Source organism: Python bivittatus, unplaced genomic scaffold (assembly GCF_059951505.1).
Source record: "Python bivittatus isolate LINGU-HERP-01145 unplaced genomic scaffold, Pbiv_v1 ctg000080_np1212, whole genome shotgun sequence".
Classification (NCBI taxonomy): domain Eukaryota; kingdom Metazoa; phylum Chordata; class Lepidosauria; order Squamata; family Pythonidae; genus Python; species Python bivittatus.
The window spans coordinates 45066647-45643362 of record NW_028277035.1 but is presented as its reverse complement, the minus strand read 5'-3'; the positions used below and the strand labels follow the sequence as shown (position 1 = coordinate 45643362).

The 576716-nt window shown below is 39.3% G+C and overlaps 21 protein-coding genes, 1 long non-coding RNA gene and 1 pseudogene across 42 annotated transcripts; 15 read left to right on the top strand and 8 right to left on the bottom strand.

Moving 5' to 3' along the window:
• Positions 1-9984: 9984 nt before the first annotated feature.
• CAMKV (CaM kinase like vesicle associated) lies at positions 9985-22140 on the top strand. Its single transcript, XM_088134781.1, is given in 10 exon segments — positions 9985-10079; positions 12505-12636; positions 14063-14137; positions 14652-14794; positions 15171-15287; positions 16192-16267; positions 16574-16710; positions 17106-17184; positions 17505-17592; positions 21706-22140. Coding segments are annotated over 10 exon segments (1299 nt in total). The 3' UTR covers positions 22063-22140.
• Positions 22141-39829: 17689 nt separating this feature from the next.
• On the top strand, positions 39830-75778 carry TRAIP (TRAF interacting protein). 2 transcript variants are annotated; one of them, XM_088133991.1, is made up of 16 exons: positions 39830-40011; positions 40953-41053; positions 42256-42313; positions 44455-44538; positions 49833-49872; positions 53800-53927; positions 57102-57196; positions 58078-58191; positions 59365-59452; positions 61834-61923; positions 62136-62224; positions 66104-66253; positions 68651-68696; positions 69128-69247; positions 70462-70512; positions 71124-75778. In XM_088133991.1, exons 2-16 carry the CDS (start codon positions 40956-40958, stop codon positions 71247-71249), a joined length of 1377 nt encoding a protein of 458 aa, XP_087990117.1. In that variant the 5' UTR covers positions 39830-40011; positions 40953-40955; the 3' UTR covers positions 71250-75778. The 2 variants fall into 2 exon arrangements, with proteins under 2 accessions (XP_087990117.1, XP_007425868.1); XM_007425806.3 differs by having other exon boundaries at positions 40947-41053.
• A 9520-nt stretch (positions 75779-85298) lies between these two features.
• RHOA (ras homolog family member A) lies at positions 85299-109941 on the top strand. Its single transcript, XM_007425804.4, has 6 exons — positions 85299-85449; positions 86607-86668; positions 104457-104614; positions 105371-105491; positions 106398-106528; positions 108692-109941. The coding sequence occupies exons 3-6, from the start codon at positions 104459-104461 to the stop codon at positions 108863-108865; spliced, it is 582 nt and encodes a 193-aa protein (XP_007425866.1). The 5' UTR covers positions 85299-85449; positions 86607-86668; positions 104457-104458; the 3' UTR covers positions 108866-109941.
• An 11405-nt stretch (positions 109942-121346) lies between these two features.
• Positions 121347-124214, top strand: GPX1 (glutathione peroxidase 1). The gene is made up of 2 exons (XM_007445498.4): positions 121347-121713; positions 123190-124214. Exons 1-2 carry the CDS (start codon positions 121387-121389, stop codon positions 123538-123540), a joined length of 678 nt encoding a protein of 225 aa, XP_007445560.2. The 5' UTR covers positions 121347-121386; the 3' UTR covers positions 123541-124214.
• A 4014-nt stretch (positions 124215-128228) lies between these two features.
• On the top strand, positions 128229-175504 carry USP4 (ubiquitin specific peptidase 4). Its single transcript, XM_007425803.4, has 22 exons — positions 128229-128416; positions 128778-128905; positions 131466-131596; positions 134504-134630; positions 135388-135533; positions 135925-135986; positions 137348-137491; positions 139537-139651; positions 140626-140799; positions 147841-147999; positions 149164-149388; positions 152777-152860; positions 153819-153913; positions 164770-164961; positions 165805-165893; positions 166145-166360; positions 166445-166515; positions 167577-167692; positions 168006-168155; positions 170170-170273; positions 171440-171528; positions 174528-175504. Exons 1-22 carry the CDS (start codon positions 128265-128267, stop codon positions 174645-174647), a joined length of 2889 nt encoding a protein of 962 aa, XP_007425865.1. The 5' UTR covers positions 128229-128264; the 3' UTR covers positions 174648-175504.
• Positions 175505-187699: 12195 nt separating this feature from the next.
• Positions 187700-190327, top strand: CUNH3orf62 (chromosome unknown C3orf62 homolog). Its single transcript, XM_088133989.1, has 3 exons — positions 187700-188124; positions 189321-189415; positions 190168-190327. Exons 1-3 carry the CDS (start codon positions 187700-187702, stop codon positions 190314-190316), a joined length of 669 nt encoding a protein of 222 aa, XP_087990115.1. The 3' UTR covers positions 190317-190327.
• Positions 190328-193607: 3280 nt separating this feature from the next.
• EMC3 (ER membrane protein complex subunit 3) lies at positions 193608-205369 on the bottom strand. The gene is made up of 9 exons (XM_007425802.3): positions 205287-205369; positions 204410-204611; positions 201020-201077; positions 198650-198743; positions 196848-196952; positions 195801-195882; positions 195626-195705; positions 194977-195059; positions 193608-193773 (listed from the first exon to the last, which is right to left on the bottom strand). The coding sequence occupies exons 2-9, from the start codon at positions 204562-204564 to the stop codon at positions 193645-193647; spliced, it is 786 nt and encodes a 261-aa protein (XP_007425864.1). The 5' UTR covers positions 204565-204611; positions 205287-205369; the 3' UTR covers positions 193608-193644.
• Positions 205370-205392: 23 nt separating this feature from the next.
• FANCD2 (FA complementation group D2) lies at positions 205393-260116 on the top strand. Of its 3 annotated transcripts, none has more exons than XM_088133983.1 (44): positions 205393-205476; positions 206217-206304; positions 208713-208850; positions 210665-210732; positions 210870-210973; positions 211392-211455; positions 212772-212824; positions 213390-213468; positions 214110-214234; positions 214713-214800; positions 215184-215288; positions 216553-216653; positions 216857-216965; positions 218976-219011; positions 219214-219357; positions 220041-220175; positions 223108-223239; positions 224959-225066; positions 226011-226120; positions 226398-226458; positions 227816-227935; positions 228303-228376; positions 228470-228613; positions 230942-231042; positions 231315-231430; positions 232309-232417; positions 233725-233826; positions 235297-235412; positions 236041-236187; positions 236781-236897; positions 237941-238069; positions 238197-238315; positions 238650-238760; positions 239013-239140; positions 239589-239688; positions 240813-240935; positions 244942-245035; positions 248460-248531; positions 249663-249701; positions 251217-251291; positions 252888-252962; positions 253449-253595; positions 258409-258495; positions 259890-260116. In XM_088133983.1, exons 2-44 carry the CDS (start codon positions 206238-206240, stop codon positions 259965-259967), a joined length of 4350 nt encoding a protein of 1449 aa, XP_087990109.1. In that variant the 5' UTR covers positions 205393-205476; positions 206217-206237; the 3' UTR covers positions 259968-260116. The 3 variants fall into 3 exon arrangements, 2 of the variants coding, with proteins under 2 accessions (XP_087990109.1, XP_087990108.1); XM_088133982.1 differs by having other exon boundaries at positions 205396-205483; XR_015794831.1 differs by lacking the exons at positions 248460-248531; positions 249663-249701; positions 251217-251291; ... (2 more) ...; positions 258409-258495; positions 259890-260116 and having other exon boundaries at positions 205396-205483; positions 240847-240935; positions 244942-244955.
• Positions 240952-262964, bottom strand: LOC148216687 (uncharacterized). The gene is made up of 2 exons (XM_088133986.1): positions 262828-262964; positions 240952-242142 (listed from the first exon to the last, which is right to left on the bottom strand). The coding sequence occupies exons 1-2, from the start codon at positions 262962-262964 to the stop codon at positions 241362-241364; spliced, it is 918 nt and encodes a 305-aa protein (XP_087990112.1). The 3' UTR covers positions 240952-241361.
• Positions 262965-262986: 22 nt separating this feature from the next.
• On the top strand, positions 262987-264873 carry BRK1 (BRICK1 subunit of SCAR/WAVE actin nucleating complex). 2 transcript variants are annotated; one of them, XM_088133987.1, is made up of 4 exons: positions 262987-263195; positions 263354-263436; positions 263842-263939; positions 264254-264873. In XM_088133987.1, exons 1-3 carry the CDS (start codon positions 263078-263080, stop codon positions 263935-263937), a joined length of 297 nt encoding a protein of 98 aa, XP_087990113.1. In that variant the 5' UTR covers positions 262987-263077; the 3' UTR covers positions 263938-263939; positions 264254-264873. The 2 variants fall into 2 exon arrangements, with proteins under 2 accessions (XP_087990113.1, XP_087990114.1); XM_088133988.1 differs by lacking the exon at positions 263842-263939 and having other exon boundaries at positions 263005-263195.
• Positions 264874-269793: 4920 nt separating this feature from the next.
• On the top strand, positions 269794-287488 carry LOC103053007 (NACHT, LRR and PYD domains-containing protein 3-like). Of its 4 annotated transcripts, XM_025172908.2 has the most exons (8): positions 269794-270141; positions 270627-270713; positions 272308-272593; positions 274430-274450; positions 275912-277622; positions 280316-280402; positions 281829-281996; positions 285441-287488. In XM_025172908.2, exons 3-8 carry the CDS (start codon positions 272326-272328, stop codon positions 285538-285540), a joined length of 2355 nt encoding a protein of 784 aa, XP_025028676.1. In that variant the 5' UTR covers positions 269794-270141; positions 270627-270713; positions 272308-272325; the 3' UTR covers positions 285541-287488. The 4 variants fall into 4 exon arrangements, with proteins under 4 accessions (XP_025028676.1, XP_025028675.2, XP_025028674.1 ...); XM_025172907.2 differs by lacking the exon at positions 270627-270713; XM_025172906.2 differs by having other exon boundaries at positions 270627-272593.
• LOC148216686 (uncharacterized) lies at positions 285351-289915 on the bottom strand. Its single transcript, XR_015794830.1, has 3 exons — positions 289788-289915; positions 289019-289156; positions 285351-285486 (listed from the first exon to the last, which is right to left on the bottom strand). It is a non-coding gene; the product is annotated as an uncharacterized LOC148216686 (long non-coding RNA).
• Positions 289916-290135: 220 nt separating this feature from the next.
• RNF123 (ring finger protein 123) lies at positions 290136-402167 on the top strand. 4 transcript variants are annotated; one of them, XM_088133975.1, is made up of 39 exons: positions 290136-290254; positions 293979-294087; positions 294935-295019; positions 298482-298561; positions 300472-300569; positions 303719-303773; positions 304145-304230; positions 304653-304739; positions 305360-305427; positions 306855-306980; positions 308238-308352; positions 311385-311489; positions 312745-312870; positions 312974-313066; positions 313624-313697; positions 316998-317115; positions 317430-317529; positions 318225-318286; positions 320314-320385; positions 321461-321581; positions 322494-322595; positions 326845-326951; positions 329533-329725; positions 330583-330728; positions 331349-331432; positions 334192-334299; positions 335236-335413; positions 338037-338111; positions 338684-338771; positions 338993-339080; positions 339266-339350; positions 344080-344219; positions 344665-344853; positions 346764-346839; positions 349107-349191; positions 391001-391143; positions 395213-395307; positions 399562-399647; positions 400667-402167. In XM_088133975.1, the coding sequence occupies exons 2-39, from the start codon at positions 294006-294008 to the stop codon at positions 400764-400766; spliced, it is 3921 nt and encodes a 1306-aa protein (XP_087990101.1). In that variant the 5' UTR covers positions 290136-290254; positions 293979-294005; the 3' UTR covers positions 400767-402167. The 4 variants fall into 4 exon arrangements, with proteins under 4 accessions (XP_087990101.1, XP_025028679.1, XP_087990103.1 ...); XM_088133977.1 differs by having other exon boundaries at positions 290236-290370; XM_088133976.1 differs by lacking the exon at positions 290136-290254 and adding an exon at positions 290749-290879.
• Positions 354569-354748, bottom strand: LOC112541822 (U2 spliceosomal RNA; annotated as a pseudogene).
• Positions 376439-381637, bottom strand: AMIGO3 (adhesion molecule with Ig like domain 3). 2 transcript variants are annotated; one of them, XM_088133979.1, is made up of 3 exons: positions 378649-381637; positions 378231-378284; positions 376439-377040 (listed from the first exon to the last, which is right to left on the bottom strand). In XM_088133979.1, exon 1 carries the CDS (start codon positions 380842-380844, stop codon positions 379318-379320), a length of 1527 nt encoding a protein of 508 aa, XP_087990105.1. In that variant the 5' UTR covers positions 380845-381637; the 3' UTR covers positions 376439-377040; positions 378231-378284; positions 378649-379317. The 2 variants fall into 2 exon arrangements, with proteins under 2 accessions (XP_087990105.1, XP_007428478.1); XM_007428416.4 differs by lacking the exon at positions 378231-378284.
• Positions 402168-402195: 28 nt separating the features above from the next.
• On the bottom strand, positions 402196-410343 carry GMPPB (GDP-mannose pyrophosphorylase B). Of its 3 annotated transcripts, none has more exons than XM_088133980.1 (10): positions 410325-410343; positions 409622-409756; positions 408181-408261; positions 406658-406706; positions 406424-406566; positions 405637-405795; positions 405170-405248; positions 403957-404084; positions 403503-403685; positions 402196-402946 (listed from the first exon to the last, which is right to left on the bottom strand). In XM_088133980.1, the coding sequence occupies exons 2-10, from the start codon at positions 409748-409750 to the stop codon at positions 402815-402817; spliced, it is 1083 nt and encodes a 360-aa protein (XP_087990106.1). In that variant the 5' UTR covers positions 409751-409756; positions 410325-410343; the 3' UTR covers positions 402196-402814. The 3 variants fall into 3 exon arrangements, with proteins under 3 accessions (XP_087990106.1, XP_007428476.1, XP_015743585.1); XM_007428414.4 differs by lacking the exon at positions 410325-410343 and adding an exon at positions 409992-410097; XM_015888099.3 differs by lacking the exon at positions 410325-410343 and adding an exon at positions 409890-410033.
• On the top strand, positions 410260-417921 carry NICN1 (nicolin 1, tubulin polyglutamylase complex subunit). Of its 4 annotated transcripts, none has more exons than XM_007428413.4 (7): positions 410260-410433; positions 411200-411341; positions 411690-411878; positions 413660-413773; positions 416036-416107; positions 416294-416398; positions 417229-417921. In XM_007428413.4, the coding sequence occupies exons 2-7, from the start codon at positions 411210-411212 to the stop codon at positions 417268-417270; spliced, it is 654 nt and encodes a 217-aa protein (XP_007428475.1). In that variant the 5' UTR covers positions 410260-410433; positions 411200-411209; the 3' UTR covers positions 417271-417921. The 4 variants fall into 4 exon arrangements, with proteins under 4 accessions (XP_007428475.1, XP_025022541.1, XP_025022540.1 ...); XM_025166773.2 differs by lacking the exon at positions 410260-410433 and adding an exon at positions 410450-410711; XM_025166772.2 differs by lacking the exon at positions 410260-410433 and adding an exon at positions 410450-410817.
• A 6655-nt stretch (positions 417922-424576) lies between these two features.
• AMT (aminomethyltransferase) lies at positions 424577-431650 on the top strand. Its single transcript, XM_007428412.4, has 9 exons — positions 424577-424734; positions 426480-426647; positions 428043-428123; positions 429102-429233; positions 429389-429467; positions 429727-429872; positions 430166-430346; positions 430600-430755; positions 431397-431650. The coding sequence occupies exons 1-9, from the start codon at positions 424639-424641 to the stop codon at positions 431573-431575; spliced, it is 1218 nt and encodes a 405-aa protein (XP_007428474.1). The 5' UTR covers positions 424577-424638; the 3' UTR covers positions 431576-431650.
• A 146-nt stretch (positions 431651-431796) lies between these two features.
• Positions 431797-437599, bottom strand: TCTA (T cell leukemia translocation altered). 2 transcript variants are annotated; one of them, XM_025166770.2, is made up of 3 exons: positions 437270-437599; positions 434023-434077; positions 431797-432690 (listed from the first exon to the last, which is right to left on the bottom strand). In XM_025166770.2, the coding sequence occupies exons 1-3, from the start codon at positions 437505-437507 to the stop codon at positions 432525-432527; spliced, it is 459 nt and encodes a 152-aa protein (XP_025022538.1). In that variant the 5' UTR covers positions 437508-437599; the 3' UTR covers positions 431797-432524. The 2 variants fall into 2 exon arrangements, with proteins under 2 accessions (XP_025022538.1, XP_007428473.1); XM_007428411.3 differs by lacking the exon at positions 431797-432690 and adding an exon at positions 432929-433873 and having other exon boundaries at positions 437270-437583.
• Positions 437600-437652: 53 nt separating this feature from the next.
• UBA7 (ubiquitin like modifier activating enzyme 7) lies at positions 437653-484304 on the top strand. Its single transcript, XM_007428410.4, has 25 exons — positions 437653-438288; positions 441868-441939; positions 442532-442700; positions 444468-444602; positions 445050-445156; positions 445386-445476; positions 446031-446169; positions 446549-446646; positions 447754-447900; positions 448034-448192; positions 455811-455912; positions 456184-456264; positions 458329-458484; positions 458699-458864; positions 460449-460645; positions 461386-461450; positions 461773-461953; positions 463631-463705; positions 464319-464499; positions 464725-464834; positions 469085-469171; positions 469540-469734; positions 477496-477597; positions 478412-478506; positions 480564-484304. Exons 2-25 carry the CDS (start codon positions 441884-441886, stop codon positions 480712-480714), a joined length of 3045 nt encoding a protein of 1014 aa, XP_007428472.1. The 5' UTR covers positions 437653-438288; positions 441868-441883; the 3' UTR covers positions 480715-484304.
• A 5520-nt stretch (positions 484305-489824) lies between these two features.
• INKA1 (inka box actin regulator 1) lies at positions 489825-496926 on the bottom strand. The gene is made up of 2 exons (XM_007428409.3): positions 496772-496926; positions 489825-490740 (listed from the first exon to the last, which is right to left on the bottom strand). The coding sequence occupies exons 1-2, from the start codon at positions 496820-496822 to the stop codon at positions 489871-489873; spliced, it is 921 nt and encodes a 306-aa protein (XP_007428471.1). The 5' UTR covers positions 496823-496926; the 3' UTR covers positions 489825-489870.
• A 10324-nt stretch (positions 496927-507250) lies between these two features.
• Positions 507251-538479, top strand: CDHR4 (cadherin related family member 4). Its single transcript, XM_088134780.1, has 20 exons — positions 507251-507323; positions 508639-508659; positions 513482-513669; positions 514885-515044; positions 515408-515499; positions 515774-515869; positions 516224-516327; positions 517292-517425; positions 519427-519610; positions 520174-520321; positions 520546-520648; positions 525327-525533; positions 527483-527622; positions 529061-529205; positions 530919-531133; positions 531985-532124; positions 532555-532596; positions 535144-535228; positions 537080-537113; positions 538424-538479. The coding sequence occupies exons 1-20, from the start codon at positions 507251-507253 to the stop codon at positions 538477-538479; spliced, it is 2367 nt and encodes a 788-aa protein (XP_087990906.1).
• A 5421-nt stretch (positions 538480-543900) lies between these two features.
• Positions 543901-572429, top strand: IP6K1 (inositol hexakisphosphate kinase 1). Of its 4 annotated transcripts, none has more exons than XM_025166774.2 (6): positions 543901-543959; positions 560169-560514; positions 563555-563765; positions 564110-564282; positions 564785-564960; positions 566630-572429. In XM_025166774.2, exons 2-6 carry the CDS (start codon positions 560292-560294, stop codon positions 567134-567136), a joined length of 1290 nt encoding a protein of 429 aa, XP_025022542.1. In that variant the 5' UTR covers positions 543901-543959; positions 560169-560291; the 3' UTR covers positions 567137-572429. The 4 variants fall into 4 exon arrangements, with proteins under 4 accessions (XP_025022542.1, XP_007428470.1, XP_025022544.1 ...); XM_007428408.4 differs by having other exon boundaries at positions 543917-544035; XM_025166776.2 differs by having other exon boundaries at positions 543933-544149.
• The last annotated feature ends 4287 nt before the right edge of the window (positions 572430-576716 follow it).

Here is a 576716-nt window from a genome sequence, read left to right as displayed (position 1 = left end):
GTCTTCTGCCATTACCCTCTGTTCGTTTGTTTGTAAGCAGACAAGGTAGCATATAAATAAATACTTGAGAACTGGAGCTTCAAATCTTTTGCAAAAACATTATTTTTTAAAAACTTTATTGTACTGGCATTTTTTTTTTTTTTTTGGCAGATGGGTGCCTGGCTTGTGCCCAGAATTTCCAGCATTGAATATGCATGCTCTGCTTATTGTTCTGAGGATTGTAAATGTTGCAGTATTTTACTGCTAATTTTTCTTCCCAAACAACTTTTTATATTTTGTGTAGTTTCCATATCCACAGCTATCCAATTTTAAAGCTTCTCAGAATCCACAAATGCTGGTTCATGTATACTAATATGTTTTTACATCCGTAAGAATACTTCTATGGTCTGGAATAACGTTAATCTTTACCCACTAGTTGCACCTTTGGCAGGGACAGTTTCTCTGTAAATGAACTTTTACTGATGGTATCCTTCCTGTGGAATATGGAACAGACACTTCTTCCCTGAGGTGGTCCCTGGTCACAACCATTCTCCTCTGTTCCCTAGCAAGGCATCACAAATGAGACCCACAAATACATTTATTTCAACAAGTCAGTGAAGTTCTTGTTGCACCTTTCTTGGCCAATAGTTTGTATTACAGCGCCCTCTGGTGCCCTGAGGTTCTCTTTAGCCTTGAGCTGGGCCCTATCTTCTCTCTATAGGAAGGTCTCTTCCTCAACTCTTGGTGCATTATGGACTCATCCATGTGGTCTTCTTAGCAGCCAAACCAGAGGGGTTTGCCACTGTCTTCTAGAATTTGTTTGGACTCCTACTCTAGCCTTCAAGTGCTGGTATTTCCTATCCAAGTACTACCAAGGCCCAATTCTTTTGGCTCCCAAGCCCAGATGAGGATGCCCAGGGGTTGCCACCTGCTGAAACAGGACACACTAATCCTCATATAGGGCCGTGTGTAATATTCCATAGACATTATCTTTTTTAGAAAATACAAAATGTAGCTGTATGATATCATCTCTGATCTTTTTTCTCCTTAAAAGCTATTCCCTCCCCAGCAGTTTCTCTTGTATATTTTCTCTTGTGTTTGGGAAATCAAATGGAGATGTGGAATGATTAAGCACTTTTCCCCAAGATGCTGATGCTCTGTTCAGACTGCAGAGTCCCATGGCTAATTTGTAAGTTATTATTGTAATGGAAGGACTCTGAGGAAAGTACAGCTGAATATAACATGCAATTTAGCCTTTTGTCACAGTAAATATCAGGATGACAACTCCCAGAGTTCCCACAATGTTATTCCTGTGCGTCATGGTGAGGTTTTGCTTGCCTTAGTTACTACTTTCATTTTTATGTTGTTATTTATGAGATAAAATATGGTAGACTTTTGGTTGGAGGTGGGTTGATTACATTTTTAGGTGTGACACCCAAGATATTAAAATACAGTAAAATATACCTGCAGGATTAATTAGAAACTAAAAAAAGACAGGAACATATACAAAAGATATAATCCAGAGGCCAGAATAACAATTTGGGAAATACAAAACCTGGACTTGGAACTATATAAAGCAAGAGAGCTAGCTGCAGCTCTAAAAACAAAAAAATCCACAATCTAAGACACACAGGGTTAGGGTTATGTAGAAGACATGGATTTGACCCAAACAGTGGTTGGATTCATATATCATACTAACTTATAATGTGATTTGCGTGGTATTGTCTTAGCATGTTGTGTGAACCCACCCACTGGCAGAACGCAGAGCAAGAGGACAATCCATTTTGGGGCTGGGGAAAAGGGCAGAGGCCATCTCCTCACCATTCCCAGTGTGATGCTACACTGCTTGCTCTGTGTCTTCTAAAGTAGCTTTCTAATCTCAGATGTAGCATGGATACTCTTCTATCACCAGAGCATAAGTATATTAAAAATTAATATAATAAACTTGATAAATTCATACTTTATTCCAGCCCACTTTCTTTTTCTATGTGGAATTGGCATACATGTCCTGTATTTTGCCTCTGACAAAAAAATGGAATTTACACATCATAAACCATAATTGATTAGATTCACACAGGTTAAGGCATAAATTGTGGTTTACAAATCACAAGGTGTGAGTTCACACAATACATCAAACAAATAAACTCCATTAGGCTTAACAAGATGTATGAACTCAGTCAAAATAGTTAGGGCATCACATCTGTGACAAAAGCCACTCTCCATTTTTTAATGTTTAGGAGTAAGGGTAAGGGTGACAAATTCAATCAGGAGATTGTAATCTACAACATCTCTATTCAAGAAAACTAATAGCATATCAGTTTCTGGGTACTGAATTAACCTAGCCATGGGGTGGGTTCTCATAACCTGTTAAGCCACAAAAAAAGCTAAAACAGAGTTTAAACCTACCAAGATGAGCATGATGTACAATTTCCTTTGCTGGTTAAGTATATTGTGTGAACACAGTCAATTGTGGCTTATCACTGAAAACCGTGGTAATCTTTGGCATCTGTGCTCACTTCTACCCTTAATGTGGAACAAACCAAATTGCTGCTTTATTCAAAGGCAGCAGGGCATGGCACACAAAACACATTATTTGAAGTAACATCAATAATACAAATTCAGTATTCACTTCTGACAGCTGATGGGGAAGGAATGATTTAACATTATCTATCTTAAAATGTTTCTCCAAGCCCCAGACATCTTAGAACTCCAGGGTTTTAGCAATTCTCCTGAACAGTCAAGGGCAAACTTGCCATTCGCCTTGGACACATTGGTGATTCTATGTAGAAACACTAGGCATAGTGTGTGGGAAATGTTCTTTGGATGGGAATGGAGAGAAAATGATACATTTGGTCAGAATTTGGAACTCCTTTTTTCATATTGCTGATCAGCTACTTTTTTTCATTAGCTAGCATAATACAGCTGTTTGCATTGTCTGGATTTTATACTGTACTAAAGTTCTTGGAACTGCAAATTTTGCATCTGACTGCACATTTAATCAAAAATCTGGCAAAGAGCATTATCTACTGGAAATTGGTATACTAAGTCAACTCTTTTTCAGTGGGTAAATCTAGGATACAAACCATCTCTTTTCATTTCTGGATAAAATATTAAAGAGTTGAAATTCAAAGTTCTTGGACTCAGTACAAAAGTTTGGGTTCAAATCATAAAACAGTGTTTGATATCAGATGAACTGGATGAAGGAAAACAAGCTCTTCTTAATGCAGCTTAGACAGTAATGATCCTGGACAGTCAAAAGGTAGATCAAGAAATCATCAAGCGTTTGAATGCCATTCTGGAGACCTGGGCCAGTGGGGTCAAATGATGAGAAGTGCATGATAACACTATCACATAATTGCTATGAGATACGTACTTACATAAAACATCATGACACAGCTACAAAATTGATATCAATATGATGTCACGGTTTGTTACAGTCACCACTGCTTGGAGGTAAAGATAAAATATATATTTAATAAATATTTTCCTTGGCTTCCTTCAACTGGCTAATGACACCTGAGGTAGCTAGCAGTCTTTTGCCAGGCTCTGGCCTCTAGAAGAGATCAAGTATCTTCACAATGGAGGCTGTTTTGACAATACCTGTGATCCTTTCCGTGGGCAATGTGTTAAACTGGATAGTGACAGCAAGAATTCTTAGAAGGTACTGATATTTTTACTTTTTTAAAAATGTATTTTAAAAAAAAAATATTACAAAAAAGAAAAAAATACATAAAAGTGCTTTAATAAAAAAGTGAAAAAAATACAACCGAGAAAAAATGTTAGTATAACAATAAACAATTACAATTCTATATATGGTTATCTAATACAAATTATTCAAGTACATACAGTATATATTTCTAATAGATTTATATGACTATCATGTTTTCACCTACTGTATTTTGTATAAATGAGTCCCTTATTCATACAAAATCTAAATCTATAGCAATCCATTCATAAGTAGCAAGTACAATCAGTTCTTCAATCCATTGAATAAATGGGGCCATACATTAACTTTCCAATGCTTATATGAGTCACCCACATCTAAAGTAAAGGTTAATGGTATGTTTTCTCCTACTTTTCCATTATTTAGAGGAACTAGACAAGGATGTCCACTTTCACCTTGCTTTTTATCATTTGTGTGGAACCCTTGGCTTGTGCTATTAGACAACACAAGGAGATCTACGGAGTAGTACACAACTCAGTTGAACACAAATTGGTTTTATTTGCAGATGACATTCTTTTGTTCACACTACTCACACTACTATTCCAGTGTTGATGCAAAGGATAGATGCCTTGTAAAATAGCAGGATACTCTATTAACTGGTCCAAATCAGAAGTGATGCCAATAGGTGAAAATTTGGTTACCATTCATTTAAGGAATATCAATTCCATATTTGTACCAAATCTATTAAATATTTAGGTATGTGTATACCAAAGGATATAATTCAGCTAGCAACATGTAATATAAACAAAATATATAGAGAGGTTTCTTCAGATATTGATAGATGGGAGTCATTAAACCTCACCCTTTGGGGAAAGGTGAATGTTCTCAAAATGAATATTATTCCCAGATTAATTTATATTCTGAGAGGAATTCCAGTTTTTATGTCTGGAAAATATTTTCAGAAAATAAATTCTTTGTTTAGAAAATTTCTATGGGGTTCTTCAATTCTGAGAATATCTTTACAGAAAATGCAATTATCAGTTGATGAGGGAGAATTCGGTCTTTCACATCTGGAGCTATATGATCATGCTTACTGTACCTATTGTCAAATATTAAATACTGGAAACCAATAAGTGGTATTAATTTTTCAATTTGGGCAACTTTGGTATATACAGTACATATATAACACCTTTGGATGGATGGACAGTATTAGGATCTAAATATACTAAAAATCTAATATCTCTGGAAACAATTTCATCAGTTAGAAAGCTATGGAACATAATGTCTTATAAAAAAAAGATGTGATCCTTTTTCCCATGCCAAATTGACTTTATGGGGAAACCCAACTTTAAAAATTGGGGAAAAGATGGTGATATGGAAAAATTGAATAGAAGTGGAGATATTGACTTTAGATAAACTGATAGATGATGAAGATGAATTATTAACATATTCTGTGTTAAGAGATAAATATCATCTATCAGATGCAACCCAATGGTAATATTTACAGTTACAACATTTGTTAACAGCATTATTTGGACCAGCAGCATTTTCAGCTTTTGAGACCCCTGAGTTATTAGAACAACCCTTTAAAACTAAAAAACCTACTATTAGTTTGTATAGATATTTGTTATCAATAAATCAGTTTGATATGCAGATGTTAAGGGATGAGTGGAATAAAGAATTAGAGGTTTCTATTTTGCCTAGACAATGGGAGAGTGTCTTAACTTCTATAACAAAAGTATCAATGGACCTTAAGTTATGACTTATACAACAGAAAATAATATTTAGAATTTATTGGACTCCACTATGTCTGTATAGAAAAGGATTGTCAAAAACAGTATTTTGTTGGAGATGTAATAAGGACAATGCCTCTTTAAAGCATATGTTTTACAATGTCCTATCCTTATTAAGTTTTGGGAGAAAGTCGTGGACTATGTAAATAGAATTGTGCACAAAAGCTAAAATTTTCAGAGGATAATATTCTTTTGAACTATATACCTAGTACTGTACATGGAATTTGACATCTGGACAATGTAAATGGATTCTCCATGCCCTTACTATGGCCAAAAGACTGATACTGCAGCATTGGAAAGATACTGATATTTTTACTTGTGAACCCCCAGAGTGATTGGGAGTTGGGTGGCATATAAATTTAATATATTATTATATTGTTGGTCGCACAGTCAGCCAGTTGCTTAGACTGGATTTGGCATTTTTATCCACCTATCAAGTCCTTCCCAAGGACCTGGGATAGGCAGATGTTATTGTTTGATGGTGTTAAAGGTATCGTTGCAGGATGTAAGCTGTTCCAAGTAAAGTTGCCTTTTGTAATTGACTGATGGTGATTTTGTCAATGCCAGTGGTGTTCAAGTGGTGCTCTAGATGTTTTGGAATTGCACCTAAGGCCCCTATTACGATCGGTACTATCTTTGCTTTCTTTTGCCATAGTTGCTCTACTTCTATTTGCAGGTCTTTGTATTTTGTGATTTTCTCCAGTTCAGTGTCCGCTATCCAGCCTTTTTGGTCTTTCTCATCAACAGTTGTTAAGTCTGGGGTGTCATGTGGCAGATGCTTGTTGGTTTGAATTCTAAAGTCCCAGAACACTTTAGTGTCTTCATTTTCTATTACTTTGTCTATTTTGTGGTTCCACCAGTTCTTGCTTGCAGGCAAATGGTATTTCTTGCAGATATTCCAATGCACCACAGTTGCTACGTTGGTGCATCATCATCATCATCATCATCATCATCATCATCATCATCATCATCATCATCCAGAGTTTCCTGAGGTTTTCAAAAAATTATCAAAAGTGTAGAATATTCATGATAATTTGTTTAAAAGAAAGGAAATAAATGCAATATAAAACATATTATTTATATCCCATCTTTTCTTCAGGAGCTCAAGCCAAGGTGCATAGTTTTTCATTCTCCAATTATGTTATAGGTATAAAGCCACTAGAGTGATCAATTTTTCTGGAACATCTGAATCAGGAGAGACTATGCACAACCAACCCCCAGTGCTGGAATTCCATGGTGAACTGGATGTGAGTCAGTAAGCTGAATCCTGGAGACAGAAGCACTGTTCGTGAACGGTTCCCAAATCTAGAACTACTGTTAGCACAGGTTGCAGCAGTTAAGCTGCTGATTGGGATAATGTCCCCAGACACAAATTATACCTCTGCTGAAAGGTCTGCATTAATTGGCAGTCTGTTTCTCAGACAGATTCAAGATGCTGAAATTAGTATACAAAGCCCCAAACAACTTAGCACAAGACAATGACTCCATTTACACCCACTTCCCAGACACCTACGGTAAGATCTTGGAAAGAGGTCCTGCCTTCTGCATCACAGCTTGCAGATTTCCGTCTGTGAAAGACACAGAGGCTGGCCATCTCTGCCAAGCCACCTTCAGTTGGGAAGGGCCTCCTGTTTATAGTACTCCAAACCTCAACAATGATCTATTTTAGGCATCTTTTAAAAGCCCACCTTTGGCCTCTCCTGGACACCAATTCGTCCTCAGGTTTTTATTTTACAGATAATTTGTACTCAGCTTTTACCTTGTTTATTTTTTTAGTTTGTTTATTTTAGAATGATCCTACAGTTTTTGTAAACAGATTTTATAGACAAGGGATTTAATAATACTAATTCCTGGGATGATATTCATTGCAGAACAGTCACATGCCAACTTACCTCAATACCAAGTCCTGTTCTAAGAGAGGAGGAGAACCCCACTTAGAAGGGAAGAAAAAGAAAAACTGGCAACCTTATTATACGCTGTTTATACGTACATCAGAAACTTTTCAAGAACTTGATGAATAGCACTGGTACAATCCATCCTGCATTGTCCACTATATTTCCCTAAAAGAAAATATGGATATATACTGGAACACTGTACAATACATAATAAACAATCCTGCCCCACAAACAGGTCTAACAATACTGGGTTACCTTATAGCCATATCTTGTTCTTTTTAAAAAAAAAAAAAAAGCTGACCTGTTTTTTATATGGAAGCAATTACTACCCACCAGGGAAGAGTTTTAGAAAAAAATATATATACCAAAATCTTCCTTCTCCAGACAGCGTGCATGTGAATCACAGTTAGGACTACTCATTAATTGGCTTAATGTGGCCCCAGGCTACAAATTCCTCCCCCTCCCCATGTAGATCATCTTACTTTATAGTTAATAGGGCACAAGGATAACATGCTCTCAAAGATAATGTGGCAGGTAATAGGGCAGAGCTTTGATCACCTTCACTTTATGAGATGTTATTTTTGTGACTGTTCAGGGATTTGCCACTGAGCTAGAATACCTGCAACACATTCCTGATGGCATTTGAGGCCAATTATGGGAAAAGTCACAAGCTTGAATATAATATTCTTAGTCGTGATACTTTCAGCTTGTTTTGCCTTGCCTAGCGGGGTTTTCTTTCTTCCCCATCCTTTCTGCACTGTTGAAAGGGCTAGCTGCAGTTTTCTAGAAAGGGCCATAAGATTATGATGCATTTTTAAATGGTTTTAAAAAGAAAACTCAATGTATCAAGCCTTAATTTGCAATAGATAGGAATGCATCCCCGAACATTTCTGTTTGCTGCATTGTAGTGCAATGAGCTTGTGACCAATTATGCTTGCTGGAACAGTGCTAATAATACACCTGTCACTATTGCTGTGTGACACCTGAGAAACCAGCTGCCTGATGAGTAATCCCAGCCTTGACTGAGGTCTAGGGCAGAGTTTCTCAACCTCAGCAACTATAAGAGGTGTGGACTTCAACTCCCAGAATACTCCAGACAGCATATGCTAGCTCGGGAATTCTGGGAGTTGAAGTCTACACCTCTTAAAGTTGCTGAGGTTGAGAAACATTGTCCTAGGGTATATCACCCTATGGTTTTTCCCCCTTATTAGATTTCCAAAATTCCTAGACATATATTAAGAATTGGCCTTCTATATAAGGAAAAAGTTCAATAGCTTTGGCCTCTTCACCGCCTGCCCAAGGTGTTGTTTTGTGCAAAATGAAGAATACCTACTGTCCTTGGAAATATTTCTATTCATATCAGCTTCAAATAAGACAAAAAGAAAAAAAAAGCCATATGCACAATGTTAAAGTGATGACAAATGCACACATGTGCATGTATGTGTAAATGAGAAGACAGTCTATGTATATGTTTGTGAGTATCTGCTGTTGGCTGCAATCCTCTTTGGCCATTCTTTGAGAGAGAGAGAGAGAGAGTCAGAGTCATTCTCTAGGAAGAAGACAAGGGCAAACCACTTCTGAAAATGTTGCCATGAAAACTGCAGGGACTTGTCCAGACAGTCACCAGGAATCAACACTGACTCAGAAAAAAGAAGGCCATTCTTCAGGATATTCTTAAGATGCGACACTATATAGTGGAAGACTTTCATTTAGTAATAATTTTACAGTGTACTATGGTCTTTAACCTCAGAACACTAGTTTTGTGAACTTCTGGGGAGAGGTGTGTAGCACTAGAAAGCCGCTGAATGATCAGTGTAGAAGTCTATCTTATTGTCAGCCTATAGTGGATGTAATATGGCTTACAGAGTTCTGACAAATATTCCTAAGGACAGTCTTTTAAGTAAGATCAGTTATCAGCTACCAATGAACTAGCTCATTTTCCAAATACAATTATGTTGATCTCTCATTATTTATAGCATGGGTGGGGAACCTGCAGTCTATCCCATGTTACTAAACTTCACTTCCCCAACAACCTCAGCCAGGATGGACAGTGGTGAAGATGCACTGCAAGCAGTTGTAGTTCAGCAACTGTTTTTTGTCATTGTTTATACTCCCTGTGGTAGCTACCTGGTGAAAAGCAACCACAACATATTCTCAAAATTCCAACTACGCACACCAGCTAAGCTAAAAAAACCCCAAGTACTATAACCTTGTCTTATAAGGGATTTCCATTTTGATCATGTTGACTGCTTTTGCCTGCCCCTTTTCTGGCAATGCAATATATGGTCTGAGGTTTATAATTATCATTCCAAGTGGGGCTGCCTCCCTAACTTTTATAAAGGCCTTATTTTCCATTCTGTTTTGAATCATCTCCTACATGGAATCTGCCTTTTTCGCTGGAGCTTGGACAATGGGTCAATCTTGTCATGGAGCAATGCACCACAAATGGTTCCCAGTCCATCACTGCAAACAACAACTGAGCATATGTGACCATCTGAGTGCACCTGCTCACATTCAGCTTGCTTAGTGATGCAGTTTGAGTGGATCTCCCTAGATGCCCAGTCAAGATCCTGTGGTGCCTTCAAATTGTCTGTACTCGTGAATGATGACTTAGAGCCTTTCATGCACATATTTTTCAGTATCAGGCTTGGCAATGCCGTTTGGATGTGTTACTTTGGGAGATAAGAAGGATTATAACCAGCCATCTGAGGTGACTGACAGATATGACCTGGGACAGGTAATCAAAACGTAAGTCTTCATGCGGTTTTCCTAAATTTACCAGAATAGTGTTCTACTATTCTCTGCAATGTCCTTAAGGAATGAGGGGGAAGTTGGTTCATTGATAATTCAGTACTGGTGACTTTGGGTAAAGTTTAGACTGCTGTCAGGTTTCAGGGATGATATCAGGTTTTATGCTTATATTAAACCACCAGGAATCCAAATGACAATTTAGAACAGAGACTGACAAAATGGCCTCCCACTGTCATAATCTCTCTCCTGTCCACAAAAAAGCTGTGGTCACACATTGTAACCAACCCAAACATCCTTTCCCTGTCAATAGACTCATCTATGTACAGGCATCGAGCCACAGAGAATGCCGGTGCCTCATCCACAGAGCTGTGTCGCTGTGCTCCTCTCCCATCCCAGAGCCATCAGGAAATCATGTCACCCTTAATCTTATTGGGTTAATGGGTCACTACCCCAACAGAAAAGCAGACAAAAAATATACATACCAACTGAAAGTTTTTTGGTCATGCTTTCTATAGTTTTTGTAAAACTGGAGACAGCATAGTCAATGACAGAAGCATATGCTCTACACATTGACCAGACAACTATTTGATCAACCCATTGATAAAGGAAAAAGGAAGGAAAAAAAGAGGGCTGTGGGCACAAGGGATCTGGTCCCCATCACAGCCAAAAGAGGAGTAAAGGGCAGCAAAGAAGTCAGGATTTAGATTGAAGGGGACATTCCCACAGAAAAATGGCAGAACCAATGGGAGTCCCAAGATTGCTGGAACAGAAATGACTTTTGGGGCTGTCTCTCCAATGCACATCAAAATACCCTTTATAGACAACATGCAACATTTTAAAAGAGAATAGTAGAGAAAACACCACTTCTAGTTTGTAGCACATTAAGCTTTCCTCAGGCTACCTCAGTCGCAGGAGAAGATCCAGGCAGACACATGCAGATATGTGCTCAGGAAACAATTTGTAGGCTGTCCTCGTGCTGGGCTAGGAGGCTGTGGGGATCTGGGCTGAGTCTGTCATGCAGTGGCTGTGTTTTAGTCTTCCCAACTATGCAAAGGAAACTGGGAAGCTGTCATTTTTTCCCACCTTCTGCCTTTTTCTTTTCTTTTTTTTCCAACCCAATAGAATGTTGGTAAGAGGCTCAGGACTTTTGCTTATCCATCTGTCTGTCAGCGGGATACTCTCCAAAACCCAAAGAGAACAGGACCAAATGTGTTAGGAAAAAACAGCCAAAAAAAAAAAAAGAGTTTTTAAATGGGCTACAATTGGCAGGTGTGGAGAAAGGCATTTTTTAAAAATTCCACCAATGCATCCCTAGGAACAAGGCAGTCGGGCAGCTGCTCAGAATGTTTCCGACTGCTCCATTCTAAGCCCTCCTCCCTCATCTTCCTGGCCATGTGACCTAGAGCAGACATTATGCTGCCAGACCCATTCACACAAGCCACCTACTTTCCAAGGGGAAGGCAGGCAGGCAGACACTCCCACATGCGCATGCATGCACACACACACACACACACACACAGTGAGTTATGGGTTACTTGGTTACACAGAAGAAAATACAAACACTTCCTGTGGCCACTGCTGGTAAAGAGGTTGGAAAGGATTCCAGAAATCATTATCTACATGCGTTACCTACCTTGTTTTACTTTATTCCCCTATGGGGCAAGATTAAAAAAAAGCAGAAGTGCAACTGGAGTAGGGACCCCCATGAGCAAACTCAGAGGATGTTCTTACCTACTCCTTTCTGCAATTTGTCATGTATCTTCTGCATGGCTGGGGAAAGGAATGGTATGAAAACTACAGAGGAGGTAGAGGTGCTTTTGGTCACTAGCTTGCTTGACCCAGAGAGTATTAGCTGAGTGAGGGGATTTAGTTTAGCCTCAGACAAGACAGAGTCTCCTAAGGGCTAAATCTAACCCTCTCTAAGTTAGTTAATCTATTTAGGTTAGAACATTTGAATGACACTCTTCCCCTTCCCCTGAATTTTACTTCCCAGCCACCACCTTTTGTTTTATATCTTGTTTTCAGGAAGTGGCACAATTCACAAGAGATCTAAAGTAAATGCAAGTACAGAATCCCAGGAAACAGAGCTAATTTTAGTGGTCACCTGAAGTCTGCTAATAATAGGTAGTTTTGCAAACACACATATAATGTTGTACACATATAATTATACGATGGACAAATGTGTTTTCCTCTGCTTTTTATATACTGCACTTCCAAAGTACTCCCATTATGGTAAATCCTGAGTCAATATACACTTGATCTTAACAAAAATGTATTGAGGGAACACGTGATGTAGCCTCTGTCTCTTGGGAAGTAGATGATTCATAAAGTTAAGCTATTTACCATCTCTGCTGCACAACTGAGTTGCTTCAGCCAAAGGGTATAATGTATTCACATTTAAAGATGGCTGTTCTCTTCCTAGAGAGGAGTTTTGTGAGATATTCCGGGCCAAAGAGAAATCGACAGGCAAGCTTTATACTTGCAAGAAGTTTCTGAAAAGAGATGGGCGCAAAGTGCGAAAGGCAGCCAAGAATGAGATCATCATCCTGAAGATGTGAGTGGTGAAGGTTGATTCCAACAGATCCCAGATTCTGTGCTTCCTTGGCTGCTTTACTGCTGTATTTCTTTAGCTACTCTCTCAGAGTTCCCCAAACTGATGTCCCCCAGATGAGTTGGATGACAACTTCCAAAATACTCAGCCTGCTTAACAAATTGCCTAAGGATGATGGTAGTTGTAGTCCAACACTACCACAGTTAATAAGCACTTCCAGCCATAATATAATTCTTTTCTTAAAGTATTGTGTTGTTATATGCTAGCACATCCTGGTATATGATTCTGGCTAACATAGCAAACTTCCCCATGTCCTGGATTGTTCATTTAGCATATATGTGTTCAAGTAATACAGGCACCCCCACAGCATCACTTTTGGGGGCTAATAGTATGTTTGAAGCATAACTTGCGGTACAACTTTTTCCAATTGCAGCTCATGGGTACAGAATATATATGATGAAGCCATTGGCAAAGTCTTCTGTTGCCACACAAGTGAGAAGTTTTGTTTTCTTTTTTTGACCAAAGGAACTTTAGATGTCTTGCCTAATACTATTCATTGCTTAACCCTTGGAGCTACAAATGTTCAATTTAATTCTTTTTCTACATGGAATGCAGCTACAGTTAACTCTAATAGTTATTCAGGGACAGTCGTTGCATCTTTCTCCAGGGTTCAGTTAAAGTGGCATCCACCTGTCCCTGAGCCAGCCAAAAACCATGTCAGCAGGATATTTGCTACCCCACTGCCAGTTCCTATCCTGCCTCTATAAGTCTCTCTCCTGCTCCCCCCCAGATGGTGGTGCCCTGATTTTGTATGCGTAAGGCATGTTCACCACTGGTCAAACCTCTGGCATTGCTATCCACCCCCATTCTAAACTTCTCCATGAAAAAACACCCCTGCCTTAGGGGTATAAGAGAAATATTATTCACACAGTACAACATTTCAGAATAGATGTTGATAAGCTGAGAAGGATTCCAAAAACAAATGCGAAGATGAGAAAAACACTTGAAAGCTAATACTATAAAGCAAGATTAAAGGAACCAACATGCTCCAGAGAGGATTAAATATGAAATACAGTTTTCAGAAAGGGGCAGCAGTTTCTGCAGGTGTCAAGGGGGGTCAGGCTGATGAAAGCAGCACTGTAGTATCACAACACAAGCCCCCACGCCTTTTGTATGTGATGAAACAGCAGAATTCTGCAGACACTGCTGGAAAAATTATTTATCATATCCATTAACAATGGAACAAGTTGTATGGCTCCAATTATGCAAAAACAGATTTAGGCGAGATATGACATCCTAACTAAAAAACAGTAAATGAATACAAGGGGAGTTGACAGTTTTCATGAGAAGACTGAGCAGGTATCTGACTCTGGCTTTATGTTTCTGCCTAATAGTAGACCCTTGAACTAGCCTTTCTCTTTTCCTACAGGGTAAAGCACCCCAACATTCTACAACTGGTGGATGTATATGTTACCCGGAAAGAGTATTTCCTCTTCCTGGAGCTGTAAGTAGGTGTTACATGAAACTGAACTCCTAAGATGACCCACAGGGTTCCTCTTCTCATTCGGCCAGGGCCATAGGATTATGATGCTGAACTTTGGGCCCCCTCGATCCCAGTACACAGCGTGGTTTCTCAGGCATTTATCAGAAACTCCTTGAATGTTCATGACACCATCTAGAAGGGGAAGGGGGACCTCACTAGTATTATAATTTCTGTTCACTACGTAGCTCAGTAGCACAGTTTTTGCTTTGTGTGAAAAAAAAATCCCTGGGTCAATCCCTGGCATTTTTAGGTAGTACTGGGAAAGATGCTGTTGTGGTAACAATTATCATGTTATACCAGATTAGATGGATTCAGACAAAGGAGGTTGTTGTGTTCCACTCCTTATTGCAAACCCAGTTTGCAGTGATGTACTCTCAGGAAGCCGCTTATATCCACTGTAGATTTGTAATACTGGATAATGCAATCTTGGTTGTCCAATTTCCCTCTTACTTTTTGTCTGTTCTCTTATTTGTAGGGCCACTGGTCGAGAGGTATTTGATTGGATCTTGGACCAAGGATACTACTCTGAGCGTGACACTAGTAATGTCATCAGACAGGTCTTGGAGGCTGTGGCATACCTGCATTCACTGAAGATCGTACATAGGAATCTCAAGGCATGTTGGATCATCTCCCTCTAACCTGTGTCAATTATTGGCTGTACCTTCTTGTCTCTTGTATTCTTCCTTCCATTTAGAAGTCCATTTAAACAATTAAAATTTCCTCCTTTGCTCCCTTTTTCCCCCTGACTTCAGAAGGACATCCTATGTATGATGCTATATATACATAGTTGAAGGAACGGATAGAAACATCCATTTCAAATATTAAGCCTTTTACTTTTCCCAGAAGCTTGGAGTGATTGTGGAGACATATAAGCATACACATACACTAATGCATACATGTAGAAGGGAACAGTGCTCCCATTCAGCAGTTTTATCCACTTGCCTTCATTCTTTCATCCATGTACTCATTCTCTTTCCACTGTTTCTGCAGCTAGAAAATTTAGTATATTACAACCGCCTGAAGAACTCTAAGATTGTGATCAGTGACTTTCACCTGGCCAAGTTGGAGAATGGGCTCATCAAAGAACCTTGTGGAACCCCTGAATATCTAGGTAAGTGATGGCGTAGCAAAGACAACCAGGGCAACATTACAGTGAATAAACTGTAGAAACAGAAGAAAACCCGGCTGTATCTAAGCAAAGACCTACTTCTCATTGTGACCAACCAGATGCCTATAAGAAACTCATAAGCATAAAAATCCTTCCCCTGTTATTGTTTTATAGCAACTTTATATACATTATCTTCTGCCTTGCTGCTTGACCATGAGTTCCCCATTTTTGCCACAGATATTTTTTGCAGAGAGGAAAAACAGTAATCTTTGACATTGTTGCATATCATTGACATGCAGTGTGGTCCCTACAGATTCTTTCAGTGAGAATGCAGCCTGTGACACAAAAACATTGCTCTAAATATGGTTGGTTTAGTGCAAATGACATTTTTCAAGATAGGGAGCAACCTCCATATATTCCAAACCTATCTGCACAGAGATGCATATGTTATACTTCAGTTATATACACTTTAAACATACAACTTGTAATCTGTAAAAAGGTGTGAGAAGATTTAGGTGCAAATGACTCCTAACACGGATTTTAAATGTTTCTGAAATTAATAAATGCTTAAGGATACAACTTTACCTCTATATCACAATTCCATATCTGTCCCACAAAATGTCTTATATATGGAAATTTAAGATACCAATAAGGAAGATTTTAATGTACCTTCATTACATTCATTCTCTATGTATGGATAAGTATACATACATTCAGATATATAAATTCTTACAATAGCATTTTGAAAGGGCATTAAGTTCGGCAGCATTGTGAGTTTAATTTAGCCCTGCCAAGATACGTTTCCTGAAATGTTATCTACTGAAATTTGTTAAGTCATTGTAATGGGTTCAGAGAAACATACGCTTGTCCTCAGGATAGTTCTCATCTTCCACAATTGTTCTTTCAGCTCCTGAAGTGGTAGGGCGCCAACGATACGGGCGGCCTGTGGACTGCTGGGCTATTGGTGTGATCATGTACATTCTGTAAGTAAAGAGGGATCATATTGGTGACTGGGAGGGAAAGGAGGAAGGTCCAAAACATAAAACAGAATGGACATCAGGAGAAAAATATGGAAAAAAGAAATAGAAATAGAAGGTACTTATGAAAGGAGCAGTATAAGCCCACTAGTATATGGCTATAGCAGCTGAGACCTTCTCCAAATGTGTTGGGATTCCAGTTTTTAGAATTACCAACCAGCAGCTGCATTGGCCACTCTGGCTGAGAATTTGAAGAGCAAATCCACTATATCCAGAGGAAGTCTAATCTGCACTCCTATCTCTGTGCTATAGCTTGTCAGGAAACCCACCCTTCTATGAGGAAATGGATGAGGATGATTATGAGAACCATGACAAGAACCTGTTCCGCAAGATCTTGGCTGGAGACTATGAATTTGATCCTCCTTATTGGGATGATATCTCACAGGCAGGTAAGGCTCTATGAATATTGGAGGGGGGATAAAAAAATTGCACACTGTGGCCCAAATTGTTAAGGGCAAATCAAGCTCACTGAGGTTCTTAGTTCAGCCTTCCTCATCATGGCACCCTCCAGACTATAATTTCCAATACTCCCAGGCCACTATCTTTCCGGCAATTTTTAACAGAAAGATTGTGGCCTCCCAAGGCTGTTTCTTGTGTACAAAGGAAGTCAATCATACTAAATTACTTCTGTGTAATATCTCTTTTGGGCTGAAAGACACACAAGTTATTTGTTTTATGAACTGATGGTCCCTTCAGAATCTCTGTGTTGCAGAGCATAGCAGCATTTGCTGTGACCTCCAACTGATGCCATCAAGAAGTCACTTTCCTCCTTTCTTTTCTTTAGCTAAGGACCTGGTGGCCCGTCTGATGGAGGTGGACCAAGACCAGAGAATTACAGCGGAAGAGGCTATTTCTCATGAATGGTGAGAGCCCTTTAGCTGCTCCATAGAAAAAAAGAGCTTTAAAGCCAAGTACAGAGACACATGATGCCAAGAAAGATGAATAGAGAAGTTATAAAGTACCACTTCTCCATGTTCAAAAGGACAGGTCATGATGTTTCAGATTTCATAACATTTACAATGTGAATTGCTTTGTACTGAGAGCAGGGTAACTGCTGCCTGTAGCCTTCCCATTCAGGACCTACAACCTAGGCCAGTAAGCAAAGCAAAGTAAGAAATTTAGACTAAGGAGAGGCTATGACCAAGTGACATAATTGACTGCTATTTTTTTCTTTTGTCCCTAGGATTTCTGGTAATGCAGCTTCAGACAAGAATATAAAAGATGGAGTATGTGCTCAGATTGAAAAAAACTTTGCCAGGGCAAAATGGAAGGTAAAGTATGGCCAGCAAGAGCCTTCTCTAGCAAAACGTATGATAGCCTCACTCAGAATTTGAGGAAATGCCTCCAGAATATTTCAATCTCTATGAAAATCCATGTGTGAATTTAGTTCTTTCAGAGAACTAAATCTATATGAAAGAATTAGACCTCACCACAGATGGATAAGAAATTAAAATACCTTAGTCCTCACAATGCTTATAATATCTGAACAATAGTGTGATAATACGTTGTGGATAGCTGTACTTGCCTGATTAGCTGGCAGTACCTAGCTGACTTTGGCTGCCCTTGAAAAGCTAAGCAGGGGTCAAACCTCCTTATGATCTGACCGAAGACTATTAGGAAATACCAGATTTGGACCCTGACTGAAAAAGATTTCTATACATTCTGTTCCTTCTAGGGTGGCATTTCTCAAACTTAGCAACTTTAAGATGTCTGGCCTTTAATTTCCAGAATTCCCCATCCAGCTTTGCTGGCTGGGGAATTCTGGGAGTTGAAGTCCACTCATCTTAAAGTTGCCAAGGTTAAGAAACACTACTCTAGGGTATCCCACAGTTGCAGCTGCATGACTCTTTCCATAGCCTTCCGCAGAAAGGGAGGGTTAGAGATTGACTGATAATTATCCAATACAGGGAGATCCAGAGAAGACTTTTCCATAGGCAGGGACTATGACTCCCAGAATTTCCCAGACTGTGTCTAGAAAATCTTGGTGTTATGGTTCCAAACTTTAGACTACTAGGTTCAAGAATGCTGAGATTTCAGAAACCCTGCCGAAGTCAGCTATGAAGCTTGCTGAGTGGCTTGAACAAACTGCATCTCACAGCTTAACTTCTATATCATAAAGTAATGTACAGTGCAGTACAATCATGCAGCCTTGAAATTATAACAGGAAATGATAAACAGGAAATTTTCAATTGAAGCAACAAAAAAATTATTTTAATTAAATAATGAGTAATTTTTATTTAGTTAAATGGATTCATTTAATTAGTGATAGCAAGGATGGGCAACTTTTAGGCAGGCTGACTTGCTCGAAGCTGTAAAACATTGTTAGACTAATGTGTAGCAGAGCACAGAATCTTTATTCTGGTCAAGTTCAAGGAAGAAGAAAAGCGGGGGGGGGGGAGGGAACCAACAACCTAAAGCCCAATCATAAATCTAATGTCACAAATGTCAGCCAACAAGAGTTTCCAGGAGTTATAAAAAAAAGAAACATAAAGAACACAGCAACACAGAGCAAGAATAACTATAGTTAAAAAAAAATTTTAAACTCTGTTACTGTAGATAAAAGGGAGAGTGCTATTACACCTCCTTCTAATGATTTAATGATTTGTATAGCCTATCTCTTTTGTTTTCTAGGACTCTTACATTTGTTCTTCAGGAGTTTAATTTTATTTTCTGAATTTTTTAGGCTGAGTGGTCTACCAAGTTTCTCTAAATCATAGCTAATAGTATAGTCTGAGTAAAAAACTGATTACTCTGCATTCTGAACCAAATAATAAATTCTGTCAGTTCTCTGTGACACTGAAATCTCCTGAGCAAGCATTATTTCCCATGTGATTCATCCAATGATATTTCTATAGTTATTCCATTAATTTCTGTAGCTCTCCAATTTGGCAATGACCACAGTGCTGATCTAACTTCATGTTCTAGTACTATAGGCTCTTATAAATAGGAAATATCATCTAAAGTATCTTGGATGTTGACATATCTACTGCAGAATATCAGTATACTCCTTGTCTGATCTTCTTACAATCAATTATTGTATGTCCATTAGTGTTCTTTAGCATACTTATTCAAGCTTGTAACTTCCTTCTGAGTTCAGAGATCTTTCAGAAGACTTTACTTGTTTTTCCATATCAGTTTTCATCTTTGATGTCCTCACAGATGTCATTGTAATACTGACTTTTGTTTCTTCTAACAGCTCTCTGAAATTCTTTATTTAAGTTCTTTCCTGAGAATATTGTCTTTTTTGGCCTTGGCTTCTCTTCTCCTTTTGGCAATTTCCACCACTTTTTTGTGACAATCCAGTTTTCTGTCTTTGGTTTCTTGGTCTTTGGCATTCTATTTTCACATTTATCCTTAACACTTCTTTGATTTCATTCTGTAGTTCCTCTGGTTCTCTTTCAATGAGGTTCAGAATTTCAAAGCAATTCCTGATGTTTTCCTTGAAAATGGTGTGCATATGCCAAGATCATATTGTAGAAGCTGTTCTTCGATTTTATCTTAACTTGGAACTTGTACATGAGCAGTTTGTACTCTGTTCCACATTCAGCCCCTGGCCATGTCTTTGATGATATAATTGAGTTCTTCCACATCCTAGTACAAATAATACAGTCAGTTGGATTTCAGAGGGTTCCATCTGGTGATGTCCATGAACATAGGCATCATTTTGGTTGTTTGAAGAATGCGTTACCAATTGAGAAATTACTGGATTGGTAAAAACTGATACATTGTTCTCCTACTTCATTTCTGTTTCTTAGGCCATTCAAGTCCAACTGCATTTTTTTCCTTGCTATTTCCAACTTTGGCATTCCAGGACCCAACCACAGCAGCACATCTTGCTTGCATATTCTGTTGATTTGAGATTGAACTTAACCATAAAAGTCATCGACCTCCTCTTCTGCATCAGTGGTTGGAGTATAAACTTGGATAACTGTTATATTATAGGATTGTCCACAAACTCTAATCGATACTCTTCAGTCATTGATTGCATTGTACTCAAATACTGTCTTTGCTATACCCTTCTGGATTATGAAAATAATGTTGTTCCTTCTTTGTTTTTATGTTCTGAGTAGGAAACAGTATGATTTTTCTGACTAAAAGTGTCCAGTCTCAGTCCATTCACTTTGCTGATGCCTAGGATGTCAATTGTAGTTGATTCATTTCATCTTTCACTGTGTTGAACTTTCTTATGTTTATGCTTCTTATGTTTCATGTTTCCACTGTAATTCTTTCCAGCTTCAGATTCTCTTTTTCTGAATGGCAACATCACCAACTATACATCCTGAAGACTTTAATCTGAGTCATAAATACCAGCCATATTCTGAAAGGTATACGACTGGTATTTAAGTTCTCCCTCAGTAGTATGTTGAGTACCATCCAATCTGTACTCCAACAACAGTCCCTTTATCTTGTGGTTTCCTTGGTAAAATGCAGGAGTAGTTTAGTTTTGCTGTTTCTCCTATGATTACTACCGACATTTTAATTGTTTTCCTCTCTTATCACATTAAAATTCAAATTGAAAATTACAACCTGCTGGGGGCTATATCCAAGGTTTTCAGGAATCATATATAATTCTGGGATCTTAGGCTGTACTCTCCCAGCTTAAGGGCATATGAGAAAGAATTCATACATTTTTAAAGAAATCATTTATATTTTATATCAATCCATCAACCACTGGAATAATTTCTGGAGAAAATATTCCCCAGGAATGACTAACCTTATAGACAGTATACAGAACCTTCCAAAAGAAATTATTTCTCACCTGAATGATGTGAAGAATATATTGCTAGATCAAGCATTTTTATTAACCTAGTACTTACAAGTTATTAATACTTCTTATATTACTAATATACATTTTAAGTCTTTTATAGTAATTGCATGTTCCCTGCACATTTATCTCTTACTATGCCTTGTTTGATTTTTATTAACCTTAATAATTCAATGTCTTTAATCCCTCTATTAATATTCATTTTCTGTCTCTTTCCTTTATGGGATTAAAAATGGCACTTGATTAAAAAAAAGTATCTAAAAAACTTAAATTGAATGACAGCCATACATTTCAATTTCTAAAGACTGCTCGTTGGACTAATCATCATCAGATAAAGTACAAATCACAATACAGTAATTTGTCGTGCCTTGTTGCTTGCTTTCTGATGCTTTTACCCTTGAGGATCTATTATAGACCCATTCTTTTCTCAAGTGTTTATCTGCAGTCACAGACACTGACAACACATTTAAAAATAAAATGTAGAACTTCCAGTGTGAATACATCAAGGTTATTTTTTAAAAAGCCAAGAGATCTGTGGGGTTGTGAATTCTGAACTGGTGTTATGAAACAGTAAGGAGACATGAGATCTCAAAACCATCTTTCTCTTGGCAACCCACAGAAAGCTGTCCGAGTGACCACAATGATGAAGAGACTCCGAGCGCCAGATCACGCAGATGCAGCCAAGCCAACCCCTCCTGCTGCTGCTACAGCAGATGGTGCTGCTACCACAGAGCCCACCAGCACCCCGCAGGCTAAACCTGAAGCAGACAACACAGCTCCAACAACTGAAGCTGCCCGGGTCACCCCAGTGGTATCAGCCCCTGCAGAAGGAAACCCAGAGGGAAAAACATCCACAGCTCCAGCAACTAAAGCAGAAACGTCAACAGTGACATCGGCAGGTCCAGCGACTTGTAATGGGGAAGGAAGCACAGCCCCTAGTGCCACCCCCGAGTCCTGGAATGAGGAGACTGGCTGAGTCAGAGAGGAGCCAAGCAAGGGCAGGATTGTACCTCTCTGTGTTGTATCTCTTTTTGTAAATAATCACCGGCATGGTCCCCCAAACTGTCCTGGCTTCCCAATCGTTCCCTCTGTGCGTGGCTGTCAGTTTGTCTCACTCTGTGTCTCTCCAGCAGAGTTTCTATTTTTTATGTGACACAGTCCAGAGTGACCCTGGCGGGCTCCAGTAAACAGATGCTGTGGAGGCCCCAACCACTGCATGACACTCGCTCTTTTCTCTCCACCCCTTCCCCTTTTCTTCTGTTGCTTTCTTTTTCTTTAGTGAATTTTATTTGTTTTGTCAGTACAACTGACCTAAGGGTACTTTTACTTTATGCATTCCTGAGACCACTTTTAAGACTCCCATCTTCCCAGACATTCTCAGTCAGTCAATCACTCGCTATCCAATTTCTTGGCTCTTCGGGCCTCGCCAGAAGAAGCTGAGGCAAGCAGATGAAACACAGAAACATATTCTTCAGCTGACCCATCTGTTGTTATACTATAGGGATATAGTAAATCAAAGGTCCTTGCCAAACTGCTAAGGTTTAATTGAGTGTTATAGAAGTTAATACAATACCATAGTTACCTGAATAGACCTACTCAGTAGAAAATGTATATAGAGTTCACATGTTCAGCTGCTGTTCAGAACTTCTGTTGCATTTTTGCTCCATGTCAGCTTAATGGTTGTCTATGTATGGTGTGGGTGTGTGTGCATGTGTGTGTGGGTGTGTGTGTGTGTGTGAGAGAGAGAGAGAGAGAGAGAGAGAGAGATCTTCCATAGATCTATTATTTGTGAGGATTATTTGTGTCTTTTTTCTGGACAGGTGAAATTTTTAAGTATCACTTGTGGGTAGGCTGAGGTAAGGAAGATAAAAGATACCTAAGATATTATTTTACCTAAGGATTCAGGATAGGCAGTTATGTTGCATGATTGTAGATTATGTAAATCAGGAAGATGGAACTCCAGGTTATTAGCAATAGTGGTTGGAATAAGAGCAACCATAGGATACACGTAACATGAATTAGTGCCAATTAGCATTGCAGCAGAGACAGACGGTTCACAACTTGACAGAATCCTACTGGCAAATTCCATAGGGGTTCCACCTCAATGAACACTTATGTAAACCTTACTTATATTATGGAAGGAACAGAATCACTTGCAAATAGAAGTATACCAGTCAGTGTTAGGTAGAGAGACCAAATACAAATGAAAATGAGATTCTTTACTTTTATTGTACAAACGGCTAATTTTCTGCAAACAGACCTTTTTTTGCACCTATCTGAATTCCTTCAGTGACAAAACTTAAATATGTTATTAGGTGGAAATACAGCTTTTAAGTGGAACTGAGTTTCAAAAACCAAAACGATGACAGTCTACAGGAGCAGACAACTTTGTGGGGCAGAACATATACAAAGAAAAGAATTGCAGGAATAAGTGGGTTCAGGAGAGACATGCTGTGTTGGTACAAAAGGTAAAGACACTCATACACACTAATCACTTCCCATAAGTGTCTCCTCCTAAACTGCACTAGGCAAAGAACTAATTTGCCAATAGGTAATGGCAAAAGAATATATTCCTTTTCCTTTTATATGTTATATTCCAAAAGTTAGCATTCCTGAGCCAGAATAAACATTGCAATTTTTGGAATTATTGCTATTTCCCATCTATCAGAGATGAAGATGATACTCTGCTTTCAAAAATATTGTAAATGTATATAAAATATTAATAAATAGGTTTACAGAATTCCTGTCCATAAAGGATATTTTTTCAGTTGTAAACAAATATGAGAGAATGACACGGACGCAGCATCTGTTACAAGAGTCTGAGAGCATTATCCTACACATACGCGTTAAGTCATTTTGACAAACACAGCAACAAGTGTACAAAATGCGTACATTTGAAAAGTCTCAGAGAAATTATGTGATTCTAACGGGAAAAGCATGCTGTTTTTCTCAGCAAGGGTATTCTAATATTCTTGCAAGTAAAATTGCTGAGAGAAGAAACCCAATTTTTCCCCTCTTCAAAACATGTCATCTCTGCCATTTTTCAGTTCATTCCGTTCATAAACAAAGAAGAGACTAGAATTTTGGTGACATTTAGGATGTCACACATTTGGCATCACAGTATCACAGCTTTTCTTCTATGCAACTGATGAGAAAGAATCCCATGTCATGGATTTGCTCCTTTCTGGCAGGAGGATCTAACATCATAAGAAGTCTTTAACATTTATAAGAAACTGCGGGTGTGTGATATGATCCCCCTTAGAGTCTTCTCCTAATTCTTGATACATGGATAGCTTCTGGGCCTGTTTGGCAATACATGGAATGCCTGATTCAGCCCTGAGCACAGAACCAGCATACTGTTCCATCGTTGCTTCTGCTACTCCTAGATGTCTGTTGAGGTCAGTCCCACACAAATGGCCTATGGATTTAAGGTTTTTATGCACATGTACCTCATGAGATGGACCCCAACGGCCAAATGGGGTTTTTTCAGATATCCATATTGTCCATCTATAGAGGAGACTAGGCTATGGTTCCTGTTGTAGAATTCAGTGAGAGCCTCAACAAGGTTTCCCTTACTGTAAAATTTGGAGAAAGTCTGATTCACATATATAGTAATTATTTACTGAGTTTAAGCATCACATTATGCCAAAATACGGTTTGTTTTTTAGGTTAGTATATTGTGTGAATCCAGCTACTGTCCTTTGTAAAATATGATTTATGCTTTGGCATATGCAGAGTTTGTGATTTATTCACAAAACACAGCTTAGTGGCATGTGCAAACCCAATCCTTATGTAAAAATGCAATCCTATAATATCACCCATCTCAAAGTTGTTAGGCTTTCATAGCATACAATTCCTAAAACCATGTCAAAGCATTAGCAGTGACTACTTGGAACTTCAGTATGTTCATTTGCAAGCAAAGGCAGACTCCTAACAGCACATTTGGATTTAGGAGTACTTTGATTTCCAACTAAGATAGGAGGAGTACTTCTGATATCAGTTATTTGGGATGTAGAGATACAAGCTTTGGGGAGCCAGACATGTTTCCCAGAAATATAAGCACCTATATGAAAAGCTTAACTCCAGAATAATATTTCTTACAATGCTGCACCCAATGGCTGACATAGTTATGTAACAACCAAGAACCGGCTGGGAGCCACATGGGCTGATACAGTGGGAGGAACAGTCCGGAGAAGTCTCACCGATTTCTGTCTTCTAAGCTTTCGTGATGGCATCACCCACCAATAGTCAAGGACTATAGACTTTCGTTCCTGCTTCAAGTTAGTTCCTGAGCCCCCATAGGTGTTTTCTTTTCTCCAAAAGAAACTGTGAATCCCATATGACTGCTGAAGTGGGCAGCCACAATGGTTCTTCTGGCTAAAACAACAGCTTTGGGAAAGGAAATGCCTAGGAATTTATCATTTCATCTATGTGTGATTTGTGTATAGGCATAGCTAGTATGGCTTCATGTTGCATGCACTTGATAAAAGAGAGTCTATGATTTGTCATAGATACATATCTTCATTTTTTGGTATGCATATCCATGTCTCACATCAAACTTACACTGTGTGCATGTGTGTGTGTGTGTGTGTGAGAGAGAGAGAGTGTGTATTACTGATACAGCATTAAAAGATAGCCTTACAACTGTGTGGTTGTCACCTCTTAGAAAAATATTTAAGGAAAAAAACAGGCTCTTATGGTCTTTGTTGTTTGTTGTAAGACTGTTAGCTGTAAGACAGATTCTTAGATCTGCTGTGGTGTTCCATTGTACACTAGTTCTGCCTTTGAACATGCAACAGAGTAATTTAACTTATAACAAGTCCCAACATTGGCCCCCTTGTAATAAATACTGCCAATATTGACAATGGAACCTACAGCAGACTTGGTCCTAATTTGTCCTCTGTGTGACCATTTTGAAAATGAAAATGGTATACAGTACTCAGAAATGTACTTCAGCTACTGGCCAACTATAAAATCCTTATTCAAGGCTAAAGCAGTTTCACTGTTTTCTGACACAGCTTGTTCATAATAAAACATCTTGAGTGTTTTTTCAATATAATTTTGTATTGAGCAAATATTTATCTTTAATTTAGAAAAGTATAAACCTTTCCATTCATTATTTTAAAAACACATTAAAGAATAGTATAAACAAGATTGTTGTAGATTAGATTATAGATTGAGGAATATTTAGTTTGCTGTACACACAAATATCTCTAAATACCCAATCCCCATTCAGGTATTTGAAATTGATTGATCATGAACTCTCATTAATTTCAGGCAAGACTATACAGGATTTTTAGCTTTATTATCTCCACTTAATATTGTTTAATTGACCTTTCTTTTGAATAATAGCTGGTGAACTGCTCTGTTAATTAATGGGATTTTAGATTGGATTGAACTTCATTTTAAATGGGAATTATTATCTTGTGGTTGGCTGACTTTAGCATTAGGCTGTTTTGTAGTTTGGACTAGGGCTTGGGCAGTTCAGATGGCAATATATGAATATTGTGGGATCATTTCAGAACAAGAAACATAAGACTAGTGACACAATAATTTCAGAAGCATGGGTAACTACTAATTCTCATAATAAAAGCTGTACATTCCCCTTTAGTGCTTAGCAGTGATGTACCAGGGCCGGGTGCAGGGAATAAGGGGGGTGCTGCTGAAGACACAAGGAAATTAGCTGTGAGTGTGGAGTTGGGCCGCTGCTGCCCACACATGATCAGCTGTTTCGTGGTCGATGGTGGCACTGCAACAACAGAGGGGAAAAAATGTTCCTTCAAGTCAGCTTTGACTTCTGGGGACTGCCCCCTGGAGTTTTCTTGGGAGCTGTTTTTGGAAGGGGTTTGCCCTTGTCTGCTTAGCTAGCTTTGTGCCTAAGGCAGGACTAGAACCTGCTAGGTACACCACTAGCATTACTCAGTTGCTGGGAGGCTCACTTTAACTGTATCCAAAGGCAAGGGCGATTCCAGCTGCCATTTCTTTTCTTAATAGAAACCTATAGCCTTTTAAGAACAACGATATGCAGTTGTATGCTTTCCACATCGCTGCATCTGAAGGGTAATGGAAGCTGTTTCTATTAAGTTTGCTTGTTATAGACCTGTTCAAGACAGAGCCTGTCTCAGGAAAACAACTGTCATCCCATACATGAAATAGATGCACTCTCTCTTCCTTTCACTGGATCTTGTTATCCAAGACTTCATCCCACACAAGGCGCATGAACGGTAGTTTGGTTTTATGGAACAGTCTAAGGAATTGACCTCCCCAAGGTGAGGCCTTCTCAGCCACCTACCAGCCTCAGTTCCTGCCTTCAGCATTTTTTCTTTCTCCTCTCTTCACAAGTAGCTGCATGTTTGTATGTTTGAGTTCAGTCTATGAAACTGTTTTATTTCAACTACAGCCACCCAGAAATTCCTATGTAATTGCTGCACTGTACCACTGAAAAAATAAAGTCCCTGAAAAGAATAAACTGAGAGAACCTCTGCTTTTGCACTGTCTGTTTCTGTTTGCATATTATCCACTGTGTTTCCACTAGTAGGAACATCTCCAAACAGAGTTTTGCTCAATAAGGGGGGTGCCATAATGTAATTTGCTCTGAATTTCCCCCACCTCTGCAGTTCCATCCTCATTCCCAAGCTTCGAGAACAGCTTTTCAGGGATATAGAAAACTGCACTGAAAGGGGAAAATCAACAACAACAACAAAAAATATGGGTAAATCTACATGTTCTGCTTGCTGTGGCATGAACTTGCCCCACTAACTGTCAAGGGCATTTCCTCATGACAGAGCCTTCATCTCATTGCCAACCCACCTCTGAAGCAGCTGCTGGACACATGTCACTTTGAGGCATGTCAAGATTGAAAGGGGCTACTGTACCACAGGAGGAAACAGCACTCCCCAGCCTCCCCAACCCATGGCTTTGCTGCCACAACACCAAAGTCACAGGGAATATTCTGGACATCTGCCCAGGGGTCTTCTGAAAGCCCACGAGATACACTGGAAATCTCCACACAGACACCTTCAGCATTGTAGCACCTACGCAGTGGAGAGGGAATGGGCAGGTATACCATAGAAGAGCAAGTTGCAGACCCAGTTTGAAACACCTCGGCTGCCAGCACCCCTGTAGGGGATGGCAGCTGTAAAATCAGCTCCCCCCTGGAAATGGAAGTCATGAGAGCTCTGCAGCCAAAAGTCCCATACAGTATAGTAAAGCTGAAGAAGGTGTTCACTGCAGACAGCATCCTTTCCTACACAAGGGAAAGAAAACTGGAAGCAGCTCTTTGGCTGGCAAGATTCCTTCCCCGGTAGAGGAGAAGAAGACTTGCTTTCACTCCTACCCTCCCCCTGTGCCTGCAACCCACAGCAAGAAAAGTGAGACCAGAAAAGGTGGGGCTGGGTCTTGTCGTGTCTCCTTCTGTACATGGGTGGCAAGAGAAATACTAAGAAAAAAGTGATGGAAAATGGCTCTCTTGTTCTCTGATCCTACTGAGAGATCACTCCATAGGGTTGGAGGATTAATGGCAAAAGCCCTGCGTAACTTCTGCTGTCATTTATTGGAACCAAAAGCAATATTCCCAGAGAAACAGAGCCCTTATCCTGTACTGCCAGGCAGAACAAGGATTCCAAGTATGGTCAGCTCTTCGTTAAGCTGGGCTACTTTGATGCCGGTTCCTGTACTGGGTTACCGCCTTTAGTGCTACCATGCAGAAGACCCCTGTGGAAGGAAAACATTGGCCCCAGTCCGATATATGCAGATAAGGGGGACACAGCTACGACATGCATCTATTCTTTGCCAACAAATGAAATGGATCTTCTGCTTCTCCTCTAATTATTAGTGAGAGGAAGGGAAACTATTTTTTCCATCGTATTCCTCACTTTTGCATTTCAGCCCCACCCCTTTCAGTCTGGGAAAGAGTTTCTGTGGCACCATCTTATATTTCTCAAGCAAGCAAATAAATACATTCCTGTGTCCAAAATACAAAATGCAGATATCTTAATAGATATCCAGAGACTTTGTGCGTAATGGATCCCTCCTCTAATCCTCTGAGGGTTTATGACAGATATGGGAGCCATTTCCTGAGTACAAAATATGTTTCTCGGTAAACATTCAGTCAATCATCAGCAACTAGAATCTTGCTTCCATATTTGCATTCAGTTTTCTAGCACTGCAAGAAATATGGAAAATTGAATTTACCAGGGCAGTTCCTTTTCTACACTAGGCAGCAGGTATATTGAAAGATACCTTCCATTTCATGGAAGAATGAAATGCTGCTCTTCCCATTCTCGTAGAAAGTATTAAAAGAGTTGTAACAGTCCCTAGAAAAGGAGACAACATCCCTTCCCCTCCAGTTATAGAACTGGAAAACAATAGGAGCTTAAAAAAATAGGAAGACTTTGTGAAGACATTTTTTAAAAATGCCTTTTTAAGCCTTTAGAGAATTACAGAAACCTAAAAGACACTTTTGAAGCAGAACTGGTAGGCTTGCTAAGAATACTATCATAACCTGTTCAGTTACTAACATTTCCAGATCAGGTAACAAAACCATTGCTTTCAAAAATCAAAAAATAATTTTGAAAAGGATCACAGAAACAAATCAAAATCAAATCAAAAACACTGCTGATTTGCACTGTCAGGTTCAGAAAGGCTAACATATTCCTTCTCAGTTAACTCTTCTCGAGGCTAAACAATCCTACTCACTTCAGTCTCTCATCTTAAGACATAGTTTCAAGACTCCAATCATCCTCATTGACCTTCCCTGAACCTATTCCAGTTTGCCTGAATCATTACATTTTAGTTCTCAGAACTAGACACCGTACCTGAGGCAGAGTCTGACCAATACAGAATAAAGTACAACCATTACTTCCTCTAATCTGGAAATTAAACTTTGTTGATGCTTTCTAAAATTACATTTGTCTTTTTTTCTTTTTGCAGCCATATTACACTGCTCTCTCATATTCAGTTTGCAAACATCTACTATTCCAAGATCCTTTTCACAGGTACCATTACCAGGCTGGGTATTCCCTGTTTTATACCTGAGGATTTGATTTCTGTTTCCAAATTGTCTATCTTTGCATTTGTCTCTGAAGTTTCATTCTTGCTGATCAGAATGGCATCATGCACTTTGTCCTATGATTTGCTAAAATCAAGATATATTATATTTATAGCAACCATTCTCAAAATGTCTGCAGACCCCTGAGGGTCCTGGAGACCCTTTCAGGAGGCCCACAAGTTCAAAACTACTTTCATAATAACACTAAGACATTGTTTGCTTTTTCATTTTCATTTTCTCATTCTCTCACGAGTGTACATTAGAGCAAAGCTGCCAGCACCATAGTGTACTAGTAGTCATTGTATTCCTCACTACCATGCACTTGCAGTAAAAAATAAATGCCAGTTTCACTTAAGAATGTCCTTGATGAAGCAGTAGAAATGACTAATTTTATTAAATCTTGACCTCTGAGTACACGATTTTTTAATATTCGGTGCAATGAAATGGGAATTATGCATAAAGCGTGAGATAACAATGGAACAGCACTTGTGCAACTGTCTGAGTCACAAGTTGAACTAGCTGCATTTTTCTTGAAAGTATGACTGACAAACTACGGTTATTCAGACTGGGATATTTGGCAGACATTTTCTCGAAAACAAACAAAGCTCTTTGGGGTCCTCAATAATGTTTCAGAATGTAAAGGGGTCCTGAGACCAAAATGAGAAATGCTGATCTATAATATTCCCACAATTCACTAAGGAAATTAATAATTTTAAAAAGTGAGATAAGGTTAGTAAAACCAATGCTGACTTCTGGTAGTCATCACATTGTTTTCAAGGTGCCTCCAGATAATTCATTTCATGATTTACTCAAGAATCTTTCCCAGTATTGATGCCACACTAATTGGCCTGTAATTCTCTGGATCTTCCTTTTCCTTCTTTCTGAACATAGAAGCAACATTTACTCTCCTCCAGTCATTTACAGTTTCAACAGTTCTCCAAGATTTCTCCAAGATAATACGTAGGGTTCATTATTCAGTACCCTAGGATATCATTCTAGGCCCTAGAGGTTTAAACTAATTCAAAAGAAATAGGTATTCCCAGAAACAATTCTGCCTCTACATCCTGCTCTTTACTATTTCCTGTGAAATGGATATCTAGTTGTTGAAGAAGACTGAGATAAAGCAAGAGATGCTCTGCCTTTTTTGCTGTTGTGTTTACTGGTTAGTATTTTCTCATTTTGACTGAGCAGCCGGTATACTGATTATTTTGTATTCCATTTAATTTGAACATTTTTGAAAAAGCCCCTTTTTGTTGTTGTTCTTCACCATCCTTAACACATTCTTAGCTACTATCCTTTCTATGGTTCCAAGCTATGTCTGTATATTCTTCCTTTAACTTCTTTATCTTTCCATCTCTTATATATGTCCATTTTTGTTTTCAGATTGTCACTAACACTAGAGTGAGAAGTTAGGAAGCCAACATTGCTTTATAATGCTGTTGCATTTAAATTTCTTACTAACTTGCTTATAACTAGAAAATAAAATCTGATGCATAAACAATATAATTAATGTCGATTCCTGGAAAATACTACAGAATCAACTGAAAAGCAAGAAGATAATCTACATAAATGCCACCATAAGAATTTCTCATATACATGAGATACTTGTCCTTTCATTGGGCTTTATCCCCATTGACCAAGGAGTGCAAAGAAATCTACTTTCCATAGGTTGCCCACCAGTAAGGAAGGAAATTTCTCTTTGTGAAGAAATCCAGCAACCAGTGTTAACACTGCTCTGCAAAGGAGACCAAATAGGTTCCTAAGAGCCAAGGTGAAAATGAATTCTTTAGGAAGCTCAGATGTTTTGCCTTGAAAGGTCATACCTTTCTTTCTTGAACACACTGAAACCACCTTTCCTTTGTTTAGGGAAAGCAACAATCAGTCTCCAAAAACAGACTGGCTTTTAGTTGTCTCCACATCGTATAAAAGTAAGGATAGTGCTTAAAAGGGCTTGCCTTACAATATCAAGCAGGTAGTCCAAAGAAACAACCATATGGGCTGAAATCCAAAGACATGTTTTAGGGACTAATAAATGGATACTTTAGTTGACTGTACTGATTTTACTTAGAATTCCCATGAGTGATTGTTGCCTTCCCTTGTTCCTCTATATTCACCCAATAAACTTCTTTTTATGTTAGAAGTTATTATAGCAGTTTGATGATGGAATTATTTCTTATTCTTTTTGTACAAGATTGCACAGGTACACAAGTATAGTCTTGTGTTTCAGGACTGATACAAGGTCTGTTACGTTTGGCATTTCTGGCTTTGGGTAGGAAGAACCAAACCACCTTCCAGTTGTGTCTTCTTAGAATTGGGCTAAAACAAGCAATCCTTGGTAGAATGACTAAGTATTCTCCAAACAGATGTGCATCAGAAGGTTCGTTCTCACTCCTGGTAGACAATCATAATTACCTTTTACTGGAAAATATTGGAAGAAGAGGCCCACTATTGGTGAAGTTTTACATCACTACCCCTCCCAACTGGTAACACAGAGCTAGGCAGGAATATAACTGGAAAAATGGGATTGCTACAAGTCTTTCAGTTTCCTATCAGAATAACTGGGAGGACTGGAGCAAACCCAGCTTATAGTATACCCTCTTTCAGAGCAAAAACAAGAAAATGTAATCTGGCCTGTTAAATACATTTGGAAGTTCTCTGTTAGGAAATCCTGTTACAATTACTAGTAAAAGAGTAGAATATAGATGCTAGGAAAACTGAAGAGTGAACAAGCTAATTAGCAAAAGCTAAAGACACATTTTAATGTGCATTTGCAAATATTCTGTTGTTTCAGTTAATGTGTATCAAAAAATCCACTTTTTCTCTTTTAAATATTATCAATCCAATTAATGCAGAAGCTGTTCCCCCCTGAAAAGTCAAGATGCTGGTGACACAGGAGCAACGTGATCATTGACAACAATCTTTCTGTAGCTCCCTTTTTATATATCTGCCCACACATTTTACTGCCATCTCCTTAATTCAACCCTGTCAAGTTGTCTGTTTCTTCAGCATGTTGTTTTTAATTCACCTATTATTATTGCAGCAATGCTAATATGCATACAGCCATCCTGAAGGGGAAAAATGAACCAAAAAAAAGCCCACATAAAATTGGCATAGCTCCTCCACTTCCTTGGTTTCCACCACAAGAGTAGAAATAGCAAAGAATGGGAATTCTAGAGACCAGACAAAATAAGTGTTTTGTGACACTTATAAAGTGGATTCTCATCCATAAAATCTTATGCTCTGTTAAATTTGTAAATGCTACAATATACTGTTTGGCAGTAGGAAAGTTAATCCTGATAAATAATTTGAAGCTCCTATTCTACAAGGAACACCCTAATCATTTTGACTTTGTTAATTTAAAGAGAACTAATGGATACCAGTGGAAGGCAAAATTAGAAGAGGATGACCAATACCAAGGTGGGTGGACTTAACTTATAGTAGTGATGGGTGCACCATTGGAAGACCTGAAGGACCAGGTTAAGGATAGATCATCATGAAGAAAGACTATCTATGTGGCCACTAGGAGTCCACACAAACTTGATAGCACATAATCAATAAATCAGTTGATCAAATGGATACCAGAACTTTGTACCAGGAATGGTAATTAAATTCTGTCCCCACTCCACATCCCCAAGCAGATGCATGAAGGTTAGATAGGTATATTTGATGCAGCTGAGAAGGAAGACATACCTATGAAGAAGTTCTCTATCAAACAGCAACTCAGAATCCTGCCTTCTGTATATGTTAGTCCCCAGGTTTAAAACCTGGGCCTCTTCCTCCAGCCTTTTTGAGTCATTGAGTATTCCCAGGTTTGAAGGTTTCTACAATTTGTCCCTTGCTTACAAAATGACTCTCTTTGGCATAAGAATTAGAAGCAGCTTCAATGTTTATAATGGGAGAGATGAAACTAGAAGGAGGCTTTTCCTCTGTCCCATAATATTAGATTGGCAGTGAACTTAAAATGTATCTTTATATAATGCATGATTAATTTATGGGTCCAGTTTCTACAAAATATAATGATGGTCATTGGATTACAAGGCAATGGAGAGAATTGGACTATCACAGATGATACTAGCCTTTATAGCTTATGGGACCAAAGGTGTTACTTGCCACTGAACTTTGCTTATTTGGAGACAGATACTGAGCGAGAACTCTTACCTTTATGGTATACTAGTAAACTACCCATATGCATTTCTTTAATCATTACAAAACAGAATGCTGACTCATCTGAAGCTTATTTGATTTTTCAGCGCTCTATGTAATTATGATCAGAGTCACTTCAGTGCAGAGAAATGTTAAAATGTGATACCATTTCTAACTGTGTAGAACTGGTAAAGGAAAAACAACTGTGTGGAGAAATAAAAATGTTTTTTCAGAGACAATGAGTAGATTTGCAGGTGAAAGAGATACTGCAAGGAGACTGAAATGCAAAAGCATATCCACCTTTCAAAATTCTTACATTTAAATTCATAGATTTTTAGAACACCAACATTTGTCACAAGCATTTAACATTACATTTTACCTCTTCATACCAAGAGAATGAAAACGTCTAAAAATGCCCTGTGTAGTATATATGAATGTTGTCCACAATACTCTACTAATTTTACAACTACAGCTCAACTATTATACAAGCCTGCTGCCAGATTTCTCTTGGCATTCCGTTCTGCAGGTAGCAAACATTCTGCAAAACTGTGTTGGATTGCAATCCTATACACACACTGTTGTGAGTAATTCCCATTCAACACGGTAGGGCTTCCTTCTGAGAAGATACAAATTGGATTGCAAAGTTCATGTTTTTATTCAGCATATAAGAGACAGCAAGAAAGAAGCCATCAGCATCCACAATTTTCAAGTACCACCACAAAACGGTTTTCTTTTCCAAACCTTATTCTGGAAATGTCAAGTTTTATACCACTTTCCTGATCATTTCCACTACATCATATATATTTGTAGTTTGAATCTCCAGAAGAATTATTCTCTAGCTGAAATGTATCAGATCCCTATATTACAGAAAAATATGTTAGATACAGATATACAGCATCTAACCAAAACTGATTTTCCCAAGAGTTTTGTCTTGATGTCACTCTTAGATTGACATGAATGGGATATAAATCTATTCTCTCCCAAGTGTTGAAAAAAAGCACCTGGTCCAACCATCATTGCATTCATTCAAGTCACTGCTCCTTTGAGAAATTTGCAGAGGCGTTAAAATGTACTTAGATGCTGCTATAATTATTTCAGTTATAGATGGCTCCAAATCCTCTGCAGCAAACCCAGAACAACAAAACAAAATTCTAAAAGTTGCTATAGTTAAATACTTTATCTTAGATAGTTGAAGGAACTGTCTTAATAAGGGGTTAAAAAGCATGGAAAATAATTCTGTTCCTCAGGAACAGTAGAAAAAATAGTTTTACGGCACTTTAATGACTAATCCATTTTATTATCAAATAAGTTTTTATGGATCACGTCAACTGCTTCAGATGAGTTGTCTAAAGAAAGCATAACATGAAAAAGGATTTTGTTGTTGTTTTTAAAACAGCAGTCTGATGCAAGATACGTACATGATCATTTTTGCATTGAAGAAAAATCTGAACTATGGTGCCCTGGAATTGAATTATTCTTCCCCACCCCCATGGCCTCACATCTGTCACATACATTACTATGTAGGGTACAACAGACCCCTAATTACCAGGCTTTAATGGAAACTTTAAATCACACTTATTTTAAGAGGTTTTCTCCTAAATTGGATAAGTAGGCTGCTAATGGGAAACAATTTTAACTGCAACTTCAACAAAGATGTTAGTGTTTATGCTTTAGTTCATTCTTATCTATTATTTATGTTTTTAATTTTATATTACTGACATTTTATGAACTACTTAAAGCTACCTTGAAAGGCAGTTGATATATTTTTAAAATAAATAATAAACAATTTCTCTCTAGGCTAAACTTGCTTAGACTATTCTGCATAAATTTAACTCTCCATGTTTACCTTGATTCAAGCACATGCCACTAAAATAATTTGGACTTATTTCCAAATGAATGTGATAAGGCTGTGATGCACAACCCTACACATGCTACATTTAAGTTCCATTAAATACATAAGTTCCATTAAATTAAACACAATCTGTCGGTAAAACACAAACATAAATTGGGGCTACAAGAAACTATAACATTAAAAAAACTGATAAAGTTTATTCTGAGGTACAGAACAGTAGTGCTGTTTGGGTACAGCTAGTGAAATAGCTAGGAATGGTCAAATTCCAATATATTGTTAAATATGTCTATATATTACACAAATATATATATATATACACACACACACACACACACACACACAGGCCCACATGAGTAGAAAGTTTATTACAGTCAAGAGACCCAACATGAATTTAGATCACAATATAACAAACCACAAATATTTACCAGTGTATCATGATACACACACACTGTGTGTGTGTGTGTGTGTGTATCATGATACACTGGTAAATATTTGTGGTTTGTTATATTGTGATCTAAATTCATGTTGGGTCTCTTGACCGTAATAAACTTTCTACTAGTAGTTACTTAGGTTTCTTATTGAACAATATGGAATTTTGAGGTAAATAAGAAATAGGAAATTAGTAATCAGCTTCAATAACATATAAAAATAGCATGTAAAAATAATTGCTTAGACAGAATCATCTATACATTTTCTAGCCATTCTGTCATTGCTAACTTTCTAGCATTAAGCTATAATGGTAAAAATTGTATTATGTCAACAAAAGCACAAATACATGTCTAGTCTAATAACTTCAACTTACACCTAATCTGGTTATCTTAACTGATTGGGCCTCAACTAGATTTACCAGATTTCGACTGCAAAACTCCAGATGATCACTAGATAGTAGCACAGAGTTGCTATTTTCTGTATTGCTTTGCTATCATCTAACGGTCAATCAGTTTTTGCAGGTTGGTAACTATACCTCAGCTGGCACTCATTCAGGTTTATGGATGTCTGGTCATATGCTTGGAAAAGATGCAATCAGTCTGGTGTGTCAGGACAAATGTCCTGTAAGGTAATGAAAGAGTTTATGATCAGAAGTAATCATGTATAAGATTTGCATTTCTTCCATTACCATCATACTACCAAATATATATAAACAAATAGGGCCTGAGGAGTCTACAGTCCACTTCTTCACATATAAACATGGTAGATTCATGATTTCTTCCGAATTGTCAATTGTCACAAATGATGCAACCCTTGTGTTTAAGGAGTATCTTGTAATAATAGTACCACATTCTAACTCCCCACTAAAAGGTCCTATCCCTAAACTCCTATTCTGAAATGGAACAGGCTGGGGACAATATATTTTACTTGTGAGTATGAGCGTGCATGTGGGCCTATGAGAAGGAGACAGAGGGAAAAAGAGAGAGAGAGAGAGATTGGGGGGGGGGGGAGATCTGTTGGTATATTGCATATACCTTCTACTTTGTGGGAAATGGAAAACTGTGTATTTGTTTCCAAGATAGTCTCTAGATTACAGACCCTAGCTGACACAGAATAGCTAGAGCAAGCTTTGGATAAAACTGAGTTTTGATTAGACTTGTAGCATCCTGGCCAAAATATGTCAAAACTGACCAGTACTATCCTGCCATTAATAGAACAGGCTGCACGTGGCACAGGTTCAACAAAGGCTGGTAGTCTAGCCTACACTTTCTATTACTAAATGTGAGGGAAAGTAGAACGACTGCAGGAAGACAACATATGAGTTCTGTATGAATAAGCAGTACACAGATTAATCTCTCAGTGGAATGAATGGAAAGTGGATATAAGGAAAAAGGATGTGGAAACTGTTTGGAATAGAGTGAAAAAGAATTATAATACAGAATGCCACAGAAGCATGTGAATTTAAGGTATGAGATGTATGGAAAAGTTTACCTGGTAGAATAACAAAGAAGGAAGAGGCCGTTGATGAGAAAAATCCATATAAGAGAATGCTGCAAAAATTAGGATGAGAGGAAATATATTGTGTACTATGTACAGAAAGAAGATTTGCAGAGAATGTAGTCAAAGAGCAAGGAACAGTTAAAAGAGGGAGAAAAAATGCAGAGTGTTTTAAGGAAATTAAAAAAATGTTTTGAAAATGGCAGAAGAGGGCTAGACAAGAACACTGCAGCAGAATATTGAAATTAAATGTGATGAAATTATTTGGGATGAAAATGAAGTGAGGGATTGCTAGAAGGGATAGGAGTGATAGTGGTATATCAAAGAGTGGAAATGAAATGAATGCTATAAAAATGTCCAAGAAAATAATTGATAAAAATTAAATCATAAATTATGTGAGAATATGGTAAAGCTGCAGGTGTAGATGATATAACTAGAGAAATGTTAAAATATGGATATGATTTGCTTATAGAGTGACTGTGAGACTTGGTTAACATGTGCATGTGAAAACCACATCTGTAGCTGACAATTGGAGGACAGCCGTGGCTATTCCTCTACACAAAAGGAAAGATAGGATAAGCTAATGGAAAAACTGTAAGGGGATTAGTTTGGTAAGTATGCCTGGAAAGGTATCTGCCATAATTCAAACTGAAAGGGAACAGGAGATGGTAATGAAGACATTTTTAAAGTGCAATACAAACCAGATTCTTGCTCTTCAGCAAATCAGTGAGAAATGTGAATGTGAGAAGTAACATTATTTGTTTGATTTAGAAAAAGTATGGTAAAGCGAACATGCTTGAATTATAGAATGTTTCCATTCATATGAAGCTGAAGGCTGGTTGTTAAATGGGATAAGAGCAGTATTTAATTGAAGTAACGTATATGGGGGAAATGCAACGCTTAGCAAATGGGTCAGCATTGGAGTAAGACAAGGACATGTGATTAGTTGTTTAATCTGTTTATAAAGTATAAGGAATGCTTGTGGTGAGGAGCATTGTTGAGGACATGAAGGTATGTGCAGTTTTGCACAAAGCTATTGCTGTGTTGTTGGCTGAAACCTGAGTGATTTGTTGTGAATGTTAGGTAGATTATTTGGATCTATGGATCTGAAAAGTAATGTATCAGTGATCAGGGTACTTGATTTTGACAGGGAAAAGATTGTAATATACATATAAATGGCAACAAATTAAAGTAAGTAGACAAATTTGTGTACTGTGGTGGAATGTTTACGAAAAATAATTGAGAAATTTTGAGACGTATACACACAGATAGAAAGGCCGTGGTAGTATGTCAACTATGATATTTTATGATTTGTATTCTTTTAAAATTTTATTTAATAAAAATTACACATATCAAGAGCAGCATTAAAGCAGGGATATGATTACCTACTTCCTCTACCCATCCCAGTTCACCCTAGCCCAGAAACAGAGTTCATGCTAATGGAGATGAGGGAGAATTAAGTCTTTAGCATGACACTTGAGGTGTGTAAATCTCACTATGTATCTCTAAGTGCTAAGACCGGCCTTTTTCTAGAAAACAAAATTAAAAGGGCTAAACAAACAAGCCACCTACACGCGCTCTCTACACGCCGCTGCTTGTAGAGTAGCGCTAAAGGCGTTGACGCGAAGGGCTGCTCGGCCTCGGATGCCTCTTAGCCACGCCCCTCTGACTTCTGGCCAAATTCGCGGAGGCTCAGGAACTTTCTGCTTACGTTTTTTGAACGGTTGCGCCCGTCCTGCGCATGTCATTTCCGCCCTCTTCCGGAAGAGGAGGCGAAAGGAGCCAAATTTGATTTTGCAACCTAGTACTGTAAGGTGGATCCTGGAAATCAACTGGTTGTCTTTTTTTATTATTATCAGAGGACTTGAACCCGGCTGCGATACGGAGAGCGCCGTCTCCCCCCACTCTGATCCCCGGGACGGTGGAGGAAAGAATCCTCGTGGAACCGTCTTTGGGTGCGTAGGTGGGATAACGTGAAAGTCCTGCCGAGGAGCTCATGGTGGACGTGGGCAAATCGAGCCCTCCCTCATGCTCCCCCTCCGTTGTGGGGCCGCCTTCCTTTGACCGTCTGGGGAAACCACACGGACCCACCGCCCCCTTTGCCAGGCCGGTTTTGCTGAGACAGACCGGGTACCCAAGGAAATTTTGCGGAGAACCGAGGTCTCTCTCAAGTCCTAAATTCGGGAGAGCCTCAGCGCATCGATCTGGTTCTTGTTGAGTCCTTCTGATATGTTGGCTTTACTAAATACTGTACTTCTCTGTTTCTCTTTTAGCGTTTTCCAGCTTCCCACAAGGAGGGTAGGCTTTGTTTCTCAGCGATAGCTGAGTGACAAAGTCTCTATGCTTCCAAAGGGGAAATGCCCCTGACTTGTTTGCTGGATAGTCACAGTCGTCCTGTTGAGCATCCACATTATGAGTTGCACAGTCTTCTGTTCTGCGTTATAGGTTGCCCAGTTAGGAAATTGGATGCAACGGTGAAATAATGCCAGTTGAGAATGGGACAGGATGCTTTGTACATCAGTTGCAGCTTGGAAGGAGAGGAAGACAATTTTGAAAAGTGACATGCTTATTGATTTTAAATGTTTTATAGATTTTATGTTCATATTTGTAAAAGCCCTGGTGAAGCTGATAAATCAATACAGAATAATGCTGAACTTTAGGGTTAGGGTTATTCAGTCTCCGGTCATCAAACACAACATGAAGTACTGAGTCATTGATATGGGCTGTTCTATTTTGGATGTTCAAATTTAATTCCACAAAGTATAGATGTGTGATAGAAGTACTGGATAGATTTACCTGTAGGACTATTTTCCTAAAGCCTTTTAAAAGTGGTGTTTCCCTTTCTAGAAGAAGTTATTCCATACCTGATCCATACATTGTTCTTTTGAAGTTATAGATCATGCCTATCCGTGCCCATTGTACCATCTGTTCTGATTTCTTTGACAATGAGACGGATGTTGCAGCTATTCACTGTGGACATACTTTCCATCATTTGTGGTGAGTATATGAATAAAATTGGCGTTAGATGTTGTTAAAGAACTGAGGTGTTTTTCTTGAATATATTGTTTTTACCACCATTGTTTTTCACCTTATTTCTGCATATATAGTACAGTTGAAATCTTGTTCTTTAATAAGATTGATCAATGGCATTAAGGCATATTGTTGAATAGTTTGTGTTTAGGAAAGATAAATTGATAGATCACTAAGTTTTTATGTCTGTACTTTTATCATCCCAGAAATGTGTCTTATGGAGGTTATGACAAATTGAAGATGTAAACAAAAATTATCTACATTTTTAATATTTTTGGTTTATTATAAATCTGAAATCCCTTTCTTTTGGCACTTTGTAACTTTTATTTTTCTTATTCTCTTGTGTCAGAAATATTAAGTAAGTCGTATTCAAGATTCTGAAAATTCTGTAAGAGCCGGTATTAACATAGGCTCATTACTGAGTCATTTCAAAGTTAATGTTTATAGTGACACAGTTACATATTTTTGAATGCAAAATTTATGCACATTTTCTAAGGATCTGTCAGAAATAACATTTCCATGCAACTTATGTATTCCAAAGACATATTTATATCCATTTATCTTAAAATAATACACATCATGTTTTTTAAATAATTTCAGAAGTACTTTATATTTGCATCCCTCAAAATCTAGCATGCTATACTGCTCTTATGGAAATATTGATATTGGCAAACTGTCCACTGCTGTGATACTGTAAACTGTAATTTCAGCGAAATCTGAACAGTTTTGAAAGCTATAGTATATATACTGGTGCAGTACTTTGACTAGGTGGAAACTGTTCTGGTTTTACTTTGAACTCATTAGGACTCATATAAAAATAAATATCCGTTGGATTTGCTGCACTGTGTATCACTCAAGGATGCAGGTCTTGCAATCTAGTTAGTTTTTAAAAAGTATGGCTCTCTCTAGAACAGTTTGCATAGTGTTGCCATGGGTATGTACTTTTTTTTTTCCAGTTTGCACAACACACTGAACATAAAATAACCGCATAGCCTAAGTATACACAATACCGTAGGCTAAAATATGGTTGACTAGCTTGTGCTTTATTGTGCTATACAAACAGAGCCATAGCATTGTTTGTTTGGACTTGATTGTTTTTCCTAGTTAATACTTTTTAACAAGATCCAATATTTTTGTCATCCACTCCCTCTGTCATCTATTTGTCTTAGTCTCATCCAGTGGTTTGATACTGCGCCAAGTCGGACTTGTCCACAATGCAGAATCCAGGTAAGTCTTGCAGTGTTTGCTAGTTGAAAAAAATGTTTGGTTTTTAAGCTTACAAAGTATTTTACTGCAGTAGTTCTACAGCTTGCCAGTTGTTTCCCAAAGTCATAAAGAAAATAGTCCTAATATCAGAGGGATTATCTCTTTTGTAATGAATCTGTCTATACATTAAGATCTGAAGGAGAGGCCTTGTTAAAGGTGTGCTCTCTTTCAAAAGCTGTTTGTTGTTTCCTAATTGGGGTGAATTCCTCTAGAAGTTGTAGTTAATCTTCATCTTTCTTTAGTTAAGAAATTAAGTCATATGTTTGGCCTTCTGAATTCTCTTTATTATAATTTTAAATGTGAATTTTAATATTTTAATTTAATTTTTATTAGCTATCTTAAGTGTTCTTGTTAGATAGAACGGCAGGATCTAAATCTAAAAAGTATTTTTTTAAAAATTCAGCTTATGACAGTGCTGCATTATAGCTGCTGTATTAGCCTTTAAAAATTGCCAAATATGCTGAAACTTATGCTGATTTGGGGTATGAATTCCTCTTAAATTATACATGAATTGTAAATCTGCAATAGATGATGTACTCCATAGAGTTGCTGCTAGCATGAATAAAACGTTTCTCTAAAGCATTCTGCTCATGGATTGGTAGCTGGAACCACTGAGGTTTGTTTTTTTCTTGTGAGGTGAGAAGTTCTATAGCAATCATTTTACTTCAGCCTTAGGAAAAATGGAATTACCACCTGAGTGAAGATGATCACTTTTAATAGAAGGCCCAGTAGTCAGGTATCCCTCAAGCATAAACTTTTTATATGGACATGAAGTTACAGATTATTATTATGCTGTAAGGTTTGCTATGGAGTTGAATTCTTCCATTACTTCTCTTGTGCTAAGATTGATGCACAATGGAAAAAATTAACTGGTTACCATTCATAAACTGGGTGAATAGGTAGGCTGGATATTAGAGAGCTGAATTCCAACACATCGGGAAAGAATCAGGTTGGGAATAGCTGTATTAAATTACAGGTTTAGTTAAAGATTAATTGGTCTAACCCAATTTTAGTATTTTGAAATCAGCATTCAGTTGAACTTCTATTGCTCAGGCAGAGATGCCCAAATCCAGAGTAATCTAACTGAATTTAAGATGCATTTGAATAACAGGTCAGTTGCAACTATGTTTCTTTCATTTCAGTGCAATTTGAATGTGAATTATTTTAGTGGTTTTAGGGAAGATTTTTTGAAACTCTTCTCTTACTGAAATTACTAAATTTAAACCCAATTTAATCAGTTATGTAATTTGTTCCATTCAGCTTTCCACTTACATTTTGAGAGCATCAATAGTCAGGATCTTTGGTGTTGTCCCCTGCAGCACTGAATGAAGTGCAAAGTTTCAAATGATCATCAATTGTCAGGTGCTAAGCAGTGTGTTCTTACTTCCTTGTGCTTCCATCTTTTTCTGTCCTTGCCAGGGTTTGGCCCTTGTTGCTCTTTTGACTTGTTGGTTTCCTCTATTGTTCACCGCCTCTTGCATCTCTGGTTGCCATGGAGCAAGCACAAAATAACATCTTATGAAGTAGTAACTATGCAATTAGCTAGTGTCATGATTGTATATAATACTTAAAACACAAAGCTGTAGCTGCACGGGGGAGGTGGGGATAGCTATCACATTCAATTTCAGTTATTTTTTTAAAAAGCAAATAGCACATATTTGGATTTGGCACAGCATGAGCTCAGCCTCAGCTGCTGAGCCTCAGCTGCCAGAGAACAAACTGCACTGACTTTCCAAAGGTGTTTGGGCTATTGTTGTCAACCTTCCAAAAACTTTGTGCTGGAATGATGACTGCACATTTGGGAAGCCGTGCTCAGTGACATTAAGTATATCACCTTAAGTTAGTCCAGTGTGCTAGGTAGCCACATTAATATCCCTGCTGTATTTGAATCCCCAAATATATTTTTCCAATCTTGCAGAATTTGGATGTCTAATGGATATAAGAATTCATATTATGTTGATGAAACCTTTGTTTCATTTTTTTATGTTCTGAGATCATCTGTGTTTCTTTATTGTCTTGCAATAAAATAGAAATTATTGTTTTAGAAGGCATCTGCTTGTTCACATTTATTCACCTGGGTTTTTTTTACATATTTTCTGTAGGTTGGAAAAAGACACATAATCAACAAACTGTTCTTTGATGTTGCCCTAGAGGAGCAGTCAGCACTGGATTCAGAAAGGCTACAGGTAGGAAAATTGGGCTTGTCTTGCAAAAGTCTGTACCCATTACAGGTAGTCCTCTTTAGCAACCACAATTGGGACCAGCAACTTGGTCACTAAGTGAAACCACAACTGTGCTTGTGATCTTACTTCACCTTTCCTTTGCTTTACAGACCTGCAAAGGTTGTAAATGCCACCCAGAGTCCCCCATCAGGGGGAGATGGGCAGAGATAAATTTAATAAATACAATAAAAATAAATAAATAAATTTGAGGATTGGTGGCAGTTACTTTTGCAGCACCATTGCAACTGTAAACAGTCTCTGTATGAGGCAGTTACTAAACAAGGACTACCTGTACCTGGAATAAGAATACTGTCCCCAGTAAATACTTGATGCCATTAGCTCTTACAGAATTAAGCTCTTTTGTTTGCTTGTTTGGATCCACCTCTGTCTGGTGCAGCTACTTGGAATCTTCAGTTTAAAAAAAACGACTCTTTAAAGGCAGGTTGAAATTGGAGGAATTATTTCAATTTCCTCCTGGAGGAAGGTGTTTCAAACTTCATGCAGGCAGCAAGGCCTTTTCCTTTTTATCTTGACCTTGCTTTGTGATTCTACTGTTAACTCTTTAAACATTGTGTAGATAAGAATGACTTCAGGTTAGGTGAGCTCTGCTGGTGGAGTTTTTTATGATTGGGATGCATTGTTTACCCTGGGTGTCATGGGTCATTGCTTGTAGCTGTTTTAATCCTTGAATGCTGCCCAGAGTCACTGTTGTGAGAAGGGCAGCCATATAAATTATTTAAATAAATAAAGCCTGAAAAGAATCTTTGCCTCCGCTTCTCCTATTTAACATCTACATGAGAATGCTGGGCCAGATCATCCAATGGCATGGAGGCAGGTTTCATAAGGATGCTGATGATACACAGTTGTATATTTTTATCCCAGCTGACCAAGTGAAGCTGTGGAGGCGCTGTCACAGTACTTGGAGGCTTTTAAGATCTGGATGGGAAAGAACCGGTTCAATCCTAGCAAGACTGAGGGATTAGCCATGCTCAGGGATTTCTCATCTTTAATTCTTGATAGGGTTGCTTCTCCCCAGATGTACTAATGTTCAGTTTGAGGGTCCACTTGGACTCATGGCACTTGCTGGAAGAGTAAGCAGCAATTCTGTCTAGGAGAGTTTTCTGCATAGATCCATTTATGTTCACACTGCACCCTTTTCTGGACCAACAGACTGTTCTCAGTCATTCATGCTACAGTCACCTCCCATTTGAACTGTTGCAATGCACACTATATGGGGCCCAGAATATACCTCTCTATACCTCTACTTCACAAGCTGCACTGGAAACCAGTGGACTACTAGTTGTAATTCAAGGTATGGATTGTCATCTATATAACCCTTCATGGATCAGGGCCTAGATGTTTCTAATCATGCCTGCTTGTCCTATAAGATAAGGTATGTTCCAAGTCCTGTCTACGAAACAATGCAATTTGTGGGACTCCAGAGTTGTGCTTCTCTGTTGCTGCTCCTGACCTCTGGAATAGCATTTTCCTTGAGGTCCATTTGGCCCCAACTTTGCTGACCTTCAGGAAAACATTAGAAAGTGGCCTTTCCCTGGGTCAAGGCAATTCATGAACTGCTTGAATGGTTGCTATTTGACTTTCTGTGTATTTCCCAGTGTACTATTATTACTATATTTGGTCTTGTTTATTTGTTTAAAGATATTTTAAACCCATCGTTAGCTGCCTTGCATCATTTTGATTAAGGAAACTCTATACATTGAGTGAATGAATCAATAAATATTCAAGTTGCTGTAAACCTGAGAAAAGGAGGATAATTTGCAGTTTTTGATATAGTTATTGTAAAGCATCTTTGTATAAAGATGTGTCTGTTTTACAGACGCACTGATAGGTATAGTGTATGTGCTCACATCTACTCTGAAGCATCTTTTTGGCTTTGGATCTGAAGCATTGCACATCTCCACTGTTTATAATCTAATCAGATTGTTTGTTTTATATCTCACTTTTCCATGCAGTCAGGATAATCAAGGGGTCTAGTGTTAGGGAGGTAGTCTAGAATAAAATAAAACAAGTCAATATGGGTAAAATACATAAATATTTTTTTAAAAATACAAACTTTTCAGAACACCTGTTGGAGAAAGTGAGCTTTACCTAGTTTACCAGTTATAGAGAATGGGAACCAAGCATGCATAGCTTTGAAGTGAGTCAAGAGAAGTGTTCCTCTTATATGCCCCCAAACATTCAGAACAGATTGATGAAACAGGGTAGTCTGACATAAGAACAACCATTTTTCTCTTAGAACATTCCAGTTATATACTAGAATATGCCAATCCAAACATGCTGAGGCTTTGTCTGTGCAGGTTGTTTTAATAAATTGTCAGGGGCACAAAGTGGCCTGTAGCATTCCAAATATGTAGGAAACCAGCATAGAACTAGTAGGCTACTCTCTCCACACTTCCTGCCACATACATACATACTACATACATACATATGCAATTATACAATTATATTCTTGGCACGTTTTGTGTGAGCATAGCATTCCCTGCTCTTCATTAGAGCAGTCTGTATTTTTTCAGGCTTATAGGCAAGCATGAAAAAAAAGATGTTTTAAAGTTAATAGAAAGTAAAAATTTGGCTCTTTCAGCAGGTCCTGGGATAGGGTGAAATGATCCTCTCCCTGACAGTATATCTTGTTTTTATGATCATGATTGAGTTGGTTCCTTGTGTACTGTATGTATTATTGTTCCTTTAGTTTTTCTTTTTTTCCATTTTGCTGATTTGAAACCTAATATGTAAGCTACCTAGAGTTATTTCAAGGATTAAGGTGGCATACAAGTTGATAAATAAGTGGGCACATTTTTGTATAAAAATATATTACACATTTTTAACTTGTGTAAACTGTGTAATATATATATTATAGATGAGCATGTAGGAATTAATATCATTGTGGTTTTGAAAAATCATGAATAAAAATGATATGTATCATATTGTTCACTAAGGTAGTTTTTCATTTTACTTTATGCCGATTATTAAATTATGTTTTGGCTCTCTTTATTTTATTTATAAAGTTAGCATGCAATTATCATCAGAATTAGTCACAAGAGAGATTATAACCTTCCTATTATATGTGGAGAATAATCAAAGTAGCTATTCCATGTCAAAAATAGCTGGAAGCATGTATAGACTGTGTTTACCATTCTGTAAAGAATGGTTTAAGCAATTGGTTCCCATTCAATGCAGGAAAGCTTTTACAGATAAGGCTTGCGTCCTTCTTGTATTCTCAGGCTGAATGTCAAGGCAATGGACAAAATTAGTACTAAAGCATTTTTTTTTTTACAAAATGAGTAGTTTGTGCTAATAAACCTGTTAACTAACTTTGAACAGAGGGTTTGTGAGCTGTACTATCAGGCATTGCTTCAAATTTTGAAAAGTATTTTTCTAAATAAGACGGTAGCAGCAAATGTTATAAGCACTCCTTTTTTCTGTCATCTTCTTGCAATATGAAATACTGCAAATAGAATTTTTTAAAGTTAGCAGTTGGTACTAGCTATTCACATACAGTACTGTATTATGCTGTGGTAAATACAGGTTTGGATGCTTGAAAGAGAGAAACCCAATATCATGGGTTTTGTATCAAAGCAAGCGATTTTAAACAACTAGTGTATATAGAAATATCTCTTTCATTATCCAGTTTCCAAATATGAAAATATCCATAACTTTAATTAAAAGTAGGTGTGATTGATTATTGAACTGTGAGGTTTTATTCAGTACTACCCTGGAGAAAGGAAATTTCAAGAAGCTACCAGCCTTGCATCTTCTGGAATCTCTCACAATGCCCTAAAATAATTGACAGAAGATAAAGGAACCCTTTTAAATGTAGTAGGTGTGACCAGGGGAGAGGAGGGTGTTGAGAGGGAAGAGGGAAGAAGGTATCTCTGAAAATGGAAAAGAGACCTCTTCCACAACCTGGAAAGGTCTACCTTCCAGAATCTCTAGCCAGGTAGGGAAAGTGTAAGCTACACAATTGTATTTTCAGTCCTACTCCTTTTCTTGTAAGCTCATGATTTTTATTCCCTAGGAAATAATTTCTACTTGTGTCCTGCATTCTTTCATTTATACATTCATTTATTTAAAATATTTATATAGTGGTTTCGTCGTTTCTTTTACAAATGCTTAAAGAATAGTAAAACACAATCTCCCCTGAAAATATATTTAAAAAAAATTAACAATCACTAATAAAACAGTGCATAGGCAAAATTGTCATTTTTCATTTCTGCCAATGCTCTGTATATTTTTTGTCTATCTGCAGGATTTTTTATACCTTGATGTTTTCCAGGATTCAGGGAGTCCCTTGTAAGGATTTTTCCTGGCTTATAGACAATTTATTTCATTTTGTTTTGACATTTTTAAAAGGCAGAAAACATATGCTTGGCAAGATTATCAAGTACTGTAAAATTCCGATAGAAATGAATGCTATATATTTTCTCTTTTTTAATTAAAAATGCCAAGTGTTCCAAAGATACCCTCAGTATTCACTTAATACAATTTACTTCAAATTGGTGCCAGTTTAATGCTGTCTGTTTCATCCAGCTACTGATCTGTATCAGTAACATCCAAGCTCATTTGAATGAGAAATAAGCAAAGTTTTAATTTTACTTGGTATAAGTGTATCCATATGCCATTGCAAATTGTTTTTTGGACTTCATTAAACTAATAGTTTTCGAGATGCTGTTACACTTAAGTGTGTTATGCATTGGTTAGAAATATTAGTTAAAATATGTTGATATATTTTGCTGGGCAGGATATTTGCCTTATTGCCTTGTTCAATTAAAATGTGGAAACTTTTCCTCTGAGTCTTCTGAAATTGTTTAACAATTGAAAAATAAAACTGAAAAATACATAATAAGCCAATATTTTTTCTCACATTAATTCTTCAAGGCCTGTTGGTTCTTTAGCATTCCTGTAGTTCTACAGCAATGATTCTCAAACTGTGATCCATGGAACACTGGGGGTCCATGGGGGTCCACTGTACTTTCCCTGCATTCACCATCAGTTAAATGGTTTGTGGTAATAAATTAGCTGCGTGAAAGCTGATTGACACATACAAATGATAAGACAAGTAACATGAACAATAAAATTCAGAAAATGAACAACAGTGAATAGATCTCACATGTTTTGCTCAGACAGAGCTTGGCTGGGCTTAGTATAAAGTTGCTGTACAATGCTATTTTTTAAAGTTGTGATAATGTCTTGGACTTTGTACTTTAATCTGATTTGTTTCTTTGTATGATGTATTTCAGAATGAACTAGATAGGGTGAAAGCTCAACTATTCATGAAAGGTAAGTTGAAAATTGAGAGGTCTGAGACAATAAAATACAAGTCAAGGACACAATTGTAGTCATGGCTTTGTCCTGTTCTCAACACATGTGTATAACATTTCTTCTGCCTCCAAATTGAGGAATAAAATGTCTTCTGCTTGCAAACGATTAAAAGGAAATGAAATGCTTTGAACCACTAGTTGATTATGGGCAAAATCCTGTTTGGCCATAGATTTTGCATGATAAAGTTGAGCTTGATGAACATCCAGAACACTCCAAGTTTTAATAGCTCTTTTGGGAAATATTTATCTGCCTAATGTCCAGGGTTGTGCAATGGAAACATTATAGACTTGCTTCATTGAACTGAGAAATAGGAAACTTGGGAAGGGAGGGGGATGTTCTATGAATCTAATTATTTATGCCCTTCCATTTTCCTCAATTTTAAGAATATGATCATTTTTAATTATTTTCTATAGACGGTTATGAGTCATATACAGTGAAGAAAATGTCATTTAATTTGAAAGGCAAAAGACCTAAAATACCAGAATACAGTAAAAGAGAAGGTTTTACAAGAGCAACCGGGAAGGGTCATTGTTTCCAAAGTGTTCGTTCTCACTGGATTATTTCCTTTCCCATATATGTATTGTGGTGGTAAAAGGTACATGTCCCCACCCCCACCCCTCATACACATGTGAGCTGATTCACTGTTTGATCCTGAGTGGCAACAGGGAGAAGAATCAGTCAGGAACCTGTGGCCCAGTAAACCAAATTATTTCTATTCACTGGCTGTATCTCAGAGATAGTTTGCCTGGCATGATGATCTAGTAGGAAGGGATAAATAATAATAAGGTCACCCAGGTGAGTTTATCAAAAACATTCCAACGTCATGCTATACAGTAATTTCCATTGTGTCTGCCTTTTTCTTTGTCTTGCCTTTGCAATGTAGTAGGCCAAGGGTATATAAGGTCTGGTTCTGCTTTTGATCAGGGCTGCTCAGCAAACTGCCAATGCTTTGCTGGGAGCCCAGTAAATACTGTTTTATTGTTTGCATGCTAATAAAATTATGTTGTAACTTCAAAGTGATTTGGTTGCTTTAGGTGAGCCAGATTTTGGCTGCAACCCTTTGGTGCTGTCATTCAAATTGGAAGGATGAGAGGGGAGGCAGTCAGTCACTTGCAGTCAATCACTCCTGCCACATTGCAGCTTGTGCTTTCTGCCACCTCCCTTTTCCTCTCCGATCCTGAACCCATCTGAAGATATACTTGGAGGAATTTTAATTTGGCCAGGGAAGTTTGTTACAAGGTGTGGGTTCCAGTGGAAAGCACCGTGAGAGGCTCGGCAAGTGCAAGCCCAGGGTGGATGCAGGATGGATCCAGGTATAAGGAAAACTCTGCATGGGCAAGTTTGAATTTTTGCTGGCTGACTCTGTGAGTGGCGCAAGTGACAGGAAGTTTGATGTATGTTTTGGGTTCTGCTGACGGATTCTGTGAGGGGCGTGAATATGAGCAGTATTCAACATGAGTACATGTTTTCTGTTTGTAAGCCTTTGTCTGTATAAATTTATGTATGTGTTTGTCAAGGGAAGTGGGTGATGTGCAGATTGCTTCACCTTACTCTCAGCTAAACTGGAATGCTCCAAATTCTTGGAATTCCACAGCTCTGGCCACACTGTGTGTCTTCCAAATTTTGGGGTATGCTCCCTTTTTGTTATATATTGCAGCTCTGATCATCCCATGTATCCAGCCATTTGTACTCTCTGTCTTTGTGTAAGTTTTGTGCATATTTTGTAAGCTGAGTGCATAACAGAAGAAAGTTAGGAGATTTCTGTTGTTTGCTGTCTGCCATTTACTCTTCATTGTTTGAAGTGCATGTGAGTGTTGTTTTCATGCCATACTGAGCATCTTCTCTGCCATCCTCAAAGGGAAAGGGGGAGGAATGTGGATTCCTTGCGTGAGTGTGAGAAGTTGTTTCTGTATGTTTGTGTATCTCCCCTGATTTGATTTTAGGATTTCACCCCAACTGAGCTGTGCTATTGTGTGTGTTTGTATAAGTTTATATATATATCTCCTTTGCTAATTAGTGAAAAGAGGAATGGAAGACTGTACGTGCTCCAGTGGGTTGTGCTTGATGGAACTATTTACAGATTATGATATAAATTATGTTGTATCTTCAAACTGATTTGGTTGCTTTAGGTGAGTGTGATGGAATGTATCTACGAAGGGGGAGGTGATGTGAAGGACTGCAATAGTGCAGTAGGTTCTCAGGAAGGAGGGAGCACATTCCAGGAAGAGGGGTGAGACAAGAGAGCACAGTCCAGAGCAGGAGCGTGGGAAAAGGAAGAGATTTAGGATAGCCACTCCCTAGAATCTCCCAGGGTATATCCACTAGGTTAGAGTAGTACAGATTTAGTCTGGCAAGATTCTGTCTATATGGTGTAAGCAATAAAAGAACTGAACGTGGCAGGACTGTTTGTTGTTCTTTGGCTGGGCCTGACAGTGAGCCAGGTTTTGGCTACAACAGTAAAAATTCAGGACTGAACAATGTTGTTTGACACAGTTTACCCTATTTTTATATTGAGACTCCAGCAACTAAAATAGTGTGTATGAGAATATTTTGTTGACTTGTAGTTTTCTAAATTTAGCTATACATTACATTAGAAGCATTTTTGGGTAATAATTTTTAGAATTAATGGTTGAGGCTCTCAGCAGGTGACTGTATCTAACCAAGCCAAGCATCCAAGCTAAGCAGAATACTTGGATGGGAGACCACTATGAATACCAGAGCTGGACAATAAACTGGGAAGTCAAGAAACATCCCAGTAGAAGACAAGGGCAAACCATTTCCATACTCCAAGAAAACTGCATGGTTGTGTCCATGTAGTCACCAGGAATCAAGCTCAACTGCAGACATTTCTACCTTTACTTGTGAGAGGGAGACAGTGTCATAGATCTTCCTTCAATGTAACATTTGTCTCTTATGAGATCTTGAAGGGTAATAATATTTACAGCTATACAAACTGGGGCAGGAGTTTTGTTTCCCTCACCCCAAAGGACAAGCTGTGGTGAAAGTGAATGACAAGACAGCAGTACAGTAGCGTAATTGTTCAATATGTCAGCTGTGCCCTATTGTTCACTGTACTTTCTGTCAATCTTACCCAATATGTATCTATCAACAAGGATTCTCACTGAGAAAGCAAAATATAACATCTTCCACAATAGGACCTCAAAACTTCATCATTACCTCATTCTGTAAATTGCCATTATGCCTGAATACATTTTGATCTGCAAGAAAAGGGGTGGTAGTGTAAGTATTGCCTCTGCCTATTGAACAAGTTCTGAAGTGAGAGCGTGTCATTATTTTTGTACTAAGAAAGCTTTGAAATCTGGTAGAGTTTTTAACAAGGATTATTTGATGCACAAATACTGCTAGCACTTTGTATCTAGTGTTATTGATACAATAGTTTTGGCAAATTTCCAAACAATTTTTAGAATAGAATGGGGAATCTTTAATCTACGAGGAGAGTCCATCATGACTATAGAAGATTGCATCTGGCTCTAAATTAGACAGTGGATGATGTCAGAACTAAAATGAGATGAAGATTTCAGCTTGTATCACTACCCCAATATGTCAGCCCATCCTTTTTCGGCCCTCTTTCTTTAGCATGTGTCTCTCCTTGTGTATTTGCATATACACATGCACACACAAAGTAGAAAAGGAGGTGATTCCCAGAGGAGTGTTCCAAAAGAATAGACCCACAGCTTTTGGACACCCAGATGAAGACAATGACCGCATGAAATTCAGCGGTGTTGCATCTCTGGCCAAATTCCTTCCCCTGCTCACTCAGTTCTAGATCTCTACTATGTGCGTTAAGAATTATTTCTTTGCTAAGTATAGAAATTTATAAAACTCAGGTGGGCTCTTACTTCCATCATATTTTTTTTGCTTCAGAGAAGGAAAAACGAGATTGTCAATGTATTGTAAATTCATTGAGAGAGACATTGGATCTACGTAATGCCACTATAGAATCACTCCAGAAAACTGTTTCTGAGATGGAGATGCTGTGTTCTACACTCAAGGTATGTTGAATATTACCTGGGTTTATACTATGATTGCCATTTCTAAATCTGAAAGATAAGGTACAGTTTGTTCATTGTTTATCTTGAGCTAACCTTGCAGTGCCAATTTTAATATAGCCTTCTTGGCTAAAAAGGACTGGCTATTAAGATAAAAGAAGACTTCCTTTATCTTAAGTGAATGGGAGGAAGGTGTCTGCTTCAACAGTGTTCCACAGCATACTAAAGTAGCTCAAATGTGCAAGGGTAGAGAGCAGTTGGACCAACATATATAGTTGGATTTCAGTGCCAGTCAGACCCACAGAGCGTTAGCTAATAATCAGAGAGGAAGGATTATACTCCAATAACATCTATATGGCCACAAGGTTCCCATGTCTACTGTAACTCAATCCTGTACTGACAATGTATCATTAAGGTTTCGTTTTGGGAGTTTTTGTTTGTTTGTTTTTTTGAGATAATGTCTTCTCTCATTGCTTAGAAATATATTTCCTAAACCTAATGTCTTCCATTAAATGTTTGTTTAGACTACGAAGGATTGGCTTTTTGTTCCTTTGAACGAATGATGATTATGGCTTCCAGTCCATCATAAAAGAAAAACCAAAAATGCTTAAACAAACTGCATTTAAACAAATTAAATTCCTGATAATGAAGTTGAACGCAATCATGACCTTCAACAAGTGAAAAGTCCTTATATCCTCACAAGGGACATCAGTGCAGGCTTCCCACTGGACGGTTAAGGAGAAGTGCTTGTTTTTTCTTCCTTTTATGCCCAGTGAGAAGTACTGTGCAGTCTTTCAGAATATTGTGGGAAATGAAGAACAATAGGAAAAGAAGAAATTGCCTTTTTCATCCTTCCAGCAGAGCATTCTGTGAATGGATTTCCACTGATAGGAAGCCAAATTGATAGTGAGATAGGCAATATACCCCTAGATCCAACATCACGATTTTTAAAAAAGGAGTCTTAACTCAAAATATAATTTGATTGTTCAACGGTTGGAGACATTTAAGTGAGGGATTTTTATTTCACAATTGTTTTCTGGAATTGATGTAGATTAGTTGTAAGTTCTTGTTCCTGCCATTAGATCTTTGTGTGAATGCTCTTTAACAAGTTGGGTGGTGTTTAACTGATTGCTGTTTAAAGTTATATTTTGAACATACATGTTTAAAAGAAAGATGGAATATGCATAACAAGTATGTTGTCTTTTGCCTTTTTTTTCAACATTGTAACTTCTCCTGAATAGTGGATATTGCAGTGAAGAGTTTCTCCCTTTAATTAGGCATACATTTCCAACACTGAGACTAAGCCTGTTATTTAATTTGAATTATTCCCACAACATACCCAAGCTGTTTAGCTTAAAATGGCTTTTCAGGTTTTCTGTGCATCTTTTCATTCAACTTTTAATCCCATAATTGAAATGTAGAACTATAAATGAAGCTGGTTAGAACCTTTTTTCAGTCTGGTACATATAACTAACTAATTACTCTAATATTTCTGAAATTTGAGGATTTTTTCTCTGAAGTCAAATCAAATAGTTGACTCTTGCTATTTGGTTTCAAAGAGCCTTTGAAGTTTGTCTTAAACTGGCCAATCCAAAATATATATATATATAGAAATAACAAGTACATTGAACTATTCTTTTTCTTTTAAGACTGCAGTACAAACTCTCTAAATGCACACTGCACTGAGCCTGTGTAGCTTATTTCCTGTTCAAGGAAACTGCATTTTAATGCAAGCTTTCAGTAATGGTCAATTTATGTGAAAAATAAACAGAAAAATAATATTTGTATAGTATCATGGTTTCTCTTTGATGAGGCAAAGGTATGTGCTTTCCTACCTCTTTGTTACATAATTAAATCCTTGCAATAGAATGTATCAACAGTAATCACTTAAATTTTTAAAACAAAATATTTTGTTTCATTAGAAACACTGTGATAAAGATATTATGGCACATTGATATCTGATTATGTGCCATCAAGTTGATGTCAGTTTTTAGCAACCACGCACCAGCAGTCCTCAGTTAACGACCACTCGTTCAGCAACTGTTCGAAGTTACGACAGCACTGAATGAGTGATGGTTACAAGTCCCAGCCATCCCATCAACCCTGTGGTCACGTGATCACAATCTGAGCAATTGACAACCAGGTCGCATTTACAACAGTTGCAGCATCCCACGGTCACATCGCGATTTGCAACCTTCCCTGCTGGCTTCCCACAAGCAAAGTCAATGGGGAAGTCAGCAGAGAATGTTGCAAGTTGCTCCATTAAGTCTCCCCCACCCCCGCACCCTCTCCTAGCCCCTCTGTGCTCGTGCCTCACTAGCCACCTGCACATTTTCCCCAAGCCTCACTGCGCTCATGCAGTGCCTCCCCAGCCACCCAACCTGACTTTGGTTGTTGGAAGCCGGCAGGAAGTTGCGAGAAGGTGCTCACTTAACAACAACAACAGGGACTGCAGGGATTGCCACCACTAAGCAATGCAGTCATGTGACGCCACACTTTACAACTGCATCACTTAGCAATGGAAATTCTGGTCCCAATTGCCGTCGTAACTCAAGGACTACCTGTAGATGGATTTTCTCCCTGACTAACTGTCCCTAACCTGCCCTTCAGGTGTTCCAACAGTGCACTCATTTCCATTGTAACTGACCCCACTCACTTTGCTGCTGGTCTTCCTCTTCTGCTCTTTCCTGCTACCTTTCCCAGAATCAGAGCCTTCTCCAGAGAGCTAGGTCTTCACATAATGTGTCCAAAGTAGGATAATTTGAGCTTGGTAATTGTGCCTAGAGTGAGAAATTTGGGTTGATTTGTTTGATGAGCCATTGGTTTGTTTTCTTGGTTCATGGTATTCTCAGGAGTTTTCTCCAACACAAAGTTCAAAAGCGTCAATGTTCTTTCTATAAGTCTTCTTCAAAGTCCAATTTTCACTCATAAAATGTCACAAGGAATACCATTGCCTGCACAATTCTGATCTTTGAAGGTATAGACACATTGTAGCACGTGATATCTCTTCCAAGTCTTTCATTGCTACTAAGTGCTAATCTGCAACATATGTCTTGACTGCTTGCTCCTTCAATGTTGATAGTTGACCCTAAGAGGCAGAAGCTATCTGCCACTTCTGTATCTTTACTGTTAATTCTAAGTCTGCTGTCTTTACATTAATGGTGTTTCTTTTTTCAGAAACAAATGAGATATATGGAACAGGAGCAAGAAGAAACAAAGAATGCAAAAGAAGAAACTCAAAAATTGCAAAGGAAACTGAAATCTATGGGGAGGTTAGAGAAGAAGCTTTATCTACCTTATAGACAATCTATATTGTCTATATCTTCTAGAAAATATGTGGTTCCAGTTTCATGCACACTTATTTGGGAATCATCTCTTTTGAATACTGAATTATATCTAAGTAAACATGATAAAAATAATACTTGAATTTTCTGTATCCAGAAAATTTTAGTGTTCTTAATTAAAGGATGTATTTTTAACTAAGTTTTGATTGCTTTCCTAAGAACAAGCAAAACATTTCAATATGTGTGAGTCTGTGTATGTGTATTATAACAATACAATAGGATATTTACCTTTGCTAATGCCACCGCTGCCATTCTGAATAATTACTGGATTTGCTGGACAAGTTGTCCTATTTTAGTCTAGCAAGAAAATGTAATTCTAAATTATACTTTTCTTTTCCTGGATCATGTATGTATTCCCAGTCACTCATCCTATTTCTATTCATGGATAAGATTGAAAATGGTCCAGATGAATAGAATGGACAGAACTCTAGTATCCCAAGGTTCTGATGGCTCCTCATTTTTCAAGATATATATTATGAGAAATGGCATGTGAATGGCACATATGGTTCATATTTCTCAGTCCAATAGGCTGATTCTAAGCAAAGAACACAAATGGGTAATTGTTCCTAAACTCCTTAGAAATGACCTGAGCTCATTATTAGTTGTTCAGTGTTTGTACCTTCTAATCTAGCAGCAGCGCAAATTTCATAAGGCTGAAACACACTAGTAGATGGCTGAGGAAAGCTTTGGGGCAGGGTGGTTGGAATTTTTACCATTCTGAAACACAGAATGAGCTATTCTCATTTTTATTTTGTTTGACTATGGCTAGCTGAGGCAGAAAACTCCTAACCTACCTATCTCCTTTCCAGAATTGAGACACTGCTGCAGGGTCAGCGTCCCGAAGTGGAAGAGATGATCCGTGAAATGGGAGCAGGGCAAGCAGCAGTGGAACAGCTTGCAGTCTATTGCATCTCACTAAAAAAGTAAGTTAGAAAGTGTACTGGCTTAGGCATTTTGCATGGTACCCTCTAAAGAAACAGTGAGTGAGAAATAAGAATGGTGCTGATACTCCGGGACAACTCTAGCTGCAATACCGAGATTTGAAGGACATTTTTTATTTGTTTAGCAAATTATATGCTATCCACTCCGTTAAGGGCTCCAGGAGGCTTACAAAAATGCTATAAAATCTATAATAATTAGAAAAATATCAAGAAGCAAATCATTTTAAAAACTTTAAACATTAAAACTTTAGGATATTAAAATATCTGGGCGAAGAAACAAATGTTGCTCCCTTTTCTTGCTGGCAGTTTGTTCTATAACATGAGCCTGCTGCTATCAAGGTGGCATAAATGGAAGATTTTCAACTCAGCAAGCGTACTATTGTTGTATTAGTGACACATCATTGCTATGGAAACAGCTTTCAGAGGTTTGCCAGGGTGTTTAGGAGGTGATTGTTTGATGGGAACTGAGGAGATGGAGGATTGTCATGATTTTGAGTAAGGCAGCATGGCCTCTGAATATCTCCCCTGTGCAGAGCAGAGCACTTTACACAGCTGTGGCACAATAAGTATGGTGTACTTGCTGGTCCCTACAGAGTGTGTGAGAGGTCTTTCTATTTATACCATGTTTAATTTACAGCTTGTGCAGGCAACATTAGACAGCAAATGGATAATCACAACTTTTAATAATGAGCTACAGCATGAAGTATCTGCATTGTAACCAATAGCTTCAGCACTGTTTTATAATACTATTAAAATGATTTCACAACCTAAACTTTTTTAAAAACAGAAAAGTGTTACATATCATTTCAGTGAGGTGTAAATTCAGTAAAATGTAAAACATTGCACGTAGGTAAAAATTGTTTGCTTTGGGTTTTGATATATACTTTTCTGCCATTTTAATGCCTATTCCGAACCTAACAGTACTGCCTTGTGAAAGCATGTTTTCTCACCTGCTCAGTGGTGTCAGTGTGTTAACACTGTGCAAATCAATGTTGGCTTGTTCAAGACTGAAACTGCTTGTGTATATGTAACAGGAACTTTTGCAGCCACTTAAACAATGAATTGCAAATTTGTCTATTGGCTCTACTCTATCAAAGAGGTACTTGCTTGGAAAGCAAGCTCCATTGGTTGACTGACTAATTTTGGCCCTTCCAGAGAATATGAAAATCTGAAGGAGTCCCAGAAAGCATCAAATGATACAGTGGAGAAATTGAGAAAGGAGTTGTTTTCTGCTAATCATAAGGTAAAGGTTGCATTGATATTCCTACAGATACATGCAGAGGCATCTATTTAAAATTCATTCTCTGTACTGTCCCCTAAATACACTTTTTTGGCCAATTACATAGCCAATTTGGTAACTATCTATTAACTGGAAAGTTAAGTTCAGCTCAACCTTCCTAATTCAAAATGTCACTGTTTCATCCATCAGTTTGTCCATATAATCATGCAACACACCCAGTACTGACAAATTGTTCATCAACTTCTGCACAAAAAAAAAGAAGAGAAAAGCCTAATGAAGTGTGGTTCATACCATTCAGCTCTTGCTAATTAAAATCTGTGTCACCAGGGAGCACACCAATTTCCGAGGTCAACCGGAGGTGGTTGGTAACTGTTTGTTGGTAGTGATTCCAAGTTACCATATACCTGCTCCTTTCCTATACTCTTCAGTTAAGCACTGCCTGCCCTGAACCATCCATGGTCAATAACACTGCTTTCTCAGTGGGATAAACAGAAGCATATGTCCTAATCAGGATGTGCCATACTGTCCTGTTCTGAGGTGGCTGTGTGCTCAGGATTAATACAAGAGAATGTGTGCGCAAAAGATTAACTCAGAAGGACAGACTGAACAGAATTATTTAACGTTGCTGAGCAATAGTGATCCATTCATGCCCACCCTCCACATCTTGTTCCATGGTGTTTGGGTGAAGGTAACTGGTAATTGGAGGCTGGGTCACCAGACTGTATCTGCCCTTGTAACATTACACTGTAGAGACATTGATATCTGAGCTTACTTCAGTTTCTTGGTAATTATTCTGTGAAAAGCTACAGGGAAAAATCACACTTAAAATCCTGTTTTTCCTTCCTATTTGTTCCTATTCAGGAATAGTTAGAATAACAGCATCTATTAAGTAATATGCCCCAACGGCAGGTATAGGAAGTGTTAATGGCTGGTCAAGCTCCCCACCATTGAGATAAAAATTGATTAGATGATGTTGGAAGCCAGGGAATATTGTTGGAGAAAAAAGTGAAGCCTGAGAAGCAAAGCGCTTGTCAGGAAACTTCTCTGTTTGCTGACAGATCTTCAGCATCTTGTTATTTCCTCAGACATCTAGACCAGTGTTTGATGCTGGCTGGGGAATTCTGAGAGTTGAACTCCACATATCTTAAAGTTGCCAAGGCTGAGAAACACTGGTCTAGACTGCATTTTTGAGATCCCTCCTTTCCAGACCCTGATCAGTTCCAGTTCTTCTTTGCTTGCTCTAAGTTCTTCAGGATTGACTTTCTCTGGCAACCCTCTGACTTCAGGCCTTCCGGGTCGGTTCATAAGAGCCCCATCTACTGTCTGGCAGCACTGTTTTGCCAAAACAGGAACTGTTCATGCTATCCCATTTTATGATTGTTGCCATGTTCCTCACATTACCTTTCTTCCCTTCCTCACACAGCAAGGTTTTCCTCAGTGCAGGCAGTTGAGAAAAAGAACAAACAATAGCTCTACCCTCCCAGTAAGTGTAATCATTTTTACAGAACCTGAATACAGTTCATAATATCAGGAAGGGAAAAAGATTCTGTCTTTAGATTCCTGAGGTTGCTCCTATTGCTCCAAAGCAGCATACTGTAAAATCATTTCAATATTAAATCGAACTAAAAATCCATTCTTCCACTCTGTACCATTATCTGTGGATTCCTTTCTGGCAGTGACTCTTTCTAGATCCTTAACTACCAGGGAGAGCAGAGAACATACCTTTTTTTCTATCGGTCACTGAAATATGTAGAAACAATGCCAAATATTCCATTTCAACATTGATGGGTCCTAACACGGGCACATCTCAACAGTATATATACAATTGCATGAGCACATCTCATTAATGGTTAAAGTGTTGGACTGGAACTGGAGAGGTCCAGGCTCACATTTATGCACAGAAATGAAAGTTCACTGGATAAATCATAACGAATCAATCATTCTCTTTTTGCCCACCTTACCAAATAAGGTATCTAGAGGGCACTAGGGCAGGATACGGGAAAGAAGGCTGATAAAGAATTTCTTTTTTGAGCATATACTGGGAATGGCAAAAATTCGTTATATATTTACAATGTTCTCTTTACAAATAATAAAGTAGGGCTGCACCTTAATAACTTTTCATTGACATTTAAAAACATGAGCCGCCCTGAAGCTCCCTCTGCAGGTGGTTTGATAGAACAAGAAATTATTCTTTCATAGGTAAGCTGTTCGCATTCAAGATGGCTCCTTTAGATTTCTGTTATAATATGATAAATTATAATACTGAATCTGGGAGTGTACTTTTATTAAGCACAACTGCTGTAATTCTTTGGAAACATACAACTTTGTATAATTTTATTTCTTATTGGATTCTGTTTTTCTGAGACATAGTTTTTCATCTATAGCTCCAGAAAACTGTTCTAGAGTTTGAGAAAACAATTGAAGAATTGAAAAATACACAGACAGATCTGAGAAATGCAGATAAGGAGATCATGGTAAGGCTTTCCTTTTAACCTGTATTCAATGCATTATTTGTGTCCCTGTTCATAACTTATACTCAAAATTCTTTTCAAATATTTTTCCCATTGAAGTGAAAGCATGCAGATTTCCTGAATATCAACACAAAATCAGTATAAAACAGAAAACATAAATCTTGACTTTAATAGGTTTTTTTGGTTTTTTTTTAATTTCTACTCTTTTTTTCCAGAGTTTGAAAAAAAAGATAGGAGTCCTGCAAGATACCATAAAAGTGCCATCATTAACCAGTGAAGCCCTCAGCCGGCTTGTCTCGGAAAGGTTAGCAAAGGAAGAACATTAAAATTTGAAACAATGGAGATATTATGTTTTAAACTGTGTACAATATATGCAGACACTTGTAGAATGTTGAACCAAGTTCTTCAAAGCTACAAAGATTCTTCTTACACCATATTAGTTAACTTGCTCATTTATCCCAGTAATGTCTCTTCTGAGTGGCAGTGGTATTCCAGTGTTTGGGGAACAGAGTTTTCCAATCACTTTGGCCCTTTTAATAACTTCAGGATTTTGCCATTTACCGTAGCAGTATCTATATAATCCTAACACAACTGCAGGGCAAGCTTGTTTCTTCTACTTTCATTATTTTTGTGTAAGAATAATTTTTCTATGGAAATGCAGAACCTCTTATAGTAAGATGTGTTTGGTCATCATCAAGTTGGTATCAGCTCTTAGCAGCCACATAGATAGAACTTCTCCAGGATCATCTGTCCCCAGCCTGGTCCTTCAAATCTTCTAGCAGTGCACCCATTGCTACTGTAATTGAGTCCTTGCTACTGGCCCTCTTCTTCTCTTTCCTTCCACCTTTCTCAGTATTATATACTTCTCAAGAAACCTGGGTCTTTGCACAATGTGTCTAAAATATGGTAATATGAACCTGGTCATTTGTGTCTCAAGTGAATTGTTAGTTATGTTTTCTATTGTAAGAAGTGTATTTGTCTAGATGTATGGGATCGTCTTTTTTTATTGCTTTTTCTTTTTAGTGTAAATTACCCAGGGTCATTTTATATTTGGGCAGCCTCTAAATCTTGTTAAATAAATAAACAAAATATAGAAAGTGGGCACAAATGGAAACTAAGTGGCTGACAAATCAGGGAACAGAATTGATAGCTTTTCTGGAAGCAAGAGATAAAATAGGTAAACCCAACATGTATCAATAGGTTTCTTGACTGTTTTTTCTGTTCTGTTTCTTGACTGTTCTCAAATCCTGACTCTGAAGATTTGGAAGTACCATGGGCAAAAATGAGTTCCATCTCCCTCCCCATTAACACCAGTTACGGATTATGGCTCTTTCCCAAATAATTTAGCAGGGCTATCTAGTAAAGTGTGGAGATAGCAAAATCTTTTTTTTTTTAGTTTAAGAGATTATTTTATAACTAATCAAGTAATACCAGAAGAGATTTTAAAGCAGAAATTGATACATATGGATCTTAATTGTCTACACATCAATGAATCTTTTTGCTAAAAATATAAATCATAAGAAAACAGCATTGTAACCTTTGAAAATCTTGTGTTAGTCCTCTAAAGCTCTAACATCCAAAATATACACTATCCTGTTAGAAGTTGTTGGAGTGGGATCCACATCTCACAAAGAAGCGTGGGAATCAGACTTGAGATATAATATCTCTGAAACACAATGGGCTCACACACAACTCCACATTATGATCAATATCAGCAAAAATCAGGGGAAATTGCTTAAAAATAATTCATAGAGGGTATTACACCCCTGTACAAGTACCTAAAATTACTGGGAAAGGCCCATATATGTGTTGAAAATGTGGCGAAGCAAATGGCACCTATATGCATGTAAGTGGTCTCCTAAGGTTATACCAAGATTCTGGACGATAGTATTTAGAGAGTTTAATTGTATGGATATAGGAAAATGTTTAATTTCCCATGTTCATCGATGTTATTGAGTGAGGCAACTTAGAGTAAAAATAATGTAACTGTTCAATTCTTCAATTTCTTCTGACCTTTTCCAATCTATTGGGCTACTGTGTCATTCTCCAGATTTATTGCATAGTTTGGTTAGAACCTTTATTGATTCTTCTTCATTTGCTTGCCATATTTCTATAGTTATTCCATCGATACATGCAGCTTTCCAACTTGTAATAACCAGGGTGCTGATATGATTTCATCTTCTAGAACCAGAGTTTCTTAAAATGGGAATATCTTCTAAGGTATCTGGATGTTGGCATCTGTACCACACAGAATTTCAAAATACTCCTTCCATCTTTGTTTGAACTTTATGAATTAGTTAATATCTGTCTATTGATGTCTTTTAGCATACCAAGTCAAGGTTGGAATTTTCTTCAGAATTCAGAAATCTTTTAGAAGACTTTCCTTGTTTTTCTGTGTCTGCTTTTATCTTCTGTTTCTTTACTAGTGTAATATTGCTTCTTGTCTCTAACAGCTCTTTGTTAAGTTCCTTCCAGAGATTTTTGTCTTTCATAGCTTTGGCCTCTCTTCTCTTCTTGGCAATTTCCATGGTTTGTTCTGACATCCAGTTTGCTTTCTTTTGTTTCTTCAACTTTGGCAGTCTTTTTTCACATTCATCTTTAACAACTTATTTTATTTCCTTCCACTCAGTTCCCCTGGTTCCCTAACGATGAAGTTCAGAACTTCAAAGTGATCCCTGATGTTCTCCATGGAAACAGGTGGCTTTGTTCTTCCATTTTAACTTGACTTGGAACTCGCACATGAGCAGTTTATGATCTATGCACAATCAGCCCGCTGGCCATATCTTTGATGTTATAACGGACCTCTTCCAGCTCCTTGTACCAATACTGTAATACATTTGATTTGATTTCTGTATATTCTATTTGGTGATTTCCATGTATATTGGCATTGTTTCGGTTGTTTGAAAACTATGTTAGCAATAAAGAAATCACTGTACTGGCAGAAACTGATACATTATTTTCCTGCTTCATTTCTGTTTCCTAGATCTTAAAGTCCAAGTATATTTTCTTCCTTACTGTTTCCACCTTTATTATTCCAATCACCAACCACAACCAGCCCATCATACTTACACATTCTGTCAGTTTCAAACTGAATTTGACCAGAAGACTCATCAACCTCTCCTTCTGCATCTGTGGTTGGAACATAAACTTGGATAATTAAAGGGTGGTCTACTAAGTCTAATTGAAATCATTCTTTCATTGACTGCATTGTACCCAAGTAATGTCTTTTCTATATCCTTCCTGGCTATGAAAGCAATATCTTTCCTTCTTTGTTTTTCATGTCTTGAGTAGAAACAGTATGGTCTTCTGACTGAAAATGTCCAATTCCAATCTAACTCAATCTGCTGATGCCTAAAATGTCATAATTGACATTAGTTGAATCGTTTCATCTTCCCCTGTTGAGCTTTCTGTTCTCATACTTCATGTTCCCACTGTAATTCCATCTTTGGAGCTTCAGATTTTCTTTTTCTGCATGACAACATCAGCAAGTAGATATCCAGAAGGCTTTAATCTAGCAGTGTCATAAACACCATTAGTACTCCAAAAGATCCTCAGCTTTTTCTGCATACCTTGTTGAGTGTCATGTGATCTCAGGGGCCCATCATCCAGCATTATATCCTCAGTCACTTTGTCTGCTCTATCCATTTGGTTTTCTTAGTAAAATACAGGAGTAGTTTACCACTGCCTTTGCCATTCTCTCTAAAATGATTATCTGCCTCCAGCATCTTCCTATATTGCTGCTGCCCAATATAAATGCCTGCTTGCTTTAGCTGAGGAGCTGAGATGATCTTCACACCTTTGAGGTGAACCTGTTGGGAGTATATACTCTTGGTGAACACTCCCACTATTTTTTCCTCATCCCTCCCAGGAACATTGCCCCACCATAATGAGGCAGGGTAGCAATACCTGAGGGGGAAGATGTTTTCCAGAGTGCTAAGATGGGATATGAAGATACATGTAGCCAGGGTCCAAAGTATGAACACGTAATACTTGATCATGGGTTTATTTTTTAAATGGAATTTCACTGTATCTTTTTATGTGGCCTTCTCCTTCTGATATCAGTACTACATTTTAGGCTGGTAGCATGTGGAATAAGCTAGAAGCAGAGAGGGATGCACATGTGTAGTTATCCAATTGATCATGTTATGCCTTGTTCTCATACTTGCATAATTGGTCTTTACAGCCCTGCTCCTGCAGAATTTATGAATCCAAAGCTTCATCAACCTGTTCACAATGATGAGATTGACCTTAATGCTACCTTTGATGTAGTGACTCCAAAGTCTCACAAGACAGCTGTTGCTCCTGCCAAAAAAATCAAGCTAGATAAAAAGCCGTAAGTACTGTTTAATTTTATTAGCCCTGTATTTGCTCAAACTGCCTCATATTCCATTTATGCATATAAAATGTGACTTTTGATCCCTACAGAAACATACTTCAAATATAACCGCATTTACAAATACTATTGCCCTTATTTTTCTGATTTCTCAGAATGTCTAATAAAAGCCATCTTAATGTATTAATTGTTTCACAACAAAGAATTCTAAAAGGACAACTTATAACTTGCAAGTCCACTATCTAAAGGTGATTGAAGCCCAGTAGGCACAAGAAGGGGTTGTACATGGAAGAAGGATACAAATATATGTTGTTTAAATTTCATACTAAACCATCTATGACTTGTAAATTTGCTATGCTAAACTAGCATACTAAAATATATACATATTACTAACCAAAATTTTATCTATACAGTGTTTCAGCTGAACACTAAAGGCAACAAAGGAGGGCTTTTTCTCCTCCATATTAAGAATTAGGTTATGACTTCAGCCAAAGAATGAAGAGTAGCTGTAATGCAGAAGAAATAGATATTCTGAATCCTTTGCTTGTTGTTCAGATTGTAGGCTGTTCTATGAAAACCTGAGAAGAAAAAGCTTATTATAGTAACCTCTATTTTTTACTGGAGCCCTACATACCCCTACTTTTTATGATTCTTCCTCAACCATTTTTTACAGTAACGTTACTATTATATTATACAGATAAAACTAATATAATCTACATAGTATAAAATACAGTATATGAAAAAAGGAAAAAAATTAAAAAGTGCAGGAAAAAAGGAAAGACCTCCTCCTTCATCACCAGCAAGTATAATCAATATTAATGACTTATCACTATCTCCTAAAGTAAAACCAAACATCTCTTCATCCCATACCTCACCCCATTCTCTATAAACCAATCTCTAAAACCTCACCTCTCATATATTAATCAGCAAAAGTCCATTAAGGATTATCAGAAATAACAGCATAACTATTACAGACTATATCTACTAAACCCAACTTGAATCCTTCTTTTTATATTTATATCTCCCTTTCTATTTAAACAAATCCCCTATTTCCTCTCTTCAAATAAAATCTTTAAACCATCATCCAGTCCCAATCAATAAACCATTAAACATTGACAGAAATAGCAACCCATTCATTTTAACCTTGATCAAATAAACTGATTTTATATTCTTCTTTCTCCCAACAATCTTTAGATCCCTCAAACAAAGTTCTAACATCTGCTTTCTCATACTCTGTCTCTTCTCTCAGAATCCTTGTCATCTTTATCAAGCCTCCCTTGTAATTCAAGTAGAAAAACTTTATCCATGTCACTGTTCACATTCTCACTATCTCTTCTCAGAAAATCTTTGACAGCTTCAGCAATGTAAATCCAATGTAGAGAAATTATCCACGTCACTCTTCTGGTTTAATACTTATATGTCTTTTTAAATTATTAAATCATTATCCAGTTTCATTTGTAAATCCATTATTTCCATCTCTTTCTTATAGGCTATCATTTTGAGTCCACATTCAAATCAATTTCAGTTTTATTCAATGGGGCTTGTTGCTTTTCAGTAACACCTTCTAATTTTTCTCTAATAGGAAATAACGTCATAACTTCCTGAGCCCATTCATTATAGATCTCTCTTAAGGTAGTCATCGATGCATTTATTTCCTTCTAGTGCCCCTTAGTATCCAACCTTCAAAGTCATCTTATCAGTTGTTTCCAAATATAAACATAGATATTTTCCCACAGGAAGGATTCTTTCAAGTCCATCTAAGCCCTTAATTCGTTTAAAACTTTCTAAAGCCAACACTAATCATCCTTTTGCTGTATATTCCAAAAAAAATTTTTTTTTGCAAATCTTTAAACTTGTAGTTAAAACTTTTTTAAAGGATTCAAGAAAACTCACCCTGTGATCTCAATAAGACTTGCTGATCTGAAGGTTCTCAATCTTTAAGAAGCAGCAAAAAAATTTTTTAAAAATCCAAAATGATTAAGAGGTGAGCCTTGGTCGAACCTAGAGTCCATATAGGCTACATTAGCAGCTGTAAGTTTGGTGAAATCCCACAACTCCCAGCCAATTGCAAGCCGACCGCAAAAACATAGTTCCTGCCGTCTGCTCACAAAAAAACCCCAACAACAGCTGTCCAGAGTACATGTGGGTAATCTTGAGATCTCTCCTTTCTCCTGAGAGATTTCAGCAGTCTAAATCCAGCATTTGGACGCCATTTTTGGCCGCAATGCTGTCCCTCTAATCTAGGGACATCAGTTCACTGGCGCTCACCGGAAGTCTTCAGCCAACTTATTTTTTAGGTGAAAGCTTAGAATGAGACATATTTAGAGCACATCTGAGTGGCTTCATTTCCAATTAAGCAGCTACTAACTTTGTGCTCTATGTGTATGTGTGTTTTAGGACATCTGTGACAAATTTATCAAGAGTTCTGAAAGGAGCAATGGAGGTACAGTAATTAATATATTTAGTCATATTTATAGCTTGTTTGCAAATGCTTCAGCCCACCCCAAGACTATATTGAAATAGATACTGTTTCCCCAGACAGTCTTATTCAAACACTGATTAATTATTGACTTTACTGCAATACATGTTTTAGGTGTTATGTCTATTAATGCTTTGATTAAGGCCTGAGGGGCATGCTGTGAGCTAGCTTTGAATTCTTTCATTTTTTTTTTCCTGTGCTGTTCTGTGACCCATTTGCTAGTACCAAAGCTACTGACTTTGAAAACTTTAAAGCTGCCTGTTTTCTCAAGGAATATTAAAAGAAGCTGGTTTCTTTGCCACAACACCGGACTTACTACATACTCATTGCCTGTTAAATGTTGTATTTGGAAATACATTAATTTTAAGCCTCCTATTTCTTTAAAAAAATACCAGAATTGCTCTACTGACACAGATGATGAGCATCTAGAAGATCTTTTACCTTCTTTTATAAGAAAGTCGATCCTGTCCAAGAAAACTCTTGTAAACAGCATACCCCAGAAAAGCACAGGAATTGTAAGTATCATTAAGATGAGATTAGCAATAAAAGGGTACAGTGTTGGAGGGTTTCTGATCAATACTAAATTCTGAGGAGCTTGGGTCTTAGAATTTTAACTACTTTCTTAATATTTTCACCATGTTTAAAATACCTACAAACCTTGAGATTCTGTTAACTTTACTGGTATCACCCTGCTGATTTGGTAATAACCTTGTCAGTACTCAGTTTGCTATTAGAGTGTACAATAGCTCTCATTCCTGTTACTTCTCTCATTGTCTTGAAAAGAAAGTACAGTGGAACCTCGGTTTATGAACTTAATTCGTTCCGTGACTCTGGTCGTACCCCGAATTGGTCGCAACCCAAAGCAAATTTCCCCATAAGGTTCAATGTAATTACCGTTAATCCATTCTGGCGTGGAGGACAGGGAGGCGGCTATTGCTTGGAGGGAGAGTCCCCCTCCGTACGACCACATGTCAGGGGTAGAAAATGGCCGCGGACCACGTATCGGGCGGAAAAATGGCCGCGGACCATGTGTCGGGCGGAAAATGGCTGCGGACCACGTGTCAGGGGCGGAAAAATGGCCGCGAACCACGTGTCAGGGGAGGAAAAATGGCCGCGGACCGTGTCACGGGAGGGAAAATAGCCGCATATCCTATTCGTACCCCGAGGCGGAGTTCGCAAACCGAAGCAAAATTTTGCGGCCGGAGCTGGTCATAACCCGAAAAGTTCGTTAACAGAAGCGTTCGTAACCCGAGGTTCCACTGTATATGTTTTTCTTCCAGTGCTACCTATGTGGTTGGTATATCAGCATCTTACATACTGTCATTCTAATCATTTTATATGATTGAGGTTGCTTGATCCATCTTTATGAGGTTTGCATATGTTTAGAACTAGTGGCCATCTATCATTTTTGACATGTAGACAAGACCATATCATCCTAGTCTCACGCCATTTTTACTGGCTATTAATTTTCTTTGGAACACAATTTAATGTCTGATGTTGGACTTTAAAGCCCTTATAAATGATGCTGTGCCCATTTTGCTTTCACCCATACATTTCCATTCAGTTTCTTAGAGCCTTTTCACAGTCCCACCCAAGTTCAGATGTTCAGGAATAAAACTGAGAGCCTTTTTGGTGTTGTTGCCCACGTTATAGAGCCACCTGTTCAAAATGGTATTTGACTCTTTTTAACATCTTCTTTAAAATAATTACTAAATCTTCTCCCTTCTAGGTAAGAATCGGGTATGATGGCTTAGGAGGCAGAACCAAGTTCATTCAGCCTGTATCCTTTATGCATATTTCTCAGAAGTGAAGACTGATATCCAGTTTTAGATGTATTGCTAAGGAGTATAGATTGCTCAGTGAGAGCAGTATTTTATACAAAACAGTTTTGTCCTGCAGTTTATTCAGCATAAGGATCAGCTGGGAAAATGGAATCTACTGGGGGAAAATTATCTCTGTGTAATAACCACTTTGAATTCATTCTAGCAGTGGTCTTGCTATAAATATCTATAGTTAGTAGGAGAAGTTAAATCTAGAGAAAATTTACTGCAGTTCTTTCTTGTGAATTTACCAGGCTCTGAGACTCTTAAGAGCTCTAGAGATCATAAGAAAACACTGCTTTGTTTACATAAACAATATGCTCTCTGAGTGGAGTATGTGAACTAGGTAAATTTACTGGGCACTCTGGGCTGGAGGGTTAAAACATTTGATCTTATTACTAGTACCTAGAATTAAAACAATCTAATCAGGTCCCTTGTGAAATATTCTAGATCAGCCTTTCCTAATCTGGTACTTTCCAGATGTATTTAAAACATATGGAGAATACCAGTTTGGTGAATACCAATTCCATTTTTTAAAAAATATTTGGTTCTTTTCCTTGACTTGTTTTAGAGCTTCCCAACAGAGATTCGGCCCCTGACTATGAAGAGCAAGAAAAGAATTGTTTCAAAGCAAACTAGAATAATGTCTTCTGCTTCTGGCATCAATCAGACTAAACTAGACAACTTCCTTAAGTAAACATGGATCTCCTTAGATTAAACACAAATTAACACAGAACCTGTATCATCTTCTACAGCAGGTAGATGACATGATGTGAGTCAGGACAAGTGCACAATGAAGGCTGCTGGTCTCCCCATTGTTCTTTGGTCATCTGGTGTTTTGTTGTTTTTTCCTCCAAACATGGAGAACTGGATTTATTATGCTGCCAATCCTTGGGGCAGGATGGAATTGAAGTTTCAGTTCTAAAATCCTTTAGCCAGTTTTTCTAGGTTACTGCTCAGTTTTCTAATCCTGATAAATTATGGTTTGGGAGTATCAATTTACTAAAGACACTAACAGCTATATCTGCAATTGTACTATCAACATCTTCATGCTTTATATGAGAAGAGAATTCTCTCTGCAACTCCCAAGCTATGTTAGTATCTTGAATGACTGAAGAAAGAAATATTCAAAAAAATAACTTAGTTCATGTCTTTTGCCTACAGATGTGAAGGACTGGGGAAAAGAGCAGTAGGCTTAAAGGGTTTTTTTCCCCCAATCCTTCATATTTCTGTTTCACTGCCTGTACTTCAACATAGAATCCAATGTGCTTCATCATCTTAATTCCTAACTTCAAAAGTGCTATGGAGCACAAACATAGCATCTGTTTAAATAACTTACAGCAGCTGTGACTTTTCCTAGGCTTGCACAGCAGTTGCACAATCTGAGGAAAAGATGCAGCTGCTTTAAAGTGTTGCAAATGGATGCTACATTTGCACTCCTGCACTCTCCGAAGCGCATTTGGAGATCAAATCCAAAGTGCTGCATTGCCCTATTAGGAACTATATTTATAAAATATACAGGGATGACTTTGGAGATATTTGTTTTCAATATTTGGGCCCCTTGTTTTTTGTTTTGTTGTACCCTATGAAACTAACTGTGAAAGATGGTGGTACTTGTCCCACAATGTTTCCTTTTGCCTTCATTCAGACTAACGAACAGAATAATTCCAGAATTATTTTAACAAGTTCTTTAAATAAGAACATTCAGATATATTTTGCTCAGTATAAGAAAGGGCTAGATCCTTTGTAATTAATGCTGCTTATTGCTTTAAACTTTGGAGCAAATCCCTTGGAATCTGCAAATTTTTTCAGATAAAGAGATATTGCTGATTTGAGGCGAATGTCCAATTTTCTTTGATATTGGCAGGAGGCATCTTTTAACTAAGAGTGAGTTCAAACTTTTGACTCTGGGGAAATCTTTTTCAAAAAAAGTATCTACATTAACCCAAAAGTAAACCACATGCCAGGCTATGGCATTGATGTACCTGAGCCTTAAATAAATTAATGAATAGCACTTTTGTTTGAAACTTCTAACTAAACTTATGTACATACTGAATAAATTTTGCATGTGCAGATGTAAAGTGTGTAAGCAGCTCTGTTGCTGCATATATAGGCTCTACACCCACAAATTGCTATCTGTAGATAAGAATTTTGTGACACCTTAAAGATCAATACATTTATTATTGCAAAACCTTGTAATGGACCATAGTCCACTTCATCAGAGGTATGGTCATGTGATAGGACTATAATACATACTCTATATATGCACAAATGGTATTGCTTGTGGGAGGGGAAAAGGAGGAACAATAAAAGAAAATGAGAGGTAAGAAGCAGGATTCCTTTATCTTTACATAGTCAGGACCTTCTCTCCAAATAAAGATTCTTGGTACAATGATAAAACCAAAATCTGTAAGGGCTAAGAAAAGCAGAGTCCACTGGGACATTCCTCCTTCCCAAGCTCTAATAGCTAATTTTATTTAAAATTCCAATTACTTCAGGTGCATGTAAACCCTAACTTATGAATGGCCTGGGTTGATATCTGGATAGCCTCTATTTTATCACTATCTTCCTAGGTATAATAAAAGGAAGGATGTCGATGTCCCTCCTCCCTCCCCAACTGGAAAAACAAGTAAGTTTCCCTCTGTACCTCATACAGAAGTATAGCAAGAGTGGAGCTTTCTGAGCTTTCTCACCCAGATTCCAGCTGCCCTAGTAATAGTTGCGGATGTATTTACAATGCTGGCCAAGGTTCTCTGAAAAAAAAACAAGACCCAGAGTTGGTATTGGTAACAATCTAGGACATTAGCTGTGTTTCCATTATATGCTTACTCATAGTGAACCTAACCACAATTTACTTGGTTAGCCTAGCTGTGTGGGATTGTGTGATGCTGTGAACTATCCATATCATCTGCACCAACATTCTAGGCTAAACTGTGGCTGGTTAATGTGCGGTTTAGTTTGCTGTGTGTGACTGCCAGTAAATAGACCCAAGGTCATCCAGTGATCTTCATAGTTTAACTTAACTTTTGATCTAACTCTTCTTGCTCCAAGTAAAGTTCTGTTTTGCTATACAACAAATACATCAGTTCTCCAAATATTATTGGAACAGGAAACTCAAAAGTGTTCACAAGTAGCTACTACTGACATTTTTATCCCACAAAGCAAAACCATTTGAGTCCAAGAAGCCCCCTGGATCTCCATCTCAAAATTTCAGTCAAGATTGTTTAAGTCTTTGGGAAACTTTGATGAGAGTTCTATTGACTTTGCTAAATTTTGTACACCAAATGCAGCATGTTCCAAGGAAACATAAAGCAGAAACCACAATCCCTCATAAACTTTTTCCCAAAATAAGGAAAGTCCAGTTCAGCTTCATTGGTGTGTCAGTTGCAAATGTGGCAGTTTAACCTTGGTAACTTACTTATTGCTCCCAATTAGTAAGTTGAGTTTCTTTTCACTTTAAATATGTGCTTTTTATCAGCAAGTAAGCATTACAACTAGAACAAAACTCTTCTTCCTATTTAGAGCAGGAATTAAATTCTTAGCTATACCAGCCTGATCATTATAAGAAGCCTGCTGAGTTAATGACTGAGTTCCTTCATTGTATTCATGGTTTATTGAATAAATTACATTTGGCTGAAATGATATAAGCCAAGCCAAAGCAAACAGTTGTGACTCAACACAAAGTATAGTCATTGTGACTATTTTGAGGAATGTCCTAGAGTCTATTTCCCCAGGATGGTTGAAGAGAGGTATTTCCACACTGATCTTGCTTTAATAATTGTGTAATTTTTTTTTTTAAACCCAATACTCTAAGAGTTATGATGTAAGTAATACAATTTAAATGTTTGGAATTGTCATTTTGACACTTTTTCTTCAGAAGCTCTCTATATTCTGGTTTTATTTGTTTTGTATTAATAATACTTAGTGTTTCAGAGCAGTTAGCTCAAAAGAAGCTGTGAGCTATGAGTTCCTTACAGTCCATAGCTGTTACTGAATAACTGGCTGAGGGAGGAGCTTTATCTCCACCTTTTTGATATCCACATCAACCACAGTTGTGTTGGAGAAAATGTTTGGAAGTTTCCTCTTTCAGTTTCTTTTCCTTCAGCTGTTGCATAGTACAGAAGGCAAATTGTAATCTAAAGGTGACTAAAATAAAACAGTCATGAGTAGAATAAAATAATCAGGATATGGTATAGGTTCATAAGTCAATAACCAGAGTTTTTTTAAAAATTATAATGCTATTATTGATACAATGGCAGGCCCAGTTTTTATTTTCAATAAAATGTCATCTTTTCTATGTCTTGCTTATTGTTATTTGTACTGAATCATCCATATTCAGGAAATATTAAGAAAACATTGTTGGACCCAGCCATATTGGACCATTTTCCTTCTGTCTCCAACCTTCTTTTTTTAAGGAGGATTGTTGAGAAAGTAGTTGCACTGTAGTTCCAGAGGAACCTGGAGGAAGTGGATTATCTGGACCCCTTTCAGTCAGGTTTCAGATGTGGATATGGGACAGCATTGCTTGTGCTTATGGCTGACCTCTAGAAAGATGGAGGTGGTATGTCCACCATAGCTCTCCTTAATCTCTCAGCAGCTTTCAGTATCTATCATAGTATCCTTCTGGAAAAGCTCAGGAAGTTGGGAGTGGGGAACACATGAAGCTGCTGGCTGAGGTCATTTGCTGGCACAGAGTAAAGTACTATCAGTATGCTGATGATACTCAGTTATACATCTCCGCCCCAGGCCAACCAGATACTCCTGAGATGATTTTTCAGTGTCCAGAGGCTATGGGGGTCTGGATGGGGAAGAACAGGCTTCAACTCAACCCTGGCGAGATTAAGTGGCTTTGGATTTTCCATCTGCTAGGCTCTAATGTCAGTTCTGTATTTTATATTTATTTTTAAAGAGAAGGAAAAGCTTACATCTAGAAAACAACCAAGTTCATTAAGGCCTAGGGAAGGAAACTGAATTAGAGGTAATACAAATAGAGGATGATGTATGGAGGCTTACTGTTCAGTAGCAATGAGGAGGAAACAAGATCTAACAAGGGGCAACAGATGAAAAACAATTTATTTCTGTTCTGTGATTTTTATATCTTGAAAAATACATAAAATTAAGTGTATATTTAAGTAATATGTAAAGAATATCTTACTTCTGAGTTTTGCTAACAAAATGTACAAAATAGCTTTGTGGTTTTTCAAAACCAATCCTCTGATAAAGTTCTAAAACCTGTTTACAGTCATATTTTTTTAAAAAAATTATAGTTGTGATAATATCCTCAGTTTAAATGGTTGGTCCTATCATGTCCAGCAGGGAGTGACCTTAGGCAACTCCCCAGTTTGCAAAACTGAATCCAACTGAAAATCTAAATTTTGAAATATCTAAAAATGCTCCCCCACCTAGCTACCCATGCATTATGACCTTCAAATGAGATCTGAAAACGTTTCTACTTCTGCTATCAAAGGACCATTTCTGTACTGACACCCCATTGAGAATTTCTAGAACTGGTGCCTACATGGATGTTAAAAGGTTTTATATTTTAGTTTTCATTTCTCAGTTCTATTATTTATGCAAAGGTAATTGTTAATACTTGCCTTAAATTGAATTTGCTATAATGTAATTTATGCCCATGCACAGTACGGATTCTGCTTTGGTCAAGAGCAGTTTAGATATTTTAAAAGTAACATATATCTCTAGTGACAGATTGTACCATAACTTTATTCCACCTGTTCTTTTTCTTCAAAGTCAATGACAGACTATCACAGCTAGCTGTTATTCAGACTGGTAGTGCCTCTGAACGTAGTCATTCTGTATATTCACAATGGCAAGTAATCCTGCCTATCTTCCAAAAACTGACAAGGACAGGACCAATGTTGGGGGTGGGGGGAGAAGCTAGTAGCAGAAGAATTGAGTTTAGAGGAAAAATAGAAAACCTCTGGAAGCAGCTGGGGAGCAACTCACAATATGGCCAACCCTCCCCTTCTAAGCCCTCCTCCCCTTTCTTCCTGGTCATGTGATTCCAGAAGCCATGCTCTGCATCCTTTCCCTACCACGTGCTTAATACTATATAGCACAAACAGTAACAACAGTGGAAACACTGAAGGAAGGAAACTTTTCCCCCTTATTTTGTTAGCTGTGCATATGGTAGGTACATTGCACATATGCTCCCTGGCAAAATACATTAAAAGATTTTATGAGCTCATACAACTAATCTCCATCATATTCACGCTATTTGCCATCTGTAAGAAAGGTGGGATTTTCATCAGTTGCCAACTTCGAGTTCAAACACAGGAGCAGTCGGCATGCGGAATTTGACCAGAGGCTAAAACCAACTAATGTATCTAAATTAGCAGAACTTTGCGCACAGTAATAATACTCCCATACATTAAGGCAAGGGTAATTATAATATTTTGAGAAAGCAAAAAGGACTATTTGTGGTAGTGTGTGTTCTACTTTGTTTTGAAGTGTTCCCAGCTGCTTGGAGAAAAGAAGAAGCAGCAGATTCTATAACCCCTGCCTACCAATGGTGGGTCTGGGGAAAGCAGCATAGAAATTAGTAGAAGAGTAGGGCAATTTGATGAGTGGAAGAAGGAAGCTCAAAAACAGGAGCTGAGCTAATTCATTCAGTAGTGGGGGGGGTCTCTTATGCTGAAGAGTGCATGTGTGGGGTGGGAAAGGGATGACCCTGAAGTTAAATAGGAATGGTGGGTTCAAGTGAGTTTAGAGCCTTAAAGCCTTTTCGTGCTTACACTTATATTTTAGCCTCACTAGTCTGCCCTTCTATAAACTAGTTCTGTATGTGTATGTTTTTAAACTTGGTACACCCACCAGGGGAAAGTTTTTTAAGAGCATGGCACTTTCTCACAATCTCATGTCTGCTGACTCCTTAAAAGATTGGAGAATCCCATTCTCCACCATTTATAAGTTTTACCATAATGAACTTGCTGCTTGTCATTTTTTCTTTAATTAAATCCCAAATCCTTTAATCTTTCCTTATAGGACAGGTGTTTTACGCTTCCAATCACCATGGCTCCCCTTCATTCCACATTTCAACATGATATGAGCATAGCCGTACACAAGAACAATTATACCATGGATTTCTATCAGGGCTTTTAGATTGTCCTTCCCTCCATCCTCACATTTGTACATAAAACTTTTGATGCTTTGCATTTTACCTTTTTTATGTGATTTCATCTCTTTCACTTGTTTTGTATATACAGTAGAAGCATTATAAAGAATATATTTATAATCCTAATTTTAAAATTATTTCCTTGTTGTTGTTTAGTCGTTAAGTCGTGTCCGACTCTTCGTGACCCCATGAACCATATTGCGCCAGGCCTTCCTGTCCTTCACTGCCTCCCTGAGTTTGCTCAGTTTCATGCTCATTGCTTCAGTGATGCTATCTAACCATCTCATCCTCTGCCGTCCTCTTCTCCTTTTGCCTTCAATCTTTCCCAGCATCAGGGTCTTCTCCAAAGAGATCTCTCTTCGCATTAGGTGACCAAAATATCTGAGCTTGAGCTTCATTATCGATCCTTCCAATGAGCAATCAGGGTTGATTTCCTTTAAGATTGACTGGTTTGACCTCCTAGCAGTCCAGGGGACTCTCAAGAGTCTTCTCCAGCACCACAGTTCAAAGGCATCAATTCTTTGGCGCTCGGCCTTTTTTATGGTCCAGCTCTCACAGCCATACATTACTACTGGAAAAACCATAGCTTTGACTATGCGGATCTTTGTCGGCAAGGTGACGTCTCTGCTTTTTAATATGCTATCTAGGCTTGCCATAGCTTTCCTCCCAAGGAGCAAGCGTCTTTTAATTTCATGGCTGCAGTCTCCGTCTGCGGTGATCTTGGAGCCCAAATAAATGAAGTCTGTTACTGCTTCCATTTCTACCCCTTCTATTTGCCAGGAATTGATGGGTCCAGATGCCATGATCTTAGTTTTTTTAATGTTGAGTTTCAAGCCAGCTTTTGCACTCTCCTCTTTCACCCTCATCAAGAGGCTCTTTAGTTCTTCTTCACTTTCTGCCATTAGGGTGGTATCGTCCGCATATCTGAGGTTGTTGATGATTCTCCCTGCAATCTTGATTCCGGCTTGTGATTCTTCCAGCCTGGCATTTCTCATGATGTACTCTGCATATAGGTTAAATAAGCAGGGTGACAGTATACAGCCTTGTCGTACACCTTTCCCTATTTTGAACCAATTGGTTGTTCCATGACCGGTTCTAACTGTTGCTTCTTGGCCCGCATACAGATTTCTCAGGAGACAGGTAAGGTGGTCTGGTACTCCCATCTCTTTAAGAATTTGCCACAGTTTGTTGTGATCCACACAATCAAAGGCTTTTGCATAGTCAATGAAGCAGAAGTAGATATTTTTCTGGAACTCTCGTGCTTTCTCCATGATCCAGCGAATGTTGGCGATTTGATCTCTAGTTCCTCTGCCTCTTCGAAACCCAGCTTGTACATCCGGTAGTTCTCGGTTCATGTATTGCTGAAGCCTAGCTTGTAGGATTTTGAGCATAACCTTGCTAGCATGTGAAATGAGTGCAACTGTGCGATAGTTTGAGCATTCTTTGGCGTTGCCCTTCTTTGGAATTGGAACATAAACTGACCTTTTCCAATCCCGTGGCCACTGTTGCGTTTTCCAAACTTGCTGGCATATTGAGTGCAGCACTTTAACACCATCATCTTTTAGTATTTTAAATAACTCAGCTGGAATACTGTCATCTCCACTAGCTTTGTTGTTAGCAATGCTTCCTAAGGCCCACTTGACTTCACTCTCTAGGATGTCTGGCTCAAGGTCAGTGACCACACCAGCATGGACATCAGGGACATTAAGATCTTTCTTGTATAGTTCTTCTGTGTATTCTTGCCACCGCTTCTTAATCTCTTCTGCTTCTGTTAGGTCCCTGCCTTTTTTGTCCTTTATCATGCCCATCTTTGCACTAAACGTTCCTTTCATATCTCCAATTTTCTTGTAGAGATCTCTAGTCTTCCCCATTCTATTGTTTTCCTCAATTTCTTTGCATTGTTCATTTAAGAAGGCCTTATCTCTCCTTGCTATTCTCTGGAAATCTGCATTCAGTTGCTTATATCTTTCCCTTTCACCCTTGCTTTTCGCATTCCTTCTTTCCACAGCTATTTGTAAAGCCTCATCAGACAGCCATTTTGCTTTCTTGCATTTCTTTTTCTTTGGGATGGTTTTAGTTGCTGCCTCCTGTACAATGTTACGGACCTCCGTCCATAGTTCTTCAGGCACTCTGTCTACCAAATCTAATCCTCTAAATCTATTCATCACCTTCACTGTGTACTCACAAGGAATATGATCTAAGTCATACCTGAGTGGTCTAGTGGTTTTCCCTACATTCTTCAATTTAAGCCTAAATTTTGCAGTAAGAAGCTCATGATCTGAGCCACAGTCAGCTCCTGGTCTTGTTTTTGCTGTCTGTATAGAGCTTCTCCATCTTTGGCTGCAAAGTATATAATCAATCTGGTTTCGGTATTGACCATCTGGTGATGTCCATGTGTAGAATCGTCTCTTGTGTTGTTGGAAAAGAGTGTTTGCTATGACTAGCTTGTTCTCTTGACAGAACTCTATTAGCCTTTGCCCTGCTTCATTTTGTACTCCAAGGCCAAACTTGCCTGTTATTCCGATTACTCCTTGACTTCCTACTTTAGCATTCCAATCCCCTATGATGAAAAGGACATCTTTTTTGGTGCTAGTTCTAGAAGGTGTTGTAGGTCTTCATAGAAGCGGTCAACTTCAGCTTCTTCAGCATCAGTGGTTGGGGCATAGACTTGGATGACTGTGATATTGAATGGTTTGCCTTGGATACGCACTGAAATCATTCTGTCGTTTTTGAGGTTGTACCCCATTACTGCCTTTCCCACTCTCTTATTGACTATGAGTGCAACTCCATTTCTTCTAAGGGTTTCTTGCCCACAGTAGTAGATATAATGGTCACCCGAATTAAATTCACCCATTCCCGTCCATTTCAGTTCACTGATTCCCAAGATGTCGATGTTCAATCTTGTCATCTCATGTCTGACCACATCCAGCTTGCCTTGGTTCATAGATCTTACATTCCAGGTACCTATACAATATTGTTCTTTACAGCATCGGACTTTCTTTTCGCTTCCAGATACATCCACAGCTGAACGTCCTTTCGGCTTTGGCCCAGCCACTTCACTCTTTCTGGAGCTACTTGGAATTGCCCTCCGCTCTTCCCCAGTAGCATATTGGACACCTTCCGACCTGAGGGGCTCATCTTCCGGCGTCATATCTTTTAGCCTTTTAACATTGTCCATGGGGTTTTCTTGGCAAGGATACTGGAGTGGGTTGCCATTTCCTTCTCCAGTGGACCACATTTTGTCAGAACTCTCTGTCATGACCTGTCCGTCTTGGGTGGCCCTGCACGGTATAGCTCATGGCTTCACTGAGTTACGCAAGCCCCTTCGCCACGACAAGGCAGTGATCCATGAAGGGGAAAAATTATTTCCTAATACTATATAATTATCCTCTTATGCAGCCATAAAATGAGTGAACTTTTGTAGAATTATAACAGGATTGGGCCTCAAGTATAAACCTAGCATAGTGTTCACTATTTAGCCTTAAGCTAGACTGGAAAATGGACAAACATCCCAGGAGAGAAGGGCAAATGACTTCCATACTTGTGCCAAGAGAACAGTATGGACACATTCAAAAAGTCATCAGACTCAAGCCTGCATTTTTATTCTTCCTTATTTTGTGTCCTGTATTAGACTATTCAGTGTCCTTATTCTGTGGCTAGTCAACCCCATGGAGTGAGATCCTCTATAAGGCTCCAGCAAAGAACCTTAATGAAAGTGTAATTATGAAGTAGCTAGCTTCTTTTATCTCATCTGTTTCAGGAACTGGCATTCTCAAAAGGGATACATGGCCTCAAAGAGATTCGGCACATAAAATATGGCTTTTTAAATGAAGTGTTAGTGCCATCCAGTGGCCTGCTTTGGAAACAATTATTAATTACATCACATACAGTAGTAACATGTTTTGATGTGGCAAGTTCTTGGCAATACAGTACACATGAGAAGTAGGAACTGCTGATGAAAGAGATGATATTGGAATGTAAATATAAATAAATGTTTATTACTTAAAAGCATTCTTCAACCTCAGTTCTTGGAGGCTTCATGACACATCCATATGGTTTTCTTGGATTCTAATAGGTTAGGATTTCTTTTGTTTTGTTTTTTACTTTCTGGCCTAGTCTACAGCCCTGGTATTCCTTGGAAGTCTTCCATCTAAGTACTAACCAGGCTCAGTCCTGTCTAATGTTCAAACACAAAACAAGGTCAACCAAGTGCTGCTATTCAAGCTTTTAGTTTTTCCTTGCATTTTGCATCCTGACATTATTCTCAATGCCCTCATTTTTCAGTAGAGGGAAAAATTAAAATCCGAAAAAGCTCTTACCACTGTTAAGGAATATAAAATGAGTACCAGTTTTAAAGCTGCTGCTTAAAAATCAGATTCTATAATTATAATTACAATATAGTAATAATTATAAGATTCTAAACTCTATAGAAGCAATTTGGCATTTGTATATGCAGAGCACCCATCTTCACAGTATGAAAAATGTGGTGCCTGATCCAAGTAGATCTATAAAGTAGAAATAGTTTGCTGCATCTGTGTAAATCCCTGTTGTGATTGTTATTATGATGGTTGTTTTAATCCAGGCTGTGTTGCTATAAGTTTTTAGTCTACTAGAGTCGGTGGCTATGACAAATTTAAATAATAACAATATGCATATTCCTATTAGTGACAGATGTAGGACCGCTTATTATGTTAACTTGAAGATTGGGACAGTCCTTGAAGATGACTCAGAAACTGCAAATCTGAGACAGCAAGTATGCTTCTAGTAGATACATCATCAAGTATTGAAAAATCTATACCTATTACCAGAGATTTTGGGGACTCAATTCAAAATACTTAATATAGCTTAGGCCCAAATTACTTACAGGATTTACCAAATATTAAGATCTTCAGTTGGTCCTGCCATGGATATGTTTAATAGTAACTGCTGTCTGCTCTCTCTCTGGTGGGCTCTATGTTATAGAACAATTTCCTACGCAGCCAAACATAGCCCTCCTCTTGTAATAATTCAGGGGAGGTTTAAGATATCTCTTTGCCTAGGCCTTTTAGATTTTTTTTTTATGCTACTAATTTTAATAGATGTGACACTGAATTTTAGTTAAGGATATTTAGATACCTATATCGAACAACAGCAAGGTTGAAAAGACAGCTGAAAGATCAGATTCAAGGCCAAAAAGACAGTTGCACTAATATTGTTTTTTTTACATTGATAGATCCCAATCTTAAAGTAAAATGTAATATAAAACATCTTAAACAGATAAATTAATTACCTAAGAAAAATGGTGGGTTCCCACATTGCTGGATGTGGTCAAGCAGAGGCTGAATATTTTTCTAATGTATACTTTGTTTCCTGCAATAAAGAGATGGTAGAATTTGATAACATAAATGTCCCTTTCCAATTTAGTAATCTGTGAAGCTTACATGCCCTAAAACAATCATTCCCAGCTGTCCACTTCCTATGTACTACATTGAACAACTGTATCATCCAACCTGGCGATGGAGAGAACTACTTATAGTAAGAGATACTAATAACATTAGCATTAACAGCCAATAGATAAAACTGTACCCCTGTGAAAAATTTTGCCCTGGAACAGTGGCATCCATTGGGGAGGGCCAAAAGAGTCAAGATGACAGTTGCAGCAACGTGATGGAAACCCTGCCACTTTATGCATTTATCCATACTGAACATATGCACATAGGGGCAGGGCTTCAACCAGGCTGTCACAGCCTCTGTCTTTATTTGATCCACCCCTCTAGATACTGCTGCCCTGTAAAGTCTTGAAAGTGTTAAATGCCAACATTATTCCCCTGAGCTTGTTTCAACAATGTCCCTTTAAAAGATGACCTGGAAGATACCTAGAAATCCTTGATACAGTTTTCAGGACTTTTCTGAATTTTAGATATGAAAATCTTCAGTGAAAGTTGCATATAGATGAGATCTATAGGTCTTCTTTGTGACTCCACAGCCACAGAAAGTCCATTTGTCTTTCATTCCTCAGGTTTTTATTCTAGCTGGGTTAAATGTCTAATAATCTGACCTGAACTGTTCTTACCACTTACCAAATTTTCTACTATTACTGTTTTAATACCCAGCTAGTTCTGAACTTTTAAAAAACTATTGTTAAGCCATCTGATTTTTGTCATGAAAGGTTATAAATATGGTTAGTAGTTTAGTATATATAATATCAACAGGGATTATTTCACTAATTCATCTGGTAGAAACCAAATTCCTCAGGCTTTAAGTTAGTTTCATACAATTTATTTTGCCATTTCAAGCGCGCACATACAACAAAATTAAGATACATCTTAGTAAAATAAATAATCTATTCTTTATTAACTTCTTCATTGCCATGCATCTTTTATTATCATACACAAATCTTAACCGATATGACTATAATACAACTACAAAGTGCATATACACAAAAAAGAGATACCTTATATACTCATCCATGCTATTATCATTCTCATGAAATAGAGTTATAAAAGAAAGCAACTGATTTTGTAGAAAATGTATTTGTACATTAGATTTGTATCCCTTTGATCCTCCAGGAGTTCAAGGCAGTGTACACAGCTCTCCAATTTTTCCCAAATCATGTGAGGTAGATCACACTGAAATCTACTGGCTTAAAGCATCCAGTAACTTTTCATGGCTGAATCTAGATCTGAATCTTCCCAGCTCTAATCCAACACCTTCACCAGTACGTCACAGTGGCTGTGTAAAGTATAGTGATACCTCTATTTCTGTGAAGATCCCCTACCATTGTAATGTTTCCATCAAGTTTTGCATCACGCTCCATTTAACAACTTGTACTCTTTAAGATTTTGCACAATTGGATGTTTTGAATATTTAAGACAATATTAAAACAGACCAATGCTCCATAGAGGAATATATATCCTATAATGTACACTGCCTCTGCCAGGTTATGAGACTCCAACTGCACAAGTTGTGTTAACCAGTTACACCAGTGGTCCCCAATTCTTCAGCTCTTCATGAAGTTTCAGACTGTTCAACCCCCAAACATGTATTATTAAATACTTTATTAAAATACTTTAATTACTACTACTGCAACTAATGGTACCACAAATAATAACAACCCCTTGATAGTGCCATCAAACTTTGAGGGTCAATACCACTTTGGGGAACCTTGAGTTACACAAATATGTTGTGTAAGTACCATGTGAAAACTTAACCTTTGAAATTATGTACACTCATGTCACACAGCTATTCTGTGTGATTACAGCTTTATAGAAAGTCCCATACAGATCTTTAGATAACGAAATCTTCCTGGACCTTTCCTTCTGCCTTAGGCAATTGTCAACAGGTGTCCGACCCCACCTAGCCCTGCCCTGCTTTATTTTTGTTGAACAACTTCCTGCTTGACTCGCTCTGTCCAAACAAAAAATAAATTCATTATGGTCCCGCAAGATAAGAGCCAAGCGAACCTGGCCTTGACTCCTACTTCATACGTAAACGCATACATACACACACCCCACCCGCCACCTCTTCACGCTGCCGAGAAAGTTAGTGTTCACAAATAGATTGCGGGCTTTTATAGCGCCCTTTCCCGGCAGCCTCCGCGCCGCTGGTGCTGATTGGGTGCTTGGCTGCAAAGGGGCGGGAACGCGCACGTCGCGTTTTGTATGAGACCGTGAACGCGCTTTCCTCTCCACCCGCCCCACCGGTTTCCGTTCTTAGGTGCTGTCGGAGTTTGGGCCCGTGGACGGATAAGGAAGCGGCGCCGGGGAGACGCAGGGGAGCCCCTCAGGTAGCGGACGGACAGGGCTGCGGAGCTTCCCCCGCGTGGCGAGCGGGCTCTGTGAGCAAGAAGCCCAGAAGTGGAACGGAGCGGAAGCTGGCCCTCTGCGGCCGCTCCCAGTGCGGCCTGCCCCACCCGCCAGCAGCGGCCGCTCCGAGAGCCTCCTCCGCTCTTCCGGAGAGGCGGCTGGGATAGGAAGCCCCCTCCCCGCGCTGGCACAGGCGCGCACGCTCCTCTGGGCGGGGGTTCAGAGCCAGGGGAGGGGAGGGAGGGGGCGCAGAGGCTCCCTCGACTCTGTTGCTGTGCCAGGGCGGGGGGGCGCATGCCTCTGTCGACTTCAGGGCGCGACGGACTGCTGCCGCTGCCGTCCCCCTTTAGGCGGAGTTTGCAGAGGGGTCTCGAAGCGGCGGAAACGAAACGGGTCTCTAGGTGGGCCTTGGCCCTGTCAGGGCGTCTTCCCCCCCCCTCCCCCCGCTCCTGCTCGGAATATGGATGATTCTCTTCCTTATTCGGGTAGAGAAGGGGCGGTGGATCTGTCTGTCGTTGATCTCTCTCTTCTCTCCCCGCTCTCCCAAGTTCTTCGGCATATGTGTTAAAGTCAAATTAAGACGTAAAAAACATACGGCAGAAGTTAATTGTACTAGCTTTTTCATTTCACAGAAATCCTTGGGGGGCTTGGCAGCACATCTTCTAAATCCCTGCAGTAGGTTTGCCATTACAGTCCATTTGGTCCTAACATTTGATATAAAGTGATCTGCTTTTAAAAGGCTTAAATGTGGGAACCTGTTTTCTGTAGTTTTTAGAGCTAGTATTTCTAGGCCTTCCTGCCCTTAACTTGAAGTCCCATTTATTTAAGAAGAATGTTGTTTTGAAGTGAGTGTTGGATATTGTTAGGAAATAGGTAGTTCAGCTAAATGATGTGAGGAGATTGATGTATTTGATGAAAACTGATTGTGATGATTGTTTGTAAGGTAAGTAAGCATAAAAACAGTTTCCCTAATATTCCCATTAATGACTTAGAGTAACCACATCCATACATTCTTTCTAACTATATGTTTTGAGGTACCTTTTGCTAGGATAATTCTTAGTGCATATTTTGAGATTTTAGATTGCTTTAGAAACAATAATTCAATAACTCTACAATATCACTGCTTTCCCAATTTTAGGTGGTGCTGAAGTTGAAAGAACAGTATTTTACCTGAAACTATTTAGAAACTTTGTGGCTGAGGTGAGATCTCTTTCTTTGTGATTTACAAATTCTAACAGCATGTTAATTTTATATAGGACCAGTAAGATGTAGTAGCACAGTGCTGTATCCTAGTGAGACCTGGGTACAGTGTTACATTATGCCATGAAACTCACTGTATGACTTCAAGGTAGCTGGAATAGTAAAAGTAGAATTTTATTTTACTGCTAAAGTAGCAATATAGTGGTCAAGGCTACCACAGTGGTTTCCTTTAGCTCCTGATGTTCTGTGATTTGTGCCTTACAAATGAAGAATTCTGGCCTGAATAAGGGAGGGAGCATGGCATAAAAATCAGTAATAAGACCATCATATTAATGTTGTGAGAATTATACACAGAAAAAACAGTATTTTTCTAGGAGAGTTTTAAATATTGCATTCTTTAGGCTGATAAATGTTGCAGATTTTTGGATCTTGTCTTACTCTTACACAGTGTAACATCAGGGAAGAATAAATCTAGTTATGATGATGGCTGTGAACCAATCAAAGCATGCTATGACTAATAAAAGTAGCAGCAAGATCTATAATGCTTCCTTACTCTAGAACTAGCAGGCAATTACTGATAAACATTAATGTTCCCAGACAGCAAATTCAGCAGTCAGAATAGTTAATCTTTGCTAAAGTCAATAGTTTTTTTCCTAACAAACACCTATCAAATAATGAAAGCCTGTCAAGATACTGTTGTGATTACCATGGCAACCACACCAATATTGTGTGTTGAACACTGCAGTAGAAGAGGAGTGCTGTGTAATCACAGTTAGGAAGAAGTATTTATGCAGTGTTCTCTTTGTATGTTTCAAAAAATATGAACAATTGTAGTTTTAATTCTGAAACATTTTTGTATTTTGGTTAATTTACTCACCAGACAGAAATTTCAAATTATGCAATCTAATTTTGAATTCTTGTCTGGTGGACAGAGGATTTATGATCATGTTCTTTTCCATCTTGGTTATTTACAAGCTGGTAGGAGCTGAAATTAAAATGAATTCCAAGAAATGGAATTTTTCTTTGCCTCAGATAAATTTAACATTGATTATCACATTGGTAATATATTTTTGAGGCTTGATCATGAGGAGAGTAATAGTGGATCCAGATGCTTTTGGGGGAAGTGTTTCTCAGAGAGATAGGCAACCTGGTGCCCCCCAGATATTTTGGAATACAACACCTAGTACCATTGCCTGTGTTTTCCTGAACCATGTGGAAGCTGTAGGCCACAACATCAATAAAAAAACAGAATCCCCATTGCTGATCTGTATTTCTGAATGGCTTGAGGACTGTGGTTGTCAAGTAGCTCTGGTCACCCTTGACAAATGGTATCTGCCAGAAAAAGAACCAACTGCAACAATGTTGAGTTTCCCTAGTATCTTCGTGATTTTTGATACCATAAGCCATGATATTCTTCTTGATCAGGTGTGTGATCTGGGCATTGGAAACATGACAGATGGTGATTTTTCTTTTACGTACAGGATATGGTTCCTGTGCAGTCCTGAAGCATTATGTCATGGAGACCCATATGTGCTTTTTAACAGAGGCAATAAGGTCACCATAGTATTTGTAGTGAGCTCATTGGTATTCAGATGATACTTCATTCTCTCTCTCTGAATTGAGATTGTATCAGTGCTGCATTGGTATATGGATTTGGTAATAGGACTGTATAAAGATCAATAACCTGAAATTGAGTCCCCACAAGATTATCCTTTTGATAGGTAGGTAGTCTCCAAATCTGAGAATTGAATGTACAGTTATATATGCTTTTATGGACTACAGTTCATTTCAAATGATACATGAAATATAATTTTGAAGGAACATGCACCTAAATATGCATCTATCTTATTGGGGATGGGCTAGAGAAAACAAAACCAATAAGGCAGAGGAAATAAAATGCAAAAGAGGCAGACAGCAGCAATTACAGTTGTGCTCATAAATTTACATACCCCTTGCAGAATTTGTAAGATGTGAACCATTTTGTAAGTAAACATGAGCAATCAGACAAAACACATTTATTTGTAACATGATTCAAATTAAACTATTAGGCATCACAGCACAATCATTAAACAAGCCATAGCAATAAAGGAAACAATAAAATGGTCCTGTTCAAGAGTTTGCATACTGTTGGTTCTTAATGTGTGTATTACCCCCTTTGGCATCAGTGACGGCTTCCAGTCTTTTGTGATAATTGTGAATGAGGCCCTTTATTTTCTCATGTGGTAAACTGCCTATTCTTGGCAAAAAGCCTCCAGGTCCTGTATATTCTTTGGTTGTCTAGCATGAACTGCATGTTTAAGATCTCCCCAAAGTTATTGAAGTCAGGAGACTGTGACAGCCACTCTAGAACCTTCACTTTGTTCTGCTGCAGCCACTGAAGGGTGGACCTGGCCTTATGTTTCAGATCATTGTCAGGTTGGAATGTCCAGGTGTGCCCCATGGCAGCTTCCAGGCTGATGAATGCAAATTTTCCTCCAGTATTTTCTAATGCATTCATCTTGCCATCAAACTTGACTAAATTCTCTATGCCACTGTAGCTCACCTCCCCCCAAAAAGCAGCACCTCTGTGCTTTACAGTAGGAATGGTGTGCTTCTCTTCATAGGCCTTGTTGTCTCCTCTCCAAACATAGTGTTTATGGTTGTGACCATAAAATTCAATTTTGGTTTCATTACTCCAAATGATTTTGTTCCACTAGTTTTGAGGCTTTTCTAGGTGCTGTTTGGCATATTGTGAATGGGCTGTTTTGTGGCATTGGTGCAGCAATGGCTTTTTTTCTGGCAAATCTACCATGCAGCCCATTTTTGTTCAAATATCTCTTTATTGTGCATGCTGAAACAGCCACACCACTTTGTTTCAGAGAAGCATGTGTTTCAGTAGAAGTTGATTGTAGGTTTTTCTTTGCATCCCAACAAATCTTCCTGGCAGTTGAGTCTGACATCTTTCTTGGTCTACCTGACCATGGCTTGGTATTCACACAACCCCTAATTTTCCACTTCTTGATCAGAATTTAAACACTACTGATTGGCATTTTCAAATCTTTGGATATCTTTTTATATCCTTTTCCTGATTTATAAAGTTGAACTACTTTTGCTCTCAGATCCTTTGACAGTTCTTTTGTTTTCCCCATCCTTCATTAACCAGCAGAGTCAGTGCAGCCCTGGATGAAATGCACAAGGGTTTCTCAAGAGCTAAGAAACTCCTTGACTATTTATACACAGACACTAAGTACAATCAAACAAGGCATAGATGTGGATACTTACTCTTCATTGCCATCTCAACCTTTGTGGCTCAACTGTACCTATAAAATACTGCCCATTCACAAAACTCCTCACTGTCCAATGCGATAATGTGCCCTCATTGGTCAACAGTGCCCTATTGCAGAGGATTTCAAGCTTTTCAGCTGCAGAACTGTTTTTAAAAATCCCAGAATCCCTGATCATAAGACAAAGTTCTAGCAATAGAAAATTGGCCATGTTGGGTGAACTTTATTTTGCCTTTAATCTCATAGAACCCCACCAAGCTCTCCTGGAACCCTAGAGTTTCATGGAATACATTTTGAAAAACTCTGCCCTTTTCACTTTGTTAGGAATAGTGAAAATCCCTACAAAGAGAATACTTGGATCCACATTGGATGTCAGAAATATCCAGTAGGAGAGGATTTCAACTCTTCAAATGCTTTGTCACTGTCTCCAGTTTTGTCCTTGAACAAATGAATCACAAAGGCCAATTTCATTGTAAAAAGGCTGAGCTGAAAGTCATATAGAGATTTAAAGCTACTTTTCAGGAAGACCCCAATCATCCCATCAAAATATGTCAAAATCAACTATTTTCTGAATGGCCACTATCTACAAATATTTGTTACTGTTCCTCCTGAGTACACTAGTAAAATACAATGGTACTTTAGTTCTTTGTCATCCTTGCTTTTACTTTATTTTTTACTTTATTTAGTAAGTTTATATATTGTTGTAAGATGATAATTGATGTACCAGATGAAGTAGATTGCGGTCCATAGAAGTCTGTTATATGATAATGGCTAGTTTTCTGGTGGCAGGAGAATTTCTGCTGCTCTGGACAAGTTTATACTACCCCAGAAAGAGCAGGGAAGTGATATGGAACCAAGATGGAGTTAGTAGCATAGTAACCCCATCTAACCTAAAAGTTTGAGATTTCTGCAAAGCAGAATTGGGGCAGAAGCTTCAGGGAGAATAAAAGAAGCAGGGAATTTCTTTTCATAAGCAGAAATCCAGTTGTATAAAGTCGGTTGTTTCTAAATGATTTAAGATAGATTTACAAAAGGTTACTTGGAAATTTTATGTATCCAACATTATATCTATCTCATACCACAGTTATTTATAAATCTGTTCAGCTTAATATCTGAATTTGACATTTGTTCAGCATAGAATTTTAGCATAAGAATACAACTTGGTGTTAGGGCTAACTATAGATTAAAACTGAGTAAAATATGCTTTTCAATAAATCTACGATAAAATGAATTTGAACTAAATACAATAGTACATACCTCAAAATGGCTAGAAGAAAACACTTTTCAGAACATATTTTCAGTCACAAATTGACATATGAATGTAGACAGAAGCAGTCTCAGTTTAATTTTTTGTGTATTTGTAATGTTTTTGACAATAGAGACAATATGCAATAAACTTTCAATTTAGCAGACCAAATAGAAAGGAAAAAATGTCTATTAAAACAGAATGGAACTTAACTAATGTGCAAAAGCATATATATGGAAAGATTGTGTCCATTGCATATTTATCCACTAACCTGAGATTTGTTTTATTTATGTAACTCTGTTTGCACACATAGATTACTATTACTTTTACCTGGTTGCTGGGGGTATGAATCTCTATAGAAATGGTCTGCTTAAAGGATTCTGATCTAGCACTTAAGGGATTTGAATAGTTTCCTGAATGAGTTCTGGGTGTTTCCTGTCTTGTTTTGTGGTGGTAGTATTAAAATCGTGGCTGCTCTGTAAAATATGAAAATGGCTTAGACAGAACTAGATCTGAACTGAGGACAGTGAATAGGAGATTGATAGAGTGGGACTGGGCACAGATCAGACTGAACATGGATTAGAGTGCAGTTAGAGATAATTTTGTAATTGCAAGAGCAGCAAAGAAAACTTCTCTGTCAGCACTGCATTCATTCAGTGCATTGTTAAGTTGCGTGAGATGTACTTCACCAGGCTGTTGGTAGGGGGAATTGGAACAGCTGGTGGTTCACTATGAACAATTGGTGTCATTCTTTACCGGCAAGTTCATTTGTATCTGCCACTTTAAATTTCCAGTATTGAGGAAAGTTGATGGATGTGGCTTTAGTAACTATTTTATTTTGGAGTCTTCTCAGCTTACAAATTCTGGATACAGTCAGGATATCTCAAGCAGCAAAGGCTACTATCTTTTTGCTCCACCCTTGTCTTTCTTGACTGAATAAATCAGCTCCCCTGTGAGGTTGATTCTATGAAGGCAGTGGATGCCTATTTGTGTGTGTGTGGGGGGGGGATTCTTTTGCATAAAAAGGCAGTAATAAAGCCTCTTCTGAACCTGTCCTTGGTTCAGTTATGAGTAATTATCATTATGGGCCAGGCTTAATTACAGTATGTTATTTTAGCCAATGTGATTAAAAAGGTTGTGGCATCACAACTCCAGACATATCTAAATTGTTCTGAATATCTGAGTCTATCAAACTCCTGGTTGGGGTATACTGAAACTACTTTGATTGCCTTAGTGGATGACTTATCCTAGGAGTTGAACACATAGAGTGAAGTTGGTTGTCATCTAAAAGCCCTACATGCCTTAGCACCTGGTTATCTTCAGAATTGTCTTTCTTCTGTCCTTTCTGTGTAACGAGTAAGATCTGGAAAAGTGGCTCCAGATTCAAGCTGTAAACTTATGGGACCTAGGGGATGTGCATTCTCTGTAGCTGCACCTGTGGAACAGCATCCCCCTTGAGGTTCATACAGTCCTGACCTTGTTAGGTTTTCATAAAGCTCTGCCAGCAAACTTTGGGATAGGGTGTAGTAGTTTATTCTGATTCTTTAATCCTTTTGAGTTGGTTATCCTCCATAACATATGGTTATGCATTGTTACCTGTTTTTGTTACTTTACTGATTTTCTTGTTGTTTTGACCCTAGTATATAAGCCATCTGGAATTACCTTTGTGATCAAAAAACCATACAAACAAATAATATGTTTTAAAACTTCTTGTCTATATTCAGCACCATTGATCATGGTAAACATGTCTGGCACTTTTGGATCTCAGGAAAACTGTATTCCAGTAATTATTATTTTTGATTACATATTTCTAGAAACTGCTGGGGGAAAGTTATTAATCCTCTTGGTTTTTTTAATCTGTGGGATAGGAAGCTTGTTTGCTTTGAGATCTTCCCATTCAACCAACTGTAGCCTTGTTAAAGATCTTTCCCAGAACATCAGTCCTTGGGGTCAAGGATCTACTCCTCTGCCACCCGATAACTACTTTCTGTGCATATAGAAAATTCCAATGGTCTCTTCTTCAGAATTCCCCCAGTCTAACCTGTGGTATCTCAGGTCCCGCAGTGTGACGTGGTATCTCTGGTCTGTAATATCTATCTTATTATAGGGCCCTTTCCCTCTATATTTAATATCTATAAAAAGTTGCTATATTAAGGAATATTGCTGATAATGGGCTGAATGAAGACAAATGAGTTCAGGTTAAATCCAAACAAAAAGGTGATGATTTTGGTCAATAGTAATGAAGTTTGTAGCTTGAGAGTGAATCTTGATTGTACGCTGGTCATGGATGTTCAGATTATGGTAAAAAGTGAATTTGCTTAATTATATTTGGAGTGCCAGCTTTGTCCTTTCCAGAACATTCATCTTCTCTCCTGACATGGGAATGGATATTATTTGGGTTGAGCTTTGCAGGACACAATAAAAAAGGCTTGTCTTGCTTCTGACTGCCCCAGAAGAGTAGATATGACATTGTCTTATTTAAGTCTGGCATGTACAAAACATTTTTGGCAGAAGTAGTCAGTCATAGAGCATCATTATTGGATTGAGCCAATAAATATATTTTGCATAAGCATTGGTCACAATTACCAATCTATTTTTAGATAAGGGAGGTGCCATCATTTCTTTGCAAAGTCATGATATATTACTAGTCAAGGCTGTTAGATTTTATTAATGGTATTTATTTATTAATTAAATTTATATGCCACCCATCTCCCCCAGAGGGTGACTCTGGGTGGCTCACGATTAAAATCAAACATCAAAAACAGTAAAAAAAAAAAATATCCGCATTATTTAAAATTGAGGAAACCTCTTAAACACTATACAAAACTCTTACAATATGCTCTCTTGAAATGAGTTGAGAAGAGGATGTTTCAGATTAGTAAATCAGCTTGGAACTCTTTGTAGCATAACATTCAAAGAATATTGGGTAAAGGAATAATAAATGATAATACATATCCTTAACATCAATGGCAGTCTTTCTAGTGTGACTTCATTGCCCATTGTTCCATATGATGCAGCATACTTCATATGATACAATATAAGAAATTCAATGTTTATGTTATCCTTTGGATTTACTGTCATAAAACAGATTTTTAAAATCTGAGAAATCGCATTTGCTAAAAAGATATCAAATTGGCTAAGAACCTTGAAGAATTAATTGAAGATTGTTTTATTTGCATTGGTTCTGTTTTGTAGTTATATTAGAAAAGTAACTTCTAATAGACTACGTTCATCTATATACATGTCTCTTTGGACAGAACTGTTGAATATGGATGTCTAAAATGATGTCTCTTGCCATGAAACTATACTCACAAGCTTTTTTTTAAATGTTCCAGTATTTTTGTTTGTTTTTGTTGTGCTGTTCTTTATTTTCATTGTTTTGTTGATGTATCATTTCATATTTTAAAAACGTAAAAGCTTGTTTAGGCTAAAATGTGGAAGGCAGAAAAAGGCTCCACTGTGGCTATATAGAGATAATTGGAAGCTTCTACTTCCATTTCAAATGAATTGCAGTTTGTCATATCGGAAACCCCAATAAACATTTATTTTAGTTATGGTTTATTAAAACAAGCAGACTTTATAAATTATGGGTTAACCTCAACATTCATACTGTTTCTTCAAATAACAAACTACTTTTCATCAAATATTTCCACAATTTCTCTCAAATATATGTCAGTAATTCTTAACTTAATCTCTTAATCCTAAACCATTCTTTGTCTAGTTTTAGACAGTAGTTTGTCTTGCTGATAGTCATCTCAGTATAGATTTGTTATCCTAAGTCATTGATGTTCTGTGAAATATTATAGTAGTTATCATGTACAACTGATGTGTGTGCTTTAAAAAAAAATGTAGATTAAATCAGCTGTTTTATTTGCCCTAGTTTTTTTACCATTATCAGAAATTGGGCTATCATACATATTTTCCCATTTTTGAAGAATAATTTTCCAATCATCCTTTTTTCTCAAATAACACCATTAACACTAGTATGCTGCCATACTTCTTCCAAATTTTCATTTATATATTCACATAACCTAATCAAACAAGCCAGTGTTATATTGTTCACAGATAATCCATAGGTATAATAGATTGTTTCACATTATCATATTATGCCCAAAAGTAAGCACTAACTTAGTGTTATGTGTGAATCAAATCACAGACTTGAAATATAATCTTAAATACTTTTCCTTAAAAGCTCATGACTCAAGAGCTTGCTCAAAACTACTGAAAGGCTTTGTTTATAAATCCTAAATGTGGGTTAACAAAACACATTTCCTTTGTTCATTTAACATATGGCCAACAAAATATATTACGGCTTAATGTGATGGCCTGGTTTATACAGCATGTTAAGACACTGGCTGGATTATCACAACATGCTGAACCACTGTCTAATCTCATTTTGTCCTAGACTAGCATGTTTTGTGAATCTTGTCATAGGAAAAGCGTTGCACCATTTGACAAGTTTTGAATATCCTCTTTGATATTTAAAGCTTAAGTCAACTAATGCATAACTCTTTTAGAATCAAGATACTGATTTATGCTGGGGGGGGGTTTTCCATGCTACATACATTTTCTAAATACTGTTACAGGTACAATCAAACCATTTTTATTTACTTAGGATTAAAATAGTATTTGCATTTATTATTATAGATAGGTCTTGTATCATATCTCAATTTTCATATGTTCCATTTCATATGTTCCATTTATAAAGCACATATGGGCAAGTGACCCTTGGTTACTCCTGCAGCCTCAGCCATTTTTTCTCATCAGTTTATTAACCATCAGCTGATCACTGGGAACAGATCAACCATTTCTTACTTCTAATAGAGGACCAGGAACTAGACTTTTGATAAGCTTTTCACTTTCCTCCACATCCCAGCCCTTACTGCTCTGTCCAGTGATTTTACTGATCCTCTCACTAGGACCAGGTGAGCTGGCTAATTTTATGCATAGTGAACCTGCCTGAGGTTCATTGTTAATAGCCAGGAACAAACCAAGCCTTACAACAGAAGAGAAATAAGCTAGACTTTACAGCGCACATGTAATGCTAAATAAAACATGCTAAATAAACCAGATTGTTTCATGCTCCACGTGGTAGGAAGAGCTAAGCTGCTGCTTCCTAATTAAACCTGAATTCTTTATCATTCCAGTTCTAAGATGATACCTGATTATCATCTGATTTATTCAATTTAGAGATCAGTTGTACGACAGATATGCTTAATATTAGTTAATTACATTTTAAATAGATGTTTAAATTTTTTTACAAAGCATATTTTATATTTGTAAATTATGTATAGAAAACCCTTTAATGCTGTGGGGTAGAATACTCTGATTTGCAGTTCTATATGTAAAATCATTAATAGTACAAAACTAGATTGCAGTAGTAAAAGGGGGGCAAGTGAGTGTGCTTTAACTACTGTTACTTGTCAGTTCTGTAAAAATCTATTATTAAGAACAGAATTCACAGAACTATATAATATGGATTTGCTTGACTGGAAGTCCGTTGATATTCCAGCTTTTGCAAATGGTTCCAAACTGTTCTGGAAGTACAGGATTATTCCTTTTGTTTAGGGTTTTAGAGAGAGATGTTTTCCATTCCATGTATATTTCATTCCATTTGAAATCATTTAGAATTTATTTGTTGTTGTTGTTGTTGTATCAGCATTTCATTAACTATAATCAATTCCTTATGAATGAGTTGAAAGTATTTAAAAATTAACAGCCTAAACTTGCCCACAGCAGTAAAATTATTAGTTTTTACTTTTTAGCTAAAACAGGAAAGAGCAGGATAACCGCCCCCCATTGCTGCCTAACACATATTGCCACAGTGGAAACAATTTAATGGTTTCATATTTGAGGAGAATGACCATTCTCATCTCCACACCCTCAGTTTTTGAAGACATTATAATTAAGAGATGATGTGAAAATGAGTATATGAAAGATACACAGGGTATATGTGTGAGAAGCATGTAATTGAAAGAATATAAAGATATTTGAACAGATGTCTCTGCTACAAGCATGATTTTAATTCCACTAACTATACCCTCTGAAGCCTGGCTTCAGAATCTTGAGGTTAGAGCACGGTCAAGTATATTGGGATGGGGGAGAGAGGTGGAAATATGGAAAATAATGTTTACGGCTAAGGAAAAAGCAGTTGTTAAATTGAAATGCTTGCTACTTATCTTCACTGTCCCCCCTTGGAATTGAATGTGTAAAATGTCAAGCCCCACTTAGCCTGCTACATTTCAAAACATGAAGGAAATGACAAAATATCTGGCTAATATTTTTATTTTTGTATGTATGTATGTATAATTTAAAAATCTCCTAGATATTGGTACTTTGTATTCATTGATCTGGTTCATTTACAAAGCTAAGCAAGATTTTTTTTAAAAAAAACTTATTTTATTTTAACGAGTGATTATGACTTGCTCCACACAAAATGTTAAGCCATAAGAGTTGGGATGGCACATTACAATAAACTAAGACAAATTACATTATGGCTTACCTGTATGTGTGAAGCAGTCAATAAATGCAGGGGAAGGGGATATATCTCTATCAGTTTCCAGATTCTGTATACTGTAATGGTTCAATTTTTATTCTGGTTTTAGAAAAAGGTTCAGTTCAACTTCTAAATTCAGTTGTATTTTTATTTAATTGTGTTAATTGCAGTAATATAGAAAATGAGATTGGCCTGGAGTAAGCTGAATCAATTTACAGTAGATGAAAAAATAGATTTTTTTTCACCCCTAGTTGAAAAAAAACAGAATAAATTATGCAGAATAAAATGTTTAATTTATAATAAAGTGCATAAATACAAGTGATACTAGTGGCTGGAAGCATCATATGGGGTATTTTATTACTCTATTCTGACTGGATCTGACTGGAGAAAGCAGATATTTTTTCTGTCTGTTCCATCTCCAGTTTTATTCTCTTAATTGATGACTAACCATTCTGTACCTTGTGAAACGTAACTCCAGATCCACACTTGTACACATAGAAATTTTGTTGTGCGGTGTGCCTTTTGATTCCTCTCTTGCAGACCTTCAGAATTGGCACCAGAGAGTCTTCCATCCCTCTGAATTAAATTTGGAGAGTATACACAGGGCTGAGAGAAGGAAAAACCTCTCTTGATTCTGTTGATGGAAAGAACTGATTGTGTTCCCCCCAAGATCTCGGTCTGCTTTGCATTTTAAAAAACAGTAGTATAATTTCTGTAATACTGTATAACTGGGTAAATGTATAAAGATGTAGAAATCTCATTTATAGAACAAAGGGAGTCATATCCAATTAAAGTAGTTTTTCATGTCTTAACTGCTTGTTTATGAGGCTTATACTCTGCCAAAATCTAACACTTGGCCTCTAATAAAGATTCTGACTTGAACTTCTCAAAGAGTAGCTTCCTATGCTGAATACCATACTACTTTTGAAAATTAGGTTTGAAGTTGTAAAAGCCTTTTTGATATGGCATAGGAGGCTGAGTTTTCAAATGATTTTTTAGTCATTTAGTCTATTTTAGTCATTTAGTCAGTGACAAGCCAGAACCTGCATTTTGAGCCCTATGAAGTAGGTTAGGCTTGTCTGTTTAAGATGTTTATCTACAATTATAAATTTAAGGCTAACTCATGAGAGCAGTAATGATGTTTGGACATGACCTTTGCTCAGACTTACTCTTGTAGTAGAAGATGGGTTTGTTACAAATACAGCGATGCAAGTGTGCACTTCCTGGTTGTTGACATTAAATCTAAGTGAGGGAAACTGTGGTTCAGTTAAGGGTACTGAAACATTTAGATAATTACTCTTATCCTTAGAGTTCATATAGACAAAATATAAAATTGCATTGGGTAAAGGTCATTAAACTTTTTCCTGTACCATTTGGAATTTGAATAGAGGTGTATTTATAAACCCAGAGTCTCTCTGTTAATTGTAATTGAAAACTGATGTAAGTCTTCAAAATAACACACTGAAAGCAAGTTTTGTTCTGTCTTGAGTCTTTAATTAAGAAAGCTAATGTAGCATTTGGCAGCTGGCAACAGCTTACTTCATACACTGAATTTAACTACAGGAAACAGTTTTTAACTGTTGCAGATTTTTGCTTTTTCTTATCCACTAAATGAGTAATAAAGTATTCTCCAAAGCCAGCTGTGGGAACATATTTTAGACAGTTAAAGTTACTTTTCTTGGCTTTTTATTTGTAGGAAGTCAGTGTAGGGATGACTGAATAATGCTGTATTTCACAAATATCATAAAAGTTCAGCTATATTCATTTACTTGTAGAAAGGAAACATTTTTGCTTGGTAAAGTAATACCTTAGGGAATGTTTATATATTAATTTATTCGGGACATTTATATGGCAGTCCAACTCATACAATGTGACTCTGGGCAGCGTACAAAAATCATTAAACCAAAATATGAAAGAAAAGTACAGTAACACCATTAAAACAGAAATAATTAAACAGCAATCAGAACTAAAATATGCTATGTCTCACCAATTGGGAACTCTGCTCATCCTGAGCCAAGTGCCCAGGGAAAGAGCCAAGTCCTGACTGTCTTTCTAAAGGTCTGCAGGGTCAGGGCCAACTGTAACTATATAAGAATTGATTGCGGCCACTAGGGAACTGGAAAACCTTCCACTCTGAGAACTCTAAAACATTCCATTTTTCTTCTGGGCCACCCCACTCTGGCTTTTCTGGAGGTAATCTAACAGTTTGCCAGAAATCTTCTGGGACAAGCTGTTTCCTATTTCAGAAATGTAATCTGGAAAACTGCTGACCAGTCCAGATAACCAGATCAGCATAGCTGGAGAAAAACAGAACATTCCAGAGTTTCCCAGAATGTTCTATCCCTGGAATGGAACACTTTGCACATCCCTACCAATTACTTCACTGTAGAGAATATAAGAGAGCCATGTTTAACTTACTGCTGAATTAAAATCTTCTCATTGTAAAAAATGCAAGCCATATGAAACATGTATTTATGGGAATTATTTTATTCCCCAATTTTAAAATATATTTCTTTTACTCAAACTATTTAAAGCATTTTTTTAACAAATGCCACTGCAAAACTCTAGGAATTAAGATTCAGTACAGGCAGTGCTTGCTTAACAATGCTAATTGGGACCGGAAACTCTCATTAAGCAACGTGGTCATAAATAATAAAAAAAAAAGTGACTGTGCCACATAACAGCAGTTCCCATAGTCCAAGTTGCCATTATTCAGTGAGGACCTCATGTGACCACAACCTGCGGCTTCCTGATGGCTTCCCTGTTGACTTTGCTTGTCAGAAGCCGGCAGGGAAGGTTGCAAATCACGATCACATGACTGCAGGAGGCTGTGATGGCCGTAAGTACAAGAACTAGTCATAAGTACCACTCATTCAGCGCCATCATAAGTTTGAATGGTTGCTGAACGAGTGGTTGTTAAACAAGGACCACCTGTAATATTGATTTAACTGACAGCAGTTTTATTGCCTCTGACCAAATTACTAAGCAAGCAACATTCTTGGAAATTGATGTTGCCTAAGTATTTTCAAATTTTGCAAAAGTACATAAGGTCTTTAGGTCCAAGAATGGAGTCTGGTAGCCTGCCAAGTGCTGCCACGTGATGGCAAGTATAAATAAAATTTGATGAAATGCATATCTTTTTTTAAGTTTCTGAAACAAACAGAGTTGTACTTTGGAAGTTCTTATTCTCCAGGGCCTTTCTGTCCATAAGAAGCCTTCTAAGACAGCAAATAAATATATTGGAGGAAATGGAGAGTAACTTCTATCTTACTTCCCCCTTTACAAGCAATCCCCTATGTTTCATGACAAGTCGTCTTCACAAGGCTGTAGGGATGGGAAGAGAGTAAAAGGCTGCACAGAGAGAACATTTGAAGGATCTAATGTATGGTCTCATTAATGGATTATATCACTTTACAAAATAGCTGTGTTGGACTGCTGCAACAAAAATAATCCTATGGCACATCAATCAAGTCATTGTTGTACACTAAAACAGTTGTGTTGGGTTGCTAAGGGAAGTTAGTTGTATTCCAGGTTAAGGTTTTGAATCTGGTGCTCTTCTACATTTTTGTGAATTAGTTGCACAACCATGGAGGCAGTCTGCAACTTCAAGCCACGTGCAATTCTTGAATCTTGTACTCATGAATTTCAGCAGTGTAATGGTCAAAAAGTAGTGGCAATGTTCCCTTTGCAGGCTGATACTACAATCATTCAAATTCATTTTTTTTCTCATTAATCTATACTTAGTACCCCATAATGACAAAGTGAAAACAGAATGTTAGAAATGTCTGTAAATTTATTAAAAAGAAAAAACTGAAATATCACATTGGCATAAGTATTCAAACCCTTTGCAACAACACTTGAAATTTAGCTCAGGTGCCTCCCATTTCTCTTGATTGTTGCTGAGCTCTTTCTACACCTTGATTGGAGTCCACCAATAATCATATTAATTTGATTGGACTTGATTTGGAAAGGCATACACCTCTCTATAGAAGGCATCACAGCTGACAATGCATACTGTATCAGAGCAAAAGCCATGAGGTCAAAGGAACTGCCTACAGAGCTCAGAGACAGGATTATTGCAAGGCACAGATCTGGGGAAGGCTACAAAAAAAATTCTTCTGCACTGAAGGTTCCCAAGAGCACACTGACCTCCATAATTCTCAAATGGAAGACGATTGGTACAACCAGGACTCTTCCAAGAGCTGGTCGCCCAGCCAAACTGAGCAACTGGGGGAGAAGAGCCTCAGTAAAAGAGGTGACCAAGAACTCAATGGTCACTCTGATTGAGCTCCAGAGATCCTGTGTGGAGATGGGATGAAGTTCCAGAAGGACAACCATCACTACAGCCCTCCACCAATCTGGGCTTTATGGCAGAGTGGCTAGATGGAAGCCTCTCCTCAGTGCAAAACACATGAAAGCCCGCTTGGAGTTTGCAAAAAAGCACCTAAAGGACTCTCAGACTGTGAGGAACAAGATTCTCTGGTCTGATGAAACCAAGATTGAACTGTTCGGCCTCAATTCTAGACATTATGTCTGGAGGAAACCAGACACCGCTCATCACCTGCCCAATACCATCCCAACAGTGAAGCATGGTGGTGGCAGCATCATGCTGTGGGGTGTTTTTCAGCAGCAGGGACTGGGAGACTGGTCCAGGTTGAGGGAAAGCTGAATGGAGCAAAGGACAGAGATATCCTCAATGAAAACCTGTTCCACAGCGCTCAGGACCTCAGACTGGGCCGAACGTTCACCTTCCAACATGACAACGATCCTAAGCACACAGCCAAAACAACACAGGAATGGCTTAGGGACAACTCTGTGAATGTCCTCAAGTGGCCCAGCCAGAGCCCTGACTTGAACCCTATTGAACATCTCTGGAGAGACCTGAAAATGGCTGTCCACTGACAGTCCCCATCCAACCTGATTGAGCTTGAGAGGATTTGCAAAGAAGAATGGCAGAAAATCCCCCAATCCAGGTGTGCAAAGCTTGTCGCATCATACCGAAAAAGACTTGAGGCTGTAATTGCTGCCAAAGGTGCTTCAACAAAGTACTGAGTAAAGGGTCTGAATACTTAAGTACATGTGATACTTCAGTTTTTCCTTTTTAATAAATTTACAGACATTTTTAAAATTCTGTATTCACTTTGTCATTATGGGGTACTGAGTGTAGATTAATGAGAAAAAAAATGAATTTGAATGATTGTAGTATCAGCCTGCAACATAACAAAATTGAAAAAAGTGAAGGGGGTCTGAATACTTTCCGAATGCACTGTATATCCCCCTGTGGTTTGGTCACTTCCACTGAGGGAGCAGCATTCCCAGATGGACCACATAAGTATCTTTGGATTGATCCCACTGATTGGGTTCAGTATCTTAAGAAGTATAGCTTTAAAAGCACTGAAAATGCTTTGAATTGTAATTGTACAAAAGAAAAGAATTTAAGCAAAGGAAAAAGTTGGGGGGGAAACCCACACACAAGAAAATGGGAAGGGCAAAGGGACTGTGATTCAGTGTAATATAGTTAAATGTATCTGTAAACAACATGGGTATTCAAATATTTCTAAGACTTTTACTTAAAACATAAGGGATTAAATAATATACATGTAAATATTTATATGGAGCATAAACCTAAAGTGGCATTGTATCACCTGGTTTTTTTAATATATGTATGTATGTATAAAAATGTTCTGTTTTGTAAAATTGAGCAAAACCATTGCAACTTTAGGGAAACCAACTTAATTTTATCTGGCTGCAATAAAGCCTGCTGGAAGAATGGGATGGGTAAACAAGAAGATAGACTGGTATGGGCATGCTGTTTTTATTTACAGCATGATCTCAGACTTAAGGCTCAGCTTGGATTAGTTCACTTGAGTTTCCAATCTGTTCTTCTTTATATAGTGAATGAATTATCTGCAGGACTAGGAAATAATATTTAATGTTTTTTGGTATGGCAAAGAATGAGAAATGGCTATTGCATCATCAGACATGCCCATTATTTCCTTTCTATTTTCTTATGCTGTTGAGAATATGGGAAGACTGATACAATGCTGTAGATTGAAGTAAAACAGCATCTGCAGTTTTTCAGCTAAGGAGAAAATGATGATGATCCAAGAAACTGGCTGTTGTATAAACAACAAGGGAGATTTAGAGAAATTGAGAGAAGAGGTAGTGACTTGTAAGGAAATGATTAAGTCAGAAAGGGCACAGGGAAGAACTGGGTCAGTTGGTAGATCTCTGGATAGTGTCAAAGATTTCTGACTTCCAGTTGTTTGACAGCAACAAAACCACTGTCTTTTCAGATACACTGTTGCAATAAAAACAACTTTGGGTAGACTTTTTTTTAAGAGGAGATTTGTAAATGTTCTATTCTGGACTCAAAACACATCCTCAAATTCAATGTTCTTTCCTTCTGTGTATGTATTTTGCACCAGAGTACAATGCATATTGGGTTCCACAAAAAGCCTAGAACAAGGAATTAATTGATAGATGCAGTTATAGTCCTAATGCTGTGTGGCAAGAAACATATGGAAGATGGTATTTTCTGATTGCATAGTGAGATCCTTCTATTGTACCAATGAAAGTATTATTTTGTTATGTTTTAATTTATTTTTAGTGATGGATGGGACTTCAGGAAATTTCTGGATGGGGGAAATAGCAATAGTACAAGTGCTGAAAGTTGACTTTCAGTAATTTTAATATCATTTTTCTTGTCTTCCTTATTCATGAAGTATCTTCAGTAAAAAAAAACTTGCATATTTTAATAAGCAATTGGTTTTTCTTTCACAGTTATGGCAGCCATTCGGAAAAAACTGGTTATAGTTGGTGATGGTGCCTGTGGCAAGACATGTCTGCTGATTGTGTTTAGTAAAGACCAGTTCCCTGAAGTTTATGTTCCTACAGTATTTGAAAACTATGTAGCAGATATTGAAGTTGATGGAAAGCAGGTATGTTTTTCTGCCACTGCCAATTTCTGGTTAAAAAACTTTATAGATTAACATATGTGAACTAAAGTTTAATGCCATGTGTTGGATCTAGAATGCTCTTCCCACAATGGTAAAATCTCTTCCATTCATAAATGCTCCATCTGAAGAAAGGAAGGTGAGATGTGACTCCAGGAGGTGCACCGCTTTGATATCACATCTGAAACCTTTAAATGGTGTGGTGTAGATCTCTTTTGTATAACAAAATCTTTTGTATAACAAATTATAACAGAATTATATTTTTGTTGTACAAAAGCATTTGCAATTGCACATAAAGAAAAACGAAGTAGAAATTAACACATAATTTGATATAGGATTTATTTCTTATAATTTGTAAATTGGGCTGGGACTGAATATTCAGTTCTGAATTGTTTAAACTTATTTATGCTATGTTATTAATATCCATAAAACCATCACATTTAGTAATAATGAACACACTAAATGTTTGAACATGTAGATGGATTTTAACAGTTTGTTTCAACAAGCCAGCAAAGAACTCTGAACTTCTTATGGTAGTCTGTTCTACCACTTCAGGGTAGAACCCTAACCCTTTGGGAGTAATTTTGTCATCACAGTTGAAGATCATACATAGCACAGGATGCCTTCCCTTGAAGTAAGAATGCTTATACGGATGAGGAGAGGTGGCCATCCTATGAAATTAATCTTTTGTCGGGGTACTTCTTTCCTGTTCTGGGATGAATGTCCTTGTTATTCCTGTAGGTGGAGCTGGCCTTATGGGATACAGCTGGACAAGAAGACTATGACCGACTTAGGCCACTTTCATATCCAGACACCGATGTTATACTTATGTGTTTTTCAATTGATAGTCCTGATAGTTTAGGTAAGTAGGTGAAATTGAAATGCATGTCATATTCTGTAAATTACTGTACAGGTAGTCCTCACTGAATGACCACTTGTTCAGCGACTGTCCAAAGTTACGATGGTGCTGAATGAGGGGGACCTACAATGGGTCCTCGTAGTTGCAGCCATCACAGTGTCCCTGCAGTCATGTGATTGTGATTCGGAAGCTTGGCAACCAGCTTGCAATTAAAAAGGTCACAGCATCCTGCGGTCACATAATCGCCATTTGCAACCTTCACTGCCAGCTTCTGACAAGCAAAGTCAAGACTCTGTGGGATTCACCTGATGGCGGCAACTGGGACTGCCACAACTGCTGTCATAAATTGGCATAGTCATGTGGTGTCATCCTTTACTACCATGTTGCTTAGCAACGGAGTTGCCAGTCCCAATTACCATTGTTAAGCGAGGACTACCTGTATTTCCAGCAACCTGTACAATATATAAATGAGATAAAACAACTGTGAGGCAATAGTACAGTCACAACATAATTTCCCTCTTGTAATGGAAATTCATCTTTATAGAATCTTGCCCTTGCCTGAAAAAAAAGGGCAGAGTTTTATTTTAAATGGACAGGATTCTCATGGAGATATGCATGGGATTAGTTTGCTTTGGTTAGAAAAGCTATGACTTTAACTTTTCATATATGCTTTATTTAACTAACCATATTTTTGAGAACATATTTTTCCAACACAGGCCTCCACTAATTGTCATGGCTGCTGTGTTAAATAGACACTGGAGAGCTCATCCAGTAAGGTAGCTGCTGTATGGTAGAGAAGAAAATGGGGAAACTAGTTCACATAACTCTATTTGGATAAAGAAATCTCTCATATTGTTGTTGGTTTAATCTTGGTTGAAGATTTGATCTCTGATTTTTGCTTCACCTCAGAAAACATTCCAGAGAAGTGGACTCCAGAGGTGAAACACTTCTGCCCCAATGTACCCATCATTCTGGTAGGAAATAAGAAGGATTTGAGGAATGACGAACACACAAGACGGGAGTTGGCTAAAATGAAGCAGGCAAGTCATCTTTTTTTTGTTGTTAGCTTTGTCAAATAAACTAAGCCAGTTTTGGTTAGACAGAAAGTCCTCGTTTAGCAACTGCCTCAAAGAGCAACCATTCAGTTACAATGGTGATGAAAAAGTAACTTTGCGACCAGTGCCATTTACAACCTTCCCAATATCTTTCTCATCAGGGGTTCACCAATAGAGTCAATTAGTATGTGTTGTCCTGTGCCTAACCCTTCTTCCCTTTTTTTTTGCCCCCACACAGGGCGGAGAGATTACTTAAGCTATCCCTTCCTGAGCTGCTTTTCTCAGTGTGGTCCCTAAAAAGTGCTAGCAGCAAGTTAACAAGCTCAGCTCTGTGACCTTAATTAGTTGATTAGAACCCTGGGCCAGCTCCCCAGCTGCTGCCTGAAAATGACAAGACCCTAATCAGTTTTACACTAAAGGCTTTTGTTTGCCTCCTGAGCCTAGTGCATTCCTTTCAATGTGTATTCCCACTGTGTGCCTGCTTACTCTCTTGTAATCCCTTCCTCTCCTTTGTAAATACAAACATCAGTTCTCTTCTTGCTAATTACCCCAGCACCAGGGTGAGCATTCCAAAGGGTGGGGAGTGGGGAAAAAGGGCTGTAAGATTTGCCCTTTTACCTGGCTTCCTCATGAGTCAAGTTCTAGAAACCTTCCCCACCATTTGGGCTATATGGGGTCGTATCCCTCTGACATTGTAATGCAAAGGAAAGCTGAAAAAAAATTGTAAACACAGTCGTCATCACCTGATTTTCACTTAGCAACTGCTTCGCTTAAGGACCAAGTTGCTGGTCCCGATTGCAGTCATTAAACGAGGACTACCTATATATGTTACTGAGGCTATTATATAGGACTGGGGATGGAAAATCTTTATTTCGTTAATATGATGGTATGTATAAAGATTATTGTTCATCCCACATTATGATGGGATGAAGATGATCTCAAGTTGTACTTCTTCATCATTTGGTTACCAAAGTTTCTAAATTTTTGTTTTCACCAGAAGTAGTGATTCTTACAGGAAAGCCAGATCATCATGAATCATGCCAAACTGCATAAAAATTAGCGTGGTGGTTTTCAAGGTGCCCAGTATTGTCTGTAGCAACCACTCGCTTAGATAACTTCCCCAACATTCCAAATATTCTTTCACCAGTGTAGTTAGACTGATATCTCCTGCCTGATCGTCCCTCCCTTTGATGACGTTTGCCTGATGTATGCAGTCGGGCCAAAAGAGGGACTGGAGAATACTGTTAACAAAAATAATAATATAGGAAAAGATTACATAGAAATTATACATTATGTTTATACAGTAAAAAAAAAAAATGGAAATGAATGTAAGTCATGAATTATGTGCAGAAAAGAAATGAGCAAAAGACTATATGAAAAGCACAGCTGAAAAATTACTGTCCTTAAATAAAATTTAAAATTGGACAAATTATGGAAGGAAGGAAAAGAAGAATGGAAAGCTAGAGAAACAAAGTAACTGAGTTAAAAATCATCCCAAATCATCACGTTCTAGGTTCATGCCAAGTTGGAGCATAATCCTTTTCTCCGTACTTTAAGAACTAGCAAGATAAATAGATGGCTAGTTCTTCCTATTGAATAATGCAGCAAAAATAAATAATATTGTGAATTATGTTGAGGTGAGCACATCAAGAAAAATAAAAGTTTTAAGATTTGAACTTGTGCTGGTTTAATTATATTGCTCTGTTATTAAATCTAAGAAGTTTGCAAACTCTTGTGACTTTTCTGGGGAAAAAAATAGAGCAACTCAGATAGAAGGCCTGTCACCACGTTACATATGATTATGAAACATATTTAAAATTTTAAAGTTACTAAAACGCAATAAGAATATCCAACATACTGTGATGTGCTCCCCAGAGCTATATGCAAGAAATGTTAAATAAAACGATTATTGTAATGTGTGTTTATATTGAATTTAAACATTATTTTACTATTGATATGTAAAACTGCAATCAAAATTCTGGCTAGTATTATAATCACATTAATTTTAGAAAGTCTCCATGTGCTATAAAAGAATGGTCCCAAATTGTTGTAGTCAATATAGAGACTGAACTGTATCTGAACTAGAAATATTATTTTTTTTAAAAAACCTTTACCTTCATATTCATTAGTTTTGTTTTTTTTTAATAGGAACCAGTCAAGCCTGAAGAAGGTAGAGATATGGCAAATCGCATTGGTGCTTTTGGATACATGGAATGCAGTGCAAAGACCAAAGACGGTGTGAGGGAAGTTTTTGAAATGGCTACTAGAGCTGCTTTACAAGCCCGGCGTGGCAAGAAAAAATCTGGGTGCCTTCTGTTGTAAGCACAGCCAGGGGAAGATGGCTGAAGCAGTGCCCTGCACTCAATGAATTTTTGAAGTGCTGTTTATTAATCTTAGTGTATGATTACCAGCCTTTTTCATTTATCTATAATTTACTTAAGAGATTTAAAATTGAGTCTTGCTACCAGTATTTAGAAGCCAACCATGATTTTTTTATAATGGTCTGCATCAAATACATCTGTGCACATAAGGGTCAACTTCAACATTCCTTTAACAAAACTTTTTCTGCGTTTGCAGAATATGCCATGCAGAATATGCCAGGCACTAATTCAAGACAATTCTCTAACTTCTTGCTTTTTTACAAATGGGAAAAAGCTGGTAACACTGAGAATTGGGCTGTAACTACTCCATAACTAACATGTTCTAGCCTATTCAGGTACAGCACGCATAGCTGTGGAAAGGTCCTGAATAAGTTCAGTGTTTTCACTTTAAAAGAAGGATTTTTTTTCTCATCCTTCTGTGTGAAGGCTCTGAAGCATAAAATAATAGTTGGAAAATTATTTCTCTGAAACACCAAAAGTCCCACCCAGCTATGAAGTGACAGTTCTGTGATTTCATGTTAGTTACCTTATAGTTACTATGTAATTAGTGCCACTTTGTGTGTTACCAAAAATAAATCTATATGCCCCAGTTAGATGTAGTATTTTTTGTATAATTGGATTTCCTAATACTGTTGCTTGTAACTTCTACGTAAGGTGTTCTGGGTTTTTTTAAGAGTGTACTCGCAAATAAAGTCAAATGGAGAATGATGCCCTTCCCACATTTGTAACTATCCAGGTCATTTGTATGACTTAAACATGCCCAGAAAAGTCATCTTTAGTACCTCCTTCAGGAGTAAGGGAAAGGCCATTATTTTTACATTAAAGGTAACTGAATGTTCCAGAAGCTTTAAGTTAACCCCTGCTGGATCTGGCTCCAGTCTGAACATAAACTTTTGCTTATCATCTGCTGGCCAAATTCCCATCCTGTGAATGTCCTGCTGTTCTGCAGCAAACTAAACTCTCTTCTCTATTTCTTGTTTCCAACAACTAATAGAATAAAGGCAGTTTTCTAAGCTCCCTGTATTGTGGTTGTTTATATTTCTCATTCTGCAAATATAAATCTTGACTTGGAGTTTGAGCTATCTGATTCAAAAGAAAATCTAAAGAAAACCAGAAACATTTCCATTTCTATTGGCTAATCTTGTGCCTAAAGAAAAAGGTGAGTATCAGCCACTAGTATCAACCCTCAAGCTGGCTACCTAAGTGGTTAAGAAGGGGTTGGGGTGTCACAGCAGAGCAGCCCCTTTCTCAGGAAAGATTTATGTTTCCATTGGCAGTTTAAGCATGCATATACAAATAGCAGAGTTTCTAGAAAGGGGTAATTAATAAAATATGCCAAGCAAAGTTACAATAATAATACTATAGATCAGTGTTTCTCAACTCTGGCAGCTTGAAGATGTGTGGACTTCAACTCCCAGAATCCCCTAGCCAGCATGTAGATATACAGTTTGTCTCCATGCATTTTTGCATATGTACACAAGAGTTAATGTAACTGTAATGTTAAATCTTGGTAGTTAAGAATTCTTTGTAGCAGTGATGCCCAACTACTGGGCAGGCTGCATACAGTGTTTTTAATGTAGTCAATCATTAAAATTAGCAGTAAACCCTATAGACTGCTAGATCCATAGGCTTCAGATCACATTGCTGAAAGATTTTACTAAATTCCCCCCTCTCTACCTTGTTTGAGCCAACAAGTGGGACTTTCTCTGTCTTCTAGTAAATACCTCTGTCATTAATAGTTTGAACTGTTAAATGTACAGCAAGGTATTGAGAAGGCTAACACAGAAACTGGTGGTGGGTGTATTAGGTGGTAAGATCCAAACCAGGATGTAAACACTCCCATTCTAGGGAAGGGAGAAAGGTCAAGGTTATTAAGATGCCATGTTATGTCCTGGATGAAGCAGTAGAAATAAAGAGTGCATACAACTGATTTACTAAGAGTGCTAAGTATATACTGCACAAACTATGTAATATGACTTAAAATTTGTTAAATTTGTTCCAATTCATACTATACTGCATCATGCATGGTCTTTTATATTTATATTTATGACAATGTCACAGAGATTAACACATCCTTACGATCACAATTGTTATGTACATTTTTATTCACAAAGCTTTTATCTTTGTTTTTGAGGGCTCCTGAGTTTTCTTTACTCTTTAACTGAGGGCAGAGGAAATCAGTGCTACCTTCCATGAGAAAAAGAAATTAGTCCAGCTGACCAACCATTATGTGTGTGTGGCTAAGGATCTTCATCAGTAAAAGCATATTGCAACCAGTGACATGCAGGGGTACAAAGGCAAATTAAAGTTTGTCCTTGACAAAGTGTTATTCTTTGTATATGTTGAACTCTGTATATGTTGAACTCAGCATTCTTGATTGTAGTATAGACAGGTGCACAAGAAAGTTGTCTAACCAGCTAGACTACTCTTTTTTTCCTTCCTTTCTATGGAAGAATTAACTGTTGCGGTGAAGGGGAGACGTTTGGATTTACAGAAATTAAAATATGTATCCACATTGTACACACACACATAGAAGTTAACATACAACATAAAATCAAAACTACTTATTTAATTTGCAAAGGAATACTTTGCCTCTTGTATCTCCATTTCTGTAATCTATATATTTATACTACCACACTCTATGAGGACTTTCGGAGTATACAGTTAAGGTAAAATTTAAAAATCAACACATCGGCATGTAGCAAAAATCAACCAATTAAACCATAGCTTCATCCTATTAAAAGTAATATTAGAAGTCCAACCACATCTCACCTCTCAAACATCCTCCTGAATAGCTCTATTTTCATGCCTTTTCTAAAACTCAGGAGCAAGGGTGCCAGTTAGATCTCTGTTGAGGGGCTGTTCCAGAAGGATGACCACTGCCACTGAGAAACCTTCATTTCTTGCTCTCCTCCAAATCTCTCATATGGAGGGAACCCTCGGCATATCCATATCAAGAGGTAGGATCCACTTGAAATACATGGTACCTGGTGCCAAACCATAAAAAGCTTTATAGGTCAGAAACAACACTTTGAATTGTACCCATAGATAGTGCTGCATTCATAAATGTTCGTATATTGTGATTTGTTTGCTAACACATAGCTGCTGCATTTTACATCAATTGCAGCTTCTAAGTAGTCTTCAAAGGCAACTCCAAGAAGAGCACACTGCAATAATTTAACCAGAAGATGACAAGGTTATGAATCACTGTGGCCAGGGCCTCCTTCAAGAAGGGCCACAACTGGAAGCTGATTAGAGCCTCCCTAGCTGAAGCTGATTAGAGCCTCCCTAGCTACAGCCTCTACCTGCCTATCCAGTAGTAGCTGTGAGTCAAGTCTAGGATGACCTGAAGTTGTTGATCTGCTCCTTCAGGGAAACTGCTATTTCATCCAGCGCAACCACTGGAGCAATTACAGTGACAGATGGTTTCCAAACAGTCTCAGCCATGCTGGGATTCAGCTTCAACTTGTTTATCTCCAACTAGATCCTTACAGTCATCTGACACGTGTCAAGACTTCCACTACATCACTGTCCTAGCCCAAAGTGATGTATATCTGAGAACCTTCAGCATACTGATAATTTCACCCCAAATCGACAGATTATCTCTCCCAGAGGTTTCATGTAAATGCTGAACAGCAGGGAAGGAAAAAAAACCCTGTGGCACCTCACACTGAAGTAGCCAACAGGAGACTAACCCTAACCATGGCAGACTCCCAGCCATTACTAGCAGCCAAGGAGGATATATTGATCCATAGTGCTGAATGCCACTGAGATCTAAGAGGATAAGGAGAAGTGCACACCCTCCACCCAAGTCCCAGGTTATCCAACAGTGACCAGTGCAGTTTTCATTCATGTCCAGGTCTGAATTCTGACTAAGAAAATCCAGATAATTCACTTCCTCTAGAGTATTTTGCAGCTGAAGCTTCACCACTCTCTCCACAATCTTTCCCAGAAAGGGAAGATTGATCACTGGGCAATAGTTGTCTAACATGGTTGTTGTCTAGCACTGCCAAATTCATGTAATTTTAATAACTTGTGATGATACAGGATGTTACATTCAGCCAGGAGCAGATTTACAATATAAGGGTGTTCCTTCATCCAATTCAGCTGCTAACAGATGTTCAAGTGCATCAGTAAATTGCAATACTAATAACCAAATGCCATACTATTCTTTTTTTCAAGAGAAAAAATAATCCATGCTGGATTTCTAAAATGTGATCCAAAAACTACAATGGCTTTAAAATGGCACCAGAAAGCAGAAAGTTAACCTGAGCTGGCCACCATATGCCAGTGTTAAAATTCAGAATGTATGGCACACCTGATTGCTTCTGGGCCCAATTCAAGTTGCTGGTCTTGAGCTCAGAACACACTAAGTACTGTGTCTTCTATTCATTGCCTGCTAGCCTCCTTCTTGAAGACTTAGATTCACTTAGTGGTTGTTAATAAGATGCTTTTGCTGTGGTGTAACCAAGCTCTGCAATCTCGCACTGAAAAGTTTTAGTGAGGCATCTTCATATTATTATTATTACATGTTTTAGTGATTTGGGGGAAGTGGCTTGCAGCTTTGAATGTAAAGTGGAATATACATTTATAATACAATCATTTAAGTGACCTAGTTCACATAAGTCAAACATGTTTGCTAACTATGGCTGAAATAACTCACAATTGGTTAGGTTCACACAACAGAGTCAGCCACACTTTGCAAACCGCAAAAACAATTCACATAGAAACATCTTAAAAGACCCGCATTAAGCATGTCTAAGCCCTTGGATACACCTAAAATTGCTTTTTGGATACTAGCCAAAATCTGCTTTACACCTTCTAATATTAGTATCGTTAATCTGCCATTTTCTTCAAACGTGATCTCAAAATAACATTACACCTCAGCAGTGATGCCAGGGAGACTTACAACATGATTACTGGGTAAGAAGAATTTCCACTTCAGTCAGTGACTCATTAATCCTCTCTCTCCTGCACTGATGAGATGTGGGGTTCTATTGGGGAGTGAAACAGGATAATGATGTACCATAATTTTTCTACTACAGTCAGTAATTTACCCAATGAAGTTAGGAAAGCAATCTTTCGGCATATCATTTGAGCAAGAAAAAGACAGGTGTCTGTTCCTATTTGCCAGCTTTGCAGTATTAGTCATTTTCTGTCTCTCCTTATCTATAGGAGAGGTGGCAGCCAACTAGTAAATTTCAATTCTTACCCCTTAGAGCAGGGGGTTTCAATCCTTTTCAGTAAAAAAAAATCCCAGAATCCTTGATCTAGAAGCAAAGCTCTAGTGATAGAAAATTGACTGTATCTGAGTTATCTTTTTCTTTGCTCTTATTTTGGCAGTGAACCCCATAAAGTTCTCATGGAACCCTAGGGTTCTGCAAACCCAGTTTGAAAAAACTCTGTTCCAGAGGACCAGCTTGGTGCCCAATTATGGAAGGCTCTGCTTCCTCCTCTTCGGGACCATTTCTGTTTTGGCATCTTTCCTTTTTTTCTTAATTCTCATTATTTTGGGAAATGCCCAAATGGGTTATTGGAGGAGAAGCAAACAAACCAACCTAGAGAAAACAAGCAGAGTCCTGAAGTCCCATCCTGGTCCTCTTGCATCACCTTGATTAGTGGATGTTTTCCTCCAGCTGATGGTGTGTTGAAAGAAGATAATGGCAACGCTGGAGGAGAAAAACAACGATTATGGCATTAATCAGAAAAACAGCATCTGAGCGTGAATTGGAACAGATGCCATGAGAGGCTAGCTAGAGACTGGCAATGGGGATAGCAGATTTTATGCCAGCATTGTTTTCTGCCAATTCAAGGATGGATGGCTAGCATTTTAACCCAAAGTGCAGAAAGACCCTCTTTTAGAACAGGAACAAAGTCCATTTCCCACTCCAATTATTGCTAGTCCTTACCAAAACTAACACAAAAAAATGTGTTAATTTGCATTTCCAATTTCAAAGCTATATTTGAGAATTCATTTTAACCACTTTTTTTACTTTAAATTTCTCATAAAACTGTTCAAAATGTATCCCATTGCTTGTCAACCAGTGTTACAAACCAGGAAAGGGAATAATTTAGAACCACTGGCAAACCCCCTTTTGTAAGGGTTCCCAGTAAAAAAAAATTAAAAGTTAGGCTCAATCTTCTGACATGCCCAAACATGGTTAACTGGGGAGTTGTTAGCCCATTTATCAAAGACCTCTCCTTTCAACCCAGCTCTAGGAGAATTAGAAAACTGACACACGTTCGGAGTTCATAGACCTCCTGCTTGGATGCTGATAGGCAGATCCTGAGTAGGGTCATCCCTTTTTCCCCCCCTTCCTTTTCTGGAGCACTATCCTTAGTTTTATACAGTGTGAAAGATAACTGAAAGTCAGTCTCTTTCAGGAGACTGACTATTAGTTTCTTCCAAGAAAATGTTCCATTTCCAATGTTTTGGATCTAGCCCAACAAATCAGCAATTAAGAGGCTAAATCTACATAACAGCTTTTGGTGAAACAATAAAGGTAGAATGTCGTTTCTACTGCTTGAGCCATTATTTAAGTGGCTTTTGGGGGAAACAAAAACTCCCTCTATTCAGACCTTTCAGCGTGGGATCAACCTAATAGATCCTTTACAGGATGCTGTTGTACCATACCAAAAGTTAAGGGTTTGCCACATGGGACCAGGAAGATGAAACAAGAACTATGCAGGAAGTGCTCCATACAGTTTATGCAAATTTCAACTGCTGGTGGATAAACTGTTGCCAGGACATTACCTGCCCCTGTTGGCATAGTTTCAAAATATTTTGCACAGTCAAATAGATCTCTTGCAGTTTTATTATCATTTCAGCTCTTAAAGAAAAGGACATTTGCAGTGCAGTCTCCTCTGCTCTACAATTGTAAGAAATGCTATGGACAGTTGAACCAATACTTTTTAACTGGTAGTTCACAATAGGCCTTTGGGCAATAATTTCAACAGGGGCTAGATTGCAGTAAGAGAGATGTTTTGCTCCAAGATAAAGTCTGAGAAAATTACATTAACAACCACTTCCACTAACATCCCATTTGAGCATTAATCCTTTTAAAACAGCATCTAAACTAATGACCATCCCCTGCACCTTCCCTAGAGCTACCGGGCCTGGAAACAAAAATTTGGACTATCACTAGATAGCAGAAAAATGATGTAGAAAACATCAACTATTTACACCATCCAGTGGTTGTCTGACTTTAGCAGCTAATCTGGTAGTCCTAACCTTCCAACCCCCTAATAAAATACAGCTCCTTTTCCTGTAGCAGGACTTACCTGGGATTTCAATGCAGTAATTTTTCAAATCCTCAAATTACCCCCTTTAAAATTAAAGCTACTAGCAGCAAAGCAGATACCAGGAAGAAGCTAAGGACACTTCATTTCAGAAACATACATTGGAAGGCAAGTGACATTGCGGAAAGTACTCTGTGGTTATAACTGTAACACTGGAAACAACAAAACTTGAATCCCAGTGCTGGCTGAGACACCTTGCTTTCTTTGATATTTATCAGTGAGAGTATAGCCTCGCTCTCCTTCCTCTCTACCCTCCTCTACCCTGCTGGCAAGAGTTGTTGTTGTTCAGTGGTTCAGTTGACTGTAACCCAAAGGACATCTGTAACTGCTTCTTTGAGACCCTCTAAGCTCAGGCTTGTCAGCAGTATCAAGCCATCTTGTTTTTTTGTTGGTCTCTTTTTTGAGTGCCTTCAATTTTTCCAAGCATCAGGCTCTTCTCCAACAACTCTTGCTTTTGCATTATGTATTCAAAAATGGTAAGGTTTAGTTTCATTACTGTATTGTCATTTCCAGTGAGTACTTTGGTTTTACTTCATCTACTTCTGATTTGTTCTTCTTATGAGCCAAGGTATTCTCAATTATTTTCTCCAGCACCACAATTCAAAAGCATCAGTTTGTCTGATCATCATTTCTGATTATCAGTTTTTATAACCATACATTATGACAGAAGACTATGGCCTTAATCATACCTTTGTTGTCATTATGATATCTCTGTACTTTAATATTTTGTCCAAACTGTCATAGCATTTCTCCAAAATATCAGATGTCTCTTTATTTAATGTGTATAGTCACCATCCCTGCAAATTTTTGAACCTAGGAAAATAATTTCATCTATTTGTATTGGATTAGCATTGCCTTTTGAAAGGTTCTTAGTTTTTTTTAATATTGAGCAGCAGACAAATTTTTACACTTTTTTTTCACATTCAACAAGAAATTCTTTAAGTCTTCCTCAATTCTAGCCAACAAACAACATGCAGGTATCGTCTGCATATCTGAGTTTGGTGGTATTTGTCCCAGCAATTTTAATTCCAGTTTCAACTTCTAGTCCATCATTTCTCGTGATATATTCTGCACATAAGTTAAATAAATAAACAAGATGACAGTTTGCAACCATGGTGCTCTCTTTTCCAGTGTTGAATCATTGACTTGCTCAATTTTTCATTCTATTTGCTCTTTGCTGGTTATCATACATATTCTTCAAGAGGCAAATGAGGTGGCTCTAACCCTTGACTTTTCCATTATTCCATTATTCATCAAATGTCCATGGTATGATCTCAGGTGTCCCTACCTCTTCTAAATCCAGCTTGTACATCTGGGCTGGCAAAAAACTTGCTCATAAATGACATTCAACAGGCACTGAGGAGGTGGGAGGCATTCGTGTGTAGCTGTTACAGGCACAAAAACAGTGAGCAGATGCTTATGAAATAGCCAACTCCCCAAGCTTACAAAAGAAGCGGCAAGAGGAAGTAAGTGTTTGTTTTTAGCAAAATACAAAGGCGGGCCTTCCTTTCAGATCCTTTCCAAGATGCAGTTACAACAGCACACAGATAGAATGAGTGGCACGTTGAAATTTCTTCCGTTCTCCACTTCCCCATCTTAACCAGTGGTGTATGTATCCCAAGATTATATTTCAATTTGAACTTCTGCTTTGCTAATAAAAATAAGCCAATTAGGGTATAACAGTTAGAATGCTGGAATGAGGCAACCCAGAGGGACACACAGTCCTTTGCAGTTGTGAAGTTCACTCTGTGGATGTGGGCACATCACCTTTTTCTTGCCCTAACCTTTTTCACAGGATTATTATAAAGATTATGGGGAGCTGGGTTGATACACTACTTCTCAGTTGTTTTTATTACTTCCTCTACTGCAAAGCGAAGGTGAAAAAATGCCCCACCATTATTCAAGGACTTCAGTGGCAAGTCAGGCAGCAATTTATTACAGGAATCCTGTCTGGGGCACTAAGATTAACCATGTTTATCCATGATCTATAGCACACTTTGCAAACACTTTCCACAAATAAAACAAATCTATGCCAAATTTAAACTTCTGTATAGTGTCTCTACCTATTCTACACCACTGCTTTTCAAACTTTGCAGTTTTAAGCTGTGGAGACTTACAAGTTGCCAAGTTTAAAAAAGACTGTTCTATACCTTTCAGCTAGAACAGACTGCAAAAGTACAGGCATTCCCTTCGTGTGAAGCACTTGAGAAACTCTTGCCCATGACAGGAGGTGCTAGTCCAAGGATGATCCAGAGCCTTTTTATTTTAGGCCCCTGAAACTCCTTCTGGCTGTGCTTGCTGAAAATCGGCCACAGAATTTCCTGCCATTTTGAAGCAAGACATTATAATATAATTTAATGCAAGAAGTCCTGCAATGATGCAAGAAAAAGCAGAACATCCCAGCCTCCCTCACATGTACAAAAAGGACCCGCCCTTTGCATTCTCTCTCCACCCACTGCAACTTTCAACAGTTCCCAAAGTTAAGGGGCCCTTGGCCAGGAAAAGGTCACCCACCCCTATGCTAATGCAATAATGGGAAACTCCCAAAGCTTGTTAAGGGAAGTATATTTATGTCCTTTTAAGGCCATGATTCCTTTGCTGAGAAACATCCTCCAATCTGTCTCCTTTTCTAACAAATGTTACTATAATCATTATGTGCTGCATGCTAACGCAGTGAAGTATTTTCCAGAAGGGAAGCCAGGTTGGATGTGGTTGATACTTGAACAGGAGACCACCCAAAAGCCCCAGTCTTGTACATTGGACTCGGAAGTTAGAAAAGCATCCCAGCAGAAGGCAATGGCAAGCCACCTCCAACACGCTGCCGAGAAAGGACCGTGGATGTGTCCATGTAATCAGGAGGAGTTGAGCTCAACCTGCAGGACTCTACTTCAGACATATTAAGCTGCTTCAGCCAAACTCATAAAGGCCAACACAGGACAAAAACTTCCATGCAGGAGTTGAGGATGGGGTCTATTCATTTATTAATGTATTTATCTTACAACAATTTTCAGAGACAGAACAGTATACGATTAAAAACAAGACCTATACATAACAAGATGGTTGCTCAAAATCTTCATCCTAAGCCCAATGTAAAAGTACTTTCTGAAATGTCATATGTTCCTCTAGTCTCAAGACCCCTTTACATTCATAAAAATGATTGAGGACCCCACAGGGCTTTCATTTATGTGGGTTATATCTATCAATATTTAGTATATTAGAAATTAAAAGTGAGAAAATTTTAAATATTTGTTTATTTGACTGCAGACCCTCTGACAGAGTCTCAGGGACCCCCAGGAGGTCCACACCCCTCCTACTTCACATGGGACTTTCCACACACCTTGCTCTCAATGGGTGGACCAGATGGAAAGATTCCAGTCTGGGGAGGCAGACTCTGATATAACTCAGCATCACAGCAGACAAGGCTTTACAGGTAATGACCAGCACTTTCAATCGGGCCCAGAAGCTATTGGTAATCAGTGCAGTGACCATGACATGTGAGTAACTCTACTATTACAGGTCTACCATGGAGTCTGTCTGCTGCACTCTGACCGGCTGCAGCATTCTAGTCAGCATCAAAAGCAAACCCATATATAGCTTACTGCAGGAGGCCAGTCACGTGGTGTTCATGAGTTAACATTGCCCTGGCTTTGTTGTTCAGATAGGGCCATAACTGTTATATCAGCTGAAGACAGATGCAGCCCCCCTGGTCAGAATCTCCACCTGCTCTTCAAGTAGGAGCCACAACTCCAGGAAAATCCCAAGTCACAAATCAGCAACTTCAGGTAGCAAACCACCCTACTGACAGTAACCACCAGGGCCAATGAACAGATGCTGTCAGTCTGTAAATTTCTTAAAGCAATGCAACTATTGCCAGAAAAAGAATGGAAAAGTTTGGTCTGCTATCTCTGTCTGCTTGAATCCAAAGCATGACAAGATGTAGTATCACTCAGAGTGATCTGGGTGACTGTATGAGAGATGAAGTGGTTGATAATTGTTCCATAAAACCTTTATATATTTGTATTTATTTGGATATTTATAAATAACTTTATAATGGATAGCAGGACTCAGGGTAATTAATATAACAAAAAATCTAAAAAAAATAAAAGTAACAACAGAATGTAATCATAAATAGTATTAAAAGGCAGTAAAATGCAACAGGAAGGATATGGCAAGGTAAAGGAGGGATTCACACACTGCACTAAGCCATAATGTGGTGTTTAGCTAAGCACATTGTCCTAAACCACTATTATTTATGCTTGTTAGATATATATCCTACCTATCTTCTAAGAGTTCAGGGTACCATACTCAGTACTCCCTCCTTCAATTGTATCCTCACAAAGAACATAACAACCTCTAATTACAGTGAATCCAGCCAAATGTGGTTTCTTCACACACCATGGTTAATTAAAATATGGCTTAATGCAATTTGAAAACTCAACAAAAAAGTCTGGGCAAACAGAAATTTACAAAATTTCTGACCCCCAGATTATTGAGGCCATAGTAAGTCCCACTTACAAAGGCAAAACCATTATTTAAAAAAGGGGGGAGGTTTAAATACTTCTACTGCCGTTTTTAAGACAGGAGAGGTCCATCTCCCAGCATCTAGCCCACAAGTATTTAGGACCTTAAAGATAAAAGCACCAGCAGGATTAGATTGGATTAGACCCGGAGGCAAATTAGCAACTAGTGAAACTTCCTTAACATCGCTTTCAGAGTCCTGCGCAGTGATCTGCTGCTGAAACCTGTCAGTCTATCTTGCCCTTCATTCTCCTCCACGGCGATCACCAGTGCGGTACCTTTCCTCGCTTGCGAGAGCGCGGAGAAGTTGGCACTCGCCCAGAGTTTTCGGGCTACGTGACTATCCTTGCCCCTTTTTCTTATCTTTGTATGACAGAAAAGGGCTGGGAAATTGCTGTTTGCCGTATGATCTCACTTCACAAGTAGCAATAACGGCTTCCCTTTTCAAAGTTAGAGTAGCCTTCTTTTCCTGCTTTGATTAAGTTAAACCAAACATCGCCGACCGCAAAAACACAAATAGCGCCTTTCAAATAAGGGGGATTGCGCATGTCTGGCGTTCTCATAGCGGAGGGGCAGCTTAAAGTGGCTCCAGCCGCTTCGAGTTAGGACAAAGGAGCGGGGTGGAGCCGCAGCTGGGCAAGTAGAATGGGCTGGTGGGCGGGATTGCTGGATGGGGCTCTTAAAAGAGGCGAAGTTGCGCGTTCCTCGCGCAGTCCCTGCAGGTTCTTTGGCGCCGTTGCGATGGCTGCTGCCTCGAGGTACGGTCTGGCCGGCATTGCGGCGCGGCCCCTGGGGGCTTCGGAGCCCGTTGACCTGGGCTCGCTGCGGGGAAAGGTGTTGCTGATTTCCAACGTGGCTTCGCTCTGAGGCACGACGACCCGGGACTTCACTCAGTTCCATGAACTGCAGCGGCGTTTCGGTCCTCAGGGGCTCACCGTGCTGGCTTTCCCCTCTAACCAGTTTGGTCACCAGGTACGGTATCCGCAGGCAACAAGTCTTGCCTGGGGCGAGCTCGTTCAGCCGCGGCTGCGCTGCTGAAAAAGGCGGCCTGGAGCGAGAGCAGCTCCTTAACTGTGGAGTAGCCTTTGCAAGTTGAGCGGTACAAAGGCTCGGTTGTGCGGATAGTCGCAATCCTAGGCTTGTAGAGACTGGCTCTAGCGGTGGGAGTGTGGCCTCTTTAAAACATCCTGTCGCTGAAAAGACTGGGGCATGTCTGGGTGCAAGGGGATGTTGGAAAAGCACCCTACAGCAGATTAACTTTTTCAGAAAATTTACTTCCGTGTTCCCCGAAAGCTCTGACCTTCAAAATGGGAAAGTCTCCTCAGAAATGAAGAACTGAACCCACCCATAAATTAAGTAAACTGAACACTGATATCGAAGTTGGGGGCTTGTCTGCCTTTGCTTTTCCTGGAAAGGCTCCATCTTCCTTAAGAGGTCATCTCATGGCGTAGGAGTGTTATGGTGCGGAAGGATGTGTGGCTGTATTTTTCTCTTTAACTGAAGTCCCAACAGAGGAAGTCACACAGAGCAATTCTGAGTGGGTGCCTTGGAGAACTTTTTTTATACTACCAGAGAAAAAGACATAGTCCAAGGACTCCCTTGCATGATTGCCTTGCTTTCCACATACAGTTAGTCAGGTCTGAAAGGAGGGCAGATTTATTTTCCAATACAGTACAATGTGTTAGGAAAACTAGTCATGCAGGCACTTTGTGTTAAAAGGGGTGGGATGCATTAAACTTGAATAAGTTCACAACCTTTCAGGAGAGAACAGCTCCTGTACCCCAAAGATCCCAACTTAAATGACCCCAGTGCGCTAGATTGTGCTGGTTTCTGCAACTTGCCCTTGGAAATTCTTGATAAGTATTTCTTGCAGCTGCACTTTCCAGCTCCACCTTAAGGGCAATGTGCAGGAAGGATTTTTAGCTGTCAGTCTTAACTTTGCAAAAATAGAGTCTGAGATGTGAAAGTATATGAATGGGAAAGACAGCTGCAGATAGTTAGGATAGAGGAAAGAGAAAGCCATGTGTTAGTGAGGTTAGTCAGTACTTGACAATATGGGTTGACCTGTACCACTGGAGTAAATGACTTAGCATGAACATTTTTTCTGTAAGGAATAGGAAGTGTCAGATCATGGTAGCTCTATTGCATTAGAAAGAATCAGTAACTGAAATATTGTTTCTGCACAGCACTTGAGCTCATCCATGTGCTTAAGCTGCATAACTACTGTAAGAGAAAACTCGGAAAAAAGCATCTGAAGATTAGATAGAATGTCTGAAAAATAATTTATATTTTTTGGATGAAAATATAATTTGCACTGCAGCATAGCTATTAAATACAAAATTTGAAGAAAAAGGTGAATGTGTATCGCAAAACCAAAATGGGTAGCTTTAGTAATGCTGTGATGGTCATGTCTTGATGTAGATCACATGCCTTTCTGCTTTGTTACAGGAAAATGCCACCAATGAAGAGATCCTGAAATCCCTGAAATATGTCCGCCCAGGCAATGGATATGAGCCCAACTTCCCTGTGTTTGAGAAGTGTGAAGTCAATGGGGAAAATGCTCACCCTCTTTTCAAGTTACTGAAAGAATGGTTGCCTTTCCCACATGATGATCCCGTGTCTCTGATGACTGATCCAAAGTTCATAATTTGGTCTCCTGTGTGCCGCAGTGACATCGCTTGGAATTTTGAAAAGTTCCTCATTGGTCGTGATGGGGTGCCTTTCAAACGTTACAGCAGGAAATTTGAAACTATCAAGATGCAGGATGACATTGAAAAGCTGCTTCAGCAAACCATCTAGATTAAACCAGATAAAATCTTACTAAAACTTCCCTACCTCAATGCTTTCATCTAGGTTTTTAAAAATACATAATGCTACTGTAGGTTTAAATGTAACTTCCCATGCTAAATTAAATTTATAAATCTAGACCAAAAAAACTTTGCAGAAGATAGTTGCTTATACATTGTAGCAGCAAAACTTCTCTGAAATGCAAGAATCTGCTAAATTGCTGTAATATAAACTAAACCTATAACTCTTCCTTAATCCTTATGGAAAAGACTTAAGGATTACTTAAAACATATGGGTCTGAAGTTCATGTACGTTATGTGTGCCATTGACCTCTGTGAAGTAGCAGACAAAAAAGTGTATTTTCAACCATTTTGAGAACCACTCAAATGTAGGGGCATAGAACTAAAGTGTACTCAGGAAAATTATACACAGGGAAGTAGAAATTTTGTCTTTCTGCATTGCTTGTTTTGCTGTGATTCAGTAACTGTTTATTCTGCTAGTAAGATTCTACTCTCCGTCAAAATTTTATTCATGATGGTGCTTCTTCTAAATATTTGATAAGCACTTGATGTACTTTTAAAATTTTGTATGTGAAGTTGTGGAAAATTATAGCAGGTAACAAACCAGCTGCCTCCAATGCTGCTGTTTCAATGCTACCATGCACCAATAAAATCTTGAAATAGTTACTATTGAGTCTCTGCGTGCTTCCAAACTAGTTATATTCCAGTCTGATATTTATTTTATAATTTTTGTAGCTCATCCAACTTTGAGATTCCAGGCAGCATATAACAGAGTATAAATATCAGTTAACGCTGAGGAAAAATAACCACTAGCGGCTGTCAAGATGGACACTACAAGACATTCATCTGAGGTTGAAAGCCTGGCACAATGAGGTTTTGATTGCCTTATGAAAGGCTAGGAGGCAGAGGCTACGTGTCCCTTTGTGGGTAGAGAGTTCCAGAGAATTGGCCCCTAAGAGGAAAGGTCTATTGCTTTGTTCACGTTCCTCTAAGCATTTTTTGTGTGTGTGTGGGGGGTGCCTCTCAGTAAGCTCTTTCAAGATATTCTTACTGGATGGGCAGATTTAATCTTGAAAGCTATGCCTAATGCAGCTGTAATAGGTGAAGCACTCTGAACTGGGCCTGGAAATCATCTGGTGATCAGTGCAGTGCTTTCAAGAATACTGTTATCCTGCTGATGTGGAGGTGACCTGCCAGCAATCTAGCTGCTGCATTGTGAACCAAGTACAGTTTTTGCATCATCTCTGAAAGCTACCCTGTGTAGAACTTGTATCTGTTTCTTCCATATTTGTTTCAGAAGGCCCATTAGGCTATTTCTTGTATTCCCAGCATAGTGCCATGGACATCAGTACATGGTAAGGATATTTCCCTGGCATCTGGCAAGCTTTTTGCCTATGCTATTCAATTTTTTAAAGAAAGTGAGAAGCTGGAGGGCCCTGAGCGTTGATTTCTACAAACATCATTTTCTTTAAAATGCCTCTAGTCCCTCTAGGCACTGGAGGAATTGTTTGAAAATAAAACATGACCACAATCCAGAGTGTGTTTTGATGTGTGCCTTGCTTAGCTGGGCAGCGAGGGGGAAGGAGGAGCAAAATAAAACCTGGGACCAGTGTGGAGTGCTCTGGGGCTGAAAATGATAGTATGCGCATTTTGTCTCTCTTGGTCAATATGAGAGATACTTTATATATTGGGTGATTTGCTTTTTTGGCATGTATATATGCTCTACCTGTTTTATGTAGATATTTTTCTTGACTTGTCTGAAAAAAATGCACTGTTGTGTTTTATAGGACAAAGTGTGCAATTTGACATTTTAATCAGAACCCATCCCTACACTGTATTTAGGTTCTTGGGCAAATAACTTGTCTCCTCATCTCATATACTTGTTTTACAGAAAGTTGATGTTTTGACTATCTTGCCATACATGATAGCTATTGGGAATGGGAAAGCCCTTGTCCGCTAGAGCTAATGCGCCAGCGTGCAGAATTATTGGGCTACAGTATTTATCTAGAGAGAGCCGGTTTGGTGTAGTGATTAAGGCATCAGGGTAGAGACTCTGAGTTCTAATCCTATCTCGGGTACAAAGCCATCTGGATGACTCTGGGCCAGTCACACTCAGCATATTTCTTATTTACTAAAGTTAATTATCAGTCTTAGCTCAGCATTTCAAGATATAAATATTTTCCACCCTGAAAGAAAAAAAAAGACTATCCAATAATTCTAAACTTATATGAAAGCTTTTTAAAAGAGGGTTATAGCAAGCCATTTCTGTGTTTCCAGTAAGCATCAGTGACTCCTTAGCTCAGAAGTATTTATCTCAATCATTTACAATCCAAGTATAACATTACATGCAAAACTAAGACCAGCAGCAAATAACCAATAGCAGCTCCAAAATCTTCATACATCCTTAGAAATCAATTTAAATGTTGATCAAACTTGGGGAAATTATACTTCTAGGCAGCAAGTGAGTTTCTCTGGGGAGATAATTTCAAAGTTTTCAAAACCAAAACCTTAAGGCAATAGTTTGTGGTTTACACAACTAGTTTGTGAGAATACTACAAATTAGGGTGCAGGCACCAAAATATCTCTTTTAAAGTAGTGAATATATCACAAGATCACATTTCTTGGCATTAAAAATCCTGAGATGTTGGGCAAGAATGCTGAAATGTGAGATATAGTGGGTTTTATGGTGACTTATTTTTATTTTATTTTATTTTGGGGATACTGCCAATGCCATCCAAAAATGTCAGATGTGCAATGGTGACTGTAGGCATTGCATTACCAACTCCTAACTTATATAAGGTGTGGCAAAGGACTTTAATGATGTAACAGTCTTTATAAAGAAAAATGTTGGAAACAATTGAAAATTTATGGCCCTCAAGAAATTAACACAGTAACTCCCTAAAATTGTTCTGTCACCATGACTAAGAAATGCTAAGTTGTAGTCAAGCACCAGAGGAGAGGAAGAACAGCAAGTTCTCCATCTTGTACTTGGTAAGGAAATGTTGGAAGAGATTTTTTAGTTTGGAGGTTTTCAAACTTGGTTCCATGATTACTTACAGACTGCCTGTGTGAAGGTACTTAAGCAAAGATGACATTTTCATACAATATGACTGATTCAGACATGTAATTTACCCAATGTTCTTGTATCAAAGGAACTAAGGGCTGCCTTACTTGTACTGCAAGCAATAATCTTTACAGTACCTCCTTTTTAATTGTTTAAATATTATAGTACATCTATCAGGATTCCTCATATCGGAACCCTGGAATAGAAGATTTTTTTATCCTTCTGGACTTAGAAAAAGAGAATAGAACAGCCCTGCAAAATGGGTCTTTCATCTTGCATCTTCGTGATGTTTCTTTTTAACTCACTAGGGTGCATTAAAAACCACTCTGCAGTAGCTCTGAAATCAATAGGGTTGTTTGAGACTGGCATTTCTCAGCCTCAGCAACTTTATGATGTGTAGACTTCAACTCCCAGAATTCCCCAGCAAATTAAAATTGGGACGTGACAGTCTGCCTGCTATGACAAAGGTAGCTAGGATGTTGTGCAGTAAGTGCTTCTGATATATACAAAGCCACTATTGCAAGATAGATGGCTATATAAATTGAATAAATAAAGGAGGCAGCCATCAATTTCCTGTATGATTTGGCACTTGATCACTAAATACTGCGTATTAGTGGTTCAAGCCAAACTAGGTTCTCATATCATGAGAACTAGGTCTTTCAACGACCTGGCTTGGTGTGCTTTGCACACATGGACAAGTACAAAAGAAAAAGGTAAGGGCACAGTGCATGGCAGAAATAGCGCTCTCAACACGTTTGCTTACCATGCTACCTGGTTGCCACCCACTGGTTGTATTTGCATGACACACTACCCCAAACTTGCTAGTCATGTTTTAGGTAAGTATGTTATGGAAGCCAAACTGTAGTTAAAGGTTTGGAATGCTGTAGAAACTGCATATTGGGTTAATTCTATAACCCATAGTTAAATTAAACATGGACAGTTATTCTGTGAACAGAGCCGATTATTTTTATCCTACTTTTTTTATATATAACTCAAGGCAGCAAACATACTTAATGCTCCCACCTCCTATTTTCCCCACAGCAACAACCCTGTGAGGTGGCTTGCGCTGAGAGGGAGTGACTGGCCCAGAGTCACCCGGTCACCCATGCCTAAGGGAGGCCTAGAACTCACGTCTCCTGGCTAATAGGCCAGCACCTCTGCCACTACATCAAGGTGACTCACAATTATCAATCAGTCAGTTCTCAATCCAGGGTACTTGGGCTGTTCGCGCTTTCGACTAATTAGCAGCACACCAAGGACCGAAAACAATTACAGGTTCCTTTTCTAGCACCGCTGTGACGTCTGAGAGGAGGTAGTTACATCAGACAGCCAAGTGCCCTACATCATTGCTGCCGGTGGGACGCTTATTCAAGAATGAAAAGGACGTTATGGAGGCGACGAGGGCACTTCCCTAAAGACAGCCACCCTCGTGTCTCGAATGAATGAATGCAGCTTCCGTTGCTCGGAGCCAGAGAATGCCGTTCCCGAGCCGCCCAGGCTACACAACAAGGAAAGAACCTCGCTTCCGCTCCGAAAGAGGATCACCTTCCGCGTGACGTCGGCTGCCTGACGTTCTCAACCTCAGTAACGTCGCGCCTGCGCACTGACCTTCTGTGCGCTCTCCAGAGAAGGAGGCATTTCCGCGGTTGGGGATGGCCGGCCGGCCGGTAGGGCGCATAGTCATGGCGGCCGAAGTAGGATTAGAGGGCGGAGGAGCCCCTGCTGGCTTGAGGCCGGATGCCGCGACGCAGCGCACTGAGCTTATGCCACTTTTGGGAGCGGTTCTGCGGCCGGGGGAGTCCTGGTGAGCGGGCAGCCGGGCTGGGGGCGGCGGCGAGAGCGGGCGCGAGAAGGAGGCCGCGGGGGCGGTGGGGCTTGTCTCGTCCCGATCCGACCCGTCCCGTCCCCCGGTGTCAGGTTTAGGGCAAGGCCGCCCGGCCTTACTCCCGCCCGCTGACGCTCGGGCCGCTGGTTGCCGAAGGGGGCCGCGGGTGAGGCGGCGCGGTGGCTTGTTGGGGCGCTCGGTTTCTGTTCCGAAAAAGGTCTCGAAATGTCAGTCGTTCATTGCTGAGTCATTCTTGCGCCTCGATCGCTCCCTCAGTTTTTTCTTCTCTACACCTCTGCCCTTTGCTTTTTTAAAAAATTACTTTTTGCTTTTATGGTAGGTATCTGATTGACAGTCGGTGGTTCAAGCAGTGGAAGAAGTATGTGGGCTTTGATAGTTGGGACTTGTACAACGTGGGAGAGCCCAACCTCTTCCCAGGACCAATTGACAACTCCGGACTTTTTACCGGTAAGAGTCATCCAAAACTATGACTTTGACAAGGTCTCCAAAAGGGGATGAGGGTGTCACTTTTGAGTGCATTAGCCCTCCCCTGCAGTACACTCTAGTTAAGATGTCCTAACATTTGAGAACAGATTGCTGCCCCCTGTGGGTTTTTTCTGGGGGGGGGCTATGGAAAAAAAAGACTCTTTAGTATGAGGCAATTATAATTCTAGCTGGCCTTGAAAAAGGACTGAAAGATTCCATCCTTAAATCAGCATTTTATCCATGGCTTCCCATACAACCTTTTTTCTTTCTTACCATTTCATTGCTCTAAGTTATGCCTAGAACCCAAATCTGAATTTTTGATATCTTTATATATCTTTGTTATACGTAAAAGCTAAAAGAGAGCTAATAAATATATCTGCTTTAATAAGAAGACTCCACATCTTATTTAATTTACATTTAAATATCACATTTAATAATCTCCCTCCACATCTGCTTTCCTTCACTCTGTTTTTGTACTCTTTTTCACTTCAAGGAGGGTTCCTATTGTAGTAGGACATGGGCTGAATTTATAATCCTGAAGTCCCCTCACTCTAAATACAGTTCTAAAGTAGAAATATCTGCATATATGCGCTCATCATAGGTTAAAATAATACAGGTAGTCCTCACTTAACAACCCTAATTGGGACTGCAATTTCCATCACTAAGTGAAGCGGTCGTTAGGTGACAGCTGCCACCTTCACCCAGGGAGCTGCCACCTGCACCATTGCTCTGCCTCCTCTGCCGGCTCCATCCTGCTGCCCCTTCCCTGGCTGGGCCTGGCAAGCTCCCTTTGGTGAATGAGGCTCTGCCATCCTGCTACACTCGCTGCACATGTCCCAGGCCACACCCTTGCCCATCGCCTGGATCCCTGGCCAGCAGCTGGAGGAAGAAAACAGTGAAGTCATCTGGGGGCGGCAGTGGAGTGCAGGGCGGCCAAATGGGCAGAGATGTAGGGGGAAGATAAGCGGGAGGAGTTGAAGCACACACTGTGGTCATAAATGCAGGCCAGTTGCCAAGTGCCTGAATTTTGATCACGTGACTGTGGAGGCGCTGCAACGGCCATAACTTTGAGAACTGTTTGTAACTACCGTTAGATCAGCATCAACATAACTTTGAATGGTTGCTGAACAAATGGTCATTAAGCAAGGACTACCTGTATTCATGGAAAGTGGAACATACTTTGCTTCTGCCTCTGCTACTGAGAATTTCCCAAAATTGGAGAATTAAAGGACACATATTCTAGCTTCATCTCTTGATTGTCCAAAGGAGTATTGGTTTGAATTTCACATAAACAATATACTGATCACCACTTCTAACCTTGAAGAACTGGCCTCCCTCCATTCCCCATTTTTTACATGTCTATTTTTTTTTAATTATTTGAGGACAGGACCTGTTTCTTTGTTTATACTGATGTGAGCCACCTAGAGAAAAAAATGGTCTGAAAAGATTAATCAAGAATCCATAAACAAGTATATTTAACACCAAAAATCAGTATGGATGTTTTGCTTTCTACTGGAAATCACTATATATGCATGCATTATGAATATTTCACTGTTACTTTGTCTTGTAAAATTACTGCAGTCTTGAATAATAGTAACATAAGACTATCTCTATGTTCTGTATTGTTCCTCTTAAGGAATCTTTTCAAATTCTGTCCACTTTACTGATTATATAACTCAGAGTGTTTATTGTGAAAGAATGCACCTGGATTAATTCATAGTCTTTCTAAGGCAATGTTTGCAGAGCACACAGAGAGGAAAACTTTGGGAAGTGAAAGAGAGCATGGTACCATTTATGTATTCTTGCATTCCTCATTTTATCCAAGGTTTCAGACTACTGTGTTATACAAACTTTCAACAGATGCTGTCTTGCATCCCTGTAATGCAAATGCCGTACCTTGATCAGCTGCAGTATCCAAGTTAAAGGGATCTCAAATGGCTTCTGTTTAGAGCTTGAATAGCATGCTGCAAAACTATTATGTACACAAAAACAGAAAGACTTTGAAATGATTTTTGGATTTGATTAGAAAGGGTAGATTATGGAAAGAAGGAAATTATGATATAACTTTAGAGAGAGGGTAAAATATAAATGCATTTATAGCTGCTGTTAAGAAGATTGGAAACCACTTCTTTGTAACTTTTTCTTTTCTACTTCTCTCTCTTATTTCCTCTTCACTTGCTCTTTACTTTTTCCTATTCTTATTTTCAACTTAAAATTTGTATTGTTTTTATTCTGTTGGAAACCTTTCTAATAAAAATAATTTTTAAAAAAGAATAGCATGGTAAAACTATTCAACATGGTAAATCTCAAACGTTGACTAAAAATGCTATTGGAGGGAATTAAATATTCTGCTGTTTCTCCCTCATCATGCTCTGCAGATGTGGTTTGTGTCAAGATTTATTTTGATATAGTAAGTAAAATAGCCCATGTAGAAGTCTTTAAATGTTTGAGATGGATATTCAGTGTGTTGGTTAAGTGTTATTCAGGATTTCGTAGAAAGTTGGTCATCTTCCTGTATGGCCCTATGTCTTTCCTTTTTTAGATTCAGAAACTCAAACTTTGAAAGAGCACCTCATTGAAGAATTGGATTATGTATTGGTTCCTACTGAAGCTTGGAATAAATTAGCAAATTGGTATGGTTGTATGGAGGGACAGAAGCCAATTGTGAGAAAAGTAAGTACTCATGTTCCTTGTGACTCCTAGATATTTACAAGATTGCAGAGAAGGCCTTTTTTTGCATATACACAGAAACTGTGTAAATTTCCTTTAACTTTGTCAGAGGAAATGTACTGTTAAATAATATTTTGATGACATTTAATGAGTATGTACGGTGTAATGTATTATATTTGGATATAAAATTGAAGAACTGAAATGGGGAAAGTTGCCACTTTTTCCCCAATAGCTAATATGAAAGATATGGGAAATACTATCTTCAGTTACCTATATTTTGCATATTAGTCATTAAGCTAAACTTGAGAATCAATATGGTGAGGTCCACTACACACTTATTTACTTCCAAATATTGTACATGAAGCAGAGTAAACTCATTCATGTAAAATAGTAAAATATGTTTTTTTCTTGCAGAGATGAAGAAAAATGTAGCTTTAATGTGTGGTATGTAGGGAGATGGTAGTGGGGGAAGGAAACAGTAGAAGTGAATGTTTCTTGAATGCCTGTGGCAAAAGCTATTCTTTCTCAATTTAAAATGCCTGACCATGCACAAGGAAATGACAAAGATGCTTTTTCTGTTAAAGCAAAATTGTAGGATTCACTGTATGGATGCCATTGCTTGTTCAACTCAGAATTCAATCAATTGTATAAAGTTCTATAACTTTGTTTAGCGACTTGATTTATTTTAAAACCCTAATTCTTAAACCTTTTACATAGAAGTATTTAAATGGATTGAAAAGTCAAATGGTTAAATTTCTACATGCATGATCCACAGATTGAAATTGGTTGTTTCTTAGAATTTTATTAAGTCTGTCCCAGTACATTAATATTCACTCACCATAATCATATCTTTGACATCCTTGTACTAAAAGGAAGGAAAAATTGAGGAAAGTTGGAGCATATTGGTTTTAATTTGTTGCTTCTTGACCCTAAAGAGGGTTTAATAAAATGGGAAGATGCAACAGTAAACATTGGAAAAGCCAAGGACACTCACAGGAAACATTCAAGAACAAGCTAAAGAATAATACGAGTATATAAAATATTAAATAGAAATCCACCTGAAATGTCTTTGCCTTCTGTCAGTTGCAGTATAATATGGAAGGGAAAAAAGTAAATGGAAAGCTAGTGTTCTTCTAGTGAATCTTCTGCTCGTGGGATTCTGTATTCTAAGCAGCCCAAGAGAGTGGGAACACCCTTAAACATGCAGCTTGGGGGGCTACTGTCTTTGTTTTTAGTTTAATTTACATCTGAAGTCACTATTTTTTCTTTGCATTGTCTCAGTTCAGTTCATAGCATAGAATGCCCTGCTATCCTAGTTTAGTACTTTGACTAATGCAGAAGCTTTGATTAATGAAAATACTTCAATTCTACCTTCATATAGAGTGCACCAAGAGACACAGTTAAGACATTTATGCACCTGGCACTCACACTGATTATTTCTCCCCTCCACCACTTTGTCTCTTATTGTCCACTGTTTAGTATTTTCATTCTAACATAGGACGCTTTACCTAGCATGGTGTTTAGGCAGGGTGCTTCCTATTGTTTTTTGTGTCTCTTCTTTTCTTCCTTGTTCTCAGCTGGCATAGTTGGACTTGGGGATTGCCACACTGGCATTGCCAAATTACAGACCTAAGACATGCAACTACGGTTAAGTGGTGTTTCTTCCTGTTGCAGTTCCTCTGTCTGCTTTTTTCAATCCAGTATCACAATTCTGAGGTTGAGAAAAGCTCCACTTTAGCATCCTCAGTGGTATGTGGAATATGCATCATAAAGGAATATCTTTTTCCTTCTACAGTCTTTATTTCATTGTTTCCAGGAGAGTGTATTTCTTTACAAGTATATGGAAAATAAAAACCCAGGGTTTGGTCTTTTTGCTTCTGATTCAGGCTTGGTAAGAAAGCAGTAATTCAGGGTCTCTGAACCTAAACAGATAACAGACTCCTGTACTGGTTCATCTCACTGGCATGTCCTCTAAAAGGCTCGGGATGACTGCTCTTATGGTCTTCCTACCTTGTATACAAGTCTATTCATAGAGGACACTTCCCTTGGACAGCTAACAAAGCACCTTTACATGCACACATATGGAGATATCCTAAACCCTCAAATCAGATGTATCTGGCCATCTGGAGGGTGCAACTTCCTCAGGGTTTCAAGGAGAGGTGCCTTGCAAGTGCCCCTTCAAAAATTTTACATTGCCTATATAGATACAGTGGTTGTAATCAGGAATTGTATGTAAAATTTAACAAAAGTGCTATTAAAAGTGTCACAAGCATGACATAGGCGGTTATATGAATTAAATAAACTTCCAAAAATAAAACTTAATTCCAGATTATTGAGGCATCAGGTCTTCTAGTTCTCTACTAGAATATTTTCCAACTTCCCGGAGCAGTTCAGGAAAAGTAAGAAAGGTTCTGTGTAGGACAGCATGCGCAAAACATTTCAAACTGAACAATTTCAAATTTGAATATGTTATTTCAGATGCAAAAATGCCCTGTTTTGTAATCACAGTGGGGCAGTTTGAATTTGAAGCAATTCAGAGGGTGGGTACGGATAAGGAACAATCAAGGCAGGCATGGAGCTGACATGTACATTCTGCCACATTTGGCTCAAAATGTTTTATATACTACTCGTTCTTTTCTCCATTGCTTATGTTTTGTCCTTTGTTCCAATTGAGTCTGTGTTGCCACCTTCCAAAGTTTTGACATAAGAAATAAGATGGTTATTAGACATAATATTTTGACATAAAAATAAGGTGGTTATTATAATTATAATAATATTTTGACATAAGAAATAACATGGATATTAGACTCAACTGATTTTATTTATAAACACATGTGGAATTTTGACTGCAGATAGGGCACATGATCCCATGCTTTCTGAAATGTTTTTAAGTGGTATTTTTTTAAATAGGTTGTGGAGTATGGATTGTTTGTAAAACACTGTAAAGTAGAGGTTTATCTTTTGGAACTGAAGCTGTGTCAGAACAGTGATCTTGCAAATCTTGTGAGCTCTTATTTCAGCAAAGCAGATACTATTGGTGAGTAGCATATCATGAAGCGTGTTAAAACCTGAAGCTAGTATGTTGTAAAATTTGAGAATTAAATGGGCAATTATATCTTGCTGAAAGTACTTTTTATTTAATTTTATTTGGTCCCTGCAGTTTTCTTGGCAGGGTTTTTTGGAAATAGTTTGCTCTTGCCTTCTTCCTAGGGCTGAGAGAGAGTGACTGGCCAAGGTCACCCAGCTGGCTTCATGTCTAAGGCAGAACTAGAACTCACACTTTCGGCTCCTAGCCTGGTGCCTTAACCATTACACCAAATTGACTCCGTTTTTCATTTATCTGCATTAAATATACATGATAATCCTTTTGAGATTTTGTTTTTTAAAACTCATTTTTAAATTGATTTATTCCATATCATATTATTTTCCCATCTTTTACACATTTATACTAAGCTTCATATGTTGCTCTTTTTCATATAAAAAATCCTGCTTCTAGACAATTACAGTAATATTTGAATACACTATTTTCTGCACCAGAAACCCTAATTTCATTTTTAAACTGACTCTTAAATTTTGCTTAAATTGAAGTATATATCTATTTCAAACCATATACAAATAGGACAGTATGAGAGTTACACAAAACCAGTATGTATAAGTTGTATCAGGGATGTATTCATTAGTGAAAAATAATCCAGAATCAACATGCCTTCTAGAATAAGCCTATTTATGTACTTTGAGTAAACCATTACAACCATCCAGAAATATAACATGTAAGAATATGTTTGTTTTATCAGCTACTATTGAAAAAGAAATGCGAAAGCAGTTTAATATTCCTGATGGAAAGGAAGTCAGACTGTGGAACAAATGTACAAATAACACTTACGAACAGTTAAGCAAACTGGATAGCACCATACAAGAGGCAGGGATCTATCAGAGACAGGTAAGAAATCTAAATGTATTTATGTTTCTGGGGTTACTTAAACAGGTTGCAGTTTTTAGGGTCATATATTCATACAAAATATTCTGAAATGAAATGGTTTCTGGAATATTGAGCAAAGTTCTGCTCAACAGTACCCATATGAAGGTTACCCTCTGTGAAAATTGGCTCCTGTATCTGGGACTGTTGTGTAATGGTACCATTAAGTGGCCAGAAAAAGTTTTGTTGCAATCACTATATGTAGGTGCTGATTTCTGAAATAGTAGCTGCTTGTTTCAGGGTTGGGAGTGATTTGGGAGTGATTTGATTGGGTTCTGGAAATCTTTTGTCCAGGTAGCATTTGTTGTCTTATATTTTTATATAATACTGCTTATAACTATTTTTGTTCTGTTAGATAGTGCTAATAGAAGTGAAAAATGAAGATGGTACCTGGCCTAGACAATCTTCTCTGACCAAGTAAGCATTAGTTTCTCACCTTTCATGCTCTGTGACTCAATTAAGTATTTGCAAAGCTTGATTGCCAAAGCATAATTTGTAGTCTTTAGATTGGCCATGAAAGGTCACAAGCGGTATGTAATCAGAACTAACAAACTCATAATTTAAATGTGTGAATTAATAACATAACTGCCTTAACAAAATCTGTTTTGGTTGGATGTATTTTAAAGCCAGTGACAAATCTGACCTAAGAAGCCAAGAAATCCCAATAATATACAGCTACTCCTCATTTAGCAACTATCTCAGTTAGTGACCGTTTGCAAATATGATGGCAATAAATAGAATAAAAAATTCATTTTCTGACCAATGCACACATTTACCATCCTGACAACAAAAGTTTTCATGTGAAACTGAATAAGGTCTAGTCAGTTTCAGGGGCTGGAGGGCTCTAATTATTATTATTTATTGGATTTCTCCCCCGCCCATCTCCCCCACAACTTAATTAACTAATTAAGGTCACAGAGCTGAGCTTGTTAATTTGAAATTAGCACTTTTTAAGGAAGTGTTGTGCTGGGGAGAAAAGCAGCTCTGGAGGAGATAGCTTGTTTAAGCAATCCCTTTTACCCCTCTTTAAGCAATCCCTCTTACCCCTCTGCAAGGGGGTACAAAAGGGGGAAAAAACTGGTCAGGCACAGGACACTGTATAAAGAACTTTATCTGAATGAGACTGCAGCAACCAGTGATCTTCATAGCGCCTCTCTCTCTCAGTCACATGTTCACTTAGCGACCATTTCGCTTAACAAAGTAGCTGGAATGGATTGAAGTTGCTAAATGTGGAGAGGATCTATACTATAATCATGACCTTATTTGGTGGGCACACATGGAGCAGTGTCAGGCCTAGCCCAAGGAACTCCAAGAAACAATGCAAAATCAGTTCAGCTGTTATTAGCTACAACCTCTAGCAAGAATCTCCCCAGACTGAAACCCCAGCTCCTAAGTCAGCCAGCCACAACAGTGTGAATTCCTCAGGGAGGTGCCAGTCTCATCCTCTTGTAGTTCCCACGCTCTTGCGGCGAGCTAAGAAAATGCTTATCTCCCTGAGCCTGGCCTTCATAATTCCATTCCATCACAAGCAGTTTTGGATTGCTTGGAGTGGATATGTTTTAATTGTTGGAGGAAGATCATACAATAATTCATTTTCTTATATTTCTGTAATCTAAACAAAACATATGCAGCAACCATCTAAAACTTTTAAGGTTAGAGAGAAATTAAAATATTAGCTTACAAATTTCCGTCTTTCAAAAAAATTATAGATTTTTGGAACCCAATTCCAAAACCAGTATTTAAGAAATCATATAGTGTTATGTTAATGCTTTTCCTAGATCATGCACTGCAACTAGCAGAAATCTAGCTACCTCTTCAAAAGCACCAGCAACCTCTTGCTCTTCAGTATCTGCCTCTTCAGTCATTACAAATGGTGATAGCAATAACTCCTATGGTTTGAACTGTTCCAGCCTCGGTAAAGGGTAAGAGTAAAAATACGTGTAACTTTTTTTCCACAAGTATTTTAAATAGAGTCTCTCTCTTATTATATAACATTGTACCCTTAGGAAGTCTTAATCCCTATGTTTGCAGTTAGCAGTCTTTGTACATACAAAAAGAAAGCTAGCATGTTGTAATGGTTAAGGTGTTGAACAAGGACTTAGTCTTGAGGACCAGATAGGTGACCTTGGCCCAGTCACCTCTTGTCAGCCCCAAAATCAGTGTCAGTTTCTGTGACAGGCTGGCTGATAAACAGAACCCCTTGTTGCATCATGCATTGGTAAGCTTTACAATAAGAACTGGAGTTTGGCAGCAGATATGTTTAATAAGATGATGATGATGAAGATGAACAGCAACATCTAGGCAGATACAGTGCAAAAGTGGACCCTGCAATCACACAGAATACATGCGAAGAACAACAGTAGCATTTTACACCAAAATGTTAAGCTATGTTAGCTTTGCTCTCACAGCACTGCATTTCTTTGCCAGACACTGTTCTATTAGGAGAGATTCATTCTGTCCTTTTTTCCATAACAGTATTCTGTTGTGTCACAGCTGATGATAAAATGCTGCAGCATAATAGAGTTCTCCAAGACCAGCATGTGATTGGACGAAGTGGGAAATATAAAGAATTTGTACTGTGCGTTTGATGGACATGTGGAGGCCCAGAAACAGGAAATGTTTGGGAAAAAAAGTTTTTGCTTGAACCCTTTTTTAAAAAATTCAAAATAATTATTTTCTAATATTTTAATTTTAAGCAATACGTAAAATAATTAAGATGGAAAGGCACATTTGGAAATATTCATATCAAATAAAAAATAATAAAGGCAAAGATAGACAGTCCTATCTCAGTACAGGAAAACTTTCTTTAATAAACCCATGAAAACAATACAAATTATGGAAATAGAAGTGAGAATAAATTGAAACTGCTGATAGTAATATTAAGGTAGCAGAATGTACATTTTGACACTTGATTGTTCCCTACTTAGTCTCTTTTCCCCAGAAAAATTTGAGGCTTCTATATCTCAACACCCCCCCCGCACACACCCCCAATTCCCCCCCCCAGATCTCTATAAATACCCACAGAAGGGTCACATCAATCTGGGCATAGAGAGAACTGCTCCTGTCTGTGCTCCTGCACTCTGAAGATGCCGGTCACAGGTGCTGGCGAAACGTAAGGAAACAAAACTTCAAGAACACGGCCACACAGCCCGGAAGACCCACACCAGCCACCTTCTATATCTGTTTGATTCAGTAGAGGACAAAATTCATTTTTTCCAATGCTTATTTTTTTCCTGTTTTTAATATTAACTTTTAAGTATAAGGAAGGTGCTGCATTTCTTAGAGTTAGCTCAATTTTTAAAAGTTAAAATTTAAACTAAATTGATGCAATGCATTTGTAACTATTGTGAATACTTTTCAGTTTTCTGTATCCTGAATAAATTTAGTCATTGTGTTAGCTTCCATCTTGTTTTTGAACCCAGTTCAATATGTTGAACATTATTTTCAAGTCCTAAGTGGCTTAGATTTGAGCTTCATGTACTCGAAAGATTGCCTCTCTAATGGCTCCTTAGATCTTTTGAGGAGGCCCTATTTGAGATTTGCCCACTGTTAAAGTTGGAGGACTGCTTCAGATAGGCTCCTCTCATCAGGAACTGCCTTCTTGAGTGTCCTCGCTAGTCCTTCCTTAGAGTTTTAAGAACCCAGGTGGAAGCAGAATAGTGTTGGAGGGTTTAAAAGGCATTTTGATATTTGTTTAAAAGTATGGAACAATTTCAGTAAACACTGTTAATTGATGTAAGTTCATTAATGCGAATACACATCCACAGAATGAAATGCTCCTGTTAAAAGCTGGCCACCCCAATAGTCATTTGTGAGAACTAAATTTAAGGAATCGATTTGACATTATATACATTTGTATATTAAATAATAATTAGAAAGCCAGCTTTGTCCCAAGTTTGCTTTCTTTTGATAATTAAAAAGTTCCACAATGTATTAGCATGCTGTGATGTGCCTTTTCTTTTTTCAGAGGCTCAAGCTTTTCTTATAGTTCCTACAACAGCAGAGAAAGTCCTCAGTCACAGCCTGGACTCTGTGGGCTCAGTAATCTAGGAAATACATGTTTCATGAACTCAGCATTACAGGTAAGGAGTTGGTGAAATATAGTTCAGAACGTATGGTGGTAGACTCAAGCTTTATATCAAAATAGGGGTAGGTAACCTGCTGCCTTTTACAACCCTCAGTGTAATTTCACATAGACTTCATAGAAAGAATGAGTGTCTTCACCCTGGCTCCATCTACTCAGCTTATTATTAATGGAATGCAGTCCTTAGTGAAATTGTTGCCCATCCCAGTCTTGTAATGTATAGTAGTATTAAAGTCCCTAACAGTTTGAAATGCTACATAAACATGTATTGAGTAGGATAGAAACATGGAAAGTGGCTTAATATCAAGTTATTTGTTATATATTCGTTAGTCCATGCTACTTAGTATTGTCTGTGCTGCTTGGTAGCCCAACAAATCCTGGTTTTCAGATATGTTTTCCCCAGTCTGAATTGGTGATTTTCTGTATTGAACTTAAAACCCTCTCTGTGTATAGCATGTGATTCTAATACTGAGCTTCAATGTTAGGCAAAACCTTGCTCTCAGATTTGTTGGTAATTAACCTTTCTACTTCTTATTTTTAAAAACAAATTTGAAACTACTTTTATTTCAGTCCCTCTATAACTGAAACAGTGTTGCAGTATTTTAACTGTGGTTGGTTGGCCTTTTAAGGTTGAATTAATTCTAATTTGTTGTGTATATTTCTCTAATTTGTATTTAGTTACTTATTGTGAAATTTTATAATTCTTGAATGTGTACATTTTTCTTTAAACTGTCTTACAAAGGTAACAAAACAAGACAAGTGAATAGAAGGGTGTTAAATAATAAAAATAAAATAGTCCAGCTAATGAATTTTTTACTATATATGGTCTCCAGCAATATCCATACAAGTCCTAACTAATTTCATAATTCTCTAAATAGCATTCCTACCGATTTTAACAAAATTTTAATTGTCATGGGAGTTAAAGTGGCTATGGGCATGATTTTCTTATATAATTCTTTGAATGTTTTTTAGTGTTTGAGTAATACACCTCCCTTGACTGACTATTTCTTGGAAGACAAATATGAAGCTGAAATAAATCAAGACAATCCTCTAGGAATGAGAGGAGAAATTGCAGAAGCATATGCAGAACTTATCAAGCAAATGTGGTCTGGTGGGAATTCTCATGTAGCTCCCCGTATGTTCAAAGTAAGTAGATATGTCACAGTTAAATGCTGTTTTTTCTGACATTTGGTGTACTGTATGAAGCTTTAATGTTTATATGTAGTATGAAACTAAACTTTTTAAGTATGTAGCCTAGATTGAATGTAAGATAATTGCAAACAAATCCTATATGCAGCAGTGTAAGGTGTGCACAGACTGGAAAATTTGTTTTGTTTTGTTCATGAAGCAAAGACATTAGGTCTCATAAGTTTAGCCGAGCCATTCTGGACTGGTTGAACTAAAATCCAGAACTGTTCCAGTTTCATCCATGTAAAATATAGAGGTACAGGTAGTCCTCAACTTATGATGGCAATTGGGAATCTTCAGAATTTCTATTGCGAAGCAATGCAGTCGTAAAGCTTGGGATTCCTGGGATCTCATGCTCTGTAGCAGACTCTTTGGGAGAAAAAGTGGCAGATGCGACTAACAGGAGCAACTTGCAACCTTCCCTGATGGCTTCCCCATCGACTTTGCTTGTGGGAAGCTGGCAATGAAGGTCGCAAATGGTGATCATGTGACTGTGGGACACTGCAACCATCATAAGTGTAAGCTGGTTACCAAGTGCCTGGATCATGATCACATTACCATGGGGGTTCTGAGATGGCCAGATTGGTCACAAGTACCACTCATTCAGTTCAAACGATTGCTGAATGAAATTTGGAAATATCAAGGGAGATGTCATCCATTTCACATCTTTGTAGAATTATTTTTGCTAACTTTTACCAGTTCAGTTGTTTTATGCTTAAAATTTGAAGATGGGAGTTATCAATTCTGTATTTTTTGAAGTTATAATTGTGTAAATTGGAAAATGCAATCTTTAAATCATTTGTTGACTCAGCCACCTAATAAATATAGTATCACATCTGCTATCCTAACCCACTACAGAGATGATAAATATTTGTTAATAATAGTAATGCTAAAGGAAGATACAATAAAGCGTATTTTAAAAATCAGCATTAGAAATACCAAAACAAATCAGATATAAACAGCTAAAATTACAATCAACTAAAATATAATTAAAACAAATCTTCCCAGTAGGTCACATACCAATACCAATACCAATACTTTAATGGCCAAGTATAAAACATACACAAGGAATTTATCTTCGGTGATAACAGCAAAATCAATATCTTTTTGGATAAGAGCAAAAAAAAGATCACATGGTATTCAGCAAAGCAATGGCACGAGGGAAAAAACTATTCTGATGTCTGGATGTTTTAACATTCCCATCTAAAGAAAGAAAAATCTTCAGTAAGAAAGTTGCATGAGTCTTGCTTCAGAATCTGAGTTCAGCCACTGACAAAGTGTCAAAATTAGCATTTGGCATGAAAAAAAGGCATCTTGTTTTTGGGTTAGAGATTAGCCAACCAAAAAAAATATATGTGAACAATTCAAGGTTTAATTCCACAAAGAGTTACACAGAACATTAATCAGGAAGTCAGTCCAGAAGTCAAAGCCAAACCAATCTTAGAATTCCAGACAGCAAAAAACAAGTTCTAAAGCAGCAAAGAATAGATATACCAATTTTTTTCTTTAAGTGGTTGGAGTGAACTTACCCAGCTTCTAACCGGTAGATATCGTTTTCAGCAGTGAACCACTTTTAAACAGAAAACTTTATATTGATGGTTGTAGCTGCCCTGGCATTACTCAACTGGTGCTATTGAAATTCATCTAGTTTCAAAGATACTTAGCTGTTGAGACTCTGCTTTAGCTTAGCTGGTACTTGTGAAGTCTAATCTGGGTACAAGTAATTGAGCAGTGGAAATGAGGGGAAATGCTTTAAGCAGTGCCCATATTTATTCCTTCATATACAATTTAGAAAGATATTGTGGGAGATTTCCTTCATATACAATTTAGAAAGATAGCGTGGGAGATTTTTAAGCAAATGCAAAGAACTTGTGATTTCTCCCCAGTACTAATTCTAAAATTGCCATCACATTTTAATTTTTTATATTGGAGGGGGACTGGGTGTTGGGTGATTAGAAAAAGGCTTGCTGGCTGGTTTAGTGTAGCGGGAAACTAGGAGGAGGCTACAGTCTGCTGGTTAGGTAGGAGTGGCTGGGATAGGGATTTTGCCTGGACTAGAGGCAGCTAGCTAGAAACAAAAAGGCAATGTTGAGGGTATGAGGTAGCTTGGCTATTATTGGAGAACGAATTGGTTGCAGTTGTGAGGCAAGATGGACAGAGAAGGACAAAATTTTGTTTTCCATAAGGAAAAATAAGGAGGTATACTTTAAGTGAGAGGAGCTGGGCCTACATAAAGAAGAAACAGAAAAGGGGATCCTTGGATAGAGGAAGTTGGAAACTAGGACCCCTGGATGGAGAGAAGAGACAGCCACTGTTAGTAGCGGTTAAAGTCTTGGAAAAAATGTGAAGATAGAGAATATAAGCCCCACGTAAATGGCAGAATGGTTTAAGAAAGTGGTCAGAGACATTTTCAGTCTGAATAAATTCAGGGAGGAGATTTGCTTTAGAAATGTAGGCATGCAAAAAAGAGAAGACATTGAAAGTAGAAATATTGCAAAGACAAAACTTGTTCATCATATATCAAGATTTATGGTAGAAGAATAAGGTATTTATGGAAGTTCTGTTGGATGTGTCTGAGCTTCATATAAGTGATCTTTGGGGGAATATAGTGTAATGAACAATTGTAATTCAACGTTTATTGTCTTGGAGGAGTGAAGCATTCGTTCCCTCTGCAGCTGTCCAGCTTACACTTGAGGGTTCTGAGCTTTCTGGAAGAGTATATATTGAATACCAGGTGTTTTACATATGTCCTTGAAGTTCCTTTTTAAATGTTTTTGTTGTTGACCTTTTAAGCACATCACTGCAGAATGTCAGAATCAAGTACACTGTGATAAGTAAGGTGGTTTGCACATACTTAATCAATGAAAGGGGATCCCTGTTTTAGTTTGCTGTAATTATGGAAGAGATCATAGTCCAATGTAGAGGTGATACATGGCTGTAAGAGAGGATGGGATATCCAGAATTTACAAGTAACCCAGCAGCATCTCTCTTAGCCAGAGAGGAATAGTACCTGCTTTTCTTAAGAGAAAATTAAATTACTTAGAATTGAATAACCCTGAAATGTTTTTTCAATATACTTTAATTGGAATTACTTTGAATGTACGTATCAAATTATCTTTTATGGATTTTTAATATATATAATACATGTGTTCCTCTAGATCTAGATGGGCTGGATCATCTAATAATAGATATGAAGAGATCTTGCTTGCTATGTGGAGATTTCAGTAGTCATAAACTTGAATAGGAGAGTTCTAAGGTAGATAGGAATGGAGAATTTTTGGAAAACAGTTTGATTTTTTTTTTCTTAATGATGGCACTCCTGCTTTCTTTACGTTTTCCTCTTTAGATCTAAGAATAATTTTTACTTGTATCATGTTTTATTGTGGCTGGGAACTTTCCCTGATGGCAATATGATAATCGTTTCTCTGTATTTCTTCTGGATATATGACAATTACTAGTGAACCTGGGTAAAACTTCAAAAGGCAAACTGGAACTCTTTAGATAAAAATGTGCAGATTATTGCTAGTGTTTATGAACAGACTGATGGTGAACAGACTGATCCAGAAGAATTTTCCCAACTCCTGGTATTTGATATTGTTACTGCAGCCAGCTAGGCTATGCCTCCATGGTAGGCTATGAAGAAAAAACAAACTCTGGTTCCATAATGAAATATGCTGTGCTAAATGTATGAAAGTGTCTCTGGTGTTTAATGCTGCATTAAGCAAACATTCACAGGTGGTGATCTCCTGGAATATAAGCAATGTAAATCTGTATTTAAGACAATTTTTAGGAACTCTTAACAAAATATTTGGGGACAGTTTTGTGGAAATCAGTCTGTGGATTCACTTTATAGCTCTGGCTCACAGACTCCAGATACTGGGACAGACACTTGACAGCTTCACTTGGATGGCCAGGGCAGAGATGTTTAACTGGGTATCATCTGCATGTTGTTGGTATCTCACCCTGTATCTACAGATGATTTCACCCAGTGCCTTCGTGTAGATATTGAAAAGGAAGGGGGAGATGGTAGAGCCCTGAAGGACCCCATAAAGCAGGGCCTAGGGCTTGACTCCTCCCCTCGCACCATCAACTGGAACCAGCCTCAGGAAGGAGGAGAACCACAAAATGGTGTCCTCTGCTCCCAGCTCCCTCAGTTAGTCCAGAAGCATACATGATTGATGGTACCAAAACCCACTGGGATTAAGGATGGGTACACTACCCTCATCCCAACTGCTCCAAACATCATCAGCAAGTGCAACCAATGCTGTATTGGTACTGAATACCAGTCTAAAATCCAACTGAAACAGGTCCAGATAATCGGCTTCCTTCAGGGTCCTCTGCAACTGCTGTCCTATCACTTCAGCTACCTTCTCTAAAAAGAAAAGATTGGAGATGGGATGATAATTGTCCAAAATTATTATATCCAAGGATGGCTTCTTGAGGAGGGGGAACACTAGTGTCTCTTCAAGGCTGGAAGCGTATCTCCTCCCTCAGAGAAACCACCACTGCATGGACCCAACCATAGGTCATCTCCCAGACAGCCTTAATAACCCAGGAAGTTTCTGGATCAAATAAACAGGTGGGCAAACTCACCATTTGGAAGACCTGGTCCACCTCCTCAGGAGTCACAGACTCAAACTCATCCCTGATAACCCCAAGACTGTGCTCCAGGCACCTCAACTGGACTTGCCCAGTCGGAGTCCAACTCTGAGCAGATCTGAGTGACTTTATCCACCAAATAGTTAGAATATTCTTCAGAGTGGCTCTGCAGATGTTCCTGTGGATTAATTTGCAGCCTATCTGGTAGATAGTTGCTCAGATCCTCTCAGAGCTGGACTCTGATTGGGCAATTAATTTACAAATTAATCCATCTGGGATTGGGACAAGACTATTACGGTGGATTCAAGCTTTCCTAAATTATAGAAGATCCAAATAGGTAATGCATTATCTGAACTAAGACCTGTGGTGAATGGTATTCCACAGGCAAGTGTGATTATTCCACCCTTGGACATAGCTATGAGAAAATTAAAGCCCTAATTAAGTAGGAAGAATGAGGAGATTCATGGGATTTTGGATTTTCATTGGGTAGGACAATAAGCATGATATATGCGAAGAAATTCTCAGGGATTAAACCTGAATGTTTATAAAGAGCTGATCATATTGATACCCAAGTTTAAGTTTGGAGATGTATATTTTAATTCAAAAGTCACTTGAAAGTATTGTATCCTATATGTGATTAATAGATGTAATCATTCTCTGAGCTAGTAACAAAATAATTCAAGTGGTATTTGGGAGGGCTGATCAGGAAACACTTTGGAAGTTCTGAGGGAGGTTTTTTATTACACCTGTAGCTAAATATGCTGTCTAGCGCGTGCATTCACTTCAAAATTGTTGTGTAGACTGAATGTCATCCAGATGATGGTTTGGAGGCTGATTTATAGAGTTTGTGTTACCACTCTCACAGTGTTATGTAGAAATTAACAGGGAGTGGCCTGCTGAGAATGAAAGTGTTTAGCTGAGCTTTATCCAATAGGCCGAAATGTAGTCAGAATATATGTGCAAACTGTTGGAAATGTAATCGTTCTAAAAGGTAGTGATATGTGTGACTCTTGTGTAGGAAGAATTCACTCTTGTTTTAGTGCTGCTAAATTGGTAGTGCAGCTTCCTTATAGGAAGGTGGCATCTTCTCTGTGCTTCCCTGCTGAGATGTGGATACCTGAGATAGTGGATATGAATTGTATGGGGGACAGGAAGACGTGTTTTCAGCCATAGAGCCTAAAACTCAAGCTCTTTATCTGAACATAGGAGTCAAAATTCTATTCTGATAGTGAAAGGGGTAAATATTTGTGAAAGTGAAAGTAACTTTTTGTCTTCCAGTCCTTACAGGGTATAAGAGCTTCCATTTGTCAGCCTGGCTTTCAATTATCCAAGTTAATGGCAATATTGTTAGCTTTTGAAAGGCTTAAGAATGTCCAAATTGAAGCAGTGCTAGTACTGGAAGAATGGGGTGCAAAAATCTGGTGAATGAAATTTGTTCAAAACAGAATTAAGTGTGGTTTATTTTTTTTTTTGAATTCTGTTGAATCTTACCACATAGAGTAATTGTTGGCAACCATCTGATTGCTGCTGTTATGGTTTGTTTAAATGTAGCTTTGAGGTATTTGTTTTTCTGCTGCAGGCTGCCAGTCTCTTATCGATTGGGGCAATACAAAATAATGTTAATAAATAAGTAAATAAATGTGGATATTTAGTGGAATGAAAAAGTAGATCCTGCAGCTAAGGAGTGATTTATTGTGACTAACTGAATATACAAGTTTTTTTCAATACAGTAAGTGGCAGTTACTTAAAGAAGCCACACTTTTTTTCTGGTTCACAGATTAGCTATATTGTCCCATGAAAGTACTTTATGAGTTTGAGTTAAGGAAGCGGCAGCAACGTGTGGCTTAACTCTGCATGTTACCGTCTCCTTAAGTGTTCCTTAACTCAAATGTTTATTTTCCTGGGGCTGCATGGTGACTGTGTGAGTTGAGGAAAAGGTGCAGCTTTCCTACTTATTTCCTGAACACTGAACATCTTTAGGAGCAACAGTAGAGCTTCTACTGTCTTTGCTTCATTATTCCCAAGAAGAGAATTATGGGAGGCAACAGTATTAATTGTATTAATCAGACAAATGGTCTTCTGGTCTAATTCCTCTCTTTAGTGTAAGGTCCTGGTTAAAGACAGCCCTTAGCCTGAAGAAAGGTTGTTAAGAACTCTAACAGAACCAAGGAAAATTTTCCTGACTAATTTATGACAAAAATAATTTCTTAAGGCTATTTTACAGGATAATAAGACCATGAAACTGGTTATTTGGTGATGGTACTAATATTATTAGTATAAACTGGTGCATAGCTTTTTATATTGAATGCTGTAGAACTAAGGCCACTAGGCCTCTGTATCATAGAGTTTATAAACAACATCCCTAATTATTTTCCTTTTTTTCTCCATTTTTAATTTTAGACTCAGGTTGGCCGTTTTGCTCCTCAGTTTTCAGGATACCAACAACAAGATTCTCAGGAGCTTCTGGCCTTTCTTCTAGATGGCTTACATGAGGATTTAAACCGAGTAAAGAAGAAACCGTATTTGGAGTTGAAGGATGCTAACGGGAGGCCTGATTCGGTACATTCTAAAAACAGTATTTTATTTGTAATTCAGTTGTGGTGTAGCAGAAGAATAAAAGGAAGAACAATCTTTTTTACTTACCTTACTGAGAAAATGTCCCTGTATTTCCTTTATAATATAATCAGTAACCATGTTCTTTGATATCATATTCCATCCAGTTCTTCACTTTCTAAACCTGAATGCATAGAGTTGGTTTGGCTGCAGTTTGCTACATACATTGATTAGTATTAAGTGCATGAGATAGGCCTTGTCACAGGCTTGGAAACACCTCCCTTCCTTTTCCTTCTCTGACAAAAGAGATTTTAAGCACAGTTCTTTTTAAACAAACCAGGTTTCTTTCTAATGTCCAAACTTAGGAAAAATGAAGTAGTTAAAACCCTGCTTAAAATGTATTACGCTGAATACATATGAGGTCAGTGGCTTTACAAATTTGATAAATAAATTGTAAGTTATTATTTGATCCTGGCTTGTCTAAACTAAATATTTTTGCCCAGAATTCCCTGGATTGTAATATAATGGCAAACTTAATTTAATTGTATTTAAGGTTTGCCATATATGCAACATTAATCCACAATTAAACCTGAGCATAATGTATTTTCTAATATCTTGAATTTTTTATTTCTCAAGGATTGCATTTGAGAAATTAATTACAATGCATATCACATGCTGACTTACTTTTTGGTTTAATTTGTATTCTACTTTTCCATTAAGTGATGAAACCTTCAACAGTATAAACACACAAAAAAGTAAAATACAGAGTAACAGTAAAATACAAAACTGATAGGCCAGAAGGTTACTGAAACAAAAAATGTGTCTTGTCTTACTAAGAGAGGTAGTGAAAAAGGAGGCTAGTTAAACCTTTCTTGTAAAGAATTCTAAAACCCTTTAACAGCCATTGAAAGGTAATTTCTTAAGTTCTCACTAGAACAGGTGGCAAGAATGGTATAGGAGTATGTAGTCTTTCAGATAACCTAGTCATCAGTCCATATAGCTTTGTAGGCTCTTCTTGCATCTAAGGTTGCCATACCATTTCTCTTTCAGTGTGAGGCATATATGTATTTCAGTAACTTTCCTGCAGGATAAATCTGTTGCAACTGAATTTACTGAACTGACTAGGTTCAACATTTGCTGTTTCTCTTCAATCTGTTTTTTCTTATATAGGTGGTTGCAAAAGAATCCTGGGAGAACCATCAATTGCGTAATGACTCTATAATTGTAGATATTTTTCATGGACTCTTCAAATCCACATTGGTCTGCCCCAAATGTTCTAAAATTTCAGTAACTTTTGATCCTTTTTGCTACTTAACACTCCCATTGCCCTTGAAGAAAGATAGACCCATGGAGGTGTTCTTGGTGTTTGCAGATCCACAGCGCAAACCTATGCAAGTAAGTAGAAATGTCAGTGTTTCTCTGTGCTAGTATAATCTATCTCAGGAGACTTCTTAAACCATTAAAATAGTTTTAAAGCCAATCAAGGGAACTCATTATTTTTCTTCTTTAAAAGTAATTGAAAAAAAATTTGCTTGTCACTAGGGTATTGTTGCTTTGCTATCTCTTTTAGAGTAAAATAATGAAAATTAAATCTGTCCCTTTTTTAACTTCATTTGTGAAAACATGGATAACAGTGGTGAACATTAACTAATGATAAGATTATTTAAAATTGTGCCAATAAAATAAAACTCAAGGATCTCAAAAAATTCCAAAGGCCCTCCACAGAGTGTGGAATCAGCTCAGTGTGCTGATTTTGGGGATTCATGTATATAGCACCAGAAATCCAAGACTGAGAAAACAGATGAAATTATTTGCATGACAAATAATGCTGACACCAATTTATCCACTGTGTTAATATTATTTATATTTTAAGTTGCCACATCTGAACATTGACATAGCTGGCTTTGTTGGAGTTCTTAGAAAAATTAGGATTAATATCTGATGGGTATATTCTGGGTATTTGTATTACATATTGTAATGATATAAAAGCTACTTTAAACATTTTGATAGAAAAGCAGGTCATAGATGTTCAGTATAAATAAATTATTGGCATAAATATGAAGATATATTTTAACAATGGGATTAAGATAATTTAATAGTTATATTCCACCACTGCTGTTAGCTAATCTCTAAAACTGATTATAATCAGCATACTTTAAAGTTACAATAGAAATTAATTAATTATAGCATTTATATGGCCACCCGACTTGACAAAGTAACTCTGGGCAATGTATAAAAGTCAACTACAAATACAAAAACAATTCAATACTTTAAAAACTAACTAAAATGATAAAATGGCAACCAGATTAAAATGTATTACAATACAACCATTGAGACTCCACTCATCTGTACCCAAAGAGCTCAGGAAAGAGCCAGGTCTTAACTGTCTTTTTAAAGGTCTACAGGATTGGGACCAACCGTATATTGGGGGCAGATTATTTTGAAAAGTAGGAGCCACTACTGAGAAGACACACCACCAAATATGTGGAGTGTACCCTCTCAGAGTTTGTGGGATGGGCAGATACCCTAAGGAGCAGGCAGTCCTTCAAATAACCTGGTCTTATGCCATATCAGCACTTTATATCAGTACTTTGAATTGGACCTAGAAGCCTATTGGGAACAAGTACAGAGTAGAGGTGTCACATGGGTACAATGAGGAATACCCATGCCGCTGCATTCTAGACAAGTGGAAGCTGCTTGATGGTCTTCAAGGACAGCCCATGTAGAATGTGTTGCAATAATCCAATCAGGAGGTGACTAAGCCGTGAATTACCAGTGAATGACCATCTCCCAGTCCAGGAACAGGCACAATTGACACACAAGATGAAGTTGTGCAAAGACCCCCTTTGCCACAGCTGCCACCTGGTGTTCCTGCAGGAACTGTGAGTCCAGAAGGAGCCCAAATTGTGTACTGAATCCAAATAGGGCAGTGCCACCCCACCTAAAACCAAAGATGGAAACCCTTCAGTTCCAGGATCCATGGGACCACAAATCCACAGCCATCCAGTCTTGGCATGGTTTAGCTGAAGCCTGTTCTTCCCCATCCAGATTCCCATAACCTATAGACACTAGCACAGAACCTTGACAGCTTCATTTGGACAGCCAGGTGCAGGGATGTACAATTGGGTATAATCAGTGCAGTGTTAATACTATACCCCATGCTGACAGATAACCTCTCCCAGTGCATATGTTGAAAAGGAGCAACCTACAAAGCAGGACACTAAGGGTAGACCAGTCTCTCCCCACTTTACAATGGTGGGAATTGGCCCTGGTGGAAGGAGTAGAATCTCTGCAAAGTAGTGCCCACCTGTCCTCTTAAACTGGTCCAGAAGGATACCACAGTTGAAGGTATTGGCCATCAAAAGGTCAAGAGGGCTAGGATGGATGCACTACCATCCCAAGCCCACCACAGATCATCTACAAGAGTGACCAAAGCTGTCTCATACTGTATCCCATCTTATAACCTGAGTGGAAGGGGTCCAGATAATCTGCTTCCTCCCTTTGGAGCTGTAGGCCAATCACCTTCTCAACAACCTTCTCCAGAAAGGGAAAGTTGGAGACTAGACAAAAATTGTCCAGATCTGTAGGATCCAGCAATGGTTTCTTGAGGAGGTGGCAAACCATCCCCTTTTTCAAAGCCAGTGGAACCATCCTTCTCTTGAGCATTCACCAATGGTAGGCTCTAATAAAGGCCCTAACGTCTCTCCAGTTAGATTCACTTCCAGTTTTTCTCCAGCAGCGCTGCAAGTGTCTCTTCTGCCTCTTCATCCTCCAGAGATCCTCTGTAAACCAGGAGTTTTGTGCACAGGGAGAGTCCAGGGAAGCGCCGTCTGATCTAAGGCCACTGCTGCCGCCTCATTCCAAGCAGCAACCAAGGCCTCAGCTGAACTGTCTATCAAAACCTCAGGAACAACCCCAAGCTAATTCTGAAACCCAATTTTGGTCCATTAGGTGCCTGGGGCAAGCCTATTGAATAGGTCCAACCTCCCTGCAAAGGGAAGATGGCATGGTAAACTCCAGAGTCAACATGGAGTGATCTGTCCATGGCAAGGGTATGATGGTAATATTCCCTCAACAACAGATGCCAAAGGTGGAATTGAACATCATCAATTAAACACCATCATAGAGGAATCAGTTTGGTCTTCTAGAAATTCCATAGTTCAGCCTTCAGTACAGAGGCCTTGTCTTCTATGCCTACTAACTGAACTCCTGGGACAAAGCAAGTCCTAATAACATCAGCAGTAGGACTGGTGTAGTTATGGTAATTTATGCTCTGATTATCACTGGCATCCAGCATCTGCAGATTGGGGTGGGATATAAAAACTAAAAAATGAATAGTATAACAGCGTTTAGATTCAAATAAGAAATCAACAGAGATAAATGGATCTAACAGTGGAGTCATAAAAAGTAAAAGCAAAGCACTTACATGAAGTCTATGAATGTTTTTCCAAGACAGCCTCACATGTAGTGTATTGTAATTATACTTCATTAAACAATTAAAGCCCTTATGGTCCAGGCATATATCTTTTTGTGCTTAATAACATGGAAAAAATTAATTTGGATACATAAAACAGACTACTTAGACTGCTTATGAGGCATGAATTTCTTTAGGCCTTTCTTTCTGCCAGTAGGACAGATCATTCTTCACAGTGAATTTTTAATTTAAAAGATTAGGTATAACCATTAAAGTGAAGTATTGAAACTGATTATAGTGAAAATCCTTTTATCAAGGATTGTGTTCCTGTTTTGTTTAGTGTAAATTTAATACTCTGTTTACTTCCAGTTCCGAGTAGTGGTGCCCATGATGGGTGGTATATCTGATCTGTGTGATGCACTGTCCAAACTCTCTGGAATCCCCGCAGAAAATGTAAGGAGAAAGCATAAAAGTCGACAATTTTTGTTAAAAAAACCTTGCAAGATAGATTTTTGAATGTTATGTTGAAGCTTAAATGAAAAAAAAACTACTAAAAATTATGCAGGGTAAGCACATTTTTCTATTGAGAACAGGCAAAGTAATATGTTTTACTGATTGAAAACCCTGTTCAGAATTGTTAAACTATTTTGCTTTCTATTAAGAATTGTTCAGATAGCATTTTTTTTTTAATTAAAAGCTTGTCTTAATCCAATCAGAGGTAGCATCTTAACATTTTACCCTTTAGGTTGAACAGGGAAGCATGTTTGGACCAGAATTATAATTACAATTTCTCTTTGAATGGGCAGTTTGGGGAAGTATTGGGGTAGTATTGAGTAGCTTCTGATGAGCAAAAATGATTTTGCAGAACTTGAGAGTTATAATTGTTCTGGGAGCAGATCTAGAAATGTTAAAGTATAGCCAAATTGGAATCCCACTGTTGTGAAGCCTACTCCTACCTGCTTCTACCAGTCCATTTCAGTCTGCTTTGTAAGCCAAGCTACATTCATAGAATGTTTTTAAAATCTATGTGTTTGAACCCATGAACAGTATTTTGGCAAATTCAGAACCCTCCTTCCTTCCCATTTCAGGTGCCAATTATCAGACTAGAATTTCTGGTACAGTGAGTGCTAGTGAATCCTAACCCTGCCTCCTGGCATCTTTTTTTTTTTATAGCCTTACAGATATTTGTTCTCAAACAAGGTTTAAAAGCAATTAATTACACTTTTTCAATTTTGATAAATATTTTTATGGCAAATACAAAGAGAATGACTGCTTCTTATAATTGAGTTCTGATTAATTTGTCAGTTAAGCACATCTGTGAACCACTGTCACAGAAATCCCTCAGTATTGGCAAGTATTGAACACTTCATTTGCTATCTAACTAGTGTTCTTTAACTGTTTTCTATTTTAGATGGTGGTGACAGAGGTTTATAATCACAGATTCCAGAAAATTTTCCAAATGGATGAAGGCTTAACTCATATTATGCCAAAGGACAACATATTTGTGTGAGTAATCAAACATCTAGAAGGAATAGATGCTAGGAAAATTAGCTATATTATTCTTGACTTGCAAGTTTTAGAAACAATTTATGTGGTTCGTAAAACCCCCTAAGGACGATCCAGTGATTCTTACATTGTAGTACACACTGTTGTGATAAAAGAAAATGTGGCCTATATCACACACTGTTTACTTAGTGGTCTTCTAGTACCAAGTTCATATTGATTGTTACAGTGATAATATTATCTTAGGGTTTTTAAAGTTACTGAGCTATACTGACTCTTAGTAGGTTCCAACAAATATTGAAGTGATTTTTTTTAATGGGAGTGAAAATCTGCTGCACTCAGAACTGTAGGAAACTGACAGCTGAAAAGAGTTCAGCTTATTCACAGTCAACACAGAAAGCATGAAATATTTTGAAACAAAACTAAATTTTGCATCCTAGTTAAAATACTAATGCAAGTTCAGTAATCATTTCTCACTATATCCCTTTCTCTCAATTATCTTTATGTGTGTGTGTATGTTCGCATGCACGCGCACGCACGCTCGTATATGTGTAGTCATTGACAATGGTTGTTGCTGAATATCATGTTCATAGGATTATAAAACTGTGAATGTACATTATATTTTGAAACAAACAGCTGCCTTATATTTACTTTGGGGGAGAATTCAGTAGTGAAACCATTGCTGTGGTGCAAATTAGCTTGGACCATGTTTGGTACAACATTTATATTCATTTCATATAGATACAAATTCAATCTATAGAGCAGTGGTCAATTTCATTATGTAAGGGGTACTTGGAAAAGTTTCTGGTTTTAGGCGAGGAAGTTAGATGTCTTGACAAGTACTTTAGTTTGTTTGTTTACCGTGAAGGTCTAAGAGATGAAGTACATAAAACAAATTTGATATCTCTAAGTATTAACATGCATTCTAGAATTTTTGAGCCTGTGGGTGCCAAGACTAGCATATGTTCCCATTTTCTGTGAAATAATTTAGAGAAACTTCTGCAAAAAAAGGGAAGGTCCCTTTTTAATATTAAATTACTGGATAGAACTGGAAGTTCATGGTACACCAAGTTATTCATTTAAATACTTAATTTTTTTATTTATAGACATTTCTAGTCCATGTTTATTATTAAAAACAAACTCAAAGCAAGCTATAGTTGAGTAAAAAACTGTTTCAACAATAGGGCAAAATAATGTTGAAATTACAACAATACAGTAAAACTCTAAAAGCCTATTAAAAATCTTAGGTAACACTAAAATATTGGGCAACAGACCAGAAAGTCACATCAATACCATATTTTAAAACTACAATGTATTTTTTACTAAGCAGTACCCATTTAGCCACTTCTCAAACAGATTTTCAGTAATATACAACATAAAATGCAACGGGACTAAAACTAGCCATATATTTGACTAGTGTGTTTTGCTGCTTTACATCCTGAAAAAATAAAGTAATGAAGGTCACCTCATGATGAGTGCTATTAAAATGTAGTAAGATTTTTACCACTATGTACTGAGACATTTTAGTTTTCTGCCTGTTGCCTATATTTAGTTTTGACCCTGTATGTGTTTTATTATTCATATGTAAGCTACCCACAGAGCTTATTGGTTCCCCCCCAGTATTAAAAGTTAGTTATAAGTTAATAACTCTAGTAATGTCTCCAATGCAACATAAGCAGCTTAGTTCTTTCAGTAAATCGAAAATGATTAGCCAGAGGCTTCAATTTGCTGTAAAAAAAAAAAAATCAGCTGAAGTACAGAACTGATTATGTTTCATACTGTGAAATATTTTGGTAATATTGACAGAAGAGGATAATATATGAGTACTTTATTTCATAGGGAGACATGCAAAATGAGAAGACTTCACTAAATTATTAACTTTTTTGGCTGTGTAATAGACAGTGCCTTTATGTTTGTTCGTTTTTTGTTCAGTTTGGCCTACCATCTCAACAAGTAACTCAGGGTGGCGAAGGTTGCTGTTAAGGTTGCCCAGACAAGTTATATAAAGTTATATAAAAACATGTTGTTTAAAAATAAATGAACCATCAAGCAACTTCAAATGAACAATTTTATCCCCATGCTAGTAATTTGGGAATACAGTGGAATGATACTCCATATAAATTGGTAATCCCTGTAATTCTAGTAAAAGATCTGCAAGCAGAAACATATAGCATTCCTTCCACATGTACCGTTTCTTTTATTCTAGACCTGTTATATCATTTCTTTTATGCATAGTCTACTGTCTTGATTTATCATATTTTGTCCAATCATAGTTTAGAATCCAAAATGTGTTTTTGTTTCCAAGCGTACATGGATCCCCAGTTTAGAGTTCTGCAACCATTCTTCTGCATTTCATCAATTCAGTATTTCCTGTCTTTAGGTGTTTAATCTCTGGCTGTACCTGTAATTATGATTTATCAAGTGAAAGCATAATTCAAGACTCATTTAAAGCCATACTCCCAATCCTGATTTGTCATTCACAAACCTTAGTTTTCAGGTCAGATATTGCAAGGGTAGTGTAGAGAGTAAGGAAGATGACTTGACAGATCTGTTACAAAGTGATGAGGAAAAAGTCCAAAGCCCCCTTATAACATCAGTTCCGTTGTGATCATTAAGTGAATCACCCATGGTTGTTAAGTGTGACATCACATGACTGACTTACGACTTACTGCCAGCTTCCCTATTGACTTTGCTTGTTGGAAGGTGACTGTCACAAATGGCAATTGTGACCGCAGGATGCAACAACTGTTGTAAATGCACATGTGATGGAATGGTTTGATGAAGGCCGCGCTCAGGGAGATAAGCATTTCCTTAGCCCCCAGCAAGACCGTGGGAAGGTTAAGAAGATGAGACTGGCACTACCCTAAGGAATTCACGGTGTTTTGGCTTGCTGGCTGGGGAAGTTTAGATTCAGTCTGGAGAGATTCTATCTTGGAGGTGGAAGCTAATAAATGCAACAGAATTGTATCTGTACTATCTTGTGGAGTTCTTTGGGCTGAACCTGACAGCACACCAGTTGCAGAGTGCCCGAGCCATGATCACTTGACCATGGGGACACTGCAACTGTTGTAAGTTTGAGGATCGGTCATAAACCTACTTTTTCAGCACTGTCATAAGTTTGAACAGTCGCTGAACAGGACAGTCATTAAACGAGGACTACCTGTAGTAGCAAAATGGCAACGCTGATGGTCAATTAGAGAACATTCATGTCAAAATTGTGCAATATTTATTTATTTATTTATTTTTCAAATTTATCACTCCCCATTTCACTGCAGAGTGACTCTGGGTTGTTATAAATGTGTCAGTGTTTACTTTGCTAGCTTTTTAAGTTTACAATGAGAGGTAAACTGCAAAATTCCATTATACAGTACCATCGCACAAAAAGTATTCTAACAACTGAGAGCTGAAATATAGCTATTAAAATACTTGTATATGTGTGTGTAATTTTTTGTTGTGTGAGTACACGTATACTTTAGTATGTATGTTGCTTTGATTTGAAGATGTACAATAAAAAGGGGTTCATTTTTCTCCCATCAGTATAATTAATACACTCGGATTTGGGTATGGGGGACAGACACCATTCTCCCTTCTGTCTCTTAAAATGGGAAGAAAGAGTGGTAAGATACCTAATGACGGATCACCTGCATCTAATTTAACCTTCCTTTTTCCATTATGTTTTTCTCCACTTTTAATTCTGAATCTTTGTTGATATTATACTCCAAATGCTGGCAACCACATTTTACCAATATTTAATTTACAACTAGCAAAACCACTATTGAAACTACTGATATAATTTTCCGTACAAATTCTTTTGTATTGTAGATCTGCTGCGTACCTTAGTTACTGGGCATTGCCACAGAACTAAAAAGAGCAGTAAAGGTGGATGCAAACTCTGTATTTTACAAATATGTTTTAGCAGTGCTGCTGCCTGGAAGTAGCAGTTATAAAGGAAGCTGATTCTCCTGTTGAAAGTCCAATTGATAGTAATAAAGGTGATCTGCAAATCAGTTTGACAAAATTAATCAACTTGGGTTGCTTGTGCTGAATTCCTCCAGGCTAAACTAAGATAGGCATTCAGCACATAGCTGGACACTTATTATTTTTTTCCCTTAGGTCCCATGATGTCCAGCCCCACTAGGCTCCTGCTCCGATGTAACACCCCAACATATACCATCATGGTGATGACATATATCACCAAGGATCCTGCTGGAGCATGGAGCCAGTCTACAAGGGGTCAGGTAAGTGTCTTGTCAAATTGCATTGCCCAAACATACAACTTCTTTGTTGTTGTTTCCTTCCTTTCCTCTCTTATTTGGCATTGGAACATGAGGCCTAGGAAACTTAATAATATATTTGAGTCCCTTTGGATTTTTTAGCCTGGATGTTCAGCACATATGTTTAGAATTGAATAAATTTTGTCAAAATGGCTTGCAGATCACCTTTAATTTGTAGAAATCTGTGAAACTTCAGCAGTGAATGTCATGTTTTCTAACGTTATCTACCTTACTTGTTTCTTAAGTATTTTAAGTAGCCAGAAGTATGTGAATAATAGATGATTGACTGGCTATTGAAATTTTTATTTAGTATCTGGAACATAAAACTTATCCTACTGCTCTTTTGTTTTATCTCTCTAAATAGCTTGTATCTGTGTATGTTATGGGGGGTATATATCTGTAAACTAGGATAGAATATGACACTAGGAATGTTGTTTCCTTAACTTACACATCCTAAAGCAGAATCGTTCTGGGAAATTTCTACAGGTAGTGCTCACTTAACAAACCTAATTGGGACCAGCAACTCTGCCACTAAACAAAGCAATCACTAAATGGAAAATCATGTGACTGTGACTGTGCTTTCTGGCTGGAAAGAGACAACATTAGTCAGTTTCACACCTTCAGCTTTTATTTGCCTCCTAATCACTCCACCCTTTGGAATGCTCGTTTGACTCCTTACAGATGTTACCTAGCCGGGTAACAAAACGTTTACAAGAAAACAACCAAACTCAGAGAACTCCAAGGATTCTACAGTTCAGCCCTGAGCTACACATATTGTCTTCTGTTGGTACTGCTTACTGTCTTATACACACTGAAAGTAATGCAGTCACACCATGCCTGGGGCTGGGAGCTGCAGGCACATTATGCAAATAGCTTATTCTCTTGAAATCCCTTTCTCTACAATCTCTCTGCTCTGCTTGCAGGGGAGAAAAAAAGCAAGCAGTTTCTGTAGGCAGTGTCTCCTTTGCCTGACCCTTTCCTGCTGGTGGCGTGGTTGCATTGCTTTTGATGTATAGAAGAGCAAACAGCTTACTCTCTTGAAATCTCTTCCTCTCCAATCTCTCCGCTCTGGGGTGGGGTGGGTCAGGCAAAGGAGAGATCGCCTACAGAAATCGCTTGCTTTTTTCTCCCCCCGCCCCCTCACAAAGCAAATGATTGGGGAGAAAGAGATTTCAAGAGAGTACTGTAAACTGTTTGCATAGTGCACCCATGGCTCTCAGCCCCAGGCTTCCACCATGATCGCATTGTTTTCAGTGTGTAGAAGAGCAAACAGCTTACTCTCTTGAAATCCCTCTCCAATCTCTCTGCTCTGTGGGAGGCTAACATCTACAAGGAAGAAAGAAAATGGTTCCTGTCTCAGGAGTATACCCTCAACTTTTGAAAGAGATCCTAACATCCAGAAGGCCAATACTTATGAAGGTGGCAAGATTACAGACCATGATGATCATGACCTTATACTCATTCCCATAGACCCATTCCACTCCAGGTCACTCCAGTGTTTCCTCCTACTTCAGTACCCATTTACCAACAAAATTCCCCTATGCATATCAGTCCTAAGCCCTTCATGAATTTTTTACCTTGTAGTGATAAAGGAGCTTGTGCATCCCAATGATGCTATGAGCTATTCTGTTGGAAGTATACCCTCTCAAAAAGGTATATAATCAGCAGGTCATATACCAGGTATCAGAGTATATATCATGCATTGGAAAAGAAAACTCTAACCCAGTACAATATTCTGCCCTCTCCCCCCACCCAAATTCAAATGACCATTTGCAACAGTACCGGAAGATGAGCTGCCCAGGTCAAAAAATATCCAGTGAACTACTGAGAAATTGCAGAGGGCAAGAAGCACTGATACCTATGATGTGGTTGGATTAAAGCCAAAATGTTCAGCTGGTAATGTGGCCAGAAGCAAAGGAAAGTTCAATGCTGAAATTATATATATGTCATTGATACATGGAAGGTCAGAACTGTGTCAGACTTAATGCTGTCAGGGCATAAATGTTAACACTAAATATTGATCTGAGAACGAGCTGAAATGGACAAGAATCATATCACAGGAGCATCAAATCTACTATGGGCAAGAAAATCACAGAAGAAATAGAGTAGTCGTCATGATTAACAAAAGAGTGTCAAAGTCAGTGCTCTGATAAAACCTAAACCATGATACAATAATCTCAATTTAAATCCAAGGCAAGCCAGATAACCAGGGCTTAGTCCTTTTCTTCCTGATCTTAAATTTGGCTGTTTTTTTTTCTTGACCTTGTAAGTAGGAGACATCTATTCCATGTTTATTTAATAGTTCTGTCTGAATTATTGTTGTTTCTCATTTTTCCAGTTTCAGCCTTTACATCCCTTCCCTATTTTCTCTTTCCCCTGTGAACTTGGAAGTGCCAGGTGCAACTCCTCCTCCTTTCATCCAGTCATAGAAGACTAGTAAGCATTTGCTCCTCCTCCTCTTTCTACTTTTTTGTCAGTTGAAATTGACAAAGGCTCCTCCTCCTGGTCAAACCTCAGTATCCCTCCTTCCTTCTGTCTTTGGATTTCAGGGCATGATTTTAATTTATTCTTTGCCCAAGTCAGAGAGGTTTCCTCCATTTCAGACTCTTTTTCCTCTCTTCTTCCTGACACCAGACAGCAAAATGGGGGAGAGATTCCATCTCTTACACTTTTTGATCTTAAGCTCTTCCCATTCCAAAACTCTCCTTCTTAACTTCTTGAAGCAGTCTCTCCTTCTCTTACAAATGTCTGCCTCTCTTTCCCCAAACCAGTGCCCTTTCTTCAAAGTCAGTACTGCTGACAGGCACCAGCGCCAGAACATATGGCCCATCAGTTGTTTGGGGTTTGTGAAAATACTATAAATAGAACTATTAAAAGAGTTAAAGGGGTTTTACATAATCTGTTTTCTGTGATCTTTTTATGTCTGCGTAGCCCTTCCAATGAATCAGATGTTCCAATTTGCTACTTCTGTGCTTGGGAGTCTAAAGTGTATTCTGCTTCAGATTCTTCTTCCCTGTACCTAGATGGGGATTGGGAGGGCAGAGGTACACAAAGAAAGAGAAAGGTGGAAAACCAGATGTATTTTCAGCATGGCTGGAGAGAAAAGATTGATTTCTGCAAGTAAAAGAAATAAACTTAGCATTCTGCTTTTTAATAAACATGTAGAAGGGGAAATCTGGTGGAAAACCACATTAATTATGCATTCATTTATTTATGTGGCTGCCCAGTAACCCTGGGTGATTAACAAGTTAAAATCATAAAACTAGATCCACTGTAAAAAAGCCACACCAAAACTCATATAGTGTTGAGAACAATACCCCCCCCCCTTAAATAACAGGAGGGAAAAGAGCACTGAACCCTGAAGCATGGCCCCTCACTTGTGAGATGCCTCAGGGTTTGACGCTCTCTCCCCTCCTGTTTAACATCTACATGAGACCACTGGGTGAGGTCATCCATCAGTTCAGGGATCAGTATCATCAGTATATTAGTGATACCCAGCTGTACATCTCAACCCTGGGCTATACAGGTGAAGCCATCGATGTACTGACCCAGCGTCTGGAGGGTGTTTGGGTCTGGATGGGGAAGAATAAACTTTGGTTCAATCCTGACAAGACTGAGTGGCTGCAGCTATTTGGCTTTCCTCAGGCAGGGGAATTTCTGTCATTGGTCTTGGATGGGATTGCATTTCCCCATTCAGGACTATTATGCAATCTGGTTGTCTCCCAGATTCACAGCTCCTGCTTGAAGAGCAAGTGGCAACTTTGGCCAGCAGGTCTTTGCACAGATTCATCTTGTACACCAATTACACCCTTTCCTCAACCGAGAGGCCCTTCAGACCATCACTCACACCCTGATCACCTCACAAATAGACTACTGCAATGTGCTGTACATTGGGCTCCCCTTGAAGACCATCTAGAAGCTACAGCTGGTACAAAATGCAGTGGCATGAGCAATAATAGGCACTTCATGTTATGCCCGTGTGTCACTGGTGCTGTGTGGGCTGCACTGGTTGACAGTAGGCTTCCAGGTGAAATTCAGGGTGCTGGTTGCCACCTATAAAACCTTTCATGGCCCAGGTCTGGGTTATTTGAAGGACAACTTATCTCCAATTGTTTCTGCCTCCCCAATACGTTCAGGCTAAGTGGGTGCACTCCAGGGTCCTTCAGTTAAATGCTCCCATCTTGTGAGACCAAGGAAACATGTCTTTTCTGTCATCGCCCCTATCCTCTGGAACAACATCCCCAGATTAATGGAATATCTTGGGGTTCCAAAAAGCCATTAAGACCTGTTCCCAAACCTGGAGTTAATGTGGTTAACCATTAACGTAGTTAAGTTGGGTGACCAGGGGTTGAAATTGGTGAGGCCCCTGTCATATTTTTGTACTGTTTGTTGTTCTAGTTGTTTTAGTCTAAGTTGTCTGTTTATGTGGGTGTTAACTGTTTTAATTGCTTTACTGATTTTGGGGGGGTAGGGTTCTGTAAGCTCCCCAGAGTCTTCTGGATTGGGTGGTCATACCTAAATTAAATTAAATTAAATTAAAAAGAAATAAATTAAATTCTGGCACTGTGCTCAAGGGAAGAGCCAGGCTTTTTTAAATGCCAGCAGTCAGGGTTATCCAAATCTTGGTGGGGGCATGTTGTGGGGGCCAAATCTTGGTGGGGGCATGCTGGGGGCCACCAAGCAGGCTCAGCCACAGGGAAGTCACACTTCCTGGATCCCAGAAGATCTCACTGTTCAGTAGACAGAACCTGAAATACGCTAAACCTGTCTGACTTTAGGGTGGGTAAAAATAATTGGAGATATATGGTCCCTCAAATATTCTGGACCTGTGCCATGAAGAGTTGACAGCCAACACCTTGAATTGCATCCAGAAGCCCACCAGTAAAAAGTGCAGCTCACACACTAGCAGTGTTACATGGATGTACCAAGCTGTACCCATAATTACCCACACTGCTTCATTCTGGACCAGGTATAGTTTTTGAGTGGTCTTCAAGGGCAGCCTCATGTACAGAGTAATCTAAATGAGGGGTCACTAAGGTATGAGTACCTGTGAGCAGGGCTGCCTGATCCAGATGAATTTGTGCAAAGGCCCTCCTAGCCATAGTTGCCACCTGTTCCTCAAGCAAGAGTTGCAAGTCCAGGGGGACCCCCAAATTACACACCAGTTCTGTCTGGGGCAGTGCAGTCCCATCCAGAACTAAAGATGGAAGAGCTTTGGGAACAGGCAGCCCCCAAATCCATGGCCACCAGGTCTTGCTAAAATTTGAGCTGGTTTTTCTCCATCAAGAGTCCCACAGCATCCAGACAGTGAGACAGAACCGTGACTACGTAAGTTGGGTGACCAGGGATTGAAATATATGAGTATCATCAGAATACTGGTAATGCCTTATCCTGTGTCATCCTCAGGATAACCTTCCTCAGGGCTTCGTGTAGATATTAAATAGATGTGGTCTGAACAGTTAAGGGAAGAGGGACAATACAGTAGTGTGGTTATATAAAGTCTTGGCATCATCTGGTTTACCCTTGTGGAGGCATAAAACAACTTTTTTTTAAAAAAATACTTTTTTAGTTTTTCAAAAGTACAAATAATTATTGAAAATCAAAGCTTACGCATTTTATTCCAAACTGTTCATGAAAATATAGTTTAAAGAAGGCTGCATAACATGAATTAAAAAGAGGAGGCATTGAGCAACTTCTAGTTCTTGAAGAAAAAGAAAGCCTCTGAAACAGGAGAAAACCAGAAGGCATTTGGCAGCAGGTACAAATGGTAACTGTAGGTTGTTTGAGCAATAATATCTGAATAGAGGTATAAACTGTTATAACCGAACTCAGCCATAGGTAAAATATTAGGCCAATTGTTTTGGTGATAGTTAACATAGCAATCAAGGTATTGCTCTAAGATGGTATTTGTCTTCTCTGTTTCTTAATCCAATTCTTAATTACAGAACAGGTAGAACTTAACATAGTTGAAATAGAATTTTCCAAAAGTGCACTGTGAATGGAGTGCCTCTGTCAGAAATGAGGTGATGGGCAAGCTATGATTTCAGAAAACTTGTTGAATAAATAGACCAGCTGTCTCAAAAGTGGTGGTAAGGGAATGAAATGACCAAATTAGAATGAACATCAGTTACCACTAAAATGGTATCTACATTCTTGGATGGACTACTTTAATAGTTCAAAATGCAGTTATTTGACCCCTCAAGAAAGGAGGAATGTATTTGATTACCAGTAACCAACAATATATTCCTCCTTTCTTGAGATAACAAGTTCGCAGTTCTCCCCATTTAAAAAAAAAAGTCAGGATAAAAATCTAATAATAATTTGAAAAAAAGGGAGAGAAGTCAAGGGGATCTGAAGGAATGTCATCTGTTCCTAATATATGGCTTTCTGTCTTCTGCTTGAACACACCTAGTGAAGAGCAGCCTACTACCTCTCTGGATAACTGATTCTTCTGTTGAACTATTGCTACAGTTAAGAAGGGTTTTTTTTCTGACTTTCAGTTGGAATCTGTCATCCTGTAAATTAAATCTGTGTTCTTCCCTCTGGAACAATATTAAACAGCTCTTGATCTGTCTCTCCCTGCAGATTTGAAGTTTGTAAGCCAACTGAAGATAGTGCTGAATGGGTCACTCTCTCAGTTTACTTCAGAGAAAAGAGAGCAAGGCAATCCAGTGCTACTCCAGGAACAGTTCTCTACGGTCAACCACTACTCATAGCTGTACCCAAACACAAACTCACAATAGATTACTTGTACAGTGTTATATTGGAACGAATTGGGTGAGTATAGGTCCCATCTTGGCATACTATTCATATGGTCATAACCGTTCGTTCAATTATTTTGCATTAGTATCATATCTGAAGAGATAAGGTTGTAGTGGGTTCTCACAAACGTGACACATCTTCCTCTGCTAAAAGATGACAAGTCCAAATTTTCCTTTTTAAAGAGAGACTTTATAGACCCCAGACTCTAAAACAAAGCAACCTAGTTGGATCAAAGATAGTATGTTATTGTAGCAGCCAGCCTCTAGAATGTCAGTAGCAATGCAAGCACTCAGTGGCCATAATCTGTATATTATCTTTATGGTTCATTCCTATGGTTAATAGTCACAAATAGACCTATCCTCCGTGAAGTTCTTTCTAATGTTTTTAAGTAGCAGTTGTTTCTACACTACATACTGCCTATTTTACAGTTAAAAAACATTATTTCTTTTGAAAAAATGTTAACGTAAACCAATATAAATTATTAGAATATGTGATGAATCAATTTTTCATATTTCTTGGTACAGTTTAGGTATTTTTGGATTAATGTAGCTTCCCAATTTTCAAAACAGTTTGGGATTTAAAAGCTCTCTTATTTCAGTTTGAATATGAGCTATTGTAGAAGAGATAATATATCTCTCTTGTTATACTTTATACTATGCTTGCTTGCTTGCAGTTCTAATCCTATGCACAAGATTTCCATGCCTTCTTTAAAGCAGTATTGATCTATGAATAGAACAGATTTAAATGTCAGGGATCAGACTGAGTAATATGCAGTCATTGCTATCAGTTTTGGAACTTACTATTTTTGTTTATTGGTTTGCCTGATTCCCTAATAATGGACCAGCTGTTATTTTTCAGACGCTTTATAAAAGTTAATTTAAAAGAAGAATATTCTGATGTGTGTCTGGACAGTGACACCTGCAATGGCTTCACAGATATATCTGAAGGTAAATTCTCCCAGGATGGTTATTTAGACTAAAATCTAAATATGTGTTTGTTTTCCTTTTGTTGTAGATCACAAAATTAATTCTGGCTGATCTTTAAAATACTTAAAACTACATCAAATTTAGTCCAAGCTTTCTCTAACATAACCACCTACTTCTCATTGCTGTTATTTTTAATCAGTTGCTCACCAGTTTATAAGAAGATATTGCAGATCTGAAATGAAGTAGGAAACACTCTTTGCAATATATTCTAGGTGATGCTGAAGAGATGGAACATCAAGATAGTGAAGAAAGCAAACAGAAAATATTGGATGCAGGTGCCCCTCAGTCTGAAGGCTGTATCAGGGAGGAGCTGGTGGAAGGGAGGCAGCATCACAAAAAGCAACTTTTCAGTTTCAGTTTTGTGAATTCCTACGGGACATCAGAAATAAACTGCCTTACCACAGAAGGGAAGATCCTCAAACTTAGTTGTATGTATCCTCTCTAAACATCATTACAGATGCTTTTCAGTTGTGGTAAAATTGTGAGCTGCTATTCTTTTTTTCTTTTTCCAGCCTACGCAACCGTTGCTATTGACTGGGATTCTGATACCCGGAAGCTGCTTTTCGATGAACATGAAGCACAGGTGATTAATGTTTTTGTCTCCCTTTTAAAGGGCAGTACTAGTTAGACTCCTCATTCCTATTATAAAAAATTAAGCAAGATGATATTTTTTGATATTTTTCTTAAGAAAAAGTAAATATTCCCATGAAATATTGCTTTGTAGAATAGATGGGCTCATTGAGAACAGCTTCAAGCATTCTGACAACAGTATTTTACTGAGTGTGCTCTGTAAACATTTGGTGGTAGGATACTTTTTTTTTTTCCAAAATATTTATTTTGCCATTGAGATTGAGATTGGTTTTTTTATATATATATATATTAAAAAAGCAGGCATTGGGTGCCTCTGGCTTACAAGCCTGAACACAGTCAGTATGATAATTTTCTTGCAATCTTAAATTCTCATATGTGTTTTATTAGTGTTTTTGCTTCTCCTTCTCCGTCCAGCTCATAGTATTTTATATGCCTTTTTTATTCCTATAAATTTTGTTGTGCTGATTGAACATCTGAATCTTATAATGCAAATACTATTCATGGTTACTGATCAAAATGATTTTTAAGTGAGAAATTAGATTTAAATACAGGTAGTCCTTGTTTAGTAACAGCAATTGGTTCCAGTGAAATGGTCACTAAGCAACATGGTCAATAAGTGAACCACATGACTGAGAAAGAGATGCTGCAAAGATCACTTGTTGCTGCTGCCTCTTAGATAAAGTTCTCTAGGGTAGCAATGCCAGTGTTACTCTTACTCTGGCATGCATTGTCAGGTGCAGAAATGTGGGTGTAAGTGGATGCATTAGTTGGAAAATTATTTTTTTACTATCAATTATAATCACATTTGTGAATGGTCACTATCTGAGGCAGTTGCTAAATGAGGACTGCCTGAATGCATTTACATTTGTTGCAGTTTGTCATTATAGCATACTATGGTGCAGTAGCTTTGTATGTATGAAGTGGAGGAAACCCAGCACAAACTACAGGGAGAAGGCAGAAAACAAGTTTATGACTGTAATGAATGTGTGTCACTGACAGCTTTTTAGAAATGTCTGTGTTTTTCTCCAGTATAATATACATTTGTGTTTTTAGGCATTTGAAAAACACAACAGTATGTTTCAGTCACAGAAAAAGAAAACTGCTGTAGCTCTTAGAGAATGTATAGAACTCTTTACAACTATGGAGACGCTTGGGGAACATGATCCCTGGTACGTTTTTCTACTGACCTCTCTCTGGACTGGATTTAATAGTTTGTGCTTGAATATTATCTTTGCATTTTGCGTATGCTGTTTGTATTTATATACCATTCTTCCTTACAAAGGGAGCTCCCTAGTTCAGAAAGCTGACAACCAGCTTCTGATCCCAAAAGACTTATCCTGGTTTACTTGTGGTTGCTGTAGCTTTCCAGAACTATGGAACTTTATGTTCCATTAAACAAGTATTAATTCCCTTCCAATAAATACCTGCAACAAACTCTTGTGTGTGTGTGTGTTTTTTAAATTTCTATTTGATTTGTTTCAGGTACTGTCCTAACTGCAAGAAACATCAGCAAGCCACTAAGAAATTTGACCTCTGGTCATTGCCACGCATTTTGGTAGTACATTTAAAACGCTTCTCATACAATCGATACTGGAGGGATAAACTTGACACAGTGGTTGAATTCCCTATCAGGTAAAATTTTCAGTTGCTATGTGATCAAACCAAAACTTCCTTAGTATTTGAAGAAGAATTTGGAACTAAAATCTTAGATTCCTGACTAAATTTTTCATTTTCAAAATGTGCATTTTACCATTGCTCCATATAAATTATAGATTAATATGTGATTGTGATGTAGTTGTTAAAAGTGAAGAAAGCTAATGAATCTAGGAATTTGTATGTCCATCTATGGCTTGATATACTAAAAAAAAATCACATTGCTAGTCCAGACCCTCTCAATGGCAGTTAGGTCTTTTTCCAATTACTAAAGGTTATTCAGGTCTTAAGGCTCCTTTCCATTTTGTAGCAATAAACTGTCCATTGCCAACTGCTGAATTACCCTATTCAAACATCTTAATGCAGAATAGTAAAGGCCAAAGTTTTTAGACTCCTTATTGTAATCTCCATAAGGTCATTAAGGTTTTAGATGATGGCATGTACTCTGACTGAATAAATCTAAGAAACAGCATGTGCACACACAGCAGTTCACAGGATTTCTTCAGTTGGTGGGATTTTGAAGGAAGACAGATTTCTAGTCCAGAGCTTCTCATATATATATGATGAAAAGTCCTGGCCCTAGAATCCTTAGGTAGGATATACTTGCTGATGGATATTAGTATATTGGTTTGCTAAGACCTGACCTCTCTTTATGAATACTTAACTTAAATGAGAAATTAAAAGTTTCTGATAGCTTCTCTGGGTCAATATATTTGGAAACAGAAATTGATTTTTCCTCTGTTTATACCAGGTTAATTATACATATTTTAAAATAACCTGACAACACATGTGGTCATGTCCATTGTCACATCATGACCCTATGTAATGTTGGTGACTATAAATGAAATATGCCCTTATCAGTTCTTTGGATCCATACTTCTGCGGGGATGTATTTTGGAAAGATGATGGTATATAAGCATTTCTTTGAGTTTCAATGATAATTTGCCTCCTCTCAATCTGGGCCCTGCCTGGAAGAATGATATCTGTGCACAGTGTCTGTGTGTCTTTTGTCTGTAACTATTTGTAACAATATAGTACAAGTACTTAGTATAAATATTTCTGTATAGTTAATCCTTATAGTTGTAATAAAGTGACCTGTATTGTTTATTTATATTAGTTTGTGGCTTCTTAAGCATATTAACATTCAGCAAACATATGTAGTACATATATTTTCTGAAGAACACTGCTGTTTGGTGGTTAGTAAGAGAAACTGCTTTTTAGGTTTAATTCCTAAATCTCTTTTCTCATTCCTTCTCTATCTCTCCCCCTCCAAACAGCCATATGCCCCATTGGGGTAACTTTGAAACAATCAGTCTTTCAAACTATTAACAAAAATTATTGCATAGTTAATTCTCCTGATTTTTAATTAGTCATGGGGGGGGAATATTCTGTTTTTAAAGCTGACATCCTATGTAGTAGGTGATCTCTCACTATTAAAGTTATCATCCTTTATCTACTCCCTGGTAGTAAACCTCTTTGAACTCAGTGGGACTTAACTTCTGAAATTCACTCTATTCACTAGGATTTATTTCTTCAGGAACATTATCAAAAGCACTTTTTGAGTGGAACATGTAAAGTGCAGCAGTATCATCTCTTTCAGTTAGAGGAGCAGCCCTGTTAAAAAGTTTTCAGTGACTACTTCACAGATCCTGCCATTGCTGCTCATGTGTTTGTAGCAAAAAAAAAACAAACAGTACAGTTCCAGAGATTACCATAAGTTGGTGATTGTATTGAAGTATTTCTTCAGTGAGACAGTGTCTGTGTAAGTGTATCACCCAGAACTCTTCAGGAACATTGTGCGTAACCTGCAGTATTGTTCTCGTGAATCTTGCTGGTGATAGCAGTTGAATAACAGGGTGGACACTATTAAAACTGAAGTTTTAGAAATATACTGCCCTTTTTGTAGGTTCATGGAAGTCTTTCTATGTATTAAAAGCTCAGTGTTAGCATGTCCTTTTGCCACAACATTGATCTTTATGACTCTTCTTCATAGGGATTTGAACATGTCTGAGTTTGTTTGTGATCCAGCGGCAAGCCCATATGTATATGACTTAATTGCTGTTTCCAATCACTATGGAGGCATGGGTGTAGGACACTGTGAGTAACTCTTGCTTTTTTTTTTTCCTATATCTGCAAAAATTCAAAAAGTGTCTCCACAGTAACATGCAGGATTTAAGGGGGGGTGTTATGAAACTTAATGTAACCCATTGCAGGCTTCTGGGTTTGGTTCAATAAGGCCTGCCTGGCAAAGCTAATAGGAGTGATTTAACAACAACACTGAATGATCAACTCTGTGGACAAGAAAAATCAATTCCCCCAGCTTCAGTTAAAATGCTCTAGTGAATATTTGTTAGAATAGATAACTGCTTTTTCGTTGTTTTGTAAAAATCACACTGTCAAAGCAATGGGATTCAAATGTCAATGTGTATAGTCCACCGTGATCCCGTATTTAACTAAAGAAGATGCTGTTGACAAAAATGTGTCCAAATGGTTTGGATACAGTTGTCTTCCAGAACATCCAGTTGGTGTAGTGGTGAAGGTGCTGGCCTAGAGACCAGGAGACTATGAGTTCTGGGCTTCCCTTAGGCATGAAAGATGGCCGGGTGACTCTGGGCCAGTCGCTCGCTCTCAGCCCAACCCACCTCACAGGGTGGTTGTTGTAGGGAAGATAGGAGGCAGGAGTATTGGGTATGTTCACTGCCTTGAGTTGACCAAAAATATACTTAAAAAAAAAGATGGGATAAAATATCATCCAGGTCTATTTGTAGCAACTTCCTTTTTTGCCTTCCAGTGATCCAGAACAGGAGGATGCTTTCACTCCATTTATGGGATTGGATCATAAAGCTCCTCTTCTCTGAAGCTACTGTTTCTTATATATCCTCAATAAACATATAGTTAGACTCTTTAGACATTTAAGTAATATTTTTAATATCACTGAGAGTCCCATGAAAAAGCATTCAGGGCATCTGTGCAATTTGCAGGTTGTTACTGAATGTGTTTAACTTTTAACCTACCAGTTAAGCATATAAATGATTGTGTAATATTTTTAAAAATCAAAGTATAAAGCTACCCCTTCCCTCACCAGAGGATCTTTAAAGTGCTGTGGTTTGTTATATATTTATTAATGATTGCCAACTGTATTAAAAGGGAAGGAGTTCCTTTATGCTTTTTTTAATGATGTTAGAGACTATCTGTGCTTGTAAATCCCAGACTGTATTTCTAAATGTCATTATTTTTTTCCCTTGTGTTTGTTTTCCTGGCAGATACTGCATATGCTAAGAATAAAATCAATGGCAAATGGTATTACTTTGATGATAATAGTGTATCTCCAGCATCTGAAGAACAAATAGTAGTAAGTATTTCAAATAAATCAAACCTTTTCTCTGTAACTTCTGGAATTTAACAAATGCAGTTGTTAAATTAGCAGAGTAGCAAGTTAAAATGGCATTACAAACTCTTTTCTACAGAAAACAGAATCCACCTAAAACCCATTAGGAACTTGCGTTTAGCTGCAACTCCTCAGACCAACCTCTTAACCTGTGCACTAATTAAATGATAGGTGCTTTTTAGCCTGACTTCACTATTTACTTGGTTGTGACATGCCCCTCTCCCAGCTTCTTCAGATGGTCAGGGGAACTTTAATGAGCTGGGTCTGGGAGTGATCAACATTTATTTGAGGGAGATGATGCTAAGAAGTCTTCCCTGCACCCAGCTGTTTTAGACAACTACCATGCAGTCTCCAGTGTTGAATTTCCCCTTGTCAAGAAGCTGTTGGAGAGTCAGCTAAAGGATACCTTAGAGGAAATAAATTGCCTGGACCCTTTTCAATCGGAATTCAGGCCCAAGAATAGGATGGAAATGTCATTTGTTGTTCCCATAAAATACCTTTGTTGTGATTTGGAGAGTATACCTTTCTGGTCTTATCTGACCTCTCAACAGCACTCAGTACCATCAACAATGATATCCTTCTCAAGCCCTGCGAAGCTTGGGAGATGCAGACAGTGTGTTACAGTGGATTCACTCCTTCCTGAGTGGACAGTTTTAGTAAGTGGTAGCAGGAGGCAGCTGTTATGGTTTGGCTGAAGTTGAACCCTAGCAAGGCAGAGTTACTGTTTATTCAGAAGGACTCTCTGTCAGCTCTGGTTGTAACTGGATGGGCTCTCACCTTGAAGGCTTGCAATAGGGAGATCTTCCTGAATGGGAAAAGTAGGCTCAGACTCAGCCCTAGCAAGACTAATTGTCAGTGAGTGCTTGGGCCTTCTGGTTCTGGGACTTCTATCCTTGGTCCTGAGTGGGGTAGCACTCCCACATTCAGGACTAGTACATAATCTAAGGCTCTTCCTGGACTCCCAGCTCCTACTTGAGGAGCAGATGGCAGTTGTGGTCAGGAAGTATCAGCCCTATAAGGTAGACCAAACAAAGAAACCAATACTGTATAGGACTAAAACTACTTTTATTGTTACAGCTAGAGTAACAGAATCTTGCAAGTCTGAATGTACTTCCCTCCTCCCTCACTTTATATTCCTGTGAATTAGGGAGGAAACTGTCTGAGATATTTACTCAAATTAGTTTCTTGGAATGGGCTTAAGCCATGCTTGTCTGATTGTTGTCTTGGTAGTGGCTCTTCCTCCTGTCCTGCAAAGCCATTTCCTGTAGCCTCTACAGGAAGACATTTTCACAAATCCAACCTTGCAGTAGTTGTGCCCATTCCTGGACCCAGAAGTTTTCCTTACACTCACACTTCGGCCACCTTGCAAGTGGACAGTTGTAGTGCACTTTACATTGCATCTAGGCTGCCCTTGAAGATCACTCAGAAACTACAGCTGGTCCAGAATAATGGACAAGCAGTAATGGGCAGACCTTGCTATTCTCACATATAGTATGTAGTGCCTCTGCTTTGTGAGCTGCACTGGCTACCAGTAAGCTTCCATGTGCAATTCAAAATGTTGGTTATCACCCATACAGCCCTAGAGCCTAGTTATTTGAGGGATCATCTCCTGTAGTATCTTGCTTTGGGTCCCGTCGATTAAGCAAATTCATCTAGCAGGACCTAGGAAGTGGGCCTTCTGTGTGGCAGTGCCAGCCCTCTGTCCCTCACCATACCAGCCTTTAAGTCTTTAAAAGCATGGTTATTCCTTTGTGCTACGGTTGAGGGTGATGCAGAAGATAGCTCCTTTGTTGTTGTTGTTCCCTCAGGGCAGATGTGCTCTTTATTGACCAAAATATATAAAAGATGGGATAAAAATATATAATAACAACAGCAAGTTGGTTTTTTCCTGTTTTTAATTTTGTGAAGCCACCTGGACTTGTTTTTGGAGTTGGACAGTCAAGAAATTGGACAAAATACATAAATAAAACTGTAGCTGGTCCAAAATTCAGCAAATGAGAAGTGCCACAGCAATTGTATTGTATGCTGGTGCCTGCACTGGTTACCAATGGTTTCTGAATTAAAAGTGCTAGTTTTGACCTGTACAACTCTATATGGTATGTCTCCAAGATACCTCCTGGATCACCTTCTCTGCCTAGAAATGACCTGTCCAGTGTGTGCTCCCCAACAAAATCTCTTGGTGGTCCTCTGTTATCAAGAGGTGAAAGGGGCTGGGGATGCAGGTATTTCTTTGGTGTGATTCCCATACTCCTTTTTGAGGCTCTGTGCGTGCACACACGCACACACACACACCATCATCATCTTCTGGAAATTAGTTAAAGCATAATAGCTCCAGAGCATGTATGAAGCTTGAGTGGATGCCTTGTACTGTATATTGTTATTTTGGTATTGCTGTTGGCTTTAAGGTTGGTTGTTGTTTTTTTATTGTAAACTGTTGGGGATCTATGCAGGTTATGGCAGAATAGAAATGGAATAAATAAATATTGACTTAATTGAACCGTAATAAATCTTTCGCTATTTTAAAACTGCTATTACCTTTGGGCACTTCTTACCGAAGGGGAGGCTTAACTACGTTGCAGGATTCGGATCTTTAAGTCTACAGAGTCACTGCCAAAGGGTTGGGGGGCGTCCCACTGAGATGTCTCAGAAATATTTATGGGTTTTTTATATAGGCTGCCCAGTAACACGGTTACATGAGTAACTGGCTTGAACAATAAGTTTTTGTTGCAGCATAACAAACCCTTAGTTTTATAGGATAGTTACACATTTACAGAGATGAAAAAATAAACAGTCATAAAGTCATTTTAAAAAAGGCCTTTTTTCTCTCAAAATCTGCCTCAAGACTTCTATGTAGGTATGTGTATATTTCAGAGATCCAGGTCCTAGGGCTTTATGGGCTAGCTTGGTTACAATTTTATTATTAGGTATCAATGTTTTTATATCTCTCAATCACTTTCTTCCAGACAAAGGCAGCATATGTACTATTTTACCAACGCAGAGATGTCAGGCTCAAGGGAAACCATTCTTTTTACCCAAACATGGAACCAGAATCTGAAGAATGTGATGGCATGGATACTAACTGAATTTGTGTGGTTAATCTCTAATATTAAAATGTATTTGAGAACTTGTTTTGAACTCCCTATAGGGCTACTGGACAGCACAAGAGGGCTCAGTGAGCAGTGAAAAATGGATAAATAGGGGAAGCAATAAGATGGCAAACCCTTGGGAATACTCTTAACCTAAGAGTTTTTAATCAAATTCTATCTTAACTGTTCAATAAAATGTCTAAATCTGACTTTGTATTCTTATGAACATTGTGTGGGATTAAGAGTTCCGCTCTATGGCTGGAACAATGCATGTTAAGAAAAAGATGGTTGTGTTGGTTTGCAATTCCAATTGGGCTATAAAGAAAGAAGTGTCTTTAATTTTATGCATTGTGAAAAGTGTTCAATCTGGGAGATACCTGAGTGCTGCAGAAGTGCAACATATAGGCATGAGCTTCGGTCTTGGTTAGCACATATTACCACAACATTATGTCAGTCCCTTCCTAATGCAGCATGAGCAGACTGTTTTTTTAAGAAAGTATTTCTCCTGGCTCAAAGTCTCCCACCCAGAAATTACCTAAGAAGTATTTCAAAAATAGTCTCCAGGTTTTCAGGCTCAGCGCTGTAAAGCAATCCTTTAGGAGTAACATACAGATAGTTACTTCTTCCCTGTGGCAGTGTTCAAAAAGTCTTCATATTCATCTGGTAGCAATGTTTTATGCTCATTCAACAGCTTTCCTCCAGTTATGTAATCAGCACCATATAATGGTCCCAATCCCTTTCTCTTATGAAGAGCACAATATCCAATTACTTTGGATGTGCTTCAGCCCATTCAATTTTTTTCCAGTCGTTTTATTCCTATTTATTTGAGTAATTTCCTTTCTGTTTAGGCATTTCCACATCAATTAAAAGTTACCAAAGAAAAATGGTCTTGCTGTTCTCCTTTTACCCACATCCATCTCGTTAAGCCCTAATGTATTTTGGTAGGAGCTTAACTATACATATCCAAACTAAGAGTTTTTGGTCATCCCCTGGAATGTCACATTGTAGTGAAGAGATTTGTCATTAACGGAAATGGCTTTGAAGTCATATTAATATCTCCATGAGATTATTTCCCTTTGGTGCCAACAGCATGTTCCAAGAATTCATTCAACACCCTCAGAACCATTGTTTTCACAAATAGGTTTTATGTAGGCCTTGCTCTGCAGTATCACAGGCTATAGTCACCAGTGATATCGCAATCCAATATTATTTTAGCAGAATTTATTAAATGTGATCAGGTATTCTCTGTAGATTTTAGCAGAGGAAGAGTCACTGCTGCCAGCTTTATTCTGTTCACTGACAATCTTCTAATTATTACTATATAGATCTGCTGGTGATTCTTCTAAAGCACTGAAATTATTATTTGGTTGAGTTGCCAGTGCTTCCAGATTTTTAAATTGATTTGAGGTTTTATCTCAACTGGATATTTTTTCTTCCACATATGGGGCAGAAAATAGGGGCTGGAATTATTTAAATGCTAATGTCAAATTGCATTTTATGGTTTTGCTTTTTTCTGTTTTTCTGGGTTATAATTTCTTTTAAATGTAACATTTGGAGAGAGAGATAAATATTTAAATGCAAAAAGCAATTTTAATTAAATGTAACCATATGTATTTCTGTTGCATATTGAAGCAAGAATCTTCATTGTTTTAAGGATGATCAGAGAGCACATTGAACTAAGTTTCTTCTAAATGCTGTACAAATGGTGTTAGGAATCTTGATTTGCCTCTGACCAGGCTGGATCCTAGCTGGTGTGTACATTCTGTATAGTATCAAGATCAGTTTTTAGACTAGCACTGGATGGCTTTACTGTGTAAAGGTAAAGAATAAAATAAAAATGGATTGCACCAAGTGTGTATTCTTTGGTATTTCTGCATGGAGAATGAGTTTCCGGTATATCCTAGATCTGAATCATTACTTGAACTATTCCTTCAAATATTGCCTCTATCAAACCATACCAAAGTTACAGCAGCTTTTTTCTCCTTTAAATTGGAATATAGTGGTAGCCTGGGTGCTGTGTGGGTGTATTCACGCACCAATAACTTCTATTTAAGCTAGAATTGTAAGTTCGTATGTTTAGTTTCTTAGACTTTAGGGGAGGATTTTCATGCTCTGTTTCTTGGAAATTATTAAGTGTTGGATTATGAGTGGCCTAAGTCTAATTACCTTACTTCCTAGAAAGACTAGTCCATCCTTTTATGGTTTTAAAAAAAGTTATCTTACTGAGGCCATTTTTGGAGAAAAAAATTACAAATTAAAATGATAGTCTGAAATACGCTTACAATGTTGAGCTATATGCAATAATTTCTGAGGCACTGGGACAATGTTTCTTTTCAATATTCATCCAGATCAGTTCTGATTAGGTTTATCAGATTCAGATCACTAATCCTTTATTACTCTTACTGAAATAAGGAGTTTCAGTAGGAGGTTTCATAGAATCACATGTGAAGAGACCTTTAAGGTTTTAGGGAAAATTCCTCTGGTGGGAGTTCAAATAAGAAATAAATTAGGACAACAGGGTAAGTGAGGCCACTGCAATGCATTAACATCTGAGAGAACACAAAGGGGAGTTTCAGCAATCTATTCTTGTTCTGAAGTAGTCATCCTTGAAGTCTATAATTCCTCATACTATGCTGTAAAAGATTGTTCTTTATTAAACAGTCATGCAAAACTATATTTAACTTTGTTTTCAGCCTCTGCTATGATACGGTGGTTTGATAATTTTTAACCTGTGTCCTTGGAGGTTCTCAGTTTTTGAACAAGTTACATAATTACACATAGTTATACACTACATTGTTTAGACTGTGGTTATATTACATAGTGCACTCCATTCCACATCCATGTTGGAACAAGATGGCTTTTCATTACAGAATGGTTCTTCCTGAAGACTCCCACACACTCACAAATTTCTTCAAGGGTTTGTTTTAAACTGGAGACCAGCACACAATTTCATTTAAGGACAGATGGTTTAATTCAGTACCTGAGACAGCAAGGTTAACCTAAAACAGGTGGGAATGCAACCCCATAAATGTAGTTATGCAAATAAGAGTGTGATTGGATATAATAGTAAATCAGATGCTTAGTGAAGTAGTTAGGGATAAACTAAGAAGTAGTGAAGGTAGGACTACAACAGTGGTTTTGAGAGAACAAAGAGGCAGTATTTCATGAACATATTTTCTAAAAATATGTTCCACATAGTTTCTAGAAAGTCCTTGGTTCCCAGAACCTATGCTAACCTCTTAGTACTGTATCTTTTGTTTCTATCAACATTTCTTGGCCCTCTATTTTGTGGTGAGCTGACGGAATTGTTTCTCATGTCCTTGGGAAGGCAATTAGGGAGGAAATGTTTTGATTTTTTTTTTTAATTTATCCAAGCCAGTGCCATATTTTTTCCTCCAAGATAGCCCTTGAAGACTCTGCAGAAGCTTCAACTGGTCCAGAATGCAGTGGTTTGTCTAGTGATGGGAACTTCTAGGTTTTCATAGGTAACACTCTACTGCAAGAGCTGCGCTGATTATCGGTTCCTTCCAAGTGCAATTCAAGGTGTTGGTTGTCACTATGTAGATCAAAGAGCTCAGAGATTGACAAAACATGAACCTCAATGGGCTGTCAAAAAACATGAAAATTCTTTAATTTCACAATACACAGACAAGTTCAACCACAGTTTCAGCTGGGAAACTACACATTTTCCACAGTTTCAGCTGGCAAACCACATGTACAAGCTAGCTCTAATAATGCAAGAATATTCCTAGAAGCCTGGGACTTTGATAAATTAGCCATTCATAGACACATAGAAATAAATTCAATTTCTAAACCATTCAAAAGCAACAATCAAAAGACAAAAAAGGGCCAATAGCCCATAAAACATCCTCTCTTAACTCCCTTTAAGCAGCACCCAGATAAGAACCCCCACCAAGTCCTGCTGCACTGCCTCATTGTGGCAGGGAGGTGTTTTTATTTTATTTATTTATGATGTATGCCAAGGGTATATATTTCCAGCATCAGCAAATTGAAATGGGGTAGGATTGGACACTTGCAGTAACAAGATCGCACTGTTTACCACTCAGGACATGAAAATCAAGGAACAGCATTGCTTTTATAGTTAGGAAGGCTATTCCAAGAACATACTTGGATATAATGTCATCAATTACTGAATAATATCAGTTAGACTCTGGGGACAACCCTTTAATACAATATTCATCCAATTTATGCTCCAACCACTGATACAGAAGAGGAGTTTGATGAGTTTTTATGATGCAACCGAGAACAGAGTCAGTTACAGCAGGGTATGTATAAATAAACCATCCCAATTCTTTCCTTGTCATAAAGCTTGCCTTCAAGGCACAGCTCCTACCACCTCCTTGTGCTCCTCTTTACCTTGAGAGGGCTAACAGTCTCTGGGCTACACTGGCTCGAAATATAATGGGCGAACAAAGCAGTATCTACCTATATAGAGCAGATAGCTGAAGGGCTAGAGGCAGTGCTTCCAACTTACATACAGAATTGCCCACAGATTCTAGCAATAGGTTGCAAAATGGGAAAATAGGTGGGTCTTAATGGTGTATACCTGGTATTTGTTGAATAGCCTTCATTAGGTTTCATCAGGACATCTCTAACCTTAGAGAACAAGGTTCAGGAATCCTTACAGAAGGAGGTAATCCAATCAGTTGCCTCTGGCTCAGTAACGATGGGTTTTTACTCCACCTGAGTTTGTACCTTACCATTTAGGAAGGCAAAAGTGAGCAGTTTCTGTCCCATTCTGGATGTCAGAGATCTAAATGTTTTAATCTACCTGATGTTGAATAGTAGGTAACACTACAGAACATACTTCTCCACTTCTCAGAGGGGCAAATGGTTTACACCAGTTGACTCAAAGGACATTATGATTTGGTCAAAGCACACACATTTTCTTCAGCTTATTATCAGCAATTGTCATTTCCAGTCAGTCACTGTCTGATGCTGGACCAGTCATTCTCTCTCAGCCTGATGAGTATGTCTCATTGGCTTCTTGTGGAGGTAAAACAAAAGGGAAATCCCTATATACAGTTGGAAGAAAAAGCATGTGAACCTTTTGGAATGTCATGGTGTTCTGCATTAATTTGTCATAAAATGTGATCTGACCATCATCTAAATCAAGAATATAATGTGCCTAAAATAATAATACAAAAACAATTCTGATCCTTCATGTCTTTATTGAACACGCTCATTCAACATTCAAAATGCTAGTGGAAAAAGTAAGTGAACCCTTGGAATCAATAACTGCTTGACCCCCCCCCCCCCCTTGGCAGCAATAACCTCAACGAGGCACTTCCTGTAGCTGTGGATAAGACCTGCACGTCGTTCAGGAGAGATTTTAGCCCATTCTTCCTGGCAGAACTGCTTTAGCTCTGTCATATTCTTTGGACGTCTAATGTATATGGCTCTCTTCAAGTCATTCCATAGCATCTCTATTGGGTTGAGGTCTGGACTCTGACTTGGCCACTCCAAAAGGCGGATTTTGTTTTTCTGAAGCCATTCTGTTGTGGACTTGCTCTGGTGTTTTGGGTCATTGTCCTGTTGTATCACCCAACTTCTGCAGAGTTTCAGCTGACGTACAGACATTCCCACATTATCCTGAAGAATTTTTTGATACACTTGGGGATTCATCTTCCCCTCAATGACTGCAAGCTGGCCAGCCCCTGATGCAGAAAAGCAGGCCCAAATCATTATGTTTCCTCCACCATACTTTACGGTTGGGATGATGTTTTCATGATGATATCAGTGCCCTTTTTACACCAGATGTAGTGCTGCGTGTTCTTTTCAAATAGTTCAATTTTTGTTTGATCAGTCCACAAAACATTTTGCCAATACCGCTGTGGAGTGTCAATGTGCTCTTTTGCAAACTTCAGGCATGCAGCAATGTTCTTTGTAGTAAGCAGCGGCTTCCTTCGTGGTGTCCTGCCATAGACACCCTGCTTGTTCAATGTTTTACGTACTGTAGACTCATGAACACAGATGTTAGCCAGTTCCAATGATGCCTTCAAATCTTTGGCTGTCACTCGGGGTTGTTTCTTTACCTCATTGATGAGTCTTCGTTGTGCTCTTGGGGTCATTTTGACTGGGTGCCCACTTCTTGGTAGAGTAGCCACAGTCCCAAAGTGTCTCCATTTGTAGATCGTTTGCCTAACTGTAGACTGATGAATTTCTGAGGTCTTTGAAATCACTTTGTAACCTTTTCCAGCTTTATGTAAATCAACAATTCTTGATCGTAGATCCTCTGAAAGCTTTTTTTGGTGAGGCATGGCTCACATAAACATATTCTTCTTGTGTGGAGCAAACTCAAAAAGTTTGAGTGGTTTTTATCAGTCAACGGAACTCTAGTCCACACCTCCAAACTCATTTTCTTAACAAGACTCCAGGCAGGTATGCTAACACCTGACTCCAGTTAGGTCTTTTGAGGTCAACTCAAGGGTTCGTATACTTTTTCCACTAGCGCTATGAAGTTTTTATGATTGTTCTCAATAAAGACATGAAGGATCAGAATTGTTTTTGTGTTATTATTTTAGGCTTTTTTTTTTTTCAAATAGCAGCTCTTCCAGTTTACCCTTCTCTCATTTCTACTGTTATTATTAAAGTTGGGCTAATTATTTTTGGCATGCTTTTCTAAATTGTACAGTTTTAGTTTTTAGCTGTGGTAGGAGTTAGCAGGAGGGAGAAGAAGGCAGCTAAGAAACAAGTTGAATTTAGGCAGCTTTAACTGCAGAAGAAATGCCAGTTCTGGAATGCAGGAAAGGTCACTGAAGATCTGCAGTTTCTTGAGTGAAAGGAAGATTGCTGAAGATGGAAGAGACTCATGCATTGAGGGACCAGTCTACTCTGCACAGATTTCCAAAGGGAGAAGAGCATCTGAAAATCAATGTGCTGCCAGCTACAAGAGATTATGAATTAAGTTTCACCTGAAGCCCTTGATTAACTCTAAGGGGAAACTAGTATAGCTTCACAAATCATGATAATGTAGGCACACTGACTTCAAAATAAGCATTACTTTGCAGGCAGGGAATTAGTTACCCTCCAAGGTAAGAGTAGTTCCCATTCTCATGGCTTTCCGAAAGCTTGAAAAAACTTGGATATTCAGAAGGCTTATGGAACTTGAGTGATATAGGATCCCCAGTGCCAGGAATGTAATTATTAATTGTATTTCTTTTGACTACAATGATAAATAGTTTTTCCTGTATTGAATTTTATTGTATTACATTGGCTGCAACTCTTGCTTTTTTACAGTGCTGAGTTGCCACCTGAGGCAGTTTATGTGTGAGTGCACAGATGACTATTCAAAGAATATTTTTGGAGCCCCAAAAAGGGCCCATGTAACACCGTTGCTCCGCGAGCTGCATTGGGTACCAGTTTGTTCCGGGTCCAATTCAAGGTGTTGGTTATTACCTTTAAAGCCCTACATGGCATGGGACCAGGTTACCTAAGGGACCGCCTCTCCCCTATGACTTCAACCCGTCCCACCCGATCACACAGAGGGGGCCTGCTTCGGACACCCTCAGTAAAAGAACTTCAATTAGCGAGGTCCAGAAGGTGGGCCTTCTCTGTGGTAACCCCCGCTCTTTGGAACATTCTGTCCCTGGAGGTGCGACTGGCCCCCTCACTCCTGGCCTTCCGAAGGGGCTTGAAGACCTGGCTCTGTCACTTGGCCTGGAATCGGGAGGGAATACTTGAAGGAGGGGGATGGCTAGCCCCATAGTGGCCGGCTGTCCTCAGCCTGATTTTCCATCTTCTTGGATTTTCCTTTTTTAGTACTGTTTTTAAAATTTAGATGTATTATGTATTTTATATATATTTATGGTTTTAATGTTTTTGTAAGTCGCCCAGAGTCCCCCATTGGGGGGAGATGGGCGGGGGAGAAATTAGATAAAATAAATAAAAATAAATAAATAAAAAATGTAGTTATAGGTAAGCAACCTATCCTTTTGATGCTATGTCTAGTCAGTTTGGTTGAAGAGTCAGTGATTCTTTTAGTTAGTATCTTTCAGGTCTGAGTGACAAGTTATCAAAAGAATGTATGAAATCTTCATAAATGTTAAAAATGATGCAGTAGGTTATTTAAAAACAGGTGCATTAAAAACAGGAAGGGGTTGCTTTAATTTTTAAGGTGAGATTAAACCTTTTTAAAAAAATATGAACAGGAACTTCTTCATCCTCCACTTTGCGTTTAAAAGTTTTTACTTTTCTAATATTCTTAATTCTTCACAGACATTGCAGAAACAACTGAAAAATTATAATTTAACTGAAATGTTCTTTTAAGTGTCAGGCTTAGCCCAAAGAACTCCTGGAGACCATGCAGGTTCAATCAGCAAGGTTTATTAGCCAGCGCCTGTTTACAGAAATCTTCTCAGACTGACCACTAGTTCCCAGGCACAGCTATTCACTATCTTCTGGAATGTTTAGGGATGCGCCAGCTTTCTCCACTTATCTCTAGAGCGTTGCTCTGGAGACGAGAGCACCGATTTCACCCCCCTTCCTCCATTCCAGTCCATCACATTAAGTTGCCTATGGTAGTAAACTTAGAAGTAAGTTAATGACTACTTTCAAATATCATGCTATGCCATAACATTATTTATTTGGTTTTGGTTTCACATGTATCAATTCAGTAATTATGTCATATAAACTGTGATTTATAGGACAAAGGATGAACCCAATTTTTTGTTTTGTTGTTAAACAAACCATGAACTAGAGCAATGTTTAAAACCAACCACAATGTTTTCTTAATGTGCCTTGAATTTAAGGCATGCTACATATCTGCTAATTCTGCAGTAAGACAGCTCGGAAGAAGAGCAGAAAAGGCACATAGCCTTATACCATCTATTTTCATACAACATACTAAATTAAAACATGACTTGATAATTTGTAGCTTACTACTTTGTATGAATTTAACCTATATGCTTAGTTTACGGTTCAGGTTGTTATATACAGAAAATTGGGTTAGTTTAATTTACCAGAGTTACTTAATTATAAGCAAGCACGTCATGCCAGAGTAACCTCTGAATCAAACTGTTCTCTTAAAGAGACTTTCTTTTTTTAATAGTAATTTTAGTAAATATTGTAATTACAACAGTAAAAACTAATACAAACTAAAAAAGAATAAAAAGAAAGAGTAGAAGGTGAAGAAAAGAAGGGAATAAAGGAAAAAAGAGAAATAGAAAAGATAAGAATATAGTAAAGAAAAAGAAAAGAAATATATAAAGAAGTGACTTCCCATCTTTATCACAATAAGTATAAACAAACAATTTTAGTAACTTATCACCTTCTCTTAAAATACAACAAATGATCCCTTCTTTCTATATCCCATCTCTTATCTATAAACAAATCCATGAAGCATCGTTATTTCAGCTCTGATGTCAGCAAAATTAAGGGTTACCAGAGAGAATAACGTATCCATTTTAACCTTGATCAAATAAACCAACTTTATATTCCTTCCTTTTACTTCTAACAATCTTAATCTTTAACCCATTCAAATAATGTAGTAGGACTTGATTTCTTTTCATTTTTTCTTTGTCCCTTCTCACAAGATTCTTCAAAACTTTAACAAGTCTCTTTTGTAAATCCAATACTGGAAAATTATCCAGACCACTCTCTTGGTTTATTGTTTGTACATCCCTTTTAATTATTAAGACATCAGCCAGTTACTTTTGTATGTCCAGTGTAATATCTTTTTCCATTTGTAAATCTACTTTCAACTCAGTTATGGTCTTGTCAGGTAAAACTTGTTTCTCTTCCATAACATCTTTTAGACACAGTCTCTCCAGAGAGGCAGATGTTTCTGTTGACACTATTAAAATTGACTTCTGAGTCCATTGTTCAAAAATATCCTTCAATGTGTCCAATGTTAGAATATTTTGCTTCATTCTGTAAATTGTAAGTTTGTGTGTTCTTCTCCTTTAACTGTAATCTTTAGTTCCCTCTAGTTCCCTCTAGTGTCCAATTTTTAAAATCTTATCTTTTTTTTTAAATAAAAACAAAAGCATTTTCCCATGGGAAGGATTCTTTATAATTAATTCCAAAATCTTATTTCAAATTTATCTGGACCCTTAGTCCATTTGTAACTTTCTAAAGTCAAAGTTTTAATCAATCTTTTGCTGTTTATTGCTGGAGCATTTGTGGGTGATCTCAAGTCCTCTCCTTGTCCGGGGAGGAATTATTGAAGAGCCAGTCTACTCGCCGGCTCTTCATTCTGCCGCAGTTGTCAGCTCCACTTTTCAGAGCCATCTTCAGTCCACCCTTTCTTCCTCCAGAACTCCCTCTCAAAGAGATTTTTTATTACATCATTGCAGCATCTTTAAAAATAGTCAAGGCTACATACTCGCAACTATTTGAAGAATAACACAAATAAAATAATCCTGTAGGTATTGAGGGTTAGGGTTAGGGTTAGGTATTGAGGCTGTTACATTTACCCTTCAGAAGCTATCTCTAAGAGAAGTTAATTTAATCAAAAGTCTTTGTACCAAATTCTGTTTTACACATATATTTTGGCTCTGCGATGTTAGGCAAAGCAAAATTAGAATCTAACTTCTAAATCAGGAGCAGGCAATGGGGTGTCCTCCAGACTTTTTTATAACCATCCCCACTAGCTCCATTTAGAATGGTCAATGACAAAGAGTAATGGGAATTGTCCCAAATATCTGGATGGTTCCAAGTTGATTCTTAGTGCTATAAGCTCAGACCTTCTTTCAGGCTAACCAAAATGGCACAAAAAGGTATGCAACCTTTTGACACCCTTGTGGCATGTTTTATGGTTCTAATAAAGGTATTATCCACTTATGGCTTTTGGAAGATGGAAAGTCAGAAAATAAACATCAGGGTAATTCTGAATTAATCTTAACAAAAAGGCCAACAGTGGCTAAAGCTATGAGAGGTGCTAAAGAAGAGTCAGTGAACGAAAGGACTGCTACCAGCTAAGAAGCAGACAGCACAAAAGGCTGGTGGGAACCCTTAGAAGTGAAAAGGTTGAGGAAGAATAGATAATAGCTGAAATTGCTTGAAATGCATTGAAAGGCAGTAAGTCCCATCTTGGAGGAAAGTTCTAGTAGAAGCAAAGGTTCCGTGGCAGTTGAAACCTTCCACAGGGAGAGGAGGGGCACCAGGCTCTTAGCTGGGAGGCTTTCAATTCAGCCTATGACTTTCTTGCTGAACAAAAGGATTCGGGCGATTGCTCTTTTATCTTGTACTTGTCTTGCAATCAGGAAGTCTTGATAAACAGGTCTGGTGGGTCCCATACTTGGATTACAAAGGGCACTGGCTTTTAAGACCCCTTAATGTAGGTTAGGCACCCCTCAACACTTCAACAATATAGTCACAAGCAGGTTGCTTAGACAGATATTTGTATCTTATGAACAGATTATGGAATTTCTAGGGAAAGCAAAACTTTAGGCAAGATCATACAGAAGTTTAGTAAAAAATTAAAGTAAGAGAATTTGGGGCATACAATTAATATTAAGATAAATTGCAGATGAACAGTTTTTTTTTTTTAAAAAAGAACTCTTAAAATATGTATTATCTTAAAGTTTAGATTTGTTATTAATGAGTCTTACAGCACTTGTGATCCATCTTTCTCCAAAGTTGCTCAGAGGATTATGTGTGATTCTCTTTCCCTTTCTCCTTATGATAGTCTGATAGAAAATGATTGATTCAGGCTCTCTCAGCAAGTATAATGACTATGAAGCCATGTCTTCCTGGTCAAAATTTATATCTTCTGAAATTAACTGTCAGAAATATTTTAGATAGACCTAGAGAAAACTAAAATTTATCTTTCTGTGTGTTTATGTTATATTCAGAAATAGATATGTTTTAAAGATATGCACTCATATATCACACTCATATAGTCATAGTTGTTCAGCAAGTCAAAGTGACCTGGTTCAGACACCCTGCTAAACTATACTGTACCGAAATGAATGTGGTATTGTTGCCTTTAAAACTCAGGCACCCTGAGTGGCATGGAGCTGAAGACCTATTCCCTGAATTTGAGAAAGACTTTTACCTTTGCAAAGGTGGCTTTTTTGCCCACCCGAAAATACAAATCACCAAGTAATTCAAGCAAAGCAAAAAGTGTTTATTAAGGGAGGTCGAGTGTTTTGTAGGGTACAGAAACAAATGATACATACATTCGCTATATGTGATACATCAGAAAGCAACTAATTAAACAATAAAAGACATTGATTACAAAAGAGAATTGAACAATAGAAAACATTGATTACAGAAAACATTCCACAAGTGGCAAATTTATGGCTTTCTCAGCTGGGTTTGTATCTTTCTAAAAATTAGCAAGTGTATTCAAGGGCTTTCAGAATAACTCCCTATTGTTTAGTTGCTGAAAAAGCTACTTTTTGCACATAAAAGAAAGAAGTGGCTTTGGCTAACAGGAAAACATGGTTTCCTGAACTTAAAAAGGAGGCATGGATGTCATGCTAAAATGCTAATATCACCTTTTTTAAAAAAGCTAATAACGAAGCTTACAATTCCAGGCAACAGTATGACTATGGTTAGATGAGAATTAAGCCAAAAAGCTTGGCTAACAATGCACTGCCACTGTTTCATCAAGGTTTGAAGGTTACCATATCAGATGGTCCCAAAATTGCCGTTATCTGGATTTTCATAAATCAGATGTTGCAACTTTCACAGCCTGTACGTTATAAAGTCTGGTTTGCACAAGCCCCAAATAGTGTCTCTTTCATGTCCAAATGCAGGGTGCATTTAGGCTAAAATACCCTCACATTGTCTTTGACCAAATGCTTTGGTTTGTCTGTTTATTTGTCTAATTTATATAACTGCCCATCTCACAAAGCCAGTGAGTTGGCTTATTGTGCTGAAAGCCATGGCTTAGTGTGAGGTGCAAATCTTCCCAATTTTATATTCAGAGATGAATGACCAACCAAAGGAGTACCTGTCTACAAGTTTTAGGAGGGACTGGCAGAGTATTACCTTTAACTATTTCCATGTTTGCTCCAGTTACATTTTTCTATAAGCAATCAAACTTCCAGACAATTAGGTATTTTTCCCTTTCAGGTGAGATGTCTGAAAAGTTAAGTAGGTGCCGTAAGGAGCTAGCAGCAGCTATTGACCGAGCAATGGAAGATCTCTCCATTCCTTTCCTTTCTTCCCAAGATTCCAGCAACAACCAGGACTCTGATCTGCCAATAGTGCAGCTTTCTACACCCCCTAACGCAAATATCTTTAATCCTAAGGGAGAGGTAATATCTTCTACTGTGTATTGCCCCCAGCCATCTTCAGCGGTCTCTTCTCCTCCTGAAAAAGAGAATCCCCTCCTCAGGCCAAATCTCTTTCCAGTGACTGTAACCTCCACTATTCCATGTACCAAACGGGAACCGCTGATGAGCAAGGAAAATACATGGCTGCACCCACCAATCTTTATGGCTGACAAGCAGTATTTTATCAGCCTAGACGACAGCGAGAGGTGGAAGAAAGGACATGCAAGGTATGCTTTGTTCTCACAGGCTTGATTTGTGTATTTTGAGCAGCACCTGAACTTTAGTTTTCATGGCTGTTGACTTTGGTTCCTGCTAGTCAAGAACAGGGTAGATGCTGGAGCTGACTCCAGGCATTTTGGTGCCCAAAGTGCTCAAATGGTAAAAAAAAAAAGCAAAAGCAAAAGCAAACCAAAACCAAAACCTATATATAATCAGCTAATAATTTGCTGGTCAAAATATGCTATCTCACTCAGCTCATCCACTTTGGAACTTATTGGCAAGAGAAAATGAGTAAACTCCATCTTTGGTCTCCTTCTACCAGCAGGCAAATACATTTTTATTCAGTCAGGGCTTTGGCTTTGAAGCCAGTTTGTAAACTGAAATAGGATGAACTTGTATCAGTTTCCAGATGAAATCTCAGTTGCTAGTTAGATGCTATTTTGTGAAGGTAGGCTTTGCAAGACATCCTTAAGGAAAGGGACAGGCTGAGCCCAAGACTTACAGCATGTGCTCTTGCTCCACGGAGGTGAAAATGTCCAGTCTTCTGAATCAACGGTCCTTATTCTGTGAGATGTGGACATCCTTAGCACACAAGATGGAATTGATCCTGCCCATCATTTGGCAGTTAGTGGTAGCATGAAAAAGGATGACATCAAAAGGCCCCTAAATAAATGGCACAATCTTTTTAAATAACTTGTCTTTATGTATCAATTATAATTGCATGTTTTACTGGTATTTTTATTTATTAGCTGCCTTGATCATGATTGTTAGCTGAAGAGCAAACTGTACATTAAAAAAAATAGGTCCTTGCTTGCATAGCATTATGGTAAAGGGGTAGGGGAAAGGTTGTTTGGTTTGTATTTAAATACAGATCAGTAGAATTCACAATGACCAGTCTCAAAGTCAAACTAAGAAACAATTATTTTTTAAAAGCTTTTTTGGGTAAAGTGATGCAGGTCTTAAAAATTGTATATAAAAATATTAGGGAAAAACTAAAAAAAAAAAAGGTATCAAAAAAGCAGTTTGGGAAAGTGCTTATGAAGACATATTTGCACCTTACTATCCACAAAGGTGTAACAATTAAATGGGCTTATGCCTTAATGTATAAAAATAGCTACACTAAATGAATTGTTTGCAAATGTTTCTTTTACAATGGGGAGTTGCCTGGTCTAGTATTCAGTTAAGGTGTTTTTATGCTGTTCAGCAAAACTGATGAAAGATCCATGAAGTCAGAAACAAGCATAATTTCCTGCGATGTTCCTCCAGAGAATCCAAAGGATCATGAAGATGTGTCTGCTGGTAAGTGATACCTACCCTGTTCCATAGCTTTTTAAATTGGTTCTATGGAGGGCATTAGCACTGCATGCTTAGAGAAGCAATAAGAATGTGTGCATCGGTTTTTCTGCAGTTAAGCTGAGATATTTTCATTTTGTGCTGAATTAGGCATCTGCAGATTTATCAATTTATATTGTTTTAATATGGATGTCGACAATTACAAGAATGAATGCAAGGCGAGTAATTTCAAGAAAAAGCCATGCTCTGAAAAGTAGCAATGCCTAGCTTTGCATTGTCTTGAAAAGCATAGCCTTAGCAGTGGGAAGACAGAAATAAGTGATGGGAAGGCATACTCCTTTAGACGCTTCTGCTTCCATCATTGCTTTTGTAGATCCTTGCTTCTAGTTCATCAGCTTCTCACAAACCTGCAAACATTCAGAACATATCCCACCCATTCGTGAAGTAGAAAATACTACTAGAATAGATGTGAGAAGAGTTATTATAATAGTTAAGAAAAAGAACGAAGACCAAATATAAATGATTGGCTTAGGCAGAAGCAATTTTGATTATGTTCTGAGATTTGGACAATTGGAATTCAAGTTGAAACTCTTCTCTTCTCAGACTGAGCAGATTTTGGGGGGGAAAGATTGATATACTGTATTTTTGTGATTACAACCAAAAGAACATGGGAATATGGCCAAAGGAAAACATCCTTCTGATGCTTTGAAGGAACTGGAGCAAATCTCTAGACTCCTATGTACTTTTTCTTTCTGTAGATGACTCCTCAACTGTCCATGTGGGTGAGAGGAACAGTTTCAGAAAAGTCCTAGAACACAGCCCAGAAGATGAAGCTATTATTGAAACCTTGCTGGATATGGAAGAGGAATACAGATTAAACAGCTCCACCTTGCACCAGCTGCACTAGGCGGGTGGTGTAAAGTGTGAACTATTTTTCAGATTTGGTAGTAGAATTTTTAAACCATGGAAAATTTGGCAAGCAATCCTAACTGTTGCAGGATGTGCTATTAAAGTAAGTGATTTACAATATTGCGTGGAATTCCCTTTTTCTTCTCAGTAGGATAATGAACAGTAGCTAAATCAGTAGCTGTTTATTCTTTGCCCTTCAAGGTACAAGGTTTCCATTACAAAGAAGATAAGCCAGCCTGTGACATAATTACTTTGTCATGGTTGCTTCCAAGTATTTGCCAAGCAGCAAACATTTATGTCTTTAGAGTCAGAAAAAATAAGACCTGAATCATGGGATGAATTTCACAGAAGGAAACACAATATAGATAACCACTAGTAACAGTTAAAATTGACTGTGGTGGAATGAAATCTATTTATTTCTTGTATCTGAAGATTCATAAACGGTAGGGCCTTGTGCATCTAGAACTGATGATTTACTCCATGATTTGGAGTAAATACTGTTTACCAATACTGTTATTGGCCATGGAAAAAACAGTAGGCAGCAGGGTGCTCTTTATCAGGAGAGGATGGTTGGCAAAATACTTATGTACTTAGGCATGATCTATTTTGTCTTTATCAAAATTAGGCCATGCATAAGTGCATAAATATTGTCACCGATTAAAATAAGGAACCATGGTCCAGTTTTGTAAGGAACATATACAAATATTTGCATAATATAACTGGAAACATTGTTATATTAAAATATGTCTACAAGTCTCTAGTAAACAAACAAATGTCCTAGAGCTACACGTAATTCTAGGGTTATCCGCATCCATAATGGGAAAATGGCCCTCCTCTACCTAATTTTGTATGGGATGACATAGAGAATGCTGTATGTGATGTATTACCTATAGCTCTGCTTCTAGTTCTGTGCATCATTGGCAACTGTTGCCACTGTCTCCTTGTGATGTATCACCCTTCATACATGGCAAAGGCCTCCATTTTTCATCTGTATTAAAACCAAACTGGCTTCTATTTATAAAACTTACTAATATGAGAAGGTGATGCAATAATACTGTAGTTAAGGGGAAAATGGAAATTTAATATCAGATAATTATCTGTACCTCAGATGATTTATAGATATATTTACTATATCTCAATAAATATTCAAGCTTAGAATGCCACTTTTTTCCAGCTGTCCCTTAAATCATTTGATATGAGCACACTACCTAGCATAGTATGAATTACTTTATATATTCTATAGAAAAATGTGTACCAGTACTACTAAAGTGCACCTTAAAGAGTTATTTGCCATGAACGTGGAATAGACAAATAGCTGTACACATCAACCCAGATATGCAGTGAAAAAAAAGAGTTAATGGATGTTTTTCAAGTTATGATATGGGGAGGGTTTTCTTTTCTTTCTTTATGGGGAAATGGCACTGTGATACAAAACAAGTGACATTGCTGCTGAGCATTTGCATAAAATAAAACAAACCTAAAGTGGGTAAAGTTGGATGCCCTGAAATTAAAAAAAATAAGCCATTTTCATCATCTTAATTACTGAATAAATTATCTTCATGTATGAGACAGAATTAAGCTCACAAATCTGAAACCCAGAGACTCTGCCTACAGCGGAAGAAACAAAGCACAGGGATACTCACGTAGGCTTCGCTGACATAGCTAGCTGCAGAGCAGCATACACATCTTCCCCCTCTAAGACAGCAATGGGAAACATCTGGTCTGCAGGCCATGTCCAAACCCCCATCCCCCAGCATCAGAACCAACAACTCAAGATGTTACCTGTAGTGTTTTGAAGCAGTGTTTCCATTGAGCTGAACAGTCTGAGAGGAGAAGCTTAAACCTCACTTTCTTCATAATTCCCCCTCCCTCAGGTGCTTAACTTATTGGGTAGAATTAAGGAACAAGGAAAAGAGATCCGTTTTCTTCTCATTCCTATTTTTTGTTTGTGACAGAGAGAAAGAGGATGGGAATCTTATTAAATGAAACATGCATCTCCACAGGTTGCCATTGGGACAATGTAGATCTTGGGCTTATTTGTTTTAATTGCTATAGCACTGCTGTTTCACCGCTGTAACGAACTGTTTGTTGTTATTCTGCGTATACACAGAACCACAATATAGCATAACTCAAGTGCATAGACTTCAATTCTCAGGATTCTCAGAAAAGGTCTCACTAGCTGGGGAATTCTTGAAACTGTAGACTTATCAAGGGTAGATCAAGGCCAATGATGCTCTGAAAAGTTGTAACATGAAATATTTGAAATACAAACACCACACTGTTAAAAAAAAGCTTAACTGGTCTTTTAATGCACTGCTACTTTAGTGTCACAGTTTGACAACTGAGCCACAGCCACATACTGCTTTTGGCTGGTAACTAAAGAACTTTATTTAATCAATTTCAGGAATGTCCATTGTCTTGATTATACATACAAGACTCCCTACCCCAAAGCTATGAACACAATTCATAAAGAATCTTAGGTCATACACATGTTGAAACTTTAAATGCTTGTGCCTTAAGAAAGGATTAGTTTAAGATCTCAAGCCTGTTTTCAATAGATCTAAAATCCATCAAAAACATATCTCAATTAAAAAAAAAGAAAGAATTAATCTGGTTCCAATCCATATTCTACTAACATTCCAGTCATTCTAAAATTAAAATCTAACCATAAGTTATTCTAGACGGTGATATCTAATACAGTGAAACTTATTTACTTTCCATTTTGGTAACAGATTCAGTTACTGTGTTTACCTAGGTGACAGGAGAAAAACTAGAAAGCAAAAGGTGACACTCTATCCAGCTCTTAGCCAAGGTCCAAGACTTTCTAGTAACTTGAGTATCTGGATAACCAAATGGCAGCAAGCAGAGAGAACACTTGCACACTCCTTCCACCTAAATTCAAGTCTTTAAGGATAGGTAGTTTCTCAAATGTAGTGGGGCTAAGTGCTAGCTGTCAAAGAGGCTTCAGGGTTAAATCCTATACCAATCTTTTGGGAAACACTGTGACATTTAACAGGTACAGCAGCAGTGTGTTGAACCCAAAACACATTTCCAGTTGTCTACAACATATAAATTCTTCTTCCAATAAGTTTGGCTTGGGCTACAAGTTTAGTAGTTTATGTTTGACCTATGAAGAACTATCAGCAAGAGTGCTAATATGACTCAGAAGACATCAGCTAAAGTCTCAGAAGAGGTCCTTGAAGCAAGACTTTTTGCCTGCAGCTACATAACTCACCGAAATTCTGATCAGATTTATTCTGGTCATCAATAAGAACACACTTCAGATATTAAACATAACTGATTTAATGCCAGCCAAATGAAGATGCTCAGAACATGGATGTCTGCAATTCTTCCTTGAACATGCCTTCAAAGCGGAGATCTTTAGCCATGAGTTCTTCCTCAACATCCTCCAATGCCCACTGATGGTCTGTCAGTTCTAGAGCCTCCCATTCTGTCTGTAATGGTAAGGAAAGAGCACTGATAGGACCAGCAGAGTATCATCAACTCTTTTGAAATGTATTGAGAAGTCTTGTTCAATATCACGTCTTAGTTTATTCCTATTAGTTTAGTTTGTGAATTTTACATCAGCAGCCTGGGGCTTATGACTGAAAGGTAGGCAAGGAGTGAAGATCTGGGCAGTTTGGGCATAGATGCATGATTAACTTGCTTCTACAAGATGCATGTGTGTGGTGGGGGAGGGGGAATTAAGCTCTGGAGAATAAGAGGTGCAGGGGGGAAAGCTCCTCATACCTAACAACTGTCTGAACACCTCACCAGCCCTCTTCCTGAGCAATATGTCTGTTGGTGCTAATGCTTAACATGTTATAACCATAGCCATATTTTGCATAACATGTCACTTTTAACTAAGAAACACAACCTCTCCGAAGAAGATGCACAGGGACTTCTATGTTGTTTTCTCTCAATAAAGCTAGACACTGAGCCAACTAATTCTGTAGATTACCAAATAAATTCCTCATATTTCCATTGTGTCCACAACTTAAATGAATTTAATCATATGAATTTCTGCCCAAAGTCTCCAAAGCACTGACCAAGTTTGTTGAACTTCACTGCTGCTCTGAATTAACTGGATATACTGATACATGCTAAAGTCATAAGCAGTTTGTTCATGCTAATGGCCTTTTCACTGACAATTCAACAATACATTTCCAAAGAACTTCAGTATAATTCAAAAATATTAGATGTGAATACAGATTTTCAATCTCATTATTTTCTAGAGCAGTGTTTCTCAAAGTTTCCCCAAGACCCTCTTAGTGGTCCGTGAAATCAAAATTATTTGCCAGCCTACGTTGAAAAATAATACAATATTAAAATCCCATCAAACAATCATGATATGCAGCAGCAACAAATGTGTCCATTTTAATTTTTAATACGGTAAATATTGATAAATATAACCCATACAAAGAAAGGCTCTTTTGGGATCCTCCATAATTTTTAAAAGTGGGAAGGGATCCTCAGAGAAAAAAGTTCAAGAAGGAACACTCTTCTAGAGAATTATTTAGTAAGCATTCCTACCATGAATTCCAGATTAGCATGCTCTGCAGCTATTCTTGCTTTAAAACCATTTCCCTTTGTAGATTCAGGGAAATACTACCTATGATTTGAAGAGCTTATTTCAGCAGTGGAAACAAGTCTTGTACCTTGAATGCTTTATTAGTATCTGCAGGCATGGCCATGGCTGCTCCTGTCATCTGCTCCTGCATTACTCTGGACTGATCAGCAGCTACAAATATGAAAAAAAAGTGATTATAATACACTCTACAAGAGACGTTTTGGAAAGTGATGAACCAGCATTCATCTCCGTAAGTAACAACAAAATATCCTTCCAGCGTTCTGCAAATTAGGTACAAACAAGCTTGTGAAGCCAACAGGCTCAGTTTCTTCAGCATTAAACTGAAGACAAAAAGCTTTACACCTAGCTAGTGCTAAAGAAGTACATTTTAATTTGCAGAGGATACTAAGATGAGCAATTTGATTAGCACTCATAACACTAAAATTATTTCAAATAAACAGAGTCAGCAGCCAGAAACCATTTTAGGAGAGAAAAATACTAGTTATTATGAGTTCCAAATTGTATAATATGTACACATCAGGTTTCACCCTCCTTTTGAATTAAAGCCACAAGCAAATATTTCCTTGAATGGATATAATTTATGCCAGGGTTATGACTCATTCAAAAGATAACAGTTTAGTATTTTTCTGAGGAAACAGTAGTTACGTCTGACTTGAATTTTCTCCTGTCTCTTTATCAAACAAATGTTTAATTTAAATGAACAGAAAATAACTTACCATTATCTTGGCCAAGAATGAGGGTATAAATGCTTCTCAGTCCAAATACATTTAAAAAATACCAAGAAGCTGAGCTTACCCTAATAAATCAAAGAAATTAGGTGTTATTTAAATAATAAGAGTGCCTGTGTACAAGATCCACTTCAGATAAGGTTGGATAATGAAAAGCTCTTACCAAGATGCATCCAAAGTAAGCAATTCAATACCCTGTTGTAGCATTGGTTTAAAACGCAATGTCAGCGGAAAGGGGACTTTTGCTGCAAAAGTGAAAAAAAAAAAAGTCTGTTCAAAACAGAACAATTCTGTACGGCCCAATGCTTTATAAAAGAACACTTACAAGGAGATATTATGATAAGGTGCTTAAAACAGAACTTTCAAGAACTGAACAACAAAAAGAATGGGGAGCTGAAGAAGTGAAAAAAACAAAAGGCAGGAAAAATGTGAGAAAAAGAGTAAGCAGAGGAAACACACTCTGAGCGCAAAGTAAATCATTCGGAAAACAAAACCGAATAAACTAAACAAGCGCTGCACAAACACCATTATGAAAAGTGCAACTGAACACAAGAACAAAGCAGAAGCATTTGGACTAGTGTCCAGTACTGGCAAACGAGAATAGCAAGGTAAATAGGGTAACACATACTTCAAAAGGAACAATCACTTCCAAAAGAAAGAACATCATTCCTCATATGTACTGAGTCCATGTTCTAAGCCACACAGCAGTTTCAGTGTAAGTTGCTATTTTCTTTTCAGAGACAGAAAACTGAAGATAACAAATGATGACTTGTACAAGGCTCCCATAGCCAAGAAAACAAACAAATGGATCATCGAATAAATCAAACCAGAATTTTCACTGTAGGCCCAAATGCTCAAATTATCCTACTTCAGATACATTATGTGAAGACTAGCTCTTTGGAGAAGGCTCTAATGCTAGGAAGGGTGGAAGGAAAGAGAAGAAGAGGAAGACAGCAGGAAGGTGGATGGATTCAATTACAGTGGCAATAGGTGCACCGCTGGAAGAGCAGAAGGACCAGGTTAGAGATTGATCAACATGGAGAAAATCTATCTACGTGGTCCCTAAGAGTTGACACTGATATGATGGTACTTTGTCAATAAAAAATTGAGTCCCCTGCATCTTAGAAGATCTCTAGAAAGCTACTTCTGCACGCCAAAGAATTCAAGGATTCCTGACTGCGTAGGTTTAAAACTGTAGACTGACACTCACTTGTGACAAATCCTGAGAAGGTCATGTTGATCCAACCACCAATCAGAATCATAGGTAACACATTTGTTACATTCCCCTTCATCATATCTGTCAGCATGGTAGGATCTGCAAGGCAAGCAAAAGTTCAAGTGAATATATAACAGTTTGCCTCCAATGCTGGATTTCTGGAAAGCTTTGAATATTAATGTAAAAACCAAAATGAAACAACAGATCACCCTGACATAAATCTTCATTTAGTAAGCCAGTGTGGTATAGTAGTTAAAGAGTAGTCCACCCTCACCCACAGAAGGTCACTGGTTGACTTTGGATCAGTCACTCTCTCAGGACATTCTACCCCACAGAGTTGTTATGTGAGAGAAAAATAAATGAAGGAAGTGCGATGTACACTGTCTTGAGGTCCTGAATGAAATGTAGGATAAAAATCAAATAATTAAATACTATTAATATTTGCTTTTTGAGAATGACTATGGTGTTTAGGCCTATCTATACTCTACTCTTCTTGTCAATATTGTCAATATCTCTTAAGAGACATTTCTGGAACACCACACCGAACACTGAGGAGTTTTCAGTACCTTTTATAAACAGCATTTCCTCCTAATATTTTGGTCAAGGTGGAGAGGGGCAGGGGAGGTTAGTGAATTTATTTCACTAAAATTAATGAGTGATTGTTCTTTTTTCTTTTTTTGTTTTTATCCTAAACATTTATAATTACTTTAAACTTCATTTCAATTTAAAAATAAGAAGTGATGTATGAATAATCTTAAAATGCATATAAATTAGTAGATCTCAGTTGTTCTTTTTAATTGTCTTTCATTTTAAGGACATGAAGGGGACAAAGTATCTTTTAAAACAGTAAACAGTAGCAAACTCTTAATTGTTAGGATCAGAATCTGAAATTGCAACCATTATGCTGACAAGAGCCTGGAACATGTTATTCTTTCATGACAATTAGAGGGAAGTTCAAACAAAAGACAGTGACTACATCTGTGTGAAATAATGAGCTTAACTCAGCATTAGCCACATTGACTACCCTGCCAATCCTATAGACTACTTCACTACTCTGAAGCAGAGGCCCAGCAACTCTGTTCTGGAGGTTAGCTATCCCCATCATTTACTGTTCTATTCATTTAAGTTTTGAATTAATAGGAAAAAAAATATGGTGGCCAATTGAGGTCAGAATCTCATGCCTAAAGGATTGTTCAATTAATCAGGACTCAAGTTAATTCTCTGAATGTGTGGAAATCCAGAATGGCAGAGATGCTGTTGATGGAATGGCTCCATTTTGCATCTACTCCAGAGAGCAGCCTCTCTGTCTGGTAGGACAACATGGGCTGCTTGGGAACCAGCAAACCAGAATGCCAAGCTCCGACAATACTCTGGACTGTGGCTGAAGTATGTCACTGTAAAAAAAAACCTAGTTTCAGACTATATATAAAATGGTCTGCCTAAATCATAATCTAACCATAGTCAGTGTCTGGTTAACATAGAAAGCATAATCACAATGTAAGTTACTGAGCCATGCAACCATACACGTTATTTTTAAGTGTTCTGGGCTCTAATATTATATGTTGTTTTGAAGAGAGGTATATTATGAATAAAGGGAAACTACACTTCTTCACATGATCTTGCAGGATTTTCAAGAACTGAAGCAGAAAGAAAGACTTATCATGCAAAATATCTAGCTTGGTTTATTTTTCTAAATATATCAGCCATCAAATTTGGTAGCTATTTCTAAGCATGAAACAAAACTAGAAGTTTCTAATATTATTAATAAAACTCTTTCAGGAAGGCTTCTTACATACCCGTCATTGGGGAAGGAGGCACTACCTTTCTTTTAGTTTTCTTAAAGAACCCATCGTCAGGATTATTGAAATAATATTTCCGTGTCAGAAAGGACTGAAAGAAAAAAGACAACATTTATCAATGACTAGGTAATCTCCCAACAGAATGACCAGAAAGTGGATGTAAGGGAAAGGTTATAAAACTATGTTATAGAATGACAAGAAGTGTGTGTAGTAATGCTAATAGGAAGTATGAATACTTGCTGGAATGAAGAAGTGAAAGACCTGTGGATAAAGAAAACTGGATATAAGAGAATAATTGCTGCAGACATGAGGATGAGAGAAAATGTTACATAACATGTATACAGAAAGGAAGAAAGCTACAAAAAAAAAAGTAAGGGATGGTTAAAAAATGCACAGTAATAAAAATTTTTAAAAAATGGAAGTGGATGAAAAGGGTTAAAGGAACCTCCAGAAAAATAAAATTGTAGAACTGAAAGAAATGCATAAAAATTAATGAAAAGAGGTCATAAATGTGAGAAAGTTGAATAACGGTAAGGCTGTAGGTGTAGATGGTATAATTGGCAAAATGTTAAAAGAGTGCTTAAAGAGTGGTTCTGTACCTTGTGTAACATGGGTGTCAAGAATAATGCTGTTATTGTTTCCATATACCAAAAGAAAGGTTGCACAAATGAATGCAAAAACTGCAGGGGGATTACTTGATCATAACAGTGATTAAAAGAATAAAAGAGCTGAAAGTGAGCACAAATTGGGAAGTGCACTGTGGCTTTAATTTATTTGTGCATGATATCGTACTCCTTTTCTGTGCTTTGAAGAAAGGGAAAGCGTGATGAATATGTACATACGTACCCTGGGCATATACATTTCATAGGAAAGAACAACATCATTATATGCTCAGTTTTGAATAAAAACAACAGAAAGCCCTTCATCTGTAGAGTGCTAAGGAGATTATCTTGGAGAAATAAGGCAAAGATGATAGTTGCAAAAACATGCTTTAAGCCCAGGAAACAGAGGGAAAAAGAAGCCAAGACTGACTCCTCCCTAATTTACTAGCATATAAAAGAGAGGGAGGGGGAAACTCAGTCAGGCTTTCAAGATTTATATTACTAGAACCTATATCAATAAAGTATACTTCCAGACAGGCTTGTGAGTCTGTTTCTTGATCTGGCCTATCCCAAAGGCTGTTTCTTGGACTTAAAGGCCACCTCCATAGTTCTCAACATCACCTCATTACATAAGTTCACAGTTATTTTCTTCTTCTTGATATTGATATTATTTTGACACTCACTTTATACACAGAATAAACAAAAGAAGCAGCTGAGTATATCTTTCATGATATATCATGTTCCCAGTTCTTCATTTAGTAACAATGTAACTAACTTATAAACAACCTCAGTTTACAAAAGGCCTACAGTACTACATCATTGGGTTCTTCATTCAGAAATGGCACCAGCTACAACAGTATGGAGAGTCTTCCTGATTTCTACTTTTGATAGTTCAGCATTTTATATTAGCAAATGTCAGAAGTGATTGCTCTGTGGGCTTGAATGTGCGTATTCATAATAGAAATGTTCTGCCTTTCAAATGTACCTAAGTGTACTTACCTTCCTGAGACTTGATGTTCTAGGAATAATCTCAAAGAAATCAAGTTTATCCTTTTTCTTGTACTTAGTTTGCAAGATATAATAAGCTACACCATAATTAGGTCTTGCACTACTTCCAAACATCAATCGTGGACTCAACTGTGGCTAAGGCAAATTTCCTTATACTCAGTTTGTACCCCTGATTTGTAAATGGTTGATTTACCAAATTATGGCTCTACAAGTTCTCCAAATCTATACTGGTTGATCAAGGTGAAGGATCTGAATCAATGGTTAACTTTCCTTCTGGTCTCTAGATATAAAGCCAAGAGACAGGAGTGGTCACAAAATGAGGCTGTTTTAGATGCAACATTTCTGATGATCCAGGTTTTGTTTTCACCCCTCGCAGGTAGTTCAATATGAAAGTATATCGAAAAGGTGGGAGAGAAGCTTAATATCCCATGCAGGAAAGCTCTGACTTCCATTGGACTACTGAGGAGTTTTTACTAACATGTCAACACTGAAAAAAAAAAAGGAAAAATAGTAGTAATCCTGGTAATGATAGCCAGCTACCTACGACAATGATGCTGGAACACTGGCTAACATGGACAACAACTGGTGAACTGGAGTTGGCTGGATTTGTCATGTCATCTCACACAGGAACCACAGTTAGTACAATTATTGTTAGTGACATATCTGGCTTAGTCAATCAAGCAAACATACTTAATAGCCTTTAATTTCAACACATAATAATGTCACATACAGGTATCTCTAACACATGGAAACATACCTGCTTTGGAATGTACTTCCCATTTTCTCTGAGGACTCTACTTCGAATGAGAACTTGGCTGAAATAAAACAAGGCCATTACATAAAATAGGAAAGGAAACAGGAAATCAGCAAAAAGATACACTTGTGTATGTTACATTTGGGCAAACTATGGGAAAACATCTTAATGCCAGTAACAATGCTGTTTTTCATTTACAAAATAACATTAGTTTGAAAAGATTGACATGCCTTGAGCAAGATTTCACAATCAGTGTGTTATCTGAGAATTACTTCCTTCCCTTATGCTCATACTGTATTGTCGAACAATGTTTTATATTTACCTTTGATAATGCCTTCACGAAATGCATCTTCCATACACAGTAATGTTTTATGTTTAAGATAACACAATCCATAAACATTCAAAGGTAGAGCTTAACAGCTATGAATCAATCTGCTATTTTGTGGAAATCAAATCATATATGGATTCTTACTGATACATAAAGGAACAAATAACAATGAAGTTTGGTTCCTGTTTTATTTATTTTACAAACAAAGTTATTCAACTTGAAATGAGCCACGAGGAAATAGGAATTGTTTGCACTTTCTTTAGCTGCAGTAACAACTGCAGCTAAAAGATGTCAGGCCCAGTCCAAGAACGACAACGAGGCGGTCCAGTCCAGTTTGGTTCCTTTATTAGCTTGCACCTAATAGACAGAATCTCGCCAGACTAAACTTATGCTAAAGCAACTAGTGGAAATACCCCGTGAGACTCTAGGGAGGAGCCAGTCTCAGCTTCTTCCTATTCTCATGGTCCTGCTGCGGGCTGAGGAACTGCTTGCTCTGTAACCTCTCCAGGAGTGCTCCCCTCCCTCCTGATAACCTTGATCCTCCATTTCATTTTCCTCCCCGCACAGCTTCCTACAATTGGTGATCCCTCTCTCTCACATCATTCCACTGGCCCATGGCAACTACTCAGTAATATTTAAGGATTTCAAGCATTAATTGCTCATTTTTGGTCCTGCCACAATAGGATTTACATCTAGAACTTGACCTGACCACTCCAAAACATTACATTTGTTTTCTTTCATTGTCTTATATGTTTTGAATCACTGTCTTACTGCATGCTGCTCATATTTCAGCTTCAGCTGACAAGCAGATGGCCTGATATTCTCCTGCAAAATTCTCTGATATGAAGAGAATTCATGCTTCTTTCAGTGATGGCAAAACATCCAGGTCCTGAGGTAACAATATGTCCCCAAACCATGCCACTACTACCTTCATGCTTGAAAACTGATAGTGTTCTTATTGTGGAATGTAGGGTTTGCTAGATAAAACAAACCCATGTAATCTATAAAGTTCAATTTTTCCTTCCAGGAGTCTGGAGGTTCAGCCACTTTACATTAACACCCTTCACTATATCTCTCCATTCCATACTTTTCTATCCTGGCCAACTGTACTTATTTCCATTGTGTCCATACTCTGATTCATACACTATATTTTGTTCCTTAAAGTTTCACTTCTCCCTTTGTGAGGACTGCATCAACTCCATCCAATCAGAACTTGATCAGTCTTCTCCTTTATCTCAACCCATTCACTCTTCCTCCATTTATCTGTTTTGCAATAGATCCCCATCCATTCTCTTTATGTGACCAAACCACCTCAACCATACTTCTTTTGTACTGGTCACTTGCTTTGTATTCAGTCTACATTCATTCAACACCAATACATTCTTCATCTTATCACTTCTCATTTTACTACTTACACTTCTTAAATTCTCCATTCCCACTACATTCAATTTACTTGCATGTTTCTCCTGATATACCAACTTCCACTTCCACATAGCAAAGTGTGCAGAAGCATACATAGCCATTTTTTGCTTATTTCAACATTCATTCCTTGCAACAGACCACATTCAACTACTACCTTTCCACCAGTATTTATACATCTTAAGTTTCCACATCTGTTGTAAACATTATTCCAAGTTATGCAAATTCTTATATTGTTTTTTCACCATTTTTGCTAATTTGTTCATCTTCCCTGACAAACACAATTACTTTGGCCTTCAATACATTAATGTTCAGCCCCCCCCCCCTTCACTGTATTTAACATTTGCTATAAATCAGTTGGGTTCTCAGCCTACAACACAGCATTGTGCTGTTGCATACAAAAGCACACACATTCACATCTCCAAGGGATACATTTCCTAATGGCACCACAATCATTATTTCTATATTTATCCATATACTGTATAAATTAAACAATAAAGAGGATATCATACATCTTTATCTTACACTTTGGACAGTGTTGAACCATTCACTGACATTCTATTTATTCTCATGCAAGCTTCACATACACTATATTTTGATTTTACTGCATTCAGCAACCACCTTTCAACTCCATGTCTATACAAAACATTCTGTGCCTCTTCTTATGTAGTATTTTCTCTCAATCTTCCAAGATAAACTGCCAACTCACTCATGCTTTAGATTTATTCATTTCCTATATCTGGCATGAACAGACTTTAAACCACATATTTGAAACAGACCTCTTTCTAAGCAAATGCCCACCACAAAAATCAACACTATCATTCATTCTTGGATCTTTTGCTGTTGTTATATATGGCAAAAATAATTATACAGGGCAAAAATATCAAAAGGATAATACATTTGTCTGTCTCAGGATATTTTTTTTTTCTAAATCGGTACCAAAATCATTTAGAATGGGTTTGATGTATTATCATCATGATACGTATTTTTAATCCAAACATTGAGATTTAACTACTTCATAAATAGACCAAGAAGTCCAATGATTTAGATGCAGCCAGACAGAAACCACTGCTGTGTCATGAGCCTGTACGTAAAAATCCAGAGCTTCCTCTGAAGTTCTCAAAGAATGGGGCAAGCTCATGTAGGAAGCAACAATTATTAAGATATCCTGGGTCCATGCCAAAGATGATTTTTTAAACATAATAAATACCACCTTACTTGGTGCTTTGAAACAAAGTAGGAACCAGTATGGATGCTGTAAGCTCCCAAATAAAATCTTGCTGATGTTTGCTAGACCAACTGAAGATTTTTTTTGAGATTCTTCAGCAGCAGCACCATGTAGAGTAAGCAGCAGGCGGCTCATCTAGGGCACGTATCACCAAGACTAGGCATAATCTAGTCCATGTTGCTACTTGGGTATCTTAGGAGCAAAAGAAGGTCAAGGCATACTCCCAGATTTCTAAATAAAATATACATGTCTACCGCAAGAACCAATACAAAGTATAATATATGCTATCTTCTGCACATGACAGAAGTACTTGTTGAGCAGCTCTAGATCCTCCTGCATATACTATAATCAATCCCATAGTATATTATCATAATTATTATTTAAAGGACAATAATCAAACATTTAGGACACCTCTTACCTGTCAGACACTTGTTCCTGAGTGAGCTTTTTATCACTCTGGAGAAGGATGGATACATAGTGACGAATCATCCCCACAAAGAAGGTGATGAAGACTATGGGAAGCACCACCCATAGTCGAATATTGGAGTCCAACAACAGTTCTGGTTCACTCATTTTTAAGAAGAGTTCTGGTCATGCACACCAGCTTCAATCTTTAATCTCTAAAAGATCACAAAGTGTAGTATAATAACTGATGAGTCCAACAGGTGCCGAATAAGGAATTATCATTCCTTCTTCTAACTTTTCCAGAATTATGTACACAAATGTACATTTAAACAAAAATCTTGAACAAAAAAATATTTTTGGGGGGTGCTATGAAAGCTTTGAATATTATTTTTCATTTGCCTTCAGGGAAGCCTCAGGCTGGAGGAGACGCTACTCTGAGAACGTGGCTTAGATTTGCGCAGGAAGCGAGAGGAGGACGTGAGGAATGAAGTTAAATGAAATGCAGTTAAAAAGAAGCAGGGCTTCATTTAAAAGAGATATTAGTCTCAGGACCTATTTTAACACAAGGAACTCAGTTCTAAAACAGAGGAAGTAAAATAAATCTCTAAACTTGTACTACTATACGTGTCTTCCCCTTTCCACGAAGTAATCACAATCCGCTTTCACACGCCTAGAATTAAGTACAGGTGATTTAATCCTCGGTGCTATTTTTTTAAATAAAGCATATGGGAATGATTTTGTGCCTATTTCTTCTTAAATCACAACCATCCCACTCTTTGGAGGTCCCATCTTTCCAACTACGGAAAATGGAAAGAGACCGAAGCCCCGATTTTTCCACTCAGGCTAATGGGGACATTCGGGGACCCGCTTCCCACCTTCCCAACACCAACCTGGTCCCCCTTCAGCCTTCCGGGAGCAACGAATGACGTCCTCTTAAAGTGCCCGAAAAGATGGCTGTTACGTGACAGATGAGATCATCACAAAGCGCCCCCGCTGGGCGTTTAGCGGGAGAGTTTCAAAGCAGAGAGGAGATCGCGCGCCGAAGTTGTGCAGCGGCTGCGCTGTAGTTGCATCTCGGTGGTAAGCAGTAAGTAGTCCGCGTGGGAACTGTGATTGTTCGGCTTAGTCGTGGCGGAGGACAGAGATTCTATTTGGGCGCAATGGCTGTCCTGGGAGCCTCGCTTCTTCTGGCAGTATCGCAATCAGTCGGGGAAGGGAGGTGACAGAATGAAGTGACTTGGAAAGGAAGGGAGAGATACACAGACACATAGAAAAAACTTCTCATTGTCTCGATAGTTTCATTCCCGCTTGATATGCAGGAGTTGCTTTTCCCTCGGACCGAAGGGAGAGAAATCCAAGATTTCATTGTGGTTGAAATTAGGCACAAAAGTGCTCAACTCCTACCCCGCAGAAATCCAGAATGTAGATTCATCATCTTCCCACCAAACAGCCTCCTGACCACTGAGCATAAGACTAAGCTGTATGGGAGGGGAAGAATGGAATCGCTGAAGGCCTCAACAGAAGCATTCCAACAGCAGCAATTTGTTGTAGGTGTACCTGTGTCCAGTTGTGTTTGTGAAAATGTATTTGGGTTACCTAATCATATAGGCCTACCATGATAGGCACATTCTCTAGATGATTACAATAGCTCCTTTTTCTACTTTTATATAACAATACCACATCTTTCAGATGAAATTATTGTGCTGGAATGCAATGTTGTGTCTATAGTTTATTTGTTACACAATTATTTGCAAAATCTTGATATAAAAACACATTTTCTTCAGCCAGTCTCTAATTTTCACCCAATATTCCTAATCTAGGATACATCAGCACCTGTTGTCATGGCTTCAAAACGGAAATTGTTCAAACCTCATGTCTATCGCGAAAATCTGACAGAAGAATTAGCAAGTATGTAAAGGTGGAACGTTTCTTATTACATGAAATCCCTTTGCCATGGACATGAAGCAAAGGAATACTATTGCTTTTAGAACTGTGAAGAACAGCAACAAGAGCAAGCTTCTTCTCCCCACCTGTGAAATAACTTTTTTTCCATATCATAAGCAGTGAATATGAAAAGTTAATTGTAGGCTCTCGGGAAATTTCCAAAGCAGTAATATCTCTCCATCATGAATTTCAAATATCTATTTAATTTGTTTATTTATTATAGAACTTTATACTGGTCAATTACAAACATTGATCCTCAAGCATTATTGCTGTGGTTGTATTGTTATTTGATGACATCCATGGTCCATATTGTTTGCTCCTGAAACATTCATGCACTTGTAGTTGCATAATATAGTAAGAAAAAGTTGCAGTGCTTCTGTTAATTCTGGACCAGGGATGGGAATAAGGGATTCTCCTGGTAGCCAAGCTGTTGCTTCAGAGGACCTTATAAATGTAATCTGATTAAAGAGACAATTAATTTCCTTTCCCCCAGCTTGAAGGAAGAGCTAGGGCTTATGTGAGCAATGTTGTCTTACCAAGTTTAACCAAATACTTCAGAAGTAGACTGTGTTAATCTTTCTGCTCCCAAATCTTATACCAGAGAGGAAGCTTGCCTGTATCTTATTTTGATTCCAATGTGTGTGGAGACTCTCGCCTTCCTTATAGGCTGGACCTCTTTCTGTGTAGAGAGCCAGGAAGGTGACTTTGGAGAAGTGAGGCAGAGATGACAGTTGCAAAAATATGCTCTAAGCCCAGGAAACAGAGAAAGCATAAGAAAGAAGCTAACTTCTCCCTAATTCAATAGATATAAGAGAGGGGAAAACTCAGTCAGGCTTTCAAGATTTGGTTCCTGTAGCCTATATCAATACAAATATAGTTCTAGCTAGACCTATGAGTCTGTTTCCTGACCTTGCCTACTTCAAAGGGCTGATACCTTGTTGAATAATAGCAAAATACCGGTAACTAAAAGTTTTGGTCATCTGGTAGCCCCTTTTCCAACTAACAAATGTTATTAAAAGGCATAAGGTTTCATGAGCTGCAGCTCACTTCATCAGATGCATAGAGTGGCTAGAGTGATGTAGGATTTAAATTGGGGTGAGGCTGGGGGGTAGGGAAGGGAGGGGAAGACAGGTTGGTTATGGAGATGCAGGTAACATGAGACAGATTATCAGGTAACGTCATCAGTTAATAATTGTAATATGTTAAAAAATCCACTGTGTGTGTGTGGAGACATTTTGAGCTTGCCTGAAACCTTTTGATGTATGTAAGTAAAACAACCTCTTGCTCAGTGGTGGAGTTAAAGTCCCATTTTTCTAAAACAGTCACTTTGAGGTCTGCTGTAAAGTGTCCTGAGAAGTTAAAATGCTCTGGTACTACTTTGTTCTGAATCCTAATATCAAGTTTGTATCCATTAATTGTTTTGCACAAAGTTTGTCCTGTTTCAATAGAAGAGAATATATGTAGCTCAGGGTTGAACTGTGGAGTCCTTGGGGTTCTCTGAGTTCAGAGAACCCCAAGGATTCCACAGTTTGTCTTGTTTGTCCTACATAGAATCCAGAGGGGCATTGCTGGATATCACATTACAGGAAGAGCATGTTAAGGCGCTTCTAATTTTCTATGTGTATTTGTTGGATCCTGTGGTGTGGATGTGGGGGCAAAGTAGACATCTGGGTTCATTGCATTATGGGACTGCCGCCCAGCACTTGAAAAGGTGCAGTGTCATTGTCCAGTGTGGGCTGTAGCTTATTAATGCATTTGAGCAATTTGAGTGTGAGCTTCTGTCTATTTCTTTTAATAGACCCTCCCTAGGGCTTTGGTCTTCTAAAAGACAGATGAAATGAATTAAAGCTCATGAAAACTTATGCCTTTTACTAACATTTGTTAATCAGAAAAGACACTACTGGACACTGATTTTTTGCCACCATAGACTATCACGTCTATCTTTCTACAATGTCCACAGAGGATATAATAATCTTAATTTGAGTATGTGAAACTATTGGTAAAGTAATGTTTGAGAGCCCTGAGAAAAGCAGACATAGTGTAGTAGAGAATGCAGTTCAGTAAAAAAAAAAAAAAAATCACGCTTAAGTCCCATTGATTTTGGTTTAATTCAGTATGAGGATCATGTCCAGCAATTATGATCTCAGTATACAGACCACTTACTGCTTAAATGTGTGTAAGGCAGGACCATTTTTCATTCTTCTCCCTCTATAGTAACTACAATTGGCCTCTCAGTGCAATCCATAAACAATCCGTTGCTTTGCTTTTCCAAGGCAGGGATCAAAACATTGGCATAATTTTTTGACTTGAAAGTTAATTTTTCCATTTAGCTGTTATGATTCAGCATTAATCCTGACATTTGTTTCTCTTAGAAACAAAAAGGCCTCGAACCTCTGGAAAGAAAAAGTCTGATCCACAAGATGGTGATATAGAGAGCAGTAATGTTTTTGGGCATCTCCTTAAGGCAGCAGGGATTACACTGAAAGCAGGAGAAAGACAGAATGAAATAGGTATTGTATGTTGTGATATGCTTCCTTGCTAAATGGAGTACCTGGTGTTAGATATGAAAATCCAGGGGGGAAAAATGCCCCCCCTTTTTTTGCCTGAAGACTTTTGAGTTGTGAGGGTGAGGGGTTTGTCTGAAAAAAGAGACTATTAAATATTTTCTAATATTTCTTTTAAATAATACATAAAATGGTTAAGATGTCAAAGAAATAGGCCTGGGAAGTACTCAAACCAATTTAAAAAAACTAATATGAAAGAAGAGAGAAACTTCTCAGTACTGACAAAATTTCAGTTTTCAGAAGTCTTTGAAAATGGTAACAGTAAAAGATCAGAAGTAGAATCTGTTGACTTTATTTCAGTTTCAGGAAAAGAGACTGATTTAACAGTGCTCACTGTAGCAAAATATATTCTGAGTCTTGTCTATTTTCCCCCCATCCCTTCCTTTTACCAGCTATTTTCTGAAAATTAAGGTTTTCTTTACACTGTGCAGGTCAACATCCAGGATACTTGAGTCTCTTATTTTGTACTATTGATGGTTTATTATCTTTTTCATCAATTTTTAAGCAGAGATGCTACGTTCCTTAGAGTTATTAGCTCCTATCTAAATTGTAACAACATTTTTAAAATTTAAGAATAGATTGAAGCAATAAATGTATGCCTGAATAAATTGCATTGTTTGGTGTTATCTATCAAACTTTTATAAGAAAACCAAATTTTACAGAATACGTTTTATAAAATAAGAAAGATTTTGTACCTTTACAGATTGTTAAGAATTAGATACTTCATATATACAGCGTCCCAGAAATAGTAGAGTGGTAACTGAAATAAATTTCAGTCATCAAATTTGATGATGATAATGGTGGTGGTGATGACTAATTTGTTCTGCATTTTTATATTATTTCTTGGACATACATATTTATTAAATTGTTTTAATTTTTTTTCCTAATTTACTGTCAAATTTTGACTGCCCTATTATTTTTGGGAAACCCAGTTTACTGATTTTTCCCAGCATTTCTTTTTTTTTTCCCCACTGATCAATATTTCTGGAAAATCTGCAGCTTTTCTAATGTATGTTTGAGCATATTTACTGCTAATATTTGTGCAAAGAGAGGAAAACATTCTATACAGCAGTTTTTGATGTGTTACCATCAATGTCCTGCTTTTTAATGTCAAAGTCTATCCTTCATTAAAGATGACACTGTCAGCTATTTTAGTATGATTTTCTGTCTATTGGATTTATTTTATATGTTTCTGTATGACTATAGTTAATATAAGAGTTTGTAAAATACATTTTTGAGGTTGCACAAAGAAACATCAGCAGGGAAAAATTATTTATAGAGAATCCAGCTTGGATATTTTATATATTTTATATTAATATATAAATATAATATATATATTATAAAATATATAATATAATATATATATAACTATTAATGATGCAGAAATGTAGGCTTGCCACAATTTACTGACAGAGGTCTATATCTTCTCAACAGTTTTAGCAGAGATAGAAATTCTACAGATGCACTCTTTTTTAGAAATGTTTTTAAATTGATGTTTATGTATTTATATATATTTATGGTTTTAATGTTCTGTGTGAGTCGCCCAGAGTTCCCCCATTGGGGGGAGATGGGCGGGGGAGGAATTAATTAATTAATTAATTAAATAAATATTTCCAGTCTAGGAAATTAAAAAAAAACTGTTATTGGATTTCTATCAGTTATTATGGAACTGTTTAAAGACAAGGGAAGGTGGCATTTTAGAATAATGTGATGTGGATACATATTTTTATGCATGATTCCCTTGATGCTTTTTTTGGTAGCTGTAGATGGAGCAATTTTCCAGAAAAAGTTGCATCAAGCCTTGAGAAAGCACCCTTCTTATCCACAGGTATGGATCTGATCATATGACATTTCTGAAATTCCATTGGTATATATTTATTCCTTGCTACATAGCAAGGAGCTAAAAAGCAATGATGGGTTTTATGATTGCTCTGTCTTCCTTTTTTATCTCTTTTTTCTTATTAGGTTGTTGAAGAGTTCATCAGTGGATTGGATTCCCATATTGAAAACAGAGATCAATTTAGGAATTGTCTTCTACCATGCATACCTGCACAAAATCAAGAAACAAAGTAAGTGAAAAGGATTATTACATGCCTGAAAATTGTTGCCCAAGTGTTTCATAATTATAGTTAGCTTCAATGGCAATGAAAGAAAAATCCAGTGACTTACATGAACCCCTATAAGTTTGCTTGGATGAGGATAGGGATAAAACTACTAATGTAAACTGATGCACCTTTTAGAGGACAGACCAAAAGCATATAAGCAAATACTATAATACATTGACTGAAAGTGATATATCTGTCCATTTATTTATTTATTTATTTATTTATTTATTTAGTTTAAAGACTCCAGAGATTATTCCAGTGCAAATACATAGTTTTAAATCCATGTGTTTCTACTTGGCAGTTAGGTTATGCAACCAAACAGCAAATTTTCTAGAATGAATTTTTAATAAGAGTAACAGGAAACCGTCTCTCTCCACTGTAGTAATGCAGTACATTCATACTGTGAAAGCCTCATTAAATTGCTTCTTGGAATTGAGATATTACAGGTAAGTTTACCATTTGATTTTCCCGTTTTCTCTTGACAATCAATTGTCTGTAAGTAGACAATTAAAGTGCCACTAAGGCGTTAGTCTGAAGTTGCGGGAAAAATGAAAGTGGGGGAAAAATGGAGCTGTATATGCAGCCGTATTCCCACCTCTCCCACCTTTCTCCAACCATCACCTGTTTAGGTGATCTGAGAGGGAATACAGTTGTTACTGTGATTTATTATTTTGCCTTATTTGGTCCAGGATTACAAAGAGAAATGCGTTCTCATTCTGGCCAACTCAGTACAACTCAGACCCTCTGCCTGAATTTGTAGAGGCTGGAGGGAGGCAAGAGTATGACTGTGGATGCAACTCAGTCCCTTCCCTCTTTGAACTCTTCAGGGAATGCCTAGATAGGACTAGAACGATGAATAGAAGCATGTCACAAGACTGGGAGAGATCCATTAGTTTTGATCACTTTTTGACTACAAATAATGTCTAGTTAATATCAATCTACCCATTCCCTGAATTCTTTAGATGCACTGAGAAATTGCGAAATGGGTGTAGTTCTGTTTCACTTTAAATTGAATTTCATGGAAGGACAAAAGGTGCATAACAGACTGATCGCTTTCTTCCAGGTCTGGATAGTTGCTATTGTAATCAGGTAATTGATTTGTAGTCTCCCGAAGCTGAATTTAACAGGAAAACAGAAAAGTTATGGACTACTTGGGGAAGTTTCTATTTGGACACTGTCATAGCTTGCTATATGTACAGAAGGGCTAAGAGTTCTATGTCTGTGTGAAAAACTGATACTGCATTTGGGCAATGGGTGGACTCTGCCAAAGAAGGATGGAAAGAGATTCATTTAAATTAGGTTTATTTTGTGTTTGCAATGAGATTATTATTAATTTCTTCATGCTCTCAGATAAACTACAATTGGAACAGAAAAGGGGGCAGAATCACAAGAGTCCTGAGTTTTGAATTATAATTTTTGCAGCTGGATTGTAGAAAATAAAACCTCAAGTTTACCGTAAATATGCATTTGCATTAACTTTTCTTATGCCATATTATCTTAGTTTTCCAAATATTCGTAATTGATTTAGTCAAGCTGAAAAGGTAAAATATTTGAATAGATTAAACTTTATTCAGGAAACTTGTCCTCTCTGAAACAGAAACCTGTTGTATCTTTTGGCTTGTGGATATTTCCAATGTCTTTTATGTACCATTAATTGATACTTTAGGAAAGTTTTCTTGCACTGCTTTGTACAGGATTTTGTACATAGTGTGTGCAAATGCAATTTTCTCAAAACGCTTTTATCTTTTTCTTTTTTTGGAAGCCTGCTGTGATAAAACTGTTATTTGAAAAACTCCCTGAATTTTTTCAGGAAAGGTAAGTACTTTTTGTTTAAGCTGGAACATTGTCTATCAGACAGTTTCTGGTTTTTTGTTGTTGTTTCAAAATCCTAAAAAAGGGATCTTATTTTTACTGAAGGAAAAAAATACAGTAGACTGGTATAAATAATTTGCTTGTAGTCCTAAGCAGTAAGCAATGGAGGATTGATGCTCACAGTTTCTTCTGCTATATATACATTTCTGCTGTAAAAGGCGAGTCTTACATGGCAACATAAACAAATAGACTGTGGTGAACTGTAATGGACTTTGTTTTTTACACTGAGTGTAGATTTGTTACATGGCTCAAAATTAGAGTTTTAATCAATCTTCCTAATGTTACTTGTGTTATGAATGGTGCCTTTATTTCCAGTAAAAAGATTTAAAGAGATGGTGCTTGGAAAAAAGAGATTTTGGAAGGTATCTAGACAGGAATTAATGGATTTCTGTATAGCTGCACCTGACTTTGACTTCAGAATAGAATTGTGTTACCAGTAAAGAAGAAAGATAGCTGTGCTTGATCTCTTCCTCCCTACTGTGATTCCTTTGTTGTTTTTGTTTTTCAGTGTTGGCAGTGATGGACTAAATTTGCCTCGGCTTATTGTCAATCAGTTAAAATGGCTTGACAGGATAGTTGACAACAAGGCAAGTCCTAAGAGTAGGCAATCAGAAACCTCTTTCTCAGGTTTATTTTAATATTCAGCACGTGCTGTATCTTATAGTATATAATTTGTGTTGTGCTGCTTGAAATCATCCTATTGAGCAGTCAAGGAGTAATTGTTTGTAACTGGTTTATCATAAAATATTTATTTACTGTGTTTGCTTACTTTGCTTCATTACAGTAGGTGAAGTTCATTGCACATAACAGCCTAAGTAATATAAAGTTAGTTTCCTGTAAAATTTTGCAGAATTAAACATTCCTTTTGCAGGGTCAAAAATCCAGCAGATATGATCATGGATAATAGTTAGGACTTGCTTATTATCAAAAATATTTACCAACTTTCTCTTCATGGCTAGATTGGGGAAGCAGAATTACACGGTTAGGGTAAGAAGCAATTTGTGAGGATCCTAGTAGCAAAACCAAGCTTGATTTTGATTTATAGCAAAGTATGTTTGTTTGCCAATATATCATATAAACAATATATTTCTAATAAATAATCAGTATATTGTTTATGTATCTATAGCATATATCTCCTGGCTTCTCTGTCAGTATTTTATTTAAGCAGGCACATTTAGAAAAACTGTTTTCTTGCATTTCTATGACCTAATGCTTTTGTTACTTGTAGGATCTTGTTTCAATGATCATGCAGATGGTTTATGTTTCACCTCTATCAATCCAACATGACATTATTACAAGTCTGCCAGAAATTCTGGAAGATTCCCAGCATAGTGAAATTGCCAGGCAACTTAGGTAAATATTGTGCCACTGTGTTTTATCTTACTTTTCATGTACTTTTATGGTTTTCTGGCATTTTCCAGCAATACTACATTATAAAGTATAATATAGGAATTAATAGAGACCATGTCCAAAGAAAGGTAACTAAGATGGTGAGGGGCCTAGAGATTTTAATGTTCTATTTTCATGCATTCCTGCTGTTTTAAGGGATACCGTTTAGAGAAATGAGCCAATTCAGACTTTGAAATTAATCATTAAGAATAGGCCAGGAACCAGCAGTAAGAAAAATCATAACACAAGGAAAAAAGGGCTCCATCTGTTTTGGTATCAATAAAGTTTGTTGCAGTACCTTTCGAACTTTCACATCTTTCTTGGATAATCTTCAAGAAAACAAGTCCTATGATGAGCAACTGAAGAAAATCTACATATTATTGCAGTTTGTGTATTTTGTATATGTTAAAAGTAAAGGGGTTTTTTTTGTCCTGTTGTTTAGTTCTTTGTTAAAGGAGAACGTTGGGCTTACAGTTCCAGTCCTTGATGCGCTTTCCTGTTTGAACCTTGATGGGGAACTTCTGTCTGAGGTATGGAGTCTCCTGTCAGGGTGGTCCAGGAGGCTTCAAAAATGATAGGAATTAAATTTGCCCAGGTTTTGAAATCAGCAGGAAACTCATTAACTATTCTACCTCTGCATCCAATACAGCCAGGAAAGTCACGCTGAGAGGCAATCTTGGTTGCTCCAAGTTTTCTTTCTTAGAAGGCTTGCCTCTGTTATCTGGAAGTTTAAACAACTTCAAGATGGCCTTGAGTGGCCTAGCTTTTGTTCTAAACCTTTGGTATGAGGTATTTCTTTAACCTTAGTGAGTTTTCCACTACAATCTACTCAACATTTTGGGATAAGGGCAAGCAGGGAATATTATTCTTTTTCTCATTCTGACAACTGAACAATTTCTTGCTCTCCCAATAGGTACGCCAGTCTGTCATGATTTCAGTGTCTGCTGTAAAAATGGAAGATTTACCCATAATAGTTAAATTTATTCTCCATTCTATTAAGGCCACTGATGCAACAGAGGTACAGTATCTACCCTAACCATCAAAGAGGCTCATTTGAATATTATATTTTTTGAATGAAGAGGTGGCCCTAGTGGGATAAATATGGAAAAATGGTTTTATTTCTATGTACAAGTATCAGAGGCTCCAGTGTTGACTCACATCTGAAACTTTTAACACTGACATAATTTTAGATTATTTTAATCTCCCTTTTTTCTTACCTAGACAGATAAGCAGATGTTTTGAGCTTGGTTTGTTTCAGTTTGGTTCATATTCTGCTCCAATCAGCCCTGAGCAGCTTCCAATCTTACCACCTGTAACAACATTAAAATAACTAAGAATAAACAGATAAGTTACAAAAATTACATAGTAAAATATTCCTATGCCAGTGATCCATCTAATGTCATCTAATCATATATGCAGGAGGAATCACTCTTGTTTTCACTTCCCCCCACAGGCCTGCTGAATTAACAAGGCCTTGATTGCATTCCCAATCATGTTGGGGCAAGTTAAATTTTGGGGGATTGCTGTGGCAGAGAAAGGGGTCAGCATTTGAAAAGGCCTGCCTCCAGGAACCTTGTAGATTCTTTCTTCAAGAGGGGTACCTGGAGGGAACCTGTTCTTCCTAATCAGGCAGGCAGAATTTACTGGGAGTTACTTCAAACTTGAGACAGTATGTTTTGATTTTGAAATGTTTAGAATCTGAAATATTTATGCAGCACTAGGCTCTAATAAAGTAGCTTGTTTGCATGACAGTGCTGAACTAGGAGCAGGGAGACCCAGGTTTTAGTCACAAAGCTCACTGGGTGACTTTGGGCCAGTCATTCTGTCCATCTCAGCCCAACCCCCCATACAGGGTTGTTATTGTGGGGAAAAATTGGAGAAGGGAGCACCATGCATGCTGCCTAGTGCTCCTCTTCAAAAGGCAGGATATATACCTAATAAATGTTGCAGTAGAAAACTACAAAATAAGTGGCAGAGCAGAAAGAAATAATACATTATTTATTGCAGATAAAATTTTCTGGCCAGTTTTCTTATAGAGCTGTGAAGAGGACATACTTTACCACTTTCTTATTTTTAATTTGGTTGTTATTTGCATAAAATGTAATATGGAATATATATTAATCGGTGTTATAAAAACATCTGTTAAAAACTGCATATTAAAATATGTCATTGCAATCTTTGTATGCTGCTTCCTTCTCTCCCTTTTTCTCATTTTTCCTAATAATCATCTTGAATATATTGCTATTGCCTGTATGTGTTTGAATATAGATACTGTCATGCAGGTAATTTCTGACCTTCGTAAGAAGCTGAATCTGGAATCGTGTGCCACCCTTCCAAGTATCCAGGCTTCTCAAAACAAGCTCAGGAGCCAGACACAGGCAAGGTCTGTACATAATATCTATATCAGTTTACCTTGGCCTTATTCACTGATTTTCTGTGCCAATACCTAGGCACCTAAAATAAGATAAATTCAATAAGTACAATAACACATTGTTTAAAAAACCAAACCAAAATCCTTACTCTTGTCAAACCGTTATTTTGTAGATGGCAGTTTAACACTGTTAATGCTCTTGTGCTTCTTTTCAGTCTGTCTGCAAGCCAAATGAGTACTAACCAGGATTCTTTCAAGCTCCTTTTTGAAGTGTTAAAGTCAGCTCTTAAATTTCAGAAGTGTGTATTAGAAGGTTGGATTAAGGTTAGACTGTTTTCCCTGTTTATTTGCTTTTTGCCATGCTCTCTCTTTCACACACACTTTTATAAAGCTATCTTATGTTTTATGCCTTTTATTTAGTTTTATATCCATCCAATAATGAAAACTGATGTTGGATTAGGAGTGGGCAGCATTTTTGCCACTGGGGGAGGGGCTGCTCATTTATTTATTTGCTGGCAGAGGGTCATAAGAGGCATGCCATTTGTTTTGTTGTGGTTGGCGTTTGAAAATTAATGGGTTATTAAGTCTGTCAGAATTTTAATTTACCTATTTCCTTTTCTTACCTATTGAAAATTGACTATAATTCAGCAGCATGATCTTGATAGATTTGGGGGGCTGTTGAAAAAACATGGAAACATAAACTTCAAGTTGCTTATTCCTGCTTTAAATGCTATCCTGTAAATTGTCTGGACCTATTTTCTTTCTTTTAATAATGCTGTCTGTTATGGGTAAAATTTCTAGGGAATGGTCTTGTTTACTGCATGTCCTGGAAAAAATCTTGTTTAGGAAAAGAAATGTTATGCGCAATAGAGAAGAAAAAAATTTGGCAGAACTATTTATACAAAAGAACATGTGGATGGATAGGAATGTGCATTAATAATCTAGTGTCCTGCTAATTAGCTTGTTAAGCCCTAAATTCTGAGATGGAGCAGCTATATAGTATACCTCTGCTTTTTTACTCCTATGATTTCTTAATAGTATAATATCTTTTTAGGGGCCTGCTGCAAAAATCTCTCTGTCCATTTGCTTGGGAGTAAGTTCCATCAAAATTCAGTGGGACTTATTTCTGAGTAAATGTTGGTAAGCTTGTGCTCTTAAGGAAATTCCTTTATCCACCACCATATCTGATGCAGAAGTTACAGCTGTATATATGACTGGTCACCTCTAGGTATATAGAATGGCTTAGAATACATGTTTATTCTGGCATGAAGAACTATTCTGGCTTTTCTGGCAGAAGCAGCATGATGTGTTTCTCATTCCTCTCCTACTCTATACTGGATATCTGTAGCACAATCATTTTCCTAAGTGGGTAGAATCTGGGAAGGACATAGCAAGCTACCTTATATTGTAGGGTATATGTATATGTCAGATCTGTATCCCATCTATCTCCATATTATCAGGCCTAACCTGGCTAGAAAACGAGAGACTGTGAGTCCTAGTCCCACCTTAGGCACAAAGCCACCTGGGTGACCCTGGGCCAGACACCTCTCAGCCCTAGGAAGCAGGCAATGGCGAACCACTTCTGAAAAACCTTGCCAAGAGGGGGTTCCAATGAGGATTTATGGTGAACTCAATATCCCTGAAGGAGAGGAGCATCTGAACCAAAGAATAGAAGCCTCTCTCACCCACTCAAAGTTCAGGCCATGGGCAGCACTAATAAGGGAATTGCAACATAGCAACAAGGTTAGAAACTGCAAGGCTCCATCCCCAGTCAGGGACACTCCCCTGCTTACCTCAACTTTCTATCTCCTTAACAAAGGACTTCCCCAACTCTGCTGCCACCCTGAAAGCACAGTTTTGCCTAACAATAGAAATGTTCTCATGAAGAACCTACCTAGCTTCTGCAACAAAAACCCCTAGGATTTCCCCCTCTTTAGTCCTCCACTTCTATAAAGATCTCTGCTTTCCCATTGTTTGGGGTTCCTCTTTCTTGTAAAGTTGGGAACCAATGATCATTGCAATAAATGCTCTTTCTCCTCAGTGTTGTGCTCTGTACTTCTGAATTTTCCACGATACACACATATTTGGAGATTCCAGTAGCTGAAACTGGAACCTATTACAAGCAAAACATGTGTTCTGTCTTTTTGCCAGTTTGGAGTGTATTTCTCAGATTTTAACTAAAAACAATTCCATCCTTCTCAGATGTATGCAGAATTTAATGTAATTCTGACAATTAGCAGATGAGTTCTGACAAGTTTTGAGATTTGATTTATGTGTGTTATATAAGCAGTTATTGTACTTTGTAATGTGCATAATCATTCCTTCCTGTTCTAGGCTATTGAGAGTGTTCCTTCTGCCTCTGATCATAAGGTAATCCTATTTAGATTCTGCACTAGCTATTCTTCCCTTAGAACAGTCTTTGTAGGCCTGTAATTGGAGGGAGGGGTAAATTTGTTTTCATTCTGTGTGGCATAAGACTCTTATTTTTTAAGAGTCCTTCCATTGTTTACTTACTTTCTTACTTTGGACTTAATGTTTGCATAATTAGCTTAGCAATTTTACTTTTAAAAAGGTTCTGGATCTGATAATGCTGCTGATGATCTGTGCTACAAGTGCCAAAAACAAGAAGCAAATTGAGAGATTGTTGAAGAGCAAGATTCAATCAGGATCTTTGCGAGAGCAGTTGCTGCAGAACGCCTTCCGATATCACTCACTAGTAGGTTCTTTGCTGTGGTGCCATTCAGCACACTAGGAGGATTCCTCTACTCCTCTTTCTAGACTAAACACTACACAGATACTTACTTGTTGGCACATGCACCCTGTTTATTTTGTCCATATGGTTGTAAATTCCGCACTGCCATAAATCATTAATCAGGTAATATATGGGGGCAGCCACACAAATTCTATGGTTATGATAGGTTCAGTTGAAGAGATGACTTTCTGCTTTTTCTGTAAGTGTCCAGTTCTCCTCAAGAAAATAGTGAGGCATGATGGGTGTGCTTGCCCTACGATTCAGTGTATTGTTAGCTTCTATAAAGGCACACTCTCTGAACTTCACCTGTGTGCCTCTTAAAGTTTCAAAATGCCAGCTGAAGCGATGCTCTTTGGTGCATTTCCTAAATTCATCTGAAAGAAAACAGGCAACATAATCATCAATCCCCACAACATAAGAGTTCTCCTTTGCTATATAGTTTTGGTAGTGATTTACACATGATTTTAGAAACAGAATATTGTTCATCATCTCAAATAGATGAATTAATAACGGTAGTTAGAGAGTTGTATAACTGATTTTATCTCAGTAAATTTTAGAATACTGTATCATAAATATGGTCAGCTATGTGGATTGGAAAGACAAAGATATTTCTCAGGCCCACTTTTGTCTATTTTTTATGCTTTCAGGTTATGAGAGATCTCTTCCCAGCAATCTTGTCAGTTGCTCAGAGCTTTGTGAACTCAGCAGATCCTTGTGTTGTCTCTTTTGGTAGCTGCATGTACAAGCAAGCATTCACAGCTTTTGATTCTTACTACCAACAGGTATAAGAGACACATATATTTGTGACATGTATTTTTATTATTTATACATAAGCAATTTTGAGCAACTTGCTTGGAGAGGAAAAGGGAGTAGCAATGTATTAAATAAGAAATAAATAATAACTTAGGTGAAAATGTCTGTGTGTGTGTGTGTGTGTGTTTGTGTGTGTATATATGTAAAGTTCTGTGCACATTTCTTTAAAAGTAATATTTCCAATTCTAATGTAATAAGGAAAAAATAGTGTACTGCTATAGTGAATCAAGAGCATAAATAAGAATTTAAATCAACTTTCCTAATGTTTAAGTTTCATGAAAAAAATACTTTCTACTTAAGTGAAATCATTTCTTTGTTTGCAAAGTAAAAAATGATTGGATTTTATGCATGCATACATATATTATCCATCACACTATTCCCACTTAGGGTAAACATCTTTACGTAGAGCACAAAAAAGAATAAGAAATGGTAAGCCGAGATAAATAAAAGGATGAGATAAGAAATCTCTAAAGATAGTTTACATCAGTACCATATGCTATACCTATACATGCCAATCTATCTTTGCAAACTGCCGTTTTTTCTACCATGTTCATACATTACCTTTTATTGTTTATCACTTTAAGGACTATCAGTTCTATGCAGGTCTGACTTTCCCCTTCCACTTAACTCATTTATTCTTCCTTTCTTTATTTTGTGATTCAGTCCTCGATCATTCTGTCTATATGATGATACTATCTTAAGGTGCTTCTTCTGTACTTATCACTCTCTTTTGTTTTCAATCTGCATTCATTCAATATCCATTCATTTTTTAAATCTCACCTCTTCTTGTTTTACCACACTCAGGTCTTAAGTACCATGTTTCTGTTATATTCAACATATTTTTATATATAACATTTCCTCATCAATTTTCCCATCTTTAGCAAATATTCTTCCACAGTACACAAATTGATCTACTAGCTCTAATTTTTCAGCATTTATGTTTATACTTTACAATCATTCACTTCATTTTCCCTGACAAACACATGTACTTTGGTCTTTGATACATTAATTTTCAGATCTGTACTCTTTCTTCTATCATACATTCTATCTAACATTTGCTGCATGTCATTAGGGATGTTAGTCAACAACACAGCATTTGTCCATAGATACATTAAAAAAACAAGAGGACAACAAACATTATTGTCCTATTCCCCAGTCAGTGTTAAATCATTCACTAGAATTCCATTTATTCTTTTACATACTTCACCTTCTATATTGTTTTTCAATTCCACGTTAGTGCAAATTCAAGCCTATTCTGTCTAATACTTTCTCTAAATTAACAAATTACTTCCTTCAGACTTGTCCTTCCTCCATTAATACTGTTCCTTAGTTCTTCTGAGTACTTTTTTGCAACTATTTTTCTCTCTTTTTGAACATTATACAGTATATTTCTCTTCTCATTTTGTTGCAGAAATTATTCTTATATGTATTTATTCCCATCCACAGCCATTTTCATTTCATCATTCCACCAAGCATCCTTTTTCAAACTTCCCTTTTAATATAACTCCACATATTTCTGTCACTTTGTAACAGAATTCTTATCACTCTGTTCCAAGCAACTTCCAAATTCACTTTCCTACCTTCCACCTTCCATTTATTTCATTAGGAAATTAATCTATCTTCTAATACTTTTTCACATGGGACTTGTATTTTGTCTTCTTGCAGTCACTCTACTTACATTCTCATTTCTCTCTCTTCTATACTGTATAGTTGGCCTCATGTTCAGAACCTCTCATCTCCCTTGTATCTTTCATGAATTCTATCAAATCATTCATGCTTTTAGATGTATATTTATTACTTTTCCACACACACATATAATATGAATACATTGTACTTTAAGCATATAGTTGAAACAAACATAGTTTTCAAGGTAGATACTCAGTATACATTCACCATACTCATTCTTTCTTGGGTTTCAAAATAACCTATTAATTTTTTTGTATTTTGTTGTCTCATTCCCACTTGTCTATTCATGTCATCTAGATAGAATTTTTTTTTCCTCTTGGATCACTTTCACTCAGAATGTTGCACAGTTATCCCCCAAATTTATCTCTGGTTGTGTGTTATTATATTCCATTCATTGGAAGAGAACATGCAAAAGTAAGATTCCTACTTTCATACGTATCCAGAAGAACCTAGATGACACCAATTCATTATTTCTTACATACAGTTTAGCTCTTTCATACATAATTAAACCTACATTTCTTTCATTTGTTAATTCTTTCTCTTTACCTTTTACCCTGTTACATTCCAGTCTACAATCTTTCATATGCCATGGTCATCCCCAGATGGGTCCATAAATATATACCTCTGCTGCCCATTAGGTCTTAGATCAGTTGATGCTTTCATGTAATACTTTTGAGGAAAATAGAGAAGATGTAGGCTAAGTACCGGTCTTGTTGTACTTTTGCCACATGTAGCATTGTACTGATCACTTCTGGTACATTTTATTTTATATGTCACAAATGCAGCCAAAGCCCAGTTTTACCCCAAGTATGCCTACACTCTTTTGTGCAAGCAAAATAAAATGAAATATAAAATTTTCCATAGCACCAAATAAAATAGTTTTTAAAATATACAACACTGTTAAAAGGAAAGTATAAAGCCATAGATTAAAAAAGCATAGATGTAAGTCTGAAATGCCCTTTTCCAGGACTATCCATGTTCTTTAAACATGATGAAAACATTAGAGAAACTTCCTTCTTTAGAAGCTGGCTGGTGTAGAGGCAATTGGTCTCCCAATTGCTAGAGGACCAAACAAACCTGGAAGTCTACTCAGGGAAGACTTTTCAACTGTTCCTTACCAGCTCCAACCCTAGCAGGCTAATGCCATTCTTTTTAAAACTAAAGTGAAACATTTATACTTTTAACTTTTCCTTTCCTAAATTTGGTTCTGTGCAGGAGATTGTGGGTGCCTTGGTTACACATGTATGTGGTGGCAACAAGGTTGAAGTGGATGTTTCTCTGGATACGTTAACTGACCTTGTGTCTGTTCATACCTCATCAGTTGTTCCTTATGTTGTCTTTCTGAAGGTAAGCATCATTCAAAACTGGAAGCTTTGATTCAGGTAGGTATTTAACTAATCTCTCTGCAGAGTTAGATATTGGAATTTGGTGAAAAGACAAAATAAACATACAGGTAGTCCTTGACTTATGACCATTCATTCAGTGATTGTTCAAAGTTACAGTGGTGCTGAATGAAGGGACTTACGACTGGTCCCTGAAGTTATGGCCATTGCAGCATCCCCGTGGTCACATGACCAAAATTCGGGCACTTGGCAGCCTGCCCACGCTTACAACCACAGGGGCACTTCAACTCCCCCCACTCTCTCATCTCCCCCCATCTATGCCCTTTGGGTCCCCTGCAATCCGTGGCTCCTGCCACCCTAGCTGATCTTCACTGTCTTCTTGCTCCCACTGCTGACCAAGTAAGCCTGGCCTGGCCCTTTGTGAGACAGCTGCTGGCCACAGAAGGCTTTCTTCCCTAGGTTGCGCACGGCAGTTTCCTTGTGAGACCTGGGGAAGATGGCCTCATATGGCCAGCAGCTGTCTCACAAAGGGCCAGGCTGGACATGCCTCATCAGCAGCGGGAGCAAGAAGACAGCGAAGGGCAGCTGGGGTGGTGGAGCGCAGGGCATCAGAGGCCTCAGTGCAGGATGGCAAGGGGGACTGGGACTGGGCTGGGGTGGCTGCAGCTTCATGCTGTGCTGTTGGGCTGGGCTGGAGCTGGGCTTTGCGCTGTGAAGAGCTTTGTACTGCACTGTGGTTCAGGGGCTTCCTGCAGCCCCAGAACCACAGCATCCCAAAAAGTCCTTGAGCTGCAGCATGGCAAGCAGCCCCAGAGCTGTACAGTTCTGGGCCTGCTTGCTGCCCTGCAAGGCAGGATGCAGGGCGGCCAAAAGGGCAGAGATGAGGGGGGAAGGCAGTTGGGGGAGTTGAAAGGGAGGCAGTACCTCACCTTGGAAGAACAGAGGCTCAGGGCTGGGAGGGACCAAACCCGGAATGGCTTGGATTGGGGTGGGTCCTTGGCTAATGACCAGTGAAATTTGGTTAATGATGGCAACCGGGGAGTGCCAGGATTGCTGTCACTAAGCGATGCAGTCACATGACATTGCACTTTAAGACCACATTGTTTAACAATGGAAATTCCAGTCCCAATTGTGGTTGTAAGTCGAGGACTACCTGTATTTAAAAACAGCATTTTTTATTCTTTCAGATACCAAAAATATCTTTAATTCTAGCTAGGCTTTGGTAGCCCAAAACAAATAAGCACATACTCACTTCTAGCTCTCTAATATTATTGCATATTTCTCACTGAAGAAAAAGATAAAAAAATAGAGAATGATTGAATATAGTAGGGGAATTAACTCAGTAGTGGAAGATGTATGAGATTCTTTGAAAAGGGAGGATCTACTTTTTCTCTTATTAGAATCCCTGTGGCCCATTAACTTATTTTTCAAAGCGAAGATCTATATCAATTTAGGGATATTTGGTCTCTAAAGTAATCCTGACTATGCATTTTTGCCACAAGAATGTAAGATGAATTCGCTGGATCAGAGCATTTATTTTTTTGGAAGAATCTCACAACCAGCTGGTACTAAATTGGCAAATTGGCAATGGCAGCTAGGCCATTGGTCCATCTTTTGCCCATCTGTGACACAAAAGAAGCTCATAGAGGTGTTCCAATTTATCTTCTGCTTGCTTGCTGTACTCATGATATTCTAGAGTGTTATGTCTGATCTTTCCTTTCAGAGTATCTTGGACTATATGGATAATCTTGGTCCACAGCAAATCCGGAAGCTATTTTACATTCTTAGCATACTGGCATTCAGCCATGGGCATAAAAACAGCCACATCCAGGTGAGTGGGCCATTGATAGCTGGTGTTAGCCTTACAAGGTAGACCAGAATAAGAAGCCAATGCCATATAGATCAGGACTACTTTTATTGTAACAACTATAGTAACAGAATCTTTTAAGTTCGAATGTGCTTCCCCCCCCACACTTTATCTTCCTGTGAATTAGGGAGGGGCTTGTCTGAGACATTTTCTCAAGTTATTTTCTTGACCTGGGCTCATGCCCAACTACTTAATTGTTGCCTTGGTAGTGGCTCTTCCTCCTGTCCTTCAAGGCCATTCCATATATCCTCTACATCTGGAGACTTTGGGGCTGGTTCTCTATTCAGTTATAGATATCTAGATGCCACTGGCTTCAGAAAGATTTCATGTAGGTGTAAAGCAGTAAAATTTGGTGAATGTTGCTAACAATTCTTGATTAATTTAATATTTCTTTTTACACGTCTGAATTTCTGTAAATTTGTGAAAAAATTGGAGTCATGTATGAATGTAGATGTTTTCCAAATTCAGCATAATGTATGCAACTGAGTGCTAAGCTGTCTAAATAACCAAAGCGAGATTTTGTTTATTGTTTGAGAATCCTTGGGATACCATACATTTCTGTATGAATACATTGCCCTTCAGATATTTTTGCCTGCCTGCTTTAATTTCATTCTTGGTTCTCAACTTTGCAAATATACTTTACATCCAAAGAATAATCTCCAAGTATAAAAGCATTGTGTATGGTTGTCTTGTGTCTCAAGGGGGAAATGGTAGCATAAAAATACCTCTCATGTAGTCATTGAGGGATTTACAGAACAGAAATAAGAAGTATTATTTCTTTTTGTATGCCTTGATAGTTCTATATTGCTACTCTTCTTTAGGCTTTACTTGCAATTTAGGAGCAGTACCTTTATCTCACATACTTCTGGATGTCGCTTTTTGTAATACTTAGTTTCCTTTCCATGCAGGATGATATGCACGTGGTGATTAGAAAACAGCTCTCTAGCACTATCCCTAAGTATAAGCGTATTGGGATTATTGGGGCAGTTACCATGGTTGGCAGTATGGCAGCCAAGAGGTGAGCGAGCATCATGTGATGATGAGAGGACAACTGTAGAGGGACTGCAGATCACTATACATTATACTATCTAGGAACATTGTTTTAGAATTTTAAAAATATGAAGGTAAATTGAATAATGAACAGTATCAATGAAGTAAGAATATAAGGGCTTTTCTGCACATTCATTTTAGACTCCTCAGCACATAATTAATTTTCCAATAATTCTCTGGTTCAGACTAAGAAACAATATATGTGAGGATCAGACACCATTAATTAATATCATACCTAATTTCAGGAGCAAAGAAAATGGGAAATTGCTGGAAAGGGAACAGCTGAGCAAGGAACAACACAGACAGGCAAGTTGGGTTGTTTCCCTATAACAGGCTTCTAGTACTACCAGGGAATTGTGAAATTATTCTGTTTTCCTGTCTTTAGTGAGAAAAATATAGATGAAGAAGGATTTGTCCCCCATCTTTTTTCTGTTTTCCTGTACTGCAGATATGGGCAACTCACTGGCCACATGCATACACATTCAGCCCTATTTTTCCAGCCCCCAGGGCACCCTTAGGCTTCACTACTAAAATTATGGGGGCAAAACTGAATTTCCCTGATTTGTCACAGCTTGTTCAAGTAATGATCAACCATGATACAGTGTTAAATGACTAGATTGTTGTGAAGGAAAGCCCAGTGAAAGGGTCAGCAGAATAAACTTGGGAGTAGATGAATGGAAATTCTCAGAGAAGCCTGGATATTGGTGAAGAAAACACACAAAGACATTACATCTTTTTAAGAACTAATTTCTTCATGTGGTTGGTTGTATTTCTTAAAATGTTCCAAAGGAAACCTGCATTGAATAAAGGGGTGGAGAGGTTATGCCTTCAAGTTGTTGACCCCTAGCGACTGCCTGGACCTGCAGTTTTGGCAAGATTTTCAGAAATGGTTTGCCCTTGCCTTCTTCCTGGGGCTGAGAAAGAATGACTGGCCCAAGGTCACCCAGCTGGCTTCATGCCTAAGACAGGACTACAACTCCCAATCTCTTGGTTTCTAGCCTGGTGCCTTAACCACTACACCAAACTGGTTCTCTTATATGATAGTTACAGACATCAGAATCCCTCTTTGACATCAGAAGAACCATCAGTGAAATGCTGGGACTCATTGTGGTGAATCTTCAATCTGCCTGTCAGAGAAGGCTGTGGATAAGGACTAGAGGATAAGGACTAAATTTTATGCCTCAAGTCTGGCATAAAATTTACTTCTGTGGTCATCTCTAAGGGGGAGGGGTCATGACTGAACCTCCACCCTTTTGTACATTCCCCTCCCCCACTGTGCAGGCCTCCATATAAACCAGCAGTGCTGTTTACTGGGAATGTAGTCCTATTTAGAGCTTTTTTTTTTTAAACCCTCCTGTTTGAACTACTGAAATACCTCCCCTCAGTGAAGTAACAGGGATTGGGACAGTAAAAAGAGTCTATATTTTTAAAAATTAGAACTCTTTAAAAAGAGTGATATTTAAAATAAAGCCTATTCTTCTTTCTGGGGCCAATGAACCATAATTGGTTTGGAAATGCATCTGCCTGAGGATGTGCTGATCCAGAGTATTTTCCAGTTGCCTGATGCTGCTTCAGGTAGTCTGGAAAGGTGCTCAAAGTATGTGGGCTGAATCTATGTTGTGTGCCTAAAAGCAAGCGCTCTTCTTTTTTTTTCTCTCTGCAGATTATATCTTTGCTGGAGCTTGTATTCTCCTGTTGTGGGCAGGTTCCTCATGCTTTGGCTTTGTACTATGATGAACTTGCCAACTTGATTCAGAAAGGAAATCTGAATTTGCAGATCCTGGTAGGATATAGAGTTCTGGGCTTACACCCATTCTCTTATTATATTGCATAATCATGGCCAACTCTTAAAGCAACAGTGTCTTTTTTCAAGCTCACGTGGAATCTTTTGAATAATTTTTGAAGCATGCAGAGCTATTGGCTAATTATAATTTGATATTTTCCACCTTTAATCATGTAAAAAATTACTACAACAATTTTTGGATGAGTACTTTGCATCCCCATTTGGAACAGTATAAACTTACAATAAAGCATATACAGTACTGTAAGTCCTAAGAGGATAATTGCCTCTAAGTAACTTTTTTCTCCATTGTTCTCCAACTCCAATTAATCTTTCTGTGGAATTGTTTTTGTTTTTTTTTCCTCTTCAGGCCTGGATTAAGGACTGTGTGGTGAAAGACTTTGAGAGAGATTTTGTCACAGATCTTCTCCAGATAGAGGATAGGTATTTCCAAAAAGTACTATTGTCTCTCCTAAAAATAATTAAATTCGGTATTTTTATATTGAGCTTTACTGTTGACATTTGGTTTCTTTCCAGCACTTTCCCATTCCCAGTGAAAGCTCTGTATGGCTTGGAAGATAGTGAAAGTGAGGGGGCTATTGCTATAAACTTGTTGCCTCTGTTGTCCGAAAGCTTCTCCAAGAACTTGGATGTAATAGCTGTGGAAAGCAAGGACAAAAGGTCAGAGTTGCCTCCTTTTTTTACTCAGATGAAAAGCTAGGCCAGTTTTCTTGAACCTGGTGCCATCTAAACGTGTTAGAACTCTCAGACTTCATATCCAACATAGTTAAAAAACTGTGGTCTCAACGTATTTGGAGGATACCAGATTGGGCAGGCCATGCTAAGCTGTGGAAAGTGCTAATGCAAAACTTGCTTATGAAAGTCGAAAGTGTTATATTTATTTTCCAAAATTGCCAGATATTTACTGAATGAAGAAAAAGCAATAGCCATTTTGCTTAGTGCCTAGGAACAATTGGAAATTGGGAAAAAAGGATTCCAATCACACTGCATTCCTTCTCAAAACAGGTTCCAGTCCTTTGGGACAGCTTGGATTCCTTATTTTTCAGGTTTTATTTATTTATCTGAAATGCATTCTTGCTCCCAAATATACCAGCACTCAGCCTTGGGAACATGGGAACATGTGCAAATTAGTAGGGGTGGGAGGAAAAGTAAATTATACAATAAGGAAAATGTAGGCAAGCTTTAAAACTTTGCCAAATGTTACATGGTGGGAAGCGCATATAAAATATAGAAAGCTGGCTCATACCCATCCGATCATATGCCCATCTGGTTTGGTTGTATGGGCTGATTGGCAGCAGCGTTCTAGGCTCTGCATTTCTCTGTTCGTTCTGCTGGGTTGCTGCTGTTTGACGAACATTGTAATCTGTGGGTAGATTTTTCACTCTTGCCAGATTCTTGCAATTCCTGTAAAAGTACCTGTTTCTGTGCATGTCTTAAAAGTGGAGGTTTGCTGATGTGAAGAGGTAGTTCTCAGCTGTTTCATCTCCTGAGACCACAGACTAGTGGATTTCTCTGGGCCATTTGTAGGGCATCCCCAAAATTAGAGTATTATGCCAGTCTTTGAAGTGCAGCACTGAAAACTATGCCTGTTTCTCCCTCCCATTTATGGCCCTTATGAAATCCAAATCACTCTGCAGTCTCCAAGATCTTGGGTGAAAGATGTTCTTGTAAGAAACTCAGTATTTCAGCTCCCCTTCCCAAAAATTGTGCACAACTTATCTGATAGGCAAAACTCTGAAGATGTCTGTAGGACTTTGGCCCCATGTAATTCAACAGAAGGGGTAGAAATGGAAGCAGTAACAGACTTCATTTACTTGGGCTCCAAGATCACCGCAGACGGAGACTGCAGCCATGAAATTAAAAGACGCTTGCTCCTTGGGAGGAAAGCTATGGCAAACCTAGATAGCATATTAAAAAGCAGAGACGTCACCTTGCTGACAAAGATCCACATAGTCAAAGCTATGGTTTTTCCAGTAGTAATGTATGGCTGTGAGAGCTGGACCATAAAGAAGGCTGAGCGCCGAAGAATTGATGCCTTTGAACTGTGGTGCTGGAGAAAACTCTTAAGAGTCCCCTGGACTGCTAGGAAGTCAAACCAGTCAATCTTAAAGGAAATCAACCCTGATTGCTCATTGGAAGGATTGATAATGAAGCTCAAGCTCAGATACTTTGGTAACCTAATGCGAAGAGAGGACTCCTTGGAAAAGACCCTGATGCTGGGAAAGACTGAAGGCAAAAGGAGAAGAGGACGGCAGAGGATGAGATGGTTAGATAGCATCACTGAAGCAATGAGCATGAAACTGAGCAAACTCAGGGAGGCAGTGAAGGACAGGAAGGCCTGGCGCAATATGGTTCATGGGGTCACGAAGAGTCGGACACGACTTAACGACTGAACAACAAACATTCAACAGAGAAAGCATTAACTTTTTATCTGTGTATCATAAAGTGTGAAGTATTTTTGTAAGTGCTCAGTATATATCAATGAATCAATGTGGTATCTCTTGGGCCCCATTTTCCAATCTATATAAGATTGTTATGATGACCTCCCACTGCCCACCCATCTGGACCCTCAGATTATTTGAGGCTGGTTACTGGTTTAAGCCTAACGCAACTATTTCTGTCTGCCCTGCCCTACTCTGCCCTGTCCCTCCACTCAGTCAGCCTTTCTCTTACCAGCAAGTCTGCTGGCAGCAGTTTCCACAAACTCAGTAAACAGTAATACAAAGTAAGCTGCATGTGCTGTTGAAGATTTTGAGACCTACAGCTCTGAAAGAAGTGCTCTTTTATCAATGAACGTGTTTCTTGCTTGATTGCTGACTGAGAGCATAGGAAAGTGGCTGCAGTACTCTAGAGACTGATCACAGAACAGACTCAGTATTTCTGCAGGCCAAGTTGCACGTATCCCAAAGAACGGCTTTTTTCTCTAGAAGGGTTCACCACCACAGTCATGTTGTAATTTCACAAGGTTTCTCTCTCTTTTCTTCCCAGGCTGGTGTCTCCAGTGTGCTTGTCGCCCTTCTTCAGATTGCTGAGGCTCTGCATGTCAGAACTGAATAATGGGAGTATGGAGGACATCGATGCCTTGTTAGGTATTGGATACAGACAGTTACCTCTGTCTAATTTAACCCACTTCTATTATTTGGAATATTACAGGTGGGATATTGATGCAGAACAAGGAGTGGTGAAACTGGTATCCGTTATTTATCTAATTTGTTCACTTTTAAGCATTAACATCTGTTAGACTGAAATATAGTCTGCAGTAAGTGCATTTGTTTATTCTGTATATATCTATACACCAATTAAGCTAATAAATGAATGAGCTTAATTTGGAGTGAGTTTCTTTTATTATATTCTATTACAGTGTGTCCTTTATATCTGACCAGCTTGGAGGTGGGAGGAAAGGTAGAGTCCTTGTCGAAACAAGAGCGTGATTTCCTCTGTTCACTCTTATTTCATGCAGTGAATTGGTTTCGTGAGGTAAGCGGTGCTTCAGAGGCTGCGTTTTTTCATAGTGCTGTCACTTTCCTGGTTAATAGGCCAGATGTCTGTTTGATAATCATAATCTTTCCAAAAGTCTAATAAGAATTTTTCCCTTTTGAGAAGTTTTCCTAAAAGGAGAGGCTTAGGGTAACTAAGCATAGTATTTTTTCCTAATTACTCTTTTCATGTTCAGGAGTACAAATATTTGAATCATAAATTTGTACATATACAAAGATATTTCCTTACATACATTTCTTTCCATATAAGCACTATTTGTATCAGAAACAAGTAGACAAATATGCCTCCAGGTTTCTTATTCTTATCTTTCTTTTTCCTGTTTTAGCTGTTAATTGCTGGCACTACTTCTGAAAATATTTGAAATTCAGACTACTGTTTGACTCAATATTGTTATGTAATAGTTTAGGGAGGGAAATCCTGAATCTTTAAGGATTGGAAATTGCCATGCTGATGGATGAAATTTACAGATGCCGTATTATTCCTTTATTATTTAAAATATTGACAGGCCGTGTTTTATCTACTTATTTCAAGGATTTATAAGAACGCCCAAGTCATAATTTATGACTCTGGGCAGTGTCTACCAATAGAAAACCAATACAAAAAACCACAAGCATGCATATTTAGCTAAGGCTGGAAATAACAACCATTCCTTCTTATTGAAGTTTTATAATAACTGATCAGCAACTAATTTTCACCAGGGACCATGATTTGGAATTGAGTTAAGGCTTGAAGAATGCTATTCCTTGTTATATTGTATATTGAAAAACCAATCCAGTGTGTTTGGGAACTGTCAGAAAAAAATGGTAAAAGTTGTTAAGAAAAGTCTCTAACCTGGTTTTACAAATTTGCCTCTCAAGGTTGTGAATGCCTTCTGCCGAGAAGAAGACCCTAATGTAAAAGGAAAGGTTTTGACTCGGTTACAGAACATTACTGAACTACAGTGTGTACTAGAAAAATGCTTAGCAGGTAAGCTTGCAGGAAATAAATGTGTAAAAGGGGTACAGGGAGAAATAATGTCCAATTTATGCAGAATGTTTTAAGACACTAGGAAGCTTAAACTCAAAAGCAGAGACTTCATTATAGCTTTAAAAAGGCAGAGGAAGAATATTATTCTAATTTTTTTAGGACTACTTGATTGATTGTAAAATCCCTACATATAAAGGATGTATAGGAATTAATGTGCTAAATATGTCTATGTCACACAATTGTGATCATCCTGAGATATATGTTTTAAATATTGCAAGTAGTTCTTTGGAAAAGCTGTAAGTGATTAACTTTTTCAATATACACCATCCTGATTTCCTTACAGAAATGCAGTATATATAGGAACCTTGTAATGCAGATAGTCCTTGCTTAGTGACCAGTCATTCAGCAACTGTTCAAAGCTGCAATGGTGCTGAATGAGTGGTACTTACAACTGGTCCTTGAAGTTCTGGCTGTCACACCACCCCTGCGGTCACATGATTGCAATTCAGATGCTTGGCAGCCGGCTTGCACTTATGATGATTGCAGTGCCCTGCAGTCATGTGATCACCATTTGCAACCTTCCCTGCTGGCTTCCCACAAGCAAAGTCAGTGGGAAAACTGGCAGGGAAGGTTGCAAGTCACCCCAGTAAGTCCCCCTGGCCTCCCTGCACTCGCGCAGCCCAGTGCCCTGTGTGAAGGAATGGTTGGATGAAGGCCGGGCTCGAGGAGATAAGCATTCCCTTAGCCCTCAACAGGAGCGTGGGAAGTTTAAGAAGATGGGACTGGCACCACCCTAAGGAATTCACAGTGTTTTGGCTTGCTGGCTTGGGAAGTTAGATTCAGTCTGGAGAGATTTCTGTCTTGAGGTGGAAGCTAATAAACGCAACAGAACTGTATCTGCATTGTCTCGAGGAGTTCTTTGGGCTGAACCTGACATCCTGCTTCCTCAGCCTCCCTGCACTTCCCCTGGCCTCCCTGCACTCATGCAGTGGCATGCCCTGCTTCCCCCAGCCTTGCTGTGCTCATGCACAGCCTACGCCCAGCTTCTCCTACCCCTCCGTGGCACCCCCCATGGCACCCACACTCTTTATCTGGGACTCCTACTGTTTCCCACTTAATGACCCATGCATCTTGGGGTTACGATGGCAACCATGACTGTTGTTGCTAAGCCATGTGGTCATGTGACATCGCACTTTACAACTGCATCATTTAACGACAACAATCCTGGTCCCAATTGCCATCATAACCCAAGGATTACCTGTATATGAAACTTAAGTCAGTTGGATTGCTTTCCTTTGGTTTTTCAGCAAGCCCTGGGTATGTTCCTCCTCTTGCTAACTTTGATTCTGAAACCTTGGAAGCTGCACCTGTCCTCAATACCACTTTTGCCACCAAGAAAAAGAACAAAGGTACCACATGCAATTCATTAAACTGTTGTTTTGGTTTAAATGTAAAAATAAGATAAACTTAATGGCTAAGCAAGGATTTTAATAAAATCCTTCTTGTATTAAAGATTTCTTATACATTATTACTGTTTGGTAATGGCAATACTAAATCATCATCTATTTTAAGTGGTCAGTCAAGCTAATTTTATTTCATATACTTCTGTTCTTGCATAACTCAAGGTAGCTTCAGAAGCATAGGTAACATGAATCTCAGTACATTCTCCCCACTCCAGTTGTGTTTGCACAACATGAAAGAACTACCAACCCAGACAAGAAAATAATCTTTGGATGTCAGCAATACATGAGACAGGATAGCTGGGGCAGTCATGCAGCAGCCATTTTTAAAATCTTCCCAGCTGCCACAAAGTTTTGTTGCCATTCTGGTCTTTTAATTTTTTTTTCCTTCCAGAGGTATTTAGAATTCAACAGAGTAAACCCATGACATAATGAGCAGTACAGGTAGTCCTCACTTAATGACCACTTGTTTAGTGACCAAAGTTACAACAGTGCTTTCCAAAGGGACTTACAGCCAGTCCTCACACTTACAACCATCGCAGCACTCCTGCGGTCACGTGATCGCAATCCAGGTGCTTGGCAACCAGCTTGCACTTATGATGGTTGCAGCATCCCAGGGTCACGTGATCACCATTTGCAACCTTCCCAGCCAGCTTCCGGCAAGCAAATCAATGGGGAACCAGGTGATTCACTTAATGGCCATGGTGATTCACTTAATGGCCATGGTGATTTGCTTAATGACTGCTGCAAAAAAGGTCATAAAATCGGGCATGAGTCACTTAACAACCACCCCAGTTAACAACAAATTTTCCGATCCCTATTGTGGTTGTTAAGTGAGGACTACCTGTAGTGGGGATGTGTGTTTGAAACGCTGAATAAGGTTTTTGTAGCCCATGAGATAACTGTATAAAATACTAGTTTATATATGTGGAGAAGAAACATGCTTACACGTATGGAGAAGCAGCAAACATTGTCTGTTGTCTGTTTTCTCTGTTGTTTGGAATGAAGTCTATTATTGCCTGAGTTCAGTCAAAAATTACATTCAGCAGACTTTGTTTGAAACATGAAATCCACTAAACTGATGTCTGTTAAAGCAAGGGTTTATACTTCAAAGACCGTAGTATAAGAATGCCAGGTTTACAGACGACCCATAGTTAAGAACGGAGCCTATTGTAGCAAAATTCAAGTTAAATACACAATGATTCAAATTAATTACACAACACTACTTGTACAGTATTATACAATAATACTGTTCCAGCTCACATACAAATTCAACTTAAGGACAGACCTTGGGAACGGAACTTGTTCTTAACTGGGGACTACCTGTATAATGAATCTTTCTCATAGTGGTTCTCTATTTATTTTAATCAGCTATGAAACTGGCTTGCCTTTGTTCTTGGAACCTTTTGCTTTTTTCAGGACAAAAAAGGCTAAAATCGGATAGCAGCAAAAACAGCTTTGGAGACAGCTCCCAGCTGGATGAGAACACAGAAGTAATTCAGGCTGAAGCTGAGACAAGTCAACAAGAAAAATCTGTATGTGTCCTGTTGAAAATACATTAAGTTTATAAACTTGAGGTGTTTTAGGTCTCTTTCTAGAAGTTTGAAGTTAGTGCTGTTCACTGTTGTTTTGTCTCTTATGAAAATATAAGCCAGAAGCATCTGCAGAAAGTTATACAAGAAATTATGTTGCGCAAGTAAAACTAGGGTAACAGGATCTTCTCAGTTGGTCGTGAGATTGGATAGAAATGGGAGTAATTCTTCGTAACCACCCTGGTGATCATTTGCCTGAGTTTTTTAAACTCTGAATCATAGTTTTATCTTATTCACCTGGATGTGCACGCAAGCAATGTATATAGATCATCCCACTGGTGAAAATCAAAGACTAATTAGCTGAAAAGTTCAACTCTCGAATTCTCTGATTTTTTATTTAGTCCATTTCAGCAGAACATCTTTAGTCATTATTGAAGAAATACTAGATAACTGCAAAGTGTGCGGTTATATCCCTTTATCAATGCTGCGCAGTTAGTAAAGCAGAATTTGCACAACTTGCACTCACATAGTAGCAAGTGCCGTTAAGAACCAATGCCAAATACGGTGCCACTTTTGCATCTGTCTGGTTGTACTCAGTCTGTATCTTCTCCTTTTGCATTTCTCTTTTTAGATCTCCGCAGAAAAAGATCCAGGAACTCCTTTAATACAACTGCAGAATTACAGTGCGTATTTCCGTGAATTAGATTTGGAAGTTTTTACCATCCTGCATTGTGGGCTGCTGACCAAATCTGTTCTGGACACAGAGATGCACACAAAGGTAAGTAGACTAGTGTGAAGGTGGACTGTTAACTACAGGATGAAGAACCATGGGCAAAACAGAGTTTTTTGAGTTAAAACCACCATTTCCGTTATAATCAAGCAAATTTAAGAACCGAAGAAAGTCATCTTCATTATAACACGGCATGGAGACCCTACTCACAATGAGCATAAAGCATGTCCTGTCAGAAAGTTTTTCTGCAGATTCTTTATACAAGTTCTGTGCTATAAACTTAACTTTAATTCTGGATGGTGATGCTCATCTACAAGCCTTTTCTGTTCCTGAACTCTACTGGCTATTTCTCTCTGTTTGAAGTTTTGGGAATACGTCAGACAAAGCAGCTGATCTGTCTTCATAGGGAGAAGAGTGGATGATACATTAGGATTAGTTGCTGCAGTGTTCAATATGCCTGCATATCATTGATATAACCAGCTAATCCTGTTGTTAACAAGAAGATTGCAAACATTTGCCCTTTTTCTCTTGGTTAGCATTTTAACAACTTTGTTTAAATATATGAAGAAGCTAAGTACTTCATTGTGTATGACTTACTATGAACACTGAAATTATGTTGTATTCTTCCTTTAAAATACTAGACCTGTGAAGTAGTGCAGTTAGAGCCAACTGAGCTCCTGTTCCTTTTAGAAGATTTGTACCGTAAAATGGAACATATGTTGATACCAGCTCCTGCAAAGAGAACCCCTTTCTTAAAGGTATGTATCATGAGAATAAGGCATTGTGGCTTTAAGCAGGGGGATATTAAGAAATTTGTCTAAACAAGAACTTTTAGAAAGCTGAAGCAGGAGTAATGATAAATTGGGAGACATCAGAGATACTGGGTAAGATGAATAAAAAGCAAATCAAAATAAATGAAATGTAGATAAAGATAAGTCCATTATATAGTTTCCTAGTATAGCAACAATTTAAAATATTTTTAAATGTTTAATGTTGGGATTAGTAGTATTGATTTAGGATCTGGAAATGTTTATAATTGCCTCAGAGTACTGTAGAATTTCAGTCCAAAGTGAAGATATGATGCATTTTTGTTGCTTACATTGTAATTGTTGTTTGAAATTATTATATGCATTAGTTGTATGTCATATCCATTCATTTGTTGTATGTACTTTAATTTCCTCCTTAATTTACTGGTTTTATTAAACCATACTTTGCTTTGAGTACAAGCCATATTTTTTCTAAGTTGGTGCTCTTCTGATAGGATTCGGTGATGTGGTCGACTCTGAACTCAATGATATGCTCAACTTTGCAACAACTCTTTGCTGTATCCAGTTCATATTTCAAACAACATAGTGTTTGCTGAATGTCCGTTGGTGGCAGGCCTTGGAATCATAGAATCATAGGGTTGGCAAAAGCTACTTAGGCCACCACGTCCAACTTCCTAATCCGTGGTGGATTCCAGATGAAAGCATTCCCACACATCTAGCTTTCACTTGAACACATTCAAAGCGTGGAGCCTGCCACTTGGTTGAGTAATTGTTGAACTGCTGCACTAGGAAGTTTTTCTAATATTCAATCAGAATCTATTTCATGCATTCTGGAACCAGAGAGTATAAGTCTTGACTTTTTAGACAGATGCAGAGTGCCAGCTTCTTTTTCAGTTGTCTTTTCTCAAAGCTGAATATACCCAGTTTCTTTGATCTCTCTTTACAAGACCTAGTTGGTAGTCCCTGATAGGTTAAAGTGTGATCACTGTAGAAACAAAAGCATTTCAAAAAATAAACCTGGACTTCTTTTACAGGGAAAAGGAAATAAAAGTGCTGGATTCTCACATCTTTGCCACAGTACATCTCAAGAAGTGATTGAGCATGCTGCTGAACTTTTAAAGCCACTGTGCAATCACACAGAAAATATGCACAACTACTTCCAGGTTGGAACATAAATTATTTATCGATAATAGCATTCAGTATCTTTCTCATAAATATCAAATGTGTCTTGATCATAATGTAAGTAAGCACACTGCAACCTTTTATGCAGTCACTTATTCTTCATTTAAGGCACTGATTACAGAGAACCGTGGCGTGATTGATGGACCGTCCATCAATGTTCAGGAACATCAATTAATGTCATCCTGTTATCAGCGGTTATTGCAGATCTTTCACTTCCTGTTTGCTTGGTAAGTGTCTGGAATTACAAGTACCAGGGTGAGAATAAATTAACATTTTAGTATAGGCCTTTTATTTTCCTCATAGAATAAGTCTGACATGAAGCAAACCGCCCACATCATAAACTATGATGGGCCTTTTTCATACAATAAAGTCACATTTTTTCCCTTACTCTGGCAGTGAGCAAACTGAGCTACCAAACTAGTGTTCATGGCTTCTTCTCTAGAGATCACACTCAAAGTGTCTTCAGGCAAAAGACACATCAAGCTTATGAGAATACTCTTTGTTCTTGCTGTATGAACTGGGTCCTATAGCAACAAATAATTGATGCTTTTTTTCATTCAGGAATGGATATTCTCAGCATGAGAACCAAGGCTTGCTAAAAGCAAGTCTGCATATCCTTGCACACAGACTCAAGCCAGGAGATAGAGAGCTTCCTCTTGAGGATCTACTCAGGTATGAGAAAAGAAAACGTCATGCAACGTTGCATATAATACTTTTCCCCTGGTGGGACTTACTTTTATCAATGTATCAAATACCTAGAATCCACAAACACTGTTCTTCCATGCACTCTTCCAAAAAAAGCTAAAAGAAAAACATAATCAGGAACATGCAATAGGACTAATTACTGAACAAGAGAAACTCAGTGTAATGTTTAGGTCTCCTAGCAAATATATTTTCATTTTCTTTTTCTCCTATGTCCCACAGTCAGAGTTTCCAGTATTTACTGAACTTCCAGCACAGCGTTCCCAATATTTACTGTGCACTGAGTCTTACTCAGCTTCTGCTTGTCATTGCTGAAAAATCTGTGGCCAGTCTGAAAAGCAAAGAAATAGGTAACATATAGAAATTCATTTTATTTCTATTGTACACCAATATTTTGTAGCAATTTTTTTTTGTATTTCTGAATGTTTTATAACTGTAGAACCTCCAGTTCCAACAGAAGAAACATGATTTTGCGTGTATTATTGGACACTGCTGAGAATCACTTTTGATAATAATGGGATATAAATGTAATGAACAAATAAAAATAAATAATTTATTTCAAAAATAGGCAAAGTTCAATTCCCCTCCTTCACAGTTGATTGGTATGGTTGAAAAATAGTTATGGGATGATAGGACTATAACTGTTGCTGGGTTTCTAATACCTGAGGTGCTTTGGGCTTATCATTGTCATAAAGTGGAAGATGTTGACTCAAAACCATATTAAATTTCGCAAAAATAATTTATCTCAGAACAAATCTTACTGAGCAGACATATCTGGCATTCTTTCTTCTTTCACAGCTTCCATCACAAAAGGTTTCCTTTGCCAATCTTGGATGCAGCCCAGTGGAACTCGTCAGAAGGGACCCCAATTTAACGATGCTCTTCACACTTTGCTGACGTAAGAATTTTTTTGCTTTTTGCGCTGTTGAGAGTCACTTCTTTTCAAAGGCAACCCCGCAAATAGGCAATATGTGATTGCCAATTCATTTCCTTAAAAGGTTTGCATGTTTAAAATACCTCATTCCCAGCTGCAGAGAATAAACATTTTAGCAGTATAAACTGCAGGACCTTTCTAGCGCTGTTCTCTTAACTTTCACCTGAAAAGTACAGCAGTTATAAGATTTGTAGTCTCATACTACATATCAGCAGCCAATATTGTTTATTTTTCAGCAAAGAACTAAAATGAGCTGAATGGTCTCCCTTTCTTAGGCTGCTATTTGTTGAAAAAATTGTATTTTCTGGTTGGAAGGTGATCTGTAAAAATAAATTTGAGTTTCTGGTGTCAGTAAGGTACCACAGTTGAAAATTATAACTCTGTTCCCTATAGTGACATTTTTTCTCATGCTACACCTTGAACAAAAGAAATGTGAGAGGTTGATAACACAGGTAGTCCTCGCTTAGTGACCAGTCATTCAGCGACTGAAATTGCGATAGCGCTGAATGAGTGGTACTTATGACCGGTCCTCGAAGTTCCAGCCATCACACCACCCCCATAGTGACATGATCACGATCTGGGCTCTTAGCAACCAGCTTGCACTTACGACGATTGCAAATAACCCAGCAGCAGCCACCCCTGGGCCCGAAATCACTTGCACTGCCGCTGCAACCACCTGGGCACCCCCTTTCTGGCAGCAGCTACCTACGGGCCCAAAATCGCTCACGCACGCTGATGCACTCACCCGCATACCCTTCCCACCTGGCAGCAGCCACCCCTGGGCCTGAAATCACTCGAGTGCACCGCTACAACCACCCCCACCCCCACCCCCCACCTGGCAGTAGCCACTCCCGGGCCCGAAATCATTTTATTCGCTTCCACAAAATTAAGAACTGTTGAAAGGATTTGTGATTTCTAATAAATTAGAATTTTAACTGAAATGCATGCTTATAATCATGCCTGCTGCTGAAATGAAGAACATATTTATGTTTTTCCAGTATGTCAGGTAAAATCTAGTGTTGAGAAAAGCCTTAAAACAGTCTTTCTATGTAGACATTTATAATTTTGTGAAAAATTGTTCTGTGCAGTATTTATATGGAATATACACATGATATCTTGAAGGAGATAGAAGACATTTCAAGCATTGGGGTTCCAGAGCTGATTCGTTCTTCTAAAGATGGATATTCCTCCACTTATCCTACATTGACCAGGTAATAATATCTCTAAGTGAGGTATTCCTTCCTATACTTTTAAAGGTACATTAATACACAATATTTGGCCATGCCCTCTGGTTGCTGTTAAATATTCTTGATATGGTAAACCAGGCTCTAGGAAGGGAGTTTAGGTTTAAAGATGCTAAGGTGTTGTTAAATTCCAAATTTTGGAATATAATTTATCTATTTAAGAAGAACTTTGGATCTATCATGCCTGAATTGTTCCAAAAAACATTGTTAGATGTTCTTGCTACATGGTACAGCTGTGTACCATGTAGCAAAGATTACCATGACAAAATGCATGAGCTCTAAGCTTTTGAACTGGCTCTTCATCAGTGTAAAGCAAAGACTAGAAAACCTATCACCTTATATTGCTTTCATACACTTACACATACTGTAAACAGTATGATCTGCAAAGTTGGCTTACATAGCTGGTGTGGGTCTTCCGGGCTGTGTGGCCGTGTTCTGGAAGTTTTGTTTCCTAATGTTTCGCCAGCACCTGTGACCAGCATCTTCAGAGTGCAGGAGCACAGACAGGAGCAGTTCTCTCTGTGCCCAGGGTGATGTGACCCTTTTGTGCGTATTTATAGAGATCTGAGGGGGGGGGAAGGGGGGATTGGGGGTGTGTGTGGGGGGTTGAGTTACTGAGTGGCTGCTTGTTTTGGTGTCAGCATCTGTGTGTATCTTCCTGGGGATTAGGCAGGTTTTTTCTTCTATTGAATTGTTAACGAGGGGCTGCTGGGGGTGATTAGCAAGTTCATTGTGTGAACTGTTCACATGTCCTGGTGGTTGAGCTGAGTTCGTTGACCTTTTGCAGGCTGTATTTTTCAGGATTGGTAGCCAGGTTTTGTTGATTTTTAGACTCTCCTCTTTTTTATTGAAACTGTGCTGGTGTTTGTGAATCTCAATGGCTTCCCGGTATAGCCTGGTATAGTGGCTGTTGGTGTTGTCCAGTATCTCTGTGTTTTCAAATAGGATTTTGTGTCCAGTGTGCTTGAGAGCATGTTCAGCTACTGCAGATTTTTCTGGTTGCTGTAGTCTGCAGTGCCTTTCGTGTTCTTTTATCCTGGTATGGATGCTGCGTTTTGTGGTCCCGATGTATACTTGCCCGCAACTGCATGGTATGCAGTATACTCCTGCAGCGGTGAGGGGATCCCTTTTGTCTTTTGCTGATTTTAGCACTTCTTGTATTTTTCTGGTGGGTCTGAAAACAGATGAATACAAAGACAAAGTTAGAGAACTACTAGACCCCACCACATACAGAAAACTAAAACGGGATCCGACCAGCAAAATCATGAAACAAACCAACACCCTGACGAGGAGCTCCTCCCTTCACCCCAACGTACTTCAACGCATATGCAAGACAGAAGCCCTTACACCCAGACTATACGGACTCCCCAAGATCCACAAAGACTCGATCCCACTCAGATCCATCGTAAGTGCCATTGGCTCCCCGACATATGAATTATCCAAACATCTGGCCACCCTTCTACAGACCCACGTTGGACAGACTCCAGCCCACATCAGAGACTCAGGACATTTCATCGACAAAATCAGCACCCTGAAACTCAACCCCACGGACAAACTGGTCAGCTTTGACGTGGTCTCCCTGTTCACCAAGGTACCAGTGAGGGACACCCTGGCACTCATCAAACAGATCTTCCCAGAAGACATAACAGCCTTATTTCAGCACTGCCTAACAACCAGTTACTTCCTATGGGATAATGAGTACTATGAACAGATGGACGGTGTCGCCATGGGAAGCCCCCTGAGCCCAGTCGTAGCAAATTTCTACATGGAACATTTTGAAAAACGGGCTTTAGAAACCGCACCCGTTACCCCAACAGTCTGGTTCCGATTTGTGGATGACACCTTTGCAATTTGGAGTCAGGATGAAGAAGACCTAGAGAAGTTCCTGAACCACCTAAACAGCGTCCACCCCAATATACAATTCACCATGGAAAAGAAGTGGACGGCCAACTTCCATTTCTAGACACGTTGGTCATACGCAAACCAGACCTCAAATTAGGACACAAAGTCTACAGAAAACCCACCCACACAGACCGGTACCTACACAAAAACTCCAACCACCACCCACGTCAGAAAAGAGGCATTATCAAAACCCTCATGGATCGTGCCAATCGGATCTGCGAAACCCAATTCCTAAACTCTGAACTTAACCACCTTAATTGGGTCCTACAAGCGAATGGCTACTCCAAAAATGAAATAAAAAGAGCCATCAAACCAAGAAAGCAACATGCGACTGAAGAAGAAAAACAGCGACCCACCAACAAAGTATTTCTGCCCTATATCAAAGGGGTCACAGACTGCATGGGAAAACTGATGGAAAAACACAATTTCCAAACAATCTTCAGACCCACCAGAAAAATACAAGAAGTGCTAAAATCAGCAAAAGACAAAAGGGATCCCCTCACCGCCGCAGGAGTATACCACATACCATGCAGTTGCAGGCAAGTATACATCGGGACCACAAAACGCAGCATCCATACCAGGATAAAAGAACACGAAAGGCACTGCAGACTACAGCAACCAGAAAAATCTGCAGTAGCTGAACATGCTCTCAAGCACACTGGACACAAAATCCTATTTGAAAACACAGAGATACTGGACAACACCAACAGCCACTATACCAGGCTATACCGGGAAGCCATTGAGATTCACAAACACCAGCACAGTTTCAATAAAAAAGAGGAGAGTCTAAAAATCAACAAAACCTGGCTACCAATCCTGAAAAATACAGCCTGCAAAAGGTCAACGAACTCAGCTCAACCACCAGGACATGTGAACAGTTCACACAATGAACTTGCTAATCACCCCCAGCAGCCCCTCGTTAACAATTCAATAGAAGAAAAACCCTGCCTAATCCCCCGGAAGATACATCCAGATGCTGACACCAAAACAAGCAGCCACTCAGTAACCCAACCTCCCCCACCCCCCAATCCCCCCCTTCCCCCCCCTCAGATCTCTATAAATACGCACAAAAGGGTCACATCACCCTGGGCACAGAGAGAACTGCTCCTGTCTGTGCTCCTGCACTCTGAAGATGCCGGTCACAGGTGCTGGCGAAACGTTAGGAAACAAAACTTCCAGAACACGGCCACACAGCCCGGAAGACCCACACCAGCCATCGTATGCCGGCCGTGAAAGCCTTCGACAATACATTGGCTTACATAAATAAATAAAAGTGAAAGTATTTTAGGAAGCCAAATTTTCAGCAACCACATTTGGGAAGAAATACCTGGTGTATGGTTCTATTATCATGATTAGCAAGATTGTTTACTGATAAGTGACTGTGGCTCAGATTTGTTCATCATCTTTCCAAAAGTAAGTCACTTCAATTACAATTTTACCATAAAGTCTGTGAATTAAAATCTTGCATGTGCACTGAAGCTTTTCAGCCTTCTCCCTTATTTTCTTAGGTCCTTGGATATCCTTTCCAAAAGCCAGCAAATTCACATCTACTATGACTTTTGTCATGCTTTAGGTATACATGCCAGGTTCTTGAGCAATTTGGCCAATATGTCACCATCGTTCTTATAATAACGGTGGCTGTCAATATATTTGTTTACCAAGTTTATACAGTACCTTACCTGAGTGCTTCTCCACACATCTGATTGCAAGTTGAATATATGAAAATGGGAATACTGGATAATTTGAGCTATCCTTGACAAGATTTAGCATACTTCCATAGGTCCGCTTAACTTTGTAATAGTTCATTAGACATAGTTTTGCTTCCTTGATTTGCATTCAGTGTCCTTGCTTTGAATGATAATAACCACATGACTTCATCTTTATTTTAAGCTGACTTTTGTATTTTTTATAATAGTTGATTTGAGAGATTTTTTTTATCCATTGGGCAGTTCTCCAGAAATACATCTTGTTTGAGAGATAGATACTACATATGCTGCAGAAAGTGGTAATGTCATAATGCTGAGTAGTAGGATGAATATAGTTAATATTTGCTCACCCTTTTTTTTACCAGACAAACTTTTCCCATTTTCTTCCGAGTGATGATGACTCAGCTAGAGGCTTCAGTAAGAAGCATTTCTGCTGGAAAATCATCAGATTCAAGTGAGGTAATGTGACAAAACAGAACTTAGGGTTTCTAGCAGGGAATCTGCATGCCATGAATATGTATTCTTTTTACATGTTTCACAGAGATGATTTGGTGTTGAAAGACAGAAAATACCTACCTGAATTTTGAATAACAAGGAACATATGTAGCATCAGTAATTGTGAACTGGCATGCATAAAAACCTGGTGATGACTTGGAAGTACTTGTTGGGAATTGTTCAAGTCCTTATCTGTGTATTTATAGAAAACATAATTACTTAAATATATTATTCACAATAGATAGTAACCTCATATGGACATCACTATACTGTGATAGAATGTAAAATGACTAAGGCTGAGATTGTCAGAGTCAAGGAGCTAAAAGTTCAGCCTAGTGTCTAAATCGAGCCAAACTATATGGATTTTGTAAAAAGCCAATATTTCTGAAGCTGTTTTTTTCAGTAAATGGTACCCATATATACCTCTCTTAGTGCTGTATTCTACCTGGCTTTTTAAATGACTCTTCTAATTAAAATAGATAATAAATTAGGAGCCAGAATTCTGCAGAGTAAAGCATCAGTCATTTTCATATGCAATATTTTTGAGTCTCATAGGCATTATTCGGGAAATATAAACAATGAGTAGCTGCAGTCCCACGCTTTGTTGAAAACATACTGTATGCATCTCCCAGGAAGAAAGAGGAAAGCAACCTAGAGAGATAAAAAGGGTAGCAGAGTGTCTCCTTTCATTCTAATGCGAATGTGTTTTGTTTTTCTGTGAATATGCAAGCTTTCCCAAGGCAGCCATGTTGGGAGAATATACATCATCCCAAAAGACTACCTAATCTTGTAACAAACTGTACTTAAATTAAGCACAGTTTACTGCACACATGGCTAATAAATGAGTCATTTGCAACTCTTGGTCGTTCATCAGCCTGCATGGAACACAGGCTTTGCCCAGTTTCCTTTACTCCTAATAGCAGCAAGAATCAGTGAGCTTGTTAGAGGTTTCTCTTTTTCTGTTGCTCTCAGGCTACCTATCTTGGGTTGGCTATAAATACTTGACTTGGCAGAAGACTCACAGATATAATGATGATGATGAAGATGATGATAAGACCACTTGAACACCATTGGCATTGACAAAATCACCATCAGTCAATTGCAAAAGGCAGCTTTACTTGGAACAACTTATATCCTGCGATGATACCTTTAACACCATCAAACAACATCTACCTATCCCAGGTCCTTGGGAAGGATCCGATAGCTGGATAAAAATGCCAAATCCAGACTAAACATCTGGCTGACTGTGCAACCAACCATAATAATAAAAAATCTGGATAGTGGACATTGCAATACCTGGAGACAGCAGAACAGAAGAGAAAGAACTGGAGAAAATCACAAAATACAAAGATCTGCAAATAGAAATAGAATGACTGTAGCAAAAGAAAGCAAAGATAGTACCAATAACAATAGGCGCTTTCGGCGCAATCCCAAAACATCTGGAGAACCACTTAAATACCATCGGCATTGACAAAATCATCATCAGTCAATTGCAAAAGGCAGCTTTACTTGGAACAGCTTACATTCTGTGACGATACTTTTAGTATTATTAAACAACATCTGCCTATGCCAGGTCCTTGGGAATGACTCACTAGGTGGACAAAAATGCCAAATCCTGTAAACATCTGGCTGACTATGTGACCAACCATAATAAATAATGGTTATATGCCGCCCAACTCCCAGTGACTCTGGGCAGTTTACAAATTGTTAAAAACATTTAAAAATAACACAAAACAAAGGAACGGAGATGGCAGAGAAAATAAATCTGGATAGGAACAAGGAAAAGAATGAAAAGGGACATTAATTGTCTTTGCTAAAGGCCTGGGCAAAGAGCCAAGTCTTCAGGGCCATTCAAAATACCATTAAGGGGGGGGGGTTCCAATCTTGGGAACCTCATTCCAGAGGGCAGGTGCTACTAAAGAGAAGGCATGCTTCTGGGTTTCCAATAGGCATTGTTTAATTAATGAAACTCAGAGCACACCAACCTTGCCAGATCAAACCAGCTGGGCAGATACTATGGGAGATAAAATTTTTATCTACAACCCTCAAGAGTTGATTGCCCAGGGACTTCTCAAGGGCTTAAACTCAAAGCTGCTTCTTCCCACCTTTCCAAATTAACAGATACTTGGCACAGGGCATTTAGTGGCAAGTCAGGCGGTTGGGGTATGTTTCTATAACAACCATTTGTAGCCTGGGAACTGCTGGTTTCCACTGCCCCAGCCTCAAACATACACTTGCCTTTCTTCAGCAATCTTCCCTGAATAAAGATCACTGGATAGGAACCAGGTGGAAGTTCTGCCACATACAAGTGAACCCGGCTATATGTGTTTGTATGTGAAAAAGTGGGATGGCAGGAAATACAACTTGGAGTCCTGCCTATTTCATAGTTTCTGCATGACTGTAGAATTTGGAACTAACAGACTAATGTTACAGTAAAACCCAAGTGTATTGCACCATTTGCGGGGGAGAGCATATGTTGCTCCCCAATGTCTTTAAAATCAGACTTCATGACAATTTATATCAGTCAATTTATGTCATTTTTGTAATGATATAATTATGTATATGATGAAATGTATGTCATTTGTGTAATGATGTCGATATATAAATTCACGTAAATTAGCTTAAATATATGTGACTCATCTGAACTACTTTCAATTTAGTGGACTTAGCCATTATTTCCAGGGAATTTCCAAATGGAAATTTTGTCTGTTGCATTCAGTTTACTAAGTGTGTGTGTGTGTGGGGGGGCATTAAATCCAGATTTTGCTGTTGAAAATGGAAGGATTTTCACTGTTCCTGCATCAACCCCAGAGGGAAGGAAATGTGTGAAAGCCCACAAAATTCCTTCTCTGATGCATTTTACAGATAGTTTATATTCTATATAGAAGTTATTGAAAACAAAAACTGCACCAGAACTCTGTATAAGTTTTAGCACAAAATTGGAGTTGTCCTATGCTTTCAACACCATTCAAATTTGTTTAGTGTAATCCTGTTGAGTTCATTGGGCCTTATTCCAGGATAGGTATGTACACATTTGCAGTCTTAATCTATCAATTTAAGTTCGCATATTAGTAAGTCTTATGGATCACAATTCTGAGTTAACAAGAATATTCTATTTTCAATCTAAAATTGTGGGTTTTTTGGAAAGAAATCTGGATTTGGTGTGCAAACTATCAATTTTCTCTAATAGAAAAAAAAGAGAAATTAAATATAGCCTTGCAATAGCAACATGAAGTAAGAAAAATACATCTGTAACATTCATATGAAGTTGAGAGATGAAAGTTAATAGTTCCATAAATAGGGCAAGTGAGTTGCAATATATTGAAATCCTTTCTGTCTTAGTTGCAGAATAATACCCAAATAATGTCATTTTCTCTGCATTCCATAGATTGAATTAGAGAAGTTGTTACACTGGAACATGGCTGTGCGTGATTTCCACATCCTTGTTAACTTGGTCAAGGTGGGTAACATTTACATTAATGTTCCTTGTGTATGAAACCATAATGGCATTTTGTCTGTGGATATCTTCACTATAGATTACACAGATTTAAATACACTGACTTGATTTTGTAGACCCAGTGAATTGTGTTGAAATTTTCTTTTTATTCTGAATACATTACTCTTCTACCAAGTTTAATGGCATCCTATTGTAAAGGCACAAGAAATAATCTAATATTCTGATGTGCCTTGTTTTAGCAAGGCAGATCACATGCAAGAAAGAACATAGATCCTGCAAGATTTAAGTACTGTAAGAGATTTCAACCATATGTATTTATATATTCACTGAAATTTGTGTCAGTGGATCCCATCTGTGATGTGAGTGATCCTGGAAGCAACATATTGCTGACTTTCAGTCTAGACAATTGGAATTACTTTGCATATCACAGTCTCTTTTTTAAAACTATCCATGTTCTTTGCCTGTATTAAATTCCTATTCTTAATTTTTTGTATAAAAAATTCTATTAAAGTAGTCAGTTCCTTACTTTGCCATTATCTAACAAACATAACATTCCCAATTTTGAAGAGATGCTTAGTTTGCAACTGTCTTCCCTTCCTTCCTTCCCCCACTGCCAATATGTCACACGCACACGTCTGTTTGCAGAGGGGGAACTCTCCAGTTTTGGTTTCAGTGGGATTTGGCAGCCCTTCTCATGTCACAGTGGGGATTGCATTCTCAGATCAGATTTAGGGTAAAAAAATTCTTCTGTGCTATCCTGTAGTTAGTTAGGGTAACTTTTGAGAAGTTTGAGAGCATATACAGATAGTATGGGTGAGCCCATTTTGTGGTTAGTTGGAGTGTTTATGAGTGTTCTCAGCTGCTATTTTTTTGTTATTTCTGTTGTTTTTATAGTTTTTACTCTGTTTTAATGCTTAGCCACCCAGAGTCATGTATATGAGATGGGCAGCCTATTAAATAAATGAATAGCCACCTTTCTTTCAAGTAAATACTGTGGTATCAGTGTGATATCTAGGAAGGAATGTGGTGATCTGTTCTGTTCGTGCTCTGCAGTAGTATTTGTATTTTTTAACTAGCACTATATTATCTTATACTTGTTATGCAAGAGGTTTTTTCCCCTCTTTTTCCAAACAGGTATTTGACAGCCGCCCTGTACTCAGTGTTTGCTTGAAGGTGAGTGAGAATCACATGACAAGAGTCATGAAATTTAGGAAAATTTTAACTATTTTTATATCAGCTTCCTCCCATATACAGCTGCTCTGAGTATAGATGTCCACGGCGTCTTCATGTCAGTGTTTTTGGGATAACCTTTCACACCAGCATATTTCCCTAGGAGAAAGCTGGATTTCAGAGGTAGAGGATCATAACTGCTGTTGAGGGGAAAGCATTGTGACTGCCTTCAATGCTGAAAAGCTGCAGCCACTTTAGGACTTCCAAAAGCTTCCATTCTGAGAAATCCACTTGACTCTGTACCTTATTGATATCAATACAGGTAGTCCTCATTTAGCGACTGCAATTGGTTCTGAGCGGTGCTTACAACTTTACTTTAGCTTTCCTTAGGAAGCAGACAAAAACATCAGTGTGAAACTGATTAGGGTCTTGTCAGCTTCACACAGCAGCTGCTAGCCAGCCTGAGGGTTCTAATCAACTAATTAAGATCACAGCTGAGTTTTTTAACTTGCTGTTAGCATTTTTTAGGGATGCTCTGCACTGTGGAGAAAAGCAGCTCAGGAAGAGATTGCTTGTTTAGGTAACTTCCCCTCTGCAAGTGGGGGAAAAAGAAAAAAAATGGGTCAGGCACAGGACATGATACTGTGCTTACTGACTGTAATGGCAAACTTGTGACTGAGAGAAAGATGCTGCAAAGATTGTAAGTGCACTCATTGATCACAAAGTTACTTTTTCATCACCATCATAATTGTGAACAGTCGCTGTCTGAGGCAATTGCTAAACAAGGACTACCTGTAACTATTATGAAAAGGAGGAGGCAGTGTGGATTATTTAACAATAGATGCTGATTATGTGAAATTTGGGTTATGGGTACAAGGGGTTTGCATATCACTGCCTGAAATTACTGCCCAGGCCCTGAACCTGCTCAGTCTCTCCAACGTATACCATCTGAGTACACGAAGATTGCAAAGCAGAAAACTGCTGACTGCAGTGTAAACTTTGGGTAGGATTCAGTAAACCTTTTTAGTCAGCAACATGAGAGGGTGAAATGATAGTCTCTCTGGTTTTGCTGCCTTGTGTACATCGAAAATCTGCTCCAGAAGGTGGAGGGGGATATTAGTGGGTATATGGGAGGGAGGAGAGAAGGTAGAAGTCCCACTTGCATTGCAATGGCTTCCATCCTAAATATCTGGTTTCATTGTCAGACTGTAAGGGGAGCAACTACTTCGGAATTATTCTGGAAGCGACACTAGGAAACTCTAATACTCTGCATCTCCAGAAAATTTATTTTCCAACATGACTAGTACGCATCCTGGATTTGCTGAGGAAGAGCTCATTTAAATAAATGTGATGATGATAACAACTTTTAAGAAATTAAATCATTTAAAATTTAAACATGCACAGTGAGTACTTGAATGCTGTGATTTATGACTGGTTTACAACTCAGGTTAGAACACTTACCCATTTTTGTGAGAATTGGCCACATTTGCTGACATTTTGTGTTTTTGTTTTACCCAGTATGGTCGCCTGTTTATAGAGACATTTTTGAAGTTTGGCATGCCCCTCTTGGACTACAGCTTTAAAAAGCACAGGGTAAGGTGTCAGGGATGGGGCTGTTTCTGGATTGACTGAGAGTGTTTTGAGCTGCTTATATCTGTTCTTTCCAAGTCTGTACTGCAGTGACTTTCTGCAGAAAATTAGAGAAAAGGAAATGTTTCGCATAATTGAGTAACTGGAAAACTGAATGGTAAGGACTTTGAAACAAGAGATTTTTCTTGCAAATCTGGCAAGACTCAAAACAAGCACATGTAGTTAGATAATATCTTATTAAATTAGTGCTATATCATATGTTATTTTTTTTTAAAATGTGCATATTAGATATTTCAGATGTCCATGTGTCAATTTACATGTATTATATCGATGACCTTTTTTTAGCCACCAGCATCATGTACAAGTGGGCGGCCATTGAAACTGAAATTGTAAAATAAATAAGTTCTTGTAAAAGACCCAATTTGGTACAATGGTTAAGGGACCAGGCTAGAAACCTGGTAAGGTAAGATAAGATAAGACAAAGTAAGGTAATACCTTAGAGAAGTCAGTCTAGTGCAGTGGTTAAGGCACCAGGCTAGAAACTGAGAGACCATGACTTCTAGTCCTGCCTTAGGCACAAAGCCAGCTGGGAGACCTTGGGCCAGTCACTCTCTCTCAGCCCTAAGAAGGAGACAAGGGCAAACCACTTCCAAAATACCTTGCCAAGAAAACTGCAGAGACTAGTCTAGGCAGTCGTCAGGAGTCCAAAACTGACTCAAAAGCACACACACACACAAAAGATTGACTTACCACTCAGTTTTTACAAAGGAGAAGATGCCCTCAAGTTGACTTCAACACATCCGTGCACTTTTTTTTAATAACGGTACAGAAGTGGTTTGCCACTGCCTTTTTTAGCAAGGACGACTGATGCCCCTTTCTTCTTTTATGATTTTTGTATTGTTTTTTGCCCTGAAATATTTTTAACAATTGTAAACCGCCCAGAGTTGCTAGGGTCGGGTGGCATATAAATTTAATATATTATTATTGTTGGTTGCATAATCAGCCAGTTGTTTAGATTGGATCTGGCATTTTTATCCACCTATTGGGTCCTTCCCAAGGACCTGGAATAGCAGATGTTGTTGTTTGATGGTGTTAAAGGAATTGTTGCAGGATGTAAGCTGTTCCAAGTAAGCCTGCCTTTTGTAATTGACTGATGGTGGTTTTGTCAATGCCGATGGTCTTCAAGGGGTGCTCTAGATGTTTTGGGATTGTACTCAAGAGGCTTATTATTATTATTATTATTATTATTATTATTATTATTATTTGGTGTTTTGACTTTGTGATCCAGTTTATGCCCTTGGAATTTGCTGGAGGTCTCATATACAAATGCTAAGCAGGCCTAACTCTGTTTTGCTTCTGAAGTATTCATTTAATGACATACCTGCCTTTAGGGTCATCTACTTTGTGAAGTGATTCTCAATGCTTCAGCATATTTTATTGAATGGACATACTAAAGAATAAACTATGATTTGTAAACCTCAGTAATTGAGATCACAAACCATCTTGTGCCACAAATATATACTGTAACTTTACACAACAAGATTTCAAATAAGTAGCCATTTTGCACAGGTTTCTAAATGGATTTCTTTGGGTTTGCAGGAGGATGTGCAGAGTTTGTTGAAAACCTTGCAACTGAGCACGAGACAACTTCACCATATGTGTGGCCACTCCAAGGTAAAGAAAACTACAACTACAGTGCTAGTGAACTCCGGTTATTTTAGTTTCTCTATTTCTAGCAAGTTAGCACACTCTTCTTATTTTATTCATCCTTTGTAAAGGAGCAGTGAAAAAGTATTTTTTGGAAATCCCCAATTCCGGACCATGCATAATAATGAGAATAAGGCTAACATTATTTAGGCTAATATGCTGTAAAACTGTTGTTTATCTGCGTTTTAATATTGCTGGTTCTGTTACTATAAACACACTTTATCATAATATTATAAATATTAATATCCTGATTTTTTTCCAGTCTAATTAGCAAATGCAAAGGCCACTGAGGAGACATGCCAAAGGCCACTTAGTGCATTCATAAAATAGGATTTGAACCCAATTTTTTTACATTCAAATCTAATATCCTTTTTCCGTAACAGTAATGATTATGTGCAATAAAAAGCCTGAAGAATAGGGTTCTTTCTTGGTTTGCACTTCTTTCCCATGTAGATTCATCAAGACACAGGACTCACCAGTCATGTACCTCTACTAAAGAAGTCCCTTGAGCTATTTGTATATCGAGTGAAAGCCATGCTGGCTCTCAATCATTGTCAGGAGGCTTTCTGGGTGGGCATCCTCAAAAATAGGGACCTGCAGGTAAGTGCCTGTGTGTCTTGTGAATGGCTCATTAGCTGGGTTTCACATGTGTTCAGTGGGCATTATTATTTGAAAAACTTGAAAATGAATTTTATTTTTTTATTTATGTATCAAATTTGTCACTGCCCATCTCGTAAAAAAGCGACTCTGGGCAGTTTACAGAAGAGACAAAATCAATTAAAATACACTATAAAAACAATCTTAATTATACATTCCAAGAATGATGGGAAATTGGCGAATAGCTCAGGGAGCACCATCAGGGCACTAACTGCTCCCAGGGACAATTAGAGTTCTTATCTTAATTGTCTGACCTCATGCAAAGGACTTGGAATTAAGCTTCAGAGAATCACTCGGATGTGCAAAAGGTTGCAGCTTATAGCAGATGACATTTAAATGAATTTACTGAGCAAGCTTTGGTACACAGAAAAAATGCCAAACTTAAAATAGTTTTCAAAAGATGAACAATAACTCTACTAAAATATAATTGTTACACTGACCTGGGCTCCCCATACAGGGCACAGAAGATATCATTACATCTTTCTTTCTTCTTCTCTAGCTTGTTTTTTTTTTAATAATTCTATTGAGGTTTTTAATAAACATAGTAAAATGAATACAAACTATACTAAAAGAAAAATAAAAGTGCAAAAAAAAAAGTTGAAAAGACAATAATAAAGAAGTGTCTTCCAACCTTCATCATACTGAGCATAAGCTAATATACTAACTTTGCACCCTCTTTTGAAATTAAAAAAAGAAAAACTCTTCTTCCCAGAGCCTAACTTGTATCTATTCGGAATCCAGAAATCATCATCTTTTCAATCCTAGTTCAGCAAAAAGTCCATTAGGAGTTATCAGAAATATCAAACAAGTAGTTTATCCCTGGTCAAATAGTCCAACTTCATATTCCTTCCTTTTGCTCTGCACAATCTTGATCTTTAAGTCATTCCTGTGGCATCACAGGATTTGATCTTTCATCACTCTTTGGTATTTAAAAGAAGTCTTCAAAGCTTTCACCAGCCTACTTTGTAAATCCCATAAAGAGGCATTGTCCAGGATTTCTTGTCACAGCTGTTCCATGTCCAGATCCTTTTCTTGATTTGTCTTTTGTATTCCTATTTTGATAATCTCAATTTTGTTGTCTTCCATGCCTTCAAACTCTATAATGTCTATACCAGGTAAAAGTTTTTTAAAAAAATTTTCTCATCAAAAAGTTTATCCATTGAAATCTGTATACTTTCTGAGATGTTAGTTATTAATATTTCAGCCCATGTTAAAAAAAACTCTTTAAAATAAGAAAAAGTTATAGCTGGCTTAGCCATTTTAGCTCTTTTCTGCCTGGTCCTTTAGTTCCCTCTAGTGTCCATTTGCAATCTTCATCAAGCCTCAGTTCCTAATATGGACTTAGTTCTGTTTCAGTTGTTTCCCACAAGTGTATTATTTAATTATATACTTGTTTGTCATATCTTAGAGCAAAAATAACCAATATTCCAAATCTCTAGTCTCCCAATCCATTTAAAACTTTCTTAAATCAAAATCTTTTTTTTTTCCTTTTTGCTTTTTGCCAATTGTGTATTATTTTAAATTCTTGAGACTATTTAAAATTTCTTAAATTCAAAGGTAAAACTCACCAGGTGTCAAATTGAGCTTGCCATTTTGAAGGTCTCTAATATCCATAAAGTGATTAAATTGAACATTTTCAAAAGTGATTAGAAAGTGAGTTTGACTGGCTTTATGTCCTTATGAAAGGCTCTGCTACTGCTGAGAGCAAAGATGTCATCTCCCTCAGCTCCTGGTGCTCAAACCTACGGTCTCCTCACAGGGGGCTGCCATTCAGAGCACTCATGGGAAATCTCTCGATCTCTCTTTCTCTGGAGAAATTCAATCAGTCTACTTGCTGGTCTTTCATTCTGCACAGTGGTCATCGTCTCTGCTCATTCACAGAGATGTCTTCAGTGAGCCATGACTCACACTGGAAGCCTCTAGCTTGTTTGTTAAGTAAAAAGGTAGCCCAATTGCTACGAACTGAATAACTGATCATATTTCCATGGAGATGATCAGAAATTGCTTCTTTCTTCCAATAAAAATATTTTTCAGAAAAGAATCCACTGAAACATCTTCTTCAAAAGAGAAGTTGTTTTTGTTTTGAGGGAAGTACACAAATGTAACTTTTAATATCTTAATGAACAGCAGATGCCATTAGTAGAATATAGCTCAAATATTATTTATAGAAAATATTTTTAACTCGGGCTTCCGGAGGAAGAAATGGTGGACTGAAGACAGCTCTGCAAAAAGCTAAGCCAATGACTGTCACGGAATGAAGAGCCACCAAGTAGACTGTTTTTTGATCATTCCTTTCCAGGCAAGGTGAGGACTTGAGATCCCCCACAAATGCTCCAGGCAGCTGCTTCTCGTGAAGAGACTGCAAGATAGTGATCTCCAGCAGGTTGAGATCTCTGGGGCATGAGAGAATAGCCATCTTGTTCAAACTGTGATTGACTCCTTTGAAAGGACACTTAAGTTTGCATACCTCCTTTTCTAATCTCATTTGGAAATTGTTTGTTAACTGCTTTTCAGCTCTTAGAAACATTTGGATCGACAAGTTTGATAGTACTGGGTGAGTTTCCTTCAATCCTTAGCGAAAGAAAGTTTTAACTACATGTTTAAGAACTTAACATTTTGGGGGGAATAAACAGCAAAAGGGCGATTAAAACTTTTATTTTGGAAAGTTACAAACAGACTAAGGGCCCAGATAAATTTGAAATAAGATTTTGGAATTAATTATAAAGAATCCTTGCCATGGGAAAATGCTTTTGTTTTGAATTTTTTGAAAAAACATAGTAAGATAAAATTTAAAAAATTGGACACTAGAGGGAACTAAAGATTACAGTTAAAGGAGAAGAACACATAAACTTACAATTTACAGAATGAAGCAAAATATTCTAACATTGGACATATTGAAGGATATTTTTGAACAATGGACTCAGAAGTCAATTTTAATAGTGTCAACAGAGACATCTGCCTCTATGGAGAGACTGCGTCTAAAAGATGTTATGGAAGAGATACCTGACAAGACTGAGACTGAGTTGAAAGTGGATTTACAAATGACAGGCTATAAGAACAACATGGAAAAAGATGTTACACTAGACATATAAAAGTAACTGGCTGATGTCTTAATAATTAAAAGGGATGTACAAACAATAAACCAAGAGAGTGATCTCGATAATTTTTCAGTATTGGATTTACAAAAGAGACTTGTTAAAGTTTTGAAGAATCTTGTGAGAAGGGACAAAGAAAAAATGAAAAGAAATCAAGTCCTACTACATTATTTGAATGGACTAAAGATTAAGATTGTTAGAAGTAAAAGAAGGAATATAAAGTTGGTTTATTTGATCATGGTTAAAATAAATATGTTGTTATCTCTGATAACCCTTAATGGAATTTTGCTGACACCAGGATTGAAATGACAATGCTTTATGGATATGTTTATACTGTAGATAAGAGATGGGTTAAGGGAAGAAGAGATCATTTGTTGTATTTTAAGAGGAGGTGATAAGTTACTAAAATTGTTTATACTTGTGATGAAGATAGGAAGTCACTTCTTTATATATTTTTTTCTTTACTATATTCTTACTTTTCTTACCCTTCTCTTTTTTTCTGGGCAGATGGTCATACTTTTCCCATCATTTAATTTTTTAAAAAAAAATGTCTGTGGTCTTAGTACAGCCTACAGACATCTATGGAAACAATGACAGATTCTCCTGCCCAAAAGAGAGGGGCATTTAGGCCATTACATAGTGCAAATGAGAGGAAGAAGCACAGAATTGAACGCTGAGTTTACTGTAGAGAAGACACTTTTGATATGCCATTGTCACTGGAATTATTTCATAATGGTTTCTTAGCTTTTCTACAATAAAATTGTTTATCAGTTGTTACTGGATTCTTGTGTGTTTTTTTTAACTGATTCCAGCAGTCTCCTGGGAAGAAGCTTGACAGTGCAAATTCTCCATGTATTTATTTTTAATTAAATGAAACCTAAATAAATGCAGGTAAGGCAGGGAGCCTGGGAGGTTGCAAGGAAGGCATCACCAAACATATTAACCGTTGAGGATCCAGGCAGTTCAAAATACAATATAAAAATATGATGAAAGGCAAATTATTAATCAATAACAGCTTGAAAAGCTACAGACAAATGGTAAAACAGCTTAAAATCCAAGATTCCTATGCAATGACAGCTAAAATGAATAGGCAGCTCAAATGATTATTTCAGAAATGGTCTTTACAGAGCAACGTAAGGACATCAGAAAAAGAAAGGTGAGCTCCAGAGTTCTAGAGTATGGTTGGCTGGGGAATTCTGGGAGTTGAAGTCCACACGTCTTCAAGTTGGCAGGGTTGAGAAACACTGGCCTAGATGCATTCCCATCTAACCTGCAATGATGGGATGAATGGGAAAGCTTCTCTAAAACCTCTTAATATAGGAAAAAAATACTAAGCTATATAGAGCTTAGGCAGATCAATCCTAAATCAAAATTGGAGACTTCCTGTGTACAATTCCTATCCTTTAGGAATGGCAGACCAAATTAAGGAGAATCTTTTGCTACCCTTCCTGTTTTCTTGTTTTTGTTGTTGCTTTTAAATCATTAAGAGGAAGCAAGTAGCTGATCTAAATCTTACCATTTGTACATTGTCCAGCATACATTAAAGGGATGGATTTTGATTCTTTCAGGTTGAAAGACAGGGCAGCCTACATTCAACCCATCTTCACACTGTTATGGAGACTCTTTTCTGAACTGCATCATGCTTCTTTAATCTGTTCTAGGGAGAAGAGATCCTTTCACAAGGATCACAAGTAACTGAAGCAGAAGAGACAGAGATTTCCACGCTCTCTAGAAAGGATCCTGGAGAGGTATTTATTTAGGGGCAGATTATTTGCTTGTGGTGGTGGCTCTATACTTTGCTTTTGGTAAAGACCAGCACTATTTTTTCCCAAAGAGGTGCAGGCTCTAGGGGAGTAGGCAGTAAAATACAAGGAAAAAATTAACACAAGGATAGGCAAGACATTCCAAACTATTCCTTTCTGATATATGAACAAATGGCAGCAATGCTAATCTGTTTTAAAAAGTAACAAGTATATGAATGTGCAACTGAATTACAGTTTTTTTCCTCTGTTTTAATAGTTAGGTATCATGGTAGCCCTTGAGAAGTGACTACTAAGTTCATTGCTCACAAAACCCCCTGTATGGTCTTTTCTGTTAACCATATATTCTGCAGTCTTGGCTACTTCCACCACTTATTTCCTCACTTTTATTTGATAAAAAACTTAGTAGCAAACACATAGAGAGGGAAAGAAAAGTTATTAACTGCTATTTCTTGCCTTTTCTGCAAATGACTGACTTTATCTGTGCCTAGACAACTTCCAGTTCTACAAAATTGGCTGTACTGCCCACAGGGCAGGAGGCCTTCAGCTTACGTGAATAACAACAACACATTTTAGCAATGCATACTAAATAGCTTTTTAGCAGCTGATGCTTTACTGCCAGTATGGCAAGTACATCTTCAAACTTCAAGATACGGGTTGCTAATTAGGAACAATGCCTTTTGCTGCCTTATTCCTAATATTTAGGAAAAATCACTGGATTTTTCCTGAAACCTAGAATCTCTCATTCACTTAAATTCTTTTTTATATTGATCCTTTAAATACTTATACAAATTCCCTATTATTATTTAAAAATTAACAAAATACTGCTTATTGTAAAGGATATATTCACTATGATGTTAATTTATAAAAACAGAAAGAACTAGGAAAAAAATCTGACCACTGTCATTTTAGCAACATTTTTTTCTGAATTAAACGTCACTTCATAGGGTAGTGCTGAGCGATGATGCTCAGGAATAAAGATTTTGAAAGGATTACTCAATTTTTCCCTTTCAGAAGATGGGGAAAAAAGTGATGGTTCATCATTCAGATGATTCAAATCTTTTCTTTCATTTACAGAAATAAGACCGACCCTAATAATATTGATAGTCAACTGCAATTCCATTTGTAATTTATGGTGCAAGCATGATTAATTATTGCTTGGAGATTTCTGTCTAAAATTAGCTCCCAAGTTGGTCTAATTTGGACATATATGGAGTAAAACATCCAGTTAATTGAAATGTAAAGAATTAAAATTAATTGGAATGTAAGATATTAAGATTAAGCATGTCATCCAGTCTGTTTGTCTGGGATTGGAGAATTTAGATATTATTTGTATTCCCTACTCTTCATTGTTTAAACATTTGGCATTTTCCGCTCCCCAGGCAGTTGAGGAAAAGGAAGATTCACAGTCTGAAGGTAGAACGGACACCAATGATAGTGATGAAGACAGCTCTGATTAGAATGGGCTATAATTCTGGGTTGGCTTAGATTATTGGAACTTAGAAAATGAAACAGTAATGTTGAACATGTTCTGTATATCACGTGCCTCTATATCCCAGGAAGTTTATAACTGGGATCCAGACAATATTAAAATAAAATTGATGGGCCAAGGACAGTATTATTTGTTTGTCTTTTAATACTCAACTCTCATTATTATTTTGAAAATGAATATATTGAGCACTTTTGTCTCCCCCCCTCATCCATCTCCCTTTTCTTACATCTCCATATCTTTTCCCATGAATATAAAAAAGCAAACATTACAAGTTTTGCTTGGAGTGCGAGAATTAAGATAACTTTCTTAGGAAAGCTTATTGATACCTTTCATGCATTTAACAATTGTGTCAGGAAATGAGCCCAGTCTTATTTAATAATTCATATGGTTGGATATAAAGCAGGAAATATGTTTATATTGACCAAATGTTGGTATCAAAAAAAAAACCCACCTGCCTCAGGTAAAAGACTGCTGTTCATATTTATTTCAGACCTCAAGAGAATATAAAACACAAAGTTGGGGGTTATAAAATAAAAATAGTGGGGTTTTTTAATATAATCTTATGATAGGATTAGAGTATCTTTTTTTATGAAAGCAAGTCCTGATTTCCATTCCTGTTTATTTTTTGATCACATACAAAGCAAACTTGTATGATCAAGCACAGTGAAATGTAGTGATTCTGACAGTCTCAGATTCTGGTTTTTTAATTAATATACTGTTACAAGGAGGCTCCTCCTTTAAGATACCATTTTATAAAAAATATTTAGGAAGATGGGTTAAAAGTGTTTTCTGTTACCTATTTCTCTTCTATGATTTAATGCTATTTTGTATAAATAGATAATTTTTATTTGGTGGCTTTGTGATACAGACAAGATTATTCTTGGTTTTTTCTTCCCAGTTAAACAGATATATTTTCTACCTATAACTGTTTCACTGCATTCGTTTAAAAAAAATATGAGGATTATATGCACATTTGTATAAATTGCTATTCACAGCATAGCGTTCCCCAGAAATACCCAGTATGTCCTACATGTAAGCCCTTCCATTTAAAAAAACTAGTTACCAGCATTTTTCTCTCCCAGTCCACTGAACTTTTTCCCCATCTGTTTTGCACATTTATCCTCACAATTCATGGAAATACGCTTCTATTCTGCATTTCATTTCTCCAATTGCTTATGTACTGCAGTGATCCCTATTTTATGTCAAATATAAATTAATAACTTTGGAATGTGCTTTGGAGACTATTATTTTGTGTGTGAATAGAGAACAAGTCATCATTTTTTTTCTGTATGGTAGCCTCTCAGATGCTTTGAAGAGTGCTTTTATATTCTGTCATCTTCTCAAGGCTAATAATGGCCAGTTCTCTCAATCTCTCTCCAAAGGACAAGCTTCCCACTCCCCAATCATCCTTGAGGGCATCCTTACTTGTACTTAAACTGTAGTGCCCAAGCTGGATACAGCTGTCAAGGCAGGGTGTGAACAATGCAGACTACACTGGAGCTATAGACTGTGGTAGTATAGAAATAAAATAAATAAAAACAATTTCCTGTGATTTGAGAACTATAGTGTAAATCAAATGATGTAGGCAGGGGTACCTTTGAAAATTAGCCTGAAGATAAATGAAGGTTTTTCCATGCTTAGAAGGAGCTGTTTGCCTTTTTGTAATATCTAAACTTCTCTGCAATTTCCTTCTCTTTCCAATTATCTCTTCTCCTCACTTCCTCTCCAACCAGTTTTGTTCTTCTCTTCCTTTTCCCAGTGAAGCTATACCTTCTTCATACCTCATTCTTATCCTCTTATTCTCTTCCAGTTATTTCTACTGAAAGTAAGATAATGTATGTATATTGTGTTTCTGTGAATGAGAGGTTTGTGTAAATTTTAATTCTATTACTAGAAAAGTATATTTTGTAGTACCCTGCCTTTTCATATAGACATTTACATACATGCATATGCAAGTAGGTGCATAACCCACATACCCCCACAGCAATGGATCTGCTTTCACTTTCTTTCTCACAAATGACAACCATCGTCAACAAATGCTGCAAAAATAGAATGTGTGGGCAAGTCTAGACACAGCTAGACCCTTACAGAGATATATACTAGCAGGTTTTATAATCAATACAAATACAAACATGGACCAAGAAATGTCAGGGTGCAGAACTTCTGTATTTAAAATTTATCAAGAAGTTTGATTATATTTATTTAGACTTAAATAGAACCAATAGCCTCATCTTCCCTTTCTATTCTTAAGGAATGAAGCAAAGTTCAGATCAGTGTCACAGCTGTTACTATGAATAATTATGGTATTTACTTTGCACATGATTAAATGTACAGAGAATATGCCAGCTGTCTCTGGCAGTACCTGGTCATTTGACCCCATTTTACATTTTCTCCTAATATGTCCTTGTACAGATGGTAATAATTTAAACATTTGTTTCCTATCCTCATGGTCCTTAATACCCCTAATACAGTATAGGAGACCCATTTGAAGGCCTTGCCTTGTGAGGTGACACAGGCTCAAGTTTCCACTTGATCATAAACCTTAGTAGGAAACGGACTCCCCCAGATGATTTCACTGGGCCGTCTTGGAAATATGATGGGGTGCTTTGAACTCCCAAAGGAAACCTGGGATAACCAATGTGGGAAAAGGTATTTTGTAACCAAAGAGTGGAAGACTCGTGGCCAGCCGTATTTTTGCAACCCAAATCTGGTGTTCCTAAGGTAAATAGCTTTTCGCTTCCATCTCGAAAGCGGAGGATGTTATAGGCTATATCATAAAAAATTCAAACAAAAATAAAGGAAGCCGGCTCCCACCGGAATGAAGCAACCTGAAAGGCCAAAGACAAGGGCAGGCACCCCAATCGGCGCATGACGTCAGCCCTGCAAGCCACTTCCGGGTTTCAGTTCCTCCGACGGGGCCGCTGCAGCCAATGGCGGCGCAGAAGGCAGGAGCCGCGCCGCGCATGCGTGTGAGTGGGAAAGGGGCTGCCCCTCTCGGCCTGCTTTTCGGAGCGTCGTGCGCGCGCAGGCGCCCTCCTCTATCGGTGGGAAGCGAAGCTGCTGCCAGGTGACTCGGCCATGTCGGTGCAGGAGGACCCGGTCCAGCGCGAGATCCACCAGGACTGGGCGAACCGCGAGTACATCGATGTGATCACCAGCTCCATTAAGAAGATCGCGGACTTCCTCAATTCCTTCGGTAGGAGTGGGCGCCGTCCCTCTCGTCCGGCGGGAGGGGCGAAGAAGGAGGCGGACCCTCTCCAAAGGGGCAGCTGGAGACGGGGGGAACCGGCGCGGCGGGGCGCGGCGGGGCGGGGGTCCGCGGCCGGCACTCACGGCGCTCTCCTCGCTCTCCAGACATGTCCTGCCGCTCCCGCCTGGCCACGCTCAACGAGAAGTTGACGGCGCTGGAGAGACGGATCGAATACATCGAGGCCCGGGTGAGCCATCTCCCCTGCGCGGCGGGAGAAGCTGCCGAGGGCGCTCGGCCCGCGAGCGCCTCTCTCCCGTGGGTCGCCTGGCACCCCCAGCCTCCGTCCCCGGGCTCCGGGCGGCTCTGTTTGGGGCAGCCTGGGCTGGAAGTGCCCGCTCGCTGCCCCTGGGGGCCGGGCAGAACCAAGCGAGGGCGGCTGCCTCTGGGTGGGTCATCGGGTTTTGTTCTGCCTCTCGGTGGATTTAAACGTAGTGACAAGTTTGTTCCGCCTTTTAAATGCGGGAACGTGACTTTCCTGTTACCGGGAAATCCCCTGGCTGAATATATAGTCAGAAGCATTTCATTGATGCAGCTTTCCTCAGCCATTGTGTTATTTGTTTCTTGCTTAGCTTTATGTCCCACCTTTTCTTAGGAGCTCAAGGAGATGTGCGTAGTGCTCCCTCCCACTTTTCCCATAACAGGCTGCACTGAGAGACAGTGGCCTAAAGTCATCCAAGGGCTGAGCTGAGGGTAAGCTTGACCCTGAGATACGATGGTGCCATTTCCAACACCCTTTGGGTTTTGTTATAGGAAAAGGTCTTGCAAGCCTAAAATATACATTTTTCTCTTTAAAGACCATGTGCCTTTCTAAGCAAACTTGAAACCAGTGCCTGAATTAGTTCTTATATGATACCCAAGCAGCTTCAGCAGTCATGTGCCTTTCCAAGCTTTGCTCATGTTTCTTAAAATACTATCTTTTCTTGCTTCCCAGTGGATACATAAGGTCTCTTCTGTTTCCCCAGAAATTATATTCCAATGTAAGCAAACTTTTTTTCCCTTGACAGGTAACAAAGGGTGAAACGTTGACATAGTGTGAAGCTGCCAAGGAGCCAACCTAGGGAAAAAAAAGTGCAGTTGTTTAGAAAGCTGATGATCAGACTTCAGGTTTCTTCATTACTTAACATGGATGGGAGTTAACCCATTTCTGCCCCTTGGGAAGCTGCACCCTCCATTTGGAGACTTTGTGTGGGTGATTCCAGCTGAAACAGCTAAATTGTACAAGAGCATGTTTAATTATGTGGTTTTATACAAGCAGATTCATGCAGTTCTTGTCCTATTGTGTCCCATGTACACGCAGAACTCTGGCTTCACGGCAATTAAATATTGATGGAACAAAATCTTAATTTCTGGGAACACAGTTTTATTATTACTATTAATAATTTTTGAAAATCTAAACAGATCAGGATGTTAGGACTATGCGTAGTTTGTGGCTGTTATGGCTCACTATTGCTGCTCCAAAATATCAAATAATCTATTTGAATAAATGTGCAGTATGTATAGGGTGGGGGTTGGGAGATCATGTGCCAAGGGAAGGGTGACTCAGTTTTCTAAGTATTTTGTATTCTTTAATGTAATTTGAGATGTCTTTTCCATTTGTGTTCAACAATAAAATCACTTCTGCTTATCGTGTCTGGACATTTTTTAGCTAATTTAGAATACACACACACACACGTGTGTGTGATACTGTCACAGAGTACTACTGAACCCTTATATCAGATTTGTGTGAAAGTAAAAGCCTTGGTTGATATTTCTAATTTCCCAATATATTCACATTTTATGGCTTTTTTATATTATGGTTCTTGTAGCATCTTGGAAATCTTTTGGGGTTCCTACCAATAATCAGATGAAGTTGGAACAAGAAATGTCTGGTTTTGATATAAAGAAGTGACATGTATCCTCAGATATGAAAGAAAGGACATCTTCCCTCCTCATCTTTGTCCCTCTTGAGATTTCACTAAAGTCTTCCACATACATCACTGGGCTGCATTTATGCAGTAATACCTGCCTACCACTACCAAAGTGAAATTTGGGAGCCAACTGACCTTTGGATGATGAGCACTATTATTAGTGGAAAGTGGAATATTAAGTTAGTAAAATCATTCTCAGGGCTAACCTGAAGAGAAAAAAAAGCATTAAAAAGTTGTTTTAGGCTGTTCATGTATGTCTCCTTATCTGGAAATAAGATCTGTTAAGCTAAATAGTAATAAGTTGATCTGTTAAAGGTTATACCACTAAGCTTTCCAATTTAGTGCAATTTTTAAAATGACAAATACAAATTGACACAAGAGCTCTCATTGGACATAAGGGAAACTCGCAACTATTGTCACCTGCTCATCAAGCAAGAGTCATGAGTCCAGGAGGACCCCCAGATTGCATACAGTGTCCATTTGGGGCAGTGCAACCCCATTCAGCACCAAAGATGGTAAAATCCTAGAACCAGAGGGGCTCAAAACCGAAAGCCACTCAGTCTTGCCAGGGTTCAGTTGAAGACTGTTGTTTCCCATCCAGACCCTCACAGTCTCCAGACACCAGGATAAGATGTCCACAACATCACTTAATTCAGCAGGAGTGGAGTTATACAATTGGGTAGCATTAGCATACTGATGATGCCTCACCCCATGGTGAGCTCACCCAGTGGTCTCATGTAGATGTTGAATAGGAGAGGAGAGAGCACTGCCCCCTGTGGCACCCCACATAGGGGCCAAGGGTGGGATCTCTCTTCTCCAATCACCATTGACTGGAATCGACCTTGGAGAAAGAAGGTAAACCAGCACAACACTGTGCCACCCACCCCCAATTCTCTGAGTCGATCCAGAGGGATTCCATGGTCAACAGTATTGAAAGCTGTCGAGAGGTCAAGTAAGGCAAGGATGCATGCATTGCTACCATCCTGTCCATGCCAGAGATCATCCAAAAGCATGGAGAGTCCATTTCCATTCCATACTTGGGTTAATCCTGACTGAAAAGGATCCAGATAATCCACTTCATGCAAGATTCTCTGAAGCTGTTGCACAATCACCTTCTCAATCACCTTCCCCAGAAGGGGGAGGTTAGATACTGGACGAAAATTGTCCAGTATCATGGGGCCCAGCAATGGCTTCTTGAGGGGGCAAACCAAGGCCTCCTTAAGAGGTAAAGGAACAGCCCCCTCACTCAAAGAAGAATTCACCACCGCTAGAACCTACTCACACGACAACTCCCAGGCCGCTTTCATAAGCTAGGAGGGGCATGGATCTAAGGAGCTCACAGTTCTAAGGACCCTGTCCACTTCCTCAGGTCTAACAGGTTGAAACCATTCCCAGATAACCAGGCAAGACTCCACCCTAGACACCTCCTCCAGAACTGCAGCAAGGCCAGAATCCAACTGCTAGTGAATCCTAGCAATTTTGTCTGACAGATGCTAAGCAAATTCCTCCACACCTCCCTGCAAAAGGATCCCTGGGCCCCCTTTACCTAAGAGGGCTCATGCCACCCAAAACAGAGCTGCGGGGAGACAATCTGCAGACACAATAAGGGTGGAGAAATACTGGTGCTCTGCCACCCTTGCTGCCACAAGATAGGCCTTAATAGGGGCTCTAACCTGTGTTTGGTCAAGTATGTCCTTAGTTGAGCGCCAGCGGTGCTCTAGACATCTCTCATTTCATCTCCCTCAACTCCTCCCTAAACCACAGAGAGTGACGGGATCCCCGAGAGGGAAGAGGTCGCATGGGTGTGTTCTGATCCAAAGCCTCAGCCACCCCCTTATTCCAAGCAGCAACCAAGGCTTCAGATGGACCGTACAGCAGACCAGCAGGGACAACCTCCAGTTCCCTCTGGAACCCATCTGGGTCCATCAGTCACCAGGGGCGGAGCAATCTAATAGCGGCACCAGAGAATCCCATGGAAATCAGAGCATGATCTGACCATGACAAGGGGGACACCATAAGCTCCCCCAATTGCAGATCACATAGCCACTGCTCTGACAGGAACATCAGATCCGGTGTGTGGCCACTGTCCCATGTGCGGCTCTGCATGACCTGGGATAGGTCCACAGCCATGAACTCCTGAGCCACCTTAGACCCCACTCCCAGGGAAGGCAGACTGAAGTCCCCCAAGATCATAAGACTGGGGAATTCCACTGTCAACCCGGAAATGGAATCAAGGAGCTCAGGCAGGGAAGCTGCTGTGCAGCAGGGAGGCTGGTACAACAGCAACAATCTCAACTGATCTCTAGAGCCCAACTTAATAAACAGGGCCTCACATCTGGTGACCTGCGGGGCAGTGCCCCTGAAAGCCGTAAGTGATTCTCAGATGACAATCACCACCCCACCACCCCTACCCCGGGTTCTCGGCTGGCGCCACATCTGAAACATGGCTGGGCATATCTCTGAAAGGGCCACCCCCCCCCCCGGGCCCAGCCAGGTCTCAGTAATATATGCCAAGTCGGCCCTCTCATCCATGATCAAATTACAGATGAAGGAGGGTTTATTACAGGGCAATCTGGCATTTAAGAGCAGCAGCTGGAAAGAGCATTCCCTTTGGTGGGAATGTGATAAAACAGATTTTTGGAAAAATGTATTTAAAGAAATGCCATACGGAGCTAAACAAATGATTCAATTCTCTCCACAGGTAGTATTGCTACCTAAATCTGATTGCCAGAATAAGAAATTGCAAAGTAAAAAACTGATTTTTTACTTACAATTGCTAAAGAATGGCAATATCTGGATAATATTTCAATGGATAGATGGGTGATGGCTAAATCTATAGGTTTACTTGAAAATGTCTGATAAAATACTTCCTATGAGAAGTCAAAGTAGTGAATCATTGTTTTATAGGAAATGGTGGAATTTAATACTTCATATAAGAAATAGGCATCCTGGAAACAGCTTGTATCAAAAATTATGAGCACATTAAAATGTAGCAGCACTATGTAAATTTCTGAAATTTAAGAAAAATTAAACAAAAAATATGGGGAGATATAAAAAATGTGGTTGGCATAAAACAGATTTAGCTATATTTACTTTTCTCATGCCTGTAAGAAAGGTTCTCAGAAGATAACTGGCAACAGCCTGAAAACATTGCTTTTGACTCTTGGAGATACCACTCACCATTTACAGAGCCTAAAATTCCCTCCAGCTCTCTTCTCAAGTCAGTAGGACATTTCCCCTGTTATACCTGCCAAATATTCTAGATTGTTTTGGGGAAAGAAGGGGTAGGAACATTTTGTTGCGTCCCCCTCCCCCCCAGATCCCAGAGCCTGCAATTATACTATAAACATAGTTTCAGGAATTCAGTTCCCTGCTAAACACCAATACGCCACATCCTCAAAAGTTTAAAGGAAGTTCTTATTTTCTTTCTTGGCCAATAGTGGATTGCCTCTACTGCATAATTTTTTAAAATTAGTCCTGCCCTTAGTCTAGAGTCTGGGCTTTTAACAGAGATAAGGTCAAGTAGTGATCTCAACTGGTTCTAGGAATGTCATGCTAATTTGCCACAAATGTTAAATCAATTCCCATGTGACACTAGATGATTCCTGCGTGATAGTGTATGATTTATTTCACACATCATGCTTGATTGGTTTTACACCTTATTTAATAAACCAAAATGGCTGAATGCACATAATACACTAGGCCAAAACCATGGGTTAGTGTGACTTGAATATGAAGTGTATGAATATTAATAGGACAAGGAGCTTCCTGCAGCAAGTAATTCCTTTATTTTTCCAGTTTCAATTTTTTTTTGCTTTTTTACAAACATACACAGTATAAACACTACTCTTCTCAGTCACTTTTATTCCCAAAAGATTAATGCAAAATATATAGAAGCAAATCAAAATAAAGAAGTGTGCGCAATGCAAAAATATTGAAGAGGTGGTCAATTCAGAATGGATGCAACAGCATGAGCTACTGAGGGGAAGACCAAGAAACTACTAGGCAAATAAAAATAGCAGTTCCTGGAGTCCCCAACTGATGGGCTGGTATAGCTGGCTTTACCATGAATAAAGAATACCATCTTTATTCATGGTTGCTCCCTTTCGGGCCACTTTACCCTGCACTGCAAATTCCTGGAATGATCATGTGGAACGATCCAGCATTATTGAAGAAGTGGTACTATCCTGACACACAGCAGCATAGACTCAAAGCCAAATTCCTTTTATTGTAGATAAATTAACTAAAGCTTTACATACCAGTGTATTGTCCAAGGCTTTCACGAACTCAGCTCATCCACTAGGACGTGGGAACAGTTCACACAATCAACTTGCTAATCACCCTCAGCAGCCACTCGTCAACAACTCAATAGAAGAAAAAACCCTGCCTAATCCCCAGGAAGATACACACATATGCTGACACCAAAACAAGCAGCCACTCGTTAACCCAAACTCCCCCCCTCCCAATCCCCCCCTTCAGATCTCTATAAATACCCACAAAAGGGTCACATCACCCCGGGCACAGAGAGAACTGCTCCTGTCTGTGCTCCTACACTCTGAAGATGCCGGTCACAGAAGAACACGGCCACACAGCCCGGAAGACCCACACCAGCCACCTTTACATACCAGCCTTATCAGCTAGGGTCAGATAGAAGGGAAGAGGCTGCAATATTTTAGCAAGGAGCCCACTCCTTGGGGAGGCTCTGCCCAACCAGGGGTGTGAATAATTTACTGCTTACTGCCTATTGCTTACTAATAATCATGTGCTTTTGTTTTCACAAATGTATAAAGGATATGCTAATTTACATATTGGGGCTTTCGATTTGTGACTTGGGTTCCGAGAGTGCCTCTCTATTGCTGTACAGAATAAACAGGTTGCAATTTCACGACTTGTGTGTGATTTTGGCTCTTGCACCAGGTGAACGATCCAGCATTTCCCTGGGCAAACCCACAGCCTGGCCTACACAGCTAGTAAGAAAGCGCACGGTAAGTTTCTTCTGACCACCCCTAAGGACTAAACTTAGATCAAAGCTCAGACCATCGATAGTTTCAAAGAAAAAATGGGAAGGGAAGCCCTATTTAACTCGAAGTCTGATTAGGAGACAGCCAGCCAGAGCTGGAGGGGCATCAGGATTGTGATAAACTGCAAGCTGGAATACGAGCTGAGACACAAAGAGATTCTCGAGTCTCGACAAAATGTTTACAACTGCAAATGCAAGAGTCCCCCCCCCCCCCGCAACTACTTCCCGCCGGAAATTTTCTGTGCCCAATTTATGCTACCGTACACATCCCCTTTGCTCCCTGTGAATGCCCATCTTTTATCTGTTTTAAAGCCCACCGTCCCGTTCACTCAAAAGAAATTAAATGTCTCCTTCGGTGGAGCAGTGCTGGGCGGGGGGAAGCCTCTTTCGGGCAAGCCTAACCCCAAATGTTTGCTTTCTACGTCAGCTTTTCCTTCTCCTCTCTGTCAGGCTTAAGGGTTTCGTTTTCGTTCTTGGCTGCCAGGCAGACGCCGTGACCTGCAAGGTGGATCCGGAAATGTGACTTGTTTTGCACAGGTTCGCTTTCCTTCGGCTGCCATCCCGGTCCGGTGAGGCACTTGGAGCTGGCAAAGCCCGCCTTGCAGCTGCAGCTGGGCTCAACTGCTGCGCCGTTGCTGCCCCGGATGCGTGGCTCTGCGGACGCCGGGTGGGGCCGGCCTAGGTCCTTTCGGGAGGGGAGCGGCGTTTCGCTGAAACGCATTTCGGATAAAACCCGCGAGCGGGGTGCAGAGGGCGGCGGCGGCGGCTACTCCCTCTATTGAAAATGCCTGATGGCGGCCAGCGCGGGAGGGAAGGGGGAGACCCGCTTCTCGCCGTTGGGGAGGGTCTGGCGGCGGGGTAGCCCTTGCCGAGGCGCTTTCGATGCAGCGGTTCAGGGGCGGATCTGCTAATACACCCAGCTGCAAAGCCACAACGTGCCTCTATAGCAGTCTCCTATGTTTGTACTATGTGTTTACTAGCATTCTTATGGCAAAGTTGGCTGGGGTGAAGACAGGAATTGCATTCCAACCGATTTGCAAGGTCTGGGCTGCCCAGTCTTGTTTTGCAACTTGTGGAAAAGTGGACTTTTAGTTAGTCAAGATAGGAGCTTCCTTTACCTGGTCGTCCTACAACTGTTTCAGTTGAAAAGTTTGCAAGGCTGCTGTTGCTAACAAATAGAGAAGTCGGATGCTAGTTATCATTTCCACAAATCTGCTTATAATAAATGGAAACATGCCATTGACAAAACAGCTTTGAGTAAAATGGTAGTTAAAAAATAATTGTAGTTAGAAACTTGACTGACGCTTCTAATCCTCAGACATAAAAGGACGGTAAGATTGCATGTGAAGGGATATAGCTACAGTGACCATATTTTCTTGGAAAAAATAAAGGACAAACCTGAAAAAGGGGGAAATCTGAAAGATAGGCCAGTGAAGGAGGCATTGCAGTGCCGCTAGATATTTTATAGAGGGAAGGTAAATACCCATACATAGATCCTTGGCACGGCTGAAGTTAACTTCAGTATTTTTAATTCCAAAATCTGGTTTATGGTTAATTTCCCTTGTATTGCCCATTCTCAGACCCCCAAAATTGTATCTGACTTAATCTGGAACTGTTCAAGTTACACCAGCTCTTTGACTTCCTGGACCATATTGGCTCCTGCATGTTTGTACCAGGTATAACACACTCTTTTTACCTGGTGAGCAAACATCTGGTAGGAATCAGGTGCCTTCTGCTGTAGAGACCAGAAGCACCTTCTGGCATTTTCTGGTGCCAGTTGTAGCTGGATTTCACCATGGTTTTGAATAGTGCATAGCTGCTGTACTGCTCCAAACCATTCTGTATGCCTGGTTAAATGTGGTCTCAGCCTGAATTCCCAGCTTCTGCTCTTGTTTTAAAAAGACAATACTGCCTTCATGATCCCAAGCCTGGCCTTAGTTGGTTTCAGTGTGAATTGAACTCAGACATGGCTGTTGGTAAGTGAATGTGGGGTGGTTAACTGCCTATTCACTACAGGTTGTAATTTGGGTCCCCTGTATTCCATCCATCTGCCAAGGTTATGCACAATCCATTCTGAATGCCAACAGTTACTTTGTTTTTTCTAGCCCCTAAAATATGCTTGTTTTTTTAGCTTGACTGTGACCTTGCTATGGACACAGGAGGAGGAAAGATGAAGGACTTGCTAGTAGATGCTTTAGAACATCTTGAGAAAAAAGACATTAAGATGTTTAAGTCTAAGCTGCGACATGTAGCAGCTCCTCGGGGAAAGAATATTCCACGTGGTCGGATGGAAAATGCAGACTGCTTGGATCTGGTGGAGCTCCTTGTTGAATTCTATGAAGAGAAGGCTGCTACCCTAATGATAACTATCTTGGAAGACATGGGTTTCAAGAAAACTGCTTCTTATCTCAGCAAAGGTATGGATTTGCTGAAACATAAGTAGACATGCAGTATTTAGAGCCAGAGTGGGCAAGAGTGCTTTCGTTCTAGCATGGGCAACCTCCCTGTACCTGTCAGCTGCACCTTAAGGGAGTTCCTCTAAAGAAATACACATTTGAGTTAAGGGGGCAGCAGTAGGGGAGTGATGTAATTACACCTTTCTCTGCCATAAGATCTCCTTAACTCAAACACATTATTTTCCTGAGTTTTCATAGCTACCATGCAAAACCAAGATAAGTTGTGGTTCTTTTAAGGAGCAGTCAGCAGATACAGCGAGGATGCTCATGCCAGATCCAAAGCACCCTTGCCAGCTTTGGATTCAAATACTGCTCACCTTTAGCTGTAATATACTATATTAGCAACACAGTTGTTTCATGTTGCAAGTAATCATTTAGGGCAAGACTGGAGAACTTTGGCCCCATCGACATCTGTGGGGTGTGTGTGCAAATAACAAGTGCTTTGCATCGTCATACTAATGACAAGAATTATGTACTTGCATCATGACACAGATTACTGTGTGATTTATAAGATGACATCACAACATGTATATCATCGTTTTGACATGATTGATGCTTGTAACAGACCCCTATTTGGCCTTCCGGATGCTATTAGATTTTAACTATTGGCTGTGTTTGCTGTGATTGAGATGAGTTTAAATATCCAGAAATGTCTGAAAGGCAAGAGGTTTCCTGCTTCTAATTTACAAGATGGTTATCTAATTCCAGTTCTGCTCATTCCCTCCCTGTTGTGTCCTCTTGCTTTATTATTTATTTATTATTATTTATTAAGCCAATTTATAGAGCTGCCCATCTCACCACAGGCAACTCTAGGCGGTGTACAACAAAGCTTTCCCTTTTTTCCACCATCTCTACTTCTCCCCTTCAAAGCACCAGGCTAGAATCCAGGAGACTGTGAGTTCTAGCCCTGCCTTAGGCATAAAAGCCAGCTGGGTGACTTTGGGCTAGTCACTCTCTCTCAGCTCAACTCACCTCACAGGGTTCTTGTTGTGGGGAAAATAGGAGGAAGAAGGAGTATTAGGTATGTTCGCTCCCTTGATTGTTTTATAAAAATAATAAAGGCGTGATAAAAAAAAATCTAAAAAAAAGTGCCCTATCTGATAAACCCTTTACCCATTGCCATTTCCTAGTGGGATACCACTTTGTGTTGGACAGGGACTAACTGAACGCACAAAAAATATTTCTTCTCTCCTGTTAGTTCTGCCTGCACCTATCTCAGTGCATGTGGAATAGCTAGTCAGTCAGTCAGTCAGTCAGTTATTTATTTATTTCTCTCTCTCTCTCTCTCCCCCCCTCCCTCTTTCTTTTCTTGCCTCCTAGTAAAAATAGTCCTGAACCAGGATTGTAAGTTGTCATAAATCAAATCTATTTTATCACATCTGCCTGATGAACCACATGATATGAAATGAACTTTATTTCCATGTTAGATAGAGCCAGTTTGGTCTAGTGGTTAAGGCACCAGGCTAGAATCCAGAAGACTGAATTCTAGGCCTCCCTTAGTCATGAAAGCCAGCTGGGTGACTTTGGACCAGTCACTCTCAGTCCAACCCACCCCACAGGGTTCTCATAGGGAAAATAGGAGGCAGGAGTATTAGGTATGGATGCTGCCGTGTGTGTGTGTGAGAGAGAGAGAGAGAGAGAGAGAAAGATGGAATAGTAGTAATAATAATATACTTGATACAAAGCCATTAATTTTTCACAGTGTGTTGAAGATATAATCAACTATACTTTGGTTCAGTGGGACCTTTAAAATTGAACTCTTGTTAATGCTAATTAACTATTGTGTTTCCTTTTCAGAGCTCAAGGGTCAAATTCATGGTATGTAAATGCCTCATTATAAGCCATTATAATTGTTTATATAAATGTCCAGATAGTCCTCAGATTATGATGGCAATTGGGACTGGGATTTCCGTCACTAAGCGACACAGTTGTAAAGTGAGATGTCACATGACAGCATTGTTTAGTGATGACAATCCTGGCAGTCCCTGGGCCGTCCTAAGCCTAAGAGGTGCAGGGTCGTTAAGCGGGAAGTGGTGGGAGTCTCAGGTAAGGAGTGCTGGGGGAGTGGGGGAGGCCCTGGGAGGCCTGGTGCAGGCCATGTGCACAAGTTGGAAGAGGCCGGGGGAGGGGTGTGGCATGGTGCAAATGCAGGAAGGATGGTGCGGTGGGGCGTGAGTGCAGGAAGGTCGGGGTTGGATGGCGTGGTGAGGTGCAAATACAGGAGGCTGGAGGGATTTACCAGAGCAACTTGCAACCTTCCCTGCTGGCCTTCCCATTGACTTGCTTGTGGGAAGCTGGCAGGGAAGGTCGCAAATGATGATCATGTGACCAAGGGATGCTGCAACTGTTTTAAGTGTGAGCCGGTTGCCTGAATTCCAACCATGTGACACCAGGGGCACTGCAACAGTCGGAACTTTGAGGACCAGTCATAAGTACCACTCATTCAGTACCGTCGCAACTTCAGTCGCTGAATTTGTGGTTGGTAAGCAAGAGCTACCTGTATATAAACCTCAAGATAAATGCATCATTTTGCCTTTATTTTTGAAGAACAGCTAGGGAATTTATAAGAGTGTATAAAAACTTAATATTTGGAACATGTTTAAAGTGGAAATTCAAAAACAATCTAGAAAACCACAGGATTGGGAGATATAAGAGTGAATTGTGTTAACATCAGATAAATATGTGCATTGGGAGATACAACTAGTTAGATTTGTTCTAGATTGATATTGCTCTGTCATACCATTGGAGTAGTGAGTGAATGGTAATTTAGAAACCTGCACTAGAGAGAACAGGAGTAAGCTTAATCTTTGCAACACTGCTAACAAATGTTAGTGTCTAAATAGGTCTACTCCTATATAATGAAAGATACAAGCCATATAAGGTAAGGTAGATAGGGAAAAAAAAGCCTAAACTAGAATTTGTTTCTACCTAGCCTATTCAGAAGTAGTGTAGCAGACGAGCATCATGTCTTCTTTAGGATGTCTCTCTTGCTGTTGACAACCTTGAGCAAAACAAACAAGCACAAAAAGTTATTGGAGGAATCAGTGGTCTATATCTGCCATCTTCAAACTGCCCTCTAGAAATATTAAACTGTGACTTTCATAATCCCTAGTCAGTGTAGCCTTTGATAGAAGGTACTAGATTGTGGAAGAATGATACAGATGGACATGAAGAAGAACCATTGTGAGATGGGGGATCTCTTTTGATAGACCACTAAGTTATGAACAATATCATACTAGGTGGTGGGGGCATTCTCTTTGTTTTCTGGCTCTTTTCTAGGTTACAAAAAAAAGTACGCCAGGTATGTGAAGGAAGAATGCCAAATGACAGAAGAAAGGAACAGTCTATGTGGTGAGAGCATTCCTTTGAATTCATGCTATGCAGAGTTGCTTATTATCAAGATGCATCAGCCTCAGAAGCAGAAGGAACATGAACTCCTTGCCACTGGCAGGTTGCACCTGGAGATCCTGAGAACCAACAGTGATTATTTATCAACTGATATTGAAGATTTATTTGAGCCTGAAGTATCAGGAATAATTCCAAAAACAGTAGTGCTGCAAGGACCTGCAGGGATTGGGAAAAGCATGACTGTGCAGAAGATCATGCTGGACTGGGCTGCTGGGAAGCTCTATTCAGATATGTTTGATTATGTGTTTTGCATTCGTTGCAGGGAATTGAACTTTGCTGAGAAAGCCAGCAGCTTGGCTGATCTTATTGTTGAGCAGTGTCAGGACAGAGATGCCCCAGTGGAAGAAATCTTAGCCTACTCTGAAAAGCTGCTTTTTATCATTGATGGTTTTGATGAGCTTCCTTGCTTTTTAGAACCTGAAGGAGGTTACTTGTGTGACAAGCCTAATTTAAAGGTGCCTTTGGAAAGTATTCTAAACAGCCTACTGAGGAAGATACTCTTGCCAGAGTCCTTCCTCTTAATCACCACAAGGCCTGGTGCTCGAGAGAGATTGCAGCGGAGATTGAAGTTTCCCAGGTTCACTGAAATCGTTGGCTTCTCTGAAAAAGGTCGCCGTGAATATTTTTTCAAGTTTTTTGAAGATGAGCGGAAAGCCAATATTGCACTGAGATTTATTGAAAATACTGTTGCAGTGTCTACCATCTGCTTCATCCCAATGGTGTGCTGGATCATTTGCTCTGTGATTAAAATAGAATTGGAAACTGAAGATGAGATTGCAGATACCTTGGACACCACAACAAAAGTGTTTGTGCAGTTTTCTCATATTCTCCTTAAACATGATAATCCCAGATGGAAAACCTCCCCTCACAATGAGTTCAGAAAACTTTGTTCTTTGGCGAGAGCTGGCATAATGCAACAAAAAATCCTCTTTGAAGAGCAGGATCTGAAGGAACATAGCTTGGATGTTTCTGTTCTAAAAGACCTCTTTTTAGATAAAAGAGCATTCAGGAGGGGTTTGGGCTGGTGCAATCTCTACAGTTTTTTCCATCTTTGCTTTCAAGAGTTTTTTGCTGCCATGTGGTACATACTGCCAGAGGAGTCAACAGAAGAGATGGATAACATTATGGGGGACTTGCAGAGATTATTGGTTGAATGGGAGAAGCCACATAATCAGCATTTTGCACTAACTGTGTGTTTCGTATTTGGCCTGACAAGTGAAAAGATGCACATCTTCTTTGAGCAAACCCTGCAGTGCAAGACTTCTGACTTTGTAAAGCCTCTCTTATTGCAGAAAGTAGAAGAAGTAGCTGCTGAGGAACTTCTTCAGCAAGGCTACTGCCTGCTAAATTTTTTTCACTGTTTGTTTGAGAGCCAGGAGCCAGAATTTGCAAGGCGTGCAATGCATCATTTCCAAAGTATTGACCTTTCCAACACACTGTCTGTGTTAGACTGCAAAGTCCTGGCATTCTGTCTGCAGCATAGTACAATTGAGGATCATTCCCTTACCTTAAATTTCTGCAGGTTGAAATCTCATCACATCAAAGCTTTGGCTCCAGGAATTAAGAACTGTACAACTTTACAGTAAGTGATCTACTTAATAAACCTTTCCTGTTTCCAAATTTAAATTCAAACTGAAGCTGAGATTTATAAGTGTCTTTGCTAATTGCACTTTCTCATATTTTGAAAGAATAATTTATGATTCTGATTCTATTATTATGATTGGTCACACAGTCACCCAAATGTTTAGACCGGATTTGGCATTTTTATCCACCTGTCACATCCTTCCCAAGAACCTGGGATAGGCAGATGCTATTTAATGATGTTAAAGGTATTGTCGCAGGATATAAGTTATTCCAAGTAAAGCTGCCTTTTGCAATTGACTGATGTTGATTTTGTCAATGTTAATGGTCTTCAAGTGATGCTCCAGATGTTTTGGGATTGCACCTAAGGCGCCTATAACTATTGGTACTATCTTTGCTTTCTTTTGCCATAGTTGCTCTACTTCTATTTGCAGGTCTTTGTATTTTGTGATTTTCTCCAGTTCTTTCTCTTCTATTCTGCTGTCTCCAAGTATTGCAATGTCCACTATCCAGACTTTTTTGTCTTTCTTATCAACAGTTGTTAAGTCTGGGGTGTTGTGTGACAAGTGCTTGTCTGTTTGAATTCTAAAGTCCCAGAGCACTTTAGCTTCTTCATTTTCTATTCCTTCGTCTGTTTTGTGGTCCCACCAGTTCTTGTTTGCAGGCAAATGGTATTTCTTGCAGATATTCCAATGCACCACTGTTGCTACTTTGTCATGCTGTTGTTTGTAGTCAGTCTGTACGATCATCTTGCAGCAGCTAACTAGGTGGACCACTGTTTCTTCAGTTTCTTTGCAGAGGCGGCATTTGCTGTCTGTTGCTGTCTTCTCAATTCTAGCTTTATATGCATTTGCTCTTAAGGTTGGTCTTGTGCAGCCAGAATTAGCCCCTCTGTCTCTTTCTTCAACTTTCCTGCTCTTAGCCATTGCCAGGTCTTGTTGTTATCTGTTTTGCCTGCTAGTTTTTTTGTGTACTGGCCATGTAATACTTCGCCTTGCCATGCCTCTTTTCTATTCTTCATTTGGTCTTTCTTATAGGCCAGTTTGGTTTCTTTGGTATTCAGTAAGCTTTCATGGTGTACGAGCTTCAGTGCATCTTCTTCACTGTCCTTCAGATATTCTTCCAATGCCCTTTTTTCTTCTTCAACTGTTGGATGTACTTGTAACATTCCACGCCCACCCGTGCTCCTTGGTATGTAGAGTCTGTCAACATCGCTGCATGGATGAAGGGCATGATTCATTGTCACTATTTTTCTGGTCTTCCTATACAGGGCTTTTAGTTCAACTTGAGTCCAGTCCACTATTCCAGCTGTATATCTAATGACTGGGATTGCCCAGGTGTTAATCACCTTGATGGTATTTCCACCACTGAGTTTGGACTTTAAAATCTTCTTCACTCTTCTGATGTATTCACTGCTAACAGTCTTCTTGACTTCAGTGTGCTTGATGTTGTCAGCCTGAAGGATGCCCAGGTATTTGTAGTGATCTTCTTCATCCAGACTCTTGATGTTATTTCCATTGGGCATCTTGATTCCTTCAGTTTTCACTATTTTTCCCAGGTGGTAAGGGTGGCACATTTGTTCAGTCCAAACTCCATTAATATCTTGGCTATATATTTGGACAGTGTTGAGCAGCAATTCCATATCAGATGGTGTTTTTCCACACAGCTTCAGATCGTCCATGTAAGGAGGTGGGATAACCTGGCAGATGTTTCTGATGTTTGATAGCTGTGGCCTAATGTGTTCAGCACTGTTGACAGAGGAATCAATGCAATGACAAACAGTACTAGTGATAGTGAGTCTCCTTGAAAGATTCCTCTCTTGATATTAACCTCTCCCAGTCTATTACCATTGACCAACAACTGTGTCTTCCATTATGCCACTGATGTTTGCACAAAGCTTCTGGTGTTTCTACTGACTCCTGTTATTTCTAGGTACTTGATTATCCAATCATGTGGCATGGAGCCAAATGTCTTCTTGTAATCAATCCAAGCTACATTCAAGTTGGTCTTCCTTCTCTTCCAAAATCATCTTGTCAGTTAGGAGCTGATCTTCTGTCCCTCTGCTGTTTGGGCAGTTTCCTTTCTGCTCAGATGGAAAGAGCTTGTTTTCAACTAGATGCTGTTGGACTGCATCAGCTACCACACCAGTTAGCAATTTGAAAGTTGTTGGCAAGCAGGTAATTGGCCTGTAGTTGCCTGGTGTTGCCCCTTTTGCTGGATCTTTCATTATTAGATAAGTTTTGCCAGATGCTAACCAATCTTCAATTTCACCTCCTTGCAGTATGTTGTTAAACTGCTCGGCAATGAGTGAGGGCAGAACAGTCAGATGTTTCAACTGAAAACCATGCAGTTCATCTTCATCTGGTGCTGACCAATTCTTGATCTTCCTTGCCCTTTTCTCCACCATTTATGCTGTTATTACAAGTTCTTTCATTTCAGCTTTTTTTTTTCTTTCTATACCTCCTTTATCCAAGCTGCATTCTTGTTGTATTTCTGTGGGTTGTTCCATAGCTGCACCCAGAACTTCAATGTTTCTTCTTTGTCAGGTGTTGACTGGTTCATTGCAGTCTCTCCATTGACGAACTGGTAGAAACATTTCTGATTCGACTGAAATTGGAGATTCTGCCTGTAGTGTGCAATTTGAGATTTGTATCTGCTGATCTGATTGTTGTTGTTGTTATTTCTACTTTGCAGGTTTGGAGATAATAAACTTGGAAACTCAGGAGTGAATGTTCTCTGTACCATTCTGAAGGAACTGGGCTGTAATTTGACTAACTTGAAGTAAGTAATAAGAGAGCAAAGGTGCATCTAAACAGTTGTGTGCATGTTTTGTCTTGGAAGAATTGGGTACCTTTGTTCTAATAACCAGTAGGCAATTGGTGAAAACCTAGGGTACCTAATTAGGCATTAGTTACTCAGAACTAATGTTCAGAACAGATCAGTCTGGATAGTGAAGAGCAAGGCAGGGATGAGGACAGGATGAGCCATTCCTAGAGAGCTGCAAAGCAGCAGACAACTTACATAAAAAACATACAAAGATAAATGATCACCTTCAATTCCAGGCTACACCTAGAGGTCTGTCCCTCAGTCAACTGAGGAAAGAAGCTCTTTGCCTTGGATGTTTGCTAGTGTTCCTCTGGCATTTAAGGTGGGTGAGGCACAGGTTAATGAGAAACGCCAGGCATTTTTTGTGCTGAATCTTCAAGCTTTCTCGGCCACTTCATGTCCACAGGAGCCTATGCTTTTTTGCTCCTTTAGAAACTTATGGCTTTGGACGTGGTTCTGTGTTGGTACCGTTGTGACAACTTCCAGCTTAGATGGACTGTTTTTTCCCCCAAGTTCCCAGGGAAGTGTTTAGAACACTTCTGTGCATCAAAGTTCAACAATGACTTTAGTCCTAGGGTGTGACAGTACTGGGAACCAGTATTTTTTGTAAGGGTGAGACCCCTAAATAGTAGCCTAGGTGAGGACAGATATCACTCACTGCCTGCTTGGCTTCAAAATGAGTAATAATGACCAGGTGATCTTTGGGGATTAGTTGGTATACACCAAACACCATGTATTTATCACTTAAGGGTACAACCTAGATAGGTGTTGATTTGTATCCATGGTAACATTTGCTGAATCCAGTCTAAGACAGAGGACAATACTTCAGACCAGGAAGACACTGTCACATCAGCCAAGGGTAATTCAAATATAATTCTTTAAAATGGAGTAGGGGTGGGGAGTACCATCTGCAATAATTTGCTCCTCACATACTGTAATAATATGTGGGAATGACTTTGGGAGATGGGGAGGGGAAAGAGATGCTGTCTAGGGAACGATCAGATAAGAGAGGATATAGCCCGCAGCTTGATAATGGGAAGAGAAACGAACTCAGAAAGGAACCTCCCTAACTCATCAGGCTGTAAAAGAGATGGTGGGAGATTTGTACTTTCAGACTTGCAAGATTGATGTCAGTCTTCCCAGGTAGACCAGACAGCAAACATGACCAGATGAGCTAAGTCTACTTTATTGTAAGGCTATATTAACAGAATCTTGCAAGTCTGAAAGTTCCCTAGGCAGCATCTCTTCCCCCCATCTCCCAAGGTCATTCCCACATACCATTACATGCACACACACATACATGAATGTGTGTATATATTCTGATTTTATCGTATCAAAATGAGCAAGCCTGTGATGAGGCTTCTAATTTTCTCTTTGCCAGTCTTGATCGCAATTACCTCACAGATGCTGCTGCCCAAGAACTTTGTGCTGTTCTCAGAACTAGCCACACACTTTACAGTCTAGAACTTCGAGACAACTCCTTCACAGAGAACTCTGTCCCATTCTTTCAAGACTTGATGAAAAATTGCACCAGCTTGGCTATTGTATGGTGAGTGTTGATAAGGCTGGAAGAGAACATTTGGTTGCCTTCTAGGAAGTGGATAATAATATTTTGCAATTATAGGTGCTAAGACCAAGCTGGTAGAGTGTTTGTGTAGGTGAAGATCTTAAATTAACTGCCCAGCATGGAAAAACTGATACTATATTTGTATACTATGTTTTTAAAATTGGGCATTTTAGATAGCAGATGTTTTTTGAAAGCCAACTAGTGCAATCCTGCATTTCAGGACTAAAATTAAGGCTGCTACCAAAGTATTCCTGACAGATAGCCATCTAGCCCTTGATTTTCATTATTTTTTTGGATCAATAAAGAATGAGTTCTCATCTTCTGCAGTAATTGTAACCCCTTCCTCTCCAACGAATGTAAATAGAAAAATGAATTCCCTTCTTGTTAATTATCCCAGTGCCCCAGTGAGCATTCCAAAGAGCAGGGGAATTGTTAGGAGGCAAACAAAAGCTGAAGGTGTGAAATTGATTAGTCTTGTCAGTTTTGAGCCAGCTATCCCAGTTATGGGGTGAGCATTCCAAAGGGTGGGGAGTGGGGAAAAGAAAAGCAATTGTGGTCACATGATTTCCCACTTAGCAACCGTTTTGCTTAGCAACAGAGTTGCTGGTCACGATTGTGGTCACTAAACAAGGACTACCTGTAGTTTGAAACAGGCTGAGCCAAGTGCAAATGTGTTCAAAGAGAGATGATAGGCATGAACACTTGGATAACGCTTATTTTCTTCATCTGTAAAATTATTCAGCTTTCAACAAGCTGAGTTGTCTCTTCTTGTTAGTGGTATAAATTGTGGAAGACATGATTGCTTAAGCATGCAGTGTCCATGGGAATGTTTTATTTGGAAACTGACATACTGCTTTAATCAAATATGCAATATATCCACAATATTTTATTAATTTCTACAGGTACAGTCATGTATAGAGCTATCCAGTATTATTCTTGCTTCTTTAATACATTTTACAGATAGTAAAACTTGTGTAGTAGTAAAGTTAGGCACCCCTCTAAGTCCTGCTATGCTGCCTCATTGTAGTGGGGGGGGGGCTGCTGGGAGTGTACATCAAGATGTACTCTCCCAGCAAGGTCAGCCAAGGGATGAAGGTCATCTGAGCTACTCAGCTAAAACAGGCAGGCACTTATATTGCGCAGGAGCAAAATAGAAAGATACGAGAGACAACACTAGCTGTATAACCACTCTTGTATTTTACTAAGAAGCCCACATGAACAGACAAGATAAAGTGATTGATGATATAGTGCTGGATGATGGCAGATGGCACTCAACATGTTACTAAGGAATAGCTGAAGATCTGTCAGAGTACTAATGGTGCTTATGACACAGCTAGATTAAAGCATTCCGTACATCTAGTTGCCGATGTTGCCGTGTGGGAAAAGAAAATCTGAAGCTGCAAAGACAGAATTACGGTGGGAAGATGAAATGTAAGAAGTATGAATATGGGAAAACTCAATATAGTGAAATAGGAAATTAACTGACTATACATTGACATATTTGACTTCAGTAAATTGAATGGGCTGGAACTAGACACTTTCAGCCAGAAGATCCAATTTACTACTCAGGCGACTAAAGGAGTGGTATTGCCTTTCATAGTCAGAATGATAGAGTAAAGACTGTGCTTGGGTATAATGCAATCAGGGACCAAATGTTACCAATTCAACTTTGTAGACAATCTTTTAATATGATGATTATCCAAGTTTATGCTCCGACCATTGATGCAGAAGAAAAGGAGGCTGATGGGTTTTATGGTCACATTCAATCTAAATTGACAGAACATAAAAGTAAGATGTGTTCCTTTACTGCTACCAGTAAAAGAACCAGCAATCAAGAAATGTGCTGCAGACTAGCACTTGATAGAGTAGCAATGAAGGCCTTGGAAGAGATACTCAGGTGCTTGAGGCACAAATGACCAGGCTCAAATTATCTTACTTTCAGAGACGTTATTCAAAGACCTAGCTCTCATGAGATGTCTGTAATGCTGGAAAAGATGTAAGAGAAGAAGAGGACAGCCAGCAGCAAAGTGGATTGACTCAGTTACGGTGGCACCAATGGCACCATTGGAAGATCCCAGTTAGGGACAGATCACCATGGAGGAAATCTATCTGTGTGGTCATTAAGGGTTGACACCGACTTGATGGCACATAATCAAAGAGAAAAATGGAAGAAATAAAGTGGCATATTTGGAGAAAACAAAAGTTAACCAATATCCCCCAAAGAATTACATTGTTTAGGTGATCAAGTATACAAATGTTCTCCACTCACTATCCACTGAGAGGGATATACTATATAATGGCTGGTTTCCATGCAAAAGATATATAGAATCTGCATTTGAATAACAATTGTACCTTGCCAAAGTTTGTGCTGATATCTCAAGGCTCCTCCAATTTCCTGCTCTAATTTTATTTGCATAAAGGGCCATTCCATGTAAAATATATAATACATGAAAGTCTTTTTCATATCAGAACCCAATACATACATAGCTCATTGCATGTGACTATCAGAAGACTATGAGAGCCAGTTTGGTGTAGTGGTTAAGGCATCAGGCTAGAAACCAGGAGACCTTAGGCACAAACCAGCTGGGTGACCTTGGGCCAGTCACGGTCTCTCAGCCCTAGGAAGGAGGCAAGGGCAAATCACTTCTGAAAAACCTTGCCAAAAAAACTGCAACTTGTCCAAGCAGTCTCCAAGAATCGGACATGACTTGAACGGATAAAAACAAAAAATCAGAAGACTATGTATTTCTGAAGATACACGTATTCATTATTTCAGTATCTGCTTATGAATTATGTCTGATAGGTATTTGTCGTGTTTGGAGCATCCTTTAAAATAGCTCATTCCAAACTTGGGTCAAGATACACACCTGCCTTTGTATTTTCTCTTTTGGTAACTACATTTTATTTACTTAATTAGCTCATACTTATTAAATCATTGGATTCTTTAGTGCTGCTCACTTTTATATGTCAGCAGAGAGCTTGGGTGAATTTTTTTTGTAGGAGGAGGAGGAATTTTTGAACAGCTTTTCAAGGGCAGGATTTCTTTGTAGTGGTGAAAAAAAGCCCTGTGGGCTGAGTTTCCTTTGGGATATAATTAAACTATGGGAAGCTGAGAAGGCTGTAGACTGCAGGAGAGTGAGTGAGTGAGAGAGCGAGCAAGCAGTGTAATAGAATACAGGCTTCTTGACCACCTCATAACTACATGTGGGTGAGACTGCTACTGACCACCCATGAGCTTTTTTCCAAAATTCTCTTCTCCTTTGAAATAATATATAAAGCAAATTCTCCTTCATGAAATTGAATGAATACTAGTCTAATAGATAAAAGTAGCATTAAGACAAATTAGAGGTGGCATGACAATCCACACTAAAGAACTGGCCTCAGCTCCAGCAGTTTGTTGTACCTTCTGTTTTCGTTTCTTTTCAGGTTGTCATCAAATAGGTTTAATGAAAAAGGACGAAAATGCCTGGACCTGCAAGCAAAAAAGATAACTGAATCAGGACGTGGCTTTCTCTTATGGATATGACTATATTCTGTCATGGCATCTACAGAATAAAAAGCAATCAATCCCTAATTTGACGGGCTTGATTATATTTGCTGAAGGAGAGTTCGAAAAGGAGAACATTTTCAAGGAGATATTCCCACAAGGTTATACCAATTTCAGTTATTGAAACCAGTTTTCAGACAAAAGTGTTGACATGAACAATCATTAACATTTTAGAATATTTGGCATTTTGCTTTCTAGGACATCACTTTCTTTGAAAAACATTATCTTCCAAAATTTAGGAAAATGGCAAAAATAATTCTCTTTCACCAAGATTTTAACTATTGATTCTAATGTTTATATAAGCAGAAAGGTGGAATATGAATGTAGTAGTAAATCAGTAAAAATAAAATTGGTGAAGCCAGTTTTTTTCAGTTCCTATTTTCAGTCTAATCAGAGTGATTTACAAATTATATACTGTAAGATAGGCAGGGGAGATATCTGTGTTTGAACTGATATTTTGAGGAAGAGAGTCTGAAGAACTAAAGCAAATAATATTAACAGTTGACCTTAATGACAATTTAAAATAACCAAATAATTGGTCCAAGATTATTTCCACTAGAGTATTCTTAACATTGATACAGTAATGCTGACCTAACAAACATGTATCCTGGTGGAGATATGTCTATGTGGTCACTAAAAGTTGACACTGACTTGATGGCACATAATTGATCAACAAAGATGTATAATTTGTAAGACTGGCCTCTGTATCAGAGAATTAGGAAGTGGCCAAAGTAATACCAGTTTCAAAAAGTAATGTTGAATCTGGGGGAAAAGGTGACTTCCTACAAAAATTTTAAAAAATTGTCATTAATATTGTAATACCATTACAATCCATAGTATGACCACAGTTGGAATACTACATACAGCGCTCTTTGGTTCTTGATGCGAAACTATAGCAGTAGGCAACAACAAGCACCTTACTAAAAGAGCCAAGAAAGGCACAAACAAAGTAGTTGATCCCTTCTCAAAGGCTGGCATGATGTCAGGGCCCCAGCAACATTCAGTATTCAAAACATTGGAAAGACGTTAGTAAGTAGGACTCAGGGAACCCAAATGGTCTGATGGACTGAAAGGCAGGATATTTGAAGTAAGCCTTGCTGACCTACAGAATGATGAAGTTGCCTTCTGTCGATTCAAACTGATCACACAATGTCATCTCTCTTCTAAAAAAATAAAATAAAATTATAGAGTTAAGGTGTTGAAAAGAATCTGATTTTGACAGAGGTTCCTATCCATGTGCTCTTTCTATCTTGCCACCAGTTTCATCATCTGATGGCTTTCCACCACCACCACCTTCACTATGCAGTTCTGTCAATTTGCCCAATTTCCATGTAGTTTTTCTTGTAGCAGTATAGCTCGCTATGACCTTTGCCCAAACATTTTCTTCCTTTTTGTTTTCGCAATCTAGCCTACAACCCTGGGATATTGCAGGCTTCTATGGTGGTCATTGCCTGTCTTTTCCCTTTCCTTTCAGGAATTCTTGCCAATGGCTGGGAGTGGGGTGGCCAACCTATCCAGTAGTATGTAAATTATATCTAGTGAAGGACTTCATTACAATCAATACACAAGAGTAGAGGTTCCTCTGAGATGTTAATACTACATGAAGCACTCTAGGAAACAGTTTTATCAATATTGTATTATTTAAATTGTATTTGTTCCAATTATTTTTTCTGTGTAATAAAACAGATTGAGAAAATACCTCAGTACATGTATGATTATACTCTCTGGGAACAACTGCCAATGAGAAAAATTTGAAATTGAGCTGTTCAGTACATTAATCCCCCAAAGCTGAGAGGGTATAAATAAAAAGCAATGAGACAGTTAATATCACAGAGGTGAATAGAACCTATTAGCACATATCACAGAGATAAGTCAGAGCCTAATAGCACATCTTGGGGTATTTTGTAATAGATTGCCCCCACTGCAGGATTTAGATTTCCAATGTAAAAATGATCTATTATACCATAACCTTGTATTAATCAGTTCTTTGTCAGATTCAGTGATTCTCACCTGCAAAACTGAAGAGCAGCTGGTTGCCTCTAATCAATTATTGTCTATTTTTCTCTCTGGGAGACAATCTGTCTTTTTAAATAGAATGGTATAAAGGACTGTTGAAGTGCTTCTGCTCAGATAATGAAAAGTGCCTGTTTTTGTAGAACCCTGGGTGGTGGCTTGTTGATGGGAATTTCTTAATGAAATTATGAAGCTCTTCAGATTTGAATTTCCACTCTTTCTCCCCCACCCCCCATCAATTATCTCTGCTTGCAAGGGATGGAGAAAGGTGCTTAGGTATTTTGCTTCAGTTGCCCAAATAAGAGTGGCAGTTTTATGCATCTTGACTTGGCAGCAAAAAGATGGGATCTGCTGGCCTGAAGTAGGAACATGTCTTGGGCCGGCCTCAGTAAAATCCTATTTTAAAAGTTAAGTCGCTTCTCTGTGAAATACAGTCTGCTGCTTCCGTTCAGACAAAAACAAAACCCCAAGCCCTGCACTACAGCCAAGGTTTGTTTCGAAAGTGCCTTCCCCATTATAGTTGAGTAGGGAACAATGTCCATGCAGCTCTTTTTTTCAATTTGTTTTTTCTGCCACAGGAATCCTATTTATCATTGTTCTGAGTTCAGTGAATTCCGCTGTTTTGTAGTCCAAGATATATGTTTGATAACACAGCTTTAGTTTCCATCAAGATCAAGAATCCCAGCATTTCACCTCCCTTTCCCCTATGTTCTTGCTACTTCTATTTTCTTTGGTTTGAGTCACAATAGCTGATCCTCTTGTTCTTTCCTCTACTCTCCAAAGGCAAAAATTGTCAGCAATACATGTTAGGAATTTCCTGGGAGGCCTGTGTTTGAGTTAAAACCGTATAAATTCTGGAAATCGGTGAGCAAAGGGTAAGGAAAGTGGTCCAGGAAATGGAGCAGATTAACACTGTTGAGTACTACTTATCAGTACAGCAGAATGTAGCTGCCTGATGGGATCCATCTCTCTTAGCAGGCTACAAAGCAGAAATGACAAGACAAGTAATTTCATCACCTCTGCTGAGATAAGGCACCTTTAGTTCTCCCAGAGGCTCTCCTAGCTGTAGCTATTTCAATACCTGAGTAGTTTCTGTCAGCCAGTTACAATAAGAAACTTTAAACAGCGTAAAGAAATCAAATTGTTCAAATAGTTAAAGATTTCATTACAAGATCTTTTGCTAAGAGATGACAGAGGCATCTAATTTTAACCAAAAAGATTTAAATTGATCTCAGAAACATTTACAAATCCTTATTCTAATAAAATCAAAGCTGAATATCCTAAATTGAATATACACAATTACCAACATTCTGAAATTGTGGCCAAGTTCACATATATTAAGCCATGTTTTAATTCTATTGAATAAACCCAGCTTGATTATGTGCAATCAAGTCAGTGAGACTCTTAACCACACAGATTTTCTCCATCACAATCTGTCCCCAACCTGGTCCTTCAGGTCTTCCAGTGGTGCACCCATCATTGCTACAATTAAGTCCATCTATCTTGCTACTGCTGGTCCTTGTCTTCTCTTTCCTTCCATCTTTCCCAGCATTATGGTTTCTCCAGAAAGCCAGGTCTTCACCTAGTATGCCCAAAGTATAATAAATTGAGCCTGGTCAGAAACCCAGATAATTATAGTTTACTTGCACAATTTTCACAACACTTTGAACCATAAACCATTACTTAGAAACTACAATAGCTGAGTTCACACATTACACCAAAACTAAACAACCACATTATCATCAGGTTTACTCAACATACTAAGCCACCGACCTGATCTTTACAATACAGTAAGCCATAATGTACTTTGCTTGTTTGTGGCTTAATGTGTGAGTTCAGCCACAGTAGTTTTCAGTCATGTTTTATCACTTAGCATACCCAATGGACCACTCTTATTTAAGTTCTCACAACATACTAAGTCATAAGTTGAGGTTTGCAAACAATGTTTGGGATTTACAACAGATGTAGCCAGTACCAAGCAAAAGACAAGTTCTGTGTGAACCAGCCCAATGGTTTAGAACAACCAGCTCATTTTTTACCTGGTTCACTCATCCCACTAAGCCCTAATTTGTGAACCAGCCACTCAAATTTGTTTTTCTTCTTTAAGTAACAAATCCTCAAATTCACAGGTGGTAATTTATCTTGGGACTCTGGAAGGTTAAGTCTTTCAAAGAATGTATTTATTTCTCCGATGCGGGGGGGGGGGCGCTTACTTTTTTAAGCCGAATTGCAAAAATCTGACAGAAAATTATGATATTGTGCTGCTGTCCAGCGATCGCCCGGATTATTGCAGATCCTAGTCGATATTATCCTTTTTGCACGCACAACATCCCTAGTGATCTGGGCTACCGCATGCGAGGTAAAAAGCCAAGAATTTGGGGAAGCGAGAGCGTCGTGTACTGTACTGGTGAGCTGGAGAGGAGACTGAGATTCTCCTGAGGCGGCAAGGGACGGGGGACGGAGCCGGCCGCGGTGGAGGGCGCTGCTGGCGCCTGCTTGCGGGAGCTCAACCTGGTTCTCGAGGGCGGCGCTGCCAGAAGAACGAGGGATCCACCCGCCCAGCCACTGCGGTTGTGCCGCCGCTTGGTGTGTCCCAGCTGACGCTCCGTAGCAGGGCGGATGTTGTGAGGAGCCGCTGCCGGCGGGGCTTGGCAAGGGAGCCAGGCGTGTGTTGGCGGCGGTGAGTAGCAGCAGCGGTAGCCAGCTCTGGGTGCGGGGGAGCCATCTGCCCGAGAGGCGGCTGCCGTCGAGACTCGGCACGCGGCTGCGACTAGGCCCGGGTGACGGGCCAGCTGGGTAGGCGGAGAGCGCTGCGCCTCTGCCTTCTGCCCCTCTCGCCTTTAAGGACGATCCGGAGAAGCGAGCCCGGCTTGCCAGCCGCACGCGGGGAGGGCGGTGGGGCGCTTCAGGTGCTTGGTGGGGAGCCGCCCGCGCGACTGGGAGGCTCCGGGTGGGCAGTCCAAGACAAGACCGCCTGCCGCACCGGTCCCTGCCCTTGGCGTGAGCCTGCCGAGGGAGGCCCTTTTCAGGGGAGAGTTGTAGGCGGAGGCTGTTCCTCCACTCTCCACCTCCTCTTCTGGGGTCTTTCCCGTCCCACAGTCTCCAGCCTGCTGATCGTCTTCCTTTGCGCGTTTCCTTCCTTCAGTTCCTGTGGTGCTGACAGCACCCGGGAGACCGACCCTCTTGTGAAAAAAGTGCTTGATTTGTGTCACCTTCCCGTAGTGTGGAAGGAACAAAGATACCTATCTTACGGATCGTCGCTCCAGGAAGAGATTTTCAGTGTGATCTTGAAGCGTATTAACTTCGTAGGTATTAATGTCCATCGAATTCAATGGGGAGTCCTGCGCTCAAACATTGCATCTTAATCCTAAATTGGCATGATCTGAAGTAAGCACCATCTGTTTAAAAAGGAGTTCCTTACCAATAATAGGCATGGATGAGATTGATCACTAAACTGGAGGAGCTCCCAGTATCCCTTCGGGCAGTAGAAGGGGCTACTGTAAAGTCAGGTAAAAGGCCATGGGCTGTGACAGGTGTTTCAGTGCAAGGCTGATAGCTGAATTTTTTCTTATTACCTGTGGAAATCCCAAAATAAACATAATCATCCTACACTTTATGGAAGCTTGCGACCTTCCATGTCATTTGGAGACCAAAGTTATTGTAACATTATACAGAGTGGCTGTAGTAATATTTCAAAACTACAGTTCTGATTCTGGTTCCTATTTCCATGTGCCAAAGCCTAATTGTAATTTGATTTGATACAGGGAGAGGATTGTCCTGTGGATTTTCTGCTGGTAAGGCAAAACTGACTTAAGCATGGCTTCTTTCCCTGAGTTTACATTTATTTTGGTAGTAAATGGATGACATAGTTAATCCAGAAGTCAAAGTTGGGATTAAATTTTGTGCAAGTTAATTGCATATTTATTCACATTGTGCACTTTGAGTTGCTATTCATATAACTGCCAATAGGCTGAAATAGGTCTAATTGAACTTAACAATGAGAACATCTTGATTAGACCCCAAACCTATCTTGTTCAGGATATTATTTCATGCTATGGTCAACTAAATGCCAGTGCAAAGCCTACCATGTTATAAGAGAGAGTAGAATTCTCCTGCAATTGTCCCCCACTAACCAACATTCACAGTATGTTTCTCATCTTAGAGTTAGCTATGATCATCATAACAAGCAGCTATTGATAGCCTTTTTCTCCATGAATTGCACTGATCTTTCATAGTCATCTTAATCTGACCATTGTTCCAATTTACAGTATCTAACTATAACCCTAATTTAACTGTATTATGTGAGGAAATCCTACTTTTTATGTGTCCAGAATCCATACTAATTTTTTTTACTTAATGATCATGGATTCTACTGTATCATAGATTCTACTGTAAATCTACAGTAAATCATGGATTTTACTATAGGAAAAACTGCATAATTTCATAAGCCTCTGGCTTGTTTTAATAATTTGAAAAATGCCAAATATTACAATCTTTTACTAATATGGTGGATACTCCACTCCCTGATTATTTCAGCTGTCTTATTTGCACTTTTTCTCAGCTATCCAGTATCTTTCTCTGAGATAAGTGACCAGAATTGGAGCTTCCTTCTGAATAAACTTGTATAAGATGGTGTTATAGAAATCCTTATTAATTAGAGCAACCTCTGCTTTTGCAGCTGTATTTTATATCAAGCTGCCTTGATGTTTCTCTCTTTTCAACATTCTCTGATATTAGGGTTGTTTCTAGATATGCATTTACTATCAAAGTTCACAATATAGAGATAATTAGGAAACTTGTTAATTGAGGCTGGAAAATATCTTCTTACGAAGGTACTGATTTGAGGAGAGATTGCTTTGAGTGACCAAGCAAGAAGGCTTTATAGAAACTGGTTTATTTTTAATTCAAGGTCTCATAGTGTAGTGGTTAAGGCATCAGGCTAGAAACTGGCAGGAAATGGTGAGTTCTAGTCCCGTCTTAAGCAGAAAGCCAGCTGGGTGATCTTGGACCAGTCACTCTCTCTTAGCCCTAAGAAGGAGGCAATGGCAAACCACTTCCAAAAAACCTTGCCAAGAAAACTGCAGGGATTTGTCCAGGCAGTCGCCAGGAGTCAAAACTGACTCAAAGGCACACACACACACACACACTAGCAGGGATATGTGTACAAGTGTAGTAGGAATGTTTAGTATTTGTGAATATGCTATGGGAGTAGAAAATACGATCCATAATAAAAACCTTCTGTCTTGTAGTGTAGTTCAGTGCATCACTGCAATTTTACTATAGTTTTTTACATTGTGCTTCAGTCAACATGTAGATATACATTAACTGTTTACTAATGTTGCCGAGGTTACTTTTTGTGCTGTGGTGTGAAGGGCAATATTGAATTATTGTATATGCTTATGGCTGTTACTAGGTAAAGATAGAACATAGTTGCTTTTGCTGTTGTGTAAGTTTAACACAAAGATGATGATGGTTCAAAGGAGAGGTATTTGGAACTTGAAATATCCTTGCTCCATATTATTAGAAAAATTAGGAATATTAGGATGTTGGACTTTGTCACTGCTGTATCCATAAACATTTGTGAGGCAAATATTGTTGAAGCAGTATATTATCTATATTGTTATATGTCTATATTGAGAATGGATACATATATATTACAAATATGTCTTTTAATCTGAGAATAATATTTTATTGCTTACATATTCTATTAAAAGTATTACTTTGAATAATTAAGAATAATGAATATTATTACAGCAAATCCCCCTAAAACAAAACATAAGTCACATTTTCTCTAATAGATAAGTTTGGTTACTTATCTATTAACTTTTTGTATTTATATAAATATCATGTATATATACTTTGTGTGTTCTTCTCAGTATTTTCTGGAGCAGGCTTTTTTCCTGTTTTTTTATTCTTAGCATTTTAATAGGTTTAATTTAAACCACAGTTTTCTTGTACAGTATTTGCTACTGTTTAAAATTTAGTTTTTGCTCTTTTACTAGTTCTGCTAGGGAATTTTTCATTTTTACTAATCTATTCTAGTTTATTCTGAATGAAATAACTTAAAAGTTACAAGGTGGAAAAAGTTGATCTTCCATCCTAGCTACCAATTCTTCTTATTTAATATTAATTCCATTTAAGTCCAGATGTTCTAAAACTGTTTGAAAAAATATATAGGGGATCATAACTTTTTTTTTTTACTCTTTTACAGCAGACTCTTAAAAACAGAGGTTTTTGTGCATGCATGCCAGAGAGTTTTATCTGGAAAATGAGGAAATGCAAAAATACTTATTTGTTTATTTTATTCTTATGTAGTTTTGTTAGAAGTACTAAAATGTTTGATAGCCTTTTTCCTGCAAATGCTATTCTAATCTATTTATTTATTTCATGTTTCATCTTTGAAGTTAGTGACATTAATACGGACCTGAACTATGACATCAAGAAGTTCTGGCACAACATTTCCTCGGAAAAATTACAGGTTAAGCACCGAGCCTGAAAAGTCCAAAGTTGCAGGTAGGAACAATATTGTGGATTATGGGGAGAAGGAAATAAGAGATTGTGTTAAGAAAAACTAGTTACTGGGGCATGTGAGTGTCACTGTTATTTTAGTACCTCAGTTGTGCAAATTTGGATGCCAGTGATTAAGCTTGCTACTTATCTTGTAGTTATTTGTATTTTGTATTTCTATCTCTTTGTTCTAAGTCAACTATATAAAGGTCAAATGCAAAGGTATATATTTTATCTGTCTTCCATCTGTTTGGAAGATCAACTAAAAACATAAGTCTTTAGTAGGAAAAAAAACAGCTTGCAGATAGAGTAACCAGGTGCAAAAAAAAGAGCTCCTACATTTTTTACTAGTCATTAAGAAGAGGAAGTTTCAGAAAGTATGATCCAGGTTAAGCTTACTTTTCAAATTGTGTGAGTATAATCTCATTTGTTGTATATTAGATATAATGGTACATTACTTGCCAAACAGCATTGATGGAAGCTGTCTTCAGTCATATGTGGGATTGGAGGAAAATATACTTCTTAATTCTTAATTCACACAAATGCAAAGAGCCTGTAGTTTTAGTTAAGTGAGCCTTTACTTAGGAATAGTTTTAGATGTTTATTAGCAAGACTTATTGTATAGATGTGAAAGCTCTTGATGAAGCAGCTAAAGTTAGCCAGGTCATTCTGCTCTAACCTGGTCAGTCCCAAAATGGGAAATCATGCAGGAATATCATATTCTGTTTTGAATTGTAAAGAAGAAATATATTCTACCAGAATGTAGTTTGTTACACCTCTGAAAGTAACTTTGGTATCTTGGAGGTATTACCTGACTGTTTATTGCTGACTTGGCTTTTGCTGTTTGTCATAGGAATAGTGAACAGCAAGCTCCTGAATGATTATCTTCATCGTATCTTTCCCAGTGCTGATGGAACTCAACCTTATGCTGCATGCAGGTACTAGCTTCTTGATTTACTAAATATCAAGCAAAATCATACTATTTGTATGGATGTGGGTGATGAGTAAACCTTTAGCAGTAAGAGTTCGGTGCTGACATTATGTAAAACAACTGTATTCTACTACACAAGTATTTTTGTGGTAGAATATTTCTGTAGGACTTTTTCAGCAAAAGGACTTAATAACGTCATTTTGAAAATGTGTGTGAGAGGCAATAATATCCTAGTAGCTTCTACCCTAACATAATTTCTGTAATTTGATTTTATGTCATTTATGAATTGCCAATAATGCCTTAAATTGTGCATCTTGTAATATCCATACAACACTCAGAAAATTGTGCTTTATAAATGTTAAATAGTAACAGCGAATATTTATTGTTACTTCTTGACACTTGCAATAACATTTGTCATATGAAAGTCAGTCTCCACTACACTTCGTATAAAGATGTGAAAGTAATCAGTTTCAGGTCTTCCAATAATGTACTCATCGCCACTGTAACTGACTCTATCCACCTTGCTGCTGGTTGTCCTCTTCTTCTCTTTCCTTCCACCTTTCCCACCATTAGAGCCTTCTCCAGAGAGCTAGGTATTTGCATAATGTGTCCAAACTAGGATAATTTGAGCCTCGTCATTTGTGCCTTGAGTGAGAACTCTGTTTTAATTTGTTTGATGAGCCATCGGTTTGTTTTCTTGGCTGTCCACAGTATTCTCAGGAGCCTTTTCCAACACCAAAGTTCAAAAGTATCAATACTCTTCCTATTCTGCTTCTTCAGAGTCCAACTATGAAGTGTTACTGAGGTTTTTGCAGGCATAGACACATCACGGCATCTGAATATCTTTTCCAAGGTCTTCATGGGTGTTCTGCTGAGTGCTAGTCTGCTGCACTTTCTTGACTGCTTGTTCCTTTACTGTTGATGGTTGATCCTAAAAGGCAGATGCTATCCACCACTTCATTGTGTTCATTGTCAATTCTAAGATGGTGGTTGTGCCTGTTGTCATTAGTTTGGTCTTCTTTATATTTAATCTTAGATCCATTTTTTCACTGTGCTCCTTGGCTTTTATTACTAAAGTTTGCAGATCCTTTGCATTTTTGGCTATCAGAGTAGTGTCATCAGCATAGTGCAGATGATTAAAGTTTCATCCTCCAGTTTTAAAACCATGATCATCATCATCCCTTTAATATATATTCAGCATATGGCCATGTCTCACTCCTTTAGCAACCTGGAGCCAGTCTGTTTCAATATGTTCTGTCTGTATTTTGGCTTCCTGATGTATATATAAGTTTCTCATGAGGACAATGAGATGTTCATATGGCCTTAAGCAAAGCTTTTTCATTTCATATTTTGTTATATTTTAAATTCTAATATAATTACATGATAATTCCTTTTATTTTTTGTCCCTGGATAGTACGTGCAAGTTCAACATAGTACTAAAGCTGTTAGAGCTTCATGTGAATATTTCTTAGGACAAATGGATGTTGTATGTTTTTATTTAAAGATCTGTTAGGGTCAAATTATACTTAGCAACTGAACTCACAACTGAGTTGTTAATGCAGTTAAAAATAACTTTCATCCCGTTTTACTTTTGATCGGGAGAGGTTACCAGAAAGAGGAATGGAGTGGTTTCTTATTGCTTTGCTGCAGCTTTCCCAGACAGTTTATTCTTTGAGTATTCCATTTCACTATTTTTTATTTGAGTTTGAGAATCTACGGTATCAAGTTTCTTTGATCAGTTTCTTAAGGTCATAGAGATAATTTGAGTAGAAAAGAAGGTGCTTTTGGAAGCACATTTCCCACCATTTGGAAGCAGGAGCTGCACAAAAATTTTAATATTATTGAAATAGGCTTACAATAGTTTATTTTAAAAAATCATTCCCAACCCAAGAAAAAAAGTACAATGTGATATTACTCACAGGTAGACATGATTTCACCTATTTTGTATTAGTCCTGCCCATTGCGGCCCTTATTTCCTCAACCCCCATGATAAGTGAACCTGTCAGTTGCTAACATTCTACAGACGTTCTGGCAAACATTTTTTTGCTCCCCAGTGCAAAATTACAATAGAGAGGTGTCCGGCACATTATGTAACTGATGGATTCCATTTAATTTGCTGATCATAAGTTAAATGAGCCTCACTTATATCAGTTCAGTGAGAAGTTGGAAATCATTTTGACATTGGAGTATTGAATAGTATATAGCATTGTTCAAAATTCAGAGTTGAAGAAAAGTGTTGCCAAATCACTGGTTTGCTCATTTTAGGGAAAAAAATTGTTTCAGATGCAGGTAAGCTAATTCTTTTCTTTTGGATTGTCCCTTCTACCATTCTAACACTGTGAACACCATTCTAACACTGTGAATGATACAGTGTTTGCTGATCTATTATGCAATATCAAAAGAATAGCACAGGGTTTGTTAGCATGCAGTTTTTTACAGGAACTTTATAGAATGTTAGTTTTTAATCCTTTTGAGGAGGAGGTTTCATATATATAAATACAAACATGTGAAAAAGTATACCTCACTGAAATTTGTGACTTTTTCAATGTATTTCAACATACAGCTATTTGTATAATATAGCAAATATCATGCACCGTTTACATTTTATAGAGCATTGTGTAATTTAAATAAACATACATGCAAATTTTGCATGTGGAAAAAGTAAGTACACCCCTACATTTCTCACTGCCTCAAATACCTAAAATTAGAATCAGGTGGAATTGCTAAGTCAAAGCCCTGATCAAAATTCTATCCAGATGCTGTGGGGTGATTTGAAACAGGCTGTACATGCAAATAAAATCAAGATATAATATTGATATGTCCACATATGTTAAAAAAGAAAAAAACTTTACACGGGGTGTACTTACTTTTTCACATGACTATAGCTTTATTAAATTGCTGTTTAGCCAAGGACAATGTTGAAATAGTTTTGTTGTTTAGTCGTTAAGTCGTGTCCGACTCTTCGTGACCCCATGAACCATATTGCGCCAGGCCTTCCTGTCCTTCACTGCCTCCCTGAGTTTGCTCAGTTTCATGCTCATTGCTTCAGTGATGCTATCTAACCATCTCATCCTCTGCCGTCCTCTTCTCCTTTTACCTTCAATCTTTCCCAGCATCAGGGTCTTCTCCAAAGAGATCTCTCTTCGCATTAGGTGACCAAAGTATCTGAGCTTGAGCTTCATTATCGATCCTTCCAATGAGCAATCAGGGTTGATTTCCTTTAAGATTGACTGGTTTGACCTCCTAGCAGTCCAGGGGACTCTCAAGAGTCTTCTCCAGCACCACAGTTCAAAGGCATCAATTCTTCGGCGCTCAGCCTTCTTTATGGTCCACAGCCTTCTTTATGGTCTTCACAGCCATACATTACTACTGGATGAAATAGTTTAGGAAATCTGATCTATAATTTATACAAACCTCTTCATAGAAAGCCATACAGAACCTCTAAAAAAATGCTTCATTTTATTCCTAGGAAGCATCTATCATTTCAGAATCTACAAGAACATATAGAACAATTATTAGCAGAAAATGCCAGCTCAGAAGATGGTCAAGGTAGGTATCTATTTGTTAACTATGTTAAGGAGGCAGAATACCATCTTATGAAAATTGAACCTGGTCTTTCTTTTGATCCTATATGGCAGCATTTCTCAAAGCGTGGGTCACAAGAAATAGCTGGCGGTCTTACTAGTTTGGTACAAAATATGCTGAATGCAAAGCATCAAGAAAGTTTCAGAAATCTGTAGGAAGCTTGAGTATTATTTTTTGTTTTTCAACAAGTTGTGTTTCCCTTTCAAAGGAAGAGTAATTATGTCTGGAAGGCAGGCAGCTTCTATGCAAAGCTGACCATCTGACTTGATCCTCACTCTGCAAGGAAGGGAGAAGGGACTAAAATGCTGTAGTAAGGAGGAAATTGAAAAAGTGTGGAGAGGGATTTACATGCAATAAACACCAGTAGAATTCTTGATGCTCTCTGAGCTTGGTTGTTTGCAGATGTTTCAGGGCACTATTGATGTTACTTAGTTGAGTAATGAAACATCTGCAAGCAAACAACCAAGTTCAGAGAGCACTTAGAACTTCACAGTTCAACCTTGAGCTACAGATATTCCAATCTATTGGAATAAAGCTGCAAGAGAAAGAGAAGATGGGTTATGACTGTTATCTTATAGCCTCCAGAATTTTGCAAGCTACAGCATTTTAAGAGCACTTTAAGAGAAGCTGATTTCAGGGAAGGAAACAGCCTTGGTGAATGAGGGTGGGTGCCTTATGAAACCCAGATTTCAGGAATTATGCATTATCATTGTTTTTGTTTTGCTTATTTCTGTTGAAATTGTTTTATTTTATAAAGTTAAAGGCTTTTATCATTGCTTTTTTTGATATATAGGATAAAATGTAATGGTTAAAGTAGGTGCTATATTTCTTGCCCAATCCCAGTTAAATTATTAGTTTTATGTATGGAAGGGGCAGCACACATTCATTTATCATTTATTACAAAGTTTGAGAACCCCTGATATATGGAGAACTGATGCAGTGACCTGCAGTACATCTGTTAATCACTTTAACACTTATGTTTCCAATAGGAAACAGAGGCTGTTGCTTTGAATAAATACATTTGAAGCAGCTTATGCAGAAGATTTGCTTTAGTAAATTTCCAAAATCTGTCATTCATTGTAAAATGTTCTCCTTTCTTCCATGTACTTTTCCTTGCAATGTAAATCCTGTATTTTTATTCAAAGATATTTATGGAATTGTAAGTGTTAAGTTGCTTGGTATAGTCTTTTTCATAGGCTGCAAAGTCTTCCTTTTATACATTTATAAAAAATAAACATTACATAATTATATTTTATGAAAAATAAGCATTTTTTAAATATTTTATACATCAACATTTACAGTTCTCTTTGGGTGTGCTAAAATGGTTCCAGTAATTAAACATGGTCCTGATATTTTGATATTGTCTAAGTAATTTTGTGAGCAGTGGAAAATGAAGTTCAGTTTTGGGAGAGTCACTATCAGGCAGTGGCAGCAATACTGGGTGGTAGTAGTAAACTCAGTAAGGCAGGTTCCTGTGCTCTGATAACATGTCGTAAGTGTATAATTTTAGTTTATAATCCCTCTTTTGGAGTTTATGGAACATGTTAGTAAATGCCAACTAAGGACTAAAGAAACAGTTTTTAGAAATATTCTCAGATTCAATAGGTGACAAGGATAATCATAGTTACAATTTTCATTGTCTCTTTGTAAAAAATAAGTTGAACATTTCTTTGTGTATCCTTTTTTGAGTAATGCAAAATTTTCAGTGATAGATTTATTGTTATTTCTATTACAATATAAAATATAGTTATTAATTGTACTATTTCCTTTTAAAAAATTATTTCTTCTAGGAAATTGCAAATGTATTGCCTATCATTGCATTCCTTGTTGATTTCCAGTCCTTTCTCATTATTCTTCCTGCAACTTTGTTTCAGATCAAATTGTAGATGGCAGACTTGGTCCTTCAACTGTAGTGCTGGATCATACCAGTGGTTTTGAGGGGCTCCTGCTAGTAGATGATGATCTACTTGGAGTGAGTGTGAAATATTTAATTTGATAATTATAATCCTTGCAGATATGGGAAAAAAAACCTTTCCTTCATAGGTAAATTATTTGTCAGTATTAATATGGGTTAACATTAACTTGAGCTCCCATGTAACAAAAAAAACGTAACTGTAGCTTTCCATTCTAATTTAAAATAAAGGCTCTTGTTCCTTTTTTGCCCGCTACTAGTGTTAAAATTTCACATCCAAAAAGTTTTGCCTGCTGCAGATGTAATCAATTAGTATGATATCCTTGGTGTAATTATGGCTTGGGTACATAAATTTGCAGAGGTAACTGCCAACCATTGATCAATAAGCCCATTTGGCAGGAAAAAAGCATGAGACAGCTGAAATAAGTGGACATAATCAATTGGTGCATAAAACTCACCGGTGGTCAAAACTTTTTGGTTGGCAAAAATGGAACAGGAGCCAAAATAAATGCTAACTGTTTTATTTTTGTACTTTAAGTTTTTAAGTTAACTGCATGTTAAAGAGGATGGTTTGAACATTATTAACTGTGGTTAATGCAGAGCTAGAATTGCACTTGCATTGTCTCTTGGGGCTTGTAGAAGATGTGTTTTATCTAGAGAAAATGAAACAGGTGCTTCCTCCTGATTACAATAACATTCTGTCAAGTTTTCATTATAATACCCCTTCCTTTGTATTGTCAAAGGCTTTCACGGCCGGAATACAATGGCTGGTGTGGGTCTTCCGGGCTGTGTGGCCGTGTTCTGGAAGTTTTGTTTCCTAACGTTTCGCCAGCATCTGTGACCGGCATCTTCAGAGAGCAGGAGCACAGACAGGAGCAGTTCTCTCTGTGCCCAGGATGATGTGACCCTTTTGTGCGTATTTATAGAGATCTGGGGGATTGGGGGTGTGTGTGTGGGGGCTAGGGGGTGTGGGGGGGATGTGGGGTTTGGGTTAATGAGTGGCTGCTTGTTTTGGTGTCAGCATCTGTGTGTATCTTCCTGGGGATTAGGCAGGGTTTTTTCTTCTATTGAATTGTTAATGAGGGGCTGTTGGGGGTGATTAGCAAGTTCATTGTGTGAACTGTTCACATGTCCTGGTGGTTGAGCTGAGTTCGTTGACCTTTTGCAGGCTGTATTTTTCAGGATTGGTAGCCAGGTTTTGTTGATTTTTAGACTCTCGTCTTTTTTATTGAAGCTGTGCTGGTGTTTGTGAATCTCAATGGCTTCCCGGTGTAGCCTGGTATAGTGGCTGTTGGTGTTGTCCAGTATCTCTGTGTTTTCAAATAGGATTTTGTGTCCAGTGTGCTTGAGAGCATGTTCAGCTACTGCAGATTTTTCTGGTTGCTGTAGTCTTCAGTGTCTTTCGTGTTCTTTTATCCTGGTATGGATGCTGCGTTTTGTGGTCCCGATGTATACTTGCCCGCAGCTGCATGGTATGCAGTATACTCCTGCGGCGGTGAGGGGATCCCTTTTGTCTTTTGCTGATTTTAGCACTTCTTGTATTTTTCTGGTGGGTCTGAAGATTGTTTGGACCCCCCCACCACACACCCCCAATCCCCCCCCCCTCAGATCTCTATAAATACCCATAACAGGGTCACATCATCCTGGGCACAGAGAGAACTGCTCCTGTCTGTGCTCCTGCTCTCTGAAGATGCCGGTCACAGATGCTGGCGAAACATTAGGAAACACAACTTCCAGAACACGGCCACACAGCCCGGAGGACCCACACTAGCCACCCCTTCCTTTGTTACTGTTATTCTTTATCTGATTATCTTACTAGCATGCTTATTCTGGAAAATGTTCCATATCTGCCATCTATTTTATGGTGCTCCCTGTTATTCCTTCATTAAGCTATTTACTTTGTGTGTTGCCTTTCCATCCCATTAGCATAAGATAGCTAGCAATAATAAAAAATAAATTATTTTACTTAGTAAAATAATTAAAATTCAATTTAAAATTAGATAATCCTAAAATCATAATTAACAAATTCAAAGGCATAGCCAACTTAAAGAGTTAAGCAGAACTCCTTTTCTGAAGGTGGAATATTTGCTTTGGGATATCCTGTTCAATATTGACTGCATATTATTATTACTGTATTATTATTATTATTATTATTATTATTATTATTATTATTATTATTATTATTTTAGGGCCACAAGACTCCAAAAAGACTCTGGGCAGCTTACAAAATATCAAATATATAATTAAAATACAGTCAAAAACATAAAAAACCTTACTGCCTAGACAAGACAATAATAATAATCATAAAAAAACATAATAGGGGTTTCGCTAACACACTAAAAGCAAAGGAGCTGTGACAGAGAAGGCATGTTTCTTTAATCCCACAAAATGACAGCGTTTAATTGAAGAAACCTGGAACACACCCACTCTGCCTGAATGTATTAGGCAGTCAGAAACAACTGGAGACAGGCAGATATTCTTTGCTGCTCTTCATTTAAACTGTTTTCTGTATTAGTGTTCTTTTCAGCTATTACTCTTTTTTCCCATTCCATTGGAGAATTAGTTTCTACTGTTTGTATGTGCTGCTGACAATCTTTTTGTGTACTTGGAACAATAGAGGTTTTATTTAAGAGTTTTTCTTGCCACTGCATGTTGCTCACTAGATTCAGTTTCTTAGCTGAGGAAGAATAGACAGACCACCTCTCTGTTGAACCTATCAGCCAGTGTAGTTATGCACCACTTATATTACCAATCCAGGCAGTTTCCAAAGCTGCCCTAAAAACAGAAGATGTTATCATTCTGCCTTTATAAAGGTCATTTATTACTCTTGCTTTTGCTGTCAGTTGTTACAGTCATCATATGCTGAACCATCTACATCCACCTGTATTTTATCATCCTTTCTGATACTTTATCTTTTAGGCTATTAGTTCATACTGATTCTTAACCCATTCACATAACTCAGTTGGTGGATTGTAGTCCAATACAGGTTGTGCCATCTCCAGAGCTAGCTTTCTCACTAGGTATTTGTTTGGAAGAAATGTGAGCAGAAGGCATTATGTGGACATACATGTCTTCATTACTCTTGCATCATACTTGCATATCTCCTGATGTAGGTCCTTGGAAGTGACACAATACTTTAACTTTTTTTCTCCTGAAATGAAGTACAGTGAAACCCTTGTGACAATCTTTTTCTTTGTTTCTTGAATTAGGTGATTGGGCATAGTAACTTTGGTTCTATTAGAGCTACTACCTGTGTGTATAAAGGTAAGAAAAAAGTAGGGCAACCACAGTACTGGTTCAAGTAGGAAGACAGTTGTAGCAAAAAAAAAAAAAATTAAGATGAGAATTTATTCTCTGACTTTAATTTTTGAGTTACAGATGTATTAGTTATTCTGCAAAAAATGCTTGACATTGAAGAACTGCTACCCAAAAAATGATTTGTTATTGTACAGCTAATAAATAATGCTTATCAATAAATTAGAGATATTGGAAAAGGAAGAATGGATTCACCCTTTTGAATTCCTTTGGATGCTGAACCTTTGGAATTCTTTAAGTGTTTGTGATAGTTGACAAGTAATTGCAGTCTATACCATGTAACTGGAACTTTGCTGCATGTCACTTACATTCTCTTTTAGGTAAATGGATCTATGAGGTACTGATTTCATCCCAAGGTCTCATGCAAATTGGCTGGTGCACTCTCAATTGTCGGTTTAATCAAGAGGTAATTGCCTATATAGTATTGCCACTCTTTCTAAATATTATTAAACAAATTCTTGTTGTATTTCACAGTCTGGGAGAGTTGGGTTATCCTGTATTGAGATCTGTGTGTGTGTGTGTATCCTAATTCTGAGTGACACTAACAATAATTTATGGAAAAAGAGAAGCATCATCATAACAAAATATTTAAAAAACATTAATGACAAGTGATGGAATATTCCAGTTTTAAGCTAACTTTTCTACACTTCTCATGCTTGTGAAGGGAAATACTAAGTTAAAGCCTTAAACTTATTTTAAGCATCTCACCTCTTTCTTGTAGTGATACTGACAAGAGATTTTTGAAAAAGCATGGTATGAGAATGCAGAGTGTTGTAGTGATCCAAATATTTTTGGTTAAAGTTTGTTCCTGGTTCTTACTTTATACAGGAAGGAGTTGGAGACACACCAGATTCATATGCTTATGATGGGAATAGAGTGCGCAAGTGGAATGTGACTACAACCAACTATGGGAAAGTGAGTGTCCCTAATTATTTTATTGTTATTGGAAAGCACTAAGCAAATTGGAAATCTCTTTGAAAATTATGTAGCTTGATTTGAGAATAAGGGACATAGAAATCTGCCTTGTACCTACTGATTAGATATTGGCCATTTTAGCTCAGTAATGTCTCCTCTAACTGAAAACAGTTATTTCCCTCCAGAAGATTGAATCGGGATCCCAGTATCTGAAACACTAAACTATTACTCAGATTTTATTTAGATTTGTTTAGTCATCACATCATTATTTAATAACTGAAATGAACAGACTGGTGTCAGAGGACTAAAGATCAAATGCTTGCTTGCTTATTTATTTATTCATTTAATACCTGCTGCAATCAACCAGACTCTTGGCAGTTTACAGTAATTAAAAGCACAAGACTCTGGGTGGCTCACAAATTATTTAAAAAACAGTATAAAAACAGCAAACCAATACAACAAGTAAAAACAATAAAAAAATATAAAAGGCAGTATAGTCAAGGAGGCCTTTGAAACTGCCTGTTTGACCAATTTGGAAGCAACCTTGAGGCAATATTGTTTACATGTTTTCAGTGCTCCAGCATAAAACCCTTTTCTTTTCTTTTCTTTTCTTCCTCCAGTCTTGGGCAGCAGGAGATATTGTCAGCTGCTTAATAGACCTTGATGAGGGAAACATTTCTTTCTGTTTGTAAGTATCATGTTCAAAATCTCCTGGGTGTCACTACTTATAGCATTCCAACAATATTTCAACATCACATCTCCTAAGTATGTTCACTGAGGACATAAACAATACTGTAACAAGCTTTTTTTTTTCACTTTACCCACAATAGTTCTCTGTAAAACAGAATTCAGTAAGCAGTCTTATCGTGCTGCATTCAGGTTCTGCCACAGAAACTGGAACAGATTATTTTTGGGCAGGAATTTGTATGTTGATAAAATTGATGAAACTATTCCTTCCTTAAGTCCCACATGAAACAGATAAAACATGAATTGATATTAAAGTTAAATTCCAACAGGAAGTAATCCACATGACTGGCAATTCTTATGTGACTCCTGTGAGGCTTCACCGAATAGGACCCTGTGTGTAAGAAGCAGATCTTATTTACTGTAGTTATCTATAGTACTGTATAATCTAAAATGAGAGAAATGTAGCTATATAGCAGAAATGTTCACTGGAATACTGTATGTGAAGAGCAGTGATAGGCAACATTTTTGTGATCAGGAAGCACACTTTTAAAAGTATGGCTTTATTTGATTTATGGGTGTACAGGAGACATGACTGGTGATTTCATTAGAGTTGGTGAGCTAAATTTTTTGGCCTGTATGTATTGGTTTTCAGGGTCAGGTTTTAAAGATGCAAAGTGGGTACCTTTAGCTTTGCAGAGGCACAAACCCCTTTTGTCCTTTAACTTTGTCATGGGAAAAAATACCTAAACTTTTTCTAAGCATTATACAAGATTAAAAGACAAGGCTTCTGGTCCATAATCTTATGGACTTAATAAAAAAAGGAAAAAGGAAGTGAAAAGCAAGCAAATTTAGGTATGTGGTCTAATCTTAACAGTATAATCTGATGACGATAGTTCTACCTTCCTTTAAATACATGCACATATGCCACTGTACAGCTCTTAGGAAATCTGATATACTTGATGCAGCAATTAAAAATACCATGGATTCTCCTAATACAAAACCCTCATCTTATTAATATTGAGAAAACTAAAAATTAAGCAATGGTCTAAATGGATTGTTTTGACAGTTGTGTCAATTGATTAATTTTATGACCAGTGTTGCTTGTTCTTCTGGCACCTGTGCTTCTATGGAGAAAATAGCATAGGTCTGAATCATTTAGTGGCATTCTGAGGCCGAATAGAGTCGTAGGGCTTTGGCAAGAACTTACTTTTGCAGATAAAATCCAGGTCCTGGGTCATAGCAACGGGTGAGCAAATTCTGCCCTTAGGCTTCAGAATCTGTTTTATATTTCTTGTTTGCATTGGCAGAGGAGAAAGTACACGGCTCTGAGTACTTCTGCACTTTTCTTGTGACTGCCATGTAAATCTTTTACATGTTGAATAAATTGTATAAACTCTTTAAAGACTTTCTTTCATTTGTTTCCTTCAGGAATGGTGTGTCTCTGGGGACTGCTTTTGATAACATTTCAAGAGGCTCTGGCATGGCCTATTTCCCTGCCATCAGTCTGTCATTCAAGGAATCCGTTGCTTTTAATTTTGGCAGCCGCCCACTCCGATATCCTTTAACCGAAATTTTAGTCAAACAGTGGAAAAATTCTTTGTGAGAAATGTCAGTATCTAAAATGTATTATTTTCCCTTACTCATATTCACTTTAGCTTTTCAGTGATCAATTGATTCTTACAATTATAATACCTAGGGGAAAAAAAACTTTCTAAGTACATCTTCAACATATTTTACTTTTTTACTGAGTAACATAAGTAAAATATGTTGGATAAAAACAATCCCATAAGGTTTGTGCTTTACTCGAGGAACACCTCATAGTTTGTAATTGAGTTGAGATTTGGACAGGGGATTTCAGTTTGTGCTTTTGATTAATATGCTGTACTAGATTTTTTTTTCTGCTCTATGTGAAATTTTAAGAAAAGAACAGTGAATAGAAAGGATAAAGGTAAAATTAATTCTATTTGCATAGTAGTGCCAAGTTAAATTATTTACACTTCCAGTAGGTGAACTGAAACATATTCTGAACTGAAATATTGTTTAGAATTCAACTTTTCTGAACTCAATAGTATAATAAAATAATATATAAGGGGAAAATGTGCCTCAAAGGCATATATCAAAAAAATAAAATATATTATATATAAAAATTGCAAAATGTGACCAGAAGTACACATGAAAAGGTCTGCTTCTGTGGATTAAAAATGATTAATTGGGCTGAATGAAGCAAACATAAAATTGGGGAAAATGAGAACTTGAGAAAAATATATAGATTATGGATTTGTCCACCCCTAGGGAGTGTTCTCATATCATATTTGATGCATGTTATTTCACAAGTGTAATGCGGGATAGATAAAAGGCTTCCTAGGAGGATAGCTGAAGCCAAAAAGCAAGATCTCTAGAGCAAGAGTGGGCAACCCCAGAATCATATTTGGCCCTTGAAACCATTTTTGTAAAATCCAGAGCCTCTTTTACCTGCCCTACTGAATTTCAGGTTCCACCATTTGCTCCTTAAGATGGGAAAACACAAACACTATAGTGTGTACTTAAAATAGGCTTGGCAATTGAAAAATAAGAAATTATCTAAAAAGTATCCCGAAAAAACCCTCTGGAAATCCCTCCCTTGCTCACTGCATGAGGCAGTCACGCTTGTAAGGCATCATTGCTCTACTCGCTATGGCATTTGCTCCTCCCCCAGAAAATCAAGTGCTGCTTCTGCCCCTCAACAGACTGCCTGCTTCTGGCCTAGGGATTTAGAAACATTTACTCGAAGAAGTAAATTGCTTTCCAGTATATTTCTTAATAATTCCCTACCTATCCAGTGGAGGGATATCAGCCCTTACAGGATAAACCAACTGCAGATTTGGCGAAAGCTCACAAGCTGCTGGGATACCTCAACAATGTTATTAATATAGGCATAGATGTTTCGGTAAGATCACGTTTTCAGTGTTACATTTATTTAGACATGTTCTACCAAAAATGCATGGACTTAGCTACGCTTATTTTATTTATGTGGGTATAATATATAAATATTTCTGCTCTTCAGTTAAAGCCCTTACAGCTGCCTTCAAAGAATAAAGTAATAGAACACCCATCATAAAACACAGCAAAACTGCATTAACATTCCAGTGTAATAGAAAATATATTATTCTAAAAGGTCTATGCCAAGAAAACTTCCTCTCATGCCTTAAAATGAAAAGAGGACCAGGATAATGTCACGAGAATCTCCTTGAGGAAGGTATCTTTGGTATAAATAGTCTTAGAAATAATTACTCAGAAATGCGTGCCATCATGCTTACTGGAATGTAGTCTAAATTTGGGGTCATATTGGCACTTAAAAGGGGAAAAAGAATAGTCACACCAAACGTGGTAGTTGCCAGTGATGACACAAAGGGAAAGTATCTCTAATTGCTATTCAAACACCAGTTCCCCTTACAAATGCAGTCCGGCCTGGAAACGTTATTCCCAAAAAGCTCAGGAGAAAAAAGGCTGGAGCTAAAAGCTTTCCTGTGGCACTTTGTGCCTTGTCCTTAAGAAAAGTCAGTTCTACTGCATTCCTTCAGGAAATAGAGATCCAGAATAAGACTTGATTCTTAGTGGCTGGGGGTTATCAAGGCATCAGTGTTGTGCCCTTATTGAGGTTACCATGTAACATTCCATTACCTTGAGCCATATAAGTGAGTAGTTGTTTATTCACTGGTCCTATCAGAAACTAAATTGCCGCATTTGACAGTCTACTGTGATGAGGGCAGAAATCTGTGGTTTTGGTCTGTGGCACTACATAATCTGACATTCCCTGAAAGAGATCTATCTAACTGGACGTTGCAATACCCAGAGTGCACACTGAATTTTCACACTATTGATTTCTGCATTCTATCAGTCCCTGTCCACACTATTGTCCCACCTATCACAATTACAGGCACTTTTTAAAAAAAATGGTCATTGTTACACCCCCATGTTGTAAAAAGAATAGAAAAAGTGACTTTTATATTTTGGATATGCATGTGTTGTTGAGAGTGTTCACTGATTGTGTAGAACATTGTCATCTGTTGGAAGCTATATGGCATTCAGGCTGCCTACCAAATCAATATTGCAGCATAATACAGGTAGTCCTCAACTTAGGTCCAGAACTTCTGTCGCTGAAATGTGGTCATTAAGTGAGTCGTGCCTGATTTTATTCCCTTTTTGCTGTGGTTGCTAAGCGAATCTGGCTTCCCTCATTGACTTTGCTTGTTAGAAGCCCCCTGGGAAGGTCGCAAATGGTGATCACATGACCCTGGTACACTGCATCCATCGTAAATACATGCCAGTTGCCAAGTGCCCAAATTTTGATCATGTGACCATGGGGATGCTGCAACTGTTGTAAGTGCAAGGACTGGTTGTAAGTCACTTTTTTCAGTGCTGTCCTAACTTTGAATGGTTGTTAAATAAATAGTCATAAGTCGAGGACTACCTGTACTATGACAATGAAGCTTTGTACCTACAGAAGTGTGTATCAAAAATTAAAATGCTATAAAGCTGCAGGCTCTGAGGAACTACATTTGGAGTTTGAAATATTAGTGAGGTGAAAGAGAAATGTCTGAGGCTTTTTTGGAGGGTGGGGGCTATTGGGGAAGCATGCTGCCATCCTATATCTGTGAAATCTAGTAAAATGAAAAAATAAAATATCTATTCCATTTATATAGCTATCCATCTCACAAAAGAACTCTGGGTGGCTTACAGCAGGATAAAACAATACAGAACATAAAGTAAAACAATACACACAACAGTCGAGAGACTAAACCAGTCTAAACAACGTAGCACATCACAGGCTCCCACTAACACTCTAACCCTCATGCCTGGGAACACAACCATAATCATAACAGCCTTCTGAAAAGCTGGCTGCATTTGCACCAATCTAATCTCAGGGGGAATAGTGTTCCATAAGGCAAGGGCAGCAGCTGAAAAATCCTGCTTCCTGGGTCCTATAAGATGCTTTGGCTGACAGGACCCTGCTGGATCTAAGGAGGTGGTGCCACAAATAACCTGACCCTTAAATTGCACCTGGAAGCACACTGGCAACCAGTGCAGGCTTGTGGAGAAAAAGTTGTAACAGGCACACACCAAGGCCATTCATAACTGCCTGCTCTGGTGCATTCTGCACCAGCTGCAGCTTCCAGATGCTTTTCAAGGCCAGGCCCTTGTAGAATGCACTGTAGTAATCCACTTAGGAGATTAAAGTGTAAGTGACCTTGAGTGGAATCTTCTGGTCCAAGAAAGGGCACAATTGGTGCACAAGATGAATTTGTGTGAAGCCCCTCCTGGCCACAGTTACTACCTGTTCCTCAAATGGGAGCTGTGAGTCCAGGAGGGCCCCCAGGTTGCACACTGGTAGTGTTTGGGGCAGCGCAACCCCATCTGGAACCAGAGACAGCAAATCCTTGGATCCAGGGGCCCCTAAAACCCACAGCCACTCAGACTTGCTGGGGTTGAGCTGAAGCCTGTTCTTCCCCATCCAGACCCCCACAGCTTCTGGACACTGAGACAGAACCTCCATTGCATCATTTGGTCAGTCGGGAGGAAATGTAAAGCTGGGTATCGTGTTATGCTGTATGTAATAATAGTGTTATCTGTCCTTCCCCTGCAAACAGCAACTAATGAACAGCATTAGGGGCTAGGGAATTACTGAGCATAATGAAATTATAGCACATGGTTCTTTATAGTAACCTTTCCCGATTTGGCATCTTCCAGGTGTATTGGGACTACAGTGCCCAAGTATTTCAAACGGGAGTGTTAGCAACAACTGTATAGTGTCTAGATAATGCCAGATTTGATAGGATGATAGTGAACTTGTGGCCTTTCTGAGGAACTAGCATGTATTTCTGAACTAGAGACCTGTTCAAGGATTTCCTTAAGGAAAAATATTCTTGTAAATTAAGGATCTGCTTAAAAATTTGTGTAATCCTGAGTTTTCTATTTCAGGAAGGGAAGCTGGTAGAAAGAGACTCTTCTACTTGGCAACTCCAAGGGGAACCAACAATACTCATCACCCTGGCACACATTTTTAACAATTTTGCCCCTCTTATGGTGAGTTTCCTCAATCTATATCTCAAGATTGCTTTCAGTGTAGTATTTGCTACCTAATGTAGTAGCAGACTTGTTTTATTCAGTTGCAGAGATCATGAACTTTTTCTTTATCAGCACATTCACAGTATTCAGCAACAAGATCCCTAAGCACAAGACACAGAAGGTTGCATTTTTCTAAGTCATTCCACTGGTCTATTATATCTCCAAAGATAAGCAACATAGAGACCTCCAGATATTTTGGATATCAATATCCATAAATTCCAGACATCATAACTAATTTATTTATTTATATTTCAAATTTAGATATCGCCCATCTCACGAAAAAGTGACTCTCGGCAGTTCATGTCAGGGATTGTAATAGTTTGACATGTAAAGAACACAAATTTGCCTTCCCCATCTACACGTATTATTAGTACTTCGTCATGATTTTAGACATGAGTCTTTTCTAGTTCCATGTGGATTTGCTACAGATTAAACCTTAGAACACGGTCTCTGCCACTGAATTTGTACTGTTTCCAATCAATGCTTGAATTAGTGGGATCAAGAAGAGATCAGGTTCTCTTACCTTTAATGGTGGCCTTTGACCTGCTTTTTAGAAGGTTGCGGGGAGTACAATTCAGCTAAAATTGGGGTGAGCTGTAAGGTTCCAAACATAATTTTGGATTTTATTTACTCTTCCTACCTATAATTTGAGCTCTGTTGCCAGCCAGTTTCTTTCTGAAAAAAGAAGCAGACTTTGTGAAGTTATCAAATTTACTTTGTGCTTTATGTATGAGGAGCCTAAATAGACAAAGAGGAGCAGTTCTATTATATATTTATTAGTTAAGAAGATCCCCACCCTCCACCTTCCAACGGTAACACAAAAACTCCCCTCTCCAGCTTCCAGAAAGGAATTACAGCTTGTTCATCAGCAGAAGGGCTGCATTCTGCCATGTGCCACAACGAGCTGTATGTTTTCTCCTTGTGAATAGGTCTGTTGGCTAGGAAAGGAACAGTGTCCTTTACAAAAGTTGTATAAGCATCTGGAACATTGTAAGGGAAGTATGTACTTTCTCAGAAATATGGCACTTCCTGAGGAAGACAATGATCTGTGGAGCAGATTGCACCTGCAGTTCTCATGACATCTCAGGATTTTTTTTTTTAAAGAACTTTCACAGCACTGCAGCGTGGGTGGTGGCGTTCTTGTATCATTACTGGTTTTGTCTGTATGGTGGTCATTCTCAGTTCTGCTACTTTAAGGACTCTTTTTGTACAGTGCAAAGTGTACTTAGTGGAAGATGTGCTCATGAGTTTCCTGCTTGGCATCTTGGAAGGGGGAGGAGCTGTAGAAGCACATCCTCTTATTCAGCAGTTACTGGATCTTATGTGGCTTCTCATGGAGGTGAGTTGCATTAAGTCTTTTGACTGCCTTTTAATAATTCTGGGCTGCTTCCTTTTTCCATTGGGGCTAACTAATATAAATGTCTTCCATTTCTTTTCCTCAGGATTATGAAGTACATGAATGCCTCAAGCAGCTGTTGATGTCCCTGCTCAGAGCATACCGCTTTTCTCCCATAGTTCCTGATCTTGGCTTACAGGTGAGTGCTCTTATTTTGTGACATACCAGAAGAAATTCTTGATACCAAAAACGATAGAGTGAGAAAGACAGATTTTTCTGCCTGACTACAAATTTATGAGTTGTAAATCTCAACTCAGTGCCCACCAAATGTGTTGGATATCAACATGATGATTAAGGATTAAGGATGTCAACATCCTTAATCATCTGTTGTGGCTGGCCATGTTAGCTAGGGATTATAGCAATTGGTACAACTTACTTGGAAAGATATCTGTTTGGGGAAGAATGTTCTAAATCACTTAAGAGTTCTAGGTTATTGATTATTTTTGTAATCATAGAGTAATTTTGCAATTGTAATATTTGCTGCAAAGGAAATGGGAAGCTGCTTCTTTCTGTTTTTTCTTTTTTTTTCTTTTTTTCTTTTTTTCTGTCTCTTCTTTCCATTCTTCTTTACTGTTCCTACTCTTTATTAGTTTGTGTTAGTTTTTACATGCTTTGTAAAACTTTTAATAAAAAAAAAGAGTTCTAGGTTATTGGTCTCTGTTAATTGATTGTCCTTTTCCTCTTTTTTCTGCCCAGATCCATTATCTTCGTCTTACCATTGCTATCCTAAAACATGAGAAATCCAGGAAATACTTGCTCCATAATGTCTTGTATCCTTTTTCATATCTATATGTTGTTCATAGTTATTTAAATTTCTCAGTGATGCTTATTCACTTACATTGTCAGGTATTTCAAATATAGGCAATATCAATTGTAAAATAAAGTGTTCCTCCTGTTTTGTGGATGTACAAGGCTATCTTCCAAATAATTAATAATTAGCTGTTGATTAGGGCCATGCATTGGTTCAGATTCAATTCAGCAGACTGTTTCAGAACGTATGAGAGCCAAACACAGAATTTTTCTTCATTTCCTTAAATCAGCATCCCTATTTCCAGGATCATACCACAATCCTGGAAATGGATGTGGCTGCTTTAATGAATCATAGACAGGTGCTGCATTTGTGCTTCTGTTGAATCAACATGTTCTGAAGCACTTCTGATGAATCAAGCATTGGTTAGCTCTGTCATTGACTACTAATTTGTAAATGTATTTTAGATAGCCCTCTTTGAAGTTTGAGATATAAATATTGGGGCAGAGTCCTTGAAGCAGGGGGAAGTGGCAAGATTCTGGCTAAAGAATGGCTGAACAATTCAGAGTTTGCTAATTGCTTATATTACCTTTATTTTGCTTTCCTTCATATCTATATTATCCTTATTTTGTTTTCCTTCAATTTTTGAGGAACATTGCTGTGATAGGAAATCCTTGGAGAATATTTATCCCTTTTTTTATCCTAAAATTTCCAGAAGCAACTGGAATATAACTGTAATATAGATTAGATTGTTTTAATTCAGCTTTACCTCAATGCTGTTCCCCCCCCCAGTACTAAATTGGTAATTATCATATGTTGAACTATTTAGTGCCTGATCAACTGATTATATGCCATCCAGTTGTTGTTGACTCTTAGCAGCCACATAGGTAGATTTCCTTCATGATGATCTCTCCCTAACTTGGTCCTTCAGGTCAACAGATCACCCATTTATTGACTTCAGAACAATAAAATAGTTAAGGCTAGTTACTGTACAGTGCTATGGAGAACTGTGCCTTGATTATGCAATTTTAGCTCAACTTTCCCATGTTTCTTTATGCTTGATCTAGTTAGGATCAACAGCCTATGGTACTCTGTTTCCTAACTGGACAGCCAGATACCTCTGGGAAACCCATAACTAGGAGATGAAGGTAGTAACTCTCTCCTACTATTGCTTTCAGCAGGTATACTGTATCTAGTTGGGTTCTGTGGTGCTTTAGATTTGATTTTTTTCTTTTTAATTCTTTATTATATTTTTGTAAAACATACACATTATATTATTTTGATACAATGGTATTTGTACAGTATTGACTAAAGATTATTAACACTCTAATGTTTAGATAATTTAGACCATTAAAGATACAAAGAGAGTATTATATCATTCATTATGATTTAAAATGTCAGTGTTAATGACCATAAGATTATTTAGCTTTTTCATCCAGAACTGAATATAACATTAAAAAACTACTGCAGATTGCATCATAGTATTTGTTGTACAAAAAAGGTTTCTGTCTAAAGCTAGTATTAAGGTCTCCATTGTATTGTTACTTAATATTATTTGTGCATGTTAAAAAAATGAACAAAGCAAATTTGACAATTAAAATAAAAGGGAAAAAAAAGAAAAAGGTTATTCAGTTTCTAACTTCCCCTTTTTTGTGCTTCTGCCAATTTACAATGTTTATAAACATTTGGCCCCCCCTTAAATGCTTTAGATTTGATTCTTAAAAAATGTTTTGGAATGTGTGGGAGGCAGAAATGTAGTCTCTATTTGCATCTTTCTTGGGGTTATATGACAATGATGAAGGCAACAGTATAATTCCTGGAAAGAAGCAACCACTTTAAAGAGTTTGTATCCCTGCATGTTCTGCAACACCTTTTTGGAACTGAATGTGAGCACTGCACAGCCCTAATACCTAGTGACAAATTCTTGCTAAAACTTGATGTAGAATATCATGATCAGCCATTATTAATCTACTTCCTTTATTGTGCTGTTTTAAACAAACGTTGTTGGAAAGTATGGTAGCAAATATCATAACAAAAGTATGAATTGTATGCTTTCTCCTTCTGAATTGCATTATCCTGAGTTGGTAGTCCAGGGCAAGAACAAAAACTTCTCTTTATACTTCTATTTCTCTATGCTATAGCATCATTTTATAAACTTATATCATATCATCTGCCTTTAATTTTCTAAAGTAAAAAAACTCAAGTGCTATTGTCACCCAATAATTTTAGCTGCTTTTTTTCCTTCACCTTTCCCAGAACTATACATAGTGTAATATATTTTTGTAATAAACTGTGTGGTAGATTGTTTCATTTCCACTCCTGTTCTGCACTGACATTTTCATTGAGTTCTACGTTATAACTTCAGGGTCTCCTAGGAACTATTCACACTGAAATCTTCTTCAGCACACTTCTAAAGTTGTGTGTGTGTGTGTACACAAATTTGACATAATGTACACAACTTTACATGTGTTTTTAAATAAAATCTAATTTGCTTTAGCTTTTTATTGTACTAAATAATTTGGAGTTATCTACAGAGGCCACATTAAAATGACACCTAACTCTTCATCTTTTATAAATATCAAATAAAACTAGTTCCAATACAATTCTTTAAATATTCCACTGTGAAAACCATCATGAGCTGATTTCTGTTGTGGTTAGAGGGCTACAGCACCGATACTCAATCAGTGAGACAGACAAACTAAAGACTCTTGGAGGCAAGTTAGTCCCTTTCTTTTATTGGAACAACTGTCTGAATTTTAGATCAGTGTGATGGAGTTTGCTTGAAACATGGCCTTAGAAAGTGTAATGAGTTCCTCTGCTGGAGACTCTCTGTACAGTTTTACTCCATCAATAAGTAGGAAATAATAGTTTCTGGTGTTGTTGCTGGAGAATCCCTCTTTCATGTGCATTTAAGGCTACTTTATGTGCTGTATAGGAAGCTTTCTTCTATTAGGTCAAGTTATTTGTCCAGCTAGCTCAACTGTCAGGTGTTCTCCAAGGCATTGCTGGAAATCTCAGCTGCCTAGCATGGACTCCCGATTCAGGAACTGGCTTTCTGTCAGAAGGCTCACAGACATGATTTGGCTGGATCAGTTACTTTACTGTAGATTAGAATGAGGCTGTATACAATCAAAGATCCGCACATTTCAGTTCATAGCTTTGTGCTGCAGATTTCAAATCCCTTACAGAGTTGACTTCAGAAAAAAATTCTCATTGTTCTACATGTGAAATTCTTTTAACTAATTACAGGGTTGCTCTTTTTGACTTAGATTTGCAGGTACACTTGTCTGAACTACCAACCAGTTCCCTTAACTCCCTGCAGATTTGATGTCCTTCGCTCAGTTGTGTTTTTCTATATCAAGTCCCCCTTACGTGTGGAGGAAGCTGGCTTACAGGAGTTGATACCCACCACCTGGTGGCCAAATCGTTTCAACAAGGAGGTGAAGAATATAATCTTGCAGTTAGTAGATTCGGGAAATGACATAATGGCCATAACAGCTGTGCTTCAGACTTTGTCTAGATTTATTCTGAACATAATAAAATTATGCAGGTGATAATGTAGCACTTTGGGGAAGGTTATTGACCCTTATCAGGTGTTTTAGCATTCCTCAATGTTTCCAAGCAATTCCTATCCATCCCTTTTTTATTTATTAATATTTTATTTATATAGATTTTTAAAAAAACCAACTGCCCATTGGCTCTGGATGCTTTGAGTACTGTTTATAATTCTGTTGATGCCCTTCTTTAAATGCAGGGCAAAGAGAGTAAAGAGGTAAAGAATGAGAGTGCTGAGGAGAGACTGAGGAGGCGAGCATATGAGAGAGGGTGCCAGCGGCTTAAGAAACGCATTGAAGGTACAATAATGGGTTTATGAAATTTGGACTTCCATGGCATTGTAGATCAGACGTGTGCAACTTTTTCTGGGCTGAAGGCAGCAGTTGGTGTTTGAGTGGCATGTGTGCTCTACATGGATAGAACAAGAATTAAAATTTATTATATTTAATTTACATATAAATTAATTAAAATTAAATCTAGTCAATATGATTATTTTTTGGTCATGTTTTTAATCATTTTCCCTTTTGGTCACATTAAGAAAGAGATTCTAAAGGTCATATGCAAGGCTCTGGTGCCCTGGTAATACACCTCTGTTATACAACGTGGCTTGAAATCACTGTGATCAGTACCTATAAATCATAGCTTGATCCCAGTCTGCAGGAAAATGTACAGACCACAGCTGGGTATTGCAGTGTTGTCAATGCTATTTGCTTCCATACTCCCAAATGTCGTACTCATCAACTCAGTTCTCCTCTTGAATTACTCACTGATAAAGTTTGTACATCCTGTCATTCTCAAGATTATCTGGAGCAACCTATTAGAACTTTCATTGATGTATCTCCTCTGAGGGAGTAATGAAATAATCTAAGTGGGCTGGTTTTCTTTCTAGAGTTTCTATATAGGACTTGAATAAATTCATTATTAGTTTCTCTGTAGAGCTTGGTGATGGACTCACCCAATGTATATAACAGTTATATTATTTGTTCTTTCCTAGTGGTGGAAGAACTTCAAGTACAGATACTGAAGCTGTTGTTAAATAATAAAGACCATAGTGTGGTAAGGGCAGTTTAAATAACTGAATGGCTGCAATAATTCTGACTATAAACTTGCTTTATCCTGTTGTAGTTTTTCCTTAAGGTGCTTTGCTTGCATTTTAAGAACTCAGAGCTATGTATACTCATGTAGTTCCATGTTTCTTGATATTAGCCTCATAATATATTGCTTTCTTTGACTAGACACTGAGAGACCTTATTGTTGGAACTTATAATTACCTTGTTAAATAAATCTAACGTATTACTTGATTTTGAGGGATATATCTTGCTAACTCGTGATTTAGCATCTGGGTAACAACTTGCTTTTAAGTATGCTGTTTGCCCTTTCCATTGAATCTGACTATTAAATGCAGGATGCCCAGTGCCATACTAAATTTCGAACTTTTAATAAACATGCTAAGAATTAATACTACTAAGAATAAGTGAGTGCTTTTAGTTGGGTCTCTTCAGGGCAGTTTAAATATAGTACCTCATATGATACTTTCAGTTTCTTTGTAAGGAAACTTGTTTGAAATAGTGTTGGATAGTACAACAATTCGGTCTGTAGTATTACATTTTTGTTGACTCTTTAACCCATCATTTAATATAGTCGCTGTTAAGAGTTTTTTAAATTACAGATAGTCCTCAGTTATTGATCATAATTGAGACCAGCAACACCATTGCTAAGCAACGCAGTCATAAAGTGAAAAATCATGTCACTGCACCAACTTACGATGGCAGTTCTGACCATTCCAGTTGCGGTCTTTAAGTGAGCCATATGTGACTGTTAAGAGCAGTGTCACATGACCGTGACTTGCAGCTTCATGCCAGCTTCCCCATTGACTTGCTTGTTGGAAGCCAGTTTAGTGCCGGCTTCCAACAAGCAAAGTCAATGGGAAAGCCAGCAGGAAGTCGCAAGTCATGGTCACAACAGGCCTTTCCTTCTTAGGCGGCTTGCTTTATTCAGGTCCCTTTTTCGCATCGAAATGTAACCCCATGAAATTCAATTAGATCAGAGAAAAAGCATACATACTGTATTTCCTAAGCTTCGTCCCATGCTTGGTGGCCAGGAATGCTCAGAAACCTTATGGCGCTCAAGAGGAGCAGGAGGAGAAAGGGGACAACCTGAGCGAGCTCAGGCACCACCTCTTTCTCCTAGGCTCAGGTGCTGCTTTGCCCACAAGGTAGGCTGCCTCTTGGGAAGTGGCAGGAATCCAGAAGTGCTTGCTTATGTTTGCTGCCCTGCTTGCCTTATGGGTCCAGAAGCTATGGGGCTGCCACACTGTGTGATGCTGCCGCTGCTTTTTCTCGCAGTGTTGGGGTGCCTGTGGGTCTCCCGGTTGCTGATCTGGTACACAGCCTGCGTAAGTACAGTGTACACCAAGCCGGGAACCATCCGCATGGTGCGGGGTAGCACTGAAAGTGAGTGCTATGGGAACAGCTTGCACAAGGAGAGCGCACAGGGCCTAGTAGGTATCTGCTGCAGGGGACAGCCTGCCGCAGGGATAGCCTACCACATTGACTTTGCTTGTGGGAAGCCGGCAGTGAAGGTTGCAAATTGTGATCCGATTGCCGAGCCACTCCTGCCGATTGCCAGGCACCCAAACTACAATCATGTGACTGCAGGGACACTGTGACGGCTGCAACTTTGAGGACCAGTCATAAGTCCCCCTCATTCAGCGCTGTTGTACCTTCAAATGGTTGCTGAACAAATGGTTGATAAGCAAGGACTATCTGTAATTTAATTTACATCCTGCTGACAGGGAAACAGTAAAATAAATACTAACTGTAGCACAATATCACAAAGTGTATGATTGAAATTAAAGTCCAAATTATTTTAAACAATTACCATTTTAAAAACAAAAGAAAACCACAATAGAAAATAGTTTGTCAACTCAGTATAAAAACTATTATATTATAAGAACACAATATGAAATTGCTCTTTAAGGGCCAAATTGCACGTTAAATGACCAAAATTTAAACAAAACCTATGGCCTGATTTTAAGTTATTCCATAATCTAGATGGGACTCTACTGGCATTGTTTTTTTCAGGGAGGAGCTTCCAGATACATCTTTCTAAATAAATTCCGCAAATTTCTTCAGGAAAATGCCAGCAATCGAGGGGTAAGTGAAGAAGAATACTGCTATGTTTTTCATCAATTTTTCCACATTTGCTTGTGTTGCTTAGAAGTATACTTTTAAGCAAGGGTATTGTTGTGTCTCAGTTAACATATTAACAATCTTTAAAACTTTTTGCTGATAAATTCCATGCTAACAGGTGTCCTGTGCAGCCATATTTTGTGTTACAGATTAGCTTCCATATCTGTCAGAGATATTCTTACATATTGATTGTTCAACAAGATGCTAATGAAATTTAGTAACTTTTAAAGTAGCTGAATCTAAGGTGAACCATTCCCATAGCAAGGTAAAATCAGATACGATCATTCAAAAACTGAATGATCAGTAGCTTCATCCTATATTATAACCATAGAAATGGTATACAATTGGCTAGATCTAGCAAAAGTCCCCCAAAGATGGAAGGGCTTTCTCTGTCCGAGGAGGTACTTTTCACTATGTTCCCCTGTCTCTGCCTAAAATCTGCTCTGGGAGGTGGGGAAGATGGCTGTGGAGATTGCATAAAAAGGAGAAATAGGCTCAAATTATCTAGCTTTCTGCCAATAAGAGCATTCACAACAGTACTTGACTTGGGGATGCTCCTCCCAATGGGAAAAAAATAATGGATGCTACCCATTATGTGCAGTTCTGAAATACATATGAATTGGTAGAGAATTGTGAGAGAATTAGTGTTTCTAGTTAGGATTTTTTTCTTTTTTCATAGCAATGCTCATACAGTTTGAGGGTCATTGAGATTCACTTTAATACTACGTGCTGTCTGTTCCTGAGAGCAGTATTTTGTGATAGCAAGAGAAATATCCTTTTGGACTCTTGCTAAGATCTCTTCTGATGTACACGGCTCCTCTGCTTCAAAGGGAAGACAATTGCTTGCTATTTCTTGTGGAGAAATAGGCACACATCAGTATGGACATAATCCATCAATTAGTAGGCATGCTCTGCTTGTGGAAATGAAAAAAGGAAGGGTCTGTGCATCACACATATTTAAGTGAATCAAGGTATCTAGCATAACTCCCGAAACTGCAAGGTTAACTGCAGAGGATTGTTGCCCTTTTTTTGCCTTTAGAATCTGACCGTGTTATGTCCTCCAGAATATATGGTGTGTTTCTTGCATCGACTTATAGCAGCCTTGAGACATTATTGGGATGAACATAAGGTGAAGAATGCATCAGCACTGAGTAGTGAAGGTAAAATGCCCTTATCTTTGAAAAATACAATAATATCTATATTGGTATATGGCTGAAAGTTGAAGAATGGAGTCTTTGACTAAAACTAAGATTTTTATGAATTCCTGGAGTGGTGTACTAAGATATTCTTGATCATTTTATTCCAAATTGCAAATTAGACAATGTGTGATATTTGGAGGATCATAGTTAATGTTCAGGAAGATTGTCATTTTTAAAAAGCTCTGACATTCTTCTTCTCACAGTGAAACCGCCTACCCAAAGAGTGAGCATCATTTAGCAGATGCAAGGATGCCAGAGAAGATAGCCAGCTTCATTGCTATCTCTGTCTTGATGTAGCTGTCCAGATGCTCTCCTGTCACTGTCATCTTCAACAACACATTTGCAACCTTCTCTATTTAGCATTTTTAGTGGCACGCTTTATTTAGCATCTTGTGACACGTTCTATAGAAGACTCTGCTCTTAAAGCAGGTGAAGAATAGTTAAGAACATAGAGTAGGAGGTAACCTTGAAAATTAATCCATGTTGGCCCAATTCAGCACAGACTCTGAAACTTGAACCCTACCCAGGTGCACTTATCTTATCAGAAATTTGCACACAGGCTTAAAAAGTTAGCTCCTGAAAGTTACCTCTTATAAAAATGTGTAATATATTTCTAAAATGTTATTTACTGAATTTACACTGCTCCCTTTTCTAATTTTTAAAATTCTCTGGTATGTGGCATATTTTATGATGCTGCTTTAAAGCTATAGGAATCTATTGTCTTAATGTGTGTTAGATTCTGCAGTTATTACTTAGGTTGCTTTGTTCAGGCTGTGTTCTAAAGTGTGGCCTAAAAATCTATACATAATTCTGTTATTTCCTGTCAGAGAATATTAGTTCTTTCACCATGTATAACATGTCTATTTTCTGCAGATGCTTATGTTCCCCCTCAGCTCTTTTATAATGGGAAGGTGGATTACTTTGACCTCCAGCGACTTGGGGGACTCTTATCTCATCTCAAGAAAACTTTGAAAGGCAAGTGACTCTTTTGACACACGTTATGTGTCATTTTTAATCACTTAAAAAAAATATTATTATTATTATTATTATTATTATTATTTTCTTAGTATATTTTACAGAAACAGAAAAATTACAAAATACAAAAAAAAAACAAAAAAAAACCCCACCAGAAAGAGCAGAAAGTGGGAAAACTATCAATATAGCTAACATATTAACCAAGTATCAAAAAGATTTCTAAATCTACCTTAGGAGAAAAAAAATTTAATGATTGTCTAACATTACAAAATATTGTAAAATCTATGACACAGAAAAATACATTGAGTCATTTTTTGATTAATAGACAAAATTGCTTTTTTGAAAATGGATAAGTCTCTTGAATCCAATTCTTCGTATCAGGAATATTACTACTTTCCCAATTTCTCAAAATAATTTTCTTAGCAACACCCTATGCCTGATATAATCATAACTCCTCAAAAATAGTCATATTCCAAAGTTTTGGGATATCGTTTAACATTAGCAACTTTAACACTAAAAATTTTCCCATAAAGTTATTTAACTAAACCTAGCCCAATAACTATTGAAGTTCTTTTACTGGGTGTTCCAATTCTTTATTCTTTATTATGTGAACCATAAAGGTCCTTAATGTCAACTTTAAAATGTTCTTTAGTTTTGATATAAAAATGATGTGGGTTTAATTTCAAACATGGGACTCTTATCTATCCATCAACAAGATCGTTTTCTCCAAACTAAATAGGACCAAATTTGGTGTGGGGAGCAAAACTGAAAAAAGAAAGAACAAGATTGAAAATGGGCTAGATCTGACTTGGGGCTGAAGAGAAGAAAAATCCAAAAACGTTCTTCCAGTATGTCCCTATGGAAGAAGCAATTGGGCACTGTCTTGAAGTATTGGTGACTCTGCCACTCTAAGCCCACCTCCCTCCTGATCTCATAACCCAGAGCTGAACTGCTGGATTAGAAGAATTCCAAAAACCATGCTCTCCATGCTTTCCCTATCTTGTTATATTTTAGTTTGTTAACTGTTAAGAATTTGAGATCAGAATATCACTAGTGGCTATTAACCGGCAGGTCCTAACTAAGCATCTGAAGTAACCTTCAGAAGCCCTGCTCCCTTTGCTCATAACCTTTCTTGGAGACTGTGTATTTTAATTTGAAATTTAAATAGCAGCTATGGCATAAGTGTGGTAATTTTTTGACTTGTTAATTTACATCCATGATTATGCCAATTAATTAAAATAGCCCACTTCTCTTCTGGGATCTGTGTATGACCTCTGTAGCTAAAAACAAGAACCTTCCTGAGATTTGAAGTTACACTGGCAGTTGATCCTGCCTGGTCTGTCTGAATCTAATAAACACTTGCCTTTATCCTCTTTCAGATGTTCTTCAGGGCGTTAGGGTATTAGGGCTGCTTGGGCATCTGTTAGAGATAAGAGAAAAAGAAACATGAACTCCAAATTTAATTTGAAAGGTTGTGTATGACCCTTTAATAAATCTTGCTTTTATTCATTCAGGATTCCCTACCCAGCATTTTTGCCTCTAATTGGAAGCATATTTCAGCAGCCCTCAAGGTCTGCACATTCCACTTTTTGTCTTGGAAGCTGATTCAGGGGCAAACTTGCAATGAAAGGGGAACTTTTAGAAGCAGCAATCTGGTCTGAAAGTAAAGTGCAATCTTGATGGGACTTTTTTTTTTATATACTGCCAATTGGTAACTAAAGCATAACTATATGTCTTTGTGGAATTGATTTCAAAAAACATACCTGATTCTCACCATCCTAAGCCTTATAAAAGGGGTACATATTTTTCAAGCTGAGGATTGTGCTTGGCTTTTGAGTGACATGGGGAGGCTGCTTTCCTAAAAATTGGTGGGGTCAGGGCAGAATCTAAATCTGATTTTATTTAATGAAATTCAATTGAGATGGTCACTTTCCATGTTTTTAACAGTTTTGACAACTGCAAATGAAAGGCTGGATATAAATTCAATACATAAATCAATTTGGTGGCAACTTTGGAAAGGCTCTGGAAGGCCATCACAGGCTTTCAGGAAGCCCATCTCTCCTTTATAGGGCTGATGATTGAACACTGCTGTTGTATCATACTACTCAAGCTTCAACCCAGAATAGCTCTGACTTCTTTTCACAGGGTTTGATTTTTTGAAGGAGATCAGCTTAAATATGGGTACCTTGAATGGAGTAATTATCAAACTTACTAACCTTTCTTATGTTATTTAATTATCATTCAAAGCTGCCCACCCTAGCTGCTTTAAAGACATTTAAATTTTACTTTCTTAAAAAAGTTGTTGAGGGAGTGATTCTGACGGCTGAGAGAGAGTTAAACAGATATCCAACCCGTCCCACTTGGTTTGCTACTCAGCTTGAAGCACTCTGCAGATGCTTTTCCGAATAAAAGAGAGTCCTCAGGACAACAGCCCATCCTTGGAAGATTTCCTATTTCAGGCTCATTAACAAAAGCACTGGATTGCAAGCCCTCAGCACAGATGTGTTTCAGATGATACTGAAAGAATAGTTTTAATCAGTCATACAAACTGATGATGTAGTTGCATTTTAAATAGAACAGAGTTTCTAATGTAGTTCTTACATTTAAAGCTGTATAAGATGACCCAATACGCAAAAGCTAGGAAGGTAGGATGATACCACTTTGATTCTGTCCTTGCATTTTTAAGGTGACAACACTGTGGTATGTGATTTATATCTTACCCTATCACAGGACATTAAGATGATTCACAATTCTTAGAACATAGACCAGAAACAACATACTAATTCTCCTAAAACATAAAAGTACTAATGAAAGCTTTGGTTAAAACACTACATATTAAAAATATAATAAAAATCATATTGTCTCAAAGACTGATTAAAAAACAACCACTTAGCCCATAATGTCTGCAGAATAAAACCATTTTCAGTACCTTCCTAACTCAACACCAAGGAGGCTGTTTAGATTGCTGGGAGCAAGCTGTCTCCTAACAGTGGGGCAGCCCCTGAGAAGGCCTGTCACTAGGCTCCCATCCCTTTCACTTCTTGTGGGAGGAGGGGCACTGAAGTATCCCCTCCTTAATGGAACTCATGGAGTGGGCAGATAATGGGGAGCCAAGCCGTTGTAGGGCTTTTTTGGTTAACACCAGCCCTTTGAACTGTATTTGGAACTCTATTGGCAACTGGTGCAGTGCTTGCAAAACTGCTGAAGTGGCTGTCACCCACCAGAATGTGAGCAACTGCCTTCTGTACCATAGGCAGTTTGGGGGTAATTTTCAAATGCAGCCCTAAACAGAGCACAGTGTAATCATTTAGTCTCAAGGTGTTGATGGCATGAATCCCTGCCTCCAGAGCTTCCCACTCCAAAAAGGGCCACAGCTGACACACCAGCCAAATTGGGGCAGAGGCTTCCCTAGCCATGGCCTCTAACTGCTGATTAAGCAGGAGCCACGAGTCCAAGAAAACCCCCAAGTTGTGGACCTGCTCCTTGAGGAGTTTTACTTTGTCCAGAGGCAACAAAAGAGCTGAAATAGAGCCATAATATGTATGTACAACAGTGCCTGTGTTTTGCTAGGTTTCAGTTTTAGCTTCTTTGTGCCATCCAGTTCCTTGTACCTTTCAGACACCAGGTAAGGTTCTCCACTACTTTTCCGGATAGAGCAATGTTTATAACTAGTTAATTTGTTTATAAAATATTAATGATTCCTCATCCTAAACTGATAGTTAACATCTCCTAGCAGGTCTTATGGTAATCTTAAATAGCATAGGGGAGAGAGCTGAACCCCAAGGCATTTCACTTAGGAGGAGCTGGTGGTTCAGCCACTCCTCCCACATAGCTGTAGAGCAAGAAGAACAGCAGATATTGGAACAGGAAAGGTTCTGATGGGTTTGGATATGTTGTGAGAATTCTATAATGTCTGTTGAGTTTAAGAAATAGACCAACAGGCACTGAATAAGCATTTCAACCCTAGTTAGGGTCATTCTATCCAAACATTAGTATTTGAAACAGCAAAAGAATTGCATTCATAGGATTATGTTGATTCAGAAGTGTCATAGGGTGGCAACAATTTCCTTTTGCTCTTCCCCCACAGTGTTAACTGAGAAGTGTCTTTGACTCTAAATCCTATGTAGATATTACTATATTATCATTTGATCTTCTACTAGTGGGAAATTAAGTGGGAAATCAAGTTATGAAAAGAAAAGTGTTTAGGCAACTATACCTGGCAATGTCATTGCATTGTTTATTCACACAGATGATTTGGCCTCAAAGGTGAATATTCTAATTGATCCTGCAGAACTTCAGGCTGTGACAATGGATGATCTTGATGAACATGAAGAATCAGCAGTGTCAACAGCACAAGTGAGCTTTAGAAATGGTGCATAAAATGGGTCAAAGTTTAATTGTAGTTGTTAGTGGTGGAAGGTTCTTGATAAGCTTGTAGAAATTGTTTTGACTAGTGATGTGAGAAGACATTGTAAGAGGGGTGGCCTTATATACATTTAATTTATAAATAATACATCTGAGAAATTAGTATTCTCAAATTGTGATGTAGTATACCAGTCAGATGCAACCATAGCAAGGCATTCAAGGCATGAAGAATGCAGCCTCAAAGGTATTGGATTAGGGAACGGTTCTGAAAGCAAAGAAAACTAAAACCTTTGGTTAAGAGTGAGGAGACTTTGTCAGTGCTGGCATAATATTTATAAAATCTCTTCTCATAAACATGTTCCTGGTACTTCCTTTATGGGGGAGGGTGGTTGGTACTGGGTATAGTTCCTTTCATTTTTTTAACCCTTTTAGACTTAATTTTAGCCTTGTTGATTCCAGTCCAAGCTTCAAATCTTTTCAGTGAAAGGGAGTTTACTGTATACCCAGAACTGATTATAAGCCTTTGCATTCAGCTGGGGAATATATATAAAAATGCTAGTTAAACCCTTGCTGCTGTTGGTTCTTACATGTGATAATGGAGCTGTAATTTTATTGCCACCAATTGCTATCCACTGTTGTAAATTTTTTTACTTGTGCAGAGGACTTAAGAAAGGAGCAGGCTCTGCCATTATTTTTCACTAGGATTTGCAAAAGCAACAAAGAATAAATCTTTTGCAAAAGAGTGTATAGTGATGTATCTTTTGGAAAAGGGAGCAAAAAGTAGGAAACCCTCCTGTGTTTCCAGTGCTCGGGACATAGAAAGCAAGGAAATGGACTCCTGTCATACCTTGCTTTCTCCAAAGTATGTATGTATGTATGTATGTATATTATTTATATAGCCATCCATCTCACACAAGTGACTCTGGGGGGCTTATAAGATTCCAGCAAACAAGTCCACCAAACCAAATATGGTGCACTGATAGAAAAAATATCAAGTTACCCTTTGCTATTGCCTGTGTTATGATAGCTCTTTCTCACTTTTCCTGTGATTTTTGCAGAAAGTAGAAGTGGTTTAGTTATCTCCTGTTGCTTCTACTTTCTTTATACCCCACTGCAATGGATCCTTCCCCTTTCAAGGTGATTGCAAACTTGAGAACTTAAGTATCTTTGTTCTCTCTGTCTGAAGAACTGATCCCTAGAGGCAAAAAGAACAGCTACCATAGTCAGATCAGATGTATAGATGTATGTTTTCAGAGCACCTGAAAAGCTGAACCAGCTGTGGAGACTCAGAGGAAAAGCTCCTGGGAATGCTTCTGTGGTTTGAACTTGCTCCTTCAGCAGATGAGGCAAAATGCAATTGGAAGTACAGGAATAAGTGCTGTTGCATTTTCTTTCTGTGAGGAATGCAGTAGTTCTGTCTGTTTGTTGACTCTGAGGATGTTTGTTACATTTTCCTTCAAGGCCTGATGTGCTGCAGACTTCCAAGTTTCAGTTTGAAATGAATCCAGGCATAGAAATAACTCTGCTGAGAATGAGAGTCTTGTTTTTCTTGGCTTCAATCATGTTTTCCATCTTAGGAACTTGGGCTGAGATTGCCTTATAGTTTTGCTTTCCTTCTTCAAGCCAGTTTTGTCTGGGGAAAAGGAGACTAAAGGGGAGACGTGGACCTTGGCTTCAAGTACTGAAGGACTTAAATGCAACAAACTTGTTCTCTGTTGCTTCAGAGGGCAGAACAAGAATCAGTGGTGGAAACTGAAAGAAAGCAGAATTTGCTTTTGCATTAGGAGAAGCATTGTAAAGGTCTAACTGCTAGCAGTGAAACAGACTGCTCAGGAGGCAGTGGGCTGTCCTTAAGTAAAAACTTAACAGGTTTATATCAGGGATGCTGCATTTCTATCTTATACTGGAAATCTTGCACTGAGCAGAGGATAGAATAAGTGACTTACAAGATAGTTGCCAACAAACTGTATGAAAAATTACAGTGCTGAAAAGTGCCATTCTTAAAAGTAACCAAGAATATCTGGAATGAGGCTAAGGGAATATTGCAAAGACAATCACCATGTGAGCAGATTTTTTAAAAAATCTGTTCTTCCTCTCTTCTGATGTTGCAAAACTGAATTAAATTGTGTCTCTTAAGTTTAGAATACTCAACATTGATTCTCCTAAGTTGTCTGGTACACAGGTTGATTGCACACCAATTGATATAGAAGTACCTGTCTTGCTGTGCTATATATGCAAACAAAGTTATTTCTTTGTGCTCACAGAATGATTTTGTGGTAATACACTGAACAGAATACAAATTGTGGTTCCTACTATAGTTTTCCAGTAGCTTTATCCCAGTTATGCTTGTCTCTATAAGACCCATCAGTTCTTCCCTAGATTATGATAAGTGAGATGATAATGTGTGAAAAATATTTTTGTGAATGGTAATGCTTCATTATGATTAGCTGCTTGAATACCAATGATTTGTGCATGGTTCGAGATGGCTTTATTTTTTCCTCGAGAAGAAGAATTGTTGTAGCCGAACAAATACTACTGCATATCTTTGTCATTCTCTCTCTCTCTCTCTCAGCGTCCAGCTGCTGCACTGGCAATTGGGGGAGCCTTGGCCAGGCCAAGCTGGCTCAGTTCCCCCACCTTGGGGCGAGCTAACCGTTTCCTCAGTACTGCAGCTGTCAGCCTGATGACCCCAAGGCGATCACCAGGTGCCCTAGAGAAGGTTAAAGTCCGTACATTGAACATGGAACAACGAACAGAGGAGGACAGTGAGTAATATAACACTGTATTCTGACTATAAAAGGACTAAAGGAAATTATAAAAATATAGCGGGGGGGAAACTCCTCCAAGTAATTACTATGAATGACTCTGCTAGTGAAAACAAGCTTTCATAGACATTGATTGATTGATTGATTGATTGATTGATTATGTGCCATCAAGTCATTTTCAACTCTTAGCCACCACATAGATAGATTTTCTCCATAAGGATCTATCCCTAACCCAAGTCTCCCAATGGTGCACTCATCGCCACTGTAACTCAGTCCATCCACCTTACTGCTGGTCGTCCTTCTCTTTCCTTCTATCTTTCCCAGCATTAGAGCCTTTTCCAGAGAGCTGGGTCTTTGCATAATGTGCTGAAGTAGGATAATTTTACTCTGAAGTGTATTTTATGGCTGAAGGACAAGATTTCTACCTCTTTTTAGTTGGTATGTGGATGTGTTCTAATTCTAGAATGCAAGCTACGTGCCTTCTGCCTGAAACACTGTGAGAACTGTTGCACCTGCAGATGGTTTCAGAGTAGCAAGTAAAGAATAGAAAATTAATTAGATTTAATTATTCTAGTAAACAGTTGAAGAGGAGGAGGAAGAGAAGGAGGCAAGGTTCATTCCTTTTGAATATAGGTTGAAAAGAAAGTGAGTTAGTAGGGGAGAGTATGTGTGAAAGAATGAAAATCAACTATAGACTTTTTTCCATTTAGATTTAGTTTTAATGTAGCATGAATGAAATTCATGATTAAGGTAGCAACATTTCCATTCAGAAAATCATAGATCCTCTTTTTTCACAATTACAAATTCATAGACTCAGCAGTGGCTTGCTTAGAAACTCTTTTTTGTTTTTATGACAGTTGAAGGCAGCCATGGAAACGAGGGTCTTCTACTGGGGAAACCTACAGAAGAGCCGGATCAACCAATAACTGAGAATTCTCTCTTGGAAATCTTGGATGGAATAGTCATGATGTACAACCTCAGCGTGCATCAGCAGCTTGGTAAGGTGAGCAGGATTCATTTTAGTGGAATTCCTAGTCCTGTCTCAGAACTGGGATCAGAATTCACTTAAAGAAACAAGGACCCACTAGGAAAGGGTGGGAAGCACCAGATTTGTAATATTTACTCATCTGTTTTTTGCCTGATACTATACCTTATGATGACAGATCCATGTTATTTAATGTCTTTGGTCACTAAGAATCAGTAAAACAATAGGCACCTAATAATTTCCATAAAGCAGAAGCTGCGGAGGTCTTAAACTCCCAAGTCTAGAAATAAACCTGACTGATAGAAAATAACTTAAGGTGATGTAGGATTCCAAGTGAGAAAGTAGCAGACAGAGGAAGTTATTTTGCTAGAGAGTACCCTCCAACATGTTGTTTTATTGCTGTTGGCAATAGCCTGCCATTAACAGGGGTCTGTCGCTATTTTGTAGTTCTGTCCTCAAGATGTTAATTTTGCACTTATATGTTATGGTAAAAATCAGTGCTGGGCCTTGCAAAATATTGATGCTGCTGCTCTGATCACATTCAGCCTTTTTGCTTTACCTTTGGCAAATATCCCACCATTTTCTTTAATGTGTTAAAAAACTGTAGCTGGCATTACTGACATTTAATTGTATTTCAGATGGTAGGTGTTTCTGATGATGTGAATGAGTATGCTATGGCATTGAAAGATACTGAAGAAAAGATCAACCGATGCCCAGAGAGGGTAAGAAAATCTTCTCTGACCTGCCTTTCCAGTTGGGAAAAATTCATATCATTTTTCTGGGAGGAATGCTTAAGTAAATTTTCAGATTTATTCCAGGTTAAAGAAAGAAATCAGAATTATTTTATAGAGCCTTCCACCCCCTTAACTGAAACAGGAATTGCCTCCCTTCTGTACGTCTTCATTGAGAATCATTCAAGTATTGACCAGCATAGTATTACTATTACTAATTTTCTAAGAATTGTCCTGGACTAAGTCTGTCTTATTCTCCATTTGAATGCAATAGTACCCTATTGCATGTACAGGCTTGTATAATGATAGTAATTGTATAATGTATATTACATATATCTTGTATACATGATACACATTTTATACGTGTGCGTGTGTGTGTGTGTGTGTGTAGCAAGTTCACATTTCATATGCACTCACATTATACATCATTATTGTATAATGATAATGATTATATAATGTATATCATGTGTATTTTGTATGATGATAATGATTGTATAATGATAAACCCTAGTTTTGTCTCTGCATTTAGTTCGTTAACTGGTTTGTTAATTCTAATTCTCTCTGACCTTTATATGAGGTCTATTACCTTGAGCATTGGCCATGGCAGTTGAACTTGAGAATAAAAGAATACCTGTTACTGTGGCTGGGCTTTTACTATATGCATACATACCCCTCTTGCTATTGCCTTTAGGGGAATTATTATGCAAAGCCCAGAAAAAGGATAAAAATTAGTAAGGAAAACAAATTAAAGGCAGGAGATAAGGGGGGTGGAGTAATAAATCTAAATATTATTCACTGTATATCTCCACACCTTGTAGTTGGTCTTACTTATTTTGCATTCTCTCATCTTATTCCCAGTCATTCATTTGTGTCATCTAGCAGTCCATTTTTTCCCTGAATCATATCAAGATTGTTGCATAATTTTTCACAAAGCTCTTGTTCTGTCATTATCACCATTCATTGGAACATAACATGCAATTAACACCTATAAATTCCTACTTTCATTCAATTACGTGCCTTCAAGTTGGCATTGACTCTTAGTGACCATATAGATAGATTTCTCCATGACAATTTATCCCTAACCTGGTCCTTCCAGTGATGCACCCATCACCATTGTAGCTGAGTCCATCCACCTTGCTGCTGGTTATCCTCTTCTCCTCTTTCCCTCCACTTTTCCCAGCATTAGAGGCTTCTCCAGAGAGCTAAGTCTTTGCATAATGTGTCCAAAGTAGGATAATTTGAGCCTTGTCATTTGTGTCTTGAGTGAAACCTCCAGTTTGATTTGCCCAATTATCCATTATTTGTTTTCTTGATTGTCTGTGGTATTCTCAGGAGTTTTTCCCAGCACCAAATTTCAAAAGCACTACTAATCTTCCCATCCTGCTTCTTCAAAGTCCAACTTTCACTTCCAGAGAGTGTCACAGGGAATGCCATTACCTATACTATTCTGATCTTTGTACACATAGACACATCACAGTACTTGAATATCTTTTCCAAGGCCATTGTGGCTGCTGTACCAAGTGCTTAATCTGTGGCGTATTTCTTGACTGCTTGTTCCTTTGCTGTTGATGGTTGATCCTAAAAGGCAGAAGCTATACACCACTTCAGTATCTTCATTGCCAATTCTAAGGCTGGTTGTTCTACCTTTTGTCATTAGTTTGGTCTTCTTTATATTTAATTTTAGTCCTATTTTTTCACTGTGCTCCTTGACTTTTATCACCAGAGCTTGCATTCTCTTCTGTCAGAGTAGTGTGATTAACATAGCACAGGTTATTGCTGTATCTTCCTCCAGTCTTAAAACTACACTTATCTTCTGCCAATCCAACTTCCCTTAATATATATTCAACATATAAGTTGAATAAATAAGGAAGAGTATACTTTCATATGCACTCACAGAAATCTAGATGACACTAACTAATGTATTCTAATGTGCTCATTAGCAGTTTCATAATTAAACTTACACCTTCACTTCTCTGCATCAATTTCAACTCTACTCCATAAGATCAGACCACCTTCATTACACCCTTTCCCTTTCTTTTAGTTTCACAGATATCCAACATACCTATTATTCTTTCTTTCATTTCATTTGGTAATTCATACTCTTTATACTTCACTTACATTCTAAGTTATAGTCCTCCATATGTCATGGTCTTGATCAGATGGTCCCAATAGTTATTGACATCCACTGCCCATTAATCAAGTGTTTCACACAATCCTTTTTAATAAGATAGAAAAATAGCAGATTAGCATACCAGCCTAATTTTACCCATGTGTTGAACAGCATCCTTGGTCAATGGTTAAGGACAGTAGAGTCAGTTTGGGCATTTTTTTGGCCAGTGTGCCACAAATGCCACCAAAGCCCAGTTTTAGCCCAGGCATATTCACTATTCTGCGCAAAGCTAGGATCTGTAATCTAAAGACTATCTTGCAAACCAACATACTGTTGGCCTGCATCTTATCAACCTGAGATATGTGCCAGATGCATACTCAGGGCTCTTAGGAAGTTATAGGAAGTTATATAAATATTTATTTATTTATCTAATTTATATAACTGCCCATCTATCCAAGAAACTCTGGGCAGCGAACAAACAAAAACAAAGAATTACATTCAAATAAAAACCAACTAAAGCCACATTGAGGAAATGAAAACACTAATATCCTGCCTCCAGCACCTGGGGAATTATACTGTATATGTAATCCTGAATACAGGAAAAGATATTGTTCCACATATCCTTCTGTTTTCAATTCAGAGGAGAGATATCTGTGAAGAATTAGTGAAGAGTCAAAAAGTTTTTTCTGAGAAGCTGAATCACCTGAGTCGCCGACTTGCCTGGATCAATGTTACTATTTATTCAAAGGTGAGAGGGAATGCAATTTAATTCTAGAATGCCATGGCTAAATCTGAGCCAGATACTCCAAATCTAGCCTAATAGATTTTGAGGGAAGTTGTGCTATTGCTTCCTGTGCTTGTATACTTTATTCTTGCAAAGTTATCTGTAGAATTTATATTGTGAAAGAGCCATGTATGTTAATAATGAACTTTTTTGGTTTTTTTCTTTAGTTTTTGCAGAATGTTTTAATGTAAGATATTCTTGGATTCTGCAGTTATTATATTCATCCAGATTTGTATATAAGCCTATAAATATGACTTGTTACCAGGAAAAAAGTAGTAACAAGCTGCTCAAGTTCAGGCTGGCTGTGGAGCCCCCCTTAACAAAGTAATAAAAAAGTGACTTCAACCAACAGACTGACAGAAGAGGGACCAATCACTCCATTTCCTTCTCTCTTCTACTTCATCTCTGTGCTGGCTGTGGAAGTAAAGACTTTTCTTGCTCAGTGGTTAGCATGGCAAATAAGTGGGCTGGACCAGAGGGGATAGGGTGCTTTCTCTCTCCACCAGTCTCCTCCCTTACTTACCTGGCATTCCTGGTCACCCGTGACTCCATTAGATGGATACATAGTTAATTTATAAAGAGGTTCTAATCCTTTTTGTGTGTGTCTGTGCTTTCAAAACAGTGTTGACTCCTGGCAACTGCCTGGACTAGTCCCTGCAGTTTTCTTGGCAGGGTTTTTTGGAAGTGGTTTGTCCTTGCTCCTTCCTAGGGCTAAGAGAGAGTGACTGGCCCAAGGTCACCCAGCTGGCTTCATGCCTAAGGCAAGACTACAGCTCATGGTCTCCCAGTTTCTAGCCTGATGCCTTAACTACTACACCAAACTGGCTCTCTTCTAATCCTTTGCGTATATACTTTTTCTTCCACTTGAATACAAATTAACTTGGAATTGCCCCTTTCCAGGAGAAAATGCAAGATATATACTGGTTGTTACGAGTGTGCATTCGTACGATTGAACATGGAGACAGAATTGGCTCACTCTTTGCATTCATGCCTGAATTTTATCTGAGTGTAGCAATGAATAGCTACAGTGCTCTCAAGAACTACTTCAGTCCTGTCAATAGCATGGAAGAACTTCCAGGTGAGGATATCTTTAAGCAGGAATGTTTATGTTTTGCATGTAGAATGCAATGTAGGTGAGAAAAAATGAGAATACAGAATCTGGCATCTGGCACCAACTTTATATTGCCAACAGTTTTGTTTCTGCTAAAATAAACACACGTTAAATTGCCCTTATGGAAATGAAAAGAGGTTCCCCCTGAGATTCAAATGGCCTCCACCCTACTAGTGTTTTGAAGGCCCTGAAGACCTGGCTCTTTGCCCAGGCCTTTTGCAAGGGTGATCCCTTTTCTTCTTTGTTCCCATCCAGTTTTGCTATTTCTGCCCTCTTTATTCTTTTTGGTTTTTTGTTATTTCCTTCTTTTTACATGTTTTTAACAATTTATAAACCAGAGGCTCCCTATGATGAGACCACATAACAGCAGTCTCTAACGCCTTTTAGAGCTCTGGGAGCTGGGAGAGTCAGCTTGCCCAAGCCATGGTTCAGAGCCTTCAAAGAGACACTGAGTTTGTCTACTTCCCTTCTTAATCACTTCTGAAAATGGCATGTAAATTGCTTTTTGGATGCTAAGATCCTTCAGAAAGACAAGTTTTGTTTCACTGGGTGATCTTCCTTCAATCCTCAATGAAAGAAGTTTCATGTAAGTTTAAGAACTTAAAGAAAAAAAATTAATTTGGAAATAAGCAGCAAAAAGGTGATTAGAATGTTGATTTTGGAAAGTTATAAGAGGACCTAGATTAACTGGAAATAAGATTTTGAAATTAACTATAAGAGTCCTTCCTGTGGTTTAAAATCCCATTAAAATATATGAAGATCTTGAAGTTAAGTGTAAGAAATCTTTCCATGGGAAAATGGTGTGGATTAGAGAAAAACATAATAAAAGGAGACCTTGAAGGCTGGTTACTAGAGGCAACCAGAAAGAACTAAAGATTACAATTAAAGGAGAAGACCCACTAATGCAGAATAGAGAAAAGTATTTTAACTCTGGAAGTTTTAAAGGATATTTGGCAACAGTGTAGTCAGAGGTTTCTCTTAAGATTGTCTGATATTATAAAAATGGGTTTTAAAGAGGAGATGTTGTTTTGGATATGGATTTTAAAATGATAGAATACAAAAATATTGGCAAAGATGCTACACAGGACTTACAAATGAAACCAAACAAATGGAAGTTTTAAAGTATATTTGGCAACAATGTTTTAATAGCTAAAAGGGACATTCAGATAATAAATCAGAAGAGTGTCTTGGATGTGTGGATTTCAACACAGAAGAGTGACTTGGACAATTTTCTTATTTTGGACTTACAAAAGAGATGTGTTACACTTATGAAGGAGTTTCTGAGAAAAGATAAAGAGAGAATGAAAAGAAATCAGCTTTTGGGACATTTCTTAAAAGGAATAAACATCAAGGCTTTTAAAACCAGAAAGAAGGATTATGAAGTCAGTTTGTTTGATCAAGGTTACAATATATGATGTCTTTTCTTCTAGTAGTTTTTAATGGATTTTTCTTGACCAGGGCTGAATGACAAGGCCTTAAAGATTTGCTATTAGATAAGATATGAGGAGAAGAGATTTTTTTGTTGTATGATTAGAGAAAGTGATGGGTTATGATGTTAAAATTGAAAGAAAGTGTCAAATTTGCAAGTAATTTCTGAGAGGAGACAAAGAGAAATAAGAAATTAATTTGTGGGATGTTATTTGAAGATCAAGATTTTCTGGTAGCTGTTAATGGATTTTGTTTTATTAAGTTTGAACAATATGCATTTATAGGTTTGCTTATAGATATAAAATATGGGAAGAGGAGATCTTTTCTGTTGTATGTTTAGAGAAAGTTATAAGTTACTGTGGAAAGGAAATGGAATGAAATTGATTTACTTGATCAATGTTACATATATTATTTCTGGTAACTCTTAATGGACTTTTGCTGATTAAGATTGAATGATGAGGTTTTATTATTTACTGATAGATAAAAGATGAGATATGGGATGAAGAGATCTTTGGTTGAAATATTAGAGAAGGTGATAAGTTACTGAAATTGTATTTGTCTTGATGAAGGGGAAGTGATTTCTTTATATATTCTTTTTTCTTTATATATTTTTTCTTTTTCCTCCCCCCCCTTTTTCTTTTCTTCTTTTCCCTTTGCACTTTTTATTCTTTCTTTTTTCTTTTTATATTTTTCTTAATGTGTATTAGTTTTTTATCTCTGTATTTTTAAACTTTAATAAAAATTATTATTAAAGAAAGAAAGAAAATAGAAATGTTATTCCTAGAGAGACTTATCTGCATGTCCAGGAAAATCCACACTAAATAGAATCAGCTCAGTATAAACATTGGCCATGCATTTGCATGGCAGCATTTCCACTGAACGGGGGAAAGAGCTTTTTTCTTTTAATTGTTTAAGGAAATTCCCTTCTAGTTGAGTACTTACAGTAAAACTATAGTACAGTGACAGTACCTACTATGCAGACTTGCTATCCTTGTTTTTTTTATTATTAAAAGCTGGATTTATGGTTTGCCTCCCAGGAATTCAAAACAAAGACATAAATAAGAAAGCTAATTCTAGACATCTGTTTTATTGTACTGGTAAAAATGCAGGTGCAGAAATGTCTATACATTTGCAATCTTTAGTATTTGGAACTTCTTTGTAGGCTATGAAGATACATTGACACGCCTTGCTGCCATTTTAGCCAAGCATTTTGCTGACCCAAGAATTGTAGGCACAGGTAGGTAACTCTTCTTCTAAGGGTTATCTTCTCTTGGTTGTAATCTGTTGCCAGGGCTAGCGAGGAGTGGGGAGCTTCATGCCACTTGATTGGTGGCTATGACACAAGTACTAGGAAAGACCAGAAACAAAGCTGGATGGAACCACCTATTTTTTTCTCTTTAAATCTCTTTTTGTGAAACCCTCTGTTTCTTTCTGTTCTTTCCCATACAGCTGGATGCGGGGGAGGGAGAGAGAATTTTTGCCAGAGATTCCCACTGAGATTTTCAAAATGAGGCCGAGGATGATCTGAGACTGAGTAGGATGCCATGCTGGGCTGTGGGGAATAAAAAGAGCAGATTAAATTAATGGTTGTTGATTATTCTCCAATTTCCAGTTGTCATTTTGGGAATAGCAATGGGGCTGTTGCTTCTGTTTCAGTCTAATGCAGAATGAGATTGTTTATATCTTGGTTATCCCTTTGTCTTGGCTTCTTGTCTACTTCCCACTATTTCAGTAAAAATGCATTCTGGAAACCAAAATTACAGTTAGATCTGCTGTCTTATTAAAGTTCTCTCTTATTTTTATATCCAGACATTAGAGACTCCCTAATGCAAGCATTAGCCAGTTACGTTTGCTATCCCCACTCACTTCGGGCTGTAGAGAGAATTCCGGAAGATCAGTAAGTGTTTGGTTCTTTCTTCCTTAAGTAAAAACACGTGTCCTAAAACAGGTTGCCTCTCTTTTCTTCTACGGGTCAGGCACAAGTTTTGCAATTCCCTATGGTTCATGCGTACATGAAAACAGCCTCTTCAGCTTGTTTGCATTGCGTTTCTACTCCTCCTCTGCCTTGTATTACTCTCCCCCTGTTGGGGAGCTAATCTGTTTGTCTTATTTTGGCAGACGAATATCCATGATGAGGAATCTGCTGGCCCCATATGAGCAAAGACCCTGGGCACAGACTAACTGGATTCTTGTACGACTGTGGCGTGTAAGGATAGATTCTCTTTTTGCTTCTCAGCTGGCTTAGGAGATTTAGGTTGCTTTAAAACCAGCAGATGTCCTCTGCAAGAATTCTCCTATTACTGTTTGCACACTTATTTCTAATGAGAGAGTCTCAAATATTCTTGTGGAAAGTAATGGAACCAAGCATCCTTTTCCCCCCTTTCCCTCTAGGGCTGTGGATTTGGATACAGGTACACGCGGCTTCCTCATCTGCTGAAAACAAAGCCGGAAGATGCTAATCTACCAAGCTTGCAAAGTGAGTAGGGGATTGAGAACAGGGAAATGTTGCTTTTTCCCCTGTTCTGGTCAACGGTTGGTTCTAGTAGCAGGAGAAAACAGTTTTCTGGTATGATATTATCACAGTGATGCCGCTTTCTGGCAGCTTAACTGATACCACAGAGGTTTTACTGCTGATACCCAGCAAGTTTGCCAGTTGGGGACTCATGATATTTAGTAGTTTAAATATGTGTTTCTTATTCTGGCTGAAGCCCTTCCCAGATCAGCTTGGCACCATGTGATCACACACGGTCATCTTTACTGGGTGGCGAAGCCAATTAATTTCTGGCTTTGCTCTGGTTCAGATAGAATTGCCAAGAAAGCAGTTTGGCAGCGTGAATCCTGAAACTTTGAGGGAGACACTTATGGTCTGGCGGGAACTCTTGCCTCATCCTGGCGCCAGAGCTTTCTTCACTCTCCATGGAGGTTAAGCTACTGAGAGGCTAGGTTGCATTTTTGCTTGTCTTTAGAAGTGAGCAGATGTCTATGTCAGTATTTCCTGTTATTTAGAAATACAGAATGGGCAGAGCATAAAGTAACAACCTGGAGGGAAGCATGGCTCTGTCTGGGTGCCAGTTTCTCTATCCTTCCATTGGTCAGCTGGGGAAAACACGGATTAGCTCATGTTATCTTTTGACATGTTTGGGTTGGCAACAGTGAAGATAGTTATGGTGTGTTCTAAAACAGTTGCTGGGGGTTGGGTGGAATGAATATAGTGGCCATGTAGAAGCTCCCTGCCCTGGCTGCATGTAGCAAACTGGCAGTCCAGCTGCTACTTAACCTCCTGTTTTGTTTTTTCTATTTTGCTTCTAACTTACTTTAAGAAATAGATTGTCATTCCCTCCATAATTTTCAGCATGTCACCAGCTACAGTCTTAAAATTCCTGTAAAAACATAACTGGGAGAAACAGAAATTGTAGTGGAATATGATCAGAGCAAATATGTAAACAAAGTGTAAAAGGTTTTTCAATTTTCCTAAGATTATAAATTAAAAAGTAGCATTAAATGAATATAAGAAACTAAGATTGTTTGGGGGGAAAATCTTCATTAGTGATGTTTTAGGCCATGTAGGCTGTGCCCCCCTTAAGGAAACAGCCTTTACTAAATGTAACTCTCATGCTTTCAGCAGTAGATTAATAGTATGTGCAAGTCCCTTCTAGTCTTCCTTTAACATTTGCCATTTGCTTTTCTAGCCTAAGGCTCTTCTCCCAGAATTACCACAACATTCAGGATGCTTTTGCCAAAAGTTGTTTGGAAGTTTGAGGAGCTCTAGTTACAAGCTGCAGGGGGAGCTTTGGTTTCTCTTTTGTAGCAGACCAGGAAAACGCTATCAAGAAGGAATTTTACATCTGTCTAATTTTTGTTTTTTGTTTTTTTTTATTGCTGTTTTAATTGGGAAGAGCTGTATTATTCTGTGCTTATTTGAATCACACTTGTGAGATTGGGTTGATATAGACATTATGTTAATAAAGAAGTAAATTCCTCCAGGTGATTTGGGCTGTTAACCTTGTTGATGCTGAGAAGGCAACGTTCTAGGAACTGGGAATGTTTAGCCTTGAAAAAAGAAATCTGATGGGGACAATTTGTGCTCTGCAAGGCCAAAACCTGTTCTTTGCCCATAGAGCTCAGGACATGAAATCATGGATTTAAACCATAATGAGACACGTTTTGGTTGAATATTACAAAAAACATACCAACAGCAATTTGACAGTGGATTAAATTACCCAGATAAATTACGGGCAATGCTTTGTTAGGTGCATTAAGTAAAGGCCAGAGAGCTATCCGACCAGAATGTTTTTGTTCAGATTCCCACACTGAGAAGGAATTGGCTTAATGGACTAAATGGCTGTTTCCAACTCTGTGGTTGTACATACAAATATGCCTGTGCATATGGCAAGAGTTTTTGAGTTAATGAAAAGAGTAATAATATGCTCCTGTCCTATATGTACAGTATCTATGTGGATGGCAAATGATCCTTCAGTCTTACAGAGAGATCGTATAAAGCAGTGTTTCTCAACCTTGGGAACTTTAAGATGTGTGGACTTCATAGCTGGCTGGGGAATTCTGGGAGTTGAAGTCCACACATCTTAAAGTTCCCAAGGTTGAGAAACACTGGTATAAAGCAAGGTCAAAAATGGTTTTTCTTGCAGCCTAGGAGAAAGTGGTAGCAGTAATATCTAATTATCCCTTCTAAAAGCATCTGTATTTTTCATCTGTATTTCATAAATTCTTTATTTATTGGAACTAGGAGTTATTTCTTGTTAATATCATGAATAAATTTCCTGTTATCTTCTTTTCAGTGGTCAAAGGGTCCTTTAGCAGAAATTCTCTTCTCCTTCCTTTGCTTTCGGACAAGCTATCAGTTGTAACAGAGGCTTAGCCTTTGGAAACTAGAATAGGAGGGTAGGGGGATGTGTTTGGATGTCCTGAATGATGGCCTTAAAAGTTATATGAATGTTTATGGTGACGACATCTAAATATGCCTCAAGGTGAATGAATATGCATGCTTTAACTGGATGGCAGTTTGTGAGTGCACAGCAAACATACATGGCTGTTGCTCTCATGCTATCCATTGCAGATTCCTCTTATAATCATGGCATTTACTGCCCTCCTCATTTTTATTCTTCTCCATCCTTTTTTTTTTTTTCTTAAAATTCTCCTCCAGCAAAGATAGAACAGGAAAGACCAGCAGATACAGTTTCTTCCCATCGAAGTTATGTCCAATTCTGATTTAGACATGCAACTTAGTGGCTTTGCTGAGGCTATTGTGATGCTTCATCTCTGCCATGAGCTTATGAAACCTCCTGGGCAATGGAGCATTGCTTTTCTTCTCTTTTGCCGGCAAGCTCCTTTCAGTTTGGTATTTCTTTCTGTAGGAGGCTCCAAAAGGTCTAAGGCAGGGCATTAGATCCTCTTGTTAATGATACTTTTCTCTGCTATTTTGAGGTGTACCTGAATGAATAATTAATACCAAATTAATTGAAAGGAGCTGGCCTAATTTAGCCCCAAAGGGAATGAGCCTTCTCCATCTCCCCAAAGTCTTTCTTATGGTGCAAGGAGAAAGAGAACATAGGCGAATGCAGAAGGTCAGGTGTTCTCTGGTTCTTACCTTGGTGTGGAATTTCTGAATTTTAAAACCTACAGACCTTTCTGCCTGCTAGGATTGCTCATGTGCTTTTAAAGTACTTTCGCTTCTTTGAAGCATAATGCTGATGAACATTTTCTTGGATTTTTTATTCTTTTGATTGCTAACATTTATTTATGGAGGGGCAGTTTAAAGTCATTTCCTGCCTAGGGCCTTCTTTGGTAGCTTTTACAATGGATCATCTGTCCTGTGTAAGGAAAAATATATCACCCAAGAGACTTGCTTGTAAAGTGTTGTGCTTATGTACATGTGTGCTCACTCACTCTCTGTCTCTCATAGCTCTCAAAATTCTTTGTTAGCTAGTTCTTCCAACTCTGTGTGTGTTGGTACTGGGGATTGTTAGGAAACTTTTAAAAATTTCCTGTCATACTGGTGTGCTTTCATTGCATCCCTTTACAAGTAGGCAGTGTCCTAGTATATGCAGCATTTTGTGAGTCACATTTAGCAAGGGGTTGGTTGCACCAAACTGAATCTGAACTCAGCCAGATTGTGGGAGAGATCTGGGAAGATTCAGGTTCAGCCATAGAAGCATACTGGGGTTTTGAGCAATTCACTATCTCTAAACCAGCTTGCTTCAAAGGTTGGAGTGGGGATAAAGTTGAAGGCAGGAGTACTGTTTGCATACCTTGAACCTCTGGAGGAATGGCAATAATGATAATAATAATAGCAAAATAGGAATGCTGCATTTTATTTAAAAGAAATATCATTACCAAATTGCCTTGAAACTTGGGGAAACATTATCATCAACACATCAAGTTATATTTTGTGATATAGGAATGCTTCCTTAGTGTTGATTTTCTTTCCTTACATTTCTAAAAACATGTAGGGGAATGTTTGGAAATTCGAAAGAAAAGCATAAAGCTATCAGATCTTCCTTCATCTGTCCAGCAGGTGTTTCTTTCATCTCAGTTGGCCATTAGCAAGTTCTAAAGGTGTGTGTGTTAAGCCATTTTCTGCTTGCCACTAAGTATTCTAAGATTGTAAGGAGAGAAGAGTAATGTAGAAGCAGCTCTTAGGTGCTTCGAGTCACTTGACATTCTTTTTCAATTGCTTTCTCAGCTCTGCTTCATGGACCCTAACACCTAGCCTGCTTCAAAATGCAGTGTTTGCAAGCTTGGTGTTAGGGTCCATGAATAGATTGGCTGTTAGGAGATGGGGGTTCCCCTTTAGATTTCTGACTTCCTGTATTTTCTGATTGGAGCTGGATAGACAAATATGAATATCATGTGGGCTAAGGAGTAGGGACAGCTGTCTTGGTGCTGATACATTTCTGTGTAGCTGTTGAGATATTATTTTCAGGAGAAATGAATCCTGACATATCTTCAGGCCATATAGAGGTGAATGGGAAGGATGCTTGACCAGACCTCAGCCATAAGGTATAATTTCTTTGCAGGGAGAAGGTATCATTGCATCCCTGCTAATTCAGACCAGCATTAGGGCAAAATGCTTCAGGATTGAAATTGAGTATTCTAGCTCTTCCTCACTTTCATGTGATGTAGGTTAATGATTTCTAGCACTGTCTAACAGTGAGGTCTTTTTAGCATCTGCTACTGTTTTCTTCCAGAGCCATGTCCATCCACCTTGCTGCAGCGACACATGGCGGATCTGTTGCGCAGTGACCAAGAAATGGCACCCAGTTTCCTCAATAGTGTCCTTAACCAATTAAACTGGGCCTTCTCAGAGTTTATTGGCATGATTCAAGAGGTGAGTCGATGGTCCAGCATAAGTCTAATTCCAAACAAGGCTCCATCTGATGAGATACTGGACAATGAATAGGTTTTTCTTATATTACTTGTCCTGTGTTAGTGGGGGATAGCAAAAGCAGCACAGGTCCTTAGGAATGCTGGGATTGAGCCAACTTGCATATCAGTTGTACAGAGAATAGATATTTTGGGTTGGTATGAGAAAGGCCCATGGGATATACCATGTAGGGAGCTGAGGAAAGGTGTGAAGGGGAGCAACAAACATCAGCCTTGCTCTACATGTCCAGATTGTGTTTCATTTAAACCCAGAATAACCAAAATGTTACAGGTGTTGATTCTGCTGATTACAAGCTGATCCAAAATAGTTCAACTTTTCTGGATGTGGTTATTTGTTCTGTGTTACCCATTCCTTCCGTCCCCTAAGTTGCATCCTTTTGTCTGGATAGATCCAACAAGCTGCAGAACGCCTAGAAAGAAACTTTGTAGATAGTCGCCAATTGAAGGTGTGTGCAACTTGCTTTGATTTGTCAGTGAGCCTTCTCAGGGTCTTGGAAATGACTGTCACTCTAGCTCCAGAGATCTTCCTGGATTGGAATCGCCCTTCTTCAGAACTATTACTCAGGAGACTTGCACAGGTATTTTCTTTTCTGGAATATCATATGCTTCTGTGTACACACATACATGCTTATTCACACACGTTCAGAAACATACTAATAAGTAATGGCAAAATTATGTCACCTTCACAATTTCCCAGCAGAATTACCTTCTTCTGAAAAAGTATCTAGCTGGTTATCAACAGTTTGAAGGATGATATATATAGGACCACAGGCTTTTTTTTTTCTTTTTTCTTTTTCTTCCCTCACTAAAATTATTTTTGGCAGGGATTACTTATAATATATTGTGGCAAGATAAAGATCTCAATTTTACTGTTCTTATTTGATTCTATTTAGAAGAAAACAGAAAAAAAATACACATTTCATAAAATGCCTGAATAAACCAAGTAGTACCACATCTTTAACTCTCTGATAAGTCATCCCAATCTCCTTCTCCCTGCTTCCTTCTTTCAGAGGTCCTAATGTCTTATGTTTACTTAAAGCTTCCAGATCGAAATACATCAGTAAATCACCCTTCCTGCCAAATATAAGTACATATTTAAATGTTGTCAGATCCATACATCAAAGCTTTCAGTCTTCTGAGTACTGAAATCTACATCTGAGAGCAACCCAAGTTGTCCGAGAAAATTCTGTCTTCTGTAACCATATGAGAAATGTGGTTGTTGCAGTCCATTGGGGATGGAGATCAGGCATGCACAGTCTCTTTCTCCTCTAGAAAACATTGTACATCCTTTCTGAGCTTATTGCCTTAATCATGGTTTGGTAGGGATCCAGCCCGAGCACATTCCTCTGTAAAGGATCCTCGCCAGATAAGCTCTGGTAAGCAATAGAAGTATTTGTTAATACCCTGCCTTTACTACAGACCAATTATTTTGTATTGGGGGTACCAAAAGAAACAGCAGGAGGCGGTGACCAGTTGCAGCAGATAATCTCAATTTTGTTCAGGCAGATATTATATGGTAAGTTAAATGTAGGTACTACAATTCTGAGGCCTTTTGCTTGGTGGGTATCAAGGGAAGATATAGATGGGCAACTGGCATTTACAGGAAGGAAAAGGCATGCATTTAAACTGGGACATGTTTGTACCACCTCCTTTCACAAATACTTCTGAAAAATTGACATGAATGATGATGATACAAATCGCTTTGTCACATACATTTGGGCTTGAGTGTTCATGCAAATATATTCAAACTATACTGATTTGTTCCCTTGGAGTTTGAATACAGTAAAATTAGCCCAAACAACTTGTTGCTTTTCGCATCCCAAAAAAAAAAAAGAAAGGAAAGGAAAGGAAAAAGGAAACCTGTTGGAATCAACCAATTGCTTCTTAAAACAGTATGGCCCTTGAGATTCAAAACAATATCTTTCACACTTGATCTTGTTGAATTCTACCACTTGCTATCCTCAAAGACCATTGTCCAAAAGAATGAAGAACTTATTTCTTTTCTGAAAGATTTCTTCCAGTGGAAATATCTACAGTCTAGATTGTGTGATGTCATCATAGTTTCAGTTTGTTACAGCTGGAGGCTCAGATCTACTGTCACTATTTTATTAAGAGCTATGCACAGATTTTCTGGGCTGCTGTGCTGGTTTGTATCTGCTAATATACTAATACTGATTCAGGGACTTAAATTCAAGCCACACAGAGAACTGATGCATTCAGGCCTTTCCATCCAGGGCTGGATTTTTAATACTTTTTTGAAGATTGCAAATGCTGTAGAAAGTACCAGGGAATAAGAAAAGCAATCACCCTTAAACCTCTTGCTCATGTCATTCTAAATCCAACATTTCTACTATTTTCATGGTGTTTGATTGTTTAAGCTTTGCTGTTCAGATGGTGAAGCAAGAGCCTGTGCCTTTGCAAATGTGCAGACAAAAAAATACTTGACTCTGTTTCAGTATTCTTCACTCTTCTTTCCCTTTTCCTATAGCTGTTAAATCAGGTGCTGAATCGTGTAACAGCTGAGCGGAACTTGTTTGACAGAGTGGTCAACCTTCGCCTGCCAGGTGAGCTGCCTTTTCTTCCTTTTTGCAATCCTGTCCCAAAGAGGAATCATATCTCAATGGTAAAACACATATTTTGGATATCCCTGAATTAAAATGTTTAGGAAGCAGGTGATCATAAAGATCTCCAATCCTAGAAAGTCATGTGGAACTCTTCCAGTTAGGCTACACAACATTGGGCTAAATAAGCAAATAATGTAACCTGACTTAAGGTGTTCTTGATGTTCTTATCATTTATTGAAGATATTCCCCTCTGCTCTCCTGCTCTTTGTTGTTATGTATTTAAGGGTCATGGGCATTTCTGGGGTCTTCACAAGAGCTTCTCCCACTTCCAGTCCATTGAAAAAAAATTAGGATTTACATGAGGGGTAATTCTATGTGAGCCTTTTACCTCAGATTGTGCTCTTAGTGTAGCTTACACTATACCTGCTGTCTTTCTCATGGGTTGTTAATATAAGACCCAAAAGGTGCATCTGAAAATGAAAGAGAACATCTAGTTCTTAGGGAAAACTTAATGCTGACTCTTTCTTGGTTGCTTAGAGCTACAGCTATAAGATGTGGGATCTTTTGGCTCTAAACTTTGAAGAGCCATTAAATGATGGCCATGTGCCTGGCCTACTCAAGGCCAAGATATCTGTTCTCATAGCAAGATTTTTAAAATGTGAAGTAATCCATAGAGAAGAAAGACATCTTGGGTATGCACTAAAAGCTGATAGAGATGCCATTGGATATGCAGAAGTGCATTTGAATGCAAAACTGCTGAGCAAGTTCCATTTATACTGAAGCTCAGTTATCTTGAATTTATTTTTTTGGCTGATGATTCTGGAGTCTTATGATCAGGAAGAGACACTAGGTTTTATCAGTCCCCACATTTCTACAGAATAACAATCCTTTTCCTTAAAAATCATTATTGAATAATTGCTATGGCATATCCACCTGCTGATCTGTGACATTCTGATAGGTAGTTGGAAGTAAAGTATATTTCAGCCTGTCCTTATTTCCTTCCTGTGGAACAAGGGCTCAGTTCTTCTGCATGAAAATGCAGGTTGTGAGTGGAAAGGCCTTGACAAGATTCACCTGTCTCCGTACTTTCCCATTCTTTGATGGATTCATTCATCTCTCTGCCGTAGGTTTGAATTCATAGTGCATAGTTAGTATTGTAGTTGCAGTATTCTAGAACAGATATATTTCTAAATATACAGCATCCTTGTCAAGCCCCTCATAGCAGTTCACAAACAAGAAAGCAATATTCTCCTGGTTGGCAGGTTTATTGCAAGGGGAAAAGAGTTAGGTTACAGAATCTTGGACACGCGATTCATCAGCAAGTACTTTAATGCAGGGTTCTCCTCTTGTCTTTGATATTTCTAATTGAGTCTTGTTTTAATGGAGAAGATGCTAATTGCTTATTTGATGCCACAAAAATGTCCATCTGTTATTCTTGAATATTTGGGGGATGTGCATTTTCTTTCCCAGTATCAAGAAAATGCATTACATTTCTTGTAATGTTTCCATTACAATCTGAAGAAATGTTGTGCTAAAGTAAATGAGAATGCTAAATTTTGGAGAACATGACTTTTTATTCTTCCACTGAGGTATAACCTCATACACCCAGCTCAGGCATCTATATAGGAAGTGCAGGGCATACTGATATGTGGGGTTTAAGTGAAATTAGTTTGTATGCATCAACTAACTCTATAGTTATAAAGAAATGGAATAAAAACTCACTTTTTCAGGCATGCCATCAAGTGAGGTCATGGATTAAGAAAATTCTGGGTATTTGAACACCAGGGAAGAATCTATGTTGCTTGAAAAATTGAAGAATGCTGTGGCAAAATTGGAAAACTAGACACACATCCATATTTTTGCAGTTTTTTTCACGTATCTTTGTAACGCTAGGTATCAAGTACTGGCGTTGGTGAAGACAAAGTGCTCTCTATAGTGTTCTTGCTTGCCTGTTAAAATTTGTGAGGAAGGGATTGTTTTATCTTTTTTGTGTATATGTGTAGCTCAAAACAGAGATGAAAAGGGGCTGGGCTGGCCTCTGGTGCTTTGCTAAAGACTTGATGAAGCTGTTGGATGAATTAAAACAAATCCCTAATTGGATTAACATGACCAGTAATTACATTCTAATTTCTTAGGTGGTGATTTTACTTGGTGAGGATCTATGCTAGTTGGTCCTCATCTGTGGCTCCCCCAGGAGTCATAAAGGAAGCTCTGGGAAAGTCTGTATTATTGTTGATTTTTACTCTGAATTCTGATTTCTTCTGTAGGACTGGAAAGCGTAGACCACTATCCAATCCTTGTGGCTGTGACAGGAATTTTAGTCAGGCTTCTTGTTGATACTGATTTTCAGGGGTAAGTGCACTTTTATTCCACTCTGTGGACTGATAAACTCATTGCTTGCTTTCTGATCTTCCATACTGATATTTTGCCTAACTGAAATCAGTGGCTCTTTGGTACTGTGTATGGGTACTGACATAGTATTTAGTTTTACCCTGAACTTCATATGCAAACTTTATTGTAGGGCAGAACAGTTTTCATTATGTGTTATACCTCTTAACTAAAGTGTGCATAAAATTACTTTCAATTTAAATCTGACTTTGAAGTGTCTGGAATTTCAAAGTGTCTGACACCTTGATGGTTCCTGCTTGTCTGGATTTTGTAGAGTATTCAGTATTCAGTTTGTGTGCATAAAATTACTGTGCATAAAAGTACTGCATACAGTTGTGTTATTTCTTCTGAAACAGAAGCTGAATCAATAATTAATCAGCTTGGCTTCCCAAGTCTTTGACAAACCCCACAATGTTATGGGGACAAAGAGAGTCTGTTCCTGTGTCTGGAAGGAGCTTAAGATTGAGATGGTGAGGGCAGCAACAACAATGAAAAGAATTAGGGAGAAGTATAAAGCAGCCCAGTAGAGATGAAGTATGGAAAAGAGTGTGAAGTGTGTGAGAATGGGTGATAAAAATTGAGTCCAGGGGTGAAAGTCATTTAAAATAGAAATTAGTGATAGCTTTGAATAGATCTTAAGTGAAGAATGGTGGGAAAAGAGCTGGAGTGTTTCTAGCAGGTATCATGAATAAGAACAGCAAGATAATTCTTATGGGAACACTTTTGGTTACATGTGAATTAGATTCACAAAGGTTGAGAATTTTGGGTTTACAAAAAAAGAATAAACAACATTCTAGAGGAAGATATCATACTGTATATATGATTAGCAGACCTTCTGCAGTACAGTGGATGACATTCTTTTTTCCTAGTTCATAGTCCATGGCTTCTTCTCAGAGCTATAGACAAGTCCATACCTCAGTTCTCTAAACATTCAGAAACAATTGCTTGATAGTATTTCATCCTTTGATATTCTATGTATTTTGTTTTTTTAACCATAGATTGCTAGTAAATAGGGTACCACAGTGACTACTATTTCTGATTCAAGTATTCTCCAATCTAGATAATGTAATAAAACTCAGGGAAGAGTATATTGTTTTTCAAGTTAGGTCAACATCCTGGAATTTGGGATGGAGGAGTTAAATCTCTTAAAAGGGCAGGTAAAGTTCTGATGACATCAGTGACTTTCCTATTGTAAAGAAGGGATGAGGATGTTACATTCTAAAGAACTGTAAAACTTTTGAATTTTAAATGTTTTTTTAAAATTTGCAATATGTTTCATGCTACCCATTTTTCTGCAGAACTAAGGATGTACTTGCAACTTCTTATTTTTCAAAGATCCAGTTTGTCTGAGAATTGATTAATAAGTGGAGATACGTATGAAATCTTTGCCCATGTGCTCCATCCTTGAGCTTCTTCTTTCTGCTTCATTGTTTTGCTATGCTAAGTTAAGCCAGGAAGTCTTCATTAAGCTTCAGAACAATTTTGTTCTGAGTTACACGGGTGCAAATAAAGCTTATCCTGATCTTGACTTGTATGGTTACTTCAATGATTTCAAAAATGTGGACAGTGAAATTTTATTAAACCAACAACAAAGATAAATTAAACATCAATTGGTTTTAAGCAGTTCAGGATTTTACTTCGTGGTTTTCTAGTTGGTGTAAGATCCTAGCTTCTTTTGAATCTGCTCTTCAAAACTCAAATGGAATCTGTAAAGATTTCCAGGATTAATTTTAGCATACTGAGAAGGAAGAGTTACACGGGTGCAAATAAAGCTTATCCTGATCTTGACTTGTATGGTTATTTCAATGATTTCAAAAATGTGGACACTGAAATTTTATTAAACCAACAACAAAGATAAATTAAACATCAATTGGTTTTAAGCAGTTGCTAAATACAAAATATCTTTTTAAAGATATTTAAAAAGATGATGTAATGGAAAGCTTGAGCGAGGAAGATACTGGAATGGAGGATCAAGGTTATCAGGAGGGAGCGGGAACATTCCAGAGCAAGCGCTTTCTCAGTTCACAGCTAGAGCGTGGGAAGAGAAAGAGGATGAGGCTAGCCCCCCCCCCCCCAAGTCTCACAGGGTATATCCACTAGTTGCTTTAGCATAGGTTTAGTCTGGCGAGACTCTGTGTATTAGGTGCAAGCTAATAAAGGAACTGTACTGGACTGGATTGCCTCATTATTGTTCTTGGGCTGGACCTGACAGATACAAAGTGATACAAAGGGAACTCTTAAAGAACTCAAACAAATGTTAAATGTGCTCCTGGTAAAGAGTTATAAGATCAGTTCTTCAAAAAGTATCAGCATCATGGTTACTTGGGATATTTGGGGTCAAGATCCTTTTTAGAATGCCTGAAGTGCAATCCATGAGAAACTTTAATTTCATGTTTGCATGTTTCATGTAGCTCTGCAGATAGCTACCAACAGCTGAGCCCAGTCTGGCTAGGCACTCAGCTCTGTAGCTAGATTATTTCTGATCCTCTGATTCCCCACCAGTGCCTTCCGGATAGGCACAAATCAGCCTATTAATATCCCCTCTCCTGTGGTCAAAGCAGTGAATATCCCTAAGGCTAAGTGTGCCAAGCATTTTGTTACACTTCCTATATAAAAAAAGAGATTTTTATTTCAAACATTTAGACTAGCCATATGCAAATAAGGGCAGATGTCAGTAGGTGTGTTTTTTATATTTTGTTGTACTATGCATTCTTCCTATATAATGTTTTTTTTTAATGGATATGATAATAAATGAGAAATAAATAGGAGTATGGGGGTGCTATTTCATCTCCTCAAAATGCTTCCCCCCATTACCTCTGTACTCGGTGAAGGGATCTCTCTGACATATAAGTGAAGGGAAAAAACAAGCCTGATGTTTGGCTACAGTAGCAATTGTTTTCTTGCAGGGCTGGGTATTTTGCTGGTGAAGTTCTCTGTTTATTTGGATGAAATAGATCTGATTAGTAATGGCATATTCAGTTACCCAGCAAAACTAGAAGACACCACTATGAGCCCTTTAGCCTTATTTGCACTAAGAAATCCATTTAAGCTGCTCTAAATAGTAGGTTGAGCCATGGTATAAATTCTCACTTTAAAAGGTTTAAGGAATGTATACTCCAAATGTGTTGAAACCAGTTAAGTGAAGAAGGTATTGTATGTTAGAATAGGGTACCATATTTCAGTAATGGCTGTTGTTTATCTGTCACATTTGTATGTCACATACTCCTGGCAAAGCATACAATGTAGTGTGATTACAGAGATGCAGGAGATCCATGTGATAGAACCTGAGATGGACATCACATAGCTTCAACTTCAGTTTATGCATGTGACATTGAGAAAAACAGTTGTCACAGGGCAGATGGCAGAAAAGATTAGGCTTTTTCAATTTAATTATGAACTTCCAGTAATGGGTAAAAATTGTAAATTATACAAAAAACAGTGCTTCATTATGGTGGAACAGAGGAAGTAAAGTGCTTTTTGCTTTGGGAGAACAATAATAAGTCTGGACTCATGCCAAATCCTATGCTCTATGCATCTGATAGGATGCTCTATCGTATTTTGTAGAACACTTGAAGCATTCTTACTATTTTGCCTTATTTGTGGTTGGACTCAAAATTAATACTCCACTATTATGTGAAGTTATGTACTCATAATTACTAAATTTGCATCTTTCTGAAAAAAATAAAAGATATTTATCATGTGCTTAAGGTTATTGAAAAAATTGGATGAAACCTGGATCTTATCTTTTTATAGCATAAATGAGTTTTCAGCCTGCAGAATTCTTTTCTTTGCTTCAAAAATGTGTTGTGAAGAGATTGCTTACAATGCTATATTGTTCATCCATCAGACTGTTTAGATCAAACAGGGTCAACTCTATTCAAGTCAGATCCGTTTGAGACTGCATCTGATGGAACCTGGAAATGGATATTTTCAATAGGTGTTCTAGGCTTTGGGAATTCATATAGAGACACGGTCTACTCCTTCCTTCCTGGGTTTCAGGAGAACTGTTAAGACCTGGCTTTTCCATTTGGCCCAGGTGGAAGGCATGCTATGAATGATGGGATGCAGTGATAGACACCTGACTTTGTATGTTTTTCCTTAGTTCCTTACAATGCTGTTGGAATTTTTTAATTACTTTTTATGGGGGGAGGTATTTCTTTTTATTCAAGAGATTTTTTAAAATGATGTTTTGATTGTTACCTGCTCAGAGCATTCAGGAATGAGGAACATACAAATGTAGTAAGTAAATAGGTAATCTCAATAAAGGCTTAGACTTTATTAAATGTTAATTAGTTTATGAATCTTCATTTTCAACCTTTTGGTTCAGAAGAGAGAAAAATATTGTGACTGAATGATTTGTTGTCCAGATGGTATTGACAAGAGAGAACTGGTTTCTGGGATCATGGCCTGAGTTATCTGGGCTACTGACATTGGATGGATTACGCCTCACTAGGTCTAGCAAAAATACAACTGTGCATGGTCAAACATATTTCTTGAATTTCAAAAAAGTAGATTTTAATAAACTCAGAGCAATAACTCCATAGCAAGAGAAACTAATAGGGAAAAGACTTCAATTTAGGTGGAAGTTCCTTTTAAAAAAGAAGATATTAAAAACACAATTACAAGAAATGCAATGAAGAAAAAAATGCAAGACAACAGAAGAAGCCAGTGAGACTGCAGTAAAAAGCTTACTGAAAAACTAAAAATGGAATCCTGTTGGATTGCAGCATATAAGCCCCAGTAAAATAAATAAGGATATAAATGAGGTGGAAAAACGGAGAGTCCATCAAGGAAAAGCGTACAGGCGTACCTCAGCGATATTGCGGGTTCGGTTCCAGGCCACTGCAATAAAGTGAATATCACAATAAAGCAAGTCACACAAAGTTTTTGGTTTCCCAGTGCATATAAAAGTTATGTTTATACTATATTATAGTCTATTAAGCGTGCAATAGCATTATGTCTAAAAAAATGTGCATACCTTAATTAAAAAATACTTTGTTGCTAAAAAATGCTAATCATCATCTGATAGACTTGCTCGACACAGGGTTGCCACAAACCTTCAATTTGTAAAAAAAAACAATGCAATATCTGCGAAGTGCAATAAAGTGAAGCACCATAAAACGAGGTATGCCTGTCTATAGGTAGTCTGAAATTGTAGAGATGTGTGAGAAACCCGAAAGCTAACATGAACTGAGATTGGTGAAGGATGCCAAGAACAACAGAATGGGCTTCTTTAGAAACATTCTAAATGAAAACAATAAACAATAAACTAGCTACTCAGTAAAGATGGCAAAATACTTACAAATAACAAAGAAATTTTACTTCACTCTTCACCACCAGGAGGGCATGTGTTCCAACAGACACTTGTGAAGTATAGGATGAAAACGCAGGACTGAAGTTTGAGACTGACAGAAGCACAGTTAGAGAAATTCCTATCTATTTTGAATTTGTCTATTGTATTCTAGGGTAATTGAAAGAACAGATACTACACTTGATCTTAGCCAAAAGGCCAAGAAGTGATACTAAAGAAACTAGCTGATCGTCTGGCTGAACCTTTATGTGTTATCTTAAAGCAGGCTTGGAGAACTGGTGAAGTACCAGATGCTTGGAGGACAGCAGATGTTTATATTTTCAAAAAGGAGGGAAAAGAGGATCTAGCATTGGCGCCTGAGAAGATTTTGGAGCTGATAATAAAGTAACTAGTCAGTAGGCACCGTGAAAATAATGTGACCGTTATCAGCATGGCTATGTCAAGAACAAACTTACTATTATTATTTATTCGATTTGTCTGGTCGCCCATCTCAGGGACTCTGGGTGGCTCACAACAGGTAAAAACAATTAAAAACAGGTTAAAAGCCAATATACAAACATATAAAAACTATCCATAATCAATTTAAAAAAACATAAAATCACAATCAGCAGCAGAATTCATTCTACATCACCTCAATACAGCCATTGTAAGAATTGCCCACCCAACTAACTATTTAAATAAACTGTGGGAATAGCATATTTCCACCCGCCCCACTCAGTCCAGCAGAAAGGGCAGGTTGCAGACCCCACCAGTCAAGGAATTTCGATTGGTGGGGTCTAGGCAGAGAGCCTTTTCTGCTGCAGCACCCGCCCTATGGAACATCCTGCCTCCTGAGGTGCGGTGTGCCCCCTCCCTCATGGCCTTCAGGAAAGGGATCAAAACCTGGCTATGCCAGAAGGCCTGGGGGCCAGAGGGGGGCCGCACCTGTGGAGATGGCTGGTGGGGTGATGGGTTGCCCCCCCCCCCAGCATCTTACAGGACAGAAATTAAAAAATAAATTAATACTGCTGTTGCTATGTTAGAGAATGGACTGAAAGTAACAACATGAAATTTAATAGTGATAGAGGCAAAGTTCTTCATTTAGGAAACAAAACTCAAATACCCAGAGAATGAGGGCTGCTTGGCTTGGTGGTAATCTTTATAAAAGTAATAATCTTGGAATAGTAACTGAGTGCAAAATTGAATTGAATTTCATATTGAAATTGCAAATTGAGATGTGATGTGGCTGCAAAAAGGGCAAATGCAATTTTAGATTTTATCAACAGAAATAGTTTCCAAATCAGAGAAATAATAGTTCTACTTCATTCTGCTTTAGTTTGACCCAACCTCAAATAATGTGTCCTATTTGGGCACTATTGCTGTAAGAAGAATTCAGATTTCATATATCTCTTTTCATATGACTACTTCTAGTCCCCTAATCATCCTCATTGTCCTCTGAGCCTTTTTCATTTTCTCTGAATTCCTCTTACAGCAACAGTGTCCAGAATAAGACATAGTATTCAAGGTTGGGTCTTGAACAAGAAGACAACTGAAGGGGGACTATCAGGAACTGGTAAGTTATTTGGATGTTCCTTAAGAAACAGTAGGAAATATGTTCCTGTTATACAAGAATCCTACTAGTATTACCAACATACCAAATATTTTCCTGACTTATTGATTTGGAACTCTTCTGTTTATTTTAGTAACATAACTTAGTGGAATGTGGAGAGAAGATTTGGATCAAGATATGGATCAAGATTTAAGTAGTGTTAATTGTTCAATTTTAAAAAATCAACTGAAGTTAGCATTTCTTTGTATTGAATTAAGTTACAAGCTGGCTGTTGATAAAAGTCTTTACTCTTTAGAATACCTTTACATATCTTTACCTTATAGGAGTTGCTCAGGGTTGACTTTTGAATATTTGTTAAGATCAATATTTGCATAGGGTTATAATCTGAATTATAGAACCAGTCTGGTGTAGTAGTTAGGGCATCAGGCTAGAAACTGGGAAACCGTGAGTTCTAATCCTGCCCAGTCACAAAGCCAGCTGGGTGACCTTGGGCCAGTCATTTTCACTCAGCCCTAGGAAGGAGGCAATGGCAAACCACTTCTGGAAAACCTTGCCAAGAAAACTGCAGGGACTTGTCCAGACGGTCTCCAAGAATTGGAAATGACTGAACGAATTAAAGAAAAAAGCTGAATTACAGGTAGTCCTTGCTTAACAACCATTCATTCAGCAACCGTTCGACGTTACAATGGCACTGAATGAATAGTAGTTACAACCAGTCCTTGAAGTTATGGTCATTGCAGTGCCCCCACAGTCATGTGATCAAAACTGTGTGCTTGGCAGCCCGCCCACATTTATGACTGCAGCGTGCACTTCAGCTCCCCCCCACCTATCTTCCCCCATCTCTGCCCTTTTGGCTGCCCTGCACTCCACTGACTTTTGCCCCTGCCACCCCCTGCCCCTGCTGTACCCTGCCAACCTTACTGACTTCTTCCTCCCACTGCTGATGAGGCGTGCCCAGCCAAGGCAGCTGCTGCACCTTTGTGATGCCTTGCAATGCCTCCATGTGGAGCCTCACAGTGGTCTCGCAAAGGGCCAGTAGTTGCCTCATCTGGGAGTGTGGGGGGAGATAGGTGGCTGGGTGGAGGCGAGCTCTGCAGGGTGGCGCAGACTCATCTGCCAAGGGAGCTTGCTGAGCCTGGCTGGGGAGGAGGCAGGGGGATGGAGCCAGCAGTTTGTGCAGGGCAGGAGAAGCATGAGGTCCTTGCCTAACAACAGCACAGTCCTCGCCTTACAACTGCAACCAGAACTGCTGTTGCTAAGTGATATGGTCACGTGATGTTTCGCCTAAGGACCGCTTCACTTAGCAATGGAAATTCTGGTCCCAAGGACTGCCTGTAATTCTTAGAAATTATTCTCCTAGCTAAATCAGCTACTTGGCTCCTAGTAACTTAACCACTCTAAGTTATTCACTCTAACTTGCTTTATGTAAACCCAGTCACTTTACTGCTAAAAAATATACTCAGGTACACAAACAGAATTTCACACTGACATACCCTTTTATCCAAATATCCTAGTTTTCCTACTTCTAGTTATATACCCCCTCCCTCTCCCTCTCATAGGAATCCAGCTGAGAGAAGGCGCTCTGCTTTAAAATGAAAAGGTTTCATTTAGCCAGTCATCACAGGCTGCTAGTTTCAGAAACAAGAGAATGTAGATAGTGGCTTATGAATGTAGAGAAATACAATAGATCTTTACCTGCTAATTTTATAATTTTATACAATTTGCCTCTTTCTAATATTGTGTATGGCCTGTTCTTTTTGTAAAAATGACATTAAATCATTTTGGAGGGGTGATCCTGTGATTTTAAAACTTCTATGTTTCTCTTGATGCTGGTGGTTAAAAATATTTGAAAATTCCTTTGAACATACAAAGCATTATCAAAATGCTAATTAGTTTCATTCCATCTCTTTGGTTAAAAAAATGTCTGTATTTGTGTTTGGCTGAGAGTCTAATTCAGTTGGTTAATTTAAAAATATCAGTGTCAGAGATGGAGTACATCCAAAGAGCATCTTGGAAGGGTAAAACTGATCCTTTAGATGAGTTTACCTGCATTAGGGAAATCAGTTTTATAAAGTCTTAAGGTCACTCTTATGCTTTAGTTTATTAGTGCTTATTAAGAGGAGAAGAGTAAATTAGGTCAGCATCAGTCACTGCAGTGTGAATCGTCCTTTATTTTGGCTCAGATTGTTAAATTAACATGCCAGTTTGGTGGAACCAGAGTTTTTTTGTTCAAAAAAGGTCACTTTAGAGGGGATAGTAATATTCCCTTTTTAAATTAATTTTTACTGAGTTTTAATAAACATAGTAAAAACTAATACAAACTAAATTAAAAGAAAAAAGAAAAAGAAAAGTGCAGAAAAAAGAAAAAGACATTTAAAAAGAAGTGGCTTCCAACCTTCATCACAACAAGCATAAGCTAATATACTAACTTTGCACCCTCATTTAAAGTTACAAATAGAAAAACTCCTCTCCTCAGAGCTTAACTTTTATCTATACGCAATCCAGAAATCATCATCTTTTTAGTCCTAGTTCAGCAAAAAGTCCATTAGGAGTTACCAGAAATATCAAACAAAGAGTTTATCCCTGATCAAATAGTCCAACTTTATATTCCTTCTTTTTGCTCTGCACAATCTATGGCATCACAGGATTTGATCTTTCATCACTCTTCAGTATTTAAAAGAAGTCTTCAAAGCTTTCACCAGGCTACTTTGTAAATCCCATAAAGAGGCATTGTCCAGAATTTCTTGTCACAGCTGTTCCAGATCCAGATCCAGATCCTTTCTTCTCATAAAGAAGCATCATCCAGAATTTCTTGTTGCAGCTGTTCCATGTCCAGATCCTTTTCTTGATTTGTCTTTTGTATTCTCATTTTGATAATCTCAATTTCATTGTCTTCCATGCCTTCAAACTCTATAATGTCTATGTCAGGTAAAAGTTTTTTAAAAAATTTTCTCATTGTCTTCTAAAAGTTTATCCATTGAAATCTGTATCCTTTCTGAGATGTTAGTTATTAATATTTCAGCCCATGTAAAAAAAAACTCTTTAAAATAAGAAAAAGTTATAGCTAGCTTGGCCATTTTAGTTCTTTTCTGCCTGGTCCTTTAGTTCTCTCTAAGTGTCCAGTTGCAACCTTCATCAAGTCTCAGTTCCTAATATGGATTTAGTTCTGTTTCAGTCATTTCCCATGAGTATATTATTTAATTATATACTTGTTTTTCAAATCTTAGGGCAAAAATAATATTCCAAATCTCTCTGGTCTCCTAATCTGTTTAAAACTTTCTTAAATCAAAATCCTTTTTTTTTGTTTGCTTTTTGCCAATTTTATATTATTTTAAGTTCTTGAGGCTTTATTTAAGAATTCTTAAATCCAAAGAAGGTAAAACTCACCAGGTGTCAAGCTGAGCTTGTTGTCTCTAATATCCATAAAGTGGTGAAATTGAACATTTCCAAAAGTGAATTTGGCTGGCTTTGTGTCCTTATGAAAGGCTTTGCCACTGTTGAGAACAAAGATGTTGTCTCCCTCAGCTCCTGGCGCTCAAACCCACAGGATACTGCTGTTTTACATTCTCCTCGCGAGGAACTGCCATTCAAAGCACTCATGGGCAATCTCCCAATCTCTCCTTCTCTGGAGAAATTCAAAGGACCAGTCTACTCACCGGTCTTCCATTCTGCACAGCGGTCGTTGTCTCCACTTGTTCAAGGGGACATCTTCAGTCAGTCATGACTCACACAGGAAGCCAGAGGGGATGCTAATATTGCAATGCTACTGTATAGAATTCAGTTCTATATTATGACCACAGTTGAAATATTAAAATGATAAGAAGGTTGAGGGAATGTTTATCCTTATTTGTGTTTTTTTATTTTATTAAAAAAGCAATTTAAGGAAGATGCTTTTTTAGAGGTTTTACATAAAAGTTCTTCATTTAGATTCACTGTAATTATCCAGTGAAGCTTGTTAATGGAAGATTCAGAGCTGAAAAAAATTCTTAGGTAAAATTCATCATTGAACTATAAAATGTGATAGACAAAATTGTGGAGGCTAAATTAACCAGTAGCTAGTAATTATAATGTCTATAGTGCCTCCAAGTCCAGTGGCACTGTATGTTTGAATACTATTTGCTTAAGAACAGCAGCTGAAGAGGACGTTGTTTTCATAACCTGCTTATGGATTTCTACTGGTATTTGAATGAGCATAGTGAGGAGCAGGATGCTGGACTAAATAAACCATTGGTCCCATCTTGGAAGGCTATTTTTGAACGTGTTCCTGTTGTACACTTTGAGAAGGACATTTGAAGCCAGGTGTCCTGCCTTTAGTTGGCAGGCTGCCCACTACAACAGCTTCCCCCCAACATTACAACAATAAAGCATGGAATTGTTGCTGCTGTATGCCTACAAAGGTTTCTAGAGACCCCAAGTCTTCCACTGAGGGCCCACTCAATGATAACAAGAGTCACTGTTGACCTTCATGAGAATTGTTAGGAATATTGGGAGTTTCCAGTTTGGGCTGCGGAGCTGGCAGCTCATAATATAGCCAAGATTAGAAATGGCAGTTTCCCCACAAGACATAGAATCTAATTCCCATAGCCAGTAGCAGTCTGATTTAGATCCTTATATGAAGCATGATTATCTCCTTTTTAGTTGCTAATTGTGAAGCAGTACCAAAAAGCAGACTATCAAGTTTTATTCCATAAAAATAAACCTGAAAACTATCTACTGTTAAAATGGGGGGAGGGAGACAAGGATGGGAATTACTCTGCTTTTTTTCTCTTAGTAAAATGTAAGTGGTGTTATGCTGACCCATTAATCTGATGTACATGCAATTTAGAAACTCCAGACTTGGCAGTGGCTTGAATTTTTGATTGCTGTTTTGTTTGCTGAGAGAGGGCATGGTGCATTCCTAAGAGACTGTCATTAAACTTTCAGTTCATGTTTTTAAAAATTGGCTTTTTTATTGATGTAGTCCTAGTTAAAAAATGGAATATTTTTAAAACAAATCCCTTGAACTCTAGTAGTTTGTCTCTTAAGTGCAGCGACTGGCAGTAAGGCTACTAGGAATGCTGTTGCAAAACAGCTGATATTATTGATGCCAGACTGGAGGACTGGGGCTGAAAGAGATGGAGGAATGCCAGGCTGAAGGATCTCAAGCAATAACATTCCACTTCATGCCATTCACACATTTTCTAGATTTTGTTTTGTTCTCGCTTACAGATTATCTATTGAAGGGAAAGTTTATGCCAAAAGGGGAAAAAACCAGAAATGAATTATCAAATTTCATAATGTTTTTATTTGTCTTGTATTTAATATTATTTAAAAGTTTGGGAGTACATGGTAGTATACTGTATAGACTTCATCCTACAACAGAGCAAACTTGCACATTCATACTGTAGTTAATATAGGAGAAATGTGCCCTCCTGTGGTGAAAGAAAGAATAAACTAGGGGAGAGCAGACCTCATTTTTTGCTGAACTCCCAACTTTCATCATCCAGATCTTGGTGCAACTTACATGTACAATTAAAGAATTCTGAGTCAAGGAAATAGTTTTGAGATCAGAATGAAACTAATATTGTTTGTCCACACAAAGATCCATTTGCTGTTATATTCCCTTCCCCCACAATAGATGTGCTCAGAAGTGGCATTATTTTCTTGTTGCTACTATTGAACCATTGAAAATAATAAATCCTTGTGTGGGTGGAAGCTCTTTAAAGTTAAAAATAAATTATTAGGGAGGGAAAAGCATCAATAAACTGATTTACATAAGTGTTCGCTGCTGAGAGCAAAGCAGGCTTTAGTGCAGCTTTTCTGTTAGCGCTTAATAACTCAGAGCTGAGATCACTTTTCCTAAGATAATGCTGCACTATCTAATGGCTTTGAAACTCAGCTTGGAAATTACGCTGGGGCATTTCTTTTCACCTATTTCACTGAATCACTTTGGTGTTTGTTATCTGTGCTTATTGTACCTAGAGTATAAACTGATGAAGAACAAACTTAGTCCCATTATTCAGAAATGAAGACAGAATACCTGGGAAACTACAGTCCACTTAGTTTAATATCTGTATTGGGCAAAGTACAAAAATAGACTGTCAAGAAGCACGACACAGACACTTAGAAAAGAATGCTGCTATTGCCAGGAGCACTGTGAGTTTGACAAGAACAACTTGCATCAAGCTAACCTTATCTCTTTTAATGGCATCGGGACTAGCTTGGTAGGCCAAGCGTTCAAGGGACTGCTGTGGATGCTGAGTGCCTTGAACTCAGCAAAGTGTTTGACAAGATCTGTCATGTAGGCGGGATGAGAAAATGTGGGCTGCACAGTACTACAATCTGCTGGGCTTGCAACTGGTACAACAGTTGCACTTCAAAGGCACTTGCGTTGTCCTAGAGGGAAATTTTGAGTAGAGTTCCCTGGAGCTCTGGGCTCAGCCCAGTGTTGTTTAGCACCTTTATAAATGACCTAGAGCAGGGGTGTCAAACTCAATTGCACAGGGGGCCAAAATCCAAAACACACTTTAGGTCGCGGGCCGAACAGGATAAACATTTATTGAACACACTAAAACTAAACTTTAAAAACTTTAAAACTTTAAAAACTTAACTTTTTTGAACATAAATATGAATAAAAACAGACAGGAATATTATTCCGGAATAAATCAACTCAAACCTTAAATAACTTATGATATTTTGCTCTCCAAAATATATCCTGTCTAAATTATACAAGTTAGAAATAAAGTAAATGTTAAAAGAACAAACATTCAAATTTCTTTACTCTTATGTCATTTTATATAAAAAATAAACTTAAATTTTAAATATCCCAAAAGATTTTGCTCTCCATAAAAATATATCCTGTTAAAATTATACAAATTCAAAATATGAACATGCTGCATAACAAAACCTGGAAATATAAATAAAATTTGTGCTTTTCAGCAATAACAAATCAAATCATTCAGTTGTCTTTGCTCTTATGTTATTTTATCAGAGCTGGACGCCTGGCATCTTTTTTTGGCAACGTTCGTTTATATTTGGTGTGAGGTTCTGTGTTGTGGAGATTCTCAGGATGGACTGCAGGTGCTCATCAGTGAGACGATGAGTGTGCTGTTTTGTTAGTCTTCATCACTGAGAAGAGCTTCTCATACAGATATGTGCTACCAAACATGCACAAGGTTCGAGCCGCATGTAAACGGAGCTGGGGCATTTCTGCGGGAATGGAGTGAATAAACTCTGCGGGCCATTCAGTGTCGTACTTTGCCTTCAGTGTACTATTACACTGCAGCTCAATCAGCTCCATCTGAATCTGCACAGGTGCGGTTTCCACATCGACGGCAAATGGATTGCGAAGCAACTCAAAATTCTTTTTTTGTTCTTCAAAGTCACCAAAGCGCCGTGCGAACTCAGTGCGCAGTGCGCTCAGTTTATCAGCAAAGTGCGTATTTGGGAACACCGTTGTGCCGACTTGGTTCAACATTACTTGGCAACAGGGAAAGTGGGGCAAGTTGCACTGGTGCATTTGTGTCTCCCATAAAAGCAGCTTCACTTGAAATGCCTTCATTGCGTCATACATGTCAGTGATCATGCGGTCACGTCCCTGGAGCTGGAGGTTTAAGGCATTGAGATAAGCTGTTATGTCAACCAGAAATGCCAACTTGCATTTCCACTTTTCATCCCTAAAATTAGTGGAGTCTTTTCCTTTACTGTCTATGAACTGACAGATTTCGTTGCTGAGCTCAAAAACTCTGTTGAGAACTTTTCCCCAACTTAGCCAACGCACCTCTGTATGATAAGGAATGTCAGCAAACTCTGAATCTATCTCCCGCATAAAGGACTGAAATTGCCGGTGATTTAAACCTTTAGCTCAGATAAAGTTTACGGTTTGTGTTACAGTGCTCATTACATTGTCCATCTTCAGGACTTTGCCACATAGTGCTTCCTGGTGTATGATGCAGTGATATGCCGTTAACTCACCAGTACAGTTCTCCTCCTGCATCTTTACTCGCATCCTTCTCACTAGTCCACTTTTTTCACCACACATAGATGGTGCTCCATCAGTTGTAAGTGCAATAAGTTTGTCCCAGGGCAGTTTCATGTCGGTTATACTTTGACATACATTTTCAAAAAGGTCTTTTCCAGTCGTCGTCCCGTGCATTGATTTAATGTCCATTATTTCCTCTGTAACGCACAAATTGGAGTCCACTCCAGGGATGAAGATGGCCAGCTGTGCAGTATCAGTCATGTCAGTACTTTCATCCACAGCAAGAGAGTATGCAATAAAGTCTTTGCTTCTTTCACTCAACTGTGTTCTTAAATCAGTGGCCATCTCACAAACTCGATCAGCAATCGTATTTCTACTCAGGCTTACATTTGCCAGCATCTGCTTTTTGTCTGGACATAAGATGTCAAACACCTTGATCATGCAGCTCTTCAGAAATTCTCCCTCGGTAAATGGCCTGGCTGATTTGGCGATCTCCTCTGCCACGATAAAACTTGCTTTCACAGCAGCTTCATTTTGTGATTTTGCACGGATAAAAAACGTCTGCTGAAGTGTCAGATTCTTCTTTAACTCTTCTGCTTTCCGTATCTTCTGCTCTGCATTCAGGTCTTTCAGGTTATCCTGATGTTTTGTCTCATAGTGCCGTCTTAGATTAAATTCTTTAATTACAGCCACATTAGCTCCACAAATGAGACACACGGGTTTACCGGCAATGTCAGTAAACATATACTCAGCCTCCCATCGGTTTTTAAAGGCTCTGTTTTCAGAATCAACTTTTCTCTTCGGCATCGTGAGGGCTAGCTTCGCAATAACTTGCAGCATCATAAGTTAGACTTGATTAACGTGGGAAGCGTTCGGCAAGGCAGCTGAAGTGCTGCATTATGGGATCTGTAGTTTATTGTGTTACCAGCGCTTCATATCGCCGGGCCATTAATAACAATAATATATAAAATGATAATTACACGCCGGGCCGGATGTGGCCTGCGGGCCTTGAGTTTGACACATATGACCTAGAGAATGCAATAAAGTGGATGCTTATCAGGCTTGCAACTGACGTTAAATTGGGGGATGGGCAAATACCTTGGAGGACAATATCTGTATTCAGACTGACTTCAGCAAACTTGAATGTTGGGATACATCCAATAGGATGATGGTCACCTATGAGTAGTATAAAGGCCTGCATCTGAATAGGAAAAACTAATTTCATAGGCACAGGATTGGCTGTACCCATATATGTATATGTGAAGGATGTAAAGTACTGATGAACTACCATCTGAACGTGAGCAAACATGATGTAATGACTAGTCTTGGGCTACATTAACAGAAGCATTGTTTTTGGATTACAAGAAGTATTAATAGTTCCGCTGTATCCTGTGTGCCCCTTCATGGATCACTGCCTTGTCGTGGTGAAGGGGCTTGCATAACTCAGTGAAGCCATGAGCTATACCATGCAGGGCCACCCAAGACGGACAGGTCATGACAGAGAGTTCTGACAAAATGTGGTCCACTGGAGAAGGAAATGGCAACCCACTCCAGTATCCTTGCCAAGAAAACCCCATGGACAATGTTAAAAGGCTAAAAGATATGACACCGGAAGATGAGCCCCTCAGGTCGGGAGGTGTCCAATATGCTACTGGGGAAGAGCAGAGGGCAATTCCAAGTAGCTCCAGAAAGAGTGAAGCGGCTGGGCCAAAGCCGAAAGGACGTTCAGCTGTGGATGTGTCTGGAAGTGAAAAGAAGGTCCGATGCTGTAAAGAACAATATTGTATAGGTATCTGGAATGTAAGATCTATGAACCAAGGCAAGCTGGATGAAGGTCAAACATGAGATGACAAGATTGAATGTCGACATCTTGGGAATCAGGGAATTGAAATGGACGGGAATGGGTGAATTTAATTCAGGTGACCATTATAACTACTACTGTGGCCAAGAAACCCTTAGAAGAAATGGAGTTGCACTCATAGTCAATAAGAGAGTGGGAAAGGCAGTAATGGGGTACAACCTCAAAAACGACAGAATGATCTCAGTGCGTATCCAAGGCAAACCATTCAACATCACAGTAATCCAAGTCTATGCCCCAACCACTGATGCCAAAGAAGCTGAAGTTGACCGGTTCTATGAAGACCTACAACACCTTCTAGAACTAGCACCAAAAAAAGATGTCCTTTTCATCATAGGGGATTGGAATGCTAAAGTAGGAAGTCAAGGAGTAATCGGAATAACAGGCAAGTTTGGCCTTGGAGTACAAAATGAAGCAGGGCAAAGGCTAATAGAGTTCTGTCAAGAGAACAAGCTAGTCATAGCAAACACTCTTTTCCAACAACACAAGAGACGACTTTACACATGGACATCACCAGATGGTCAATACCGAAACCAGATTGATTATATACTTTGCAGCCAAAGATGGAGAAACTCTATACAGACAGCAAAAACAAGACCAGGAGCTGACTGTGGCTCAGATCATGAGCTTCTTACTGCAAAATTTAGGCTTAAATTAAAGAATGTAGGGAAAACCACTAGACCACTCAGGTATGACTTAGATCATATTCCTTGTGAGTACACAGTGAAGGTGATGAATAGATTTAGAGGATTAGATTTGGTAGACAGAGTGCCTGAAGAACTATGGACGGAGGTCTGTAACATTGTACAGGAGGCAGCAACCAAAACCATCCCAAGGAAAAAGAAATGCAAGAAAGCAAAATGGCTGTCTGATGAGGCTTTACAAATAGCTGTGGAAAGAAGGAATGTGAAAAGCAAGGGTGAAAAGGAAAGATATAAGCAACTGAATGCAGATTTCCAGAGAATAGCAAGGAGAGATAAGAAGGCCTTCTTAAATGAACAGTGCAAAGAAATTGAGGAAAACAATAGAATGGGGAAGACTAGAGATCTCTACAAGAAAATTGGAGATATGAAAGGAACATTTAGTGCAAAGATGGGCATGATAAAGGACAAAAAAGGCAGGGACCTAACAGAAGCAGAAGAGATTAAGAAGAGGTGGCAAGAATACACAGAAGAACTAAACAAGAAAGATCTTAATGTCCCTGATGTCCATGCTGGTGTGGTCACTGACCTGAGCCAGACATCCTAGAGAGTGAAATCAAGTGGGCCTTAGGAAGCATTGCTAACAACAAAGCTAATGGAGATGACAGTATTCCAGCTGAGTTATTTAAAATACTAAAAGACGATGGTGTTAAAGTGCTGCACTCAATATGCCAGCAAGTTTGGAAAACGCAACAGTGGCCACGGGATTGGAAAAGGTCAGTTTACGTTCCAATTCCAAAGAAGGGCAATGCCAAAGAATGCTCAAACTATCGCACAATTGCACTCATTTCACATGCTAGCAAGGTTGTGCTCAAAATCCTACAAGCTAGGCTTCAGCAGTACGTGAACCGAGAACTACCAGATGTACAAGCTGGGTTTCAAAGAGGCAGAGGAACTAGAGATCAAATTGCCAACATTCGCTGGATCATGGAGAAAGCACAAGAGTTCCAGAAAAACATCTACTTCTGCTTCATTGACTATGCAAAAGCCTTTGATTGTGTGGATCACAACAAACTGTGGCAAATTCTTAAAGAGATGGGGGTACCAGACCATCTTACCTGTCTCCTGAGAAATCTGTATGCAGGCCAAGAAGCAACAGTTAGAACCGGTCATGGAACAACCGATTGGTTCAAAATAGGGAAAGGAGTACGACAAGGCGGTATACCGTCACCCTGCTTATTTAACCTATATGCAGAGTACATCATGAGAAATGCCAGGCTGGAAGAATCACAAGCCGGAATTAAGATTGCAGGGAGAAACATCAATAACCTCAGATATGCAGACGATACCACCCTAATGGCAGAAAGTGAAGAAGAACTAAAGAGCCTCTTGATGAGGGTGAAAGAGGAGAGTGCAAAAGCTGGCTTGAAACTCAGCGTTAAAAAAACTAAGATCATGGCATCTGGACCCATCAATTCCTGGCAAATAGAAGGGGTAGAAATGGAAGCAGTAACAGACTTCATTTATTTGGGCTCCAAGATCACCGCAGACGGAGACTGCAGCCATGAAATTAAAAGACGCTTGCTCCTTGGGAGGAAAGCTATGGCAAACCTAGATAGCATATTAAAAAGCAGAGACGTCACCTTGCCGGCAAAGATCCGCATAGTCAAAGCTATGGTTTTTCCAGTAGTAATGTATGGCTGTGAGAGCTGGACCATAAAGAAGGCTGAGCGCCAAAGAATTGATGCCTTTGAACTGTGGTGCTGGAGAAGACTCTTAAGAGTCCCCTGGACTGCTAGGAGGTCAAACCAGTCAATCTTAAAGGAAATCAACCCTGATTGCTCATTGGAAGAATTGATAATGAAGCTCAAGCTCAGATACTTTGGTCACCTAATGCGAAGAGAGGACTCTTTGGAAAAGACCCTGATGCTGGGAAAGACTGAAGGCAAAAGGAGAAGAGGACGGCAGAGGATGAGATGGTTAGATAGCATCACTGAAGCAGTGAGCATGAAACTGAGCAAACTTAGGGAGGCAGTGAAGGACAGGAAGGCCTGGTGCAATATGGTTCATGGGGTCACGAAGAGTCGGACACGACTTAACGACTGAACAACAACAATCCTGTGCTGATTGCATTGTGCTTGGGGTGCTCTGTCCAATGTTGCACTCTGTGCTTTCAAAGGACATGGACAAGTTGGAGCAGGCTCAGAGTACATCTACCAGGATAATAAGTATCTGGAAATCAATGAAGAACATTTAAAGGAGGTAGGCATGTTTAACGTGCGTAAGAGAAGACTACGGAGAGATGTGATATTGGTTTATATCTAAAAATGGCTATATGCAAGAGGCACTGAAATTGAGCGCAGGATAAAACCATCAGGCTGAAATTTGAAAAAAAAAATCAGATTCATTATTAGAAGGAATTTCATGCTTGTAAGCATTGATACAAGCTTTACAGCTCAGCATTTAATGCTTTTTATTTCTGTACTGAGATTCTTTGTGTTTGTTTCCTCTTCAGAAAATACACTAGCATGCAGTTGAGATTGGGTGGTTTTAGAGTAACAGTTGGTGGAATGTGGTCTTAGACTCACACATTTTCTCTCTTCCTCTGTCTGCTTTTGACTACCTTATATGATGGAAAAGAAACTGCTGCATGTCTTAGGCAAGAATAAAAGTAAAGTGAATGGGATAAAGCATGGATTTTCAATCACTTTGTTACTGAAAGGTTTTTTTTTTTTAATGATTGTGGAAGTTGTTCTCAAATAGTTTGTTGTTATTTTGAAACACTCTATTTTCCCTGCCACATGAGCCGCACTTACTACTCATAAAGATCAGATCTTATAGCACTTTGCTTTAGGAGCAGATGAAGTTACTTTAGAACAAGGAGGGCTGTAGTTCTGAAAGATCTGACAATACTGGAAACCTGGAAAATTTTAGGTCAGGGTTGAACAGACTTTTTTGAAGTTTCCTCTTCTACATTAAATTGTTTGTTGGAGCCACATTGTAAGTGGGTGGAAAAATGCTTAGAGATGATGATGGTGGTCGTGGTGGTGGTAAGGAAAAACATTATACAGTGATACTTACTGTGAAGCTTGGTGGCACAATAAGAAGAGGGGAGTCTCAGAAGAGTATTGCAGGGGCTGCATGAAGCTGGTTGGCTGTCCACCATTGCCCTAAACACATACATAATTGGCTGCTACCCATTGCTGTAGAGATTTTGTAACTCTTCCAACATATGTTCTGGATTTATTGCTAAAAATGTTTTTGGCATCAAGCAATCTGACATTTTGTTTTATTTTTGCCTTGGGATTGCACATTGTGTGCTGTTATTTCTTTCCCTCTGGTCTTAGTTTGGGAATGTCCTTTTCTGAGGGCTTGATGCCAGCAGGTACCCAGCATGGCCAAGCAACAGTTCATGAGAGTTATATTATAGAGGCAATAACACGTCAGGCCAAAGAGCAGAGGTAGCATCAGCGGACAGTCCAAAAATCAATAGCAAGTCAGTGCAGAAACATAGCAACAGTACCAGATTGTGCACAGGAGACATACTTTAGAGGTCTAAGATTAGGCATTGGGCAACCAGAATATAGTAGCAGTTCAGCAAGGCTGATGCAGATATTGCTTCAGTACTGATCTGCTCTCAGCTGAAGGCTTTTTCCTCTGTGCCTCCAGAGCCTCCACCAAAAGCATGAACAGCAATTCATCAAGAAATAATCAGAAACGAGCTTTACTTGCAAGTAGACCAGTTACTCTTGAGGAGATGTCTTCCAATCAATCTTTCCTGCATTTCTCTATCTTCTGACTCTGAATCCTATGCTGTCTACATTCTTGAGGGCCTGCTAAGTCTCCATTCTTATATTTGTTGGCTATGTCTCTAGGAAATGCAGAGAATGACCCTGTCTTTGGTGTTTTGACTTAACCTCTGATGGAGCTATGACAGGAAAGAAGAAATGAATACCAATCCATGTTTCCCTTTGCAGTGTTTTCAGGATAAACTGTTCACAGAAAGTGCTTCTTTTGTTAGGAACTTCCTGCATTTGCAACAGACAATGCTGATCTGAGTTTGTACAAATCCCCTCTAGCCAATCACATGATCCTCTTTCAATTATATAATTTTGGAGAAGTGTTCATTATATACTCGGATTGACTTTATATAGAGTTATGAGGGGCCTGGAAAAGAGATTACTCTTTAGGTACCAACTAAAGTATGGTATGGTGTCCCTGAGAGCCAGTTTGGTGTAGGGGTTAAGGCATCAGGCTAGAAAGCGGGAGACCATGAGTTCTTGTTCTGCTCTAGGCACAAAACCAGCTGGGTGACCTTGGGGCAGACACTGTCTTTCAGCCCTAGGAAGGAGACAATGGCAAACCACTTCTGAAATCTTGCCAAGAAAACTGCGGGGAGTTGTCCAGGCAGTCTCCAGGAGTCAACACTGACTCAGAGGCACAAAAAGAAGTTCCCTACGGTCAAGAATCTTCAGTACAGCGGGGTTACTGAGAAATCATTGGGTTGTTCGTCAGACCTACTCCCTTCAGCCTCCCAAAACAGCAGCTCTTGGCCCTAGTTTCTTCTGGAGGGCAAAGCCTATAGAACATTACCCACCCACCCTGAGATTAGATTGGTCCCAACCCTGTTGGCCTTTCATAAGGCCTTGAAAACATGGCTGTGTTCCTGAGCATGGGGGTCAAAATGTCAGTTACTGCCTGTGAGGGCTATTTATTATCTCAGCTGCCAGCCATGTATGTGTATTGCTTTCAATATGTTATTTTTAATTATTGTTAGCTGTCCAGAGTCACTTTGTTGAGATGGGTAGTCATATAAATTAAATTGAATTAAATAAATAAATAGGCAGGCCTCAGGCCAACCAAAGTTGTGCACTTTTTAATTTATTTTTATTTAAAGACTAGAGGTTTAAGGCATGTTACATTACATGTAGTCCTCAACTTACCACCATTAATTTAAAAACTGTTCAAAGTTACAGCAGTGCTGAAAAAAGTGACTTACGACTGATCCTTGCACTTAGGACTGTTGCAGTGTCCCCACAGTCACGTGATCAAAATTCAGGTGCTTGGCAACCGGCAAGTATTTACGAAGTTGCAGCATCCTGGGGTCACATGATCGGCATTTGCGACCTTCCCAGGGGCTTCTGACAAGCAAAGTCAATGGGGGAAGCTGGATTTGCTTACCGACCACAGTGATTTACTTAACAACCATGACAAAAAAGGTTGTGAAATTGGGCATGATTCACTTAACAACTGTATCAGTGATGGAAGTTCCGGTCCCAATTGTGGTCATAAGTTGAGGACTACCTGTAATTCTATGATTTATTACTTGAGCCAAACCAGCTCCCAGTCCTGCCTTAACCAAAATCAAATTCAGATACATTTCCCAAAATGCTGTTGATTTGGTCACTTTCCAGTTATTTCTGTATCTAACTTATTCAGCAACAATCAACAACAATAAAATAAAATTATTTTTAAATCTGAAGATTTTATGGGGAAACATGCAGAAGTAGGAAAATAAGTTTAATTTGTAACATATATTTATTACTATTATTTTGACAGGGAACTGAGCTGTGTGAACTAACACCAGCTGTGAATACTGCTCTGCCTGCTGTTTTTCTCAAGCTCATATTGGCTTTGGCTGAACACTGCACATATCCATAGTTCAGTTTTAGAAATCTTCTCTCATTGTCTTGATATGTTCCTTTGACCACAGTTTTTAAGGCCATGGCATAACAGTACAGTAAAACGAATGATCTGCATATATCTTCAGTTGGGATATTGGGATTCTATGTATGGAGCAGAACATCTGGACAAATTCCATAGCTAATGAAAATCAAGTGGTTTGGGCTGAGATATAGGCAATGTTTAATGAGATACATCATTGAGATTTCATAGGCTGATTGCAAGCTATTGACCAATTACCTTGTAAATGTTGATGCAAAGATATTGACAATGACTCTGGCATGTAGATGATGGGATAGCTTTGACTGTCTATTCTGTACAATCTGTTTTTAGAAAAGGTTGCCAAGCATCTGATAATATTAAATTACTAATTGACATTCTGGATATGCAGTCAGAAAAATTGAAATCCACAGTGGTGGTTTTTTGGATACAGAAGAGGCCTTTTCAATGGTGATGTCAGCCCTTTGAGGTAGGCCAGGTCAGGAATAGACTCTTCAAGAAAGACTCTGGAACTCTGTTGATACAGGATACAGTAATAGAATCTTGAAAGCCTGTCTATGTTTTCCCTTCCCTCCCTCTTCTACCCCTGGACTTAAGGTGGAATCAGTTTGAGTCTCTTTTTAATCTCTTCTTCATTTCCTGGGCTTAATACATGTTTCTGTAACTGTTGTCCTATAGTTTTCTTCCAAGGTCATTTTTGTGGCCCCCCGCAGGTAAAGTGGAAATTTCTGAAACATGTCTTGCCTTTATATTGGTTTCCTCTTTTTTAAAATTGGTTTGGCTAAGATATGGTATCTACTCCTTTTGCTGGGATTATTACAAGTGGAGCAATCTTTTCATCTATCAACATATCTTGTCCTTCTATGTTTTTTAATTTGATATTGATACCATTGGTCTGCTTTATTAAAATAAATGGAAAACATTTTGGGCATAACAGTGGGAGTAGATGAACACACGCTATTATTATATGTTGATGTCATTGATAATTATGTATTTTATCAAAGTTAACGTTATTATGCAACAGTAGTTTATCAGGTTATTCAATTAATCAAAGTCTTACTTACTGAAGATTCTAATGTTTCTGTGGACACTTGTAGTAGTTGAAGTTTTTAATTGTTGCTCGAATTCTTTGAAATATCTGGGAATATGTATTTCAAGAATATTTTCAAGTGGATGTAAATATATCACATTTTAAATTTTCAGATAAAAATTAATATAAATAGATGGTTAAAACCCCACTGAGTGGGGAAGATAAATGTTGAAAAAATGGATATATGCTAATGTCTTATTTTAAGAAGATGGATAAAATACTAAGATTTTTTTATGGGCAAGCCAACCCCCTAAATGGGGGTGGGGCTGCCTGAGGTGTTTTCACAAACCACTTTCTTGGCCTGGGCTCAAGTCTCATTTATTTAGATAAAGATTTTCTTTATCTAAATAACAGCTGTCATGTGATAATTGAGGTTTTAACTTTCCTGACCTCCAGCTTTATCATTGGATACAAATTTTGACTTCAATTTCTCTATGAAGTGAATGTCATAAGTCAAAACATCACTATGAGCACAATCAGAAAGTTATTCTGTGACATCTTTGACATCATAGCAGGGGCTTAGCTCCATTTTTAGCTGTCTATGTATTTCCTGCATGAAAAATGGCGAAGCATATTTGGAAGTTATTGGGACAGTGGTATAATTTCAGCCTTTACTCTCATGATGAATTGTTAATCTTATAAGGTACACCAGACTAAGAAACAGACACTGTGCAGACCTAAAACTATTTTATTAGAAAAGCTATAGTTACAGAATCTTGCAAGTCTGAATGTGCTTCCCTTCCTCCCTCTTTTATCTTCATGAGAATTAAGTGGGAGGTGGGGCTGCCTGAGGTGTTTTCACAAACTACTTTCTTGGCCTGGGCTCAAGTCTCATTTAACTGATTGTTCCCTTGGTAGCAGATCTTCCCTCTGACCTTCAAGGCCATTCTCTTTACCCAACTACAGTACATCAGTATATACCCTGGAATAATCCCAGTCTGAAAAATGCAGGTTATTGAATTCATGGGCAAGTGGGAATATTAATACTTACATCAACTTATTGCCAGTCAATTTTTTAAAAATAATTTGAGTTATGCAAGAGGAATTTGGATTGGCTACAATTGTGATAATGGCAGTATATCCAATTAAAACACAATTTCAGAGTTTGGTTCTGATGTAGTAATAGTGGCAAAATTCCCAAACTTCTGTTGGTGTTGGGAACTATCTTGAATTATTCCAAATCTGCAGTATTTTTTATGAACAATTAAATAGCATTACTAAGGTGGATATTAGTTATTTGCAAGAACTATTAAGTAATTGGAACATCCCATATTAAGAAATCAATAGCTAAAAGTCTTAAAGACAATTAAGCATGTTCTCAATGAACTTAAAATGAGATTAATTCAAGAAAAAAGTCTTTTGTCGTGTTTTTTGGTCTGCCAAGAGAATATTTTAAAAGGTTTGGCTATCATCCAAATTACATCTGGATTACTTTATTTTTTCAGTTTCAACTCAATATTCCTTTTCAAAAGATAATAGATAATATTCCTTTACAGGTGTTGTTTTCCCTGGCAGGAATACAATAATAATCCCTAGCTAGCCCACTAAAGTTTGTGCTGTCAAAACTTTCTTTTCCAGGGAATGCATCTTTGACTAGGATATAGTGAGTGAATTCTAAGGATAAACTCCTTTTAGTGGTATAATTATTATTTTCTTCCCACAGCACCCCATGGACATCAAAATTTGATTAGCCACCTCATAAATGGATTCCATTAATTAGCAAACACAATGAAATAATAATTGACAGCAAAACTGTGCCATATCAATAGTGTAAATTAAGTATGAAATTAAAGTTGTTTGGAGAGTAAGAGTTGAACAAAATATATTCTGCTGTGAATAACTGATAGCTTAATGCTTGGTATATGGCCTAGAAGTCACAATGAACTTTGACTATGCTGTGTCCTCTCCAGCTAGCACATGATTCAAAGCCAGATGAAAACAAGCATTGTTGCTGCCTGCTTAGATTCAGTAAGACAAGACTGAAATAGAAACTGGGCTTGTCTTTTGCATAATCCTGCACTTTGCCAAGTGTTTCAATAATTACATAAGCTAGGCAAAACATATATTTCACAAAAGGCCATGAAGTCCTCACTTTCCTGCCAGGTACAGGATCTGGGATGTTAATGGAGTCTGGGATATATATGTGTGGGATGTCTTAGGTGTTATTACCATGACCTCAACTTGGTTCTTTTAATTGATTTGATTGTGCATTGTGTTCTAGTGTTCGGTCACCAACAGAGTTCCATGCCTATATATGTTTGTTAAATAAATAAAGTAGATATAAAGTTGAAAGCCCCTTCTGGGAATATTTAGCACATCTAGAGAGTTGGAACAGGGAACCTGTGATCCTCCAGATATTACATATTAACCAGACCAATGGCCCAGACAGCATCACTAATGGTAAGGGATCCTGGGAATTATTGCTCAGCAACATCTGAAAGGTGATAGGTTCCCCCTCTTTGTTATAGGGCTATATACATGGAAGAAAGCTAGACAAAGTTTCACGAGATCACCTCTTCCCTGATTACATCTTTTTTGGAGAGTTATTTTTGGTTTATAATCAGGAACAGCATGCATTTTACAGAAGCAATGCATGCTTTACCCTCAAAATAAATTTTGGAAATCATATTAATTTTTAAGTTTTGAAAACAATTATTTTATTTTGAATAATTTGGCAATGACTCATGGGCTGTAAAATAATAAATACTTGGAGGTCCAATAGGAATTCTGTATTAGAGATCAGCTACGCTTCCTGGTTTTTGATCCTTTGGGAAACATTTTCTGCTTTTTTTCATATAAAGGATGAACATCTTAAGAAATCAATTTCAGCTCCATATTCCACATTGAACTATAGCCGTAAAGTGCACAAAATAAAATATAAGCAAACTGAATTTTACAGCCTCTTTTTTTGTTCCCAATACATTGCACCCTTGTAGAAGGATCCTCTATGTAACTGCAGACCTTGGCAATTCCCTGTAGTGTTCCTTGATCAAGAAATAGACTGTTGTGCTTTCTTTCTTGAACACAAGTGCACCCACTGCCAGGAGAAGGCTAAACTAAAAAAGAGTGTGCTTTGTCTTTTCATGCTGACTCTGGAAACTATTATGTCTGCTGTTTGGCTTCTTTTCTTTTCTTTTCTTTTCTTTTCTTTTCTTTTCTTTTCTTTTCTCTTTTTTTGCTCAAAACAGCAGGAAGGCAGCAAGAGATGAGCTTTCCCCATTAAAGAGCAGCAAGGATTAATATATGTCTATACATATCCCAGACTGTAATACCAGCAGTGTACACAGCAAACTGTGATGAAGCCAAAATGATGACACATGTGCAATGATGTAATCACACAAATGCTGCAATTATATATTCGCATCAGGATGCCTGACACAAATCGTGGCATCACAAATGATAACACATATCATAACATAACATATGTTATCATTTGCCCCTCCCTTGCTTTCCCTGGAGAAACCCATGCATAGGGCCTGATGTAAGTTCATTGCTCCCCCTTACAAAGACTGGTGTCAACTGAAAGCAGTTTTGATAGTGGTTCCCTCTATATTCCAATCCCGATTCTTGAAAGCTCATATACAATGTCCTTAGAAACCACAACTTTGAAAAGGCTTTCCTCTAGAGGTTCAAGACAGTCCAAGTTCAGGTACTTTCCAGGCATAATGCAAATTGTTATTCAGGCAGATTTCTGTAGCCAGTAGTATACGTAAGATTCATTACTAGATTTTTTTAAAAAAAAGATAGAAAAAGATAATTAAAGATTTTGTTTAATAAGCATTAACAATCTTAAACTTTTAAAGATACAGAACAAATGAATATACAATGCTGTATGGGAGGAATTAGTCTAAGGATCAGACTTGTTTCCCTGAAAAATATCACCTGATCCAGACTTGGAAGTAATGTCTATATCAACCAAAGTGCTTGCAGACCACTTTTGGGGTAGGGATTTGAGACATTAGCTCCCCTCCCCTGATTTTTCTAATGACTCTCTACAAAAAAACGAGTTGCTGGCCAGAAGATGCCTTCAAATTTGGACTCTCTTTAGAAGAATCCAATGGTTGTTTTAAACTATGGGTTTACATATTTTCAATAAATTATATATTAGTAACTATTATTGTAGTGAAAAAATCAGGAGTCTGGTTTTTCATTTTGTTTGCTGTATAGATTACTTTGAGCTCTCTTTGAATGAGGGAGTGACGAAACACATTTCTAAAATAAATTTGAAAAATCAAATAAATATATAGCACTATATATGGGATCACTCAAAACTTATGGAGCAGTTGCATTCATTACTCTAACTTTTGACACTAATCTGTATCTTTTTGCATTTTCCAATCATAGCACCCTGTCAAGTCTAAATGGGGATATAATTTGAATTACCAAGAGTGAGACAGCGAACATTCAATATACCTGATTGCCTCTATTCAAATTGATCTAAACTTGAACTTCTTTTGAATTGAGTAGATTATCAAGATCAGATAAACTGACCTATTGTGCAGGGAGTTTTATTTTTTTAGATGATCAAATAATATACACATAGCCAGCTCTGTCCCACAATGTAACGATGTAAAGAAACGTTCAACTGCAAACATTTATTTTTTGTGTCTAAAAATAGACATTTTCATTTAAATGCAACTCGAGAGGACCTTTAGTCCTGCCATACCATTTCTTATTATGGATTAAGAGTATTACCAAAATAGTACTTTCTCAAGCAAATCTGCCCTTCTGAAGGAGAAAAAAGCAGGAAAGTTTGTTCATACAAGTCTTGCATTACGTGAGAAGTTTGAGCATGATACAGTTGGGTCCTATTATTCTAAGATCGAATGCATCTTTTATGACTGTTTGATGGCAACAAATGAATGAAAAGGAGATTCTATCTGAGTGGTTGTGCTAGATATCTATTACTTACCACATGTAAAAATGTATGCAATCAGGAGCAATGTTTGTGTCGATCATAGTCTAACTGTGCACAAAAGAAGATAAAGAACATCAGCACTTTCTCTAAAATAGTGTCCTGCTTGGTCTGACTATAATTCTCTTGAATCTCTAGTTCCAAAGAGAATGCTTGCCCTTTAAGTGTAAACTAAATATTATTTTCAGGTAGAAGTTTTTGTTTGCCACTGAAATTATAAAAAAGCATATATACCCAATCTGTTTTTCATAGCTGTGGTACTGCCTGGTTGCATTGGAAATGCAACTGGGAAAATATTACTCATTAAAAGAGACATCTAGAACATGGGACTTTTAAATTACAGCCAGCATATTTAGTTCCAGTGAAATAAAACAATTTATTAAGATGGTCTAGGCATACAATCAATTTTACTTACTTGGCTAACTGCACATATCCAAGTATGGTCATCTGGGGCAGTGCTTGTTTCCTTTCTAAAGGGAACATTGCTTCAGTTTTTTACCCAAGCTGACTTTTTTTAAGCAATGCAGATGATGGAAAGGGTGGATTCAGGAATTTATTTCCACAATTGATGTCTGAAGCAGTACCTAGCTAGAATAGTTTGGAAGCAAGCAAGGAAGGGTCTCTGTGTGGCAATATGAGGCACTTCGTCTTCTGCAGAAATGAAAACAGGCTTGTTATATAGTAAAAAGTTTGTTCTCTGAAGGTCAAAGCCGTGACACAAGTTTATATTCCACAGCAGCTTTCTAATGGGAGAAGATACCCTTCTAGAACGTTGTCTTGAGGATGAAGCATGCAGCAGTCATTTGGGATGTGTAAAGAACAATTATTCCTTTCCTTGCATAACAGAAATTGCTTTTCTTTTCCATACCAAAGAGAACTGGAGCAATTGGGCAGGAATTAGTGGGGAAGATAATGGAAGGAGTAAGATTCATCATCTTCCATCAAAGGGAGATTTTTAAAAATCCTCTGTAGATTTTGGTGAGGAAATCCTTCATAAATATATCTTGTCTTCTCTCTTAGGATGGAAACAGGATTTTTTTTCATTCCAACCATCCACCCAGAAAGACTTTGTGGAGTTGGTTTGCTATGCATCTGCTGGTGACATGATGGGGTTAGAAAAAGCTGTACTGATAGATTCTGAGTCCAGTTTAAGTCGCAGGAACTTGGAATTTTTAGCATCAAAGTCTTCAGTGACAGCCAGCTTGACCTTGCCATTCTGATTCTCCTTGATAGGCTCTAGAAAAACAACATGCTTATTTGCACTGATCTTGCGATTTGTTCCATCTGTGGCCGGTGGAGTGGCACTGAGAATAGACGATTGGGCACTGCAGTCTTGAGGGGGACTTATAGGCTTCCTGCAGCATTTAGAGCAACAGCATGGTGTAAGGTACAGGTACATCAGCACTAATACCAAGCTTACAACACACCCTAGGAGGGTTGTGAGGCTAGTACTGAAAGACTCCACTAATTTGGGGTGGTGGACTGTGACATTAACTTCATATGTTTCATTGATCTTTTGGAGCTCACTGATTGCTATGCACTCATAAATACCTGAATACAACCGATTGGCATTTATGATCTTTAAGCTTCCATTTTTTAAAGGTTGATGTGTCTGATCACTGTGCTCAGGATACATGAATAATTCATGGTGTGGGGAGATCCACCTGTAAGTGGTGGTGTTGTCCTTATGGAAGCTTGTGTTGCAGTCTATTATGAAGGATTCTCCCACTCTGCACAGCACTTCTGGAATGCCAAATTTCCTTTGGTTCCAAGAGCAAACTTTAAAATACTTATTGTAATTGAAGGTCTTAATTAAGGAGAACATATTGGGGTAGGCTTTACAAGTATGCTCCTCTATGAAATCTTGCACAGAACTGAAACCACGATGTTTCCATTCCTGGAGCATCTCCTGGAGAGAGCAGTCACATTTCACAGGGTTGTTGTGAAGATATAAGCCATTTTTAATGTACTTAGGCAAGGTTGCTATTACCTGAACAGGAATACTGCTTAGGTTGTTGGCAGAAAGATCAAGGGTCCTTAGATAAGGATGTTCAAGTCTTTGAATAGACTCAAATGGAAATTTAGTTATCCTATTCCAACTTAGATAGATCTTTTGCAAATTGATTAGTGTGACAAAAGCATTTTCATCTACTTGCACAATCTTGTTATTGTAGAGCAGAAGCTCTTTCAAGTTCACAAGGTCTTCAAAGTAGTACTTTTCCACAGTTTGCAGATGGTTGGAGGACATATCCAGATGCACAAGGTAAGTAGCATTGCGAAACACCTGTTGGGTGATGTTTTTTATTTTGTTGTGGCTAATCCTAAAGGTTTCAAGACGTGGTAAAGTAGTCAGCCAATAATCATGAAGCTGAACAATAGCATTGTGGCTGAGATCCAAGGTGGTAGCTGTAGGAGGCAATGTGACAGGGACATGCCAAAGGTTTTTCCTGGTACAACTCAGGAGATCAGCAGTACAGATACAGACTTCAGGGCATCTTGTGAAAGTGGAAGCATTGCTTAAGATGCTAACTTGAACACCCAGTTCAAACAATACCAACAGCTTCCCCAGGAGTTTCCAAATAAATAGAGTTAATGTCGGCACGCTCATCATGAAACAATGGAATTCACTCTTTCCTGCCAGCAAGATCAATCCAGGCTGCCAAAATAAAATTCACACTGAGCATGGTCTTTCATGGAATGTTGTAATCTGAACAGCTGGCAGTTGAATGGATTGCTAAAATCAGATGGCCCCTTTTAGAGACTTAAAAAATCTTCTAAAACAATTTGTGTACATTGCAGAAAAAACAACATTCAGGTGAAAAAATCACATGCAGCTACTGTTCAGCATGCCATGTTAAGGCTTGGTACCAGTTTAACAAGCCTCTGCGTTCAGTTTTTGCCCAAATAATTTCAAGGGCACCAGGCATCTAGAAAGGTAAAAAATAAATATGCCCTTGAGCCAAATCCCTCTGAACTCTACTTCAGGATCTTTGAGAATGTTTAAGGATGTGTCTCCAAGCAGTTTCTCTATTAGATAACTTGTCCTTGCATCCAATTGAGACTGCCATTTCAATAACTTTATTGCACAGAGAAGTCAGAGCCATTTCTGCCAACTGTCCTTGGAGCCAAAGTTCCATTAGTGAATCCGTATTCTGTGGTTAGGCAACTCCTGTACAGCTCCATTGTTAATGAGATTCAGGTAGAAGCCTCTCCCTTCCCTTCTGTAATCCCAAATGAAAATGCCAAAAAAAGCAGCTCTTACCCCGTTTCCATATTCTCTGGTTTATACTGAGCAGCATCACTCCTTCTTGCTACTTGAATCTTTCAGCCAAGCTCAATGTAAGCAAACACTTCCCTCCTCTTCTGCTATTTACAAGCAGCCCATGAATACTGACGGGGAAAGCCTAGTGGGCTTAGAAGCAATCTTACTGGCTTGTGTTAAAAGGGAGTGGTGTCAGAAGGGGAGGAGAGAGGAGAACCAGTAGTGAAGACATTTTTTTTTTGAATGGCATGTAGGTTCTTTGTTATGCCATGCGGGGGCAGAAAAATCCTGCACAGCTATTCTAAGACTGGCTGTCCAAGAGGCACACAAGAACTGCAGCAACTTGCGCCAGTGGTTACAATTGCAAGGGGAAACAAAGAGGGAGAAGGAAGCAGCCTTGTAAAAATAAGGAAGATTGTGCTCCCGTTAAGAAACCCAGCCGCCTCTCTCTTCAAGCTGCCTCTGTAGACTTTCGGTTTAGTAGCTCTTGAATCTGGTCTGCATTTTTTTTTAACTAGAGGGCATGGCCTTGCAATTATTAAAAGAAGACACAATCAAAAGTGGAAATTTATTACTTTGCCTATTTCACTGAATGGGATACATTTACAACAACAACAATAATCTTTTATTACGAACCTAGATCATTTTTGTCTCTTTTGAATATGTTTGTACATTATGTTTACAGCCTTTTGTGATGAAAACACTTGAAAAATTGTACAGTGGTTAGGAACCTGAATCAGAGGTGAGGTGTACATTAGGCAATGACACTGAAGCATAAGGATGGCACAGTGACCACTTGAGATCACTGAGATAATTAGGTTTGTCTATTCAGTGGCTGGCACAATCTTGTACTTCCAAATAGAGGCAGGCACTATTACACATTTTTTTCAGTAATTCAGTTCTAAAAAGCAAGTCGTTCCTAATTCCCTCCCTCCCAGAAAGCCCACAAACAAGGCAAAGTGCACTTTTCTTAGCATCCAGGCTTCTGTTTCCACTGTGAAACATAACATTTAAGCCTTTCATTGTTGTGAAGTTAATGAGTGATTCCCTTGACATTGTTGTGTGAAACTTTCCCCATTGGAATCCTGATTAGGAAAACTCACCGAGAGCTTTTCTGTTGCTACACTGCATCATCATCATGCTTCATGGTCCGCTCTTCCGGATTTGTATCTTTCAGTGCTATCTGGATTTTGGTGAATAAGTACAGTGATCACAGTAATATATAATTTCATAATCCTAGCAATGGCTTCTATAATGAAAGCAAATTTACCTTGTATCACTGGCAAATTCCCAAAGGTAGAATAATAGAAGTAATTAGGTGTGAGTTAATAGCTACCATCTGTACTCTAGTACTGAATAATCATACAGAAGTTATCCTCTGCTATGCTGGATGAAACAGACCTGTCCCATAATCCAGAAAGTTGTCTTGCCAGATTCTGTTCATTTGCTTGAATAAACAGTTCTCTAAAGCCCTACATTTTTTCGTCAAGTTGTAGTAATAATAAATACATCTTTTTCACTGCTATGAATATCAGAAGCTGCCTAATGCTGAGTCAAAGTCAGGCTACTGGTTCACATAGCTCAGTGTCACCAGCATTGACTGGGAATAGTCATCAAGGTTTTAGAGAGGAGTTTTTCAGCTTATCTGGAGTTGGCAAGGACTGAACCTGGAACTTCCTCCATGTGCAACCCATGCTCTACCACTGCTGCTTTGCCTGCAAAAAGGCTTCCTGCCTGGAGCCCTGAATCTGACTCAGTGTAAGGTAGCTCCCTATATTCCTCTGCTCTTGAGCTGGTGACTAGGAGTGTGGCCCCAACATTCAAGAAGTTGCTTCTTCCTTTCTTGGATGTTGCACCTTACCTTTATTGCTAATATGTGTTAGTTTAGAGGCTACTGGCTTGCTGTTGTGTGACTGATCTTGTCAAGCTGCTAGCTGTAATGTTACTCTCTAGACAGGAAATGTGTGTGTGTGTTTCATGAAGGTGAGAAGGACAAATGGATAGTTTCTCTGGGAAAAACACATTTCTAAACCCACATCAAATCTTACTCATCTTATTCTTCGTTGGAATCAGCTTCATAAGACATCTGCGTATTTGGACACTTCATGATTTCTTTTCCATTGCTTCTGTTTACAAACATAACATTTCTTGAGTTTTTTTATCTCTATTGCTATCAGTAATTATCTGGCCTTTCTTCATTTCACATTTGTCTATGGCTGATCCACTAATGAAACTTCAGCTCGTTCTCAGTAAATGGGATGTTCAGGTGCAATAAGCCACCTCTGCACACTAAGATAAAGAAATGGGAGGCAGAACTGCCTGATATTTATTACGTTCTTTTGGCTCGTTAGAAAGCTATTCTTGCTCTGAAGGTTGGTCGGAGATCGAAAGAGAGATTGCGTGCCATTGAATTACCCTTTGCCCCCTGTACTGTTTAAGGAGGTTGACCAGGCATGTCAGCAGAGTAATTGCAGGGGTAGTAACAGCAGGGCCTGAGATGTAATTTCCAGGGAGACCTAGGCTGCTTTATTTGAAGGAAGTGAAAATCAAAGCCGAGTAATTGGTTTCCATTAAGGCAGCAAATGACTAATTTGGCTGCTGCAGCTGCAGGATATGATGGGCACTTAACTCTCTGTTTTCCAGTTGAAGGAGATCTGTTCTAGAAGAAGTACTTGCCAGATGCCTCCCTGTATGCAGCTGCTTTTAAAGGTGGAATTGAATACTGTATGTAGTAGGTATAGGAAATAGTTCTATACTTCCTCTTCCCAAGTGTTCTTTCTCACATGTCTGCTTTTTATCCGGAGATTAGATCCACATCCACTTTAATGACTTTGGCTATGGTTTATTAAGGAAAGCTTTGAATGAATTTAAATATTTTTTACCGTTTTGTAAATTTCAGAATGATGAACTAACTTACCATTTTGTAAAGCCCTGTATTTCAGAATGATAACCTACCTGATATTTGTAGGCGCAGAAACAACCTTCTCATGTGCTATGGAAAGTATAATGTCTTCACTGTAGAGTAGTAGCACGATAACCCTGAAAATCAGGGGAAGTTATGTAAACAATGACTTAGCCCTAAAAGAGAGGAGTGAATGAGAAAGAAACTCAACATTGACCTGCCTTAATTCTCTTTGGTATACAAGTAGAGAGAGAGAGAGAAAAACTCTCAGTCTTTCAAAATTCTGTTATTATATCTTAAAACAGAGTTCCAGTGGTTCTTATGGTGTCTATTTCCTGACCCAGCTTACCTCAAATGGCTAACAGCCACTACATGCCAATGCATGTAGCACATTGTAGCATAATTACCATGTGGCATTTGCTGAAATTAATAATCTTTAAAATATTTCAGTGTGTTCTTAGCTTTTCTGATTTCTTAGTGTTTTGCTTAATGTGTCAGTCAAAAAAGAGACAAAGTCTCCCTTGTATGAAATATACCCTGAAACAAGCAGTATAATAATTATATTGCTTATTTGTAATTATCTTCCCCTCCTTGGTCCAGATACTGTGTAGCTTTCATAAGAAAATAGAACTTGTGCTAGAAACAAGGAACAAACATGGTTCTCCGTAAAATGAATGATATGCAACATTGTGAATCTGTGTATCAGCAGTATGATTTGACCTTGCTAGACTCATGAAATTGCTGTTTCCTAAGTAAACATGGTAAAGTGAGCGTGAATGTCGGTGTCACACAGCTACAATTAACTGCTGCAATGATGAGTTTTATCGCTCTAGTCTTTGAGGGAAAAAAAAGAGAACTCTAAATTGGTTCTTACTGAAGCAATACACATCTAGGCTTGTTCCAGAATGCATATGAAGATTCACAAAGCTGATTGCTCTGCCGTGCAATGAATGCATACCTCCATGTTCAAAAATTTACACATCAAGAAAAATAGCTCTGCTCCAGCTTTCTTTTTAGCATACTCAAGTGCCATATGGTGGGGAAATTTTCTTTATACGGTTCCTCCAAATGCACTCACTTGGCAGTGGTACTTTCAAGAGAGATGTTTACCGTTGTGTTGTAAAGCAGGTTCCTCTTGCATGGGGAGATGAGCAGGAAAAGTCTCAGTTATATCCAATTACATTTAGCCACCAGGAAGAGCTCTGCCAGCTATAATTCCATTAGACCTAACGTGTTGAAAAGGAACATTCCTCTTTTTCAAGCTTTTTCAAACATTTTCAAGCTTTTCAGTCACAACAAAATGGAAGAAATGGCACAACTGCTGCTAGGAAAACACCATGGGGGCATGAGAGCACCTAATGGCTTTTAGAGTAACAGAAGATTCCTCACCTGAAAAGATCAAATTTGACATAAAACGTTTGATGGCTGTGGTTAGCTCCATCTTCTGCTTATTTATTATTGTGTTTGGAGCTGCGTGCGTGTATTGTTTGAAATGCATCCCTTCCCCAAACAGGAGAATTAGTCTCTTTTAGAGAATCAGTTGCTTTTTGTATTTTTCCTGTAGGAGATGCAAGCCCTATAACTCCTTGGAAACAGTACTGGAACAGGTACTTCTGCCACAACCATCCAAGATGCTGTGAATATAGTCTCCTTTGGTGGCGGGCAGTTTCCTCCTGTCATTCTCCCATCTTCAGGACATAGTTTTGGGTTGTGGCCTTCTTAATTTATGGTGAACTTACCACTGTAGCAGATACACCGCAAGTTAAAGCAGAAGGTTGTTGCCACGTCTGTGGTGCTGAACTCAAAGAATCAGAATTTAAAGATTCTAACAAGGGAAAGCCGTAATACTGCTCTCCGTAATATGAGAGGAAGATTGACATTGGCAGAGTGCTAATTCTTTACGGAGTATAATAGAGGCCTTCTTCATGTTGAGAGTAGGGGAACCTAATATTGCCACAAAGCTCTGAGGCAGCTTAGTCCCCAGCTTCCCTGAACCCATCTGCTGCTGCACAGTTTAGCAAACTTGATTGTTTTGCTCTTAATAAAGCATTCAGGAGGACCACTCTAAATGTTGTCTTTAGTTGAGGAAAGGAGAACCCATCAGCAGTCACCCCAGTGACAACTCCAGAAAGCAAAAGGAACATAGAAAATGCCTTTGCCCATTTCTCAGTAGGCAGGCACATTGCTCGATACAGATACTAAATGTGCTGTGTCGTAAATGCAGTAGCCACCACCCTGCTACTGGCTGAAATGTACTGGCATTTGAGCCAGAGGCAAGGACAAGAGCTCTCTGGTACTTTTTAGGTCAACTCAGTTTAAAAATATTTCACTGACATGGCAACTGTTAGAAGTAAAGAAGGGAAAAAGCTTTATAGAATGTGGTTGAAAAGGTGGCATCTTTATTTATTTTACTGGGCCTGTATGCCACTCCAGTCATCACCAACTCTGAGCAGCTCATGGTGCAGAGTTTTGAGGCCTATTGCCCTCTGGGTTCAACTTCCAAGAAAGAAGGTGTGGGTGGATAAACTGACGGAGCAGCTGAGCGATTCAATTCAAATGAAATATAATGCAGAACTAAGCAGTGAATAATGGCCATGCTTTGGAGATCAGTTTAGAGCACTTGGGTTACACTGCCAGCTGATAATTCATAAGATTCCAAGACACAGAATCAGCATCCTTTATTTCAAATAGAAGAGTTAATACTTACCTGCATTTAGACATGGCCAAAAAGGAACTCAGCCATTCTTCTTTCTAGAGAGGAAAACCAATGTTTTAAATCCAAGCCTTGGGAAGCGGTGGGACCAAGGCAAGGAACAGAAGCCTCTGGAAAAAGGTTGCAGAGCTACAGAAAACTATACAGATTCAGGGTAGCCTCAGAAACTCTTTTTCCAAGAAATAAACGTTTTAGCTAAAAATCTGTGCTGAGATTTTAAGCTTTAATTTGGCTATAAGTGATTAAGTCTGTTTTACTGACTGCAGTATTTGGATTGCACTCTCTTTTTTTAATCTATGAACTCCTAGTGTTTGGGTGAGCTTTATAACTTTTAGATTTTCTGGGCAACAGAGTTTTCCTTGATTATTAGCAAACCAATTCCATCTTGTATTCTGTTCAGAATATTTTATTTTTTTTCCTGGAGGACAGTATTTTCTGAAGACATTATCTCTACTTTAGTAACTCTATAGTCCAGCATCTTTTACCATTGAACATTTTGCATGTGACTCCTTAAACTTCCAAAAGAACTTCTATGTCCTTTTTTTGTCTGTTTCCTTTTTAATAAGGCTTAAGTTTGTGTGCTTGATCTAGCCCAAAATAGGAGGTAGGGCCTTACTTCCCTAATTTAACACTCTAAAAATTACAGAGCCAGGACTTGGTATAGAAATTGCTGTTGTTGTTTCACTGTTATGTGCTAATAAGACCCCATCCACTCTCTTTCGCCCCAAGCAATTACTAACCAACTGTACCAAGGCAGGAAAGCAGAGCCAGGAGGGATGTGTGTGTGCTATTCCAGAGGACTTTTGGGAGAGAAGGTGGAAGACCTTCAACCTTTTATATCTTTCACACTATGGGCCCAGCATTAGGCCATTACAATATGAATTAGTTTTTTAGATCCATATTTACATTATTTAATGAGCTTGCAAAAAATTTTCCTCATTTTATTTTGTAGTTAGCACACTATTTGCAAAGTTCCCCTCCAAAAGTTGGATCTTTCTAAGTGATTGTGTGTGTCTGTGTGTGTGTGTGTGTGTGTGTTTGATTCATGGATGGATATGAATGACATGGAGATAACAAAAAGAGGACAGAGTTATATTTTCCCAAACCATAACTGATGCTCTCATGTCTCTGTTGTCCACACATTCCCTGATAAGGGATAAATGCAGATGTTTGGATCATGAATAACTGTACATACCTAGACATTATATCCAATATGCAGCTGTTGGGAAACAGCATTATTGGGAACAGAGCCACAGACTCAGTGCTGCACCCTTTCATGCATTTGGTGTATGGAAGGAAAAAAAGCTACTCACAGTTACTTCTGGCAAAATTCTACATTATGTTTCCACATTTCATTCTTGTGAGACTCTCAACTGTTTCAGTAGACAGGTACAGAGTTGTATAATAGCATCATGCACTAAAATAAAGAATTTCTCTTTAATTTTTTGTAGTATTAAACTATTTGTTACCCTTGTAGTAGGAAAACATACTGATTTAAGATTTCTTGGCTGGTATATTAAATATTTTTATTTATTTAGGTGTCATGAAAAACCAAGGACTGTTTTGTGTGTTTGCTTTTTATTTTATATGTTAAAAGCAAATTCCTTTTCCAGATGTTCCTATGTACCTAGTAAAAGTAGTTGGGGGAGGGTGAATTATCCCAATTATTTTGCTCACCTTTCTTACTAAGTTTCAACTTCTTAGAATACGAAAGATAAGAAGGAAGACAAACATTATAGTTATATTAACAAAACCTTTTATTAAGCCATAATTTTGTATATATTTGTGAAATGGAAAATCAACTTTGATAGAATTCAGTATTCTAGGATTCTTATCCTAGTGCAAGGCTGGGGACCTGAAGGCCTCAGATGACTTTTCTGAAAATATTAATTATGAGTGGTGCCTGTAATTTGCTGGGTACATATCAGCTGTTTCTTCTCTAACAGACTTGATAATTACTGATTTGCTGCATTATTTAGCCTTAGTTTTAAATTTGTTCTGAACCTATCCAATCTCTTTAACTTCCATCATGAACAGCCTTAATTCATCATACTGGTTTCAGTGGACTCAATAGAGTCCATTGGAGTTGGGCAGCCATAAATGTGAATGAATGAATGAATGAATTTTATTTATTATTTATTTCTATGTATTTATTATATATCAAATTTGACACCGCCGATCTCATTGAAATAACTCTAGGCAGTTTACAGCAGAGATAAAATCAATTAAAATACAATATAAAAACAATCCTAATAATAAATAGCTTCCAAGAAAGATGAGTTATATAGTAACTTGTACTACATATATACATATAAAGGCTAGAATAGTTTTTAAAAAGTTGCAATGCTATTGGGAACTTGGTTTAGACTCCAGACATTGCAAATCTTAAAGAAACTGCACTCATTGCCAATATATTTCTATTCTGAGTTTAAGACATTAGTGATGACTCTGCAGTGGCTCCATAGTTTGGCCGTTTCCCTTTATCTACCCATCTGTTATTCAGATATCCTGCAGGGACACTTGTTGGCATCCTATCACTGGATATTGCACATTGTATGGAAAGGGCTTTTTTGGCTGTGGTGACTCAACTACAGGAAACTCTTCCTCCAGCAAGCAACCTGGCACACCATTATTTCATTTCTTAGCAAAGAAAACTTCTAGCTAGTTATCCAACCGTTGGATTTTTGTGACTGTAGCTCAGTTTTTATATGTATACAGGTACTGGATATGCCTTTAATGTGATTCTCTTTTAGTGCTTTGTTATTACTTTGTATTGTTTTACTTATTATATTCTATCTACCAATATAAGGAGCAGATAAATATTTAAATAAGTAGACAGCATTTTAAAGTAAGCCAGAAAATGCAACTCTGTTTCATAGCATTTTGGTTTCTAGTTTATGTAGTATTATTCACTTATAGGTCAGATTATTGATTTTCTGTGGATATATAGCTTTGTATTCCTAAAACCTTGGTTCCTCTTGTTCCTCACTTATTTTGGGCAAGTTGCGTAATCTGTATGAGTCAGGACAAGAGGGCTTTTAAAAATTCTCTTTAATGCATAAAGTGTCATTTGAAGCCTTGTATGAATTATCTTTAATTGTTCCTTAGCATGACTGTCTTTACTCTTCTTAGATATTTGCTTTAAAATAAATATAAATAAACAAGGAGGTGGGGGGTTGCCTTATTCCCACTGTACCCATTCTTGTTTTTTTTACATATTGTGCTTCAAGATTCCATGGCGTTGGTATAGCAAATGCAGCCTGTCAGCTGATCTAGTTGCTAAGCAGCTGCCTTTCAACCTTGAATCAAATATCAATCAAATGAAGAATAAAGTGTCTGCTATTCAAGACCTGTTTAATTTACCAGTATGTTGTACCTTGCGAAGTGAGGGCAAGGGGGACATTTGGCATATAAATTGTGAACTTTCTTTGCTTCAGGTGCAAAAGCCATTGGCTTCTAAAAGACTAGCTTCCAGAAATAAGCTGACATCAGTTTTATGGAGCATCTTACATTAGAATAGATAGGGTTTTTGCTGGTCCAAAAGGGATTCTCAGGTACCTTTCAAAAATGGGTTTGTTTTTCTAGCAAGTAGCCTCTAGTCCCTTTGAAGCTTGTTGAGGATCTGTGGCCTGCCAGCTCTTCTTCTCTTTCCTTCAGCCATTGCAACCTATGCTGCCTTAAAGCACCCATGGGTAGTGGTCTCAGGGCAACAAGTGGGCTTACACATTCCTTTCATGGAGAACATGTGGCCTGAAGGCCTGGAAAAAAGTCTTTACCAAGTTGTACAAACTCTTGTGACAAAAGAGGGATGGCTGTAAGCAGTGTGGTGCCTTGGTATTCCAAGGCAAGGGACTTAAAAAGAGGATTTCCCTGTCTGTCTGTCTTTCCAGGGCTGAGCGGGCAACAGCTGTGCTCCTGGCAGATCCTTGTTTCCAGCTCCGTTCTATTCAGTACTTATTGGGTCACACGGAACCTTTAGTCCTGGGAATGACATCGTCTTCTGCTGATAAGAAACATTTCTCCCTGCAGAGCTGTAAGTATCTCCAAAATGTTGTGCTTCCATATGACAAGAACTGTTTGCCTTGCCTTGCTTTTTGTCTCTAGCCAGTTTGATGGTTGCCTAACTTCAAGAGGTGTTTGTAGAAAAAACAGTCAGATAGCCTCTGCTGTAGAGTTTGTGAACAGTCTGTAAGGTCTCTTAACGTCATCTTGGTAATTTTTTTTCTTTTCCCTTGTTAACCTGTTCTTGTCCTCAAAATATATTTGCTTGTTTGAAACTCTTTAGAGATATACACTATTTTCCAATCCTTGCATGCCTGAGATTAACTCCAACCCTGTTCTCTGAAAAACAGCTGTCAAGAATGTGAAGAATCAGAGCTTTATTTAAGATGAAATCTGAGCCTCTTTTCTGATAAATATTCAGAGCTATTTTTGTGGCAAAACCCATATGAAAAAATAAAACCACCATTAAAATGCATCCAGAACAAAATAACACAATAAAACATGTCACAAAGTCCTCGTGTTATTTTATTCTAAGATTCTTTAGAGTACAAGCAGCTTCTAATGGAGAGGATTAGCAGAGCCGGGTAGAGCTGTTGAAATAGGTCATAGCACGTTTGTGGTAGGAAAGCCTGGATCCAGTCCACAGCAACTCCAGTTAAAAGAGTCAGATGAAAGTTGTTAGAGAATATTTCTTCCAGAAACTCAGAGAGTTGCTGCCAGTTGTAGTTTTCCGGACTAAGAGGATGGAGCAAGGGACAAACTTGTTATATGTTCTTCCTGCATTTCTTTTCCATGAGTATAGTAGCCTAACTTATAACTGATCAGTTTGACTACAGTTTGAGAAAAAAAGGTCATTTTATTGGCTCCAATAAAAGAAGCTCCATCAGGCACCACCTCTCCCTGAATTGTTGTTGTCTCAGCTATCATTATATGAACCACTGTATAATTGTTAACTTTAAACAGTAGAGCCTGAGTTTGCTTTTTTCCTTTTCCTACCCATTCTAGTTTGTGTGTGTGTGTGTTGTATCTTTTTATTGTTTGCATGTTAGCCACCAGGGAACTCTTTAACTGATGAGCAGGGCAAAAAATTACACTGTGAGGCTGCATTTGACACTGCTTGGGTTATAGTATTAACCCTGACACACAGGATAAGGATTGTGTAATGTATCCATAGCATGAAATATGGGAACAGGCTTCCACTTAATCTGCCTTCCCCAGTGCTGTACTTTTGAGGGGCCTAAATTTAGCGTTGTTATCTTATGTTATTTTTTTAACATTGTCCAGTCTAAATATTTGGAAAAGGATGTCAGCAGAGATAAATCCCAAAGGGCAAGGACCACACTACTAACTTTATGTATCAAGTTAGCCCTAACTGGCTATCTTATCCAACCAATTAGAAGCGTACAGTAATGTTTCAGCTCTTTCTTTACATTCTGCACCCTTTACAGTCTCCCTGTGAATGGATATCCTCCTATTCCTTTTGAAGATTATGCATCCCTTGAGTATGTGGCATTGTGGGTAAAAAGTCTATGAGAAAACACAGAGACTAGTGAGGACGCTGAAGTGAAGTGGCTCAGAGGCATCGTGGTGGCTCCTGGGCATGCTGGATAGTTCGTTTTGGGTATTTGATTGAAGGGTAAGGGGGGGTGAGGGACTGGCTTGACTGTATGTGTTTCTGTCTTGATGAGGTTGTTTTGTTAAACCATCTTTCAATTCACTGAAATTGAGTTACTGTGAATACTGTCATTGTGGATCAAGCATTGATGAAAAGAGGGCAATGAAAGCATTGCTTTCCTGTACCATTAAAATGGGTTGCTTCTCATAAATCAACACTGTTAGAAAAGCATTTGTCCAGCTCTAAAAAGAGAGAAGCAGACTACTGTCCTTAGCTCTGCAGAAAGGCAAGAAAGTAATTGGAGCATCAGGACAGAGAAATGCTGCTCACCAAAGAATAATACTGTCGTAATTTCTGTGTTTTCTCTAGACTGTTAGTTCTTTAGCGATCTTGAGCTGATGGGTAAAACTAGACATGACTGGGATGGCACTGATGATGATGAACTGTTAAAACTTTAGAAGAATCCTTGTAGCATCCAGCCTAGAGGAAGCCTTGTTTCTTCCTCTAAGTGGTTGTTAAAATGTAGTTGTTCTGTTGATTGATCTTACTGTCCTCAGGTATGAAAGATTGGCTGAAAGGCCCACTGCCTCAGACCTGGATCGTTGCAGATTTTCTCCTCTAACTGAACATGTAGAAGCAAATAACTTTCTATTGTGTTTAAGAGAGAGAGAGAAAGAGAATGAGTCTAAGCAATATCATAAAGCAGCATCACAGCTTCAGATGTGATCTTTGTTTTCTCCGTTGTGATGGCTCTTCTGTGAACCTCAACCAAGCCCAGGAAAGCTGCTTTTCTAGCAAATTGAATGAGGCAATCACAGTTGCCCTTGGTGTGCCATATGTTCACCATGGGATATAGAGGGGGATGTAAGAGAGCTTTTACTCTGAAATCTGGATCTTTAACTGTTATAGAAATGGAAAATAGTGGTAAGTGTGTGAGTGTGTGTGTAAGTGATTAAAGTTCCTTATTGCAGCAGTTTTCAGGCATTAAGGGCTCTGGAGTTATTGCTAATTAGTAACTTGAGGCACATTGACTGGAACAGGCTGTGCATATGAAGGCTCAATAGTTCTTGCAGGAATTGCAAACCTTTCCCATCTCCTTGAAGTCAGAATAAATGGGGCTTTCTTACCTAACAACTGCAGGCTTTTATTTTTCTATGATTGTATGAAAATATTATTATAGATGAGGTAGCCAGCTGCAGAGAATACCATAGGCAGATTTTCTTCTCTTTTCTGTAATGCGCTGTAAGGTCTCTCTACATCAATCCCTGCTAATTGTTTTATAAAATTGAACAACACCTCCCATCTATCAAGGCTCTTCAGCAATTAGACTCTGTGGCCTGGCTGTGACTTCCACTGCCCTGCAGCAAAGGGATTGTGTTCCCTTTCTATTTCTGGGCTCTGGAGGAAAAGGTCCTTTCCGGCCTGTTGGAGAGTACCCACTCTTTAATAGCCTGATTCCCAGAATGTGAGCCTGTACGTCTGCCAGCAGTACCACCACTTGACAATGCTGCTGAGCTGGCCCAGAAGCTAAATGCTCCAGCCTCGGTATTTGTTTGCTGACACAGTGATTATCAGATTTGTTTGCAGACTTCGTTTTATAGCTGTGGCACATGGACGTTTTCAAAATTGTTCTGTGCCTCCTCTAGCTATTCATCTTCCCAGCTTGATCTAGTCAGAAAAGGCCCATGGTTTGCTGCATCAATCCTAAAGACTAAAGAGTGAAAGAAAGCTACCATAAAACAACAGGTATTATAACGACACAGCTTATCTTAGTTAGGTGAGTCGGCTTGGGGGAGAAGCTTATATAAATCTGCATCCTGGAACATGCTGCAGGAAACTTTTCTTGTACCTCTTCATGAAACAGTCTTAACCTGGTTCAGATTATTATTTTTCATCGTAGATTCTCTTGTTACAGCCTTGTGACACTGGAGAGCTTTCATCTTTTTCACGGATGGATTAAATGCCATCTCTAAATGTCATTCTTAACATCAGTTTCTTTTATAATCATGATACAATCCTCTTTGCTGCACAATGTTCTGAGTATAGAAAAGTTAAATATTTTTAAGACTTACAAACACTATCAAATATTGTAATATATTTGATCAGAAACAATAGATCTCCCCGTATGTAAGAAACCCTTGCATAACATTTCCATGCATACTATGGTATTCAAAAGCTTCACATTTACTTTTCTAACACCAAATGTCGGTGGGGCATACAGTAGTTTTGACAGCGCAATTGTCATGATGAGCTCAAACTTTCCTAATCTATTTGTGCTTACTGGGATTGACTCATTAGAGGATGTGTTGGGCTGTGCCACCCTGTGGCCATCAACCTTCACTACAAGTTCAGTTTAATTGCTCCCAGCCAATCACGGGTGGAGAAGAAGGTTTGAAAGTTAAAAATGTAACTGGTAACTTTTTCTTCTGTCATATTGTCAAAACCTACACCCATCCAATCCTTTCTTCTTCGGTTTGTTTTGCAGACACTGATTATATCAGCCAGGAAGAGCTAGCCAAGGTGGAGCAAATGCTGGGTCATCTCAGTGAAGAATCCAAGCAAGCTGCAGCTGCCACTTTGGTAAGTATTCTGATTACCTGAACGTGTGCATGCTGTTCTCCTTGGCAACCTGCATCCACAGTAACACAGAGGCTCTCATGCCGGCACGTTATATACCCAGAGTTGTATAAATGCAAGAAACATTAGTTAACTTTCTTTCCAGGCTGGTATGTCTCTGACTGCAAGACCTTGTTTAGAAATGTAGGACCGTATGAAACTGTGGGTCCAAGCTTTATGTCAAAGGTGCTTGCAAAGGTTATGTTTCCATGAGCTGAAACTATTTCTGAACTATCTGGAAGGACAGTAAGAGCATGGTAACATGATTCCAGGTAAACACAAGGTTGTGCCTTGAGATTAGCAAGAGGAGTTAATGTGCTAAGAAATCCTTTATTCTGCAGAGAGCATAGAATGAGTCAATGTCAGAGTGTCTGTGTCGTACGCATGTTCAGCAAAGTAGGTGTATGCCATACTTAATGACTAGTGAAGCATGATGGTTTACCAGAGAGGAAGGAAGCCCTGTCAACCTCTGTATGCTTTTCATCTGTGCTCTGCAAGTGTCCAGTGGACAAATGGATCTTCTAGCGGGATGCAAGTCTGTGTAAAATTCTATTTCCCAAACCTAATCCTTGCCAAAACAATTCTACTCAAATTGTAGAAACAGAGTAAAATGTGCAAATTAAAGAGAGAGAACAAAAGTAAGTTTGAGGAAATGTGCATAATTGCAGTAACAGAAATAAGTTCCTTTGATGGAGAATTTTGAGTAGGGAGTGCAGAAAGTATCTAGAAGGAAAGGTCTTTAAGTAGCACAAAAGCTGTCCAGATTAATTCTTGTATCTAAGATATCACTGCATGTATTGCTATGTCTGGGTGACCTCCAATGAGAAGCAGTGATCCAGCAAGGAACATGATCTCTGGCAGGGACTGGATATGAATTATTAATGTGTCTGCTTGCTCACCTTCCAGTTGCAGTTGGAGCTGTGTGAAGGCTGCTGCATGGGGGTGGGAGGGGGGAGGAGCAGGAAGGATGCATGTGACGGCTCTGTCTCTGGGTTTCAGTAGGAAGTCACGGTCTTAGCCAAGGCCGAACTAGAGACAGAAGCTGGATCTTCATTAAGAGCCGCAAGCTGAGCTGGACTCAGTGTGTCCTCTGTATAACACAAATGCAAATATGAGAACCTAGTCACAAATATTTTGATTTCAACATCTTTTGAACCCTCCCAAAATCATATTAAAAGGTAGTATTTACATATATGTTCTCTGTTTCAAAAAAGAAATTTTCAAGAAATTAGGTATTGTTTTGCCATTTTTAAAATCTCAATTTCTTACCCTACTGATTGTAGCACAATTATCTTTCTTCTTGGGAACAAGTAGAGGCTTTTCCTTCAAATATGACATTCTTGCATCATGATCATTCAGGAGCAGGCATTCACATATCTCAAAGATGTGGCATTGTGACCCAGATGTTGTTTAAAAAAAAAAAGCTTGCCATCTTGACTTGTGCTCAACATCAATCTGCCACTGTTCAAGGATATTCCAATGGTCTCTTTGATCCTGTCCTTCTATCTGATTCTCCGTCTTCTATTTCCATCAACCTTGTCATATCTAATCATTTTTTCTACACCATCTGCTTGCATTCCTTGTCCAAAATAGGTGGGTTTCTGATTCCTCGAAGTAGCAGCCTTTTTTTGGTTCAGTGCTGATTGGGCCTTCTTGTAGTGCATAGTACTCTCTGTAACCATCTTCAAATCCATAGTTAAAAGGGATTTATTTTCTTTCCTTTATTCTTTCTTTGTATCCACCTTTCACAGGCATACATTGCTACTTGAAAGACCATTGCTTTAATTATCTTAGACTCTAAAATGTATTTATCCTTCTTGATTTCTTTACTTTCAGCTAATCAAGCGTTGTTGTTTGAATATATCAAAATGTTGTTTTTTCAACCTATTTTGATTCCAGCTGTCATCTCTTCCAGTCCTACCAATCTTATAACATATTTATACACTGTATATGAGGATGATCTGCATCCTTCCCTATTCAGGTCCTGAAAATATTCACTCTCTACAAATATTTCCGTACTCCTGTAATTCCAGCTGTAAAGGATTTCAGTATAGTTTTTCCATCTTCTCATAACCATGTTTGCCTCTGTCAGGTCTCTTTTGTGATTACTTGAGTATTCCTAATTAGTGGCAAATTTTCCCTAAATGTTTTTTAAAAAATCTCTCATTTTTCTTGTTACATTCCTTTATTTATATTGCCATTCTTTACTGAGAACACCAATTTGTTATCTGATTGCTAAATTCCCGTTATGACCTAGCTTCCTAATGGTGCATATGGCAGCAACCTAGACATTTTGATCTGGTAACAAGACAAAGTCATGGACTAGCATTCATGGTGTACAGGGTCAATAATACATGAAAGTCTGCACAAGATTTTTATCACTTAAAAGACACACAAAGATTTTAGTGCCTTCCTCCACAAGGCATCCTGTTTGCAGGTAGCATGGTCCAGATTCCAAACATCTGTCAAGAAGGTTTCTGTGCTCCTTCAAGAGAATATAGTGGAAGATTCCTAATAGCGCTTTCCCAAGTAATACAAGTCCTTCAGAGGTTAACAATTTTCCATAAGGTCCTCATCACCATGGAGACATGTCTTATCAAGTGGACAAAATGTGTTGTCAGGAGCTAATCACACCAGGAACCTGGCCAGATCTCAGGAGAGAAATGTGTCAAGATCATCTGCTGACTGAGAGTAGAGATGAGTCGAGCCATTCTTTTTCTAGCTAGGTCTCCACACTGGAGATCAGTATGTTCTATAGTTCATGCATCTGTGTTGGCGAAAACCTCTGTCTGGAAAGGAATGGGGATTAGAAGTGATCTATTGCACTCCATAAGATCATTACTAAACTGTGTGGGTGAGCCAGAAATATTTCTGGGAACCTTCTAGAAGACCAAAAAAAAAAATCCAATTGTTCTTTTAGCCAAGATGCCTCTTTTCCTTATTTCTGCAAATGACTAAAATGCTCCAGAAACCATGATATTATATCAGATGTGGTCTTTTTCCACATTGTTTCCTGTGGGGCCAATTTTATTATATATTTATTAATTGCATTTGGATGCTCAGGTTTATATATTAAAATTACCCAGGGTCTTTGACTGAGGTGGCATAGAAAAATTGAACATAAATAAATAATCTCTGAATTCAGAACTTTTCAGTAAACACATTTCACAGGCACATGTTGGTGTAAAGGAAAGCAGTAAGTAATTAATTCCTTAATTAAGTTTAAAGTGATTACTATCACTTTTTAGATAAAGGAATGGCATATTAGATGTTGATAAGTTCTAAGTATATTTAGATAGAATGCAACTCTTGAGACAAAGGGAGTACCACATGTGTGTAGTTTTTTGTTTTGCGCTGTATGAAGAGAAAGTTTCTAGCACTATGGTTACAGGAGTGCATCATGCAAATTTGGATGGTACATATGTGTCATCCAAATACACACTATGAGAGAAGTGGCATCCCTTTTGAAGTTATGTTCCAGTTGAAGACCTTTGTAGAGCAATCAAAATTCATAATCCATTTTAAAAACGAATGTGTGGATGCTCCTGCAGACTGGAGCATTACCAGAACTGAAATATTGTGTTTGTACTTCCTGACAAGCAGACTACCCAATGGCCATTGGGAGACAGCACATTACCAAGGCTTTTCTATTCCTTTACCTGTCTCAGAGACTGGCCTTCATACTTCAGAATGGAGCAGCTTACCTGTCCCACACCCTGCTGTGAATGGGTAGGACTGAGTAAAAAATTCAGATCATTCATGGCACAAATCCTGGGTCAAGAATGTGCCCATATTTTCTGGGCCAGGACCATACTCTGCCTTTGAGTGGTGTGCAGGACACCCCCCTCAAAAAAATGGATGAAGCCAGGACAAAAAAATAGTTTTGTCTTCATTTACACTTAGTATTGTTACCCTTCAGTCATGAATTTAATTAGTTTCACATTTCACCATATTCAGAATTACAGTTTAATAACAATCCTTGGAAATCTCTGAGAAGTGTACCCAAAGCTTTCAGAAGTCACGGGTTTGCACTTTGTCCTACAAGAATGTGGAGGACGCTGAGCTAGTTTCACAGTTCCAGTGCAGAAATCTGTGCTGCTGATTCCAAGGGGCAGTTTTCCTATTTTTAGGTACCTTGCACTTGGGCTTGATTTAGATTTGGTGATGGCAACTGCTAATGAAGCTAAGTAGGTATTTGTTTGTGCTTGTTTTTTCCAGCCCACTAGTGAGGAAGACTTGTGCCCTATCTGTTATGCACATCCAATCTCTGCTGTATTTAAGCCATGCTCCCACAAATCATGCAAGTGAGTAAACCCCGCAGACTTCTCTTTCCTTTATCTGATAGTAACCATACTGGAATGCACCACAGCTATGCACCAGAACTAATTTAGTGGTCATCTGAATCCCCTTTCACTGGTTGCCCTGACTGGAAGAGACCCAAGCCCCATAATCCTTCTAAGTGGCTGCTTATGCATCCAGGATCTGCTATTCCCATGTAGTTGTACAATAGAACTAGGCAGCTACTTCAGAGTCATGGAAATGGGATTTCTGACTGCGAGGAAGAAGATAGATTTGGAAGTACAGTGGAACCTCTGGTTACGAACGCCTCTGCTAACGAACTTTTCGAGTTACGACTCGGTTTGCAAACTCCGCCTCGGGGTACGAACTGGATCCGCGGCCATTTTCCCTCCGGTGACACGGTCCGCGGCCATTTTCCGCCCCTGACACGTGGTCCGCGGCCATTTTCCGCCCGACACCTGGTCTGCGGCCATTTTTCCGCCCCTGACGCGTGGTCCGCGGCCATTTTTCCGCCCCTGACGCGTGGTCCGCGGCCATTTTCCGTCCTTGAGACGTGGTCGTAGGGAGGGGGACTCTCCCTCCAAGCAATAGCCACCTCCCAGTCCTCCACGCCAGAACGGATTAACGGTAATTACATTAAACTTATGGGGAAATTTGTTTCAGGTTGCAACCAATTCGGGATGCGACCAGTGTCACAGAACGAATTAAGTTCGTAACCCAAGGTACCACTGTATACAGGTGGATCCTGGGGAAAATGTAGAAGCCAGAAGGGAGGATTTGTAGTAGTGATTGGAAGTTTTCAGTATCCTTTATCTTTGACAGTAATTATGAGCAAAAGAAGCAAATGTGTGGTTTGGTTAATTTGTATCAGACAACTAGATGGCAAATTGTTTAGTTTTTAAGAGCAAAGTAGAATGCTCTTACACGTTCGAGCATTAGAAGGATTATTTGCCTTTGTTTTGTAATGTGTGAGCCAGGCTTTCTGCATAGATATAAGCAAATATATAAACTCTTGCCTTTTTAGAGCCTGCATCAACCAGCACCTGATGAACAATAAGGACTGCTTCTTCTGCAAAGCCACCATCACAGGAGTGGATGATTACATTAAACCAGCCACCTCCTAGTGCCTGGACCCTGCAGGGCAGGGACCGCATGCCTGGGCAGCTTCTCCCCACAGTGGACTCTCCCCCCTCCAAGAGCATCTCGTCAAAAGCGGCTGTTCTTCAGCACAGCTGAGATCAGTTTTATGACACCTCTTGTAGGCCACACACTTCTGTATGCATCACCTAGGCCAAATTGTATTCAATCCTACTGAATTTAGGTACACTTCCTGTTGCTGTCATTGACTCCGAATCAACAGGAATTGGGCTTTTCCTATGGGTAATGTGCATGGGGGCTTAACATGGTCAGGTTCTCTACCTCAGCCTGAATCTATAGCTCCTATTCTGCATCTACCCTAGGAAGCATGTCTTGTACTGTAGCTGGGACACATCCTCTTTGATGTGCTCTCCATGGTAGAGTAAAAATGGATTCTCTGCAGCCAGCATCTCTCCTGTGAGTCCAGTTACTCACTAGCCAAGTGTGTTCTGGCTGCTGCTACAGCAGCAGCACTTTGGTGTTTGACAGTGCATGTGTAGCTAGAGTTGATTCAAATATTTGTGTGGGCATACCCTGCAGACAACCATTCACCTGTAGCACCTGATGCGATCGTTCTGGAGATTGTCAAGCAATACTCTCCTGTGCAGTCAAAGGCGGTACATGTGAGTGAAGGATTGTGGTACCTGTCTGCCTAAAAATTTGAATCTGCTCTTTGTGAGTCTGGCCCCTTTCCTTTGAAGGCAAGGACACCTATGAAACACAGGCACTAGGTCAGGCTTCTGGTGTGGGGAGCTTAGTGATACAACAGAGGAATAAGTGCAGAAATGCAGCCTAGACCACAAGGAGGAGTTTGATCAAACGTTTCCATGGGAAAGACCAGATTCAGTAGGACCAATATTTGGTCCATGTATTTATATAAGTGGTTGGGAGAAGTGTTCACTAGGTTGATACTGTAGGTTCCAGCAGGGGTGAACCTGATTGCACTGCTATCTTCCACCAGCAGGAAGTGCCTGTGGCACCCACCCTACACTGTGTGACCAGGTTGCCTGTACAATCCAGGAGCAGACAAGGATTTTTTAAAAATTTACTGTGTGTGACTTGTATCCAGAAATGTTGGGGAGAGTAGCAAGCATTGTGCTTGAAACAAGGAATTTAATTTAAGTGCATATATGGTTGTCTCTCTTCCCCTTCCCCTTCCAAACTGGAAGGGGATATTACTTCCATAAAATGAAATATTAAATTATTATTCCTTAAAGCTGCGAGATGCATATTCTTCTCTACATTTCTAAAGCATTCTTCCTGATGTAGGTTGTAAGTAGCAAAAGTTGGAAAGGGCTGGCACAGTAGTTACAGGGGTACTTCCAAGGAAGACAGGCATTAGAAAAAGTTGCTTTTAAGGACTATTGCTCTCATCTTTAGCTTCTGAAGAGTAGACAACACATGACATACCAGGCATCCGTTGTTAATAACAATAATAATTTCATTTGTTTTCATTACAATATAATTTCATTCATCTTCATTAGAGAACCATGTCCAAAGTTCTGAATAATAGTTGACAGTAATTCACCATAGGGAAGGAAGCAATGCAGTTTTATAAGGCAACTAAGTTCCACAGAAGAGTACTGCATTTTGTTTGCCTCTGTGCTTCATAAACAACAAATATCACCCTATCGTATTAGTATATAACATGCTGTTCATTCACCTTCCCAGGACTACTGGATGCTTTCATCTTCAAACAGGTGAGCTGCTACACTATCCCAGATGTTGAAGCAAAGATGGGTTGCCCCTCTTCAGAACAGGGTACCGGACTCTGCTGTAGAACAATGGCGGATCTGGCCCAGGTAGCCTATCCTACCTCACTCATTCCTAATTCTGAATGCTGCAACCATATTCTTGTCCACTCCTAGGACCCCATGTAAATGTTAAGAAGTCAGCAGCAAGGGTAAAAAGAAAATAGTAGCATTTGGAAGAAGAAAGTTGAACTCAGTAGAGAGTCCCTTGCCACCAAGGCACAGAGTGGGGTTGTTCCCAGCAAAATGTTCTGCCAGCTAGTCCAGTGCTCAGTCCAAGCTTACTACATGATGATGCGTGGCTCTGGGACTGATTCAGCAATGGATTTGTGAGGCAGCACATTGGCCCCATTGAGGTAGAGTTCATCGTTCACAATGACATCCTCCCCCAACACAGTTACATTCTCCATCCGCACCTGAGGAAAAAATGGTGTGCAATTACACAGCTGAGCTTAGGAAAATATATTTTAAAACAGACTCAGGCTAAAGGAGCTACTTGCTTATACAAGTCATGTGGCTACTCAGGAATTAGTTCTTAACAGTAACTACTCTTAGCACCCGGGCTGCTATGGAAAGCAAAGTCAGAATGCCCTGGGTGATAACCCAGGCTTAGTCCTACAAAGTTATCATCTATACAAGACTCTCAGGTGCCACTCAAGCCATGCCATACCTGCAGTTGGGGTGGAGAAGGAGTGCATAAAGCATTGCAGAGACTTAATGTGCTCATTTTGACCCTTATTTAAAGAACAAAAACCACTATCCAATGTTTTGCTCTTGAATTTCTGCACTTTAGAGGCCACATGGGCAAAAAGTAGATGAACGACCTAGTGGAGAACTATAGTTCTAAAGGAGGAAAAACCTAACAGCATAATTCTGTCCTTTTCAGTGTGTGCATATAAAGGGCAATCCAAGTTATTTTCTAAGTAGTACAGGCAGAGCCCTTTGTTTTTAAGACAATTAGAGCTCACTCACCCATTGACCCACAGAGGAGCTCCACCCAACAATACAGGACTCGAGCCAAGAGTGGGAACGGATGCGTGACCCCTTTAGAACAGTGCAGCGCTTGATCCGAACACCATCCTCTACCACAACTCCTGCCCCAATAGTGACATTGGGACCAATACTGCAGTTTGATCCAATCTTGGCACTTGGGTCCTGAAATGAAAGAAGAGCTAACGTGAAAGATAGCCTTATGATCTTGCCCCAGCAGTTTCCAGTTTCCCAGGTGGACAAATAATGTTCGTCCCTCTTCTACTCCCAGATCAGAACTAGGTACTTGGTAACATTTGCATATGCTGTTGGCCTGCCTAAGAAAATACTGCCACCTCAGACTGATCCCTGTGGAAATCTGAGATTGGATCAGATTGATCCCTGCTGTTCCTTATTTTCCCTACTCACAGAAAATGAATTTTTAAAATGAGATTACCACTAGTACATTTCCCATATAGCCCGATCCAGAATGTAACCGCTCAGGCTGCTTCAGCCGCAAATGTTGTAGATACAGGCACATGCCAGTCAGGAAATCTTTCGGCTGCCCAATATCCATCCAGAACCCTGCAGTGATAGAAGGTGCATGAATCAGGTACCAATAATCTGTAATAGAGCTTTCATTGGGATCACAGGTACAAGGGGCTCTTCATCTGGAAGCAGACCAGCATTAATGCTTCTGGGCTGGCAGACTTGTGGAAAATAGGGAAAAAACTCTCTGTATTTCCTTGCTTTAAAATAACAGTGGGCAATCTTAGCAGAGAGCCAGTTTGGTGTAGTAGTTAAGGCATCAGGCTGGAAACCAGGAGACTGAGTTCTAGTCCTGCCTTAGGCACAAAGCCAGCTGGGTGACTTTGGGCCACTTTCTCTCAGCCCTAGGAAGCAGTCAAAGGCAAAGCACTTCTGAAATCTTGCCAGGAAAACTACAGGGACTTGTCCAGGCAGTCGACAGGAGTCAACAATGAGTCAACACCCCCCCAATCTTTTAGCAGTGAAGAGCTGACCTAAAAAATTTTTGGCTGGCTGAGGGCCAAAAGTGGGTGTAGCTGCATCATACAAAAGGACAAGACTGTATGTGGTTCTAGGGCTGCAGATTGCCCATCCTGTTCTAAAACAAGCATCATGTGAATTTACTTTCCAAATCTTTAAACTTATGTTCCACCTTAATAGTGCCTGGGGGCAGATACTTTGGGGATAAAGTCATGTTAGCCTAAGTAAATGCAGATTTTTTCTACAAGAAAGAGCCAGATAAGCTTGACATTTTAAATATTGAGATTATGGCAAACAAAATCTTACATTTCCCAATAACATTAATGATGAGCCAACAAATAATATATTGGAATTTTGGGGAGTTGACTAGTCATGCTGAAAGGTAGGAACACAAAACATGGAATGTTAAGCTTTTTAAAATATTGTTTCAGAAGGCAAAGATGTGTAATCAATTTGTAACAGTGCTGGAATTTGATTTTATTTGCTATCCAAATCACATCCTAACCTTGTTTCATTTCTTAATTGAACCTCCACCTTCCAGAAGCTATTACCAAACTTCTGCATTTTTTACCTCTTCTACATCACTACCTTTAGTTTTGAGAACACATAATTACTGTATAACTTTGAAATCTAATCCAAAAGTATCAAAGCCTTTTCCTTACCATGTAGTTCCATGGCATAGAGTTGTCCTTCCTCTGCCATTACAGGAAATATTTCTTTCTCAATTGAGGTAGGCCGCAACTAAGAAAAAGGTAAAGGGACTCAGTTGGCCATTCCAATAGGAGCTATACAATCCTCATGTGTCATGGATATTAAGCACAACATTCTTTAGATTCATTGTTTAGATCATTCCAATTCAAATCATTCCCACCAGAAGCAATGGCTAGTTGAACCAAGATGTCCTCACTGGTCTATTAGGAGTAAACCCATTTCTGAATTTGCACATAATGATAACCAAACATAGACACAGTAATCTCTATCTAACCACTCAGAGTCAAATGAGTCTAAGCACGATGGAAGAATCTTCTGGTGTCCCATGACATCTAAACATGGCTTTAATTCCACCACATCAGATGTCCAGGGAAAATCAGCTTGTTGAAACCTCCATTGTCCCCTTACTGGTTCATACCTGAATGCGCTTTAATACACTTGGATTTAAGATGTACATGCCAGCATTGATTTTATTGGAAACAAAAACCTGGGGTTTCTCCACAAAGCGATGTATGAGCCCAGTATCTGCCTCACACACAACTACACCATATTTGGAGGGTTCTTCCACTTTTGTCACCTGTGAGGCAAAGTCCACATTAGATGCAGTCATGGCAGTAAAGACATAAATCAGAAAAAAGCACCCCTCACATCTTAGTATGAAATGCTATGCCTATTTTAGTATTTTTATTCTGACCCCACTTCGAAGTCTTAAAAAAGGACATTTAATTGCTTGCTGCCTTCACACAACATGCTAATATAATGGCTTGCTTAACCAAGATTTACTGAATAAGCAGTGTGTCACTGGGTTCACATGACCAGCTAATCCATAAACCATATATTGCCAACCAGAATGGATGGATTCACGCAACACACTAAGCCAAAGATAAGCAATAGTAATTATTTAGTTTTCCATCCCACCTATCATTCAGCTTGTGCTGTGTGATGTCAGGCTTAGCATTTTTTTAATAAATACCCTACCACATATGTTAACATAGAAAGGGCTGTATAGCATTAGGTTTTTATTTATATTTTCTTTTGTTTTTGATAAGTAGTGAGACTTACCAGATACAGCCATCACAAGGTGTTTGATTTCTGTGTTCCCAGCTAACCTGCTCGCTCTATTTCTGGGAGCTTAATATGCAGTAGGGATTAGAAAATACCCTCATAAAGCATAAAAAAGTAAGTCACAATCCCCAGGTACTTACCACAATAGTGCCTTCTTTTCCATGATGCCTGTGAAAGTGCACCATGTCTGTGAAGGGAAAATCACAGATCACATCGCTATTGAGTACAAAAAAAGGCTCTGAATTTTCAGCCAAAAGCTCCTGTGCTAGTGCCAGTGGGCCAGCTGTGGAGGAAACAGGAGTTATCAGTGTCCATCTGATCACAAGCCCTCTAGTAACCATACCCAACAAACACTGCTAAACTCACATAGTTACCTGTGCCCAGTGGTTCCTTCTCATGCGACAGAGAAATCTGAATGCCCAACTGAGAAACAAGAGTTTGGAAATGCAGTTAGAAGAAAAGTAGACAGTGACCCTATCCACAACGGCATTTAGAAAATCTCTCAAATAGGACAAATTCATCATATCACCATTGCTCAGCTGCTAGTTTATCGCAAGCTGCAGATCGACTCATTGCTCTTTATTTAAATGTGTCAATACTCCAAATAAAGCTGCTAATAGCATAATTTAGATGAGAGAACTGAATTCTACCTAGCCTCCTTAGAAAGTCCTTGTGTTAGGTTATCCACTTCTTAAACCATATTCAAACACCTAATGCTAAGCTCTTCTACTTGGAAGCAAGTCTATTGAGTGTAATGGAGTCTATTTAAAATTAGGTACATATAGCACTTCTGCAGGCATTGTATTCCATAACCATCAAGAGGTTGTAGTATGGGGGTCAGAGGACTCCTTGGGGAAAAGAGAAAAGGAAACTTTTCTTTCAGGAACTTTTGTAAGTTAACTTATCTTGGGATTCAGGCCGAAAGGTGCAAGGCAAACTAAGGAGCCAAAGGGAAAAAATTGTGCAGTCAGTGTTACAGTGGAGAAAGTACTTCCACTATAAGCATTTTATGTGTGATTTTGTGAAATGACAAAGATACACACAACAACTACTTCAAAAACATTAGTCACAAACCACAAGTACTGCAAAAAATAATGAGCAGATTTGGGCTCAAAGTAATTTGCTTACAATCTGTACATTTTACATGAAAGGAATGAGATAAAAGAGCTTATTAATATCAAATTCTTTTCACCAGAGGTAGCAGTAATTCTGACCTTTTTTTAGATGTTGAACCCATCAACCTAAATGAATATGACTAATGGTAAACAAACATGGGAGTTAACAGCAATCCAGGATCTTCAACAGTCACACCTGCTTTTGCATTACTGTATCTGTGAGAATTATCCTATACTTTATTAACACTTTTAGCAGCTATATCAAGTAATTAAGCTGAATATACAAAACAATTACAGAAAGCTATAGAAAAGCAGTATCACATGATGCCCAGAGATGCATACCCTATTTTAACACCGTAGAACAGGGATCTTATATAAGGAACTATAAAAAGGGGGTTGTACTTATTTCAACATGTTGTTCTGTATGCTAGTTAAATCTCATATATTGCATCATTCTTATTTTAAGAAGATTCTAGCACAGAGAGATTAAGTATTCAGCCAAGCTCAATACCAGCCATTTTCCTTGCAGAAGCCAAGACGAAATATTAAAGTTGAAAGATTAGATCCCTAATTCAGGAGCATTAAAATGATTAACCACCCATTCAATTCTACTGACTGCCCTGTGGAAACAGTATGCTACTGAGTACAGAACAACTGGCATCAACAGATCACTCCACTGCAAAAAAAAAAAAACACCCAGCAAATGCAAATAAGTCAGAGCTTATTTACTCCACCAATAAATCCATGTCAACAAATAAAAAAGCTCACCTCAGGACACTTACCCTTTGCTCTTGTTCTTTCATCTCCTTCTCCAGTAGTTCTGACATATAGCTTACAGCAAGGATCACATGATTTACACCTGCCTATTAGGAGAAGATTAGCATTCAGCATGACTTGACAGCATGGAGCCTATTCACAGGTTTAAGATTAGGTGCCAGAATTATACCTCAAAGTAATTATTCCTGATTAATGTTTAAATATGCCAAACCTCAGTTTATGATAACAGAAATCAGAAACTGCTGAGCCCTCATTAAAAGAGTAATTCAAATGTCCTGGAAGTGATTTAAATCTGAGGCAAGAGAGTTACCTGTCCTGAGAAAACTGACTTAAGTACAATGCCACATGTTTAGACAATACCTGACAAGTTAGATTATTGTAACATGCTGTGTGTACAGATGCCCTTGATTTGGAAAGTAAACAGTACAGAAAATAGCAGCTAAAATTCTTGTGGGAGTTAGATGCTTTGGACATATGTTTATTCTGCATCAATTACATTAGCTACAATGTAATTGGTCCCAATATAAACAATGCTTCTGCAGTCAAATCAAAGTGCTGGTTTAGCTTCTAAAACCCTAAATGATTTAGGACCATGTTATGTGCCTATATCCATATGATTCTACTGCATCATTACAATCAACACCAGGTGGTTTTATTCTCTGGTCTTACAATAACAGGGATTAGGCTGGTATGAATTAAGAGACAGCTTTTTACATACTGGTACTATATTTCAAAAATATATTTTCCAGGAAGTATAATTTGGCCATATCTGTGTTTAACTAAGAAAAAAACCCCCAAAATTTCCAAAAGCACATTTATTCCAGTCAGCATTTAATAAATATATATACTGTGAGATGTGAGACAGAATTTAAAATTATGAACAAATATTAGATGTCATCTAACATTAAGTGGATCATAAAAAGGTCATGACTATGAAAGACATCTTCCCATGAATTTCATTTACTAAGCAAGAGGGGGAAACAAGGAGTGTAATAGTTGGAGATCCATCTTTGCTTTCTGAAGCAGAAAAAATGCTATTACTTCAACTCCAGATTTAGTCTGATTCATACATTCACACTTTTTCTAGTGGAGCACAGGGTATCAGACATCCATCTTGATTTCTTTCTATGGCAAGACAGATCAATTTAAGTCCAGAGCAAAAACAAAAAGGACAGATCTCCGCAGAAAGCCCTCAGCTGTACCTCCTCAAATGCATGCAGACAACATCCCCGTTTCTCCTAAAGCAGTGTTCCTTTAAAAGCTTAGCGACAGGCAGTGGTTAAACAGGTAGAAGTTTCCCACACGAGGAGATACTGCAACAAGGAAAACTTTGCCTATTGACTTTCAGCCTGTCGGGCAGCTTTTAAGGCATAAATCTTTCTCACGAAAAGGAGGAAGAAGTCACTCGGCCCACGCGGAGGCATATAGGACGGGCTCTACGCCTACCTTTACTAAGGCCTCCACCTGGTGCAACAGGATGGGCTTGTTACAGAATTCGACCAGCGGCTTAGGGATGCTGAGGGTCAGGGGTCGCAGCCGGGTGCCGTAGCCCCCCACCAGGATCAGCGCCTTCATCTTGGCCTGAGCGGAGAGAAGGAAGATTTAGCCTTGCGGGGCCCAGCCCTCCTCGACCGACCGAACCTGCCTGCGCGCCCCCTTCTCTACAGGTCGGCCCCCTTCCCCCTCTCGCCCTGCCCCGTCCAGCAAGACTTGCCCGCGGCCTCTAGCGCCCAGGTCCCAGCCGCCGTCTCCCGCCCGCCGAGTGAGCGGCTTCAGTCGCCGGGCAGCCTCCCCGCATCCCACCCCGCGCGCTCACCCACGGCTCCCGTTCCTGGCCAACTCAGAGGCTCCACCCCGCCCAGGGGAGACAGATCGAACGTCCACGACATCCCCCTCCAGTTCCTGTTCGAACCCTTTGGCCAATCAATACATCTGACGTGACCTATTACTCCTACTATCCAATGGCGGCCGAGAAGAATCGGACTCATCGGCCAATCGCAGAGGAAGCTACCATGTTGCCATAGCAACGCAGGATCGTCCGTGATGCGGCCGTTTGCGTCAGATAAAAGTGCCAGAGCTGCTCTCGACACGTCTTTAGTTTCGCTATTGTAGGTTACAAGTTGAAGTCCCGCCTTTCGGGACGGGTTACCTGTGCCTTCCAACGCGTGTCATACGTCATCTGGGGCTCGAAATGCGACGCGAACCTTAGCAACGAGGGCTCCGCCTCATGAAACCTCTTTGTAGCAGCGGCAACCTCGGTAAGCGCGGGGCGGCCATGTTGGTAGTGGCATTGAGTTTACAAGCCGGGAAGCCCTTCGTAGTCCGTCCTCGCCCAGCCTCAAGCGGGAAGCGGGCGGGTGGAAGAGGCAGGATGGTGGCGGCGTGTTTGTAATCGGGCTGCTGGGAGCAGACGAGATGTAGCGTTCCAAGCTGTGGGGAGAGTAACGGCATTGGGCGGAGCCCTGTTCGCTCCCCTTCCCGGATGATGGATCCCTGGCTCGCCCATTTGTCTACCTGCCGCTGCTCCAGGCTGATGGTGCCGGTCCTTTGATAAGTTCTCCGAGTCCCAGGCTGCCCTGTTAATAATACGGAAGTCAGCGGTGTGGGAGAGCGTTATGTTATTGCTTAGCTTCAAGGGATGAGTAAGGCTGCGTAGGATTTCTAGCTCTCAAGTTTATTTAAACTTGTCGTAATTAGTGGTAGCATCAGATATCTGAAACAGAGCCACTTGGTGCCTTGACTAAATATGATTCCCTCAGAGCCACTTGAGATACAAGGATCTGTGTTTTGTGAAAAACACTGGAAGGGTGAATAAATAAAAATATTTATGGTAAACACTTTTATTTGATTAATGGGAAACTTTCAACAGTGTGTGAAAGCTTTTGCATTTTCAAAAACTCCTCATTCAAGAAGGTTGGGAAAATGGAAGAAATGCTTTTAACAGAGGAATCCTATATTTAATATAGAGAAGTAATGGTTGTGATTGTTGTATGCCACTTTACTGAAGCTGATATTTTGTTCCAGAGTGGGGACCATGGCATTGGAGCCAGTCCCTTGCACCATTAAGAACCCAGTAGCCCTGCAGGTGGGAGACATGAAGACAGAGTTAGGCCGGCCCGGTGTTCTGGTGATTGATGTTTCATTCCCACACTCGCAGACCACAGATGTAAGTGTGAAAGAAAAGCAACTGTCAAAGATGTATAACTGACAGATAAACTATTCAGAAGTTGTAATTGATTTAACCTTATAGCTAATGCTGAAATTTGGAAGTGATCTGTGAGCCAGGAGGTTTCTGTTCCAAAACTCATAACTCTGATTTACTCAGTTGATAGTTCCAAATCAAAATTGCTTACTTTTGCTCCCATCAGCAATATAGAACATTGGCTTTATTTAAAGAGTTACTGGTGGGAGTTCTGAGTAACAAAAAAGTGTTCACAAAAGTTTTCTCTACATTCTCTTTAGCTGTTATAGCTTGCTTGCTGTGGGTTCAATCAATCACTTGTTTTTATTTCAGTTGCAGGCAATTTCATTCAAAAACTACTACACTGCCTTTTTGACCCTTCGAGTACAGCGGCGAAGTTCTGCAGATGATGGGAATGGAAGCCCTTCTAAATGGATTACTTGTCTACGTAACTATTGTTTGATGCCCAATCCACATACAGAGGAGGGTTCCCAAAACTACTTTTCTATTTCCAGACATCAGGTCAGGATTTCAGTTTCTGTTGGGGAAGTGAGGAATTTCATTTGCCCCAAAAGGTGTAACTTAACAAGTCTGGAATCAGGTAGTGAAAGGAGCCTAACCTAGTAATTAAATCCCCTAACAAGTACTTTGGTTCTGATTAGGTATGTGCCAATTTCCACATGCAGAAAGGAAATAAAATAGTTCTAAGGAGCTTATTTAGGAAAAGTTTCACGTCATAAGGTGTAGAAATCCCTCATATTTCTTCTGCGTGCAGAAAATATGGAACTAGCTTGTTTTTCAGAGGGGTTGGGACTGGAGGGGTTTGACATTCACAACTTTGTGGACATATCCACAACTTGTGTGCCAAAACAATTATTCCACTCAACAATTGAGCCTATTGTAGCAAAATCTGAGTTAAATACGCAATGATTCAAGTTAAATACACAATGGTTTGAGTTCATTACACAATACTACGTATATAGTATTATACAATAATACTGTTCCAGCTTAGAAACAAATTCAACTTAAGGACAGACCTTGGGAATGGAACTCGTTCTTAAACTGGGGACTACCTGTACAGTCTGTTTTCAGCAGTTCATGAAAACATTGCATGGCTTCAGTGGTTTGTTTCCTCCAGGAAGAACTCCATTCGCCACTTTTAGTAACAGGCAACCCATTTGTAAGTACGACTTCCAACCTATATACAAATTATAGTTAAAGACAGGCTTAGGAACAGAACTCATTCTTAACCCGGGGACTGCCTGTAGCTGCTGCTTTGAGTCCTTGTCATGTTTGGGTCACTAGTAGATAGTATCTAGCCACCTTCCCTTCCTTTGGCCTGTTTTTCAATTACCTTTGGTTTTTCCAAGCATCATGATCTTCTCCAGTGATTTTTGCTTACATGTTATATATCCAAAATGTTTAAGCTTTAGCTTCCTTATTAATGCTTCAAGTGAGCAGTCTGGTTTTATTTAATCTTGTATCAAATTATATACTCTTCATAAAGTCCGTAGTATTTTTAACCATTTTCTCCAGCACCATGGTGTAAAGGCATTTTTTTTTCTTCATTCAGCCTTTCTGATCGTCCAGCTCTTGCAGCTGCATATTACAAGTGGAACAGCTATGGCCTTGACCATGCTTTTGTTGTCACTGTGATGTCTCTGCACTTTAATATTTTGTCTCAGTCTATGATAGTCTTCCTCTCAAGTAGTTGACACATTTTTATTTCATAGCTATAGCTACTGTTTCTACTGGTCTAGAATATGATTTCAGCTTCTGTGGAATGTGGCCCAAGCTTATTGAGTGTTCTTGTTGCCTAAAATGAATGAAGAGGGCATTCTGGAACATGGCCAACACTCACCAACTCCTGTGCAGGGAAAATGTTGGGAAGAGGGAAGTGGGAAGTAGGGTAAGTAGGATGTGCCATTGTCAGAATAGGCAGCAGTTGAGGGAAGGGAAGGCACTGGGAAAATGGGGAGTGGGCCAGTGGTATATGCCACACTGGCAGCTGCTGAGGGGGACAGTGGGACAATAAACACCAGGTTAACCTCACTACTGGTTTGTTTGTTTTCTTCCAACTCTAGCTGACACAGAATGGTATAGCAGAACTTCCAGAATGTGATGATTTATTTTCCTGAATCTAAGCAAAATGTTTTTTTTCCCAAGCAAAATTGATCAATGTCCCCCGATCTAGTAATTCCATAATAATATGCAGTAGTACTGTGATTTAATTCATTATCAGGTTTCTGTTAATTATGCAGGTGTATATGCTTCAGTAATGTTTTGTCTCCATGTTTTGCTAGATGCTTTGTGATGTGGATCGGGTGGCTGCCATGCGTTTCATTCTGCGCCAGCCTTCCCCAGTATGGTTGCATTTTACAATTGAGGAACTGCAGCTTTTTTCTTTGTGTCAGAAGGTACATATTCAAAATTTTGTCAAAATGTGGTTCCTTCTTTAGCAGTTCTGATCCTCCCAGGATCTTTGCAGTGGCTTGCAAATCTGTTTAAATGGTAGGAAATTAAGTATGTTGCTGAGTTGCAACTGTAACTTGCTATATCACTGGTCACACTGGCTGGGGACACTCATAGTCTTGGTTCACAACATCTGAAGAGGCACCTATTCCCAACCATCCTTATACAGGTAGTCCTTGCTTAACGACCCTAATTGGGACCAGCAACTCCACCATTACGTGAAGCGATCGATAAGTGGGAAATCACATGTCTATGACTGTGCTTTCCAGCTGAAAAGAGACAAGACTAGTTGGTTTCACACTTTTGATTTTTGTTTGCATCCTTCCCCACTGCCAGCATGATCACATTACTCTCAATGTGTAGAAGAGCAAACAGCTTACTCTCTTGAAATCTCTCTCGCTCCAATCTCTCCATTCTGCAGGGGAGGGGGAAGGGTTAGGCAAAGGAGAGATTGCCTACAGAAATTGCTTGCTTTTTTTCTCCCCCCTCCGCAGAGCAGAGATTGGAGAGAAAGAGATTTCAAGAGAGTAAGCTGTTTGCTGTTCTACACATCGAGAGCAATGCAATTGCGCTGGCAGTGGGAAAGGATCAGGCAAAGGAGAGAATGCCTACAGAAATCATTTGCTTTTTTTTCTCCCCCCCCCCCAGAGCAGACAGATTGGAGAGGAAGGGATTTCACGAAAGTACTGTAAGTTGTTTGTGTAGCACGCCCACAGCTCCAGCCCTGAGCTGCTGGCATGTTCACATTGTTTTTGATGTGTAGAAGAGCAACAGCTTACTTTCTTGTAATCCCTTTCTCTCCAATCTTTCTGCTCTGCAAGGGGGGAGAAGAAGTTCACAGTTCAGGCACAAGACAATGGGTACTGACTGTGATGGCAATCACATGACTGAGGGACACTGCGAAGGTCATAAATGTGCCATAAAGTTATTTTTTCACCACTGTCATAACTTCGAATAGTCGTTGAATGGTCAGTAAGTGAGGACTACCTGTATTAAAGTTTATTGTTTGTTAGCTGGTTAATTTTATATTCTACTTTTCTTCTTGCTGTTAGTTTTATATCTCACTTTCCTCCAAGAGTTAAGTGGCTTACATTGGAATCTACCCTACAACAGCAATCTTATGAGGTTGGGCTGGGAGATAGTACTGGCCTAAAGTGAGTTTCCATGGCTAAGGTCTCCTTGGTCCTAGTCCAACATCTTATTCTGCTATGTCACTCTCTAGAAGGTCCAGAGTCAGATATATAACTGGGCTTATATTCTTTGCTCTGGTCTCCAGTAGAATTAGGGGAAAAAAATGCTTCATTCACCATCACCAAGCCAACCCCAATTCTTTGCTCCAGTGGGAGAAGCATAATCTTCAGTTTCTGTGCAGCCAGTTTTGCTGTCCTTATTCATTCTGCTTCTGTGATTCAGCTGCTAAAGTTCTCATTTTCCACACCCTTGTCACAACATATGAGATGGATAGGTATATAAATTGTATGTATGTATATATGAATGTGGCAATTCTTACCTGGCTTTGGTTGATCTCAAAAAGCTAGAGTTGAATCTAACTAGTACTGAAATGGGAGACCACCAACAAAACCCAGGGCTGTTAGCTAAATTGGAAAAAAGGCAGGGACAACTCACTTCCATATTATTGCCAAGAAAACTTCGTGTCCATACACGGGCAACTGTTAGAAGCCCCAGTGATATCAAAAGGATGTGTGAATTATTTGCTTGCATCATTTTGCATTATGATGTACTCCCCCACCAGAAGTTGAACTTTGACTCAAAGGAGTTTTACCTTTATGCATGTATTTCTGATATCCATGGAACAAGTATAGTATTTACTTCTTTCTGCCAGATTCACATTAATCATAAGATTAATACCCCGGGTATAGTTTAGGAATGTAACTGCCTGTACTTAGTGTGCACAAAACCTGGTATTAATCTTGACATACAAACTATGGAAATCTGAAGCTGATCTTAGAGGAAGGCCTTTTTCTGAAATTCAGATAAGGAAAAGTTGTACTTTATAGCTCTTGTTTCTTATCTGTAAAGTAATATAATTCCTAATGGCTTTATATATTTGGAAACAGTTGAAATATCTTTAAAGCTTGATCTTCCTTGTCACTGGCTCTAAGCGCGAATTGGTGAACATGGAGTGTGAAGGGTATGCTGTCTAATTTGCTGTGTGCTTCTCTGGGACGGGCTTTTTCTCTTTACAGAGTCCTCAGAAAGGCTTTCCAGCTTGGCTTTCTCATCCTTCTCCTCAGGAGCAGCCAGCAAGCTTACATGATGTAAGTATTGTTACTGAGGTAAGTTTTTCTGAGAACACAGACATGTTCCTGAGTAAAGATACATAAGCTAGACTGGTTGATGATAACAGGCTCCTAGAGGGGAGAGATTTTCATCCAGAGGTGGTCTTGCAACAGCAAAAGCCGCAAAAAACTGCATGTTTTAATATAGTTATCCTTTGCTTTCAGGGCCTGCCTGATGCTGACAGAGTGTCTTCCGAACTGCAGCAAATGTGGGTTTTAACTGAGATGCTCCAAGCCAGCCAACCAGTAGCACGGATTGGGCGCTTTGACGTTAGTTTCTCTGTTCTTCTGCTTCTTGCCTTAGAAGTGTCCTTATTACTGAAAAACTGTTAGGAGTTTCTCATGGGAAGAAGCTCATCTCGTTATCTTCACAACACTATTTAGTCTAGAGAAATCGTGTGACTTGGGTGTTTGCACATATATTGCTATTTACTCTCTCATGCTGATGTGTATTTTTCCTGGCAAACTTTTCTGGGAGTATTGCTGCACTCTGCACAACAAAAACAGTCAGAACCTCTAAACACTGCAAGTGGGTAAAGTACCCCCATTTCCCAATCTAAAGCCTCTTTCAAGATGTTTACCAACAGAACTTCTATAACATCAGAGGACCCTTATTGAGATGTATCAAAAGTCCATATCTATAAACTAGTCGTTGCTAAGATGCAGAGACTGGTGATCATCCTGATTAGGGCAGTTAATGTACAATTTCTGTTTACATTACATGTTCCTTTAAGGAACTTAGACTGGTTAGCATTATGTTTTCTAAGTTAACCTGACACAGATTAAATTAAGAGATGGTGGCTAGCCAAAGTTCATATTTTAGGCTAAGTGTTAATTTGAATCAATTTAATCTCTGTGCCTGGGGTCTTTCCAATGTTGAGGTGCATATTTCAACATCTCTGTTCATTAGCCATGTTTGTTGGGACTAATGAGAGTCCAAGACCAGCTAAGCACTACTTGAGTCCAAGTTCAGCTTTCTTCCCCTACCCTACATTGTCCAAACGGGGAAGAGTGGGAAGAAGAGAGAATAGGATATATGGAAAAAATATGCATCCTTCATTATCCCCAAGTTGCTGAGTTGTTTCTTACGTGTGTTTCAGATGGATGACTCCTATGACCTTAATCTGCTTTCTTATACTTGAATGGTTCCAAGAAAAGAAGAAGCAAGCTTTCCAAGCAGGGCTGCACCCCTGCATTGTAGGCCTGGCCTGAGCAGGAAGAAGTAATGGATTAAGACTTAGTTGCTTCCATGTTCCAGTCTCATGTTCCAACAACTATCCAGTTAGATTCTGCCTCTTCACCTGTGGTAATCTGGTTTTCAAGCCTATATTTTGCACTGGACCCTGGAAAGTTAGATTACCTAAACTGAAGCTGCCTAATTAGGACTGTTTATCTCCTGATCTGCTTTTCCAAGCCTTGCTGCATGGTACATGTTTCTTTTAAAGGCACAACGAAGTATCTTCAAGAATCTGGTACTGGGAGCATGAAGGAAAGGAAGCCTTCATTTTGATGAATAGTGACTTGAAATATTGTAAGAAGGACAAAAAGACTCAGGGTATTGGGGTCTCAGATTGAAACATGGCAATTCTAGAAAATGCCAGGTACAGAGATGAATGTGTCTGTCTACCTCACTTGTAATTATAGAGCATAGGTCTTTTAATATGTGCATAGACTTCAAAAAAGAAATGTTGCTTCATGCTAAAACCATGACACTGGTATTCTTGGAGGGATGGAGGAGGTAGAAAGCTGAGTTGTATCATAAAATTTCTATCCCCAATACACTATTAAGCATTTTCTCATGTAGCTATTTGTGTCCAATGAGTGTTGAACTTGGATGAACAAATTATAGGAAAAGTTTGGATTCAGTTTCTTCCCATGTCAAGGATCTTTAGATAGATTGTATCTGCAAAGCACATCTGAAAACTGCCTCTTGGAGGGCTGGTCTGACAATTACGAAGAGGGTATTTGAGCATCTTCATTCAAGCCGTTGAATGACTTACCTACTTGATTGGGATCGCATCATATGATTTCAATAGAAGTACATTTTCCTTGTTGTGAGGGACAATCCTTCTTGTAGTATGCACATAATCTGTAGTTGTCAGAAGGACCAAGCGGTAGAACAAAATGAATTTCTGCAGTAGGATACGTGGGTGATTTTTTCTTTTTATGTATTGCATTTCAGGAGTATCTTTACAGCTGTTTTCTGTATATCTATTGTGCCCTTCCTGTTATTTATTATATATGCTAACTATTTATAGCTGGAAAGGACTGTACTAGTCTTTTAATGCACTTTTAATGTATCAGGTTTGTGTATCTCAGTGGATACTTAGCCAAACTTAAGGGATCACAAATGAAAAGTTATGTATGGTATTGTATAGTGGCACACTGTAAAATACATGAAAAATACTTTTGATCCTAAAGGCTGCACATGAATTTTTGTTCCAGATACATATGGACGTACATGCCTTAATTTCCTTCCTTTCTGTGGTTTTGAGTATAGTTTCTGGGGCAAAAGGGGAAGCTTTGAGGCTGATTCCTTCCAGCCACCCAGTGGAGGTGACTTGTTTCCTACAGCCATTAGTAGTAAGAAATTTGCCTTCAGCCTGTCAAAGTTTGCTTTGTTTCCTGCTGTCAGTGCCATTTATTTACTCCTGCTTGCTGATCAGCTGGCTGATAGAGAAGAGGAATAGGCTGTTCCAAGAGTACAATTGCAAGGAAACGCTGCTGCTATATTGTTATTTGAAGAGAGTTCCTGAATACATAAGAGGTGAAAAAGAAAGTAGCAAGGAATAAAATGAAGTGTAGAAGCAAACAGTCTCAAATTATCTGCCCAATAAAAAAGAGAAATAATGACAGATCTTTCACTTACTGTATTCTCTTTACTGTGTTTCTAGGTAATCTCATTTTTCTCCAAGCTCTGATTCCTGCAGTTATGTTGATGTTCTACTGAAAAATAATTTGCACTCTATGATTCTGAAATCATGTTTTTGCTTCTCCTTCCTTTTAAACTTAATCACAGCAATAGAATATAATTATTATTAAAGCAACAATTAGTAAATATTCAGAGATCTGTAATTTCTATACTCTAGAACACTCCCTTTGCTAATTGTTGGTCTTTGTTATTTGTGAGCCAGTTTGGCATAGTGGTTAAGGCATCCGTCTAGAAAGTGGGAGACCGTGAGTTCTAGTCCCACCTAGGCAGAAAGCCTGCTGGGTGACCTTGGGCCAGTCATTTTTCACTCAGCCCTAGGAAGGAGGCAATGGTAAACCACTTCTGAAAAACCTTGCCAAGAAAATTGCAGGGACTTGTCCAGGCAATCTCCAAGAATTGGACACGATTGAACAGATTTTTAAAAATTGCATTAATTAATTTCACACACTGTATAAGATTCTTGAACACAAAATGCTGAAAATACCGCCTAACTTTTCAACAAGATGCCAGTACTAAACATAACAGTAAATCATTGCTTCTCTTCACATGTACTTGAGTGAATAATATCTACTATCATTTTTGATGTTCTTAAATGTGTGCATAAGCAGTTCTCACCTATATTCCTTAACTCAGTAGATGTCTATTCTTCAGTATTTATTTTCAAACAGGCATTGGGAATATCCTGTGGATGTTAATGGGTTCTATCTTCCATCAGCCCTAGTTGGCTGAGCTAATGATTGGGGACAATGGAAGTTATAGTCAAACTCTAAGTTTTTAAATTTCTCTCTGACTGACATCTTGATTTCTCAGAAGTTTTGAATGCTGAATCTCTATTAACATACTTTAAATTGTTTCTAGAGTCTTTCAGTCAATATTTATGGATTAGTCTGATGAGTATGCAAGGATTTAATCTATATACTACTAAAACTCTTGTGTCTATAACATTCAACTGGGCAAAACTGTGTGTCATAGGGCAACAATTTTTGAACTAAGGTACCTCAAATGGGCTAACTTACAGAATGCATCCCATTACTCCCATGGGATTGAAATTTGGGAAATTTGTGGCTGCTTCAGCACTGCACTGCAGCAGTCAGCCCAGGTCACGTAATTGTCAGCTTATTCCTGACCTCTTTCCTGCCTCCTTCTGTCCTGTGTGCCCAATGGGCTGGTGATAAGGCCTGATGGGCGAGCAGCAATTGGCTGCTTTGGAACTGAGGCAGAAATTTGAAATCTCTTAATGGCAGTTTGCGATGAGGATGAGGGAGTGACCTGGATGCCTGCTGCCAAGGTAGGGCTGCCTGGAGGGTGCCCGTGGTCGATGGATGAGCCCTCTTCCTCCCTCGGAGGGGGCCCTTGGGGACATGGTGGAATGGGGAGTGGGGGTGCAGTATTCCTCGTGGTCTGCAGCTCCCTTTCTTCCACCTCCCCCAAGCAAAGTGGCAGGCAGTTCTGTGGATCAGTTGAGGAGGAGGAAGCTTCACTGGGGTTCTCCTGAGGGTCATGAGGGGAGGACAAATGGCACAAACCTATACATGTGGAAATGAAGTGAGGGGAGGAAGGAAGGAAGGAAAGAAGGAAGACTTCTGCCAGCTTCCCACTAGCAAAGTCAATGGGGAAGCCAGCAGCAAGTCGCTTACATTCCCACTGATTTTTTGCCCTAAGTCATTCTATTTCTCTGTTTAGGTAAGGAAATATCTCTGAAACGATGACCCAGCGGGTCATGGGTTGTCTATAGAGAATAAAGTTCTCTATTAAAATGTGATTGGTTTGTTTTTATTTGGTTTTGTATTTTGTTTCATTTCAGGTTAGCATGTTATGTGAACCCAGATACATTGATTGTGCAGTAATTGATGGTTAGGATGCACAAGAGCAAATCTATGGTTTCCGTTGAATTGGTTAGATTCATACAACACACTGTCATAAATCTCAGCTTACAAATTACAAATGCTAGGTACACACAAAAACCAAAAAAGCCTACATCATAGCAATGTGTGACTAGCCTGGAGTGTGAATCCAGATAATTCTGGATTATTCAACAAACCATGAAAGAAACCATGAGCTAGTATGCTTTGTGAACCCAGCTATATAAACCAGGATAAATACCTTGCAGCCAAGCACCTTGAAAGGAGCTTGGTGGCCACTCGGAGGGTTCCTTGTGTGGAACAAGTCTTAGGATTCTGGGTATCTGTCTGCCATTTCCATTACTGTCTGAAGCAGGCAGAAGCATGGTTACAAAGCATCACTCCAAATGGGATGAATGGATATCAGAATGGTAAATGTAGTTCAGTATAGATATGATAAACATCCATTTAGGTAGTTTTAAAGATTGAGAAAGGCAGCATTCATTGGGGGCTATAGGAGGTGTCAAAATCTGCAAGATGGTGGACACAGCACCACAGTCAACATTGCGGCAAGTACAAAAGGGGCAGGATTTCAATCACAACACCTCACCCCCCAACTTGCAGATTTTGACACCTCCTGTAGACACTGCTGGCTGTGTCCCTCTCCCCATTCTTACGATACTTCAGCTCATCCCCAGCCTATAAGTGAGACAGGCTTACTTTCCAAAAGCATACTGAAGACCTTGAAAACTTGCATGTTTGGGGAAAGGGATATATTGAATGGCCTTAATTTTGGATTTCTTTTCTTTATGGATCAGCTCTTGTTTCTTTTTTGCCTGTCACTAATGATATAATCTCACATCCAAAAAGTTTTTGCCTGCCACAGACATAATCAATTGGTGCAGTATCCTTGTGATTATGACATGGGTACATAAACTCACAGAGGTAACTGTCAACCATCAATCAATAAACCTAACCCTAACCCATTTAATGGGGAACAAAGTATGAGCCAGCTGAAATAAGCAGATGTAATCAGTGTGCAAAACTCACTGGTGGGCAAAAAAGGAACAAGAGCCCATAAGGCTATCCCTATTTTCTGGCCCTTGATAAGGATGGACACTTCCTGGTTGTTCTATTCCACAGAGCAAAAAAAGCAAATAATGTAGTTAATGCAAATGGGAGAGGGAAAGAAATTGTCCTGCCTGTGCATAAGATGCTGGATCAGGCCAAAGGTCCAGCTAATCCAGTATTGTGTGTCACCCTGTGGCCAACCAGATGCATACAGGAAACTTGGATCAGGTGTTACTGCTTGACATGTTGAACTAAGGTAGTAAACTAAGAAACTATCAAGACTAGTAGCTACTAATAGCCTGAGTTAAAGAGCTACCTACCCATCCTTGAATCTCCAGAAAATTACCAGCATGAAATGTACTGTCTCCATTGCAGATGTTGAAGGTGGAGAGCTGTGTTAGTCTATGGTGGCAAAAAAATCAGGAGTCTGGTAGCACCTTTTCCAAGTAACACTTTTTATTAAAAGGTATAAGCTTTGATGATGCCTTTTAATAAAATTTGTTAGTCGGAAAAGGTGCTTCCAGACTCCTCCCGATTTTTTGCAACCATTGCCAATCTCTTTTTCCTCTGTTTCAATTCATTGCCTTTTACTACCTTCCCTCTAAGGTGACGGCATCAAAGTCTAACAGATTTTACACATCTTGAGAATGCCCTTGGATGGTTTCAGAGAATGGTATCTGAGATTGAGACTGGTGAAGATCATTTTAAAGAAGCAAAATAAGATTATGCAAGGCCAGATGTTGTCACCGTGAGATCTTCAGATTCAGTGTGGGCTCTCTCGCTCTACTTTATTACTGCATGCCCCCTAAACAGAGAGGGGGAAATGCCAAACAAAGTATACAGTGGCTTCAGAAAGTATTCAGACCCCCTTCACTTTTTTCAATTTTGTTATGTTGCAGCCTGATACTACAATAGTTCAAATTCATTTTTTTCTCATTAATCTATACTCAGTACCCCATAATGACAAAGTGAAAATAAAATTGTAAAAATGTCTGTAAATTTATTAAAAAGGAAAAACTGAAATTCACATTGGCATAAGTATTCAGACCCCTTACTCAGTACTTTGTTGAAGCACCTTTAGCAGCAGTTATAGCCTCAAGTCTTTTTCAGTATGATGTGACAAGCTTTGCACACCTGATTTGGGGGATTTTCTGCCATTCTTCTTTGCAAATCCTCTCAAGCTCAATCAGGTTGGATGGGGACTATCAGTGGACAACCATTTCCAGGTCTCTCCAGAGATGTTCAATAGGGTTCAAGTCAGGGCTCTGGCTGGGCCACTCTAGGATATTCACAGAGTTGTCCCTAAACCATTCCTGTGTTGGCTTGGCTGTGTGCTTAGGATCGTTGTAATGTTGGAAGGTGAACCTTCGGCCCAGTCTGAGGTCCTGAGCGCTGTGGAACAGGTTTTCATTGAGGATATCTCTGTCCTTTGCTCCATTCAGCTTTCCCTCAACCTGGACCAGTTTCCCAGTCCCTGCTGCTGAAAAACACCCCACAGCATGATGCTGCCACCACCATGCTTCACTGTTGGGATGGTATTGGGCAGGTGATGAGCGGTGTCTGGTTTCCTCCAGACATAACGTTTAGAACTGAGGCCAAACAGTTCAATCTTGGTTTCATCAGACCAGAGAATCTTGTTCCTCACAGTTTGAGAGTCCTTCAGGTGCTTTTTTGCAAACTCCAAGCAGGCTTTCATGTGTTTTGCTCTGAGGAGAGGCTTCCATCTAGCCACTCTGCCATAAAGCCCAGATCGGTGGAGGGCTGCAGTGATGGTTGTCCTTCTGGAACTTTGTCCCATCTCCACACAGGATCTCTGGAGCTCAGTCAGAGTTACCATCGGGTTCTTGGTCACCTCTCTTACTATGGCTCTTCTCCCCCAATTGCTCAGTTTGGCCTGGCGACCAGCTCTTGGAAGAGTCTTGGTTGTGCCAAACTTCTTCCATTCAAGAATTATGGAGGCCACTGTGCTCTTGGGAACCTTCAGTGCAGCAGAAATTTTTTTGTAGCCTTCCCCAGATCTGTGCCTTGCAGTGATCCTGTCTCTGAGCTCTGCAGGCAGTTCCTTTGCCCTCATGGCTTTTGCTCTGGTACAGTATGCATTGTCAGCTGTGAGGCCTTCAATAGAGAGGTGTGTGCCTTTCCAAATCATGTCCAATCAATTTAATTTACCACAGGTGGACTCCAGTCAAGGTGTAGAAGCAACTCAGCAATGATCAAGAGAATTGGGGGGCACCTGAGCTAAATTTCAAGTGTTGTTGCAAAGGGTCTGAATACTTATGCCAATGTGATAGTTCAGTTTTTTCTTTTTAATAAATTTACAGACATTTCTACAATTCTGTTTTCACTTTGTCATTATGGGGTACTGAGTGTAGATTAATGAGAAAAAACATGAATTTGAACGATTGTAGTATCAGGCTGCAACATAACAAAATTGAAAAAAGTGAAGGGGGTGCTAATACTTTCTGAACGCACTGCATATACTAGCAGCTTCTCCCTTTAAAAGCTGGCCTGGTCTTCCCGGTTTGTGTGGGGCGTGCCATTCCTTGGAGTAATCGCCGGGAATGCAACCGACTACATTTCCCAGGCTCCTTCCGGGCATCCAGAGGTGGGCGGGGCCCTAAGCTAAGATTCAGACCAGCTGTAGGTGTACTCGCTGGCGTGGAGAAATGCTGCGAGCTGAGGCTGCTGGACGGCTTGCGCTCCGGCGCTTGGGGTCCCTCGGGGCTATTGCATGCGGGAAGCGGGGCTATACTTCTGGGCAGGTGAGCTGGTGGCAGGGTAGGTGGTAGCTGTGCGCATTTAGAAGCAACTCTGACTGCCCATTTGTGGGCGGGCAGGCAAGGCTTGCGCCGAGCTAGAACTGCCGGAGCGGGACAGGGCTTCGTCCCCTGGACTCCAGAAGGCTGTGGGCCGCTCGTGCCTTCTGTGGGAGCGGGAGGGAAGGCAGGGGCAGGCGAGGGAAAGCTCGCGCACATCTGTATGCATTCAAGATTTCACGACTGAGCTTAGTGGGGTTCAGGCCTCCGATCTGGTTTCAGCAGGTCTGCTCGCGCAGAATGTTTGAATTAATACGGTGCAAGAGAGCACCCCAGAGCACGTGCAGAATTTATTTCACATTGATCAACTCTATCCAGCCAGTTTGGAGAGAGAGATGTGGGTGCAATTCTTCTTTTCCAGCATCTTAGTGGGAAGTTATTTTGTGGGAGTTTCTTGAGGGGTTCCTGGATACAGTTAAATCAAGGAGCCATGCTTTACTGAGTAAGGAGAGACAGTAGCAAATCTCCTGAACTCGCCTACTCCCCACTTCTGCGTGCATCAAGAGAGACATTGTAAAAGTGTCTGACTGAGATACCACCTGTGAGTGTTTATTGTTCTAATTAGCTACTGTCACTGATCAGTTCCGGTGAGTCTATCACTTTCTAAGCAACACGTTTACAGGTTGTGGGTCAAAAAACAACTGCTGTTAACAGACAATATGTGTGAAGGAGAATACCTTCCAGGACTGGGGGCCTAAATTGAGATGGGAAGCTTGAATTTGCTGGCATCTGGCAGTAGTACTTCCATCAATCAAAACAATGTGTGGAAGACAGGCTGCCTCCTGACCAGCTGCAGCTGTGAAGGGGTTGAAATCAGCCCCTTTAAAAAGCTGGCTCTGAGTGCTACTCTGTGTTGCCAGCCACAATTTTGCATGCCTGCTGGTCTTTTGTGGTGCAGTAGGAAGGATTGGGTCTCTATAAAAGGAATGCTGACAAGGACCCCCCCCCCCAAACCTTCAAGCTGTCTGGAGTAATTTGCACTAATTTGCATTACCCATCTTTCTACCTGCCAGCAATTTTACCCTAGTGATTGCTTTTCTCATAATGCCAGGCAAAGTGTCCTAAATTACTGTGTGAATTGTAGTGTAGAATGAATGCAGGTTCTTTGGTAATCATGGTGTGGTTCTCGCTCTTGCTGTTTTACTCTTTCTGTACATGCATGGCTCCCTCTTGGTCATAAACCCATGGACAGGACTTTCATTAAGTGGAAAAGGGCAGAGGAGGCCTGTGGGTACAAAGGGCAAGAAGGACTGCAGTCCTTTTGACAATGGATTTGAGATAACACACTGAGTAAACAAGGCTAATTACAAAGGTCAAAGGCAACTTAGAGGTGGGTCTGCCCCCTCTGTCCTATTCCCACAGCAGGAAATTGAACCTGGGGCTGGCTTTAAGCTAAGGCTGAAACAGTAGCAGATGTCTGGTTTCTTGTGGGTAGCAAAGGGATTGCCAAGATGTAGTGGGGTCAATGTCTGCCTTCCTGGGAAACTCAGGGCTGCAAAATAGGATTTGTTGGTTCTGAAGTGAAGTAGCTGTGCTTTGGGGCAAAGGGGTGTTCTTCCTTCTAATTGGGCTATGGTCAGGAATAGCTATGGTAGGACTGATAATGGACGTTCTTTGCCTGTCTCAAACTGGCTTTGCTCTGAATGATCACTTGGGAGTTTCTGGCGATCATCCATTGCCTTCCCCTACAGGAGAACCTGAAACAGACACCTCTCTATGACTTCCACCGGCATCATGGTGGGAAGATGGTGGCTTTTGCAGGCTGGAGCCTCCCTGTGCAATACACACACAGCCACTTGGACTCCCATCTCCACACACGTCAGCACTGCTCTCTCTTTGATGTGTCCCACATGCTCCAGGTAATGTCAGAGGGAGTTGAAGGGCTTAAAAGTCACCACCTTGCTGTCTTGGGCTTCCTCTCTCATGTCCCCAGTTGTCTTTCAGACTCAGCAAATGGATCTTAATTTAATTAAAATTGCATTCATAGATTATGCTAAGCCATAATTTATTGAATAAACTACATTGGCTGGATTTACAAAACCAAATCAGCCATATATACGATTTCACATTGTGTTGATCCAGCACACTCCTTTGATATTTTGGGAAACCGAAACCCATGTTCTTGAGAAAGACTGCAACAAGTAGAGCTCTGCATTTCTGTCACTGACCAACGTGCCTTGTGGGGCACTACTGGAAAGGTGCCTGAGAGGTTTTAACAACTATAGCTCTCAGGGGCAGATTCCAAGATTTGTATATGCAAATGATGTGTGCATTTGTATAAGAGGGGGGGAGCTCTACCCAGTACAGATACTATCTGTATCTGTTTTGATCCTGCCCACTTCTAGCATATAGCCCCCAACCAAAGAGGCAAAGTGGCCTTGACATTAAACACACACACTTCCCAGCATGAATTGATCCATCAAAATTGCATTGTGTCAGGCATTTGTAATACTGTGTCTAAATTTTATGTAAACAGCATGATAACAAATGTACTTTCAGACTATAAATTTCATGCAACTATGGTACTGTTTGAGGTGGCTCAACTTTTCTAGGGATTAGAATTTGTATTATGATGTATCTTGTTTTCCCAACACTGGAATTAATATAAGAAATTTCTATTAGTGCAAATCAGTTTAAATCAGCTCTTCCCAAACTGTGTCTTTCAAACAGGTTGGATTTCCAAGACAGATGGGAGTTGGCCTAAGAAATCGGGGGGCGGGGGGGCACTACATTACAGGAAATAATTGTTAACTGATGGATTACCTTTGCCAACATCATTCCACTGGCTTCCCTCCCAATGTCCTTAACTTGAGGATACAACAGAAACCTTGTGGCGCCGCACCTTTGTAATGGCCTCTCCAGAGATACTTGCCTGCCCTGGTTATATCAGGCAAAAACATTTCAATTTTCCCAGAACAAGTTGAACATTTTAGAAGCCCTGGGAATTTTTACTATTTTATTTTGATCTTCTGATTTATAGTTCTGTTTTTTATAATTTTATTATATCCTAGCAGCACAGATTTGTGGACGATATAGGATAAAGGGACAAATTGACTGAGAGAAATACCTAACTTAATTAAACCTTTCATGAATATCACTGACCACATACAGTCTTATGTACTAAGCAGGCCCAAAAGTTATGTCTTGGTATGTTGTCCTTGTTCCTACAGGTCATGTGGATAATGTAACATCATGGTCTCTCTTCCAGATTAAATGAAGTAAAAAAAATCTCTCTCTCTCTCTCTCTCTTACAGACTAAAGTGTTTGGCAGAGACAGGGTGAAGTTTATAGAAAGTCTAGTAGTTGGGGATATTGCAGAGCTGAAGCCTGATCAGGTACATTGCCACCAAATAGATCACTTGGAGTGTCCAGTCAATAGCATGGTAGATTTGGCACTGATGCATCCAAGATCAAATCCATGCTTAGTTAAGTGGTCTTGGACAAATCTAGATTACTGTAACTGCTTCTGATTATCATATTTTATGAAGAATATTGACAAACTGGTGCATATTCAGATGTTGACCAAAATGGTGATGCGATCTGACACCGCAGTTCTGTAAGGAATGGTTGAAAGAACTGAATATAATTAGACAAGTGAAAAAAAAAATTAACATAATGACAATTTTCAACTATCTAAAGAACCATCATGTTTTCTGCTGCTCCAGAGATTAGGAAACAGAACAATGAGTGGAAACTAGAAATCAGACTATGGCAAAATTAGGAGCTCCTAATAGTAATGAACTCTTCAAAAGCAGAATAGTCTGATACAGATACTTAAGCACAAGATGGATTGCTATAGCTGAATCCTCCATTGTAGATTCTGCACTGAAGATGTTAGATTAACTGACTGCTAGTTCCAACTCTATTACATACTTCTGGTTCTCTATTTTTAAAGAAATGAATAACTTTTCAACATCCAAAACCAATGTCTTGAGTACAAAAGGGCCTTACATTTGAATAGTTTTGGTACTCTTCACCTTTAAAAAATTGAATTCATGGCTTAAGCAACAGAAAAATACCATATACTACTGAAATATTTTTAAAAAACAAAGCACTGTATGTAGTCATGGAGTTAAGAAATTAACACTGTGCACAGCCTGTACTGAACTGTAACTCTTAATGGAATCTCATTCCGTATTGTGTTGCAGGACCAAGGGATATGTACCTTATGGAGTGGGGTGGGGAATGTTCTTTTGGGTACCAGCTTTGATGGTTATCGAATTTATATCCACTTCTCAGCTTCAGCTTCCTTTCCTTGGAAACTGATCTCATAGACCAGTAATGGAATTGGCTGAATTTAGCTTTCCTTTCAGGGCACACTCTCTCTGTTCACAAATGAGAAAGGAGGCATTATAGATGATTTGATTGTGACCAGCACCTCAGAGGAGCACCTATATGTGGTCTCTAATGCCGGTTGCATGGACAAAGATTTTGCCCTCATGCAGGTAAGTTTCTTGCTGCCGTTCATTCCCAAGAGGCAGTAGTAGGAGTAACTGAGATAAGAGGGATGACATTCTGTTACAGGAATAGAATAAACAAGGAAAACAGTTATCCTCTATGTGTATCTTGACCTTACTGTTCGCTCTATTACATATTGCAGAACAAGATGAAGGAAATGAAGGCAGCTGGCTATGATGTACACTTGGAGGTGTCAGACAATGCTTTGCTTGCTTTGCAAGGTAAATGTAATTTCTCCAGTAATTGCCATCACCATCATCAGGAACTTAAGAAGCACCTTATGTCAATATTATCTCAAGCATTCACCTTGAAAGAAGATGAATTCCTATAGTGCCAGCCCCTTGGACAAGATTAAATTAGATATATAATATTGTATTTTATGTGGGACTAAATTTCTTCATTAAACCTTTGGTGGGTTTCCAGAACTATTTAAGCTACATGCTGGTCTTTCTACTTCCTCCCTGTTTTTTCTGCTACCAGGTCCTGCTATGGCCCACGTGCTGCAACCTGGGGTGGCAGACGATCTGGCCAAGCTGCCCTTCATGAGCAGTGCAATGATGGTCGTATTTGGAGTGCCAGGCTGTAGGGTGACCCGCTGTGGCTACACAGGCGAGGATGGCGTAGAGGTATCACACTGACAGCTTCTAGACATGAGCAGGAATAAGGATCTAGTGGAAAGAAAGGATTTCAATAGCAGCAAGTGGTAAGGTGGTATCCAAGTGGGACAGGCTGCCTGAGAAAAGACTAAGTTATCTGAGGTTTAGAGGAAGATAATGTGTTGATATGGAAGAAATAATTTAAGTTGGATGAAAAATAGAGTATCTGTCAAATCCAGATATTGGGTTGATTTAAAATGCAGGTCGAGAAAATGTTTGGCAATAAATCACACCAACTAAATGACATGCATTCTTGTGCCTAGATCTCTGTCCCTGCAAGTCAAGCTGTGGAGCTGGCTGAGCTGCTGCTTAAGGACTCTTCTGTGTGGCTGGCGGGACTTGCAGCGCGGGATAGTTTGCGGCTGGAAGCAGGCTTATGTCTTTATGGGAATGACATTGATGAGAACACAACCCCTGTGGAGGCCAGTCTGGTATGGACTCTTGGTAGGTACCCACTGAATTCTCAATTTCTTCCAGCCAAAGCCAAATTTGATCAAACTGCCCTACATCCACCCAACCCCAAAACTGATGAGACTTGAAACATAAAGACTAAATATTGGCAGGAAGCTATAACTGGAGTATAAACAGGGATGGGAAGAGTGCAGTACAAGTAGTTGCTCCTGAAGGGAGGACCTTCTGCTCCACAGTGGGGGAGCTAGTGCTATCATGGTGCTGTACTTTTCTGATTTCCTCCCAGGGAAACGTCGTCGTGTTGCCATGGATTTCCCTGGTGCTTCAACCATTTTGGCCCAAATTAAACAGAAACCAAAAAAGAAGCGTGTAGGGCTGACTTCCACAGGACCTCCCATCCGGCAGCATGTGCCCATTCTTAGCCCAGAGGGCAAGGCAATTGGTAGGTAGTCTAATGGAACTGACATCTAGATGATGATGATGATGATGATGATGATGTCCTGTTGCTGTAGCTGGCTTCATGTGACTGGATTCACATATCATGCCAAGTCAGGTTTGTGTAATAATGTTTCACTGAATATATCACAGTAGCTGGATCCATACAACATACATGTCCAAAACTAAATGATACATATTTACACTTAGCAGATTGTGTAAACTTGAGATGTACAAAACAATTCAAATTTAAAATGTTTTGAACTAAGAACATTCCATTTTGAATTTGAATTGGGCTGTTGTAACCTAGTAACAAACGATCTGAGCTTGAAATAACCATGTCCTGTTTGTTTTTAGCTGCTAGCTAAAACACCATGTTTGTTCATTGCTCTTTGTTAATCGGTACAGATTGTAGCTCCTGTAATCCACAGCTGACTTTGTTTTTAACTATGCTGGTTGAAATTTGTGGGAATTAATCCAGCACATCTGGAAGGCACTGTGCAAGGGAAACGAGAACCTTATGCAATCTAAGGGCTACTGGATAGGATGGTTTGAAAAGTTGGGAGCTCTGTTTCCTGATGTTTCTGTTATTTGTAGAAACTGTATGCTCCTTATTGAGCAATACTTTGGCTGTTTTCTGTGCACTAGGTGAAGTTACTAGTGGCTGCCCATCACCGTGCCTGCAGAAGAATATTGCCATGGGCTATGTGGACAGTGAATATAGCAAACTGAACACAGCCCTCACTGTAGAGGTGAGGAAGAAGAATTACCCAGCTCTTGTGACCAAAATGCCCTTTACACCTACCCATTACTACACTATAAAATAAGCTGCTGCCAGCAAGTATTTGTAATTTTATATTACACTGTATTAGAAGACAAGAGATACTAGACTCTATGAGGGGTCTGGTAGATGACTACAACTGAAGACAAGCTGGGCCTCGAGAAAACTTTATCAGTCTATCATTGATGACTGCAGTGTGAGGAGGAATGTTTGAGGACTGATAGGTAGAAAAGTAATCTGGTTTTATTCCTCTCATCTGCTTGGTAGCTTCTTAGTTACTGTCATGAGTTATTTAGTTCAGATCATGCACATGCAGTTGATCTAGGCTATCTAAACTTTTTGGGGATTGGGAGCCACATTGGAATTGGGAAAGCACATTCTGGGCATTCTTACAACACTGGAGGCGCAGTCAGTCACAAAATTCTAATTTACCAGAAGAAAAACTGAAGATGATGCTCTCCACTTAACTTTTGTACTCTCGCCTTCAAGAACCCGTTCTGTGTATCCCAGCTGATCACCTGTCTTTTTTCAGGGTAGATGGATGCTAGACTGTAATCCTGCTCCATTTTTATATTCTGAGAATGTCTGAGTCCCTTGGTATTTTTTAAAATAAAGATCAGTTAGTTAGATACCAAAGTTGGTGTCTGTAGGCACAGGGATAAGTCAGAGCAAACTTTGCAGCAGAACTTGTGAGCAATTTTCTTTAAGACGGCTTTTATAATTGTTCAACACATGTTTTGTGAGAATAAGCAGGAGCAGTGGTTCAACTTAGGCAAATCCTCTTTTAATTTTTTGCTTTTACCTGAGCTGGAGGCTTTAGATAGTCCCTTGAAGTACAGCTCAGCTGCTGCTTGCTTCATGGGTGCATCCATGAAATTTTCTTGGCAACAATAAAATAGTTTACTATTGTCATCTTTGGTAATTTTTGTTTGCTTGTTTTGTTTTTCACTCCAGCCCATAGCCCTGGAATTTCCTGGTGTTCTTCCATCTAAGTACTAGCCAGGACCAACTTGGTTTAGTTTTTCAAGGTCAGCTAGGTGCTGCCATCCACTCTGGCTACCCCATTTCTGCTTTGATCCGCAAAGACATACCAACTTTCTCGAAACCATATGCGAACCAAACCCATCGAAACGCAGAGACAGGTTACAATATTTACAGGAGCTGATGAGGCAAAAACATAGCTGTTAGCTTCCATTTAAAATTAATGTTAGCTCCATGGAGAGAAGTTTAGATTAGGAAAATAACACAAGGAATAGTTGCATGCCTCCCTTTCAATTTTTTAGTAAAAAAAAAAAGTGTAGCAGATCTATTTTCTGCTTAGTGTGTAGTATGGCCCTTAACTAATGAAATGCAGTTCACGTGCATTGGCATGCAATAGCTACTGCAGTAACACCCAAGCTACTTTTGTTTTTTTAATTACTTCTTTATAATCTATACATTACAAACTATGCAATAAGTGGCAACACATGGCAGAGAAGAGGAAAGCTCAGTATTGCATCAGCACGTCTTCGATCACACAACTGCAGAGACAGATTCATCTTAGACCTCCAGGTCATAAGCACCATGGCTTATGGTTTGCAAGCAGAACTGTTCTAGAAATTGAGCTAAAGAAAGTCATTAGCACATACTACAAAGCTAACAGAGGTAGAAGACATTAAAAAAATTGCCCAGACCAGATTTCTCCAATCCAGTCCCTACCAAATGTGAAGAACAACTCAGAATTCCCAATGATTGGCCATGTAGTCTTGGAGTTCTCAAGCTGTAGGCCAATATGCCTGGGCACTGCTGACTCAGACTACAGTTTATGGTAGGCCTGAGCTACTCAGATATGGTAGCAAATGGTGATTCATACTCAACTGGAAAAATGACCCTGTTCCCTTTCTGAACAGAAGCTGGCTCAGGGCCAGAGGTATTCAAGTACCACAACAGAAAGAAATGAGGTCTGTGCCAGCAATTTAATGCTGAGAAAAGGTAGACTGGAGGCCAGTCTGCAGACAGGTTTGTGGCACAGCAGGAGAAACAATAATGGAAATAATGTAATGGGGAAGGAGGGGAGGGAATTGCAGCTTCCCGAACCTGAGTAGAGCAATCCTGAGACTCAGCGCTTGGTAACTGGATGGATAGGAGCAGTCCTCTCAGCACCAGTGATGGCCAGCAATTAAGCCACAGTATGGGAGAAACAACAACTCTGATTGCACCTTCCCTTTGCACTGAAACAGCAGGGCTTCTAAGTGGACAGGCAAGCAATCCTGTCCTCTGTGCTCCTGGTGCAGCAGGAGCCTGGCTTGGTCATCTCTGTTGTTACTCCCGATGTGTTTTTGTATTTGTGTTGCTTGTGCTCTCCCTAAATTTAAAAAGAAAATCTAAGCATATCAAAATCTTCAAAAAATGCAATCTGTGTTTTTCTGGGTACCCTCCCCTCCTTCCCCATTACATATCCCCAAACCACTGATGCCATTATCCAATAACAGTTCAACTAATAAAACAACTCACCACACAGAGTAGTGTGAAGAGCCATCTGGAGTTTCTCCATTCTGTCCTCCAGGGCCTGGAAAGGAAGAAAGAATGATCAGTTAAATCATTCAGCTGATATTTTCCTGATCCTTGGAAGACTCCTGTTTCCCTTTTGTCTTGCAAAGTGTTTACTGAAATGAGTTTATGGAAGACCAGAGTGAAATGTCCCCAGTGATAAACCACTTTGCTTCACAGCTTCCTCAAAATATTTTCCTATGCATTAATTCAGCCTCTCTTAAAACAGCTATTCAAAGATCTGTTGGCAGAGAAGATCCAGCTACAAATGATGCATTTTGGAAGCAAATGAAATGCATTTTACAGTAGGTCTTTTTAACTTGTAAGAAGAAAAGGACAGTACACTGTCCTGCTAACCTAACCAAAAGCCTATCTAGCCAGCATCCTGTCTTCCTGCATCCAACAAAATGCCTCAGGAAAGACCCCAGTAAACTTAGCAGAAATGACTCTTCTGCTGCACCTCAACCCACTAAACTATTCATAATCAGCAGCATGCTGCATGTAACAGTCATCACCACAACTAGTGCCTCCAAAGCCAGAATGGGGTACTGCCCCTACCCCAAAGTAATACAAATAGTAAAAAATATGGCCACACAAAATCATTTGTCAGCAGACACAGTGGAAACCCTGTCATGCTGTCATTGGTGAAAGTAGCAGCAACACTCAGTGGTAGAAGCTGGCTCTCTTTTCTAGTTTAAATAGATTTGTGCAGTACAGAACTAGCGTACTCTCAAGAAAGTGCTAACCCTGAGCTTTTAAACACAGCTCTAGTGCTCTTTCTGAAAAGCACTAAACCTGTTTTTATAAAGACCACAGAGAAGACATGACAAGCACCTTGGAAAGCACAAGTCAGGCATTATGTGAAGAGGTGCCTCTGCCAAAGCCAGACCTCTCTGGTCTCACCTGCAGCAAAGCCATACAGGCCACGGAAGGCAGTTCTCAGCAACTGGAGGGGAGGGTCATGCCTACAGCAGCCTAAACTAGGCATATTCCATTCCCTAACCACATCAACCATCTCACTGTCAGGAAATAAGCCATATTGTACGTACAGCAACAACTTTGTCAGGAGAAGAGGAAAAACACTACTTTAAAACTGGGACAGCTAAGGATGTCTTTAAGTTGCCTCATTTATGGGCTGGGGATGAGACAGGGCAACATCATGAGGACGTGGCAGAAAGAGATGGTTACCTGGGCATGTTCATACCACAGTCAGAAGGAATTGAGGAAGAACCCTTTGTCTCAAGCCAAGCATCTGTTAATTCATATTAGCTCACTGAAAGAGGGACAGATTTCCATTGAATAAGACATAATAATTACCATTTAACATTTATGAAGTGCTCGTTCAATTAAAATGTGTATCATTAAGATTTTGTTAATCAGTCAATCATATTTTTGGATATTAATAACATTTGCATATTAATATTTTTTCTTCCAAGTCTTACTTTTATTAAGTAAGACTTGGAAGAAAATTTTTCTTTTAATAAGAAATAATATAAACTTTAAGTTCAGCTTTCCAACTGGCAGCAAGATCTTAATGAAGAAGTTTTATCCAGTTAGTCCTGAAGAGTTTCTGCTAGACAATATTGAGTTAGTTGGCAATTTCCTAATCAGTAATTTGCAGTGTAATAGATAAAGATTAAAAAAAATAGTGCTAAATTATTCTAAAAAGTTTTATCAAACCAACTTTTTCTAAGGCCTGTGAGAAAAAAGAATTTTGGGCACAAAATAATTTTTAATAAGAAATATTTAAAGTCTAATTTACACATACATAGCAGCTAAATATATGTATTCAATATGAATACTCTATTAAATAGAATAAAACTAGATTAAGGCCAAGTTAAACTAGTTAGCTAACTACAGCCATAAGCTCCAAAGTTTCACAATACCTTATTAATAATTCACTGCTGAAGTAAGGATAAGCTGGCCAATAAATATCAAGAACAAACCCAAACTGTGCTGCCAAAATAAATCTACTTTGTTGCCAAATTTCATAGCCCAATCTGAGGGTACTAGGGAAAAACATGGACTCTGTGGAGTAGGGGAATATTCACCTTTTACAATATGAGTTGTAAGAAACACTATGTTTTTCCTTTCAGAACATTCACTTTCCCCCTCATTTGCTATACTATGCCAGGATAGGAATACTTTGCTCTGTGATCAACTTCTACAGTATTATTCATGGGCAATGCCCTTGCAATTGTGGAAGGGAAATCTTTTTGGAGGAGTTAGAACAAACTAGCTTCATTAGAGCTACATAACCACATGTCAGTTTAATAGTGCTGCAGAATTCATGCTCCTCTCTGCAGACTCCAAATTAACCTTAGAAGATGCCTCAGTATCAGAAATGCCTGGTCGTAGATAGAGGACACTGTTAACAGTTGCTGTCCAACTGTTGTGCATGCCTGCACCAAATGGGCAGGGAAAAAACAGGTCATAGAACTGGCATTCAGGGTGGAGCAAGGAATGCTGTGTCGTTAGGGCAACCTAGCCTGAGTACACCAAGGAGGCCATGCTTGATAACAGAACTGACCAGCAGCTAGTAAAGTCCTCTTGGGAAAGGGACAGGACACCAAATCAGATCTGGCTCCTTCACAGGACCTGCTTATTGTTCCCCCACTTCCCCCAGGCACCTTAATAGCCAGAAAGGTTGGGAGAGGAAGGTGTTAAGAAGGATGGCTGGAGCAATAGGCCTGGCAGGTCACTCTGGCCAGGGCTTCACCATTAACTCTTTTAGGGCAAAATAATGGTATGGGGGAATGGCCTTGGGAGACAGGGCAGTGCCGCAGCCAAGGGAAAGGTCAGATAAAAGGCATCTTAGGCTGCAGTAAGAATGTGGACCAGGCAAGGGGTTCAGGAGAGACCTTCCCTAGTTTCTTGGGCTGTAAAGGGGACGTACGTTCAGATTTACAAGATTCTGTTAATGTCACCTTACAATAAAGCAGAAATAGCTCATCTGGCCGTGCGTCCTGTCTGGTCTACCTCGCAAGGCTGACAGGCAGCGAGTCAAGACGGACCCCGCCCCTGGCCCGGGTTCTCCACGCGGGGGGCACACTTGGAGGGAGACCCGGGCTGACCTCCAGCCGCGCATCGCCCAAGAGTCAAGCAGGAGCCCCCGGGACGAATCGCGGCGCGCGCGGGCGGGAAGCGGAGCGCGGTGGGCGCAGCGGCGGCGGCGGCGGCAGCAGCGCGTCGCTTACGCGGGGAGCCCTACCTTGCCGATAGTAGAGGCCGGTGACGGTATTCCCGTAGACCCGCCAGGCCACCTGGATGCCGAGCAAGCTCACCAGCAGCCAGAGCAGCAGCAGCTGGAAGAGGGCGGCCCGCAAGTCCTGGGCCTCCCAGTCCGACAGGAACTCCTGCCCGAGCCAGGTGAGCGCCCGCAGCACCCGCGTGGGGGCCTCCCACTCCGCGGAGGCGGGCCCGGCCCCCGCCTCAGCCTCCGCCGCCATCAGACCCTCCCGCCGCTCGCGCAACGCTGCGACACAAACCCCGAGAAAACTGTCAGCGGGGTTCCACTGCGCGTGCGCACAAACTAACTTGCAAACCCCTCCCCGTTTTGGCAGAAGAGAGTCGGTGTGTGTTCTCGTGCGTACGCGCGCGCGGGGTTCCTGAGATCGGGAGCGGCGATCGGGGCCAAGTCCGGGCCAAATTTCCGCGCAAGACGCCCCACAGAATTCAGAGACAGACATAATGAGCGTGCGGTTTGGTTGCACTGCGCAATTTCTTATAAAGCGTACTTCTTTTATTCTTGTTATTCAGCGATTCCCCATTTTTACAAAACGTTTTCAGTGAAGAGAAGCCGAGTGACGAAGGAAGCCTGTGCGATCTTCAAGAAAAAAGACCAAATCGGGACCGTTTTGAGAAACGTTTAGAAAACCAGTTCAGTTGTTAATACTTGCATTTCTATATGAGCAGCTTCAGTACCGTTAGTGCCGGTTGAGTCAAGAAAATGCAAGCATGTCGAAGTAGTTTTGACTAGAAGAAAGAAAAGAAGGAAGAAAGAGAGAGCGAGAGAGCGCGAACGTGCATTAAAGCCCATGACACCGTTTCAAAGCATCCCCCTCGCCTCTTAAGAAAATTTCCACCGGTGCTTCCCAAGAAGCCGCTTTTTACCACTTTCGCTTTCGTTTCCCCACTTCCTGCAGAAAGGAGGCAGACTCTGCTGGCTTCCAGGGTTCCTCCGCCTCGAGCTGCTGGGTTTGGAGTGCGGGGAGCACGAAGTGTTTGCTGGTAAGGTTTGTAATTTTCTCTGAATGGCAAAACGTTGCGCTCTGTTGCTTTCTAGGTATGAGTGGCTGTCGGATGAACGAGAAGTCCCACGTCCACCTTCAGTAGAAAACCCAGGAGCAGCGGCACCCGGGGGGGGGGGGCTCCCTGGGCCCCAAGGCAAGCCTCTCGCAAACGTGGTCATATTGCAATAAAATAACTGTTTAAAACGTTATCTGAAATTTGGATTTTTCTTAACATAAAGTTTTAATATTATCTTTAAATGTTCTGTTAAAGAAGGATGGATCTTTTTCTGTAAAGATGTAAGATATTATACAGTAATTCTTAATGATTTATACTATAGATATTGATTATTGTTGTTGATATTTACATATTACTTGGATTTTAATAATGACCTGCAGTGTTTAAAATGATATAAGATATTCAGTTACATAACACTAATAAGGAAAATTCTGACCTAACAAATTTAATTTGTTTAATTCTGTGATGCTTGTGATTTCCCTGTTTATTCAACTTGTATTGTTTTTCTTTTGCCTCTTTTTTTCTTGTTGGACTTTTAAAAATTTTCTTACTTTCTCAAAAATGTTTAATAAATTTAATAAAAAAAATTTTCTTGGACCCTAACATTTATAGTATTTGTTTCAGTTTCAGTGTCTGATATATCTCTATCATTCACATACAAACTCCAGTGTTCCTTCACTTCATTTTCACCCCTAATAATTTCAGTACTTTACATCTATTCAGTCTGCTGGAGACTCCTTGTTCTTCCATTATCACCATGCAGTGACCATCTACCTATGGATTCCTAGTTTCATAAATAGCCATAACAACCTATGTGACACTAAGTCATACATGCTGACATCCCTTTTAGCCTTTTCATTCATAATAAAATCTATACCTTTACTTTCCTGCCTATGTTCATCAATTCCATTCCTTAAGATCAAACCACCTTCATTCAGCTATATTACATTCCTCAGCTTTATCTTAGTCTTGCAGAATACAGCATATCTAATTTTCTTTCATGCCAATTGCTCCTCTTACAGTCCAAACCATATATCAGGGTTATTACCAGATGGACCTATAAATACTGATTCTTGCCACTTTTCTTGGCTTTGGTCAATCTCTTGTTTTAATAAGATAGAATTGTCGTATCAAGAGTCATATGTATGCAACATGCAGCATTTCCTGCTAACAGTGAGGTCAGAACTGGTCAGTTTTGGTACATAGTAGCCAGTATGTGATAAGTCCGGCCACATTCTGAGGCTTCTCGTAGAACTGTCACACAGACAGATTCAGGGATGCAAGTATCTGTTTAGTAGTTTATCGCAAGAATTATAGATGTGATTAAGAAAAGAATTCTAGCAACTGTCCAGTTTAAATGCAATATCTGGGTCTTCTTTGTCTGAATCACTATGCCACACTGGATATAGCTTAAGGTTTGTTTTTTTTAAAGTAACACATTGATACATCTTGAATTTTAAAGCAAAAATGAATATTGAATATTGAGTTTTGAAATCAACAGTCTTGTCTCAAATTTGAAGTTTATAATTTGAACTTATTTGCTGAGATTTGGTAACAGTTATGAATGACTTTAACACAGTAATCAAGTTTATATTATTACTTTTCTACACACACACACACACACACACACACACACACACACCTGTTCCCTGCCTAATACCAACACAGAAACTGTAAAGGCATTGAAATCAATTGGTGATAACAACATGAAATTCTGCTGTTCAGAAGAGAAAAAACTTGTCTGTCTGTCTATCTATCTATCATCATATATATATATATAGCTGCCCATCTCACACAAAGTGACTCTGGACGGTGTACAACAATTAAATAAAATAACAAATAGATAAAAACAATCATTATAAAAGATAAAAAAAGTGATTCTTAAAATGCAGCATCAAAAAGTTTAAAAATTCTAATTCTACTGGGAGTCCTCTTAGAAGAATACCCTGAAACAGCTGGATTAAGTTCTGTGTGTGAACTGAAGCAGGAAGCAGGATCTGAACTGCCCTGGGCACCACTTGTTCTGTGCTGTTGAAACTGCTGCTTGCCAATCTGGCTGAGCTGCTCCCAGTCATACTGTAGCTGGGCTGAAAAATCCAGATGACTGGCAGCTGGCAGCAAAGAGATACAGAAAACTCTAATTTTTCATTGCCATTTGGTGTTTGTCCAGATTTTTGCAGCTGTAATACAGTACCGTATGCCTACCTATTGAGGTCCAACGGGACCTGGTGGGTTTTTTTTGTTTGTTAGTTAGTTAGTTTGTTTGTTTTAAAGATTGCGTGGGGCAAGGAGGAAGTTGGTCCCAGGCCCCCTCTGCCAGTGAGCCCCAAGGTGCTGCCTCCCTTAGTTGATTGTATGGCCCTCATGGGAGGTAGAAGGGAAATATATGGGAGGTCCTAAAACTGGCTGATGGACCTGTCCCTGGTGGGCTGCAACACCAGTCACAACCATTTATCCATGTAGTTAGTCATCTGCAAGTCCACTTCAGCTCCTGGTAGCTACCTGGACACATCCATGCATTTTTCTTAGCAACTGTGCAGAAGTGGTTTGCCACTGCCTTTTCCCAGAATGCCTTTTCAACTTCCAGGTCTAGCCTACAGCTTTAGAATTCTCTGGTGATCTATTTAGGCCTGATTCTGTTGAACTTCTGAATCCAGGCAAGGTCAGCCAGATGCTGCCCCCTGCTGGGATGTACTTTCTTTTCAAATTTAATTTATTTTAGTACAGTAAGCCAGTGTTTCTTAAAGTGTGGTCCTAGGAACCCTGGGGCCCCCCCAAGACCCTCTCAGGGGTCCTCAGAATCAAAATTATTTGCCAGATATTGCAGATGTTTGCAAAAAATGAAAACAATGACACTCTTCTCGTTTTTTTATTTGTTAAAAATAGGTTTTTTCCCCCTGAAAATATGTTATTTATGGTAATATCAAATGGGTTTAATATTTCTACATTATTCAATAAATGCATATTCTATAAATGGATCAGTTTAAATTTTTAATACAGTAAATATTGATAAATATAACCATACAAACAAGCTCCATAATTTTTAAAAGTGGGAAGGGGTCCTGGTAGAAAAAAGTTCAAGAAACACTGTACTAGGCTACGCCACTCCAATCATGACTGACTTTGGGCAGCTTGCAGACCTCCAAAACAGTAATAAGATTAAAACTAGATGCAACTGTACAGTCATAAAAAAATAATAAAACAACAGCGTGATAGATCACACACTACATGCCAAGGGTTAGCCATAACGCTATCCTCATCAGGAAAGATTAAAATGGCTCCTTCGGCCCTGCAAGGCCTTCTGAAACAGCTTAATGTCTTTGTGAAAGCTAACAAGGCTGGGGCTTGTCTGATATCACAGAGAACGTTGTTCTAGAGAAGAGGACAGCTGTCACTGGCAGTCACAGCCATGGTTGCCCACCTTGATGCCTGGGTAATAAGTTCATAAATCAAGACTTTTCAGTAGCTGCTAGTTTGTCACCATCTTGGCTTCTCCCTCCTTCCAATAGCGTGATACAATGACTTGGTCCTTCTGTTTTTCTTTTTTCCCTGACAATACAGAAGCAGCAGGATCAGAATGAGTGCCACAGAGTACCTTCCGAAGATCGATGAGGAATTGTACTCCCGCCAACTGTGAGTGTGATAACATAGGACATGAAGGTGGGAGGAATTCTAAGGAGCTCAAAAAGGATATTGCTTGATAGCTGGTATAATAGAGTCCCAATGCGGACTGAGAGTAGCTGGATAGAGAGTGAACATCTGGTGGAATTTATTTTGGAGAAGAATCTGGAGAATAAGACAACTGTTAGCCTTCTGAGGTTGTCCAGACAAGAAGCGCAACCAAGAGCACTAGCTCTATCTTTACTGTAAGGTTACGTTAACAGACTCTTGCAAGACTGAAAGTATTTCTCCCCTCCTTTCCTTTCCCTCTCCAGAAAACTAGGGAGGGTCTCTTCTGAAACATTTCCCATGCCCTCCCTCCTTCTGTGGACTGAGATACCTTTTACACGCTGGTTGTCCAGTCTGCAGTTCTCCTCCTCTCTTCTGAGGTCATTCCCACATACCATTCCCACAACCTAGGATGGGACTAAAATCTATAATGAGAGAGAGAACAAAGATAGGGAGTGGTAGTTGGCAAAGAAAACCAAAGTAAGGTGGAAGTGCAGTTGAACAAGAGCAGAAGGAATCCACTGTTCAGCCTTGGCATGTGCTGTTTTTGTTCTAGCTATGTGCTGGGCCACCAGGCCATGCAGAAGATGGCTACAGCTGCGGTGCTGGTTTCTGGAATGAGGGGGCTGGGGGTCGAGATTGCCAAGAATGTGATTCTTGCAGGTGTGAAATCTGTCACTCTCCATGACCAGAATGATGCTCAGTGGAGTGACCTGTCCTCACAGGTATGCAGTTTCCTGGCGTTGTCTAACAAATGTGAGAGAGCAATTGTAAGGCCTAGAGTAGGTCTTCCTTTGATTCTGCTCAAACATTCTATGCAGGTTTTTTCTGCTGTAGTTACTTTTCCACAAGCCTGTATGTAGTATATGTAGATCCATAAACATCTCTTACACACTCATATGCACATATACATGCATACATATACATTTATATATTATCAATTTCTAAAATCATTCTTCACCTCCTTTGCAGAGAGTATTTCTTTCTGTGCAGAAGGAGGTGGGGAATGTTTCATCCCCTCCTTTTGTAGCACAAAGGAAGTAGCACATTTCTTGTACAGAAGAATTGGGAGTGTCTTGTTCTCCAATTCCTCCTGTCTAAAGAAAGGTTCTCTACCTTCTTCAGCCCAGAGTGCTATGAAGTGAGGAGGGAGGTCAGTCTCCACCCAGACCTCTGTGGGGTAGACCAGAACCCCTACAGATTTCTGCTCCTGTTAATAAGGCGCAAATTATGTTTTAATTGGTTTTAATGCACAAACTGTGCTAGCTCAAATAATCCTCACCTTCCCCCCCACACCAGCATTGCCATGCCTTTTTCCCATCATTCACACTACTCTCAGTTTACAAATGGGCCAGCAGGGCAGTGTGATTTTTTCTCACCCATCCTGGTTGACTGTGGATCTCACTGAGCTTGCTGCAGGAGTGGGCCCTCTTACAAGGCAATTGCTTCCTCCACTCTTATTTATCAATCAATCAATCAATCAATCAATCAATCATATTTATATAGTTGCCCGTCTCACACAAAGTGACTCTTATAAGCTGGAAGAGGGGATATGTTTCCATGTCGGCCTCACATGCTAACATTTAAAATCTCATTCACTGAGGTAATTTCTTGTAAGCCTTGGCCAAGTAAATGTGCCAGCAGTGGTTTGCAGGTGGCATCATGGGACCATTGGAGGAATGCCCAGCATTTAAAGACAGTTTTCTAAGTGTGTAATAGAACCCAATATCCCAACATTCTGAGTCATCCAGCCATCTGGATTCTCAACTAGTCCTGATGTATTGCTCATTTAATAACAGATAATTGTTGGTAATTTAATTGTATACAGTATATGGCTGAATGAATAACCTAGCCATGGGATTCAAAAAGATTGCCCAATTTGGGAAGTTTAATGAATCCGTTGTTATTAGCTCCCATTAAAAGTTGTCAAGATTAGAAATGCTACACTATTAGACTCTAACTTTTATAATAGGTTAATTTAGAATCAGTGTTAAGATATTCTAGGACCCTGCTATTTAACATCCTCTTTGGTATAAGTGGTTGCTTAGAATGGAGTATCTCTTTGTGGCCCTGAAGTACTAAACTATCTATCATGTGCCAAAAATATCTTAAAAATCATGCATAAATTATTAGAATCTTCTGATGTGCTGTCAGAATTCTGTTTCTTTCAATATTGGAGAGGACTTGAAGCAATGGAAAGCACTAAGGTTTTTCTCTCTGATCAACAGAAACCGTATACATTTATCTTACACTCCTGTATTACAGCTACTGCATTTCTCATGCAGCATATAGTGATATCTGTATACACACACAGTATGGAAATAGTGCTGGGAATGGATCTGTAAGTCAACTCCAGAATATGCTACTAGACGGTGCAGTAAATCTGGGCAGTAGAATAAAGCAACAAAAGGGTAAAATTGCTGTTTCATCTGTGGCAAAGAATGCTATAGAAGGACTTTTTTTTTACTCTTAGCATTGCTATGTCTCTATAGTTCTACCTGTCAGAGAATGATGTTGGGCAAAACCGAGCTAAGGTCTCTAAGCACCATCTCGCCAAGTTAAACACCAAAGTTGCTGTGAGGGACTACACCAGTGGACTATCGGAGAACTTCTTGGCTGATTTCCAGGTAAGACAGGGCTATATGTCTCATGCCATCTTGGAAGTGAGAGATATGGGAGAGGAAACAACTTTAGTGATGCAAGAAAGAAGTGATTAAAGCTAGTGTTTAGGCAAGCTCTCATCTAAACTGATGGGAGAGTTTCTGTTCTTCATTCTACAGTAGTAGCAAGCTTGTCAATCAATGTCAAATGTTTCTGTCAGTTGTAATTTTATGGTAAATTATCCTCAAGAACTAGAGGATTTTGACTGGAGGTTGCACCTGAAAATGTTGGAAAACTTCCCACTCAGTTGCCATGACTGAGATGGCTGGGATGGATAGATGTGCGGTATACTCTTGTCAGACATTAAATGGAGAGCATATGTTTGGTGACCCTCTGTGTCATATGGTTTCTTCTCTGTGGTTGGATACTAAATGTGGTTTATGCCCCAAACCTCCACATCCAATATATTCTAGGTTGTGGTCCTGACTGACTCATCCTTGGAGGAGCAGCTGCATATCAGTGATTTCTGCCACGCAAACAAAATTTGCTTTGTCCTAGCTAACACCAAAGGCCTGGCTGGGTATGTATGGTTGAGTGGGTTGTCCTTTTTCTAGGAGGGGAACAAGGAGATGGAGAACTTACATAAATAATGGTGGAATATTGCAGAGGGAATTTTTTCTGAATAGGGAGACCCTGTGGTTGAAAGTGTTTGTAGGTCTGCATGTGTGCAAGGTATTTCTAAGGATGGCATAATAAGATGAATGAATCATATGAGGCATGACTTATTTTTGCTTGTCTCCTGACTCCAGACAGGTTTTCTGTGACTTTGGAGAAAACTTCATGGTGTGTGATTCTTCAGAAGCTGACCCTGTGTCTGCTGCTATTGAACACATCACCTTGGTAATTTCCTCCACTGTGATACAATTACTGTTTTACCCCATACACAATCACATGTTGTGCAAACCAAGCCAATATCTTTTCACCACCACTCAATTTTCTGTGTTACTTTTCTACTCATGTCTCTCTTCTTGGACATCTCCTTTATAGCTTCAATATCATGTCTCTACCCAAGGCAGCCCCAGTGTTTATTTTTGTGAAGGAATTATCAGACAGAGGTATCTGGTTTTGGCCCAAGGTGAATCTTCTAAAGAATGAATAAGGTCATGACCAGGGGCTTGTATCTGTATGAAATTCCAGCTCATCCCTATAGAGCTATTCTCTCTGAAGCTGAAAAGCCGGGGGGGGGGTAAGCCAAACAGTCTGATACTTCCAGATAGCTGGACTATTGCTAATTAACGCTTGTCAATTTCATTAACATTGCAAGGTCAATTTTGGGTGCATTTTATATTGGAGTCCAAAGGATTTGGGGGCGTGGGGGGGGGAATAGACTGGTTATCCTGAAGTAGTCTGAAGCAAGAGTAATAATTGATCTCAGATTTCTCTTCTTCACTCAGGGTAATCCTGGCATATTGACTGTGGCTTGTGATGATGAGCAGGGACATCACTTTATGGATGGTGACTGGGTGGTGTTCTCTGAGATTGAAGGGATGACAGAACTGAATGGTTCTAAGCCCCGCCAGATTTGTGTGAAAGGTAACAGGTCTCTTTTTCTTTCCCTTCTTTCCTACTTGAATACAGAACAGATGTATTCAGAAAGAACTGGAGGATTAATATGGAAAATCCATCACGAAGTTGGGTTAGCAAAGATTATGAGAGAAGAATGACAGAATAGTAAAGTGGTTGGGTTGATGGGAAAATTAAGGAAAGTTGTGAGGCTTCAGTATGGAAGTTTAAAATATTTGGCAGGAAACCAAGACACTTCCAAACTCAGAGAAACCTGAATTGTGAAGCTTATATTTATAGCAACTGGATTCATAAGCTTTTATCGGACTCTGGGGCAATTAAACTGCATAGGGTTAGGGTTAGGCATAGACATCAGGGCAGAACCTGAATCTTTTTGCTCTGTGTTTAGGAAAATACACCCTGGAGGTTGGAGACACATCTTCCTTTTCTCCATACCAGCGTGGTGGGATCATCACTCAGGTCAACGTGCCTCAAAAGCACTCCTTTGTATGTTCTCATTTCTGAACTACAGATATCTTAGGGCTTTGAAAAACAGGGTTCTTCTTTTCAGGCTACTTCACAGAATGGACTGATTCTTGAACAAGTCTGTTGCTCTAGCTAAAAATTATGGGATGTACAGTATTGTTTCATATTTCATTAAAATATGGTCTAGATAAACTTCCCCCAACTTGTTACCTTCCAGAGATTTTCAGACTATTGATCCTTTCATAATGAATTAACACTGTACATCCTCCAGCTGAAATGAGGCTGGGAGGTTGAGCACCTGCTTGAGAAAGGTTAGTATAAGCTGAGCTTGATTGATTGTGATATAAAATTCTAGGTAGGAAACTGTGCTGGTCAGTAACTCAGTAGGATAATGCATGTGTTACATACAGAAGATTTCAGGTTTGCTCCAGGTTGAGCAAGCTGGAAAGGGCCTGTGTCTGAGCTCAACTTAAAAATCACTGTAGGTCAATGGCACATGTATCAGTGGTGATATGTAGAAGTAGGTGAGGCAAAGCATGATTCCCCTCTTCTGATCATGGGGGGAAAAAAAACAGAGAAAGTGGCAAAGCACCCCATCTCCAGTTGAGAGTGTTGAGGCAAAACAAGCCAAGGATCTCAGTCTTTCCTGGAGTCCAGGTCTGGAGCAGTACCTGGAAGGTTTGTGTAGTTAGCTCCCCCTCTCTCATTGTTTGTATATATTTTTTGGTTTGGCCTTAGGAGAGACTGCCTTCAGTGGCAAATGCAAGGTCAACCCCAGCTCTTATTCATTATTTTGCAATTTTATTAGTAAAAATGATTGTCAACAATATTCTATTTCTTTATGGTATTTACTTCAAAAGTGCCATAACTGATAAGTGTCAATAGTAAATTGCTTGTATATACTTTCTGGAAAAAGTGGGCTTTTTGTCTCTGTCTGCAATTCTTTGTTACAGTGATGTTGGACTTAAAATTCAAAAATTTGAGACTCGCTGTGGCAGATGTTACTGAGCTAGGTGGACGTCATATATTAAATTGGCGAGAGAATACTTTCTTGAGATATGGTATCATAGAGAAAAGACATGTATTAGATGCAGCTTTCCCTTTTAGCTTATTTCTCTGTATTCCTAGAAGTCTCTGCAAGCCTCCATGGCTGATCCTAAGATCAAAACCCCAGACAGGAATAAAATGTTTCGTTATCGCACTCTTCACGTGGCCTTCCAGGCAGTTCACATTTTCCAGAATAAATTTGGTCGACTTCCTAGGCCTCAGAATCAGGTAAGTCTCTCTGGTCTACCTACCTACCTACCTACTTACCTTCTTTCTCCTTTCCCTCCCCTCCCCTCTCTTCCTCCCCACTTCCTTCCTCAGCCAAATCTTTTTTTCAGCCTCAGTTATTATTCCTTGGCAGGCAGATGCAGACAGGTTGGTAGAGCTGGCGGAGACCCTCGCTGGGGAACAGGAACTACTGCAAAAGGATCTGATACGGACGTTTGCTTATGGATGTATGGGGGATCTGAGCCCTATGAATAGCTTTATTGGAGGCGTTGCTGCCCAAGAAGTGCTAAAGGTGAGTGGCAGAACTTTGTAAGAGCAGGCGGAGGTTGACTGACTGACTGATTTGATTGGTTTTGTTATTTTTATTAAAGAGACAAACAATAATTAAACATCGACTAAAAATATGGTTTTAAAAAGAAAATGAAAGCAAATACGAAAGGAAAAAGACAAAAATGAAAGCAAATGGGAAAAGAAAAAAATTGTGGGGGGGTATTAGATGTCTTGCCTTGAGCCCCTAGAGGAGTTCAAGACAAGTTATACATGCAACAATTAATAGTAAAACTAGAGATGTCTGGTATAAAGTAGTAGCTAAAATAAAGGTATAAATCAGGAAGTCTGTAGTTCAGATTTCACCTCTCCTGTGAATTCAGTATGTGCCCTGGATAAGCCACTCTCTTCCAACGTCAGTATTCCTCATCTTCAAAGAAGGAGAGAAACATAATATTGATTTATCTTACAACGTTCTTGCAAGGATTACTATTAAATAAAGTACACAAAGTGCTTTGAGTGCATGAGAGCAGTATACAATATTAGGAATAACTATGAATTCTTATAAGAAACTATCAGAAATAGAACTGAAGGTGCATGAGAAGAAGTTTTCCACCCATTGTAATGTCTTTGCTAATCATTTTGTAGTTGAATCTAGAGGAGTCAGCTTGGGCTGCTTCCCATTGGGAATTGCAACTGCCCCGCTAACCTTGGGCCCAGTACTGAAATTCAGGTTGCTGACTGCCATCAACTGGCTTTGTACTGGGTTTGCCAGTGAAGGATGTCTACTAATTGTTTTTTCAAATAGATGCACGATTAAGCAAGTTTGGCTGCTTGCAGTCCGGAGAGATCTTTTAATGTTCAGGATGGTTCTTCCACAATGCTTAACCTTAGTTTTGTGGAGGAGCCAGACAATATGGTGTTCCCTTCATCATCAGCTTGTGATGTGTCTTTGTTTTGTTCTTCCTCCTCACTCATCTGGGGTGGTGGACTCATGGAACCTCCAGCACGAGGGCATGGCCTTTTAGTTAACAGCTATGCCTCTCTTGGCGCTGGGGAATTCTGGGAGTTGAAGTCCACATATCTTAAAGTTGCTAAGGCTGAGAAACACTGCTCTAGTCTGAGAACTCAACTAAGGAAGGTGTATACCACTCATAGAATGTCCAGACTATTGTTAAGAAAGATGACAATTAAAGAATGTTGATTTCTGTTACTCAGACTAGCATCGTTTTTGCTTTAATTCCAGTGTTGTCCATCTACCAAGCAGAGAAGGGTTTTCTGTCCTAGTGGAAATGGATTAGAATATACAGTATTATAAACTCTTACTGGGTGAAAGTATGTTTTGCTAATCATTTATAGAATGTCCACCAGATGGCAGTTCATGCTTTTAAACCATTGGTAAGGAAAGATTACTGTTTGGGGAAGCTGAGCTTTCTTTCTGCTCATCTGTTGCTCTCAGCTCCAACCATCAGTAGGAGGCAAGAGAAGAGAAAAGAAAGTCTTCCTCCAGAGACTACTGTTTAGAAGGGTGGCCCCTTAAACATCACCCCAAAAGAGGAAATGCATCTCAAGGAAAAAAAATGCCGATTTGCATCATATTGTATATGCTAATTTATCATTACAGCTAATCAGTACAATATTTTTAACAACATATCTCACTATAGTGGAAGATTACTGCTGGGTGATTGATGAGCAACTTCAAGGCTGTTCCTTATCTTAACGCTGGATTTGCTCCCAAATACAGAGCTGTTTTTTGTAGAGTAGTAAGAGACATGCTCCTCTTCTGTTTAGCCTCCGTTTTCCTGTGCCTAATTGTCTTTACTGTATCCTCTCTCCTATGTGTGAGAAGTACATTTTCAGTTGTCCATACAGCTTGGTTTTGTACTTTGTGAGGAAGAGAAAAGTGACTATAATAAAGTCATTATCATGCACTCATTTTTGTGTAAGGCTAGATGTCCTCATCTTGGTGCCTTGATTCCTACATGCTTCCTACTTCCTGAGGGGCACAGTTCAACCAGTGTAAACATGATTACAGGACATACTTAGACCTAGGAAATCTCTGATTCAAATCCTACCTCTGGAGGGCCTTTTGCAAATGGTTAGGTATTAGGAGACAACTTCTGACTCTATCAGATAAATGGCACAGTGCAGCTTTTCTGCCCTTTCCTTTTTAACATCTTTTTGTGATAAGCAAAAACTGGAAAGAGCTCTTGGAAAAACCCAGGAAATTAAGAAATAGAAGGTGGTGTCTCAACCATTATGACCTGGGTAAAATTCCATAAAGGAGGCAGAGCGATTGCACAAAAGACACCTCATCGAGAAGCAACCCAAGATCTTAGCTTTTATCTGTTATGAGCTGATAAGAGGTTTGTTGAAGCCCTTACTCAGAGCTCTGTCACACACTTACTGTAGAAAGTCAAAATATATTGGTAACTAAATAGCTAAAGTCTGGCCAAATGTATCACTAATCACCGGGTATGTCAGAGAACATTAGACAAGATCACTTGAGGTTTTTCTAGCTGATTCTCTAGATATGTCAAATGACGGAATGAGCTGAAGGGTGTAACAATTGTAAAGCTCTCCTACAATGCCCAAAAGTTGGCTAAAAATAGAAGAAATGTGTAAATGCACTGCAAGATAATGATTGTAAACTTGAGTAAAAATGGATAAGAGCAACAATGTCATACTCTCATTTACTGAGATGTCACCAAACTAAAATCATGGAAACTTACAAGGTGACTTTGGGCTTGTCACCCTCTCTCTCCTCACCTCACAGTTGTTGCAGTCATCACAATGAAGGGAAATCCCCGCATAAGCTGGCTTGAGCTTCTAGAAGAAATACAGGCTGGATAGAACTCTAATTAACTAACTACTGATGTCTAGTACAGCCAAGTTATGTTTCATTGTAACATTTCTTCTCTGAACTGTGGTCTTCTCACACATAAATGGCTCCCTCCAGTTAGGCTTTCTTCCCTTCTGTTGTGTCTACCAATCCTGGCCCCAACCCATTTCACAAGTTCTTCAGTCCTGGAATTTCCCGGTTTGATTCTTATTACTATTTCCCAGTTTGATTCCTATTGTTATTATGGTTGGTCACTTAGTCAGCCAGATGTTTAGACTAGATTTGGCATTTTTGTCCACCTATTGAGTCCTTCCCTAGACCTGGGATAGGCAGATGTTTACTAATATTAAAGGTATCGTCGCAGGATGTAAGCTGTTCCAAGTAAAGCTGTCTTTTGCAATTGACTGATGGTGATTTTGTCAATACTAATGGAGTTCAAGTGGTGCTCCAGATGTTTTGGGACTGCACCCAAGGCACTGATGACTATTGGTACTATCTTTGCTTTCTTTTGCCACAGTCGTTCTACTTCTGTTTGCAGATCTTTATATTTTGTGATTTTCTCCAATTCTTTTTCTTCTATTCTGCTGTGTCCAGGTATTGCAGTGTCCACGATCCAGACTTTTTGTCTTTCTTATCAACAGTTGTTAAGTCTGGGGTGTTGTGTGGCAGATGCTTGTCTGTTTGAATTCTTAAAGTCCCAGAGCACTTTAGCTTCTTCATTTTCTATTACTTCGTCTGTTTTGTGGTCCCACCAGTTCTTGCTTGCAGGCAAATGGTGTTTCTTGCAGATATTCTAATGGACCATTGTTGCTACTGTGTCGTACCGTTGTTGTAGTCAGTCTGTGCAATCTTCTTGCAGCAGCTAACTTGGTGGTCCACTGTTTCTTCAGCTTCTTTGCAGAGATGGCATATGCTGTCTTCTCAATTCTGGCTTTATATGCATTTGTTTTTAAGGCTTGGTCTCTTTCTTCAACTTTCCTGTTCTTAGCCATTGCCAGGTCTTGTTGTTATCTGCTTTGCCTGCTAGTTTTTTTGTGTACTGGCCATGTAATACTTTGCCTTGCCATGTCTCATTTCTATTCTTCATTTGGTCTTTCTTATAGGCCAGTTTCATCTCTTTGGTATTCAGTTAGCTTCAGTGCATCTTCTTCTTCTTCTTCAGTAGCTTCAGTACATCTTCTCCACTGTCCTTCAGATATCCTTCCAATGCCCTTTTTTCTTCTTCAACTGTCTGGTGTACTTGCAACATTCCATACCTACCTATGCTCCTTGGTAAATAGAGTCTGACAGTGTCACTGCATGGATGAAGGGCATGATTCATTGTCATTATTTTTTTGATCTTCCTATCCAGGGCTTCTAATTCAGTTTGAGTCCAGTCCACTATTCCAGGTGTGTATCTAATGACTAGGATTGCCCAGGTGTTAATCACCTTGATGGTATTTCCGCCACTGAGTTTGGACTTTAAGATCTTCACTCTACTGATGTATTTACTACTAACCTTCTTCTTGATTTCAATGTGCTTGACATTGACAGCCTGAAGGATGCCCAGGTATTTGTAGTGATCTTCTTCATCCTGACTCTTGATATTATTTCCATAGGGCATCTTGATGCCTTCAGTTTTCACTGTTTGTTCTCTGTTGATGGTAAGGGTGGCACATTTGTCCAGTCCAAACTCCATTGCAATATCTTGGTTGTATATTTGGACAGTGTTGAGCAGCAATTCCATTTCAGTTGGTGTTTTTCCATACAGCTTCAGATCGTTCATATAAAGGAAGTAGGATAGCCTGGCAGATGTTTTTGATATTTGATAGCCATGGCCTGACTTGCTCAATATTGTTGACAGAGGAATCAATGCAATGACAAACAATAGTGGTGATAGTGAGTCTCCTTGAAAGATTCCTTTCTTGATGTTAACCTCTCCCAGTCTATCACCATTGACCAGCAACTGTGTCTTCCATTGTGCCATTGATCTTTGCACAAAGCTTCTGAGGTTTCTGTTGACTCCTGTTGTTATCCAGTCATGTGGTAGAAAGTTGAATGCTTTCTTGTGATCAATCCAAGCTTCATTCAAGTTGGTCTTTCTTCTCTTACAGTTTGCCAAAATCAATTAGGAAACTATCAGTCTTGTCAATCAGGAGCTGATCTTTTGTCTCTCTACTATTTGGGCGGTTTCCTTTCTGCTTAGATAGAAAAGGCTTGTTTTCAACTAGTTGCTGTTGGACTGCATCAGCTACAACACCAGTTAGCAATTTGAAAGTTGTTGGTAAGCAGGAAATTGACCTGTAGTTGCCTCGTGCTGCCCCTTTTGTTAGATCTTTCACTATCAGGTAGGTTTTGCCAGATGTTAACCAATTTCACCTCCTTCCAGTTTGTTATTTAACTGCTTGGCAATGAATGGGTACAGATCAGTCAGATATTTCAACCAAAAACCATACAGTTCATCTTCACCTGGTGTGACCAATTCTTGATCTTCCTTGCCCTTTTCTCCACCATTTCTCCTGTTATTACAACTTCATTAATTTCAGCTTCTGTTTTTTTCTTTCTATACCTCCTTTATCCAAACTGCATTCTTGTTGTATTTCTTTGACTTGTCCCATAGCTGTGCCCAGAACTGCACCGTTTCTTCTTTGTCAGGTGTTGGCTCGTTCATTGCATTCTCCATTGAAGGATTGGTAGAAACGTTTCTGATTCGACTGAAATTGGAGATTCTGCCTGTAGTGTGCAATTCGAGCTTCGTATCTGCTGATTTTCTTGGCTATATTTGCTGCTTTATTATTTCCAGTGCTTCCTTGATATTTCTTGTCTCTAGGTGATATTTTTTGATTAGGTATTCTTTGGTCTTCTTGTTCTTCAGCTTCTTTTCTTAAATCTGTTCTAGCTTGCTTGCATCTGATCTTGGCATGCTGATGTTATTTTCCAACCTGATCTTCCATTTTGGTGGTGCACTGTTTGGCTTTTTTTCTTGTTTGTTGATTTTGCATCCAAGATCTTCAGTTATAACTACAGCTGTGCTGTACATCAGTTGGTTTGTTTCTTGCAGTGAGCTGGTGCTTATATTTGATATTACAGTATTGGCATCTTTTAATACTTGTGTTAGCTGTTTTTTTTTTAACAAGCTTCAATGCAGGCAACCTTATTCTGTGTTTTGTGCTGTTCTAGATGCTCAGTTATTCTTTGTTTCAGTTCCTTTTGTTTTTTAGTTAGAGGACCTTGTTCTTTCTGAGGAGAAGGTAGAAGAGAGGGTGCCTGGTTTGGGAATGAAAAGAGTTCAGTAGCAGTGCTGGCTTCCTCTACTACCAACTCCCCCTGGTTTGTCTCTACCGTTGTTATTATTGTTGGTCAAACAATCAGCCAGTTGTTTAGACTGGATTTGGCATTTTTATCCACCTATCAAGTCCTTCCCAAGGACCTAGGTTAGGCAGATGTTGTTTGATAGTGTTAAAGGTATCATTGCAGGATGTAAGCTGTTCCAAATAAAGCTGCCTTTTGCAATTGACCAGTGGAGATTTTGTCAATGCCAATGGTCTTCAAGTGGTGCTCCAGATGTTTTGGGATTGCACCCAAGGCACTTATTACTATTGGTACTATCTTTGCTTTGTTTTGCCATAGTTGTTCTATTTCTATTTACAGGTCTTTGTATTTTGTGATTTTCTCCAGTTCTTTCTGTTCTATTCTGCTGTGTCCAGGTATTGCAATGTCCACTATCCAGACTTTTTTGTCTTTCTTATCATCATTATTATTATTACTACTATTATTATTATTTAAATGTATATGCCACCTGACTCTTAACGACTCTGGGTGACTACAAATAGAAACATCAAAAAGAAGAAAAAAACAGTGATAGACATTAGCATTATACCTGAGCACATGTGGTTTAAAAAATCCTCATTTAGCAAAATGTGTTTAGTTTCAAACTTTGCTGGATCCCTTTTGGCTATATGACTACTCTTTCACCCAGAGATACAGTATGACTTGTATATTGCCCAAAGAGACAACATTCATGACAGATAAACCAAAAGAAATGAAAGAGGGAATAGATTGTATCCAGTGTGTAATAATATTGATAATACATATGCAAATGAAGGAATAATTACTATAAATGTAGTAGAATTTTAATACAGCTCAATTTGATAGGCAGCAGTGTGCCTATTATTCAGGGACAATGCCAAGGCCTTTGCAATTTTGCCTTCTTCAACTAGATTTGGACTGACAAGACTTCATCATAGAAGGCACTTTGAACTTAGAGACCATCCTGTGTAAAGCACCATAACTGGCCACCCTAGCTGATTTGTTGCAAGTGACATATGCAGAAGGCTGGGTTAAAGATTATTTGAATCACCATAAAGAAATTAATTTCATGTGGGATGACTCCAAAGCACAAGAGCTCAGACTATCTTGGGTTGGGTATCAGCTGAAAGCATTTGATTTTCTGTTTTCCTAGACTAATTTGTTTTCTGGCCGTTGCTGCATAGATGAGCCATTCTCTCAAGTTCCTGGATGTTCCTGGGTGTTAGTGCTCAACAAGATTAGTGCCACTGAGAAGTAACTAGAATGGTGAAGAAGTATGAATCTTCCCATTTCCTGATGGGCTTTTGTGGCTTTAACAGTTGGGTAGAAGACCAAACACCAACAAGATGTGGCTTTTCTTAGTAATGAGATTAAATAAGCAAAAACGTCACCTACTTGGAATTTGGCCTGCTTTGCAGCTTAAGGTACAAGCATTCCAGATGTGTTGGACTTCACCTTCCAAAATGTTCATTATAACCTTTAACATAGAGCATCTATGTTGTTTTGCTTGCAGGCTGTCTCGGGAAAGTTCATCCCTTTGGATCAGTGGCTGTACTTTGATGCCTATGAATGCCTGCCTGAAGGGGAGCAGCTGACAGAGGAAAACTGTGCCCCAGTGAGTTGTTACATTCTGTACTTTGCATTTTTTCCAAACCACTCAGGTCTGATCCGTCACAACTCTGTTTAGAAGGGTTTCTACTGGTGGCTTTCAGAGAAACATTTTCATCTCTCTCCTCCATGACACTGAATTCCATAAAGACAGCCAACTCTGATCTTCTGAGAACAGGTCCATACCTACCCATGTGGAACTGCATCGGTTTCATTTTGCCTCCTGTTTGGAATGTTGCTCTTAATGTTCTGATGTTTGCCATCTCCATCTCTCACAGCGTGATAGTCGCTACGATGGGCAAGTTGCTGTCTTTGGGGCTGACTTCCAAAAACAGCTTGGGAAGCAGAAGTATTTCCTGGTGAGTAAGGCAGGCTACTCCTGTAAACCACATGAAACAACATTCTTACCACACGCTAACTAGGTTCATTATAATATGTGTATTTGGTTTGAGCAAATTATGCTGTGTACTATGTTCTTATTGTCAGTGCGTTGTCTGTTGTCTCCCCGGCTCTCATTTCTCTTCTGAGGTTGTCAGGATGATACATCTACAGCTCTTCCAGCTGACCTTTGTGGTTCCAATAATTAAAGCGAAACTTTTTTTGATGAGCTTATTTCCAGTGCAGGCCAGAAAACTGCACAGTCACCCAGCAGCTGTTGTAAAGAGAAACTTTGGTGCCTTTTCTTCCATTTTTTCCACAGCAGAGGGAGCATTGAGAGTTTTAGCCTGAGAGATGGCACCAAAGGAAGAATTATTATTTTCCTATGATGAGTAACTGGCTTAGATCCTTCCTGCAGCTGTTACTGGCTTTTATTGAGTTTTGCTTTTTCATTTGTTTGTGTTTTGGTGAACTTATCATTTGCTGGCAGAAATGCTCCCATAGATACCAGAAAGGATTTTAACCTAATTAACAGAGTTGAGTATCAAAGGAAGGCTCCAGATGTTGAAACCACTCCCACTGGATAATCGGACAAAATTATGATAGCAATGGTAATGAAATCTTACATTGTGGCATGTCACTTTTTGCAGATTTGAATGCAAAGATTTGTGGGAACTTCAGCATGGATCCCTGAGTATCTTAGAACCGGAAGGAAGCAAGCAACCTTGGGAGTGATTGACATTGATCAAATTTCTAGTCTCCATGAGAGTATGTTTGAAAAATAGTCAGACAGGAAACAAGACTACAATCATCCTGCAGGTTCAGACTTAAAGACCTATTTAGTCAAGCATTTTGTTATGCCATCAGCAAATCTTCAACTGCACGGGCAGTGCTGTAAAAAGCTCTTGTGAGGAGGGCAAAACTTCTCCAACTGTTGTTTCTTTCTGTGTCGTTCATATATCATGCAGGCTGGTTATGCATATAAAATAGATTTAAAATTGACTAACATTTCTTAATTTGCCAGATATATTTTATAGCACATACAGTATTATAGGCAGAAATAAACAGCACTCATTATATCTGATTAATGCATACATTCTAATTAGATCAACATTCTCAATACCTCTTCTCGCAATTTTGAGATAACCTTTGCTAAAGACAAATGACACAATCATTATTAGGCTATATACAATTTATACCTGTGAAATAAATATGTGCGTTGTCTTTGATGTACTGCTTAAATCCAGCGGGATTTGGTTCCTCCACCTCCACCTTGCCAGATACATTTACATTCTGCAAAATCTTTCCTTTAGTTTGAAGTTTTGCTTGACTCTCTGTTGTCAAAGTGAGAGCATGGTGAGATCATCACTATATAACAGGCTTTGTGCTGCTGAGTCATATTCTGGTAATCCTGGACTTCACAACCATTTCAGAAACATTTGGTAGATAGTTGATTTATAAGATAAAAGAGGGTTGGGTTGACGTTGCATCCCGGTTTTACTCCTTTTTCTTGTTTGAAGGGCCTTGCATAGTTCTTTATATGTTTCACACATTTGATGAATTGGCATATGGATCTCATGAGTTTGTGGAGTTTCTTTTCTGTGCATATTCCATGGCAAAATTAAAATTTAGTCTAGTGTACCAGCTATAATGGAAACATACTAAAATCATGTGTTTCTGTTTTTACATTTTTTAGCTAACTGACATCTGTAATATAAAATGTGGTCAAGAGTTCAGTTTTCAAAAAGGGAGATCATTCAGTTTGTTATTTCAATCCTTCTCCCAGAATTGCATTCAGAAAGTTTGGAGACTTTTATAGCAGTTTTCTAATGTGAATACTTCTATCCAGGCTTTGTAGTTGCCATGCACACTTTATCGAAATTCCATGAGGATCAGGCTAAAAATATGCAGGTGGAGGAAAGGTATATAGGACAGGTGTTGATCAGAACCAACCATATATAATTTGAGGAGCTGTCTCCAGTTTCTGATGTGGTTCCAAAATGTCATGGGGTCTCAACCAGTCTTATTATGTACAACTTCCTTAGGTGGGAGCAGGTGCGATTGGCTCTGAGCTCTTGAAGAATTTTGCAATGATTGGCTTGGCTGCTGGCGAGGGTGGGAAGATCACTGTGACAGACATGGACATCATTGAAAAGTCCAACCTCAACAGGCAGTTCCTATTTCAACCAGAAGATGTATTTGTAAGTCATGCAGGCAAGATGGCGGGAAAGAGTCTGGGAGCAATAAGAGTGGTAACTTTACAAATTTTGAGTTTTGCTGCAGGTCAGAATACTAGCAAACTGGTTTTTAATGTAAAAGAAGAAAGTCTGTTTTCTGGCTTGACTTCCATTTTTGTACTTTGGTCAATGACCAATTTTAATCCTAGATCTAATTATATTTCCTTTGTTTCTATAGAAGCAGAAGTCAGAAGTGGCTGCAACTGCCATAAGACTTATGAATCCCAATATCAATGTGACAGCTCATCAGAATCAGGTTGGGCCTGACACAGAACACTTCTATGGGGATGACTTCTTCCTGAGCTTGGATGGTGTAGCCAGTGCCCTGGACAGCTTTCAAGCTAGTGAGTGCCTTAAGTCATAATGGGTATGAGTCTCCCAGTATCAAGTGTTCCAGTCTTCCATAACAAAGTTGCTTCTGGATGAATTGGGAAGACAATTCTCTAATGCTGCCCCGTATCACCAATGACCACACTGTACTGACTGGGAAATCCTAGTACAGTGGTACCTCGGGTTACGAACGCCTCTGTTAACGAACTTTTCGGGTTACGACCAGCTCCGGCTGCAAAAATTTACCTTGGTTTGCTAACTCCGCCTCGGGGTACGAACAGGATACGCGGCCATTTTCCCTCCCGTGACATGGTCCGCGGCCATTTTTCCACCCCTGACATGTGGTCCGCGGCCATTTTCCGCCCCTGACACGTGGTCCGCGGCCATTTTCCACCCCTGACACGTGGTCCGCGGCCATTTTTCCGCCCCTGACACGTGGTCCGCGGCCATTTTCCGCCCCTGACATGTAGTCGTAGGGAGGGGGACTCTCCCTCCAAGCAATAGCCGCCTCCCTGTCCTCCACACCAGAACGGATTAACAGTAATTACATTGAACCTTATGGGGAAATTTCCTTCAGGTTGCGACCAATTCGGGGTGCGACCAGAGTCGCGGAACGAATTAAGTTTGTAAACCGAGGTTCCACTGTGCATCTGAAAGTTACCACCTTGGAAAATGCTTGTGTGTATATACAGATGTATTATATACAAGTATATCATGCTTACAAATAACTGTGCTAAGTAATTTTTTTTTTTTTTTGCATGAGTTCTCTTAATTTGAAGGGAAAGGTAAATTTTGAGAAGATATTGTAATGAAATATAAGGGTTATTGCTATGACACAAAGGTCAGAATAGTTAAAGCAGTGGTCTTTCCTGTAAGAATGTATAGCTATCAAAGTTATATATACAGAAAGAGTGAGAGAAAAAAGATAGAATGATAGATTTGAAGACTATTACTAAAGGTACCATGAACTGCAAGAAAAAAACGATAAATTAGTCCTGGACCAAATAAAGACCGACTGACTACTCCCTTGAGGCTACTGAACTTAGAAGAAGGAAGGAAAGACAATGCATAAGGTGGATGGTCAGGATCAAATATATTATTGCAAAGTCCTTGGAAGAACTATAGGTTGTTATTGGAGACAAATTGGTGAGCATTTGTCTATGCAGTCATTAGGAGTCAAGGCTGAATTGATGGTACCTAAATAATCAATTTAAATATGCATAATACAGTATTTATCCAGCATACATACCATGATTTGGAATATTCAAAACATGGTCTTACTAGGGAATGTTTGTTTGTTTATTTATGAAATTTATATACTGCCTCTGTCCAATTGGACTTTGCCTTGTCTTGACTTGCTCTTCTGCCAGTTCTCTCCTTCAGAGAATGAAGGAAGACATGAGGCAATCAGCTCTTTGGGGAGGATGTCATTTTTTATTTTTTTGCCTTGAACCTTCCATTCCTCATTCTTTCACAGGAAAGTGGCTTCAGCAAGCCACAAATGGCTGTTCTTGCCCTCTTTCTCTCCTAAGATCCCTAGAGAATCACCCATAGAGTTGTGCAACACCTGAGCCTTCCTCCTTTTCCTTCCCCTGCAGGAGAATATGTGGGTGAAAGATGCGTGCGTTATCTCAAGCCTCTGCTCGATTCTGGGACACATGGCACCAAGGGACATGCCCTGGTCTTTCTGCCTTATCTGACAAAGACACATGAACGAGGTCAGGATTCGGATAGCCAAGAATTCCCTCTCTGTACCCTGCGCCATTTTCCCAGCACCATCCAGCATACCATTCAGGTACAGAGACTGCTGTTCTTCCATAGTCCATGTTACTCTTTCTTCTGCCTCTCATCAACTCCGCAGCTTCTGCTCCAAAGGGCCGGGCCGGGCCGGGCCTGGCCAGGCCTGGCCGGGCCTGGCCTGGCCTGGCCGGGCCTGCTCTCCTCTCATTCCCTCCCTTTCTCCCCAGTTGGGCCATCCCTGAAAGAGGGGAAACTCCCTCCTTCTGCCTGGCCCTTTGGTTTCATTTATTCTTTCCAGGCAGCTGTGCAAGAACCAGGGTGGTTGTTAGTGGTGTGATGACAAGAGATATGGTCCAGCTGTTTCACCCATAAGCTAGGCCAAAATCTTTCACCTTGAGCAAATCTTCAGCTGTTTCTTCCCCGTTCACAGAAACAGAAGCAGCGAGAGCAGGCCTTTCCTGATTTCAGGACCCCAAGCCCTTTCCATGCTCCAACTCTCTTCCCCTTCCACCCCCAGTGGAGGAAGGTTCAGTCTCAGCACTTGATTGGGGAGCCCCTTATATCTAGAGTCTGGTGATCAGAAGAGTAAATGCCTGGCTTTAGGGAACTGTGGTACATGTTGGCCCAGTTAGCCCAAAGAACAATTACAGATAAGATACTCAAAGGCTGCTATCCAGTACTTGCTATTTGGGAGTGCATTCGCTGATCGTAACGGCTCTTGCTTCTGAGAATGCACAATGCATTTGCAGAGAGCAGAACAGATCCCCAAATTCCCCTCACTTCCATCTTTTGCAGTGGGCCCGAAATCAATTTGAGGATCTTTTCAAAAACGGAGCAGACAACACCAATAAATTTCTGAGGTGAGTGAAGGTCTAGATCTTGACGAAGATAGAGTTCTGGGTAAATATTGTGTATGTGTGGGAAAGTCATGAATAGGCGCTGTTGGGAATCAAGTGGATGCTTTATTGCAGGGGCAGGGACAGGGGAAGTTTAGTTGATACTTGTATCTATCATTAAACAACAGTTTGTTCTTAGAGGGAATATTTAAACAAGGATATCAGATTGTTTAGAGAGGCCTGTGGATATTTTAACCACAAAATTGTTGCAGATTTCCTATACTTAAGAAATAAAACAGCAGGTTTCTTTCTTTAGTCCAACCACAAAGTGTACTTTTAACTCCAGGGATCCCACCTCCCTTGAGACAGAAGGCATGGAAGCTTTGAAGATGCTGAATCTAGTGAAAATGAGCCTTCAGGAGAAGCCACGCTGCTGGCAAGACTGTGTGGCCTGGGCCCGGAGACTTTGGGAGTGTCTTTTCTGTCATGACATCCTGCAGTTGCTGTACAACTTTCCACCTGAACATGTGAGACATATCCAGAGACTAACATGTGCATATCCTTACCCTCAACTACTTCCTAGCTTCTTGCCCACCACAGTGCAGCAAATAAAGTGGGCAATGCTAAGCGTGATACATTAAGATCAAGGGAGGGTCATCCCTCTGTCCGTCTTTGGATGGGGCACACGTTTCTCTTGCAGTGGCTTCCAACTTATTAAAACTCATAATTTCTTCCAGAAAGTGCTGGTCTCATCCTGGAGACATTGCTTGTTCAGACTTAGCCCCACTAACCTTCACTCTTGCTGCTGCTTTGGGTAGAATTCTATGGTTGTAAAATTTCTCACACAACCTAGCTGAAGGTCCTGAAAATGAATTGTTTTTCAGAGTTTCAGCCTGGCAGTAAACTTCAAAAAAGCAACGGCCTAATCGGATCTGAATCAAATGGGAAACAGTAAACAAGAGTCCAAAGAGAGATAAGCAATACTGTATATTCAAAGCAGAATCCAGATGCTGAGGCTGAGGAGTCAAGCCTAAAATGGTTTCTATAGGGGGCCTGCACCTGGCTCTTTTCCTGTCATTGTGAAGCAGCAAAACTCAAGGTGGTCATTCCCTTTCCATGCAAGTTGTTCTGCTGGTACGGAGAGCCCTCTTGCCATATTTCCTAGTTCAGATTATCTGGCACCTGCTGAGAAGATTAGAAACGATCTGCCCTCTACATAATTCACACACAAACTTTTATATCCACCTCCATACAATGGTGGCTGTGTAATTTTGCAGGTGGTGTTATGCATAATCAGAAAATAAAATGAAGCATTTTTCAGCATTACAAGAAAGCACATGCTCCATGAAAAGAATGATTTACTGATTTTTTTTTCTTTTAGCTATACTAATACCTAAAACACAGAAAGTGATTTTCTTGGCTTGGCTGCAAGGAAAATCAAAAAGAGAGAATCAGATGGAATTACAGTACATTTTTGTGGAAACCCAGATGCTTAACTTAAAAGTGGCTCCTTTGATACCTCTGTATTCCGTGCACGGTTGAAAATGCCATTGAAGCATTACTGTAGCAATGTATTGTAATACGTATTTTTTCATGGCTTTTCATAAATTGATTCAAGGAAGGGTAGGCTAGTGAGGGTCCCATTTCGTTCATTCGCCCTATAGCTCTTTGGTAGGGCTGTGGCCTCAGCTGCAGGTTCCACTGCACTTCAGTCTGAGGTCCATTCCCGGTTTTTCCTCACTATGTACATCATGTTACTGAAAGTGATACTGCCGTGATTAAACATGTACATCTTTTGGATGGTACAGCAGTTACATCTTCTTTTTCTATAATCATTCTTTTTGGCCCTAACACATAGCATATATTGTTAATCACCATGCAGTAAAGTTTGAAAAGGATTTTTGCTGGTAATGGACTGTAACAGTGTTGTGGGAAGGAGGCCCTGAATGTTTTGGAGGAACTAAAATATGTACAAGTAAGATATATGGATATAGATGATATAGATAGTTCCTTCCAGCCACATTGGCTGTTTCTTAACCCTTTGCTTATTCTCTCTTCCATGGCTGAATCTCTTCCCTTTAGGCTGCAGAACTTACCTGGCTCTGTTCCAGCCTTTGGTCAATGGCGTTTCCTTCCTTGAACTTCTTAACCCCCGCCCCCCACCATGTGGCTTCCTGACTGACCCCATCTGCCTTTGTCCCCAGGAGACAAGCTCTGGACTTCCTTTCTGGTTGGGATCCAAGCGATGCCCCCACCGACTGCATTTTGACTACAATAATGTGAGTGGGTTGCTCATCTTGGGAACTGGGGATTCTAGAAGAGAACAGGCTTTGTCTTCTCAGTAAGCCACATCAAGGAAAGGCCAAGACTTTTCCTCAGCTGGGTTGACCATTTGCATCTTAAATGGTAAACGAAGGGACAAAAGTACATGCACACCACATTCACTCTCACTAACACATGTGCACATTCAGTGAATGGAAATTGTTGTTCGTTTTTGTTATTATTTCCTAGAACAGGTGGCAAACCACTCACAATGAATAGCTGAGAAAACAGTATGAATCCAAAAGTGTCTTATCAACAGGAGAAAGATTAGTTCATTTCAAACTTGCCTTGGAGGTTTCAAGGGAGAGTTCAGCAGTCACTGAACATGTCTGGTATGCAGTCCCTGAATCCACTGTTCCATGCAGTGATAGCAGAAAGCTGCATAAGGTGGTGTGATGTATTGATCATACAAGAGGGGAGGGGTTGCTTAGCTGGGATGATAAGGAGTTTGTATTTTTGGAGGGTCACCCGATGCATCCAGTTAACGATTATGTGGAACAAGAACTTGCAGTGGGGAAAAGGGATATATTTGGTGTTGACTCTGCTAAAGCTATCTTTGGTTTTTTATAGCCCACCCACAAGACCTTCATTGTGATTGCCAGTCGCCTCTTTGCCCAGACACACAGGCTGCATGTTCATGAGGATGAAGCTACCACCTCCCAACTCCTCCATGATTTGCATCTCCCACCCTTCCGCCCATGTCGGGGGATGCATATCCCTGTTACCGATGAAGAGATTCCAACACTACCAGGTGCCATTAGTAAAAAATCGATAATCAAATAGCTAAAGTGTCTAAACTGCTTCAGTTAGATCCTAAAGATCCTTCTGATGATCTTATCAAAGATGTGGGTGGAGGTTATTCGATGTCATTGAATTGTAAGGGTGATATAAAAGGCTTTAAACAAGCAGATTATACCTTATTCGTCTCATATCACTCAAATGAACTTACTTGGGCTGCTCCAAATGTGTCTTTTAGATCAGACAGTGCTAGTAGAGCTGAAGCAAGAATTGGGAAAGTTAAGACAAGAACTTGAAAAAGGCAGTGCCCTCTTCTCTGCTTATATGGAGCCCCTTCACTTTGAGAAGGTATGGATATGCTTGTTTATTAAATCTTGTTTTACATTTCCTTCTGCATAGACAGCAAGTGAGCTGTATAACTCCACTATTCCAACTGTGACCTTCTTTCCGGCAGTTCTGACAATGGTTCTTAATCCTGGACCAGGCAACTTCAGTTTAGAGCTAATGCACTTTCTTGAGATGACTCATGAACTGATTTTCTCATTGTCCCAGTATCTGTAAAGGGCAAGTACAGACAAGAGCCACATGATTTTTTTAATATTCAGAGTTCAAATGCTGAGTTACAAAGAATGCTTCCATTGTATCACGTACACAAGATTCAGTATATTGGCTCAAAGACTGAGCTACAAATCAGGTTGCTCCTGGTTTTGAATCTCACCTTTGCCAACAACTCATTGGATAGCCTGAAGTGGGCTGAGCAACTTCTTTTAGACTGAAGGAAGCATTTGGACGTAAATGGTGTGCTGGGTCCCATATTCCCAAAAGTGGGTGGGGCCATGGCATATAAGTGGGCAGAGACAGAGCAAAAGCTAGATATGACTAAATTTAAGTCAATTTGACATCATAACTTCCCATGTACATAATGATTTCCTTAATTGGTTATATTAAAAATTAAATGTGTAGACAAGTTTTAGACGATCTCTAAGCAAACACCAAGGCCTTTCTTTCCAGAAGAAAATTCTCAACGAATAAAAAGAGGAAATAATGATGCCTTTTGACTGCTAAGTTACACATTAAATTTGTGGTGGAATCACACAAAAGAAGAAGGTGGGAGCTTGTGACCTCAAGACTCAGGCATACTACCTAGAACAATTACTTGTCTTTATATCAGAACCAAACCATATTTGGATAATCTGCTCTTTTGAGTTGATGAGGCCACAGTCCTGGGCATATTTCTCTAGAAATAAACTTCCTTGATCACAGTGAGACCTAATTCTGAGCCATGCATAAAATTAAGACAAAATAACGTCAGAAGGGGCATCTGTCTAAATTCATTCTTATCTGGGGTGAGCAGATGAGAATGAAAGAGGGAGAGTAGAGAATGGGGATGTACTTGGATGTGAAATGATAAGGATGTAGAGCATTTAAGGAAAATTGTGGGTTCATGCCAAGGGTTTTGCTCACCCTTGCTATCATAGAGTCTGAAAAGGAAAGTTAAACTGGATAATGGAGAGCTGACCTTCTGTGTACAAAGAATACATTTCAGCACTGAGTTATGGCCTTCTTTAGCTTGCTCACATCTTGCAGTAGGAAGTCTCTTTTATTTTGCAGGAGAGAAGATTGTTATTGAATGATATTCCATGTGTGCAGAGCAGGATTGGAACAGGCCCACAGCTGCTCTGAGCCAAACTTTTTGCATACAGTGAGCATTTGTCTGCAGAAGTGCAATTGCAGTGTAGGAATCTTGTGGAGATTATGTCCAAATATGTCATCAGCTGCCAGGATTGGGGTCTAGATTTTAGTTAAGGTAGAATATTTTTCATATATTGCATTTCAGTTGAAAGTTGCTGTCAAATGCTCCTAATAGAAATCTCATTTACCAGTCAGGTTTAGTTGCTTTGACCTTTCCATGTTTTGGAGGCTGGTGTCTCTGGAGTTTTGAGTTGTACTGTAACTGGGTTGGTGTTTAGGATTTAGGGACTGTCTTAGGTTTCTAGAAGGGAGAAATGTCATTGTTTGAAAACACAAAACATCATGCAATTCAGGTTAAGTACCTAAGGGCTAAGATAGGCTTTGTCATTCATACTATTACATAAAGGGTTTAAAATTGTAGATATGTATTTAGCATTATTTATAAACCACCTCAGTCCTGAAGGACTCTGGGTGCACTCCAACATAAAAGAAAACATAAAATGTAACAATACAAATCCTCTAACTGGAGTTCTTGTTATGGATGCCCTCATTCAGATTAACTGGGGCCAAAGGCTCGTTGAAATAGCACAGATTGACTTGTTTGCAGTGTTAACAGAACAGGGTCTGAACTGAGAGAGTGTGTTCTAGAGAATGAGGGATACCATGAAGAAAGTGTGTAATCTGGTTCACAGCCATGTACTTCTTGCCGGGGATGGGGGGGGGTCGAGGGATTCACAACAGATATGGCCAGATGACTGTCCTAGAAAGGCAGATATGTTTTGGCAAGGTGTTTCCTGCTGTATCCTGATGCTGCACCATCAAGAGTTTTTTTAAAAAAATATCATTCCCGGTGTCCTGGATTGAGCCTGGAAGCCTGCTGGCAATGACTTGAGAGTTGGTGTTACGCTGGGCTAGTGGAGTTATGCCACCGGCAGTCTAGTTGCGTTTTGTATCAGCTCCAGCTTCGAAGTTGTCTCCAAAGGCAGCCTCACACACAGCATGCTGCAGTGGTCCAAATGAAAGTGCAGAAGATTCAGTCTGAGTTGGGTCCGATGAATGCCTGGGATTTAGACTTGTATCCCTACTGCAGTTTTGATTGAAAAGCCCCTGTCATTTCCTCAGTTGGATTGGGGTTGAAGAGATTTCAGATAGTCAAGGTTCCCACAATATCCCTCCCTGGAATCAGGGAAGGGGTTGTCTCTGCAGTTTGATTACACAATTGCTGTCTATGTGAATGGCACCAAGTCTAGATTGGCTCTAACCACCATTCATTTTAGTAGAAAGGGTTTAAACATGTGCTTAAAACTGAACAATTTTGATAGATTATACTCCCTATTTTTTGTTTTTCTATTTGTGTCCCCAAGTTATTTGGTCACATCACAGTCTTTGTTGCTGCTGGAAAGCACCCTTCATAATCCTGTAAAACATTCCTTGTCACTAGTCTAGATTACCATGTCCCTGTCTTAGTAAAGAAACTTGGGCCTGGATTAGTAAGAACATCCATTCAAAGACAGACATGCAGTTCCAAGAAACAGCTTCATGGACATCATTGTAAGTTAGGACCTTGGATGTGTTCAGACTTGGAAGTGCCAGGATGCTTGGAATGAGTGACACTGCATTACCAGGGCTTCCTGGTTGGACTACTGCAATCTGCTCGACATGGCACTACCCTTGAAGACCACCCAGAAGTTACAACTAGTCCAGAATGCAGTGGTGTACACAATGTTGGGCGTACTTCAATTTGCTCATATCACATTGCTGTTGCACAAATTACACTGGCTCCCAGTTTGTTTTTGAGTGCGATTCAAGCTGCTGGTTATGATCTTTAAAGCCTACATTCACAGAGCCAGGTTATTTGGAGGACTGCCTCTCCCTGAGGGTATCTGCCCGCTCTACCAGGTCAGATTGGATGGGCACCCTTCCTTCCCTTAAATGCTGCCATGTAGTGGGACCTGGGAAGCATGCCTTTTCCATAGCAGCCTCTGCTCTGTGAAGCACCCCTCCTGGGATCCAGCAGGCTCCCATTCTTTTAGCCTTCTGGAAAGCTGTAAAGGGCTGGCCTTTCTGCCAGGCATTGGGACAGGGTGAGGTTGGGGCCTGAGGGTCACATTGTCTGATGGATTGGATATTGTTGGTCAGGGTGCCAGGCTTTTGGTTTGTTTCTTTGGTTTTAATATTACTGTGAGCCGCCCAGAGTTGTTTTTCACAAGATGGGTGGCCTTATACATCTTATCAATGAATTAATGAATGAACCAGGCCCCCATACTATCTTTGCAGTAGTTATATTGCTATAGTGTTGTATTTTCTACATAGCCTTGTTCCTTGGTTTACAGTTCCTCTTTCCATTTTTTTACATTCTCCCATCTCCCATCCAAAGCTACCTTGGTTCTCCGAATTCAAAAGTATTCCAGAAACATTCAGTCTGGAGTGCCTCCAATGTTACGTTGACTTGGGTTGGATAAACAAAAGGAGCAACCATATTAAAAGGTTGTGAAATAGGCTTGTCACATGGGAAGAAAGAGGATAAGGAGGAGGGGAAAAAGACTTGAGGGCGCAATTCCTCAGCCAAGTCAAGGACAACCTTGTATTACATCTGCTCTGGGCTGTGGAAAGTTCTTTAGCTGCACACTGTTTTCCAAGATTGCACAGAGCGTTGCACGCACACCATTTTTGCAGTCATAGAAGTTGTTTTGCTTTTCTAAAAATAAACCCTCCAAACACCATCATCTACACCCATTACCACATTCTATGCCTTTTCTGTGCAGTCTATCCAGTCCCAACTGTTCTTTGTTTTTCCTGACTTTTGTAAGGCTTACAATCACTTTTGTCTCATTCCCATTGAGTTCCCTTCTGTTACTTCCACTACTTCCTGGTTGGGACTGATTTTGCAATTGTTGGATCCTCAGGATAAGGACTCTCATTTGGATTTCATCACGCATGCAGCCAATCTGCGAGCCGAGAACTATGGCATCTCTCCAGTGGATAAATTCCAGGTGAGGCCAGCGGGAAGCCTTTTGCTTCTTTTTTTTTCCCATTGCCAGTCAAATGCAAGACAGAAGATGGAGAGTTGAGAGTGGGGATATTGGAATGTATTCTTTCTTTCCAGCTTCTTTTAGGAGAAGTCCATGCAGCAAGGTCACTTCTTTACAAGACAACTCAAGAGCAGGAGGGGAAAAAGGTGGATGCTTGGAGAGAGAGGCCTTGCCAAGAGAATGAAGGTGGTGGAGGCTACCAATTCCTTGGCCAAGGCCTCCCTAGCAAATCCTTCCCCAGTGCTTGCCACCCTGCAGAACTCCTTCCTGCAAGAAGCAGCTTTCTTTCCCATTGTCTTTATGGTGTCTCTCTAACTTAATTTCAATAGGCCAGGAGGATTGTGGGCCAGATTGTACCTGCTATTGTCACAACAACGGCTGCTGTAGCTGGCCTGACCTGCCTGGAGCTTTACAAACTGGTGTGGCAGCACAAGGATCACAGTTCCTATCGCCATAGCTTCTTCCAGCTTTCTGAGCCCCTCCTCCATCGCTCTGAGCCTCTGCCATCTCCACAAGCATACAAGGTGAGGTCTGTGGTGATTGCATTCTGGGCTCTAAATTCATCATGGTTTGAAAACAGGAGGTGATCAGTTGGGTCTCTTTTCATTTGCAAGTCAAAGATGAGAGCAAGCAAGAGAGAACTCCAGAGGTGTTGGAATACCCACATGTCTAAAGGGCTGGAGCAGGGGCCAGATCATTCTGGAACAGAAATCTAACTGCTTTGCACTGGTAAACGTGTCATTTCTGTAGCACCATGGATGTTGGTGGCCATCTTAGTTTATAGTAATCTCTCTACCTTGAAGGAGAGAAGGAAGAGCAGTGGTTCACTCTTATTTCATGCTCGGAGTGCTCCTAAGGGTGGCTTTGGAACTAAGCATCTGTGATCACTTGGATGGGTGGGTGACCCACCCTCTAGTTCTTGCACTCTTGCTGGAATGTTTGAAGACATAAAAGGCTATCATGACAGAGTTGCTGATTTTTCTGGCACAAGCCCATCTTCAGACATTGCAACAGAAGAATGAAAACTAGAAGAATGAAGCGCTTGATCTTCTGGCATGCCCTCCTCTTCTTTGCTACATTTCCAGCCACAGTTCCCTCCTGGAAGTGGAGTTTACAGCATCAGCTAGAGATAGTGCATTGCTCTAAGTCAGTGTTTCTCAACCCTGAAGATGTGTGGAGTTCAATTTCCAGAATTCCCCAGCCAGCCATGCTGGCTGGAGAATTCTGGGAGTTGAAGTCCACACATCTCCCCGTTGCCAAGGTTGAGAAACACTGCTCTGGGTGCTACTGGCAGCAGGAGGTATTAGAATGGCTCCCTTGTAGCTTTTAGCATATGGGCGAGAATAAAGTCTGGGCTGCAGGAGCAGCCAACCCATCCCATCCCGTGCCATCTTCTCCCTCCCATCTGGGGACCGGAAGTGATTTGCTTGCCCAGCCCTGGTGTGTGGGGGCAGGGGAACCCGCTCCAGCTCAGCTGCTGCTGGCCCTGCCTTTCCTGAGCCCCTTCTGGCAGACAGACGGTGAGGGAGATCTAGTTTCAGAAGTTGATGCCTGGAGTGTGTATCACGCTAGCAGCAGTGCAGAAGGAGAGGGATGGATAAGTGCCGGGGAGCTGTCAGACACAGGAAATGGTCTTTAACCTGCAGCTGACATTCACAGCTGGTGCTAAGCTGCACACCAATCTGGAGCTCCAGCCACAGGGTTTTCTTTTGGCAGAAGCCACTGATGCCAGCCCCGAATCTCTCCACACACATTCAGGTTCTTTCTGAATATGGTGAGTGGCTTCTCCTGCAAGCTTCGACAAAGTCAGAGTAAATCCGAGCTGAGACGATGCTGCGACTAAAAGGGAACACGTGTTAACAGAAGACTAGTTTGTTCTCAGAAATAAGTCACAAAAGTCTCACAGACATCTTGTGAGATACAGACATTAGAATTCAGATGTATCCTCTCTTGCCAGTAAAGTATTACTTGTGGGTAATAATAGTGAAATAAATGACATTGCTATAAAAAGTACCTTCTGGCATTGAGAAAATAGTGGGCAAATGTATAAGCTGTTGTGGAGAATTATTAAGTTAAATTAGTACTATCTGTAATGTATTAAAGGTATGCTGCTATCCTACCACTGTGAGTGATGGATCTCTCTAGGATAGGATCCACCCTCAGGCTGATTGTTTGTATATGAAGTTCTTTGATTATTACATGTATCTGACTTTCTTCAAATAAGCTGAATTTAGCTGAATTTCCAGGTGATTTTTCTAAATTCTGACTAGCTTAGCTTAAAGATGGGAGTTGCACATTCAAATCCCTTCCTTCCTTCCTTCCTTGCTTGCTTGCCGCCAACTGTGCTGTGGCATGGCCTCCTCCTGGCAACCCTTTCTGAAAGCACTCTGCCATTCTTTTTTTCTGGGAGGATCTGCTTTTTAGCATGAATGTGGAGGTATATTTATACTCATCCGGAATACATATGCTAGGACTTTGGGGCTACTTCTTCTTTTGTCCCAGTTCCAAGAAGTCACCCCCAGGAAATTGCCTTGCTCCTCTATGGCTGGGGCTGGGACTATTCTTGGCTTCCTTGCAATAGCTCCCTTTTCTGGAGAAAGAAACCAGAGCCAGAATGTGGGGTGGGGGGAGTGGAAAGAGCAAGAAGCTAAATTAAGAGCGTCTGTTTGAATAGAGGCCTTTTTGTCTTGAGTTTATGGAGTGAGAGGCTGGGGCTTCCTGCTACACAGGAAGCACAGATTGGAACCAGATTGGTAGGAGAAGGGAGGGCTGCAGGAAGGGGGGGAGGGCCGATGGCTCTTCCATCTCCAGCGATTTCCAGGGCTTGGGCTATCGGTGCCTCTGTGGTGCCTCTGTTCCTCCTCCCTCCTGGTTCAGATCATGCTGCATGGCCTGAGGGCTTGCTTACACCCCCACATCTAGCGTTGCCAAATGTTGTATATTTTTAAAGGGTATCTCAGATTTCTAAACAACACAACTCTGCAAATGGCCCCTGCAATGACCAGAGATTCAATACTTATGTGGTGAAAGGGGGGTGGCCTTGGTAATGAAAGCTTGAATTTGAAAAATCTTCTCTACAGCCATAGTTTATCCAGCTGTGGAGGGATTGTTGCTGTACCAAGTAAAGCAGGATCTTTCACGGGGCTTAGGCGCTGGTACTCAGAAGGTAGATGTGAAGGTGAGGTTTTTAATTGTGACTTTGAAGCCTCATTTGTGTACTTTTACATAGGATTCAGTGAAGTGTGCCTTCCACTTGTAATTGTCCGGTGGTTTTGCCATTGTATTTTTTTACTTTCTCAAAAACAGATTTGATAGAAAAAAAGATGAAATAGAGACGCAACACCTATGATTGGCAGTGCTAGGAGTTTTCCCTCTAGATCAGTATTTCTCAACCTTGGCAACTTGAAGATGTGTGGACTTCAACTTCCCATGCTGGCTGGGGAATTCTGGGAGTTGAAGTCCACGCATCTCCCCGTTGCCAAGGTTGAGAAACACTGCTGTAGATGCCTCCCTGGATCTTTGGAATGCAGGGAGCTACCTTATACTGAGTCAGACCCTTGGTCCATCATGCTGCATATTGCTGACCACGATGGGCTGCTGTTCCTCTGGGTTTGAGAGTAGAATTTTTCTGTGGAAACCTGATGGAGATGGAAATTGAATCAGAGAAAGCAAACTGTTCCCTTTTGAGGCACTGTCCCCAAACACTGTCCAGATGTGTTCAACTAGGATTCTCATCAATGTAAGATCTGGTAGGGAATCATAGAAGTTGTAGCCAGAGATGTCTAGAAGACATTAGGGTAGGAAGGTTCCCCTGAGCAGTGGCACTCCCATGTGATGATTTGGAGTAAGGCCACAAAGGTTTCTGACTGAACTGTTTACCCCCAAAGTAATTAGTAAGTAGGTAGGTAAGTAAGTAGGCTGAAGCTGTGATCAGAGGTGTCATTAACTGTTTTCACTACTGTCACTCCCACGTAACTCATACACTTGACGACTGTTGATGGATTTCAAAACTCTGTTAATAGAGTAGGTCCTAGAAGCCTGAAATCTTACTACCTCTTTTCTTGGCACTGCTGAAATATTAAAGAACAGCAGCAAGAAGACAGGGTAGCAAGTCTGCATTATACCTTAGGACACATGTAGCTTGCTTCTGTTCCAGGGGTGGATAAACCCTTGGAGTTAAATCCTGACTTCATTCCTGAAGTTGCCATGTGAAATTGGGGGTGGGAAGGGAGCAAAGAGGGGAGAGGAGGGTTCAGAGAGGAAAGGGAGCAGCATCAGAAGATGGGAAGCTGGATAGATTTGCAGAAGGAATAGTGAGCTGTACTGAATCCAAGAACTTGTGGAGTTGATTAAGCCGCATATGGGAATCATTAGTTAGCAAGAGCTGGTGATTGGGGGAAGGCAGCTCTTATCCTGGCGCCAAAGGATCCCCCCCCCCCCCCCATGGATTCATTGGAAATTTGTTTCTCATGCTGGAGCAGATTTTGGGATGGGGATGGGCTAGAAAGCAACATTTCAGAATGTTGCTGTGAAAGGCAGACTTGAGTAGAGAAAATCAGAAACAAAGAACAATGGTGTGGCATGGGAATCAGAGTTTTGGGAGCAATGATTAGCTTGGAACCCCAATATTCTCTCTTCCTATCCTGTGCCACATAGTCCACACACTTTCCTATCTCCTTGTAGCCTTGGCTTTGAAGAGTGATCTTCTTTTGGCAGGCAGAAAGAGTTCCCAAAAATCCTTCCTTGGCTATGGAGGGGGCCTGTCTGATTTCCACTGTCCTTACTGTCTGAGATTGGTCCCTTGCCTGTAGAAATACAGAGGCACAGAAAGGAGAAGAGATGAACAGGAGGTGCAAAGGTTTCCCAGCAAGTGTGAGAGGCCAAGCAGCCATATGGCACTTAGGAAAGAGGAGAACTCATCCTTGTGACTAGCAATGTAAAAGAGCAAATGGAATAGGCCATATGGCCCCAAATGGTCAAGATGATGAACAGTTCCACCCGCACCAAAGTGTGGCATGGCATAAGCTCTTTTGGCCTCATATGTGTCTAAAGATTACCTCCTACAGGTTAGGGACTCTCCTGTGTACAGTGATTTAATCTGAGTTACATGATGGTTTTTATTAAATATTTAAAACTCCCTGTTTGATGGTGCTGAGCATCTGTCTTCCCTTTCCTTCTTCCCATTCCCATTTCTTATTTGCTTTCCATTCTAAAGAATATAAGCAGCACTTGCCACAGGCACACGGAAAACATGAGTGAAAATGGGGGCTGCTGGTTTCCAGTCTTCTCCATCTAGCTCTCCTTTCCATGGGGTGTGCAAAGCTTCAGCATGGGTTTGAAATAAGTTAGGGAAGGACTCTTCGTTTTCAAATTGTCAATCCAGGAACCACTGCTAACACAGTTCAATTACTAGTGAAAGACTTAAATGGGAAAGGGATTATGCCTCTGAAAGGAGTTCCTGTGTGCGAACAATATACTCATATCGCCTGTTCCATGTGGACAGGGACTCTGGTCCCAGAGTTGGTGTGTATGGAAGTATATGCATAGAGAAACTGGTTTTAGAGTTGATGGACGCATGGAGGATGAGAAGTAAGGTAATGCTTAGCCTCCCCTTCCTCAGAATCTATGGATGGAGGAAGCATATGGAAAGGGCTTGTAGTACTTTGGAGTAGAAATTTGCATAGGGGGCCATGACTGTACAGGACTCTTAGAAACTCAAGTCCACATACATGAGAAGACCAGCTATATGGGGGATTAGAAACTTCTTGCCTGTGGGCTTTTGGAGGACTACAAGTAAGACCCTAATGTCTCCCTCAAAAACCCTCACCATCCTCAGTGAAGAGAGCCACAACTACAAGCATTTCATCTCAAGTTCCTGCAAACCTGGCTCTGTTTCAACTGCTTCCTGGCCACCTTTGCAAGCAGTCCAGTAGAGCACTTGTGAAGATAGTTCAATTTCCCCCATTCTGTACTTTCACCATTAGGGGAAAGGATGGGGCTGCCAAAGTGGCCTATTTGTAACATTTACAGAGATGGACCTGCTTTGGCTGCCATGTGTTTCCCTCAGATGGGAAGGTGCATGATAGCTGAGAATGGCTTCAGCTGCCCATACTGTACAGATGATCCAGTGGAACACATGTAAGAATGGCTCTCGGCTGCCCCATGCTTTCCCTTATGTAGAAGGACTTGGGTAATGGAAAAGTACTTCAAAGTGTTCTAGGAAACCATGTGACATTGGAGGATGGGACTTGGATTCTAGCCCTGCTCCTACTGAGATCATCCAGTCTGCAGAAGAAGGCTACAGTAGGACCCAGTCCCCAGAAGCAACCCTGTTCCCTAACTATGTCTTATGTTATTTCATGACATTGGACCAATACTATCTAAGACTGCTGTCTTTAACCTGGATATTATAATCCCAAATCATCTGCAAGTTATGGCACCTGGTACAGGAAACCTTGTAAAGCCTTCTCAGATAGCAGTGGCCCTTTGTGTGTTGCTTTTTCTAGATAGCCACAATGAAGAAGCGTCCCATTCTCTTTCATAAGAGCTCTAAACAGAAATCTGGTGGGGCATCTATAAGCTTTGGTAGATGCTTATAGTCTCAGATTTAGATAGAGGAGGTAAAATGGTCCATTTCTGCCATTTCTAAAAACAAGGAGGATTTGCTTAGGAGGCTTAGAGAAATGATGCAGTCTAAGCCAGCTCCTCCCTAATTGACCAGTGAGCTTACCCATGACAGTATCCCTTTGTGTTGCCTGTCCCCCCAAATTTCTCCCCAGTCAGAGCACTTCCTACTATGAGCTAGGAATCAGCTCCAATGGCTCCCTTGTTACTGGATGGGATGTTTCTTGTCCTCTTCTGTTTTGCCTAGGGCCAACAATGCAAAGAGCAAAGAGGTCAACAAGTTTGGAGGCCTCTTTATGAAGAAAAGGATAATTGTATGTTGCAGGACATCCATTCAATGTGTCTTTGTGTAATAGAGAGCTACAGAACATGGACAAGTAGAAGAGAACCCTATAGCGTCCTCTATGTTTGCTCTGCTGCCAGTTTGTACATCCAGAGATGAGAAGACTGGAATAAACCAGATCATCCAATGTTGACTTCCTGTGTGAAATGCAAGAGGAATGACTTCCTCTGCTCTATATTATGGCATTTTTTTTGCTGTTTTTGAGTGCATTAAACTGTCTTTTCAGGAGGAGGACTGGTTTTCATTGGAACCCTGCCATTTTTGTTTATTTATTAGAATTCCGTTCTGCCTTTCCTTGAAGACTCTCAGATCTGTGTTTTAGTCTTATGATAACCTTGTGAGGTAATTCAGAAGTTGAAAGGAAAGTGACCTTCTTGGCCAATCTAATTCTGGCTTTCCTTATCCTAATCAAATGCTCTTGACTCCTGCATCACATTGACTTTTGGGGTGGCAATGGTTAATTTCCCTTGCAGTTTGAAATGCTGGGTCTGATTAGAATTTGTCAAGTTATCTTTTATTTTTATTGATTTTTCTTATGTTCCCCTTGGATAGATTAAAGAGCCGCTGTTTGGTACCTAAAACCTCTCCTGTGAAGGTACACTACAATCAGTTCACCTCTTAACCTTCTTTCTGATAAGATGAACAGTCTGAATTTCTAAGGTCCTTTGCTACAAGATTCTTTTCTAACAGATAGTTTTGTTTTTAACATCTCACTAGAAAATGAGCAATAGATCCTAGACTGGACATAATGTTCATAATCTTGGAAAACATTTCTTCTGTATCGTCTTGTTCTACTAAAATGATCTCAGTGGTCTAGTGATAAGATTACTTGGGGCTAATATTTGGGGTCACTGAATTTACTAGTCCACCAGTAAGGTTCCTTGAAGCTGCAATGCTAAACATATTTACTCAGCACTAAGTTCTGCCATGTTCAGTGGATCTTATACCCTAGAAAGTAGAGTTTGGGTGTATAACTTTGGATATAAGATCCACTGGGATATACTTCCAAATGAACAAAAGATTGGGTTGCATGACATTTTAAGAGTGTGTATCTAAGGCTTGACCCATTCCGCTCTCTAAGAAATGGCTTTTTTGAAAGCTGCCTATTGCAATTTTCTTGAAGTGTACCAGCTGGGGTAGGATGGCTCACACAGAGGTTGTTTTTTTTTAATTGATCTTCATACTGCTGATAAAGTAGGCTTCACAAAAGCTTATACTGTAATAAATGTCAAGTCTTTAAAGTGCCCCAAGACTCTTTGTTGTGGTGTGTTGCAAAAGACTAAACTTGCTGCTTCTCTGGAAATTTCTTTCTTCCCAGTATCACCAGAAGACATGGAGCTGCTGGGACAGAATTACAGTGCCTGGTTTTAATTCCAAAGGAGAAGTTGTCACCTTGAAAGACATCTGTGATCATATTCAGGTGAAGACAATTGTTCTAATTTCAGGAACAAACCCTGGCAAGTGCCCAGGGGCATATCCTGGGGTGGTCAGTTCTACCTCCACTTGTCCCTGTAGTGAGTGTGTTCTCCTCTTCCTTCCTGAGGCAGGCAGAGTGGCCTTTTCTGTGCAGGGGAAGGGATGGCTGGGCATATCTCCCTGCATGTGTATATTCTGCTCTCCACTATTATATCCAGCCTCATCTGTGAACAAATATACGGATGATTTTCATCCAGTATTTCACTCACACACACATACACACAGACCCCATGGGATGTCCCCATTCTATCCCAGTGCCATCATAGTCTTGATTAGCCAATATTCAATTCGCTTCCTGCTCCCAGTACGCTCATGTCTTGCAGCCTGATTATCCCAACTCATTCATATCCTTTGTTTCGTCCTTCGTTATTTTTCATTTTTGTTCCCACAGTTGGATTTCTGGTATTGGACACATCTGTCCATCATCATATTATTCCAGCTCAGCCTTCTCAAGTTTGGTACCCTCCAGGTAGATTTCTCTGATTCCTGGAGAGATAGCTGGGTTAGTCTTTCATTGCATGCTAAGCAAAAGATCGTGTGGCATCTTGAAGACTAATGTAGTCATTAGTTCACTGATGGCTAAGAGTTGGAGATCATGAAGTTTTCATAATCAAATACATTTGCAGGCCACCATGTTAAGGAAGACTATTCTAGCTCTTTTCTGTGTTGTCCTCAACTATTCCAGCATTATCTTGACTCAGTGGTCTTCACCTGAAAGATTTTAATGTGGTATTGACTATGTTGACTGTTTTTCACAGAGGGAACATAACCTGGTACCTCAGAAGTTGCTATTTGGGACAGCCACTCTCTATGATAAGGAAGATAAGATAATAGAGCAACAACCTCCTTTCAGGTAGGAATTTGACAGAGATATATCCATAAGAATTTAATAATAACTTGCAGTCTGAGTGCTACAAATTGTCCCTAAACCCTTTTTTCGGTGGCCTCTGGTCCTCTCTCCCTCCATACTGCCAAATTTTAGATTCCCAACAAAGACATACAGCAGTAACTTGGTTTAAGTGAAATAGGTTTAATATCATTAGTTTAACCCATTTCTCACAGACTCCAGAAAAAAGAATTCTCCTACTCACTGTGTGTCATCAGCCAACCCACTGTAGACTTTGGTCCTCAAAATCCTGTTAAGTGTGCTCCCTGGCCTTAAACTTTTTTTCTGAACAGATCATAATCAAAGATGAAAGTCTTGAGATTGCCTTCCTGCATGAACAACATTTCAGAAGGCATCTTGTGATCCACTGAGAAATATTATAGAGCCCTAATCTTCATAGCTTAGGTCTCTGGTCTATTTAGCAGTTGTAGAGGTTGATGAGGCTCTGTCTAACCAAGGCAGGGAAAGGTCTTGCGAAATTGAAATGACAGGAAAGACTTCCAGTTTAGAGGCCCATCTGTAAAAGCTATACCCAGCTTTAAATTCTAGATTCCACTCTCTGCCTTCCTGTATAAAAAACACTTGTGATGCTCTCTTTCAGCCCTAATAAAAAGCTTCCATAGCAGTTTACAGTCATTAAAAATGTTATTTTTAAAAGCAGAAGAATATAAAAACAAACCAAAATGAAACAAGTTAAATCTCAGTTTAAGATTAAAATATGACAAGGTTCCCAGGCTATCAAAGCCTCTTTACATTAATTCTCACAAAGGACTGCTGTTGGTGCCCAAGTAAAACCAAGACCTGGCTAGACAGTCTCTGGGAATCCTTCCATCTTTCTTCTGTGATAGCTGAGGTTGAATATTTGCTCTGTTTGGGCCTCTGCTTGCCCAGTTTGGTGGGCTGGAGAACAGCCCACCGTCCAGCTGTGCTTAGGAAGTCAGTAGAGGGATCCTCAGGAGTGAAGGATAGGGAGGCCATGGCTACCCCATTGCAGGGCCCCTCCAAGTACAGCCGGGGTCCTGTATCTGCAGCAGCTGCAAAGCCTCTGTGTCCTGTCCCTTCCATGCTGGGTAAACATCCTGCCGTCAGCACCTCCTCCTCAACTTCCTGGGGCCGACAAAGCTCATCCCAGCCTCAAGCAGGCCCTTCTGGGCTTCTGCCAACCAGAGGCAACTTTAGTCTCTTGCTCTATAATCTTTCCAGGCTCCCTGGCAGCCTCTCCTGCTTTCAGCACACTCACTCTCCTTCTGTCCACACCCCCTCTCCAAACCAGTCTGTAGATTCTCCCAGGCAGAAGCTCGACTCTCACTGTGGCTTCTGTTTCCTAAGGAGAGAGCAAAAAGTCTGCCTTGCTTTCTGCTCTAGATGGCTGTAGTACAGGGTGGAGAGCCTGTGTCTGCTTGGCAACCGCAGCAGCATGGCCAAGGTGGGGGATCCTGGGAGCCGTTGCCCAGAAATATTCCCCATCCATGCTCTAGTATAAAAGCCTGGGAAGAGGATATGGTGCTCCCACATGTATCCTTATGGAGGCTCACATAATTTTAGCCCCTAATTCTGGAGCACCATTCAGGCCATGCATTGGAAACAAATCCAAACAGGAAAGGGAAGCAGGATCCATATCTAGCTAATTGGTGAACCAGATGCTCTGGCAAACACTTGCTAAGTAACAACAGTGAGAGAGGCTACTACCTCTATTTCCTGCTTGAGGGCTTCTCAAAGGCATTCTGTTGACTACTGTGGGTGAAGCAGTATACTAGACTGGGATATGATTAATTAAGAAGCTTTGATGGACTTTTGCGTCCTTGGCTTATGCCAGAAGCAACTTATGAACTCAAATCCCTGTGTAGTGTCAGGTATTTCCCACTATGGTTCTGACCATACTTCCCGTATTGATTCTACCATACAATTATTGTAAAAACATGGTTTATGTTTTCAGTACAGCAAGTGACAAAGACGGTCCATGCTAGTTGGCTGCTTAGTCCTTCCCCTGGCACCAGACTCACTTTTTGTTTTTACTTTCTCAGCCTGACTGAATTGATTCATCAAATCACTGAAAAGCCGGTCTCTGAGGAGCACCATCTCTTGGTGTTATCAATGGTCTGTGAAAACGAAGAGCTTGATCATGATTTGCCACCTGTTCATATCTGGCTTCAACCAATGAGTAGTCAAAAATAAGTAACTCGTGTAACAGGTCAGAAGGGAAACACTCAGACAGAAGCACTGAAAGTGGCTGCTCCAAACTCACATTAATGCAAGAATGTGCTTTGATGAAGGGATGAAAATGATGTGTCCTCTCCAGTGCAACAGCTTAAATTTGCCTGCAAGTGTTATCCTAACCCTGAGGGCCACCAACAGATAATTCATGGGAAATGAATACAAAGTGCAGTCTACTGAGTTTCTTCTTTTGCACCCTGAGTCTTGCTTCTCATTATCTTCCTACACTGCTTTGGTTGGGTGTGTGGCAACATTACATTCACCTGCTTTGTTCTGCCATAAAGTTTATTGAGTTGGTACCTCCCATGATTGTTGGTCTATGACTGTAGGCAGCACTGCCAATGTTCATGCTGGGTGGGGATTAGGCTCGTTGTAGTCCAACACAGCTGGAAGGCCCCAGGCTAGGAATGTCTGTCTTAAAGGAGGGGATATTTTCATTTTCTCAGGACTGGGAAAAAGACATAATGTTCATTGCTCATTAGTATCTCCAATTTGATGAGAGAGCTTGATGGACATGCTAGGAGAGGTTTTGGAAAGCCACTAGCAATTATAGCAGACAGCACTGGACTAGATGTAGCAGTAATCAAGCAGGGTACCTTCAAGCTTTCAGCTGTCCCTATGTTTTGAATAACTGCAGTGGGAAGGGAGAAGCTGGAATACTGTGAAATATTTGGGAGGCACTGTATAGTGCTGGAGTTGACGGTGAAATCTGAGTTTAAATGCCTCTTCAGCTATCATTGATTGGGCAGCATTGCACGAGCCATTATCCTTTTCCTCACAATAAGATGTGACTGTCATGGGGATGAATGAGACTTTGTCAATCACTCATTATGCATGCTGAAAGGAACATCAGAAGCTGCCTTAAGTGAGTGCTTCATCTAGCTCAATACGTTCTCTATACTGACTCTTCACAGTTTTGGATGGAGTTCTTTCAAGCCCTACCTGCAGATGCCAAGGATTGAATAGACATCTTGCATGCAAAATATGTGCTCTCCCAATGAGCAGTAGCCTATTGCTTGATGCACATCGTTACAAATGAAGCTGATAGTGCTCATGAACCTGCAGGGTACAACTACAGCCTCCCTGACTGATGGCCCCTCAGGCTTAATGAAGGAGAGCCCTTTGTTCCTGCTATTGCAAATAGATCCAGAAGAAACTTACGTATTTGTAAGCAGCTGCTCCAAAATTGCTTTGCTGTAACGTCTACCCATTGGTTTTAATTGTTCTGCCTACTGAGATCCATTTTCTGTGTGACAGCCCTATAGATGTTGGAAACTGCTACCTTGTAACTCCATCTTTTGTCCCAGCTACTGAAATATTGAGCTCTTTCAACCATTTCTCACATTTAATTTCCAGAGAACTTTCCTCTACTGACAGTAAGAAACATAGGAGTTTGCCTCTAATGTTAGGAATTGTTAAGGCTGACCATTTCCATGTTTGTGATTTGATTTTTAAGAAAGAGTGTGAGAACTTCACTCCTGTGAAGCTTCTCAAACAGCACCACTAATAACATCTGATAAAGGTAACTGAGAGGCTTTCCTTTCTTCCCTTCTAATTCAAATGAAGTAACTATTGCTTTACCTTAGGTTCATTCTGCACTTTATGGCAAATTGCCCTCTGACAGATTGCATCTTCTGTTTACAGTAAACTGCTAGCAACACATTAGAGTAATGAGACAGAGTTGATGATGAAATTAAGCCTCATTTCAGCAGCAGCCCTGCTCTGAAGAAAACTGCCTTTGAATCCCAGGCTGGACAGAGTATTCCTTTGCTCTTCCAGCATTTTTTCCTGTTTTCTTTTTCTCTGCAGCTAAGCCAGTTTAGCTATGTTCACACGATTGAAGACATTGTGGCTGCATTTGCACAACATGCTAAGATTGGTTAGTTTTAACCTTGTTTGTTTGTTTGCTTCTTTGCACCACAGTGTTCTGTGCAAACCTAACACTCTTGGTTAGTTTAAGATTCACTGTATTGTGTGAACCCAGAGAGTGAACTAGATAACCAAGTCAAGTGGGCTGTATTTTACTGCAGCTCCCTTATTCTCCTAACCAGTATGGCTATGCTATCCAGGAGTTATGAAAGTTATTCGCCAATGTAGCTGAAGAGTAGAAGGCTTCAGACTAGGCATTGTAATTCGCCATTCAAAATACTCGCCAGGGATTTCTCTTGTAAATCAAAATCAACTTTCTATCCCATGAAACACTCTCTTGTCTGCCTAGGTAGGAATATCACCAACGGTAGCTACCGTGAAGCCAGTTTATCAGAACTGCCGTGCTGCTACTGTTTCTCAAACATAATGTATATATAAATCAAGGATGTACAACTTGGCTAAGTAGGATTTAAATAGCATGCCAGTAAAGTAGTAGGTGGGACCAGAACAAAAACTACATTTAATTTAATATTCTGTTGATTGAAATGAAGCATAGTTAGCCATCTACTAGACATGTTCTTCTATTGTATTAATAGTTATCATTTTAGAAACAGCTATTGGATATTTCTGGGAGTCACACGCAAGGTTTTGGGGAACCATGGCCATCAAATTGTGCATCTTTGATGTAAATGGTTTCAAGCTGCCCCAGAGGCCATTTCGAATGTTGTATAAGCGTGTTTCCCTCTCCTCTCTTAAATTTATTCCATGAAAGGTATTAAAGCAATTCAATTCTTCCTAGTGATGGTGTTTTACTATCAGCTACAGAAATACATATTGAATTTGTACTGTTTTATGGTCCTTTAATGTTTTAATTATTTATATTATTATTTATTTCTAATCCACCTAACAACAGAAAATCTCTTGGCAGATTATAACCTCCAATGTTATTAAAACAAAATAATAATAACAGTAAAAAGTCACTACTAAATGAACTGTATTTTGGACTTTACGTATATTTACCAAAGTCCATTTTTATTGGCTATCTGTAAATGCTATAAGCAGATAATGCTACCTAGCATCTAGTTGTAGCTGCTCCAGGAATGGCAATATGGGCTCAGCTTTTAGGGTGCAATGTTGGTTCACTGATGTGGCAAATTTAAGTACAGATCTTGATTTTATGCTCCTCATTTTTGCATCATATTAAAAAGTGTATATTTATCAACACAATAATTCAAAATTGTTGGACAGTCTTGAAATTGCATTCCCTTTCTTAGCGTGCAACGAACCACTGTCTACTGCTAAATGAACAGAAAGCCCTCTGTTCAGTGCCTGCTATACTTATCACTCTTCAGGGACCCTTCTTATGAACCCTCCTCCCCTTCCATTTCACTTTTAATACCAAATCCTAGAATAGGATCTCATTTCCCATTAATTAACTTCTTAGTGAAAATCATGTTGTTGAATTGATGGCACAAATACTGAGGTAGTGTCTGAAGAGTCTTAGGAAAAAAAGATTTACTTCTTTTGTTCTGACCAGAACGAATCCTGCAGATGCCCAATTCATTACATAAATCAGACCCTGGAAAAGGCTTTTGCCTCAAGGGCCAAACTAGACATAATGGCAGGAGCATGTCCTTGTGTTAAGAATATGATTCTGCCACAGTCATGTAGACCAGTGTTTTTCAAGCTTGGCAACTTCAAGATGTGTGGATTTCAACCCTAACCCAGAATTCTGGGAGTTGAAATCCACACATCTTAAAGTTGCCAAGTTTGAAAAACACTGATCAAGACAGAGCAAAGGAGAGAACGAAGAGAATGGCTTGGAGCATCTCTTGACAGCAAGAGGAATGTTGAGGTGGCGGTGGTAGTATTGGATCTGAGGTCTTAATATATTCCATTGGACCACAGCCTGGGAAAGGCTGAACTAGACAGACATCATGAGGAGGGGAAAGGGCTGTGAATTGGGGAAAGTTCTATATTCCTGATTTAGACATGCCTTTTGTTGTCATAACTTAGATCTCCACCCTGCGTCTTTATCTACAGTCTATATTTAAACACAAAGATCTACCTCAGTTATATCTAGTTTAGCCAGCATGGCATGGCATGCCAGTAATTGATCCTGGGCCAAGATACAATTCCAGCTTGAAATCTTATTTATTCTGCAACAATGCTACTGATCTGAAAGTGGGGAGAGGTCACAGCTCAAGAACAGTATATAGCTTGTATATTCAAGGTTCCTGGTTGAATGCTCAGCAGTTGTCCCTTCTGGGAAGTTAGTGGCAGGATGGGGGCAAATGAAATTACAGCTTGCCTGATTTATCTTAATTTATGACATGGCTGGCTCACACTTTGCTCTAATCCATAGTTTGTTTAGCCATGATTTATTGAATAAACTCTTGCTGAGTTCATAAAAACACCTTCTCAGCAGAATTAGCTGGAGCTATCACACTGGAGGATGCTTATGTGTTTTCCCCCTGGGTATTGTGGGGTTGGTTAGCAATGCAGGTCTGGCACTCCTCCTGGTCAAGGAAAGATGATGTAAGGGCTGGAGCCTGGGAAGGCTCTTGATGTGCGAGACAGACAGCACCTCTTCAAACTGTGTAGTTTATGCAAAAGATAAAGGCCGAACAGAACACCTGGGAAATTAAGCTGATCAAGTCTGCTGTTTTGAAAGGTGCTATTTTTAACAGGGTGGTGATTAAGCATTGAGAAAAGCCTCACAAAAGCATGAAGTTGGATTTGTGTAAGGTTCAGATCATAACAGCCCAATAACTTTCATGAGCAGTAATAGATATGAACCACACAACAGCCTATATATCGTTATTGTAAATAAAAGGAGAAAAATCCCTTTGGCTTTGTTACATTGAAAACAGATTTTTTTTGTAATTCTTTAGATCTACTGATTAGAGGTAGAGGCGTGTGTTAACTAGAAGAAGGCTTGCTTTTGTTGCTCTTTCGTTGGCTTATGATGCAACTTCCAGAGCAAAATTAGCAGGATGATGGCTCATAAACCAATTGTTTTAGGGCTCATTCACGTAACTGTGCTAAGAGGAACAATACTTGCGATAAAGAAGGGGATTTGCCACTTATCCCTTAGTAGCATGTTGGTGAAAGACCCACAGTTCAAAAGGTAAGTGTGTGTGTTTGGAATCAACCAGACAGGCCGCAGGGTTTACCATATTACTGGCAGCATCACAATCTCGTGTGGCTTCCTTTTCATGAGGGAAGTAGCCCTTCTGATAACTCAAGGGCATTATGATATCATTTCTGTATGTTGGTAGCATATTTTGGGTGCTTCATTGGTTCTGTGATACATCTTGCTCCTTCCAAACTGAGAAAAAATTCTGAAAATGTAAGAAAATTAAATTAAACCCCTCTCGGGGCACTCTTCCACATGTTTTTTATTTATATTTTTATAATGAATCTCACTGGATTTGTTATACTTGCCATGGTGGTTGGCCAGATGGAATCTCCATCGGGATAGGAGAAAGACCCAGAAACAGGACTTCATAATTATAGACCCTACATATCAGCTGAAGGTCTGTTTGAAAGGAGAGAGTCAGGGTTGGTCCAGAGATGGCCAAAGAGCTTGGAACTTTCCACTGAGGCTGATGTGTTCAAAAGTATGCTTTTTCATGAAGTGCATCATTCACTTAAGACCAAGGTAGGCAACATAGTACAGTATAATTGTGTTGGACACCTCCCGTCAGCCCTCAGCAACATACTCAATGCTTTTTTTTTATTTATTAGGGTTGCATTTCAAATTTATTGTGCTTGAGCATTTTACTTTCATATGTCATGTTATTCAGCTAGCATAACAGGATGAACAAGGAAAGGATGCAGTGCCCTACTTCACACACTGTGCTAAGTCATGATTTGTTGAGTGAGCCACAATTGACTGAGTTCACTATGCACTAGAGCATACTTTATTGCTCCCAAACCGGTGTCTGAATTGACTCACAACACTAAGCCAAACCAATAGTGATTAGGAGTGGTGGTAGTTATATCTATGAGGCATCAGATCATCAAGTCCTTGTTTTAAAAACAGTATGATCACAGCACATGACAATGACAATTAGATTAGTTGGCCTTTTCAAAAGTTTTACCCAGATCTTAGAGCAGGGATGTTGGATTCCAACACCCATTAGCTTGAGCATGACATTGCAAATGATCCTGGATGATTGCCCTTGAAATCCAAGAATAGATTTATACTGCTTTTCACATTAAAGATCTTCTCAAAGCTAATTACAAATTAATTTAAAATCCAGCTTCCAAAGGGCTGCAGTTTCTGTTCCTGTAGGTAGGTTATTTGCAACCTTTGCAGAGATAGTTAATGAAACCTCCACAAGCTGAGGCGAAATATCTTGTATAAGATACAGGGAAGAAAGAATAGCAAAATCCTCTCACTCTCGTGCCCTGTTTGTAAATGCCTATGCATAAACCAGCTGGTTCTTCCTTTAAAAAGGAAACAGTGGACTGGGCGAGCCTCAGCTTGAGCCAGCAAGGCAATTGTATTTTTGTGTTTTGCAGAATCCAGCCTGGGATGTTGTAGGCATGCCACAAGATGATGTAGTCATAAAGAACAAGAGAAGTTCATTATGAACATCAAACAGAAAGAACATCTGGGCTACATGGTAACTCTGGAACGCTATCCCAGCCCCTCCCTCTGGCCTACATCATTCTGTGTAACGCAACTGTTACTCCACTTAGGGTGGAATGTGGCCATTTTGTCTGCAAAACTGAAAAGGTCATTTTTACTTTTGTTTTTAATAATATCTACTTTGCCAACACGTCTGCAGAGACAACCTAAAAAGGCTGCCTATTTATCAGGGATTACTTGTTACTTGCTGGAGATCAACTACTTAAAACACTTCTCTCGCAACCCTTCCTGTCTTTTTAGTGTGTGGGAAACTCCCACTAAGTACTGATCAAAACAATTGCACGTGAAGTCATGTAAATTAAGGATACCAATTAAAAGTGTGTAACATATCACTTCTGCAATATGCCTGCATGATTAATTTATGGAAGTCATTATCACAAGTTCTGGCTCTTGTCTTTTAGCTTATAATATAGACACCTCCCCTTTTTTTTTCAGCAGCTCATTTTAGAATAGCTGGAGTTTTTGTCCAGCCATTTAATTTTTGCTTTGTTACTTTAGTACCTTTGTCGTAGGCGGGGGAGGACAGGGGTTGCCATGAAATTAAAGTATCCAATAAAAAGCTCACACCCTTTTCTAGATTCTTTCTGTCTGACAGGAAGCTTCCCCTCCCACCCCCTTCCTCTTTGGTCTCTAAGCGAGGCAGTGAGAAAAGCTGGTTTAGCAGATCGATTTTTAGGGAACAATTAGTAGCTTTTGCCTGCCAGTTGCCGTTTGATAATCTGGCCCTGATCTCCAAAGCTTTGATTTCCATTAGAAAAATATTACTCAAGTGCCGGGGCAAGGACAGATACTGTTGCTTGTTCCTAACTCTACCGCGGACCTCCAAAATGGAATTGATGGATTTGATTGGGTGTGGTCAACTTCTAACGACCACATGGAATAGGAGTATTTGTTCAGGTAAATTCATGGAGGAGAGACCAATTAATGGCTACTAACCACATGCCCTAAATGGAAGTGCAGGTTCTCACTGGCCGCCTGAGTAGAGAGGCTAAGGGACTGGATGCAATCTCATTCATAGTAGGGCTCCCGTTTCTGGGCTGCGAAAATCCAGACCACCACTAGATAAAAAGACACAGAAAACTGTACTGTTGGGGTATCCAACAGGTATCAATGCTCTAATACATATGACCCCTTTAATATGCCAAGGGAACTGGAGGCTAATTTTAGCAATGGAATGCTGGATTAGGTGCAATTTACCTGGCTCAATAAATTGTTTGCCAATGCTTAAAAGCATATTTCCCTATTTGATTATCACAACTGGTGTATTTCCTTCCTGACTGTAACATACTGTACTTCAGATCATCCTTACAAGAGGTATATGTGCAACCTTTCTAGATGCTTCCTGTAATGTCTGTAACTGTGTGTCATGTATGTCATCAGCTTCATTAGTCCTATTATTATTCCAAGGGATAAATGTGAAGAAAAACAAACTGGGTCTTTCAGCTTCTATATATCTAGAAGCAGTAAAAACAAAACCTTGCTGTGTATTGCTTTTTAGTGACCCTCATTATTCACTCTTCAGAGATATTTGAAGCTGCTGATGTGATTGATCATCACTGCTAAGCGTGATCCAGGTCTACTATATTTTTACAACCAGTTTTCCTTTTTATCTTAAAGTATAAATGATGATAAAGCTAAAATAAATTTATTTATTAGGTCCAGGTGTTATTGCTATCGCACAGCATTGGGTCTTAATAACTAATTGAGATTATAATTCCGAACACACTTATTTGGGCAATAATCTGTTGTAGTCAGTTTTACTTCCAGGTAAACATGTTGGACTAATTTGTGGCATTTACATTTGTAAGTTTGTTTGGATCATTGATACTACATAATGGAATACCAGTTGGCACTCTGACCAAGATTTACCTTTCCTCTAAATATTGTTTTAGCCATGTATATGTGGCCACCAGAGCTGTTGTATTCTGCTCTACAAATTCCAGCTAGATGGTATCCTTGCAGATAACATGCCAGAATGCAACTCCTGCCATCATGTACAATCCCCCTCAAATCCCCATTGTTGAGAAACTCAGAGTGGTTCTCCCCCTGGCTACTTCCCAATTTTGCTACTGAGAATCAAGCACAATCTGTTCTAGGCAACCTAACTTTTTCCACTGATAAGTTGGTTTTGAGATAGAGTTCTGAAAAATACTCATTTAGTTTTGCCTGTAAGAGAAATAATCTTATTTTCACATTCTTTGGAGACCAAGCAACAATTCCCTGTAGACAAATCCTCAAGATTTTGACCAAGTATCCCAAATTTCAAACTTTATACTCTCCAATAATAGAAAAGACACATTGATATTTACCAAACTGACTCAGGTCTATAGTTTAATGATCAAGGAAGGCCAAGTCAGCTTGAGGAATCAGAAAAGGACAGTTCCTGAGATGAAACTTTGGGTTCAAAATTCATTGTTCCTTGCCTCTTATTTTGACTCCTCTTATAGTTGCATTATGGGGGGAAATGGACATATTTATTGGGATGAGTCATACTATCACTGGGGCCCAGCGATCAGATTTAAGACACCAGACAGCTATAACATAGGAAAAAAGGAATTTATTTATAGACAAGCATAAAAAAAGGCAAGCTAGATGTAGCCAATCACATCGTTGCAAATGATGGGCTGGCGACTTCGGCAGTTCATGAGGGCAGCAAAGCTGCTACAGTCTGTAGAAAGCTCACTGATGTTGGCGTGGGACTGGTGAAAGTAGGGTAACGAAGGGCGCCCATCCAGACCAGCAGGGCAAGAGAAGCGCTTGGTGCTGTCCCGGTCCTGCTTGGTGCGCTCTGTGCGGGAGATGCCAGCCAGCCTGCGGCGAACGTTGCCCGAGAGGTTAAGCAAGAAGCCATGGGGCTTTGCCAGCCAACGCTGCAGCCAGCCCCGTTCTCCGCTCTCTTCGGGCAAGTCCATCCAGTTCTCCACTAAGTCAGCAAAGCAGTTGTCCCCCAGCACAAGGGGTTGCCGGTTACGACTCTGGGACAAGAGGGACACTGTCCAGTCACCTGCATCTGTGGGCTCACCATCCCGCCACCGCTCTAGGCAGGCATCCGAAGCTGATTTTGGCCGGGGCCTCCTGGAAGGCACCCGACGACGCAGGAAGCCCCCTGAAGAGAGCTTACTGGCTCGCAGGGGAGGGGGGCCTTCCTCGTCCCGCCAGCTGCTCCCAGATACCTCTGAGTAGCCTGAATCAAACTCCAGGCTTCGTTCACTGCTGGGTGGGGAGAAAGCAACCTCTTCTTCCACGGCCCCCTCCAAGCAACAGGCCGAATCTGCTTCTGAAATAGCCGATATTCGCGGGCTGATACAGGACTTTGAGGAAGGCAGAGCAGAGGGTAGTCTCATCTCCTGGGGATCCAGTCGCAGCTCTCGGTCATGGGCCCTCTTCAGATCGTGGAGCGTCCGCATCATGCACTGCATCTGGCCGCGCAGCACCTCACTTGACTCCTTCATGCACAGCTGTGGGGAGGAAAAGCCAGCACGCTCATTTTCTTGAAATAATCCACCCAAGAAAAGTGCCCCATTCAAATCCTTGCTGAGGGCCATGGCAATTGAAGATAGCTAGCATAGAAACCCCCAATTATATCCAGGCTGGGATCCTCAGACTGACTTAGAGTACTGTATATAGCATGAGCTTAATACCACACATCCAGAAAAAGCCATGGGTGGGTCACAGTCCAGACAAAAACACGAGGATCACTGTCTCTATAGATCTGAGCTGGTGACCTCACATGACCCAGGCCCCCTTAGGCAAAAGCATCTGCTTGACATAAACCCTTTGATGATGATCTTCGACACTGCTCCTTTCCTTCTGCACAGCATTAAAAAAGAACCACTCACACTCTACCACTCAGCTTACCTGCTCCAGATATTCAAGTGCCTAAGGAGTCCCACACATCAAGGATTTCCAAGACCAACTACATGCCAAGAATCTCCCTCCAGCTCTAGAGCCGAGACACCTTGTTAGGTGAGGGGCACCAATCTGCCTTAGCTTAGGGGTGGAGTTGGGAGCCGGAGCCGCACGCGCAAGCCCTTGCCCTGTCTCGTCTTGGCAGGTCCCCAGCCCTGAGGCAGAGCTTTTCAGCAGCATCTGCACGTTCCGAGCCCATCCCCGGCCATACAAGCAGCAGCTTGTTGTGGTGGATGAGCTGCCCCACCCGGCAGAAGATGACACAAAGGGTGTGTGAGAGTCTGCAGGAATTACACAAGCAGCCATTCAGGGAGGAGAAGGCAGGCGATAAGGCCACCGTCACTGGTGGCAAAGGGGAAGACTGGACCGGCAGCAGGCAGCGTAAGCAAAGGAGAAGTTCTTCTGGGAATTAATGAGTTTTAGGAATCCCAGCGCAAGCAAGAGGTCTCTCCATTTTTCTATTGCACAGGAGAAAAGGCAGGACATTTGCATAGGCCAGAATGACGCCAACTGGCCTTTCTTGCAAGAAATCTGAGCAGGAGGGGCACATCCCTTCTAGGTACTCTAGAAAAGACTTCAGAGGAAAGGAGACCCTGCTCTAATAGCACGGGGAGAGGGAGGCATATTACAGCTGGGCTGGCCAGTTTCCCGTAGTCAGTGGGAAGTGGTTTGTCACAAGCCCATAAACTTGCTTTTCCTACTTCTCAGTCCTGGAGTGGCAAAGGGAGAGTCAAGAGTTCAAATACCAAGATTGCAGAGTCCTAGTTTCTTATTCTTTCTCCTCCCATCCTCTCTTTGCAGGATCCCTTCCTGTTGCTTTCTAAAAGTCTTTGGGGTTCAGACCACAGATACACCAAAGGCCAGTGCTCCACCAGGCACAACATGGACACAGTTACAAGAAATGATTCATTTTAGCTGCTCTGGTGACACAGCATACAAAAATCCTCAGTGCCTGGCCCAAAATCAGAAACAAATGTTTCTTTAGGGTTATGCTTCAGTCACAATTCCAGGGCTAAACATGTCATCTTTTTTTTTTTTTAATAATTCTTATATCATTTTGTTTTGCTGCATGCTCCATAGATAGGTTGCACTTCAAACCTGGGAAAAACCCAAGCTCCTTTCCTGTCACAGCATCAGTAAAAGCCTTTTACACCACAGAAATGAGTTAGCAATTGGTGGGATTTTAAGAGAAAAACATCTCCACCCCTGCTCAGATCTAGCATTGAAGCGATTAAGAAACAAGGCAACTTCCGAATGATTCCAGCTGAGCAGCAGCTGGGGAGAAAAAGGAATTCTCCTGGTCTGACTGTCATCTCATGTGGAATATGACTTTATCCTCCCCCAAGCCTTGCATGCAGCCCTCTGAGACCAACTCAAAGGGGTCACAGAAAAACTTATTAAATACAGTGCAAATAATCATTACCAACTCTATTCAATTAAATTGAATTAAACAGGAATTAAGGAATATTGAAATCAATTTAGTTTTGTCCTGATGTGCAAGCCCCAGCATACCCAAAGGCCAAATGCAGCCCTGAGTTGAAAAATCTTCACTGAAACAAACCAAAGCTTGGACGGTTCCCAAGACCATTTCAAAGTTAGTGGGAAAGGTGGCTGCTTAGCTGGTAACAGGAGCAGAAGCCCAGAGCCTCTGGTCCCAAGTGCCCTGAAAAGGCTGACATGTGCCATGCTGCCCTGGCCCCAGATAAGCTTGGGAAAGAGAGAATGAAAGTTGGGGAAAAAAAATAAATAAGGTGACTGAGAAGCCCTGAAGCCACGTGCGCACCCTTGGCACATTCAAAGACACCAGCAGAAAACACAAGGAATTGAGCCCTGGGCTTAAAACAGGCACATGGGCCACAGCCAGCTCCAAACTGATTGGCTGCGCTCGATCTGATAATTTCATAATTAGATTATCACTAAACAAGCCACAGATGTAAAACTGGCCTCCAAACTGAGTTTAAAAAAAAGTTCTCTAAAAACATGTCTCTCCTATGGGGAGCAGCTCCAGGGAACATAGGATTTCCAAACTCAACATTAGACATTTCAACGTCTACCCTGACTTATTTATTCATAGTATGTATATGGCATTTTTCCAAAACGTCAAGCCAGCTTGTTACAAACAAACAGAACAGCGCTAGAGTGTTGTCAACTAAAACCAAATTAAGCTCTAAAAACAGCCACAAAACAGCCTCATATCCTAACATCCGAGATAGCCAGAGGGTCTGAGCCACAGCCTCGAAAGCCCAGTTGTTGGTAGGACTGTCTGTCCTCGCAGCTGTAGTGATGGCGAGACGGAGCCTGCTATCCTAGGCTTTTCTGGCATCCTGCAAGGAGAAGCAGCCCTTGTGTACATGGCTCTTGACTGGTGAAGTCTTAACAGGTAAAAAAGGCTACCCCTTGGATTGGGCCCAAAAGCCATAGGACACCCTCCCTTGCACACATGGATTAGAACAGACTTCCCCAGTTGGCCTCCAGATGTGTTGGAACTACAACTGTCAGTAATCTCAGCCAGCATTGCCTTTTTGTTTCCCAACATGAGAGCCAGTTTGGCATAGTGGTTAAGGTGCTTAAACCAGGACACTATGAGTTCTAGTCCTCCTGTTGGGTGGACTTTGGGCTGGTCACTCTCTCTTAGCTCAACCCACCTCGCAGGGTTGTTTTTGTGGGGAAAATAGGAGGTAGGAGCATTAGGTATTTTTTTCCTCCTTGAGTTGACCAAAATAAAGGTGGGATAAAACTCAAACAAATAAATGATTGGAAAGCACCAGGTTGGAGAAGTACTCATCCCTCAGACCAAGAAAATTTTAAATAAATGATTTACAAAACTAGACAACACATAGGGAAAAAAAACTTCATCAAACTCAGAGCCTTCCTGAATTATGCCATGTTGGCTGGGAATTATGGTAGATGTAGCCCAACATACCTGGAGGCACCAAGGTAGGAAGACTGCCAATGAAATTATTTTTGGACTGGCGCATGCTGGGAGATTATAGGGCCGTGCTTAGAGTTATCACAGACGCCTGTTTTCAAAAGAAAAATAATGCGGCTGCTTATTTCTCAATATGGCTCTGGCAAGGCAGCTGCTCGGCCCCTTACAGGGACCCCATTTGTGGTGACAGTAAAGAATGACAAGAATTTTGCATTGCATAGAAATACAAAGCAGAGATTGCGCTAAACTTTATGGGGGTTTTCATCGTTCATAACCACTCTCAGACTTATTTATCCAAACAGCTCCTTCCACCATGACATCACTTCCAACAGCCAAACAAAACACTTTCAGGACTTCTCATACCAAACATGTTTTTTCTTTTACATTTTCATATCCACTACAAAAAATGGAAGTGACTACTACCTTCCCTGGATGCCAGTAACTTTGGACAACTGAGGAGCTATCAGACCAATAGGATATGAAGCTGCATCATCACCATCATCATCACCATCATCATCAATTTAGATGGTACAGAACATCCAGCTTTCTGCATTATGCCTGCCCCAGTCCTCCAGGGAGGACTCAGTCTCTCCACTTCCTAGTACTGTCCATCCCAACTACTAATGATGCTGGCTAGGAATTCTGGAGCCTGTACTTGAACCCATCCAAAGGATACCAGGTTAGGAAGGTTGTTCTAAGAGGATGAACCGAAAGTGGAACAAGACTCGTATCTTTTAATTTTCTCATTAAATGCTGGGTTTCCCAAATGACGCTCAAGGCAGTTGAATATGATTAGCATAGAATCCAGGCCTGGTATCAGCCCCTGGCATCTTTAGGCAACTGCGGGAGTCCCAAGAAGCCAACTCATTCCAATTCCTAACCTGGGCATACTAGGCCTGGGGCCAGGACTTTCAGTCATCATCTTAATTTCCCAGTTCCCACAATGCCCCAGTAGAGCACTAGTCAGCAGGGGAAATGTAGTGTGGTATCTCAGAAATACTAGATGCGGTCCCCAAAAAGGCAGATGAACGTAGAAAGCAATTGACCAAATAGTTTTTAGTCCAGGAGGACCCTGGTCAGCTCAGATCTACAGATTCCTGGAGGTTCTGTAACGCTATTCTAGTCTAGCACAAGATCTATCAAATTATGTGCTGGCCATTTCTCATACAAATACTTAGAAAGCAGGGCAGTTATAGCCAATCCAGCCATCCCTTTTCAGACCGGCATCCCCAGACCATAACAATCTCTCATTCCCTCTGGCTAGGCAACATTCATAGCTTGCAGTGTCTCTACAGAGCACTAGAGGGCAAGCTCTATGTGGTGATGGACATTTCTTCATTGTACTCAGCTGGAGATGGGACAGATGAAACTTAAGGTCCTCCACAATGACTGCTCTCAGGATGTCCAACACGGGGATGCTCTACTCTGTTCTTGTCACAGCAGCTGAAGCTACTATGAAGCTGGGCAAAGCTACCAAAATAAGAGACACTTAAGCAAACGTTCTCGATGTTTATAAGGAGGGAGAGCTCCTCAGTTATAAGTGGAATTTGGCAACATAACAAATGATAATTAACCGAGATCTAATTACTGATTGTGAGGATTCAGCTTTTTGGATGCACTTTGTCACGGGAAGCAACAGAGTACAGAGGCCAGTGGGCAGGGGGAAACGGACTGCTCCTGTTCAGTGGTCCTCAGTATAGTCACACCTTTAACAGCCCGGCACTGGAACAGCCCAGGTTCCAGAAAGACCTTCGGGAACAGCCGGTGGTGAGTTCTCTCTCCGTCCAGTTCCACATCTTTTCTCCCCTGGATAGCAGCGGACCCGCCCAGCAACCCTCCCTGCGCCCAGGCCCTCTTCAGCCTTGCTGGATTCGTTCGGAACTGAGCCGAGGCCGGCCACCGCTCCCCCGTCCCAGGTTCTCTTTCGGGGGCCAAGGCCCGGTCGGAGCCGGGGGAAGCAGCATCGTCGGAGGGCGTTTCTTCCCCAGGCTGCCCGAGGCGGGGCCTATTTCTTCAAAAGCAAGCAGTATCGGGGCCGGGGGCAGGGCGCTCCTTGCCCCTTGGGGAGTCTGCATGGGATTGCAGTCAGTGGCTCTGGTCTCCCCCAGCACGGTCAGCCCTCCCAGCCCGGCCACTTCCAAGGCCCGGGGGCCCAGGTGACATCGGCACGCCGCTACCGTCAGCGACTCCGCGATCGAGGCAGAGCGCGGGGCGCCGCGGCAGCGCCGGCCTCAGCAAAAGCGAACGAGTCGGCTGACAGCTCCCCAGCCAGCCTGGGCGGAACGCGCGGGACTTCGCTCGGCTCGGGGCAGAAGACGCAAGCCTCGTCTTGCTGAGCTGCCTGGAAGACTCTGGGAGACAGCCGTTCCCAGAGAATGGAAGTCACAAGACAGGCGCTGTCGCCGGCGCTGCTTCGTCTCGACTGCGCGAGCCCCCGCTGCTGCCGCGGGATAGATCGTCTTTTAGCGAGCCCCCTCTCCCGCTCCGCGCCCTCCTCTCTCGCTCGATCAGACACGGAATGCTTGGTGTGGGCGCGCACTACCTGCCTCCCCGTGCAGTGATTCCCAGGCACTCGCCTCCGCGAACCCCGGGACTGTCTGGGGAACCCCCCGCCCCGCCCCCGATTTGCCCCCTTTGCTCCGCGAATTTACCACTTCTGCGCGGAGGTGGCCCACGAAGGCGTCGAGGCGCGCGCTGTGCATGCCAAAGCTGGGGCGCTCAGCTGCCAGCAGACGGGAACCGGCCGCGCAGCCCGGCGAGGGCGAGGAAAGAGGTCGAGGCTCCGCAGCAGGCGCTGGAAACTTTCTCCCGGTTCAGTCCCAAGCAGCGAAGCGCCCCCTTTGGTTCAGACCGAGCCCGCCCCTTCTCTGGCGCAGGAGCCAATGAGCGCCCGGGGCCTCGCCCCCTTTGTCCAACTGAGAGCCAATGAGCGGGCGAGACGGCTGTCTGAAACCCGAGCTTCCCGGACCGGTTGTAATTTAATTAAGAGCCCATATTAGGAGCCAAAAGGTCTCGCGGATGGGAAGAGGGGTCGATGCGGCAAACGGTCCACTCGGAGGTGGGACCCCCGCCTGGGCCCGGCGGAGCTCTGCGATTACGGCGGGCCGCTCACGCTACTCTAGCCTACCTTCGGCGAGAAGCGCCTTGGCGGCCAGATGCCGTCCCAGAAAGAGACGCGGCAGCCCTTGGGCGCGTCGCCCCTAATTGGGGTCTTGTCCCTCAGCGTTTGAGGCTCCCCTGCTCACTGACCAGCCGTTCGCCCGCCCTGCCGGTGGCTACTGTTGAAAGAGGCAGGAGCCTGCTCCCACCTAGAGAAAAAAGGGGGCGATTTCACATTCCAGTGGGAACTACCTTTATAATATATACTCACTCTTAAACACATCTTATTCCTCCTATCGATATATCCTTCTGAATATATAATTGGCACCATACAATTTTTTCTTTCCGACACCACCCAAATTTAGAAGAAGATGCTCAAGCTTGCAGGGAGGATAAATGCTGTGAAGCAGAAGCCCTGCTCCCTCATCCAAATACTGGGGAGGAGTGGCTGTGACTGTGGGAGGGAAATGTACTCTGCACATTCACAGGAACACAATTATTTCCATCATGAATGTATCTTCCAAGGCTAAATCCTAGCATTTGAAGGCTGGACTTGTTTTATGATTTTATACCAATCTTTTAAAATGTTCAACTTCATAATTGGGGTATTAACCAAAAGCTTTAAAAGCATGACATCTAAATGTAATCATGTGCATGTAACAGATGTCATAGTGGCTGAAATGGAACATTTTGCAGTTCCAAAACTTGACCATTAATTGTTTTCTGCTCCTGCAGGGATGATCAGTGCTTCCTTTCTGTCTTGTTGTGAGAAGGTCAGAAACTATACTTTTTCTGTTCTCACCAAGGATAATATAGAATCTGGGAAATTAATAGGGAGATCAGAAACAGAGTTGCTGAGAGCTCTGGTACTTCTGCCACTAAGAAAATCAATTTGCAGTGGAAGAAACTTTGCCCAGGATCCCATTGCATGTATAACCAGATTTGCAACAGGTAGGCTGCCTAGTTTGTATACACTAGACTACAGAGCTCTAGATGATCCCAAGATGACACCAAAGCATTCAAATTTTGCTACTCTTTGCTTTTATCTCAATGGTCATCCAGATTCTTTGCAGGACTGATCTGGTAGTACTATAGTTTGTGCAACCCCCACCTCACCTTGATGTGATTAGCTTTACAGAGTACCATGCAATCCCTGGCAATAGAATTAATTCAATAAACTATGGTTAGTGTGTTGTGCAAATGCAGCCATGATATTCCAGCCTTCTTCACACACACAAAAAGTAACACGCATTAGGTCCAGATGGTATTCAATCCTTAAAGTGATCTTTTAATAAAAAATGCACAAGATAAGGCTCTGACTTAAACATAAATAGCGCCATCAGTTTTTAAGAAAACTACACAGTGGTTACCTTAGGGCCCATGCTATGTAAACTAATAGAATGATTTTCTATAAGTTATCAAGCAAAAAGCAAAACCAGATCTCAGTGAAGATGAAGGAACAGAATTTCTGCAAAGGCTCCCACATACATTTTGCAGCCATGGTGTGGATTGGTAAATGATTAAAGTATGAATGAAGTGCCATTTTTCATAATTGAAGGGTGTAAACAGTGGACTTCTCCAAAGAATTATATGGTAGCAAGTCCTTTTCAACTTGTCAGAAATAGTTTGAAACTGGTAATGAGCAGTGAAGAATCCACATTTGCTGACAGCCCAAATTATTCCAGGGGAGCTAGCAGGGGGATAAAAAGAAAGATTGTACTGAGAGTATGAAACAACCAAGAGGAAATGGCAAGTAAATATCAAGGGATGGACCCAAACAAGCCACTACATTTATGTATATAAACATTGATAGGATTGGAGTTCTTACATGTTTAATCATCTTAGGACCATGATCTACAGGAAAATTAAAATGTTAGTCTGTACAACATTTGTGAGAAGAGTGAAGAACATGCTAGCAATTGGTTAGAAAAGGGACTGCCAGAATCATAATGTCTCTCTATAAAGCAATGTTGTAATGCTCCTTAGAACAATGTATTCATTCTGGTTGCTTTGTTTCAAAAAGGATCCTGTAGACCTAGAAAATCAGTATGACTCCTCACAAGGAAAGGGTATCCTGTCTGGGTTTTTTAATTCAGAAAACATGAGTAAAGGGATGATGGTGACATGATAGTTTATAAAATAATGCCCACTCTAGACATCATGGGGAAAGGTTGTTTTCCCTATTGCTTCACATCTGCCACCCCCCCTTTTTTTCTGAAAAACAAAACACTTTTGTTTTAATCTTTAATTCCCACTAGTGACCAAGTATAAGTCTGTACAATTGCATCTATTCTTTCTTTGGTATTCTTTCCACCTCTCTCCACTCCCTCTAATATCTTCCTTGGTGTTTACTTTAGATTATGAACTTTTTGCAGGCAAAGTTTTAATACTGATAAACTCTGTAAAACACTGATAATAAATTTGTTTTTCTTTAAGGGGCCACAAGTCTCTGATGTCTGTAGCAAAAGACCAACATAGCTACCCCCTTTGGAAACCATTAGTTGTATAAGTGTACTGCTGCTTAGAAGATATATGGTCATGGGCATTTGCTACAAGCCACAATGACATCACAATGCTTATGACGTCATTTCTCCCTGCTCCCCATGGGTTTGAATTTTGATATCAATAGCCAGACTATATCCTCCTCTTCAGGTTTTTTAGAATTAATCCTTTAGATTCATTCTCCAAGCACTTGGATTAACTTGTCTAGTATAGACTGCCAACTCATTCATTGGAATGTCCTTCCCTATATTCTTGTGATGCTGGGAATTTACCACTCTTTTCTTGTTCCTCTCCTTTCTGAATAGATTTAAAGCTTGACTTTAGTTATCAGGTCCTTTCTAAAACCATGGACAGAGTTGTAGCCTTGTTTCATTCAAGTATAAACATACAACCTGGAAATACAGATATATACTTGCATACAATCATAAAATTGGCTTGATAAGAATAGCGTAAATCTCATACTAGCCGAAGCCAACTGAGTGTTTTGGAAAGCAATCGTTTTTTGTTGTTGTTGTTATCTGCAAGGTCCATTCTTATCCTGTCCACTGGGAAGAGATGATCTATTTCTCACCAAGTTTGAAAAATTCTGGCCCATCTCTGAGAAATCAAATCAAATCAATCAATCTTTATCATAGGTATAGTCCAGAGTACAGTCAGAATATTGCCAACTAAAAATATTACTTTATAATTCCTATCAGCTAAAAGAACTGCATATAAAGCTCTGAAAAATCTATGCTGGCCATCAGGTTTGACAGGCATTAGTCCAATAAAGGCTGTCACAACTAAATTCCTTTGGATCTCAAGAGGGTCGAGCTACAGCTGCAATCTGATATCCATTTACATGGGAGTAAATTCCATTGAGTTCCATAAGGTTTCCTTTAGATAGACTATAGGACTGCCATGTAAATTTGGCATAGAGTATCATCCCACTCAAAAGCGGGGGACCCATTATAATATTGTTTATCTTTCCTAGAGAGGTAGTTTATTTTACTGCTTCTGGTGGGCCTCTTTTGAAAATTATCTGAGTGCTCCCTTATTACAGGCCTAGAAGGAGAGCAATGGCAATGCCCTCAGTGGAAATGAAATTAATTAAAAAATATCCATAACATGCTTAAACTGGGTCAGGGGATGTGTGTACAGTGGTCACGCAGATAAAGAATCCCTGGTTCTACTTATGTACATATCTACCTTAAAGTTCTTATTCGGCACTGCTCATTTTTTGAAGCAATACATATACATATGCACATACATGTAAGCTGTCCAACCCAACTACTAATAAAAATAAAATATAATAATAATAATAATAACAACAACAGCACTATTTTTATAGCAGGCAGCTTGACTTGCTTACTTGAGCCATTGGAACCTTTTTACTGAACTTGCACTTCCTTGACTGAATATACAGGTGTAGCACATTCTCTCTGTATAGAGAAGGGACGTTGTCTTTATGTCCACCTTGTGGATTTCCTGGGGACACTGAGAGCACTGTTGGAAACAGGAAACTGGGCTCACGCATGTAGCTCTTTGCTAAGCTGGAGACGGACTGGAAACCAGCTCTATTAACAGAGGCCCTGTGGATTAAGTGCTGATTTACACAGAGGCCCTGAGAAGTGTGTTCATACGCAGTCCTCCTTTGACTGACCTCATCCTCAGCAATTAAACCCATGGAAATTCCAGCCACTGCAATATTTTTACTTAAAGATTAGCAAATGGCAGTGGATTCATCCCGGCAAAGTCCTCACAGCCTCTTAACAACGGCATTGCAACTGGAACCATCACAACTGATGCAAGCAGAGAAGACCAGCAGGCAGGGCCCTAAGATAGCCCCACAGCAGACCGTGGCCCTGTAACTGGATCTCCCTGCCCCACGGGATCCTCTCCGGGGCTTGAATCCACAGTCCAAAGCAAAAGCAATTGGGTGTAGTTGGAACTGGGCAGCAGGTGGTGGGAGGGCCCTTCTTCCAAGCCAGTTGGCACAAGCTGGACTCTCGAACTGGCTGCCTGCTGGCAGAGGGCACCCCGCCCAGGCTGCCAGTTCTTCCTCCTCCTCCTCATTCCTGAGGGCTCGGGCTGTTAGGTACAAGCCACAGCAGCTCCCTCTTACACACCCACTGCTGCGAGACTAAGGGCGACCAGGCTCAAGCCATTTCTATAGCAGGAAGTCAGGCCTTTTCCTCCCAAATCAGCAAGAGGAGGGGAGGGGAGTGCGTAGGAGAAGGGCGTGAGCAGCACTGTGGGCAAGGGCTTGCCTACTTTGGAAGGTTAGTAAATTGTTTGGCTTTCCCCTATGGGACTATTTTGGGTCAGGCTCGCACTTACAGCCTTTGGTGCAACGGCTTGCCTGGAAAATGGGTAGGAAGCTTCCAGCCCTTGAAGTCAGTCCTGCTCGCAAATCCCAAGTCCAGATATCACGCTGCTGCCTGCTTTATCGTTAACTCTCAACATTTCACAGAGAGCCACAGGGATCCTGTACTCGGGTACCCAGCCGCGGCGGCAGATTGGAGTGTTTGCCATCAAGCAATTACTTTTGCTGGCCTTCAAAGAGTAGCTTCATGAAAGTCCGTGGAAGGAAAATATAATCCAAAATCCATGGTTAGATAAATCCAAACAAACACACACACGCTTTTGTCTTCTCCAGGATTCTTAATTCAATATTTGCAGTTTAGACTAGCAAGGAGCCTGTTTAATTCACCCAAGGAAGACACCAAGGAAGGTCAGCCATTGTTTCTTTGTCCTTGAATGCTTGGTGCAACCTCCATCTCCAGACTAATATGCAAGCAAGCCTCCTGGCCTAATTTTTGGACTTTGTTTCTTTCCTGATCTTCCCTCTTGGTCTTGCAACAGTCACCCTGATAAAGGCTTCTGGAGAAAATGAATGCCACTCATGCCATTTTTGCCCTATTGAAGGTATTTCCCAAGGAAATCACGGTGCTGCTTTAGCTGGAATATGACTTCTGGAGAAAACCTCTCTGTTGTGTACAAAGGCAGTGGAATCCTAGACTGAACAGGAACTTAACCCTGCTATATTGGCTTGGTTTGATTCAGGAGAATCCTTGCACTGAAATAACTGCTTGCTAAGAGACAGTGCAACAAAGCCTGCAAGTCTTTGTGGTGGGTCTTCCTTACCCCAGCTATTTGTTAGAAAGCAAACTGATTAATTTAAGACTGGCAACTTTTCAACTCACCAGCGCTTGTAATAGCAGCTTGACAAGCAAGTGATACTGGTTATCTGCATGCTGTGAGTCTTATTGCTTTCTGAACCTCAAGCTGCTGTTAAAAAGCACAAGGCAGTGCCAGGCCAGCATTTTTTCTGGTCAGTTGGCAAACCTAAATATAACACGCCTGAAGTTTGTATTCTAGGAATTCTCTCCTCTCCCCTTCAATCCCCAAGAGCGCCAATCACTTTAGAAGATGTTTTATTTATTTCAAAATATTTATAAGTTACTTTTAGCAGTAGGGCCCACAAGGCAACAGAGAAAAAGGATTCAGATGTCACAGACCCATAGATAAGCCATGGATATTACTAAACACACTTGTGTATTATTAAAGAATGCTGCTCAGTTCTAATAAAAACAATGACCCATACTGTACTTCAATTGGCAAACAGTATTGCTATAGAGACATCAGGTTTCCTTCAAAAAATGACAAATAAAGAGTGTATGATGTGCATAAAGGAACCTGGCCCCATCAGGGTTTCCTGGTAGGCTGATGTCTTCAGTTACATGTGAATGGTCCAAACTGAACCCTGTGCAGAAGCCTAGCAGTTGAGCTGCCCACAATGTCCCTGGAGCGAGAGATCAAGACACACATCAGGGCTTTCCCCCCAAACTTCCCAGCCTCTGATCTCCATTCATTATTAAAGCATCCTTATTTCGGTGGCTGTTCTTCGGATTCAGTTTTGCTCTCTGGAGTTTCCTGACTCACTCAGCCAAGCCTTCCTTCCAAGACGGTGTAGAGTTTGAAATATGTATCTTGGGATTGGAGTTCTTCCTCTGCTGCAGAAACGGATGTGCAGCCTTCCACCTCCCCATTCCTTGGCAGTTCTCTTCCAGCACAAAACCCTCTCAAAAGTGAATACAACCCCCCCCCTCCCGGGGCCTCCAGCCAAGGCCATGAGAACTTCCTCTTTCTGCTCCAACTTCATATATATGAAGGACAAACAGATACTAAAGAAGTTGGGGGGGGGAGTGTCAATCCAACAATTATATTTAAGCTGTTCCGCAACTTACTACTTTGAGCAGTTGGTAGCAGCTGCAACTCTCAGCTGTGAGCCTTTCCATCCAATGTTGAGGATTTCACCCACTGCTACGAAGTGTTCTTTCCTCACTTATTTATCAGGCTGCGTCTGTATCCCCTCAAAATGCCCATCCAAACTCTTGTATTCTCAGGACTGCCTGTACGTTGCAATCTAGGTCAGGCTGCAGTGTTATCCCTTCTTTCCTGCACTTTAAGTTTTATTTTTTTTCTTTTCTTTTATTGTGAGTCAGTTTTTGACTCCTGGCAACTACCTGGACAAGTCCCTGCAGTTTTCTTGGCAAACTTTTTCCGAAGTGGTTTGCTGTTGTCTTCTTCCTGGGGCTGAGAAAGAGTGACTGGCCCAAGGTCTCCCAGGTGGCTTCATGCCCAAGGGAGGACTAGAACTTACCGTCTCCCGGTTTCTAGCCTGGTGCCTTAACCATTACACCAGACTGTCTCTTGCTTAATTTTAATAATGCCCATTAATTCTGCCAGGAGCTCTGTGAGTATATGCATTGTACTGTTACATTTCATTGTTCCTCTTAAGCAATAAATTGTATCATGGCTGAGTAGTCTCCCCAGCTGCAAAGAAACCAAGATGAAGTCTAAGTCCAGAGTGGGAGGAGGGAGGGGGCATAATATCTCAAAGACAAATTAAAGCACTGAAAAATGTCATAAGCCATTCCCCAAAGCAATGAGGTTACACATAAAAAGAAGGTCAAATAAATCATCATCCGGCTCACTGAATAATCCCTCAAATGTCTGTGCATCAGTGTGCAACAACAGGAAGCTGGAAGTTCAGCCATAAATGGAAGCAGAATTTGTATGCAAACCTGCAGATGCCCAAACCTCAGCTCTGAGTGCCCCAGGCCTGCAGGCCACGACTGCACCTTAAGGCTCTCTTCCCTCCAGCCTGACATTCCTTAAGGCTCTCTTACATGCTTGGGCCACACAACACACTAAATCACAATGTACTTTGTTGCCTTAGCTCAGTGCCTCACGTGTCTCAAACACTGTGGTTTGCAAATGATGGCTAAGCATATTGGGTATTATTCAAGAAAACATGGTGAAACAAATCGCAACTTAGTCTGTTGTATAAACCTTGGAGAGGAACTCCTACATCCCTTTGCCTCTCCAGAAAAAAAAAAAAAGGCTCTGTTAGGCAGAATTTCTGACTCTCTTTTGGGTCTGGCGGTGGATAAGATCCGGCCTTCCCAGTCTCATAGACAGAACAGCGCCATCTAGCAGCCAAAAGAAGCATTGCGGGACGATCTAGCCATTGCTAGACATCCAACGCCTAGTGGACGCTAATTGATCTAGAAAAACGAAGGAGGGTCAGATCTGATCAGAGCTTGGTCAGAGCTACCAGATGGGGCTGCAAAAGTCTGGACGACATGGAGGGCAAGGGATACAGAAAAATCAAATTCTTTGCTGCCCTCTGTCAGTCGGCTCTACTTGGATAGGAGACCATGAGGAATTATCAGAGCGGTAGGATGGACTGGAAAGTTGGGGAAAAAATGCTGTTCGCATTGTTAAGATTACTCCATGTATGTGCTCATGACGGCGAGCCCGACCCGAGGGAGATTTTAACTTTGAGCAAAGTATTCAGACCAGCGCTCCTATGAGGTGCAGTAGAGGAAAGGAGCGAGCGGGGCCCGCGGCCCCCCAGGAGCTTCATGGTTGAGGGGAGATTTGAGCCCAGGCCTTCTTGCTGACGCTGCCCCTCACTGCCGCCCCGCGAGGACGTTGGCAAGCTCTGCCGTCATGGCCAGCTCTCCCGTAGACACGTGCTTGGCACGGGGGCCGATCAGATAAAATCAGCGGAATCCTATTGATTCGTGTGAGCGTTACATGCTTCTCTGGCACGAAGGGTCTCCCATCGCTCTGGGCGTCCCAGGATTCAGAGGCCGCCGGTGCTGGCCCCCGCGCGGGCTTCGACGGGCCTTGGAGGGAGGGAGGGAGGTGGCAAGGCGGAGAGGAGAGCAGAGCCCGACAAGGCGAGCTCGTCGGCAGCAGAAGGGGCTGCCGGGCCCCCTTCAGCCAGAGCGGCGCGGCCGCGGTACAGGAGCGCGCCCTTCTGGATGCTCTGGGCGGCGCAAAAACCCTGGCGGAGCAAGCCGGGCTCGAACGGTAGCCTGACGGGGAATTACTTCCTCCTCCTCCTCCTCCTCGTCCAGCAGCAGCAGCAGCAGCAGCAGCAGCAGCAGCAGCGTCGAATATGACTACTGAACGCTCGCCCCAAGGAGAAACGATTGTGGGGTTTTCTGATTCAGCTTCTAGATATTAATTTATTACCGTTTATCTCTCACTTCCCTTTTCTCCCCAGCGCTCCTATGAGGTGCAGTAGAGGAAAGGAGCGAGCGGGGCTGGCGGCCCCCCAAGGGCTTCATTGTTGAGGGGAGATGTGAGCCCAGGCCTTCTTGCTGACGCTGCCCCCCCCCCCCGAGAAGACGTTGACAAGCTCTGCCGTCATGGCCAGCTCTCCCGTAGACACGTGCTTGGCACGGGGGTCGATCAGAAAAAGTCGCTGGGAAGGGGGCAAGCTTCCTCCTGCCAGCCTCATTTGCTAAGTTACAGCCTCCCTGAAAAAAGAAAAATGCACAATCATTATTTGCTTCGTGGCTGCCATGGAACTTTATTTAATTCCCCCACCCTGTACTAGAGATTTTGCCCCAGTGTTTTCCAAAATCAGGAGCCTGAGCAGCTGCTAAATGGAAAATACTTTATTAAAAGTTTGGGGGGGGTGTTATTTGCAAAATCATTGTACTGACTACACTGTTTAAGTTTTAATAGACTGATGACTATATATTTGAATTATGGTTGGCTACTGCCCTCAGTAGGCTTTGTATTATTTGTATGACTATGGTCAAAACAATAAACAGACTGATTGATTGATTAAAAGTAATCGAGAGTTTTTGTGGATGACCCTTCCTCTCAGAGCAAATATAAACTGAATTACTTATACACCCAATCATCTTGCCCTGTCTTTGGAAATTGCCTTTGAAAAGACTTTTGGAACTGAAGCTTATGTGGAAGCAGCCCATAATATCATCTGTGGCCAGTGCATTTCATGGGCTTCTGGACATGGGGATGGAGGCAAAAGAGCATTCAATGCGCAGGTGATCTCTGAAGGAGGGAGGTGGCTTGGGACATTTGGATTATTCTCCCCTTTTCTTGGGCAGGGTTAGAGCTTTCACAGGTGAGATTTGCCCAGCCCAGCCCAGCTCAGTGTCGTTAGCAACACAGTCAGGCAACCTTAGGAGGCACAGAGGAGAGGCTGTGGCTCTGACAAGATGCAACGGCTTGGCCTAGCGGAGTGGGGGAGGCCTTTGCTCCTTTTTCTGCTCCTCACCACCTGGTCGATAGGTAAGAGCTTGTGCTTTTCAAGAAGTAGTAGCATTTATGTAGTAGGACCATTATGGTGCGAGGGGGCTTTTCTGGACTGAGTTACTCTCCCCGAGGTGCTATTTGGCTGGTGAGAGCCGCATCCAATCTACCTGGGCCCTCAACCTGACGCCTCACAGACTTATTGCAAGGGTAAAATGGACCATGAATCGAATGTACATAAGCGTATCAGTAGAATACTTCCCCCAGATCTTTTGAAGCATGTGATTGTACACCGTGGCTGGTGATTGCAGAAGTACTTTGGTGGGAGGCTGTGGGCCTGGCAAAATAAAGCAGCTGCTTCAGGATCAAGACCTTCCCTCTGGTTTGAGTGTCGGAATGAATGACGCCTGCAGGGACCCCTGTGCTGCCCCTCCTCTGAAAGCTCCCTTGCAGGAGATCGACCAGTCTGGCCGGCTCCAATGCAGCATCTCTCGATCTGCAGCGAGGCTCACAGACTGAAGCCAGGCCTGCCAGGGCTGGCCAGGGCCAAACGGCTTCCATTCCATTCCCGTTGCCAGTTCTTAAGGGAGAAAAACACAAGCAAACCAGCCCTTGACCTAGGCACAGCTTGTTTGTTTTCTTAGTTTGTGTTCGCGTTCCATGGCGTTGCCTGGAGTGCCCGGAGGGAGGCCGTTTTTCTTCTCTGCCCTTCTACTCTGCCCTTTAACAGGCAGCTCCTGTATTTGGCTCTGCTCTCAGGCCCACACTAGTGCCAGGGGGCTCCACTTCCCTGACCCCTCCCGGCTTAATCCCTTGATCTGGAGGGCTTCATCCACTCCTGCCCACCCCACCCCTCTTTTTCATTTGGAAGAGTTGGCAGTCCTAGGTCTTACGAAAGCAGTCTCCCTGTTCCTCAAAGGGGGTTTCCTGGATTCTTTGTGACAATGGGACAGAGCATCTGATTTTCCTGCCCCGATTTACAGAGGAAATTAGTGCAGTGTTGGTACTCTTGATTAGATTCTCCAAGGAATAGAGAAGTAGATGCAAAGATGAACCAAAAGAAGCCCCGAGTTCAGCTGGAGCAACTTTTTTCACCCTTCCCTAGGAAGGGGTGAATCCAAATGGAGTACTCCTAGCATTATCAATCAAAACAGTTGATAAGTAGCACCTAGTGGTGCTTTGGGTGGAAAATGATGGCATAAATAGTAGTGGAAGAACATAAAATTATGTGGAAGAGGCAAGGAAATTGCACCATAATTGTAAGCAGTGAATTTTCTGGAGGAATATTTGCTAGTTAACTGGACTCACAGCAGGTAGAACATAAGAAACGTTTATATTTCCTTTCCACTTATAGATCCAGTCATCAGAGCTGAAGGTAAGGAGACCTGCTTACTCTATATTTAATGGCCAGACACCAGTGGCTTGGAAACAAGGTTGCTAGTTGCAGTACAAGAACAGCCTTTGATGTGTGACAGCTGTGAAAACAAAGCTGACTGCTCTTCATGTAGACAAACATGGATTATAGCCAAGCGTGTGTATGTGAGTACATGTGCCACCAGACGGGCATATAGACGCCAGGGTGCCTTCAGGCTGCCCAGGGCTACAGCTTTACAAAATATCCAGTCTTCAGTTAAAACAATATGGTTGCACCCTAGGAAATTTTAATCCAATGATGGATGAGAAGAGGCCAAGAACAATCTGGAGTTTCAATGAGCATGAAAATCTTTGTTCCAGAGGGGATTGCAGTGTTAATCTGCTGAAGCAAAAGCAACAGAGAGTCCAATGGCACCTTGGAACGGACATATTAATTATCACATACATGAGCTCGTGTGATACTCAGTGCATTTGCTTTTAAGGTGTTACAAGATTCCTTATTGTTCTTACACCCTAACTCAAATAATTAACCACAAATAGCAATAAAATAACAAAACATAAATGATCCTCCAATTAACAATGACTGTTGATTAACAGTTGTGCTGGTAAACTATTCTTATTCTTTGTATCTAAGTTTCATCTACTTTCTAATGTCTTTTAAATTTACTTTCCTCATTTCTCAGTTTAATTTTGTCTCCTTCTATCTGGCCCCCCACATCTCTTGTACTACAACTTCTGGCTTTACCACCAGTCAGCGCAGACATTACCTGAGGACTATAGGAGTTGTATTCCAACACATCTGGAGAGCACAGAGTGATGGAAATTTGCTGCATTTGTTTAATTATTAAGAAAATATATACCCCATCTAGCAGCATAGCTCTCAAGGCAACTTAGTGTGAAATTAAACATTATAAAAACAAAATAAAAAAGCAACAATATACTTAATCTGTTAGGTTAAAAAAAACGCTGTCATTTCATGAGGAATATCTGTTGTTGGCAATTGAGAACTGGGGATTCAGTGCAGTTAAGTGAAAAGAAGTCACTTTCTTTTCACTGTAGCCATGCCAAGGCAAAAAGCAGGAAGTGTCTTACCTTAATTATAATAGATTTCTCCTCTTCTTTCCAGAGGGATTAAATTATTTTTAAGATATATAAAATGGTGAACTGACTCTTGAACTTGTCTTTCTTTTTCCAATTTTCCAGCTGTCCTCAGTTGACCTCCTCCTCCCTGCTATTTCACTAGATGTAATGCTCTTCCCCTTCAATGGTGGGACAGTTCAGAGGTGTGAAGGCTCATGGGAGGAATCTTCATTCGAAGCCTTTGCTCCAGCGCCTCGAGACAAGAACATCTGGGGCAAGAGATGTGGGCAGTCCCAATTCAGATATCATAATCAGAGGGCTGTTTTACAATATAGCAGACATGTGATATGCTTACACTCCTGCATACTCCAAGGCACCATGAATGAATGAATGAATGAATGAATGAATGAATGAATGAATGAATGAATGAATGAATGAATGAATGCAGAAAATGCCACCAGGCCTGGGCTCATTCTGCTCATATTGGCTGGGTGCTGGAAGGAAGGAAGGAAGGAAGGAAGGAAGGAAGGAAGGAAGGAAGGAAGGAAGGAAGGGCTAGGAACAGACTTCCTGGGCCAATTGGACCTTGCCTGATCAACAGGCTCTTGAGGCCTGGGAAGTTTGTGTATTTTTGACTGGTCCTTTGCTCCCAGCTTACCTAAAACTACAATTCGTGCCCTAATTCTGACATATTTATGCAAACACCTTATAGGAATTTGATTCAGAGGAGATGAGTGTCACTATCTTTGCCTGTTTAGGAATTCATGCCTTTTCAACAAAACTGAATTTCCCTCACCACGTAAAGGTTGACATCCAAGATGGCCACAATATTAACATCCAGTTGTTCAAAATTTACATAAAGAAAAAGATAGTAAAATGACATACTGTATAAGGCAAATTTTCCTGATCTTCAGTACCAAGAAAACAATATCAATGACTCATCCCTTGGTTTCAGGGTTCTGACGTTCTATTGCAGAGTTATGCTCAGCAAGCTATTTCAAATTGCTGGTATCTTGCCAAGCAAGCCCTTGTGTAGCTCAGGGGGCAGCCCAGGTTCCTCATGCAGAAGGTCCCCGGTTCAATTCCTAGTACCTCCAAGAGGGGAGGAGAAGGTTTCTTGTCCAAAAACTAGAAAGTTGCTGCTGCTCTTCAGTGTTAGACAGACCCACGGTCTGAATCAGGGCATTTCTAGAGAAAAGGCTGCCATCAGCTACACTTGAAACAGCAATTCCCTATCCTCAGCCAGGGAGTCTGCTGTTTTCTCACCTGGCTCTATCCTTTCCATAGCCTCATTAACCGATTGTCCTTTTCACACTCTGTTCATTACAAATCTCTTCTTTCCCTGCACAGAGATGTTAAGTAACCAGAATTCTGTTTTTTGCTGTCTGCATCACATCTTCTTTGGTCCCTGAAAGCTTGGGCAGAAGATGTCTTTTCATTTTTATGTATCAGTAAAAAAAGCAGAAACACCTTTAAAAAATAGTTTGGCTTAGATCATCATAGGACAATTTCATTGAACAATTTGTTCAAAACAAGGTTAGAAAATTGCAATTAAGTTTGCCTATGGGTAGCAAATTGGCTGAATGATCTCCTGATTTCTTCTGAGAATGCCAGATTTCTTTACAATGCCAATTCCATAAATGAGTCTTATAAAAAGCCTGATTGTTACTAGTCATTTTTACTATGCCAGCTTGATTTTCCCTGTTTATATAACTATGTTTATTTTTTTTACTTCTGGAGAAACATGCAGAGACCTAAAGATCAGGCCATCCTATATGAAATGAGTAAGGCTACCCCCTTCCTCCCCAGCAGTGGTGGTTTATAAATGTTCTGCTGAGGTAACCAAAAATGGTAGTTGATTTACTTCTTTTAAGTTGTGCAAACTTAACCGGAAATGTTAGTGCCTTGCCAGAGTTAATACACAAAGCATCCCTTTCTTATTTCCCTCTAGTACTATTAATTAATTAATTGGTTTAGAACTGCAGAAGTAGTTTTAAAAAGGGGAAAGGATGTGGTAGAATCTTCTAATTAAGGAGGAAAAATATTTCCTAATTGGGTAATGATTTCATTGGGACCAAGTAAAATTAACACAACTGAGTCTGCACATTTTTAGTTCCCCAGAACTGTTCAATAGGCATTCGTGCTTTCTATATAATTTTGTTTCCTACCACTGAAGAACAGGTTTTAGATTTTTTTTTTCTAATTCAAGTATAATTAATTCAAAAACATTCTTTTCAAGGGAGATGGATTTTTTAAAAAAAGCTTGCTAAGATTAGTGCAGAGATATTACTCTGCAAATGTACTTGACTACGCCTCCCATCTTTCCCAGCCAGCATGGCTATTGTAAATTGTGATCCAATACACCCAGAAGGTACCAGTTTGGAAAAGGATGATCTGTAATAAAGGCAAAGCTAGATTTGCCTTTGGGTGCTCTAAATCATTTCTGCTTGCTGTCTGCATTCCAACAAATATTTGTTCAAACTTTCTCCTGCACTGCATGAATGTGTTCACACGCTGTTAATGAAACTGTTCTCCTAGATCTGGGGGTCTCACAGTTACTCTAGGAATTTAGGAGCATTTTCTTTTATATTCTCTGTGAAGGAATATATGTTGAGGAAGAAAAAAACAAGAGGAGAAAAAATACAGGAAAACAGGCATTCCCTGAAGTGCTGCCTCGGAGGGCATAAAACGTTTTATAATTGGTGAGGCAAATAGCAGGAGAAAAGGCGCATATCAAAGCCTCCTTCAGGAACCACTCTTCCCATTGTGTCTAAGAGGACTTCCTATGTTTCAGGGGTATCCACAGGATGTGGTCAAAAAAGTCAAGATTGTAGCCATGACAATGTGGTGGAAGCTCCGTCAGCTTCTTTTTAATGTGCGTTGCTTCAATCACATGGTCACAGCCACTGTCTTGGTTTTTTTAATTGCACCTCATGGACACTCCTGCTATGTTTTTTTCTGGTAGAAAACTTTACATTTTGGAAGAGAGTACGCTGGGCAGGAGTTCCCCAAGTGATACTGTGAAATAAACTGTAGGTTCATAAGGGGAGAACTGGGGAACCCTCCAAGATGTGGCTGAACCACAGTACTTGGCAAACCTCACTGTTGGCCATTGTAATCCAGCTGTATTAGAAGGGCCAGAGGTTCCCCACCTCTGTTTAGTCATCTTGTTGTTCTTAAATATACAGATTTTTCTGAGCTGAAAAAAAAAGGAATGTGAAAATAAAGTATAGGATAAAGTAGCTCCTCTTTATTTAATTTAAAATAATTCATTTTTATTTAAAATTATTTTAGAAATAAATAATGGAAGAAAAAAGAAAGGAAAGAAATCCTTTGATTCCACAGATTTCTTTGTTTTCTTTTTTGTTCAATTATTTATTTTTATATATTTATGTGCTACTTTCCATTGTTATAAATCTCAAAAAGTTCACAATCCACAGTTAAAATGCAAAAGAGAATCAGCAAATTAAAACATTGTAAAAATAACACCTTCAGTTAAAAAGAGAGTGGATGAAGGAGAATCAAACAAGCAAAGAAGCCCCTACCCTCCCTTCATCAAACATTCATACTATACAGGGAAGGCCTGGATGAAGAGGTAGGTGCCTCGTGAATTTCAGCAGGGAGAACATTCTAGACCAAAGGTGCCATTGCCGAGAAGCTCCTCTGCAGTTCTCAGCAGATGGTCCTTTGCTATCATTAGTGGTGTCATGTGACCAACACTCTCCTGCTGATTCTTTTCTTAGCTGCAGAGTTCCATGGCCTTCCTAAAACGGTGGAACTGGAAGAAAGTACAAAACCAAATTCAATTGTGGCTACCTTCTCTGTCAGTTGTACAAGCTCAAGCTATGTACCTGTGACATCACTAAGGACCATCACCCCGATGTCCTCTTTTTTCAACTTTTTAAACATCTTATCCCCCGGCAACTATCAGGTAAACAAGATAATATAGCCAGCCCAATGTGATATCTTGGAATGATTTTTGAGAAATTGCATTTCTAATTATGGCCCATGAAACTCTAAGTGATTTATTCTCTGTGGCATCTTTTCTAATCATTTGCAAACAATTTGGACTGTTATTACTTAGTATACCAGCCTCCTCCAACCAGATGCCCTCTGAAATTTTCAGATTACAATTTGCAAAATCCCAGATAAAAGTGATAATGGAGTTACAGTCCAACAAACCTGAAGGCTCAGGTTTGGGGACAACTAGAGATGAAGACAAGGTTGGAGAATGCAGTTCTATTGCTTCAATGCAGAATAGAAGTGAGTGGTGCATTTAGTAAAGAATGCCTCTTCCAATGTTTAAAAGGTCATGGGAAGGGGTCTATTTAGGATGCTATCAATGGATAATGTTCAGGAAATAAGTGGCAATCTAAACAAGGACTTCCTCATTTGTGGCGTCTTCACTATGGAACTCTCTCCCTTTGAAGTGCATCAGATAGTCCTCAATAGTTCATTTTATTAATTGCTTAAAATATATGCCCATTTATTCAGATGACTGGTTCATTTTGATGTGTTCACTGCTGACTATGGCATTTGATTATATAGTTTTCTTTGCAATTCTTGGTTTTATATTTTATATTAGTTCTGTAAAGCATTTTGCAGTGCTTGATGAAGAGTGGTGTGCCTATTAATAGTAATCTAAAAGACCTGAAAGAATGAAATATACTGTTAATAAAATCATCATCATTCCTCAGTTCCAAAGAGGGGAGACTGAAAGGAGTTTCTACCTGAAACTCTGGAATCATGGTGAGGCAGGTGTTCCTACAAATGGGGAAACAGACTAACCATAAATTCCACAGAGTGGAATATATTTTTTTTAATTAAAAAGGATCAGTTTTACTGTGGATTCAAATACCACATTGCTGAGCTAGCAGTAAATTGGCTGAGCTCTCAAGCACAGCTAATGTTATGAAATTACAGAGATCCAGGTTTGCTTTTGGAGTGGCTGAGAGTCCTTTGGTTGGAGATGCCCTCAGAGGCGTACAGGGAAGGGAAGGGAAGGGAAGGGAAGGGAAGGGAAGGGAAGGGAAGGGAAGGGAAGGGAAGGGAAGGGAAGGGAAGGGAAGGGAAGGGAAGGGAAGGGAAGGGAAGGGAAGGGAAGGGCTGGTGGACTCTAACCAAGGCTCTTTCTTTTGATTCCCAGGTGAGCCTTAGTCCCAGTGCTGCTCTAGATGCTAGACTGGTGAATCTGTATGCCTTAACGTTCACTGCACATTGTGCAAGAAATCGAACAGATGCTCAACTCTTTGTTCGAGTTATTGAAGCAAACAGATCAATGTGCATTGGAGGATATACTGACATAGGTAAGAGTGTTGTAGTTTCCTTGATTTACAGTTACAGTTTCGGTATATCTGGCCAAAGATAAAAGTGCTTTGGTGAAGAACATTTTAACATAAAATTATAGTGGAGTTGGATGAGATGGAAATTAGTCACTAGGCACTGGGAGGCATTTTGAGTTTTCCATCAAAATGGAGCAGATCCTGATTAGCACAGGACAGCAAAATATTACTTGACCAAGAATAGGAGGGAGACTAGAGTAGTAATAGTAGAATTGTCCAAAGGTTCCCATAATGCCTGACAGGAGGGGCTGTTCAACCTCAGCTTGTCCATGTTGCCATGTTCAATTCAGTACTGTGTTAGTTTTTTCCATCTCTCTTATGTCATAGGACGGTTCCCTATACAAGTCTCAGAGGATGTTCCACCTGGAGAAATACTCTACAGAACTGTCTTGAAGAGGCGGGGCACAGGCAACTTGACCGTAAGTACAGTGGTTGGGAGAAAAAGCAGGAATGTACTTGAAAAAAGTTCTCTGATCACCAGGAGGGTGATAACCAAATGGTTATCAGCAAATGGAAGGTGGTTGGGAGAAGGAATTCCTCAGCTCTGTGGACTGTCTGAGAGGAGCTGGTCTGAAAAGAGGGGAGCTGACATTTTTGAAGGGTGACTTGACAGGGCGAGGACTCAGTGGCTGGGGTAACAGGTGTAGGGTGTTGCCTACTTTATACTTTCCACATTGTCTCTCCTTTCCACAGTTCGCCATTGAGAATGCTTCCTTGCCTTTTGTCATAACTCCAGGAGGAGTCCTGCAGACACCCGCCACAGGTTTCACTCATGAGCAAGCTGGCAAGGTATGTGCTATTGTTTGCCTTGTAGATACATTTGCTCAGCATCCCACTGAAACAGTGGGAGTCCATTCAAGGCATGTCACTTCTTGGCTCTTTGTCATACCCCAAACATTCCCAAGGAGAACTGCATGCCTGTGGGGAGCTTCTGTTGTGTTCATCAGCCTTTTGCTGCTAGATTTTGATTTCCATTTTTTGTCATTTCAGGCCTTTGGGCCTTTCTAAGTGCACGGTTCCTAATAATTTCAGGGAACTGCTACTACCTGCTTCTGAGGCTTTTATGGAACTGTAGGCTTCTTCATTGGGCCTCTTGGATTCAAGTAACATATGAAGGCCATCCTTCCTGTATTGCCCCTGCAGATATTCTCACTAACAATTGTGGTCAAGGATGATGGTGTGACAAGTTGCCAAGTGCCTCTGTTTATCCAGGTGAATCCTGTTCACCATAACAAAGTCAATTTCACGTGAGTTGGAGAACTGGGGGTGGGGGGGAAGACACAGTGGTGTTTAGATATGGACACTGGGTTGCCAGCAAATGGGGCTAGCCCAAGACATCCTGCTCTCTCACTATATCCTTGAAAGGCATACAGTACTCCAGAATCCCTTGCACAGAATGGCACAGAACTGGAATTATGCCAGAGCATAACTAGCAGTTCAGATCTGGTCACATGAAATCCAACAGCGCAATCTCAGAATTCTCTGTGACACTTACTGGAATTTTAAAATGCGCTGCTCAAAATGATGCTTTTCTGGCACCTCTAAAAATGCTGCCTGCTCAAACAGTCACGTATGGCCTGAGTCAAGGCTACGTATTACTAATGGAAACCCAAGAACATGAGGAATCATCTATTCTCCATTCACCATATACGACTTATATCATTCCCTGGGGAAAGAAAAAATCCTGCTTATGACTAGACCAGCCAAGGCTTGAATCAAGCTGCACGCTTCTGGAACTCCTGGGATGTTACTTTTTGTACTTCAGACATCCCTGAAGTATAGACAATATAGCAGATCTAGAGTTTATTGCAGAAAGGGAATGAGCAGATTTGATTATCTTTCTTTCAAGGAGCACTACAAGATATTGTCTAGGGTAAGAGCAAGTTTACTGCCTCTTCTACCTCATGGGTCCAAGACACATAGATTGAACAGTTTGGAGTATGATCCCTACTCTAAAGTTCAACAAAACACCATTACATTAAGGATTGGGACATAACATATTTGGAACTCTGAGGAAGACATGCACTGGGAGGAATTTCTTTCAGGATATAGCCCTGTCTATGTGACCCCTGATCTTCTTGCTAAGTTATTTATGTGCCTATGTAACCATACAACAGTATTTTTTAACTATAAGTAGCAGAATAAACTGTATTGCTCTTGATAAACTCCTGATTCTGAAGAGTTATTTATACCTTTGCCTTCATAATTCAGGGAATCATCAATTGCATGTTCAATACCGGAAAATGTACCACCCTTGAGCAAGGTCATACAAGTCCGAGCCAATGGGGATTACGTGCTCTACCAGATCATCTCCCCAGGCACAAACTATTTCACCATTGAACCAGGTAATGAAAGCCCCAGGTAAGGCATGGCATCCACACCATCTCAGGAAGTCTCTAGTAGTTAGCTACACTGATTTTCAATTCTCAGCCCTCTTGCCTTCTAGAGGCTGAGAATTTATCTTTCTTCACTATAGGGCTTTTGGGGGAGGTATGGCAAAGTGAAGACGGCTCTGCAAAAGCAGAGCCAATGACTGCGGCAAAGACCAAGGAACCAGTGAGTAGACCGGTTCCTTGGAACCTCTCTGGCTAAGGAGAGGATGGGAGATTGCCTACATGTCTCCAGTGGCTGCTACTCATGAGGAGGCTGCAGGACAGTGGTTTTCCATGGTTTTGAGCACTGGGAGACAACAGGATCAGCTATCTTGCTTGCAACCACAGTGAAGCCTTTTAAAGGACACTAAGTTCACAAACCTCACTTTCCTGTTAACTATTCTAAAGCTAGTAGAGACCTTCGGAACAACAGGCTTGAAAAGTCTTCATCAGGTGAGTTTATCTTCAATTCTAACAAAAGAAAAATTAATTACAAGCTTAAGAACTTAAAGAATTTTAAATAAACAGCAAAAAGCTAAATAAGATTTTGATCTAAGAAAGTTATAAACGGATTAAGGGTCCAGATTAATTTGGAGTATTGACTTTTACTATAAGATTTTAGAATTAATTATGAAAGTAACTTCTTGTGGGAAACAAACTTATTTTGGTTATCCTGACAATTGCAAATCATAATAAAAGATAAGTGATGATCTTAGAAACTAGACACTAGAGGGGTCTAAAGATTTTAAGCAGAAGACAAAAACATACAAGCCTGATGTCAATTAATACTGGGACTTACAGAATGATACTCTCAGGCCCAGCCCAAGGACAACAGTGAAACAGTCCAGTTGAGTAAAGTTTCTTTATTTGCTTACACCTTATAGACAGAATCTTGCCAGATTAAATCTATATTACTGCAACCAATGGATATACCCTGGAAGATTCTAGAGAGTGGCTATCCTGAACCTCTTTTGCTTCCCATACTCCCCCTGCAGTCTGTGTTGTCTTTTTTCTCCTTTCCCCTCCTGGAACGCACTCCCTCCTTGCTGACAGCCTTGATCTCTCACATCACTCTCCTCTTCATAGTTACATTCCATCACAGATACAAAACATTTTAACATCAGAAATATTAAAGGAGATCTTTGAAGAATGGATCCAGAAGTTAATAACTACAATATTAACACTTTCAGTAATGATGTCTATTTCTATGGATAGACTATGCTTAAAAGATGTTAATGAAGGAATGACAGATATGGAACAAATTTTATCTGATAAGATAGTGGAACTACAAATGACATGCCAAGAGAATGATTTGGAAAAGTTTACTTTACTAGATATACAAAAGAAACTGGCTGAAGTATTAAAAATTAAAAGGGAAATACAAATGATAAACCAAGAGAATGACCTGGAAAATGTTTTCTTACTGGATCTACAAAAGAGGCTTGTTAAAGCCTTGAAGAAATCTGTGTGATGGGATAAAGAAGAATTAAAGGGAAATCAAATCCTACAACAATATTGGATTGAATTAAAGATTAAGACTGTTAGAAGTAAAAGGAAGGAATAAAAAGTTGGCTTATTTGATCAAGGTTCAATAAGACCCTTTTTTTTTTTGCAATGTTCTGGTAACCTTTTATGGAGCTGTTGACACCAGGACTGAAAAGTTGATGTTTTATGGATTTGCTTATAGATAAGGGATGGGCTATGGGATGGGCTATGGGATCTGTTTAACCTTATAGGGGATGAAGAATTATTAAATTTGTTTATACTTGTTCTGATGAAGGTTGGAAGTCACTTCTTTATCTTTATTTCTTTTCTTTTTCTTTATTCTCTTTTCTTTCTTTTTCTTTTTTCCTGCACTTTTTATTCTTTCTTTCCATTCTCTTCTCTTTCTCTAAGTTTAGTTTGTATTAGTTTTTACTATTGTAATTAAAATTTTTAATAACATTATATTTTAAAAAAAATTTCACTATACAGGCACAGGCATCATCAAGACCACATATTACTTAGATCTGGAACACAATCCAAGCTTAGCCCGAACCCAGCTGGTGGTAAAAGCCTACAATATGTTCAGTCATACCGATCATGCCAGCATCATTGTCAACATTACTGTGAAGCGGGAGAACTTGAAAAGACCCCTGTGTTCTCCTGCTGTGTTTGTGTAAGTCTCCACAAGGAAATTGTGGCAGCTTGAGCCAATAAAACATATAGTTACAGAACCAATTTGAGGGCATGTTACTTTCTGCATAGGGGTAATGTGTGGTAGATTTAGTGATTTGGAGGACCACTGAGGTACAGGAGTTACACAGCTAAGTGGAGGCATAGGAATTATACAGCTAAGTTGGAGGAGAACTTGGGATTAATTAAAGGTAAATGCATCCAGGTAAATTTCTTAGTCAAATAAAGCTCATCATCCCCAGGGGCTGTGGTGGCTTTGACTGTGTAATCCCACACATTTGGAGGTCATCCAAATTAAGTAACAATGGGCTAACAATTTGGAAAAATCAGAGCTCAAGGCACATGTCCTTTGGCATCATAAACCAAAACTAAATTAGTGGCCCTGTTTGAAATCTTGAAGTTCTACTTTTTCTATCAACAGTCTTTTAACTGTAGTTTCCAAAAATCAATGGGAGAGGAGAGGGTGGATATATTTGCCCCCTTCAAATCTCCTTTTCTGTCTTCTTGTTGCTTCTTCCTCTTGCGATTATTTCTGTTTAATTCTAGAACTGAGATTCCAGAGACTGTTCCCGTTGGGAGGATCATGTTCTCTCTGTCTTGCTATGATCCAGACAACATCAATAGTAGTTTGAAGTATAATATAGTCCACCAGAGCCCACTCTATGGCTTCAGAATGGATGGCCCAAATCTGCAGGTGAGTCTTTGGGATGGAACATCAGTTGCTGGGTAAATATCAGGTAAGGCTTGAGTAAATTCCTTTACATCAATTTATGTCTGCAGTACTGGAAATGTACATTTAGATGTATAGAAGATACCATAAGCTTTACTTGTGCCACTACCCTTTTCTGCCATGGATTAATAACTAAAGGTAACTTCTGGCCTCTTTTCTCCTGATCTTTATATCCTGTGGCCTGGCAGGTGAACAGCAGTTTGGACTGTGACTCAGAAATTATGGCCACTCTTAAATTTCAGTACCAAGCCACCATTCTGGTGATGGATGAAGGAAGTCCTGCACAAAACAGTAAGTACCACATTGCTAAAAAACACTATTGGAGTTTGTCCCTCCTTGATATTGATGAGGTCAGTGGAAACTTGGCAGAGTTCTATGATTAGAGGCGCTCTCCCTCATGTGTTGGGGTCATGGCTGCACAAATAGGCATTTGGAATTTGTTGATGAAAGTAAATCTAGAACGTCTGTCACTGTTTGAACTGGAGAAAAGTGCTACTAATATGATGCAATTATATGCTGACAAGCAGACCTAAGTTATAGACAATGGTGTGTAATTTCCTGCCCTTCATATATAATGAAATAAAATAAATAAAATAAAATTCTGCATCAAGGTAGTCAAAGCTACAGACTCTAAATTTCTAAAAAAAAAATTTTTTTTCTCACAATAAGGAGAATCGTCCTCAAATTCTTTAAGTATGAGAACTAAAAAGTCAAAACTTCCTTGAACTGAGCTTTACGTTTAGGGACTACAAGGCCATATAGTTTTCTTGGCAATGATATAGAGTGGCTTGCATTACCTTCTGCAGGGATGATTTTCAATTTCCCAATTTAGCCTATAGCCCTGAGATATCCCATTGGTTTCCCACCCAGGTACTGACCAGGTCCCACCTTACTTACTTATGTCTGGAGAATCAGCCACGGTGAGCTAGAAGTTGCCACCAGCTGTTACGGTACTGAGCATTTGACTAATGCCTCAGTCTAGCATGGCATCTAAAAGTGCATCCAGCTTTGTTACTATCAACCCTGTCTAGGTTGTAGCAGGGCCTTTTCCCCTATGTATACAGTTTGGGGCAAGTAGTGACTTTACCTTCTCATACTTTTTGTGTTTTGTTCCATTTTGTTCTTTTCTGTACCAAGAATCTTGAAATGCTCTGCATTATGTAAAAAGGCCCAACCTTTGATCACTAGAAATCCTGCTTTGCCACTATGAAGGCTTCAGAGATTTTTATTACATACTTTCAGACCCACTTGGAACCTGTGTTGAAAAGAACAGAACAGAACAGAACAGAACAGAACAGAACAGAACAGAACAGAACAGAACAGAACACTGGCAGTCCTGATTACTAATTTTTAAGTCCTGCATCAATTTCTTTCTTAGATGGCAAACACCTATTGGGTAGGATAAGCTTACTTGGTAGGGAATACTATTAGAAATAACTAGGTTGGCAAATAGCCTCTTCAGGCGAATGTTTATGCTAAACTACAATTCATTCTACATTCTACTTCTCCCGAAGAGGCAACAAAGGATGGTGAATATGGTGATTTGTCATATCCTTGCAGAAAGAATGGCAGATATTGGCTCAGAAACCAGTCCTTTCATATGTTTCATTGGCTTGCAATAGTTTAATTTCAAAAATGGTCAGATGAGGAAAACATTAACCCATAAAGAGTTTTCCATCTTGAATAGTTCAGTTGCCTGACTTCTGTCATATGAGCAGTTGTAGAAGAGCTCACAGTGAACAAAGCATGCAATAATTCAACACTGAGTACAATTCTTCTAATAATTTCAACACTCCATTAGCAAGTAGTTTTAACAAACTCTGGCATGGGACCAACCAAAGCATGGCAAAGGAAGTGCAGCTTCTCCAGAATTTTGTCAATTTAGGTGATTCCAAAAGCAAGAAATTAAAAAAGAAGACAAAAGGTCCCCCAAATTAGGCAAAATGGCATGGTCATGGGGTCTGCAGTTTAAAGTAAGTCCCAGGATGCAGTTTGTATACCATTAATCATTCATAGGTGTTGCAGGCATCCAACCTAGCATTTTAGGATGAAGAAGCAATGAGTGATCTCCTAGTTTAGAAAACACAAGGGCCAGATATATCTCCAAATTGTCTTGGGTGAAATCCACAAGCTTTACCAACCAAAATGCAGCAAAATCATATCTTTCTTCTGCTCTTTGCCAAGCCAGAAGGATAATGGTTTTCACCCAAGACAGAAGATAGATTTAAGATACAGCTGACTTTTGTGTTTTCAGACTTAGTCTGGATTCAGAAGGTGCGGAAGGCTAACCCTGGTGAGAATTTGGGTGGGAAACTTCCAGGGAACATGAGGGTTGTAAGCCAGACTGGGGACAGGAAAAAAAATCCCAGAAGGCAATAAATTATTTTCTTTTAGCCAATAAAACTACATGGAGGTGTCCATGAAATTATCAGGACTCAAACTCAAAGGAGACTGTACTTTTTAATAAAGTTACCCAGCCAGAGGTGTCCACAGGGTATTTATTTATTTAATAAATTTATACAGGTGCCCATCTCATACAGATGACTCTGGGTGGCTAACAATTAAAAGCAAAATAATTTTTTGTTCACCAGACCCTGTGAACACCCCTGTATCCAAGAGTGGATTTAGATTGCCTCATGGAGCAATACAGCATTGCTGCTTTTCAGTAAACTGTGAATAGATTTTCACTGAAATGATACAGTATGATCTAGACCAGTGTTTCTCAACCTTGGGAACTTTAAGATGTGTGGACTTCAACTCCTAGAATTCCCCAGCCGGCCAGTAGTTGAAGTCCACACATCTTAAAGTTCCCAAGGTTGAGAAACACTGGTCTAGATCATACTTAGAAATGAAGTTAACTATTTCAAAGTACATTTAATTTCAGGGAAGATGATTTAAGCACATGCTTATTTCTGCTGTGAAACAACAACATTTTAATGATTGTTAGATTCTGGTTCAGCTCAAAAAGCTAATAAACATCATAATGGCACAAAAATGTATTAAGCTATCAATATCTGTATTGATTTTATTAATTTTTTATCTCAGCTGCCAATCATTTTGCATTTTTTGCTGTTTTTTAAAGTTGTTAGCTGCCCAGAGTCACTTTTTGAGATTGGTGGCCATAAGAAAGAAAGAAAGAAAGAAAGAAAGAAAGAAAGAAAGAAAGAAAGAAAGAAAGAAAGAAAGAAAGAAAGAAAGAAAGAAAGAAAGAACAGTATTAAACACCTTCCTGTTTTCATAGTCATTATTACATGATCATACTTTTTTTCAGAAGTATTGAAAGTAAAATAATGCCACAATTATTTTGCATGGAAGCAGCTATCAGCATATTAATGTAAAGGCATATAAGAGACCAAAGGAGGCAATTGAAAAACAGCAATTGGTTGAGACTGATGTGACCCACACACTGGTGCATGACTGGAGACAATTGCTAAGTAAATTTGTGATAGACAAACAACAGCTACATGTGATCTGTGCCGTCCCCCACAGATCAGTCAGAAAGCCCAGCATAGATGCATGCACCACCAAGATGCATGCTTGACAAATCCATCAAAAGTTTAATAGCATTGAAATAATAAAATTATACCAAATGGGAAGTGTTCGGAGGATATTTAATACAAATGTGTTCTTGCTATATGTATTAGAATAATCCTTTTCCCAATGGAACATGAGTAATAATTTTAGATAGAGCACTTAAATTACATATACAAGTTGAACAAATTTAGCAGAATAGTGGCAGTGTATAAGAACAGTATGGTGAGTTCTTATACTAGGTTCTAGCCATATTAACCAGAGAATGGATCATTCCTAAAGATAAGCATACTCACATTCCATGTGATGGTGCTTAGTCATGTGCTTCAATATAGGCCCACCTCTTGGGTCTCTAATGTGGATCCCATGGATGGGAATGTGCCCACGGACATCTCACTTAGTGCCTGCCAGGCTCTACATCTCACCTGATCCTATTTTTATTTTTAGATTTCTTAAAAAATCGAGGTGGCATGCTACAGAACAAAACACCAGCCTTAAGCATTATCTTTGCTTCCAGCAGTGTTTCTGAACTTCACTGTACCCCAGAGGCATTAGAAATGACAAATGATTGGTTGCTGTAGCCAGTGTTTTGTTTGGCAATAAGCCCAGCTGCCTAGAAAAAAAGACAGATGTAAGCTGAGATGGTAGAGAGGGGGTAGCAGGAATTAACCTCATCAGCTTGCCTTCCAGTAAATTGGTTTTTTCTTACTAGTTGCCCCAGGGCAGCCATTTTATGAGAATGCTGTTGGAAGGTTCTCAAAATTCCAAATGTATTTCTGGCCCCAAAGGATTAGGAATTGTAGGTCTACCCCATTCATGTATCCAGCGTGTTTAAGGGCCAAACTTTCCAGCAAAATGGACAAGAGCGTGTTGAACTCATCCCCACATGGCTTACATCCCAATATCTGTAGAGGAATACAGAGATGGCCTTGAAGAAATGCAGCAGCCACTAGCAAAACCTGAGTTTAGCACAGGAAGGCAGGAAAGTGTGAGAAAGAAACCCAAGACTGACTCTCTTTGGTATAGGAGGGACGGAAGGAGAAACTCTGTCAGTCTTCCAAGATTCTGTTACTATAGCCTGTATCAGTAAAGTAGAGTTCTAGTATTTCTTGGGGTTGTTTCCTGACCTGTCACCTTGAAGAGCTGACAATATCAGTGTGAAAAGTACCTAGAAGGAGTTATCACTGGGAGATAAACAGCAGATATATTCTCATTCAATCCTAATCCCACTTTCCTCTAAAAATCAAATCATCCACTTTATGTATAATTGGCAAACTTGGGTTTAAATTTACAGGTCTGCAGCCTTCATGTATAATTTGAGCTTGGCCTACTGTCTGTGGTTATGTAGGTTGGGCGGTTGGTTGCTTGCCAGTTACAAAGTGCCTGTTGGAACTCTGTCATCATATAAGCTTTCTGGGTCTCTTTCTCTACTTTGCAGCTACTGTACCTGTCCTGGTGACAGTAAGACAAGTGAATGAGTTCCCCCCAGCATGCTCACAACGGGTATTCAGTGTGCCAGAGAATACTGAGTATGGCTACAGCATTGGCAACGTCAATGGCACTGACCGAGACTATCCATTCAACAATATTGAATACAGCATAATGGATGCAGATGCTGAAAAGTTCTACATTAATAGCCATACAGGTAGCTAATGGTGGTCCTACCTGGCAGGGCCTCCATAGTCTTTGTTTACCAAACAGCTTAAGGGTCATCCTTCATTCTTTTGGGACAAGCCAAACCGGTATGAAAGAGAGATGGGCTCCACTTGAACCAAAATAGGACTGAGTGGTTGGTGCATGACATAGCTGAGGGTCCTTTGGGCTGAGCCCAGCTTGACTGAACCTTCCAGAAACTCAAGTCTGGTTGAGAGACTTCAAACTATTGATTATGTTCTGAGAGCTGAGTCTGTCGCCTATATTCTTCTTTTACTGCTGTTAGGACTGGGCCCTTTACTTCCCACCCTTTTCTCAGCTTAATGGAAATACGCCTCTCATGTTCTGTGCTAGGTGCCAGTTACTTTTTTTTTAGAACTCCTGTCCTGGGTACCTGTAGCTCCCTACACATCTCCCACAACAGGCAAAAGGCAGCAGGATCAGCGTTTACACTGATCACTGAAAGAAAGCCAACCGATGCTGGGCAGCATCTGTTTCAGAAGGGAGTAGATGTTTCAGAAAATAGTAAAAGGGCCTATCTTGGAAGTAGATTAATGAGTGAGTCTGACAGGAGTTAAAAATGAGACAAAAGGCAGACACCAGCATTTTAAAAAAGATCTGGTGCATGTGCTGGGGCTAGAAGTCTCCAAGCCAGGATGGTGATGGGCTGGAGTGTTCAGCTGTGAATAGATAAAATGAATACAGTAGATATTGACTGTACAGAGAGAATCGGTGGGATACAGTCATTTCTAGATATAAGCTCTATGGAAGAACAGGGAAGGATGTACTGGAGGAAGTATTGAGTTTCATGACAAAGAGGGTATAAAAGCTGGCCTAATAAATGTTGGAAGACTAGATTCCTCCACAGAATTGCCATAGATGGCAATATCTGGCTGCAAATGTAAGTTAGATCTAGAGTTATATTATCATCCACCTGATCAAAATGCTGAGAATTATCTCGAGGATGAAAGAAATCAGGAAGGCATGCAAAGGGGAAGGTGTTGTAAAAGCAGGGACATCAGTTACACTCATGTAGATTCATGCTCAGGCCATAACAAAGAATCACATTTCTAGATAGCCTGATGATGGTGTCTTAGAACAGTTTGGGCCCAATCTCTCCGTAAAGCCTGGAGGTATTTTAAAAGCCTATGTTTGAGGCTCAAGAGGAATGAATTCCACAATTAGAAAGGGTCAACCAAGTCTAGGAAGAGGCCAGTGTGGCCTCTAGTAGTGTTCAGGAAGCTGTAAAGGTTAAGAAAGCTTCCTTCAGGAAATGGAAAACTTATTCTTACATGGAGAACAAATGGGAACACAAATTGGCAAGAATATTTGGGACTCTTAAGCTTGGAAAAAAGAAGATAGAGGGCAACTTGATAAAGGTATATAAAATCATGCATGACATGGAGAAAGCAGACAAGGAGAAGAAAGAAAGAAAGAAAGAAAGAAAGAAAGAAAGAAAGAAAGAAAGAAAGAAAGAAAGGAAGGAAGGATGGATGGAAGGAAGGAAGGAAGGAAGGAAGGAAGGATGGAAGGAAGGAAGGAGGGAAGGAAGAGGGAGGGAGGGAGGGAGGGAAGGAAGGAAGGAAGGAAGGAAGGAAGGAAGGAAGGAAGGAAGGAAGGAAGGAAGGAAGAGGGAGGGAGGGAGGGAGGGAGGGAGGGAGGGAGGGAGGGAGGGAGGAGAAAGAAAATAGTGAATTCTTGACTGTTCATGTTTCTCACTTTCTCTCTCTGCTTTTGACTGCCTGTCACCCCATTTTTCCAGTTAAATGTTTTGATGTTTGCTATGTTTAATAAATAAGCACCAAGCTATATTTTTGCTAGCTGAACTGAGTGGCATATGTGCTTGTTCTGATCTGGATATAGGGATTGACAAGGAATAGGCTGGGTCTGGGTGCAAACTAAACTGAAAATTACCCAGAATAATCTTCTAACATGTCACAGGTCAGCTGCATGTACTTTTGCCCCTGGATTATGAAAATCAGAGCGTACATCGTCTGTCCGTCATTCTAAAAGACCTGGAGAATGAAGCCGCTCCCGCCATTCAAAAGACAGCAACTTGTAATGTCACAATTTATGTGCAGGTAATTTGAAGGTGGAAGGGAAGCTATGTTGATACAGAGCACTGAATATTCCCCCCCCCCCCCCAGGCACACTATAAATTATATCCATCAGACCAAGCATTGATAGGGGAGATGGCTGGGCAACCTGTGGCCTGCCTGCTGGGTTCCCACCACACTTGGCAGATCTGGGAGCTTCCCAAGACTGAGCTGAACCATTCAGCAGCAGCCAAACACCAGCTCTCAGGGACATTATTGTTCTGGGGTGTGCGTGTGCATGTGTGCATGCATATGTGTGTAGGAATAAAGACAACATGAAAAGCATTAAATGCTTCACCCTAGCCCCGAAAAAGAAAAACCAAAATGAGGCAACATGTTCAGCTCTAGCCTGCCTAGCAACATGACTAGATTCCCCCCCAGTTTTTAAAAATGGAAGTGCAGCTCCTCTGTTCACAGAAAGGTTGCCCAGTCTTGTGTAGGAGAAGCTGGGCTTTGAACAGCCTCCTTTTCCTATGTTTTTCAATTACTCAACTGTTGTGTGGGTATGTGGGGCCAATATGCAAATGTATCCTATATTATAAGTTTGTATCTCCCTTCGTCTGCTCGTTAACCGGCTATAGTGTATTTTATTGGTTTTCAATAAAATTTCTTCTAAAATTTCCTGTGAGGAGAAACATGGCCTGTTGTTCTAGCTGTCACTGTACAGATGCCATGGGTCCTTTCTGTCAGAAAGGTGATGCCCTGAAAGCAGAAATTGCACGGGCATAAAACTATTTTATACAAGTGGGAGTAGGGAGAGACCACCTGTAAAGCAGCTAAACCAGTACCTTCCAGATGTCCTGGACTACCCTGCCCATTTTCCCACAATCCATAGGCCAATAGCTGTGCTGGTTGAGAATTGTTGTCCAAGACATCTGAAATGGACCAAGTAGGATCGACTTCTCTGAAAGCTTTAAATCTATGGTCTGGTATTTGCATGCAACTTTTAAAACTACCTGCAGTGGTAAATAGCAGCCACGGGGCCTGATTCAGATCCAGAGCACCGTAATACAAGGGGAAGGCAGGGTAACCGTTTTCTTCTGTTAGGCCTGGGATGGAGTAGGCTTCCACTGGGGCCAGTGGATTGTTTTCAGTTCAACCCACTGAATTCTTCTTCCTTCATATTGGAATCTCATGCGGCAAATAACCAACTGCAGAAAGTAAATATTTTTCCTGCCAAAAATCACTTCTGCAATCATCTGCTTTATGCTACTTTTGACTTATTTGGTTCATGTAGAATTACAATTACACAGAAGTTGCAACAGCTCATTTCCCTTTATAGTAACTGGAGGAACCCTGAGGCCTGGAAATCTTCCTTGCATGGAGCCTTGTCTTTTGGAATATCTGTGATCATTGCAGCAAGGAAGTGTTTGGGAACTTGTGAGCTATCTGCCATGAAACCTGATGTCCTTTTTATCCCCAGGATGTGAATGATCATCCTCCTGAGTGTGAAGAACCATTTTTGCTGCGTTCCATATATTCCACCCAAGCCAGAACTATGAGCGTCACAGAGATCAATTGTAAAGATACAGAGAGGGGAACCAAACTGACCTACAGCATTGTTGATGGTATGGAATAGGTGGCAGATTGCCCAGGACCCAATCAAATAAATTAAAAGAGATTCATACCAGGGACTTCTTTTGGATCTGAAAAAAGAAGGAATAAGCTAAACTTGAAATAGGGAAAAAGTTGGAGAATAGAAGCTCACTGATGAGGGCTGCTGCTGCTGCTGCTTCTTATAAAATGCTTAAAGAATTAAATTGCAGGCAAAAGTGGATTTAGTAGAATGGACTACGGTTAATGCTAGATTGCCATGGTAGAGGGAATATGCTGGAAATAAGAGTTCAATAGAATGATAAAGCTATTTCATCTTTTTTTTTCCACAGGGGTGCTCTCCAGGCAGGGATGTCACCCAGTTGGTTCAGTCCAGATTCTGCAAAGTGGTTGTTACACTTTTTTTCTGAGATCTGGAAGGCTGTGCCTTTCTTCATTTTGACTGAATTGCTCTAGAGCAATTTCTTAACCTTGGCAACTTGAAGACGTGTGGACTTCAACTCCCAGAATTCCCCAGCCAACCATGCTGGCTGGGGAATTCTGGGAGTTGAAGTCCACACGTCTTCAAGTTGCCAAGGTTGAGAAACGCTGCTCTAGAACTTCCCAGTGCTGGCCTGAGATGGGGCTCCTTACCCCTGGGAATTGTAGTTCAAAGCAAGCTAAATGGAGGATGATGGGGCTTCTGTGGGAAGACCTTGTAGGCAACTTGCCCTGCAAATGGGAGAGCGCTCAGAATGGAGGAATGTAAAAGAAGCAGGCTGGCAGGGATGGGGTCATTTTTCAGTGTGTGGCAAAACTACCCCATCTTTGCCTTGTGAACTGGAAAGGGGCCAGCGTTTGTAGGATCATTCCTGCTGCAGTGGACAGTCCATCTGGTCTCTTCCCACATCCTGATTCTTGGGCTCAAGCCAGGAATAACACAGCAGCTGTAAACCACTTCCAAGTTCTAATTCAGTGTCTTCTTCCTGGAGTTCATCTTTTCATGCATCTATCCATACATTTAGAACTTATCATTCCAACCAGTATAGCTACATGCAGCCCTGGTTACAGTTTTGGGGAAGAGCGCCTTGTTGAAAAATGAATGGCATGCTATTCTGCCATCTTTGCAACTTATAGAGGCTTTTTAATGCAACACTGGACTGGAACACCCATGAACTGGAAAGTTTGGAGGAGTTTGGATGGATTTGTTTATATTTTTTACAATGTAGCTTCCCCCATAACAGCTTCTCTCCCTCTCTCTCCTTCCCTCTCTCTCTCTCTCTCTCTCTGTGCCTCTTTCTGCAAACAAATGAGACAGATGTACACAACTACACGTTTAGAAAAAAAATGGTCCATGAGGCAGATCGCTAGCCATTTATTTTCTTATCTTTGCGTGGAGTATGGTTGGGGGGTTGTTACTCCATAAATGCCAGCAGCTCAGAGGGCAACTGACTGGATTTTTGCTCTCTTCTACTTGTCAGCTGTAGGGGAGGGAGGGAGAGCACTGTTTGGCTCAGGACGTTCCCAGTGGCCATTAGACTCACAGATGCGAACGTGGCAATGCCTAGTGAGTTTTGGTATTGGCAGAGATCTACAAATAGTGAAGATGATTGTGGGTCAGTTTCAAATAGCTTTCTGAGAGACTAGAAAGTGACCACCAGTACGCAGGATTTCTGATGGAAAGATATAATTAAACTAGGAGTGAATGTAATGCTCTCTTAAAACATTGATGCTCTTTTCTTTTCCAGGCAATGTAAATGGGCGTTTTCGCATGGAAGGAAAATGGCTTTTCCCTAACACCTTTTCCTACAATCGCAATGGTATATATGATCCTCTTGTTTTTGTGCTTCTGGTACAAGTAACAGACAGCGATAGCTTACCTCGCTTCAGCACTACAGCCACAGTTGTTGTTTATGTGACCCCCTGGACCACAACAGTGCCTACTACCACCACAGCTACTACGGTGAGCAATCATATGTGTTGCGGTCAAGAATCTCTTGGTCCATTTGCATCACTGGAATTGCCACATTTTTGCTACTTGTCCCACAGACTGTTCTTCCAGCCTGTGAAGTAGGTCTGCTTTAGAATGGATATTTTTCTATACTACGATGTGGCTTTCATAATAGTGCCTTAGATGATAAACTGCATTTAGATGCCTCCAGAGGAGTGGCATCTAAAGATCGCTTTGTGATTTTTGGCAATATTTTCTGAGGCATTGGGGAATTAGCACTTTATGGTAGTTTTGCTCCTCTCCATGTGATCTGGAATGTGTGTCTGTGTGTGAGTGACTCTGAAGCTGCTACCCAGCATGGTTTTATCATGATATTGTAAAGTATCCTGATCTAGCTACTGAGAGAGAATGTCAAATGATACAAAGTGCAATATCACCAGGAAAGTCACAAGATTTAGCTCTGCATTTTGGTTTAATCAAACCCCAAAATATCAGTCAGTTCTTTTAGGTCATGGTTGGGAATCTATAGCTCTCCAGCTGTTCTTAACAAAAACTCCCAGAATCTATAGCATTAATCATGCTAGTTTGGGCTGCTGTAAATTGTAATTTACAATAGGTATAGGACCTAACATTCCCTGGCATTTTTGGAGCATTGTTGCCGGCTGAATAAGGAATAATAGATTGAAACTGAGTTATGACAAAGAATGGATTGAAAAGAAATTTACAGTAAAATTCAAGGAGAGTTAGCACCCAATAATTCAGCTCTTTTATGGGCTATATGGGTAGAGTTTGGCTAGGCTGAGCTTAGCATCTGAAAAAACTATGTGTGTCTGCATACTAAATTTATACTATTATGATTTCAGACAGTCACCAAGAAGCCCACTGTTTTGCACAGAACTGTGCCGTACTGGGCACCAGATCCATGGTTTGTGGTGGTTCTTACACTAACTGGAATTCTCTTATTTTCTGCCTTGGGTTTGCTGTTTTGGAAACTCTGCTGGAGGTGAGTGTTCAGCAAAATCCCCTCTGCATCACTCAGCTTGAAATCTAATATTATCTGTAGATTGATATGTGTCATCAAGTCAATGTTGACTCTTAGCCACCACCTAGATGGACCTTCTCCAGGATGACTACAGTTATTAGCATCAGCTATTTTCAGGATACATTATGAAAAGGGACTAGATTGAAACCAAAGATGAGCAATTTTCAACCAAGGAGCATGATCTGACTTGGAAGAACATACTATAGCCCCTTTCCCCCTGTCTGGAAAACTTCATCTTTTGCAATCTGCTATATACTCCAAGAAATCATTCCCTAATCTTCCAAGCTGAAAGAAGATTGTGGTTTATTTCATACAATCTCAAAGCTCTCACCACATTCAAATAATAGAAGATCTCTTCTGAAAACTCACCCTACTCTTGTTTGGCTTTCAGAAAGGCACCAGGAGGGATATCTCAGCCTCTACTGCAGGACAAGTAAGAGCCTCTTATCATGGATAACTTGTAACCCTTATGGGGAAATATTATTTCTCATACTTCTTGGTCATGTCTGATTTGTGGGACAAAGCTCTGGAATAAGCTACAGATACAAACTATCAGTTAGGAGCCTTCATTTTGGCTATGAGTTGTCATAGACAAACAAACAAACAAACAAACAAACATAAGATAACTATTCCTTCAACCTTAAACAATGGAATTAGAAACATAATTTGTAAACATGGGCATTTGCTAAAGAATATACCTGGATGTAGGAATACATGTCTAATCATGTATAGACATCCAGTAATAAAAGCATTAAAGTTCTTTTGGTGCCTGCAAAGGTTCATAAAGGGATGGAGATGGTGCAAAGAACACTTGTAGGCTCAAATATTACAGGCCAGTACCCACTGGTAAATACAGTATTTGCGCAAACTGCTATTGATATAATAGTTTTATGAGTTCTGCTAATAGTAGAACTTATAATTTAAGGGAATTTTCATCTGTTCATCTAAAGAAGTTATCTATGCTATCTAATGGCCATGTAAGTTCCTTGGTGTGGGCATGACACTGTGGCTGTATCAAAAGGGGCAGCTTTCAGACTCCATTAGAAAAGCATGATTTGGAGAAGGACCACGTGGCACAGGTTGTAAAATCCTGTTACACTGAGAAGGTTAAATGTGAAAGTGACAACATTTCAAAAAAGCTTTTAAAGTGGGAATTCTATTGGTTATAAACTTTTTACAACATGGCCTTCCTTTGGACTCAATGAGGAAGCGGAGTGGGATAATATGGAGGGATTATTTTTTGTCTTTTGCCTTTATTTCTGCCTTGAAATGCAGTTGGTGGAAGGAGTTTACTATTGCATTTCTCTGGGTGGTAATAATATACACTTCTAGCCATCACAGTATAGCCAACAACAACCTCACAGTCCTTACAGCTGGGGTTGGTGTGACTCCTTTATGATTTCTACAGTAGTTTTGGCATTTTGTTCCATTTGATCTATGAGTCAGACATTTATGGACTTGAACTCATGTTGATATATACATATACATACATGCACCATACATACATGTGTATTTATATTTAAATAGACTTAAATGGCTACTTTTGAGAAAGGCATGAAAGAAAGGCACAATAGAAGCCCATCACAGAATCAGTTTGACTCTGTGTATTCTTTTTTGTTATTAGGAGTTCTATTTTTCCAGTCTTTGTACAGTTGTGGACTGTAGTGGCTGACTTGCTGGTCATACTAATATTTACATTTCTATAAATGTGTGTGTCTATAAACGTGTGTGTTGATCCTTTCATTTGATATGAGCCGTTGGCTACACACCACACCATGAGACCCCGTTTTAACATTAACTGGGGGAAGGCAGAGGAAAGAGTTCTTTTGTCAAGTGTGAAGCGGAGGGGGCTGTGCTGAGTTGAAATTCTGTGCCAGCTTGGATAAGGCTCTAAGAAAAATAACGTTCTACCATTGGAATATTTTATGCAAATTCAGCATATTTGTTTTTAATTATTCTGCTTCTGGAAGTCATAGGGAGGAACAATGAAATATGCCGAGCATCAACGCTTTATTCTCTAGTGCTATGGTTCTCACACTTTGAGGTATTTTGACCCCTTAAAATGAAAGAGAAATCCATATGTTCCTCCAGGAATTAATGGTTTTGTTAATGTTAGGGTTTGGCAAGAAGTAAATGTACCATTTCCTTCTAATAATTCAGTTTTAATCTATATATATCACATGGCTTCTCAAACTTTATATCACATGACTTCTCAAACTTTATATCACATGACTTCTCAAATGTTATGGAACTGCGACTGCCCACTGTGAGCATGTACGTCACAGAGAACAAAGCCAAGAGACAGGTTTAATAGTGCTCCCATGTCACTTGCACAAGCCTGATCAGGTTTTTAAAAATATTGTCATCCCCTTCGAAGTTGCTTGTGACTACTCAGGGGATCCTGACACAGAGTTTGAAACCCTTTCAATCTGCCCCACTCATTTCTTTCTCCTCACCCAGCTGCAGAAATTTCACCAGACATTGTCCTCATTTCTGTGCCATTTTTATTCCTTTACAATCTTTCCTTTTAAAAAATTATAGGAGAACAGTTTTCATACTGATGTTGTTCTCTTACTGTATCACACGCGCAGCTATAGCAGTAAGTTTTTGCAGTTGCTGAGAAGTCAGTGCTACCATTTTTTTGATCATCTGTCTGCAGCAAAGGCCTATGGATGACTTTGGATCTCCCTAGTGTCCGACACCTTCATTTCGCATGCTTCTAGCAAACTTGTGGGTGGATCTGGGTGGGCTAAATGTGTTGGGACTGTAACTCCCAACTCCTAGCCACATAGGCGTGGCCACGGGAGCTGCAGTCTCAATATATTTGGTGGACATCAGCTTGGAGAAAGCTGGAATGGAGCATCAGTTACTCTGTGATAGAGCTTCCAGGCTATATCTCTTATGTCACTGGTCCTGCTTGACTTCCATCAGGGTGTTAATGGAGGAGCTCTTCTTTAATCCAATGTCTCTCACTCTGTAGGAGCAAAGAACTGGGAAAAAATTACAAGGTGACAGAAGAAGCAAGTAAGGAGACAGGGAAGGATTCTGCTGAGTTACAGAGTCTGGTATGTCATCATGGCCTAGTCTGAATGTTTTTTTTTTCCCCATTTAATGTGCTTAAGCTGCTGTTGTCTCCTTCAGTTGGTCAGTTGCAGTCATCCTTGTGGCACACTGTTGTTGCACTCTTCTGTGTATGGCCTTTTATGGAATGTAGGAACTAGGAGATTGCCTGCTTGATGAAACAGAATCAACCCAAGCACTTGCTTGTCTATTTCCATCCTGTTATAATGGTAACAGTGCCTCTTCCTGGCAGAGATTGGAAGGAGCAACAAGAGCTTTTCTTGGGTCCCCCATGGACTGTTCCACACAGCAGCACTAAAGTGATGCTATTCAGTGTGGGAGCCAATTTAAATTCAGCAGAATAAGGGAGCTGCCTGCATAATGTGGGGAGAGGAGAAAAGTAGAGTGGGGAACACTTCCTTTGATGCTACTTACTGGTATAAGAAAGCGTGTGGGTCTTCTGCTGTCTGTTCACCATCCCATCAGTGAGCAGGAACCAAAAAAGCCATCTTCCTTCTTCTCCATCCACACTGTCTCCCTTCTCCTACTATCCTTGGCAAAATTCTCTGGCTTTGTTTCCTTTCCACCCAGTGTCAGCTGTCAGTGGGAGAAACCATTACCAATTGCTGCCTTAAAGTGTGGTGCTGCAGGCTTGAGTGAGTGTGGACAGACTCCTAGGACAGAGACTTTAGCCACCTTTCAAGTTTCCAGAGTGGCAAGACATTGACATGGAGGTGCACTGTATCAGTAATTTGTCACTTGGGTTATTTCTGAACAGGTCTTCTGAAAGCCCAAGTGGCAGGAAGAATAGTAAACCTGTCTACCAGTCTGCCATCCACATAGACTGGTAAACCTCTATCCAGATAGCCCAGAGGACACATTAGTGGGGTAGAGAAGAAGAATAGGGTGCCTTGAAACTCCCAGCCATCGTTCCAACTAGCTGGGCTAATTTTGGATAGAGATTTGCCAACCTTACAGAAAATCGATATACAGTTTTATGCTTGTTCTTGTCACTTGGGCTAGAAAGGGAACTGGCAGAACTCTTGACAACTACACCCCAGCTCCCAAATAGTAAGCGTTGCAAGGGGATGCTGGCTGTAAGTAGCAAGAGAAATATCTCAGGGAGTACACAAAATAGCATTAGAGCAGGCAAAATGGCACTGCCTGCTCAACGCATTTATGTGGGATGTTCCTCTGTAGGATGTCAGGAAGGAACAAGCAGGTAAAAATGGCTATAATGTTACCTGCTCACATCAGCTGAAATTCTCGAAGTATTCAGTGGCATACCTGTGCCTCACCCCTACAGGAACCACTGTACCAGTGTTTCAAAACACCAGGGTTTTCAGGTATAAAAGGAATCCATATAATGTCTCAGACTGTGCCTTGGGTTCAGGCCTTTGTGGGAAGAGTCTTTCTGAAGAAGGGTAGACATCCCAGCAGTCCAAGATGAAATGGCCATGGAGGGAAGCTTCCACTGACTGTGGGGAAGGGGCATGCCCACAACTGTGTACACTAAGCAATTGGAGTGGAACAGTGCCCATAACACAGCACCACTTGAGCTGGCAGGGGGTAGAAAACACCACATTTGATGTAGAGCAAGAAAAGATTGACAAAGGCTGCTCTCACAGTGGGCCAGGGACAAGTTGAGAATGACATTAGCTTCTTGACAAACAGTGGGGTGCCTTGTGCCATGGCAAGCTGGACATACGGATGAGGCCTGTGTCTTCCTCTGGGAGAGTCGCTGAATGGCAGAAGGTTAAGTTCAAGGATGCTTTCTTGCTTCTTCCTGGGCTCCTTGCCCTTGAGAAGAGGTGGATCATATGTCTCTCTCTCTCTCTCTCTCCCCCTTATTATAGCAATACCAGTTTGATGGCCGGGCTCAAGACCCTGGTAAGTTTAATCTCCAGTTGTTCTGAAATCACCTTGAGCTCTAGAGAGTCAGTCAATGAAAGACATAAATTCTCCATTCCCCATAAATGAGCTCTTGTATATCATTGCAAGAAAGGAAATACCAGAGTTCATCTTTTAGCTAAAACTGGATTTATTTGCAGGAGGCTGAGAGCTGCAGTTGCTGTCACATGTCATGTGCTTCTGCAGAGATTGCAGAGCTTAGCCAGCTGAAGACCTTTACTGTGTTGCTGGTTTCCCTACACATAATAGGGAATGATTGCCAGAGACCATGGTGAATTTATGCCACTGTTGTGCTCTGTAGAGGACTTAGTAATACACCGATTCCTTGCTGGGAAGTCTGACTTTAGATGAAGGATACACAGCCTGTGCCCCCTCCCGCCATAGTTAACACTGAATTGTAATTTTTTTATGTTCTAGAGAGACGTTTCTCATTACATGAGAATAGCTTATTGCATTACATGGGAATAGATTATTACACGAATATGTACATTTGTTCTCATTCAGCTCTTCAGTCACTTTTGACTCTTAGTGGCCTGATGGACATTGTTTTGCCTGAATTGTCTATCAGAAACTCTTGAATTCTTGTAAGCTCATACTTGTGTCATGAGTGACAGTGTAGCCTGGTTTTTTTCCCCTCCTTGTCCCACCCTTTTTTTGGAGTGCAGCTGACTATAAACCATTCATAAAAAATCCCCCCACTCCAGTGCCTCCATGTAATATGTAGTTTTTTTGGCAGACCCATGGTAGTAATTTGGATGTTTTTTTGAATTCCAAATCTCACTTGCAGCCCTTGTATTCACTGGTGGTTTTGCATTAGCAGGCCCAACCTTATGCAGCTTTGAAGCCCAGAAGCTTTGCCAAGTGATGCTCCCCGCTTTAGAGGTTGCAAAGAAGATAAATAATTGCATGCCGACCTGTGGTCTCTTGGAGTTTTCTTAGTCCGTGCAATGTTACAGAGCCAACCCCCTCCATATTTAGAAGTGAAGTTTATAGCAACTCTGGATAAATCACTGTCTTCCCAAATTCTGCAGAGGAACAGCTTTTTGATATAGATACATATTGCAATCCATTATGAAATTCAGGTGCCTCTGACTTATTGCACAATGCATGGATAGCGTGGCTGTGTTCAGTCAGCTTTTGATAGGCAGATGAAGAGCTTCCCAGAGTTGTGTTCTAAGATGGGCAGCCATACAAATCTCTTAATTAATTAATTAAATGAAGGCAAAAGACAGGAAGGTAAGGCTAAAGCAGGCAAAAAACTAACACTGTCTCTTGTTTTATGTCTCAAGTCTCTGGCCAATATTACCTGTTTGACAGCAGCACTGGAGCACGGCGCTGGGTGTGAGCATGGAGGAAGATGAGAAGCTGGCTTTCTGGACATCAGCAATACTCTGACTGGTACCTGATGTATATGCTGGCATCAAGAATAGCATTCCATCAGTTACATCTACTTTAATAAGCAGAGTTTGCCACTTTCCTTTCTTCCTGTGCTACTTTGCTTTCCACAGCTGTTTCATCCTCAGAGTTAGGCAAAAAAAGACTTCTTCTCACCACTTACAGTACCTGCCTGTCCAGAAATTCTCCATACTATGGGAAAATGTAATAATGGTAATGTGGAACTAGGTGAAACATCAAGCCATTTGTCCCTCCTTCCTCTTACAAAGACATGTGTCCATCAGGAAGTGGTTTAATAAAGGCTCTGAAGTGTTGCTTGAGTGCATAAGAATTGTATGTGAACTATAGGAACCTGGCTTCAAAACAAGAGATATGAATTGGGCTTAATATCAGATCATCTATATCTCAGGTTAGGCATATTCATTTCTTTAATAGCACGGTGGGTTCTGAAGTCTTCTGGTATTTCACAATATAGAATCATGTACATATTTCTTTCCTTCAATTTAATTTCTCTTGTGATTGCTAGGGATGGCTGAATAACTGAGAAATAATAAAATAATTGTGCATACCACCAACCTGTTGTGGGAGTGTGCCAAAGTTAAACACAGCAACTTTTTATAATTGTAATTTTCTAATACTCTATTCAGTGCAAGTTAGGTTTTATTCATGGTGGGCATATTTTTTTCAGAGGCTCCCTAGGCAAAGCTTTAATCACACTAGTGCCATAATAATATAATAAAGACATCTTAAGGGTATGAAATAGTAATTTCCAGACCAGCTGTGGTCCTAATGCTTGTCATATTGACTCCCTTTCTGCTCCAAGTGAATATGTTGTATTTAGAATAGGGAAGAGAATGGAGATTCTTCTGAGAGTAGCTTTCCCTTCAAAACTTGGGAATTAGTACTGCAACTTGCCATTAACTTTTAACTAAACTTATTCTCCTTATCTCTTAAACACAATTCTCCATAATACGGGCAATGTTGGTATTCACAGCATTGCATTATTTTATAAATTTGGATATCTCCTAAATGTTGATTATGCATGTTACCGTAATACTGTTGTCTATGGTAACAATTTTTTTTGGTGTGCAGCAGTGGTCAGGACAAACTTGTGATGTGAAAGTGACCTCTGCTGGAGCACCCAATTGAAACAACTGATTTGTTACTGGAAGTAACAGAAGATTATGCATTAGGGGTGTGTACGTTTTCAGTGCTGCACAATAAATTAGTTAATTACTTAATTAAATATAAGCAATGAATGACATTTACATAGGTTTATAGTTCTATTGGATAGTATTCTTAATTTCTTTTTAATAAACTCTGTTTAATTGTTAAATACTGAAATACAAAGTAGAAAAAAGCAACTATTGAAATAGAAAGAAAGTAGAAAAAACCAAAATAAAACAAAAAAGATTGCTACATTTGAATTAAAAAAAAACATAGTGAAATTAAGCCAATTGTGTATTTTTCTTATCTTGTACAATAAGCAGTTGCTAGGCCCTCTTAGTTGAAGCAAGTGAATGAAGCTGCACAAACAACAGATAAACTCAAGAATGACAAAGAAATAAGAGTATGGGTATCCAGTAGAAGAGTATGGATATCCAGTAAAATGACGTTGACCTTGACATCATCATGACATCATCATGACTTTATACAAATGGCACCAATTGTACATATGCATCATATACAGATGATGTGATGATGCTCATGATGTCATTTGCCCCCTCTTGTCCCCTGCCCCTCAATCTGGAAGAGCTTAATTCTGGTTGAGAAGGCCTCTTAAATTTCTCTATTAGATACACAGCATCATGCAATTCTCTCTCCCTCTCTCTGTCACACATTCACACACACATGCTATGAAACAAGAATTGCTGCTGAGTGGAAGCACCTGACAGCCCTCTCCCGATTTGCAAGTTCAAGGACCTTAGTTGGCTAGATCATCCTGTGTCACACTGTGGCACATCACTCTAGTAATGAAGAAATGGTGGCAGAGGAGGACAGTTCAACAGAGCGGGTAGAAATGATTTGGATGAAGCTCTGAAATTGACTCAGTAGGAATTTAATTAAGCAACTGGAAGGCATAATGAGATAAATCAGCTAATCTGATAGGACTTGACAGGTATGTTTGAACAAGTTCATAAACTAAAATAACTGTCTTCTCAAGTCTCAGAGATAATATAAACTTTTGCAATTCTTACTAATTCAGCCAAATACATTAAGATTGAATTAGAAGAATCTATAGAAGTATGAGAATTGACAATAAATTTTCAAAATTAATTAATTTTGAAAAATTATTAATTAATGTTCTTTCATACTTTTTCTAAAATACATAGAAAGATATCTAGTATTTTAAATATACTGGTGGAACACAAACACTTCATATATCTAGGAATTAATATAAATATAATATAATTATAATATATAATGAATATATTGTATTAATATAATATTAATATAATCATTAACAAATGTTTAATAATAATTATATTCAAATATGAAAGGATATAAAGGAATGAAATCATGGAATAAGAAATATTTAAATATATTGGGTCCAACTGAAGCAGTTAAAATTATGTCTCTTTTGAAATTATTTTTTATTTCAAATTCTTCCAGCAGATGTTCAGGTGAAATATTAATGCTATGGCAAAGTAAAATTGAAAAAATGTTTCAATAAATTAATAAAAATATATTATATAGACCCCAGAAACAGGGAGAATGGAGAGTTCCATTTCTAGAGTTATGTTATCAAGAAGCACATTTGGGACATATCATTCACTTTATATTGGAAGACCCAACAAGACAGTGGATTCAGCTGGAAAACATACAGAGGCAGATAGAACCACAGATTACAAGTGTTTTTCTTCCAAAAGAATTGATAAAAACGGATGATATAAATAAAATGCTCACAAAAATTATGTTTCAGGTTTGGTAAAAATGATGTGCAGCATTGATAGTTTCTTCCTCAACGCTTTTAATGGGATACCCAGGATTCTATAATGAAGATAAGTCAGCACAATTGAAGCCCTGGAGAGATCTCATCCACTACAAAGAAACTTCGACAATAATAAGACACTACATAGTAAAGACAAGATTGAATTACAAACAGGTTGCCATGCATATTGGCTAACCTGGCTCCAACTTAAATCCGTTCTGAATAGAAAGAATATAAAGGAATCAGCATCACATCTATTTTTGAGAAATTAACAATTAATTATCTTTCCCAATTTAAAGGAACAATCTCAACAAATTATAGGTTATTATTGGAATTGGAATTAGGTGACCTTTATTAATAGCTACTCTTCCTGATAACTAGCCTATATACTACTTGCTGAATCAAGAGCTCTTACTTATCTTAAATACCAGCTGCTAAGGAGCAAAAATGGAAAAAGCAATACTTTTTAATTCAACTTCTAGACTTGAAAGAAGCATCTGGTTGACCACTGTTACATATGATGCTGGACTAGATAGGCCTCTGATTAAATCCTGTTAGACTCTATGCATTTAAGATTGTGGGTACTTCCAGACAAGGCTTTTATTATGCAATCACTGTTTCATATTGGAATTGTATGTAGGGTGGAAGGGCCAACATAAAGCTTTCATATACTAGAGACCATTTATCAGATGAGTGAAAAGTACTTTCTGGATACATGTAGGAGATGTGGCTGCAATATTAATTTCACTAAAGAGACTTACAATTTAAGAATAATATTTTATTTGGATTGGTGCTTTCCATTTTGACCTACCTTCTAATACTGATGAAACTGCCATGTTCAGAACCTCTCTTGTCATTGTCTTGGTCAAGAACAACATTCCTTTAACCTCATTTGATGGACAACTATTGTATGTCTTCCTGCTTTCCCCATATTTGGAAAACTGGCAGAAAATCTACATCAGATATATTTCACTGTGATAACTTGCCTTATTGTCATAGTTGAGGATTCGTTTCCTGCTGTGACCTATCTTTTAAAAATCTGGTTAGATGCACTGAGGAGTATTGAGCATATTGTCCTCAGTAATTAAAACAGATCCAAATGTCTGCAGCCTCTTCCCATAACACTGGCCAAAAGAACTTCATGATTTTAGTAGCAAGTCAATATTATTTTCCCTTCCATTCCTTTCCTCTCCCACAACCTGCATATTTTGACATCCTGTGTGATAACTAGAGATCTCAAGAGCTTGGATATTTTTTGTGACCATTGAATTGGCTTAATAAGGATATCACTCTAAAATGTTTGTTTAATTGCAAAAACATTTATCTGAAAAAAATGTTAGCAGTTCATAAAACTGTAGCATATTAGTGTATAAACTCTTTATTGAAACTTATCTTCTTTCTTACATATCATGTTTGGGATAAATAAATACAACTTGACAGTCCTGCAGTGAGTTTGCAACAGAACCCATAGAGGGTTGAAAGAAACCTTGCTTCATTGTAGATTTATATATTTATTTTATCTCACCTTTCTTATACAATCAAATAACATTTGTAGTTTTCCAGATAATGCAAACTTTTCAGCAGGAGTGAAATGCATGTACAACTATGAGAAACTGCACCTACATTAGCCTGCACCTCAAGATGCTGCAGGTTTGAACTTAAATTTGATTAAAAAATCAAGAAGAGAGAACAGAGGAATGTTTTGTTCTGTAAAGATATAAATGATCTGTGGTGTGATGGCGTGTGCATTGGGTGCGCTCATGGGCTCCATCTGACCTGAATGATTTGCCAAAATCTGGCCAATCACAAGCTGGCAGCAAAGATATACAGACGACTTTGTTGCTGAGGTGGTCATCCATAGCCTTAGCACATATATTCGGTTATTATTTATTGCAAACACTTTTAAAGCTATGATCTTAAAAAAAAATAAAAAAAAAAGCAACATTTAAGACAATCCATCAGGTCAGAGGGCAGGTCTTGACCGCCAGGATAAGACTGGAGTTTCCAAACAGCCAGAAGGCCTCCTAAGAGATAAGACAGTATGAAAAATAGGCCATGGCAGAGTTCGGAAGCTAAGCTAGGGAAAGTTAGTTTAAGAACCACTTTCCTAGGAAAGATCAGAGGTCAGGTTTTAAAAGAGCAGCCTCAAGGGGGACATAGAGAATAGCAGTGAAAGGCTTTTGTGATTGGTTGGTGAGTCACTTTTTATTAGCCAATAGGCAATAGGCCCTGCAAAAGGTTGGTTTCGTCACATTTGCGCAGCGTGCGTTGGAAAACCGGAGGCGGGGTTCTAGTCGAAGAGGGCGCAGAGCATTTGGAGAACTGACGGATAGGTTATCCAATAAAAATGAGGACCAATAGAAAGCTAGGAATGTATCAGCATGCGATTGGTTTAGCTTCCTCGGAGGTGGACCGTGGACGACACGGTTGCTATGACGGCAGAATGCCCACCTTCCCGGCGCCGCCATCTTGTTGTTGATTCGAACTGTAGGGAGCAGGTGAGGGAAGTCTTGAAGCCGGCCTGGGGGGACCAAGAGCAGCGCCCCCCGGCCAGGCAGGGGGAAATTTACGTTGGTGAGTTTCGGCTCCTTCTCCTTGTAGGAAGCGATCTGGGCTGAAAGAGAGAGCGCCTCTTCCGAATTGGATGTGGGAGGGATCGGGCAGTGAATGATTGTTCAAAAGGGAAAGGTAAGGCCGGTTCGGGGGCGCCGAGGGGCGGAACACCGAAGCCACCTGGCTCAGGGCTGCTGTTGAGGAGGCTCGTGAGAGAGAACAAATGCTCTCACGACAGGTCTTCAGAAGCTACTCAAAAGAAGTCTCTGGTACAGGTGGCTGTTGAGCAGCCTTCCCCGTTTGGCGCCCTCTAGCTGAGTTTACTGAGCTTCACGTGAGAGCCCATCATCCCCGACCAGCACCCTGCTGGTCGGGTGATGGGATATAATCCAACCAGTAGAGAGGGCGCCAGGTTGGGGAAAGCTGTGGTAGGAGCTAGAGAAGTTGTGGTTTTCTTCTCGACCGATTTCTGAGCTCTCAGAGCGCCGCCCTTTTTCTCGATGGAGCCTGGCTGTGAGATTCACTGGCTCATTTTGGACGGGGGCTTGAAAGGAATTATACAGGCAGATGTTCGTGACATCTGCCGGCTGAAACGTGCTTGTGGGGGGAGAGTGCTGAGGCTAGAGAAACTTTTGCTTAGAAGGAACCCGGGATGTGCTGTACGCCATAAACTTTCTCCCATCCCCCAGAAGGACTAGCAATGACAGGATAAGTTTTAAAGTTGTCTAAATTTATTGAGAAAACTGTGTTGGTTTTTGGCAGGAGACTAGTGCTTGGAACTTCCATTCTAACAAAGCATATTGGCCCCAATCCAGAACGTTGTGGGAATAGCAAAAAGCTTTTTCTCTGTAGGCAGTGAACATTTTACAGTTGAATTAGGCTGACTCTTGTTTATGTAACAGCTCTCTATGGGGAATTAGTACTGAACTGTGGTGAATTGGACAAAGAATAACTTTACTGATTGCCTTTTAATATTACAAACCTTCTTTCCACGGATATGTTAATTGTTTTAACATTATCCAAATGCTTATTGTTTTCATCTGCCAACTTGAAACAAGTTTCAAGTATTTATAAAGTGTAGATGATTCTTCATTAAAACAATTTCACATAATGTTGACATTAACTTAGCACCTTTGTTACAAAGAGCAAGTTTGCAAATCTGTGTGCCTGAAATCAGCTAATTTTTGCCATTGAAGCAAAAAAGCGCCTAGAGCTATTTTTAATAAGCAGCATCTGTTAAAATTGCATACATATACATTTATTGATGCACTTGGTAAATGATCTTGTCAGGAATCTCACTCCGCTAACTGAACATCATTTTTAAAGAGTCAAGTAATTAGCAGTGAGGAAATATTGATATAAATATTATTATTAGATTTTTATCCCACCTTTATTGCTAGAAATAAGTTCTCATTGCTCAAAGTGCTGCTCTTATTACAATATTTAGGTAAATGGGAAATGCTTTCAGTTCTTACTTAAAATTCACTTGTTACTGTCCCCTAGAATATGTTAGGTTCATAATTTGTTCAAGAATCTAGGTTTAATTATATGAATGCCTTTCACTTGTGATCTGGTAATGCTATGGTTCCCTTGAGACTGAAGACGGGTTTGAAATTTCAGGTGACACAGATCTACATGCAGTTAGTATTTGTGATTTGCTACATAATCTTTGGCCCTTATTTTGGATTCTTGAGAGTATGTTATGTGTTTATGCATCTGTGGTACTACTTTCCTGGTATATTTCAAGGAATTTCTACTCTGTAGCCTCCTAAATGGGTAGGAGGCTAAATGCCATCAAGTCGGGTTCAGTTCGTGGTCATCTTGACCTGTCCTCCCTTTGATCCAGTCCATCTACCTTATCTGTTATTTCCCTTTTCTGCTTCCTTTGGCCTTGGATTCAGCTAACTAATGGAACTACAACGAACTGTCTTATCTCAATAGGAATTTTCTTTAAAATACAAGTAGCAGTTTTAGAGAGACAATTTTTGTTTGATTCCTTGCAGGAACATAAAGAGTTGGCTTACATTTTCTTCACTGTCCTTAGACTGCTAGGCTTCCCTGTAGCTGGTGTCTATGGGACAAAAAATGCAATTAATAATATGACTTGTTTGACCTCAGTTTTATTTTTAAAAGTATCCTTTTAACTACATCTGCTTTTAGCAGCAATCATTGCTCACCAGTGGAAATATCTGGATAATCTTTTGCTTGGATAAGATTTGGTTGATTGCCCTGCTTGGGAAGGTCTCTTATAAAATTAATATATTTAAAAAACAAAGTGAATTGTCATTATTTTATCAAGATAGGGGAGATTTTATGTGTTTTATAGTTATGTATAGACCTGATTTAATTGACCTGATACAGGATTGTTTAAAGTAGAAGCTATTGTGTGTAATAGATTGTGATGTAAAGGAAATGTATTTAATATATATTTGTTACAGCATATTCAAATGGTAAAATACATCAAGTTTGGCCTTTTTTGATCAACCTCAAATTTAAACTCTTGGAAGCTTGTTAGAGCCTGAGAACATTTCTCAGAAGCATATCAGTTTGGCTGGCTTTGGAAAACCTTGGATGGTTGAGAGATTGATTGACCTCTTCCAGTTTTAGATAAATCATATCTTAATTGCACTGTTTGCTTGAGTCCCTGCCAGTTAACTTCTTAACATTTTGATAGATTCCTTAAGATGAAAGATCAGATGAAAGGTGAATTTTCCTGTAAATGAAAGGTGAGGCTGAAATAATTAAAATTTATTCGACACTTTCATTTTCTGTGCTTAGCTTTAAACATTGGTTCCTATACCTGCTTGCACTCCTACAACTAGCCTAACATGTTTTCAGTATTCCCCTGTTCCTTCTGCAGACTTTTGATTTAAATATGCCTGAAAGAGTCTGAAGCAGTGACAAACTGGCAGTGCTTACATAGTTTGCATTAGTAGTAATCTAGTCATGGTCTCTCCTCAGATGGAATAATATTCCTATATTTTCTGTATCACATGTATGGAAATTTGAGTCAGTAAAGAGTGCAGTGATTGGTACAGAATTTTGACTAGTGGTTCTTATCTTGCCTATTAGGTCAGTTTTAAAAGAAATGTACTGATGTACTTCTTTATTTCTGACCCCAGTCCTAAATGATAGTAACATCCTAAACAGTTGGGTCCAAATACAGTACCTGCAAGTACCAATTCTTATATTAATCTGCCTGTACTTTAGGATTATCTGCCAAACTGTTTGGGTGTTTCTTTTGTTAACAGAAGTTGATATCAATGAGTTTTAATTTGGAAACTTGCACTAAGTGGGGGGTGGACTTTATAGATTAAATGACTCCTTACAGTGCTAGATTTTTGGCAGTGGCATGCCAGCTCTGAAATGACTTTTTCCAAAAATGTTTGCTAGTGTAAATGTTACATTGCATTTTTATTCACCAAGGCATATAAATTAGTCTGTTAGTCTGTGTTGAGATTGCATCTACAGTATTGCTTTTATCTTTGATCACAGTGCCATTGAACATTCCTTATATTGTATTATGATATACAAATTATGTAATGAAAATGCCCAAATTTTTGAAATAAGTACAGTGGTACCTCTAGTTATGAACTTAATCCATTCCGTGACTCTGGTTGCAACTCGAGTTGGTTTCAAGTCGAGGTAAAGTTTCCCATAAGGTTCAATGTAAATACGGTTAATCCACCCTCTGAATTTGGTCGCACCCCAAGGTAAATTTCCCCCATAAGGTTCAATGAAAATACGGCTAAACAGTTCTGAAACATAAGCATTTTATTTTTAAACCTCAAAAGCCTTCCAAACGCCACAAAACACACCACAAGCCTCACCAAACGTCTCCTTGCTACCGTGATCTCGCCCACAGGAAGCCGCGACCACGTGGCAGCAGGGAAAATGGCCGTGGATCCAGTTCGTAAGTAGAGGCGGAGTTCACAAGTAGAGGTAAATTTTTGGGGCCGGAGCTGGTCGTATCTTGAAAAATTCGTAAGGGGCGTTCGTAACTAGAGGTACCACTGTATAAGTAGTAAGGTTACCTTGCCATGGTGGCTCTATATTAGTTTCAGTATGGGTATTCCTATGGAACTCTGCTGAAGCCTGATTTTCCAAGCAATGCATGCCATTCTTATTTGGAAAAATATTTGATGGCAAATGAACATGGTGTTACTTCATATTGTTTGGGTTATTTTCAGCTTTCTTTTTAACTTCTAGAGAGAGGTCTAACTTTTCTGTCTGTGACCTCAGAAGTTAGAAACAGAATTTATACCATAGAATATTTTTTGAGATGCGAGGACTATTATAATGTTTGAGAATAAAGCTTTCAGCATTTATTTGTGCACATAAAAAATGTTAAAGCCTGTGCTTTTCTGCTGCTGCTTCTCATTACTTTGGCAGTAAAGAACTCAGTATATAATGCAAATATAAAAGGTGAATAATACAGCATTTTTTTTTACTTTTCTATGGAAAGACAGAACAGGAAGAATAAGTTTCATTCCTGTTAGGTATTATGCCAAATCACTAGGATGGCCCTTGGGCAAATGTGAATGTTTCTGTGTACTTGTTTGGCTATGCAGTGTCTCCATGATGTTTCATTATAACCTTTCATTTACAGTATAGAGTAAGAATACCATAAGGACTTGTGTTCATACTTGCAGCATTTGGATTAGATTGGGGAAAGTCTATAAAATATTTACTCTTGGCTAGTTCAGGAAGAGTTGACGTAGTGACATGTAGTATGAGGAGACTGGGCAGAAGGAGGAGCTGAGGAACAAGGAAGTCTCAGAAACTGTAGCTCAAAATTTAGGATTTGACTTACATAAACCTTATTTAGGTAAGTGCTGAGATAGTATCTGTGCTCTGTCTGACTTTCAGTGTTATTTAAGATACAGCTTTTGTCTTCTAAGATATATTATTGTTAGTAATACAAGTGGAAAGCAAGAATGGCTTACTAAGTTATTAGTTATTAGTCTTTTTGGCCCGTGGGACACTTGGCCTTTTCATGATAAAAGGGGTAGAAAACAGTGGCACTGTTTCTCCAGTTTATAAACTGCAACAGGATCTTGCTTTCAATAACTGACAATGAGTCCTGGAATAGTATATAAACCAGCCAGTCTGCAATTGCATTTTGTCCGGTTCTGTTTTTATTTGGTAAGCAAAGGAGTGCCAGATTATATGGCTTTGTTGTACCGTGATTGATGTTAACTTTTTGAACGAAGACTATTTCTAGACTGTGGTTTTGATTATCATATTATTACCATATCACTGTCAGTAATTTTAATGAAGATGTCTTACAAATAGTTAAATAGAACCAGCTTCCTGTAGCCATCTAACTGTGCAGTCATCTCATTATGGTAGTGATATAACTGCAATAAAAGAAGAGCAGCATTGCGACAGCTATGTTTATACCTGTGTATGCTTTCAGCTCCTGAAAGAGAGAATGCCACAGTACAAAGTGCTACATATGTTCTCTGATTCCTCAAGATTAGTAGAAATAATGCTATGCTACCATTCCAGCAGCAGGCTTGTTTATCTACCTGCTAGGGATAGCAATGATTGATTGTTGTCCCAGGCAAGCAGGGTATATCAGATGGAAATTGTAAATATATTGGAAAAAAGGCTATATATTTATCATCATGTGTCTCTTTGCCCAGTATGGTTTATCTGAAAGCTCTGATGTACTTTCCTGGAAATAATGGTTCAGTTGTCCCTCGGAGTTGCTACTTGCAAGATTGAATTAATGTGTTTGCAACTGCCCATAATCATCTACTATATGCAAAAGAATTCCAATAGCTTGTGTTAAATGTATGTAGTTTTTTCTGTTGCACTATAGTTTAGATATGAAGTTTCCAATATTGATTTGTCAGGCTGATTTGATGACACAGAATATCAGTTGTTCAGGAGCTGAATAACTTTCAGCCCATTTTCTTTGAATTATGTGTTTGTCTAGGACTAAAATCCACAAAGGAGACATAAGGTGTTAGCATGAGAAAAAGAAGCAAAGAGAAAAGAAAGAAGAAAAAAGGGATCATAGAGGTTAGAAAAATGAACTGAGAGAATATGGGAAGAAGAATGGGTGGCTTAAAGAAAAGGATAGCAGAAAAAAGAGGCAAGAAGGGGCTAGATAGAGGCACAAAGTTAGGGGGAGGCTGTATACTATTGAGAGACAATGGGCTATAGTAGAGGATCAGGGAGAGAGTGGTGAGGGGGAGGATGATTTAGAAGGAGGTGCTTGTTGTAGAGTTTAAATCAGGGTTGGGTAACTTGTGACCCTCCAGATGCTTTCAGCAGCCTCAGCTAACATCACTAGTGGAGAAAGATGTTGGGAGTTGTATATCAGCATAATCTGAAGGACCACAAGTTGCCTTTTCCTAGTCTAAACCCTCAGAAGGGAATGTTAGATGGACTGAGTTACAGTGGCGATGAGTACACCATTGGGAGACTTGAAAAAACAGGTTAGGAATAGATCATCATGGAGAAGATTTGTTTATGTGGTCGCTAGGAGTTGAAAATGATGGCACATAAGAAATCAATCAATCAGTAAAATGTCACTATAAAATTATGATGTGGAACCTTATGTGAGAAATGAATACTGTACTAGGAAATGGTATATTTGACGAAAGGAAGAAGTGAATTTCACATTGATTTGTCCAAAAAACTTTGGTTATTGAGCAAATTAGAAAAGTATAATAACAGTAGTAATAGGTCTGTCATTAAAGAACTAAGTTGTTAGTTCAGACTTCTAACATTGAAATACATTTGTGATAATGAAGGTTAGCACAAATAATTTACACATTGCAGAGAAACAGTTGTGTAAACATGTAGAATAATTGGAAACATGTTTTGCATGTATCTTCTTTGTATTGCTACTGATAATTCACCCCCTTTCTCAAGCTGCTAATAATTTGTTTCTGCATCACTGGCATTTGTAAAATCCAGGTAACAAGTTGAAATAATAGACGTGCAAATTATTTTAATCGTTTGGATATAGAAAGATGTTAATTGCTATATTTTGTGCCCTATTCTATAGCTGTGTGTATTTTATTATGCTATAAAGATGCAGCAATAATTACAGAAAGATTTTAACAAAAGGCAATAGCTTAACATGACTGAGAAAATTGAAACTAATGATAAAATGAACAAATGATATGTACATCTAGTCACTTTCATTCCTATCTGGGGGAATTTTTGCTGTGACCCCAAATATAGCAATTTGTCCAACTCTTGAGCAAAATCAAGTGAGGAACATTGGAAGTAGGTTCTTGCATATGACCCCAAATTCAGGCTTTGATTGGTCCATAGTTCATGCCTCATGGGTCAGGATGTTATCAAATAAAAAGAAAGAGGACACAGTAACAAATAATTGCTGATTGTTTTATAGATGAATTTGCTTCACAGATCCTCAGATTTTAGCTAAAGCTCATTAATCCATCATTGGGTCTAACAGCTATTTCCAGGGTCTGCTTTCTTGCTATTCAGTTTATAAAGACAAAGTGGAACTCTTTTGTAACTGCTGTCTGTTGAAAAATCTGCAACAATCTTTAATCTGCAAATTATGACACTTTTCATAGGTGTCTGGTAGAAGCTAGATGACATCATCATGCTCCAGTCAAATGCATTATCTGTTTGATATTACTGCCCCTCCCTCTATTATTCTGATGCTCCATATCAATTCAAGGTTCAGCTTGCCACCACTTTGAAAAAATAACTGTTTTCATGCTTCCTATGGTGGAGCATACAGGAGATCTTCCTCTGCTACTTGCCAGAGTTACAGTACTGTAGTGCTGTCACAAACTTCCATATTTCTGTCTCCCCAACTACCATTCTGCTGAATTTAGGAAGACTGTTTTTTAATCTCATAACTTGTTCCAAGATAGTATTATAAACTTCTAGTACTTAAACTTTTTGCTTAAATTTCAAGACAGCTTTTCTCCAGTAGGTTCAGTAAATGATTAGGGACTACCTGATTTTTGCAACATGATTGAATTAAACTGGCTAATCTGACAAATAATTTTGAGGCAAAGTTGTTGAGCATGATATAAATATATCAAACTTCAACAATAGGTTTGTTGGAGATTCTATATCACCTCCGTATTAATTTTAAATATAGTATTTTTTTTCATTCATTAAGGGCAGGGTAACTGGACAGAATATTTGAATTGTGGTTCTAATATTTGCACATGGATACCAGTGTCTCCTTATTCAATTTGGTCTTTGCAGTTATATCTTATTTATAGCTCTTAGGTATCTTGTGATTGATCAGTCCTCTCTAAATCTTTCCTACTTATTTCATACCAGCTTTTTGTGCTCTTGAATTTCAGTTTGATATTTCAGGTTCATAATGCTGTTCCATTCATCCTTCAATTTTTTTTACTCTTCTTTCCGTGAATAGTAACTGCTGCCTTGTGTGGTTTATAAAGCCAGTTAGACACTTTCTACTATTTCCGTTGCCTAGATTAATAAAAATACTGATTTTAAACTGGCTATAAATTAACTCTCTCTGGAAGTGAAAAACAGTCTGAAGATTGGCTAAGGTAATCAAGCATTCCAAATGGGTTGTTTATTTATTTAATCAATTTATTTACCACTTCAGTCACCACAGCAACTTCAGTGACATACAGCAATAAATAAATACAATTTAAACAGCAACAGAGAGGGAAAAATTTTTAAAAATGAAAGTGTTAAGAACCCATATTAGGGAAACAACACAGCAATTGCACCAATTACAAGCATTGGCCAGTGAATGTCGTTCAGCCCCTGCCCCATGGCATGTTGAAAGATCCAAGTTTTCAAGAGTTTCCTAAGGGACAGCAGTCAGAGCCACATAGACTTTGAGGGGAATGCTGTTTGAGAGGACAGATGCAGTCACAGAAAAATACCATCTTCAAGGTCTCATAAGATGGCATTGCTTTCATGAAGGGACATGGAGCAGACCAGCCTTGCCTGCTCCAGATCTTACTGGAGACAATAAGAAAAGGTGGTCCTGTGGATATACAGGTCTTTACCAATGAAGGACTTTATAAATGACACCAGCGTGTTAAATTGCACCTGGAAGCCAACTTGTATAGCTTGTGGTGTCATATGAATGAAATGTTGTGCATTCATCACTACTTGAATTGCTGCATTCTTAACGACCGCTAGTTTCCGAGTGGTATTTAAAGGTAGTTCCATGTTGACAGTATGTCTCTTTCAAGGCAGTGGGAAAATTCTCCTCTTCAAGGATGAACTTAGCATTCTTTGAGCCCACCTACAAATCACCTCCCAGTCCTTAATCTACCAGGAGGGACATGGTTTCAACATATAGGTGGCAGTATTGACAGAGCACTGTCCACTTCCTTGAGACTCACAGGCTTAAGGTTCTTCCAGATATCTTAAAAAGGGCTGCTGGTTGGCAATTTGTGGACACAATAGCAGTGGAAAAACAGCTAAATTTACCACTCTTATTGCTAGAGTGTGGGATAAATGGACTCATACATGTATTTATTTGGACTTGTTCTTTATCTTTCTCCAGCAGTGCTCTAATGTCTCTTCTGCTGCTATATTTTCTGGAGTTCCTCAGAGAACCAAGGAGTCCCCCAGGATTAGCATCCAAAGAGAGGCCATTCAGGTGCAGTTTTATCCAAGGCTGTTGTCACCCTCTTGTTCCAGGAGGTGATGACAGCCTTAGTCACACTTATCACCAGAGCCTCAGGAAACCCCCAAGCACTCACTGGAAACCAGTTAGGTCTATCAGATGCCTAGAGTGGATTGATCAAATGGGCACATTTTTCCTGGAGCACCAGAAAGCTCCAAAACAATCAGAGAGTGATCTGACCATGGCAAGAGACAGATGTTAATGTCTCCCAATATTGCAAATGTAATGTTTTGGCCCCTCAGTATCAGCTCCACTAGGTAGACCAGAGCAGCACAGAAAAGAAAAAACTTGCACAGGAAGACTAGAACTATACTTTATTGAGGTAGGTTATAATAACAGAATCTTGCAAGTCTCATTGTGCTTTAACTTCTCTCCTTCTACTCCAGTGAATTAAGGAGGGTTTGCCTGAGCCACTTCCAAATATTATCTTGCTTCCTAGGACTTAAAGAATGTTTCAGCCCTTATTGCCTAGGTAATGGTTCTTGCATATTTCTCTCAAGGTGATGTGGGTCAGATTCATGGTTGTGATGGCCATCAACTCCCAAGCCACTTCCACTCCCTCACAAAGAGAGGGCAGGTAAATTATCTCAGAACTATTAATCTAGCAACCTTCACCACCAACCTGACAATAATGTCGAGCGGCTCAGGCAGGGAAGCCACTGTGCGGGAGTGAGGTCAGTGCAGCATTAGACACAATCCCAATTATTCTCTAGAGGCCAGCTTCACAAACAGGGTCTCACATCTAATTCTCTGCAGAGCAATGCCTCTGAAAGACACAAGGGCCTGAATAACAATAGCCACTCTTCTCCCCCTTTCTTGTGGTTGCAACTAATGCCACATCCAAAATAGGATGGGCACAACTCTGAGAGGGGAACCCCACTCGGCAACCAGGTCTGAGTGATATAAGACTGCCCTCTCATCCACAATAATATCATGGATAAGCAGGGCTTGTTACAGGAAGATGTGGTGGTAAGCAGCAGCCAGAGACCAAAACCACTGAGAATCCAGTGACCTGGTACCTAGAATGAGCAGAGGGGGCTAGAGGTGGAAAATGGTATGACATACCAAGTCCCCCTTCTCTGAGGGTGGCCCACTCCATATGTCTCACCTGATTTAAGGTTGCTTCTTTAATTTAGTGCCATTTCCCAGCAAGAAATACTAAGGATCAGATTGTAAGCTCTTTCAGTTTAAGCAAATAAAAAGCTGCCAAGGAAAATATATTTCTGACTGTTATGTAGATAAATCATATGAAATTAACTGTTATATCCTTTTCTGCATCATTTTCCAAAACTGTTCTTCAAGCAAGTTGGTTTACTTGTTTTTTTTCTCTTAAGATTAATGGGTTAATTGACCTAGCTAGTTCATGAATGGGATTCCCATAAAATTGAAGATATTCACATTGTGTTCATACTTCTCTCTTTATAAATTGATTATATTTATTATATCATATGTGGTGATGACCATTAACTTGGATGTTTTCAAAAGTTATTCTAAATTCATGGAAGACAGATCCATCAAGACTATTAGTCTTGAAGACTCAGTGTTACCTGCAGGTTGGGGCAGCTTGCTTCCAAATATCACTTTGTAGGAGAATAACTGCAGGTGAGTGAGTATGTCTCCTCTCCATCTCTTCTTTGTGAACACCTCAGAGGGAGCTGTTTGGCCACTGTGAGAGACATAATGCACAACTAGAATGGGCTTTGTCCTGATCCAGCAGGGCAATTCTTATGTTTTTAAATTTTAACAAATGGTAACAGTGCCTCAGATCAAGCTTAGTTCCTGGTGACAGCATCCATGCAGCTTTCTTGGCCCAATATGAAAGTGGTTAAAGAATTTGCCATTGTTGTCTTCAGGGATGTCCTCCCCCCCCCCCCCAAATTCCCAATCTAGTTAAAAATCCAGGAATTTCCAGGTATCCCTCACCAAATTATTAGCATGGGCTGAACCTAAGATTCTGAGTAGGTGCTGCTGCTATCTGCTGAGGCAATATATAAATAGTAAACAATAAATTGTTAAAATGGCTAAAAATTAAGCTCATTTCAAAAAGCTTTAATATGGCAAGCTCTAACTGCAGGGTCCTTTTAGTGAGAAAGACAAATCAAGAGGACAAAGATATAGGAACAGAGTTGTTGGAGGAGGGGAAACAATCCATACTAAGAATATCTGAAGGAAAATGAAGTTTTGAAAAACTTTAAAAATATGTTTAGGCCAAGTAGGTTTTGATCCTCTTTGTGGTTTAAACAAAGACAATATGCTTGGGGAAATTAATTCTGGATGAAGAAGTTAACTCCCAAGTGAAGATGAATTCATTACTTTCAGTAGGATTCTAAATCTGGAATAGGGAACTTGTAGCTATCCAAATACAGGTTTCCTATTCCAAGCTAGATTAATGATTTAGAGCAAGGTTTTTCATGCTGTGTTCCATGGAACCCTAAGATTCTACTAGGCTTTGATGGGGTTCCATGAAAGACTAAGGTTAAAAAAAAAATTGCTTAAATGCAGGGGGCTTCCATAGCAATTTTTCTGAAGTACAGTGGAAATGGGGGCACTTGGTCTAATGCTGTAGTCACCATCTTTTGAATCAAAGGTTCTGGGGGGGAAAAACTTCTGTGACCTGAATATGTTTGAGAACCCCTGGTTAGAATATTAATTATAAATAAACAGATTGTCTTTAATTTTAGAATCTTGTAAAGGAAGATTAAACATGTTTGTCATAGCAGTGTTTTTGTTAGTGACCAGAAGTATTGAAGCTTAAACTCATTACTTAATTGGATAATTAAGCAAAATGAAATGGTATATAAAAAGAAAAATAAATGGAAGAGTTCAGTGCCATAAAGAATTCTTTGGCCTGTGCTGGTTCTGCAGTGAATTATATTTGACAAAATTTCCATTTATTTGTATGGCATTCAAAATGTATTTTGCACTACTTGAGTTGTTAACTTGAAAGGAAAACACTTCAAAACATATGTATGAATGGTGAGAACTGGCTCTCTTAAGTAAGGGTTCTTAGCATGCAAATCTAGATATGATTTGTTCAGAGCCCATATCAGTGTGCATTTAATACCCAGGATATATTTAGGGAAAAGGAAGTGTTGTCTACCTGTGCTGTTTTGTTGATTTTGTAAGTCTGGAATCATTTAAACTGCATCTGTTTTATGTTTAGCTAGTCTGATTATTAAGTTTTTCCCCTTTAAGGTTCTAATGATTTTTTGCTGCTTCATCAGATTTTTTAGGTAATGTTGTATAGTTCTCCTTGAGCTATTCCTTCTCCCAATTGTTTGAAGCCAAAACGTTTGGGTTTTTTTAGCATGGCAAGGTCAGTTAAATAAGAACTAGAGCGCCATTCCCCCCTTCGTTTCAAATTGTCTTTGAATTTTTATTCATTATCTCCACTACTGCACGTTTAATGCACTTTAGCTATTGCTTCAATATGAAATATTTCCATGTAAGTGATCATTAAATGTGAATTTCACTTACACGAAATGAACAATTGCAGATGTTTATCTGATGGCTTTTATGTGGCAGTATGATTCAAAAATCAGCCCTTAAATATAAATAGGATTGTGTAACTAGATTAAATACTGAACATGTTATTTTGGCCAAATCTGTCAGTATAACAAAGTAACAAGAATTGTTTGTAAGTGTTTGTATTAATTTGTCCTTGCATAGGGACACATCTTAGCCATATGATCTGAATATTAAAGAGGTTCCCCTCCTGATAGAAATGTAGCACACACTATATTCCATTTTTTAATTATTAAAGAATTGCCATGGGACAAGACTTCTCCCTTGCTCATCTTGAGATATGAAACCACCCCAAAAACAAGAGGCAAACATAGCAAATTAATAGAATCCATGAAATAAATAGAAATTTGCTTCAAGAGTTTTGCCTTCAAACACATGAATCTGTCCCACCCAAAGATGGAACAGACATTGCATATATAGAACTTCTGCCATCATTTATCTTAATAGATTCCCCGTCTGAAGATGAGATTTTTTTATGGTAACCAGAGACATATTTGGGCACCCAGAATGCAGACTTCGTCCCCTAAATTCATTTTAAGCCATAAGCCATCACAATCACATTATTATCTGATCCCATGCAACTCTTCCTAAGTTTAACCAAACAGGATCATTGGACAAATTAGAGCCCTATAGTAGCTGCCTATCTATTTGGCAATTGCCCTAAACTGTAATAATTCTTGCCTGACTCAGTCATTTTCTATTTTAGCTTCTGGTTGTGCTATGGAAAGCATGTCATTGCTATAAAAGGGGAAATAAAGTATTTACCTCTTGGGAAACATGGGCTGTATACTTGTCTCTATTTTGTGCAAAGCAGGATACCATAACATAAGAAATTAAAACAGGAACTTACTCTAGTAGAAAATGTGTGTATGAAATGCATATTGCAAGTTGCTGCTGAAGTATTTTCTTATGAATTCTTTGCCCAAAATAAATCCACTTGCTTGTCTGTTAGTGGAATATGTCTACTAGTAAAGTGGATTCACCCTCTAGCCAGCCCCCTGTATCTTTCCTTCCAGAAGGAAGGATTGGTGAGCATCTGAAAAAGACATGGTTGATGGGTTAGGAGAAAGGAGAGAATGAAAAAACCCTTCACACAGGTGGAAGTTTTCTTATACAACATGTATTTTTTTACTTGATAATATAAATTAATATCCTCAAAACATTGTCTCTTTCTAGTTAATTAGCGTTTTTAATAGCTTCAGCTAACATGCAAGAGTTTCATCTTTAAGCATTTTAGGAAAAATACCATTAAGACTGGATTCTTCAAAACACTTTATTCAAATAATTGCTTTTTAAAATGGTGAGTTCAACCTTCACATGAACAGAAGGATATTTTTTTGAGTAAAATAAATACATAGGATAAAATGGAAGAATCCCTCACCTGCTTCTTGTAGTTTAATACTTTAATTGTGATTGTTTGATTAAAAATATAACTGCTCTAAATAATACATAACAACTTTTTCCTGCTTCAGTCACAAACTTCTTGAGCAGCTGTTGTAGATCACTGATAAACAATTATAGAGTAGTCCAATTGCTTTTTATATGTCTTCAGATGGATCACCAGAATTGAATGCTGGATGGGGATCTCATTTCAGCCATCTTTTTATTAACAGTGATAGATGGATCACATCAGCCTTTATGTTCTCTTTTGTGACATTGTTTCAGTAGAAATGTGTTTCATTTTTATTTGGGTGGTTGAGGCTTTTCTATACACTATGCTGAATTATATTTTCATTAGAAGTGAAATCTAGGCAAGGTAATCCGCATATGCCTAGGCCAAAAGCAGTTTATCAATTTTTTAAAAATGTACAGTACATGTGGTACAAAATATATCAGCTTGCTTTGCAATTGATCATTCATTCTAGTGTCATATCTTGATCATGGGTGATACATTCCTTAAAGTATAAGAAAACAAAACTACCATAATTCTTTTATTCAGTATAATCTGCATCAGTATTAGTGCTGTCTTTGAAAATAGGAAGAATATAAGTAAACCAAAAGAGGACAGAGAAAGACTTAATAACTAGTTATCTTAATAAATAGTTATATGTAACTATTTTTTGGATTTTAGAGGTTGCTATATAAGGCTATGTTATAGATTTGAGAGAGAAATTAACTCTCCGAACCAACAGACTTATTTTTCCCAGAATACTCGTGAAATAAAGAATTTTGCTAAGCTAGCACTAATAAAGTTCAATCTCTAAACACACTCTAGGCTATACAGCTGGAGATTTTAAGGCATTCTTTAAAGGAATTCTCCCTTCAATCTAGTTGGGGCAGAGAGATGAGCAAATAAAAGGAAAGTTGGTTTTAGTATTTTTGCCCAAAGCTAGAAACACAGAACTTAACAAAACTTGTAAAAAAATTATGAATCCAAAGGTTTAGTCGTGCAGTCATTCACACTTGCAGTTGAGAAAAGTTTTAGAAATGCAGCCAAATATCTGGTGTATAATGTTTTTCTAAAAAAGGGGTAAAAGAGGAAAAACAAACAATGGCAGCTTTCATACACAGAACTCCAAATAAAATCAACGAAGTCAATCCAATTTAGGGACCATTATATTTTGACATCCTCCTTAAATGTTAAGTAATCTTCCAATGAGAGTAAAACCTCACTTTTTAATATGAATTGAGATTAGTGAAAGCCAGCCTGTCAGTGAGACTATTTTGTTAAAAAAAAAAAAAAAAAGGAATACATTCTGTTTCTGATGTTAGAGATCTAGTCTGTAAATCAGAACGCTATGGGTTGGTTGGATCCACGTTTCCAGTGCCCATAAGCTATAATGGTAAAAGAGTTGCCCAGTTTACAACTGTTAAGTGCAAAAGACCTTAACTACTGGGTGTACTGTACAATTTAGAACAGATAATAGACTCCTGCCTATTCAGACTCCTTGACATGGGGCCAATTCATCAGATGCAGTTGGGGCAATTGTTGCAGCAAAATACAGAGGTTTATTACATTGCTGCTGACCAAGCTTCGTGGCATCTTTTCTCTCTTTTGCAGGCGGTTGGCACCTAATCACTTACTGGTCTAACTGAGGGGTGATAATTTTCTCTTTGAGAAACTGCTCCTTCCACCCCATGCAGCTGTCCCCATGCCCCAAGTGTGTGACTTGTGCCCTACGCAATGTGTGTTTGTCAAACCATGGAGGTGGGGAAGCATGGCAAGAACGCAACCCACACAGGAGGCCGAGGGGTCCTGTTGGAGCCTTTCATCCATCAGGTGGGCGGCCACAGCAGCATGATGCGCTACGATGACCATACTGTGTGCAAACCTCTCATAACCAGAGAACAGCGCTTTTATGAATCTTTGCCTCCAGAAATGAAGGAATTCACACCTGAGTATAAAGGTGAGTATCCCAACACCTTGAAAAACACCCAAAGATAAAAACAACAGAATTTGTGAGCTGCCCAGGGGTATGTTGCATAAGATGGGCAGCTATAGAAATCTTTTAAATAAAGAAATGAAATGAAAAATGGATTTTTACTTTTTTTAATTTGCCTTTTTAGGAATTATATTTACAGCTTCTTTTAAATGATTGGTTTTGATTCATTAGTCTACAGTTATAGATGGATATCATTTAAAAGAATTAAGAGTTTTACAATGCATATAAAAATTCATTGATTTTTTCCCTCTGGTAGAAAACTAAAATAAGCATAAGAATTAGTATGAATAAGCTATTTGATGATAGTTATTTGAGCATATTATGGCAAAAATATCCAGTAAACTTCCATAATTAATTGAAGTAGTTTGCCAAATGTTTCTGCTCTGCTATCAAATAAAATGATCAAATAATTACTCATTTTTTGCTGAAAATCAGTAAAAACTCTTAAAATGGATGGAGTGTACCTACCTGTTCAAAATGAAACATATATCAGCTCTGATTAATATGCATTATGGCTATATTAAACAACATGCCTACATTTGTATTAGGAAGTGATGATTAATTAGATCTTTCTGATGAATTGAATTTAGTCATTCTAGTTAAAATCATGATTTTAACAGGCCTGAGTGTATCAAATCTGTTCTCCTTCAAAGTATTGAAAGTATGGTCTGAGTTTGTGGGCAAGATACACATAAAATCTTTCTATGAATTTTCAGATAATGCATTATCATGAAAAATTGCTGAATTCCATTCCCTGAACCAAGTGGAACATTGCAGGGACTAGAAAAGCTGCTAATCCAATTCATTTAAACTTTCAGGAAAAATCAGTTCTGGCAAATCCAAAACAACAAAAATGGAGCTTCATCTCTGGGTATTACTTACTTACAAATATAGATGAGACTTTACAGCTACAAATGTGAAAGCCTGGAAGAGAATGAGTGAAAAGACATCCCCCACACACATTCATCAATCTTCAGATCTCTCTACATAGTGCATCAGATTTTTTAAAATACACACCGTATTACAGCAAATGAGGAGAATGAATGGGTCAGATTTTCATTCAATGAAATTCATTCAATTCAGAATAGGAATAGCTTTTCTTATTAAAACTGTTGGGAAAATATTTAACAAGGCAAAGCCTGAATTTTTGCTGATTTAGCAAAACATGTAACCAGATTTGGTTACTACTGAAATTGTCTTTATTTCCAACAAGAAACTTGGAGTCATTCCACATTAATATTAAGTTTGGCGTGCAAGTTGAGAATATGCCAGCAAATGGACAGGAATGACTTATGGAAGGCATTATCTGTGCACAAACTCTGTAATTAATAACTAGAGCTGAATCTGTACTAGATATACTGAAATATTTATTGTACCTTCATAGAACAGACTCCAAAGTACATTTAGTTGCTGTTACGGTGTATCATTAGTATGTAAACTGCTACCCTATATTTTCTCCTAGTATCTGAAAAACACACTTATGCCACTCTGGAATTTGAAAACTAGTCCTTTAAATATATACTCTCAGCCTCATTATGTTTACCTCTGTAACAAAGTTTTAGCTGTACATATTTATTGTTGCGTTAGGTGGATCAGAGTAGGCCAATGTTTATTGTGGGCAGTGTTTCTCTGGGTGGGAAAGCTGGATATAAGTTGGATGATGATGACTTGTGTCTGTTATCCCACATATTGATTCCTTCACAAGTAATCAAGCTTGATAATAAGGTTGGTATCATCTGGCGGAAGAGATTTCACTGTTGTAGAATATATGCTGGGCTATAGACTTTTATCTGTTACATATCTGTTGCCTGCCAAATCAAAAGGAATTTTGTGTGGAATTTCTCTCTTTTTTGCATATAAATTCCTTTTTTCATTGGTCAGTTTTTCCCACAATAATTCAACAGTTGGTAGCTCTTCAAGCTAAACTGTCCCATTCATGGTACAACAAATGCTTTTTACAAGGGTAGGCAGACTTTAGGCTTGATTTGATCCAATTTGACTAATTGGAGCCCAGTGCAAAATATACATGTTTAATAAGAAAGAATTCTGCAATTTAGTTGGCAGAACTTAATGCAGATAATAGTTATTTCACCCCCAAATTTATTGCCTATTATCCCAGACTTTCATATCAGCAGTATAATCTAGGACAGAGATCCCCAGACTCTTCATGAAGTTTCAGGTTGTTCATTGACCCCCAAACATTTATTATATGAAAATAATTTAATAAATACTACTTTAACTAATAGTACTATAATGATGATGATGGTGGTGGTGATGATGATGATGATGATGATGATTAGACAACTCAAGGCCGCTGTCACTGGTGGCTGACCATCCAACCCTGGATAACACTGTCTTGCCACTAGCCACCTCATCTTCAGGACTAAGGACTGGCATGGAGCTCTATAGAGACCTGAAAAGATTAACTGACTCCAATTGACCTTCCATCATTTATTGACCAACTACTGACCCCCAGCCATTTACTGACCCCCTTCTGATCCCCAGCCATTTATCAACCTCTTGGATAGTCCCATTGACCCTTGGGGGTCAATACTGATCACTTTGGGGAACCCTGATCTAGGGGAACAAGTAAGACATTTTATTGTGATAATTAAATTATTGGGAATTAGAAACATTTAGTGATCTACTACAACTCATTCAGAGATCTACCATTATTTTTTCAGTCCACAGCTGCCTTACATAATCCATTGAAAACAGCAAATACTCAAATATTTATAGGAAATAAATAGGTTTTTAAAAAGTTTCTCTATAAATATGTTGTGGTATGACATACTCAAGTTGGAGAGACTGCAGATTTGTTTCTTGCCCCTCTCTTGTCTTCTTGGTAGTCCAGCTATTGAGTTTATAAGCCTTATTTTCATTTTCTCTCTAATCTGCTCCTTGGGAAAACCGTTGAATTGTTAGTTTTATTATTTTTATTTATTTTATCTACTTATTTAAAAATCTAATGTGAGGAATGCTTCATATGGCTCATTTCTGGCAGGTGTAGTGTCTGTCTGTTTTGAGGGAGACAGTGATGGCTATATTAACCTGGTAGCATATCCGTATGTGGAGAGTGAAGCCATGGAGCAAGATGATACACCAGAGAGGGACCAGCCACGTCGCAAACACTCTCGCAGGAGCCTCAGCAAATCAGGCAGTGGTAGTGAGCACAAAGAGGAGAAAGCAGGGCTCACTTCTGAGACCTTGGAAAGGTACTGGGTTGTATCTTTGGGTTTTGTTTTTTGTTTTTTTTGCTTTGCTTCTAATGAGTTATTAAGAAATTCCTTTTCTTAAGAATCCTCTTGATTTCCTTTAAAAAATCAATGATCCATGATGAGAGATTGGCACTGGTTTTCTGGCAGGTACCTCCAAAGGCCTTAATACTTACACAAAAAGACTATAAAGTTCGGCCAGTATATTCATGGTACAGCATGCTCCCTGTCTTCTACAGAAAAAATAATAATTCAGCTTAGCAAGCCAAATATTATTCTTTGCTGTAACCATTCTTATCAATTATTGCAGAGCTTTTTAATGTCATATTATGTTGTGCCAACAGCATCCAGGACACAAAGAGCCTCAAGAGCTTCCATTCAGATGTTCCATTTCAGATGCTAGATGGAAATAGTAGTGTTAGTTCTGAAAAGATCAGCTTTAATCCATGGAGTTTGCGTTGCCACAAGCAACAACTGAATCGCATGCGCTCGGAGTCTAAGGAACGAAAGCTCTACAGTATCCTCCAAATGGCAAAATCTAACATAATATGGTGTTTACAACATGATCACTTTTATACAATATCTATGTGGATTCTAACAAGTGTGTCTGCCTTTGTTCTTCATACTATGGGCATTGACTGTAATGGTGCAGTGGTTCCCCATGACATTCAGTTTTCTTCTGGCCATTTCCTATACTCAATCATGAACACTCAAATATTAGTTCTGAGAGGGAAAGTTGGCTCTTACTTTCAGAGTGGGAAGTTGTTCTTTCCTGCTAATAATTTCAAACTAGAATCCTCTTTTTCCTGAAGAGTCATCTCTTTCTGAAGATGAGGTTCTTCCTATCTCTTGATGGTGAGTTGTACACACAGTACTTTATTCCTTCTTTGAATTCTTTTGTCTGTCTGAATATATGCTCAGTGATAGAATGTCCTTTAGAAAGCAAGAGAGAAGTCTTAGTATTTCAATAGAAACCAATAGAGCTTCAAGAGATGAATTCTCCTTGACCAGTGTCTCAGAATTTCTTTTACTGGAGAATGTAGTGCATCATTTCAAATTTCCCTGTGTGCTTGATTTGAAAATGGGGACCAGACAACATGGGGATGACGCATCTGAGGAGAAGGCTGCTCGGCAGATGAAGAAATGTGCACAGAGCACCTCAGCTACACTAGGAGTCCGAGTTTGTGGAATGCAGGTACTGTATGAACTGCAAGCAAAATGTGGCTGCTGGCCTCTTCCTGGGTACGAAGCATTTGATATGATTTGCCAACTGCTGCAGAAAGTTGAGAATCTCTTGAGAATCTCTTCCTTCCCCACTTTTGAAAAATGGTCCAACCAGAACAAATTTGGGGGATGGTATATTTCAGGAGGAGAGGATTAAAAAAATGGTTGTATTAATAGAATACATATCACACTACTTTTCTCTCTTTAATCACAATAAACCAATCACGTATTTCTAGTCCTCATAATCTGAAAGCATATGAGCAGACATTGCAAAAGGCTTCAAGCTCTGTTTTCAGCATTTCAGCCCTCTGTGAAGTAAAGGGCCAAACCTAAAGAAGGAACATTTGAAACCACTGAACAGGTTTCAGATCTTAGTTGAGGAAAAGAATGACAAATCCTATGTGAGTTATCAAGGAATATATCCATAGGACATGATATGATTTATTTCCAGATAAATATAGAATTGTATTTTTAAGTGGGGTAAAGAAGTTGTAGAATAATGCAGCGTTTGACAGCAGAGGTCTGTAAGTGTGAGCTTCTTTAGCTAAATGAGTTCAGTCCTCTAGAATTCTGAGTCGCATAGGCATTCTGGCTGATAGTGCTTATTTCCCATAAAAGTCATGAGGCTTTCTGGAATGACAGACATGGACTGAGATTATTCTGAATCATAAAAGAATCATCATACACTGCATTAGTATCAGGACATCAGGAAATTGCATTCTGTTTTCTCTCTCAGGATAGAAGGATGTAACATGGATCTGCCCTCCTTTTCTAAGCCTGTTCATTCAAAACACAGGAAATCTAGGTTGGTCAGGGCACTACCTCATATTGATCTCTGGTTTAGAGTAATTGGGATTTTTTTTTTAAGCTAGGTATTTTTCATGTCTTGCATGCTGGTGCCCTCTGCTGGATGGTGACTATGTGGGGAAATATCTTTGTTGTTAAACTTTTATTGATTTCCAAGCTGATGTGAATGACCTGACTTTAAAAGAAATTGTTCCTTCTGTGACTTTTGTTTCAGTATTGACCATTGTGGGATATTTTACTCAGGAATGAGAATGCCCAGGGGAGTTAGGAAGGCATTTAGCTACCCAGTCAGCAGTTTTCGCCTTATGCTTTTAAAAAAATTCTAGCAGGGCTTTTAGGGGATTGTTCTGTACCAGTTGCATATTACTGATTTCAGGAAAGCAATTGAAGAGGTTTCGGTCCTATATGGAAACACTAAAGCTTGTACCCGTATCTAATAACTGCTAGCATTATGCAGAGGAGGCAAAGCAGTCTGCCTGGAAATATTGTTGAGGTATATTGTGTGTGTTTTAGCTGTGTTTGAATCCTGTCCTTAGTGCTCTGGGCTTCTTGGGCTACTTACCCTAATGGAGAGGAATGCCCTTAGTAATTATTTAAATTGGCAGAGCAAAGCACTTCCTTTTTTCCTTCTTGGTATAAACTGTATTTTGAAGGATTGATCCAGTGCTTCTGTTTCTTTTTGCCAGTCCATATTGATGCTGCGATCTCAAAGTACAAACATTTTCTTGACAGGCCGTTGAAAAGAATAATGGATCAGTACCACTTTGTTTTCTTATAGTCCTGAAATGTGGCTATGCTTCTAAACTAATGCATGCTTTCTCCTTGTGTTGTAGGTGTATCAGCTGAATACAGGGCATTATTTGTGCAGGAACAAATATTATGGCAGAGGTCTTTCCATTGAGGGTTTTCGCAGTGCCCTTTACCAATACCTGCACAATGGCATAGAGCTACGAAAGGACCTTTTTGATCCCATCCTCAGCAAATTGCAAAGTCTAAAGGCCGTATTGGAGAGGCAGGCCTCTTATCGGTTCTATTCCAGCTCCTTGCTCATTATTTATGATGGGAAGGATACCCGATCTGAAACATACATGGAACGCAGAGCAGAGATGCGCCTAAAACAAGTGGACCTCTCCCTTACAGACAACCTACAAGATGTCAGCAGCACAGAATCCTTCTCCTTCCAGCCCAAGGTGGATGTACGTATGATTGACTTCGCACACAGCACATTCAAAGGCTTTCGGGATGACCCCACTGTACATGATGGCCCTGATATGGGATATGTGTTTGGACTAGAGAGCCTTATCAACATAATAGGACAGATGAGGGATGAAAATCAGTAGCCTTGGGCTGGACTCTTTAATTTTCTCTCCCAAGGATAGGAACATACAGGACCACTATTGGTACAGAGAAAGTGGACTACTTCTGCTTTGAAAATACAATGTTGTTTCAGTGTATGACAAAGGACTTGATATCCTGGATGATCCTGGCAAAATGGTTTTCAGTTTTCACTATCCAGCCTGAACTCTTTGTGGGAGAAATCAATTCATGGGCCCCAGCATTGGGCATTTTGTCTGGGGCTTGGTGTTTGTTGTGTATAGCCCTTGTGTATAGCCCTTGTCTTTCAGAAATATGGAAACTGACCCCCCCCCCGGAAAGAAGATGAGTGGGTGTAGATGTTGGTATTCCAATGTTCCACTTCCTTGTCAACTTTCCAGTGAGGCACAATGGTTTGAACTTCTCTTCTTTTGTTCAAAATGGGCATTCACATTCAAGCTTTTGGGGCTGATCAATGCACATGATTTACACATGCCATACTCTGTTGTTTTTGTCCCTGAGCAGATGTGAAATACTCTTCTAGAGGGAACAGATAATATTTCATTTATCTTCTCCAACGTGGTCATTACCAGATCATCCCAACTGGGGAAATAAATGACCAAAGGGAAACCAGTGCAATGCTTTAATGATTTTGCTTTGCATCATTTTGATCAAGCTTCCATACCTCCCCAATTTCCTGCAGTTGACCGAAATGATTAATTCCAGGAATACCTAATCATATGTCCACAACAGTGTCTTGATGTCTCTGCACCGGACACCTAAAGTGGATAAAGATATTTAAAATACTTTCTGGGATTAATGATGTTATATCAGGTATGAATTCTTTCCTCTGGCAGACACAGTAGTCTCTTCTCCAGCCTTCTCCAGTGATTCACCCAAACCCTGTGATGCTGAATGGTCATTTCCTTTTCCTTCCTTTCCTAATAGCCTTCCTGCCAAAATGATACTCTTCCACACAGCTTCCATCCATAGTAGTGAAGCACTCAAGAAGCAGTTGATGAGAAATTGGCATTTTTGCTTTGAGAACTTGTTCCCATTGTGGATGGAAGAACCTGTTTGACTTTGAATGATGGCCTTCTGGTAAAGAGTACTACCACCTGTGCTTATCTTCACCTCAGGGAGCTGGTGTTTGCTGGCCTTGTTCCTATGATTAGTAAATAGTTGAATGCAACTAAACTAAACATTTTGGCCCCATATGTCTGTGGGCTGCTGTTGCATGGGGTGACATGTCAGTAATTTGTAAAGTTTATCTTGACAGCATTCTGAATGGAGAGTCACAATAAATTTGCAGCTCTTGCAAGCAAAGACAGCACCAAGAAGTGTTGTATGGACCATAGAGAATGGTTGCTCTGGTTAAGGCTAGGCCTAGCAGAGATAAATGCACTAGTAGACCTCTTGGAAATGCACTTTGTGGGAAGGGATTTGCTACCATGGGGAACTGATGTCATATCATTAATATTGAGGACAATTGTCTTAAGACTCTATTGTGGATGTTCTTAAGAAGGACTATGTTTGACCTAAAACTCCTCGTGTAGAATCTGTGCCTCCCTTTGGGTGTTTATGGCCTTTATAGATTTACCTGCAAGCATTTTTGGGATTTTTTTTCATCAAGGAACTCCTGATTGAACTTTTTTTAGTGCCAATATGGATCTGCAGAAGCAAACCTTGCTGATGCCATTTTGAAAGGCAGGACATTGACCAATTCAATACTAATCTTAGATCTTGCTTTTTTCACAAGGCAAAGACATTTACATCAGGAAGAAAGTGATGCAGTTCTTACAGCATTACTCTTGATTCCTGGATCTTAAAAAACATATTCTGTGAGTTATTTTTTGACATTTTGAGATTGTGGCATCATAATACCTATGTTAACCATTTTAGTTAAACAGCACCTTTCAAAATGTCTGAAAGTTTGAATGATGGAAGGAAATTTTTATTTTCTCAGCTATGTCAACAAAAGTTGATCTAGAAAGCCACTCTACAAAGTTCATGTCCTGTTCTGGTGATTGCCTCGTTTTAAAACTAATATATATAAAATACTTTTGGACCATTCAGATTTTTACATTGCAAATTCTAGAGCTTGTAAATAGCTTTTTTTTCCTTTCCGGTTTCCAGGTTTCCATAAGGCTAGTAATTCTATTTGTTCAATACAGAAGTAAAAAATAGTAAGGATATGTTTTTGTCGGTATTTTAGTACAGTATTGTGGTTTGCTTTCAGACAGCCTAACTGCAAAGCAGTTTTGTTCTATAGCAATAAGCTTTCCAGATTCAAATCTTTAATTTCAAGTTAAGCAAAAGGACAATTGTGATTGGTTTTTGGTGAGTACTTCGTATGTTTGAAGAATTTTGTCTTTTATTGTTAAACCAAGCTCAGAAATTACAGATGGAATTAGTTTGTCAGCTTAGGTCCTTATTAGATACATGCCCTTAATTTGTCTCTTGCAGAGCGTATGTATGTGTGTGTACATATGCTTCTGGGCAATTTATCAGCACTAGAGTAGCTGGAGAGTACTGGCAAAACTGTGTAAGGAAAGATTTATAGGAGTTATTAGGAAAGGATCCAGATTGTCAGAACAGGTGAATTCAAATAGACTTCATCATACAAATCAGATTTAAGCCATCCCTTTTGGCAGTTGGCAAACTCATCTTCTGCACCCTGGCATTTGCTTTGAATTGAAATCAAGACTGTAGAGTAAAAGGGCCTTCCAAAAGGCACCAAGAGATACACAAATAAATCCAAAGGTAGGAAATTGAGTATTTGCCTTCAGCAACTTTCCTCCATATGCCTTGAGGAAAGTGGTGGTTAGTTCAAAAGTGCACCTTTCAAATGAAAGGGATATACTAGGTTTATTGCAGCACCTTCTGGGGCTTAAGTTGTTAAATGGTTTATGGAATTCTTATATGTAACTGCCAAGTAGATGTTCCCAGTTGGTGCTCTTTTTCATAACAGCTGCGGAACTTTGTCCAAGAAAGAATATGTCTCAAGGCGAGTAGACCAGAGATGTTTGAATGGACATCCTTGGACCCCTTCTTCCTTAAAACAAATGGAATTCAATCTACATAAAACAAAATTAACTTGTTCTGTGGCTTTTCTACAGTATTCATTCATCTTCTATTTTGTTAGTGTTAATAGGATAATGTAATCAGTAAGGCAGAACCCAACATTTGTTGTTGCAGCCAGTCTTATTGTACTGCAGAGGTCATTGGCCATATTGATGGTAATCTGCCACTTCTCTGTAGGTTCTACCTCATGACTGAAGATATAATACAAGATAGTAATCAGGCTTTTCATGCTATTTAGGTGTGTTGTCACTGAACTGGAAAGCTCTATTGCAGGTGTTGTATAGATACCTGGATGATTTGGAAAAATAAAAACAAAACACTCAGTGTGACATTCAGTTTTTAACTCGATGTAAAGTAACTTGTCCCTTTCTTCCTGTAGTTAAGACTGGGATGTTGATACTTCTCTTGTATTTTTTAACTCATTAGAAAACAGGAGTCTAATCAATCCAATATTAAATGCACAGAGGGTCTATGTGAGAGTTTGAACGTACTTGGTAAAGGGGATGCTGATCAGGAGAGCAGTATTCAACAAAGCCATTTTGCATGCATTATATACATTCAAGTCCTCTTTTGAGGACTCATGTAAATAAACATTTCAGTCTGTTCCTTCTGGAACAGCAGAGCCTGTTTATTGCCCTTTACGGTTTGCTGATACTTCTGTCCAATAGTGATGACTCTTATAGCAGGATTTTGCACGTACTGTGTAGTTGCCTTCATGTAGATGATGAATCAGCTTTTCAGCCTTCCGGAATACATAGCCAGCTCTTTCTCTAGCAATACATAGGCACTGTTAGCATTGGTGTATGAACAATATAAAGGGTTCTTTTATCTTACTAATAAAGGCCAAATGAGAGTTCACCACTCAGTTTATTTTATATGGATGGCAGTTGCTGCCATGGAAGTGTCTCTTCCTTTCCTCAGCTAAGGTTACTACTCACTGTGCTTTTTGTCAAATTCTGATCTTGCCCTGTTAGTTAGATCATGCTCTTTCAGCTGGAACAGGTGCTCTTTACTGGCACCTTTTGTCACCTGGAACTGCTACATGATCTTTTTGAAAGATTTGTTCAAATATTTCCCCTTGAGTAACGGAGAGCTGCACTTTGGATAATCTTCAGTCTGTGATTCCAAAGAAGACCTCTGTGTCGGGGGAATATATTGCATTAGAATTCAACACTCTATCTGTTTTTGCACCTTAAGGAAGTTGAAGGAAGAAAACCTTTCCAGATTTCTGCTAAAAGCTGGTAGAGACTGAATGTTAGTTTCAATTTCTGTAGCCTTATCCTTTCTGCAGCTGTGTTTTCATGTGCATCCTGTCCTTCCACAAAGGACCAAATCATAGAAAGAGTCCAGTTGCCTGCCTGCTGCTCACAGGTTGAATTTGCTGGTGTGCTTTAAGAGGCCAAAAAGATGTTCCCACTAGGCAAAAGTTCCCATTGGGGAAAGACACTTTAGCTAGCTAAGATCTGGTTTGAGAACTAACCAGCAGCTTGCTGTGAGCCCGTGGAGCGCACTTGACGACACAACACATTCTGCGGCTATTGGGATATAACGTGGAGGTACAATCAGTGGGGGGGGGGATGTTGTTCTGCACCAGTGCAAGGGACCATGCTTTATTGCTTGCTGGAAAAGGGTTTCAACAGACAGTTACCTTTTAAGCTTAAAAGGAGAGACAGGTTTTGTTGCTTTCAGCTTTTTTTTTTTTTTTAACTTTCTGGTTGAGGGGAGGGGGAGAAAGGCTCTAGGCTTATGTATTTTGCTTGTTTTACAGTAAGTCTGGAAAGAGTCATTCATTCATCAGGTTCCGGCTTTGGTTGTATTTGTACTATTACTGCATGCTTATCTCAGGAGCAAACTATTGTTTTTATACTTTGAAAAGTGTAGGTGCAGAATGGTCTCTATGAGAACTGCTTTGAAAGGGAAGAAATGTTACATACTGCGAGAGCAAGGAGCAGAATTGCACCCCAGGGGAGTGGTCCCCATCCCTTTTGACTTGTTTGGGAGGGATGCCGCATCGTATTACAAACTTCTAGTATACTTTCCATAGTCTATTTCAGTGCTTTTGGGCATGAGAAATAACAGTATTTTACTCCATTCACTGCACCTTTAGCTCTCCTGTTGTGTATAAAGTTGTATGTGTACATAAATAAACTGTGGACATTTATTGAGGGGCCTTTGTCTTTGTATGGCTATTTCCATGTTACCAAGCTTAATAAACTTAACCACATCATGCGTACACACACTTCACTATGTTAAAGTGAGCTTATTACTCAGCTGGGTCCAGAAAGTGGATTGAAAAAGGATTGGAATTGCTGCCTGGGAGCTGCCTGAGATGACACACCAGAAGAAATCTGAGGCAGCCCTTTTTGTGGTTCAGAACATACTTTTCTTTTGTACTTTCTGACAGAGTTATTTCTAGACTCTAGCAGTAGTTCTTTGTAACAAAAATTGTTGAAAGAGTGCTCACTAAACATACTTCCTTAGAGAACATAGTTAGAAATGGTTCTTCTCAGCTGCTGAATAAAAAAGTTCAGCTCAAAGTCTAGTTATCAGAATAAAGTCATTTGAATGCATTCTAGAACAATTTCAAAACAAAACATTAAATTCAATTTTAGTTTTAAACATACAAATCTGGAAGCAAGCTTCAATTCCCGTTCATTTGTTTAACAGTTCTTATTATGGTTGGGTAGCATTTTGGATTCAGAAATGAGAAGGTGCGTCTGCCTGTACCTCCTTCCAAAAGCTACCTCTTCCTCTGGACTCACAGGTAGCTCCTGATCCCCAGGAGAGTTTATATTTGAATCAAGAAAGCACCAATAGGCTGCAACAAGTGCTCTGGAGCTGGTGGCCTCTTCCTTCTGGCACGGCTCCTGTGTGAACCCAGAAAAAGCACCAGCCCTTTAGGGGAGCGCTGACAGGTGCAGGATGTGCACCCAGGCCTTTCTGGCTCTGGGTCTGAAGCATTGCACGGTCCTGTTTCTGACCCTGAACTTTTCAGTGTTGTAGCTCCTCAAAGAGTTTTAATTTTTTTTGAATTAATTTTTATTAAAGAAATTTTTTACAGAATAAAAACATTTAAAAAGTAAAAAAAAAAACCTGGTGGGAAAAGAAAGGGGAGAAATAGAAAAAGGAGACAAAAGACAAAATATAAAGGAATTACTTCTGATCTTTACGGCAGTTATAAACACATTCGAATTTTGTCCGCTGTCTCTAAGGATACATCATAACTCCCTTCTTTCCATAATCTTCCCTTTCTAATCATCAAACCCGTAAATCACAAGTACATTTTTTTCCGTTTTCAGCAAAACGGAACCCATAAAGGCTTTCCAGTCACTAGCAAATGTAGTTGTTTGTCTTTTCTCTGATTAAACAAGTCAATTTTGCCATCTCTGCAAATTCTGTCATCTTCACCAACCATTCCTCCAATCTAGGTATTTCAGAGTCTTTCCATCTTCGTGCATATAGTAATCTCGCGGCAATTACCATGTACAAAAATAATCGTCCATAAGTCTTTTCTAGTTGTTTGTCCATTAGTCACAGCAAGAAGAGCTCTGGTTTCTGTTGAATATTGGTCTTTAAAATTCTTTGTATTATTATATGTATTTGAACCCAGAATTTTCTGGCTTTTTTACAAGTTCACCAGGTATTATTTATTTGTTTGTTTGCTTGTTTGTTGTTGCTTTTAAAATAACAGAAAAAGGAAAAAAGGAACAAAACACAGAAATAATCATGATAGAAATACATACATTGTCAAAGAAAAAATGCTAACAAGTGCTTTAAAAAAAGTGAAAAAAAACCAAGTGTAATATATTGTTATAACAGTAAACAGTTTCAATTCTATATATACTTATCTAATGCAAATATGCAAGTATAAATATATTTATTTCTAATAACATTATATAACTATCATGCTTCCTTTCTGGGATGTCCAAAGTTCTTAGCCCATTTTATCATACACTCTTTCACTTGTTCTCCTTCCATTTCAAATTTCAACAATCAAATGCAGCCCAGATCACTTTTAACGGATTTGACAGATTCAGATACCTTCTTCCCCATCTCTTCAAACGTTTTTTGTAATACTTCTGGAGTAATCTCCTTTTCTGTCAGTTGCTCTAACGATCCTCTCTTCCCTCACCAAGCTTACCAAGCTTTGCAGCTTTTCTGGCAGTTGCCATCCTTTAATTTGTAATCCAAAAGTGAGAGTGAGTCAATTAGAAAGGTGAAAGGCAGGCTCCCCCCCTTTCCCCCCTCATTTGTCTTTTCTATATCCTTAAGGTTTTAGTTCAATCTGTCTCTCTAGTTTTAATCACACAGTCTGTCTTATATTACAGTTATCTCCTTATTTTATAAAATCCACCAATTGTCTTTTCCCATTGATGTCAAACAGTCAACATTCCCATGAAGGTCTGGTCTATTTGTCTAATTAGCTTCAAATAACATCAAAGCACTTTCACCAAAATATTAATCTTTCAAATTTATATAGTCCCCTTTGTCCATTTATAACTTTCTTAAGTCAAAATTTTGTTAAGCTCGTTGCTGTTAATTTATAGACTTTAAAAATATTATTTTCCTCTTTTCTTTCTGTAATTTGGAAGGAAGGCTGACTCACTGAATGATTGTTTTCTTTGACCCACTGTTCCAAAGACCTCTCTTTAACTGTACATTGATTATATCTGAAAGTGATTAAGAGAGTGAGGGTTTGAGCAAACTTCATGTCTTTAAAAGGCTGCACCGTGGGTGCGAGCATGCCACCTCTCTCTCAATCCCCAGCTGCTCTACTCATGAGATGACCGCAAGGCTTCAATGCCCACAGTCTCCCCATGAGGAGCAGCTGTCTGGGGTGCAGGTGGGCGGTCTCTCAGTCTCTCAGAAACTCTCGCTGGCTGCCATTCACTGCCACAGTGCTGTCTCCGCTCCTTCAGAGACATCTAGTCTGGCATGAACCTCACCCAGAAGCCCCCGCTCAAAAAGTTTTCAAATTAGATGGGAAGAAAGTTTAGTACAGTCATTCTAAATGATACTATTCAGAAATTAATACATTTGATATATTTATCCAGTATATGGAAATACTTTGGGGAATGTGCAAAGAATATATGTTTTGGATGCAGTTCAAGAAACCCTAAATTGAAATATGCATAATGCTAGAAAGAAAAGCTTGTTTAAAAGATTAGAAGGTCAGGGCAATTCGAACTTCTAGGGTAATGCTGTTCCAGAGGGCAGGCACTGTGACAGAGTAGGCACGCCACCTGGGTCCCATCAGATGACACTACATTAAGGACGGGGCCTGGAGCATACCTCCTCTGTCAGCTCATATCAGATGGAAACAACGAGAGAAAGGTCAACCTTAAAATAGCCAGTCCATATGCCATAAAAGCTCTATAGGTCAAAAACAGCACTTTAAATTATACCTTGATAACCAGTGCAGCTCATGTAGCTGAAGCGTTACATGGGCATACGGAGGTGCACCCATAATTGCCCACATCGCTGTATTCTGGACCAGCTGCAACTTCCAAATAGTCTTCAAAGACAGTCCCACATAGGGCACATTGTAGTAATCTACAAATGAGGTGACAAAGATATGAGTGATTGCAAAGAGACTCCTGGTCCAAGAAAGGGTCTAATTGGTGGGTTCAGGCCCTTTACTCACAGCTGCCACTTTGAGCAGGAGCTGTGATTTCAGGAGGACTCCCAAATTGTGCACCATTTCTATCTGGGGGGCGGGGAATGCTCAAGATGGAAAATCCATTGAACTGGGAGATCCAGAAATACACAGCCACGCTGTTGTGCCTTAAAGATTAAGTTTAGCCTGCTTCTCCCCATCCAGACCCCAACAGCGTTCAGGCACTGGAACAAGGCCTTTACACCATCACTTGGTCAGTGTAGGGATGAGGGTTGGATGAAAAGTAATATTTCTAATACTACAAGTTGCCAACAGATGGCACTACTGATGCACTAGAAACTCCTAAAATTGAAATTCTCCGCTGAATGCAGAATATTTATATTGATGACACAAGTCCTGTGCAGTGTTGGGCCTAAAAGATATAAAGATAGTGAACCAGGAAGAACAGATACATATGATCAAGGATGAAGTGGCCAGCCTGTGACATGAGAAGGGTGGATAAACAGATTAAGGACAATTGGCAGATGTTCAAAGGGAAGTCACTATCAAGTTTAATATTTCACAGTAAAGTGTGAGTCACATTATTGAAATTCTTCAATATCTGAAAGTTTGAGCAACATAGGTCCCTCACATGCTAACGGCAGAGATGAAACCTTCAAGAGTTGACATCGCCAGAGAGTGTTGTCATGCTATGAGAAACAAGGTGAGGAATTTTTTTTACAGCATTGTGGCAGCCAACAAAATGTGGATTCATTACTGTGACACCAAAATGAAGCATCAGTCCATTCAATATCATCACAAAGACTCTCCTGCAAGAAAAAAAACCAAAACCCAGGAAAACTCATGGTTACAGTTTTTTGGGGACATAGATGGTGTTATTCACATGGATTTTCTTGAACCTGGCA

Bases quoted from the DNA above. Each gene is read 5' to 3' on its own strand.
- AMIGO3 (XM_088133979.1), bottom strand. From the start codon at position 380,844: ATGATGAGCGTGCCGACATTAACTCTATTTATTTGGAAACTCCTGGGG.
- CUNH3orf62 (XM_088133989.1), top strand. From the start codon at position 187,700: ATGTCTGAAAAGTTAAGTAGGTGCCGTAAGGAGCTAGCAGCAGCTATT. The intron at 188,125-189,320 runs GTATGCTTTGTT...TATGCTGTTCAG, and splicing joins TGGAAGAAAGGACATGCAAG to CAAAACTGATGAAAGATCCA. The intron at 189,416-190,167 runs GTAAGTGATACC...TTCTTTCTGTAG, and splicing joins TCATGAAGATGTGTCTGCTG to ATGACTCCTCAACTGTCCAT.
- TRAIP (XM_088133991.1), top strand. From the start codon at position 40,956: ATGCCTATCCGTGCCCATTGTACCATCTGTTCTGATTTCTTTGACAAT. The intron at 41,054-42,255 runs GTGAGTATATGA...TATTTGTCTTAG, and splicing joins CATACTTTCCATCATTTGTG to TCTCATCCAGTGGTTTGATA. The intron at 42,314-44,454 runs GTAAGTCTTGCA...TATTTTCTGTAG, and splicing joins GTCCACAATGCAGAATCCAG to GTTGGAAAAAGACACATAAT.
- RNF123 (XM_088133975.1), top strand. From the start codon at position 294,006: ATGACATCAAGAAGTTCTGGCACAACATTTCCTCGGAAAAATTACAGG. The intron at 335,414-338,036 runs GTGAGGATATCT...ACTTCTTTGTAG, and splicing joins TAGCATGGAAGAACTTCCAG to GCTATGAAGATACATTGACA. The intron at 339,081-339,265 runs GTAAGGATAGAT...CTTTCCCTCTAG, and splicing joins TTCTTGTACGACTGTGGCGT to GGCTGTGGATTTGGATACAG.
- NICN1 (XM_007428413.4), top strand. From the start codon at position 411,210: ATGGCATTGGAGCCAGTCCCTTGCACCATTAAGAACCCAGTAGCCCTG. The intron at 411,342-411,689 runs GTAAGTGTGAAA...TTTTTATTTCAG, and splicing joins CACACTCGCAGACCACAGAT to TTGCAGGCAATTTCATTCAA. The intron at 413,774-416,035 runs GTACATATTCAA...TTCTCTTTACAG, and splicing joins TTTTTTCTTTGTGTCAGAAG to AGTCCTCAGAAAGGCTTTCC.
- CDHR4 (XM_088134780.1), top strand. From the start codon at position 507,251: ATGCAACGGCTTGGCCTAGCGGAGTGGGGGAGGCCTTTGCTCCTTTTT. The intron at 515,500-515,773 runs GTAAGTACAGTG...TCCTTTCCACAG, and splicing joins GGGGCACAGGCAACTTGACC to TTCGCCATTGAGAATGCTTC. The intron at 520,649-525,326 runs GTAAGTACCACA...TCTACTTTGCAG, and splicing joins AGGAAGTCCTGCACAAAACA to CTACTGTACCTGTCCTGGTG.
- LOC103053007 (XM_025172907.2), top strand. From the start codon at position 269,917: ATGTGCTTTTGTTTTCACAAATGTATAAAGGATATGCTAATTTACATA. The intron at 272,594-274,429 runs GTATGGATTTGC...TTTCCTTTTCAG, and splicing joins TGCTTCTTATCTCAGCAAAG to AGCTCAAGGGTCAAATTCAT. The intron at 277,623-280,315 runs GTAAGTGATCTA...TCTACTTTGCAG, and splicing joins AAGAACTGTACAACTTTACA to GTTTGGAGATAATAAACTTG.
- AMT (XM_007428412.4), top strand. From the start codon at position 424,639: ATGCTGCGAGCTGAGGCTGCTGGACGGCTTGCGCTCCGGCGCTTGGGG. The intron at 428,124-429,101 runs GTACATTGCCAC...CTTTCCTTTCAG, and splicing joins CAGAGCTGAAGCCTGATCAG to GGCACACTCTCTCTGTTCAC. The intron at 429,234-429,388 runs GTAAGTTTCTTG...TACATATTGCAG, and splicing joins AAGATTTTGCCCTCATGCAG to AACAAGATGAAGGAAATGAA.
- IP6K1 (XM_025166774.2), top strand. From the start codon at position 560,292: ATGTGTGTTTGTCAAACCATGGAGGTGGGGAAGCATGGCAAGAACGCA. The intron at 560,515-563,554 runs GTGAGTATCCCA...CATTTCTGGCAG, and splicing joins ATTCACACCTGAGTATAAAG to GTGTAGTGTCTGTCTGTTTT. The intron at 564,283-564,784 runs GTATCCTCCAAA...CCAGTGTCTCAG, and splicing joins TAAGGAACGAAAGCTCTACA to AATTTCTTTTACTGGAGAAT.
- LOC148216687 (XM_088133986.1), bottom strand. From the start codon at position 262,964: ATGCGCGGCGCGGCTCCTGCCTTCTGCGCCGCCATTGGCTGCAGCGGC. The intron at 242,143-262,827 runs GTTGCTTCATTC...ATCTGTTTTCAG, and splicing joins CCTTGTCTTTGGCCTTTCAG to ACCCACCAGAAAAATACAAG.
- BRK1 (XM_088133987.1), top strand. From the start codon at position 263,078: ATGTCGGTGCAGGAGGACCCGGTCCAGCGCGAGATCCACCAGGACTGG. The intron at 263,196-263,353 runs GTAGGAGTGGGC...CTCGCTCTCCAG, and splicing joins GGACTTCCTCAATTCCTTCG to ACATGTCCTGCCGCTCCCGC. The intron at 263,437-263,841 runs GTGAGCCATCTC...ACCTTTTCTTAG, and splicing joins TCGAATACATCGAGGCCCGG to GAGCTCAAGGAGATGTGCGT.
- EMC3 (XM_007425802.3), bottom strand. From the start codon at position 204,564: ATGAGTGAACCAGAACTGTTGTTGGACTCCAATATTCGACTATGGGTG. The intron at 195,883-196,847 runs GTGAGTGTCAGT...TCACTTTTGCAG, and splicing joins CTTCTCAGGATTTGTCACAA to CAAAAGTCCCCTTTCCGCTG. The intron at 193,774-194,976 runs GTACAAGACTTG...TTACCATTACAG, and splicing joins ATACTAATAAAGCATTCAAG to ACAGAATGGGAGGCTCTAGA.
- INKA1 (XM_007428409.3), bottom strand. From the start codon at position 496,822: ATGCACAGCGCGCGCCTCGACGCCTTCGTGGGCCACCTCCGCGCAGAA. The intron at 490,741-496,771 runs GTAAATTCGCGG...TCCTCCCCACAG, and splicing joins GCCACCTCCGCGCAGAAGTG to CTGTGCATGAAGGAGTCAAG.
- UBA7 (XM_007428410.4), top strand. From the start codon at position 441,884: ATGAGTGCCACAGAGTACCTTCCGAAGATCGATGAGGAATTGTACTCC. The intron at 446,647-447,753 runs GTATGTTCTCAT...CTGTATTCCTAG, and splicing joins TGCCTCAAAAGCACTCCTTT to AAGTCTCTGCAAGCCTCCAT. The intron at 464,835-469,084 runs GTATGGATATGC...TTGGATCCTCAG, and splicing joins AGCCCCTTCACTTTGAGAAG to GATAAGGACTCTCATTTGGA.
- GMPPB (XM_088133980.1), bottom strand. From the start codon at position 409,750: ATGAAGGCGCTGATCCTGGTGGGGGGCTACGGCACCCGGCTGCGACCC. The intron at 406,707-408,180 runs GTAAGTGTCCTG...CTTGTTTCTCAG, and splicing joins TGAAAGAACAAGAGCAAAGG to TTGGGCATTCAGATTTCTCT. The intron at 404,085-405,169 runs GTAAGGAAAAGG...CTATCACTGCAG, and splicing joins CTATGCCATGGAACTACATG to GGTTCTGGATGGATATTGGG.
- TCTA (XM_025166770.2), bottom strand. From the start codon at position 437,507: ATGGCGGCGGAGGCTGAGGCGGGGGCCGGGCCCGCCTCCGCGGAGTGG. The intron at 434,078-437,269 runs GTAGGGCTCCCC...CTTCCTTTCCAG, and splicing joins CGGCCTCTACTATCGGCAAG to GCCCTGGAGGACAGAATGGA. The intron at 432,691-434,022 runs GTGAGTTGTTTT...TTGCCTCATCAG, and splicing joins TCTTCACACTACTCTGTGTG to CTCCTGTAAATATTGTAACC.
- RHOA (XM_007425804.4), top strand. From the start codon at position 104,459: ATGGCAGCCATTCGGAAAAAACTGGTTATAGTTGGTGATGGTGCCTGT. The intron at 104,615-105,370 runs GTATGTTTTTCT...TTATTCCTGTAG, and splicing joins TTGAAGTTGATGGAAAGCAG to GTGGAGCTGGCCTTATGGGA. The intron at 106,529-108,691 runs GCAAGTCATCTT...TTTTTTTAATAG, and splicing joins AGTTGGCTAAAATGAAGCAG to GAACCAGTCAAGCCTGAAGA.
- FANCD2 (XM_088133983.1), top strand. From the start codon at position 206,238: ATGGCTTCAAAACGGAAATTGTTCAAACCTCATGTCTATCGCGAAAAT. The intron at 226,459-227,815 runs GCAAGTTGGGTT...TTCTCTCTGCAG, and splicing joins GCAAGGAACAACACAGACAG to ATTATATCTTTGCTGGAGCT. The intron at 239,689-240,812 runs GTAAGAATTTTT...TGTTCTGTGCAG, and splicing joins GCTCTTCACACTTTGCTGAC to TATTTATATGGAATATACAC.
- USP4 (XM_007425803.4), top strand. From the start codon at position 128,265: ATGGCCGGCCGGCCGGTAGGGCGCATAGTCATGGCGGCCGAAGTAGGA. The intron at 135,987-137,347 runs GTAAGCATTAGT...TGCTTTTCCTAG, and splicing joins AGACAATCTTCTCTGACCAA to ATCATGCACTGCAACTAGCA. The intron at 166,361-166,444 runs GTATGTATCCTC...TTCTTTTTCCAG, and splicing joins GAAGATCCTCAAACTTAGTT to CCTACGCAACCGTTGCTATT.